The 576,716-nt window shown below is 39.7% G+C and overlaps 1 protein-coding gene across 8 annotated transcripts; it reads left to right on the forward strand.

Annotated features, from left to right (window-relative positions):
- Nucleotides 1–25,650: 25,650 nt before the first annotated feature.
- Nucleotides 25,651–460,254, forward strand: PAS1 (FKBP-type peptidyl-prolyl cis-trans isomerase family protein). 8 transcript variants are annotated; one of them, XM_089446138.1, is made up of 21 exons: nt 25,651–26,588; nt 26,676–26,788; nt 27,898–27,985; nt 72,496–72,565; nt 81,917–82,014; nt 82,740–82,862; nt 152,245–152,277; nt 217,788–217,846; nt 236,919–237,003; nt 237,354–237,515; nt 258,599–258,656; nt 269,443–269,591; nt 341,695–341,792; nt 341,920–341,989; nt 386,065–386,124; nt 387,316–387,372; nt 456,384–456,452; nt 456,748–456,825; nt 459,097–459,198; nt 459,292–459,363; nt 459,506–460,254. In XM_089446138.1, exons 2-21 carry the CDS (start codon nt 26,721–26,723, stop codon nt 459,779–459,781), a joined length of 1,875 nt encoding a protein of 624 aa, XP_089302264.1. In that variant the 5' UTR covers nt 25,651–26,588; nt 26,676–26,720; the 3' UTR covers nt 459,782–460,254. The 8 variants fall into 8 exon arrangements, with proteins under 8 accessions (XP_089302264.1, XP_089302267.1, XP_089302263.1 ...); XM_089446141.1 differs by having other exon boundaries at nt 27,901–27,985; XM_089446137.1 differs by having other exon boundaries at nt 25,651–26,533; nt 26,657–26,788.
- The last annotated feature ends 116,462 nt before the right edge of the window (nt 460,255–576,716 follow it).

Below are 576,716 nucleotides of genomic sequence, written 5' to 3' on the forward strand. Positions count from 1 at the left end.
TTGGAATAATCATCAATAAAAGTGAGAAAACAATGTTTATTTCCAACAATGACCACACAAATATGAATGCACTAGTGCTAGACATTCTCTAGCCTTGCATGATCTATTTGAGAAACTTCCCCTATATTGTTTCTCAAAAATACACCCTTCACATACTTTATCGTCCAACTTAATATAAGGAAGACCATTCACCATGTTCTGCTTTTTCAGAAACACCAAATTTTGAAAATTTAGCTATCCTATCCTTCAATGTCAAAGCTTACTATTTGCTTCCTTTGTTACATTCAAACTCTATGAATTACTTGAATCAAAGGAGAGCTTGAAAATTCTATCTTTAGTCATTTCAACTCTTGCTACAACTACATTTTGATTCAACTTATCAAAAATTAAACACTTTTTATTATCAAACACTAACTTATAGTTTTTTTCCATCATATATCTTATAGAAAGTAGGTTCTTCTTTAATGTTGGTGTTAACAAAGTGTCCTCAATTAAATTCTTCTTTCCATGCAATGCTAGTATTGCAATTGTGCCTTTCCCTTTTACTTTAGAAACACTATCATCACCAAATATGAATTTACCAAAATAATTGTCATCAATTTTGGCAAAAACTCCTCTTGAGATATCATATGAGTTGAACATCCTGAATTAATATACCATGCTTCACTTTCTTCACAATGTGCCATCAAACTTGAGATGAATAACTTCTCATTCCTAGTTTCTTCAACAATTGTATTAGCACCCTTATGCTCCATATCTCAAATTTTTGCATAACAATCTCTTTCAAGATGACCAAATTTTTGGAAATAATAACATTGTAGTTCCCCACTTCTTCCTCCATTTCTGCCTCCATCTATTCTGTGTCCTCTTCTTCAAGATCCATCTCTACCTCTTCCTCTGAATTTACTGAAATTCCTTCCTATACCTCTTGAAGGAGATGCATTCCCTTGTGAACTTTGTTGATTTATATTTTGATTATGATTCTGATATTGACCCTGCCCCTTCCTCTTCCTCTATGCTTTGCAAAAAAAACATGTTCCACTTGCTTAGATGGTTGATTTTCTTCATCAGTTAACAAGAATCCACTTAATTAATCAATTTTCATTATATTTAAGTTTTTGGATACCATAATACTGATGGTGACCATCTAAAACTTAGGCAACACTTCTTAAAATCTTCTCCATTAACCCTCTTTTTGGAACATCTGCACCCAATAATCTCATATGATTAACAAGATCTTGCATTTTTGCGATGTAATCATGAATGGATTTATTAGTGTGCATATGGTCATTTTCAAAATTCCTCCTTAATGTTTGCAGTTTATCTACAACCACGCCTTCATGTGTGTTCTTCCTTCCTTAGATGATACCACACCATTGACTCTTGGAAATATAGATTCTTCAACAACGCTCCCTATAAGTGAAAGTGCTCCATTATCTTTATTATAAGTTCCTTAAGAGATTTCTTACCATCATCACTCAATGCTTTGAATTCATTAGGAGAAGGCATAGTATATCCATTAGCTACAAGTTCCCATAAATATTTAGTGATGAATATAGGTTTCATGCATTTTCTCCAATAAAAATAGTTTGTGCCAATAAGTTTAGGCAACACAATAGTGCTTGTCACCATGAAGAGAGTAAGAGGGAGTAAAGAGAGATGGAGAGACAAAATGCACAAAAGAACACAATATGTCCCACTTCAACCCGGGACAAGAACTAATTTCCCAAAAATTGGGACTCAACCATCACACAAAATATCCTTTTTATTAAGTAGAGAGTACAAGATGGCGCAACAATCATGCAATTACAACAATGTTTTTCTTAAAATGAATGAATCATCAATGAAGACAATTAATACCTCTCATCCTCCATTTTCAACTTTGTTACCAATCCCCTTTTGTAAAAAAAAATATAAGGACTTGATAACTGTACCCTCAATTTTAAACTCAAAATGCAAACTTAATATAAAAAAGGAAATTAATCATCTTGTTAAATAATCCTTCGAGATTGTTATTGTACAATATGTAATTAGTTTCATATTATGTTTTTACAGTTAATAAGTTACTGAGACACAGTTGTCTCTTACCTAGATTGCACATGTATAAATAAGTGATTTTGTCATTAATACGATGATCTTTCATTATGCTATTTCATTGTGGAGTTTATTCGGGCTTGTATAGTCCTATCAGAGCCCCGGTTAAGTTGTTTATAAACTCCACGTCCCCTGAGTTTGTTTTTAAGGAGGCCTCGGTTTGAAGTTTATGGAGAGAATAATGTACAAGTTTCATAAAATGCATTTTGAGGAGCGCATTGCTTGCAAAGACATGAGATAAAGATTACGGGAGTGCTGAAAACAAAGTTAAAAGAAACCAAGGTAAAGTGATTACCCACCAATAACTCTTATTGTTGGCACAATCGGTAGTGAATAAATAACAATGAATATTAGCAAAGCTTCGAAGATTTTTTTTTGGAAGTGAATTATTAATTTTTTTTAGTGGAATATTTTTTTCTCCATATTTAGCATTTGAATTTAATCCACATATTACTGGAAAGTAGAGAACGCTTCAAGGTTCATGAAAGTGAAAGTAAAAAAATATTTATGAATTTTTTTGACAAGTATTTGTAAAAATTAAATGAATATCGAGACATTTTCTAGAATATGAGACCACAAGTAAGGCGAATACATTTCTTATATATTTTATATTACTTCTAGAAACAAAATCTTTGTGTGGAAGTATGTTATGAAACCAGCTCACTAAAAGATAGAAAAGATAGATGAACACCTTAGAATTCAGCCTCTTCGAGGGGGCAACCGCCTTTACATTACACAAATGAACAATTCTTAGATGATAGAAATGACAAGACCTCCTTTCTATATATAGGAGTCTAAGGGGTCATAATATAATCAGAGCCGACATAACAATAATAATGTAAGGGCACAATCATAATAATAGTGGGCTTCTATGGGGCACAATAATAACAATATGGGGACTACATGGGCACAACGTTATAATAAGGGGTTTGTACTAATAACAATAAGGGGTTACACTAGTAGTATAGGGACCTAACATGCCCCTCTCCTTCAAAAAGTGTTGTCCTCAACGCTTGAGTAGTTCTTGATGCTTCTGTATAAATTCTTGTCCTCCCATGTGGAATCTTCAACGGGTAAGTTCTTCCACTTGATGAGATACTCTGAAATTGATCTATTTCGTAGCTTTTGAATTGTTTCCATAAATGCAGTAGAAACTGCACTGGCTTTAAATGGATGTGATAATGCACAAAAGTGTGCATACTTGGTAAGTCTGTCAACTAGCACCATGATGACACTCTTTCCCTCAGACTTGGGTAAACCTGTGATAAAATCCATTGAAACCTCCTCCCAACGTTGGCTTGGAATGGATAAAGGTTGTAATAGACCCGGGGTCTTAATTGTTTCAACTTTATTTTGTTGGAAAACCAAACATTTTGCCATAAACTTTTGAATATCTCATTTAAGGCCATCCCCAAAAAATTCCTTCTTAACCTTGTGGTAAGTTTTTAAAAATCCTGAGTGCCCTCCTAAGGGAGAAGTGTGCAATTCCATAAGAATATTTTGTTTGAGTTGGGAATTCTTACAGAGGTATAAGCGGTCTTTGTACCATAGCGAATCATTTTTCCAGATAAATGTATAAGATGTACTGGAATCTTGTTGTAACTTTCGAATAAGTGCCCACACTTATTCATCATTCTTCCATTCCTCCATTGCTTCGTTTATCCAATTTGGTTATATAATAGAAATGGCACACAACAAAGCTTCCACATCCTCATCCTTTCTTGAGAGTGCATCTGCCACCACATTTTTCTTCCCTTTTTTGTAGATGATTTCAAAGTCATAACCCAACATATTTATGACCCACTTTTGTTGCTCTTCAGACGATAATCTTTGTTCTAAAAAGTATTTAAGGCTATCATGATCCGTTTTTACCTTGAAGTGTCTTCCCATTAGGTAGGGTCGCCATTTCTTAAGCGCATGTAGTATTTCCAACATTTCCTTCTCATAAATAGCTTTGTGTAAAACCTTTCCCTTGATTGGACGAATTTCAAAAGCAATAGGTCTTTCATCTTGCATTAAAACAACACCAATTCCATTTCCTGAAGCATCACATTCCACAATAAAGGTTTTTGTGAAGTCCGGTGTAGCTAAGACCGGTGCTTGGCACATTGCCTCTTTAAGATGTTCGAAGGCCTTTGTTTCTTCTGGAGTCCATGAAAATGCATCTTTCTTCAATAATGTTGTTAGAGGTGCAGCTATTCTCCCATAATTCTTAACAAACTTGAATACCCTGTCAACTCGAGAAATCCTTGCAGATGCTTTATGGATGTGGGGATTTTCCATTCCTTAATGGCTTTAATTTTGCTAGGGTCTACCTTAACTCCTTCATGAGATACAATATGACCCAGATATTCCACCTCTTGTACTCCAAAGAAACATTTAGATCTTTTTGCATATAATTGTTTCTCCTCCAATAGTTGTAGCACCCTGTCAACATGTTCAACATGACCCTTCTAAGACTTGCTATAGATTAGTATATCATCAAAAAATACTAACACAAATTTTCTAAGGAAGGGTTTGAAAATGGAATTCATCAAACCTTGAAATGTAGAAGGTGCATTGGTAAGGCCAAAAGGCATGACCAAAAATTCATAATGACCCTCATGAGTTCTAAATGTTGTTTTCGGAATGTCTTCATTCTTCATGCTGATTTGATGATATCTTGAACGAATATCCAACTTGGTGAAGTAAATTGATCCATGCAATTCATCCAGTAATTCATTAATGACAAGAATGGGAAACTTATCTTTAATAGTGAGCTTGTTGAGCTCCCTATAATCCAAACACATGCGCCATGATCCATCCTTCTTGTGCACCAATACTACTGGAGCAGAGAAAGAACTTTGACTAGGCTGAATTATACCCGCCTCTAGCATTTCTGCAACCATATGTTCAATTTCACTCTTTTGGGCATAGGGATATCTGTACGACCTTATGTTTGGAGGAACACTTCCTGGAATCAGATGAATAGCATGATCATGAGCACGAATAGGTGGGAGACCTTTGGGAGTCTTAAATACCTTGGAATGATTGTTCAAGACTTTTTGGAGATCTAGAGAAATAGATGATTTCGATGTGGAAACATCTAACGAACATAATTGTGCAATTACACCTCTTTGTTCTTTTTTTAGAAGCTTTGTCATACCGTTAGAGCTGATTATCTTTCCCGGTTTCCCTGCAATACCCCTTAATTCAACTTCCTTTACTTTCACAGAAAATTTCATGAAAAGTTCTTGAAAATTAAAAGCTATTGTACCCAAGTATTGTAGCCATTGGACTCCTAGTACAACATCAGCACCTCCTATTGGAATGGAAAGCATTGGGCTAGTCAATACATATTCTCCCATGTATAGCTTGATATTATGGCACTTTCCAGAGTAATTTATCGTTCCTCCATTTGCAACCATCACTTGACACTCTGGTGCTGGATATAGGAAGCAATTCAATTCTTTTGCTATCTTACAATGAATAAAATTGTGGGTACTTCCTGAATCAATCAACACTATTACCTTTTTCTTCTTGATTTGTCCTTCTATCTTGATGGTTTGAGGAGTGTTAATTCTAGCCAATGCATTACAAGATATGGTCAGATTCATTTATTCTTTATCTAGGCTTTGTTCTTGGAGTATATCCTCTTCTTTTGACCTTTCTTGCTCATTTTCTTCTTCCTCTTCACAATCTATGTAGAATAATTTCTTCTCAGCACACTTATGACCTTTAGTGTATTTGCTATCACAACTGTAACAAAGCCCTTTTGCTCTTTTTTCTTCCAATTGTTGTGGTGTCAACCTTATAGGTTGTGGAAGGCTAGGGGCAACAACACTTCCATCTTTATAGTTGTGAGTGGTATACTTCCTAGTTGCCATAATTTTGCTTTCCATTTTTCTTGCTAACCTAAATGCCTTCTCTAATGAATCAGGTTCCCAAAGGCGAACATCATGTTGGATATTATCCTTTAAATTCCCTATGAACACATCAATCCTATGCTCCTCTGGAATATTTTTTACCCTTATGTTCAATTTTTGGAACTCCTCAATGTGCTCCATTATTGAACCCTTTTGTTTGAGACTTATCAATTGGCTAAAAAAAGTGTTGCTTTCTGTATCCTCATAATGTGTTGTCAATTCTTCCGTAAAAATTGCCCAAGTGATAATTTGTTTACAAGAGCAAATCCATTGATACCATACAAACTGATTTGGTTCCAAATATAAAGTTGCAATACATACCTTTTGTGTGTTTTGCACATTATTGAGATCAAAAAATGGTTCCATCTATAATATCCATGTTGCGGGATCCTTGCCATCAAACATCCTCATATCAATTTTTGGAATATGGTGGATCTTCTATCCAACATTAGAGTCTATGAAATCATGATTAACATTTCTTTTGTTCTCATCATGAGTTTCCTTTACTACCCTTTCACCATTAGTAAGTATTTCTTGTAGAAAATTTGTCAAATCTGTCTTTACATCTGCCATACCTGTCTTCAAATCTGTCTTCAAATCTATCTTCAAATCATCCATCTTAGCTTCCATGTCATTCATATTAGCTTCTACATCTTTCTTTAAACCATCCATCTTAGATTCTGTTACTTTTTGTGCGAGTGACATTTGTTGCACTTGGTCTCGTAATTTTGATATATCATGTTGCATTTCTTCCTCTTCTTCATAAGTCATGCTAGAGCTTTCAGGTTGCTTACTAGGTGTTTTCATTTTCTTTCCTTGGGGCATCAGTTACCGATAATAATTCTCTACTCTGCCCTTTGAATTCCTTCAAAATAATTTTTCAAACCAAGCTTAAGCAAAAATTTAAAAAAATCTATACACCTTTTTTCACTTTGTAGGAGCTTGATATTGCTTCTGATGTATCTCTGTAATTTTGGATCATCTAGTTCTGAGATTGTGACCTGCAGTAGCCCTCTGTGTCCTCTTTCCAATGCCACCAGTCTAATCGAATTTAGATTCTCCAAGGCAGAGTTATGCACAATCTCCCAAGATGACCTGATTATAGACCTTTTCAAAAGATCGAACTTGTATGAAGTGTCACGTGTCACTATTTCGACCTTAGGATCTGAAAAATATACACAGGAAACTACAATCCATTCTCTTTCTGCAAATTCTTACGAAATTTCAATCTGATGCTTAAAACAAAAGTTATGACTATTTTCCCCAAGTCACCTGTTTGGAATGTAATTCGGGAGTCTGCAAAAATGCCAACTTCCTCAGATCATATCTCCGCAAATATAGTGCGAAAAGCTCTGAAATTCGGATCTGCAGTTTAGAATGATTTCGACCCAAATGGGTTTTTTTTAGCGTTTGAAACGTCGCAAAAAAAAGGTTATAACGCAAATTCCACGATGACCTGTTTGGAGCAACGAAACCCTAGAATTCAAAGCTCTAATACCAAATGTTATGAAACCAACTCACTAAAAGATAGATCAACGCCTTAGAATTCAGCCTCTTCAAGGGGGCAACCTCTTTTACATTACACAAATGAACAATTCTTAGATGATACAAATGATAATACCTCCTTTCTATATATAGCAGTCTAAGGGGTCATAATATAATCAGAGCTGACATAACAATAATAATGTAAGGGCACAATAATAACAATAGTGGACTTCTATGGGGCACAATAATAACAATATGGGGACTACATGGGCACAACATTATAATAAGGGGGTTGTACTAATAACAATAAGAGGTTACACTAATAGTATAGGGACCTAACAAAGTAGGCAGAGCTAGAAAAGTGAAAGTGAACAGAGAAAGAGGCAAAGCCAAAAAGGTGAAAGTGGACAGAGAAAGAAGTAGAGGCAGAGAGGTGGAAGTGAACAGAGAACGAAACAGAGAAACGTGAAAGCTAATAGGAGAAAAAGTTGGTGAGTATGAAGTGAATGTAAATTGCATCAAATTGTGATTAAAGAAAATATTTCTCATTTCTTTTATCAAATATATTTAAAAGAAAGGAAATGGTTAAAGAAAAGTGAAATGAGAAAGTAAAAGTAAAAGTGGCTAAGCATGAAATTAATTAACTTGGAGTTAAAAGTGGTGGAAATATTGTAGGACAAGTTTGTTTTTATTTTGATTTGAAATAGTTTTAAAAGTTGAAGAGAAAAGTGAACAGAGAAAGAAGTAGAGGAAGAAAGGTGAAAGTGAACTGAGAAAGAAACAAAGAAACAAAGAAAGAGAAAGACAAATGGTGAGGATTGAATCTAATTCTCTACTAGGTTATTTTTGGAGCTCGCCAATAAACCATTAAGAAAATCTTTGTTCAAATGAAAAGGAGAAAGAGATTTATGTTTTTCTTTTTAAAGAATATTGCACATAATTCATATTTGCAAAAGGATTTGTTTGGGCGCAAGTAATCATGACTTCATTGATTTCAATAGTTGGTAGAAGAAATTTTAGAGGAAGGAGGGACCGTAATAATCAAGATGATAGGAAGAAAGGAGAAAAACAAAATGTCATATGTTTTAGATGTGGAAAAGTTGGTCACATTGCAACTAATTGTAGAATTCATTGGGATAAAGTCAATCAAAGGAGCGAACAATTGAATGAAAAAAAATATCAACCACTGCTAGATAAGGGAAAATCATCAGATTCTGCACATTATATTGTTGCTTATTGCAATTTTAATATTAATGATGTTTTCAGTTGGATTTTGGATTTAGGTGCCACATGTCATATGGATTTTAGGGGAGATTTTTTTGAAACTTTAGTGACCAAGTTGATGGAGTAATATATTTTGCTGACAAATTCAAATTAAGCCTTAAGGAATTGGATCCATCCGTTTGAAGACACTAAAGCTTGCATATTATGTTCTACAGGTTGTCCTTCATATTCCACAATTTCAAAGAAATCTAATGTCTCTTATACATATTCGACAACAAGGGCATTCCATACATATCTTTGATGGCATCATTGAGATACATAGAGCATCTGATCATGTAGTCATTATGACCGGTGTTGAAGAAGGTACACTTTTAAAATTGAATGGCACATCATCTATTGTAATGAATTCTCATGATAGTTCTGCTCTTTTAACATAATGAAATGATACTCTATCTTCCAGTTTATTATGGCATGCTCGTTTTGGTCACATTAACTATGACAATATTAGAATTATGAGACAACAAGGTATAAAAGGATTGCCTACAATTCCAAGAAAGCTTACACCATGTGATGCTTGTATTTTGGGGAAACATTCTAAGCAACCTTTTCATAGTTCTTCTTCTAGAGCTTCAAGAAAATTAGGTCTCATACATTCAAATTTATGTGGTCTTATGCCTGTTGCAACTGCCAATGGTAATAAATATATGCTGACATTTATTGATGATTATTTGAGAATGTGTTGGGTGTATTTGTTGAAAGATAAGTCACAAGTATTTGAAAATTTTAAAACTTTTCATTTGATGGTAAAAAATGAAACTCAACTGAACATTGGCATTCTTAGAACTGATAACGGTGGTGAATATACTTCTAATGCTTTTGAACAGTATTTAAAGGACAATGAAATCAAACATCATACTACCTTCTTAAGATTAGCTAAAAGATACACCATATGGATGTTAAAAAACCTTTTTAAATGGTAATTTGAAGGAGGGTGTTTATATGTTTCAGCCTGAAGGTTTTTTTGTTAAAGGAAAAGAGAAAAAGGTATGTAAATTGGTTAAGGCTTTGTATGGACTGAAACAAGCATCTCGTGCATGGTATGAAAAATTAACTAAACACCTTCTCAAGTTGAATTATAAGTTATTTGATTTGAATGATGCAACTCTTTTTGTTAAGAATATTGGAAAGTCAATTGTATATTTGGTTGTGTATGTAGATGATTTGATGATTACAGGAAATAATGATGACTATATAGAGTTCGTCAAAAGAGAGTTGATGAAATTATTTGACATGATAGATTTGGGTTTATTACATTATTATTTAGGGATTGAAGTTGATCAGAAACCCAAATACATTTTCATTTCTCATAAAATGTATATTGGACAGATTTGGGATGCACGATTGTAATCCTGTCGCTACTCCTATGGTGTAGAATTTGAAGCTTACTACGATTGAAGGAAGTACATTTGACGATCCAACAAAGTAGAAACAACTTATTAGAAATTTGAATTTTCTAACTACTACTCGACTTGACATAACTTTTGTTGTAGGGATACTTTCCAGGTTCATTCATCAACCATGTGAAGGTCATTGGAATGCATCAAAGCTAGTGCTTAATTATTTGAAAGGCACTCGAACATATGGCATAAAATATTTCAAAGTTGTAGATTTCCATCTCACCGGCTATTCAGATTCTGATTTTGATGGAGATAAGAAGAATGGAGTCTCTACTTCTGTTTATTTGATGAATCTTGGATCAACAACCATCAGTTGGAGATCATGCAAGCAGTCTGTTCCCGATTATTCTACCATCGAAGCCAAATATGTTGCAGCAACTCAAGGTACAAAATAAATCATTTGGCTTCGCAAAATACTTGAAGACTTGTAGGAGAAACAAAAGGCTTCAACTCCACTATTGATTGACAACTCTTCTGCAATTCAGTTGGCCAAGAATCCCAAGTTTCGTGATCGAAGCAAGCATATTAACACCAAATATCACTTGATTTGACACTATGTGGAGGCCAATGTTATTCATCTGACACATTGTCCTACTTTAGAGCAGATCACAAACATATTTACAAAGGCACTAGGACGTGGAAAAATTGAAAAGTTCAAAATGTTACTCGGCATGTCAGATGTCCCTTCAGATTAAGGGGGGAATGTTAACTAATCCTTCAGGATTGTTATTGTACAATATGTAATTAGTTTCATATTCCATTTTTACAGTTAATAAGTTACCAAGACATAACTGTCTCGTACCTATATTGCACATGTATAAATAAGTAATTTTATCATTAATACAACACTCTTTCATTGTGTTATTTCGTTGTGGAGTTTATTCGGACTTATACACCTCTCTCGTGCTCAAAGCATGTTTTCCACTAATTCTCCCTCCTTATGCACCCCTTACATTAACAAATAAGCAAAGTCTCTTTATTCGCTCCTTATATTAACAATTAATGCAAAATATATCCATTAAAATATATATGGTAGTGATGATCTTCAAAATCATTCCACTTTGGTGTTCTCCACTAATTCACTCATTTTAAGACATATCATGTTATTTACAAAAACATAGCCTTGGGCATACCAAAAAAATATGGACTTATATAAATGAGATTTCAACAAAATTTTAAAGCTGTCATGTCCAAAGTCGACGTCGACACATCCAACAATTCACGTATCAAAGAAAGTACATCCAAAGTCAACTTAGACACATATTTACATATCTCAGGCATGCAATGATTTATCCACACTGACAAATTGCTCCGCAATAGCTCCACACAACTTCAATGTTGGTCCTCTCCATGTTGATTTCAATGCAGTTTCATTCAATGCACGTCTGCTCATTTTTCCACACCCAGGTCATCAACACAGAAGTCTCCACACTCTGCACTACATGCTCAGGTCTCCATGCATATTTCTGCAAAATTATAAGCAACAATGAACATTGACATGAAATGAAAAAAATTCTTAGCATAAAATTTTGCGGCTCCAATCAGAACACACACACTCTTTAGCAGTCCAAATGGTATTTTCTCTCACATTAGATGGCTCTGATACCAAATGAAGAATCACATCAACATAATAATAGAGCAAAACATTCAACAATAATGACACTAAGCTCTCAACAAATTTCGTTATAAACTCATACATTTATACATGTGAGGAGAGGTCTTGGGAATTTGCCATCACCTATAATCTCTCAATCACTCAATAAATATCTCATCAATCACACCATAAATTTTTCATTAGTCATTCCACTATCTCTCCATAAATATCTCACTAAAAATAACAAATTACATTAACATTGTGATGCAGGAGCACGAGGCTTGAAGACAAAATGCTTCAAATTTATTCCAAAAATACAAAAAAAGTTTACAAGCAAAGGAGTGGGATCCTTTAGCTATCAATTTACAAGTTTTCTAGATAGGATTTGAGCTAGGATTTAGGGATTGAGTGATTTTGTAATTAATTCAAGTAGTTTAGATTTAGTTGAGATTCTTGAGGAGAATATCAACAAGATTAGATATTGTTTAAGATTAGGCAGATTCGATCCAGTGATTAAGGATCTGATTGTTAGAATGAAATGGTATTTATGTCAGTTCTAAATGATTGTAAGGGGATTTTTGACTGATTTGGCTTGTTTTGGCCATATACGATTGAGTTACAGAAATTATATCTTTGTGTATTTTTGTGTATAATTGGTCAATCTCGGAGGTGTTGCATCCCTCCGAAGTATCTCTATGTATTATTGAATTTCCAGTTTGGCCTGAAAATTTAGAGTTCTGTATGATCTGGTGGGATCACGTTTAATTTCTCTTTTGTTGTGTATAAGATCTGGGTGATTAGCGACTACGGGGGTAAGAGTGTACGTATTTCTTGATTGTGGTTGAAGCTCCGCACTCACTCCTAGCTGTCAATATAATTTTCAAACTTTTAGGTCACAATCAACTGCGGGGGTTAAGCTGTTTTTAATCTGTGTGCTAGTTGAAGACCCGTAAGCCGTAGATTTGATGGCCTCTTATATCCAACGGTTATCGGGTCATAAAGTGAACAGACGTTAATATCAAAACCTGACCTGAACATTTACAGATCAAGGTTTTATATTCCTTATTGGCTCCGTAAGGGCAGGTAAATGTCGTGCAAGATCCCCGTGCGATATCGTTGTTAACCATTGGATCAAGTGCGCTTAATCAAATGGTGGAGGATCGCCGATTAGTTTTGCATCTCAATATTTCATGAGTGAATGAACCTTGGCCTGAAGAAAATGTGATTTGCGATGTGCGACGCTTAGAGGACTTGCAAAGCACATATCATTGCAGCTAAAATTAAGTAGTTCTGATAATTTAGCAGAATAGTCAAGTTTGGAGGTAGATGACTGATACTTCAAAAGAAATCCAAGAATAAATTCCACCTGAACTTGCAGAAATTGTTTCCGGATTTGAACGATTGTCTCTTACACCTGCACCCAGGCCACCATTTGTGGTATCAGAGCAACCTATTGACACTGAATAGGATCTCAAGGATCAGAAAAAGAAATCCAACATGGCTTTCAGAGTTGGAGGAAGAGGCGGTGGTCGAAGAAGAGGACAACCAATTGCAAATGTTGAAGTGTTGGAAGCTATGCAGTAGAAGCAAGCTAGATTGGAAGCAATGGAAATGGGAAGAGATGCAGATGTTGGAGATGTTAGTGAACTTGAAGCTGAAGCTGTAGAAGAAGAACCTGCAGATGTAACTCCTGAAATGAGATTTTTTAAGTCAGTATTGAGATCCACATCCAAGCCTAGACTTGAAGTTTCAATCTACACAGGAAGCTTAAGCCCTAAGGAATTGATAGACTGGATAAATGACATGGAGAAATTCTTCGATTATGAAGAAATGAAGGAAAGAAGGTGAAGTTTGTTGTCACAAAACTGAAAGGACATGCAACACTTTGGTGGGATGGAGTGCAGGCAGAAAGAAGAAGACTTGGCAAACAACCAATTAAGAATTGGAACAGGATGGTGGAAAAACTGAAAAGTAAGTTTCTGCCAAGTGATTATCAGCAAACATTATTTAGACAGATGCAGAATCTTAGACAGAGGTCTATGACAGTAAAGGAATACACAAAGGAATTCTACAAAGTGAGTATAAGAGTAGGACAAATCCAAGATACAGATGAGAAGGTTGCCAGATATGTGAATGGTCTTAGAATGGACATTCAAGATGAGATAAGTGTACTGTCTCCTAAAATAGTAGAAGAGGCTTATCAGATGGTACTGAAGGCTGAAGAAAAACTCATGAGGAAGCAGTCTGCTAGAAATAGAGGTACTTTCCGAGGAAGGGGAAGTCAAGGTGGTAGAGGAAGATCTACAACACCTAGAGATGGAGCTAGCAGCAGCTCAAGTCAGCATGCACCCACAGGAGGTGATGCAAGTGGAAAAGGGAGTTTTTCTAAAGGAAGAGGAGGCAGAGGTAGAGGAAGAGAAGTTAGATGTTACAGATGTAACAAGCTGGGACACAGAGCTTATGAGTGCCCAGAAAATATAGGAATGAATCAGAGGAATGCAATTGTTGCAAAAACTGAAGAGGAAGCAACAAAGGTAATAGACGAAGAGAATGTACCAGAGAAAGGGGAATCTTTGGCAGTCAACAAAATTTTGTTAAAACCAGTTAAGGAAATTGTTGAACCAACACAAAGGAAAACCTTATTTAGCATTGCGTGTAAGGTTCAAGGGTAGTGTTGTCAGATGATAATAGACAATGGTAGTACATATAATTTGGTCTCCACAGAAGTGGTGGAGAAGTTGAAATTCAAGACAAAGAAACATCCAACACCTTACAAGGTGTCATGGCTTCAAAAGGGATATCAGTTGGTAGTGAATGAGCAATGTGAAGTGGAGTTGCAGTTGGGTAAATACAGAGACAAAATTCTGTGCGATGTGATGCCTATGGATGTGTGTCATATATTGTTGGGTAGACCTTGGCAATATGATAGAGGAGCTATGCATGATGGAAAGAAGAACACATACAAATTTAACAAAGGTGGTGTCAAACATACATTGCTGCCAATAAAAGAAGAGGATACATCAAAGAAACCTAATCCAAAGACCCTTTTGCTGAGTGGAAAGGAGTACTTGCAACAGATGGAAGAAGATGAAGTAAGTTTTGTGTTGGTTTGCAAACCCAAGGTAATAATTACTTCCATAAAAGTTTCTGATTTACCAATTGAAATTCAAGGGATGCTGGACAATTATTGTGACATCACTGTAGATGATTTGCCTGATGAGTTACCACCCATTAGAAAAATTAGTCATCACATAGATTTGATTCCAGGAGCAAATCTACCTAATAAAGCAACTTACAGGATGACTCCCACAGAGAATGAAGAGATCAGGAAACAGGTTCAAGAACTGTTAGACAAGGGATTGGTTAGAGAGAGTTTGAGTCCTTATGCAGTGCCAACAATGTTGAGCCCAAAGAAAGATGGAGGTTGGAGAATGTGCACTGATTCGAGAGCAATCAATAAGATAACAATCAAGTACAGATTTCCTTTACCTAGAATCGAAGATTTGATGGATTGTTTGAGTGGAGCTAGATATTTTACAAAGTTAGATTTAAAAAGTGGTTATCATCAAACCAGAATTAGAGAGGGACATGAGTGGAAAACTGATTTTAAGAGCAATTAAGGATTGTATGAATGGATGGTAATGCCTTTTGGGTTATCAAATGCTCCTAGTACATTTATGAGACTTATGAATGAAGTTCTGAAGGAATTTATTGGTAAATTTGTAATAGTATATCTGGACGATATATTAGTTTACAACATATCTAAGGAGGAACATGTGGGACATCTGAATTATGTCTTATAGAGGCTACAACAAGAAAAGTTATTATTAAATTTAAAGAAATGTTCATTCATGAAGGAGAAGTTGGTGTATTTGGGCTTTGTTGTTTCTGTTGAGGCGTTAAAGATGGATCCAGAGACGATCAAGGCCATCATGGAGTGGCCTTCACCAAAAAGTGTCTTTGAGGTAAGAAGTTTTCACGGTCTTGCTAGTTTTTACAGGAAATTCATAAGGAATTTTAGCAAGATTAATGCTTCAATTATTGACATAATAAAGAAGGATAGACAACCATTTAAATGGACTGTTGAAGCAGAAAATAACTTCCAACGGTTGAAGAGAAAGATTACTGAGAAACCTATTTTGATTTTCCCTGATTTTAATAAATCTTTTCAAGTGAAGTGTGATGCCAGTGGAGAAGCCATTGGAGCTATTTTGAGTCACGAGGACAGGCCTGTAGCTTATTTTAGTGAAAATCTGAATGACACAAAGAAGAAATATTCTTCTTATGACAAGGAGTTTTATGCAGTGGTGTAGTCTTTGAAGAAGTGGAGGTATTACTTGATGTCCAAGGAGTTCATACTGTATTTAGATAACTATGCATTACAATACATTATGCAACAGCCAAAGCTTAACCAGAAGCATGCAAAATGGGTAGAATACCTGCAAAGTTTTAGTTTTGTATTAAAACATATAACTGGTCAATCAAACAAAGTAGCAGATTCCTTAAGTAGAAAAAGCATTTTAGTTCAAGAAAGTCAAATTCAAGTGTTGGGTTTTGATTTTCTTAAAGAATTATATGAAAAAGATCTAGATTTTAAAGAGGCATTTGAAGCTTGTATAAATCCTGTTTTGTTAGACAGAAGCAAGTGGCTGGATTATTTCCTGCAAGAGGGACTGTTGTTTAAAAGAAATCAACTGTGTATACCAAGTTGTTCTATGAGGGAGAATTTGATCAAGGAGAAACATAGTGGAGGATTTGGAGGGCATTTTGGTGCAGACAAGACTTATGAACAGTTGAATAGGTTTTATTTCTGGCCGAAAATGAGGATTGAAGTGGAAAAGTATGTGAGAAATTGTAAAGTCTGTCAGTATGCAAAGGAAGGAGTCAAAACACAGGTTTGTATGTTCCATTACCTATTCCGGGTAGGCCTTGGGATATGGTAAGTATGGACTTTGTTTTGGGTTTACCAAAAACTCAAAGAGGAAATGATTCAATTTATGTAGTAGTCGACAAATTTTCAAAAACAACACATTTTATTCCATGTTATAAAACCAGTGATGCTACTCACATTGCTAATCTGTTTTTTAAGGAGATTGTAAGATTACAAGGGTTACCTATGAGCATTGTTTCAGACAGAGACACCATATTTGTTGGACATTTTTGGAGGACATTGTGGAAGAAGCTTAGAACTAAACTAAGTTTCAGTTCTGCTTATCATCCTTAGACTGATGGACAGACTGAAGTTGTAAATAGAAGCTTCGGCAATCTTCTGAGAAGTCTTGCAGGTGAACATCCAAAACAGTGGGATCAAGTATTGGCATAGGCAGGATATGCATATAATGATTCTCCTAACAGGAGTATAGGGCAAAGTCCATTCCATATAATCTATGGAATGCACCCAAGAGGAGTGTCTGAATTGAGAGACTTGGGAAACGCTGAAAGGAGAAATGCTAAAGGAGAAGATTTTGCTATAGAAGTTCAAGCAATACATGAACAGGTAAAACAACAACTACTGGACAACAACATAAAATACAAGAGCAGAGCAGATTTGAAGAAAAGAGAAATTAATTTTGAGGTTGGAGATTTGGTTTTAGCACACCTGAGGAAGGAAATATTTCCAAAAAGGGAGTATAATAAGCTAAAGTTTAAGAAAATTGGACCATGCAGAGTCTTGAGGAAATTTTCTGCAAATGCATATGAAATTGAATTACCCCCTAATATTGGAATATCTCCAATTTTCAATGTTGTTGATTTGTATAAGTATGAAAGTGAAAATGTAGATGACACAACAGAGGATCAAGAAGAACAAGGGATTGATTAGGTAAAATAGTTGCCTATAGCAAAGGAATTGAAGCCAGAGAGGATTTTGGACAAGAAATTGTTGAAGAAGACAAGAGGGCAGGAGTATTTTCAATATTTGGTCAAATGGAAGGATCAACCAATTGCTGAAGCTACTTGGATGTCATATTCCATGCTACATAAGTTGGGCAGTTCTGTAGAAGAGCTCATGGACAGGAGCCCATGAAGAATTTTGTCCTCAAGAGTTTGATGTAGGAGCATGAGGCTTGAAGACAAAAGGCTTCGAATTTAATCCAAAAATACAAAAAAAATTATGAGCAAAGGAGTGGGATCCTTTAGCTGTCAATTTACAAGTTTTCTAGATAGGGTTTGAGCCAGGATTTAGGGATTGACTGATTTTGTAATTAATTCAAGTAGTTTAGATTTAGTTGAGATTCTCGAGGATAATATCAACCAAATTAGATATTGTTTAAGATTAGGCATATTTGATCCAGTGATTAAGGATCTGATTATTAGAATGAAATGGTATTTATGTTAGTTTTGAATGATTGTAAGGGGATTTTTGACTAATTTGGCTTGTTTTGGCCATATACGATTAAGTTACAGAAATTATATCTCTATGTATTTTTGTGTATAATTGGTCAATCTTGGAGGTGTTGCATCCCTCCGAAGTATCTCTATGTATTATTGAATTTCCAGTTTGGCCTGAAAATTAGAGTTCTGTATGATCTGGTGGGATCGTGTTTAATTTCTCTTTCGTCGTGTATAAGATCTGGGTGATCAACGACTGTGGGGGTAAGAGTGTACGAATTTCTTGATCGTGGTTGAAGCCCCGCACTCACTCCTAGCTGTCGATCTCATATTCAAACTTTTAGGTCACAGTCAATTGCGGGGGTTAAGCTAATTTTAATCTGTGTGCTAGTTGAAGACCCACAAGCTGTAGATTTGATGGCCTCTTATATCCAACGGATATCGGGTCATAAAGTGATCAGATGTTAATCTCAAAACCGGACCCAAACATTTATAAATCAAGGTTTTATATTCCTTATCAGCTTCGTAAGGGTAGGTAAACGTTGCACAATATCCCCATGCGATATCGCTATTAACCGTTGGATCAAGTGCACTTGATCAAACGGTGGAGGATTGCCGATTAGTTTCGCATCGAAATATTTCATGAGTGAATGGACCTGGCCTTAAGAAAATGCGATTTGCGATGTGCGATGCTTAGAGGACTTGTAAAGCACTTATCATTGCGGCTAAAATTAAGCAGTTATGATAATTTAGCATAATAGACAAGTTTGGAGGTAGATGACTGATACTTCAAAGGAAATCCAAGAAAAAAATCCACCTGAACTTGCAGAAATCGTTTCCGGATTTGAACGATTGTCTCTTACACCTGCACCCATGCCACCACATTGATAATTAACAAATGAATCATTATTCCATCATATCTTTCGTTATGGAATGAACATATGGCTAAACATATCAGGAGCCCTAAATATGCTAAAAAAAATTAATAGTAAGGTAACATAAAGCATCTTGTCGTGTTCCATACATATCATTAATTTCAGTATATGCAACATTCAGTGGTACATATTCCGATTGACATGAAATCTTTGGAGGACAATTTTCGAGCTACAAACCATTGCATTGTATTAAATATATTTGTGTTAATTTAGGGTTAAAACGGGTCATTGCAACAACATTTGTGTTTGCCTTGAAAATTCATATCATACAATAACTTAGTGTGGATAGGAGATCAATGTTTGAAAGATCATGAATGTATTCAAAGATCAAATCTTTGTACACAAATTCTTGTAGCCTGAAATATTCTCCATACTGTAAGTAAGAATAAGAGTTGACTAGATTTATCTAGTGTGGCGTGTGATATTGCATGTCCGTTGGAAAATAGCGGAGTGGCGTGTGATATTGCATGTCCGTTAGAAAATAACGGAGGCGACCGTTACTAAGGATGGATGGAAATAAATTGACATTTTACAACAACAGTGACTGTATGTGAGTATCAAGATTCCATTTTAACCCTTTATTGATATAGCTAGAAAATTAAAATCCATAAATATAGTCATATAACATTTGATCCCCCTATTAATATGGAGATATAACATCCTATAATGAACTATAGAAATATGGGCATATATATATTGGACATATCAAATGTATAGTAAAATGTCGGCTCTATTACACAATTAGTAAAAAACTCTATTATATGTCAACATTATGTAATTATAGATTTAAGAGTTCTATAATTATAGTTTGATTTAATGGATAGACTAAATGTTGGCTCTAGTACACAATTAATATATAAGTGAGTGTATAGGTGTAATGTAATGTAATGTAAGATGTAAACATTTTTTAAATGATAGGAAACATATACATATATATAAAAGAAAACAAAATTAAATGTTGGCTTCATATGTTTTAATTAACATTCAAATTAAATCATACATAAATACAAAATGTAAAATACAAAATGTAAACTATAATTCAAGACACAATCGATCATGTGGATGGAGAGAGAGAGAGAGAGAGAGAGATGGAGTTGGATGGGGAGAGAGAGGGATGGAAGAACAAAGAAATAGAGAGATAGAGGTGGAGGGAGGGAGAGAGGGAGTGACAAGGGAGAGATGGAGGGAGAGAGAGAGGGAGTGACAGGGGAGAGATGGAGAGAGAGTGAGGGAGATAGGAGAGAAGGAGCGAAGACAGAGAGAGGGAGGGGGGATAGAAGGAGAGAGGGAGGGAGATAGTTAAAAATCTAAAGAGAGAAAGAGAGAGGGAGTTGGATAGGGGGAGAGAGGGAGGGAAGAACAAAGACATACGGAGATAAAGGTGGAAAGAGAGAGGGAGAGAAGGGAGAGAGAGAGAAAGGGAGACACATAGATGGGGGGGAGAGGGGGAGAGAGAGAAAGAGATAAGGAGGGACATAGTGATAGAGTTGGAGAGAGAGAGGGGGGAAAAGTTGGAGTTGGAGGGGGAGAGAGAGGGAGGGAAGAAGAAATACATAAAGAGGGAAAGGTGGAGAGGGAGAGAGGGAGTGACAAGGGAGAGATGAGAGTGGGAGGGAAGAGAGAATGAAGGGGGGAGAATGAGAGAAGGGGAAGTGAGAGAGAGGGAAAGGAAAAGGGAGGGACACAGAGATAAATAGATACAGAGAGAGAGAGTGTGTATGTTTGGAGCGTGAGATAGAGAGACAAAGGGAGATAGAGACATGGATGGAGGGGGAAGAGAGGGAAGATGAGAGAGATGAAGGGAGGAAGAGATAGATAAATATGGAGAGAGAGAAAGTGTGTGTGTGTTTAGTGTTGTGAGATAGAGAGACAAAGAAGGAGAGATGGAGGGAGATATAGATATAGATGGCGAGGGGAGGGAGAGGAAAGAAGAGAGAGACAAAGAGAATGTGCGTTTGGGAGGTGAGATAGAGAGACAAAGGGAGATAGAGATATAGATGGAGGGGGGAGAAAGGGAAGAAAAAGGATATAGAGAGAGGGAGGGAGGGAAACATAGATAGATATGTAGAGAGAGTGTGTGTGTGTTTGTGGGATGAGATAAAGAGACAAATGAGAGATGGAGGTAAAGAAGTTGGATTTAGAAAGCCTTGAATTTTTTGATTTTTCACTCAAATAGATGCATTGATTTCAGTGTAGATTTTGATTCCTAATCTTATTTGATTGATTGAACTTGATGCATTGGTTCCAGTTTAGTTGTTTATTTCTAAACTTATTTGATTGCTTGCACTAGATGCATTGATTTCAATGTATATGTTGATTTCTAATCCTATTTGATTTCTTGCACTAGATGCATTGATTTTAGTGCAGATGTTGATTTCCAATCCTATTTGATTGCTTGCATGAGATGCATTGATTTTAATGTAGATGTTGATTTATAATCCTATTTGATTGCTTACACTAGATGCATTGATTTCAATGTAGGTATTGATTTTTGATTTGATGTAACTAGATGTATGATGTACATTAATTTCAAAATAATTATATTAATAGTGTGCATTGATTTCTGTGTAAGCACACAAAAATTATTGATGACATGTATTGATTTTTGTGTTGTAGTAATTCAGCCATAAATGAAATACTTGAATTTTCATCTTAAATAAAATGTTCACATACATGAGATGTTTGCTTTTCAAAATTGTAAACTTTTATTCCCATTTTCCATAATTCAACATTGTTAGTCACTTTGCATTCAAACGAGGTAATAGAAAACAACTGCCATTGAAACTTACTTGGGGTTTAACACTCCATTCGTCACAATGATTGACTATGGAGAAAGCTACTCTTAATATTGGAGAGCAAGAGAGACAAGGTATGCCATTTACTACAACAGTTCACTTTAAAGATATAAATGGTCTACAATTTCAACCGCCCTTTCATATGATTGATATGAAAACACAACAAAACTAACACGTGTGACAATAAGAACAACATAAGAAAATAGTTTGAGTTTTGATCACAATGAAGACTATTTATAATTGACTACATTCTTATTATTCACATTTTTTAACGTTCAACATTGTTACATTGCCACTTTGCATTCAATATTTTTAATTCATCATTTTTCATTATTCAAGTTATTAACCGTCTCTATAATTTCAACAAACTAGGGTAACTAAGCAAATTTAAAATTAAAATGACCAGATTAATCTTAGACAAATTTAGCATATTTAAAATGATTAGAATAATTAGATGTTCAACAATTTTTGTGTGACTGCACATGACTGAAACCAACTTAGATCCATGTTAACCCTAGGTCTTTCAAGCACCAAGAGAGATCAAATCTCTCGATGTGCAAACCTTACCTCAAGTTTTGCACTAAAAAAAGAGTTTTGTAACTCGAAAGATTTAATCCCTCTCAGTGCTTGATATCTTAATTTGGCAGCTCAAGGACAAATTCCTCCCTTTGGATCTTCCTCATCTAGAGAAGACCCTCTTTGCCCTTGGAAAAATTTATCTTGGTCAAGTAAAAATATAATGTTTAATGGAAAACCCACAAGTACACAAAAGTATAGGTCGACCTATAAGACAAATTGGGTCTCCAAAGTCACATACAAATACACATCAAGATCACCTCATTTGGACATCACATAAATACATCTTTTCTCTCTCTCTTCTCTTGATTGGTTCGTATAGGTCTACAATTACAAATTTGGTGCTCACACGTGCGAAGGGAAGAAGGGAAATTTTGATTTTTTTGTGGTGACTTTTGTTTGGGCGGCTTTTGACCAAGTTTGACTTGGCATTTTGACTCTCTTTGACTTGAAAAAATTCAATTTTTGGAGGCTGAATTTCTTGGTGAAGTAACTAACTTTTTTTGGGCACTTTGACTTGGGTTGACCATAGGTATGTTGACTAAAGATTGACAACATCTTTCTCTCTCCTTTGACCAAGACTTTTTGGGACTATTTTGATTGAAGTTTGACCAACAAAGGAGGTCGAATTGTTTGATCATTAACTTAGCTAATTTGGAGTTGATTTGATTGTTGAACGTTGACTGGTTAGGGCATCTTCGATTGCTGTTGATTTTGACAAAAAATTGCAGACTTTGACTTTGGTTCATATTTGACTTTTGGGCTCATCTCTCATTGGATATTGGTTAGTTGGATTGGATAGTTAAAGCTGTTGACCTTTGACTCATTATTGATGAATTGGAACATTGTATCTCTCTGCTGAACATTTGATGAGAATCTAATAGAAAAATAATTTGAAATGGTTTCCCCCCTCTGTGGGGATTTTCCCTGGTCTTTGACCAAATCTTGTGTCTCTTGTCATTTCTCTTGGTTGTCTTCTATTACATATTGGATTTACTGCTCTATCTACGATTTCTCATTGTTATTGGAAGTTTAAATTTGTTTAAAAGTGATTGCTAATTGAAGAAAGAATTGGGTTAAGTGACTGCTCTAGCATAGAATGATGGAAAAATTAACATGATAGATCTAGGGTTAAGATGGATCTAGGTTGGTTTTAATGATGACAATAAGGGGCACTGGGTTTTTTGGATATACTAAGTAGGTTGAACTAATATTTTAATAACAAAGTAAAACCTAAAATTACTTTGGATTGGCTAGGAGTTCACTTTCCTAAGATGTAAGGAAACAAGTTAACGACCCAAAAACCAGAGGCATATGAGAATAATGAATTCAATTCCCTTATGGACCGTTAGCAAATCATTTAAAGTGGCTTGTTTCCTTGGATAATGGTGATGTGTTAGCTCACTTTTGCAAACAATAATCACTTATCGTGGTTGACCATCAATTATTTTTGTTTGGAAAGATTTTGTTTGGCAAAATCTTTCCTAACTTAATGGTTAAGGAGCCCATGGAGCTTTGAATTGACAATGAATGGATGTATTCTTAAGGCACTCCTTGCCAAAAAGGTCATTGATTCAAATCCCCAATGGCTTAGCCAACAAAAAAAACTTAGTGGTTAGTGAATAACAAAATAACCGTCATTGACTTCTATATATAAGTGTGGCCTACCTCATCATCACTATTCAAGGAAAATCACATCCGTTGAAATGATTGATAGACTTTCACTCTTACGAGATGCTTCTAGATCTCGGCCATCAACTCATCCATTAGATTTAAGAAAAACACTCTCTTAATTAATCAAAATTAATTTTATTTTTCTTTAAAAAATACCGTATTTGATGACTAATACACATAACACATCCTTGCTTAATTATTATAATTAATTGAGAAAAAATATAAATATTGTTTTATAATAATAATTTCTAATGATACATTTACATATATACTGTGGTTATTTATATTAACTCTTATAGTTTGTATTTTATTTAATTTTCTTTCTATTTTATTTTTAAAAGTTGAAATAATAAATAAATTAGTTAATTTCTTCATTTTTCTTTTTTAATTTGACTTTCTATTGTATTATTCTGGTTTTTTGTGCAATTCCTTGGAGCATCTCCATACTATATATTTCCTTTTAGATCAGGTCATTTATGTCCTAATGATGGAGGTTTTCTATGAAATTCTTTGGAGCATCTTCACACTATATATTTCTTGTTAGATGAGGTCCTCCATCTATATCTTGATAATAAACCATAATAAAAAGTTCAAAATATTAACCAAAAAAATCGTATATTATTATTCTCTAAATGTTAAATTTGATTTATAATTAAAAACAATTTTAACCTAAATAATATTTAAGATAAAGTCAATATTTTTTTTTCAATAAATTATAATTTTCTAAATCGCACTAAACTATAATTTTTAATTTTATACATGAAAGTAAATATCTTTATAATGATGTAAAAACTCCCGTTTTAATAATGTTGTAAAAACTCCCTTTTCTATATATATTTTCAATATGTGGAACCAACAGCGATAAGAACAACCATCTCTAGTTGCTATCAACTAATGCTCTTTATATATATATATATATATATTTTTTTTTTTTCAACATGTGGAAAAACCTATCATAATTCAGTTGACAAACCAACAATGAGGACAACCATCTTTAGTTGCTATCAACTAATACATGTTGAGTCATCACCCTTATTCAAGGAAAACCAAGCCACCTGGAATAACGCGGTGGTGCGTAAGGGCGCAGGTTTTCACTCCTGCCAGATGCCTATGGTGCTTAAGGGGGCAGGCTTTCACTCCTCCCAGATGCCTATTCGTTACGTCCGAAGAAGATGAGCATAAACAGTTTTAGGGCATACATAAAAACTAAATAATACTTTTAAATAGCTTTTTAATATGGAGTTGTCTTTAGTGCGACTTTGAAAAATTTGAGGTGAAATCTTGATTTGTGTTATTTAAACTGGTTATTTTGACTATATATATGGATTCAACACCCTCAAAAATCCCTAGGGCACTTAGATTGTGGAGGGATTACCATCAAACTTGTGATTTTAATAAATTCGTGCCAGATTTTAGAAAAATTAGATCAGAAAAACCCACCAAAAAACTTCCAAAAAATACTCTAAAAACACTTCGTTTTAATATTATTCTATAAATTTAATAATACTTTAAAATAACTTTTTAATATTGCGTAACATATGATAACTTGTGATGATAAATTTTACAGGTTAGATCACAAATGAATTCTGCACGTCTAACATTTTTCAACTACGAGGCGATTCTGGTCTTGTGTCCAACACACAAAAGACAAATGATCATAAAACGACTTGAATTTCGTAAGCGGTTTTGCAAAGCGGGTTTTGACATGTAACTGAGACTGCCTTTAGTCAGAAAGCTGTTTTAACTGCTGTTTTCTCTTCTTCCCCCGAAATCGGCAAAACCATGCCCTACGCGTCTGATGGAGCTCTAACCTTGACGGGACTGAATTTACCTCTTAATTGGTGACAGTCAGGCGTTTAGAGGTAACCAAGAAGTATATGATTGAGGTTATTTCTAGAATCTGGGAGGGATATTTGGAGTTAAGAGATGGAAAACTAAGAGTTTTCGGGACTGAATTTACCTCTTAATTGGTGACAGTCAGGCGTTTAGAGGTAACCAAGAAGTATATGATTGAGGTTATTTCTAGAATCTGGGAGGGATATTTGGAGTTAAGAGATGGAAAACTAAGAGTTTTTGTTGCTTCTATTTTTAGCGTTTGGAAAGGAGGCTGTTTTAGACATTCGAGATATATTTAGCCATATGATTTAGCACGTTTTGATTCTATTTTTAGCAGACGATTTTATTAAGAACAGCTTGATCAAATTGGAGGTAAAAGTTGAGTTTAGTCATAGAAATTTGGAGAAATACTTAGAGATTACAGTTGGAAATCTAGGAGTTTTTGTTGCTTAGCGACGAGCGTTTGGAAAAGAAGCTGTTTTAGACATTCTAGATGCGTGTAATGGCTAAATATATCATCTGAACGCCATAATTTCAGAAAAATAAGTTTATGGTCTGGATAGCAGATTGCATTTCAGAATTAAGAGATTGGTTGTTTGGAAAGCAAATTGTCTGCAAGAAGCGCCATGTAATTTTTTTTTAGAAATTCAGAGCAAATAGGTCTTCCAGTTTGTGTTTACTTGGTAAGTAGATCAGAACAGTTGAAAATTTTATTGTGGAGGTCACCAGCTACTTGTTTTCTCTTAAATAGTGGCTCGGGTTGTGTTAAGCTGCACCGAGGGCCGTCTATCGCTGGAATTACAGGTCAAGTGAGTATGGAGAATAACTCAGCCGAGAGTGTCATGTCTAAGAGGAAGGGATCCGCCCTTAAAGAGAAGAAAAGGTCAATAACTTTTATTTATTTTGGTTCTTTTATTTTTAATGCTTCCAATAACGATTGTGTTGCAAGTGTGCCCTTCCACGATCTGAAAATATTACAATGCAATGTAGCTTGCTTACTACACTCTAAAAAAGCCACTTCAGTTGAAATCAGGTGGGACTTGCATCTAGCCCAAAAGCCAGGTCACTGGGCGAATTTGAACGCTTTACCATATAACCAAGTCTTCATTGACATTGTCTTATTTTTGTATTTAATATATGCAGACCAATAATAATTTTTTTAAACAAAGCTTCCTTTCATTATTAATATAATACAAGGCTTTTATGCAAAAAAGACTGGCTGATAATGCAGTCTCTGCAAGCACTAGAAAAATCTAGGCAAAACTCGGAAATTTGGGTTGGTATAAGTCAAAATACCCCTAGCTAGTAGTTCCTAGTCCAAAGAGTCATAAAAGCAATAAAAAAATGCAGCATGAGCATAGATAAACTGAGAAGAACTTTGCCATCACGAGGAAGAGGCTGGTCACGATCATCCAGCGCAAGGTCCCATGTTCCCGAAAAGCAACGGGGGATTGGCATCTGTCGGTTGCACGACTGATAATTTTTCTTATTTCTCATTATATCTCTATTGGAAGTACATTTAAACCAACAAAATATTCAAGGGTTCCAGTTCGTGATATGAGCCTCTGTTTGAACTTCGTGTAAATTGAAATTGCTGAGTTGCAACCACTTCAGAGAGGATGTTACAATAGATTAAGTAGAGGAAAATATTTTTGGATGTAATCAGTTAACGGTTTTGAAATAGCTTAAGAACAATATGGTTAGTTAAACTTTGGCAAAAGCTATAATTAACAGAACGTACAGTTGTGTCGTGTGATTTCACTTCAAACACTATTATAATTGATGTGCACATTGCAAGTCTAAAGGAGCCGTTAATTAGTCAGGCAATATGCTTAGCTGGAAGAATTAGGTGAAACAACTGGAGCGTTTAAGTTATACTTAAGATTCTGTTTAGGAACGCTGATAAAATATTTTATTTGCAGTGCATACTATCAATTGCATATGTTCATATTGTTGCATTTTCTGATTAAGCTCACATGCTATTATTTCCAGCAGGAAAAAGGAAATTCCCCCGGGTAGTTTGATGAAAGCTCTTATTAGGCCTGGTGGGGGGTCAACACATCCTCAAGAAGGAGACCAGGTATTTACGGAAACTGATTGTCAAATCTCCCTTGATGATAAATGGTTTATATGGTATGTGGAAAATGTCTGAGGGAAGTTATCACAGTTACAACTAGCAATTGTCCATTTTTATAGAAATATACAGGCTCCATTTAGTGAGTGCTTTTCTCTTGTATTTACACTATTTAATATGACAACTGTGTAAACAAGGTCAGGTGATGCAAAGTTGCAAAACTGTTTGGTTGATTTCTATTGTTCAATGCAGTTTTTTTCCTTGGAAATAACTCCCAGCGAATTTCTTAGACACTGCTCTTCATTCCGATGATCCTATCCAGGGTAAAGCAGGCATGTAAACTTAGTGTGCCTGACCCTATCGGAATCGAACTGGGGATCTGCATGGCACTCTGGATTGCCAGCAATGTCCTTGCAACAGTGGCACTAATTGATTAAGCTAACACTTGGGGTTTCAGTGCTTTGTAATACAACAAAATAGGAGGTTTTATAACAATATTGATATAGTAGATAAAAAGTGCAGCAATTAGAATACACAAAAGACATCTAATTGATAAACCAGTAATTATTCAAGTGACCATGAAAATATGCAACAACCATTTAGTCATAAGACATAACATATCATCACCAATATATGTAACACCTTACTTTTTACCATCCAAACAAGCATCCTACTCTGTAACCTATCAGCAAGGGTAAGATATTCTTCAGGGCTCAAGGCTGTTCAACAACAAGGCTTGAAGCCATTTCAACAATATGCTTGATATGAGCCCAACATGTCACTCACGGGAATTGAACTTGGGTGGGGAGGATAACAATCATTTCTCCCAACCATCCGAAATAAACTCAATTGACATGAAACACCTTATTTATAGTAAGAATACACCTATTACATAAATTATTCCAAAGTTCAAACAATGAAAGTTAATAATACTATTGAATGCCTGTTAAAATTGGCAACTAGGGCCAATCTCCATGTGGGTCATCTTATTTATGGTAGCTGATATTTTTCTTGGATCCCTCTCATCGAGAGGTGTAGGATTGATCTAAAGATCATCTGATTCCGACAAGTATTCATGGAGATATGAATTTATTTGTGTTATGGGACAATTTATCAAGGTCGGCCAGCAACCAAATTGCCCCCACTTGTGCTCAACGTTTTAGTATAAATAGAGGTGCCTTGAAGGTCATTTGTACACACACTTCTTGTGATCTCTTCCTCTCCACTTGTCTTGGGTTTTGGTGGGAGGAGAGATCCTAAGAAGACAATGCTGCCCTAATGGAGAAGATGCCCTAAAACGCAGTAATGAAGATGATGCCCTAAAATGCAGTCATGGAGAGGATGCCCTAGCTCAACGATGTCATGGAGAAGGCATGCCCTAGATCTGAACGCTGCCATGAGAAGGAAGAGTCTTGGACGTGCCCTAGCCGCAGTCAAGAGGGGCAGTAAAAGTGTAAGCCCTCAACGCAGCCAAGAAAAGGGTCTTCTGTCTAAGGGAGTTTCAACGCTATCCAAGGAGCCCTAGCCGCAGAAATTAGGAGGACGTTTGCAGCCCTATGGACGCTGTTAAGAGGGATATGCCATGCCCTCATCCACTATGCTAAAAGAATCAAGGACGCAGTCAAAGGAGGTCTTAACTTGTAAAAGACTTTGCTGTCATGAGGAAGCCCTACTGCTGATCTAAATCAAGGCAGCCCTAAACGCTGTCTTTAAAAGATGTTCTAGCCACAGTAGGAGGAGAGTCCTAGCAGCCATTAAGGGAGAGGTATAGCTGCTGTGAAAGGAAGGTCTGATCGCAGTCATAGGAGGCCTATTTCAGCAGTCAAAAGAACCTCAACCACAGCAAGAAAGAGACTGATCAGCGTGTACATTTGAGAGCTGTTTCAGGGGTCAAATTAAAGGGCTGAACTGCTTGCTGGTAGGAGGTTTGAGTGAGCTCTTGCTGGAAGGATATCAGCCACTCTATAGGCTGTCATAATCATGTTCTAAGGACTGTTGTATGCCACTGTAATAAGAAGTGAGCATAGACATAGTTCAGTCATTGTTTAGGGCTTGAAGGCTACTCTGAATTGTAAAGGAAATGATATTTCCTTGGAGATCAATTGCAGTCAAATCTGGGCAGATTTTAAGGACTGTTAGGAGACTGCACCTTGGACCTGTTAAAGGAGTCTAGCTGCTCTGCTAGGCTGTAAGCCATAGCAAGCAGCTAAGACTGGTGAGTGCAATGGCATGATGGATGCAGCATGATGGGTGCAGCATTGGGTGCAGCTCAGTGATGGGAGCAACACTGTGATGAGAGCAGCTCAGTGATTGAGTGCAACACAGTGACAAGTGCAGCATGATGATAAGGTGCAGCAGTATGATGTGTGCAGCATGGTAATGAGGTCCAGCATGATGATTGAGTGCAACACAGTGAGGTGCAACACAGTGAGGAGCAGCATGGTGATGGAGTCACCTTGGATCAGTGGAAGCAATATGCCTTCTACTCAGCTCAGATCAGCTACCTCATATGCTATCTTCTTAGAGAAGATCTCTGCTCTTATTTAGATAAGTCAATATGTTGACTTTTGATGTATATGTACTATCTCTCTCTCTGCTGAACTATTAAAGAACATATAAGAAGAATTGATCAAGGGTTTCCCCACATTGGGGTCCATCCTTGGCTAGTGCCACATCTTGTGTTTTCTTGTCTTGGCTTGTCTTTTGCGATTTATGTTTATGTTCTAAACTTCTATCTGCAGTTTACTTTAAAGCTGATGTGATTGCTAATTTGGAAAAGAAATTGAGCTAACTATGGAAATTGAAATAAATTGCTCTAAGCATAGAACATACCTAAATTTAACAATGCCATATCCTCTTTAAGATGTGTCATATTCTTATAGATGTTCCTATACACAGGATATGCCAAAAAATGCACAAACCAAATTCGACGTTAATAGACATTAAATGTGTATAAAAATTATATCCAAATCCACTAGTTTGGACTCTTAATACAATCCCTACAAGGAAGGGTATGGCAAAATTTGAATATGATATCCATATCACCATTGACATATCATTAAAAGGAACCCTATCACTAGCAAACCAAAAGCATTTCTAAAAAGCTGCTAGATCATGTTGATTTTACAAGTGCAATAGATACAAGCACTAGTTTCTGAAACTGATAATTACTTCCAATGATATGTATATATTCTTTAGCACTTCCAATTAATCATTAAGAAAATGTAGTGAGTGAAGGTCTTATGGCTCGTGCCTTAGCCAGTGAAGACCTCGATTTGTCTTTCTCTAGCCATGAGTGCAAGCTCATGAGATAGAATTCAGTTAGGATGAGTTTATTTCCAGTTTACTGGAATGATTATCAAAATGGCATACGTAAAGTTGGAGCTTCATGTCGAGTCTTCTTCAGTTTGACTACAGAACGAGGTGGCAATTACAAGTTTAGTTAGAATGAGTTAGTCTTCAGTGTTGATTGAAGGACGAATGAGTTAAGATTCCAAGTGTTGATTGGAGAGAGAAAGAGTATCACCCTCAGTTAACTCGCTATCATAACTCATTTCTAAAATTGAACTGGGCCTTCCTTGCATGTTCAAATTGAGTCTATAAAGAGGAGGATGGAGGCACATAATTTACACAAGTTTGTGAGATCATCTTTGATTGTGGAGAGTGCAAAATTGAGCATCAATTGTGCACAAGGATTTAGGAGATTGTGCGTAGAATTGAGAGCTTGTGTCCTAAGGAATAGGAGTGTTACCACAAAATCTAGTAGGCCCTAAAGAGGAAAAGCCTATAGGACAATGAGCTAGGCCAAGTGATAACAATGAGAAAATGACCCACTGTCACCTCAGCCAATGTCCCCTACTCTTTACAGACTATTATCGATGGGAATCCCGGTAGGATGGATAATCACCTTTGATGGATCTTCTAGGGTTTATGGTGCTAGATGATGATGTAGGACCTTTCAAGGGAAGCTCGATGTGATAATATGACACTTCTAAAGGTTCTTCTCTCCCTTAAGAGACCTAGAAAGGACGTGTGCAAGATCTAGGGTTTCATGAATTAATGTGGAAAAAGTTACTCCCGAGATCAAGAAAAGGAGGAGAAAGGGCTTCCTATGATTTACTTCACCAAGTACTAAGTTCATATAACCCTCAAAGGAGTCCCCAAGTTATGGAAATACAAGTTGGTGTTTCCCTCTTAGGGCACACCTAGGGAAAGAGATTTTATGGATGAAAACCAATTGGATGCTTGCCAAACTTTGAGGTTTTGTAGATAAGACCCTAAGCTTGATACCTATCCTCATGGAATCCACCAATTCACTCTCTAATGCAATTCGCTCTATGCCCTAGCCTAGCCATCCTAGTTTAGGGGACTGAAATTTAGAAGAAGAAATTTATGGAGAGGATTTGAGTTTGATCACCAAAGGCTTGGACCAATGCCTTGTCCTTTGGGCATATGGAGTCCTAGATGCTTTAGATTAGCCAAATTTGTCCTTAAGGAGGTCAAGAATTGATGCCCTAGGTACCAACCCTCAATAATTACCCACTCAAGAATTATGGAGTTTTATGGAGAAAAACAATATTTCACCACTAGGAACATTCATCACATGTCATACTATGAGTAACATATGCAATTGCCAACCAAATATCTTTCAAAATTTATCTTCACAAAATTAGGGCACAATATAACATTAATCTAGTTGCAACAATTTTATACATTAGAGTCTTAGACATTTTCAAAAATAAAATTTAAACAAAGGCACTTACAAGACAACAATATGATATATCCATCCACAATTCAAGAGATAGCTCCAAAAAAGATCAAAATTCAGCTCCAAATATCGAAATGCATCCAAGATCATCCAATAGCTAATCCGAGAACAAGTGCGAATTTGCCAAGAAGGCCGAAATTCCCAAGTGATGATGATCAATACAAATGAAGTTATGTTCTATTTAAAGGAGTCCTCCTAAGTCGAATTATGCCTATGAGCCCCCAAATATTATAAAATATTGGCAAGATACATCCCTTGGTCACAAGCTAACCAAGTAGCTTTACAAAATATGAATTAGCCATCCAAATGCAGCCCAGAATGATGGCGTCATGCTGATGTAGGGCTGTTGGAAGGCAATGTTAAGTCCTCTTTATGCCAAAATGTGTGAGGGCTCCATAAATCTTGAACTAGGGGATGACCCCTAACTCTCTGAGTAAGTCATCATATGGGGCCCCCATTTGTGTTTGGGGCACAACAACTGGTCTCATGGGTCTCTTGATGATAGAATAGCTCGTAATGCTCCAATAATGAGAACTTTGACGATGGTGCTTTCCCTCCCATGTCTCAAGAGGTGAGACAAACCTCCTCCGGGCCTTAGATCAGCCGCCACACCATGTGGTAAATGTTAAGCCGACTGGGGCATAGTGGTCCAAATGCATCATCTTGTGAATAATGTGGGGCAATGAGCAGACTACTGAGGGTGCTGAAGGTTCCCATGGCATGAACTAATGCTCTGCACATAATGGGAGTCCCATGGCTCTCAATGCTTCACTCGGGGGTGTCAATATGATCCTTTGGTGGACATGGGCCCTAATTAAGTTTCCCAGCCCATGATGAAAGCACTTACCAATCACCTATAATGTCCAGTTCTGCATCCTCACCATTAGGTACAATAATTCATTAACGCATCTAAGTTAACCAAGCTTGTTAATCAAGGGCACGTTGAGATTTTATATTGGGCTTCCTTTCCAAATTTGGGGCTGTAATCTTGTAATAGTGTTTCCTCCCTAGGTAGGAGTGGCTAATAAACGACCCTATTAGATGTTCCCAACCCGTAAGGGGAAAGACGGATCCCTGGTACATCGTTCAATTAATAGGTGTCATGTGAATGATGATGAATGGATGGGAAGATGAGGGTCTCAAGGCCAAATGCTACAGGTTCAAGGATAGCAATGATGAGGGATGTCCACATATTGGGTATATAGATGTAGGAGGGAGTAGTCATGGATACATGAGTTACTTCGACCTTTGTTTTTCCACCCCTCTTTATTTGCCTTTTTCCTTTTCTTGATTTTTCTTTGTATTATTACTCGGGGCTCCAGGAAATTAGAGCATGCTGTGTATGATGTAAAATAGTTATTACCCCCTTAAGGTGGGGCAACGCATCACCCACTAGGGGTTGGCACGTGCATGGGTTCCTTGATGATGTGGGGTCACTCATGGGGCCCTATGGACTAGGGTGATGGCCATGACAAGGGGCAGAGCTCATGTTTGACTTTTGCTCATGTGCTATATTAAATGTCCCGACCATCTTTTGCATTTTATAATATTCTTTTCTTTTGTTTCTTGGCTATGGCCATGATATACTTTTAATGTTCTTTTCGCTGCATCAACCTCCAGAGCAACATTTCCAGGTTTGACCGAGACGTGTGGACAAGGGGAGGGGGAATGCTAGTGCCTTGTGGACCCAGTGGTCATGTGGACCTAGAGAAGAAAGATGATAAAATAGGGCTTGTAATGTGCGGAGGGGAGTGAAAAATATGGAATGGGAAATGGGACCGTGCTACCAAAATTGAAGTTTCCTAAACAATGCCCTTTCTAAAACCATAGGTCAATAGGGGAGATCCCATGAGAATAGGATTGAGGACTAACCCCCCTCGTTTAAGGTGAGGGAACAAAACCACAATCAAAGCCCTTCTTCCAAGTCGCCCAATAATCCATGCCCAAGATGCCCAAGAAAAACAAGCATAAGCACCCAAATGCACAATAAAAAACATACCTTTTGGGTTGGATTGCCCACCTTCTAACATACGTTCTCGACAGATTGGTGAGGGGACATATGAATGATGCAAGGAGCGGAGATCAAATGGCATAATGTATTGTCTACATTGATGGCTGTCAGGGGCTGCTGGCTACCAGCTGAAGAGATAACTAGGAGAAAAATTCTCCCATGGGGTCACCCACTTTTGGTGGGTAACATCTTGCTCCAACTGGGACATGAGCTCTTTGCAGAGTGCACGATCAATGTACTCGAATGGGGAGGTCATGAGAACAACAACAATCCTCTAGGATTGCAGACCTGTATCCTGCACATCACAAACAATGTTGGAAGCATGTGTCCTGGGCGTACTTTTATCGCCCATGTTTTCATCAAATAATAAAAAACATATAGGAAATAAAATATACTCTAAGATGCAAATCTATTCTAGATGCACTTATTCTAGCATGAGAACATAATATGATGATAATAGCTATGCAAAATCAATATGCAATGCATCCTTCACTACCATTCATGTTATATTGTGCAACGACTAACTATAATCATATAACCAATGCAACCAACATATTAGTAAATCAATATCATTCCTCTTATCCTTATGATTAATCATGAAGTGGAATCGATAACAAGTATAACAATTATGAGCAGAATCACGAGGGTAGGAGGTGGGAAAATTAGATGGCCTAGAATTATGCACATGGGTCATGGGCAAAAAGGGTGTGTTGTCGCCCAGATTGTATGGGCACTGTGACACTGACAATCGCTCAGGGTGGGGGCTGTCACTCTGATCCCCGCCCACTCCGTTCTAGCTGCCTACCAACAACGGGCTATGTGGGGGGCGTCCCTATGGAATGAAGTGAAGGAAAACGAGTTGGGAACCAACTCGCTTGGGAGACACGGATGAGTGGCCTAGCTACTTGGTAGAATTTAGCAAGATTAATGATTAGATTAGATTTTAAGTATGAGACTAGTGCCTTATGGAGTCACAATTCTTGCTTATTACAAATTTAGACCAAGTAACCGGATGGACACCCGCTGCTTAATATGATAGACTAACCTATATGAGATGCAATTCCTAAGAGCTAGGTGTGATGCAAGGGTGTTGGTTAATTTTAGATTAAATGCCTAGTCTAAGTTGAACCTCTCCCTTAACTGTTTTGAGAAATAGTCTTCAGAGTAGGTTGTAAAATGGAAGCAACGGGAAACCGGTAGCGGCCTGGTTAATGATGCCTCCTCCTGTGTTCTAACCACCTAGTGCCTCCGGCGTTGCAGAGACTGTGGCTCTAACGACTGCAAGGTCACTGTGTTAACCACTAAGAATGGTTGAATCCCTCAAGCTAATTGGAAAAGGGTTGCCCTAGGAGTCTATCAACCAAACTTATGCTTGGAGTTAAGTTATTAATGCAAACTAAGTCCTAGGATGTTTGTGCAATGGCTATGAGTGAAATTATCTTGAGTTAAGATTAGTTTATGTTATTTAAGTACTTAATGTGAATTATCTTAAAGCAAGAGTACTTAACAATGATGAGATAACAATCTTAAACAAGATAAGTGCTTAAAGATACAAGTGCAAGCTTCAACAAATGCTTAACCAATTCTTGGCAAGAAATTAGATCAATTTATCCACTTATCAATTAGCCACAAAGTTATAAGATGCCAATTACCAAAGATGTTTCCAAACAAGATTATGTGTGATCTTATTACTCAATGCCAATTATTAAGAGAAACTCAACTGGATTCACAAGATACCAATATGCCCAAGAGACTTATCACCAAGATGATTTATGATTCAAGTGCTTTAGTGAGTGAGCCTATTAGATGTGAAATATGAATTCTTATGGCACATAAACTTACAAGAAAAACACAATGTTAGCCACTTCCGCAATGTAAATGCTTTAGTAACAACAAAATATAGAGCTATGAAAACACTTGTGCACTTTATGTTCCAATGATCCTTTTATGAGCAATAAGTGACTATTATGACAACAGTAAGAGAGTTATGACAACAGTAAGGAAAACACCTTAGATCCAAGAGATAACAAGCCAATAGTGACTAGATATGATCAGTGAGATGCCCAACAACTTGCCAAAGTAAAATAGTGATTTTTAGCCCACCTTAAGATGCAGTATTCAGTAAAATTCCAGATCTGATCTATTTATTACAGCAGTAGGAAAAGATGAAAACAATGAACTATCTATGCTACAACAAGCTGCCAAAACATGCCCAAAACTTGGAAAAATTTGCCAAAACTGAAAACTTAACTTTTTGAGCCCTTTTAGATATGATATTTAGAAAATTTCAGATCTGATATACTCAATTATGCAGTGAATTTCAGCAAGCAAAAAATTAGATCTAGGCTAGATGATGAATGCTCAAGTGGCCAAAATTTAGGAAAATTCAAATTTTGCAATTTTAAGTTATTTTGACTAATTTAAGTGTGTCTTAGAGACTTATATCACTGCTATAAGATAAAATTCACAACATAAGTAAAACAGTGAGAAAACTAGGGTTTAGAGAGCAAACCCTGGGCCCAAGGCCTTGAAGATCCCTTGGTCAAAATTTGCTTAAACTTTGGGATCAAGTTGCTACCTGAAAAATAGATTCTTTGAGGCCCCTAGCCTGCAAAACCACCAAGTATTCAGTCTAGAAAAATCAGAGGTAAATTTAGGGCAAATTAGGGCTAAGGAGGGCCAACGTTACGCCTGATAGGGCTAGTGTTGAGGGCTAAGGAGGGCCAACGCTATGCCTAATAGGGCTAGTGTTGAGGGATAAGGAGGCTAGGAGTTTGAGGAAGGGAAAAGGAAGGCGAAAGAGGCCAAGAAAACACTGATGCAAGATGGAGGAAGCCTTAGAGGGCTGGATGGCTAGGGATTAAGCCCTAGGCCCCACAAGGGCCACGACTTGAGGAAAGAGGGCCGCAGAAGGAGGCCAAGGCCTCTAGGCCTCATGGTCAGGCCTAGAAGGCCTTAAAACCTTGACGTTGGGCCCATAAGGGAAGGTCGTTGCCCTAAGAGGCTGACGCTAGCTCTTTGGAGGCGCTAAAGGATGATGCAGGCCAAGGAAGGGAGATGCTGGCCCTAGGAGGGCTGCGTCTGGGCCCGGGAGGCCTAGAAAATGAAATCCTTGTTTCAGAAATTTTTTTCTCTTCCAAATCTGAATTTTGATGTAGATTTCTCAATGGTTGGCCCTGCAAAATTTTTTAGAGGCTAGATCTTACCCTCAAGGGCCTAGATCTAGCTCTACTTAAGCCTCTCTTGACTTCACCTGCAAAAATGAAAATAAATGGCCTAAACCCAAAATATATACACAATCTTAAAAACCCCACAAATATTCGGGATCCAAGCAAAGTTGGTTCCTGCTCACAGTTCGTGAACTTGGAGACCAAGGATTGAAGTACCTACAAACACTGTATTTATCTCAAGATAATCTGTTAATCATATGGCGAATCAAATCACCTAAGATTAACCAAAAATTATCAATAAAATGATTTTATCTCCATCCAATGAAAAAACAGATCTTACCATTTATCAGCACGACATAGGAAAGCTTGTAGTCAGTACATACCACAAATCAATGAACATGGAACACCTTGAATTGCACCCAAAGTTTTTATTATGATAAAAAATGTAAAAATTTCTCTTTTCCCACCCCGGTTTTCAGTTTCACCTTATTTCTCCCATATAGTTAAATGCCCTTTCCCATATCCATACATTCAACAACTGAAAAAATAAATTTTTGCTGAAAACACATTCTGGAAATTTTACAGAATGCTGGAAAATGCAAAAATAAAAAATCAGCAGGTACAAACAGCCATTTAACACATTTAAACACAGTGATTTTTGGTCAAGGTGACCCTAGAAAAACCCCCTACAACTCTTGGGGAAAACCAGTTCGAAAGCTTCTTTTATTTCTGGAAAATGCTTTTTACAGTAAGAGAAATATTCAGCAAAATCAGCAAGCAAACTTTTACAACTTATCTTAGCCTTGCTGAAACTCCGCTGTACAGACTTGCTGAAACTCAGCCTTGCTGAAACTCCGCTGTACAGACTTGCTAAAACTTAGCCTTGCTGAAACTCCTCCTTGCTGAAATTCCGCTGTACAGACTTGCTGAAACTCAACCTTGCTGAAACTCCGCCCTGCTGAAACTCCGCTGTACAGACTTGCTAAAACTCAGCCTTGCTGAAACTCCGCCCTGCTGAAACTCTGCCGCTAAAACTCCGTTGTACGGACTTGCAGCCTCCTTCTCCTCATTGTTCAGAAATCTCCTTGGCTCTCTTGCTCTCCTTCTCTCAATCTGCTCATGAAAGAATTAATGACATTTTCCTCCTTTTCCTCCTTTAATCCAACCCCAAGTGACTTTTGGGTGATCCCTAAATCCAATGGCTGAAATAGATTGAGATCTAGGGCTGAGATTAAATGCTCATTTAAATATCACTTTCTATTTTTTAATTCACCCCACTTTAATAAAGACCCACTTAGTCATTATTTCCAAAGTCACTTTTCCTTTTTAATTTTACATTGACTTTAATAAAGTCACTTTAAAATTAGACTTTAGTAACTTTATCACTTAAAGTCACTTTTAAATTAGATTTGACTTTATAAAAATTATAAAGTCACTTTAGGAGAAAAATTAAATTCTTTTGGACACTTTTCCGTAGGCCAAAGATTAAAGCCTTAGGGAACCACCTGTCCTCCGGTACCAAATTTCAACACTCCCTCTTACCGAGGAAGGTGTTCCTCACCACACTCATCTTATCTCTGAAGTAGTCATGCTTGCCCCGTGGTAAGGCTTTGGTAAGAATATCTGCAACCTGCTCATCAGTGGGAATATATTCAAGCTTCACAGCGCCCTTCTGAACACAGTCTTTGATGAAATGGTATTTGATCTCAATATGCTTTGACTTGTCATGAAATACTGGATTCTCCGTGAGTTTAATGCAACTCTGATTATCACAGTAAATCACTGAAGGTCTCAACGGCTGACCAAATAAGCCAAACAACATCTTGCGAAGCTAGATGGCCTCACAACTAGCTAGACTGGCTGCCATATACTCTGCTTTCGCTGAACTCAATGCTACTGACTGCTGCTTCCGGTTGAACCATGACACTACTGCCGAACCCAACCCAAAACAGCACGTTGAAGTGATCTTCCTATCAGAAGCACAACCTGCCCAATCAGAATCAGTATAACCTGCCAATCTCACTCCATCCCCCTGCCTGTAGTCCAAACCATAATCCACTGCCCTTGCAAGTACCACAAAATGTGTTTTGCAGCCAACCAGTGAACCTTCCTAGGCTCACACATAAACTGACTCATCGTGTTGACTACAAAACAAATATCTGGTCTAGTGTTAACCAAATACATCAAGGAACCAATCAGCTGCCTGTACAATGTGGGATCCACCAACTCAGAATCCGAAGCATGAAGCTTCTTCCAGTTGGTAATCATCGGTGTCGACATGGGTTTACAATCCTCCATGTGGAATCTGCCAAGGATGTCCACAATATACTTCCCATGCCCCAGGAAGAAATGCCCCTCCTCCTGCCACACCTCCAAACCCAAAAAGTAATGCATCAAGCCGATGTCCTTCATCTCAAACTCCGCCGCAAGATCTCTCTTGCAGTGCTCTGTGAGTCTCTATGCACCTGTAATGACCAAGTCATCCACATATAGCACCAGAATGAGAGGCTCCTCACCTATCACAATATAGTAAAGGTTCGGATCTGCCTCACTCTTTGTGAAACCCATCCCCTGCAAGTATGTATCTATCCTAGAGTACCAAGCTCTGGGAGCTTGCTTCAGGCCATAAAGGGCCTTCTTCAGTCTGCACACATGGGACTCCTTCCCATGCACCTCAAAGCCCTGTGGCTGCTCAATGTACACCTCCTCCTGTATGAAGCCATTGAGAAATGCAGTCTTCACATCCATCTGGTGGATCTTCCAACCCATCTTTGCTGCTATTGATATAATGGAGCGGATTGAAGTATATCGAGCCACGGGAGCGAAGGTCTCCTCATAATCAACTCCCTCTACCTGGGAGAACCCTCTAGCCACAAACCTCGCTTTGAATTTCTCAATGCTGCCATTTGCAGCATGCTTTACCTTGTAAAGCCATCTGGAAGTAACCATGGATTTGCCCTCAGGCCTCGACACCACCTCCCAAACATCATTCTTCATGATAGAAGAATACTCCTCCTGCATGGCCTCTCTCCAGACCTGCTGGCTAGCTGCCTCCTCATAGCTAGAAGGTTCAGAGTCAAGGATGCTGGTAACCATTGCCATATAGCTACAAAACCTCTCAGGTGGTCTACTCTCTCTGACCGGCCTCTTAGGCCCAACAACAGATGTGGCATCTCTCAAGGTGTCCTGAAGCCACCTGGGCTTCCTCTTCCCTGAGCGCACTTCTCCCATAGGAGAATGAAACTCCTCCTCCTCATCATCATTAGGAGCCTGAACTCCTGACTGTCTGTCTGCTGTCCTCCTGCCTGCACCTGAACTTGTAGAAGCTGAGGTACCGTGTGGAACTGTCCATCAGTGGACTCCCTAGTGAACTGCTCTGCATGCTGCCCGGAGCACCACCCCTCTGGCTCGGTGAGCCACTGCTCACTGACGGACCTGACATCCTCATAGATGTACCTCCGGATCCTCCTGATCCCTGCCCACTGGATCCCTGCGACTGACTCAACTGCTGTTGAGGGTCTGGCTGATCCAGATACTCTAACTCCCGTGACCTCCTAAAGGCCCTGTCCTCCTCGAACTTCACATCCCGCCTGACAACAACTTTCCTCTGTGCAGGAATGTAAATCCGAAAGGCCTTTGAGGTCTCATTGTAGCCCACAAAGATACCCTTTTCTGCGGTGGGCTCTAGTTTGGTCCTCTTCTCCTTGGGTATGTAGGAGTATGTAATGCATCCAAAGATACGAAGATGACCAATATCAGGCTTCTTCCTAGAAAAAGCCTCCTCCGGAGTCGTGCCACAAGGCACAATGCAGACTCCTGTTCTGCAAATAAACAGCTGTGTTGCAGGCCTCTGCCCACAAGAACAATGGCAACCCCTGATCATGTAACATGGCTTTGGTAGCCCCTACGATGGATCTGTTCTTCCTCTCTGCAACCTCGTTCTGCTGGGGGTTGTAAGGAACAGTGAACTCCCTTCTAATGCCTGCCTCCGCACAATAGTCAACAAACTCTCTAAGGGTGTACTCTCCCCCATTGTCCGACCTCAGGGACTTGATCTTCCGACCTGTCTGTGTCTCCACAAGAGCTCTAAACTCCTGAAACCGTTTGAAGACCTCACTCTTGGTCTTCAAGAAATAAATCCAGGTCCTCCTGGAGTGATCATCAATGAATAAACATAGTACTCATATCCACTCAAGGAAACATGAGACATCCAACCGCTCACATCGGAATGAATCAAATCAAGTATCCCAGTCGCTCTGCTGTCACTGCTGGGAAAAGGGGATTTGGCAAACTTGCCCATCGCACATCCTCTGCAAGTATCAAAGTGATCAGTACTGAAATTTGGCACACCTGTAGTGATCTCCCGCAAGGTCCTCAAGGCTCCATGATACATATGCCTCATCCTGCGGTGCCAAATCTCACACAGCTCAGAACTGCTAGCTCTGCTGTCGGTACTACTGCTCAATGCCAAAAGGGGCTGGAATGCAAACTTGTACACCTTTGCATGGTGTACACCTATCACTTTAGCTGAATCAGCTGGAGTGCCCCTGGGATACATCAACACCTGTCCTCCCCTGAATAGTACCTCATATCCTCTGTCCTCCAAAGCTGAGACGGATATGAGGTTCTTCCCCATCCCTGGCACATAAAGAACATCTGTCACCTTCAAGGGAGGTTTGAATTCCCTCTGAAATGTCAGTGTCCCCACACCAACTGCTCTAACAACTCTGTCATCACCCCAACTCTGTCATCACCGAGTACTACCTCTATATCAGTGCCACTCTCTGAAAGCTCTGAGAAGTACTCACAGACTCCTGTCATGTGACGTGAAGCCTCACTGTCCACATACCAGATACCCGAAGATGCTCCGCTAATCGAGGGAAAAGCATGCTCCCTCTGAGCCTGTGTGGTAGGTGATCCTGCACTAGATGACTCATACGTAGTGAACCCAAACTCCCGGTCAAAATGAACTGCAAAGTCCTCAACCTCTGCTGAAGCTGCCACGCTTTGGTTCTTCCCCTTCTTCTTCTTCTTCTCCAGACACACAACTGCATAGTGTCCCATTTTTTGACAATTCCAACACTTCACCTTGGAATAGTCCTTCTGTGTGTTACCCTGTTTACCTTTACCTTTGCCTTTGCCCCCACCATTGCTTGTGGAAGCCTGCTTCTTCCCTTTGCCTTTCTTGCCTCCTGCCGACAGTGCTACATCCTCATCTTGCTCAACTGGCTTGGCTGCCCCAAGCTGACCTTTCCTGATCTCTGTCTGAATGCAATCATCCCAAAACCTCTCCCATGTGGGAAGGGTCTCACGTGCACAAACCCCATCAACAAATTTCATCCATGAACGGGGGAGGCCATTCACTGCAATCCGCACCAACTCAGTCGGTGGAATGTCTTCTCCAACTCCTGCCAACTCATCTCTCACATTAGTAATCTTGGTGAGATATCCAGTTGCACTATCATTACCCTTCTTAATAGTCTTCAGCTTCTCCTTCAGGACCATTTTCCGGTTCTCATTGGTACTCTGGTAGAGATTGGACAATGCTGTCCACATGTCATGGGCATTTCTCTTTCCTCTCACATGAGGAATGCAATGGTCTTTGACTCTAGAATTAGTCTCTTACCCTTGTTGTTCTTTTTATTATACTCAGCCAACTGAGTAGCATCAGTAGGCACAACAACAGGGTTCTGTGTGGTATGCACCATGATGTCCTAGACTTCTGCCTCCTCAAAGATACTCTGCATTGTCTCCTTCCAAACGCTGTAATTTGTATGCCCATCCGACTTATCCTCCACCCTCAATCCCAATGACATCCTGCTGTCCTAAAACTGAAAAATAGCACTGCTGTAGTAAAAAAAAATTGCTGTTTGTGAAAAATCAGCTTGTTGGAATTTTCTGAGTGAAAAATCAGCAGGCTGTAATTTTCCTCCTTGCTGTTCCAAACTGCACTTCAGCACTCAAGCTCTGATACCATGTAAAAATTTCTCATTTCCCACCCCGGTTTTCAGTCTCACCTTATTTCTCCCATATAGTTAAATGCCCTTTCCCATATCCATACATTCAACAACTGAAAAAATAATTTTTCGCTGAAAACACAAATTCTGGAAATTTTATAGAATGCTGGAAAATGCAAAAATAAAAAATCAGCACGTACAAACAACCATTTAACACATTTAAACATAGTGATTTTTGGTCAAGGTGACCCTGGAAAAACCCCCTACAACTCTTGGGGAAAACCAGTTCGAAAGCTTCTTTTATTTCTGGAAAATGCTTTTTACAGTAAGAGAAATATTTAGCAAAATCAGCAAGCAAACTTTTACAACTTATCTTAGCCTTGCTGAAACTCCACCTTGCTGAAACTCCGCTGTACAGACTTGCTGAAACTCCGCTGTACAGACTTGCTAAAACTCAGCCTTGCTGAAACTCCACCTTGCTGAAACTCCGCCTTGTTGAAATTCCGCTGTACAGACTTGCTGAAACTCAGCCTTGCTGAAACTCCGCCCTGCTGAAACTCCGTTGTACAGACTTGCTGAAACTCAGCCTTGCTAAAACTCCGCCCTGCTGAAACTCCGCTGCTGAAACTCTACTGTACGAACTTGCAGCCTCTTTCTCCTCACTGTCTAGAAATCTCCCTGGCTCTCTTGCTCTCATTCTCTCAATCTGCTCATGAAAGAATTAATGACCTTTTCCTCCTTTAATCCAACCCTAAGTGACTTTTGGGTGATCCCTAAATCCAATGGCTGAAATAGATTGAGATCTAGGGCTGAGATTAAATGCTCATTTAAATCTCACTTTCTACTTTTTAATTCGCCCCACTTTAATAAAGACCCACTTAGTCATTTATTTCCAAAGTCACTTTTCCTTTCTAATTTTACATTGACTTTAATAAAGTCACTTTAAAATTAGACTTTAGTAACTTTATCACTTAAAGTAATTTTTAAATTAGATTTGACTTTATAAAAATTATAAAGTCACTTTAGGAGAAAAATTAAATTCTTTTGGACACTTTTCCCTAGGCCAAAGATCAAAGCCTTAGGGAACCACCTGTCCTCCGGTACCAAATTTCAACAAAAAAATAGTTCCCAGCAGGACAATAGTTTACATGAAATGCTTCAACAACAAATTCTTAGCCAAAAATCAGATGGCTAGAGACTCAAATGACTCTCTAATTTATAGATAAATCCTTCAAGTGAAAAATAACGGCTAGTTTGTTTGATCCTTGTCAAAATAATTTCGGCTGTCAAAAAATACTTGGTCATTTTTTAATCTTTGCTGTTGAATTTTTATTTTTGAGGAATTTTCGAATTTATCATTTAATTCTATTTTTTTTAGCTTAAAATTAATTATTTTGAGCTAATTTCCTCAAAATTTTGATTTTGACTTAACCACCAAGGTCCAAGAGTCCAATTTTTCTTGAAATATCTAATATTCCCTTGGTGGAGGACCTCCAAAAATTAATTGTTTTAAAACCCACGAATTTTTCACTTGGAGAATTTAGTTTTCCTAAGACATTTTAATTTGACTCTAAATTATTTAGTTATCTGACTTAGGATTAAATTTTATTTTGCTAGAAAAAATTAATTAATTGAGACTTGAGGGGATTAATTATTTTTTCCACCCTCTAATATTTTAACCAAGTGTCTAAATATGAGGGACAATGTATTAAAATATTTTTTACATAAGATTTTTTACAATTTAACCCTCAAAGGGGGAATACTTGTTCAATTTAGACTCTCAAATTACATATCTAGTCTGCGAGACAATATGATCTAGTAGGCCAAGTGATTTGTAGTAAAATAATTTAGCCAACTAGCTTAAATTATTCTCAAACTACTTTTACATAAGACTCGACTAGAATGCTAGGACTCATCTAAGACTTTGATGAAGAATTCCACCCTAGCTTTGGGGTGAGGCTAGAGGGAAAAACTTTGCTGACCAACCGTGTTTAGAAACAAAGATGAATCAGTGAGACGAAAAATCTCCTACGATGAAACTCTCGCCAAAATAATAGGCTTACCTAGGTTGTTACATACATTCATGCTCTTACTAGCATCATTTGCGTTACATAACTTGTAGAATGGGTTTACAATGACACGCAAACTGCTGATAGATGATCCGATCTTGTTGAAAAAATTGGTACTTCTGCTTCCTTGGAACTTTGACAAAAACTGTGCAACAAGGTGAAGATGAAATAGCCCTTCACCATCGGCTCATCCTTTCCACCTTGAATATAGAAAAGTCAATGATCAAGCTTAATAATTTTTCCACAAAAGCCTTCTTCGATATGGGACCTTGTTGGCTGCCCCCAAGTTCATATTAAAAAGGTGGAGGGGAAGGAGATGGAGGATCATGACAACTAGATTGCTCGATGCAAGGGCCATATTTAAAAGGGTTCACCATCATATGCTCATCATTCTCAAGGTTCCTCCAATGGAATATGCTAGCAGAAGGGTCCAAGGGTGGCTCAACTACATCGTCCCAATAATCATGAAAATAGCAAGGTGTGATATCCTGATCATGCATTGGAAAAACCACAATTCCCCTCCTTTGAGTGGAGGAACTAACTCACCCTTCAAACTAGGGAAACGAGCCTCATGGGATGCATCCATTTCTTGGCTATCATCATCAATGGTACACTGAGGGCTATGCTGCTCAAACATGAAGAAAATGTCATTTTCAATGACATCATAGGGAGAAGAATCTTTCTCAATCCTTTCCACACTAGGGCTATTAAACTCTTCTTCAACAACGACAACATCCCTTTTGGCAGGGTTGACATCATTTTGAAACATGAAGAAGAAACCCTTCCATTCCATCAGGCATGATTTCATAATTTGGTGCATGCAAAGATGCCCCATATTGATCCACATTATTTGCCAGAAAGGGCACAATAATATCTTCTTCTTGATCACCGTATTCAATCCCCTAACTCGCTGACCAAAACTTAGCCATATATTCCTTATCAACTGACTACCTGGGGAATCATGATCTTTTACATTTGTAGCTTCCTCAGAATCATCTCACTCCTTTGGCTCATTTGGCTCTAGCATTTTTTCGGGAATTGGGGAACATCGCTGGTGGTTTTGCTGTGGACTATAATGTCTTTCTTGAACAGTATCATACAAAATGTCGATTATATAGTTCTAGTAAAAGAGTTCTAGGAAAAGAATGGTTATAGGATTCTATTCATATTCACGTCACATCTCGTAGAGTTTCCCTCCTTGCTCACAACATAAATTCAATAGGAAATCTTTGTCCTCACATTCTTCTATTAGATGCTTCCAATATTTCCTATATTCATCCATCCTTTCTTGCAACACTTGGAGGCTTTCGGGATTTAAAACCTTGTCGTCATCCTAGGAAGAAACACTTTCTTGCTCATAATACTCTTCTTGATCAGTCTCACTAATGCTATCTTGATTATGTTGTTTCTTACTTTGAGGAGGATCCTCAACGGGGTGGAACTTAGGAACCTTATGGTATAGAAACTTGTCAATAAGCCCTTCAATAGATGAAATACTTTTAGGTTCACAGGAATTCTCAAGCCGATCACGATGGGTAGGTCCAATAGAGAGGATAGACAAATAAATGAGATCATCTTGATGGATCACATTGGCGCTTGAAGTATACCTTTTGAATATAGCCACATGTTTAGTGGTTGCAAATGGATCACCATCAAACTTTGGCAGACATCCCACATGACTCAACGAAACTTTATTCGGATATCCAGGAATCCATGCAACATCCAAAGTCGGGTGTAATTTTCCCCAATCCCACATTACTTTGAGTATTGCGTATCAACCACACAAGGAGTCACCAAGGTGAATTTAAATTACTTTGAAGAATGCTTGCCAAAAGCTAAATCACTCCCAAATGTCCGAACACATTCTTTGCTCATCCACTTGCTATTCACCTTTCTCCCAAATGTCCCAACCCATTCTTTGCTCATTCATTGGGTCCCAAATATAATTCTTTAGGTTAGCGAATTGATCTTTTAGATGACTTTGTTAGAACCAACATAGATCCATCTTAACTCCGGATCTACTGAGTGTTGAGGGGGATCAAATCTCTCAAGATGCAAACCTCTTTTTGAGTGCAAAACTTAAGAAAAAGTTAGCACCTCAAAAGATTTGATTCCACTTGGCTCTTGGTAGATCCAGAGTTAAGATGGATCTATGTTGGTTTTGAGCAACACACTAATAAAATGTTCTAACTATATTTTGTTTTTCACTTCTTTTATATAATACATACAAAGTTGACATTGAAATATTTTATTTATGATTCACATTCTATACATGTTAATACATGACCCCTCATATTTGGAAGTGGAGAACATATATCCATAGGATTCTCTCTCTCTCTCTCTATACATATATATATATATAAAATTATTTTTAGTTATATGTGTGTGTGTTGCATAGCGACCCATTCCCCCTAAAAAATCCTATGTACCTTACGTTCCCACGTTCCTGGGACTTGTGGACACTTAGGAAATGTCCCCAAATTGTTGGGGACTTCATTGGGGGATTGGGGACTTCCTTGTGTGAAAATTCTAAAACCCGGAATCCTACTGTAGCAACTGATAATATTTATTCTATTTGTTCAATTAATTAAACAAACTATTTGTAGTTTCCTATGACAAATATTGAAACATATACACTGCAGCCTTCACAAAACAAACAATGCAGAAAAAAATAAATGCTGGAAAATTAGAGAAATTCTAGCACACACATGAAGATATTGACAATTATTTTTGGACAATTGTCCCCTGGAGAAACCCATTGCGGGAAAACCGATGCAACAGATGAGGGTTTCTTTATTAATCTTTCAGCAACAATATATGTACAAGAATTCAGACAACAAGACAGAGGAAAAATTCTGAGAGAAATTTAGTAATAATTTTCTCACTCTCCATAGTGACTCCCTAACCCGAGATGGACCCTCTGCCCATACACTGGTGTCTCTGCGTCACCCTCTTGCCAATGCTCTAGTGCACTGCGTCTCTCCTCACGCTGTCTCTTCCTGAATTCATCCTGCACTTCCCTCCACCACTGCTGATACCCTCTCTCTCTCCTGCAACTCACCCTCTGGCTCTATCTCCTCTGCTGAACTTCAGCCATTGAGAAAATCGATCTGCTTGGGCAATTGAGTAACTGCACTTTTGTATTCTCTATCTACCCATCGACTTCTTGTAATCTTATGTTGGAGCACCAACGGCTAAGATTAAAACATAATCGATGCCCAGATTATTTCCCTGTGAATCCGTGTGAGTTTCTAGAACATTCACACCTTAACTTATTTAATTATGATTAATTAGTCATGTTCTCTAAGTTTAGACTTAGGAAATATTTAAAAAACGACTAATAATCTAATTAAGTCATTTCTAGGTGGAATTTGCAGAAGCGATTTTTGGGTTTTGGAGGTCTCATGTATTCTAGCATCTCCACAAAATTTCATGGCTAGAACACATTCGATGCTACAAAAACTAATACTCCCTCTTAGCGAGGAAAGTGTTCTAGCGCTACAACTGCTACCAAAACACACTGTCTCTGCATCATCTCTTGTCACGCTGTTGATGTCTGGCTACCGCTGCCCACCAACTACTGTGCAACTCTGATATGCGCTGCATTTGTGCCGCTGCTGACCCTGCTGTACTGCTTCCAACTACTGCATCTGCACTGCAACTCCCTCTCATCTGCTGCTGCTGCAACTGAGAATCCATCTATTTCTGCTACTGAAACGGGTTCTCCACCATACCCATTTGTTCCCTGAACTGGATGAACTTAGCTCTCCCTAGAGATTTCGTGAGTATGTCTGCTACTTGATCTCCTGTGGGAACATACTGCAGTTGGACTGCCCCACGCTGAATGCAGTCTCTGATGAAATGACATCTGATATCAATGTGCTTTGACCTATCATGAAATACTGGATTCTCAGAGAGTTTTATGCAACTCTGATTATCACAGTAAACATTGGTCGCTCCCATCTTCTTCTTGAACAAACTCACAAGCAGCTTCCTAAGCCATATAGCTTCGCATGTAGCTGTGTTGGCTGCCATATATTCAACTTCTGCTGAGCTCAGTGCTATTGACTTTTTCTTCCTGCTGCACCAAGAGACCATCCTTGATCCAACACTGAAGCAGTACCCGGAGGTACTTTTCCTATCCACTGAACTACCTGCCCAATCTGCATCTGTGAATCCACATAATCTGACGTCATCTCCTCGAGTATATTTCAACCCATATCCGACTATTCCAATTTCCATGCACATATTTAAGAATGTGCCTAGCTGTTGCCCAATGTACCCTTTTTAGTTCTACCATGAATTGACTAAGGGTATTGACAGCGAAACAAATGTATGGCCTAGTGTTAACTAGATACATGAGTGACCTAATGAGCTGTTTGTACAAGGTGGGGTTGACTTCCTTGTCCCCTGATGCATCTATCTTCTTCCAATTGGTGATCATGGGCATTGTCATGGGTCGACAATCCTGCATTCTGAATCTCTTCAGAATATCTGTAGCATATCTCCCTTGCCCAAGGAAGATCTCCCCATTCTTTTGCCATACTTCCAATCCTAGAAAATTGTGCATCAACGCCATATCCTTCATGTTGAATTTTGCATCAAGGTTCCTTTTGCAGTCCTTTATGAGATCTAATGATCCTGTCAAAAACAGGTCATCTACATACAAAACCAGAATGAGAGGCTCATTCTCCACCATCAAATAGTAGAGATTGGGATCTGCATCACTCTTGATGAATCCCAACTGCTGCAAATAACTGTCAATCCGACCATACCACGCCCTGGGTGCTTGTTTGAGCCCGTATAGGGCTTTCTTCAACCTGCATACATGAGTGTGCTTCTCATGAGTTTCGAAGCCTTCAGGCTGCTCTATATACACCTCTTCTTTTATCACCCCATTCAAGAATGCTGTCTATCTGGTGAATCTCCCATCCCAACTGCGCTGCTAGGGATATAACGAATCTGATAGAGGTATATCTGGCAACTGGGGTGAAGGTCTCCTCATAGTCTATCCCTTCCTTCTGTGCATACCCCTTCGCCACGAATCTAGCCTTGTACTTCTCTACACTGCCATTTGTAGCGTACTTGATCTTGTAGATCCATTTGGAACCTACAACTGATCTGTCTTTTGGTCTAGGCACTACCTCCCAAACATCATTTGTCATGATAGAATTGTATTCTTCTACCATGGCATCCACCCACACCTGATGCTGTGCGGCTTCCTGAAAGCTGGAGGGTTTTATAACCCGAGCTACCAAAGCTTGATATCTATCAGGCTGCCTGCACTGTCTCTTGTCTGTCCTAGGAGCTTCAACAAACTCCTCTGCATCCCTCAAGGTCTGACGCACTTCCCTACTGGCTCTACCACTAGTGGTGGGAGGTTCAATCAGTTCCTCCTCCTGTTCTTGCTTCTTCGTTTGCTGAGAACTCCCTGGATCTCCTACCTTTGAGGAGATACTGGTACTGGTCACGTACTCGATCCCTGTGACTGTCCTCCTGCTTGTCCCACTTGCTATCCCTGTTGCTGGACTAACGGAACTTTTGCTGATTGATCACCTGCAAGCATTTCTCAAGATCTTCTGAAAGCTCTGTCTTCCATGAACTTTACATTTCGCCTCACTACAATCTTCTTGCTGCTAGGAATGTAGATCCTGTATGCCTTTGAGGTCTCGCTATACCCTACGAGGAACCCCTTCTTTGCAGTCTAATCCAATTTACGACACTTTTCATCTGGTATGTGGCAGTAAGCCACACTCTCGAATATCCTCAAATGACTTACTTTAGGCTTATTTCCTGTGAAGACCCCCTCCGGCGTTTTCTTCCCCAATGCTCTAAGAGGTGTTCTATTTTGAATGTACACCACTATGTTGCATGCCTCTGCCCATAAAAATCTAGGCAAATCCTGGTTATACAACATGGCCTTTGTAGCCCCAACTTTGGTTCTGTTCTTTCGCTCCTCTACTCCATTCTGCTGAGGATTATATGGAGCTGTCCATTCTCTTTTAATGCCTTTCTTTGCACAAAAGTCTATGAAGTCTTTATCTGTGTATTTTCCACCATTATCTGAACGTAACACCTTGATCTTTTTCCCTGTCGCGTTTGCTACGAGAGCCTTGAACTCTCTGAACCGATCAAAGACCTCATCTTTCGTCTTTAAGAAATAGATCCAGGTCTTCCAAGAATGATCATCAATAAAGGTGACGAAATATTCACCACCGGTCCACCACTAAGATCTCTAGTGGTCGTAGGGCCGCAAATGTTTGAGTTTATCAATCCCAACACACTATTTGCTCTGCTGTTACTTCTAGGAAATGATGCCGTTGCGTACTTCCTAGTGTTTTAAAAGCCGGATGGCTCAGAACCGACTTGACCAAGTTGGTCCGAGCCAGTAAAAAAATTTGCGACTTGGCCGTCGAACTGGTTCGGTCGGTCGAGTTAAGACTGACCTGGCCGAGTCATGGCATGACTCAACCGGGTCAGTCTTAACTTGGCCGACTCGGCTGAGTCCGTATCAACTCGACCGGGTCACTTTATGCGGCCAGTGAACCCCAAAAACACAATTTTTTTTAATTTTTTTTTTATGTTTTTTTCTGAGTGTGGGGGACTCCAAATGGTTTTATTAATTGTTTTTTTGGTCTTTGGGGTCCATTCCCCTCTCCTAGTATTGATATGCTATTCAAATTTCATGGTAATGTTAAATTCTTAAAGTAAAAGTGACATTCTCCTTAATCTTCATTTTCATCCTTTTACTTAAATTTTTAATATTACCATGAAATGACTTAGGGTGTTTGAGAGTGGTTCCGGCCTCATTGGATTTCATATGGAGAAAGTGGAATTTTAGATTTCATTCAAAATCCAGCAGACTTTTCAGTTTTTTAGGATTTCAGGATTGGGGGATTGCAATGTTTCTATTGAATTTTGTCATGTATTAGGGTATGGAACTCGTATTTAATCAAGAGCACCAATCCCTCTATGTACCTTGATGTTAGTGACGTTGGTTGTCGAACTCCTCTGGGATTCGCTCCCAAATCGGGAGCTTCTGAAAATGTCGCCCCTGCTCTCGTTTTCGCTCTCGCTCCCCGCTTTCGCTCGCGCTCCCAAGTAACATTGAGCCAGATGATGTTGGCAACTCTAGTAGTAGCCAGTAGTACTGGTCATAGACTTTTGTTGTAGAGGCCATTTATAGCTTCTTTGGTTATGTGTTTTTGTTTTGATCTCTATATTATCATTGTGTATGTATTGGACAGTGCACTGGGTGCCATTTTGATATAATGGATATATTCATGAGCTTGCTTTGATCATATGTTGTCTTCTATCTATATTCTAATGTTGTGTGTTTGGAAACATGAATGAAAATCTTTAAAATTGTGTTTTTATAAAAAATAAATATTTAATGTATTTTTTACAACGATTGAGTCATTGAAATCGAGCCGGCCGAGTCGATACCGAGTCGGAGTCGGAGTCGGAGTCGACCCTCGGCAGAGTCGGAGTCGGAGTCAGAGTTTTAAAACATTGGTACTTCCCAAGTACGCACCCTCTACACACATCATCATGTTCTGTACTGAGAACTGGAACTCTCGTTACAATTTCTCTGAACATCCTAAGTGCTCCATTGTGTAAATGTCCCATCCTCCTGTGCCGTAGTTCGTTCAACTCCTTCCCATTGCTATTATCACTGCCTATCAGTGCCATTGGAGAATTGAGCTGCAACCTGTATAACCTGTTGCTCTGAGCTCCAATCTGTCTCACCTTCTTCGAGCTAGAGTGTTTCACATACCCTTTCTTCCCCACGAAGTGTTCATCGTAATTGAGACATTGAAATCAAGTTCATACCCAATCCTGGCACATGCAGTACATTAGTAGCACTGGTGTTGGTTCCTGTTTCTGTTTGAAATTCTATGGTGCCTCTCCCTATCGGAGTACATTTAGTTCTGTTGCCCATAGTTGTTAATTTATGGTATGTTCTATGCTTAGAGCAGTTTACTTGAAATTCTTCTTATTGGCCATTATTAGCAATCACATTAACATAAAGTAAAATGCTGATAGAACATCAATAGATTGACAGAAAACAAGCCAAGATAAGAGACACGAGATGTGGCGGCTAGCCAGGGACAAACCCCAATGTGGGGAGACCCTTTGATCAAATCTTCTATAATCTTCAATAGTTCAGCAGAGAGAGAAATAGTACAAATACATAAATTTGTAATTTTATGACAGCAACAACAAACCCTAACCAACAAAGTCAAAGCTAGTCAAACAAGATAGAATTGACCTCCAATTTTCTTGGTCAATATCCCAGTCAACTCGGCTTCCAACAGCAAGAAGAGGCAGCCCAAAAATAGTTCGAAAAACTCAGTGAAACGCAGTCAACTGAAGTCAACCTGCTGCCAGCGATTAGGGCAGTGAACACTGGTCAAACTTGAGGTCAAAATGCCTCGGTTTGCTTGCCAAAATTTTGCGGCCTGCTTAGGAGAGACAACCACACCAAAACCGCAGCCCTAGAAAGTCCATGTTGGTCAAAGATACCATTTGCAGCTTTTGCGTCCTTCTCCTTGTCCTTCTTCGTCCTCCTTCTTCCCACGTGTGAGCTGCTCCTTGTGTGTAAACCCAATCAACAAAGGAGAGTGAAGAATGTGAGAGATGAGATGAGTGAATAATGCCTCAACCTATCTTGTATTTATATGAAATGTTGAGCATGTGTGCCACATATTTAGCTGTTGGCTGACCTTGACAATTTGTCAAGTAAATACAAATAAATTCATATCTCCATAAATACTTGTCGGAATTGGATGATCGTTAGATCAATCCTACACCTCTCGACGAGAGGAATCCAAGAAAAATATCAGCTGCCATAAATAAGATGACCCACATGGAGTTTGGCCCTAGTTGCCAATTTTAACACTCCCTCTCAACTAGGGAGAACTCCATTTGCTAATCCATTTGACCGTCAGTACTATTTCTGCCATCAAATGCACTGCCCTGCACTTCTTGGCTCTGCTCTGCTAAACTATGAAGAAGAGGAAATGATCGAGGATGTATCACACCATCCTCCACTGACCCGAAGTCAGTCCCAGAGAGTGTGCCATACCACTCTTACTGATCCCAGATCAGTGCCATAAGAGAGTGTCTCAAACCACTCATACTGATCCCAGATCAATGGAGGTCATCCTAGCATAGGGAGTACGGTAGATACAACGATGCGTCCATCGATAGTACTACTATGGTCCCTAACCCCATTTTCCTGCTCATTGGCCAAATGAGAGGTACTTCCCATGCGTCCCAGACTACATGGGTAGGATGCCTCGACAGGAGAACCACTCATCCTATCCCAAAGTCGCCTTGGAGTATCACAGGGGAAAGCTGAACCTTTCACCCTGTACACAACGTATCACTAGGGGAGGGTGAGTCGCCCTATGGTCGCTTGTCGCTCCAAGAAGTACCCCAAACCCCTTGGAACTTCCAGAGCTCAATGCATGCGTCATGCAGGACCCTCATAAGAGGGTCTCTCAACGACTCCAAGTCGTTTTTGGAAAGTCAAGAATTTGACCTTTCCCAGGGGCTTCGTTAGAATGGCGACGACCTGCTCATCTGTACCGATATGTTGGAGCCTTATTGCTCCTTGATGTACCATATCCTGAATAAAGTGGTACTTGATATTGATATGTTTGGAGTGATCATGAAATACATGATTCTCTGATAAACGAATCCCACTCTGGTTGTCACACAGGATCACAGTAGTATCCAATGTAAATCCAAACAACTCACTGAAGAGCTTCTGCAACTAGACAGCCTCACAAGAGGCCATACTCGCAACAATGTACTCTGCCTTAGTGGTGCTCAAAGCCACCGACTTCTGCTTCCTACTCATCAAGGATATTGAGGTAGATCCCAAAGAGAAACAACACCCGGAAGTGCTTTTTCGGTCCACCACACTGCCTGCCCAATCAGCATCAGTATATCCATGTAGTCTCACATCTCCAGTAGTGTATCTCAACCCATGAGTGATTGTGCCACGAAGATATCTCAACAGAGTCTTGGCACCAATCCAATGTGAGTGGTGAGGCTCAACCATATGTTGACTACAAAACATATATCCGGACGAGAGTTCACCAAGAACATCGATGCTCCGATGAGTTGACGATACTTGGTAGCATTTTGCAAAACAGGTCCGGTAGCACTACCGCTTAACTTCTTGAAGTCAAGCTCCATCGGGGTAGTCACAGGCTTGCAATCCACCATACTGAATCTCTTCGATATCTTCACCACATATTTTCCTTAAGATAGGAAAATCTCCCTTGGCTTCTGCTAGACTTCCAGTCCTAGGAAATAATGCATCAACCCTAGGTCCTTCATCTCAGACTCGGAAGCCAACTCCCTCTTGCATTTGTGAATGAGAGGGTCCGCACCTGTCAGAAAGAGGTCGTCAACGTACAACACCAATATGAGAGGTTTATCATCTTCAACCTTAAAGTAAACGTTAGGGTTAGCTTCACTCCTAGTGAATCCCAGCTTCATCAAGTAGCTATCGATCCTCTCATACCAAGCTTGGGGTGCTTGCTTTAGCCCATAGAGGGCTTTCTCAACCTGCACACGTGAGATTCTTGATCATGAATCTCAAATCCTTTGGGTTGTTCCACATAGACTTCCTCTTTGATCAAACCATGCAAGAACGTGGTCTTGACATCCATCTGATGTAGATTCCATCCTTGCGAAGTAGCAAGGGCTATGATCAAGCAGATGGTGGTGTATCGGGCAACATGTGCAAATATATTGTCATAGTCTATACCTTCCTTTTGAGAGAAGCCACGAGCGACAAAACAACCCTTATACTTTTCAGCACTTCCATCAGCTCCATGCTTTATCTTGTAAAGCCATTTCGAAATGACAACAATTTTGTCCCGGGTCTGGGGACCACATCCCATACATGTTTCTTCATGATGGACTCGTATTCCTCAGTCATAGCATCCTTCCATACTTGATGCTTCACGACTTCTGGGAAAGATGAGGGCTCATTTTGAATGATCGTGCTCATAATGGTCAAGTATCCATGATACCTGGTCGGCTTCTTACTTTCCCAGAAAGTCCCTCTAGGTGCAATGTGTCCTTCAACATCATCAAGTGTCCCCCTAAGCCATGAGGGTATCTTCCTAGAAGAGGAAGGCTCTTGCAGAGGGGGATCAATAGGGTCCATAGGTTCTTCCACTTCGGGCATCGTTTCATCTTGCTTTTCCTCCAGTTTGCTAGTGTCAGCTTCTCCAAATTTCCTTAGTATAGGAAGATTGTCAATTTTGCTAAGAGCCATATCTTCGTCAAAGGTGACATCATGACTAATCTTGACTTCCCTTTGACCAGCCACATAGATTCTATAGCCCTTAGTATTTTCGCTATAGCCCACGAAGATTCCCTTCTTTCCAGATGCACCCAATTTATTCCTTTTCTCTTTCGGCACATGAAAATAAACAGGACTTCCAAAAATTCTAAAATGAGATACATCAGGTTTCTTACCAGTGAACATATCTTCGGGAGTTTTGGAATCCAATGCTTGATGAGGGCATCGATTTTGAACATATACGGCGGTATTCGCAGCTTCGGCCAATAGAAACTTTGGAAGCCTTTGATCATGGAGCATGGAACGAACAACTTCCAAAATTGTACGGTTCTTCCTTAACGCCACACCATTCTGCTCAGGAGTGTATGGTGTTGTGGTCTCCCTCTTAATGCCAACTTCTTTGCAAAAGTCATGGGATTCATTGGATTTATATTCGGTCCCATTATCAATCCTTATGATCTTGATCTTCTTCTCAGTTTGATTCTTGATCAAGGCTTTGAAGTGATGGAACCAGGAGAACACTTCATCCTTATTTTTCAAGAAGTATATCCAAGTCTTGCGAGAATAATCATCTGTAAAAGTGAGGTAATATAAATATCCTCCCAAGGAGTTCACATGCATCATACCAGATATGTCGGAGTGAACCAATTGCAATATACCGGAGGTCTTGCTATGGCTTGAGGGGAATGACCCCCTTTTGAGTTTTCCTTCGGCACACCCCGGACATAGACCTTCTTGCTCTACTTTAAACTCGGTCATCCCTGTCACCATTTGTCTCACATCGGATAGAGCTTTATAATGAAGGTGAGCAAACCTCCGGTGCCATAGTTCGGACTGAAGAGATGTGTCACAAGACATGACACCCAACGAACTTCCTCCGACTTGATATAAAGAGTCAACTCGAAACCCAAGAGTGAAAGCATCTTTAAAATTATTTTTCCATACACGTACCTTGCCATCGATGGAGGCCACCTTGTAGCCTTTGTCTTCCATTGCTGAAATGGACCGCAGATTCTTCTTGAGATTAGGTACATATAGAACTTCTTGCAAATGAATTGTGTTACCCCGATTCAATTGAAGGGAAACATTCCCTATGCCTTTCACAGGATATTTGGAGTTGTCTCCAAGAATAATTTCCAGTTTGGTCTCCTTCTCTATCAGATTAGAGAGAGCTTCTTTGTAACCAGTAAAGTGCCTTGAGGCACCACTATCAATAAGCCAATTGCCCAACGAGTCCGGAGGAGGAGTAGTAGAGAGGGCCGATATCAGATAATATTCATCTTGCTTATTGTTAACAACATTAGATTCATGCCTGGAGCTTCTTGCCTTCTTGGAGGGTTGACTACTTCCTTGATTTCTGGCATTCCTCTTTCTTTTGCTATTGAACCCGCCCTTCCTTTGATTGTTGTTGGAATTGCCTCAAGAGTGATTTTGATCATCGTCATGAGATGTGTCCTTTCTATCAAGACACTCCCTTGCATAGTGGCCAATTTTGTTGCAAATGAAACATTTTCCTTTCCTTCTACCTTTCGGTCCAGCCTTTCCCTTAGATTTTGACCTGGAATTATTTCTCCTTTTAACATGAGAGGAGAAAGCAGTGAGATTGCCTCTAAATGCAGTGATTTCCTGCTCTTCCATCCTTGTCTCTTCTTAAATGCATCTCACCATCAATTCCTCAAATCCTGGAATTACATTATTGTTGAGAAGAGTGGTTCTAAATACATACCATTCGGATGGGGGCCTCCAAGAGTTGTGATGATCAGTTCCCTGTCAGGAATGACTTCCTCAATCAATAGGAGATCATTCTTGATCTCGATGATCCTTAGGAAGTAGGCTTGCATATTCTCATCTTTGCCCTTCTTAATTTCCTTCAACTTATTCTTAAGGAACAAAACTTGATTTGCATCACTAACTCTAAACATGATTACCAGTCTATTGTAGATTTCCTTGGAGGTGTTCAGTTCGGAAACGTAGGCCACCAGGCGCTTGTCGATAGAGTCCCGGATGATCTTCTTTGCTTTGACTTCTCCCTTGGTCCACTTGTTTCTTGCAGCAATTGATGCATTTGATGGAGGCTCAATGATTCTACCTCTCACATGGTCCAACACTTCCTGCTCTTCCAATTTCAGATCGAGAGACATCTTCCATCTGTGATAGTCAGACTTCTCACGGAGCTTATGTTCGGCGGGGAAGTGTGATGAGGTACCCATGGAGTCTAGACTTTTTCCAACAGTCTTCAGTGATTGCTCTTGCTTGGGCTTTGTCTTCACCTCACCTCTGATACCATGTTAATTTATGGTATGTTCTATGCTTAAAGCAGTTTACTTGAAATTCTTCTTATTAGCCATTGTTTAACAATCACATTAACATAAAGTAAAATGCTGATAGAACATTAATAGATCGACAGAAAACAAGCCAAGACAAGAGACACCAGATGTGGTGGCTAGCCAGGGACAAACCCCAATGTGGGGAAACCCTTTGATCAAATCTTCTATAATCTTCAATAGTTCAGCAGAGAGAGAAATAGTACAAATACATAAATATGTAATTTTATGACAGCAACCGCAAACCCTAACCAGCGAAGTCAAAGTTGGTCAAACAAGATAGAATTGACCTCCAATTTGCTTGATCAATATTCCAGTAACTCAACCTCCAATAGCAAGAAGAGGCAGCCCAAAAACAGTCCAAAAAACTTAATCAAATGCATTCAACTGAAGTCAACCTGTTGCCAGCGATTAGGGCAGCCAACACTGGTCAAACCTGAGGTCAGAATGCCTCGGTTTGCATGCCAAAATTTGCGGCATGCCTAGGAGAGATAGCCACACCAAAACCGCAACCCTAGAAAGTCCACGTTGGTCAAAGATATCATCTGCAGCTTTTGCGTTCTCTTTTTTGCGTCTTTCTGTGTCCTCCTTCCTTGTCCTTTTGCGTCCTCCTTCCTTGTCCTTTTGCATCCTCCTTCTTCCCACATGTGAGCTGCTCCTTGCGTGTAAACCCAATCAACAAAGGAGAGTAAAGAATTTGAGAGATGAGATGAGTGAATAATGTCTCAACCTATCTTGTATTTATATGGAACGTTGAGCATGTGTGCCACATATTTAGCTGCTGGCCGACCTTGACAATTTGTCAAGTAATTACAAATAAATTCATATCTCCATAAATACTTGTCGGAATTGGATGATCGTTAGATCAATTCTACACCTCTCGATGAAAGAAATCCAAGAAAAATATCAGCTGCCATAAATAGGATGACCCACATGGAGTTTGGCCCTAGTTGCCAATTTTAACAGTTTAACAAACACTTTCTTCCCTACGAAGTGTACATCGTACCCCTTATCCTGTAATTGAGACATTGAAATCAGGTTTATACCCAATCCTGGCACATGCAGTACATTAGTAGCGCTGGTGTTTGTTCCTGTCTCTGTTTGAAATTCTATGGTGTCTCTCCCTACCGGAGTACATTTAGTTCTGTTGCCCATAGTGACCTGGAAGTCCATCTGCTCCTCTTGATAGCTAGAGAAATATTCTCTAACTCCTGTCCTATGAGCTGAAGCTCCACTATCAATATACCAAACACCAGATGATGCCAAACTTGACAAGCACGCAAGCTCATCCTCCAACTTGGAAGATAATTTTGAGGCTTCTTGATTGTTGATTCTATCCATGATTTTCTGTGCAATTTCTCCTTTCCTTCCTAACACTGATTTAGCTGCTGCAAAACACTGTGTCCCAGCTGGAAATCTGCTCTGCAAAGAACTACTGCTGCTCCCTCTGCCTCTGGCAATCCTCAAAAATTGACCCTTTTGGCCAAGGGGACTACGCAACCTCTGGGGTTTCGAGCAATTGCTTACGCAATGCTACGAAGCTCCTTCTCCTCTCTGCCACTGAGCTCTCCGGTTTCTATCTGCACTTTCATACCATGTGAAATTTCGAAACCCGAAATCCTACTGCAACAACTGATAATATTTCTTCTATTTGCTAAATTAATTAAACAAACTATTTGCAGTTTCCCACGTCAAATATTGAAACATATACATTGCAGCCTTCACAAAACAAATACTGCAAAAGAAAAATAAATGCTAGAAAATTAGAGAAATTCTAGCACACACATAAAGATATTAACAAAATTATTTTTGGATAATTGTCCCAGGAAAAACCCAATGCGGGAAAACCGGTGCAGCAGATGAGGGTTTCTTTATTAATTTTTCAGCAACAATTCATGTACAAGAATTCAGACAGCTTGATAGAGGAAAAATACTGAGAGAAATTTAGTAATAAATTTCTCACTCTCCATAGCGACTCCTTGACCCCGAGATGGATCCTTTGCGCATAAGTTGGTGTCTCTGCATCACCCTCTATGCAGTGATTGCGTAGTGCTCTAGTGGATTGCGTCTCTCCTCACATTGTCTCTTCCTGAATTCGTCTTGCACTTCCCTCCACCACTGTTGATACCTTCTCTCTCTCTCTCTCCTGTAACTCACCCTCTGGCTCTATCTCCTCTGCTGAACTTCAGCCACTGAGAAAATCAATCTGCCTGGGCAACTGAGTAACTGCACTTATGTATTCTCCATCTACCCATCGACTTCTTCTTATAATCTTTTGTTGGAGCACCAACGACCAAGATTAAAACATAATCGATGGCCCAAATTATTTCCTTGTCAATGCGTGTGAGTTTCTAGAACATTCACACCTTAATTAATTATGTTTAATTAGTCATATTCCCTAAGTTTAGACTTAGGAAATATTTAAAAAACGATTAATAATCTAATTAAGTCATTTCTAGGTGGAATTTCCAGAAACGATTTCTGGGTTTTGGAGATCTCATGTATTCTAGCCTCTCCACAAAATTTCATGGCTAGAACACATCCGTTGCTACAAAAACTAACACCTTGCCGTCCCCAAAATGTGCTGGGCAGTTTTCAAGGATGTTTTGGACAAATTTCAGAGACATATTGGAAAGATTTCAGGGATTTTCTGGGCAGATTTCAAGGATAATCTAGGCATATATCTTCAGTTTTGACAATCATGGACATTGATGATTGGACAATATGATCACTTTTCCCATTCATTATTTTTGTATTGCATTGAATATAAATCTGTTGTACAAGTTGCAGCTCAAAACATGGGTTTTGTATGATGATGGGTTTCAATTGGGTTTCTAGTAATTTAAATATTGTATTTTCAACAACAAAATTACAATAAGAAAAGCCTCTATGTCAAGAATGTTTATTTCTGAGTAGCTTGGGAGGTATGTCAAGAATGTTTATTTCTGAGTAGCTTGGGAGGTACTTTAAGCCCTAGGGTTTGAGGATTGGAGGACAAAGTGCCACAAGAGTCACTTATGGGCTTGGAACCCAAGGTAGGGGTTTTGCACCAATCGGGATTTGGGTCAAAACCATGATGAATTTGAGCATGAGAAAATTTGAGGCGATAGAGCTTGGCATGCCGATTCCAACACTCCAAAGATCACTCAAATCAGAGCTCTAGAAATGAAGTTATGAATTTTTAAAGTAATTAAATTTTTGGACAAGATAAGTCTTGTAGGCTTGAGGAATTCGTCCAATAGACATGACCCTTCATCAATTCGTGGAGCCCTTCTATTGGTGTATAAATAGAAGGTGATGGAGGAGTCATTTCCTCATCCATTTGTGCAACACAACACAAAACAAGAGCTCGTTAAGGAGAAGAAGATCTCTGTTTTAGCCGCAGCAAGGAAGGACAAAACAACATGGACATTAAGGGCTGGTTCAGGGTCATTTTGCGAAGTCCAAGTTGCTATTAGGAGGGTCGAGATACCTTCCTAGAGGGTCGAGGCAGAGGTGGTTATTTTCAGGCTGTTTGAGGGCTCGTTGAGGGTGGAACAATCCTCTAGAAGGGCTACCGTAGGCCTATTCTAAGGGTTGTAGGGTGCCGCTGTGATAAGAGGAGGGCAGAGCCATTGTTAAGGGCTAGAAGGCTGCCCAGAATTACAACGAAGGGGACAACCTTCCATTGGAGGACAACCACACCCATTTGAGGCAAATCTAGGTTGTTTGTAGGGTTGTTAGGGACTTTGTTTTTGTGCCTTAATCAGACCCAAATTGCAACATGTGAGCAGACCTCATATAGTGAGTTTATGACAATGTTCTTGTAGGTGTTGGGTCAAAGATTTGACCAGATTTGGATCAGTTTGTTGAGCAGCCTGTGGTAGCCAAGTTGGAGGCTTGATTGGGTGATTGAGAGCCTCCATAGGTGTAGATCCTGCAGTGATAGGATGGGAGCTATTGGTCTGGTGGAGGGAAACGTGTTGGCTACCCAAAGTAGCCCTAGACAAGCTATCTTGAAGTGACAAAGAAGAGATGAAGGTTGGGTGAAGATTGGTGATGAAAGTGCAACACTTTGATGGACAAAAGTTATAGTTAGCTTGGCAGATTGGAGCTTGGGAATTGGCCAACCTAGAGAGCAAATTCATGAGCCTGTGTACATGCAACATAAGTGACTTGCAGTAGTGTTAGGTGGCAGCCCTCCTGGAGTCTCGATGTGTTGTCCTTTGAAGGATTAAGGGGCAGCTAGTGACCAGTATGAAAGCAAAGGACCGACAGGACAAGATACAACATAGAGTCTGTGCAACATGTTTGTCATTGTATCTTGTATACCATATATTGTTGTATTATTCAGATTGGTTTGATATAACGAAGATTGGGTTGTACATTATTGTACAATTTTTTTAAAAATTGTGTATACTTGTGTACATATGATTTACTGCTTTATATTTTCTGCTGTGCAAAGTAGTTCTTGTTGAGATTCTTGGTTTGGTAGCGTCAGAGATTTTAAGATTCTAACCTAGACCCAAGATCGTGGAAATTCAACATGGTATCAGAGGGTGTCTGAGCTACTTTGAAAGACAGTGAATCATCAGAGTGCACAACAAAGTACAACTTAAGAGGGAGTTAGTCACATTGTAGGATATAATGTTGAAGTTGCAGGCTGGTATCCGGTATGAGGACAGGTTGGAGGGGCTGTCCAACTATAGTCCATGGAAGGAAAGGATCAATTTGGTCTTGCAGGTCAATAGGATCTTGGAGTTCGTCGAGAAAGCCATCAAGAAGCCAACTGACCCAAAGGAGTTGGAAGTGTATGAGGATTTGGATACGAGGGTGAGATTGATCATCCTAGATGGTGTGAAGGATGCCCTAATACCTCATTTGTTCGGGAAGAACACCGCACATGAGATGTGGATGGCTCTTCAGAATTTGTTCCAGAATAAGAACAGGAACTAGGTATTGGTGTTGGAGGATACACTGAAGTCCACCAAGATGATAAAGGGTGAAGGCGTGACTTCGTATCTGACGAGATTATCTCAGGTCAAAGATGAGCTTGCTGCCATTGGTGTGACTATTTCAGATGGAGATATGGTGAGGATTGCCTTGAAAGGGTTCACCGAGGAATGGAAGCCCTTCATCAAAGGAATCATTGCTAGAGAGAAGTTGCCAAACTCGAATAGACTGTGGGACGACTTCATTTAGGAAGAGTTGCGAGACGAGGATCTTCATCCAAAGAAGAAGACTTTCGATGATGACGTGGCATTTGTAGCGTGAATGAAGGGTAAGCAAAAGAAGGACTTGAGTAAGCTCAAGTGTTTCAATTGTGGCGAGATGGATCATTTTTCGTCAAGATGTCCGATGAAGAAGAAGGGGGATGACGAGAAGAAGAAAGGAAAGCAGGTCGCCAGTGTTGCCACTTTTGCTGAGATAGATGATCTCACCAGGAGATTGGCAGAGGAGGACTTTGCTATGATCTCTCATTTCTCGCAGGGTACTGTCGATGAGGATGGATGGTATGTGGACAGTGGTGCAACAAAACATATGACAGGGTCATAAGAGGCTTTTGAGACTCTAGTTGAATGGGACTCAAAGTTGCACATGGTGTTGGGTGACGAGTTAGAAGAAGATCCGAGGATCAGATGTTGTGCCATTCAAGATGGAGACAGGACGAGTGATGCGAGTCCAGGATGTACTGTTTGTACCAGGACTCAGATATAGCATGATTTCTGTCTCAATGATCGAGAAGAAGGGGTTTGAGGTCTTGTTCCAGGATGGGAAGGCAAGACTCAGGCCTAGAGGCTCTAGCTCCGCTGGTATCGTACTTGGAGTTAGAGAGCATGGTCTATATAGGCTGACGGGCAAGCCTATGGATCATGAGAAGTAGGTGGAGCAGGTGCAGGTTCCAGAGAAGTAGGTGCAGGTGCAGGCTTCAAAGGAGCAGGTACAGGTTCCTGAGAAGAAGGTTCACCTTCTCGAGAAGGTCCAGATTCCAGAGACTCAGAGGGAGTCGAGTTCGAGAGGGAGCTTGTAGATTCAGAGGGAGACTTTGCAGTCCAAGAAGAGCGTGTGGTTAGTGGGGAGAAAGGGTGCTCCTATAGCTGCCAAGAAGGAATCATGGAGAGAGTGGAAGACGTTACAGGAAAAGAAGAAGAAGCAGGGTGCTTCCAGCAGTGATAGTGACACTTCCGAGAGAGGCGTAGTTCACAGAACAGGGATTGCTGCAATTGTGAGCGCCAAGAGTTGGGTGAGTGTTGCGAGTAGTGATGATGATGATGAGTTACTTCCTAGTCTTGGAAGTACCTCCCTCGCTAAGAGGGAGTGTTGATTTTTGAGTAGTTTGGGAGGTACTCCAAGCCCTAGGGTTCGGGGATTGGAGGACAAAGCACCACTTATGGGTTTGAAACCCAAGGTAGGGGTTTTGGACCCATCGAGATTTGGGTCAAAACCATGATGAATTTGAGCATGATAAAATTGAGGTGATAGAGCTTGGCGTGCCAATTCCAATGCTCCAAAGATCACTTGAATCAGAGCTTTAGAAATGAAGTTATGAATTTTTGAAGTTGTCATTAATATTTGGACAAGACAAGTCTGTAGGCTTGAGGAATTCGTCCAATAGACATGGCCCTTCATCAATTCGTGGAGCCCTTCTATTGGTGTATAAATAGAAGGTGATGGAGGAGTCATTTCCTCATCCATTTGTGCAACACAAAACAAGACAAGAGCTCATTAAGGAGAAGAAGATCTCTGTTTTAGCCGCAACAAGGAAGGACAGAACAATGTGGAGATTAAAGGCTGGTTCAGGGTCATTTTGTGAAGGCCGAGTTGCTGTTAGAAGGGCGAAGATACCTTCCTAGAGGGCCGAGGTAGAGGAGGTTATTTTCAGGCTGTTTGAGGGCTCGTTGAGGGTGGAATAGTCCTCTAGAAGGGCTGCCACAGACCTGTTCTAAGGGTTGTAGGGTGCCGCTGTGGTAAGAGGAGGGAAAAACCATTGTTAAGGGCTAGAAGGTTGCCCATAATTACAACGAAGGGGACAACCTTCCATTGGAGGACAACCATGCCCATTTAAGGCAAATCTGGGCAGTTTTTAGGGCTGTTAGGGACTGTGTTTTTGTGCCCTAATCAAGCCCATATTGCAGCATGTGAGCATACATCATACAATGAGTTTATGACAACGTTCTTGTAGGTGTTGGGTCAAAGATTTGACCAGATTTGGATCAGTTTGTTGAGCGGCCTGTGGGAGTCAAGTTGGAGGCCTGATTGGGTGATCGAGAGCCTCCATAGGTGCAGATCCTACAGTGATAGGATTGGGAGCCATTGGTCTGGTGGAGGGCAGCGTGTTGGCTACCCAAAGTAGCCCCAGACAAGCTATCTTGAAGTGACGAAGAAGAGTTGAAGGCTGGGTGAAGATTGGTGCCAAAAGTGCAACACTTTGATGGACAAAAGTGACTGCTAGCCTGGCAGATTGGAGCTTGGGAATTGGCCAACCTAGAGAGCAGATTGATGAGCCCGTGTACATGCAGCAAAAGTGACTTGCAACAGTGTTAGGTGGCAACCCTCCTGGAGTCTCGATGTGTTGTCCTTTGAAGGACTAAGGGGCAGCTAGTGAGAAGTACGAAAGCGAAGGACCGACAGGACAAGATACGACATAGAGTTTGCGCAACATGTTTGTCATTGTATCTTGTATACCATAGACTGTTGTATTATTCAGATTGGTTTAATATAACGAAGATTGGGTTGTACATTATTGTACAATTTTGTTAAAAATTGTGTATACTTGTGTACATGTGATTTACTGCTTTATATTTTCCGCTGTGCAAAGTAGTTCTTGTTGAGATTCTTGGTTTGGTAGCGTCAGAGATTTTAAGATTCTAACCTAGACTGAAGATTGTGGAAATTGAACAAAGAAAACAGGAAATGCAACATTTCAAAGGGTTGATCCTTGTGGTTATTGCTCTTGCTTTTTCTCATTTTTCAAGTCATCTCAACTTTTACATATTGTACATGGGTTTCCAGGAGTCATTCAAGTCCAATGCTTCCACCATTCCAACCTCAAGCATTGTGAAAAACAATCAGATAGTAGTGACTTGGATTGGGTACAAAATGTTTGAATAAATTCCTATTCAATCACCTTCTTAATGAAATATGAATCTAATTTCTTTATAGAATCAAAGTATTTTATAGTGGTTTTCAATACAGTTGTAAAAGTTTGCAAAACCTCTTGAGAAGGGAATTCCTTTTACATTTAGGTTTAGCATAATCATCATTAACAAGAAATATGAAGACAAATTTCTATAGAGACAGTTCTCTGTCTCATATACCATTCATGGAATTTGCAAATTGAAAATAGTTACACTTAAGTGTCCTAAAGCTAAACTACATTTTACGCATGTCTAGCAGCCAATAATGGAGAGGCACTCACAACCTTTTTAAGTTGCTTGAGATTTTTCTAATTTGGCGAGTGTAAGGGCTATGCATAATACTAATATAGATTGTTATGCTTGTAAGCTTAAGACAATACACATGCTAATAGTGAATTTTGAATTTCGTCCCCTAAAAAATTTAGGGGTGCGCTCTAGCCATCCTAGGGACGCGCCCCCCCTGTCCCTGTCGTTCCCTTGTCCTGAAAACTAACGCAACATATATATATATATATATTTGTTATTAATATTTTTTAAAATGTTACATCTCAACTCCCTATTAAACATTCAAGGAATTACAATTCTCCCTCATCTCTTGAATTAGAAAGAACCTATTAATGGAATAAGAACTCTCTCTCTCTCTCTCTTTATATATATATATATATATATTAAAAGAAAGAAAATTGTTATTAATATTTTTTTTAGATGTTATATATCAACTCCATATCAAGAATATAATAAATTACACACATCCTTTACAATAGAAAGTGAAAATATAAGAATTTTTTTAATTAAAATTACTTTGTTTTTCTTTAGATAAAGTTGATGTAAAATTATGTTTGAATGCAATTTTTCATAGCTATTCATATTGTAGATAGAATTTTGGAGTTGAACTGTGTTAGTATGTGAAGCCTCTGACGGTTCAGGCACACACTTTGCCTATTCAAAAAGCTTCTTTTGTTCTTGAGGATGGGCAAAGTGTTGAAAAATCTAGGGCATTAGCATTAGGTGATTTCTCTTAGATTAGTAATTGCTTGTGAATGCTTTTTACTTCTTTAGATTAGGATTTTCTTCACGTTAGATTATTAGTGTTCTTCTTCATCAAACAGTAACCAATGCATGAACATAAATACACAAGAGACACATCATGTAGGCTATGAGCCAAGGCCAAAACCTCTCACTCTTTGAGAGGAAAACCCACACAAATTCTTCTTATAGAGATTCCAATTGACGAATACCAAGACCAAAACCCTTGACCTATTAGCCACTCCAAGACAAAGACATGAGTCCTCTTCTGCTTTTGTCTTCTAGATTCTTCTTCCATTGCTGAGGCTTCATCACTAGAGACCTTCACTGAGATAGCAATCCAAAATTCATCACTGTAATATCACTGTACTGTAAGCATGTCCGAATTGCATCATTATTGAGACTGTGTTTAGCACTGGATCCTTCTTCTTGTGGAAGCACCAAGGTTCCTTTATCTAGAAATTACACCGAACCATAGTCTTCTTAGATCACCAAACTATAGAATCTTTTCAACATCGAAACACTGTCACTACAATATAGAGGTATCCGAAATTGTCTTCTAGTCCATTTGAATAGATAGATCCGAACTATTTTCTGCCCTTGTTCTCTGAAATCACAGAGGGATCCGAATTGTCTTTTGACTGTGATTTCATCCAATATAATGTACCCATCCAAAACCTTTCGGATTCTGTTCTGTCTTCTCCAGTCAGTCATGCGAAGTCTGTTCTCTGTTTCTACCATCGAAGGACTCAAATCTGCGAAGTATATTCACTGTGATTTGCCATCGAACTTGTCATTGTGATTACCCACCGAAAACTACAGAGGTATCCGAATTCTGTACTGTGCTTATGCGAAGATCCTAGCTGGGTATATATAGTAGTTCGTCCATGTACTCAAGGCATGAACCAATGAACCGATGTGTCACTTCAGGTGAGCCAACATAAATTTATTTTTCTTCACATTGCAGGCTGACATCAAGAGGACTATGCTTGTCTTTTGGAGAGCTTCCTAGACGCTAGATTGACTCATATATATTTTACATATGCTTAAGAAGCGCTGTTCATACATGACATTAATTCATTGACCTTAATAACAAATCCTAAGGCTCTCAATGGGAGCCACCTAAAATAAAAATCACTTGCTCGTGAAACCCATGAAGCAAGGCTTACAAAAATAATTTTATTACATCATTCACAAAAGTCATAATTACATGTCATTATGAAGATTGAACCTAGTTACACTTTTCAACACAAAGTCTCTGCCAGAAACGTCGAATGTTTCACCTACCTACACAATTCAACTCCATAAGTTTATCTATAATAAAATTATGTTATTTAATATAGACATTGAAATATTTACTGAATGGGAAGTGCCTGCCCAAAACACCGAGGGTTTCACCTACTTACACAATTCAGTTCCAGAAGTCTATCTCCATTAAGATTATGTAATTTTTTTTTTTTGTGAATTTAAATTGTATTGCCTTAAAATGTCGTCATATAACAACCAAAAATATCACTGTTCATGCTATGTTTGGTCATAGTTTGCTTCAAGGGAAACCAGAGTTGTTGACCATGGGCAAGAGTTCATATAATTCAAAATGATAACAACTATCACTATGAAGTTCATGACAACTAACATAGACTGAACTATAGAAAGTAAAAGACAATCGTCAAGTGGCTAAACATAGCATCAAGATTCAGATGGAGTAACTGGGTTCGGATCTTGAGTGTTGGTTCCAACTGGTGCAGGACGTTTCATATCACATTGGATATGGCTTTCTAGGTATGCAAGCCGAGCATCCAAACTAGCAAGATAGGAGCATTCATAACGTTGCACACGTTTGATTTCATTAAGGGAAGAGATTATATCATTACGGTCTTCATGTTCTTCTTTAGGACCTTGCCCAAGAGTATCTTCATTTGCTAGTGTAGGGTAATGTAGTTCAAGTATTGGCTCTATCTTGCCCCGGTGTGTCTAGGATCAGGAACCCAATTGGCTACCTCAACTTGAATTTTTGAGTTAGAGTAGGCTTGTCAGTCACTAGTGGTCAAGGCTTCGAGTTGATGGATTTCCTCTTGACTTTCTAGAGGAGTGGCAAAGTGGAAAATGGTTGCGGTATCTTGAACTTGGGTTTGGGCTCACGGTGGGCCCTGAGGATCTCTGTCCCTAGACACCCGGCGTTAATGCATTCGATATAGGCACATGTTGCACTGGATTACCAAGGGTTAGGATAAGTTTCTGCCCCAAAACACCCAGAAACTAGAGGGATTGAAGATGAGAAAACCAAATGAAAGTAAAACCCAGGGAGGCACAAATTACTAGGAAGGTTTGTGCGACTTCTAATAAACAATAGCATCTGAGAGGGGGCAAATAAAATACCCCAATCAAGGTCCAACAACCATCGAGAGGCAACAACATCAACGCCACGACACACCCTCGCTGTGCTCAGAGCACATGCATGAACTTGCGTCATCGTGAGAGCTGGTTGAACGCTGTTGTCTCTCGCTCTTGCAATGTTTATCACCATGTTTGCCGTCAGTTTCCTAGGTCATGCCTCCATCGTGTTCCTCTGTCTTTTTCCCTGGTTGGTGCTCAACATCTAGTGCATGAGCTGGAGAGCAATGAACCCAGAAGCTAAGCCTCCCAAAATTCTGGTACATGCCAATTCATGGCCATGGAAAAACGCTGTCTCCCTCACCAGAGGAAACCCACAATCTGTGGCACAACCCTGAGTCTTCACAGCGGAATATGAGCTCCTCACTGCTTATTGCCCAAGGGAATTGTCCTACATGCGGTGGAGGTATATCGTAGGCATAGCAAAAAAACCGAAGAGCAAGGTCTCTCATCCTAGAGTGCTTGGACAAAGAGTAGTCTGCCATGAGATTGAAATGTGGTAATAGTTGTTTGCATGTGTGTTGCATGGTGTGGGTTGGCCATGCCACCCCCCTTCTTAAATGCGATGGGAGGCAGCGGGGTAGTGGGCTCCCCCCCTCTTACATTATATCGAATTCCAACACCTTGATCAGGGAAAAATTATGTTATTTATTATGCACATTGAGATATTTTATTTATGAATAATAATAAATTCTCTAGCTAAAGTTGATACAAAATTATGTTATTCAATATTTATGGCTAATAGTACCTTTTTTTTTAATTGATATATTTTTGTTTTATGTTTACTTGTTAACTGATCATAAAATAAATTACACATTATGTAATATCAACAATATTATTTTTACATGCCATCTGTCAACTCCATATTACATATCGCCTTAATACTAAAATGTGATTTTTTTTTTTTTTTATACTTTCAATTGCTTTATCTCTATATAAAGTTGATGTAAAATTAAGGTGGGAATTGAAGTATTTTATTTATGGCTAAGATTGATTTTTTTTGTTTTTAATATATATATATATATTTTTAAATTTTTTAGTGCAAATATTATTTTATTATTTTTAAATGTAACATTACGTGACAACATCTCACTCATACTGGGTTGTAGAGCACCTCTCGGCACAATAAATGACTTGGTTCATGGCTTGATAATCATTTGATAGAAGTGGATCTATCTTACTGATTCTATATCATCTTTTTCATTTGTGTGACATGCTCACTGCATCATCTTATTATGTCTTATTAAATAGAGGTATTGTATACAAGGGTTTTTTGGTGCTAGCTTTGGCAAATAACAAATAGTTCTATTTTGGTTTGATTGTTTTTGCCATGTGTTTACTTTCACTGTAGATTATATTCCACTATACAACTCGAACTGAAAATGGGGTTATTGTTGAGTCCACGAGGCCAGAGTATGGAGGTAAATACTTTTATGCATTTCTATTTCAGGTTTGTCCAATGTTATTTTTTTATTGAAATATTACAGTAAAAAAGTGTTTACATGGTTCATAACGTTACATTTTTCAGAATTGCAGTTAGAATATGTATTTAGAAGGTCAGTTTGCAATCATAGTACCATACATGATAGAGAAGCTACATTAGCTCTCATACTTGACTGGGGATTTGGATCATATTGGTAATCACTACATGATCTGCATCAATTGCAATGGCTTAAACAAATCTTGAATTAACTTTTTTTCTAAACAAGGAGACTAAATTGAAACTATTTCAGTTGTGGTCATGTTGAAGCTCTTAAAGATTGTTTTGAAGTTGTTTTCACTTCAGTGGGAAACTTAGGTTCTACACATTACTAATACTTTTAAGTTATTTTGAGTACCTTCCTGTTTTGCTGGAAATTAATTATAGAAACACAGCATTTCAAAGTTTCAGACTAAATTACCTCATAATACAAAAAAAGTGTCTTAAGTGCAACTTAACTAGCCTTGATACAGTTCGTTGTATCAATTTATTACATTTCTCTTCCTATATCACTAATGCCAAAATAAGATTTGTAATCTGTTTACCGGACAAGGATCTACCAAAATCAACCTGCCTCTCCTAAGCAACGACTTCATGCGAGGTTTCCAAAATTATGGGGTTCTATTTAAACTAGTGTTCCACCAAGTATGAGGGACTGGGAAAATGAGTTTCAGGAACAGTAGGAGAATATAGCCAAATTTCACTGATGGCCCCTTAAAACACAAAAGAATAGTCAAGACTCAATACATTTTCATGATCTTAGAATAAGAATATTTGAAAACTATTATTTTTTCATCTCAGAATAATAATACTTAAATTTGATTTAAAAAGACAAAGGCCATACTTAGTTTGGTAAAGGGCATTGCTCACTTGACCTAAGATAGTTCCTATTAGTACCTATAACGGGCCTTACGAACTTACTAAGCTTTGTGCCACCCCATAGAGAATGCCCATGGCTAAGATATAGCATCTATATGTCATGTGCATGCAAAATAATATTGAGATACAAACTCATGCAAAACATTATTTAATGAACATAAAAGAATTTTGGGCTCCTGTAACAGGGAAATTGACCAACAGAAAGTACAGAGAATTACAGCCAAAAGAACCTGAGAAATTCAGTCCTCCAGAAAATTGATTTATCTATTGTAGGCCTCTACTTACACACTCATCCCTCTAGAATATCCCCACACTTCGGGTGTGGCAGATTTCCCTCTTGGTCCTCACATGTGCTGCGGCACAACTCCCTTGTGCAGTCCTCTTGACTTCCTCCTCGCACGTGCAGCTGAAACACTAGCTGGCAGTCACAAGTGCAGTTGGTTACTGCCCTAAGTCATCTCGTACAACCTCTTGAAGCTACTCGGCCTTTCTCTTGTGCACCGCCCTTACAAACCAATCGTGACATATTTTCCTGCTGTACAACTTTTCTCTTTCCTTAGTCTTCAACAAACCTCAATATTACTTATGCAAATCTCTTGCTCAATGTCTCGTTGTGTCTTCATCCTTTCTCTTAGGTTTCGTTTATAATTTCTCATTGAGCCAAATCCCTAATTTCCAAAGTGATAGAGGGCTAGGCTTAAATTTTCACCAACTTAGGTCAATGGTTTAGGTTAGATCTAAGTCTCTTAAATATTTAAATTATTTATCCTTAGAAACTTTAGTCTAATAGCCAACATTAATCAATAAATTAATTAATGTGTTTTTCCTAAGTTAAAACTTATGAAAGAAATCATAATACTTGCTCCTCTTGAACAAGCACCTAAAGAGGACTCTCTCCTACATGCTAGACACTTAGCCTATGCAGAAGACCTTCCTATGCTACAAACATCAATGCTGCTTTAACCCTATAGGTGGTGTTAAAATTTGGGTACCAGAGGACAAGTGGTTCCCTAAGGCTTTGATCTTTGGCCTAGGGAAAAGTGTCCAAATTTATTTGTACTCTTCTTCTAAAGTGACTTTATAAGTGGTAAAGTCAATTTAATTTAAAAGTGACTTTATAAGTGGTAAAGTTACATTATAATTTAAAAGTGAATTTATAAGTGGTAAAGTTACATTCTAATTTAAAGGCGACTTTATTAAAGTCAATGAAGAATTAGAAAGTGAAAAATTGACTATGGAAATAAAATACTAAGTGGGTCTTTATTTAAGTGGGTGAGTTAAAAAATAGAAAGTGAGAATTAAATGCACATTTATTCTTATCCCTAGATCTAAATGAATCTTAGCCATTAGATCTTAGGGTAACCTAAAAGGTCATTTAGAGAGTAAAAGGAGAAGAGGAGAGAAAGATCAATTCATTCTTTCATGAGCATTTGAGAGAAAGAGAAGAGAGAGCAAGGAGAAAATTTCTGAGTAGTGAGGAAGTGAAGGAGAGTAGCAAGAAGACATTTCAGCAAATCCGATTAGCAACATTTGTTGGCATGCATCCCAAGACAAAACCGTACAACAGGAGAGGCACAGAAATCGAGGAAGAGGGACAACAATAAGGGCACGAATTTTGAGGCAGGTTTTGGGCACGATTTTCAAGCCAACCGTATTGTCGAAATCCGTACAGTGCGTACATTTGCTTTTGGGCATGATTTTCGAGGTAGACTGTACAACATTTAATGTTGTTTTATTGCTAGAAAAATTTATGTTTTGGCTGTTTGCTGATTGGCATGATTTTCGAGGTGGAGTTCAAGCATGGAAATCGAGATAAGTTGTAATTTGTGGTTGTTGGAATTTTTACTGTGTATTTCAGTTTCTTTGTAAAAACATTTTCAGAAATAAAGAGGAGCTCTCAAACTGGTTTTCCCCAAGAGTTGTAGGGGGTTTTTCTAGGGTCACATTGACAAAAAATCACTGCGCTATTTTTTGTGTGTCGCTGTTATAATTTTGCTGTGTTTTATTTCTACAATTTCAGCAGTTGTGAAATCTCTAAATTTGTGTTTTCAGAAAATATTGTCATTTCCAGATTTTAGAATTTTTATCATACTTGGTTTTAAAATAAATGCATGGAGTGATAAGGAAAACTGATAACCGGAGTGGGGGTTAAAATTTCTTCATGGTATCGGAGCTTGGTTGGCTGAAAAGTGTAGTTTGGGACAATAAAGTGAAAATTACAGCAAGCTGATTTTTACATAGAAAACATAAACTTTTACCACAGATTTGAAAATTTCAGTCTTGTAGGACAGTGAAACATGTCTTTGGGTTTGAGAGTTGAAGACAGGTTGGATGGGCAGAACAACTACAGTGCATGGAAGGAGAGAACCCAGAGCATCTTTGAGGAAGCAGAAGTCTGGGGCATTATGGTAAATACGACACAGAACGAGTAGCAGTATCTGTTGACCCTGTACAGTTGGTAGAGTTTAACAAAAATAATGCTAAGGCAAAAAGATTGATTCTGGAAGGAATCAAAGATCATATCATTCCTCATGTGAGAGGAAAGACTTATGCACATGAGATGTGGACAGCCTTGACCAGTGTTTACCAGAGCTCAAATGAAAACAGAAAAATAGTCCTAAAGGAGAAACTGAAGGCCATTAAAATGGCTAAGACTGACAGTGCTACAACATACCTCACAAAGATCACTTCTGTGAGAGATGAGTTGACAGCCATAGGTGAGATCATTGCACCCACTGAGTTGGTGAAGATTGCTTTGAATGGTCTTCCCAAGACTTGGGAGAATTTTGTGGATGACATTATTGCACGAGAAAACCTTCCCGATTGGGAGATGTTGTGGGATGATTACATTCATAATGAGATCAGAAAAAACCATCTTGGGGCAGCCAAACGGGTGGAGGAGGATGACAATGTGGCATTGTTAGCAAGAGGCAAGAAGGGTAGAGCAAAGAAGCAAGTTTCCAACAGTGGAGGCAAAGGCAAGCGACAAAACAAGGAGAAGGACTATTCCAAAGTCAAATGTTGGAATTGTCAAAAGTTGGGACACTATGCTGTTGTGTGTTCGGAGAAGAAGAACAAGAAAGGGAGAGACAAACCCATGGCAGCTTCTGCAGAGATAGAGAGCTTCTCAAAGAGCTTTGATTGGGAGTTTGGGTTCATAGCTTGTGAAGCCACTAGTGCAGGATCACCTGCCATACAGGTTCAGAGGGAGTGTGCATTCCTCGCTACTAGCAGAGCATCTTCTAGCATTTGGTATGTTGACAGTGGCGCTTCCCGCCACATGACAGGAGTCAGAGAGTACTTCTCAAAGCTTTCAGAGGATGATACTGATATGGAGGTAGTACTTGGTGATGACAGCATGGTTAGAGTAGTCGGTGTGGGGACATTGACATTTGATAGGGGACCCAAACCTCCCTTGAAAGTGTCAGATGTTCTATATGTGCCTGGAATGAAGAAGAACTTGATATCTGTCTCAGCACTTGAGGACAGAGGGTATGATGTGTTGTTCAGGAGAGGGCAGGTGCTTATATATCCTAGGGGAACTCCAGCTTCTTCAGCTAGAGTGATTGGTGTGCGCCATGCCAAGGTGTACAAGTTCTCATTCTAGCCCTGGTGGCATTGAGTAGCAGCACCCGAGACAGGACCGACAACAGATCTAGCAGTTCAGAGTTGTGTGAGATTTGGCACCGCAGGATGGGGCACATGTATCATGGGGCCTTGAGTACATTGCAAGAGATCAGCATTGGTGTGCCAGATTTCAGTTCTGATCACCTTGATGTATGCAAAGGATGTGCTATGGGGAAGTTTGCCAGATCCCCTTTTCCCAGCAGTGACAGCAGAGCGACCGCGATCCTTGACTTGATTCATACCGATGTGAGTGGTCAGATTTCTCATGTATCCTTGAGTGGCTATGAGTACTATGTTTTATTCATTGATGACTACTCCAGGAAGACCTGGATTTATTTCTTGAGGACCAAGAGTGAGGTCTTCAAGCGGTTTCAAGAGTTCAAAGCTCTTGTGGAGACCCAGACATGTAGGAATATCAAGGTCCTTAGGTTGGACAATGGAGGGGAGTATACCCTTGGTGAGTTTGTTGATTTTTGTGTTGAGGCAAGTACTAGGAGGGAGTTCATAGTTCCTTACAACCCCCAGCAGAATGGGGTTGCGGAGAGGAGGAACAGATCCATTGTAGGGGCTGCCAAAGCCATGCTTCATGATCAGGGGTTACCTTTATTTTTGTGGGCAGAGGCCTGCAATACTGCTGCGTACTTGCAGAACAGGAGTCCACATCGTGCCCTGGGGAATGTGACTCCGGAGGAGGCTTTTTCTGGGAAGAAGCTTGATGTTGGGCACTTTCGTATCTTTGGGTGCCTTACATATTCCTATGTCCCCAAGGAGAACAAGACCAAACTAGAGCCCATTGCAGACAAGGGCATCTTTGTGGGTTATAGCGAGACCTCGAGAGCTTATCAGATTTATATTCCTGTGCAAAGGAAAGTGGTTGTCAGGCGGGATGTGAAGTTCGACGAAGAGAGAGCTTTCAGGAGGTCATGGGAGTTAAAGAATCCAGAGTCACCAGACCCTCAGGAGTAGTCGAGTCAGTGACAGGGATTTAGTGGTCAAGGATCAAGAGGTACATTGATTACAGTGTTAGGTCCATCAGTGAGCAGTGGCTCTCAGAGTTAGGTGGGTGGTTATTTAGGTAGCATGCAGGGCAGTACACAAAGCAGTTCATAGGGTAGTCCACTAATGGACAGTTTGCACGGTACTTCAACATCTACAGGCACAGATTCAGGCATGAGGTCAGTTGGCAAGCCTTCAGGAGTTCAGGCTTCTGACGATGATGAGGATTCTTTGAACTTTCACTCTTGTGGGAGAAGTATGCTTAAGGAAGAAGAAGCCCATGTGGCTTCAAGATACCTTGCGCGAGGCCACATCAGTTGCTGGGCCAAAGAGACAAGTTAGAGAGAGTAAACCACCTGAGCGGTTCTGTAGTTACATGGCATTGGTAACAAGCATTGTTGACTTCGAGCCTTCTAGTTATGAGGAAGCAGCGAGCCAACAGGTCTGGAGAGAGGTCATGATGGAGGAGTATTCTTCTATTATGAAGAACGATGTTTGGGAGGTAGTGTCAAGGCCTGAAGGTAAATCAGTTGTTACTTCTAGATGGCTCTACAAGATAAAGCATGCTGCAGATGGCAACATCGAGAAGTTCAAGGCTCGATTTGTGGCGAGAGGGTTCTCATAGGTAGAGGGAGTTGACTATGAGGAGACCTTCGCTCCTGTAGCTCAGTATACATCTATCCACTCCATCATATTGATTGCAACATAGATGGGTTGGAAGATCCACCATATGGATGTGAAGACCACATTTCTCAATGGCTTCATTCAGGAGGAGGTTTATATTGAGCAACCACAGGGCTTTGAGGTGCATGGGAAGGAGTCTCATGTATGCAGATTGAAAAAGGCACTCTATGGCCTGAAGCAAGCTCCTAGAGCTTGGTACTCTAGGATTGATACATGCAGCAGTTGGGCCTCACAAAGAGTGAGGCTGATTCGAACCTATATTTCATTGTGGTGGGTGAGGAGCCTCTCATTCTAGTGTTGTATGTTGATGACTTGATCATCACTGGTGCATAGAGACTCATTGAGGGTTGCAAGAGAGATCTTGCTTCAGAGTTTGAGATGAAGGATATCGGCTTGATGCATTATTTTCTGGGAGTGGAGGTGTGGCAAGAGGAGGGGCATTTCTTCCTGGGACAAGGGAAGTACATTGCGGATATTCTTAGCAGATTTCACATAGAGGACTGCAAACCCATGTCTACACCTATGATCACTAATTGGAAGAAGCTTCATGCTTCTGATTTCGAGTTGGTGGATCCTACTCTATACAGACAACTGATTGGTAAATTGATGTATTTGGTCAACACTCGACCATATATATGTTTTGCAGTTAACACTATGAGTCAGTTCATGTGTGAGCCTAGGAGAGTGCACTGGGTGGCTGCAAAACACATTCTTCTTTACTTGCAAGGGACTATGGATTTTGGTATGGATTATAGATAGGGTGATGGAGTGAGACTGGCAGGGTACACGGATTCAGATTGGGCAGGTTGTGGTTCAGATAGGAAGAGTACTTCCGGGTGCTATTTTGGGTTGGGTTCGACAGTTGTGTCGTGGATCACCCGGAAACAACAGTTAGTTGCATTGAGCTCAGCTGAGGCAGAGTATATGGCTGCTAGTTTGGCTAGTTGTGAGGCCATATGGCTTCACAAGATGTTGTTTGGTCTATTTGGTTAGGCATTGAGACCTTCAGTAATTTACTGTGATAATCAAAGTTGCATAAAACTCACAGAGAATCCAGTTTTCCATGACAGGTCAAAGCATATTGAGATCAAGTATCACTTCATTAGAGACTATGTCTAAAAGGGAGCTGTCAAGCTTGAGTATATTTCCACAAATGAGCAGGTATCAGACATTTTCAACAAAGCCTTACCATGGGGCAAGCATGTCTACTTCAGAGACAAGATCTGAGTGGTGAGAAACACTTTCCTTGGTAAGAGGGAGTGTTAAAATTTGGGTACCAGAGGACAAGTGGTTCCTTAAGGCTTTGATCTTTGGCCTAGGGAAAAGTGTCCAAATTTATTTGTACTTTTCTCCTAAAGTGACTTTATAAGTGGTAAAGTCAATTTAATTTAAAAATGACTTTATAAGTGCTAAAGTTACATTCTAATTTAAAGGTGACTTTATTAAAGTTGATGAAGAATTAGAAAGTTAAAAAGTGACTATGGAAATAAAAGGCTAAGTGGGTGAGTTAAAAAATAGAAAGTGAGAATCACATGCACATTTATTCTCATCCCTAGATCTAAATGAATCTCAGCCATTAGATCTTAGGGTAACCCAAAAGGTCATTTAGAGAGTAAAAGGAGAAGAGGAGAGAAAGATCAATTCATTCTTTCATGAGCATTTGAGAGAAAGAGAAGAGAGGAAGTGAAGGAGAACAACAAGAAGACATTTCAGCAAATTTGGGCAGCAACATTTATTGGCACGCATCCCAAGGCAAAATCGTACAGCGGGAGAAAGGCACAAAAATCGATGAAGAGGGACAACAGCAAGGGCACAAATTTTGAGGCAGGTTTTGGGCACGATTTTCGAGGCAACTGTACTGCTGAAATCTGTACAACAGGTTCTGGGCACAATTTTCAAGGCAGGCCGTACAACATTTAATGTTGGAAATTTTTTTGTTTTGGCTGTTTGTTGATTGGCATGATTTTTGAGGTTGAGTTCAAGCACGAAAATTGAGATAAGTTGTATTTTGTGGTTGCTAGAATTTTTACTATGTATTTCAGTTTCTCTGTAAAAGCATTTTTGGAAGTAAAGAAGAGCTCTCAAACTGGTTTTCCCTAAGAGTTGTAGGGGGTTTTTCTAGGGTCACATTGACAAAAAATCATTGTGTTATTTTCTGTGCGTGGCTGTCATAATTTTGCTGTGTTTTATTTCTGCAATTTCAGCTGTTGTGAAATCTCTAAATTTGTGTTTTCAGAAAATATTGTCATTTCCAGATTTTAGAATTTTTATCATGCTTGGATTTAAAACTAAATTCATGGAGTGATAAGGAAAACTGATAACCAGAGTGGGGTTTAAAATTTCTTCAGGTGGATACCCTCAAGCTCGGTGATGGCCCGTGGCACTGCCTTACCTCCCCTGTCTATGTTGTTTCCCACAGTGGTTTTGCTTTGGCTGCAAACCTGTTTGTTGTCTGATGTGTGGTTTCTAATGGTGGCCCGTGCTTGTGGCTGTGTCGTGGCTCCAGAGGGACGGCTTTTCCGCGTGGTTTGGTTCCCTTGCGGCAGACCTGTCCATAGCTCTCCATGCCTTGATACTCTGTCATAACATCTTGTCTCCCCTGTCTAGCTTGGTCGCTGCTACAAACATCAACAGTTTGTGATCATGATTCCACAGATCCTTCCAAAAGAAGAGACCTTTCCTTGCCAATCTTTCACCAACAAGCCTAGACGAAAGGCCAACCTTACCACTGGGGGATTGGAACATACAAATTGGTCATGTATTTCTTAATAATTTATTTGCTGTCCTCAGCAGATAGTTGACATCAGTTATAGACTCTACCCTTCTAACGTTCCTTTTCTTGCAACTTTTTGTTGGATTGGAACATCCAAATTGGTCGTGTCATTCTTAATAATTTATTTGCTGTCCTCAGCAGATACTTGACACCAGTTATAGATCCTAACCTTGTAACATTTCTTTTCTTGCAACTTTTGTTTCAAATCGAATTCTTGATATCTAGTTGCTTTTTGATTTCTTTAATTCTTATTTAAGTAGTTATTGTCTGTTTAGCTTTAACATCTCACGTTCTAGTAGATTGACCTGAAAGTTTCTTTCTGAGACATGACAGGTCATGGCTCTCCAATGAGGATGGTTCTAGGGAAGAGCAAAATGATCCTTGGATGGGAAGAAGGCATCCCTTCAATGCTGAAAGGCGAGGTTTCTATGGTGAGTTCTAATATGCATCTGGTTGTACCAGCATTCATCTGTTAAAATCAAAATACTTTTCTCATATGTTGATGGCCTCTATGTGTTAAACTGTGTAGTACAATGGAAGCTCACAATTAAACATATATTTTATATAACTTAATACTTTCCAGTACTTTGGTGTTTAGTTTAGCTTTTCTATTTATAAGTATGTTGTCATTTTTATCAAAGTTCTAAAACAGAGATGTAAAATTTAAAATCAATGCTTTTCTGTTTCTGCTCAGACAATGAATTTCAATTCATGTTACATGGTGCTTGCATGAGTAACTTCACCTATAATTTTTGTTGTAACATGTAAACCTTTCCTTTCTAGTGTCATTCATTGTATGAAAGTATCTGTATGGAGTCTTTTGTTTATACGCCAACTGGAAACTTGTTTAGGCTCTAGGGCGTGCTCAAAGAAAAGGGTGCTGTGCTTTATTGGTCCAAAGCCAAGTTGTCTTTAGCATTCTTATTGAATTCAGCATGATATACTCAATGATCAAGATGAGATAGTATAGGGAATATTACATCATTTTTGTTAGTTTTAGCTTGTTAGGAATATGTATTTAAAGTTTAAACCTTGGAAAGTTCAGTATTTTCTTACTGGTTTGATTTATTCAACATGAAGTAAATGTTGAATATGCAAGATTGTCATATAAATAGTTATAAAAAACACTTATACTGATGGTTTGATATGTTGGCAGTTGAGGATTAAACCTGAGCTACATTATGGGGACGAGAACTGTCCAGTGGAAGTTGCTGAGGACTTTCCAAAGAGTGAAGAGCTTCTTTTTGAGATTGAATTACTAGACTTCTTTAAGGTCAAGGTAAGATTCATAAATTATATTAGCAGAATTCTGTGCACATTGGGTAGATGTGGATGGATGGAGCCCTGGCCCTTGTTATCAGCATTCTTCCATACAGCATTAGATTTAATTTCATTTTCATTGCCCACTGGCTTTTCTCTGGTAAGTTTGTAACCTGAAGCTAGGCAATATTTCTAAAAGCCCAAACTCCTACTTCATATAAAACAGGCACATTAATGTTACATACTTCCATTACAGATTGAAAGCGGCCAATGATATGTAAATTCTAGCTTTCAATGTAAAATTTATCCCATGTTTCACCAAGGTCTGGGGATGCGAAACAAGTTTCAAAACGGCTAGAGAGACCCCCCATATTTCAGGAATTTTATTAATTAATTCACAAATTAGTAATTTTGGGAAACTATCTCCTCAGCTGGTCAGAATTTTTAATCTCCATTTTTACAAGTTTTTGTTTGAATACTTCTAAGGTGGCAGATCTTACTGACATGTTAGTATGATTCCCTCTCTCTGAATTAAATATTCTTGTTGAAAATGTTTATTATGTAGTGTCCTTTTATCTTCTCATGGATTCCAACAAGCTTTGCTTTTTCTATATTTCCATTAACTTTCAACGTGATTATCTTGATGATTTGAGACGGAGGACTTATCAAATGGCAACTATTTTTTTCCAACTATCAGGCCAATCTCAAAAAAAAATGTTTGTTTTATTTCTATGCTTTTTTTGTTGCCATTAGGCCCCATAGGGGACATTTTTGTTAATTTTTGGGGTTACTCTGAATGTGCTTATACCAATGTCGCTAACATTGTGATTTTTTTTCTCAAGCGATTTAATCGCCGATTTTTTGTTTTCAAAAAATTGCCAAAAAATTGCGATTTTTACGAAAAAATCGTGATCCGACCCGTAAAAATCATGGTGGCACCGAACGACTTAGAAAAGCGATTTTTGGGTTTTTTAGTCATTTTTTCACACAGTGTGCAAGAGTGAGAGCCAAGGAGGAGGAGAACTCATCTACAAGCGCAAGAGAGGAGAAAAGTGAAGGAATTTAGCATCCCAATAAAAATAATTCAAGTTTGGACCAAGTTTCTTCAGCAAAGTATGGGTTTCAGGTATGGGCATCAATATTTTTCTATTTTTTTTGTTTTTTTTCTTGTTTTTCCTTGAGTTTCTACCACCCATTTATTTTCCATGATTTTTGTTTGGATTTGAATGTGTGTGTGTGCTTTTTTTTTTTTTTTTTGTTAATTTCATTTTTGTTGCATATAGTGGAGAGGGTTTATTTTGGTAAAAAATGCAAACACTTGATTGTTAGATTTATTTGTTTAATTTCTTCTTGTGCCCTAGTTTTTTTCCATCATTTTTGCTTGGGTTTGAATGTGTATTTTTTGCTATTATTGTTGCATTGAGTTGAGAGTTTTTTTTGGTAAAAAATTCAATATGTTGTGTGTAATTTTAATTTAATTTTTTTAACTTGCAATTCTTCTTGTGCTCTAGGTTCAACTTCAAACTTCATTTTATATTAAAACTCAAGAGTTCAACAAAGTTACAAATATGCCAAGGAAATTGGACCCTCTGTGGGAATTTGGTGAACTTAATGGAGAGTTTGACAGATCAAATTTTACTTGCAAGTTATGTGGGCATCATATGACAGGGGGGTATACAAATTGAAGTATCACTTTGCACAAGTTCCTGGACATGAGGTAGGGCCTTGCACAAACACAAATCTGGAAATCATCCAAAGAGCCCCTAGGTCATTGGAAGAAATAAAGCAAACCAAATTGTCCAAGTTAGCTATGAAGAGTCAACTAGCAGAGAGTAGAGTGTCAAAATTGAGAGGTGAACATGAGAGTGGTATCGGTTCTACTTTACCATGAGCATCTACATCCAACCCTGTAGCTACCTCTGTTGAAGAAAAGTGTAACTAGGTTCGGTATTTGTAAATGTAATTTTGATCTTTGTACTTGTCAAGAAAAGAAATATTATTTTTGTAAATTATTTAAATGAGTTTCTTGCTTATTCCATAGGTCTAGGAAAGTCAAAGAATCAAAATCATGTTAAAGAACTCTTCTTGAGCATGAATATGGGTCAACCTAGTGTTAAGTACCCCTCCAAGACAAGCACCATCCTCTAAAGAAGAAGACTGCCAACAACACGATGAAGAAGACAGTCATGTCGGCCTCAAAGCATATATATATGACAAGTCAGCTCAAAAATAGAGACACATGGGTTCACCCTAACATGTCTGCTTATTATGGAGACGTGACAACTATATAAACCCGGCTAAGGTCATCACTAAAGCTTAGAATCTCGTACATCCTGAAATTGCGGATGAGGAGCAGAGATGTCTCCGCATATAAGGTCTCGGATGAGGTGTAGGAGAGTGAACACAAACCTCTGCAACTTCGGGTGAGGACAGAGCCTCGACATACTTAGGTCACAATTGTAGTGATATCTTCAGACTCCTCTCTAAGATTGCGGACAAAGGAACAGTGGTACAGGAAGCTCAAATGAAGGCAACAAACCAATACTTCGGATGGATCATTATGATCTTAGATAAGCATTATAATGACACAACTTCTCAGCACAACTGTGATCTCGGTGCAAGGAGGACGCTGTCATAAGTCTTGGTACAACAGTGTTGCAACAACAATAATCTCAATGATTACCTTTATAGTGCAACAGGAACAAGACCTAGTTGACATGGTGAACAAAGCAAGATGCAACTGTAAGGATCTCTGTGATATTATGATTATGATCTCTTTGAAGCAGTAACAATGATAATAACGATCTCAACATCAAGAAGAGTATTAGTGTCTTGGTCTTGGAGTGGCCTAGTAGTTCAAGGGTCATGGTCCTGGTATTCGTCAATTGGAATCTCTATAAGAAGAATTATGTGCAGGTTTTCCTCTCCAAGAGGGAGAGGTTCTGGCCCTAGCAGAATGCCAACATCTTGTGTTCTTGTCTCTTTGTTTTTGGTAGCTATTTGATGAACTAATGAAGAGACACTCTAATAATATCGAAGAGAAGATTGTGTTAATAAGAATAAGTTGAAACACCTCACAAATAGTTATCATGCGAAGAAGAATCGCTCTAACTCTAACTGCCCTAGATTCTTCAATATGGTATCAGAGCTAAGGTGCTAAAGTCAAAGGAAGGGCAACAAAAGAGACATACAAGGACCAGTCTTCAAGAAGGGCATCAAAGCAAGTTGAAGGAATCAAAAGATCAATCTACAACAACAGTCTACAATAGCAAAGGATTTTTTTGTGTATGCAATCTAGAAGACAGTCTACAACAACAAGAGTTTTTATGCTCACAAGTCATCATCAAAAGGCCACCAAGACCCTCATAAAAATTGTCGACAAAGCAAGACCTCACCTTGGAACAGGTTGACACTATGGAAGCAGTCCTGATCTACACTACAAAAGAAAGCACTGTCATCTCCAAGGTTATTAAATCAAGCAAGGATCATCTCCTTGCCCTAGAAGAAGACCATCCGAGGAAGCAACAAATCATCCTTATGAAAAGGGAGCAACCTTGTCTATTAAAAGGCTTTCTCACTTGAAAGAAGATCATCCAAGAAGAAGCCCTCACACATCTTCTTCATTAACATGATCTAGGTGAAGATTTCATCTTCACATGACAAGTAAGTACCTTTTCATTCTATAATTAAGTTTGGTTAAATGATTTCATGATTGCAAGGACATCTATAGGTTGGATGGGTCATCAAGATTCCTTGCATGAAGGAGGATAGTCATAGTCCCGTTTGGTGAAATTCCACCCGGATTGTATTTTATTAAAATAATTAATATTTTTAATGGGGTTCCTAAGTCTAAACTTTGGGAAATTAAAATATTAATGTGTATTAATCAAAATATGGGTGAGATTGATCTAGAAAGAGGATCAAGTCATGTTTTAATCTTAATCGTTGATTATAGACTTAATCTCGGTCGTTGAAGACTCAACAGGAAAAGTATAAAATGGAGGCTTGGGGTTCATTTGGAAACACACATAGAGAACGAATTGATCAAGAGTTCGCTTTCTGGGCTAGGAAGCTAAGAAATTCGAACTAAGTGATCATTCAACGCCAGAGGGGCAGTGAGAATCCGGGAGGACTTTCCGAAGAATACTGACAGAGAGGCGGAGAGAGCTTGCAGAGAGGTAGCGCAGTAGCCGGGAGAGTTGACACTGGGCCAGTCTGGGCCCATGCAGTCCTAACGCAGAGCATAAAAGTTGCCTGTCACGTAGAATCCAGAACTGTCGGAATTGCCAGGAATTGCTGGAACTACGCCGGGAGAGCTAACATAGAGCCAACACAGAATTAGCCGGGTTAGCCAGCCTTTTGTCGGATCAGCTAGAGTTCTGTCGGGTGAAATGAGGTAAAACTTACTCATATTTTCCACCAGTATTTTTTCTCTATAAAGGATTGCTAGATGAGCATCCTAGATTTGTATTCAGATATTTCTCCTGCATAATAATAAACCCTCAGAACTGCTGCATCAGTTTTCCCGCATGGGAACTACTGTGTCCAAAAATAAGTGTGTCCTATGTATCTTGTTCTTTGCTATGTTTTCTGTTTCATGAGATCAAACATTTAATTAGTGTAGGTTGTAGAAGTAATTTGCTTCAGTATTCTGAAGAATAACTTGATGAATGTAATTTAAAAATCAAGTAGGTGAAGTAGATTTAGATTTGCTTCAGTAGGGGTTCCTTTGAATGTAGGAATTTTCACATGGTATCAAAGCATTGATTTTGAAACAGTAAGAGCAGATCTAGTGCTGAGCAGTGAGGCCCGAAGGTGCATTTGGTAGCAATTCGAATCCCCTTGAAGGGATTGCGCAGTGCTTGCCGAGAAGCAGATCCGAGTAAATCTCTCTCTGTGTGAGACAACAGAGGTACGATTTCCAGTTCGAGAGTTTGTAGAGGCAGAGGGAGTGACGCAGAGCCTCAGGGCAGTGCTTGAAGGACGCAGTTTCTGCTAAGGCAGAAATCCGTCGGAAAAGAGCGAAGACACATAGAAGGGGAATTTTCTCCTCAGAGGACTTCCAGCCAAGCAGTCTGAATCTTTATTTGTTGAACAACAATGGAGGGGCAGATCTACAAGCTCACGCAGTTTCTGCTAAGTCAGAAATCCGTTGGAAAAGAGCGAAGACACATAGAAGGGGAATTTTCTCCTCAGAGGACTTCTAGCCAAGCAGTCTGAATCTTCATTTGTTGAACAACAATGGAGAGGGGCAGATCTACAAGCTCTAGCAGGGAGTGCGTAAGCCGGTCTAGTGCTGTGCAGAGGAGAGAGGAGGTAATTCGACATTTGGCAGAGATGGCAGCCGCATCTCCAAGAGAGAGGTGGGGAGATTTAGGGCTGTAGTTCGAAGGATCTACAGATGGGCAATATCCTTGAGGAGTCCACCTCTTGGATCAATTCCTTGCCACGGGAGCCCAAGATTCAGCAGTAGTAAGATGGACTTAGTGTCAGATTATGCAATGGAATGTTTGGAGGACAGATGTAGTGGCTTGGGACGGGAGACAGATCAGCGCAGAGCAAGGTTGGCAGTAGTGCAGATGGCACAGTGCAGGAGTCAGCAACAACGCAAAAGATTCAGAGGGTCTGAACTAACAGCAGTCAGATTCTAACATTCATTGTATTATGTTGAACACAGTTAAGTTCAACTAATTTTGGATGTTTTTCAGTTGCTTCTCTCAGCAAATGAGTTGCAGTATGGATGCAGTGTTAGCAACATTGTAGATGCAATGTTTGAGAGGTTGTAGTACAGATGCAACAGTGGCAGTGTCATGGGCAACAATATAGTAGCAGCAGCAGCACAATGTTGGTGGCAGCAGTAGTGCAGAAAGGAGGTGCTCCAGAAACGAAGCAGGGTGCAGATGGACATTGTTGCTAGAGCACTTTCCTTGCTAAGAGGGAGTCTTAGTTTTTGGTAGCATCAGAAGTGCTCTAGCCTTGAAAATTGGTGGAGAGGCTAAAGTACATGAGTTCTAAAAGAACCCAGAAACTGTTTGGTGAAATTCCACCTGGATTATATTTTATTAAAATAATTAATATTTTTAATGGGGTTCCTAAGTCTAAACTTAGGGAAATTAAAATATTAATGTGTATTAATCAAAATATGGGTGAGAATGATCTAGAAGGCGAATCAAGTCATGTTTTAATCTTAACCGTTGATTAGAGACTTAATCTTGACAGTTGAAGACTCAACAGGAAAAGTATAAAATTGAGGCTTGGGTTTCATTTGGAAACACACACGGAGAGAACGAATTGATCAAGAGTTCGATTTTTGGGGTTAGGAAGCTGAGAAATTTGAACTAAGTGATCATTCAGCAGCAGAGGGGCAGTGAGAATCCGGGAGAAGGACTTTCTGGAGAATACTGACAGAGAGGCGGAGAGAGCTTGCAGAGAGGCAGCGCAGTAGCCGGGAGAGCTAATGCTGGGCCAGTCTGGGCCCACGCAGCCCTGACGCAGAGCCAGAAGGGCCAGCGTAGAGCAAAAAAGTTGCCTGTCACGCATAATCTAGAACTGTTGGAACAACCAGAACTGCCAGAATAGTCGGGAGAGCAGACACAGAGGGCAGAGAAGGTGACGCAGGGATGACGTAGAGCCAGCGCAGAAATAACCGGGGTTAGCCAGTCTTGTGTCGGATCAGCCAGAATTCTTCTGGGTGAAGTGAGGTAAAACTCACTTAGATTTTCCGCCAATATTTTTTCTCTATAAAGGATTGCTAGATGAGCATCCTAGATTTGTATTCAAATATTTCTCTTGCATAATAATAAACCCTCAGAACTGCTGCATTGGTTTTCCCGCATTGGTTTTTTCTGGGGACTATTGTGTCCAAAAATAAGTGTCTTATGTATCTTGTTCTTTGCTCTGTTTTCTGTTTCATGAGATCAAACATTTAACTAGTGTAGGTTGTAGACGTAATTTGCTTCAGTATTTAGAAGAATAACTTGATGAATGTAATTTAAAAATCAAGTAGGTGAAGTAGATTTAGATTTGTTGCAGTAGGGGTTCCTTCGAGTGTAGGCATTTTCACAAGCTCATGACATCACCACGGGAATCATGAAGGACAAAATCAATGGCAGACAAGCATGTAGGATATAACTCTTGAGCATCTCAGTGGACATTGCAGGAAAGGAGGAAGTCATCTAGGACAAGTCTCATCATACATCAAGTCAAAAAGGAAACATTTGCCAGATGGGGATATATAAAGATCCTCAAGATTCTCTGATAGAATCCTCATTGAAGGGTTCACTAATCTAGAGGAGAAATACGTGTTTCATCAAGAGCTCCAGCTTATGGAATTCATAGATGATGTTATGGTGACATAAGAAAAGAAGCAGATCAAGGGGTTGAAGACACTTCAATCAAGGAAGCTGCTGAAGGAAGCCTAGATGACCTAAAGATGAAATAAGGTATGTATGCTTGTGTTTAAATTTATAATGTCATGTCGTATGGTTGCAGGTAACATGGATCATTACTTCTAGCTTAAGAAGCATGATCAAAAGAAACAGGATCTCCTCCTCTGAAAGGATGCAGGAAGGCATAAAAGTCACACTAGATGAAATCAACATAATATGTGAAGTATGAGGACGTTGACTACAAAGAAGAAACTCTGATTGAAAGCTCCTGGGAATGGAATGTGTGAGGAAGGAAGAGATCGTGATATATGCAACCATGATGAAGGCAATCAACATCCAAAAGACTAAGAAGATTTGACTAGGAAATCTCCCGGAAAGATATGAAGACTCTGATGAAAGACTGAAAAAGATGAAGACCCTTGACAATGGATATCTTTGGGAGATGTGTCAACATGAATGCAAGATGCTGATACCTACATAAAGATGTCATGATGAAGAGCCACCTAGTAAGGTACGATTTGATTTAATGATATATTTGATTTCTTGAATAATATCTGGATAAGTTCATGCAGGGCTACTTACAAGTACAACTAGCATTCATGTGATGAATGGAAGAAGCATGATGAGAAATAAGTAGTCATATGACGAAGGTTCTAGATATGAAGAAGGTCACTTTCCATGAAGAAAGGAATGACATGACGAACTAAGGAGGAAAGTGATCGATGACTGTTGCCCTACAAGAAAGAAGCTCAACTAACTTTCATGACATCAAGGAGAGAAGTTGATCAAGCAGCTGAAGGACCCACGAAGAAGAAGTTGTTGATGTATAGAAGAGTCCCTAGATAAGAGGGAGCTCTAACAGGTCCCTAATCAAGAGGGAGCTTGGATTAGATCACCCCTGATTAAAAAGGAGTGACGATTGTGTTTTCTATCTCATGTGTCATGCACTAGACTGGGACTAACAACGATAAGTCTAGGTGAAGGCCATGAATGGAAATGTAGACACCTGATAGGCACAACATTCTTGTCTTCACTTTGGAAGAAAGAATGGAGGATTGGGTAATTAGCTGGCATCCGATGCTCTTTGACGATGTGTAGGGCATCCAAGACAAGAGTAGGCAAGAGGACCGATATTCTCTGCGGGCTGGGAATCCAAGATAAGAATAGTGCTAGAAGGTCATACTCAGTGAACACCCGGGTGGGTATGTACCTTGAGAGACAATGATGAAGGTGTCTATAGCCATTGGTCTTGCCAACATTGTGCTCTGATCTGATGAGAGATAGAGTTGTCAGCGAGGCCTTGCTGTGGAAACAATGTTGGTTACTATGATGCTATACAGATGGGTTACCAATCCGATTCTTCTTATGAGAAATTCTTCAAATTGAGAATGACCAAGTACCATTGTAAATACCTCCCTTGTTAAGAGGGAGTGTTGAAGAAAATTGTAACTAGGTTCGGTATTTTTAAATGTAATTTTGATCTTTATACTTGTCAAGAAAAATAAATATTACTTTTGTAAATTATTTGAATGAGTTTCTTGCTCATTCCATAGGTCTAGGAAAGTCAAAGAATCAAAGTCATGTTAAAGAGCTTTTCTTGAGCATGAATATGGGTCAACCTAATGTCAAGTAGACCTCCAAGATAAGCACCATCCTCCAAAGAAGAATACTACCAGCAACACGATGAAGAAGACAGTCATGTCGGCCTCAAAGCATATATATATGACAAGTTGGCTAAAAAATAGAGACACATTGGTTCACCCTAACATGTCAGCTTATTATGGAGACGTGACAACTATATAAACCCAACTAAGGTCACCACTGAAGCTCAGAATCTCGGACATCCTGAAACTGTAGATGAGGAGCAGAGATATCTCCGCATACATCTTTGAAGTCTCGGTCAAGCACAGTGGTATAGGGTCTTGGATGAGGTGCAGGAGAGTGAACACAAACCTCTGCAACTTCGGGTGAGGAGAGCCTCGACATACTTCTGAAACCTCGGTCACAATTGTAGTGATATCTTTAGACTCCTCTCTGAGATTGCAAACAAAGGAACAATGGTACATGAAGCTCAAATGAAGGCAACAGACTAGTACTTCGGATGGATCACTGTGATCTTATATAAGTATTACAGTGACACAACTTCTCAACACAACTGTGATCTCAGTGCAAGGAGGATGCTGTCATAAGTCTCGGTACAACAATGTTGCAACAACATTAATCTTAGTGATTACCTTTACAGTGCAGCAAGAACAAGACCTAGTTGACACTGTGAACAAAGCAAGATGCAACTATAAGGATCTTTGTGATATTATGATCGTGATCTTGGTGAAGCAGTAACAATGATGATAACGATCTCAACATCAAGAGGAGGATTGGTGTCTTGGTCTTGGAGTGGCCTAGTAGGTCAAGGGTCATGGTCTTGGTATTCATCAATTAGAATCTCTATAAGAAGAATTGTGTGCGGGTTTTCCTCTCCAAAGGGAGAAGTTTTGGCCCTGTCAGAATGCCAACATCTTATGTTCTTGTCTCTTTGTTTTTGGTAGCTATTTGATGAACTAATGAAGACACACTCTAATAATATTAAAGAGAAGATTGTGCTAATAAGAATAAGTTGAAACACCTCACAAATAGCTATCATGCTAAGAAGAATCACTCTAACTCTAACTGCCCTAGATTCTTCAACAACCTCATCTTTTTTTGTTCCTATGACTACACATGGTTCACAACCATCTATCTTTTTAGTTATTAAAAAAAGGGAGAAAGAAGAAGCTGACAAGTTGTTGGCCAAGTTTCTTCTTTGGAGTGATATTCCTTTCAGCGTGCAAGGAACTATTCATTTTTCCAGCCCGGTTGATGCTATTGCTATTGTTGGCCCATGGTACAAAGTCCCTTCTTATGATGACTCTAGAGGGCGCATTCTTCAAAATGAAAAGGTTGACTGCACTAAGAGATTGGAGGAGTTTAGGGCATCACGGACACACATAGGATGCACTATGATGTCAGATGGTTGGAGCGATCAAAAGGGTAGAAGCCTTATTAACTTATTGGTTAATTGTCCGAGGGGACAATGTTTATGAAATCTGTTGATGCATCTGCACATATCAAAGATGCACGGTTATTATGTGATTTGTTGGATGTGTTCATTCAGGAGGTGGGTCCACAACATGTTGTCCAAGTCATAACGGACAATTATGTTGCTGCTGGCAAGATGCTTATGGAGAGGCATCCTACCTTGTTTTTGACACCTTGTGCTGCACACTGCATTGATTTGATGTTGGAGGACATGGGAAAAATTCCTTTTGTCAAGGATATTTTTGAGTCATCAAAAAGAATTACAAAATTTATATATAATCATGCATCTGTGCTTCATTCGATGAAAACATTCACCAACAATAAGAAGTTGGTGCACCCTGCCATTACACTCATATCTCTTCAATCCCTCTTGAATTCTATGTGGGATGTGAAGAGAATGGTTCTTTTAGAGGAGTGGCGCGCTTTGGCATTTAGCCGCAAACCAAAGGGAGAGGCCATATGCAGGTTAGTTTCATACCAGGAAAGCTTCTGGGTGGGAGTGCAGGAGGTGTGTAGCATTACTGAACCTTTGGTAAAGGTTCTTCGATTAGTTGATGGAGATAAGCCCGCAATGGGCTACTTGTATGAGGCCATGGATATGGCCAAAGAATCCATTCAGACCTACTATGATGATAAGGGGGATGAGGGGTTTGAGAAACAACAACTCCTATGGGAAGTGATTGATAAGTGATGGAACAATACACTCGATTGTCCCATTCATGCTGTAGGGATCTACCCGAACCCCACATTTGCTTACTCCTGTGGTTTCTTATTTGATGCTAAGGTCATGGATGGATTCTTCAATTGTGTTCAGAGGATGGTACCATTTCCAACAGAACGTGCAAAAATCTCCAAAGAAATGGAGATATATAGGATGGCAGGTGGCACATTTAGCTTTGACATGGGTGCTGTGGATAGGAAGACTAAAATGCGAGGTAAACTTTAGTTTGTTTTAAATTTCATTGTCTGTTCAAGTTCATACTTTGCTTCAACTTTTAAATTTCATTTTTTTCTTATGTTTATCTTATTTGTTTTAGATGCATGGTGGAGAAGCATGCATGGTGGAGAAGCTATGGTGGCAAAGTACCCAATCTCCGAAGGCTTGCCATTCGAGTGCTCAACCAAACATGTAGCTCCTTGGGATGCGAGCACAACTGGAGTGTATTTGAAAAATACACACCAAGAAGCTCATTCACCAACAATAAGGAGTTGGTTCGCCTTGCCATTACACGATTTTTTACCAGTTTCATATCTCTTCAATCCCTCTTGAATTCTATGTGGGATGTGAAGAGAATGGTTCTTTCAGAGGAGTGGCGTGCTTTGGCATTTAGCTACAAACCAGAGGGAGAGGCCATATGCAGATTAGTTTCATACCAGGAAAGCTTCTGGGCGGGAGTGCAGGAGGTGTGTAGCATTACTGAACCTTTGGTAAAGGTTCTTTGATTAGTTGATGGAGACAAGCCCACAATGGGCTACTTGTATGAGGCCATGGATATGGCCAAAGAATCCATTCAGACCTACTATGGTGGTAAGGGGGATGAGGGGTTTGAGAAACAACAACTCTTATGGGAAGTGATTGATGAGTGATGGAACAATACACTCCATCGTCCCATTCATGCTGCAGGGATCTACCTGAACCCCGCATTTGCTTACTCCTGTGGTTTCTTATTTGATGCTGAGGTCATGGATGGATTCTTCACTTGTGTTTAGAGGATGTTACCATCTCCAGCAGAACGTGCGAAAATCTCCAAAGAAATGGAGATATATAGGATGGCAGGTGGGACATTTAGCTTTGACATAGCTGTTGTGGATAGGAAGACTAAAATGCCAGGTAAACTTTAGTTTGTTTCAAATTTCATTGTCTCTTCCAGTTCATACTTTGCTTCAACTTTTAAATTTCATTTTTTTCTTATGTTTATCTTATTTGTTGTAGATGCATGGTGGAGAAGCTATGGTGTTCTTGTGTTTTGTTGATCTTCTTGTTTTGGTAGCTGTTTGATGATAAGAACATCGTAATAATAAGAGAAGAAGCTAATAAGTAAGAAAATAAAAAATACATCACAAGCAGTTATCAAGTTGAAGAGAAATCATCTTAGTTGAAGCCCTTTAGATTTCTCAACATGGTATTAGAGCTAAGGTTGTCTAAGGGCATGCTGAAAATCACTACCTCGTTGAAGAAATCGTTGAAGCAAATAGCAAGCCTCCTCAACCAAGGCATCGAAGCAGTTTGTTATCTCCTATTATCTATGAAGAATCATATGACCAAGACTTCCACTACACAAGACAAAGGATTGTTCTCAGTACTTACTAGTACATTTGAAGATGAAAATATATGGGTGATTGACAATGGAGCATCCAGACATATGACAGGTGAGCATAAACAACTAAAGACCTTATCAAGAGGGAAATCTTCATACTATGTTGAACTTGGTGATGAGAAAAGCTATCCTATAAGAGGAATTGGATCAACAACAAACTGTTTGTACTAGGTTTGCAAAAGAATATTCTTTCTATTTAATGTTTAGAAGATAAGGGAGATAGAGTCACTTTCATAGATGGAAAAGTTGTAGTATGGGACAAAAACTCTATCATCAACAATGCAAAAGTCATTGGGATTCATGAAGGAAGACTTTACAAGTTGCTGACACCTCTCTCTCAAGCATTGGTTCACATTGAAGTAAGTCCATGTGAACTTTGGCATCGAAGGTTTGGACACCTTCACTACAAAATCCTACCAACTCTAAACTCAATGGTGAATGGCATTCCTGAACTCAAGGAAGATCATGAGGAGTATGCAAGGGATGTGCATTAGGGAAAAATGTCAATAGACCATTTGGAAGTAGTGCTTTAAGGTCAAAAGAAACCTTGGATCTCATTCATTCTGATGTCTGTGGTCCTATGTCTACGAAATCTCTTGGAGGTCATCTATACTATGTAACATTCATTGATGACCACTCAAGGGAAACTTGGATCTATTTGCTAAAGTCCAAGGATGAAATATTCAACAAATTTCAAGAATTCAAAGTTGAAGTAGAGAACCTTACAAAAAGAAGGATAAAGGTGCTAAGATATGACAATGGAAGAGAATACACATCGAAGGAGCTTAGTTTTCTGTAAGGAGGCTGGGATTAAGAGGGAACTGATAGTCCCATATAATACCGAGCAGAATGGAGTTGCTGAATGAAAGAATTTATCAATTGAGGAAAGTGTAATAGCCATGTTACGTAATCAAGACTTGCGGAGTTGTCTACTTTCAAAATCGAAGTCCTCACAAATCTCTAGACAACATGACTCCTGAAGAAGCATTCATTGGGAAGAATCCAAGTGTAGTAGACCATTTGGAAGCAATGCTTTAAGGTCAAAAGAAATCTTGGATCTCATTCATTCTGATGTCTGTGGTCCTATGTCTACGAAGTCTCTTGGAGGTCATCTATAATATGTAACATTCATTGATGACCACTCAAGGAAAACTTGGATCTATTTGCTAAAGTCCAAGGATGAAGTATTCAACAAATTTCAAGAATTCAAAGCTGAAGTAGAGAACCTTACAAAAAGAAGGATAAAGGTACTAAGATCTGACAATGGAGGAGAATACACATCGAAGGAACTCATAAATTTTTGTAAGGAGGCTGGGACTAAGAGGGAACTGATAGTCCCATATAATCCCGAGCAAAATGGAGTCGCTGAATGAAAGATTCTATCAATTGAGGAAAGTGTAAGAGCCATGTTACATGATCAAGACTAGCAAAAGTGTCTACATTCAAAATTGAAGTCCTCATAGATCTCTAGACAACATGACTCCTGAAGAAGCATTCATTGGGAAGAATCCAAGTGTAGTAGACCATCTCTGAATATTTGGTTGTCTTGTCTATATTCACATTCCGAAAGATAAAAGGAAGAAGTTGGGTCCTACAAGCATGAAGGGAATATTTGTTAGCTATAGTAACACTTCAAAGGCATATAGGATCTACATAAAGGAAGGACACCGAATAGAAGTAAGCCGAGATGTGATCTTTGATGAAAGTATTTCATTCAAGAAATCAAAAGAACTCCTGATTGACTCTGATGATGAAGAACTTCCAATATTCGAAGAAGAATGCAGTAGGGAGGAAGAGGATTCAAATCATGAAGAAGAAGGTCCCAGTGAACCTGTGCAACAAGTCATCATTCCCGAAAGTAGAAAGAGACCTAATTGGTTAAAGTCTACTCTTCTAGATGCAGACGGACATGGAGCAGCCGAGGGCAAATTTAGGGAAAGCAAGAAGCCTAAAAGATATTTAGGATACACAACTTATATGACAAAGTTTATTGAAGCTGAACCATCCACCTTTGAAGATGCTGTCAAACATCAAGAGGGGAAAGATGCTATGAATGAAGAATATCAATCGATAATGAAGAATGGAGTCTGGTAAATCGTTCCTAGGCCTGAAGACAAATTTGTGGTAACTTCTATGTGGTTGTACAAGATTAAACATGCAGTGGATGGAAATATTGATAAATATAAGGCAAGATTTGTGGCTAGGGGTTTTTCCCAACAAGAAGGCATCGATTATGAAGAGACATTTGCACCTACAACTAGGTATACAACGATATGATTGTTGGTCTCTTTGGTAGCATCAATGGGATGGAACATCCATCAAATGGATGTCAAGACAACATTCCTGAATGGTACTATTGATGAAGAAGTCTATATAGAACAACCCTTGGGATTTGAAGTGAAAGATAGAGAAACTCATGTCTGTAGGTTGAAGAAGGCAATTTATGGCCTTAAGCAAGCACCAAGGGCTTGGTATGCTAGAATGGACTCATATTTGCAAAGATTGGGCTTCTCAAAGAGTTTTGCTGATCTAAACCTCTATATCAAGGTTGTGAAGAATGAGACGGTAATCATTCTTCTATGTGTGGATGATTTTCTCATGACAGGTGTGGAAGGTCTTATTCCAGAGTGCAAGAAGCAACTAGCAACAAAATTTGATATGAAGGATCTAGGGCCGATGCACTATTATTTGGGGTTGGAAGTATGGCAAGGACTTGATGAGATATATCTAGGTCAAAGGAAATATGTGATTGAGATGCTAAAAAGGTTTGACATGATGGATTGTAAACGTATGACAACCCCTATGCTCACAAGTTTGAAGACGCTGAGAAATTCTGATTCAAGCCCTGTGGATCCAACATGGTATAGATAGTTGGTTGGCTCTCTGATGTACTTGGTGAATACTAGCCCAAACATTTGTTTTGCAATAAATATTCTCAATCAGTTCTAGGTAGAGCCCAAGCATGATCATTGGATAACAACCAAGCATATACTGAGATATCTGTGAGGAACAATCCACTATTGCCTAAAGTATGATAAGAGGAATGATGTCCACTTGATTGGATATACAAATTCTGACTAGGGAGGTAGTGAGATGGATGGGAGAAGCACTACCAGAGGATGTTTTAGTTTGGGATCCTCTATGATATCCTGGATGCGTAGAAAGAAGGAATCAATTGCTTTGAGTAGTGCTGAGGCTGAGTACATTGCATCCTGTGAAGTAAGCAGAGAAGCTGTCTGGTTGAGGAAGCTATTTTCCGACTTGTTTGAAGGACCGATGGACCCTACGATGATACATTGTGATAATACCAACTGTATAAGGTTGTCTTAAGACCCAATGTTCCATGGAAAGACAAAGCACATCAATAACAAGTATCATTACATATGAAAGCTGGTGCAAGTTGGAGTGTTGTAGCTATAGTATATCTCCACCGATGAGTAAGTAGCTGACATTTTGACAAAAGCTCTTCCTAATAAGAAGTTTGTGTATTTGAGAGACAAGCTTGGATTGGTTGATATATCGTCCCTAATTGAAAGGGAGAGATAGACACATTATCCTTGTCTTCACTCTGTGAAGAAAGAATGGAGGATTGGGTAAGCATCTAGCTTCCGATACTCTTTAAGGATGAGGTAGGGCATCCAAGATGTAAGAGTAGTCAAAGTGGAAATTCCTTGAGGATGTGTTATTCTGAGATAGGAAATGCCCTAAAAGGACATACCTTGTGAACACCTGGGTGGGGTATGTGCCTTGAGAGACAATGATGATGGTGTCTGTCAGTCATTGGTCTCGCCAACATTGTGATTTGATCTTGTGGAGAGATAGAGTAGTTAATCAAGGCCTTGCTATGTGACAATGTTGGTTGGTATGATGCAAAGAGATATGTTGAACTGATAGCTTATGAGATGGCTTACCAATGTAACTCTTCTTATGAGATCTCTTCAGTTTGAGAATGTTCAAGTACCATTTATGAATACCTCCCTAGTTAAGAGGGAGTGTTGAAATGTGTAACTAGGTTTGGTCTTCATAAATATGAAAAGTACTATTGATTCTTGTATATTGTAAAATGAAAGAAAAATTATTATTGTTATTTTGTAGCATGGGTTTCATGCTCAAGGTCATTTTGTTTAGAGGTCAAACACCCATTGAGTACTTCTAAGGTTTGTCCTAGGATCAAGAAGTCAATAGAGTCATTGTCATATGAAGAAGACTCCATTGGGCACATTGTAACATGTAAAATAATTATTTTTGTATTTAAAAGAGTCAAAATACCCTCCAAGACCAAGTTGGCCTAGCAGCTAAGAAGTCGGCCTCATTAGGGCATGTCGTCCTCCTTGGAAGCCTATATATAGGAGGGAACTCGACCTCCTATGGACACTCACTCATCTTCTCATCATCTAAGCGAAGGAGAAGTAGAAGAAGGCTAGCAAAGAAGGAAGAAGGATGAAGGACAAGGGTTTTGGCTATTTTTCCCTCTCTCTTACATGTGCGAAGAAGGAAGGCTAGGGTTTCGTTGCTGCAAGATCGAATTTAAGGAAAGTGTAGAAAGAAGGTTGAAGGAAGGTCGATTAGGTCACCAACAAGCTTTAGAAGAAGGAGAAACTCAAGCAAAGGTCAAAAGAAGCCTTGAAGGCCCTGAAACTGTTCACGTGTATGGACGCAGTAACTTCTGCAGGGGCCGAAAATTTCAAACCTATAGTGGAGGCCAAAATTTTGTTGTTGGGGGTCAAAGTTGTACATCTGGAAGAGATTTGACTGGGTTTGACTTGGACAGAGGAAGCATATCATCATGTTGGTCAGACTTGGTCTTGGAAGGGTATTGATCTTGGTTTAGAGGTCTTGGAATTTGTCATTTGAAGAATCTATAAGAAAAGAAGAGATTTCGTGGTTTTCCTCTCAAGTGGAGAGGTTTTGGCCCTGGCTTGCAGCCTTTATCCTATGTTCTTGTGTTTTGTTGATCTTCTTGTTTTGGTAGCTATTTGATGATAAGAATAATAAGAGAAGAAGCTAATAAGTAAGAAAATAAAAAATACATCACTAATATTATCAAGTTGAAGAGAAATCATTTTAATTGAAGCCCTTTAGATTTCTCAATAGAATCGACATGCTTGTTTGAAGCATATGAGTTATTAAATAAATACCTAAAAATTATCCATCTCAGTTTATAGTTTAGTAATAAATAATTTTGATTAGGATACTTGGTTTGGTAGATAATTTCCATGTGCAAATTTCACTACTGAAATTTTATTGCAGCGACTCGAATTAATTCTTCTAACTGTTAATTAATTTAGCAGTTTATTGCTACGACAACAACGAATTAATCACATTGCAATATTCACAATTAAAAATACTACGGAAGATAAACTGGGAACTAAGAAAATACTAGCACACACACAAAATTATAACATTGTTATTTTGGACTAAAGTCCCCAGAAAAACCCAACTTAGGAAAACCGGTTGCAACAACTGAGGGTTTTTATTATTAAGCAGTAGTGAGAAATTTGATGATAAGAATAATAAGAGAAGAAGCTAATAAGTAAGAAAATAAAAAATACATCACTAATATTATCAAGTTGAAGAGAAATCATTTTAATTGAAGCCCTTTAGATTTCTCAATAGAATCGACATGCTTGTTTGAAGCATATGAGTTATTAAATAAATACCTAAAAATTATCCATCTCAGTTTATAGTTTAGTAATAAATAATTTTGATTAGGATACTTGGTTTGGTAGATAATTTCCATGTGCAAATTTCACTACTGAAATTTTATTGCAGCGACTCGAATTAATTCTTCTAACTGTTAATTAATTTAGCAGTTTATTGCTACGACAACAACGAATTAATCACATTGCAATATTCACAATTAAAAATACTACGGAAGATAAACTGGGAACTAAGAAAATACTAGCACACACACAAAATTATAACATTGTTATTTTGGACTAAAGTCCCCAGAAAAACCCAACTTAGGAAAATCGGTTGCAACAACTGAGGGTTTTTATTATTAAGCAGTAGTGAGAAATTTTGAGTACAATCTATGGATGCCCCTTAGTTGCAGGAACTATCCCCCCCCAAGGATCAGGAGGCGGAATCGTGTCTCGTACGGATCCTCCACCAATCCTTTGGTTTGACGATTCCTGGAAAATCGGATCCGCGGATCTGTGGAGGTTCGGGCGTGTATCTGCTGCGGATCGCATGCAAATCCGAGAGAAGGTGGATGATTCACACGGTTCTGCGGGGTTTTTTTTGTTTTTTGTTTTTGGAAATTTCAAATTGTTATGTGAGGAACTATGCTTTCTGAATACTCCCAAGGTGCCCCTTGATGCTCCCTAGACGCTTCCTAGATGCTCCCTAATGGTAATGTTAAATTCTTAAAGTAAAAGTGACATTCTCCTTTATCTTTCATTTTCATCCTTTTACTTTAAGACTTTAACATTACCATGAAATGACTCAGGATGTTTGAGAGTGGTTCCAATCTCATCAGACTTCATGTGGAGAAAATAGAATTTCATATCCCATTCAAAATTCAGCAAACTTAACAGTTTTCAGGATCAATGGGATTGTGGCATTTCATTGGATTATATCATGTATGAGGGCATGTGATTGGCATTTAATCTAAAGCACCGAGCCCTATATGTACCCCAGTGTTGGTGTTGTTGATTGTTGAACTCCTTTGTCATGGCCTTAGCAAAAAATGTACCCTTCACTCAAGTCAAAATCAGTGATCAATCATGTTAAGCTTTCTCTACAATATTATAAGGCTTGGATTAGGCCGTTTGATCAAAATTGGGCAATGTTGACTAATATCCCTAGAGAATTGAAGTAGAGGCAAATGCTAGACGAGAGAAGAGGAATCTAGATTCTAGATGGTTGATGCTGAAATAATTAATCATTGATGTACAATGGATGTCATATCTATCTTGATTTATGTAGAAATATGCATGTTTTCATGTCTTCTACAACTAATTTGGTATTTTGGATGTTTTTTTGAATATAAATGCAAATATATCTATCTATCTATCTATCTATCTATCTATCTATCTATCTATATATATATATATATATATATATATATATATAGTAGACACTTCCAAGACGCTTTGCTTCCTAGATTTTTGGGAAATGAATCTTCCGTGGATCCGCTTCCAAAAAACATCCCCTCTTCGTGCAACATTGGGATGCCCAACTAGCAATCCAATCAACAAAATAAATTGGCCAAAATACCTGTGAGGCAAATACCTTAACACCATGCCTGATCTAGCTCTGACAACTGGAAAAACTAGCTAGTCGTACAACCTCTACGTGAGCCTCTGCGTAGTGCTTGCACAAGGTCAGGCCCGAAACTGCTAGAAAAATAATGTCCTGGCTAACTTTGCCTCTATAAGGAATTCGCTTGCCCTCTTGGAGAATTTTAGGACCAATTGCAACTGAAACACCCTTCCCTTTAGCAAAATCGATCTCCCTTTGAAGCTATCTGCGCTAGCTTTGCGTAGCCTCTCTGGGAAATACAACCCTCCTGCTACTGACTCTCCACAATTGGAAGACTTCCTCCGGACTCACTGTCGCTGTCCCTCTATTTCTGCTTCCCTTCTCTGGCTCGAACTCTTCTGGCAGAATGCTGTTGCTCTCTGGAAAATCGAACTTCCCAAGGAAATCGATCTCAAGTGTGTTGCTCTATCTACCCATCGACTTCTTATAATCTATAGTTGGGACTCCAATGACCAAGTTTAAAACTTAATCAATGGTTGAGATTATTTCCTAGTCGATCTGTGTAGGTTTCTAGAGAAATCTCACCTTCCTCAATTAGTTGCTATTAATTAATCATAATCCCTAAGATAGACTTGGGAAAATTTTAATTACTGATTAATTAACTTAATTAAGGCATTTTTTGTGTGCATTTACTGGAGCAGGCCGAGTTTGATTTTGCAAGGGAAACAATGGATTTCCAGTCGATCTACCATTTGGAGTGGTGGAGAAAATTTTCTGGAGCTTTACCAATGTTTGACAAGCAGATCATTGTACTCTCTAATTTGCTGAAGATAATAAAATATAAACCTTCATCTACTGCATTGGTTTTCCCTTTGGGTTTTTTCTAGGGACGTTAGTCCAAAAACATTGGTGTCATTTTATGTGTGTGCATCTATTTCTCAGTTCCTGATTTATTTCCGCAATGTTTATTTTAATTGTGAAGATTGCAGTAGTGAGCTATTCGTTATTTGCCATTAATTAAATAATAGAAGACAAATAAATTGCATCAGTTAGAAGAATAGTTTCCAGTTTATTGCAATCGTGGAAATTTCACATGGTATCAAAGCGAGTTGATCATATATGAGACTCAAAGGTTAAGGGAAGCAAATCGTGTATTTTCAGAGGGAGATCTAAAGCACACTTCTAGATCTACGCATGCCAGCCTGGGGTGCAAATAGTAGAAGAGCAGAAAATCAATTTCTAGATTCGGGAGGAGGAAAATTTCTATTTTCCTTGAAACTGTAGCAACGGGTAGTGGTATTGCCGGAAAGTGATTCCGGTAAACAGATTAGATAGTTCGTAGAGTAGATTTGAGCACTAGGATTTGCAACAAGTTTTTGCAATTGCAGATTTGTGCAGGGAAGGGAGAGAAAAACACACCGAGGGATTTTCCAGTTAATTCTCAAAGGGTGTCCAGTTTTTCCATCCAGGGAAAGGAGATCGAAATTCCAGCAGCAGAAGGCCATATAGACTAGCTAGTCCATCCAGTGCGAGTTTTAGGGTGAGCAGTGCGAGTTGCTCAGAAGGAAATTGCAGGAAGTGCGAGTTCCGGGAAGGACATCAGAGGCTAGTATAGGAACAAATCTGCAAGTATAGGATCAGATCTACACAATCCAGTCCTAGGAGGAGTGCGAGTAGCAGAGGAGGCCAAATCTATTTGTCGGAGGGAGAAGGGGATTTCTAGTTTATTAACCTCCAACATATTTGAGTTTCGCAGAGGTGGCCACAACAGGGCTCAAGGATTAGGACAGATTTGACGGAGCCTCTAACTTTGGTGTATGGAAGGCTAAGATGACATTCTTATTGGATGAGTACTGACTGAAAGGGTACATAGGGAACACCATTGCCGTACTGACAGATCCACAAAAACAGACAACCTACAAGAAGGAGATGGCCAAAACCAAGAGGATGATCTTAGATGGGGTTCTGGATCACATTGCCTCGCATGTTGCAACATTGAGTACTACAAAGGAAATGTGGGATGCCGTCGGAAAGTTATACGAAAATCCATTGGAGAATAGGAAGATAATTCTCAAGGAGAAGCTAAGGACCACAAAGATGTACAAGGGAGAAAGCATTTCATCCTATATGACTAGAATTTAGACGGTCAGAGATGAACTTGCAGTAGTGGGAGAGAAACCACAAGACAGTTAGCTAGTGCGGACAACTCTCAATGGTTTCACCAACGAGGGGTACATTCGTCCAAGTCATTTATGGGCGAGATACGCTACCTCGATGGGATCGTCTGTGGAGTGATTTCACTTAGGAGGAGCTGAGGCTCAGTGTTGCAAAAGGTACTATCAGCAACAACAAGGGATTGAAGGAGGAGGAGGATGAGGAGAACATATCCCTTGCAAGTAAGGGAAGGGCGAAGAAGGGTACCAGTTGAGGACAAGGTTCAATAGGAGGAGAAAAGAAGAAGAAAGACCTGCCGAAGGTCAAGTGCTTTGGGTGTGGTGAATTTGGTCACTACGTCTCGCAATGTCCTCAAGGGAAGAAGGACAAGAAGGCAGAGCAGACAATGACTTTGGTAGAGATTGATGAGTTGACTGCCAAATTGGATGAGTTTGCACTGATAGCAGCAATACCTCTAGGTGGAGGATGGACTTGATGCCTTAGCATGTCAAGATGGGCATGGTCCAATGTAGATGCAACAAGGAGAGTAGTGAAAATTTGGAGACCCACTACAGCAACTGACTAAGTATCTTTTATTTTTTAAATCACTGAACAAATTATTTACTGCATCCTACAACAAATACCGAAACTAATACACTACAACCTTCACCAATTAAATTAAATGCAGAAACAAGAAACTGAGCAAGAAAGAAATACACAACACATGACACCGTTATTTTTGGACAAATGTCCCCGGAAAAACCCAATGCGGGAAAACCGGTGCAGCAGCTGAGGGTTTGTATTATTAAGCAGTAATTTTTAGAATACAATCTTTGGATGCCTTGTTGGTTATCCAATACAGAGAATTTGACTGGCAGAAGATTAGTGAGAAATACCTCACACTATCACTGGCGATCCGACACTGATCTTGGCCCTGGATGGCTGGCCCCACGCTGGCTCTGCGCAACCACTGTGTCAGCCTACACAGTTATGCGTCAACCTCTCTGGGAATTTGCGTCACCTCTTCCCGGATCTCCTGCTGTCTGGAGCTTTGTTCCTCTGCATCAGCCTCTCTTGGGATCTGTGTCACCTCTTCCCGTATCTCCTGATGTTTGGAGCTTTGTTCCTTTGGCTCTCCGGTCTCACACCCCGACTTCTGGCTTTGGAACTTGACTTCCCAGCTGAATTTCAGACTCCCTCTGAAGCTCAGCGTTGCCTCTTCTAGATCTCTCTCTACCTGCTCTGCGATGTATTCTTGGATTAGGAAATCTCCCTCCGGTACTATCCTTGCTCCTCACTGCAAGAAATCTCCTCGATCGATTCTCTAGCAATTGCTGTGCTGCCCTCTCTGAGAAATTTGATCTCTTGATCTCTCTCCGATGTATCTTCCAAATGCCCATCGAAGTCCTTCTTATAATCCTCCAGTTGAGTAATCAACGACCCAGATTAGATTCTAATCAATGGCTCAGATCATTTGGACTCAATATCTGTCTTCTTCTAGAAGTTTCACCCTTAGTTTGATTAATACCCTTTAATTATTTTAATTTCTTAAGTTTATACTTAGGCATCCATTAAAAATAATTTATTATTTTAATAAAACTGTCTCCAGGTGGAATTTCCCAAAATGATTTCTGGGTATTCTGGAATACATGTGTCCTAGCCTCCCTGCAAATTTTGAGGCTTAGAGCACATCTGATGCTACCAGAAATCAACACTCCCTCTTAGTGAGGAATGTGCTCTAGTAATGCAACTTGCTGAAGCATTACCCTTCTCTGTAACATCTCCCTCTGCGCTGCTGATGTCTGACATCGCTGCCCACCAACTACTGCACAAATGCTGCATCTGTACTGCTGCTGACCCTGCCACTGTCAACACTGCATTTGTACTGCAACCCTCATAAGTTCTACATCTGTGCTGCTGCTGGCACTATGACTGCCAACACTGCATCTGCATTGCAACCTTCTCCAACTGTTACTTCCACTACTTCAGCAATGGAAAAGCATCCAAAATTACTGAATAGGTGTTCAACATGATGCATCTGTTGCTGGAGTTTTGACTGCTGCTAGTCTTTGCGCTGACTCTCTGAAGCCTCTGTGTTGCTGTTGACTCTGCACTGTGCTAACTCCACTACTGCCAACTCTACTCTGCGCTGCTCAGTCTCTGGCATTCCTAGCCACTGCAACTGTCACTCCGACACTTCTCTGCATCCATTGATTTTGGTCCATCCTGCTACTTCTGATATGGGCTCCCGTAGCAAGGTATTGATCTAAGAGGTGGACTCCTCAAGGATCCTACCCATCTGCAGTTCTTTTGAACTACAGTACTAGATCACCCCACCTCTCCCCTGGAGGTATCTGGGCAATCATGGCAAACTCCTCCTCCTTGATCTTTGTGGATGCAACCTTCAGATCCTGCTTCTCGTCTTTGTCCTTCTTCTTCAGAGGACACTGTGTAGCGTAGTGACCAAATTCACCACACTGGAAACACTTGATCTTCGAGGCGTCCTTCTTCCGCCTCCTTTGCTCCTGCTACCCCTTAGGTGCAAGCGCTGCATTCTCTTTCTCCTCCTTGGGCTTCTTCCCACTGCTGTTGCTGCTATCAAGTTTTTACTTGACTAAGTCTCTCCTCATCTCTTCCTGTTGAAGAGAGGCCCACATCCCTTCCCAATCTGCAATCTCTCTTTGCCTAGGATGCTCTGGACAAATACTTGCCATTCTTTTGAAACAGAATTCAGGGCCAGCCTCACCATCTCGGTAGGCTAAGGTGTTGACCCCACAGCTATCAACGAGTCTCGGATTTCCTAAAACCTTGTCAGAAATGGATCAATGCGTTCCCCCTTCTGCATCTGCGTGGATCTCTCTTATGCTCCAAGTACATCTTCCGTTGTTGGGAAGATCCTTTGCATAGCGTAGCCAATGCTTCCCACATCTGCCGGGTAGTATCCTTGCCAGCAATGTGACACATTACGTGATCTCTCACTCCGTCTAGGATCAATCGCTTGGCCTTTGCCATCTCACCCTTGTACTTCTTGAGCGGATCTAGATCCGCGGGTACAACTACCACATTGTCGACATAGGTTTTGAGATTGTGCTCATCCAGAAGACATGAGATCCTTGCCTTCTAGATCACATAGTTGGATGCACCATCCAACTGATCCTAATCTCTTAACCCACTAGCTGCCATCTCTGCCAGCGAAATGTCGAATTGCCTCCTCTCTCTTCTGCGCAACACTAGGATAGTCTATGAACTCCCTGCTAGAGTTAGTAGATCTGCTCCTCTTTGCTGTTGCTCAGCAATATTGAAATCGAATTCCTTGACTAGGAATTCTCTGAGGAAGAAATTCCCTCAACAATGTCTCCTTCTTTTTGACGCTTTTCTGCCCCAGCAATTGCTGCAGAAAACTGCGTCTCACCAGAAAACTGCTCTGCATTGCTCCCTTTGACCTTGGCAAACTTCGATCTGGAAATCTCTCTCTCTCGACTCACTCAGAGAGAAATTTCCCCACGAAAATTTTGCCCTCCTGGCCTAGGCTACGCAATCCCTCTGGGGATTTGTTTTGTTGCCTATGCAACAATTCGACTTCCCTCCTTCTCTTCAGCCTGGGCTCTTTCGGCTTTGCTCTCTTGCTTCCCCTGTGCTCTGATGCATTGTGAAAATTTGGAGACCCAAATTTCTACTGCAACAACTGATTAAGCATCTTCTATTTGTTAAATTATTGAACAAATTATTCACTACATCCTACAACAAATACCAAAACTAATACATTGCAGATTTCACCAATTAAATTAAATGCGGAAACAAGAAACTGAGCAAGAAAGAAATACAGGACACATAACACCGTTATTTTTGGACAAATGTCCCCGAAAAAACCCGACGCGGGAAAACCGGTGCAACAACTGAGGTTTTGTATTATTAAGCAATAGTTTTCTGAATACAATCTTTGGATGCCTTGCTGGTTATCCAATACAGAGAATCTGGCTGGCAGAAGATTAGTGAGAAATACCTCACACTAACACTGGCGATCAAACACTGATCTAGGTCTTGGATGGTTGGCCCCATGTTGGGTCTGCGCAGCTACTGCGTCAGCCTACACAGTTCTGTGTCAACTTCTCTGGGGATCTGCGTCACCTCTTCTTGGATCTTCTGCTGTCTAGAGTTTCGTTCCTCTGCGTCAACCTCTCTAGGGATCTGTGTCACCTCTTCCCGGATCTCCTGCTATTTGGAGCTTCGTTCCTTTGGCTCTCCGGTCTCACACCCTGGCTTCTGGCTCTGGAACTCGACTTCGTAGCTGAATTTCAGACTCCCTTTGAAGATTAGCGCTACTGCTGCGTGAGCTTAAGCTGCCCAAAGTGGCCTTTGCGCTACCTCTTTTGGATCTCTCTTTGCATCCTCTCCGATGTATTCCCGGATCAGGAAATCTCCCTTCAGAACTATCCTTGCCTCTCACTGCAAAAAATCTCCTTGATCGATTCTCTAGCAACTGTTGCGCTGCCCTGTCTGAGAAATTCAATCTCTTGATCTCTCTCCGATGTATCTTCCAAATGCCCATCGAAGTCCTTATAATCCTCCAGTTGAGTAATCAACGACCCAGATTAGATTCTAATCAATGGCTCAGATCATTTGGACTCAATCTCCGTCTTCTTCAAAAAGTTTCACCCTTAGTTTGATTAATACACTTTAATTATTTTAATTTCCCAAGTTTATATTTAGGCATCCATTAAAAATAATTAATTATTTTAATAAAACTGTCTCTGGGTGGAATTTCTCAAAATGATTTCTTGGTATTATGGAATACATGTGTCCTAGCCTCCCTGCAAATTTTGAGGCTTAGAGCACATCCAAGGTTACCAGAAATCAACACAGATCCGTTCCAGTTGTTTTAGTAGGACCATCACCTTTGCTACAGGGGCCCATAGTATCAAGGTATCAGTGTCAGTAGAGCTAGTTGCAGTCAGTTCTCGAGAGACAACGTAGAGCTAGTTGCAGTGGCACAAGCAGTGTGAATTGCTCAGTTGCAATGTGTAGATGCAATTTTAACCAAAGTGATTTCCCACTGGGAGATCGAGACTCAGAGGGAGCTTGACTTCGAAGGGAGCAACCCTATGGAAGTTTAGTACTTCAAGTAACGAGGAGATGAATACACAGTTGTAGTGATAGTAGTAGTGCAGATGCAATAACAACAACAGTGCAGATGCAACAACAACAACAGTGCAAATGCAGCAACAACAATAGTGCAGAGGTTTCAATAGTGTAAGATTAGGGCTTTGTTCAGCTACAAGTCAGTGGCAAATGAATCAGAGTATGCATAGTAGCATGGTAGACAGTGAGAGTTAGATGTATAACAAATGTCGGACACCAACAACATGGTCAGTCCAGATACAGGATGTAGAGGAGTTTAATGGAGAGAACACCTTCCTTGCTAAGAGGGAGTGTTAGTTATTGGATGAAGTTTTGGGAAGCATCAAACGGAGGTTCTAGTCTCCGAAGTGTCTAAGAATCTAAGGAACACAAGATCTCCAATACCCAGAAAAGGTTCCGCAAGATAAGGTTCAAAACACTTTAATTAAATTAATTAATTAGACAATTAAAATTTCCTAAGTCTAACTTAGGTAATTTGGTTAATTAAAGGGTATTAATTGAGGAAATCGACTTTTTCTCTAGAGACTTCTCAAAAGTGATTTGACGGAGTCTAATATGATCTGAACCATCGATCACGATTAGATCTTGGCCATTGGTGCTCTAGCGAGAGAATTATAAGAGCAAGTCGATGGGCTTGGAGAAGACACATCAAGTGAGAGCGAGCATCAAGGGATTAAGGCATTGCGAACTTCATAGTGCACAATATTTAGCAAGGGAAAAGTTCGAGCCAACAGAGCATCTGTGAGGGGGTTTCAACAAAAATTGGAGAGAGATTTCTAGGGGAGATTTCCACAGATTTCCAGAGTTAGAAGGAAGGCCGATTTCTTCTGTAGGAAGGCTATACCAGTGGGTGCGAGTTCTCCAGTGTGCAGATCTAGGTAGTAGATTGTTTTTCTAGTTTTACGGAGGACAAAGCGAGTTGTCTAGTGTAAGTGCAGGATCACCAAAGGAGTGCATGATCAACAAAATCTTGGTTTTCAGCTAGTGTGTATTTCCTACAACAACGTTTTTTGTGTGCATTTACTGGAGGAGGTCGAGTTTGATTTTGCATGGGAAACAATGGATTTCCACATTGATCTGCCATTTGGAGTGGTGGAGAAAAATTTCTGGAGCTTTCCCAATGTTTGACAAGCAAATCATTGTACTCTCTAATTTGCTGAAGATAATAAAATATAAACCCTCATTCGCTGCATTGGTTTTCCCTTTGGGGTTTGTTCGGGACGTTAGTCCAAAAACACTAGTGTCATTTTATGTGTGTGCATCTATTGCTCAGTTCTTGATATATTTCCGCAACATTTAGTTTATTTATGAAGATTGTAGTAGCGAGCTATTTGTTATTTGCCGTTAATTAAATAACAAAAGACGAATAAACTACATGAGTTAGAAGAATAGTTTCCAGTTTATTGCAATTGTGGAAATTTCACACTCATCCAAACCAAAAACAAAACTATCAAATTCTTCCTTCACCTCCCTATGTAGATGAGTTGGAAATATTCTCATAAGGGCTCTTTTCACTCCATTTGCCACTTCCTTACCCTATTGTGGTGCCTTCCTCTTCCCATTGGTGTGAGTAATAAGGTCTTCATCATAAAATCATGGGTTTCAGACATGTGCTACTGTGTGCAATGGGTTGTTGAATTGGTTCTACCTCTCAACAATGTTTTTCTTTATTGTATTGGCAAAATGAGCATCAACAAATAAAAGGTGAGGAGATTACTATGCAATGATTTCCATAGTTTTCTCAACAATGGTATCCATATCATCATAAACCTTTCCCAAGAAAGGATTGTTTGTGTTAGCACTTCGAAGAAGCTCAGATGTAGGGGATGTGAACTTGAGCAAGAAATCTATTTTGCTCCACCACTCCTCATCAAGGCATAATCTGCGCACCATAGCTCCATCCCTGAATCCGCTCGTCTCCATTTAGGTCAAAGTTGACTCACTACCATAAAAATTAATGGTTGCTTTACCTCAACGAAGCGGCTCAACATGATGAAGGTCGAGGCTTATTGCTTGAGATTGGTGGTGGTTGGTGATGAATTTGATTATCTCCCTTGCTTGTACTGTGAGTTCCTTAATCAATGGAGCTTTAGTGTCAATCTCTTCTAAGATCAAATTTAAATTATGGACAATGTAAGGAGTCCAAAACATGCGATCATATTTGCCATCAAATATCAACCTTGCAACTTTGCAAACCGGTGCATTATCCATGATAACTTGTACCACTTTAGTAGGCCTTATTTGATCAATAGCTTTGATTAAACTATTGGAAATGAATTGAGCATTCTTTACATCCCCTGAACAATCTTCAACCTTAAAAAATGTTGCTCCTTTTGATGAAGTCACAATGATATTAATCAGTGGCCTACGCTTAGTATCCATCCATCTATCTGAGACAATGGGAACCCTAGAGCTAGTCCATGAAGTGTTGGTTGATGTAGCTCAGACAAGTGTTCTAGCCTCAGGTGATGTCAGTGAGGCTAGGAACACAAGAATGGAAAATATCTCGAAGCCCAAGTTATCCTAGCGTTTTTCTGCAAATAGGGAGGTTGAGTTATTGAGGCTGTGAGGGTTCCATGAGAGGCCAAGATGCCTTGTGGAGGCCGAGATTTCTAGGAGGAGATTATATAGATTGCTAGGAGGGCTATACGAGTTGCTAGCATAACTGAGAGGCTAATTCTGTCCAGGCCATGAGCATCAGAGAGCCAAAGGAGCTGCACGTGTGAGGCCGTATTTTCCATGAGAGGACGTGTTAGGTTGCAGAGGGAAACTGTGAGCCTTCTAGTGGTCAGATGAACTTGTGGAGGTGAAGAAGTATTTTTCCAGAGCTTTGTTGGGGTTTGGCAAACAGTATTCTAATTTTTATTATTCATCAATTACAAAATTTGCTGAAAATTAATAAAACTCTTAGATATGAAACCCCGACAAATAATATTGTAATATTTATCAATTGCAGAATTTGCTGAAGCTTAATAAAACTCTCAGATCTAAAGAATTGGTTTTCCCTTTGGGGTTTTTCTAGGAACGTTTTGTCTAAAAATATTGTGTCCATTTTGTGATTGGTTTCTTCTCAGAGTTTCCGCAATTTATTTTTGTGAATATTGCAATTGTGTTTTTATTAAGTATTTGCAGTTTAATAATTTTGTTCAGAATTAAATACATTGGATAATACCCGTTGATTGCAATAAGTGTTATTTTATCGATTTTTCACATGGTATCAGAGTAGGTCTAAAGCACAGAGGTTTACTAGAGTAAATTAGCGCAAATTTTGGAAGAGGAAGGCGAGGGTTTAATACCCAGGTCGATTTCCAAAATTACTTTGTGGAAATTTTACCAATGTTATTTACTGCAAGAGGGAGGCCATATTAACTACTGCGAATTGCCAGTTTACTAGTGCGTGTTGCTCGATACAACTTCGTTTTCCAGTTGCCAGATCGATTTTTTGGAGGTAGTGTGGGTGGGTTTCTCTAGTTGCTAGAGGTAGAGAAATTCGTTAGAGTGATTTCCTAGAGGCAGTGTGAGTTTGTGGGAGGGCCAATGCGCAGTTCCAGTGGGTTGTGCGAGTTCAGAGAGGAAGTGCGAGTTGCCCAGTAGCAACTGAGATCACTTGCAGAGGAAGATCGTGAGGTTTTCCAGATATTTTTATTAGCTGGTAGAAGATATATTATTTTTATTTTCTCTTGAGGGCTTTAGTAATGGCTTCAACAGGATTAGGAGGGATCAAGATAAGTTGGATGGCGCGTCTAACTTTGGTGCCTTCTTATTTTAGAAGAGCATGGTGTTGAGTGTGGTTTTTTACCTATTTTCTGCACATTCTTTCGCCAATTTTGACCCATCTGTCCTCCAGGCCTATGTCTTTACTTGACCAATTCCCATGTTTTCTCACCTTTATAACCTATTCTACTGTTATGTTACTTTGCCATATTTTACTGAGTAATGCGATGATTTATTCCTTTTTGTGGTTAACTGGGAGAGTATTGAAGAAGTATTTTGGGAAGCTCTTCTTCTTTTCAGGTGATGGCTCGCGAGAACAGAGCTATGAAGTGGATAGGCAACACGGATTAACTACAGTGAATGATAGAACAGTTCGCTGTTACACATTGGATGCTGTTACATATTGGAAGTTGTTACATATTGGATGCCGTTACATTACATGCCGATACAAGAATCCGCTGTTACGCCAAAAGTGTTGTCGCTAGCGATGCCATGATATCCCGAACCGTTATTCACTTGATGCTGTCGCGCCGAAGCTGGTAAATGTGGGTACTATTCCACATAACAACTGTCGGCAGTAGGGATTGTTTATTTTGGAAGCAACAAACCCAAGCAGTTGCAATCCTATCTATTGTGTATTTATATTTAGAAATAGGTTGTAACTACTTTTATTTTTGATCAACATGAGAATCTCAGATTCTCATGACTGACCTGTTTTCTAATTTCGGGATGTAATAACTATAAAGGAACTCGATTTTTCATGTACAAGGATACAACATATAGAAAAGGATTGTTACTCTGCTTCTGTAATTCTGAGTTTATTTTTAATATTAATCAGCACAGTGATGTTGTTACTGCTTTTTAGCTGATTCGTTAATTACTTTTGTGTTACTCCTGCGCCTTGCTGAGGAGGAAGGGCCCTCCTCTTTGGCAGGGATTGCAGTGATAGAGGTAGTGTACATTCTAGTTTAGCTAATTGATTTATGGTTTCTCGTTGTTGCTGTACAAATCGCGGATTACATTCGCTGCTGTTTCTATTTATATTGTGCTATTAGACTAAGTTAATCAACATAATGGTAGTAACCAGTGGGAGTAGATATTAGTTTCTGTGTGGCGTGCCTTTACTTTAATAGTTGCGAAGTGTGATTAATTTTGTAGAGTGTTTTTATGTCTACATGAATGATTTGATTTAGCAATTTAGTTCAACGACACCTTTTACTGTTTTCTGCATTTTCTTATTCTTGGTTGTGGTGTATTGGCATGGACAGTGCATACTCCATTGAAACAACAAGACCTACCCTGTGTTAACAATTAAATGTTGCAGTCTCAGTCAATTAGGATTGATTAAAACAACACTACATTTTGGCGCTGTTGTCGGGGATGGCAGTTGACGAGTCACGATACTGTTAGCCAAGTTGTTTGTTTGATGTACAGTGTTTCTAGTCCACACTTGCTTGGTGGTAAGACGAGAGGTAAGAACCTGCGCATCGCTCTAACATACCTAGGCGGGCTCACCATTGTGATCACTAGGGCACTTTGGACATTTTGGTGTTTTGTTTAGTGTGTCTACAGCTCTTCATCGATGGGCGGTAAAACGAGAGGTAAGAACCTATGCATCGCTCTAACATACCTGGGCGGGCTCACCACTGTCGCAGGCTGAGGCACTTAGGGTGTGAGTTAATACACATAGGGTCCATGTGTGCAACTGTAGAAATTATAGAGATACCAAAACTACCCCCACTCTAATTAGTCATAGGAAAAACGGGTCGTAAAAAGGAAAGGAAGAGTGTAGATTTGGGAAGGAAAACATTCATCCAGGAACTAATCTCTAAGGCAGAAAAAGAACAGTCTAGCGCTCAGAGGGATGCGAGGAAAATAGGGCCGCAGAAAGTTGTTACTCCCATGGCAAAAGCAGAAACCTTCGATTCCTCTATCTCGGGACCATATCATTCTAAAGCTAGCACCCATACCCCCAAGACCAAGAATCCGATTCAAGGGCAGGAGGGGGAAGCTAGTAGCCAGAATTTGAGGACCGAGGGGCAAGGGGAAACTGAGGGGGAACATCGAACACCTGGGACGGAAGAACACTTGTTGGTTTATCAATACCCAGATACAGGTAGTGCGGTAAAACAACCAGCCCCAAGAACATCTGAGCCACTAATCACATCTACGAGACCATCACAAGAACAGTTTGAAGGACGTTTGCTACAACAAGGGTTAGAAGGACTAGTCATGGGGGACAACAATGACAACAATGCTAAAACAAATGCTACTATCACCACCTTTGAGTTCCCAATCGAGGATATCAGAGGTGAAGCTCCTATGAAAAATATTCCTCTATCATCCTTACCATCCTTCCAAGGGATGATTGTGGAAGATCCAGACACCTTTTTATTTGAGTTCGATGTCTTATGCAGAAGTTATGATTATACCTCAGAGGTACAGAAATTAAAATTATTTCATGCTACTTTAAAAGGGGTAGCCTTGAGATGGTTCATGGGATTGGGTTCTGCTTCTATTCGAACATGGAATGGCATGAAGGAGACGTTCTTATCAAGGTACCAAGACTATTACAGAACCAGGGACTTAAGGGATGAAATCTTTAGAATTACACAGAAGGAGGATGAAAGCCTGGAAGATTATGTGGAGAGGTTCCACTATAATTTGCAGTGGTCTAAACATAGTGATCTAGACTAGGGGATCTTGAAGACTATATTTATTAGAGGAATGAGGGATGACTGCCTTGATATCCTGAAGCTATTAGGGAAGGGAGATATATCACAAGAGCCATTCGCTGAAGTTGTAAAGCTCTGCCTAAGATGCTCTAGAGGATCGTCTAAGGGGAGGAGCACAGTTCGAGATGCCTTCGCCCGGATACAAAAATTTGCAAGAGGGGGAGTAACCAAAGCAGAAATCGGGAATTTGTTTGAAAATTTCAAGACCAATATCCTCAGTACTCTCTCTGCCCAGATAACGACAACGCAAATCAAGAAGACACAAGCAGAAGCTGACACACCTCTGGCTGTGTTCTGTCCGAATTGCCGGAAGAAACATCCTTTGAGGGAATGCGAATTGAACAACATCAACTTGTGCAATATTTGCGAGCTGGAACATTCGACAGGGCAATGTCTGGAGCTTCCTAGATTAAAGGCAGTACTCAGAGAGTCAAACGAGGAACTGTAGTCCTCTTATTTCATCGCACTAAGGAGGCCATGGCAACCATGAACTCCAGGTATGAGAACAATGCATATAATACTCAGCAATATCCATGGCAATATCCTACTCCTCCTCCAACGCAGTTTCCTTCACCTTGGAACCAGTGGTCTCCATCTCCTTCTGTTCAATATCCTCAATCTCAACCATATCCTTGGAACCAGAATTGGAGAGGAAATGCCCAGAATTCAGCTCTGCCTGGACTACCCATGCAAAAACAACTGCAGTTACCTCCTTTCCAAACTCCTGCTCCTCCACCACCTATGTGACTCCAACTGCTTGTGCAACCTAACCCAAACCCAAACAATAAAGTAGCTCAGGGCATAGAGGCTCTGACTACCTTCTAGACCTACCTTATTACCCTCGTGGGACTTAATGAAATACAATTGCGATCGGGCAAGGTAATTAAACCAAGTCACTCCCCTATCATTACAAAGGAGGAATGTGAACCATCCAGAAGAGATGTTGGAGGCTCTGAGGCGGCTACTACGCCTACAACAACCGATATAGAGGAAGTTGTTACATCTGTAACAGCTGACCTGCGAAGAACTGTTACTGCTGTAACAGCCAACTCGGGGAAGGCTGATACACCTGTAACAACTGATTCGACTGTCGTAACGCAGGACCCTCCATATCCTCAGAGATTGGCCGAACCTAGGATGACCTCACAGCCCGAATCTGATTTTCTTAGGGAGTTGCAAAATTTGCATGTACGAATTCCTCTACTACAAGCCCTTAAAGAAGTACCTATTTATGCTAAGATAGTGAGAGATTTGTGCATCAAGAAATCTGGGAGGAAGCCTAAAGACCTTGCCACCATACATGTGATGGGGAAATATTCCGAATTAATGTTTGCTCAACGTCTTCTAACTAAGTATAATGATCCAGGAAATCCTACAGTATCTGTCTACATTAACAATCAACCCATAGCCAACACTACATTAGGGGCTGCCATTAATGTAATGACAAAGGACCTCTTTGTCGCTCTCGGGCTACAGGGACTTAGACATACTCCTACTGTACTTGAATTAGCAGACAGGTCTCGTGTTAAACCCGAGGGGATGTTGGAGGATATAGTGATTACAATAGCTTCCTAGAGGTATCTGACTGATTTTCTTATCTTGCAGCCCAAATCTAATTTGGGGGGACATCCTTTGATCCTAGGGAGACCTTGGCTGGCCACTGCGGATGCATTTATAGGCTGCAGATCGGGGTCTATGGTGATCTCAAACGGCTAGGCAACAAAGAACCTTAGCCTTTACCCCCAAAACCAAATATGGATATATATAACCCTTGGTGGGATGAGTTTGAGCCTGAGTCAGATCTTTCCCTGCCACTCCTCACTCTTGGGAAAGCCCAGTATTTCAAGGATGAGACAGAAGATGATGTCATCAATGGTTTTATTAGTAACTCACTTTCTGTCGCTTCTGCTAAGAATGCGAATGAGGAAGAAGAGGTGGAAGATATAGATTTTGAACAAATGAGAACCACTCCGAATATTGATAGCAATCCAATTGAGATAGAATCTGGAAAGTTTTTGAATATTAACCCCAACTTGACTGCTGAGCAAAACCAACTGCTGTTACAGTTGTTACAGAAATACAAAAAGGCATTTGCATGGGACTATACGGATATGAAAGGGATCCACCCTAACCTATGCACTCACCATATTTATTTGAAGGATCACTGCAAACCAGTCAGACAACCACAGCGCCACATGAACCTTGCACTAAGGAGGTGGTGAAGGAAGAATTACAAAAACTACTGAGTGCTAATTTTATTTACCCAATATCTGACAATCAGTTGGTGTCGCCGCTTGTCATCGTTCCTAAAAAGAATGGCAAGTGGAGAGTTTGTGTAGATTATAGAGAACTCAATCAAGCTACTCAAAAGGACCATTTTCCCTTACCATTTATAGATCAGGTCCTTGATACCCTCTACGGAAAGAAGTTCTTTTCATTTTTGGACGGATTTAGTGGCTATAATTAGATACAGATTGCCTCGGAAGATCAGGATAAAACTACCTTTACTTGTCCTTTCGGAACCTACGCATACATAGTACTTCCTTTTGGACTCTATAATGAGCCAACAACCTTCAAAGGGCAATACTGTGGATTTTTTCTGACTTGTTGAATGACTGCTTCGAAATCTTCATGGACGATTTTACACCTTATGGAGATGCTTTTGAAACAACATTAGTCAATTTGGAAAAAGTGCTGGAACGGTGTGTACAGACTAATGTTGCCTTGAGCATTGAAAAATGTCACATGATGATGACTGAAGGGATCGTGCTTGGACACTACATTTCTGTTGAAGGAATCAAGGTAGACCCTGCAAAAATAGAGGTAATCTTGAAAATTCCAACCCCAAAACGCAAAAAGAGGTACATAGTTTTTTGGGGCATGCAAGGTATTACAGGAGATTTATAGAAATTTTTTTAAAAATTGCATCGCCATTATTTTCCTTGCTCATGAAGGATGTTGATTTTTTGTGGACAAGGAAGTGTGAGCAGGCCTTTTTAAAGCTGAAATGCTGTGTATCAGCAGCTCCGGTCTTGCGAGGACCTAATTGGGAATTGTTGTTTCACATAGCTACAGATGCATCTGATATTGTTGTAGGTGTTGTTTTGGGCCAACTGGAGGATAAGAAACCTTATGCTATTTACTACATAAGCAAAAATCTAACCCCGACTAAGCTCAACTACACAGTGACCGAGAAGGAGTTCTTAGCAGTCGTGCATGCCATCAATAAATTCCGACATTATATCACCGGGTATCAAGTATTTGTGCACACTGACCATTCTACCATTTGTTTTTTAATGAATAAGCCAATTACCAATGGTAGGATTACATGCTGGTTATTGCTGTTACAAGAATTTGATATCACTATTGTTGATAAACTTGGAAAAGATAATGTAGTAGCTGAGTTTCTTTCTAGGTTAACTATTGATGACAATTGCATTCCCACTAAGGATTCTTTCCCAGATGAATATCTTTTTGCTATTTCTACTTACTCACCTTCGTATGCAGATATAGCCAATTATTTTGCTGCAGGGGAGTTTCCACAGTACTTGTCCTCCAAGGACAAAAGAAAGATCATACAACAAAGTACTACATATACGTGGATAGATGGCAACCTCTATCACACTGGACTAAATTTCCAGATCAAACGTTGTGTTAGAGAAGATGAGGTCTTTGACATCCTTAAAGCCTGTCACGAAGAACCTTGTGGAGGGCACTTCACAGACAAACAGACAGGATACAAAGTCCTTTCAACAGGGTATTATTGGCCAACAATATTTCAGGATGCCAAGAAGTTTGTGAAGGGATGTGATAGTTGTTAAAGGATGGGCCAACCCCTACAATCAAATGAGATGCCGTTACAACCCCAAATCGTCTTAGAACCTTTTGAGAAGTGGGCTCTAGATTTTGTGGGACCAATTAATCCCCCATCCAGACAGAAATCTTACATCTTGGTCTGCACTGACTATGTCACAAAATGGGTTGAGGCAAAGGCACTAACCAGAGCCACGGAGCAGGCTGTCTCAGACTTTTTGTTTGAAGACATCTTTGTCCGGTTTGGCATACCCAGGGAGATAGTCACAGACGGAGGGCCCTAGTTCACATCTCATAAGATCCAGGAGTTGGTTGAAAAATATAAAATCCATCATAGAATCACAACACCTTATCATCCACAAGCAAATGGCCAAGTGGAAAGCACTAACAAAGTCATTGAGGGGATCCTTACTAAGACTGTGGCCAGTCACCGAAGAAATTGGGCTGATAAACTTCCAGAAGTGTTGTGGGCATACAGGACTACATGGAGGAATACCACTGGATTCTCACCATATGAACTTGTGTATGGTAAAAACCCTTTATTCCCCATTGAATTTGAAATCAAGACACTAAGAACAACATTGCAGGTCAATTTGGATTTGGCTACAGCACAAAAGCAAAGATTGAACCAGCTCAATGAATTGGAGGAGAAACGGTTAGCTGCTATCCAGCAAACAGAGATTATCTAGCAGTAGAGAGCTAAGTGGCATGACAGATTCATCAAGAAGAAGAAGTTCCAGAAAGGAGATTGGGCTCTCTTATATGACTCAAGATTTAAAGACTTCAAGGGTAAGATTTGCACCAGATGGCTAGGTCCCTATGAGGTAGATGCAGTCTTTGACAATGGGACTGTAAATTTGGTGACCATTGACAGTGCGAGGACACCATTGCTTGCAAATGGGCACCGTCTTCGGTTATATCACAAACTTGCTTCAAGGGATTCATTTGTCAACATTGTCACAAATTTGGATATACAGATTACAGGAACAGGGGAAAGACCCTTGTGTTGGAAAAAAATAATTTTTCCAATAAGTGTAACAACTGGATATCAACTATGGTTGGCAGTTGTTACACCTTCAAAAAAATAAAAATAAATAATTAATAATCTGGCTGTGAAAACCTTTCCCAGGCGCAGACAAACAATTTTTTTGTAGCAGTTGAAAACCACCTCGTGGCGGCTATTACACACTCTGTAACAACATCTCTTATTTCAAAGCATACCTTACGATAAGTGCTGTTACATGATCATTTTTTCTTTATTTTCTGGTATAAATAAAAAAATATATATATTAGTCGTCTTGGTTGTTACACACGTAACAGCCGACAACTGTTACACACGTAACAGCCGATGACTGTTAAAAAAAAAATGAGATATTTTATTTGAAATAAATAACATGCATCACCGGGGTCCTCATCATCAGAATTAAATTCGCGCATCTCGTTGCCAAAGCTTGGTTCGCGCGACGCGTCACCCATGACTTCTCCCCACGTCACCCAGGTACGTCATCAAAAGGTAATATTGAATTCGCTTTATTTGGTAATTATGGCAACTTAACATGATTTTTGACGGCCGAGGGCGGCTATCACATTTAAGCCCGGGGGTGGAGAACGAATCATATTGCGACATGACTATCGCATGATTTGTGATTATTCAAATTTTTTTTCAATTAAGGCATGATGACTTGGTAGTTATTGTTACTTAATGCTGATTATGCCAAAAAGGGGAAGTGTACCTTCGACGAGACCTCCCATGACTCACCATTAATAAGGCAAATTGACCGTGCAGTACGAATCATAAGTGCAAAATCCCAATTCGAAATCCTCACCTGCGCCACCCTACCACCCTACCATTTACCCCTACTGGAAGCGCTGAATCCCCATTCAGAGTGCTCGGAGAATTGGAAGATAACAGTGCAGGCTGAAACAACTAAGTTGTGTGTCGATGACCCCAGAGCGTCTAGAGGAAGGGGGAAGGAGGTGATACAACACTGAATTTGCATAAGCAAGGGGTGGACTAGCCATACAGCATGAGGCAGGGTCCACAAAAGCCTTGGAGGATTGCCTTGAAGCATGCCAGATTTTCAAGGACACAGGCTGGTTCGAATTCTTTTGGAGGTTGGAGGGATCAGATGACTGTGTTGCCATGGAATTTACAAAGAATTTGGAGAGAAACCAAACATAAGTCAGAGGGTTGAAGCTAGAGGTCGTAGAAGATGTGGTTGCTAAAGTGACAGGATTACCAGTGGAAGGAAAGAGGTGGTTCAACAGGAAGGTCAATGACCCCTCCCTGAAAGGGGATTTCCTCCAAGAAGAAGAGTTGTTGGTAAAGAAAGGAAGGGGAATTGATAGACTGTCACTTCCCCAGCCATGGGCTGATGTTGCCCTCTACCTCATCAAGTACATTACTTGCGAGGGAAGGGCAACAATTGTGTTTAATTATCACTTTCCAATGTTGAACCACCTCTGACATCAGTAGCTCATCAATCTTCTTTACTTCTTGCTGGGAAACATTTGGCACATGCTCCGCGATTGTGAAAACAGCTGCGCATCCAGAAACGTGTGTCACCAACCATGGCCTTATCAAACTCATTGTGCTGGATGCCTTGAGCCGCCAAGGCAGGAATTGGGAAGAATTTATGAGGAAGAAGCCTAGGACCACCCGCAGGAGGCAAACCGAGACGTCTGAGGAAGCTCCAGCGGTGACAAAGGAGCAACCCCAACCCTCGACAGTAAGGGTTAGTAAGAGGCCAGTTGACAAACCAATTGGTGACAGGCGGTCGAAGCAGAGGATAAGGGTTAGCGGGCACCCAGAGTCCCCATCCATGTCAAGGAAGAACAAAGAAGCAACAGAGCAGAAGGACAAGGAGCAAGCTCAGCTAGAGAAACCTTCTTCACCTGGTAAGAGCGAAACCCAATCCTTGCTGTCAAGAATTGAAATTTTAGAAAAAGAAAATAGAGAACTAAGGGAACAACTAGCAGAGGGAAAGGCAGAGCCAAGAGCCCCAGGGCTAGATACTTTGGTTGAGGCCGTGGACAGGGCTAGAAAGGGAGATGTTTCGGGCACTGTGTGCGCAACCTGTGTTGAGAAGCTAGTGGCAACAAGATTTAAGGTCTGTGTAGTAGACACCACCTTGAGGGAGACCCAAACTGAAATCTGGGAAGCTGATACACAAGAAACTATTGAGGACGTTGCTGTTACACAAGAACCAGCAACTGAGATGGCACAATCCACAGAAAGTGATCGGGTAATGGATACACAGGAGCCCTTGGCTGACACTGCTGTTTCACTAGAACCAACAGTGGAGGAGGAAGTCAGCCAAGGGAAGGAAGGAGAAGCTAACATCCATGAGCCGACAGTCAACACTATTGTTACATAAGAACCAACAATGGAGATAGAAGCCTACCCGGGGAAAAACGATATACAAGAGTCTGTGGATAACACTGTTGTTACACAAGAACCAACAGTGGAAATGGAAGCTGACCAGGAAGATAAGGAAACTGTGACAAAATCCATTGACGAAGCTGCTGTTACACAAGAACCAGCAGCTGAGGTGGAACAGTTTCACCCTTAGGAGACTATTACACCTTCAATTGATAGTGCATGTGGGAGAACACTGGGTCTTGATGAAGGATGGTGTTCTGAGAAGTTGTTATTGTTACCAGAGCTGCAAAAATGGAAGTAGCAGGCGTTCTCTCTACAAGAGAAGGTGATCTCGCTCCAAGTTCACAAGAAGATGATGGATTCCCTTAGAGAGAAATGGCTAGAAGAAGAATGGAAAAGAGAATGGGAAGCACAAAGGCACAAGGAAACTATAAAGAAGAAGGATGAACAGTTGTATCAACTGAATCGACAGGTCTTGGACCTGATGAATGATAAGATTAAGCTCCGTGACCTTGTTGTAAACCTACTAGCATGCAGGCGGCCGTCCCCGTCATATCCAGTGTTCCTTTGGGAATGCTATTATTTATTTCAATTAAAAGCTGTTTTTGAGAATAGGTCTTACTTGGGTTCTTCAACCCATACTTCTCTGGAGATTTTTCGCTCCTGCGACTTTGATGAGCAAAGCTTGTTGTGCGAGTTGTTTTTACATAATATCACGTGTGAATATGTCAGCATGAATATGGTTGCGAGTGTCTTCTCCTACATGGGAGATTTGCAGTTGCGGGCCTTGTTAGCTCTGCTATACAACGAGGATTTTCTATGGTCAGAGACAGGCCTGGTCTGCTTGGTTGTGCTCAAATAGGATGCCAGTGTTAGCCTTGTGGGAAAACGGCCCAAAAAATGGATTCAAAACACTCTTGAACTCTTCAAGAGTTGATTAAGATCTTCCCAAGGTCGAAACAATCATATGCCAAAAGCCCTCAGGAGAGCGGAAATACACTATCGGGAGGGAAAAACACTCCAAAACCATGAAAAAAGACCAAAATCGCAGGCTTAAACAATGGTTGCACAACAGCCGTTCGATCTGGCCGATCAATGGTCCAGATCTAATCGGCGGATCACATCGGCAGATCTGATCGGCACAGGCAGGCAGTGGCAATCGGCGGAGGCAAATCGGCGGTATCGGCACGGACAGAAGGGGCATTGCGATTGCGATCAGCGATGCAATGTGGACCGTCGATCGCGCGCGCGGATCGACGGCCCACATCGCATCGCTATATCGCTGTCGGCAAAAACCAAAGGAGGACTTACGAAGGGGCACAGGACACTGCCGATCAGCGATCGCCGATGATCGGATCGGCGGGTCGCATCGGCGGAGGCTATCGGCGCAAACAAAATACAAAGGAACCTTGGGGCAGTGCGATAGCGATGAAACCCGGACCCGATGGGTTTCCGGAATGAAATTGTTTAAATATTTGAAGTCTGGAGGGAGGCCTTTCTTATGTATTTCCCGTGTTTTTCAAGTATTTCAAGGAACAAAGGGAACAAAGGGACCAGGCCGAGTGCGACATGCGACAGCGACCCAAGGGCAGACCCGATAGATAGTTAAACCATACTTGAGGACTTTTGAAGTCCGAAAGAAGCAGAATGGGCGGGATTTCTCAGTATTACAGCGTTTTCTGTATACAACAGAAAACAATCATTATTAAGCATTTTTCAAGAGGTCACATCACCTAAAAAAGGCCGAGAGACAGAGACAGAAGGTTGGAAGTGGAAAGGCGACAACACAACACGATGCAGCCCGCAACAGAAGTGATCAAGGAGCATAGATAGCGCAACATAGCCATTTCATATTCCCGAAAGGACGAAGGTGGCCAGTGTTCACCACTCCGCGTAGTTACTCTTCAACCACCACATTCAACAAACAGGATGGCCGAGAAGGGAAAGGACAAGACTCGGGTAGATCAGCACATCCAACAATTAAGGGATTTCATCCTTTACGACACTCCACCTGCTCGAGGAGTACAACAGAGCACCAGAGAATGTCAAATTAATTCATTGAAGCAAGCAGATTGTAGCAGAGACGCCATCAGATAGTTAAGGTGGTTGGTGGTCAATTATGACCCCTCCACACATAGAATAGCAAAACATTTTGTAATGAAACTCTATATATACCCAGAAAACAGATGTAATCAGGGTTGATGGTTGTTGTTTTGATGTAAGGTTCAACTTCTGGAGACTGTAACTACTTTGATACTTGCAGCGTCTGGTCTTCATTTTCAGCTAATACAAGCTTCTTTTGTGGTTAATTGCTCACTTTCCATTTCTACTTTGTTCTAGGTTGTGCCTGTTATGCATTTGTTCATGTGCTCTTGATATTTAGCACTAGAGAGCTGTCATCCTGTCTGTGCATTAGGAAATAGATTTGCAGACCTTTTTACTGGTTGCAGCGGGCCATCACATGGTCTTGTGCATTTGCTGGTGTGGTCAGTATTCTCCATGTACACCTAATCTTCAAACTGTGAGTAATTGGTGGTCTAAAGCCTTGTAGTCTGGGGGTGTTCACCCATGTCTGGAGTTAAGCATAGTAGAAGTGGTTATCTGGCTTGAACAAGCATCATTCCTTCCATTCATCCATTTCCAACATTTTGTTGAGTTTGTAATGTTCCCGAGCATCTCTGAGATACAACCTAGAAGAGTTTCTTGGGGTGATAACAGGCCTTCCTTTCATTTATGACGAATCAAATTGAGTGGCATTTGGCCATGAAATCAGCAAAATCTAATGAGGAGAGAACAACATTGTGGGTCAGGGCTGAACCAGGGATGGTTTATGAACTCAAGCATGAGTTTAAGCTATTCCTGAGCATTCTAGAAATCAGAGAACAGTGAGCGACCTATAGGAAAAGGATCGTGAGAATCTGCCTCAACCTGTACGTAAATATGAAAAGCCGAGGACTAGTGGGATGTCTCAAGCGCACTGAGGCCTGTAGCATTGAGTTACAAGAAGGGGATCCTTTTGAGTACATGAACTTTTTGGCTATTGTTACACGGGTGCCCGAGTATGCTCGGATTGTGCAGACATTGGGGGCGTTCTGGATTGGCCTCAGATTCAAATTTCCTTTGATTTGGTTGCTAGTAGAGGAGTATCAGCCGGACTACCACCTATGTGACTACAAAGAGGAATCTTGGCCACGACAGTTGATGGCCATTCAAGGGTTCAGAGCTCTGGGCGAAGACACTACTGGTGCCTACAATTTCACAGACTTGCATCGGGGGTACAGTAGGAGGAGATGAGATTCTGCATGGGGACATGCAGTTGCTTTAGTCGAGGGGAGATGTTGGGTGTGGTTTTTTACCTATTTTCTGCACATTCTTTCCCCAATTTTGACCCTTCTGTCCTCCAGGCCTATGACTTTACTTGACCAATTCCCCTATTTTCTCACCTTTATAACCTATTCTACTGTTATGTTACTTTGCCATATTTTACTGAGTAATGCGATGATTTATTCCTTTTTTGTGGCTAACTGGGAGAGTATTGAAGAAGTATTTTGGGAAGCTCTTCTTCTTTTCAGGTGATGACTCGCGAGAACAAAGCTATGAAGCAGACATGCAGCACATATTAACTGCAAAGAATGGTAGAACAGTTCGCTGTTACACATTGGATGCTGTTACAGGATGTTGTTACACATTGGATGCTATTACAGGATGTTGTTACACATTGGATGCTGTTACAGGATGCTGATACAAGAATCCATTGTTACGCCAAAAGTGTTGTCGCCACCGATGCCATGACATCCTGAACCATTATTCACTCGATGCTATTGCGCCGATGTGGGTACTATTCCACATAACAATTATCAACAATAGGGATTGTTTATTTTGGAAGCAACAGACCCAAGCGGTTGCAATCTTAACTACTGTGTATTTGTATTTAGAAATAGGTTGTAACTACTTTTATTTTTGATTAGCATGAAAATCATGAGATTCTCATCACTGATCTTTTTTCTAATTTTGGGATGTAATAACTATAAAGGAACTCGATTTTTCATGTACAAGGATACGACATATAGAAAAGTACTGTTACTCTGCTTCTGTAATTCTGAGTTTATTTTTAATATTAATCAGCACAATGATGCTGTTACTGCTCTTCAGCTAATTCGTTAATTACTTTTGTGTTACTCCTGCGCCCTGCTGAGGAGGAAGGGCCCTCCTCTTTGGTAGGGATTGCAGTGATAGAGGTAGTGTACATTCTAGTTTAGCTAATTGATTTATGGTTTCTCGCTGTTGCTGTACAAATCGTGGATTACATTCGTTGCTGTTTCTATTTATATTATGCTATTACATTGAGTTAATCAACAAAATGGTAGTAACCAGCTGGAGTAGATATTAGTTCCTGTGTGACGTGCCATTACTTTAATAGTTGCGAAGTGTGATTAATTTTGTAGAGTGTTTTTATGTCTACATGAATGGTTTGATTCAAAATTTAGTTTAGCGACACCTTTTATTGTTTTCTGCATTTTCTTATTCTTGGCTGTGGTGTATTGGCACAGACAGTGCAAACTCCATTGAAACATGAAGACTTACCCTGGGTTGACAATTAAATGTTGCAGTGTCGGTATATTAGGATTGATTAAAACAACACTACACATGGGTTGAAGGAGTTTGCTATGACATATATTGCTGTACCAACAGATCCTATCATGTTGCATGAGTACCAAAAAGATGATGCCAAGGCCAAGTGTATTATTCTAGATGGGGTCAAGGACCACATAGTTCCACATTTAGCGAAAGAAGATACAACTAAGAAGATGTGGGATGCCATCAACAAAATTTTCCAGGATAAAAATATGAATTGGAAAATGATCCTAACAGAGAAGCTCAGAAGCACCAGATAAATAAGGGAGAGAACGTTGTTCGTTATCTCACTCACATATGGTTAGAGATGAGCTAGTAGCCATTGGAGAGAAGGTCGAGGACAAAGAGCTTGTGAGAATAACCTTGAATGGGTTTCAGAAGCAGTGGGATGTTTTCGTGCAAGTGGTTAGTGGAAGATCTGATTTTCCTACTTGGGAACACTTCTGGAACGACTTCACATAGGAGGAGCTTCGACTGAGCCTTGTGAAAGGAAATAGTGGTACTAGCAGTAGTTTCGAGCAGAAGGGAGATGACAACAAGAATGTTGCTCTTCTGAGAAAGGGCAAAGCGAAGAAGGGATCCAGTAAAGGTTCCAACTACAAGGAGGAAAAGAACGAGGATAAGTCGAAGATCAAGTGCTATGGCTGTCATGAGTTTGGCCATTATCGCAATAATTTCCCGCACAAGGTGACACAAAGGGTGAGAAGAAAACAACAATAGTCGCAGATGAGATTTCTAGATGGATAGAGGATGAGTTTGCACTAATCGTTTGCAGCAACAATCCAAGAGAGTTGTGGCATACTGGAATGGGCCATGTACCACTCAAAGTGACAAGTGTTCTAGAAGAGAGCACAAAGCATGATGGCATACAAAATAGAACACCTTCCTCGCTAAGAGGGAGTGTTGGTTGATTTAGCTCAGATAGGTGTTCTAGTGTAGGAACACAAGAATGAAAAATATCTCCAAGCCCAAGTTATTCTTTTGAATGTAAATGTCTTAATTAAATTAATTTATCAACTTTTAGTTATTTTCCTAGTGTCAGTGAGGCAAGGAACACAAGAATGAAAAATATCTCCAAGAATAAGTTATTCTTTTGATTGTAAATGTCTTAATTAAATTAATTTATCAACTTTTAATTATATTCCTAAGTTTTACCTTTAGGGAAATAGATGAATTAATTAGCAATACTTGAGACATGGTCGATTTTCCTCGAGAGACTTCTAGTAAAGTTTCTAAGTGATCTTAGCCATCGATTAGATTATTTCAAATCTAGATCTTGGCTGTTGATTTCTCAACGAGAGATTATAAAGGAAATTGATGAGCTGCTTTGGAGATTATAATGATCATTGTGTGAGGATTGACACCAGTGAGGGTTTCAACAACAGTTGCAACCATGAACATTTTCCAAGGTTTCTTTCATCAATATTCTTCCATTTTACGAGATCTAGAGGAGGGATTCTCCTAGCGTTTTTCTGCAGATAAGGATGCGAAGTTATTGAGGTTGTGAGGGTTCCAGAAGAGGCCAAGATTCATTGTGGAGGCAAGATTGGCAGGAGGAGGTCGTATAGATTTGTAGGAGGGCCCTATGAGTTGCCATCATAGCTGAGAGGCTAATTCTGTCCAAGCTGTGAGCATTTGAGAGCCAGAGGAGCAGCGTGTGTGAGGCCATTAGGTCATATTTGCCAAGAGAGGCCGTGTCAAGTTGCAAAGGGAGGCCGTGAGCCTTCTAGTGGCCAGATTGGCTTTTGGAGGTGGAGAAATATTTTGTCAAAGCTTTGTTGGGGTTTGACAAGCAATATTGTAATATCCATCAATTGGAAAATTTGCTAAAGATTAATAAAATGCTTAGATTTGAAGAACCGGTTTTCCCTTCGGGGTTTTTCCAAGGATGTTTTGTCTGAAAATATTGTGTCCATTTTGTGATTGGTTTCTTTTCGGAGTTTCCGCAATTTATTTTTGTGAATATTGCAATCGTGTTTTTATTCTGTATTTGCAGTTTAATAATTTTGCTTAGAATTAAATATATTTTGTAAGTACCGGCTGATTGCAATAAGCGGTATTTTATCGATTTTTCACATGAAGAAGGAATAGGTGCTTAAATATCCTCAACAAACTACTACTCCTTTTTGAGCAATTCAGTTTGGACCTTTTCATAGTTAGGCCCCTTGAACCCTTGAGTAGATGTGTTAATTGCCCACACCATGTCTTGCCAATAAGGAGACCAAACCATGCTAAAAGGAATACCACGAGCATTGATGGTCCTTGGCACTCTTGATTCAACTTGCTCTCTCCTTTTAGCATTAATATTCATTTTAGCTAGGGCACTCTCTTGAATTGGTGGATTTCTAGCAATTTTTGATGCCTCTTGTTTATGTTGTTATTGAGCTGCTCTCCTCTTCCTTGCTTTGAGCACAATCCTTGGCTCAATGTTTGGAGGCTGACGTGTAGCATTGGAAAGTTGTCCATGTCTTATTTTAAGCCCATTAGCCTTGTTTTTACAAAATCTAGCAGGCACGGTGCAAAGCCTCACTTGGTGAGGGGCTAGACTTTATGACAACAATGAGGAAAGGGTTCCATTGTCACCTCAACAACCTTTCTCCTACTCTTTAGTGGGACTTAAACCACAAGGGAGGCTTCCTTAAATCACTTGTAAGGGTATTCTAATACTAGGGCTCGAGGTGATAGTTTTTGAGGGTCTAAAGATGGATATAGCACTTTGCAGGGCCAAATATGACCTAGGCTTTCAATACTAAGGTTCAAGTACTCTAAAGTCAGACCAATAGATGGGATGCTATAAGTTAGGGTTTGGATGATATTCAATAATAGGGTATACAATGTCATATGGCAACTTATGAAAAGCCCTCAAAATGATCTTAAACAAAATGGAGCAAGGACTTCAAATAGAGACTATGGTTTAACTATGGTAAACTTTAAATTTTAGGGCTGTTAGATATGCATAAATAGTAAGAAGAAAGGGTGATGTCAACCCTTCTAGGGTATGTAAGGCTATTCACTATTCACTATGCTAGATTTTGGTTGTATATGATTTATAGAGACTAATCATCAATTATAAAGCACCCTTATGCAATAAAGCAATAATTTCTATACATAAATCAAACCCAAACCCTAGTGGCTTCCCTAGCTGTCTAGCAAAGAGAAAAAGAATAAGGTTTTTATCTAGTTTTAGGGTGATCAACACACTTTTGGACTAGTGCCTTATCCTACAAGGCATAGTTGCGGGTGAGCGCCCCCCTCCCCTCGAACCCGCTCCCGAATCGCGCTTGGGCGGAAGCGGCTCCGGAGCGCGCTCCCGAAAAAAAATTTGCGCTCCCTGCCATTTTCGGGAGCGTTGCAGGGAGCGATCGCTTCGTCGCTCCCGGAGCGATTTTTAACGCCCGGGAGCGATTGGGGAGTGATCGCTCCCGATCGCTCCCGGGCATTAAAAAATCGCTCCAGGAGCGTTTCGACGGGCGCCGGGAGCGATCCGGCGGAAAAATTTTCCGCGGACGCCAAAAAAAAATCGAATATTAATTTTTTTGTTTGTTTTAAAAGCCCAATGGCCTAAAAAAATTTCATTATCACTTCATTGAGCAAGAGCTTGGAGCAAGAGCAAGAGCAAAGGAGCGAGGAGCAAGTGCTGAGGAACGAGGAGCAAGTGCCGAGGAGCGAGGAGCAAGCCTGCAGAAGTAAGTAACTTAGTAATTTAGTTAGGTAGTAATTTAGTTAATTTAATTTAGTTTATTGAGTTTAAAAATCATGAATTAAAATAAAATTAATTAATCCCAATAAATTGAATTAATTTGCAGATTCAAGAATCAAAACCCTACAAACATCAAACACCATGGACCTGGCTATATTTCTTGGCATTTTCCTCTTCCTGGTCCCTTTTATGGTTATTATGGTGTTGGAGAGTAGGAAACGGAGGGGCCAAACTGAAGAGGGGGATGAAGAAGCTGGAGAAAGTCAAATTGGTGAAAACCCCGGTGAGGAGGAGCTGGAGGAGGGTGAACATGACCCTCAAAAAACTAAACAAGACCAAACTCCATTGTGGAAATATGTTAACAGGGCTGAAACAGGGAGAGGGGGTGGAACCACTAAATTTCATTGCCCCCATTGCAACACTGATTACACAGGTTCATACACCCGTGCTAGAAGACACCTCTGCGGGAAAAGGCCATGGGATGGAGACAAACAAATAGGAATCAAAACTTGTACAGCGGTGTCAGCAGCGGATAGAGCCAAATACATAAGGGAAGAGGAGGAAGCCCAATAAAGATCAAAAAAATCAAGGGGTTTCTTTGAACCAAGCTCACAATCACAAAGAACTCCTTCAGCATCCTTCCAAGGCAGTGGATATGGAGGCACAGGGTCATCATCTTTAAGGCGTAGAACCATATCAGATTTCCTTGATGAGGGTTGTAGGAATGATGTGGATTCAAAGGTTTACAGGTTTCTCTATGCATGTGGGATACCATTCAATGTTTTTCGCTCACCTTATTGGCACGAAATGGTTTCTGCCATAAATGATGCCCCTAAAGGATACAAGAGCCCTGGGTATGACAAGGCAAGAACCATTGGCTTTGATCATGAAAAAGCAAAAATATCACATTCTTTGAATAGAATGACAAGTTCTTGGACTGACCATGGGGTGTCCATTGTATCTGATGGGTGGACAAATGTAAAAGGCAAGCCATTGATAAGTGTTCTTGCTGTGTTTGTTAGTGGTCCCATCTTTCTAGCTGCACATGATTACTCAGACAAGTTCAAGACCGCCATCAACATTGCAGAAGCATTACTTGAAACAATTGAGCGTATTGGCCCATACAATGTCATCCAAGTCATCACTGATAATGCTCCTAATTGTAAGGCAACGGGAGCAATTATTGAGGATAAATACCCCAACATATTTTGGTTTGGATGTTTGGTTCACACATTGAACCTTCTGTTGCATGATATTGTCAAGAACAAAAATGAACAATACGAATGGATGGTGATTTGTACAAGAAAGGCAAACAAATGATTAAATTTATTACAAATCATAGCAATACCCATGGCCTTTTTCGCAGTCACTCGAGATTGGAGTTGTTGAAGATTGCGAAGACCAGATTTGATAGCTATTACCTCACCTTCAGGCGCCTTTTGAAGGTAAGAGAGGCATTAGCTAGCAAGGTATCAAGTCCACATTGGCAGGTATTAAAGGAAAGGGTTACAAATGTAGCTGACATGGGAGGTTTTGAAATGGTGGAGGAGGCCGCTCTTGATGGGCAATTTTGGACAAGTGTGAGGCAGGTATTGGATTTCACCAAGCCAATTTATCACATGATTCGGTTTGCAGATACAGACAAACCAGTGATTGGCGAGGTGTACTAGCAAATGGATACCATGTTGGGGGAAATAAAAGATATTGTTCATAATAGAGATCCCAACTTGTACAAACTGATTCACAATTGTGTGTGTGAACGGTGGAATAGGCTTAATCTTCCACTACATTGCTTGGTGTATATCCTTACGCCAAAATACTACTCTACATCTTGGTTGGGCCAACCTGCAGCAGGGGGTGGGGTTAGGACCAAACCCCATTTAGATCCAGAGGTAACTAAAGGATATTTGGAAGCATTAGAAAAGTTGGTACCTGACAGGGAGGAATGTGCCGCTGTGCTCTTTGAAATAGGCAGATACTTCAGTGGCACTTGTTTGTATGGTAACTTCCATGCAATGGACGACAGAGATAGATTTGATACTCTCACATGGTGGGAAACATATGGCGGGCATGGACTTTTGCCAAAATTGGCAAAAAAAGTTCTTTCACAGGTTGTAAATACTTCTTCTGCAGAGAGGTGTTGGAGCACCTACAGCTACATACATAATGTGAAAAGAAACAGACTCAATGAAAACCGAGCAGAAAGCTTGGTTTATGTGCACTACAACTTGAGGTTGTTGAGTCATTACTGTGATCGGGCTTATGAGGATCCCACATATAAAATTTGGGACGATCACCCAGAGGATGACAATTTGAAGGATGGCATTGTACATATTGAAGAATTGGAAGACGAACTTGTAAGGGATGAAGATGAAGTAGCTGCAGCAGCCATGCCACCTCCACCTCCACCTCCACCATCCAGTAGCAGTGCTCGGGGTCCGAGTCTTGTTCCTTTGCTGTCGCCACCTCCATCTACACCCTCACGTGGAGGTTCTAGTTCTGGTTGTCGGTCTGTGCGGGAGACTCCTAGAAGACCACCACGACCTGCTTATACTCCTGGAGACTCTCATGGCAAGGGCCACATGTAGATTTACAGTTTACTTGTCTTTTTTAGTTTCTATTAGACTTTAGTTTTCATAACTATTGAGTTTTGAGTCCTTGACTCTTGACTCTTGACTCTTTCATATCATAATGATATTTTTTGTAAACAATATATCACTGTGACAATGAAAATTTGAAGTTTGAAGTTGGGCCTTGGCAATTATAACTCATTGGTAATGATTGTGAATTATGAATATGATGCTTCGTGAAAGACTAAAGTTGTTTCATTTCATTTCATTATTCATGTTTCATTTTATAAATTTATAACATTTCATATCATGTTAACAGTTAGAAGTTAGGACTTAGAAATATCTTAGATATTACTTCTTGTAATGCTTAAACTTAGTTACTTAGATTACAAGTACAACTTTGGTGATCAATGATGATAAATGTTATTGAATTTTCAATTTTGAAAGCTTGAAGTTGAAACTTTAAGATTGAATTTGATGAATCATGATTCATGAGACTCAATATGTTGCAGTTGTAATATATATTTTACTAACTTGTGGACATGGTTGATGACGATTATAATTTCTAGATGATTGATGTGATATGGTTCAATGATCAATCTATGTTTTTTTATGTCTAATTCATCATTCTACATGTTTTTGTTGACATATCTGTATCAAAAATTAAAAAATATAAAATATATATATATTTTTAAAAAATCGCTCCCGGATTCACTCCCAAACCGAGAGCTTTTGAAAATGGTCGCTCCCGCTCCCAAGCAACATGGCTACAAGGGTTAATTATGGCACAAAATTCCAAGGAAAGATAATGGAGGAGTAAGGGGGGATGCTCTAGGGCCTATTGTTCTTGTGAGGGGAGAAATTAAGTATAAGGCCTGCACATTTGGAGTTTTGTTGTAAGGCCCTGAAAAGGATAATTTCGCATGCAATTATGAAGCAAAATTTTAGCAATGATAAGCATTTAGTCATGGAACAACTGAAACCCTACTTTAAACGTTAAATCATGTAAAATATCAATAATAAACAATAAACGTACAAAAGTCCTTCACAAGAGCATTTCTTTCAATCCCAAAACAATGTCTCCAAGCAAAAATCACTTTCACTAGCAAGTCACATCCATAAACCTCACATTTTTCCCAGTGTAGCAAAAAGGAAACGAGTCACACTCTCTTAGAGAGAGGCCAAATTACATGCATGATGATAAAAGGAGAAAATTGAGGGAGGGCTCTATCACATATGTAATTTGGCCTAGACTCGAGGATGAGGATGAGAAGGTGCCAATCTCCATGACCAGTGACCACCAACCCGAAGAATGGAGATGGAATAATGGGAAGGATGGAAAGTGGTAAGTATGCAATACTGTGGACATGCTACCTCAATTAGAGCCTACCCAGTAGTGTCCTTCCTATAATCCAAGGGACTTAGAGGAGGTCACATAGGACTAGAGTCAAAGACTAACCTCCTAGGCGAAGTGAGGGAACAAGAATACAATCAAGATTAGTCAATCATCCGGATCACCCATTGATTCATATTTAAGTAAAACACATGATAACAAAATTGTCAAAGTACCTGCTGGTGGAATACCCATCTTCCTTCAAGAAGGAATGCTGGATGTGAGAAAGAAATTTGTCTGAACCCATATGTGGATGATCTATGACATCATGTTGTATGTTGATCAATAGGGTTGTTGGTTCGCTGTTTGTCCAAGGAGGGGAAAAAATTCTCCTATGGATTAGCCGCATTTTGGTGGGTAACAAGCCTCTTCCTACTAAATTTCGTACTTCCTCTTTTCTTGTGGGTCAATTGTCTTTGGACAAGCATCAACACTGTTTCTCTTGACATGCAAAAAATGTGCCTTTACTCTTTGATAAGAGCCCTTATAAGATTTTTGACAAAGATTGTGCATCCATTCCCATGAACCACTACCAACAATTCTTGAAACCTTTGTTACATGCCTCGCTAGCCTTCTAGGTCAAAGAGAAGCAATCTTGAAACTTTTATACTTCCATGTGCAAAAGGTGATGGCTTATCAAGATAAATTCGTTCATAGAATTACCACTATGAGATTTCATTCACATTACATCGCCCATACACTGAGAGATGCTATAAAGAGAGCAAATTCCACAATTTAAGCCGTAAATGCATGCAATAGTTAGCCCTAAAAACAACGAAAATCCCAATCCAATGTGTATGACAAAATAAAACAAGAATAGCATTAAAAGCATGTATTTACATGTAATAGAACATATTCAACCGTCCACAATTTGACAAGAAAGAAGCTCCAAGATAAGATAGACCAAATCCACACGTCAAAATTCATCCATAAATCTCCAATTCATCCTCTAAGAAAAAGTGCGAAATTCGCAAGAGAGAGAAGAGATCCAATCCAAAGTGACGATGATAAAATGAACTCATATCAATTTTATTTATACACTAATGAGGAGTTCGAATTAGTCTCCTTGGCCTACACAAGCCGCAAAAATAACATAATGTACTAATATTCTAACGTTTGGTGACAAGCCCACCAAAATAGCTCACAAATGAAAGAATATGCCTCTTAATAGGTCAAACGATGAATAATACATGTCGTAGGGCCATTTAAGAGGCTTGATGGGGTCCATGGGTGCCATAATGAAGAGTAGGACCCTCAAAGGTGATGGACAAGGGGTTGGCCACTTGTTTTCCAAACAATATACCTGTGGTGCTCCCAACGGGTGTGGGGGCACAATAACAACCTCATGGGTTTCCAAATGAGTCGAATATGCCTATTAATCATCTGCAAGGGCTTTGATGATGGTGTAGGGGATGCCACATCATCCTACAAGTCTTGGTCAACTGCCAAGTGCATGGTACATCCGTGGGGCTGGCTGGGCAAAGGTGAACCAAGTGCATCTTCCTCGTCCAATGGGAGTTTCTTGAGCATCTCTGACCATTCTTAGGGATCCATGGAGTGCTGTCTATTGCTGTGGAGGCCCATGGATCTCAACACACACCCTACATGTGCCAATATAGCCCTTTGGAGGATGAGGACCCCGTACAGGGAGACCAAACCCAAGATGGAGACCATTTGCAATCCTGCATAAGATCTAATGCGCCCCCTAGCCTTCCAGTACAACAAGCCATTAGAGAAATCTAGTAAATGAGCTTACCAACCATGGACCACAGGTGGGGACTTCATAATGGCTTGCCCTGCCATAATGGGCTTCGGGATGTGCCAATGTCTCCTAACTCCAAATGGGGTTAATCAAGTATCCTATTAGGTGGTTTCTACTTCTAAAGGGGATAATATGTTCAAGGTACATTCTTCAAAAGGTTGTGGCATGTGACAGATAGGTGAATGAAGTAGGGATGAGAAGCTGCAGCCGTGGGCCACATGCTGGGGTACAAGAGTAGCTAATAAAATGGGAGCCCACACTTGGGTTTATAATGTATAGGAGGGAGCAATCGTAGTACATGAGGTGCTCCGACCTTGATTTTTCCACCCTTCTTTATATGCCTTTTCCCTTTTTATGATTTTCTTTGATTAACTGCTCGAGGTTCAAGGGGTAAGAGCATGATGCATAAGATATAGCAGTGAATACCCCCTTTTAAGGTAGGGTGCTTCATTACCCACCAGGGTCTGGGACAATCATGGGTTCCTATATGATGAACAAGGCTCATAGAACCTGTAGGAACCAGGGTGATGGCCATGATGATTGGGTAGAGCTCATGTATTGGTTTTTGCCCATGTGCGACATGTATTGGTCCCAACCATCTGTCGCTGTTTGTGGTACATTTTCTTGTTGAATAAGGCCAAATATGCTTTTGTCTTTTTTTTTAGCTACATCAACCTTCGGGCATCATTCTAGGCCTGACCCAAGGTGTGGGCAAGGGGAAGGGGCGAGCTAACCCTATGTGGACCCATGTGGGAGAAATGATGAATTGTGTGATAATGCGTGGAAAGGGGGTAATATAAGCGGATAAGGGAGCAGGACCATGCAACCAAAATCGAGGTTTCCCGTGAAATACCATTCCTAAGGCCAAATGGTCAGTAAAAGAGATTCGATGGTACTAGAATCCAAGGTTAATATCCAAAAGGGGTATAGGGTACAAGACACAAACCTAAACCATTCTTTCCGCCGAATCCCCCCATTAATCCATGCCCAAAAGTGTCCATGATAAGGAAACTACAATACATCAATTACCAAATAACAAGGCATACCTTTAGGTTCAGGAGGCCCACCTTCAAACATACGAACATGGCTGATGGGCGAGGGACCACATGGTTGGCTCAGGTGGCGGAGAAATGGCACAATGAGCTAGCTAGTGGCTGCCGGTTAAGGACCATCTTGGAGATTTTTTTTTCTCCTAAGGACATCACCCACAAAATGGTGGGTAACATCTGGCTCCAATTGGAACGTGATCTCTCGAAGATGTGGGTGAAGCTACTCGAATGGGAAGTCACGAAAACTCCAACAGTCTCTTGGTTACTGTAGACTTGTCACCTGCACATATAATAGATGGAAAAACACGGGCCAACATGCTTTTGCGGTGTCTCATGATCGCACATGCTATATGTTAGGCCATAAAATCGACAAAAAATAAAACATGAAGATATGCATCTATCTACCATGAGAAATATCATAGGATCTTAAGTCTAATGCCAAAATCATTATGCAATGCATCCTACTCTAACATGCATATGACGAAGCTATTATTAAGTGTAATCATAAAGCCAGTGCGACCAACATATCATCAAGTCAATATAAATATGCCTGCCTATATGATTACTCTTGCAACAAAATCCCAAAGTGAATGCAAATTCAAACACATGGAGGATGCTGCGGGTGGGAGGTGGGAAAATATGATGCCCACACATGGATGATTATGTGAGAAAAGGTAAGAAAATGATGTAATCTAGTCCATGAGATCTTCTCTTGCAACCAAAATATAGAGATGTCAACAACCAAGGTCATAAACTTTTGATGGATGGCAACCTCTGGCATATTACTTCCACCATTGTCCTTATGATTTATGTCATGGTTTATGGTCTTCATCGGGTTATGATTAGTAGGAAAGGGAGGCCGACCAGATGGAGAAACACAAGTAGGTTGCACATTATGATTACACTGGAGAGGGGAGACTATGCAGTGATTGAAACCCCGAGGGTGCATCCAAGAAGGAAAGGTATGATCAATGAAGGGCTTTTCCTTGATGCTATACACAGGGGGGGGGGGGGGAAGGGCTCACTGTTACTTGAGATCATATAACCACGGGTGAGGGAATCACTTGATGTAGACTCAAGATGATGACCAATAGGAAAAGGGGAGAGAGAAGTATTGTATTCAACGAGTTTTGCTTTCCCAAAATCATGATCTAAAGGCTTAAGTGATTTGAACATAGAATCATACTCAGGAGGAGTGGGAGTCTTATCAATCTCCTTAGTATCAAATATTGGGTCTCTTCTAAAAGGAAAATTGATCACTTCCAACTACCCCTCTTTATGCAAAAGAAAGTGAAGATTCTCCTTCCCAAGGGTATCAATGGGTATGTAATCATAAATAGTGCATGACGGGAAGGGAAAACCAATCTCATCCTCATCCTCCTTGTCGGTGTCGTAAATGGGAGCACAATCAAACTGAGGACCAACAATTTCCCATTTCTTCTTTTCAATTTTGAAATTATCTTCAATGTCATCATCCAAGGGGCTAATGGGATCATCTTTCTCAAGGTTTTCAAAAGAGGATTCATCAAGAGTAATATCCTTGAGAAAGGTAAGGTTGGTCTCAATTTTGCTTTCCATAAACTCATCCCTCCCAGCACGTGTCCTCGAAATTATCATCTTCATCATGTGGACCCAAGGAGGACTCGTCTTCTTGCTCATTACCTAGATTCTTAATGTGTTGATGATCCTCGATGAAGGCTTCCTCTTGGATGCTTAATGCAGGGTGTACTTGATAGTGTCTAAGAAAGCCAGCAACGAACTCTTCAATAGATGAGATGCTTCTATGTTCATGATCATGTAGCCATGAGTTATGACCATTGAGAGATCCCATGAACAATAACATAAGGACATCTTGGTGAACAACCTTCTCTCTTGAAGCATGTGCATTAAACCTTTCTACTTTGTCAATTGCAGAGAGTGGATCACCATCAATCCCAGGCATCCCAGGTACCATCCTTCCCGCAACATTATTAGGATGCCCCCAGGGATTCTAGCAATCTCTGAAGCGAGAAATTTATCAAAGAAAGACAACCTATTAGAGGTATACATGAAAAATATGTAGGAGTCACCGGGGTGAAATTAAAGATGCCTAGAAAAATGCTTGCTTCACCCTACACGCGTCGACCTTAAAGTTCAATGAAGAATTAGGGCTTCGTTCTTCCAATGGAGTCGCCAATAATGATATGTCAATATGTTGTATGGGGAACAAAACACACGTTTCGTGTCCTCGGCAATGACGCCAAAATGTTATCTCTCAAACTAGCAGGGGACCTAAAGGGGATCCCTATAGAGAATGCTAGACCAAGGGCAACAAATGGAGACTTAGCCCACTGTCACCTCAGCTAAGGCTCCCTACTCTTTATGGACTTTCACCGATGGGAGGAGACCCAATATATTATGGAGTCACCAATGAAGGATAAATCAATAAGTGGATATGGAGTGACCCAAATAATCCCTTTCCAGAAGAGGTTGAAGAATAGAGCTTGCTTGCTTTCTAAGCAAGGTACAATGTCTTCTAGGAGAAGGATGGGAGGATTTGAGGGTTAGGTTTAGGGAATATGACTTGTGAAAGAGTTTCCCAATCCCTAAAATCCTTGTTGAAATTGGTACCCCGAATGGTTCTTGAAGAATTATCTTTCAAAGGAATGGGACCACATAGGACCAAGCGGACCCAACCTAGGTTAGGAGGAAAGAGTTTATCAACCAATGATGTTCTCAACTTAGACAAGGAGGGGGAAAAGATCAAAGAAATAATTTTCACTTGAAGGTGTTGAACTGGTCTTATAAGGCACTAGCCTTGGGGATACTAGGGCAAAGTTTGATCTCGAAACTAGGGCTTGGCTTTCCTCACAACTCCCCCATCGGAATGGCTTCAAAATTGGAGGGGGCCTTGAGAGACACCAACACAAGAGAGGCTAGGAGATAAAAATTTGGAGGGCTACGTTGTTGGGAAAATGATGCCCTAGGTGACCCAACTTGGCTAGACCTAGAAAAGGGTGAAAAGAGTTGATTTTAGGTGACCACGTCTTAGTAGATCAGTGTCTTAGTCTTGGGACTAAGTTGCATGAAACGGGGAAACGGGTGCGAGTTTCCAAAACAGGCATGGGTACGAAACGTGACCCCCCCAAATTTTGGAAACGGGGAAATGCGATATATATATATATATATATATTAGAATTTAGGACATTTAAGGAATGTTATGTGCAATCATAAAGCATACATGATACATTATAATTTATTACATTTAAAGTTTAAACATTATGATTATATTTACATTACATTTACTCATGATCGATTACATAATGAAAATAGCAATATCGGAATATCCAAAATCAACCTTTATTATATATCCAAATCTCAAAATCAACCTTTATTATATATATGAGGCTACAAGTACAATAAAGACTATGAGGCTGCAAGAACTATAAAGACAAAAGACCACTGCTTTCTTCCTCTTTTCTCCTTTGCTAAAATCGTCCGTCTCCAAGAGAAACGACTTGCTTAATTGTGTGATGAGGGAATGAGGCGAGAGTTTTTTTATAACTTGAGAGAGGCATCTAGAAGCATCCATAAGATATTTTATTTGCCCAATAAAAAATTAGAACTAAAAAAAGAAAAAAAGAAAAATCGTAATATGAAGTGGAAACTCTGTCGTACGACCTGGAAACTCGTTTCCGACCGTACGGGCCACGTTTCTCCAGTTTGGAAACTTGTTTCCAGGCCGTATGGTACGTGTTTCTGCGTTTCCGTTTCGTTTCCTGTCTGAAACGGACCTGGGGGCAACGTTTCTTGCAACATAGTCTTGGGAGAATGGAGTCTATGATAAATATGAATGAGGACCTTTGGTTCTTAGTCAAGGAGGCCTCAAGACCACTTCGCTAGCCTTCTAGGTCAAAGAAAAGCAATCTTGTAACTTTTATACTTAGATGTGCAAAAGGGGATGACTTATCAAGATAAATTCGTTGATAGAATCACCCCTAGGAGATTTAATTCACATTACATGGCCCATACATTGAGAGTTGCTATATAGAGAGCAAATTCCACAATTTAAGAAGTAAATGCATGCAACAATTAGCCCTAAAAATAGCGAAAAACCCTATCCAATGTATATGAAAAAGTAAAACAAGAATAGCATTAAAAACATGTATTTACATGTAATAGAACATATTCAACCATCCACAATTTGACAAGAGAGAAGCTCCAAGATAAGATAGACCAAATCCAAACATCAAAATTCATCCATAAATCTCTAATTCATCCTCTAAGAAAAAGTGCGAAATTCTCAAGAGAGAGAAGAGATCCAATCCAAAGTGATGATGATAAAATGAACTCATCTCACTTGTATTTATACACTAATGAGGAGCTCGAATTAGTCTCTTTGGCCTACATAAGCCCCAAAAATAAAATAATGTGCTAATATTTTAACTTTTGGTGACAAGCCCACCAAACTAGCTCACAAATGAAAAATATGCCTCTTAAGAGGTCAAAAGATGAACAATATATGTCGTAGGGCCCTCTAAGAGATCTGATGAGGTCCATGGGTGCCATAATGAAGAGTAGGACCCTCAAAAGTGACGGACAAGGGGTTGGTCCCTTGTTCTCCAAACAATAAACCTGTGGTGCTCCCAATGGGTGTGGGGGCACGATAACAACCTCATGGGTCTCCAAATGAGTCGAATATGCCTGTAGATTGTCTGCAAGGTCTCTGATGATGGTGTAGGGGATGCCACATCATCCTACAAATCTTGGTGAACTTTCAAGTGCATGTTACATCTGTGGGACCGACTGGGCAAAGGTGAACTAAGTGCATCTTCCTCGCCCAATGGGAGTATTTCGAGCATCTCTGACCATCTTCGGGGATCTATGGAGTGCTGTCTACTGTTGTGGAAGCCCATGGCTCTCAACACACACCCTACATGTGCCAATGTAGCCCTCTAGAGGATTAGGACCTCGTATAGGGAGACCAAACCCAAGATGGAGACCATCGACAATCCCACATAAGATCAAATGCGTCCCCTAGCCTTCCAGTACAACAAGTCATTAGAGAAATCGACTAAATGAGCTTATAAACCATGGACCACAGGTGGGGACTTCATAATGGCCCGCCCTTCCATAATGGGCTTCGGGATGTGCTAATGTCTCCCAACTCCAAATGGGGTTAACCAAGTATCTCATTAGGTGGTTTCTATTTCTAAAGGGGATAGTATGTTCAAGGTACATTCTTCAAACTGTGGTGGCATGTGACAGATAGGGGAATGAAGTAGGGGATAAGAAAGTGCAGCGTTGGGCCACATGCTGGGGTACAAGGGTAGCTAATAAAAGGGGAGCCCACACTTGGGTTTATAATGTATAGGAGAGAGCAATCGTGGTACATGAGGTGCCCTGACCTTGATTTTTCCTCTCTTCTTTATATACCTTTTGCCTTTTTATGATTTTCTTTGATTAACTGCTCGGGTCTCAAGGGGTAAGAGCATGATGCATAAGATATAGCAGTGAACAACCCCTTTTAAGGTAGGGCGTTTCATTGCCCACCAGGGGTTGGGACAATCATGGGTTCCTATATGATGAACGAGGCTCATAGAACATGTAGGAACCAGGATGATGGCCATGATGATGGGGTAGAGCTCATGTATTGGCTTTTGCCCACATGCTAAATGTGTTTGTCCCGACCATCTTTTGCATTGTGGTACATTTTCCTGTTGAATGTGGCCAAATATGCTTTTGTCTTTCTTTTTAGCTGCATTAACCTCTGGTCATCATTCCAGGTTTGACCCAAGGTGTGGGCAAGGGGAAGGGATGAGCTAACCCTATGTGGACCCAGTGGGAGAAATGTGGACCCAAGTGGGAGAAATGTGGACCCAAGTGGGAGAAATGATGATTGGGGTAATAATGTGTGGAAATGGAGTAATATAAGCAGATAAGGGAGCGGGACCACGCAACCAAAATCGAGGTTTCCCCTGAAACACTATCCCTAAAGCCAAATGGTCAGTAAAAGAGATCCCATGGTACTAAAATCCAAGGTTAATATCCAAAAGGGGTCTAGGGGACAAAAGCACAAACCTAACCCATTCTTTCCGCTGAATCCCCCCATTAATCCATGCCAGAAGTGTGTGCTGGCTGCTGGCTGAGGACCATCTTGGAGAAAAAAAATTCTCCTAGGGATATCACCCACAAAATGGTGGGTAATAGTCCAAACGTTCTATGGGTTTGACCTTTTCTGGTGACTCAAAATTGAGAAGTCAAATTGGCATTTTTGTCTAACGTTTGGCATCATTTTGGATTTATGGAATTGTAGATATTAATCATTAAGATTGCAAAATCAGGTTGTTGTGGGGATATGTGTGCGTGCTAAATCATTTTATTTATCAAAAACAATGATTTCAACAATCCAAGATTACTATTTCGGCAAAGATTTTATGGCCGGATTCTGGGGATTGCAAATCGGAAAAGGTCAAATTGTAGACTGTATAGCCTTTTTCCAAAAAAATATAACTATTTCCATAAACATATTTTAAAAATAAAATAACATGTAACCATGCAAATTTGATCAAATGGTCAAATAATTTAGTGTGTTTCCTTCCCAAGGGATACTTTCATTTCAAGTTTTGTCACACTGCATTGTGATTTAAGGTCACGAGGCTTGTTAAGTCTGCTTAATTCTGAATGGGATGTGAAAATTTTACTTTCTATGAAGTTCAATGACATTGGAGCCACTCTCAATTTTCCGGAAACTGTTTATGGTAGTATTAAAACTTTATGTGAAGGGGTCAAAAGGGAAAGATAAAGGAAAAATGTCAATGCTTAAAGATTTTTATATTATCATTTGTTCTTCTGAGCTTACTTGCTTGGGTGGGTTCCTGAAGTTATTTGCTAACCTGAAATGTGGACAAAGGTTGCTAAAACATGCTTGAAATGCCCAGTGACGTTTCCCAATTGTAATATGACCCATGGAACATTTTTCCGCATTTCTAGCCCATAGGGTAAACGATTATCAATGGCCCAAACTGGGGTTTTAAGCATTTCCTACAAGTTAGGTGTAAACCCTGTTTCTTTAGAAGGATCTCATAAAGAGTGGTTGCTTTTATTTTGATAACGACTGTTATTATGTGTTTCTGCACTCTTTTTATTTGATTCCATCTGTTTCTAGTTGTGCTTCGCCCCCGTATCTCACCTATGTATAGTAGCACTAGTTTTTATGAATGTTTGGAAGGGGGAGTGTAGCAAGCCCCAATCCCATATCGGTGATGTCTTGCATCTGTTTTGAGGTAGAAGGTTGCCTTCTACCCACCTTGTAGGCCCTTCCTTGTGCGTGCCTCCCAAAATAACGTTGCAATTAAACTCTAGCCCTAGGTATTTATAGATCTGGATGATATCTATGTTTTTAAAGATGAATTTTGTCTTATTTGGTTTCTTTATAAATGAAGTTACACCACCTTAATATTGCCTGTGTTCACCTCCATGCCCACCTCTACGCAAAATGTCTAACACTGATAGATGTTTTTATAAGATGCGTAATGTCTTGGTTGTGAGAATTACCTTGTCTTTATTTTGAAAAAGGCTGTTATGATATGTTTCTGCACTCTTTTTAGTTGATTCCATCTGTTTCTAGCTATGCTTGGCTCCCGTATCTCATCTATGTATATTTGCACTAGTTTTTATGAATATTTGGATGAGGGACTGTAGCAAGCCCCAATCCCAAGTCTATGTTATCTTGCATCTAGTTTGAGGTGAGAAGTTTGCCTTCCACCCACCTTGTAGGCCCTTCTTTGTGCATGCGTCCCAAAATAGCATTGCAATTGAACTCTAACCCTAGGTATTTATAGTTCTGGATGATATCTAGGTGCTTATTTTTAAAGATGAATAATGTCTTGTTTGGCTTCTTTATAAATGAAAGTTACACCAACTTAATGTTGCTTGTGTTCACCTCCATGCCCACCTCCACGCAAAATGTTTACACTAATTAGATGTTTTTATAAGATGCATAATGTCTTGGTTGTCAGAATTACCTTATCTTTGTATGTTTATCCCTCCTGTCTTATAAAAACAATGTTATTAGAACTGGACCGATCATCACATTGGTTGATCTGAGAAACCGAAAACAAATGATAGAACAAAACTGGATCACAAAACCCATTGATTATAAAATACATAAATATTCAAATTTTGTAAAAAAATATATACTCATGTTCATCCATCTGAATCCAAACCATTATACACAAACTCACAAAGTTTCTCATGTATATAGCAAGGTTGCATATAACCAATATAGCAACAAGTGCAATCCATATTTGAACCAAAGTACATTGACAAAGTGGCTGTAAATAGATTTTAGAGCCAAAAATAGGCATCGCACTAATTAATAACTGTTAAATTTGGCAACTAGGGCCAAACTTCAAATTGGACAGCTCATATGAGGCAGCTCATATTTTTATTGGATTCCTCTCTTCGAGAGGTGTAGGATTGATATAAAGATCATCCCATTCTGACATGTACAAATGGAGTTATGAATTTATTTTGATTATGGACAAATTGTCAAGGTCGGCCAGCGAACTCAGGTAGGCTCAGAAGCCCAACGTGACGTCTATTCATCCTCAATGTTTACATATAAATACATGGTGCCTCCTCCTCACTAAGGTTGAATTGGATATTCCTCTGATCACTTTTCTCAAGGCACTTTATCCTACTTACTCCAATTATCTTGAGTCATTGCAAGCAAATGGAAATCTCAAAGATATTACCTTTGACTCTCTTGTGAAAAAATTTGCTGAAAGAGAGAAAGCTTTTGGAAAGAAGACAACCCCTGAATCTTCTAAAGAGGCTGTGTACTTTGCTCATAAAGAAAAGAATATTGCCCAAGATTCTTCTAGAGGAAGAGGTGGTCGAAGAGGAAGAGGAAGATATTTCAGAGGCAGGGGGGGTAGACACTCTCAAGGAGAAAAGTCAGATTTGCACTGCATACGCTGCAAAAGAAATGGATCACATGATGCCTCTACATGCAAGTTACCTTGGGACAAAATTGAGTAGCAAAGAAACCAACCCAAAGGTAAAACTAATGACACAGACAAAGGTAAAGCACCTGAATCCGCTCATTATGTTGTGGCACAATGTAATATTGGAGTAAATGAAGACTTATTTAATGCTTCACTTGCTTCTTCGAAAAATGATTGGTTGCTTGATTCAGGAGTAACTTGCCACATGAATCATAGAAAAGATTTTTTTGAAGAATTTACTGGCAATGTTGATGGAGCAGTGTAATTTGCAGACCAATCAAAACTCAAGCCATCAGGGCTTGGCACAATCAGGCTTAAATTGCTTGGTCTTCCAGACTTTCTTCTGCATCATGTTCTATATCTCCCACAGCTGAGGAGAAACTTGCTGTCCTTGGTCCACATCCGCCAGCAAGGTCACTCCATTCATATGTTTGATGGCAAGCTTGAGGTGAGAAAAGCATCTGACCACTCACTTGTCATGACAGGGATAGAAGAAGAAAGGCTTCTCAAGCTGCAGGGTACCTCTGCTCGTGGACAACATTTCTCATACAATTTTCATTATGAAGAAGGTACACTTCCATCAAGTTTATTGTTGCATGTTAGATTTGGACATTTGAACTATGACAACCTCTGCTTGTTGAAGAAAAATGGTGTTACTGGGTTGTCTACAATTCCTAGGAAACTTAAGCAATGTGATGCTTGCATTCTAGGAAAGCATAGCAAACAGTCTTTTCATGATTCACATTCAAGAGCACATAGAAAACTTGAACTCATTCATTCAGATTTATGTGGTCCAATGCCTGTTCCTTCTGCAAATGGAAATAAATATATGATGACATTTATTGATGACTACACTAAAATGTGTTGGGTTTATTTATTGAAGAACAAATCTGATGCTTTTCAAACATTTAAGAACTTTCATACATGGATTGAAAATGATGCACACTCTCATATTGGCTTTGTTCGCACTGATAATGGAAAAGAATACACTTCAAATGAATTTGAAAACTATCTTCGCCAACATGGGATCCAACATCAAACAACTGTGCCTTATAATCCCCAACAGAATGGTGTAGCTAAAAGAATGAATAGGACAATCTTAAATATGGTATGCCCCATGCTGTTCTTCAAAAATGTAAAAATGATGTTTTGGGCTAATGCAGTTCTATGTGCTGTATATATAAAGAATAGATGTCCATCTAATGCTATCAGAAACAAGACTCCCTATGAAATGTGGTATGGGCACATTCCTTCAGTAAAGCATCTCAGGGTCTTTGGTTCCACCTGTTATGCCTTGATACCAAAGGTACATAGAAACAAACTTGGTGCAAGAAGTCGTAAGTGTATCTTCTTGGGGTATTCAAACACCTCCAAAGCATATCGTTTTTATGATGAAGTCAATGAAAAGTTTGTTGTATCTAGAGATGTAATCTTTCTTGAATCATCCAAAACTGACAATGTTGTTGAGCGACAACTTGATCGCTTGGATAGATTCGCAAATGCAAAATCATTTCAAGAATTTGATAATCAGATTCCACATCTTGAAGGGGGGATTCTTATACTAGACCAACCTGTGGAATCTTCTTTTGAAGCACTCTCTCACCCGCATGAAACTCCAACAACAGATGATACTTTAAGTGATGTGATTGATAGAATTGGGAGACTCAATCTTGATTTAGTCTCAACTTAATCAACGGAGCAGCTTGGACCATCTGAGAAAGGTCCCCCAAAGTGGCTGACAAAGACACTTGAAAGTGTTCATCCTGATGAGGTTGGAAAGACAGGAACTAGAAATTCAAACTAGCAAAATGGAGGTGATGTAGATGACTCTGATTCACCTATTGATATGGATGTTTCTTATGATTGTGAATTGAATTTGTCTACAGATTTTGAACCAACTTCCTTCAAAGAAGCTGCTTCTCATGATGAATGGAAAGAAGCGATGCAAAAGGAGTATGATGCCCTGATAAAGAATGGTACTTGGAAGCTGGTTGATCCTCCATTAGGGACCAAACCAATTCGCTGCAAGTGGGTCTACAAGAACAAGTATAAAGCTGATGGCTCACTTGACAAGCACAAAGCCAGGCTTGTGGCAAAAGGTTTTACACAGAAGGAAGGGGTCAATTATGAGGAGACTTTTGCCTCCACAACAAAATGGGCTACCATCTGGACACTCTTTGCCCTAGCAGCTCAGAACGGTTGGAAAGTCCATCAAATGGATGTAAAAACCGCTTTCTTGAATCGAGATCTAAAAGAGAATGTTTTTATGTCCCAGCCTGAAGGATTTGGTGTGAAAGGACATGAACATAAAATATGCAAACTTGTGAAATCCTTGTATGGCCTCAAGCAAGCACCGCGAGCCTGGTATGAAAAACTAACTGAGCATCTTTTGAAACTCAATTTCAAACATTATGATTTCGATAATGCAACTTTGTTTGTCAAGAAGGTTGGCAAAACAGTGGTATATCTTGTGGCATATGTAGATGATTGTTTGATGACAGGGAACAATGAAAGCTACATTGCATCCATAAAGAAGGAATTGAGGAAAGGTTTTGAAATGACTGATTTGGGCTATGTTCATTACTATCTTGGTATTGAAGTAACTCAACATCCGAAGTCCATATTCCTTTATCAAAAGAAGTACGTTGGAGATCTGTTGAACAAGTTTGGCATGACAAAATGCAATCCTTTTACTACTCCAATGGAACAAAATTTAAAGTTCACATCCATTGAAGGAAAAGAATTTGTGGATGCAACAAAGTATAGACAACTTGTAGGAAGTCTCAACTACCTAACTACTACTAGACTAGACATTTCGTTTGCTGTTGGAATCCTCTCCAGGTTTATGCAAAAGCCCTGTGAGGGACATTGGTTTGTTGCAAAAAGAGTTCTAAGGTACTTGAAGGGAACTCAAGACTTTGGAATCAAGTATACATAGGTGGGCGACTTCAGCTTGATTGGATACTCTGATTCAGACTTCAATGGAGACAAAGAAACTAGGGTATCTACTTCAGGGTATGCTATGAGTCTTGGATCAGGAGCTGTCTCCTGGAGATTACGCAAACAATCAGTTCCAACGGATTCCACAACAGAGGTAGAATATGTGGCAGCATTTGAGGGAACAAAAGAAATTGTGTGGCTCAGGAAAATTCTTGAAGATTTGCAGGTAAAACAAGTACAATCGACTCCACTCATAATTGACAATACCTCGGCAATAACGTTGGCCAAGAACCCAAAGTTCCATGATCGAATCAAGCACATCAATATTAAATATCATCTGATTCGACATCATGTTGAGGCAAAAAAAATCCATCTCTGCCATTGTTCCACTAATGAACAAATTGCAGACATCTTCACCAAAGCGCTTGGAAGAGAAAAGCTTGAAAGATTCAGAATGATGCTTGGGCTGACCAACATCCCTTCAGATTAATGGAGGGAATGTTGACACCTAATCATAGGGATTGGGTGAACAACTGTAATTAATGTAAATAAATAATAAAAAAGATGATGAGTCACCGGGAGATGAAATGAACAGTCTCTCCCCAATGTATATAATAATGACCAACCTGAATGAATATCATGTTTTGTTTTGAGGAGTTACCTCCTGGTCTAACAGTTTTATTATAAATTCTCTATGTTTACCCCAACTTCTTTTTTATTTTATCCAATTTTCTGTCTATGTAGAGCCCAGGGCCCAGTGAATAAATCAAGTCAGCTGAGTGGTCTCTATCCATTGTCTGGGTTGGAGGAGGAGCCAGACTCATTAAGCACTATAAAGTCATGATGAGAAAGATTCATATGTGCAACCTGTAATTGGATTAAAATTGCACTGTGACTGCCTTTTTCTTTTTTACGTACATGGAATCTTGTCCAAGAATTATCACACCTCTTTAAGATCAACTGAAATGAACATTTACCCTGAAAGACCAAGTTTCTGTAGTAGCAGTGCATTATAGCTTAAGTGCACAAATAATTCCCGTATAGAAGTATGCCAAGTACAAATTTATTTACAAAAATATGTCTCTTTCTATTTGGGACTAACGTTGCTCTAATATTAAGAGTAAAATGTACATTGCATTAGGAGAGACAAATGTGTGTGATGTTGGGAAAGCAGCACAGTTTGACGTGATTCTTTGCTCATTTATTTTGAAATGTTGCATTTGGTTTGTATACATTCCGTATGTGCATCCCTATTTTCTTTTGACATACCTTGGAGTCACACCTGTGCTTTTGTGTTAGTAACACTGGATTTTGATTGGCTAGTGATTTCATTCTAGTTTTATAAACTCTAACCTCACAAGTTTGGGGCTGAATCTGAATACTTAGTAAAAGATATCATGAAGTTCATACACTAACGCCCATGTTTATGCTCCTGCAGGTTATAACTGATGATTTGGGTGTTACTAAGAGGGTATGTTTTACTGCCTTTGACCTATTTGTTTTTTGGAAAGACGTATTTACTGATAAAACATTTTTTCATGCCCACTGTCATTCCTTATATAATGAATATGTATTATGTACTTCTTCTTGTAAACATTTATTTCTAGTTTCTTGGTTACCTCTCAAGGATGTTTTTACAAACTATGTTACAGTGTTGTAGGATAAAAATTTCATGAGCTTTATATTAGTTGTTCGTTGACTTTTATATAGATGAGTAAAAAATATTTTATCCGTCCAGTTTGGTGACTCGTGAGTCATAACAATGTTAGATAGAAAACATAGAGTCTAGATTGAAACAAAACTTCTTCATTTTATGAGAAAGGGAAACTATAGAGCTGGTAAAAAGCCTTGGAAAATCTAGGAAAGTTGCATGGTGAGATCAATAGAGAAAGAAACCCAAGCACAAAAGAGAGTGCAACACTCGATGATGCCCTTAGTGAAATCACTTTATTAGGAATAATTTGAATCTCCTAGATGTTCAAAGACAAAAGATGTACAAGTACCCAACTCAAAGGTAGGGTGCTGTACCCTGTGGGGTGTTGGGGCTAAATGCATATGCTATTGTTACATGGGGATGCATTCCCAAGGGCAGGGGAGGCTCTCTTGGGATGTGGGGACTCCGTTGTGGACGTTACTATGCATTCCCTTCTGAGGTAGTCACGAAAACCTAGAAGAGAATGCCCCCTTCAAGTAGGGGAATGTTCCCTTCTCATGTTAGACACTCTCACACCCCCCTTAATGAAATGTTGCCATTAAAAAATTAAAAGGAAAAAAGATAAAATTAAATGACTGCAAAAAGTTGAAATTTAACCGAAGCTACTCTACTCTATCTTTACTTGTTCATTCTTCTTGATGTTGCTGTCTATTTATCCTTTGTCTACAATTGTCTTTTGCTCTTGGTTGTTTCTTGTTTTCCCATAATTCTTCCTTTGTCTTTGTCATGGATGTGTGAGAGGGGTCCATTTTTCCATGACCCATGTGAAACCTAGGTCCTAAACCTATTACCGCGCGCGCCGTAGATAACTTCAATTTTCAACCTGTGGGTTGTGTTGCCCCTCGTTCAACAGGGGTACTCGAAAACATTTTGGCCACACCATATAAGCCCAGAGGAAGTGCCTTATAGCCCTGTAAAGCCATGTGGGTGTGTGTTGTTTGTGAAAGTGACTCTTAGATCCTTGTTGGTGTGGACGACCATGGCTATTCTTGGTATTGTTTGTTTCATGATATGTCTGCCTCTATGGCATTGCTGACTTCCCCCTGGTGAGTGGTAACTCCCTGCCTTGATGGATATTCTTATATCTCGAGATGATGTGTGGGTATCACGGAGTAAGAATTGCTAGAAATCATGGTTTAAGGGAGCACTTGTGTCAATAAAGTCTTGTAAGGGTGATCACCATTTTCCTGACATTATCCCTTCTAATGCTGGTGCACCCCCTACGTCACATGTGCCATGTGTCTTATGTAGTTTGCATCCTCCTTTGGCCTTGGATTTGCATCTTGATAGTCTCACAATTCCCAATGCATTTGTGTCTCTCGAGGCATCATGCTACAAGTTTTGAGGCACAAAAGGTGTCCATTTGATTCTCTATGCCTAGATGAACCACTTGTCTTTCAAAGTAATCACAACGCCCTCAAAAAAATCTAGTTATAGTAGTGGACCCAATTTTGGAGCAAAAGGGCTTTCCATGTGGCATTGCAAGCAACATAATTTGAAGCTTAGTGGTAAAGTGGACAAAGAAGATGTGGCAAGCAGGTGACTTCTACAAGCCAAATCAGCTCAAAGCTCTAGCCAAGGTGGCTTCTCCAAGAACTTGTATCACACATGTGGCATGACGTCATTCTCTTTGGGGCCATTTTGATGTAGTAAAGGAAGAATATGAGGCTAATATTAGAAAGTTGGAGCTTAGTGTGCAAATTTGGAGCCCCCAAGAGCTAATTATCAAGCATCATGTGTGATTCGCTCCAAGAAAGGGCCAATATCCTCCCAATCAAGCTGGCCGTTAGCATTTGAAGCAAGATCAGCAAGCCAAATTCATCAAACAAGGCAACAAGGGTCCTTCCAAGTTGGACACTGGAACAATTAGGGAGCAAGCCAACCCCCAATGGCTAAATGAACCAAAGTAAGGTTAATTCAAGGTCAAAGGACAAACATTATCAAGCAAGGCAACCATTAGGTTGAATCAAGTTGAGTGAAGGAGGCTAAGTCCTCATGAAGCAAGGGCCCATTGCAAACAAAGTCAAAGAAGCATGTTGGTAAAGCAAGGTCCCCAAGGGCATTTCAAGCATCTAAATGTCAAATTTGAAGTCTATTCTCAAGCATTTTGACCCTAATGAGCTAGCCTTTTGCAATTAAGGACTGTGGGTCCTCAATTTTGAAGCTAAGAAGGTCAAGCAAGCAAGTTGTTGCACGTTGAATTCTTCCCCAAGTTGAGCAAAGGGACTCCAAGAAAGGAAGGTTAAAATTCAAAGCAAAATTAATCCAAATGTGTAATGTGCCTTCCTAAATTAGTTTTTCCCAAAGTTGATTTTTCCACAATTTTAACATTTTTGGAAACCATGGAACCCATGAAATTTTGGGAGAAAGACTTAGGAGAAAAGGGAGGCCGAAATGCTTGGTTAGTGGAGTGTGGGGGCCACACACATAAGGAAAAACACACTTGCCTAAGGAGAAATTCGAATAGCCAAGGAAGGGAGGTCGAAAAGCTAGATGGAGGGGCCCATGTGGGAAAAGGAAGCTCACTAATTATAAATAGGAGAAACTCAACCTCATATGGGGTCTTTTTTCATTTGAACTCACTCTTGTTGCTTGAGCTGCTTAACTGGGTCACTTATTGTTTAGCACCAAGTTTTCCAAGCGAAGAACTCATCCTTTCTTCGGGGGACTTCGAGTGCCACCCTAGGGAGGTCAAATCGTACCACATTGGAGAAGAGCTGGAGGGGATTCAGAGCTTATCACTCAACCATTTACTCAGCTAGTGTGTGTTCCAGGAGGACAAAGGAAGGGAATAAGCTGGTGCCTTTTCAGGGGTCTTCTGGGCAACAATTGCCAGGGGAATTTTGGCATTGAAGCTTTAGTGGGATATCAATCCTTTGGAGGAGTATTGGAGCAGGAGGTTGCTGCTTGAAGGCAACACGAATTACAACATCTAGGGCCAACGCAAAAGCCTCTCACTGAGCACACGTGGGAGCTTGTGGGTCAAGTTGTGGAGCTGGAGTTTGCCGGGGGAAATAAGGAGAACCTTTGGGGAGTGTAACTCAGCCTTTTGGAGTGATTTGGAGGGCTTTCTCTGAGTTGCATGCAGGCCGTATTTCCTAGCAAGTGCAAGAAGATGTGGTATTTGGGGGCCGAATTTCTAGGGTCAAAATTAGACCAAACCCTTTCTGGGTTTTGATGGGTTATTTGTGAGGAGCTTGGAATTAATGTTGTAGAATTTTCTGAGCATCAGAGGTGGGGTTTTCAACAACTTCTTTCCAACAGGAAGTGTAGTTTTGTGGTGCAGCGCAGGGCATCATTGGAGCAACTAATTCTGTCATCTAGGCTTGTTATTTTATCACCCGGGTTTTGTCACGCTTGCCATTGAGGCAAGCCCAAGTGCACTCCTTCCACACTTTTTTACTATTTCCCCAATTGCTTAATTAAATGGCTCCACTGGTTATTATTTCTGGAGTTTACATGGGTGTTTACTGAGTGTTTGAAATTTATGGTGTTGTATTTATTGTTTGCTTTGCATATCATTGTTTTTCCTAATTAGAAACATTACAGTGGTACCAGAGCTCAGATCTTGGCTCAGCGGTGGGGGGAATTTCCTACAAACGAGGAGGATAGGCAGAACGTGACTTACCAGAGACAAAGGTACAGGAGTAGGGAAAGGGAGTTGGAGATTGCACCTGATACTGAGGCACGTGGGAAGGAAATACTTGTAGTAGAGATGGGAGAGCTAAAGAGTAAGGAAGAAGCAACATTCAGTAGCCTCTTGAAGGCCCTCAATAACTTGGCTAAGGGGCAAAAGGAGATGTTGGAGGAGATCAAACAATAGAATAGGGACAAGGGCCTTCATCGTGAGTTCTTAGTTGGAGAGACTTTAGGGGCCTCACGACAGTTTGACCACTCTTCACTTATCACTCACTCACCATCTTTCAGTGGGCCATCCATAACCACCCTGCCTACTTTTCTTCCATCAACACCTAGTGAGCAGGGAGGACCGGATGACCAGATGCCCATGGGAGATTTCTTCAAGGAGTGGCAATCCATGGGGGAAGATTTCAAAGCAACCCTATCATTCAGAGACTATTGCCAGCTCAAATAGAATGAGAAGGGCAGGTACAGTGGGGGACTGAGTACACAGAACTCAGAGTTGCAACGTATCATTGGGAAGATGTACTTCCCCACATATGATGGCTTTGCCAAGGGTACAACTCGAGCTTGGGTGGAGAAGTTGGATACTTATTTCCAGCTTAATCGGATGACAGAGGTGGAAGCCATCAAAATGGCTACCTTACACTTGGAGGGGGAAGCACATGAGTGGTGGTTTCATGGCTTGTCCACATTGGGGCATGCCAGCGTGACCTCTTATGAGGATTTCACACGGAGAGTGGTGGAGCGTTTTGATAAGAGGGACTCGAAGGCTCACTTCAGGGAGTTGACCCAACTTAGACAGACTGGCCACCCTAAGCATTACATATCATATTTTTTGAGGGTTTCAGTTATTGTACCAGACCTATTTGATGCTAGGAGGGTGTACACATTTATAGAGGGGTTACTTGAGCCATTGCGTGGAATGGTGAAGTCACGCATTCCCTCTACCTTGCAGGAGGTAGTGACTTGTGCTAGATATTTGCAGAGGGCAATCCCCAAGACTAGAGCACCCATTCCATCACAGACTCCCCACCCACAGAAAGGAGGTGACACTAGACCCCTACCACAGCGAGCAACCCAAGGGTGTGGGCAGTTAGATGAGGAGACCAAGAGAGACCTCCGGAGGAGGAAACTATGTTTTAGTTGTCGGGAGCCATGGGCACCAGGCCACCGGTGCACAACAGGCAAGGCTGACTACATCAATGTCTTCTTGCATAGTGACCATGAGGATGATGTGGAGTTGCAGTGTGGCAGGGAAGATAGCGAGGGTCAGGTAGAGAGGGGACCACCAGCACCACCAGCACCACCACCTAGGGGAGCATCTTTCGCACCATCTGGGGGAGTCCTCGCTTCTTTGTTTGGAATTCCCAAATTCTTGACTTTGAGGATCCAAGGCACAATGCAGGGACAACATGTCTCGGTGTTGGTAGACAGTGGGGCCGCCCACAATTTCATTGATGCCTAGATGGTTCAGAGGCGGGGTATCACTACAGAGGAGTTCGAGGGATTCTCAGTTCTGGTGCCAGGAGACAGGACTATGCAGTGCACTCGATATGTTCCCACTTTGACAGTGACCATGGGGAACTACTCGGTGACAAATCATTTCTTTGTTGTGGATGTGTCGGACACCAACATGGTGATGGGTGTCCAGTGGCTCTACTCCCTTGGTCGAGTCACCATTGATTGGAGGAAACTGGAGATGGAGTTCATAGCGTCAGATGGCAAGTTGGTAGTTCTTCGGGGCATGCATTCGCACCCTCCACAAATATTTTAGCGCATAGGTTGGAGGCTGACTTGAGGCATAGAAACATAGGATGGGCATTGGAGCTGAGGATTTTGGAGGTTGGGGGACAGCCCAAGCCACCTCACCCAGACATACAGGCCATCTTAGACAGATACCCAATAGTGTTTGGGGACATACCACCAGGGCAGCCACTTGACAGGGGATTTGAGCACACCATCGAGCTGAGCCTGGGGTGTAGGCAGTTATCACCACTCCTTATAGGCATCCCAAGGCCTACAAGGACAAGATTAGGCATGCCATCAAGGAGTTGCTGGCGTTGGGGCACATTAGGTCGAGTTCTAGCCCCTTCGCTTCATTAGTTGTTCTGGTGAAGAAGAAGGATGGGACTTTGCACATGTGCATTGATTACAGGGCGCTCAACAAGAAGACCTTGAAGAACCGATACCCCATCCTGCGCATTGATGAGCTGATGGATGAGCTTAAAGGGGCCAAGTACTTCTCTAAGATAGATTTGCGCTCGGGGTACCATCAGATCAGGGTGAGGGATTAGGACATCCCCAAGACGGATTTCAAGTGCCACTATGGGCATTTTGAGTTCTTGGTCATGCCCTTTGGGTTGACCAATGCACCTGCCACCTTTCAGTCATGCATGAATCATGTATTCTGTGGGCAGTTGCGGAAGTTTGTGTTGGTGTTCTTCGATGATATCTTGATTTACAACGAGATGTGGGAGGAGCATTTGCAGCACTTGGAGATGGTGTTGTGTATCTTAGAGGAGCAACAATTTTATGCCAAGTTGTCCAAGTGTGAGTTTGGGCTGACAAAGATGCTCTACTTGGGACATATCATTGGCGCAGATGGAGTGAGGGTGCATGAGGAGAAGATCAGGGCCATCCGGGATTGGCCTGAGCCCCAGAATGTGACCGAGTTGAGGGGATTCATAGGCATATGCACCTACTATAGGAAGTTCGTAAAGGGCTTCTCACAGTTAGCGGCTCCCCTCATAGATCTGACGAAGAAGGGGGCTTTTACATGGATGGACAGGGTACAGTCGACATTCGATCGCCTCAAGGAGGTGATGAGTAGTTGCCCAGTTTTGGCACTCTCAGACTTCACATAGCCATTCACATTGGAGTGCGATGCATCAGGAGAGGGGGTTGGCGCAATATTGTCTCAAGATGGACACCCCATTGCTTTTGAGAGTCGAAAACTCGTTCCATATGAGAGGTCCTATTCTATTTATGACAAGGAGATGTTGGCCATCGTGCATGCATTGGCCAAGTTCCGACAGTACCTAGTGGGCAACAAATTTTGGGTGAAGATTGACGGCAATAGTCTTCGCCATTTTATGGGGCAGCAGGGCCTCAGTGACAGGCAACAGAGGTGGGTCAGCAAAGTGCAGGTCTACGACTTCGATATTGAGTATGTCAAGGGAAAGCACAATATAGTAGCAAATGCATTATCCAGGAGGCTTGCGACACTTTCACTCATGAGCATTTGCCATGATTGGAAGGTGCAATTGTTGGTGGAGTACTCCAAGGACCGGTGAGCATGTTGGATTTTGGAGGGTAGTCACGCTGATGAGCAATATAGGTTGATGGTTGAGGTCATTTACTACAAGGGGCACATATTCTTGGTGCCAGGTTCACAGTTGAAGGAGAGGATTCTCCATGCAGCTCATGACTCACCACTATCTGGACACCAGGGGTTCCAAAAGACATACATGGTAGTTAGGGAGCGTTTCACTTGGAAAGGCCTCAAGGGGGATGTATTGAGGTATGTGCAGGAGTGTGAGGCTTGCCAGAGGAACAAGGGGGCATTGACCCATCCAGCTGGGTTGCTACAACCACTTCCCATTCCTGAGGGGAAATGGGGGAGTATCTCCATGGACTTTATCACAGGGCTCGATGGGTTGTTGCAGCCACATCCCATTCTTGAGGGGAAATGGGAGAGTATCTCCATGGACTTTATCACAGGGCTCCCTATGGTGTAGGGTAGAGATTGTATTTATGTGGTGGTGGATTGGTTGACCAAATATGCCCACTTCTTCCCTATCTCGACACAGTATTTAGCATCACAGGTGGCCGAGTTGTTCTTTAGGGAGGTCTTTCGCTTGCATGGGCTTCCTAAGACCATAGTCAGTGACAGAGATAGTCTTTTCATGGGGGCATTTTGGTAATAGCTTTTCTGGTTAGTGGGTACTGAGCTCACCCCCAACACTAGTTACCATCCACGGACCAACGGTCAAACAGAGAGGGTCAACAAATGGTTGGAGGGCTACCTACGGAACTATGATCGAGCAACAAAGAGCATGGATTTGGTGGTTACATCTGGGCGAGTACTGCTACAACACCACCCATCACATGTCCATTGGTGTGTCCCCTTTCCATGCCTTGTATGGTTATGATGATTTGTCTTTTGCTGACATTGTTTTTGGAGACAGTTGGGCCCCAAAGGCCAAAGATTGGATCCAAGAGAGCCAAGATATCTTCAAGGCTCTCAAGGATAAGTTATTGACAACCCAGAATTAACAAAAGATGTATGTAGATAGGCACATGATTGGGAGGCAGTTTGAGGAGGGGGACTTGGTTTTTCTGCAACTACAACCATACCGACGGTCTACATTAAAGCAGAAATGGGCTGAGAAGCTACAACCACATTTCTATGGGCCGTATAGGGTGACTAGGAAAGTTGGGGAGGTGGCCTATGAGTTGGAGCTCCCACCAGGGAGCAAGATTCATAACATCTTTCATGTCTCATGCCTCAAGAAGGTGTTGTGGCAACAGTTGGCATCAGCTACGAAGTTGCCTCCACTTGATGACGAGGAACATCTGGTTTTGGAACCAGAAGCCATTTTGGAGACCAGGGATAGGAAGCTGAGGAGCAGAACTATCAGGGAGTATTTAGTACACTATAGGAGCTTGTCGGATGAGGATGCCACCTGGGAAGGTGAGCACATACTTGAGCATCTAGCTCTGAAGTTGCTTGGGGAAAAGCAACATTTGGGAGGGGAGGATTGTAATGTCCCTTCCTAAATTAATTTGTACCAAAGTGTATTTTTCCACAATTTTGACATTTTTGGAAACCAAGGAACCCACGAAATTTTGGGAGAAATACTTAGGAGAAAAGGGAGGTCGAAATACTTAGTTAATGGAGCATGGGGGCCACACACATAAGGAAAAACACACTTGCCTAAGGAGAAATTCGAATAGCCAAGGAAGGGAAGTCAAAATGTTAGATGGAGGGGCCCACATGGGAAACTGAAGTTCACTAATTATAAATAGGAGAAGCTTAGCCTCATTTGGGGTATTTTGTCAATTGAACTCACTCTTGTTGCTTGAGCTACTTAGCTGGGTAACTTGTTGTTTAGCACCAAGTTTTCCAAGTGGAGAACTCACCCTTTATTCGAGGGACTTCGAGTGCCACCCTAGGGAGGTCAAATTGTACCACATTAGAGAAGAGATTGAGGGGATCCAGAGTTCATCACTCAGCCATTTACTTAGCTAGTGCGTGTTCAAGGAGGACATAAGATGGGAATACATTGGTGCCTTTTCAAGGGTCTTCCGAGCAACAATTGCCGAGAGAATTTTGGCATTGAAGCTTCAGTAGGATATCAACCTTTTGGAGGAGTTTTGGAGCAAGAGGTTGCTGCTTGAAGGCAACATGAATTACAACATCCAGGGCTAGCGCAGAAGCCTCTCACTAGGCACAGGTGGGAGCTTGTGGGTCGAGTTGTGGAGCTGGAGTTCGCCGGGGGAAATAAGGAGAAACTTTGGGGAGTGTAGCTCAGCCTTTTGGAGTGATTTGGAGGGATTTCTCTGGGAGTTGCAGGCAGGCCATATTTCCTAGCAGTTGGAGGAGGACGTGGTATTTGGGGGCCGAATTTCGGGGGTCAAAACTAGACCAAACCCTTTCTGGGTTTTGGTGGGTTATTTGTGAGGAGCTTGGGATTAATTTTGCAGAATTTTTTGAGCACCGAATGTGGGGTTTTTAGCAGCTTCTTTCCAGTAGACAGTGTAGTTTTCTAGGGCAGCGCAAGGCATCATTGGAGCAACTGATTCTGTGATTTAGGCTTGTTATTTTATCACCTTGGTTTTGTCACGCTTACCATTGAGGCAAGCCCAGGTGCACTCCTTCCACACTATTGTACTATTGCCCCAATTGCTTAATAAAATGGCTCAACTGGTTATTATTTTTGGAGTTTACATGGGTGTTTACTGAGTGTTTGAATTTTCTAGCGTTGTATTTATTGTTTGCTTTGCATACTGTTTTTCCTAATTAGGAACATTACAAAATGCAAGCAAGAAAGGTTCAACCAAGGAAGTCATCCAGTAACCCTAACAACAAGCCTTGCCCCAGGTTGTTTGAAGGTCAAACCATGGTCAAATGAAGTTGTTATACCACCAAGAGAGACCTGATTTTTCAAGCAAGCCAACCATGAAGGTGCAAGTGGAACATTTGGTCAATAGGGGTCAAAACAACCCTCTTAGGCAAATTTTGGAGCACTACAAAGTTACTACAAGGCTAATCTAATTGATCCAAGAAGTCTTGGAAGAGGAGGTCTAGGGTTCATCTCACACATTCTCTTAATTCATTCAAGGTATTTTTGTTCTCTTTTGGGACATGATTCACTTTCACCTCTTGAGGTAGATAACCTTATCTTCAATAATTGTTGATTGCTTGGTTGGAGGAGTATCTTCTTGGAAGGCCCTCGTAGTAGAATTTTGGTTCTATTACTTCTTATTTTGGATTCTAGGGTTGTATCCTTGGTGTTCCACCTAATATTCCAAAACCTCAAGCATTGAGATACCAAATCAACAGAGGACATAATTCCATGTCTTTAACTCCCGTGGAAGAAAGATCATATCCTTATTCCAACAATTTGCAATCATTTTATTTACAAAATTATATATCAAAATCTCTTATCTTTTTTGTAAATTTGTAGTTAGTCTTAAATACAAAAACCCAAAATTATATCTCATAAGAAACTCAAAATTATATCTTATAAAAAATTATATATTTAAAAAACTCAAAATTATATCTTATAAAAATTTCCAAAAAAATATTTCACTAGTGAATATCTTCACTTAGTTATGGTTTACATTGCATCTATTTATTTATTCATTGGTAAAATTACCACAAGGTTTGGATTTTTTTGGAAGCCCTAGGCCGTAAGGCTATATGGCCCCTATTAATTTGCCTTATATTGCTGTACTAATTACATTTCCAAGTGTTTTGAAGCTAATTTTAGGTACTAGAAATAATCTATAGCAATTGGAAATGTTTGGAGACAAACCCTTTCCTTGGGATATGTGAAAACCGAGATCAAATATTTTGTATCCATTCAAATTGTTCTAAAGAAGTTTTTCATTTTTTAATCATTATTCTTAGATCATATATTGACTGTCAAATTTTTTTGCAGGTATGATCATTATTTTTGGCTAAGTCAATTTTTAGTCCTCACTGTATCAGGCTTATTTTTGGGTAGTTGTATTGCAAATTTAATATTTTTAAAACTGATTATCCAAAATTAGTGTTCTTTTGCTCATTGGAAAGCTCTTTGATAATACTAACATTTCCAACAAAGTCCTATTGTCGCTCAAATTGTACAGGCACGGTGCGACAATGACTCAGGTTTGGGGCTGTCACTCTGATCCTCGACCTCTCTGTTCTAGCTGACTCCCAACAATAGGCTATGGAGGGTAGTCCCTATGAAATGTAAGGATGAAAGACTTGCTGGAAACCAACAGGTCTGAGAGACACCATAGAATGGCCTAGCTACTTGGTTAATTTTAGCAAGACTTAAAGATTAACTTAGGGACTAGTGCCTTATGGAGTCAACTTCTTGCTTATTACCAATTAGATGCCAAGTAACCGGATGAGCAATCACTGCTTGGATGCTTGACTACCCTAGATGAAGTGTAAATCCTACAAGCTAGGTGAAATGCAAAATGGTGGTTGATTTTAAGTTAGATGCCTATTATAAATGTAATCTCTCTCTTAACTATTTTGGAACTAGTCTCTAGAGTAGGTTGTGGGATATAAACCAACGGGAACTAAGTAGAGACTTTATTAACGATACCTCCCCCTTGTGTTCTAACCACCCGATGCCTTTGATGCTACGGAGGTTGTGGCTCTGAAGACTGCAAGGTCACCATGTTAACCACTAAGGAGGTGCTAAGTCCCTCAAGCTAAATTGAGAAAGGTGGTCCTATTTTCTATCAATCAAGCTTATGCTTGGAGTTAGGTTATTAAGATGCAAGACTATTCATAAAATGAAATGCAAGGTGAATGAGTGATTCTTAAGGTGAGATTACTTAAATGTTTCTTTAAGTACTTAGTTATGATTTTCTTCAAGTTGAGATATCAAGTACTTAACAATGCTTAGGAAAGGTAATCTCAACCATAAGACAAGTGCTTAGATCCATGATACAATTTATTCGATAATCACAAGATGTATGTTCTAAAAGAAAGATTCCAATATGCCAAAAATTCACCATAACCATAAACCAATGATGTCAAAAGAGAACAAGATCGCTTATCCACTTAGAACAATTATCCAATGAGACAATAAGAGAACTTTAAACAATGAAACAAATGTCCTCCGCAATGACCTATTAGAGTGTGAGCAATGGTATCCAAGCAAGGCAAATTTATGACAACAGTAAGATTACTTAGTTCTATAGCTCCTTTAGAAGTCAAATGAAATGCATGTGTGTTAAATATGAACAATAGAAACTCAAGTGTCAAATTACTTTGCCAACACAATAATTTAGATGTATTAAACATCTTATGATGCACTTTGCCACTGTTATATCGGACTTACTATGCAAAGATGAAAATCACCAAAACAATTAGATCTATGTGAAATGATGAATGCCCACTTAATGCAATACATTCCTTATTATCTTAGGCAACTCAGGGAAGATTATTATGACACTAAAATGGAAATTTTTACCACTATTAAGAGGAGATAGGATGGCTGTAGCAAAACAGAGACGAGTAAAGGGTTTAGAGATAGCAAACCAATGGCCCTAGGCCTAGAAGAAGCTTGCCCACTTTGCCCAATTTTTTTTCAATGACTGGAACACTTGCAAATGCCAAAAATTATGCCAAATACCTTTGCAAAACCCACCAATACTCAGTCCAGAATTTGACAAATCACCCACAGAGGCACAGAGGGGAAAAGAGGGCAAGGGAAAGGCTAGATAGAAGGGGCAACAAGCCTCTTAGGCTTGTGGCTAGGGCTAAAGGCCTAAATAGGCTTGTGGCTAAGGCCTAGAGGCTATAGAGGCCTCACGACAAGCCTTGGAAAGGCTGCCACTAGGTAAGAGAAAATTGTTAGATCATACAATGAATCGAATCACCTAAGATAAACCCAAAACTTACCAATAGAATGTTCCTATCATCTACAAATGAAATAACAGTTCATAGAATATTGAAGCATAATATAGGAAAGCACATACCCAACACGTACCACAGATCAATGAAACAAAGACACCATGAACGGAACCCTAAAGTATTTTATTATGAATTTCAAACGTTCCCAGCAGAATAGTGGCTTTACACTAGCATTACAAAATTACATTTAGACCAGAGTCACTGTCATTGTGTTTTGAGAAGCAAATGGCTTCTAATTTATAGGTAAATCCTCCAAATGGAAACTAATGACTAGTTGGAACTTGGATTGATCCCTGTCAAAATAATCTCGATTGTCGATAAGTCTTTGATCATTTTTTAATCTCTGCAGCCGAAAATACTTATTTTTGAGGAATTTTCGAATTTCTCATTAAAACCATTTTTTATTAATCCAAAAATAATTATTTTGGATTAATTTCCTCAAAAATTTGACTTTGACTTAACCACCAAGGTCCAAGGGCCTAATTTTTCTTAAAAATCCATTTTTGCCTTGGTGGAGAGTCTCCAAAAGTTGACTTCTTCATTACCCACGAATTTTTTGGTCATTTTCCACTTGGAAAAATTAATTTATCTAATTTAATTTTTTGGCACTAAATTAATTAATTTTTTGGCTTAGTATTTAATTTATTTTTGCCAGAAAATTTAATTAATTGACACAAGAGGGGATTAATTATTTTTCCACCCTCAAATACTTTAGCCATGGTGTTTGATTGTGAGGGACCATGCACTAAAATATTTTTACATCAGATATTACAATAATTCGACCCCCAATGGGGGAATACTTGTTCACTATAGACCTTCATAATTTTTTACCCAATTCTACGAATCAATATGATATAGTAGACCAAGTGATCTTTAATAAAATAATTTAGCTAAATAGTTTAAATTATTCCCAAATCACTTTGACAAGGACTCGACTAATAACACTAGCACTCACCTAAGACCTTGTCGATAAATTCCACCCTAGCTTTGGAGTTGAGGTTGGAAGGAAAAACTCTGGCGATCATCCGTGTTCAGAAACACAAATAATCAGTGAGACGAAATACCCCCTAGGATGAAATTTGTCGCCAAAATCATATGCTTACTTAGGTTGTTACATAATTTAATGGTCATACTAGCATCATTTACATTACAAATTTTCAAAATTGGTTTACAATGACATAATAAGCTGTGGCTAATGATCCCGATCTTTGAAAAAATTGACACAACTGCTTCCTTGGAACTGTGACAAAATGGGTGCAACAAGTCCCTTGAGTTTCAGGTTTACTAAAGGCTATTTTTAGACCCCTGAAGAGGCCCTATGCTGGCTAGCCTGCTGCACTCTTCAAAATTTTTAAAGCTACAGGTTTGAACAAGTATTTTGTCTTCATATAGCCATATAGAACAAGTATAACAACCCTATTTTGTCTTCTATCGTGGCAAGAAGCTATCATAATCAATTGTGGTGCTTCAAGCTCATTCTCTTAGCATATTGAGTACATTTGCATTGCTGGTCTGCAATATTAATTTGCTGTTACATCATAAATTGGATCAGAATTTGGTCATTTAACTACCTCCTACCTATTCCATATATTTTATTTAGGTGTTGGTCTATTTCTTCTTTGGTTGAATTATGTTTAGGGATACCACTTGTGGCATTTAGTGGGAGTTGGCCTAAAGCGAGAGGAATACACTGTAGTAGTCTTGGTCAAACTTTGCCAACACTGCTAATTTGAGTGGTAACAGGGTGTTTGTTAGACTAAGGTTTCAACTCATTGCTGTATTAGCTTGAGGCTTGAGCCTTCAACTCATCGCTGTTGGATCATTCAACAAGTGAGGGCATTGGGTAGTGGTGAGTGAAGACATTGGTGCTGGACAATGTTAAATTGGAGACATTCTTGGACACTGGGGATAGAGACATTGTTGGAGAGTTGACTCTTTAAGCCCTCAGACATTTAAAATTTTGAATCTTGATATATGGGATTGAGAATTCATAGTTTTAATTTTAGTACTGTATTTCACATTCACTTGATGTATGTTAAAAACTTGTATGAGTTATCAACTTACCTTAACACTTAGGCCTATAACACTATATCTTTTGATTTCATTTTTCAAATTCATGAGATAAAATGATGATAGTTTATAGATGATTTATGATTTATTAATTATTATTTTACATTGCTATGTATAAGATCATAAAATTTCGATGTTTTATCATTTATGTTTTGGGTTTCATATATTCTAATTTAATTTTTTTAGTATTTCGGGCAGGGTCCTGTAGGTTGAAGACCTCCATGTCCCCTATGAAGTTCCCTAAAATTTGTGGGGTGCTTTTACATATGCCCTAGATGTTGAAATTTGGTAGCATCGGGAGGTACTCTCACATGTCCTTGGTGTTGAGTATGTGAGAGGAAAACACTCATAGAAGTGATTGTATGAGTGTATGAGCTTAGTGATGGGGTTTTGTACACATAGACCCATGGTATTGCACCCTTTGAAATGATATAATTTGTAAGCCAATGGAGAGGCTTGAGAATTTTTTTGCAGAAGAGAATAATGGATGTTTCTTCTTAATTGGGGTTCTGATTTGTTGAAGAAACCATAGACCTATAAAGGAGCAGCAGGGTACTCTTGAAGAATATGAGTAATTAATTTATGGGGCAAATCTGATAGGACAAATCTTAAAGGAGGCCATTAGGCTATTCTAAAGTCAAGGAAGGAAAGGTAATAAGGAGGAAAGGAGCAGGTGCCCTAGGAAGGGCTTGAATTGTGGGAATATACCATCCACAAATGAAGGAAGGTTCAAGGGTTAGTTTTGAGGCCTGTGCAAGGAAACCACAACTAGGCCGAGGGCCAACAAGTGGCCAACTGGGTGATATACATAGATCGTTGCAAACAAGGAAGGTCGCAGGGCTTGCGTGCAAAGGTTTAGGGCCTAAAGAAAGGGTCAGGTCTACACAGTAGCAAGGATGGGGCTATAGCCTTACTGTGGCAGGTCACAAAGAAAAGGGGGCACGTAGGTGCATTTACAAGGAAGCAGTGAGGTGCTCGACCTTGTGGAAGGGCTGGCCTGCTAGTTTAGCATAAGCCAATGCTTATGTAAGGACTTTTGGTTAGCTCACATGCTTGATATAGGAATACAGTCCTGGCTGAGGGTTGGAAGGAGGGATGGAAGTGCCCTAAGGCTACAACAACATAGAGTCGGACAACTGGTAAATTTTGTAGGGAAGGATTGCCACAACAATGGTGTTTTGGGCAGTTGAGGGCTTAAAGGATTTAGCCTCAGCCCAGGGATTTTGGACAATTTTTTGTCTCTTGTATTCTAGGGAGTTGCAAAGGACCACTTTCCTTGGTATGGGGGCCCTAGGATTCGTATAGAAGGAAACATAAGAAATTGGTTTTTGCAATTAAAATGTGTGTTCTGTGTATGATCTAATTGCTGGAATATTTTCTGCTATGCAAGTTGTTTTCTAAAGTTAGGCATTTCAGTGTTTATGTTTTTAGTTGTGTTACTATCAAAATATAGACCAAACCTGAGGTGCATGAAATTCTAACACTAGATCATTTCCTTACTCTCCCAACCCAGAGACTTGGTGGAACATTGATATATACTAAAAAATACAAGGTCAATTGAGGCCAAACATGTGGATTACACTATTTTCAACATCCCACCTTTAAGCTGAATAGAGGCCACAAAGAGGAGATTGCATAATATCCCTCTTTAATGGCAATTCTCTAAGATTTCACATCCATAAGCTTTTGCAAGTTTGTGAAGGTGGCCTTTGGTAGAGGTTCTGTGAAGTTGGTGTATTGAAGGTATAAAGATTGGCACAAGTTGGCCTTGAGAATGGAGCTGCTAGATGTAGTACAACTGGATTTCAATATGCTTAGTTTTCCAATGATCCATAAGATTTCAAACAATTGGAATGGTGGTTTGATTTTCACAAAATAGAGTGGTGGAATATTTTTGATCAAGATCTAACTGTTCAAGAAAAGAGGTGTTGGCCTTGAAGGAGAGTTTGAATCCTAGGGCAAACTGTAAGAAACCCTAGAAAAAGGGATGATCCAAAAGCCCTAGTTTTGCAATCATAAAGAAATCCCAACCAATGTTGTTAACAAAAAAACTTTGGATAAGCTATTCAGTTTAGTGAGGGAGGTTCACACCCCCTCAAAACTTTGTCTAGATTCATAAGGGAGAGAGAGAGAGTGAGGATCAAATGGAACCTATAATGATAACACAAACACATAAGAAGAACCAAGATTGGGTTGATAATGAGAAAGATTTCTTATAAATTGTTACAAGCTAGTTGATTCATCTACTTTATGAATGTGGGATATACCAAAAAGCACACTAAAGTGAAATAAAGCATAAAAACATAAAATAACCTAAAGCAAGGTGTTAATGACTACATCTAATATCTAATTGACCATTATAATTTGATGTTTAGTTTAACACCTTGCTTTAATGGTGAATATACCAACTAAACCAAGCTAATCTTTAAATTTTATGTAATATTTAAGACCCAGAGACTTGGTGAAAATGTTTGCAGTTTGGTTCTCTGTGGGACAAGATTGCCTATTGGTGAAATCTCATGATGCACTTGAATCAATGTACCAAGCAAATATCCCAAGTTGATTTTCTTGCTTCTTGGTCATGAATGCAGAGAAGGTTGACTCCTCTATATGCTCTACAACATAAGCTTTTTATCAAGGCCCTTCTTGGTTGTCTTTTTGATCAGCCAACCTTTTTCTATAGTGCTTATTCATATGGCCTCCCTTTCCACGATAGTGACAAGTGATGGTCTGCAATCTCTTGGTTGCATCTTCACCCCTTCCTTGACCTTTTGTTTTTTCTTATTTCCCTTGCCGTTGACATTGGCTACAAAGGCCTGTTCAAAACCCTTTGCCACTCTTCTGCTACTGAACTGTTTCTTCCATTTGTCTTGTTGTAAAAGTGTATTTCATAGCTCATCAAACTTCAGGTCAACATTCATGGTGGTGATGTTTAGGGCCTCGAGAAGGTGCTCATAAGCACATGGTAAGATTTTATTGTCATTATCACCTTGTCCTCTTCCATATTTCGACCAAGGAAGAACAACTGTTTTTTGATACCCTTGATCTTGAGTAAATTTTCCTATAATGATGCACTCTTATCCATTGTGATGGAAAAACAGCATATTTTTCAGGGAGAAGGATCTGCCCTTGTCTAAAGTCTTTTGCAATTCCTTCAAATGCTTCCAAATCTCTGCTTAAGTCTTTTTTGTTTGGACCTTAGGAAGCATTTCATCTGTCATATACAACTTAAGTAGCATTACTGCTTCTCTATTTCATTCATCAAACTTGTCTTGGTCTTTACCTGCAACTTGTGGTTGGGTATTGTTACCGAGGACAATGGAAAGCAAGCACCTATAATAAAAAATGGGCAACATAAATTATTTCCACGTATTTTAGTTCTCGCTAGAGAACCTCCACGTTCCTTCCATCATGATGTTGGGTAAAGAGACCATACATATAGTCATAAATGCAGAAAAATAAACTAAAACAGAGAAAAATGCTAAGAAATACATGTTCTTCCATTTCTCAATCTGTAATTCTGCAGTAAGATGTTAAATTTTGTAATGTTCCTTCCTAGAATAATTTCCCTGAATTTAATTTCACAATTTTGGCAATTTTGACTATTATGGGACCCATGAAAATTTTGGACTAAGACTTATGAGATGGAGGCTGAAATCATTTTGTTAGTGGGATGTGGGGGCCACACCCACATGAATTACGCACTTCCTTGGAGGAAAAGTCAAGTTGCTAAGGTAGGAGGTCGAAATGCTTGATGGAGGGGCCCACATGGGAAGGCGCATATAAAATTATAAATAGAAGGGGCCTAACAACTATGGGGGTCTTTTGTCAATCTGATACTTCTCTTGTTGCTCGAGCTGCTTAGCTAGGTCACAGTGCTGTTCAACGTAGAGCTTTCCAAGGGGAGAGCTCACCCTTCTTTCGGTGGACTACGAGTGCCACCCTAGGAAGGTAAGATGATGCCACATTGGAGGGAGATTTGTGGAGCTCAGGGTGCATCGTACAACCATTTCAGTTAGCCAATTTCATGCTCCAGGATCAGCTATTTTTTGGAGGCAATTGCTCAGAGAATTTCAGCATAGTTGCTCCAGGGGAAAACCAAGCTTGGTGAGGAGTTTTGGGGCCAGAGATTCTTCCCTTGAGGCAGGACGAATTCCTCTTACCCAGGGCTTGCGCAGGAGCCAATTTCTAGGCACACGTGGGGAATTGAGGGAAGGAGTTTGGGAGCTGGTTAATGCCGGGAAATTAAGGAAACCATCCGGGGAGTGAAGCTCAACATTTTTGGAGTGATTAGAGGGCAGCTACAATGAAATTTCCAAACAGGCCGTATTTTCCAACCAGTTGAAGAGGATGTGGTAATTGGGGCCAATTTTCAGAGGTCAGAATTGGGCCAAACCCTTTCTGGGTTTTGGTGGGTTTGTTGAGGGGAGCCCGAACTTAATTTTGCAGAATTTTTTGGGCACTGTAGGTGGGACTTTCAACAGTTTCTTTCCAACAGACAATGCAGTTCTCTAGGGTAGTGCAAGGCATATTTGGGGCAACTCATTTTCTCATCTGGGCGTTGTATTTTTTGACCTGGGGCTTTTCAAGCTTGGCATTAGGGCAAGCCTAGGTGCATTCCCTCCATACCATTGTACGATTGCTCCAGTTATATAATAAAATGGCTCAGCTGGATGGTGTTTTTGAAGATTTCATGGGTGTTTACTAATATTTCTGAATTTTGTGTATGCATGTCCGTTTTTGCTTTGCTTATCTCTATTTTTCCTAATTAGGAATACTATAGTGGTATCAAAGCTCCGTCCTTGGCTCAGCCGTGGGGATCTTTCCTATGAACGAGGAGGATAAGCAAAACATTACTTATCGAAGGCAGAGGTACCAGAGTAGGGAAAGAGAGTTGGAGATTACACTTGATACTGAGACACCCAGGAAGGCAGTACTAGTGGCAAATATGGGGGAGTCAAGGAGTATGGAGGAAGCAACATTTGATAGCCTCTTAAAGGACCTAGATGATTTAGCCAAAGGGTAGAAGGAGATGTTGGAGGAACTCAAGCAACAGAATAGGGACAAGAGCATCCATGATGAGTTCCTATTTGGGGAGACTTCAGGGGCATCACAACAGTATGACCATCCTTCAACAACCACTCACCCACCAGCTTTCAGTGGGAAAACCAGGACCACACTGTCTACATATTTACCTTCAGCATTGAGTGAGTAGGGTGGGACAAATGATCAGATGCCCATGGGAGATTATTTCCGGGAATGGCAGTCCATGGGGGAGCATTTCAAAGCAGATTTGTCCTACTGCCAGATCAAGCAAAACGAGAGAGGTAGGAGTAGTGGGGGGCCTAGCATGCAAAGTTCAGAGTTGTAGTGTACCATTGGGAGGATGTATTTTCCCACGTATGATGGATCTACCAAGTGCACAACTCGGGCTTGGCTGGAGAATTTGGATACCTATTTCCAGCTTAACCAGATGACAGAGGTGGAAGCCATCAAAATGGCTACCTTGCACTTGGAGGGAGAGGCACACGACTGGTGGTTTCATGGCTTGACCACGCTAGGGCATGCCAATGTGACCTCTTATGAGGACTTTACACGGAGAGTGGTGGAGTGTTTTGATAGGAGGGACCCGGAGGCCCATTTCAGAGAGCTGACCCAGCTCAGGCAGACTGGCCATCCAGAGCAGTATATATCAGAGTTTTTGAGGGTCTCAGTCATGGTGCCATATTTATACGATGCTAGGAGGGTGTACACATTTGTAGAGGGCTTGCTTGAGCCATTGCATGCGTTGGTGAGATCTCGCATGCCCACTACTTTGCAGGAGGCTGTGACTTGTCCCATGGATTTGCATGGGCAATCCCCAAGACTCGAGCACCCATACAATCACGGGCTCCCTACCCACAAAAGGGACATGACACGAGGCCCCCACCACAGCGAGCAGTCCAGGGGCGTGGACAATTAGATGAGGATACCAAGAAAGACCTCTGGAGGAGGAAACTATGCTTCACTTGTCAAGAGCCTTGGGCACCAGGCCATAGATGCACAGTGGGCAAGGCCCATTACATCGAGGTGTTGTTTGATAGTGACTAGGAGGATGACGTGGAGTTGGAGATAGGCGGGGGTGATAGCGAGACACACGCAGAGAGGGGACCACCACAACCTGGGGGAGCACCTTTCGCACCATCTGGAGGAGTCCTAGCTTCTTTGGATGGGGTTCCCAAATTTTTGGCATTAAGGATCAGAGGCACAATGCAAGGACAACATGTGTCGGTTTTGGTAGACAGTGGGGCCACCCACAATTTCATTGATGCACAGATGGTTCAGAAGCGGGGTATCACTACAGAGGAGTTTGAGGGGTTTTCAGTCCTTGAGCCGGGGATAGGACCATGTAGTGTACCCGATATGTCCCCGCTTTGATAGTGACCATGGGGAACTACTTGGTGACGACTCATTTCTTCGTGGTGGATGTATCGGACACCAATGTGGTGATGGGTGTCCAGTGGCTCTACTCCCTTGGTTGGGTCAGTACGGATTGGAGGAAGTTGGAGATGGAGTTCACAGGGCTGAACGGAAAGTTAGTTGTTCTTCGGGGCATGCATTCATATCCTCCACTGACAGTTTCAGCGCACACGATGGAGGCTAACTTGAGGCATGGGGACATAGCATGGGCTGTGGAGTTGAGGATTTTGGAGGCTGGGATTCAGCCCAAGCCACCACACCTTGACATACAAGCCACCTTGGACCGGTGTCTGGTAGTGTTTGGGGACATACCACTAGGTTAGCCACTTGACGGACGATTTGAACACACAATTGAGCTAGAGCCGGGGGTACAGGCGGTTATTACCACCCCATATAGACATTGTAAGGCCTACAGGGATGAGATTGAGCGAGCCATTCAGGAGTTGCTGGCACTTGGGCACATTAGGGCTAGCTCTAGCCCCTTCGTTTCACCAGTTGTTCTGGTGAAGAAGGATGGGATGTTATGGATGTGCATAGATTACCGGGCACTCAACAAGAAGACCTTCAAGAACCACTAGCCCATACCACTTATTGATGCGCTGATGGATGAGCTTAGAGGAGTCAAGTACTTCTCTAAGATAGACTTGCGTTCAGGGTACCACCAAATCAGAGTGACAGATCATGACATCCCCAAGATGACCTTTAGATGCCACTATGGGCATTTTGAGTTCTTGGTTATGCCCTTTGGGCTGACCAACACACCTGCCACCTTCCAATCTTGCATGAACCATGTGTTCCGTGGGAAGTTGTGAAAATCTGTATTGATTTTCTTCGATGACATTTTGATTTACAGCAAGACTTGGGAGGAGCATCTACAACACTTGGAGGTGGTGTTAGACATTTAGAGGAGCAACAATTTTACACCAAATTGTCCAAGTGCGAATTTGGGTTGACAAAGATGCTCTATTTGGGACATAGTATTAGGGTGGATGGCATGAGGGTGCATGAGGAGAAGATTAGGGCCATTCAAGATTGGCCAGCACCTCGGGATGTGACTAAATTGAGGGGATTCGTGGGCATATGCACCTATTACAGGAAGTTCGTGAAGGGCTTCCCACAGTTGGCAACTCCCCTTACATATCTAACCAAGAAGGGGGCTTTCAGATGGACAGATAGAGCACTGTCAACATTTGAGCACCTCAAGGAGGTGATGAGCACTTGTTATTAGCACTCCCGGATCTCACTCAGCCCTTCACCTTGGAGTGCAATGCATTAGGTGAAGGAGTTGGCGTAGTATTGTCACAGGATGACCACCCCATCGCTTTTGAGAGCTGGAAGCTCCTTCCACATGAGAGGTCGTATTCTATTTACGACAAGGAGATGCCGGCCATTATGCATGCATTGGCCAAATTGCGGCAGTACTTAGTGGGCGACGGATTTAGAGTGAAAACTAACTACAATAGTCTTCGCCATTTTATGGGGTAGTAAGGCCTCAATGACAGGTAGCAGAGGTGGGTTAGCAAGGTCTAGGCCTATGATTTTGATATTGAGTATGTCAAGGGAAAACACAATGTAGTAGCAGATGCATTATCCAGCAGGCCTGCGACACTTTCACTCATGAGCATCTGTCATGATTGGAAGGCACAATTGTTGGTATAGTACTCCAAAGATCGACGAACATGCAAGATTTTGGAGGGTACACATGCTGATGAGCGTTATAGGGTGATCGCTGATGTCATCTACGACAAGGGACGCATATTTTTGGTGCCGGGTTCAAAGTTGAGGGAGAGGATTCTCCACGCAGCCAATGACTCCCCGTTGTCAGGACACCATGGGTTCCTGAAAACATACAAGACGGTCAAAGAGCGTTTCACATGGAAGGGCCTCAAGGGAGATGTGTTGAGGTATGGGCAGGAGTGTGAGGCTTGTCAGAGGAACAAGGTAGAGTTTACCCATTCGACTGGGTTGTTGCAACCACTTCCCATTCCTGAGGGAAAATGGGAAAGTATCTCTATGGATTTTATCACGGGCCTCCCTATGGTGCAGGGCAGAGACTGTATATATCTAGTGGTGGATCGATTGACCAAATATGCACATTTCTTTGCTATTCCAGTCCGATATTCTGCTTCACATGCAACGGAGCTGTTTTTAAGAGAGGTCTTCTGCTTGCATGGTCTTCTTAAGACCATAGTCAGTGACAGGGACAACTGCTTCATGGGAGCATTCTGGCACGATCTTTTCAGGTTAGTGGGCACTGAGCTCACCCACAGGACCAGTTACCATCCACAGACGGCTGACCAAATCGAGAGGATCAACAAATGGTTGGAGGGCTACTTACAGAACTATGTGACAAGGCAATAGAGAGCATGGATGCGGTGGTTGCATTTGGGCGAGTATTGCTACAACACCACCCACCAGATGTCCATTGTTATGTCACCTTTCTGTGCCTTGTATGGTTATGACGCTTTGCCTTTTGCTGACATTGTTTTTGGAGACAACCAGGTCCCAAAGGCCAAAGATTGGATCCAAGAGAGCCAAGATATCGACAAGGCTCTCAAGGACAATCCACTGACAACCCAAAATCGGCAGAAAGTGTATGTAGATAGACACAGGATCGAGAGGCAGTTTGAGGAGGGGAACTTAGTCTTCTTGTGGCTACAGCCATATAGATAGTCCACACTAAAACAAAAGGGGGCCGAGAAGCTACAACCCCATTTTTATGGGCCATACCGAGTGATAAGGAGAGTTGGAGAGGTTGCCTATGAGTTGGAGCTTCCACCAGGGAGCAAGATCCACAATGTTTTTCATGTCTCATGCTTCAAAAAGGTGTTGGGATAGTAGGTGACAACAACCATAGAGTTACCTCCACTAGATGATGAGGGACATCTTGTGTTAGAGCCGGAGGCCATTTTGGAGACTAGAGAAGGGAAGTTAAGGAGTAGAACCATCAAGGAATACTTGGTACGCTAGAGAAATTTACCAGATGAGGATGCCACTTGGGAGGGTGAGCACATACATTAACATCCAGCACTGCAGTTGCTTGGGGACAAGCAACATTTGGGAGGGGAGGACTGTAATATTCCTTCCTAGAATAATATCCTTGAATTTAATTTCACAATTTTGACAATTTTGACTATTACGTGAACCATGAAAATTTTGGACTAAGACTTAGGAGATGGAGGCCGAAATCATTTTGTTAGTGGGAAGTGGGGGTCACACCCACATGAATTACGCAATTCCTTGGAGGAAAAGTCGAGTTGTTAAGGTAGGAGGTCAAAATGCTTGATGGAGGAGTCCACATGGGAAGGCAAATAAAAAATTATAAATAGAAGGGGCCTAGCAGCTATGGGGGCCTTTTGTCAATCTAATATTTCTCTTGTTGCTTAAGCTGCTTAGCTGGGTCACAATGTTGTTCAACGCAGAACCTTCCAAAGGGAGAGCTCACCCTTCTTTCGGTGGACTACGAGTGCCACCCTAGGAAGGTAAGATTGTGCCACATTGGAAGGAGATTTTTGAAGCTTAGGGTGCATCGTACAACCATTTCACTCAGCCAATTTTGTGCTCCAGGAGGACGCAATAGAGGATCACGTGCCACTTATTTCAACTATTTTCTTGGAGGCATTTACCGGGAGAAACTTAGCATAGTTGCTCCAGGGGAAAACCAAGCTTGCTGAGGTGTTTTGGGGCCAAATATTGTTTCCTTGAGACAGGATGAATTCCTCTCACCCAAGGCCTGCGCAGGAGCCAATTTCTGGGCACACGTGGGGAAGTGAGGGAAGGAGTTTGGGAGATGGTTAATGTCGGGAAATTGAGGAAACCATCCAGGGAGTGACGCTCAACATTTTTGGAGTGATTGGAGGGCAGCTACAGTGAAATTTCCAGATAGGCCTTATTTTCCAGCCAGTTGAAGAGGATGTGGTAATTGGGGCCAATTTTCGGAGGTCATAACTAGGCCAAACCCTTTCTGGGTTTTGGTGGGTTTGTTGAGGGGAGCCCGAAATTAATTTTGCAGAATTTTCTGAGCGTCGAAGGTGGGAATTTTAGCAGTTTCTTTCCAACAGACAATGCAGTTCTCCAGGGCATATTTGGGGCAGCTCATTCTCTCATATGTGTGTTGTATTTTCTTACTTAGGGCTTGTCAAGCTTGCCATTGGGACAAGCCTAGGTGCATTCCTTCCATTCCATTGTATCATTGCTCCAATTATATAATAAAATGGCTCAGCTGAATGGTGTTTGAAGATTTCATGGTTGTCTACTTATATTTCTGAATTTTGTGTATGCATGTCCGTTTTTGCTTTGCTTATCATTGTTTTTCCTAATTAGGAATATTACAAATATCCAATACTAGTCAATATTTATTTATACGTCAACAACTTTTATTCGCAAAAAATTATTAAATAAAATCTTGAATTGTTGTGAAAATAAAATCACGGGTATTTAACTTTTGAAATAAAATGTTTGCAGTGGAAAAAATAAAATCTGAGAGATCAATGACATCAAAATAGTAAGTATACACCCATAACAATTTTCCTTCATTAAAATGCTTGGGAAAATCTGGGCCTACTAGTCCCATAGAGAAAAATACATAGAAAAATGTACAGTTGGAACCTCTAACTCAAACCCATTAGAGAACTTGGCCCAAGGAGTTCAACTTACCAAAAAATCAACCTCTTGAAGAATTCAACCCTAGAGAAGCTCGACCTCAACCACTAGCAAATCGATCCTCTCCTTTCCTCCTCGTATGACGCATTTGCACTCAAGAAAAATAGCCCACTAGATAAATCAACCTCTCCACAAATCGGTCTTCTCGGCACTTTAGCTACTTGGATTGTTGATTTCTTGAACTCGAGCTCCTTGAAACACTCCCAAAATTTCCCTGCACTCTTCTTCCCTTTTCTTCAGTCTAGTTGAGCCTCTCGATCTAGATAAAATTACTTCCTCTTCTTGTGTGTCTTCACCTCTCCCTTAGGTTTATTTTATAACTTCATTAAGCCAAATCCCTAACCCTAATCTCATAAGTGATTGACAACTGAGATTAGATCTTGCCTTACTTGGGATCAATGATTGAGATCAAATCTAAGTCACTTAAATAATTAAATTATTTATCCTTAGTACTTTGGCTTGATAGTCCATAATAATTAATTGACTTTAATTATTGTACTTTTCCTAAGTTAGACTTTGGAAAGAATTCATAAATCAGTTACTCCACCAAGCAAGCACCCAAAGTGGCAATCAACCATCTTCTACATGCTAAGACAACAAGGTCATGTAGAATATCTTCCGAAGTTACCAAAAAATTCAACATAAGAACTCTTGGATACCTACTATAGATTGTTGTAATAGCCACTTACCACTGAAAACATGCAAATTCATGTTAAGTTTGCTCTCAAACAACACCAAGTTAGTCAATCTCTACTTGGATTTGTTGAAAATGCAATAGATTGGCGACTAATTCTTCCGTATTTGGAAATATGGGTATTAATAAAAGCAAGAATAGACCGAACTTGTTCAAAAATCCTCTGAATGTTATCTACTTGTAATTACCAAAAAACAATAGATTAACAACCAATTCTTTTAGATCTACAAATCTGCGCATTAATAGAGGAAAGAACAAACACAATTTGCTTCAAACCCCTTTGAATTGATGACGAATTTGAATGAATTGAAACTCTTTTGGCCCTTTGTTATGTCACATTAACGAGCCCTCGATCTGTCTTTGCTTGCAACAATCCCTAGGTTTTCAATACATTATATACCAAAAAGAACACTAAAGTGAAATAAAACATAAAAGCATAAAATAGCCTAAAGTTCAAGCGACTTTATTAATGCCTACATCTAATATTAATTCACCATTGTAATTTGATATTAACTTTAACAAAACCAAGTAGAAACACCCTACTTTTGCATAAAGAGAATTAATCAACACTAAAGAAAAATAACCCTAGACAGGGAAAATAAACCCCAATATGGTTCCCTTATGTAAATCACTTGATAAAAATGAAAAAAATTCACATAATGAATTACTAATGAGAGTTCTATATCTATATATATACACACACACACACAATTAATGAAGTAGGGTGGTTTGTTGGAGAGAGATTATGAGCCTACAAGTACAAGGTTGGCCTTAGCCAAACCCAAATAGATGATAATGCTTACAATATAAGGTCAATCATGATGAAAGTGAAGCTTACGTCCTTTTAGGTACATAATATATCTTGATACTCTAGCTCTATTGTTCCAAACTTGTAACTTTAGGTGGAATACATTTTCAATAGTTATAATTTTGAATTTGTATATAAACCCTACTATGGAAGATGTTTTTTGAAGCTTCCATTGTTGTTGAAATCACGTGGTATAGATCCACAACTATTTTTGTTGGATTATTTGTCCTACTCATTACAAATGTGATTTGTGATACTTCCAACAATAATGAGATGGATGGGTTCCTGTCTTTGTGGCCAAAATTTAGGTCTATTGGATGCTTAGTAAAAAATTCCAAGGAAACTTGCTTTTATGATTAAAGTGATAATGATCTAACTTAGAGTAGATGTGATGGGCATTGGAGAAGGGATAATTATTTGTTGGTTAGGGAACCTTTTAGCCTTTAACATTTCCAATTTTGAAAGTATTATTCATGACTGTGAAAATTTCACTACTGAAATCCTATTGCAATAACTGTTATTATTTCTTCTAACTGTTAATTAAATTAGCAGTTTATTGCTACGACAACAATGGAAAAACACATTGCAATCTTTAGAAATAAATTTTGCCGAAAATAATAGCATTGGAAATTGAGAAATATGCACACGCAGACATAAAAATATGACAATTATTTTTGGACAAAAGTCCCCCGAAAATTCCAACTTGGGAAAATCGGTGCAGCAGCTGAGGGTTTTATATTAAGCAGCAGTGAAATTTTGAGTACAATCTATGGATGCCCAACTGGCAATCCAATCAACAAAATAAAATGGCTGAAATATCTATGAGGAAAATACCTCGACACCATGCCTGATCCTTGTCTGACAACTGAACAAAACTGGCCAGTCGTACAACCTCTACGTGAGCCTCTGCGCAATGCTTGCGTAAACCCCAACTCGCTAAGCCCGAAATTGCAAGAAAAATGACGCCCTCGTTGACTCTACCTCTACGAGAAATTCACTTGGCCTCCTGGAGAATTTCCGGACCAACAACAACTGAATTTCTCTCTCCTTTAGCAAAATTGATCTCCCTCTGAAGCCTTCTATGTTGCCTTTGCGCAACTCCACTAGGAAATACGACCTATCTTCTCCTGACTCTCCAGATGTGGAAAAATTTTCGTCTGGACTAATTGTCCTTGCCCCTTTCTATCTCTTCTTCCTTCTCTAGCTCGAGCTCTTCCGATAACTGCTGCTGCTCTGTGGAAATCGAACTGCCCAAGGAAATCAAATTGTGTGTGTATGTTCTCCATCTACCCATCATCTTCTTCTTATAATCTTATGTTGGATCTCCAACGACCAAGTTAAAACTTAATCAAGGGCCAAGATCATATCTAGGTCGATTCGTGTGAGTTTCTAGATGATTCACACCTTATCTCAATTAACACTGATTAATTAACCAATTTCCTAAATTTAGACTTAGGAAACATTTAAAAAGAGGTTAATGATCTAATTGAGACACTTCTAGTTGGAATTTCCAGAAATGATTTCTGGGTTATGCAGAAATCTTGTGTTTTAGCCTCTCCACAAAGTTTCGAGACTAGAACACCTCTGATGCTACAAAAAATAACACTTCCTCTTAGAGAGGAAGGTGTTCTAGTGCTGAACTGCTCCAACTCCCTATCTCTCTATCACCTTCTGTACACGCTACTATTGTTTGACCACTGTGATTGCTTGCCACTTCCCACCAACCACTGCACAACTATGATGCTACATCTGCATCTGCATTGCAACTCCCTCTCAACTGTTGTTGTTGCTACTGAAACTGAGAAGCATTTGAAATACTGAATCAACTGTATCTTTGTGCTACATTTGTCTCCCAAGCATCTGACTGCTACTATCCTATGCACTGTCCACTAAGAAATATGCACTACTGTTGACTCTGCTACTGAGCCTCTTGCTCTGTTGTCAACACTTCTCTACGCTCCTCAACATCTGACTTCTACTAGTCTGCAACTGTCACCTCGGAATCTGACTGCATCACTGACATTGATCCATCCTACTACTGGATACATTGGCCCCTGTAGCAAGGTAATGATCCATGAGGAGGACACCTCAATGGACCCTGCTCAATCTCTGTAACTCTGTGACTATAACTCCATATCGCCCCACCTCACTCCTAGAGGAATAACTGCACATATAGCGAAATCTTCCTCCAACCTGGAGGATAATTTATCTATCTTTGCTGACGCTGCCGCCTGGTCCTTCTTCTCCTTCTTTCTGAGAGGACACTTTGTACTGTAGTGGCCGAGCTCGCCACACTTGAAGCACTTTACCTTAGATAGATCCTTCTTTTTCTTCTTCTCCCCCTGTCCTTGATTGGGATCCTTTGATGCTAGGGCCACATTTTCCTCTTCCTTCTCACCCTTCACGCCGTTGCTGCTGCTTTCGTTGATGGTGCTCTTTCACAGAGCTTGCCTCAACTCCACTTGTTGTAGATCGTCCCACATCCTATCCCATCTAGGCAAATTGTCTTGGCCCAAGATACTTTGGACAAAGACCTACCACTCCTCTGAGACACTATTTAGTGCCAATCGTACCATCTCTGTTTGCTGAGGTGGCTCCCCAACGACTGCAAGCTGATCTTAGGCCTCTTGAATTTTGGTGAGGAAGGGATCTATGCCTTCACCCTTCTGCATACTGACGCTTCTCAACTTCTCCTGGAGAAACATCTTTCGCTGCTAAGAAGAACTCTGATATAGCTGGGAGAGAGCATCCCACATTTCCTTGGCAGTGTTCTTGCCATATATATGTGAGACTCTATGGTCCCAAACTCCATCCAGGATCATCCGCTTCACCTTCGCCTTTTCTTTCCTGTACTTCTTCAGCTGATCTGCATCCTGGGGTACTACCACCACATTGTCCACATAGGCTTTCAGGCCATGTTCATCCAACAGGAAGGTCATCCTTGCCTTTCAGATGACGAAGTTGGAGGCTCCCTCCAACCTTCCTGATCTCTAATCCCAGCCGTGGCCATCTCTAAATCTGGTCGAAAATCTCCCTCTTAACCTTTGCTTGGCTGTTGGATTTGCTACACGTGCTCCCTTCTAGAGTGAGAAATTCTTCTCATAGCTCCCGCCAATTTGCAACTGGAAAATCTGATTTCTAAAACTTGAAACCCCTTGAGAGGAATTCTCTCTATGTACCTTTCTCTTCCATCCGATGCTGGTTTTGCTACTGCAAAACCCTTTTGTGCCCAAGCAAGGAATTTGCTTAGTGAAAATACTAATTTGCTTCACCGGAACTGCTTTCTGGCTTTGCTATTCCCAGTTGAACTGCTCCTAGGCTCTGCGGATTTTTCTTGCCACTTGCACTGGAAAAATCGAACCTTTTGCCCAACCAACCTCTGCGCAAATCCTAGAAAATCATCCTGCTACTCTCTCTGAATAGCAAATTTCTGCCTCCGCTTTTGAGCTTCCCTGTCCGGTTAATCACTTTGATACCATGTGAAAATTTGACTACTGAAATCCTATTGCAACAACTGATATTATTTCTTCTAACTGTTAATTAAATTAGCAGTTTATTGCTACAACAACAACGAAATAAACACACTGCAATCTTCACAAATAAATTCCGCGGAAAATAATAGCGTTGGAAACTAAGAAATATGCACACACATAAAAATATGACAATTATTTTTGGACAAAAGTCCTCGGAAAAACCCCTCTTGGGAAAACTGGTGCAATAACTGAGTGTTTTATATTATTAAGCAACAATTAAATTATGAGTACAATCTATGGATGCCCAACTGGCAATCCAATCAGCAAAATAAATTGGCTGAAATATTTGTGAGGCAAATACCTCAACACCACTCTTGATCCTGCTCTGACAATTGACAAAACTGGCCAGTCGTACAACCTTTGCCTGAGCCTCTGCGCAATGCTTGCATAGACCCCAACTTGCTAAACCCAAAACTGCAAGAAAAATGATGTTCTGGCTGACTCTGCCTTTGGGAGAAGTTTGCTTGGCCTTCTGGAGAATTTTCGGACCAACAACAACTGAATTTCTCTCTCCTTCAGCAAAATCGATCTCCCTCTGAAGCCTTTTGTGCTGCCTTTGCACAAATCCACTGGGAAATACAGTCCTTCTGCTGCTGACTCTCCAGTCTTTGAAAACCTTTCCTCCGGACTCATTGTCCCTGCCCCTCTGTCTCTACTTCCTTCTTTGGCTTGAGCTCGTTCGGCAACTGCTGCTGCTCTTTGGAAATCAAACTGCCCAAGGAAATCAATCTTTGTGTGTGTATTCTCCATCTACCCATCGACTTCTTCTTATAATCTTCTGTTGGACCTCCAACGGCCAAGATTAAAACTTAATCAAGGGCCAAGATCATATTTGGGTCGATCCGTGTGAGTTTCTAGATGATTCACACCTTATCTCAATTAATACTGATTAATTAACCAATTTTCCTAAATTTAGACTTAGGAAGCATTTAAAAATAGGTTAATAATCTAATTGAGACACTTCTAGGTGGAATTTCTAGAAACGGTTTCTGGGTTATGGAGAACTCTTGTGTTTTAGCCATTCCATAAAGTTTCGAGACTAGAACACCTACGATACTACAAAAACTAACAATGAGGAGATTAATGAATATTATATTGTATATTATTGAATATTATATTATATTATGTTTATCATTCCAAATGTATTAGCCTGGCAATTGTTTCTAGCCCATACTCCCCGATTAACCATAGTTCTATAAATATTTTATAATCTAAACTCATTTAATGATATATATTGTAGAATGTGAAGCATTCATAGTTTTGACATCTCTCATGTCACTGCCTTTTTCCATTTGCTTTCAGTTCTTTTGCCCATCTGCTCACATTAATTGTTAATAGAACTTGTGATCAAGCCTTCAACATCTTGGAGATTTTCGTTTTATTTTTGCGGTTTTTTCTTCTATGCTCCACCTTGGATTTCTTTTCTAATGTCTACCTCGCTTTTTTGTTTAGTCATGTTTTGTTTTGTGATGGGCATGAGAATCCCATCTAGAACCTACTATTCGGATCAACGTTATTAGAATTGGTCCAATCATTGAACCGATTGATTCCAAAACTAGGAAGGAACTAGATTGGAACTTGGAAAAAATAAGACGAAAGTTGGTCAACCAAAAAATACATAAAATATTCAAATTTTGAGAAAAAACATATATATTTATGTGCATCCATATGAATCCAAACCATTTATACACAAATATGCAAAAGTTCTCATTTATATAGCAAGAGTGAATATAACCAAAATAACATATAGTGCAATATATCTTTGGAGTTTGAACCAAAATGCTTCCAGAAACAGGCTCTAAATGGCCTTACGGTCCAAAAATAAGCATAGCACTAGAATACTGCAACAACTAGTACTAATGGCTATCATCAAAATCATCAAAATCATTGTCCTCCTCATTTTCAGCCTTAGAATGAGTAGACTCTTCAGTGGGATTCCAGGTTGATTCCCTTGGCCTTGAAGGTAGTGATATCCCTCCTTGTGGAGGTTGGTCCAAGTCCACCCAAGAAATGTCTTCATTGTCAAATGCCGGTGCTTGTAGCTTGACACTCCACATCCCACTTGATGATGGATCGAAGTCACCCAAAAGTATGTTGCTTTATATAGGGGTCTTGTTTAGCAATTGGTTACGCCTCTACCTAACGTTGTGTCAAACATAAACCATGTCATTCAATTGTTTTTGCTCCAAATAGTCCACTTCTTGGTGTGCATATGCTAAAAAATGCTCCAATTTGGTTCACACCCTAAAGCATTGATGTCTAGCTCAATATTCAAATTGCAAATTTTTGCAAATCAGGGCATTGTCTACTAAATTGTTGCCGCCAATAATCTGCAATAAGAGTTGAAGGAAAAGAAGTATTAGAAAATCTTCTAGCAACTTCATACATTGTTGTAGGCCGACTTGAAGAGGATAAGTGACAATTTATTGGAGGATACTTTACATAGACAATATTGACCTTTTACAAAGTGTAACATGACTTCATTACATGACAATGACTATCATTTTATGAATAGATGACAAATAAATCCTAAAGACTCTTAATGGTAGTCTTGACTTAAAAAATAAAATCTCTTGCTCACAAAACCCATGTAGCAAGTCAATACAATAATTTTATTTTTCTTCCTTACATCTCATTACATAAAATCATAATTACATGTCATTATGAAGACCGAACCTAGTTACACTTTTCAACATGAAGGAGAGGAGAATAATCAAAAGATAAATCGAATTGTTTTTTGGGCTACTTTACCTCACACGTGTGAAGAAAATTAGGGCATACATCTAGTGCAGGTAGACCGAATTACAAAGCCATCTAGGAGTATCGTTTTGGTGCCTAGAAGACTTATTTGGGAAGCCAAATTATTAAGTAAGCACTCTCCAAGTGAAGGAAAGAAGATATCAAGATTACCCCAGATTTGCCACACGTGCAAAAAGTACTGGAGGTCAAAAAGTTGCGGGTAAGAGAAAGGCCGAAGTTGCAGTGAAGTTGCAAGTCCGAAGTCTTGAAAAGTTGCAGGTGCTAGGCTTGTTTGACTTGGTTGATTTTGAAAGAAGGAAGTTCTTCAAGGAGGAAGTTGACTTGGTCTTGGTCAAGGGTCAAAGGTCTTGGAATTCATCATTTGAAGTTCTATAAGAAAAGGAGTTCTTGTGGGTTTTCCTCTCAAGAGGAGAGGTTTTGGTCCTGGACGATATCCTATATCTTGTGTCCTCTCATCTCATTGTTCTATATGGTTTGGTAGCTGTTTGATGATAGAACATAATAATAATAAGTAAAAGGATAAGCTAATTAATTTAAATAAAAATACATCACATACAGTTATCAAAGTAAGAGAAATTACCTAATCTGTTGCCCCTATATTTCTCAACATGGAATCAGAGCTAAGGTGACTAGACAAGGAAAGGCTGCGTAAAGAAGGACCATCAAGAAAGGTCAAGGCATTAAAGAGGACATTGAACCATCAAGAAGGGATTCATAAGGAATGAACAATCTAAGGAATTAAGAAGGCCTCAAAATCCTACCTCATTGAAGAAGGGTTCTACACTTAAAGCATTCTTGGAAAGATCACACATCATCATAACAAGGAAAAGAAACACCTCAAGGACCCTGCCTCCACTCAAAGAAGGGCTACACATTTGAAGCATCTTGAAGTCTCCATTTCAAGGAAGCAAGAAGAAGCGTTACCATCAACATCAAAGACATCAAGGTGATCTCCATCTCATTGAAGCAAGGATCACATCTCAAGCGTATTTGAAGAAAGACATATCTAGAAGAAGAAGCATTGTCATCTTCAAGGAAGCTATCATCATCATCAAAATCAAGAAGGCATCAAGTTGAAGATATCACCATCAAAGGAGCATCTTCACTTGACAAGTAAGTATCCTTATATCTATGACTGAATCTACTATCAAAATGACTTCATTTTGCAAGGAGAGCAATAAGTTGGTTGGGTCATCAAATTTCCTTGCATGGAAGAAGAGGACAGATTTGATCCTCATAGAAAATGAAGTCATTGGACATGTTAAGGGTTTAATTGTTGAACTGCCAAAGGAAGAAGCTCAAGCTCTAGCAAAGTATATGAAGGGGAAATAACGACTCAAAGAATCCTTATAGAATCAATCAAAGATTCTCTCATCCCTTATGTAGCAAAATTGGAGAAGTCAAAAGACATCTATGACAAGCTAGTAGAATTATTCTCCATAAGCACTGCAGGAGAAGTGATATCTTTGAGAACTAAGCTATATAAGATGAAGGTATCAAAGGAAGAAGGGATAGCCTCATATCTTATGAGGGTGTCACAAATACGAGACCAACTGCAAGAGTTGGGGGAAATAATGTTTGACAAAGAGATGACCACTGTGGTGCTCAATGCACTACCCTAATGAATTATGGAAAGAAGGAAGCCACCCCATTCAGTGAACTTTGGTTATTGTGTAAGATTGAAGAAATTAGGTTGAAGGCAAAAAGCGATGTAGGACCAAGGAGAAAGTTCAAGCATTTGCTGCCATGGCTAGGAGAAAAGGAAAATTTGGGAGGTTTGGTCCTCAGAAAAAGAAGAAGATCACTATGTCAAAGATCCAATGCTATGGCTGTCAGGGATATGGGCATTTCCAGAGAGGTTGTCCGAAACTCAAGAATAACAACAAGAAAAGGAAAGAAAGAATTGAAGCCCATAACAACGAAGAAGTAGAAGAACATGATGAGAAGAAATTAAAGAAGGAAGTGGATCTTCACTATTAAGGTCTCTCCGGTACATAGCAAGGAAAAGTAGGAGGTGAAAAGACCTCTACCTGTTGAAATTTCTAAGTTTATCTGTTAGAAATTTAATCTGTATTCTTCTGGTTTATTTCTTCTACTTGTTAAATTCGAACAAGTTATTTAAAACATTTAAATACTAAAATAAACACAATACAGTCACAACATCTACAGAACAACAGCTGAAAGAAAACAAACACACAAGTGACACCGTTATTTTTGGACAAATGTCCCTGGAAATACCCAATGCGGGAAAATCGATGCAACTTTTCTGAGGGTTTATTACTATGCAGTATTACCTTGAGTACAATTGAGTGCCAAATTGGCTCACTCGACAGAGAAAAATAACCGGTAGCAATACCTATCTATTCGGAAATAGGTATTTAGAAAACCTGTCCCACGAAACCCTCTCTAGCAACTCTGAAGCTTTGCGCTAGCCCTTCTGGCTTGTGCGTCAGCCCCAAACTCCTTTGCGTCAGCCCTTTGAGGCACTGCACAACCTCTGAGACCCTCTGCGTCACTCCAATTGCCCTCTGTGTGGATGATGCAGTCCCTCTGACCTCTGCGCTGTCTTTGCTAGGCTCTGCATGGCCTGCTCTGGCTGCTGCTTCTCGCTCTCTACCTTTGCACTGGTCTCTCAGCACTGTCTCTGCCTCCTTGTCTAGTACTCACTGCCCCTCGATGCTGATCACTGATTCGACTTTGCTTAGCAACCCCACTCTAGCAAATTGAATGACTGATCACTCTGGTGTGTTCTCCAATTGACCCTCAAGCCTCCTCTTATACTTTTCTTGTTGGTCCTTCAACAACCAAGATTAAATCTCTAATCAACGGCTAAGATTAGATTTGGCTTGATCCATGACTTTTGGAACCTTCTAACCCAGTTATATATTAATACCCATTAATATTTTATTTTTCCTAAGTTTAGACTTAGGAACTTCATTAAAAATATTAATTATTTTAGTATCTCCCAAACTGGGTACAATCTGTCCAAACCATTTCTGAGTCTTGGAGATCTCATGTGCTTTAGCCTCTCCATCAATTTTCATAGCTAGAGTACATTTGATGCTACCCCAAATCAACACTCCCTCTTAGCGAGGACTGTGCTCTAGTAATACTCCTTACTGAGCATCACTCTGATTATCCGGCATCAGTACCTATGCTAATGCTAGGCTTCCCCGCCCAACATCCTCTGCACTGCTGCCCATGGCCCTGCCACTGCCACTACTGCATTCGTACGACAACTCCCTCTGCATTCGTGCTGCTGCTAATCCTTTCTCCCAACACTGCATCTGCATTACAACCCCCTCTCATCATGCTGCATCGTGCTACTGCTAACCGCTACTGTACTGCAACTCAGTTACTGAGAAGTAACTGATGCACCCAACTTCTGACATTCCTGTCAGGCTAGAAACACTCCCGATGCTGAAGCTCCCTTTGCCACTAACAAGTGCCTCCTTTACTGACCCCTGCACTACTGCAACAACTCCTTGCATCTTGCACTGTTGCAAACCTCTCTGTGCCATCCTGCACCGTTGCAACACTCTTCTTGCCTCTCACATTGTTGCAGCTTATTAGCCTCGCGCTGCTCGGGGACTCCTGCACTGTAGCACTTTCTACCGCTTCATCTGCATCTGTCTCTACCCACATCCGCCAGTCTTGCTACTCTCTCTTCGGGGCTCCCGTAGCAAGGTATAATTCAAGAGGTTGGGTACCTCAAGAATCTTGCCCCTCATCGCCTGTAGTCTTCCTAACTATAGCTTGATGTCTCTCCACCTCTTCTCTAGAGGTACATGAGCACTCATGGCACAATCGTCATCCTCCTCGACCTCCTTCTTTGCCTTCGTTGGCGCTGCCTTAGAGTCAGAAGCCTCTCCATTACTCTTCTTCCTTGGACACAGGTTCGCATAATGACCCAGTTCCCCACAGTGGAAGCACTTGACCTTGGAGAAGTCCTTCTTCTTCCTCTTCTCCTGTTTTCTCGTAGATGCTAGAGATGCATCCTCTTCCTCTTCCTCCTTGATCCCACTCCCTTGCCGCTACTTCTCGTCTTGCTCAACCGCCTGATCTCCTCTTGCTGAAGAGCCACCCACAATTCTTCCCAATCTGGAGGATCTACCCTGCCCAGTATGCTCTGGACAAATGTCTCCCACTCCTCGAAAACTGCATTAAGTGCGGTCCTCACCAACATCTCCTCATCCGGCGTGGTCCCTATGGAAGTCAGCTGGTCCCGGATCTCCTTCAACCGACCGAGGAAGTGATCTGTTTGCTCCCCTTCTGCATTTGGTATGACCGCAACTGATTCTCAAGTAACATCTTCCTCTGCACGAAAGTATGCTGGTACAATTTCTTTAGGGCTTCCCACATTTCATTTGCCGTGTCCTTCTCGGCAATATGTTGGACCACATGATCCTTGACCCCATCAAGGATGATGCATTTTTCCCTGGCCATTGCCTCCTCATACTTCTCATTTTCAGCCAGGTCAATTGGGATCGCCATTGTACTCAAGGCGAAGGCCTTGATGCGATGTCTGTCTAGAATGGATAGGATCTTAGCCTTCCAAACCACAAAGTTGGACACTCCATCCAGCCTGTCCTAATCCCTCAGCCCATTCATGGCCATCTCTCTGCTCTTCTCTGTCGACTCCTCCGAGTCTCTCTACTTGTTAAAATTGGCAACCAGGGCAAAACTTCATGTGGGTCATCTTATTCATGGCTAATAATATTTTTATTAGATTCCTCTCGTCGAGAGGTGTAAGATTGATATAAAGATCATCCAATTCCGATAAGTATTCATGGAGATATGAATTTATTTTGATTATGGAATTATTATCAAGCCGACCTACAACTCATGTAGGCTCAGAAGCCTAACAGTCGCATCTATTCACCCACCAACGTTGTGTATAAATATAAGAGGAATTTTCCTCATTTAGACTCACTCATCTCATCACATCTCTCTCTCTCTACTACGCAGATATGAGTCTCTTCTCTACTGCGCTGAAATGGGTCTCTCTCTCTCACACATGTGAAGTCGGAAACTGCTGAAACTGAAGCTGCAACTGCAGAAGTAAAGATAGGCTTGCGTGGCCTGGAAGATCTCCTATTTGGAACTGCGTTGTAGGTTCATCTGAACCTCCTTTGAAAGCTGCAACTTTTGGTGGTGGAATGAAGTCAATCCGACGAACGGTTTGCAAGATATCGACTGCCCTAGTTTGAAGCCAGAAATTGCTGAAACTGAAGCTGCAACTGCAGAAATAAAGATTGACTTGCGTGGCCTAGAAGATCTCCTCTTTGGAACTGTGCTGTAGGTTCATCTGAACCTCCTTTGAAAGCTGCAACTTTTGGTGGTGGAATGAAGTCAATCCGACGAACGGTTTGCAAGATATCAACTGCCCTAGTTTGAAGCCGGAAACTGATGAAACTGAAGCTGCAACTGCAGAAGTAAAGATTGACTTGCGTAGCCTAGAAGATCTCCTCATCTGAACTACGCTGTAGGTTCATCTGAACCTCCTCTGGAAGCCGAAACTTTTGGTGGTGGAATGAAGTCAATCCGACTGTCGATTTGTGAGATATGGTCTGCCCTAGTTTGATAATGAAGCCGCTAATGCTGATGCTACTGATCTAGGGTTTGCTATTGCTGATATGAATCAGATTTATTGTACTATTTCTCTCTGTTGAATTATTGAAGATAAAAGAAGATTTGATCAAAGGGTTTCCCCACACATTGTGGGGTTTGTCCCTGGCTAGCCGCCACATCTTGTGTCTCTTGTCTTGGCTTGTTTTCTGTCGATCGTTTAATGTTCTATCTGCACTTTACTTTATGTACATGTGATTGCTAATCAGTGGAATATAATAAGAAAAAGAAGTAAACTGTTATAAGCATAGAACATACCATAACTTAACATGGTATCAGAGCTGAGGTGAAGACAAAGCCCGAGCAAGAGCATGAGCAATCATTGAAGAGAAGATTGGCAAGGCTATCCTAAAAGAACTATGGGGTCCTCAACACTCTTTCCTGCCGAAGACAAGCTCCGTGAGAAAGCTGACTATCACGGATGAAAGATGTCTATCGATCTAACCCTTGAAGATCAAGGAGTGCTGGACCATGTAAGAGGCAATATTGTTGAGCCTTCATCAAATGCATCTGCTGCTGCCTGGAACAAATGGAAAAATGGAGAAGTCAAGACAAAGAAGATCATCTGGGACTCTATCGACGAGCGCTTGGTGGCCTACATCTCTGATCTAGACACCTCCAAGGAAATCTACGACAGATTGGTGAGTTTATTTAAAGTTAATGATGCAAATCAAGTTTTGTTTCTTAGAAATAAGCTGAGGGAAATCAAGAAGGGTAAAGATGAAAGTATGCAAGCATACTTCTTAAGAATCACCAAGATCAAGAACGACCTCCTATCTATTGGGGAAACTATTACTGACAGAGAAATGGCACTCACAACTCTTGAAGGATTACCATCTGAATGGTATGTGTTCAGGACTACTCTTCTGAACTATAATGTAATTCCTGGTTTCGAGGAATTAATGGCTAGATACATTCAAGAAGAAACAAGGGAAGAAGTGTAAGAAATGCCCATGCCTAAAGGTCCTCCTGCTGCCTTTTCTTTTCATGCAAAGAAAAGAAATAATTCCGGGACTAAATCAAAAGGAAAGGCTGGACCTAAGGCTAGAAGAAAATGACGATGTTACATTTGCGATAAAGCAAGTCACTATGTAAGGGAGTGCCCTGATAGAAAGGACTCACTCTAGGACGATGATCAAAATCCCTCCGATGGCAATCAAAGGAATGACAAATTCAACAGCAAAGGTAAGAGGAGAGCTGGGAATCAAGGAAGAGGACAAGCATTCAAGAAGGCCAGAAATTCCAGGATGTATTAAATGCACCTGACCTCAAAAAGAACCTAGTGTCCATCTCGGGAACGGAAGACAAAGGCTACAAGGTAACCTTCAGCGATGGCAAGGTATGTATATGGAAAAATAATGTTAAAGATGCCTTTACTCTTGGGTTTAGTGTTGATTCATTATATCAGGTCGATGGAAGTCTGCTAGGTGTCATGTCTTATGACACGTCTCTTCAGTCCGAACTTTGGAATTAGAGGTTTTTCCTCCCTTCATTATAAAGCTATACTCGGTGTAAGACAAATGGTGATAGGGATGCCCGAATTCTGAATAGAGAATGAAGGTGTATGTCCAGGATGTGCTGAAGGAAAGCTCAAAAGGGGACCATTCCCCTCAAGCCAAAGCAAGACCTCTGATATATTACAATTGGTTCACTTAGGCATACCCGAGGTTGGCATTAAGAGGGAGACTACTACACCACATACTCCTGAGCAGAATGGTGTGGTGGGAAGGAAGAACCGCACGATGATGGAAGCTGTCTGGGCCATGCTACATGATCAAAGACTTCTGATGTTTCTATGGGCTGAAACTACAATCACCGTCGTATATGTACAAAATTGATGCCCTCATCAAGCATTGGGTTCCAAGACTCCTTAAGAAAAGTTCACCGCAAGGTGAACAATCTTTCGACTTTGAGGAGCTCTCAAGAAGCCAACACCAGGGAACCGAAAGAAAAGGATGATGAATCAGTGCCTGATGTAGAAGAACCCATGGATCTGATAGATTCTCATCCACATGAGCCTTCCTCTTCTAGGAAGAGGCCTTCATGGCTTAGGGGGATACTTGATGATGCTAAAGGACATGCTGCACCCTGAGGAACCTTCCGTCAAAGTAAGAAACTTAATAGGTATCAAGGATACCTGACCATCATGAGCACGATCATACAAAATGAGCCTTCGTCATTCTCAGATGCCGTCAAGCATCAAGTATGGAAGGATGCTATGGCCATAGAATATGAGTCTATTATGGAGAATGATGTCTGGGAAGTAGTTCCCGGACCCTGGACAAGACAATTGTTACTTCAAAATGGCTTTACAAGATAAAGCATGCAGCAGATGGAAGCACGGAAAAGTATAAGGCTCGTTTTGTTGCTCGAGGTTTCTCCCAAAAGGAAGGTATAGACTATGATGAGATATTTGCACCTGTTGCCAGATATACGACCATCCGCTCGATCATAGCCCTTGCCGCTTCACAAGGATGGAACCTACATCAGATGGATGTCAAGACTGCGTTCTTGCATGGCTTGATCAAAGAAGAGGTCTACATGGAGCAACCCGAAGGATTTGAGATTTATGATCGAAAATCTCATGTATACAGGTTGAAGAAAGCTCTCTATGGGCTGAAGCAAGCACCCCGAGCATGGTATGAGAGGATTGATAGCTACTTGATGAAGCTGGGATTCACTAGGAGTGAAGCCGATCCTAACCTTTACTTTAAGGTTGAAGATGACAAGCCTCTCATACTGGTATTGTATGTGGATGACCTCTTTCTAACAGGTGCGGACCCTTTCATTCACAAATGTAAGAGGGAGCTGGCCTCTGAATTTGAAATGAAAGACCTAGGACTGATGCACTACTTCCTAGGACTTGAAGTATGGCAGAAGCCAAGGGAAATTTTCCTATCTCAAGGGAAATATGTGGTAAAGATATTGGAAAGATTTAGTATGATGGATTGCAAGCCTGTGACTACCTCGAGGATCTTAACTTTTAGAAGTTATATGGTAGTGATGTCGGACCAGATTTGGGAAATGCCTCTGAGTTTCATAAACTCATTCGCATTGATGTTCTTGGTGAACCTCCGTCCGAACATATTTTTTGCAGTTAGCATTGTGAGCTCATATTTGGTTGAGCCTCACTGGATTGATGCCAGGAATCTTCTGAGATGTCTTCAGGACACAATCTCTCATGGATTAAGATACACTGCCGGAGATGTGAGACTACTTGGATATACTGATGTTGATTGGGCAGGCAATGTGGTGGACCATAAGAGCACTTCCGGGTGCTGTTTCACCTTGGGATCTGCTTCAATATCCTGGATGAGCAGGAAGCAGAAGTCGGTGGCTTTGAGCACCACCGAAGCAGGATATATTGTTGCTAGCATAACCTCGTGTGAGGTAGTCTGGTTGCGAAAGCTCTTCAGTGAGCTGTTTGAATTTACATTGGATACCACTGTGATTCTCTATAACAACCAGAGGTGGGATTCGATTATTGAGGAATCCCCTATTCGTCGATTGCTCCAGCAGATAGACATCATCTTGGATATGGTAAGTTGATGAGCAAGGAGGCTCCATCGCATTAAGATGATGTACAGGTTGATACACCTTGTCAAAGCCCCGAGGAAAGATCTAATCTGTGATTTTCCCAAACGACTTGGAGTCGGTAAGAAACCCTTGTACAAGGGTCCTGCATGTTGCATACATTGAGCTCTGGGAGCTCTGAGGGCTTGCGGTTATTACTGGAGCAACATACGACCACAGGGTGACTCACCCTCCCCTGGTGGTGCACACTGGAACAAGATGATTCGCTCTCTTGTGGGACAAGATTATTCGCTCTCTTGTGGAACAGGATGATTCGCTCTCCTGTGTAGCAGGATGATTAGTTCTCCTGTGAGGCCTGGATTGATGTGTTCTCCATGGCGATTGTAGCAGGATTGATGTGTTCTCCTGTGAGGCCTGGATTGATGTGTTCTCCATGGTGGCCTGGATTGATGTGTTCTCCATGGCAATTGTAGCAGGATTGATGTGTTCTCCTGTGAGGCCTGGATTGATGTGTTCTCCATGGCAATTGTAGCAGGATTGATGTGTTCTCCTGTGAGGACAAGATTGATTAGTTCTCCTGTCGAGGCATCCTACCCATGCAGTCTGGGACTCATGGGAAGTACCTCTCATCTGATCAATGAGCAGGGAAATGAAGTTAGGGACCATAGTAGTACCGATGGACGCATCGTTGTAACTACCATACTCCCTACGCTAGGATGACCTCCATTGATCTGGGATCAATGATACTGGTCTGGGACCAGTGGTAGGAGTTGTACCATACTATGACGCTGACTTCGGGTCGGTTGAGACTGGTCTGGGACCAGTGGTACATACTCTGAGACTGACTTTGAGTCAGTGGAGGATGATATTGGTCTGGGACCATTGGAGTTGTACTCACTATGACGCTGACTTTGGGTTGGTTGAGATTGGTCTGGGACCAGTGGTACATACTCTGAGACCGACTTTGAGTCGGTATGATACATCCTCGATCATTTCTTCTTCTTCATAATTCAGACAAAAGAAGAGTAGAACAGAACAATGCAAGAGCAGAGCAAAACAGAACAAAACAGTACATATCAGTGCAGGGCAGAACAAGACAAAGCAGAACAAGCAGAATAGAGCAGAGCAGGGCAAGGGTCAAGCTGTACAGGGCAGTGCATTTGATGGATGAATAGTAACGACCGATAGACAGATTGCAGATGAAGTTCTCCATGGTTGAGAGGGAGTGTTAAAATTGGCAAACAGGGCAAAACTTCATGTGGGTCATCTTATTCATGGCTAATAATATTTTTATTAGATTCCTCTCGTCGAGAGGTGTAAGATTGATATAAAGATCATCCAATTCCGATAAGTATTCATGGAGATATGAATTTATTTTGATTATGGAATTATTATCAAGCCGACCTACAACTCATGTAGGCTCAGAAGCCTAACAGTCGCATCTATTCACCCACCAACGTTGTGTATAAATATAAGAGGAATTTTCCTCATTTAGACTCACTCATCTCATCACATCTCTCTCTCTCTACTACGCAAATATGAGTCTCTTCTCTATTGCGCTGAAATGGGTCTCTCTCTCTCACACATGTGAAGCCGGAAACTGCTGAAACTGAAGCTGCAACTGCAGAAGTAAAGATTGGCTTGCGTGGCCTAGAAGATCTCCTCTTTGGAACTGCGTTGTAGGTTCATCTGAACCTCCTTTGAAAGCCGCAACTTTTGGTGGTGGAATGAAGTCAATCCGACGAACGATTTGCAAGATATCGACTGCCCTAGTTTGAAGCCAGAAACTGCTGAAACTGCAGAAGTAAAGATTGACTTGCGTGGCCTAGAAGATCTCCTCTTTGGAACTGTGCTGTAGGTTCATCTGAACTTCGTTTGAAAGCCACAACTTTTGGTGGTGGAATGAAGTCAATCTGACGAACGGTTTGCAAGATATCGACTGCCCTAGTTTGAAGCCAGAAACTGCTGAAACTGAAGCTGCAACTGCAGAAGTAAAGATTGACTTGCGTAGCCTAGAAGATCTCCTCATCTGAACTGCGCTGTAGGTTCATCTGAACCTCCTCTGGAAGCCGAAACTTTTGGTGGTGGAATGAAGTCAATCCGACTGTCGATTTGTGAGATATGGTCTGCCCTAGTTTGGTAATGAAGCCGCTAATGCTGATGCTACTGATCTAGGGTTTGCTATTGCTGATATGAATCAGATTTATTGTACTATTTCTCTCTGCTGAATTATTGACGATAAAAGAAGATTTGATCAAAGGGTTTCCCCACACATTGTGGGGTTTGTCCCTGGCTAGCCGCCACATCTTGTGTCTCTTGTCTTGGCTTGTTTTCTGTCGATCGTTTAATGTTCTATCTGCACTTTACTTTATGTACATGTGATTGCTAATCAGTGGAATATAATAAGAAAAAGAAGTAAACTGTTATAAGCATAGAACATACCATAACTTAAAACTACTTCCTGCCTGAAAGTTCTCTGTTCGACTTCTGCTGAGTCTACTTCCTGTTTGGAAGTTCTCTGTTCGACTCCTGCTGAGTCTCTCCACTTCCCGTCTGGAAGTTCTCTACTAGACTCCCTCTGATTCCCGATTTCCCTCCTGGAAATCCTTCTGCCAATCGTCAAGTTGCCCCTCTCCAATCATCTGTGCAACTGCAACACTGATCTAGATTCCTTGGCTAGAAATCCGCCTTGGTAGAAACTCCCTCTACCGTGGTTTTGCCCTGTTAGGTAATGTTCTGACCACAGTACCCCACCAGCTTCGCTCCCGTAAACTGCCCATAGCTTCATATGCCCTAACAACTGAAGGACTGAGCCTCTAGGCTCTGCGCAATCCCGGCACTGGCAAAACAACTCCCTTAGCCAATTGCGTCAACCCTCTTGGTCTCTGCGTGGCTTTGCATGCGCCTATTTCTGCCCTCCTCAGCCTCTGCGCTGGCCTCTCTCTGGCCCGGACTGTTGACGCAGTCCCTTTGCGTCAACCCTTCTTCTGTTGCTTTCTGCAAGGATCAGCTTCCGTCACTCGGGACAACTGATTCTGCTGCAAATGCTCTGCTTAGTTGATGTGTTCAGCTCTCTTGTGATCTGCAACCACCCTCTGATGCCATGTTGAAATTTCTAAGTCTATCTGTTAGAAATTTAATATGTATTCTTCTGGTTTATTTCTTCTACTTGTTAAATTCGAATAAGTTATTTAAAACATTTAAATACCGAAATAAACACAATACAGTCACAACATCTACAAATCAACAACTGAAAGAAAACAAACACACAAGTGACACTGCTATTTTTGGACAAATTTCCATGGAAAAACCCAATGCGGGAAAACTAGTGCAGCTATTCTGGGGTTTATTATTATGCAGTATTTCCTTGAGTACAGTTGGGTGCCAAACTGGCTCACCCAACAGAGAAAAATAACCGACAGCAATACCTCTCTATTCGGAAACAGGTATTCAAAAAACTTGTCCCACGAAACCTTCTCCAACAACTCTGAAGCTCTACGTTGGCCCTTCTGGCTTGTGTGCCAGCCCCAAACCCCTCTGCGTCAGCCCTCTGATGCACTGCACAGCCTTTGGATCCTCTGCGTCACTCCATCTGCCCTCTGCATGCATGACATAGTCCCTCTGGCCTCTGCATTGTCTTTGCTGGGCTTTGCGTGGCCTGCTCTGGCTGCTGCTTCTCGCTCTCTACCTCTGCGCTGGTCTCTCTGCACTGTCTCCGCCTCTCTGTCCAGTACTCACTGCGCCTCGCTGTTGATCACTAATTCGGCTTTTCTTAGCAACCCCGCTCTAGCAAATCGAATGACTGATCACTCTGGTGTGTTCTCCGACTGACCCTCAAGCCTCCTCTTATACTCTTCCCGTTGGTCCTTCAACGACCGAGATTAAATCTCTAATCAACGGCTAAGATTAGATTTGGATTGATCCATGACTTTTGGAACCTTCTAAACCATTTTTATATTATTACCCATTAATATTTTATTTTTTCCTAAGTTCAGACTTAGGAACTCCATTAAAAATATTAATTATTTTAATATCTCCCAAACTGGGTATAATCTGTCCAAACCATTTCTGGGTCTTGGAGATCTCATGTGCTTTAGCCTCTCCATCAATTTTCATGGCTAGAGCACATTCGATGCTACCCCAAATCAACACTACCATGGTTAAAGGATTATTGTCAGATAGGAAGCATTATATGTATGATAGGATGCATCATATCAGGAGATAACATCATATTAGAAGCATATGATTGAAACAAGAGCTCATGAAATCATTAAAGAAGCTTGAAAGGATAGCTGAAGTAGAAGTCTACATGAATGTAGCAGTCATCATAGAAAGGAAGTAGCTCTCGGTATCCTCATTGAAAGCATAAGTAGTAAATATGAAGAAAATCATTTAGCATGATAGGCGAGAAAGAATTCGTCATACTTCATCATTATTAGAAAGGAGCATTTGCAGGATGAGGATAATCAAGATCCCCCAATGGAATCTTCATTAAAAGGTTCATCTCTACTTGGAAGAAGCAAGTGTCTTGCTGATCGTTTCAGCTGGTGTGGATCCGTTGTTTAGAAGGATGATGGTGTGGTGACAAAGGAGTGCAACATGTCAAAATGGTTGAAGAAGTTTCAAGCAAGGAAAGGAAGTCACCGAAGAAAGCCTAGATGACCAAAAGAAGAAAAGAGGTATGTATATGTTTAATAAATTAAGTCATGTCATCATATAGTTGCAGATAGCATGGGTGAATGTTCTATCTCATGAGCATGATCGAAGAAGAAGGATCTCTTCCTTTGGAAAGATGCAGGAAGGCATATACCTCGAACTAGTTCACATATTGACAAGATGAAATCAACATAATATGTCCTCATATGGAATATGAGGTGGTTGACAAAGATGAAGGAAGTATGTATAAAATTTCTCAGGAACAATATGTGAGGAAATGAAGAGTTCACGAGAAATGCAACTATGGTCACATATGATAAGTGATCTACATCCCATGACTAGAAAAATTGGCTATGACATCTCCATAGAGAAGGTATGAAGACTCTGATGAAGTCTGTAAAAGAAGGAGACCCTTGACATTGAATGCCTTGGATATGTGTTTACGAATATGTAGGATGTTGATGTTGCAAGAAGCAGGTGTCATGATGAAAGGCCATCATAAATGGTAACTTTGATTTGATGTTCATTTTAATTTTTGAACAACCTCTGGTTGGGTTGATACAGGGCTACCGAAAGAGAATTGTAGATGTCACCTACAACCAGTACTCATGAGAATGGATGGAAGACCCTAAAAGTAACATGACTTGGAAAAGGTAGGTGTATGAAGAAAAGTCAGATGTGGACTAGAAGATCACTTTCCAATGAAAAGAAGGATGACATGACTGTTGGTTCAATCCTATGGTTCGTTGAAAGAAAGTGATGGATGGTTGACACCCTACAAAGAAGATCTAAAAGGATGATGGCTCCATGATGAAAAGGTTGATGACATTGAAAGGAGGGGCCCTACTAGCAGCTGATAGTATCATGATCTCCACTAAAGAGCAACTACCTGTTGTTGATAGCAAGTCCCTAGTTAAGAGGGAGCTTGGACAAGTCCCTAGGTGTTGATTTGGGGTAGCATCAAATGTGATCTAGCCACGAAAATTGGTGGAAGGGCTAAGGCACATGAGATCTCCAATACCCAGAAAGGGTTTGGGAAGATTCTAAACAGTTTGGGAGATATTAAAATAGTTAATATTTTTAATGGAGTCCCTAAGTCTAAACTTGGGAAAAATAAAATATTAATGTGAATTAATATAAAACTGTGTAGAATGGTCTAAAAGTCATGGATCGAGCCAGATCTAATCTTAGTCATTGATTAGGGATTTAATCTCGGCCGTTGATTCGTCAACGAGAAAAGTATACGAGGAGGCTTGAGGGTCACTTGGAGAACACACCAAGTTGATCAAGATTTTGATTTCCTGGGGTAGGGTTTGCTGAGGAAGTCGAAAGAGTGATCAAAGTTGCAGCTGAGGGGCAGTGAATATAGAAGCAGAGAGGCAGAGAGTGTGCCGGGAGAATCAGCGCAGAAGCCGGGAGAGAGGGACGCAGAGCTAACTAGAGGCCACGCAGAGTTAGTTAGGGCCTACGCAGAGGCAACCAGGAGCTGCGTAGTGCCTCAGAGAGCTAGCGTGGGTGATGCAGAGGCTCTAGAGGCTGACGCAGTGCCTCCAGAGGTTGACGCAGGGGTTATTGGGTTGACACTGGGCTAGGAAGGGCTGACGCAGTCCCTAGAGGTAGACACTGGGGTTTTCGTGGGGCAGATTGGAGCTGGGAGCTGTCGGAGTGTTTATCCGGGGTTTTAGCCGGAATATCTGCTTTCGAGTAGAGAGGTACTACTGCCGAGATTATTCTCTGTTGGGTGAGCCAGTTTTGGCACCCAGATTGTATTCATTGCATAATAATAAAACACTCAGATAGCTGCACCGATTTTCCTGCATTGGGTTTTTTTGGGGACATTGGTCCAAAAACAATGGTGTCACTTGTGTGCTTGTTTTGTTTCCTTCAGTTGATGATCTGTAATGTGTTGAGCATGTACTTGTATTTATTTTTCAGTATTTACATGGTAAATAACTTGTTAATTAATCAGAACAAGTAGGCAGAAATAAATCAGAAAAGTACATGAAGGGTTTCTAACGGGTTAGACTTAGAAATTCCAACACTAGGTAAGAGGGACCTTGGCTATATTCCTTTTATGGGAATGAGTATATCTTCCCTAGTTGAGACGGAGAGATAGACACATCATTCTTGTCTTCATATTGTCAAGGAAGAATGGAGGATTGGGTAAGCATCTAAGATTAATTTTGATACTCTTTGAGGATGTGGTAGGGCATCCAAGATGTAAGAGTAGTCAAAGAGGAAATTCCTTGAGGATGTGTTATTCCAAGATAGGAATTGTCCTAAAAGGACATACCCTGTGAACAACCGAGTGGGGTATGTGCCTTGAGAGACAATGATGACGGTGTCTAGCAGTCATTGGTCTCGCTAGCATTGTGCTTTGATCTTGTGGAGAGATAGAGCTGTTAGTCAAGGCCTTGCTATGTGGCAATGTTGGGTAGTATGATGAAGATGCTTTGGCATAAGCTAAGGAAGTAGCTTATGAGATGGTTTACTAATCCGACTCTTCTTATGCGAATTCTTTAGTTTGAGAATGTTCAAGTACCTTGTATGGATTATGAATATCTCCCTAGTTAAGAGGGAGTGTTGAAATATGTAACTAGGTTCGATCTTAATAATGACATATGTAAACATGATTTTATGTATTTGATATAAAAGAGAAATAAATTTATTATTATTGTTCTTGATGCATGGCTTTCATGCTCAAGGTTGTAGGTGAAGCACCCATTGAGTGCTTCTAGGGCTTGTCATTGAGTCAACAAGTCTTTTGAGTCATTTTCATGTATGGAGACCCATTTGGCCTTATTGTATCAAGTCAAAGAAATTTTTGTATGGTAAAAAATGTCAAGAAGACCCTCCAAGACCTTGTCATACAACAATCAACAAGTCGGCCTCTTTGAGAAAACATGTCGGCCTTATTACACACCACCTGTGGGTAGTATCTATAGGAGAAATTTTCTCCTAGATGGTCCTCAACTGACAGCCAACAACCCCTTGCATGTTGATTTTTGTGTAGCTTGGGAGGTACTCCAAGCCCCAGTGTTCGGGGTTTGGAGGGCAAAGCGCCACAAGTAGGCTTGTGGGCTTGGAACCGAAGCATGGGGTTTTGCACTTATCGGGATTTGGGCCAAAACCATGAAGAATTCGAGCATGAGAAAATTTGAGATGATAGAGCTTGGCTTGTCGATTCCAATGCTTTGAAAATCACCCAAATCAGAGCTCCAAAACTTGAGATATGAATTTTTGAAGTTGACAATTAATTATGGACAGTCAAGTCATGTAGGCTTGGTCCAAGAGACATGTCTCTTCAAGGAATTCATTGGAGCCCTCCATTAGTGTATATATAGGAGGTGTTGTGGAGTCATTTGAGATATCCAAGTGCACATTTCATAGAGAAACATAACAGAAGCTTAGCCGCAACCTTGAAGGGAGAAACAGGTCCGAGTTAGGGCATCGTTTGGACTGTTTGCTGGGCCAAAAGTTCAGGGAAGGGTGTCGTTGCTTCAGGGAGTAATTCTAGGTGGATAAGCGTGGGTTTTGGTGGTTGTTATGTCTTGTGAGGGCAGCCGCAGGTTTGTTCTGTGGTGAGGGTAATTTGTAGCCCTAAATTACAGTGGTAAGAAGGCTGCATAATATACCAGAGGGTTGGAAATACTAATAGGCCCATATGCCAACGTAGAACAATAGGGTCACAAGATGAGCATGCCACGATTGTAAGGGATAGTTAGGAGGTGAGATGATGGGTCAACTGTGAGCTGATAGTTTCCCTAACCAGTCAACGTCACCTACAACAGAGAAGCTTCAGATCTCAAGGTATGTTATGTTGTTTCAGTGTTGAATTTGTGTAAGGGATGGAGTCCTAGTATGGACATATTTGCTTGTCATCTTTGAGAACTGTTAGTAAGGAAGGTAGTAAGGTGACAAGGTGCCCTAGACATGCTGTCATAAAGGACCTTGTACAACAGAAGGAGGGCACACTTGGCAGTCCTAGATTAGGACAGTTGGAGGACATCTTAAGGGAAATTACATCAGCAGTTTGGTATGTGTCATGTCAAGAGGAGCAACAGAATGATGCAGGGTAGTTTGGTCATCCTCTTGAGTTGATGATTTGCAAATAGATTGGTGCCTAGATTTGTGCAATAGCTCCTCTATTGTAGAGCAAAGGGCAGATGTGGAGAAGTCTGTTGGTAGCCATGTGTAGGGGTCTCCTAGGCATGAGGATGCCCTAGCTAGGTGCAGATGCTACAATGCAGACTTGGTCACTTGTGGACTGTTGGAGGGCAGCGTGAGAGTGGACCAAGTGTGAACGTGATTGGGCACTTATGGTTTGCCGAAGGATGGCATGATAATGTCCAAGTTGGAGCCCGGTGAACAACACCTTGATGGACAAAGGTAGTTGTGAGAGAGGCAGTTGTTGAACTCAAGGGCCTGATCAACCAGGAGTAGTTTGTGGAGCCCTATACTTGTGTGTGGAGAAGGACTTCTACAACAAATGATGGGTAGTCCTCCTAGCACGTGTTCATTGTGGGAGATGGACATCTTGCAGTGATAGGTGGCAACCCTCCGTGGCCTATGTTGGTCTTCATCGGTGCAGTGCAGGAAGACCATAGTGGGCGGAAATCCTTGAGTAACTAAGGAACAACAGTGGGCAGATCGAGAGTTGTTCACAAATGGAGCTGTGAACAACTCGATAGGAGTCTCGATGTGTTATGCCCTTGATGGACTAAGGCACAACTAGTGATCAGATTGATCGTTGAGGTTCAGTGGCCAGATGGACTTGGAGCATTAATAGAGGTAGGAGCTGCAGATCAGGAGCCGAAGGACCGGGCAGGTACAGGGTATCACCAAGAGGAGCTGAGAGAGCATGCGACAGCTAGATGGTCAGAGTATCTTGTTGAGGGTAGATTGGTTGTCGATGGACTGACACCAAGCCCTAGTTTTGTATCTTGTACTAGTGGATGTATGAGGGCCATTATCCCTGGTACAGTAGCCCTAGACTGTTGTATTAATATAACGAAGTTGGATTAAAAATTGTAAAAAGTTGTCTATATTTTGTGCATGTGTGATTTATCGTTGTTTATATTTTGTTGTGCAAAGTAGTATCGTTGAGATTCTTGGTTTGGTAGTGTCAGAGATTTTAAGATTCTAACCTAGATCCAAAATCATGGAAAATCAACATTGAAGCCACTAGATAGCTTGATGTGCCACTATGTCTGCCACCTGAGCCAACCATGTGGTCCCTTGCCCAACTGTTATGATCGTATGTTTGAAGGTGCCCTTCCGACCCCAAAGGTATGGATTTTCATTTGTTTAGTTAAGTAATTTTGTTTTCTTATCATGGACACTTTTGTGCATGGATTGGTGGGGGGATTCGGTGGAAAGAGTGGGCTAGGTCTGTACTCTTGTCTCCACTGCCCGATTTGGATGTTAGCCTTGTATCCTAGTCTTGCAGGATCTCCTTTACTGGCTATTATCTTTAGGGATGGCACTACATGGGAAATCCTCGATTTTGGTTGCATGGTCCCGCTTCTTGACACCATATACGTCACTCCCCTCCGCTCATTTTAACCCCATCTATCACTTTTCCTATCCGGGTCCACATTTGCCCACTGGGTCCATAAAGGGTTAGCCTCTGTTGAAAAGTGTAACTAGGTTCGGTCTTCATAATGACATGTAATTGTGATTTTATGTAAAGAGATGTAAAGAAGAAAAATAAAATATTGTAATGCTTGCTTCATGGGTTTCATGAGCAAGAGATTTTATATTTGAGTCAAGGCTCCCATTGAGAACCTTTAGGAATTTTGTCATTTAGTCATAAAAGAATAAAAGAGTCATTTTCATGTAATGAGGTCATGTTACACACTGTAAAGAGTCACACTCGTCTATGTAAAGTATTCCTCCAAAGCCTTGTCACTATCCCTCTCTAAGTCGACCTACAACGAATGAAGAATCTAGAAGATGAAGTCGGCTTCCCTCCAAGAGATCATGTCAGCATAAGGGTCATGAAAAACCTTGTATATATACCCATACTCAGCCTCATTTGAAAGGTATGAATTCGGTCAAGCAAGTCGAGCAAGAAGTGCGAGATTACCTCCAGAAGAAGTCTCCATATCAACGAAGAAAGAAGAACGAAGATATTCCAATTTCAGTTTTGGGTTAGTTTGTCCTCCCACGTGCGAAGAAAGCAGAGATGAAGGTACCCAAAAGAAGTTGAAGTAGCTGGTGTCTATTGTATGCGTATAAGGCCTCTCTAGAAGGGGCCAAAGAAGAATATATTAGGTTTTTTGTGGTAGGGCTATTAGCATACAAGAGAAGATTGAGGATCAAGGTAGCTGAGAAGAAGAAGAAGTCGAGGACCAAAAGATCAAGGAGGCCGAGATCTAGAAGGGAAGGAAGCCGAGATCTAGAAGGTGAAGAGCAATTCGAGACTCTACAAGGAAGTCGAGAAAGGGAAAGTAAAACATCGAGGAGGCTAGTGACAAGGGTCTTGGGAGGTCACTAAAGTCAAGGGTCTTTGTCATGGTTTTGGTGTCCGTCAATTGAAGATCTATAAGAAGAATTTTCTGATTGGGTTTTCCTCTTAAAGAGTGAGAGGTTTTGGCCCTGGCTGACAACCCTACATACTGTGTTTCTTGTCTTCTATTGTTTATTTGGTACTTGTCTTGATGAAAAGAACACATCGATAATATAACAAGGAGAAGATCATAATACACAAAGTAAAAACATATCACAAGCAATTATCAAGAAGAGAAATCTACTAATCATCGCCCTAGAGTTTTCAACAACCTCTCCCTCCCCTTGTCCACACTTTGGGTTGGGCCTGGAATGATGCCCCCGAGGTTGAGGCAACTAAAAAGAAAAGAAAAATCATAATTTGGCCACCACAAATTTAGCATGTGGGCAAAAGCCAAACATGAGCTCTACCCCTTATCTATGGCCATCACCCTGGTTTTTATGGGCCCTAGATGAGCTCGCTCCACATTAAGGAACCCATGATTGTCCCAACCCCTGGTGGACAATGAACTGCCCCACCTTAAAGGGTGTATCTACTGCTGTATCCTACACATCATGCTCTCATCCCTTGGAGCCCCGGGTAGTTATGAAGAAAAATCAATCAAAGGAAAAATGCATATGAAGAAGAGTGGAAAAACAAAGGTTGGGGTAACTCATGTACCACAATTGCTCCCTCCTGCACTCATATTCCCAAGTGTGGGCTTCCCCTATTATAACTACCTTTGTACTATGGAATGTGGCTTGAAGCCATCCCTTGATCTCCACTCCATTCCATCATTTTATCACATGCCACCTACCACTGGATGGATGTACATGGGCATGCCACCCCCTTTAAAGACTGAAACCACCTAATAGTGTTCTTGGTTAACCCCCTTATTGAGCTTGGAGACACATGTACATGCCAAAGCCCACTATGGAAGGGCATGCCACCATGAAGTGTCCATTTGATTCCATAATTTGTAAGCTCTTTTACTTGATTACTCTAATGATCTGTTGTATTTGAAGGAAAGGGGATGCATTTGATCTTATGCAAGATTGTAGGTGGGTCTCCATTTGGGGTTTGTTCTCCCTATACGGGTCCAAGCCCTCTAGAAGGTCACATTAGCAATTGTAGGGTGAGCGTTGAGAGCCATGGGCCTCCACCATAGTAGAGAGCACTTCATGGATCCCCGACACCAATCATTGACTACTCATGTTCCACCTTTTTGGATGAGGATGATGCACCTAGATCACCATGCCTAGCTGGCTTCACAGTTGTACCATACACTTGGCAGATGTTCCAGGGCCCAGTCGAGGATGTGTATCACCATGGGAGAAAAAGGGAGAGCTTATGTCATCATTCTAGCCCTTACATATGGTTTACATGCATTGCCGACTTAGTTGGAGATCCATGAGGATGTCATTGTACCCCCATACCCACTTTTGGACACCACATGTGACTTGCATCGATATCAAGGGGCCAACCCTGTTGAGAAATCTAAGGCAGCTAGATTAGGTGATTTCTCCTACATTGATAACTACTGTGATGTATTTTTACTTGATTAACTTCTTCTTTCCTTTATTATTATTAGTGTTCTTTATCATCAAACAACTACCAAATCATAAAGAACAATGAGACAATAGGACACAAGATGTAGGCGATCAGCCAGGGCCAAAACCTCTCCAACTGAGAGGAAAACCCATCATAATTCTTCTCTTCTTATAGAACTTCAATTGACGAATTCCAAGACCTATAACCCTTGACCAAGACCCTCCAAGACCAAGTCAACTTTTTCCTTCTTGAATGGCTTCTAGCAACAAACTTCGACCTTCCAACAACTTCTCCAACAACTTCGACCCCAACAACAATTTCTGCAACTTCGACCTTGATGCAGCTTCAACAGCTTCGACCTAGCAACTTCACAACTTCGACCTAGAAGCAGCTTCATAGCTTTGACCTAGAGGCAACTTCATAGCTTCGTCCTTGCAACTTCACAACTTCGGCCTTGCAGCTTCACAACAACTTTGATCTTGCAGCTTCACAGCTTTGATGCAACTTTCGAATTTCGTCTTGCCCAGTAACTATAGAAACCCTAAAAAAAGAGAGAGAGAGGCCCAAAACTTCGAACTTGTTCTTATTCTCCTTCTTTGTCCTTTTCCAGCCTCTATGTTGTGGAGATCGAACTTGCTTGAGTGAGTGTCCAAATGAGGTCAAATTCCTTCTTATTTATAGGCTTGTGAGGGGTACAAATTGCTATCTTGAGGCCGACTTGATCTTTGTGCCATGACAAGGTCTTGGAGGGTCCTTTGACTCTATTTTGACCAATGTTGCACAAAGCGCGATCGGGATTTAATCGGCGCCGGGAAAAAAGCGGAAAAAATCGTTAAAAGCGGGAAAAAAGCGGAAAAAAGCGGGGAAAAAGCGTTTGGCACAAAAATATTCATTTTTTTTAATATCTAAACCATCTACAACATAAAATAAATACATTGACACATAAATATGATAAAAAAACTAATATATAAGATGTTTAATATCATTTCTAGCGCTAAAATCACACATAACATTGAATCATGTCCTGAATAGTAAGTCCTGAGTCCCAACTCAGCCTCAAAATATCAACAAAAAATATGATAATGTATCTCATCATGTCATAATGTCATATACAATAAAATGAAAGTCTAATCCTATTGATTTCCTCCAGCTCCTCTCCCTCACCTCTTCTCCTCCTCCTCCGCGCGCAAACAACAAAATGACATAAAAAAAATCGATTTTCGCCTATTAAAAGCCCGCTGCCCCGTGCCTCTGCGATTTTTTCTGTAAAAATCGCGATTTTTTGGAAAAAATCACTATAAAAAAAAGTCCGCGATTTTTTGGTATAAAAATCGCGATTTGATCGGGCAGAGGAAAAAATCGCGATTTTCCGATAAAATCGCGATTTTATCGCGATTTTAACAACACTGATTTTGACTCAATAATTTTTTCTTCACAATATGTAACATGCCCAAATGGGTCTTTAATACATGACAATGACTCAATTGACTTTATGACAAACCTAGAAGCACTCAATGGGTGCTTTACCTAAAAATAAATTTCCCTTGAGCATGAAACCCATGCCTCAATAACACAAATAATAAATTTATTTTTCTCTTTTCATTAAATACATAAAATCACGATTACATATGTCATTATGAGGACCAAAGCTAGTTACATATTTCAACAAACCCCTTGATCATTGTGTTTGGAGCCCATTCTCTCAACTTGAAACACTTTGGACTCTACTAGGCCTTCTCAATGGCCGAATGACTGATCATGTTTACTATTTTGCCCTCTTGAGAGGCTTATTTTTGTATTATGGTATCATCGCTTTGGATTCTAGGGTTTCGCTGCTTCGAACAGGTCATCGTGGAATTTTTGCTATAACATTTTCGCTACGAAGTTTCAGAAGCTAAAAAAAACCCATTTGAGAAGAAATTGGTCTGAACCTCGGGTTCGAATTTTAGATCTTATCTTGCTATATTTTCGAAGATATGATCTGAGGAAGTTAGGGTTTTTGCAAGTTCCAGAATTTCATCGCAAACAGGTCATCATGGAATTTTCGCTATAATTTTTTTTCTACGAAGGGTCAGACTCTGAAATTAAAACCCATTTGAGCCGAAAACTTGGTGAAGCTCAGGTCCGAATTTAAGATCTTTTGTCACTATATTTTTGGAGATATTATCCGAGGAAGTTAGGATTTTTGTAGAATCCTGATTACATTATTTTATCTTGGTGGGCTTGTCACCAAGGGATGTTATTATTGTACATTATTTTATTATTAAGGGGCATTATTAGGCTAATAGGCTATTTGTATCCCCTTGTGCATTGTATAAATAGATGAGAGGCTCATTCATTTCTCTCATCACATTTTTGGATTGGACTATCTCTTCTTGAGAATTTTGGCTAGCCTCTTTGATGGGTGAATTGGAAGTCTAATGCATTTCGATGTTTGGAAAAACTTATCTTTTGTCTTGGAGCTTTGATATTTTTGCACATTGATGATTGGAGGATTTTCCTTTCCTTTTAAGTGTCATTTTCATGCTTTACTTTATATGTATTGTCACTTGTGTAATGTATGAATGTTTTCACTCATGAAACTGGTGTAGATGCCTTTAAGAAACACGAATTTGTCAAAACTTGTCTTTGATAGGGCTTTTCATATGTTTCACGTTCAAGTATGACGAATAAATGTCCTAGAGGTATATGACTTCCATTATTGTTGAAAAATGTAACTAGGTTCGGTCTTCATAATGACATGTGGAAATCTGATTTTCATTTTATGTAATTGATGTGAAGAAGAAAAATAAAATTATTATTAATGCTTGTCTCATGGGTTTCATGAGCAAGGAGTTTTATTTTTATTGATGGCTCCCATTGTGAGCCTTTAGGATTTTTCATCTAGTCATACAAGTCAATTTGAGTCTATGTCATGTATGAAGGACCCTTCTTGGGCATATTATATTTGTATATGAGTCAATGAAAATGTCAAGTAGCCCTCCAAGACCAAGCACAAGCATTAACCTCAAGTTGAATTCAAAGTGGAATTAATTATCTCCTCTAATAGACATGTTGGCTCACACTCTTCAAGTCAACTTATTTAAGGAGGAAACAACTATAAATAGGGTTTTGCGGCATCACTTCTGAGACAAAATTTCGGTGGAACAATGATCTGAAATAGAAGTGCGAAAAGGGTAAAAGGAGAAGCCTCCCAACCTACGAAGTAAAGAAGAAAGAAGAGCGAGGTTCTTAGGGTATTTCTTTGGATTGTTTTAAGGGCAAAAAACCTCTATATGTGCTAGAAGTTTGTTGCAATAGTGAAGGACGAAGAGAAGTCTGTTGCAGCAGTGAAGGATGAGGAGAAGTCCTTTACAGCAGTGAAGGTCAAGGAGAAGTCTGTTGCAACAGTGGAAGCCGAGGAGAAGTGCAGTGCTCCTAGGGAGCCGAAATGGAAGAAGGATGAAGGTCTAAAGCAGAAGAAAGCCAAGGTTGAAGAAGTCGAGAAGGAGGAAGGAACAGAAGGTTGACTATCGTTGACTAAGGATCTTTTGTCTTGGTTTTGGAGTGGCAGATAGGTCAAGGGTCTTGGTCTTGGTATTCGCCAATTGAAATCTCTATAAGAAGAAGAATTTGTTTGGGTTTTCCTCTCAAGTGGGAGAGGTTTTGGCCCTGTTTGATAACCTATATTCTGTGTCTCTTGACTCTTTATGGTTTATGCATTAATAGTTGTTTGATGAAGAAGAACACTAATAACCTAAGTAATAGAAGATCCAAATCTAAAGAAGTAAAAAGCACTCACAAGCAGTTACTAATAGAAGAGAAATCACTTAATTGTTATACCCTAGATTTCTCAACAATTATTACCTTGAGAAGTCATCAATTGCAACACCAACGAAGTATAAACTTTCCTAGTAATCTAGTTGTTGCTTTTAGGCCATGGGAAGTTGCTATGAGGCTTCTTGATTGGGTATAACTTATCTCTAAACATTTGGTTACATTGACTCCATTCTCCCAATAGGCTAGGTATTGGTCTGGTCCAAGGTGATCACCAAACAAATATCTTTTACACCTCCCTCTCCCAATTCTAGGCCTAACCCTAAAAGGTCTCCTAGGGCATCAAGAGAAATCTTTTGTAGCCATCCAAAACCCTTGAAAATTGGTCCACAACTGCATTGGGGTCTTCTCATGGGGTCCTTCAATTTTGAGCTCAATCCGACGATGGATTCCCGAGATATCGCAAGCCCTAGCCAAAGGATCATTCATTTCCCTAGGTTGAGTTGGGTTAGTATCCTCATTTGGATCATTGCATGCAAATTTCAAAAGAAAATTAGCCCTTTGATCCTATTTTTTTCCCTAACCAAGTCAAGCCCCTCTTTTGTTGATCAACTCCTCACCATTAACCTAGTTTGGGTCCATTTGGTTTCTTTGTGGTCCTACAATTTTGTGACTCAAATTCCACAAGGATTACATTGAAACCATTTCCCTCTAGGATTCTTATATCTAGGATACATCTTGTCAAGTATTACTCACCAAACCTAGGTCTATGTGTCCTCATAGCCCTTCTAAGAGAGCTATCTATCTTGCTTCCATAGCAAGCAAGCCCTTTATTTGAGCCTCTTTTGTGAATAAGCTTTAGGAATCACTCCACATCTTATCATTGATCTATCCAGTCTTGTGATTCCTCTCATACCGGATCTCCTCCCAACAGTGAAAGTTCGTAAAGAGCAGGGAGCTTTAGCTGAGGTGATAGTGGGCTATTGCAACATTGTTGCCACTTGACCTAGTAGTTGCTCTATAGGATCCCCTCCTTGGACCCCTACTAGTTTGAGCGGTAACAAACCTATTGAAGGGTTGTTCGACCTCTTGAAGAAGCCTATATATAAGGCAAGACTCGACCTCCTTTGAAAGAGATGTAGAAGCACAAGAAGTCTGATCTTTAGCAATAGAAGACAAGACATAGCCAACGAAGGAGTGGAGAATAAACAAAAGATAAATTAGACTGTTTTCTGGGCTACTTTACCTAACGTGTGAAGAAAATTAGGGCATACATTTGCTGTAGGTAGACCGAATTACAAAGTCATTTAGAAGTATCGTTTTGGTGCCAAGAAGACTTGTTTGGGAAGTCGAATTATTAAGGAAGTAAGCACTCTTCAAGCGAAGGAAAGAAGAGATCAAGATTAACCCAGATCTGCCACACGTGCGAAAAGTACAAGAGGTCGAAAAGTTGCAGCTAAGAAAAAGGCCAAAGTTGCAGTGAAGTTGCAAGTCCGAAGTCTTGAAAAGTTGTAGGTACTAGGTTTGTTTGACTTGGTTGATTTTGAAAGAAGGAAGTTCTTCAAGGAGGAAGTTGACTTGGTCTTCAAGGGGTCTTGGCCAAGGGTCCTAGGTCTTGGAATTCGTCATTTGAATTTCTATAAGAAGAGAAGAGTTCTTGTGGGTTTTCCTCTCAAGAGGAAAGGTTTTGGCCCTAGCTGATAGCCTATATCTTGTGTCCTCTCGTCTGATTTTTCTTTATGGTTTGGTGGTTGTTTGATGATAAGAACATAATAATGATAAGTAAAAGGAGAAGCTAATTAAGTTAAGTAAAAATACATCACAAGCAATTATCAAAGTAAGAGAAATCACCTAATTTGCAGCCCCTAGATTTCTTGACAAGAAGGTCTCATGAGGAAGCTAGATTAGGGTTTTTGCAGTTGCTACAGGGCCGAAGTTGTAGGTTGAAGGAGTAGTATTGAAGCTGGGAAGTTGAAATTGCAGTTTTTGAAGCTGGTTGGTGCTAGATCAAGTAAGGACTTGTTGGAAGGGTTGACTTGGTACTTGGAGGAGGACTTGGTCTAGGTTTGGGTCTTTGTTGTCTCATTGGAAGTAGATTCTATAAGAAGAGAAGAGTTTTCCGGGTTTTCCCCTTGGAGGGGTTTTGCGCTGGTTGAGAACCTAATTTTTCTGTCCTGCGTTGCTACTATTTTTGTTCTTGATATTTGTTTGATGAAAAGATCTAAATAAAGAACATAAGAAGACTAACAAAGTTCACAAGCAAATATTAAGGTTAAGGAATTTTTTTTAATAAGCCATCGACTTGAATTTTCCAACACTTCACCCACTCAATTAGGTCCAAACAATGGGTTGCACATGGAGTCCACCAAATGGTGCGTTTTTTTTCCTCCAATACCCTTCCTGCTATAACATAGTTGGAGGCATTGCCTGTGATCACTTATACAACATTCTCTACCCCTACTTACAAAACCACTTCTTGCAAAAGTCAAAATAATAACTATGCATCCTTCATTTGATCAAATGCATCCAAAAATTTGAGAAACATGGTAGCTTTTGGGCAAGCAATTAAGAAATTTAAAATGGTACAGGATCTGCCATTATCCATCCAACATACATTATTGTGCACCTTGTTTTGGTTCATGTTTGCTTGGACTCTATGAGGCACTCATCTATTCTTTGGATATCATTTTTTTAAAAGTTCCCCCTTAACATCTTGAAAATAGGGTCTTTGAAGCCCATGCCACATTAAGCTATAGCATCAATCATAGGTTGATAATATGCAAAATTAATGGCATTGAAATGTATGTTTGCATCATACCACCATCTAGCAATGCATTCATATGTAACCGCCTTCTCTATCATCTTCCATTTAGCATCAATGTTGGGTTGAGCAATATGGGTGGTGTGGGGTATAAAGAAAGAGTCAATCCCTTTACGTGCCCTCTTCAAACTGGATGAACTAGGGCCAAAAACATGCTCATCTTCAATTCCAACAAGAAAACTAAAGGATTCTTCAAAACTAGGCATATGCCCTTAAAGTTCAATGTCATTGAAAAGAACATCATTCATTTTGCTTTTGCTAATGTTTTTTTTTTAATTTTTTGTTCTCACGCATCTCTTCTAAGTAGGATTCAATAAGAAAGAGCATCTGCTCATTTAACTTATCAAAGACATTTTAACAAGGTTCTACTTGGCCTTGCCAATGTGCTAAGTGTTGTTTAATCCTATGGATCCCCCACCTTTAATTTTGTTCCCACACTAGTTTCATACTTCTGCTCCATATTCATCCAAATGGCAAAGAACCCATGCTAGATCATTCTTGTTTTCGGGGGCCATGGCAATTTTTATAGCTAGAAATAAAATATGCATACAAAACCCTAGGATTCCTTAATTTATAGGAAAAAACAGGAATGTTTTAAAGAAAAATAGAATAAATATAGATGCTTTGACATACCTTGAGAATCCTTCCAAATGTTGAGAATAATAGTAGCTCTAAGTAGTAGAAAAAAAGAGCTATCTAACAGCCCTCAAGAATCTGAAAATGGTTCCTTCAATCACCTCCAAAAACTGCTCAAAAATAGCCTAAGATCTTTGGGGAAAAAACCCATGAAGCAGCGCAAAATTTCCCTAAGAAACTCAGTGCAAAAGCCCTTTAACCAACTCTCCGAATCTGCTCAAAACAACCCTACAAATATCTCTCTAAACCCACTCAAAAAACTCAGCTTAAGAATTTCAAGAAGCTGAAATGAACAGTGTGAATGAAATAGAGGAGGGGAGTGGGGTGTGTTTAAAGTTTAAATAGCTTATAGGGGGCCTAGGGTTGCTTTGGAGGTGGGCCATCCCCAGTGCAATCGTCCTCATCGATCATGTAGGTTAGGGAGCAGTGGGATGAATTTTGTAGGAGCTTGGCTAGAGTGGTGAAATAGCTGAAATATAGCTTGAAATACGTTTCATGGCTTGGATGGTTTAGTGGAAGAACTTGGTCCATGCAATGCTAGAGCTAAAGCTTTTGATAACAAAACATATGAAACTACATAAGGATACTTCCTCCTTTATGGCATTGATGATCTCAAGGGAGAAACTTGAAAGGTTGCTCACTGTGATTGAACATGGAAAACAGAGATTTTGAAGAAGGCATGGAAAAATGATTATGGTGGTAGAAAAGAAAGTTGTTGTAGGTGGGAATTCTCCAAGTAATAGGTGAGAATTGTCTCCTCGAAAAGTTCTTGTGCACCTTCTTTTCCGAGGAAAGCAATAGCAAACAATCAGATTGTATACCATAAATCTCTCCAGCAATCCCTTGCACCATCCAAGTGTCACTTAAGAGGGCACCTCTCCAAGTGAGGGTGATTGTGAACATATAGAAAGATTCTACTTTTAACCATGGCGAACGATTGCACACCTCCACAAGACATGTGCCACTAATTCTTCTTTTTGACATGGAACACAAAACGAATGAGAGATTTTTTCTTTTACTCAGTCTTATTTTAATTGCCAAATGCTGATGGGACACCAACTAACCCAAATCTTTATATTTAAATGATCTCCTTGCTTTCTAGAGAATTTGAATTCCTTTTTGTCACTTCTCTTCAGAGTCATAAATCCACACTTACTATTTAAGCATGGAGGAACAGGAATCTCAATTCTCGAGCTATTATAAAAGTTCTTGGTGTCATAATTGAAGGAAGCTTCCCATTGCCCAGCTTCCAGTCCCTCTAATAAGGTCCTGGATCTTGAATTTGGAGTTTGAACCAACAACTTTTTGAAGATCATTCTGCATTAAAACAGAAATATTGGTTTGTCAGCTACACTGTGTCTTTGAGCATTGAATATCTCCACGTGTGCTGTATTTGTTGTTCACTATTTAAAAATCTCTTCTCTGAAAGAAGCCTTTTCTAGCAATCCTCTTCCCAGGATAGCTAAGTATTAAGCCAAGTTAATCCCGGGGATGGGGGGTAAGTCTAGACGGGCCTTGATGCCTAATCCCATGCACCTATTGTGCGCGTGAATTCCGAATGAAGATAGTTTGTGACCAATTTCCAGGTAGCCTAAATTCTGTAAAGAACTACTCATCCTGAAATTCGGAGTCTTGGCATTGGGACACATCTAAGTAAATTGTACATTGTTATTTTATATCTTCAACTTTATTAATTGATATGGTCCAAATTGACTTTACCCTCAAAAAATGGAGAAATGATTCTCATCTTTGTGAACTATGGTAACTATCAAAAGAGTGGCGTCTGTGATTCAGGGAAAATTCTAATGATGAAAATTTATTTTAAAGTTTAGAAACCTTGGCAAATCTTACCAGTCCCTAATATGCAAAATGTAAAATGTTTTACAATATTTTTATAGAAGTACTGAAATTTCTAATGATTTTATATTGTTTTTATAAAATATACATATTGAAAATTTTTAAGGTAAAATATTTTACACTATAAAATTTGGGTGAATTATTTTTAGAAAAAATGGAATTAGATTTTTATTTTTTTATTAAAGCATGAAAAATTAGCCCACCTGCAAATATTACCCCTAAAATTTTCCCTACCATGATTATTTGATTTTGTAATGGTTTGTTTGTGTAAATGGCTTTGTTTATAAAGGTAAACTGTCTACATCAAAAATATAACGAAAAACATGCTTTAGATGTTTGTAAGAAATGAATACTTAAATAACTTTATCTGTGAAACTTGTTGCAATTTGAAAGATGTACTTTGTGGCAGAAGTGTATTTAGATTTTTTGTTTTTAGATACTACTATTCAATAAGAGAAAAGGAACTGCTTTCTTATTAACCCATCCAAGTGTAGTTTGGTTTTACTCTTTTCTTTGAATTAAAGTTTCCCAGTTGAATTATGAGTACCATTGGTGCAATTATTAGGTTTTGACTGAAGGTGAAGGTTGGGAGACAGCTAGGGAGCCATATGAAGTCAAAGCTTGGTTAGTTTTAACTTCTCAGTTTTTTCTTCCTGCTTCAAATGTATTGCTACTTTTGTTTATGTATAGTTATAGTTGTTTTCTTTTCCTTGCCTCCTTTGTTCAAGGTTCATGGTGGTTTTTTGGATTTCTCTTTGCGATGGAGTACATATATTGGCTTGTTTCAGTTATTATTTTGGTCAAATAGTAAATGTATAGATCCCTTTTATTTTGTGCTTTCCTAAAGCATATCCTGTCATCTTTGCAGCAGTTACCAGTTTGGATCAATGCTACATTTATCATGTCAGCTAATATGTTGTCAAGGCCCTAGAATCTAACTTATCTGCAATTCGAGGAAAAATATCAGCAAACTTAAAATAATAAAAAATATTCATGGAAAATATTGGAATAGAGTGGAAAAATATTGGAAAATGTTGGCAAATATGGGCAGAATATCATTTTTGAATATGTCAATATATTAGGGCGATATTATTGGCTTAATTTTTTTTCGATATATTGCAATATTGCTGATATTATTGCAATAAATGCAACTATGATTTGGTTGGATCATTTTAGAGTCAATTGCATCATTAAATGAAGATTAAATATAAAGTTGTCATATTAGCTGAACTGAAACTTCTGATTCATTCTCTTGATTCTTCATGGGGCACACACACTCTCTTGTTTTTGCCTGGTCTGATTCTTTTGTAGTAGATTACTCTTTCCTTATTGTTGAGAAATCTAGGGGAAGCAAATTAGGTGATTTCTCTTACTTTGATAACTGCTTGTGGTGTATTTTACTTATTTAGCTTCTTCTTTCACTTGATTATATTGAGTGTTCTTTTCATCAAACAACTACCAAACCATAAAGAACAATAAAAAAAGAGGACACAAGATATAGGTGATCAGCCAGGGCCAAAACCTCTCCACTTGAGAGAAAAACCCAGAAGAATTCTTCTCTTCTTTCTAGAACTTCAATTGACGAATTCCAAGACATGAGACCCTTAACCAAGACACCTCCAAGACTGTGTCAAAACTACTCCTCGATGTGCTTCTCTTCTTTCAAGTCAACGCTACTCAAACTTATTTCACAGCCTCAAATTTTGGCTCTTCTTCAGAATTTCTGCTTGTTGTAGCAGCTCTGCAATTTCACCCTTTTCTGCAGTAACCCTAGTTTACACGTGAGGCTAGAAAATGGACTAATTTGCTTCCTTTCTTCTTCGCTTGACTTGACCTCTCTTCATTGTTATTTTGTATTGCAAAGGAGATCTTTCTTGGCATAAAACTTGACCCTTGATGGTGGCTGCAATACAATACATGCTGCTGCAGAAGGATGCCCTAACACTTCGCACATGTGGAGAATATAGGCCAGAAAAAAACCAAAATATGGTTCGCTCTTCCTTCCTTTATCTCTCCTTGTCTTCACTAGGTATTAGGCTTCCTTTTTTTTTTGCTTGATCGAACTTCTTGATGAATGAAAATGAATGTCTCCTTCAATGAGGCCACGTCCTCCTTTATATAGGCTTCCTAGGATCCCTTAAGAGGCCAACATGTCCTTATAGAAAGGCCGACTTGCCCCTTTGTGAAGGCTGACTTGATCTTTGCACCATGATGAAGTCTTGGAGGGTCTTTTGACTCTACTTGACTCAAATAATTTTTTCTTTCCAATATGTAACATGCCCAAATGGGTGTTAAATACACGACAATGACTCAATTGACCTAGAAGCACTCTATGGGTGCTTGACCTAAAAATAAATTTCCCTTGAGCATGAAACCCATGCCTCAAGAACAACAATAATACATTCATTTTTCTCTTTACGTAAAATCATGATTACATATGTCATTATGAAGACCGAACCTAGTTACACATTTCAACACTCCCTCTTAACTAGGGAGGTATTCATAATCCATACAAGGTACTTGGACATTCTCAATTTGAAGAATTCTCATAAGAAGAGTTGGATTGGTAAGCCATCTCATAAGCTACTTCCTTAGCTTATGTTAAAGCATCTTATTAACCAACATTGTCACGTAGAACATTGTCACGTAGCAAGGCCTTGACTTACAACTCTATCTCTCCACAAGATCAGAGCACAATGCTGGCGATACCAATGATTAATAAACATTGTCATCATTGTCTCTTAAGGCACATACCCCATCAAGGTGTCTGAGAATTCTAAAACTAAAATCCTATTGCAACAACTAGAAATTATTCTTCTAATTGTTAATTAATTGAACAATTTATCTGCTACAACAAATATCAAATAAATCACATTGCAATCTTCACAAATAAATATGGCAGAAGAAAATAGCACTGGAAACTAGCACTGGAAACTGAGAAAATTTTAGCACACACACAATAAAAATGACATTGTTATTTTTGGACACTTATCCCCAGAAAAACCCAACTTGGGAAAACCGGTGCAACAGTTGAGGGTTTTTATTATTAAGCAACAGTGAGAAATTCCAAGTACAATAATCTGGATGCCGAAACTTGGCTATCCTACAGAAAAATACTGGCAAAAATCTAGTGAGGAATTTTTCTCACTCACAGGCAAATCTGGCTATGAAGACTAACCTCTGAAACCCTCTACGAATTGCCCTGCATCACCCTATGTGTGGGCTCTGCGCAAGCTCTAATCTGTACGACCTGAATCTCAATCTAATCTGCTTCTTCTGTTTGCCATTGACTCTGCAAACGCTTCTCCCGACCTCTATAAAATTCTTCTGTCGCCAAAACTCTAAAACGACTCCCCGAATTTGCAAATCAAACTGCGTTTAGAGGCTACTGCGCAGTCCCTGCATTAGCCTCACTGTGGCTCTGCTGCCCCTTTGCAATTGCACTCACTAGATCTGGAATACTTCCTCTAGCCTCACTGTCCCTGCCCCTCACTATCTTTGATTTCTCATTGAAGCTCAAACTCTCCAGCAATTGACTGCTATTACTCTAGAAAATCGAATTCTCCAAGTGACTTTGGTGCATTCACCATCACCACATCGATCCCTTCTTATATCTTCCTGTAGGGACTCCAACAACTAAGATTAAATCTTAATCGATGGCTCAGATCATTTCTGGATCGATCCATGTGATTTGCTAGAGAATTCTCACCTTGAATTAATTAATCCTGATTAATTAACCATATTCCCTAATTTTAGATTTAGGAAATATTTAAAAATCGTCTAATAATCTAATTAAGTCATCTGTAGGTGGAATTTCCAAAAACGATTTTTGGGTTTTGGAGATCTCATGTATTTTAGCCTCTCCACCAAATTTCGTGGCTAGAACACATTCAATGCTACAAAAACTAACAATCCCTCTTATCGAGGATTGTGAAAATTCCAAATTGGAATCTTATTGCAGCAACTGGAAATTATTCTCCTAATTGTTAATTTAATTGAACAATTTATTCACTGTTTGCTACAACAAATACTGAATAAATCACACTACAATCTACACAAGTAAAACTGTGGAAGAATAAACGCTAGAAGAAATGCTAGCGCACACATAAAATAACACAATTATTTTTGGACAAAAGTCCTCGAAAAAACTGAACTTGGGAAAACCGGTGCAGTATCTGAGGGTTTTATTATTAAACAACAATGAAATAATATGAGTGCAACTGGATGCCGAAACTGGCAATCCTACAGAGAAATACTAGCAAAAATTTGGAGAGGAATTTTCCTCACCCCACAGGCAATCTCCTGGCACAACTTGCCTTCAGAATTTTGACCCTTTGAGCCTTTGCGCTGCTTTGCGTAGCTGGCTAGACGTCTAGCCTAAGAATGGATTCCGATGAAGTCGTTTTGCCTTCTACTGACCAGAAAGATGCTTCTCCGACACTCTAGGACTCCTTCTCGGTCTCTGGAACTGAAAACGTCAAGCTCTCCTAGCAAATCGACTTTGCCTCTAGAGGTAACTGCACTGCCTCGACGTCAACCTCTATGTGGCTCTCTTTCCTCTCTACAAATGCGCTCATAGGATCTGGAAACCTTCCTCCGGCTTCACTGTCTCTGCCCCTCTCACTACTTCGATCTCAATAGCTCTCTCCAATAACTAACTGTTGCTACTCTGGAAATCGATCTGCTTATGAAATCAAACCTCTCAAGTGTCTTCTCCATCACCACATCAACCCCCTCTTATAATCCTCTGTTGGAGCACCAACGACCAAGATTAAAACATAATCGATGGCTAGGATCATCTAGGAGTCGTTCCGTGTGAGTTTCTAGATCATTCACGCCTTGACTTAATTATTTGTGATTAGTTAACCATATTCCCTATGTGTAGACTTAGGAAATATTTAAAATTGGTTAATAATCTAATTAAGTCATTTCTAGGCGGAATTTCCATAAACGATTTCTGGGTTTTGGAGATCTCATGTATTCTATCCTCTCCACAAAAGTTCAAGGCTAGAACACATTTGATGCTACAAAAATTAACAAGGATTGTGTTCTCTCTAGTGTTGCACATTCTGCCACAACACCCTGTCTCTGTATCATCTCTTGTTACGCTGCTGATATCTGGCCATATTGCCCACCAACCATTGTGCAACTCTGATGCTGCATCTGTGCTGCTGTTGACACTGCTATATTGCTGCCAACTCTACATTTGCACTGCAACAACCTCTCATTTGTTGTTGTTGCAACTGCAATTACTGCAAAGGAGAAGCATTCAAAATACTTAATCATCTGTGTTCAGTATGATGCATCTGTCTCCCGAGTCTTTGACTACTACTTACTACTGCACTGTCTACTGAAGACTCTACATTGCTGCTGACTCTGCACTGCTGTTAACTCTGCACTGCACCCTCTAGCATCTGATTTCTACTCGTATGCAACAATTACTCTGGAATTTGACTGCATCAACTGCCACTAATCCATCCTGCTACTGAATACTGTGGTCCCTTGTAGCTAGGTAATGATCCATGAGGTGGACTCCTCAAGGACCCTACCCAATCTCTATAGCTCTCTAGGGCTACAACTCCAAGTCACCCCACCTCAATCCTGAAGGTATGGCTGCCGTCATCACGAAGTATTCCTCGAACCTGGAGGGTAGTCTATCTATCTCAGCATGTGTTGCTGCCTGATCCCGCTTCTCCTGCTTGTCCTTCTTTTTGAAAGGACAATGGGTATTATAGTGGCCAAACTCGCCACACTTGAAGCACTTTGCCTTAGATAGGTCCTTCTTCTTCTTCTTCAACTCCCCCTGCCCCTGACTGGGACCCTTTGATGCGAGGGCCACATTCTCCTCCTCCTTCACACCCTTCGATCCGATGCTACTGCTGCCATTGATGGAGCTCGCCTCAACTCCTCCTGCTGTAAGTCAACCCACATTCCGCCCCATCATGGTAGCATATCTTTGCCCAATATACTTTGGACGAAGACTTTCCAATCCTCCGAAACACTGTTTAGTGCCAACCATACTAGCTTTGAAGGTTGAGGTGCTGCGCCAACAACTGCAAGCTGGTCTCGAACCTCCCGAATCCTGGTGAGGAAGGGATCTATGCCTTCCCCCTTCTGCATCCTGATGCATCTCAACTTTTCTTTCAGGAACATCTTCCGCTGCTCGAAAGTACCTTGGTATAGCGTGGAGAGAGCATCCCACATCTCTTTGGCCGTTCCCTTGGCCACTATATGTGAGACTACATGATCTGGAACTCCATCTAGGATCAACCTCTTCGACCTCGCCATTTCCTTCCTGTATTCCTTGAGTTGGTTTGCATCCTGGGGAACTTGCACCACATTATCTTTGTAGGCTTTCAGGCCATATTCATCTAGAAGGAAGTACATCCTAGCCTTCCAGACAATGTAGTTGGAAGCTCCATTCAACCTATCCTGGTCTCTAAGCCCTGCTGTGGCCATCTCTGAATCTGTCAAAAACTCCCTCTTTCCCTCTGCTTGGTTGCTGCTCTATTATACTTGCTTCCTTCTAAAGTGAGGAAATCTGCACTCAGCGACTTCCAACCTGCCTGGAAAATCGAACTTCTGAGACTTGAAGTTCCTTGAGAGAAATTTTCCCTTTGCTGTGTGTGCTTTTCTCTTCCACTCGACGTTGGTTCTTCTACTGCAAAACCCTCTATGTCCAACCAAAAAATCTTCTCAGTGAAAAACTGAGCTACTGCTGCTTCCTTTGCTTGCTGGAATCACTCAATTTGGAAGGTCAAATTTTTCTGCCACTCTGCGTCGAAAAATCGAACTTCCCCAAGCAACTCGGCCTGCCTGGCAATGGACTACACTTTCTCTAGGAATTTCAGCCTGTTGCTCCTAGTGAACAACGAAATTCCCTCTTTCGCTTTTGAGCTTCCCGACTGATTGCTCACGTCTGATACCATGTGAGAATTCCAAAGCTAAAATCCTATTGCAGCAACTGGAAATTATTCTTCAAATTGTTAATTAATTTAACAATTTATTAGCTATGACAAATACCAAATAAATTACACTGCAACCTTCAAAAATAAATACCGTGGAAGAAAATAGCGCTGGAAACTAAGAAAATTCTATCCCACATACACAATAAAAATGACACTGTTATTTTTAGACAATTGTCCCCTGAAAAACCCAGCTTGGGAAAATCGGTGCAACAACTGAGTGTTTTTATTATTAAGCAGCAGTGAGAAATTCTGAGTACAATAATCTAGATGCCGAAACCTAGCTATCTTGCAGAGAAAATATTGGCAAAAATCTAGTGACAAATTTTCCTCACTCCATAGGCAAATTCAGCTCTAAAGACCGACCTCTGAAACCCTCTATGAATTGCCCGAATCCACAAATTGAATTACCTTTAGAGGCTACTACGCAGTCCTTGTGGCAACCTCATTGTGGCTTTTCTGCCTCTCTGCAAATGCACTCATTGGATCTAGAATACTTCCTAAGCCCCTGGCAGAATGGGGTAGCATAAAGGAAGAACAGGGCGATTGTGGGGGCAACGAGAACTATGTTACATGACCAGGGGCTCCCATTTATCTTATGGGTTGAGGCTTGTAACACTGTAGTGTCTCTACAAAATAGGAGTACTCACAGAGTGTTGGGGAGGATGACTCTTAAGGAGTTTTTCTTTGGGAAGAAGCCTAGTGTGGAGCAATTGAGGATTTTTGGGTGCGTCACATATTCTCACATTCCAGTGGAGAAGAGGACAAAGCTGGAACCCACCACAAAGAAGGGCATTTTTGTGGGTTATGGTGAGATAGTCAAGGCCTATCGTATTTATCTTCCTGCCTCGAGGAAGGTAGTCTTGAGGCGAGATGTGATTTTCGAGGAGGATAGGGCCTTGAGGCTATCTGGAGAGGATGATCGACTAGAGCAGGAAATTCATGTGTAGAGGAGCTTACCACAGGTTGCACCACGGGGTTCAGGATGTACAAGTACTAGGTCATTTGGGATAGGTGGATCATCAACTTCTAGGGTGGCAGGGCCACAGGTTTATGGATCACCAAGATCTGGATCACAGAGTACAAGATCACCACAGATCACTGGGGAGTCTTCATCAGGGCCACAAGATCCAAATGATGAGGAGGAGATTCCCACTCTAGTTCAGGATGCTTCTTCAGGGAAGAAGAAACAAAGATGGTTGGTTGAGATTCTGAAGGAAGCACAAGGGAAAGTGGGGAAACCCAAGTGGTCGGTGAGAGAGAGTAGATTACCACAAAGATTTTCTGGCTATGTGGCAGATGTTATAGAGACAAAGCCATCTACTTATGAGGAGGCTGCTAGTCAATCGATTTGGAGAGATGCCATGGTAGAGGAGTATGCCTTTATCATGAGGAATGATGTGTGGGAGGTAATGCCTAGACCCGAGGGGAAGTCAGTGGTGACGTCCAAGTGGCTCTACAAGATCAAGCATGTTGCAGATGGCAACATTGGGAAGTTCAAAGCTCGGTTTATGGCTAGAGGGTTCTCATAGATAGAGGGAGTTGACTATGAGGAGACCTTTGCACCCATTGCTCGGTATACTTCCATCAGATCATTGATATCTATAGCAACATAGACGGGGTGACTGATTCACCAAATGGATGTGAAGACCGCCTTCCTCAATGGTGTTATACAAGAGGAGGTTTACATAGAGTAGTGACAGGGCTTTGAGATACATAATCGAGAGACTCATGTGTGCAGGCTCAAGAGAGCCTTATATGGATTGAAGCAGGTGCCCAGAGCTTGGTATGAGTGCATTGATGCATACTTGTAGCAGATCGAATTCCAGACAAGCGAGGTAGATCCAAACCTCCATTACATTGTGATTGGTGAGGATCCACTTATTCAGGTACTCTATGTAGATGACTTGTTCATTACAGGAGAGGAAAGGATGATAGCCTAGTGCAAGAGGGACCTTGCTTCAAAGTTTGAGATGACTGATGTGGGGTTGATGCATTATTTTTTGCGTTTAGAGGTGTGGCAGGAGGAGGGGCATATCTTCATTGGATAGAGCAGTTATGCAATAAATATTTTAGGAGGTTCTGAATGAAATCAAACTCTCTGAGAATCCAATGTTTCATGATCGGTCCAAGCACATTGAGATTAGGTACCACTTCATCAGTGACTGGGTTCAGAGAGGAGCTGTTAAGCATGACTACATTTCCATTGATGAGCAGATGACAGACATTCTCGCCAAATCCTTGCCAAGGGGCAAGCATGTATACTTCAGAGACATGATGGGAGTGGTGAGAAACAACTTCCTTGGTAAGAGGGAGTGTTGAAAAATTAAAGAGGGTACCAAGGAAGTGTTTCCTATGGTCTTTTGGTCTCTAGGCATAGGAAGACACTTTAATAACTTTTGTGGTGGACTTGAGGTGTTATAATTAAGTCATGAGGGGAAAATGTACTTTTAATGTACTATGTACCTTGTACTTTATTATTAAAGTGACTTGTGTTATAAAATCACTTTATGAGGAAAAGTACATGTGACACTTTATAAAATTAAAGTGACTTTATATTTTAAAGTTCACTTTATGAGAGAAAAAGTGACCAAGGAGAAAAGACATTATAAAGTACTAGGAAGCCACTTAAAGATGGGGCCAATGTATGAGGGGTCCAAATCTTGGGAATTAATCTTAGCCCTCCAATCTAAGATCTCAAGATTAAATCATAGCCATCCATTCCTAGGGATTCCCCCCAAGCAAACAAAAGGAGAAAATAGACTGTCATTTGCCTCCTTCGAACTTGTTTTGCGGAGAGAAGAGAGCAGCCATGAGAGCAAAGGAGAAGTGGGAGTTTTGCTTGAAAAAATCGTGGAGCTAGCTACAGGTGAGATTGAAGGCACATATTTTGAGTAGGTGGAGACTTCTAAGAAACTGAAAATTATCAGAGATAACTGGCACAAATTCTGAGGTTATTTCTAGTCGTTTGCAGGCATAAATTCGTGGAGGGAAGGGCAGATACTTCTGCACAAATCCCAAGGCTGTTTTCAGCAGTTAAAAGGAGGCTCAAATCATAATATTTCAGGGAGGGAAATCTATGAAAATTTCATGAGTATTGCAGACAGTCAGAGGCATGAATTTCAAAGTGCTGTAGCTGAGAGGAAGGGCTTGAATTTCAAGAAACAGGCCCAAGATTTCAGACACGAAATTCAAGGCTGATTTGACCAGTTCTGGCTCGAATTTCTAGGAGGTTTTGACTGAAATTTCAGGCTACAAGTTGACTGTAAAGGGCACAGAAATCAGTGCATCAGGTGTATGAGATTCATCAGTAAAAGGGGAGATAAGTACCTTGTGAATTTACTGTGTATGCTTGTTTTCATAAGCAAAATAAAACTTCTCTTGTGCTGGGTTTTCCTCTCTGCGTTTTGCCCTAGTCCTTTGACCAAAATTCCCAGTTTCCTTGTGAATTAAATGCTTGCATAATTTCCATTAGTTTCCTAAATTTCTTATCAGCTGAAAAGAAAAGAGAAAAAGTAGAAGCACTCTTATATGTTTCAAATGAATGCTTGATTTCTTTATATCAGCATGCCAAAAACATGTTAGGTGGGTGAAAATCACAAGAAAAATTTGTAAAACTGGGTTAAGGGTGCACTGTGCAGGTCATCTAATTTCTTCACCGGATTCAATGAATTAGATATGAAAAAAATACATAAAATAATTAGTTTGTAATGAACAATTTATTTTTAAGATTTCAAACCATGATTCCAAACCACTGGAGACAAAATATGCAAAGTTTGTTCTTCTAGAAACCATGTAAGGGTGAATACATCGAAATGGTACAGAGTGCAATACATATCAACAACAAATACATAATCAATGAGGCTCTAAGTGGTCTTTAGGGTCCAAGAAAGATGCTACAAGTTATTGGGCCACTAGCCTACAACAAATCACTGATCAACATGATCACTTATCAAACTCGTCATTGATTCACCACTACTAGAATTGGGATCATCAACAAGAGCTACATAAACATCATCTAACCCAAAGTCTTTAGACTTGGATTGCCCAACCTTATAATATGGTAAAAATTGAAAATTTTTAACCTGCCTAACCAATGATTTTGGTTTGAGTGAAGGGTTCATCTCCTCAACCTTATAATATGGTAGAAAAAGCTTAGCATGCCTAACCAATTATTTTGCTTTGGGTGAAGGATACATTTTTTTAAGGGCATGGTAGAGGAGTTCAACAATCAATACCACCAACATCAATGAAGTTCAACAATCAATACCATCAACATCAAAGTACATAAAGGGCTTCATGCTTGATAAAGTGCCAATCCCATACCCTCACACATGACATAATCAAATGGAAACATTGCAATCCCCTAAATCCTAAGATCTTGAAAACAATTAAGTTTGCTGGATTTTGAGTGAGATCTAAAATTCTAGTTTTTCCATATAAAATCCATTGAGGTCAGAACCACTCTCAAACATCCTGAGTCAATTCATAGTAATGTTAAAAATTTAAGTCAAAGGACGACTTTTACTTTAAGAATTTAACATTACCATTGATTGCCAATATTGCTAGGATCGATGTAGTTTTTTTTGTTTAGGTTTTGGGTTTAGGAGGGGGAGGTTTGGTTTTATGGCCAAGGGGGACTGTTTTGGAAGGAAAACAACCCCAGGTTTCCTCCAAAACAACCTGAAAAATCATCATCAGTGGTCTTGAACTCCCTCACAAATGTGAGATCCAACTGGGTCGGTTAGGGTTGGAATTGGCCGGTTAGGGCCAGCTAGGTACCAAACCGGCTGGTTTGGTACTTAACTGGTACAAACCGGTCCTCCTACTGGGTTTTTCTACTGGTTTGTTATTTGGGCTTTTCTGATAGGCTGGTTTGACTGGTTTCTAATTCAGACTTGCTGGTTTGGTACCTAACTGATACCTAAAGGTCCTTGGATCAGGTTTTTTGGGTAGGTTAGCAGCACAGATGGTCTGATCAGCTTGTTTGGATGGTTTTGAGTTCAACCCGGCTGGTTTTTAAAGCTATGCTTTAGATGTTTAGATGTTTTTAATTTGCTGATATTTTCTGATATTTTGGCCTATGTTGCCAATATTTTCTTTTCCCAATCCTCGGCGATATTTTCACCAACACTGTTTGCAACATTGTTCAAGAGAACTAGCAGCAAGTTTCCATCAATTGGATGAAAATCACAAGATGCAACATTGTACAATATAAGTTGTAACAGTGCCCAAATGAAATCTCATGGAGAAATGTGTCTCCAGAAGCACCTGCATCAATCCAACCGTACTCCTACACCTTGTTCTTCCCTTGTATGATGAAAAGTACTTTGGTAGCATAGAACAAGGTGCATGGCTGCCAAGTCTTTCCCATCAAACCATAACTTCCACTGACCTCTGAAGATCTTCTGCTGTGCTGGTGAGATAAGAAACCTCATGAAAATGTGGAATATGACTTTCATTTTCAGTCGGTAACAAAGTGCAATACTGGGAAGCTAGACTGATGAATCAGGGAGCATGTACATTTTTAATTATATTACTACTAAAAGTATGTAGAAAACAGGCATTAAAGAAACTGGTTTTCTTCATTTGAAATCCATGAGAAAATTCTTGGAGGACAGTGTTGTAGGACACTTACTTTTCATCAGAAATAACAGCTGAGGGTGTGCATCTGCGAAATTTTTATTGACTTTTTGTTTGCTGTTAGTCCTGCAAACAATGAGGGACTTATTGTCTGTTTGTAATACTCTAAATTCTGTCATTTCTTTTATGGTATCTATCTGGTTTTCTATAATTTACATAGTTTGCATACAGCTGTTATGAATTCAAAGTGTTAGATATGCCTTTTAGCATGTCATTATGATGCATATAGATTTGTTGTTTGTAACAGATATTATTTTAAAAGGTCTTGACTTACGATTTCCTTGACTTTAATGTTCCAAACTAAGGAAAATAGTGCTATGCGAAGCAAATAATAAAAACAACACCATAAAATTGAAACATTTAGCGCATACCCATAAAAAGTCCAGGAATATCCAAAAGCTGAGCCATTTTATTATAATCTGGGAGAAAAGTACAATAATGTGGAAATGGTTCCCCTGGGCTTGCCGCAATGGCAACCGTGATCAAACCTAGGTGGTAATATGTCAAGTTCAGATGGCACAATAACTGCTGCAATGATGCCCTATGCTGCCCTTTGAAGCTGTGTTGTCTGCTGCAAGGATGTTGCTGGAAACCCCACCTCTGGTGCTCAGAAAATTACGGAAAATTAACCTCGACCTCTCCACCAAATACCTAGAATAACCCACGAAAGAATTGGCCAAACGTTGACCTCGGAATTTTGGCCCAAATTTCCCTTAGCTTCTCTAGCTGCTGGTTGAGTTGGGACCCCTGTTTGACCCCTCAGATCTACCCATAAAATTCTATAAAATTAAGAGTGTTATCCTTGTCCAAAACCCAGAAAACCCAGAAAGGGTTTCCCGTGGTTGCAAACTTCAAAACTTGACCCTACACAGCTTGGCCCTCCTCCAATTTCGAATTTTATTGCTGTGACCGATCCTGTCAATCTCTGCTCTCCCAACTCCAGTAATCCTCCTCAAATGGCCCTCCAAGTGATCTCCTACTTCTCCCGGCCAACTCCAGCTCTGCAATTCCTTCCTCTGACTCCCACGTGAGCCCAGTGATGGCTCTCTACGCATGCCCAGGTGACTATAAATCGAATTGCTCCAACGCAGCAACCTCCTGCTCCAAAAATCTCCTAGAAGGTTGATCCTCCACTGTAGCTTCAATGCCCAAACTCCCTTGGTCGTTGCTGCCCGGATGAACCCATAAGCAACACTTGCGTGTTCCCCTTTTGCGTCCTCCAGAAACACGCACTGGATGAGACAAATGCTGAATGATATGACTGTGAAACTCCACTGGCTCTCCTCCAAGGTAGTACGAATTGCCTTCCTAGGGTGGCACTCGAAGTCCACCGAAGCAAGGGTTGAGATCTCCGCTCGGAGACACTTGTGTGCTAAACACCACAATAACCCGGCTAAGCAGCTCGAGCAGCTAAGGTTGAGTTCAATATGTCAAAAGATAAGATCCTGAAATGAGGAGAGTTGCCTTCCTTATATAGGTTTTGTGGAGTTTCCCTCCATTTTCTCTCCATCGTGGGTCCCTCACTTAACCATCGATTTCCCTTCCATGCAAATCGAACTAGGGAATGCATATTTTGCTAGAGTCGGTGGCCCCCATGTACAAATTAACCACATCGAAATAACTTCTACTAAGTATAGCCTCCTAATAAAATCGAATGGGCCCCATCACCTCCAAAATCGACCCCAAAATGTAGAAATTAATCCTGCTCCAAAATAATTTAGGAAGGGACATTACAATCTTCCGCTCCCAAATGTTGCTTGTCCCCAAGCAACTTCAGTGCTGGATGTTCAAGTATATGCTCGCCCTCCCAAGTAGCATCCTCATTTAGCAAGCTCCTCCAATGCACCAAAAATCGCTTGTCCTCAAGCAATGGTTGAGTAAGCATCCTCTCTAACTACTGCTCCCCACTGTCACTACAAAATGTGCCAAGGTCCCATATGTGCCACTGGATCGTGCCTGACCTCTTCATTGTCTTGATATGAAAGAATCCTTCAATACCAGGATCCGAGGCCATCCTGTCCAACATGAAGCTCCCCTCGCTTCACTCACTATCTTGCCCGGTTCAAGTACGAAAAGTCCCCTGCTCCATCAGTGACTCACTAAAGCCCGACGAAAGATCTGTATGATCTCCCCCTATAGTAGCCGACGCATCCCTAAAGGTTATTGAGCTGTGAAGAGCTGTGATGCCCCAATTCCCTGCTGGTCCCAAAGTGTTGCCACCATGCTAACGTTGCGCTACTCTGACCATGTCATACTCCCCATCGTGCGCAGACAATATCCTCCTCTTCTGGAACTCGATGGTGGAATACTGAAAGAGGCGAGACACATCCTACCTAGGCATCTCCATGGTGCCAAGGCCTACCCATCCAAATCTAACTCTGAACCTTTGTAGCAACAGAGAATGTTTGCCTCCCCATATGATGAAACCCTCTGTGAACCCCCATGTGTTATCCCCAAAGCGAACTATATCACTCTCTTCCACGACTCTGCCCACCATGAGTGATCTATCGATCAACTTAATCCTTGCATCCCATAGCTAGACATGCTGCGGCATAGCCTTGCCAATTGATGGAATCCCTCTGGCCCTCATCTCTAGTCCGTGCATGCCACCCATATATAGGCTCCATACATCATGAACTAATCTGAGGCATGCTTAATTGTCCTGTGCTTGTCACTGTGTAGTACTGATGACCACTGGAAACCACGTGTGCCAAGTAGCCACCCCCTAAATGTAACCAATAGATGGGTATCCGATACGTGCAATCAGCTCAGTGTATGCAGATATATCCTGCTCTTGTCAACCATCACCATTGGTTCAGCTACCCGCCCTCTGGAGAATGTGCTGACACAATGTCAGGGATCCGGATACATACTGGACAACTGTCTCAGCCGTACACGGTATCTTCTGCTCATGCATGGTCCAGACATGCCCTGTGGAAAGAGTGACACATGTCCCCCCTGTGACCAACTCCCTAGGCATAGTACTAGTGATGAACAATATGCCATCCCTGTCGGTGATCACCTCATCCCTCGACCTGTGGCCGTCAACTCACGCATCGACCTGATGCCCCCGCTGAGAAGCCTCTCCTCTATCGCACCAAGTGTCATCCAAATATCTCGGGTGAGCTCCCCGTCCCATGCTACTCGTGCCTTATGTGTCAAAGGACAACAACCAGATCGCCTGTTCCTGTAAGTGATGTTGAAGAGGGTCAGGTGTGTGAGTTCCCACAGATACCATCAAGTATCGCTCATTTGTGTCCCCATCTATCTTGAGTGAACTACACCCAGAGGTATGCTCGGTGTCTCCATCCATGGGTATCCCTAGAGGCAACACTCCAAGACCTCGTTGTGCAGCACCATATGCCCCTGTGTACAAACGATCATTCCTATACACCTTGACATGCCATTGTACACCGCGACCTACCCCTGTACACTGCTGGATACCCTTGGCTATAGCTATGTCATTCTGTACTGTCCTACTCCTCGCATGTGTCACTGCACCTGTCACTCCCTGCACGTACTCAATGCGATGTGAGGCACTCCCACTCCACAACGTAGTCCAACATACTACAACACACCACCATGCATCTCCATGCCCACCTGTACATCACTGCTCAACGCTAGATGCTCCCACACATCCGTGAATGTGATGGCCTAGAGCTATGTCTCTATGTGTCAGGCCACACCTAATCAATATCATCACCTCCATCATCGCATCATCATACCCTCCAGTGAATGGATCTTCACTCCACATCCTCCTTGAGGGATCCCAAGCAGTGATGCTACCTTGCGCTGCTTCTCTACGTCCCTTGTGCCCCACACAAAAGTGAAGAGTCCCCAACTCCATGTAAGGCGCCATTTGGTGGCCTGCCAATGACACCCCCTCTTAGAAACTCCTGCCAGAGTATGCTGATCACCCAGTGGTCCTGTGTACAAATGCCATACCAAGAAAACCAAGAGTTTGTCCATAAACTGGTCGGCCACTGGTGCTGATCGAGACTCCCCTAGCGAATGTGCACACTCAACTGCTAGGCCAACTGTACCATCCCGGTTGTAGTCAACCAGAATACCTGGGAAATGATAGGTAGTCCAACCCGAACCCAATGCCCGTCGACACTGCCAGTATCCCCAGTGTCTAGAAGCTCCTACTGAGCTACACCCAGGTCCACCACCTTCTCCATAGCCCACTCCACCGAGTAACAACTTAGAATCTCTTGCCACCCAACCCCAATGGACAAACTCCTGCACATAGAACAACCCCAGCATGCGGGTGTTGCACCTTGTGCGACTCAGGTCATCTCATCTCACTATCCTAGTCAATACATACAATCTGACTAGGTAGCTCTGTCTCTCTCTATCCAATGGGCCAAGTTAACCTAACATTGCTGCTAGCTCCGTCTATGTATGCGCAAAGAGGACTGCTCTCACCCTCCAATGTGCACTCTAGCTACACCAGTAGGGAATTCAACTGCTCCCCAACGTGAGTCACTTTGGCTGTGGACTCGACACAAATCGCTCTCACGCCCTCCGACTCCTCGCTCTGCTACAGAATAGCCTCACGCACTAATGTGACCTTCCTTTTTAATGCTAGAAGGTCGGCTTGAAACCGGTGGAATTGCCGTGGGCATCTATCACCTGTAAACTCGGTCACAACTCTAGATACCTCAACATCTGCTGGCATCTCATCCATGGGTGGCTCTTCCTCAACATATATGTGTGTAAGCTCTATCTTCTCCACCAAGCTGTCAATTGGGGCTATCAAAGAGGTCTATAATAAAGGTGACTCATGTGCCACTCTGGGTATATCGATGTGCTCCTCACCATCCTGTGGGTTCTCAGCGTCATGCTAAACCTCCTCCTCCGGCTCCTGATATCTGAAGCCAGGTCTCCACCAACAAAAGTGCCCCCTGGTCTCACCCTCTAATTGTCTCTGTCCTGCCTGCTCCCTTTCAGGAGATCTGGTGCCCTGATCTGGTCGACTTTCCTCACATGACGTAGATGGTTGCACCCCCACGGGCTACACACCTCTCATGTCTCTGTTATAACGGTGAGGATGGGTTTGGTCTGTCACCCTTCTCAACTTATATTGTCCTAATGAATTCTACCCCAGAATTTCTGCATACTGGGTTTCCCTTGAGCCATGGGTTTGTCTTCGGTTTCCCCTGTCACTGTGCACTAATATGCAAAGCTTCCTTGATCTTTTGGCTAGTTTCCCATAGCTGGGCCAGGATCATGCTCTGATACCACTGTAATGTTCCAAACTAAGGAAAATAGTGCTAAGCAAAGAAAATAATAAAAACAACACCATAAAATTGAAACATTCAACACCCATAAAAAGTCCACGAATATCCAACAACTTAGCCATTTCATTATAATCTAGGAGAAAAATACAATAATGTGAAAGTGGTGCACCTGGGCTTGCCTCAATGGCAACCGTGATCAAACCCAAGTGGTAATATGTCAAGTTCAGATGGCACAATAACTGCTGCAATGATGCCCTGCACTGCCCCTGTGAAGCTGTGTTGTCTACTATAAGGATGTTGTTGGAAACCCCACCTCCAGTCCTCAGAAAATTACAAATAGTTAACCCTGGGCTCTCCACCAAATACCCAGAATAACCCACGAAGGAATTGGCGAAATGTTGACCTTGGAATTCCCAAATTCCCCTTAGCTCCTCTAGATGTTGGCTGAGTTGGGACCCCTATTTGACCCCTTATATATGCCCAGAAAATTCTATAAAATTAGGAGTGTGATCCTTGCCCAAAACCCAGAAAAACCCAAAAATGGTTTCTTGTGGTTCCAACCTTCAAAAATTGACCCTTCACAACTCGACCCTCCTCCAATTTCGAATTTTGTTGCTGTGACTGATCCTGTCAATCTCCGCTCTCTCAACTCTAGCAATCCTCCTCAAATGGCCCTCCATGTGATCTCCTACTTCTCTCGGCCAGCTCCAGCTCTACAATTCCTTCCTCCGACTCCCACGTGAACCTAATGATGGCTCTTTATGCAAGCCCAGGTGACTATAAATCGAATTTCTCCAATGCAACAACCTCCTGCTCCAAAAATCTCTCGGAAGGTTGATCCTCCACTGTAGCTTCAATGCCCAAACTCCCCCGGTAGTTGCTGCCTGGATGAACCCACAAGCAACATCTGCGTGTTCCCCTTCTGTGTCCTCTAGAAACACGCACTGGCTGAGAGAAATGCTGAATGATATGACTGTGAAACTCCACCGGGTTCTCCTCCAAGGTAGTATGAATTGCCTTCCTAGGGTGGCACTCAAAGTCCACCGAAACAAGGGTTGAGATCTCTGCTCGGAGACACTCGTGTGCTAAACAACACAGTAACTTGGCTAAGTAGCTTGAGCAACTAAGGTTGAGTTCAATATGTCAAAAGATGAGATCCTAAAATGATGAGAATTGCCTTCCTTATATAGATTTTGTGGAGCATTTTCCCTCCATTTTCCCTTCATCGTGGGTTCCTCACTTAACCATCGATTTCCCTTCCATGCAATTCGAACTAGGGAATGCGTATTCTCCTAGTGTGGGCGGCCCCCACCTACAAATTAACCATATCAAAATAACTTCTACTAAGTCTAGCCTCCTAATAAAATCGAATGGGCCCTATCACCTCCAAAATCGACCCCAAAATGTAGAAATTAATCCTGTTCCAAAATAATGTAGGAAGGGACATTACATATCTATCTGGTTTTCTATAATTTACATACTTTGCATAAAGCTGTTATGTATTCAAAGCGTTAGATATGCCTTTCAGCCTGTCATTATGATGCATATAGATTTGTTGTTTGTAACAGATATTATTTTATAAGGACTTGACTTAGGATTTCCTTTACAATACATCAACTGCAAATGCTTATAGCTGTCATAATCTGTACTTTTGGCTTTGAAGTTAGAGCAATAGTCCTATATAAATGCTTTTAGTTGGACATTGATAAGATTAGATGATTGCTGATTGCCTTTGCGAATTTTTATCAGCTTTCATCAATAGGTTTTCTGAGATAATTAAATCATGTGTGGTTTAGCTTATACATTGATTCTTATATGGAATTCTGGTTGTCATGCTATTAATAGGATAACAGCAAGAACTCATGATGAGAGAACACTTTTTTCATTCAATGAAGGAGAGCCTTTCCACTTTACCATTGGGAAGAAAGAGGTTTGCGAGTATCCTGTTTTGATTTCCTTGAAAAGCTATTGTTTGCAGTGCTTGAATTATCAGGGATAAGATCTAGCATCTATATGTATGGCTTGATAAATAGTGTAAAATTTTGGTAAAATCGCATTGGAACATCTAATATTACTCAATTAGAAAACCATGTAGTTTTCATTTATCAGTGTACTTCATATTTCACTGCTCTGTCTTTCATGTTTCAGAATTTATTTTCAAAAATAGGTACATTGTTATGATGTAGCTGGTATATATCCTGTGTTTTCATCATACTTTGGAAAAAATTTCATTATTCTTCTTTTCAAGAGACAATATATCTTAAGATAATGTTGGCACAGGTGCCTGCAGGATTAGAAAAGGCTATTGGAACTATGACTAGACGGGAGAAGGCTATTATATATGTTAATGGTTCTTACATAACGGACGGTTCTGCCATGCCATCATTTCAAAATATAAATGAAGAGGTTCAATTTGAAGTAGAAATTGTTCAAATTATTCAGGTATGTTTTCCCTTACAGTATTGAGTAAACGATAAACTGCTTGTTGTTTTATATAGAACACTATCGAATTTAATTCCAAAGTATTACCCACATGTAAAGTTCATTCTTCAGTTCTTGAAGACTTTATTTACTTTGATGGTCATCAATTTGCATGTAATTCATTCTGGGAATTCAAACTTTATTTTTTTATTTTTCTATCAAGCTTATTAGATATTAAATTTTATAGTTGTAAAATATCAGTGCCCTGCTTTATTCGATGTTTGCTTTTAGAAACCGACTTCTATGGAATCTTCTATATATCCTCTTCCATGATTCTCTACTATAGGTTGGTAAAACCAAATTTACTGCATCTTAGGGAGTAACAAAACCACCACTTTCTGTGATGTTAAGTCACCTAACATGTCCTTACCCTCCGTCCCCCCAACATGTATTTCATGTGCCAGACATGACATGTTTGTGACACATGTTCGCCACGAATTTGATTCGTGTCCTATTCACAGGACACGAGATTGACTTGTATCAGACGTAAGCCCTACTCGTGTCCCGAAATTCAGACATGATTCTAATGAAAAAGCAGCTTGCAGCTTCATAAAATCTATTTTTTGCCTCATTCTCATGCATTTCAATCATAGGTTTGGAGCTCTCAGAGGTTTTGGAGTGCAATTAAGGGTGATTAAGCAATGTTAGAAGGGATTCCAAGTGTTGGGAAGTGGATTTGTCCAACCTCTACTAATGCTATGTAATTAATGGTAATGTTAAATTCTTAAAGTAAAAAGATGAATTTTTGACATTATCATTAATTGTTTCAGGATGTTTGAGAGTGGTTCCAACTTCATTGGATTTCATATGGAGAAAGTAGAATTTTAGATCCCACTCAAAATCCAACAATCTTAAAATTTTTTAGGATTTTAGGATTTTAGGGATTGCAATGTTGCCATTCGATTCTATCATGTATGAGGGTATGTAACTAGCATTTAATCAAGAGCACCAAGCCCTCTTTATACCTTGATGTTGGTGGTAGTGATTGTTGAACTCTATTTTGCACTTCCTAGTTCGTAGGCCATCACTTTAGATACCCCCTCAGGTTGTTTTCATGGATGGTTTGCAGAGGCATCTCGATTCCTTCAGTGGATGACCATCTCCCCAGAGCACCTTCCTGTTGAAGGAAGTTGGCATTGATGTCAAAATCTGTCCAAATGAAAGAGAAAGTTACATATTCAAATATCATATTTTGAAATATTGTTTTTGGATTTTTGAGGTCCCATTTAGATGCCCTATCTTTGAATGCATTTTTACTCCATTTACCTAGCTCAAATGGAAGCATAACATATATGGTTGAAAATCTTATTCTGATACCTTTCCAACAGTATGTGGCACTCCCTCTAACCCCTCATGGTTGAGGTGAAATGGTCTTTCGAATATTCACTATATATTTTTCTAGTTGCACAAGCCAATCCTACTAGTGGACAAGTCGACTTAGTCTAGATCACGAATGCACGATAAATAGGTGCAAGAAGGAGCATTTCAAGTTATTTGCTCAAGCAAGTTTGGATTTGTTCAAACAAGCGAAGTAAAGGAGTTTTGAGGTTCATACCTCATGAACCAGAAGTGAAGAGGAGCTGATTTGCAGAGACTTTCTCGGAAGGATTTTTTGCACATTTTTGAAGGGTTTTGGCTTATTTTTGAAGGGTTTTTTGTTAAAATCTGAAAGTTCTATGCAAAAATTTGAAAATCCTTTGTAGAAACTTGAAATCTCTATGCAAAAAACTAAATGTACTTTGCAAAAAACTAAATGTACTTTGCAAAAAACTGAATGAAACTGAATGTACTTTGCAGAAAGTTGAATGCATTTTGGAAAAAACTGAATGTACTTTGGAAAAAACTGAATGTTCTATGGTTGTTACAATTACTTAGAATATAGATTTCTTCTTCAAAACTGTTCAGATCGACAATTGTAGATAGAACATTAAGGATCATATGAAGACAACCAAGCACAAATATGAGACACTGAGACTTTGGTCCAATGACCATGGAAAAACCCCTCAAGGGGGAAAACCCAAATGATTCTTCTTCTGTTAGATTTCTTCAATTGTTCAACAGAGTACAAAAAGAGTGAGAATGAAAATGAGTAAAGTCACTAATGTCTGATCAACTTGCAGCTGAAATGCACTTGCTCTTTGCTTGAAGATCTCCTCCTTCTCTTGATTAGATCATGTCCTTCACACTTGTTCTAACTTTTCCCTCGCTCTTCCTCTTCACTAGCTCTCATACTTCTCTTACACACTCAACACTTATTCTCCTTCTTCACAATGAACATACTACTCTCAACTCTCACTTGCTCTTGCTTAAATAGGTGAGAAAGGAGAGGAGTTACAAAATGAATTCATGCCTTGAGCTAATAATAGAAGAATTGAATTCCATGAGAGAGGAGGTACTTGAGGAGAAGTGTAACTCATCCCAAGAATAGAGAGAGAGGTACACTTGTCTTGAGGAGTTACAATTCAAATTAGGAAGAGAGAGAGTTAGACATGAGGGAATATTTCGTGAGAGTTACAAATCAAATTGAACGAGAGACTTACAAGTGCATTTAATGAAGAGGAATTACACTTTTGCCATACATTGAATTAATGATGGAGAGCTACATTTTCTTAAGTGTGGAGTTACTATTTTATTCCAAGAGAGATTAAATTTTCCAAGTAAAAGATTCTCTATTTTATTTACCTATTTCATGAGAGAATTTGTTTTTATTAATCCATTAACGGTGGCTGACTTTAGACTATAATAATAATAATAATAATAATACTAGTAAGGATAAAAATATTAATTCTTGACTTGTATAATCATGATTGATTTGATTTTAAAGTGTACTCCATATGTTGAGATCATCCTTGATCATTTAGACATGACTTTCTATTTTTGGAAAGTGACTTCCAAATTGAGATGTGACTTAATATTTTTGGAAAGTCATATTAGATTGTTAGAAATGAAATTTTATTATAGGTGGTTCAAACAAAACTGAAAGATATGATTTCTTCTAGGAGAAATTCATCCCTGAGTTGCCAAATTTTAACACTCCCTCTCAGCTAGGGAGGAATTTCTTTCTGCATCAAAGATCTTTGCTTCCTTTGATCTCTTTCATTCATCTTAGTTCAACTTTGCTCTGTAACATCTATAACAATGAAGTTGCAATCTAAAGAAGAATCATCCACTTGACACAAATTTGGAAAGGAAAGGATCATCACATGTCACATAGACAAGGATTACACTCAACCAATTTTCATCTCAAAATAAAATTAAGTGATAGAATGCAGGGATCACATAGACAAGACTCAAACAAGTCACATAGACAAGAATCAAACACAACCAAGTGTCAAGTGGTGGAACACTTGCATCCTAGACAAGTCACAAAGACAAGTCTCACTACACCTATTGGCCAGATAGGTGGCTCTTCCCACGTCCTAGATTGTGGGTCGGATGCATACTGAGGCCTACTCTTGTTGTACATGTTAGTTTTTGGTAGCATTGGATGTGCTTTAGCCATGAAAATTGGTGTAGAGGCTAAGGCACATGAGTTCTAAAGAACCCAGGAACTGTTTGGTGAAATTCCACCTGGAATGTATTTTATTAAAACTAGGGCACGAAAGAGAGAGTGTTAATTTTAGGTAACAATGGTATGTTCTATGTTTAAGAGCAATTTACTTCAATTTCTTTATTAGCCCAATATCAATATTGAGTTTAGCAATCACATCAACATGATAGTAAAATGCAGATAGAACATAAACATAAATAGTAGAAGACAAGCAAAGACAAGAGGACATAAGATGTGGCACTAGCCATGGACAAACCCCAATGTGGGGAAACCCTTGATCAATTATTCTTATATTCTTCGATAGTTCAGTAGAAAGAGATAGCACAAATTACAAATCTGATAATTTATGACAGCAGTAGAAAAGCCCTAACTAGAAAAGTCAACGCTGCTCAAATAGGGCAGAATCCTTCCTCTAAACAACTCGGTCAAACCCAGTCAACTTCGGCCTCCAACAACAAGCTCAATCAGCCCAAAAAACTCCGAACAGTCCAGTCAAAGACTGGTCAAAGAAAGTCAAACTGCAGCCAGATCTAGGGCAGCCAACGTTGGTCAAATGAGAGGTCAGATCACCTCGATTTCAATGCCCAGATCTGCGGGCTGCCAAGGAGAAGATACCTCTCCCAATCCGCAGTCAAAAGAAGGTCAATGCTAGTCAACATAGCCCAAAATACAACCTCTGAAATTTGGTCAATGCTGGTCAATGCAGTCAAATAGTCAAACAGATCCTCCTTCCTTCACACGTGTGAGAGACAATTGCCCAGATTAGTGTACCCAATCAAGTGAGGAGAGAGAGACAACGCTAAGGATGAGCTGGGGGTTTGAATGCCTATTTTGCTCGCTAGCCGAGCTTGACAATTTGTCCATAATATAAATAAATTCATATCTTCATTTTTACATGTTGGAATCGAATGATCTTTAGATCAATCCTACACCTCTTGGAGAGAGGAATCCAAGAAAAATATCAGCTGTCATAAATAAGATGACTCATGTGGAATTTGGCCCTAGTTACCAATTTTAACACACTCTCAACTAGGGAGAACTCCATCTGCTAGTCGGTAGTGGTACTATCTCTACCATCTCTGCACTGCTGAACTATGAAGAAGAAGAAGTGATCGAGAATGTATCATACCATTCTCTACTCGCCGGAAGTCAGTCCCATATAAAAGAGAGTGTCTCATACCACTCTTACTGACCCGAAGTCAGTTCCAATCAAAAGAGAGTGTGTCATACCACTCTTACTACTCGGAGTCGGTTCTAATTGATCCCAGATCAATATTGGTCATCCTAGCACAGGGATTACTATAGTACACGATGCATCCATCGATAGTACTATGGTCCCTATCCTCATTTCCCCACTCATTGGCTAGATGAGAGGTAATTCCCATGAGTCCTAGACTGCATGGGTAGGATATCTCATCAGGAGAAGGATGAACCACTCATCCCGCCTACATGTCGCCACAGGGTATCACAGGGGAAGGCTGAACCACTCACCCTGTACACAGCAAACCACTAGGGGAAGGCTGAACCACTCATCTGAGGGTTGCTTATTGCTCCAAGAAGTACCCCAAGCCCCCTGGAGCTCCTAGAGGCCAATGTCCATATCATACAAGACCCTCAGGAGAGGGTCTCTCCACGACTCCAAGTCGTTCTCGGAAAGCTAAGAACTTGACCTTCCCTAGGGGCTTTGTCAGAATATCGGTGACCTACTCATCAGTCCCAATGTGATGGAGCCTTATTGCTCCTCGTTGTACCATATCCCGGATAAAGTGGTACTTGATATCTATATGTGTGGAGCGATCGTGAAACACAAGATTCTTTGATAATCGGATCCCACTCTGGTTGTCGCAGAGGATCACAGTGGTATCCAGTGCATGTCCAAATAGCTCACTGAAGAGCTTCCTCAACCAGAGAACTTCAGAGGAGGCCATACTAGCAACTATTTATTCAACCTCAATGGTGCTCAAGGCAACTAATTTCTTCTTCCTACTCATCCAGGATATCGAAGCAGAACCCAAAGAAAAACAACTCCCAGAAGTGCTCTTGCGATCCACCACATTGCCAATCCAATCAACATCATAATAACCATGTAGCCTCACATCTCTGGCAGTGTATCTCAGTCCATGAGTGATTTTTCCCTGAAGATATCTTAGAAGATTCTTGGCACCAATCCAATGTATATGATGAGGCTCAACCATATATTGGCTCAACGTGTTAACTGCAAAAGATATGTCCGGACGAGAGTTCACCAAGAACATCAGTGCTCCTATGGGTTGACGATACTCAGAAGCATTTCCCAATTCAGGTCCGGAAGCACTACCACATAACTTTTTGAAATTAAGTTCCATTGGGGTACTGACAGGTTTGCAGTTCACCATCCCAAATCTTTCCAATATCTTCACAACATATTTTCCTTGAGATAGGAAAATTTCTCTTGGCTTTTGCTAGATCTCCAACCCTAGTAAGTAGTGCATCAGTCCTAGGTCCTTCATCTCAAGTTTAGAAGCCAACTCCCTCTTACATTTGTGAAAGGGGGTTTGCACCTGTCAGAAATAGGTCGTCCACATAAAGTACCAGAATGAGAGGTTTATCATTTTCAACCTTAAAGTAAAGGTTCGGATCGACTTCACTTCTAGTGAATCTCAACAATATGGTGACCTGCTCATCAGTCCCAATGTGATGGAGCCTTATTGCTCCTCGTTGTACCATATCCTGGATAAAGTGGTACCTGATATCTATATGTGTGAAGCGATCGTGAAACACAGGATTCTTTGATAATCGGAGCCCACTCTGGTTGTCGCAGAGGATCACAGTGGTATCCAGCGCATGTCCAAACAGCTCACTGAAGAGCTTCCTCAACTAGACAACTTTAGAGGAGGCCATACTAGCAACTATGTATTCAGCCTTAATGGTGCTCAAGGCAACCGATTTCTTCTTCCTGCTCATCCAGGATACCGAAGCAGAACCCAAAGAAAAACAACTCTCAGAAGTGCTCTTGCAATCCACCACGTTGCCAATCCAATCAACATCATAATAACCATGTAGCCTCACATCTCTGGCAGTGTATCTCATTCCATGAGTGATTTTGCCCTGAAGATATCTCAGAAGATTCTTGGCACCAATCCAATGTATATGATGAGGCTCAACCATATATTGGCTCAACGTGTTAACTGCAAAAGATATGTCCAGACGAGAGTTCACTAAGAACATCAGTGCTCCTATGAGTTGACGATACTCAAAAGCATTTCCCAATTCAGGTCCGGAAGCACTACCACATAACTTCTTGAAGTTAAGTTCCATTGGGGTACTGACAGGTTTGCAGTTCACCATCCCAAATCTTTCCAATATCTTCACAACATAGTTTCCTTGAGATAGGAAAATTTCTCTTGGCTTTTGCTAGATCTCCAACCCTAGTAAGTAGTGCATCAGTCCTAGGTCCTTCATCTCAAGTTTAGAAGCCAACTCCCTCTTACATTTGTGAATGAGGGGCTTTGCACCTGTCAGAAAGAGGTCGTCCACATAAAGTACCAGAATGAGGGGCTTATCATTTTCAACCTTAAAGTAAAGGTTCGGATCGACTTTACTTCTAGTGAATCTCAACTTCATCAGATTTTTATCGATCCTCTCATACCAAACCCGGGGTGCTTGCTTCAAGCCATAGAGAGCTTTCTTCAACCTGCATACATGAGATTCTCGGTCATGAACCTCAAACCCCTCGGTTGTTCCACATAGACTTCCTCTTTGATCGAACCATGCAAGAAAGCGGTCTTGACATCCATCTGATTTATGTTCCATCCTTGTGAGGCAGCAAGGGCTATGATCGAGCAAATGGTGGTGTATCAGGCAACAGGTGCAAATATCTCATCGTGCTCAACATTTTAGTATAAAAGAAGGTGGCTTGATAGTCATTTAGACACACTTCACTCTTGATTTCTCTCCACTTGTTTTGGGTTTTAGTGGCAAGATAAATCTAAGATGATGAAGCCCTAGATGCAGGAGGAAAGGAGATGTTTTGGCCGCAGTCAAGAAGGGGTATATACGCTGTCCTAAATAGAGGTATGATGCCCTAACCGCAGTCCAGTCTAGGAGTTGAAGCTGCTGTCTAAGTTGTGCACTAATCCGCAATCAAGGAAGGGCTAACGCTGCCCTAAACGCAGTCTTAAAGGAAGGGTTATAGCCCAGCTTTGGAGGAGCCATAGCTGATGTAAAACGTGCCCTAGCCACAATCTATACATAGCTGAATATAAACAAGATAGAGACCTAAATGCAGTCACCTTAACGTTGTTCTAGGCCGCATTTTGTGGAGGGTTTCATGTGCCCTAAACTGCTGTGAGAAGGGATCTGAATGGTTCCTTATATGCAGTCTCATGACTGCCCTAGCCATAGGAAAAGAGAAGGTTACAGGTGCCCTTGACGCAGTCCATTAGGAGGATTGTTTAGAAGGACTGTTTAGGAGGTCTGCTATATCAAGGAGGACTGTTATGATGCAGCATGGAGGGCAGCATCTCATTGGAGGACAACCACAGTCATTAGGAGCAATTCTGGGCTAGTTTTGATGGGCTGTTAGGGACTGTGGTTAGTACCCTAACCAGTCCCAGAATTGCAACATTGCAGCAAGTTCAAGAGTTGACATTTCTATAGGCTAAATGTTGTTGCGTTAATGATGATTGGACACTATCTGGGATACGTTTGCTACAAGGGTTGCTATGTGCTAGGTTGCAGGCCATAGCACCATAGCAAGGGTTGCTAAGGGCAATCAAGGGTCTGCAACACAAGTGTCAAAGTGCAGCACTGTGATAATGAATTCTGCAACAAGATGCAGCATGATGGGCACAATAAGGTACTGCGTGATGATGCAACACAAGGAGGTGCAACAATGATGATATGGTGCAACAGTATGATGTGTGCAACATGATGACATGGTACATCAGTATGATGTGTGCAGCATGATAATATGGTACAATAGTATGATGTGTGCAGCAATATGATGTGTGTAGCATGGTAATGAGGTCCAACATGATGATTGGGTGTAGCACAGTGAGGTGCAGCATGGTGATGAGTCACCTTGTTTCAGTGGAAGCAGTATGCCTTCACCTCAACTTAGATCAGCTCCCTCATATGCTATCTTCTTAGAGAAGATCTCTGCTCTTATTTAGATAAGTCAAAAGGTTGACTTCTAATGTATATGTACCATCTCTCTCTGCTGAACTATTGAAGTACATATAAGAAGAATTGATCAAGGGTTTCCCCACATTGGGGTTTGTCCCTGGCTAGTGCCACATATTGTGTCCTCTTGTCTTGGCTTGTCTTCTGCGATTTATGTTTATGTTCTATTTGCATTTTACTATCATGCTAAATGTGATTGCTAATTTGGAATTGATATTGAGCTAATATGGAAAATTGAAGTAAATTTGCTATCAAGATAGAACATACCTATAATTAACAAGGTAGTCACAGGCTTGCAGTTCACCATCCCAAATCTTTCCAATATCTTCACAACATATTTGAGATAGGAAAATTTCTCTTGGCTTTTGCCAGATCTCCAACCCTAGGAAGTAGTGCATTAGTCCTAGGTCCTTCATCTCAAATTCAGAAGCCAACTCCCTCTTACATGTGTGAATGAGAGGGTCTGCACCTGTCAGAAAGAGGTCGTCCACATAAAGTACTATAATGAGAGGTTTATCATTTTCAACCTTAAAGTAAAGGTTCGGATCGACTTCACTTCTAGTGAATCTCAGCTTCATTAGATAGTTATCGATCCTCTCATACCAAGCTTGAGGTGCTTGCTTCAAGCCATAGAGAACTTTCTTCAACCTGCATACATGAGATTTCTGGTCATGAACCTCAAACTCGTCGGGTTGTTCCACATAGACTTTCTCTTTGATCGAACCATGCAAGAAAGTGGTTTTGACATCCATCTGATGTATGTTCCATCCTTGTGAGGCAACAAGGGCTATGATTGAGCGAATGGTGGTATATCGAGCAACAGGTGAAAATATCTCATCGTAATCTACACCTTCCTTTTGAGAGAGGCCTTAAGCAACAAAGCGAGCCTTGAACTTTTCTGCACTTCCATCGGCTCCATGCTTGATTTTGTAGAGCCACTTAGAGGTGACAACCGATTTGTCCTGGGATCTAGGGACCACATCCTAGACATCATTCTTCATAATAGATTCGTATTCTTCATTCATAGCATCCTTCCATACTTGTTGCTTCCCGAATTTTTCAAATGATGAAGGCTCATTTTGTGACGGTCAAGTATCCTTGATACCTGTTCGACTTTTTGCTCTCACGAAAAGTCCCCCTTGGTGCAATATGTCTCTCGATATCTTTGAGAGTCTCCCTAAGCCATGAGGGTCTCCTCTTGGAGGAGGAGGGTTCTTGGGGAGGAGGATCAATAGGATCCATAGGTTCATCAACATCAAGCGTTGTTTCATCCTCTTTTTCAACATGTTTTCTGGTGTCAGCTTCTTTGCCCTTCCTTGGGATAGGAAGGTTGTTGATCTTGCTAAGGGCCATATCTTCGTCAAAGGTGACATCATGACTTATCTCAACTTCCCTTTGACTAGCCACATAAATTCTATATCCCTTAGCAATTTCACTAGGGCCAAACTCCATGTGGGTCTCCCTATTTATGGCAGCTGATATTTTTCTTGGATTCCTCTCATTGAGAGGTGTAGGATTGATCTAAAGATCATTCGATTTCGACATGTATTCATGGAGATATGAATTTTTTTGTGTTACTTGACAATTTGTCAAGGTCGGCCAACAACCAAATTACCCCGACCTATCCTCAACGTTTTATTATAAATAGAAGAGGTCTTCAAGTCATTTACACACACTCATCTCTTGTGATCTCTCTCTTCATTTGTTTGGGTTTTGGTGAAAGAGAGATCTAGAGGGAGTGTCCTAATCACAGTCATGGAGGAGTCTTATACACTACCCTAATGAAGATCAAGCTTTGGTCATGAAGGAGACTTATACGTTGTTCAAGTAAGGTCACCTAGCCACAGTCCTAGGAGGAGACATCTAGCCGCAGAGAAAGGAGTAATCTAGCCACATAGAAAGGAGGGTCAAGCCATGCCCTAATCCGCTATCAAAGTAGGACTAATGTTGCCATAGTCGCAGTCCTAAAGGAGGTGATCTTAGCCACAGTTGAAGAGGCCCTAACCAACATCATGTGAAGGTCTAAATCCGTAGTCTATTGAGCCTTTATACACAGCTAGTTGAATGGATCTAACTCCGCAGCAGTTAGACCCTTATACGCAACTCAAAGAGACCTTGTTGCAACCACCTAAGCCGCTGTCATAATGCCACATTGTTGTAGGTGACAGCGTGGCCATTTCAGGATTGTTTGGGTATGTTCAAGTTGTTCTTGAACTCGATATGCTGGGCAGAAGAATCCGCAAAAGGGAGGAGCTAGGGACTGCTGCTTAAGGGCTGTGTGGATCATTGTTTGGAGGGACTAAAATTGTGTTCCACTGCTGGGCTAGGCCGCAGGCTATAGCCAGTAGTTGAACCTCTCTAAGTGTTGCGTTCAGAAAGATAGCAGCCTTATAAGGCAGCGTGTGGTTGGATGGATTGTATGAAAGCTAGCCGCAATCAATAGGTGGATTGTGGGGTATGTTTAGGGTGTTGTAGCACGCTGAGTTTGTGCCCTAACTAGTGACCAGGTCTGCCATGAAATGCATCAATTGAAAGGTGCTAGATTAGCAGCCTTGTCATGATTAGTGAAGCAGCGAAGGAAGGAGAATCTCATTGAAGGAAAGCCTCAGTATTTTGGGTAATTGGTTGAGTTGTTCTAGGCCTATCATCTGCAACATATCTTCAGTCCTTGTTATCAGATCTGCAACCTCATTGTGTCATCTTCATGGTGAAGATCTCTGATGTCTGATCTCCTATTTTGGCAAGTCAAGTATTGACTTCAAATGTATTTGTACTATCTCTCTCTCTGCTGAACTATTGAAGAATATAAGAGGAATTGATTAAGGGTTTCCCCACATTGGGGTTTGTCCCTAGCTGGTGCCACATCTTATGTCCTTTTGTCTTGGCTTGTCTTCTGCTGTTTATGTTTATGTTCTATCTGCACTTTACTATCATGCTAATGTGATTGCTCATATGGATATTGATGTTGAGCTAATAAGAAAATTGAAGTAAATTGCTCTAAGCATAGAACATCGCAAAATTTAACACTTTCATAGGTGTCAAGGGTCCTTCCTCCTTTATCAGAGTTGTCTTGCCTTGTTTCGGGAGATATCTTCAAAGTATCTTGTCAGATAGTGATTCTTGGTGATCATGGTGTTCTTCACATGCTTGAGTCCTTTCTTCATTTGCTTCTTCTTAGATAGACAGGTCAACCATCTTATGCTTCTTGTGAGAGCATTTCTTTATTGCTTTCTTCCTGGACCAGTCAATGTTTCTTCTTGCTTCGTAGTCAACAATCTTATACTCCTTATGTGAGAATATTCTTTTGTTGACCTTTATTGCATTGTAGTACATGCCTTCAAGCATGTCCTTGGTGAAAGAGATTCTTTCATAGTTGATCATGTTATAGAACTATTCCCATGTCTCAATAATATACAAATGATAACATGACTAAACTTTGATGCATACATATCTCATCTTGATTCTCCTTTGATCATCTTAGCTTCATTTGGTTGTCCTTGGTGTGGCCCTTCTTGCTTTATCTTAGCTTGCCTGCATATCATCCTTTTCTTAAATCCCATGAATGGGATTCCTTGGTGAAAGAGATTCTTTCATAGTTCCTTGGTGAAAGAGATTCTTTCATAGTTGATCATGTTATAGAACTATTCCCATGTCTCAATAATATACAAATGATAACATGACTAAACTTTGATGCATACATATCTCATCTTGATTCTCCTTTGATCATCTTAGCTTCATTTGGTTGTCCTTGGTGTGGCCCTTCTTGCTTCATCTTAGCTTGCCTACATATCATCCTTTTCTTAAATCCCATGAATGGGATTCCTGATGAGACATCTGCTTTGGTTCATGAACCTTCTTTTGAAGATTCCATTATAGGATCTTAAAGACCCTTGCCTTGCAAATGTTTCTTTTCTTTTGATGATGGAGGTCTTCTAAGATTCTTAATCATGATCAATCTTCTTTTATCATGGATGAGGTCCTATACTAGGTATGCTCCATCTATATGAATATCTTGAGCTATATCTACCTTGCTCCTATATAAGATATTTCTATCCATTCATTTTTATTCTCATTATAAATGCTACATCTTCATGAGTATTTAGAACTCTATGTACTTCATGCTTCTAGATTCTAGAAGATGTTTCTAGTCATGCAATTTTATTTTATTCCTACATGCTCCTATCCTACTCAAAACTTTGAAAGAAGACTTGAAATAAAGAGTTTGACCTAGTCATAGTAGAGATCCGGAGGATTTTCTTTCTTTTCTTCTTCTTTCACCTCTTGAGTCATGTGAGCTTCTTCCCTCCTTCTTTTGTTGTTGTTGTACTTTTTAAGCTTAGGGCAATTCCTTTTGTAATGTCCATATTCTTCGCATCCAAAACATTGGATTTTGGACATGTCTTTGTTGTTTGTTCTTCGTGGGCCAATTTTGCGAAATTTTCCCTTTCTCTTGGCCATGGTAGCAAATGCTTGCTCCTTTGATCCCACATCTTCTTTTGTTCTAAGTATGGTTTCCACTGTCCTGCATAGAGACCACATTTCACTGAGTGTGGTTGCTTCCTTCTTGGCACATATGCTAGATGTGAAGTTGCCCCAATCCTCAGGTAGAGCATTGAGTACTACAGTGGTCATTTCTCTGTCAGACATGACTTCCCCAAGCTCTTGAAGTTGATCTCTCATCTCAGAGATCTTTATGAAGTAGGGAGCTATTCCTTCCTTTGTTATATTCATCTTGTACAATTCATTCCTTAGAGATATTACTTCTCTGATTGTGGATACCAAGAATAGTTCTACTAGCTTATCATAAATTTATTTTGATGTTTCAAATTTGGAGACATAAGGAATGAGAGAGTCTTTGATTGATTCTATTAGAATTGTTTGAGCTCTTGTCTCATCCTTATTGTACTTAGCTAAGGCTTGAGTTTGTTCCTTAGTAGGGATAGTGATATTCCCTTTGACATGTTCTAGGAGTTCATTCTCCTTGAGAAGTAAATCTGTCCTCTTCTTCCATACAAGAAAGTTATTGGTACCTACCAATTTGTTGCTTTCCTTGCAAAAAGACTGGTGTATATTCAGAAGGGGACATATACTTACTTGATAGATTTTGAGATGTAGTAGATTTGCTTTCTCCTTGAAGACTTGATGGCTTGCCTTCAGAGTTGTTTGATGACTTGTAGCTTGATGTAGGTCCTGCTTTGATTTGCTCTTCTTGTAGGTGCCTTTGTGTAGGGATTTTCTTCTTGCTATGGTAGGCCTTCTTTTCCTTGAGTAGATTTGGCTTGATGCTTCAACCTTGTAGATGCCTTTCCTTGATGACTGTTCTTGAGTTGCCCTTTCCTTGATGTGTCACCTTAGCTCTGAAACCATGTTGAAGAATCTAGGGCAATGAGGTGTAATGAGATTCTTCTTGACTTGATAACAATTTATGAAGCACTTTTAGAATTATCTTAGCTTGATCTTCTTCTTATTATTAGTGTGTGTGTTTCATCAAACTGCTACCAAAAATATAAAGACAAGAACACAGATGTTGGCTCTCTGCCAGGGCCAAAACCTCTCTTCTCTGAGAGGAAAACCCTTGTGTAAGTTTTCTCTTATTGAAACTTCTTTCTTGATCAATGCCAAACCATAGACCCTTGACTAGGATGACCTCCAAGCACAAGTCATGTCCTCTCCTCTTTTCTGCACTTTGTTCCCCCAGCACATAGGCTTCCTCGTTTCGGCACCTTGCTCCCCAGCACTTCGTCCTCCTTTTGTGTTTCTTGTCTAGATATAATAAGGATAAGGATAAGGATAATTTTATTAATGTCCAAAAAATGACCATAATAGGTCAACAGGATTGTCGGTTACAATGATTACATCATACCAAGCCGGTGGACCAAACGACCCCCTTTAACATTTCTTTTTAAAGAGCAGAAATTACATCTATAATCTAAGTAAATGTAAATGTAGAAGCTAGAAGCTCTTGGCTTCGAAACAAAGCACTGCGATGAAGCAGAGAAGGAGAAGGACGAGTCTCTTGTCCAGTTCCTACTCCTAACATCCGAGGTCGAGAGAAGAAAACTAAGAGAAGCTTGTCAAAGTTTGCTGTCCTGTGGGCATACTGGGCTGTCGTTGTTGTCGCCTGGAGGTTCTAGGGCACCTCCCAGGGGTGGATCCAATCCTGGAGCGCTGGTGCAGTTTGGTGGGTCGGCCCCCCTGGGACCGCACTGTTCTGGTCTCAGTGTCTGTGGGTCAGTCAATGGTTATTTTGGTGCCCAACGCTAATGGTAGCGCCTTAAAGAAGTCTGTGATCTTCTGTGTGGTGTCTGATCTGGTGGGGGGCTGAAGAAAACGAGTTCGAAATCTAAAGGCCTCCCAGAGATAAAGTGCAAGGCATCTTGGATCAAAATATCTGAGGAAGCTGGTCAAAGTCTCAAAAGACCTGAAGAGACAATGGAAACGACCTCGAATCTCGTAGTAAGCAGGGCATCCGAAGATGAAGTGTGTCTTTGTCTCTATCTCCTGTAAGTGGCAGAGTTGGCAAATCCTATCTGCCCTATCGATGTGGTGATCTGTCTCCACCTGGAGTCTGTGAGACCCAACTTTGAGCTGCCCGAGGGGGATTCTATGGGCATGCATCCAATGCAGGAATGTGTACTGGGGTCTGATGATGAGCCTGTCCCTGATCTCCAGGCAATGCTTTACGTAGAAGGCCATTTTTGGACGCAACCCATTGGGAGGATTGGTCCATGTAGTTTGAATGTATCGTCTGTAAATATCCTCCTTAATGATTTTATTCAGCTCTTGCTGATTGGGAAGGAGGTGGCCTGGAGCATTCAGAGAGTACTGAAAAGGAGGGAGATGGTCAATCTGGATTCCTGAAGCCTCTAGAAGCTCTGTCACACCGGTGTACCAACATTTGGATTGGCCTTTCCTTGAGTGAGCCTTCTAGATGAGGTGTTCCTCTTCGATCCCTTGCTTAAGTAGACTTCTTCTTTGACCAAACGAGATCCTTCTTGAGATATGGGTGTATGACTGTATTGTTGTTCTGCTGCCTTAGTTTTCTCACGTGCGGAGGGTACCCTTAGTGAATTAGGGTCCTTCCTCCTTCGCTAGAGAGAGAGAGACTTCTTTGCTTGACTTGGGAGGCCTTGTAAGGCTAGTAACTATCCCAAACACCAATGAATCTTGCATTGAAATCTTACTGTTTCTATATCCACAATCTGTCCTCCTTATCCTCGCACGTGTGACTGTTTCTAGCCCTAGAAACAGTCCCTAAACTTTGCTGAGTTTCCTCCTTCCTTCGCTGCACTTTTGGAGACCCTTTAAACTTCCTTTACCTTTTTCTCGGCTTATCGCTTTGCTGATTTCAGAGCTTGCGTTATCTCTTTTATGAGGGAGTGGACAACCTCTATATATAGAGGACTGTCCCTCCTCTAGGTAGACATTCTTGTGTAGGACGTTACTGCATGGAGAGGACTTGGACTTGTCTTGGAGGTATTCCTTTGACCTTTATACTATTTTATACATAGTGTAACATGCCCTTAAGATCTTCAATATTTTCTTTTGACTATTTGACTCACCTATAGCACTTTAACTTGTGCTAGACCTATTTCAATGAGCAAGAAACTCATTGACATATATTATAAAAATTTTATTTCTTTTCTTGAATAAATACAAATATCAAAAATACATTTATGAAGACCGAACCTAGTTACATTTTCTTCAACACCTTGGACTACCTTCTTTTTAGCTTCCTCCACTCCTTTGGTGAAATGGACTTCTTTTCTATCTTTCTTGTTATTTCCCTTCTTGAGCTTAGGACAATCTTTCCTGTAATGCTTATAGAATTGAATCTTAGTTATGTTCTTCTTTCCTTTTTGAGGACCAAATTTTCCAAAATTCTCCTTCCCTCCGGCAAATGTGTGAACACCTTTTCCCTCAGCCTGTTTTCTTCTATCTTGCATAGAAACCACAAGTTGTTGAATGGAATAGCTTTCTTATCCTCATAGGCATTTGTTACCTTGTTCATCAGTTAGTTCATTTAGAACAATGAAGATTATCTCCTTATCCGATATCATCTCTCCTAGATCTTGCAGTTGAGATCTTATGAAGATATCCCTTCATCCTTTGATACCTTCAATTTGTGTAGATCAGATCTAAGTGATATGACCTTTCTTATCGCATCTTTAGAGAATAGTTCTACCAGCTTATCATATATCTCTTTTGATGTCTCCAATCCTGCTATATAGGGAATGAGGGGACCTTTGACTGATTTCATAAGAATCCCTTGAGCCCTTTGATCCCTTTCCATGTATTCAGATAATGGTTTTCCTTCAGATGGTTTGGAGACTTTTCTAATGGCTTCATTCTCTTCGAGGACTATTTCTATCCTCCTTTTCCATGCAAGGAAGTTCTGATGACCCAACCAGCTTATAGATCTCCTTGCAAAACAAAGTCATTTTATTAGATTTAGATTATAGAATAAAAGATACTTACTTGTCAAGTGAAGATAAAATCTTCAACTTGATCCCTTTGTTGATGATGATTGATGAAGATGTCTTGATGCTCCTCAGATGATCTTCTTTAAGGATAAGGAGGTCCTTGCTTCAATGAGGGGGAGATTGCCTTGGAACCTTTTGAAGATGATGGCAATGCCTTTAGCCTTCTTTGGATAACTAGCCTTCAAGATACTTCGACTTCTTCGGTGGTAAATGTTGCAGATCCCAGAAATGCTTCTAGGGCTTCGACTTTCTCCAAGATTATGCAACCTTTGTCCTAGAAATGCTTCTCTTGGATGTCTATACTTTGGGCTACCTTGCATTGTAGATCTCTTAAACTCGATGAGCATCTTTGTGGTCTTTTGATGATGACTAGAGGATCCAAAAGTTTTGTTGGTGTAGACTTCTTCTTCGATCTAGGGTTTGATACTTCGATGTAGATCTCGACTTCACTTTGATATCCTTCGACTTGCTTTGATGCCTTTCTTGAAACTCAATCCTTGAGTGTCTCTTTGATTAGATGCACTTTTCTTGACTTTGTCACCTTAGCTCTGATACCATGTTGAGAAATCTAGGGCATCATGAATTAGGTGATTTCTCTTCCATTAGTAACTACTTGTGAGTGCTTTTACAACTTTAGATTAGGATCTTCTTTACTTAAGTTATTAGTGTTCTTCTTCATCAAACAACTACCAAGGCATGAACATAAATAGACAAGATACATAGAATGTAGGTTATGAGCTAGGGCCAAAACCTCTCATTCTTTGAGAGTAAAACCTGCACAAATTCTTCTTATAGAGATTCCAATTGACGAATACCAAGACCCTTGACCTATTTTCCACTCCAAGACCAAGACACTAGTTCTCTTGAGTGTCAACCTTGTGCTCTTTTCTTCGTCTTGACTTCTCTTCGATTTCGACCTTCTTAGCACCGAGATATCATCATCACCGAGACTTTGTCACTGACCGAGATCTCTTTACTGGCTGTGATCCTTTCTCTGTGGTAGTATAAAGACTTTCTCACTTTGTAATACTGAACTACAATGGCACCGAATTTGTGAGGCATCAAACCCTTCTCACTGTGGCATCATCAAACTGTAATGATACCGAATTGTGAGACCTTCAAACTCTTCTTGCTGTGGTAGCTCTGAACTGTGGTAACACCGAATTTGTCACTGTAATTGTTTTCCGAATCTCAGAGATAAACCTGAACTCCTTGACTGTGAGATAACACCAAACTTATCTCAGCAATCCTGTAGCCTTATCCGAGCTACTTCAGCGAACTTGCCTCTGCAATCCTGTACCTTATCTGAGCTTCTTCACCGAATTGATATCCGAACTTGTCACTTAACTGCCTACCCGAAATATCAGAGAGATATCTGAACTTGTCTTCTATGGAAATGCGATGACCCTTCACACATATATATAGTGGTTTGTCTAAATAAATAAGCCAACATGTGTATATGAATAGGTGTGTCTCCATAAGGTGAAGCTGAGATGTGTATATGAATAGGTGTGTCTCCATAAGGTGAAGCTGACATGTGTTCTTCACTTCATCTAGAGGCTGACTTGAAGAGGAGAACTTGTGCTTGTCTTTGGAGGGCTACTAGACCATTCTATTGTCTCATATACATTTGATACATGACATTAACTCTTTTGACAATTCCTAAAGGCTCACAATGGGAGCCATCTAAAAATAAAATCCCTTGCTCATGAAACCCATGAAGCAAGTTTTACAATAATAATTTTATTTTCCTTCTTTACATCATTTACAAAAATCACAATTACATGTCATTATGAAGACCCAACCTAGTTACAATTTTCAACACAAAATACCATGGGTCACTGGAATACCATGGTCAATACCATGGGTTGTTAAAATACCATTGTCTTCTTTTATTTCTCTTTTTTTTTTCTAAAATAAAGTGACTATAAGTTTTGTTTTCAGAAGGTACTTAATAATCCCTTTTTTATTTCTTTAACTTAATTACTCACTATCAACTTCAGGATCACATTAAATAATTAAATTAATTGACTCCTTCCATTCTTGAAAAGGGATATTACACTCTCTTATAATTGAGAGATTGGAGTTGATGTTGTAGGTCATCTATCTCAATATGTAGGAAAAAATTTGTATGAGAAAATAATCCCCAAACCGTGTACTGGAACCAAGCTTAACAGAAAGTGGGATTGCAATGATGATCTGCAAACATGGTACAAATGAATGCAAACTATTTAGGATGTGAGGGTTTTGTTCAAAATGAGGCTTCTTCCCTTGTATATTGTGTACATCACACTCCCATCTACAGGAAGGCTTATAAAACATGATTAATAGACGGGAATCACAGCTATGAAGAAAACTAGAAGTTGTTGGTGATGTTTCTTGGAGATGCCTGTTTGGCATTTGCTAAGGAGGTCTGGATTACACCAGTTGCAATCTTCTTCTTGTTTCTTCAATCGTGTCAGGTGACTTAGCTGTGATGGTTTTCATAAAGAAGAAAGGACTATGATTGGACATAGTATCCTCTCTCTCAGAATGGAGGGATTGGAGTTGATGTTGTAGGTCATCTAACTCAGTATACGGGACAGAATTTGTATGAGAAAATAATCCCCAAACCTTCTACTGGAACCAAGCTTAATAGAAAGTGGGATTGCAATGATGATCTGCATGCATGGTACAAATGAATGCAAACTATTTAAAATGTGAGGGTTTTGCACAAAATGAGGCTTCTTCCCTTGTATATCATGTACATCACACTCCCAACTACAGGAAGGCTTATAAAACATGACTAATAGATGGGAATTGCAGCTATGAATAAAAGTAGAAATTGTTGGTGATGTTTCTCGGAGATGTCTGTTTGCTAAGGAGGTCTGGATTACATTAATTGCAATCTTCTTCTTGTTTCTTTTATCTATTACAAAACATGCCACCCTATGAAGTGACATCCTAGTGCGGATTGTCTTTTGTAATCCCTCTGATTGAGAGTAAGTTTTTCTCCAAATGAGGAATATAGAAAACATTCATGTGTAAAAATATTTCACCTGTCATAATAATTGTACATTCCTTTTCCTTTAACGAAGAATTCCTCCTCATCTTCACAAACAACAGTATCAAACTTGGTTCCATATTCTACAAAATCAATAAAATAGTCATTGTGGTTAGTCATGTGTCTAGATGTTCCAGCATCAATATACCAATCATGAAACTTACCACCATTTGCTCCCTTGTTTGCAACTACAAAGGCATGGAGTTATTCTTTTCTGTACTTGGCAACATTGACTTGCTTCTTTCTGAATTGCTGCACCTTCCCTGATTGAGGCCCTTGGCTGTGTTGTCCTTTCCACAACCGTTCTATAAACACTTTAATCTATGGCCAAATTTTTCATAGCAAAATCACTTCATTCCAGATAGTAACATGTCTTTTTCCATGAGTAGTGGTACTTGATTGTGTTAAAGGTTGTCCTTGTTAACTACCAATCATGGAATCTTTGAATGGAGCTAGCATGTGATAGGCTTGTGATCATATAATATGCTTTGTAAGTTGGACAGATTGCTACTTATTGCAATTGTGACATGATTTTCATTAACTTTCCTTTTGATGTCTACGCTTTTGTGCAAAGGATAAGATTTATGTCACTTCTAAGTTTATATGTATTGTGGGTTTTCATGGGGCCATAGTTTAGTTCACTCTTACCAAACCCTCTATGTGTTTCCATCTCAAGGTCCATCTTTGGGTTAAAATGTTGTTATCTACATGGTAGAGCTGTTGAATTTATTCATACACTTTAGACTTCAAATTCAATAGAAATGTTCTTAGTAACAATGTGGTTAAATGTCTTCTATTGTGGCAGGTGCGCGATATGGTTGGTGATGGGCGCTTAATAAAGCGCCGTATCAGGGATGGAAAAGGTTAGGCTCTCTTATATTTTGTTGTGGTAGATTTCTTTCTTTTTTTTTGGTAGGTAAGCACCCACGGGGGATTTGAACCAGTGATCTATCGCAAGGAGTGCCTTAACAGTGCACCCATTCACCGTCAATCCAAAGCCCCATGGGCTATTGTGGTAGATTTCTTTCACTTAGATGCATTTATTCTTTTATTTGTTATTCAGGTAGCTTGAGTTGCTTTTTGCATCCCCCTTGTCAGTGATATATGATATTAACCTATTCCCATTCATATTTTTTGGTCAGAAGTGGTCACTAATAAATTTCTTTCTTCTTTCCTTCTTTTTGCAAAAAATATCGAAAAACTGTTGGATGGTCCAACGCTTTATTTGTCCATTCCATCAGGCTATGAGTATGAAGCTACAGATGATTCCATCCATCAGGTTACAGTAACCAGATGGATAAATAGCATAAATAAAAATCAGGCTACAGGGCTTGTTAATGAAGGCAGATTGACTTGTCAATCTTGAAATAAGTCTGTAGGATTTCGGTTTCCATCAGAAACATCCTGGCAAATTCTCTTATGGGGTTCATGTGTGCCAAGTGTGGGAAATTTGGTTCTAGGGATGTTCGTTTCATCTGAAATTCAATTTGTGCATCCTTAATATTAGAATTCAATAACACAGAAGTTGACCTGTGTTATGATGAGGGTAAAGACATTGGCCAGCTTACACAGCATTACATGAGTAGGTTTATAATCCTTTATTCTAGTCTTAGAAAGCTCTTAGGGCACATGCATACTTGCCAATCCAAACAGGCAACTCTGTGGATGCACTGGGCTTTCATAGATAGAAGTGTCCTCCAATTGCAAGCTTGCTTGTTAAAATAAGGTAGAAATCAATGGTGTAGACATAGAAGCCACAAGGTGAACTTTAACCAAAATAAGAGCAAACGTTATTCCTCATAGCCATTTTCAAGCATGCCAAGCAATTTTTGAAGATTTATCTATGCTATCTATCCTCATTGTGTTTTCTAAATTTCTATTCCTTTCTCTTGTGAATCATTCCAATGAGTGGAGTTATCAGACTTCCCATTTTTCAGAGACCAACATCACTCACAATTCCAATATAGTATCACATACTGCTCTTGGATGCAAACACTAATTTCGACATCAAAATAGCAAAAATGAATATTATCTTTAGATTTAATTACCAATATTAGATGTAAGATATGTTGAGACATCTAGGGCAGCGAGATTAGGTGATTTCTCTTACTTTGATAACTGCTTGTGATGTATTTTTACTTAACTTGATTATCTCTTTCTTTCATTTGATTATAGTTAGTGTTCTTATCATCAAACAACTACCAAACAATAAATAACGATGAGACAAGAGGACACAAGATATGTGCGATCAGCCAGGGCCAAAACCTCTCCACTTGAGAGGAAAACCCACAAGAACTCTTCTCTTCTTATAGAATCTTCAAATGACGAATTCCAAGACCTAAGACCCTTGACCAAGATCCCTCCAAGACCAAGTCAAAACTATTCTTTGATGTGATTCTCTTCTTCAAGTCAATTCTTGTCAAACTTGCTTCACAACCTCAAATTTCGACCCTTCTTCAAAATTTCGGCTTGCTGTGGCAGGTCTGTAAATTCGGCTATTTTCTGCAGTAATCCTAGTTCACACGTGTGACTAGAAAATGGAAAAACTTGGCTCCTTTCTTTTTCACTTGACTTGACTTCTCTTCCTTGTTATTTCGGTTTGCAAAGGAGACCTTTCTTATTCAAGTGTTAGTAGAATATTAACTTAACTAATTTTCTTCAACAACGCACAATACAAGTGTATGTTGGAAAGTCCATAGGTTGGCAGTTAAAATGATTTTCCCTTATTATGACATTAACTTGTGATGTTTTCATTATTAGGGTTAGATTTACTAATTATCCTTTCTTATGATCAAGATTAATGCCAAACAACAAAAGAAGAGAACATAAGATATAGGCACGCTACAATGGAAAACCCCCCCTCGAGGGGAAAACCCAATCACAAATTCTTCCTTCAATAGATTCAAAGATGAGACCACCAAGACCTTTACATTCGATACTACCTCCATCAAGTCACCCTTCTTCCTTTCACTGTGTTACCATCGAATACATCATCACTACAATATCTTTGAGGTCATAGCAAAGATAGACTTTAATTCTGTGGTGGCACCAAGCCCACCATACTGTAGTTACACCAAGGCACCGAACTATGGTAGACTGAACAATCCACATTCCCTTAACTGTGACAACAACGAGGGTATGTCTCACTGAGACCCGAACTTCTCACTGTAATCAACACCGAAACTGTCTCTGAGATTTCACCAAAACTCCCTCTGAGATATACCGAAACTCCCTCTGAGATATACCGAAACTTCTTCTCTGTGATCACCGAAATTTTTCTATGATTACGAGCTCTGAATTTATGAAATACGAAGATCCTAGGCGGGTATATATAGTGGTTTTTCCGTCCTAAAATGAGCCGACATGTATTATGAAGAGATTTGTCCTTTAATTGAGCCGACATGAGTTCCTTTGATAATAATTCTTTTGAGGCTGACTTGAAGACTTTGATGAAGACTTTCTTGAGGACTTTGAAGAGGCCGAGTAGATTACTTTGCTGAAGGGGATGACTTGATGGAGGAGTCAAACAATAAATGACTTTGACAAATAACCTAAAGCCTACAATGGAAGCTTGAACTAATACAAATGACCCAAGCATGAAACCCATGCTTTAATAAGTCAATTTCAATAATAATAATATTCCTTTTGACAAATATATTACATTTAGACTTTAAGTACAATTATGAAGACCGAACCTAGTTACATTTTCCAACACTCCCTCTTAACTAGGGAGGTATTCATATTTACATATAACCAAAGAGGTACATGGAAGATCTCAAACCACATCATCTATGAAGAAGTTTAGACATCGCAATGCCATGGACTAGATTCCTGACCAGGGAAATCTATCCATTGGTCTTTCAACAATTTAGGCACCGCAATGCCATGGACTAGATTCCTGACCAGGGCAATCTATCTGAGTGGGACTAAGATGGACTCAAGCTTTCAGCCTCTCTAGGTACCATAAGGCTTACTTGCTAACCATCAACCCAAAAATCTAGGTGCGTGTCAGAGCTCAATGACCAATGCCACCTTTCCAACTTCGGGACCTAGACATCAACACAAAGTGCCGGCCAGATGTCCTCCTAGGCAATGCTTCACTCACAAAGCCTCAACACCCCTTGATCCAGCAGATCAAGGACCATAAATCTCTCTCGATCAAACTGATCGGTAACCAACATGCTATCAAAAACCTTCGAGAGATTTACCTGTACAAACACAACCACAATCAATAAAATACTTTCACATGTACATAATCAAATACAAACCTTTGGGGTCATTCTAGATGTTGCTTCTCAACTCAGTAGGATTATCACCTGAATCTTTGGCAGAAGATTCCTCAATCATAAACTTTCCTTTCGTACTTCTCATGCAGCAACATATCCTCTGAAATTCATTAATCAAAACCAAGCTATGCCCTCCCTCTCAACCAGGAAACATCTCTTCATCCGGGCTCTCTCTTAATCTAAGGGAGATCTCTTCTTTTCAAGCTTCCTCAAGGAGATTAAATTCTTATTTTCGTCATCAAAGAATCTTTCATGGCTTCTAAGCATTTCATCAGAGTTATCATTATCCTCATCATGCTTATCACATCAACGAGCATCTTCACCATATTGAAGATTGTGTACCTGCACAACTTAGATAGCAAGTACAACCAAATCTATAGAAGCATGAAGTTAGCCATATCAGAATCACCGAAGCTTTCAACTTTATACATATCAGATACCCAAACTTAATTACAATCAAGAGACAGATATTCTTCAACATTGTAAAGACCGAAAACACAATTTCCTGATTTATATCCTGAACCTGTAAACAAATTTCTTGAGATCTTAAAAAAATAAATTAAAAGCACTATTGAGGTACCTACCTGTGTCGCTGCGGTTGAAGATGCCTCCGGCTACGCTGCTACAGTTTCCAGAAGACCAATTCCACCCAGCCGAACTGAGCAGGACCTGGCTGCTCAATCCAGTAAGCTTCTTAACAGAAGCCCACTGTCCCCCGTGCCCAGAACCTCAGAACTATCAAGCTCTTCCTATGGCTGAATACCTCCTCCTTCAGAATTCTTCCCTCTCGTTTTTGTAACCCCTTCCCAAATCCATGTCCCATGGTTTTATTCTCGTGTTTGGCGGTGGCCGCCCTCCCATATGCAGCCACCGCTCAACCTGCTGATGACACACCTCGTCTTACATATCCCTCCCTTGTCTCATTTAATGTCGTGAATGAATATATTTTATGTTTTGAAACCTTATGATATTTTATTAAATATTCTTGTAATATCTTATACATCGTATGTACCACATTAGGATTTAATATATATTAAACATTATAAACATTATTTTTAACATATCACCTTGTTTTAGTATATATTTGTTTTAATATAACATTATAAACTTTATACTTGGATCCCCTTTTTTTTAATTAATTACTTATATATATTTTAACATTTAAAATATTAATTTATTAATATTTAACATTTATTTTATTAATTTATTAATATCATTTTATCAATAATTTGGAATATATAGTATATATAGATGGGTCGTTACAAACATCTTGCTAAGGACTTTGTCATAAACCCTAGACTACATCATAATCAACTTTCATTGCATCTAGGGTTTCATTTTCGTCCAAAGGTATAACATACCTTACTACAACATATATGAAACCCTAGAAACAATTCAGACAAATATAAAGCATCCAACAAATTTTCAAAATTCATAGGTTAGACTTCTCACTAGGGTTTCATACAAATTCTAGATTTCATACAAAGAAATCAATCAAACCAATCACGACTTAGTCATTAACATGACCAACTACCACTAGAGTTAGTTGCAAATCCTAGATTTCCGATCAACCTTCAATACCAACCAAAACTAACATTTCAACAATCTTACACAAATATCAAATTGTCATATTGTCATAAGAGATTTTTACTTCTACTAAGGTTCAACTTCAACACCCTAAAATTTTCATTTTCACAATTTCAATAGATCTCAGATTGTTATATCACACATACTAGAGAATTTCACTACTACTAGGGTTTAGTTGCAAATCCCTAGATTTCCAAATATCATCATCTTAGAATTTCAGACAAGGACTTCCATTTATGACCATCAATAACTAGGTCAACACACATATCTAGGAATTCATAATCATTCATAAGCATATCATATGTCCGACAACATTAATATATCTGACCTAGACCAAGCTAGGGTTTCGACCAAAAGGACATATCTATATATACCTAGGGTTTCATCATCATGCAAAGACATTTCATATCATGTGTTAGTCAAACCCAACTTCACTAATATTAGTAGAAGTTAGACATATACCAAACTTGATTAGACTAGGGTTTGATCAGACAAATACACCCATACCAAGGAAATCATTTCTAAGACATTATAAGGGTCTTTCTTACACATTCCACCAAACCCTAATGAGTTAGGGTTTCAATGTAGAAACATGGCAAACCCAACATTACCAAAACTTCAAATGTTCGAGATTTTAGAACTTATCATTCAACCCTAAAAAGTTAGGTTTTCCTGATCATACGAAAATCTCAAGCATGACATCTTCAATAAAACTTCAAACAACATTTCACAATATCCCTAAGCAGTTTAGGGTTTCAGACATTCTCATTAGCATACCCTTAGGTTAGGGTTCTACAAAATCAGTTAAGAATATGAGTGGGGTGGGTAGATTTATCAAGAGATGAATCACCCAAAACAAGAATCATTATGATTCAATATAACTAGACATAACAATGTTAGTAATAGACTGTCAAATGAATAATCCTTTCAATATAAAGAAATCAATGTATTTAAAGCATACCTTTGTTTCTTGGCAATCCATGTCTTGGGTAGCTCTCTTCAAACTCTTTGAGGATAGAGCATATGTTTTCCTTCAAGCTAGTTCCTTGTGCTAGTATTATCATCTCAGATCCTTGATATATCTCTAAAGGAAGTAGTATATTCTACTTCATTGTTTCAATCTTACATATATCAATAACCATAACAACACCTTAGCTCTTATAGTGCTTTGATTATATATTACTTGAGCCCGAATTCTCCTTATGACCATGATAAGTACCATTGTAGTGATACTTCTTATGATAGGCATCACTGTAGTTTTACCAAAACTTATTCTCTGTGATAGGCATCACTGTAACAATGCTGAAATGTATTCATACTACCGAAATTGTGATAGAACCGACTCCTATTCACTGCATTAGCATTATTGAAATATCATTGGGTTGAGGTTATTGTGGTCATGTGATTTACTAAATAGAGGTTACTATAATAACATTGACCAAAGGTAACACCGAGACTGTGTTAACATGGTGATTGAGTTATCACCGAGACCCTTCTTCTTCTACTTGTGGTAGTATCAAGATCTTTCTACTATGCCTAATCCGAGCTCCTGAAGCATCCTCTCTGAGATTACACTGAAACTCTCACTGAGGTCTCACCGAAATTGTCTTGAGCAACTATTCACATTATAATAGCACTGAAATCTGTATAGTGATATATGAACCGCATTTCTTGTAATGATACCAAGACTTACTCCTATCATATCCAAGCTTGATCCCCTTTGTTAGAGCACCGAAATTGACTCATTGAGACTGCTTCAAAGATGGATGAGTTACTATACTGAGATCTTGTCACTGTAGTATCACTTAAGCCATTACTGAAATACATAGTGAAGTTATATCTTTATTGTGTCTTCATTGAAATGTCAATATTGATCCTTCAAGACTGTGTCTTCACCGAAAATGCTACGAATCCATTTTGAAAAGATCCAAACTTGTTATATCACGAAAACTGTCTCTCTTGTTACTTATATATAGCTTACAGTGAAGTCACTCCTTTGAGTATTATCACAAATGATCCAACTTCTTTCTCCTTCATTCTTCAATATGCCCACTATAATCTTATTAGCCCAGAACTACCCTTCTTCAAACTGCCTTGACCATGACCATAGCTCTGATACCATGTTGGAAAATCCATAGGTTGGCAGTTAAAACGATTTTCCCTTATTATGACATTAACTTGTGATGTTTTCATTATTAGTGTTAGATTTCTTAATTATCCTTTCTTATCATCAAGATTAATGCCAAACAACAAAAGAAGAGAACACAAGATATAGGCATGCTGCCAGGGCAAAACCCCTATCGAGGGGAAAACCCAGTCACAAATTCTTCCTTCAGTAGATTCAAAGATGAGACGACCAAGACCCTTACATTCAAGACTACCTCCATCAAGTCATCCTTCTTCCTTTCATTGTGCTACCATCAAATAAATCATCACTGCGATATCTCTGAGGTCATAACAAAGATAGAGTTTAATACTATGGTGGCACGAAGCCCACCATACTGTAGTTACACTAAGGCACTGAACTGTGGTAGATTGAACAATCCACATTCCCTTAACTGTGACAACAACGAGAATATGTCTCACTTAGACCCGTACTTCTCACTGTAATCAACATCGAAACTGTCTATGAGATTTCACCGAAACTCCCTTTGAGATATACCGAAACTTCCTTTCTGTGATTATGAGCTCTGAATTTATGAAATGCAAAGATCCTAGGTGGGTATATATAGTGGTTTGCCCATCCTAAAATGAGCCATCATGTATTATGAAGAGATGTGTCCTTTAATTGAGCTGACATGAGTTCTTTTGATAATAATTCTTTTGAGGCCGACTTGAAGACTTTGATGAAGACTTTCTTGAGGACTTTGAAGAGGTCGAGTAGATTACTTTGCTGAAGGGGATGACTTGATGGAGGAGTCAAACAATAAATGAATTTGACTAATAATCTAAAGCCTACAATGGAGGCTTGAACCAATACAAATGACCCAAGCATGAAACCCATGCTTTAATAAGTCAATTTCAATAATAATAAAATTCCTTTTGACAAATATATTACATTTTGACTTAAAGTACAATTATGAAGACTGAACCTAGTTACATTTTCCAACAGTATAAACATGCAACATCATCAACACATACAAAATAATATACATATGAAGGGAAACAGTGAGCTTAACACCTGTAAATCATCGTCATATAAGAACACTACAATTTACAATGTACAAGTCTTGACACTTGGCCAAATACAACAACTCGGCTTGCAGCTGTGCACAAGATGTCTTACAAGCTCAACTGGTGCGATGTCTCATCCACATGTCGTTGCAAGGCTCCCCAGAGTGCAAGTCTCAAGTCCCCTTGATGGATTCCACGACCAAAAGGGCACATCTCTACAAAATCATTGCTCCCGCAAAACACCAAGTTTGTGTGTAGTGGAAACTCCAAATTTGGCCCAGTAACCAAAATTCTTATCTGCTCGACCAAACACCAAAATTCTGCTCAAGTCTACCACCAAAATCACCAAATTTTGATTTTTCTGACCGTAATCACCAAATTTATAGTGAGCGAAGTTCGAACACAAATTTCATTCTAGATCCGAACACCAAATTTCAGGTGAGAGAACACCAAATTCCAGGCTAGAAAACAACCAATTTCAAGCGAGTGAACAAGAAATTTTAGGTGAGAAAACACCAAATTTCGTTCTAGACCCAAAAACCAAAATTTGGGTGTGCAAACACCAAATTTCAAGCGAGAAATCACTAAATTTCGGGCAAGAAAACACCAAAATTTGGGTTGTGCGATTTGCACCCTCTATAGACCCACTCGACTTGCTCACCTCCATTCCACTTTGCTCCCAAACGAACCGAACCGAGCTTTCACATCACTGTGTTTCATTTCCTCCGTGTTCTTCCCTTGGTCGAGTTCTCTCACACTCGTCACGTGTTATATATACATGTCATTGGTGTGGCAAATGAAGAGATACACCCGTTTGTTTACCCAAGCTGACTCCTCAAGTGCCTTTGTGTAATCAGCCTTCTTGTCATGTCCAACAGACCGATCATGTGCCCAATTGTTCAGTTCAATGTTCCACCAAGTTTCCGGGACGAGGAGGCAAGGGAGCGGTGATACACAGGAGCGGCCTATGCAAAAGCTCCCCAACAATTTTTAGGAAACGTGGGGGGACTTCGGGGTCTTAAAAACTAATAAATATAAAATATAAATCGATAAATCATATAACTGAAACAAATTTAAAATGAAAAGCATGATCATTGATATCATTATCATATAAATTATAATCATACATCATACATGTAAGTTTGTAACTGTATAGTGTAACTACTTGTCTACTAACTTACTAACAATGCACAATGAAAATAAATTATAAATTATAAATGTTTAAACTTTAAACCATATTGATGTTCCACTTCCAACTATGAACATTGAATACTGAATATTGAAATAAAAAAATAAGTTTGATACATCGAGAGTCAAAAATTTTAATTTTATAGAGTCAAAATAACATAAGAACATATCAAAAGATAAATGAGCATAATTGCTCAAGGTAATCCATTCAACGAAGGAGTAGACAAAAGGCTCCTTGGCAATGGCGGCAACGTTCTGTTCAACGAAGGAGTAGATAGAAGGCTGCTTGGCGATGGCGGCAGTGTTTAGTTCAACGAAGGAGCAAACAAAAAATGAAATGTGAAATGAACATAACGTAAACCCTTCCCAGTCGGTCAACAAATATTAAAAATTACGATTTTTTTTGTTTCATAAAAAAAAATTGCGAATTTTTTCTACAGAAATGACCCCTCAAGACCCCTTAAGACCCCTTTTGCCTAGGAAACAACCCCTTTCAAGTTTCCTCGCGTACCCTATATTTTGGGAGTGTGGGGAAACGACCCCCTCTCGTCCCCAAGTCCCTGGAGCGCGAAGGAGCTAGGAAACTAGACCCCAAGGTGGGGGGACGAGACCCCATGGAACACTGGTTCAGTTATGTGCACCCAATCTTTTCCACGAACTCCACATACACATGCTTTGTTGTATGGTCCCTTGTCAACATGGCTCGACTCGCCTAGCCGAGCCCACCTTAGTGTGCGCCTAGTGCCCACTCATGCACGAGCCCACCTTAGTGTGCGCCTAGTGCCCACTCATGCACGAGCCCACAATCGGAAACCCCATAATGTGATAGTTATGCGATATAAACGTCACTTTTGTGTGATGGCAATGTTGCACACCGTGCACGCCCAACTCTCGGGGCCTAGCAACTGGGCTTTTGTAGATAGCAGTGTCCTCCAATTGCAAGCGTGCTTGTTAAAACAAAGGTAGAAATCAATGGTGCAGACATATAAGCGCCAAGGTGAGCTTTGACCGAAATAGGAGCAAACATTCCTCCTCATAGCCATTTTCAAGCATGCCAAGCAATTTTTGAAGCTTTATCTATGCTATCTATCCCCTTTGTGTTTTCTGTTCCTTTCTCTTGTGAATCATGCCAATGAGTGGAGTTTTCAGACTTCTTGTTTTTCAGAGACCAACATTGCTTCCAATTCCAATATAATATCGCATACTCTTCTTGGATGCAAACACTAATTTCGACATCAAATTAGCAAAAGTGAATATTATCTTAGATGCAATTATTTCTTGGCCTGTATAAATCATGCATGCATTATAAAACCAAACATTTCTTCCCTGGAAACATAATCTTTGCCAAGTTAATCGTCAATAAATAAAATGAAATGATTAATATGTGTCATTTGTCTCTTATGAATTGATGCAGGTGAATTTCCAATGGATTGTCCTCTTCAAGACAGTTTATTATGCATACATTACAAGGGCATGCTTCCTGATGAAGGTGGCAAGGTATTCTATGACACTCGAGTTGATGGGAATGGTCAGCCATTGGAGTTTAAATCAGGAGAAGGCATGGTAAGATTTTTGCTCTGTGATACTATTTACATGATTATAGTTGTCCAACAATTAAGAAAGGAAATTGCCACTCCAAGATAGCTCCAACATCCAAAAAGTACATATGGCTCGAATGCTAAAACCTTTGCTGTTGTTGGGGCATCTCTATTGTATAAAAATTGCTACGGATGGGCCTATTTTAATTTTTTTTGGTTGTTGTATTATTGCTATGTACAAGTTTTTTGTTGCCCTCCTGCTCTTGCCATGGCGGAAACGGAAGCATAAAAGAGAATTGTTTTATATCAGTTGTAAAGCAGAAGCATAAAAGAGACAATTGTTTATATCAGTTGTATTCCAATTATGGTTAGTCAGTCAAGAAGGCCATGCAATTTATTAATTCATGCATTATTTATGCATTGTGGGGTCCCATATGCCCCAGCAAAGACTATTTTCTTGTGGTTAGTTCCATATGACCATACGCCAAAACTCTAGCAATAAGCCTATACCAGCAGCTCCCATATGTCTCCTCACCCTATGACATAACCATGGGCACATGATGATTATTGTTAGCACTTCAAAGCTCCATAATCTCATAGCAGAACAGAGAATATGTTTCATGCACAAAATGCATTCCTTCTCCCTTTAAGCTAGTTGTAATTTGGGATTACCTCTCTTGTGGAAGATCCATATTATGAATACAACATTTAGGTTAGTTCCTATTTAATCACATTGGTAATAAATACAAGTATACAGGAGTGGTAGGCATGGGGAGTGTTACCCCTTTTCCCAACAGGGGTACCTTTAGTAATTTTCACTTGCTTTTTGAGGGATGGATATAAACAGGGCTTATGTGTTGAGTGCAAAAGTCAATTGCTTAAGTTGTGGGACCATACTCAAAGTCGGTTTTCTCTTCTCATGAGTAATACGCATTTCAGTCAAGTCCAGCATATGGAATAAAACAGCGACAAGCAGAGATTCAAAGGGTTATCTTGATCCATGAAGCATATAACCATAAAGGCTTCATTCCCTACAAACAGTTTAGAGGCCTGGAGTATATGTTGGATGCCCAGCATACATTTCTATTGAAGCAGAGAACTTAAGATGCGCAGAAATTATATATAAATATTTTATTAAAAGAGATGAAATTACAGATGATGCTATTACAATTGCGGGTGCCTGGCTTATATACCGCCAGGGACACCCTTTGGGAAAGGGCATGATCTTATGATCGTGCCCTTTCGTCTAATTAAAATTAAAATTAAATAATAAACCTAAGTTAACTAATTTTTTACATAACATTGCCTTCCTCTCGAAAGAATGCTTTGTCCTCAAAGCATAAGTAACGACGGATGTTGTTGAAGAATGATTCATTCTCCCAGAAAGCGTCTTCTTCGGGTAAGTCCTTCCACTTGATCAGATATTCTAAGATGATCAAGGTCGCACATTTTAAAAGGTCTTGGATTAATCTCTCAAGTTCCGTTTTTTGGTGATGTGGATATCGGTATGGCTTGATGTTGACAGGGTCTGATCTTGCCTTGACTTCTATTGTATGCTCAATTTCCCTATTAGGCGGCATCTTCATAGGTAGGTCTTGAAATACTTTTTCATGCCTCCGAATCAGATCTTGTATCTTTGGTGACTCTTCTCTGGTCATATTTGCAGATAACATTTCTAATTGGTGACATTGTATTGCATAAGCAGGTGCTCTTCTTCGACTCAGCTTCATCATCTGAGATGATGATACAACTTGATTTTCTGGTGCTTGGAATCCGTGTAGCTTGTAATTCTGACCTCCCCATTTGAATTTTATAAATTGTACTTGATGGTTGGCGGCATAAGTACCTAACGTTCGTAACCATTGGATACCTAAGACTACATCTACTCCTCCTAATGGTACTGTGAAGAATGGAGACTCTAGATTAAAGTCTTGAATCTGCAAATTGACCTTATGGCATTTCCCTACCTTTTCAATCTTCTTACCATTAGCTACCATCACTTTCATGTTTGGTAAGGGAAATGAAAAGATATTGAGTCTCTTTGCCACGGTTGCATCTAAAAAATTGTGTGTGCTTCCAGAGTCGACGAGAACCACTACGTTGTTCTTCTTTATGTGTCCTTTTAACTTTAAAGTCTGAGGTTGTGATATACCTGTCATAGCTGATAATGACACTTGTGGAATACTTCCATCATCTAATTCTGGCGAGAATTCTGGGGCGTCTTCTGTGTCTTCTATGTCATAATCTTCACTGTTTGAATCATTGGTTGCTTCACAATTATATAGGTTCTTTGGTTCTTTTCCTTTAGCACATCTATGTTTGGGGTCCCACTTCTCACCACAGTGTTTACATTTACCCTCTTTTATCCTTTGCATTTCCACATTAGATTTTTCATCTTCACGACGATGTGGTGGAACATATCTTGTATTATTTGAGTCCACATACTGGGGTATCCTTCGTCTTGCATAAGCTTTTTCCGCTGTTGACCAAAATATTGGTTCGGATTTCTTTTCGGCTTTTTTTGCTTTTCGTCTTGCTACTTCTATAGATGTAATGTCATGCATCTCAAGTTCTGCTTGTAAATGGGTTTTGAGTCCTGAGATGTATGACTGAATTAGACGAGATTCTGATAGCCCAGGTACTCGTGTTACTAAGGTCTCCCATTCTTGAGTGTATTCATCCACACTTCCTTTTTGTCGTAATTTGATGAGTTTTGAAAAGAATTCTTCTTCCTTTACACCTTGGAATCTTTTGAAGAATGCATCTTTAAATTTTCTCCAGCTAATGACGTGTGTTGTCTTTTTCCACCACATATACCAGTTATATGCTTCTCCTTCCATTTTCATGGATGCATGCCTGAGCTTTTCGTCATCGTCATTGATGTCATATATCTCAAAGTATTCTTCTGCTTTATTTATCCATGAAACATTGTTTTTTTCGTTTCCATCGAATTTAGGCATCTCGACTTTTGCCCGTCGCTGGTATGTTGCTACTGGTTGAGCGAAAAAAGGGTGTTGATTGGTAAAGTTATCCCAGAGTTGCTTGTTTGTAAAGGTTGTGTTACTCGCTTCTTGGTGGGGTGTCGCTGATTTTTTTGGGGATTCAACTTTGTCATGAGAGTCTGTGGACTTAGTTGAATCTGACGAGATGTGTTCTTGATTCTCTTCACCTTCTTTTAGTAGTTGTTCGGGTGTACAATTCGACCTTTTACACAGACTTTTCAGCATTGTTAAGACCTCTCTGATCCCTGCTTCTGTCTGGACATGGTAATTTTCCATCTTTATTTCTATTCGATTCGTCGTATCTTGAAGATTTTTGATTTTGTCTGCTTGCTCCCCAAGCTTGCTCTCGACTTCATTTAATCTTTTACTGACCTCGTCGTGGTTGTTATTTATCTTATGCTCTGCATCAACCAATTTTTTCTGGAAATCTGCCATTGTCATTGTCGACATTGAGCAGGTTTGCGGGGGCGTGTATTTATTTGCCAGCGAAAATATTTTCCCTCTTTTTTTTTTTAGCTAAAATAAATTTTATACATATAAATTTTAATTAATTAAAATAAATTTAATTAATTAAATTAACATATATATATATAACTTTTAATTAATTAAATTATATATATATATATATATATATATATAACTTTTTAATTAATTAAATTAACTTTTTATATATATAAAAAACTTATAACTAAATTAAATTATGTATTATATATATAACATAAAATATATATATATATATATATATATATATATATATATATGTTATATATAATATATATAAATTAACGTTATATAAATGTTTATATATAAAATGTATATATATATATATATATATATATATATATATATATATAAATTAACGTTATAATAATTGTTTCACGTTATAATTATTTTTTTATATATATATCATTAACTTCTGAACAGTCACGTCAATTAACGAACCCTTTGACTATTCAAAAATTATATTGAATATCACCGCAGGCTGGCTACGGTCGATGGTGGGTATATGGGACGGACGCAGCGGGGACGGGGGACGCGGACAGCAATCTTTAACGGCTGGTGGAAGTCTGTGGGCAGCGGACGGACGGCAGGCTGTGGGCACAGTTGGATGGCAGAGAACACGGCACAGGTAGACGGTAAGTGTTGGGCGTTAGACAGCAACAACGGAACTGGGATCAGAATGAACCTGGACTGTGTACTTCTAGACCAAGAACGAACTGCTCCGATACCAGATGAAGCAGAGAACTTAAGATGCGCAGAAATTATATATAAATATTTTATTAAAAGAGATGAAATTACAGATGATGCTATTACAATTGCGGGTGCCTGGCTTATATACCGCCAAGGACACCCTTTTGGGAAAGGGCATGATCTTATGATCGTGCCCTTTCGTCTAATTAAAGTTAAAATTAAATAATAAACCTAAGTTAACTAATTTTTTACATAACATCTATCCACATGAGGTGAGCAGTTCTGAGGATTGGTTGTTAAATGATGAAACATGATTTAAATGAGAAGTCTGATTCTGTTCTGTATCAGTGTTGACTTGAGGCTGAAGTTAGATCCTATCCAGATCAATTTTGAAACCTTATGATTGGAAAATTCATGGATCAGAACAGATCTTGATTAAGGATAAAATTAGCATATACAGTTGACATAGGCAGTGTCCATCACACGCTCATTGGTAAATATTGTTGAACAAGTGCGAAAGAAGACTTGAGAAGAGGGATGCTGCTCTGTTTAAAGTTGTCACTAATCTCAAAATTCTGCTGTGGGCAATTTCAGTGCTGAGTTCATACATGAGGTTAGTTTCATTAGTCATTATGTGCCCAGCAGTAAGGGTTCTCTGTGGTCCATTTTCTGCTGTGTATGGTCACTTTCTTGAACCTGTTCTTCACTGTTTTCCTCACTATTTGCAGCAGACTTAGGTGCTGTTGAGGGTATTTCCAGCAGAAACAATTATCAACAGAATGTATATGCAGAAGATGGGTGCCTTTTCCCCAAGACTTATGGTGGCTCTTATCAGGAGCAGCATTGCTACCGGTAGTCACCTGTTGCCATATTATACAGGTCTATGGTTTGACAGAATATTGTGTGGGCAATTTTCCCTTCCAAATATGATGTCAACGACTGAACTGTTGGCCTACCTGTTCTAAATAACAATGCCTGCCTTGAGTTGCTCCCAGAAACAGGATATGATGCACTTTTGGAAGTACCGTGTGGAGAGCTTTGTTTGACATTGGTGAGTGGCAGGGAAATGGAGCACTAAAAATCTTAAGACTGTTTCTGGCCAAGTGTTCTGCTATTTATTTGATTTTGAAATTGCCTCAAAAATTTCCCTGGTTGCTGTTGAAAGGTGGGCTACAGGGATGACAGGAGACAAGATTGGTCTCAATAAGGAGGAAAAGAAGGGCATGATTGTCTGCAGCACCATTGTGAGATTTTTTGACCACCAGAACCTCTCGGTGCTTAATGAGATTAGGACCCCTTTCAATCAAAAGGCAAAGGAGATGGAGGCTGATGGCAATGTTGAGCAGCCTATTTGGCTCTTCCAGCAAGTTGTTTCACTGAGTTAAAGGAATATCTGTAGCGGCGAGAGGCAACGCTGGTTCCAAGGAAGCTGGAGTTGGAATCTGCTAGTCAGATGCAAAAGTGCAGATGGCTTTGGAGTGATTGGAATTTGTGAACATCATGGCCATGTAACCCTGTAGAGTTTTCCTTGAGCTTTTAATGTGGAAGTGGGTTAACACCATGACATTGTGTTAATTTATGGTATGTTCTATGCTTAGAGCAGTTTATTTCTTTTTATTATTATTATCTACAGATTAGCAATCACATGTATAGTAAGTAAAGTATAGATAGAACATTTAACGATTGACAGAAAACAAGTCAAGACAAGAGACACAAGATGTGGCAGCTAGCTAGGGACAAACCCCAATATGGGGAACCCTTTGATCAAATCTTCCTTTATCTTCAATAATTCAGTAGAGAGAAATAGTACATAAATCTGATTTACATCAGCAGCAGCAAACCCTAGATCAGCCCTCAATTAGGACAGACAATATCTTGCAAACTGACCATCGGATCGGCTTGATTCCTTCACCAAAAAATGCAGCCTTCTGAAAAGAGTCAGTTTTACCTACAACGCAGTTCTGAGATAGAGTCTGATGGTCAACGCTGGTCAAACTTCCGATCTGAAGTTGCAGCTATAAATTCTGTGTCCTTCCTTCCACACGTGTGAGAGAAGAGTCCCTTTCTATGCAGTAGGAGAAGAGCCTCTTTTCTGTGCAGGAGAGAGAGAGAGATATGATGAGAGTGTGTCCAAAATGAGGAAAAGACCTCCTGTATTTATATACAAATGTTGATGATGAAATAGATGTGACTGTTGGGCTTCTAAGCCTACATGAGTTGCTGGCTGGCTTGATAATTATTCCATAATCAAAATAAATTCATATCTCCATAAATACTTATCGGAATCGGATGATGTTTAGATCAATCCTACACCTCTCGACGAGAGGAATGTAATAAAAATATTATTAGCCATGAATAAGATGACACACATGGAGTTTGGCCCTAGTTGCCAATTTTAACACTCCCTCTCAACTAGGGAGAACTCCATTTGCAATTCGTCTGTCGGTCGCTACTATTCATCAATCAAATGCACTGCCCTGTATAGCTTGACCCCTACTCTGCTCTGCTCTGTTTTGTTCTGCCCTGTTTTGATCTGCTCTGCTTTGCTCAATTTTGCTCTACTCTGCTTTGTCCGAATTATGAAGAAGAAGAAATGATCGAGGATGTATCATACCATCCTCCACTAACTCAAAGTCAGTCTCAGAGTGTGTACCACTGGTCCCAGACTAGTCCTCAACCGACCCGAAGTTAGTGTCATAGTGGGTACAACTCCTACCACTGGCCCCAGACCAGTATCATTGATCCCAGATCAATGAAGGTCATCCTAGCATAGGGAGTACGATAGACACAACGATGCGTCCATCAGTTCTACTATGGTCCCTATCCTCATTTCCCTGCTCATTGATCAGATGAGAGGTACTTCCCATGAGTCCTAGACTGCATGGGTAGGATGCCTTGACAGGAGAACTAATCAATCCTGTCCACAGGAGAGCGAATCATCCTGTCCCACAAGAGAGCGAATCATCTTGTCCACAGGAGAGCGAATCATCCTGTCCCCAGGAGAGCGAATCATCCTGTCCCACAAGAGAGCGAATCATCTTGTCCATAGGAGAGCGAATCATCCTGTCCAGTGGATGCCATGGAGAACTAATCATCCTAGCCCACAGGAGAGCGAATCATCCTGTTCCACAATCGCCATGGAGAACACATCATCTAGGCCTCACAGGAGAACTAATCATCTTGCTACACAATTGTCATGGAGAACACATTATCCAGACCTCATAGGAGAACTAGTCATCCTGCTACATAATCGTCATGGAGAACACATCATCCAGACCTCACAAGAGAACTAATCATCCTGCTACATAATCGTCATGGAGAACACATCATCCAGACCTCACAGGAGAACTAATCATCCTGCTACATAATTGTCATGGAGAACACATCATCTAGACCTCACAAGAGAACTAATCATCCTGCTACATAGTGGCCACGGGTTGTCACAGGGAAAGTTTGATCCTTTTACCCTGTACAAGGTGCACCACCAGGGGATGGTGAGCCACCCTGTGGTCATATGTCGCTCCAAGAAGTACCCCGCGCCCCCCCGGAGCTCCCAGAGCTCAATACATCATACAGGACCCTCATCATAGGGTTTCTGAACGAAACCAAGTCGTTCTCGGACAATCAAAAGTTTGATCTTTCCTAGGAGCTTTGTCAGAATGTCGGCGACCTGTTCATTTGTACCGATATGTTGGAGCCTTATAGCTCCCCGCTGCACCATATCTTGAATATAGTGGTAGCTGATATCGATATGCTTGGAGCTATCATGAAATACGGGATTCTCTGATAAATGAATCCCACTTTGGTTATCACGCAGGATCACAGTGGTATCCAATGTAAATCCAAACAACTCACTGAAGAGCTTCCGTAACCAGATTGCCTCACAGGTGGCCATGCTAGTAGCAATATATTCTGCCTCGATGGTGCTCAAAGCCACTGACTTCTGCATCCTGCTCATCCAGGATATCGAAGCAGATCCCAAGGAGAAAAGCGCCTGGAAGTGCTCTTACGGTCGACCACATTGCCTACCTAATCAACATTAGTGTATCCAAGTAGTCTCACATCTCCGGCAGTGTATCCTAACCCATATATAATTGTGCCACGAAGATATCCTAACAGATTCTTGCACCAATCCAATGTATGTGGTGAGGTTCAACCATATGTTGACTCAATCTGTTGATTGCAAAGTAAATGTCTGGACGGGAGTTCACTAAGAACATTAATGCTCTGACGAGTTGACGATACTCGGTGGCATTTTGTAAAATAGGTCCAACAACACTACCGCTTAACTTCCTGAAGTCAAGTTCCATCGGGGTAGTTACGGGCTTGCAGTCCACCATACCGAATCTTTCCAATATCTTCACCACATATTTTCCTTGAGATAGGAAAATTTCCCCTGGCTTCTGCCAAACTTCAAGTCGTAGGAAATAGTGCATCAGTCCTAGGTCCTTCATTTCAAATTCAGAAGCCAACTCCCTCTTACATTTGTGAATGAGAGGGTCTGCACCTATTACAAAGAGGTTTGTCATCTTCAACCTTAAAGTAAAGGTTAGGATCAACTTCACTCCTAGTGAATCCTGGCTTCATCAAGTAGCTATTGATCCTTTCATACCATGCTCGGGGTGCTTGATTTAGCCCATAGAGAGCCTTCTTCAAACTGCATACATGAGATTTTCGATCATAAATCTCAAATCCTTCAGGTTGCTCCACGTAGAACTCTTCTTTGATCGAACCATGCAAGAACGCGATCTTGACATCCATCTGATGTAGGTTCCATACTTGTGAAGCTGTAAGGGATATGATCGAGCGGATGGTGGTATATCTGGCAATAGGTGCAAATATCTCGTCATAGTCTATACCTTCCTTCTAGGAGAAGCCACGAGCGACAAAACGAGCCTTATACTTTTTCGTACTTCCATCTGCTGCATGCTTTATCTTGTAAAGCCATTTAGAAGTGACAACTGTCTTGTCCTGGGGTCTGGGAACTACTTCCCGGACATCATTCTTCATAATAGACTCATATTCTTCGGTCATAGCATTCTTCCATACTTGATGCTTGATGGCATCTGAGAATGATGAAGGCTCATTTTGTATGATTGTAGAGCCATATCTTCATCAAAGGTGACATCGTGACTAATAACGACTTCCCTTTGACCGACTACATAGATTCTATAGCCCTTAGTATTTTCACCATAGCCCACGAAGATTCCTTTCTTTCCAGATGCACCCAATTTATTCCTTTTCTCTTTTGGCACATGAAAATATACAGGGCTTCCAAAAATTCTAAAATGAGATACGTCAGGTTTCTTATCGGTGAATATTTCTTCAGGAGTCTTGGAACCCAATGCTTGATGAGGGCATCGGTTTTGTACATATACGGTGGTGTTTGCAGCTTCGGCCCATAGAAACTTCGGAAGTCTTTGATCATGGAGCATGGCATGGACAGCTTCCATAATCGTACGATTCTTCCTTTCTGCCATACCATTATGTTTAAGAGTATATGGTGTAGTAGTCTCCCTCTTAATGCTAGCCTCTTTACAAAAGTCATGAAACTCGTTTGATTCATATTCAGTCCCATTATCAGTCCTTAAGATCTTGATCTTCTTTTTGCTTTGATTCTTGATCAAGGCTTGAGATGTGTCACAAGACATGACACCTAGCGGACTTCCTCCAACCTGATATAATGAATCAACTCGAAACCCAAGAGTGAAGGCATCTTTAATATTGTTTTTCCATGCACGTACCTTGCCATTGATGAAAGCCACCTTGTAGCCTTTGTCTTCCATTACCGAAATGGACACTAGGTTCTTTTTGAGGTCAGGTACATATAATAGATCCTGTAAGTGGATCGTATTACCCTGATTCAATTTAAGAGAGACATTGCCTACACCTTTCACAGGATATTTCATATTATCTCCAAGTACAATTTCTAGGTTGGTTTCTTTCTCTATCAAATTATGGAGAATTTCTTTGTAACCAGTGAAGTGCCTTGAGGCACCACTATCAATAAGCCAATTTCCCAGCAAGTCCGGAGGAGCAGAGGTAGATAAGGCAGCTGGTAGATAATATTCATCCCGTTTATTGTCAACAGTGTTAGATTCAGACGTGGAATTTCTAGCCTTCTTGAATGGTTGTCCTCTTCCTTGATTTCCAACACTCCTTTTACCTCTGCTATTAGATTTGGCATTCCTTTGATTGCCATGAGAGGGATTTTGCACGTCGTCCTGGTGAGAGTTCCCTCTATCAGGGCATTCCCTTGCATAGTGACCTGCTTTATCGCAAATGTAACATCGTCCTTTTCTTCCACCCTTAGGTCTAGCCTTTCCTTTTGATTTAGTCCCAGAATTATTTCTCTTCTTAGCATGAGAAGAAAAGGCAGCAGGAGGACCTTTAGGCATGGACATTTCTTGCTCTTCTGTCCTTGTTTCTTCTTGAATGCATCTTGCCATTAATTCCTCGAAACCAGGAATTACGTTATTGTTAAGAAGAGTAGTCCTAAACATGTACCATTCGGATGGTAATCCTCCAAGGGTAGAGAGTGCCATTTCCCTATCAGTAATAATTTCTCCAATAGATAGGAGATCGCTCTTGATCTCGGTGATTCTTAAGAAATATGCTTACATGCTCTCATCTTTGTCCTTCTTAATTTCCTTAAGCTTATTTCTAAGAAACAAAACTTGATTTGCATCATTAACTTTAAATAAACTCAGCAGTCTATCGTAGATTTATTTGGAGGTGTTCAGCTCAGAAACATAGGCCACCAAGCACTTGTCGATAGAGTCTCGAATGATCTTCTTTGTTTTGACTTCACCGGTTTTCCATTTGTTCCTGGCAGCAGTAGGTGCATTTGATGGAGGCTCAACAATATTGCCTCTCACATGGTCCAACACTCCTTGATCTTCTAAAGTTAGATCGAGAGACATCTTCCATCCCTGATAGTCGGACTTCTCACGGAGCTTGTCTTCGGCAAGGAAGAGTGTTGAGGACCCCATAGTTCTTTTAGGATAGCCTTGCCAATCTTCTCTTTGGTGATTGCTCTTGCTCTTGCTCGGGCTTTGTCTTCACCTCAGCTCTGATACCATGTTAATTTATTGTATGTTCTATGCTTAGAGCAATTTACTTCTTTTTATTATTATTATCCACAGATTAGCAATCACATGTACAGTAAGTAAAGTGCAGATAGAACATTAAATGATCGACAAGAAGCAAGCCAAGATAAGAGACACAAGATGTGGTGGCTAGCCGGGGACAAACCCCAATATGGGGAAACCCTTTGATCAAATCTTCCTTTATCTTCAATAATTCAGCAGAAAGAAATAGTACATAAATCTGATTTACATCAGCAGCAGGAAACCTTATGTCAACCCTCAACCAGAGCAGACAATATCTTGCAAACCGACTGTCGGATCATCTTGATTCCTTCCCCAAAAAATGCAGCCTTCTGAGAAGAGTCAATTCCACCTACGATGCAGTTCTGAGAGAGATTCTGATGGTCAATGCTGGTCAAACTTCCGATCTGCAGTTGCAGCCCTAAATTTTGCGTCCGTCCTTCCACACGTGTGAGAGAAGAGTCCCTTTCTGCGCAGTAGGAGAAGAGCCTCTTTTCTGCACAGGAGAGAGAGAGAGATGTGATGAGAGTGTGTCCAAAATGAGGAAAAGGCCTCCTGTATTTATATACAAATGTTGATGATGAATGGATGTGACTGTTGGGCTTCTGAGCCTACATGAGTTGCTGGTCGGCTTGATAATTATTCCATAATAAAAATAAATTCGTATCTCTATAAATACTTATCGGAATCAGATGATCTTTCGATCAATCCTACTCCTCTCGATGAGAGGAATCTAATAAAAATATTATCAACCATGAATAAGATGACCCACATGGAGTTTGGCCCTAGTTGCCAATTTTAACACATTGCCATTCCAATGTGTGGTCACATTAAATTATTTTGATAATGGTAAGTGGGCACCCATTGCCTTATTATTTCGAAGAGTTAGATCTGGTCAAAGAAACCTTGGGCAATTTGGGTCTAGACCGAAGACAATGAACCTACGGGGCCATGAATTGATTCAGGAGGATCAACTTCATTTTATGGAGTATTTATTTGTTTGTTATTGTCAAAGGTAATTCCTCACTTGCATTTCTTTTAATTTGCAACTGAATTTATACAAGGACGTGACCCTTTGTTTCATTGTCTGAGGTGTTAGAAAATGTAAAGTGACAGCTATGATACATTATTTTCCTTAACTTTGATACTTGCTTGTAAATCTTATTTATCTTCTTTAGTATTTAGTCTTTAGTTAGATCTTTTCATCAAACAATGTCAAGAACAATAATAGCAACAATAGAGGACACAAATATAGGCTCTCAGCCAGGGCAAAACCCCTCCAAGGGGAAAACTCGAAAACTCATCTCTTCTTAGAAATTGCTTCAAATGAGATACAATAACCCAAACCCTACATCAAGTCCTTCTTCTAGTACGAAGTCTAGATTTTGCACCAAACTGCTACACACTGCAACTTCGGCTTGCCAACTTCGTCTTGCAACTTTGACCCTGCAATTTTGGTCTTGCAGCTTCTCTTGGAAACCCTTACCCTTCCTCCTCTTGAGACCTTCTTAGAGCAAGACAGCTCTCCCAAGGTCAACGAGGATAATATAGGGTTTTCTCCTTCCCAGCTACAAGATTTTGCACCTCGTCCTACTGCAATTTTGTCCCGCAACTTCGACTTTTTCTTGCACCCCAGAAACCCTATAGTTTCGCATGTTTGAGAGGGATAGAGCCCAAAACAAGATATTTTTGTCCTTCCTTTGCTTCTTTGCTCTTCGCTCTTCTTTTTTGCTTCTCCCAACTTCAGATCGAACTCTTTCTTGTAGATCGAACTTGTGTGAGTGGGTGTGTCCAAATGAGGTCGAACTGCTTCTTTATATAGACTTCTCAAGGGGTCGAATTTCCTCCTTTAGGCCGACTTGATGTTCTTAGGGCTGACTTGTACTTTGGAGCTTCTAGGACTTTCTAAACTAAAAAATAATTCTTTTTACAAATATATTTTTGCCCAGAAGTGTCTTATAAACATGATGTTGACTCCTTAAACTCAAGACAATAAATCCTAAGACCAAACAAACCCTAGAAGCACGAATAACATGCTTTTACCTAGGAGACCATCCATAAAGAGCATGAAACCCATGCTTCAGTAATAATAGCTTATGTTTTAATAATAATAATTTTTTCTTTTCTTTTCTAGTTTGTTACATATGATACATATTGAAATGAGTACAACAATTATGAAGACCGAAACTAGTTACATTTCTCAACACGAAGGTCCCTTCATATTCTCCTAATTTATTTATTTATTTACAATTTGAGGACAAAAATCCCAAAGAATTATGTCTAACATTCCCCCCTAACTTGAAGGGGTGTTTGTGAGCTCAAGCATCATTCTAAATTTTTCTAACTTTTCTCTTCCTAGTGCTTTGGTGACGATGTCTGCAATTTGCTCATTTGTGGAACAATGTCTTAATTGAATAGTCTTAGCCTCTACATGATATCAAATCAAATGATACTTTGTGTTAATATGTTTGGTTCGATCATGGAAGTTGGGATTCTTTATCAACTTGATTGCAGATGTTGTCAACTAGAAGACAAGTGGAATTCACTTGTTTCTCTTGCAAATATTCAAGTATTTTCGTGAAGCACACTATTTTCTTTGTTGCTTCTGCAGATGCCACATATTTTTCCTCTATTGTGGAATCTGCTGGAATTGATTGTTTGTGTGACCTCCAAGAGGCAATTGCTGATCTAAGACTCATGAGTGTTATGAATATAATTTATATAAATATAAATAAATATACTAATAATTAATTAACTAATAGTTAGTTAGTTAGTTATTAATGAAGAGGCATGTCTTAAAGACATGACCATTCATGAAAAGGCACCTGCCTAGGGTATATAAGCAGACCTTCATTCTCATTTGTAATCTTCTCATATCTTACACCAATTCAATATACAATATTCAATATATAGTTACATGTCTTACAATGGACATTTACGTCTTTGAAGTATCTTAAAGATTTCCGTTGCATATACGAATCTTGTTCATTACATTGGTATCAAAGCCACGTTGGCAGATCCTGGCCTTTGGCCATCAACTTGTCGTCACAACGAAAGTGTTTCACTACACAAGTTGGAGTTTCTCCATTTTTAGTCAAGCCCTTGGCTGCTTAAAAAAAAGAGAATAAAAAGAATTGGAAAAAAGATTATAAAGGAAGAGTTAAAAAAAAAAGAAAAAGAAAATTATTTAATTAAAAAAAAACCTTTGGCCATTGACATTTCAATGATTCTAGTAAAGAACTAAGTCACAGGACACGTCCTCCAAGGTCCTGTGTCCCGTATTTTACGTGTCGGACACGAAAACGGCCCTAAAATGTGTCGAAAACGTTTTTCATCGTGTCCTGTAAAATGTAAAACGTATTCGCCAGTTTTCGTCGTGTCCTGCATCTCGAAAACGCGTATTCCGTTGATAGAAAACGTTGCCTGCATAAGTTGCAATTTTTTTGAAAGAAACAAATAATTTTTGAGGGGGCAGCTTGATGATCAAGTCTAGGCCCTAGTATTGATATGCTATTCATGGTAATGTTAAATTCTTAAAGTAAAAGTGACATTCTCCTTAATCTTCATTTTTATCCTTTTACTTAAATTTTTAACATTACCATGAAATGACTCAGGATGTTTGAGAGTGGTTCCGGCCTCATTGGATTTCATATGGAGAAAGTAGAATTTTAGATTTCATTCAAAATGCAGCAGACTTATCAGTTTTTCAGGATTTCAAGATTGGCAGATTGTAATGTTTCCAGGTGACACCACCTACTCGGGCTACCCTTGCCACCAGTAGAGGACGTGGTCTACCTCCTATAGCTCCTACTTCTAGTTCTTCAGCTTCTAGAGCATAGCAAACTCCATTGCCAACTCCACTAGCACCAGCATCTACATCTAGAGGGAAAGGGAAAGCTGTGGCATTTTCTCGCAAGAGGGGCAAAGGAAATCAATAGGATTAGACTTTAGTTATTTTCTTATGTGCTTGTAAGTTGTACATGAACAATGAACATTGAATATTCAAGAATCAAGACCAAGCATATCACATTCTAATTTTTAAATAGTAAATTTTGATTCTATTTATTTTTTTAAAGTGAACTATGAACTTTGAGAAGTAATTATATTTTAATTTGATTAGATAAGCTGCAACCTGCAATTTAATATGGATAAAAAACTTTATTTCGGTATATATATATATATATATATATATATATATTTATTTATTAAATATATGTAAAACGTGTCCCCCGTGTCCTGTTTCCAGGTCGCTGCGTTTCGTATTGAATACTCGTATTTACGTGTCCTCCGTGTCTCATGTCCTCGTGTCATGTGACTTAGGTAAAGAATAATAGTCCGTTGTAAATTTTAGAGAACATTCATTTATATAAAAACGTTCTACATTATTGATAAAAAGTGCATGATAAAGTCAAAAGGGAATCTTTCCAAATATTTTTAGAACTACATAAGAGAAGGAAGAGTAGATAAGATTATCTTGATTCTTCATTAAGTGGTTTGCAATCTCGTGGTTTTAGCAACCCATGGTATTTTCAAGGTAAAAGAAGAACAAAAGGAATGCAAAATCTCTTTATGTGAATGGTAAGTTTTACTTTTTACGTGGAGAAAATTAACCGAGTCAAAGGAACATAAGTGGACATATATTTTATATTATACCCCAAAGAGGTGAATAACCACATTTCACTAAGTTTGTAACTTTTCAAATAGTTTTTTTTTTTTTTTTTTATAAATATATATAGAATTTTTTTTTTTTTATTAAACAAAATAAATCAAAAGAAAGTTAAAAAAACAAAAGAAAAAGAAAGTAAAAAAAAGAGAGTTTTTGAAAAAATTAACAACAATTGTTGAAAAATATAAAACATAAAAAAATAAAAATTATTAAAAAAATTACCAAGGAAGGTTATCAAGTCAAGAAAAATTTAGCCTAATTCAAAAATAATGAAGGAAGTAGTCAAGATGAATCCCACACAACAACCACTATTTTGGACTAAATGGCCATTTTGTTTAAAGTTTAAACGAAATTGGATATACTTATATTAAAAAAAATGCAATTTAGAATGTCCAAGATGTGGCAGATTATTTAGTACCAAAGAGAATAACGATAATGAGCAGATACAAACAAAACAATTAAAGGAAGAAATCACAAAAGTTCAACAAATGAACGAAGCATTAGAGAAGAAACATAAAAATCTCGAAGATCGGTTTCATGAAAAATCAATAGAAAGAAATGAGGAGATTTTGTGCCTCAGAGACCATAATCAAAAATTACTTGAATAGGTCAAAAAGTCCAAGATTAAGAAGAAAAAATTAAATCAAGAGAACGAAAGTTCTAAGGAGAAATCCAATGATAATCTATTGAAGGAAGAAGAAAATTCGTGTTTAAAAACTCTGAATCAAAGGTTATTAGAACAGATCAAAAATAAAGAAAAGGATAGTAAGGAAAAAATCAACAATTCAGAAAATGATGAACTTTCACGTCTAAGGAATCATAACCAAGCCATACTTACGCAAATTAAGAAGCTTAAAAGTGACAAGAAGTCACTAAATGACAAGTTAGAACAACTTTAAGGAGAAATATTGAAGCTTCCAGTCGTTTCGGTCCAAGTTGAAGATAAAGGAATAAATATCGATCCAGTTAATATCACAACTCAAGAGGATGAGAAACCAAAGGAAGTTAAAACATATTCAGAAGTTGTAGTTCAAACGATGGACATTCCAAATGATAATGCCAATTCAACAACAACACCTGAAGGAAATCAAGGCACTGCCACTAACATGATAAGGGAAAATTCAACTAAAAGAACTCCTTATCGACATCTGAATCACAAGAGCAGACTTTCTAATTAATCTACGTACCAGTGTCACTCAGAACAAAAGCAACAGATTTATGTTCCCAAGAATACTAAAGTTTGCAGAATCCAGTCCAATGATAACAATTTAGTGCAAATTTCCAATGATCGGAAGATTTCATAGGGGATTAATCTAGGATGGTCAGATCCATTTTCGATTCGACAATTTTATTTATCGCTCCAAGGATCATATCGTCTTGTAACAACGAAGATGGCAGTTCCATGACGAGCAGAAAAAGAGATCCAACCTTTCATTAGTAAGCTTTGAGGACAAAGCTTTTTGAAGAGGGGCAATGTTATGAATATAATTCATATAAAAATAATAAATATAAATAAATATAATAATAATTAATTAATTAATTAATAGTTAGTTAGTTAGTAATGAAGAAGCATGTTTTAGAGACATAACCCATGAAAGGGCACCTGCCTAGGATATATAAGCAGACCCTCATTCTCATTTGTAATCATCTCATATCTTACATCAATTCAATATATAATATTCAAATACAATTACACGTCTTACAATGGACATTTACGTCTTTGAAGTATTTTAAAGATTTCTGCTGCGTATACAAACCTTGTTTGTTACAATGAGATAGCTTGAAGTTGACCCTCGATTTTCTTTGCCACTGTCAAAGTGTGAGTCTGAATCAATGAATTGTTGATGTGAGTAACATCAGAAGGTCTTCGAGAATTTCTTGGTGTCTTAGCATATGGAAGACATTATTTGCGTCTTCTAGTGATTTATGCCTTCTTTCCAAAGTTTAACTTAGAAAAAGTACAATAATTAAAGTCAATTAATTATTGTGGACTATTGGATTATTTTCTAAGGATAAATAATTTAATTATTTAAGTGACTTAGAAAGAATCTCAACCATTGATCTTCAAAATGCTTCTAGAAGGAACCATTAAGATGTTTGTAGAAGGAAGATTCAAGATGTTTCTAGAAGGGATATTGAGGTTAGAAATTTGGACTCAATGAAGATTATAAATGGAGGCTAGCGATAGAGATGAAGACACAATGAAGAGCACAACTGTGTGAGCGAGTCATCACGAGAGAGAGTGATTCTCTTTGCAGTGCGAGCTGCTCAGTGACCAGCGTGTAGAGAAGGAATAAGTGTGAGTGTGTTAGAGCAAATCCAGGGGGGTTGAGTTGGAGGAGATTACAAGGTCGAGTTGTTGGAAAGAGATCATGTTTGTTTGGAGGAGGTCGAGTTGTTGAGTGCGGGGTTTTTCTAGTGCACATTAGTAGAAGAGCGTAGATCGATTTGCTGGAGGGTGCAGATCTGATTGTTGGAGGTCGATTTCTTCAGAGCAATTTCATCTGAAGGCAGATTTCCTTGAGGTTGATTTACCTGGGCTGAATTCATTCTGAGGGAGTTGAGTTGCAGGTTCCAGATTGTATTTTTCCTTGTATCTTTGTGGGTTGAAAAACCTAGATTTTCTAGATAATGAAATGACAAAGAATTGTTTGTGGGTTAATTATTTTTGCAATGTGTGATTGATCTCTTTGGTTTATTTCCACTACATATTTTTATTCTATAAGTCAAAGATATTAGTGATTTTATTTTCGATGTTTTAGTTATTATTTGGGTAAATAAATAATAAATTGGGGATAAATTAAATTGTTGTGAGAAAATAAATCTTGCTTGCATTAGAAATTTAACATGGTATTAAAGCAATCTAGAAGACTCTAAATGAGAGATCTGAGATCACGAGGGTTTGCAGCAGAGAGTTTTCCTCTTTGCAGCAACAAAATTATTTTTAAATATTTTGCAGCTAGGTTTTATGGTCGTGGTTGGTTTGTAAAGATGGTATCATTAAATAGTTTCAAGTATGAAGATAGGTCAAAGGGGGTATCAAATTTCAGCCCTTGGAAGGAGCAAATTACGTGGATTTTGAAGATGAATGTGATATTCCCACTTAGTATTATTGCTAAGTGAAATATCAATTTTGGTCAATTTTGTCTTATTTCATGTTTGCACTTAGGAAATGTGGGTTTAGAGGCCCCACAGTGAATTTTGATTAAAGCAAGCCCCCAAACATTAGAGATGGAAGGGAAATATCGAGCCACTAGTGGAGCGTGGGGGCTACCCATGGAGAATTGCAGCCCACATGGGAAGTATGCATGCATTGGAGGAAATTCAGTGGGAGGAAATCGAGCTGGGCCCACATGAGCATGTTGGAGGCATTTTGACAAAAGGGAGGAAAGACACTCATTTTGGCATTCATTCATCTTTGTGAAAACTTGTCTTTGACATAGCATGCTTGAGTTGAAGCCAAGTCTGCAAGAGCTGTTTAGCACACAAGTGTTTCCTAGCGGAAATCTCAACTCTTGCTTCGGTGGACTTCAAGTGTCAGCCCAAGGAGGGAGTTCCATCTATTCCAGTTCATTCCAGGAGTGGGGAGTGTGAGTTTTTGGAGAGGTTCAGCAACAACAGCTAGGGACTGCACAGTTCTTGGAGGAGGTACGCTTGGGGGTTAAAGAGTTAAGGGAGTTTGGGGTTGAGATTTGAGGAGCAGCCCACAGGAATATTTGCTTGGAGATTGCAGCCAATTTGAGGGCTTTTTGCAGCAGAATTTATAGGTGGGTTAAATTACCTAGTGGTAGAGCCATAGAGGGAAAAGAGGGCCAGAATTCGAAGGTCAACCATCATCCAAATCCTTCATGGGTTATTCTAGGTATTTGGTGGAGAGTTTGGGGTTAATTTCCGGAAATTTTCTGAGCACCGGAGAAGGCCCTAAACCCAGTTCTTCATAGCCAACAACGTATTTTCTGAGCAATTTAGCACAGAGCTAGGAGAGAGCAGCAACACACTTGAGGGGGATTTCTCATTATTCACTTAGGTATTGTTAACTTGCCTTGAGCAAGCCCAGGTGCACACTTTGCAGCACCACATTGTACCCTCTTGATTTGATCATAAAATGGCTCAGCAACGCAGTTTTTGGTGCAAATTCATGCACTGATTTATGTGTCTGATTTTCATGGTTTTTATGTCTATGTATGCTTTGTTATTTATTGTAAAAATTCCCTAGGAATATTACAGTGGTATCAGAGCTCATAGACTTGGCTCAACGTGTAGGAGCAGTGCAGTCTATGACGCCAAAGGATAGGCAAAACGTGACTTACCGGAGATAGAGGTATATGAGTAGAGAAAGGCAGTTGCAAATTACTCCAGATTTCGTGATAACTAAACCAGAGGTTGTAGAGACAAGCATGGCAGAGAATGAGGGAGATAAAAGAAGTAAGGAGGAGTTTGCTCACCATTTGCTAAAGGCAGTACAAGACCTATCCAAAAGTATTGAGGAATTAAGGCAACGGAATTGTGGCCACAACAAGGGTAAGGGAATTCAAGGGAAATTCCAGCTGGGTGAAGGCTCTGGCACCTCACAACACCATGCATCCCTTAACCCCAACATGCCTCTTATTCCCAACACACCACCTAGATCCACCATTCCCACGTTCTTGACATCTGAAGCTGGTGGGTAGGAGGGCAAGAGGAGTTGCCTATGGGGGACTACTTCTTGGAGTATTAGTCCTATGGACCCGAGTTCAGAGAAGCTATCACTTTCAAGGATTTTTCCCAGCTGAAGGGCAATAATAGGCCCAAGGGATAGAGTGTGGGAAACTAAACGCAAGGGAAAAATTTGTACTTTGGGGAGGTTGTTCCTCCCAACTTTTTATGGCTCTTCTAAGAGCTCAGCCAAAGCGTGGGTGGAGAAGCTGGATGTCTACTTCCAGCTAAACCAGATGACGGAGGGGGAGGCAATAACAATTGCTACACTACATTTGGAGGGTGAAGTCCATGATTGGTGGTTCCATGGGCTAACTGCAATGGGACATTACGGGGTGACAACCTACAATGATTTTACCAGGAGGGTGTTGGAGCGTTTTGAGAGGAAAGATCTAGAGGAGCACTTTGGGGAGCTGACAAGGCTCAAGCAGACCGAGAGCGCTGAGGCCTACATTTTGGAGTTTCTGAGGCTGTTAGTGATGATGCTGTATCTATCGAAGTCCAGGAGGGTTTTCATGTTTATAGAGGGGCTAGCAGAGCCACTGAGGGGACTGGTGAAGTCCAACAGACCCACTACCTTGTAGGACGTAGTGGGGAGGGCCCGAGATTTGCAGGATGCTCTGTTGATGGTTAGAGCACCATTACCACTTAGGAAAGTCTTCCAACAGAAGGGAAGAAACACTAGAGCTCCACCATCGAGAGCCAACCAAGGGCGTGGACAATTGGATGAGGAGACTCGGAGAGTCCCCCGAAGGAGGAAGTTGTGTTTTACCTGTCAGGAACCATGGGCTCCAAGACATAGATGCACAGTGGGCAAGGCCCACTACATGTTGAAATTTGGTACCGGAGGACAGGTGGTTCCCTTAGGCTTTGATCTTTGGCCTAGGGAAAAGTGTCCAAAAGAATTTAATTTTTCTCCTAAAGTGACTTTATAATTTTATAAAGTTAAATCTAATTTAAAAATGACTTTAAGTGATAAAGTTATTAAATCTAATTTTAAAGTGACTTTTATAAAGTCAATGAAAAATTAGAAAGGAAAAGTGACTTTGGAAATAAATGACTAAGTGGGTCTTTATTAAAGTGGGGTGAATTAAAAAATAGAAAGTGAGATTTAAATGAGCATTTAATCTCAACCATTGATCTAAATCTATTTCAGCCATTGGATTTAGAGATCACCCAAAAGTCACTTGGATCACCCAAAAGTCACTTGGAGTTATATTAAAGGAGGAAAAGGAGGAAAAGGTCATTCATTCTTTCATGAGCAGATTGGGAGAAGGAGAGCAAGAGAGCAAGAGAGATTTCTGAGCAGATTGGGAGAAGGAGAGCAAGAGAGCAAGAGAGATTTCTGAGCAGGAAGGAGAAGGAGACAGCAGCTTGGCACACATTCCAAGGCAGCAGTTGAGCAGATTTGTACAGCTAATTCAGCACATAGTGAAAGGCATATTTTTGCACAAAAATCGAGGAGCAGTTTGCTGATTTTTCTGCACACAAAACGGAGGTCGTACAGCATTTATTGCTGTCCTGTTTGCTGTAATTTCCAAATTGCTGTGAGGCACGGGAAAGGAGATAAGTTGTAAATTTACTTGCTGATTTTTGCTGAATAATTCTCACTGTAAAAAGACAAATTTCAGAAATAAAGAAGAGCTCTCAAACTGGTTTTCCCCAAGAGTTGTAGGGGGTTTTTCCAGGGTCAAGTTGACCAAAAATATCAGTGTTTTAATGTGTTTTAATGGCTGTTTTTTAATTGCTGATTTTTAATTCTGCAATTTCCAGCATTCTGAAAAATTTCCAGAATTTGTGTTTTCAGCAATATTTATTTTTTCAGTCTGTTAAATGTATGGTTATGGGAATGGGCATTTAACTACATGGGAGAAATAAGGAGAAACTGAAAACCGGGGTGGGAAAACAGAAATTTTTACATGGTATCGGAGCTTGAGTGCTGAAGGGCAGTTTGGGACAGCAAAAGGAAAAATTGCAGTTGCTGATTTTTCACTCAGAAAATTCCAGCAAGCTGATTTTTTCATAAACAGCAGTTTTATCTTTACTACAACAGTGCTATTTTTCAGTTTTAGGACAGCAGGATGTCATTGGGATTGAGGGTGGAGGATAGGTTGGATGGGCATACAAATTACAGCGTTTGGAAGGAGAGAATGCAGAGTATCTTTGAGGAGGCAGAAGTCTGGGATATCATGGTGCATACCGCACAGAACCCTGTTGTTGTGCCCACTGATGTTACTCAGTTGGCTGAGTATAAAAAGAAGAACAATAAGGGTAAGAGGCTGATTCTAGACGGAATCAAAGACCATTGCATTCCTCATGTGAGAGGAAAGAGCAATGCCCATGAGATGTGGACAGCATTGTCCAATCTCTACCAGAGTACCAATGAGAACCGGAAGATGGTCCTGAAGGAGAAGCTAAAGAACATTAAGATGGGTAATGATAGTGCAGCTGGATATCTCACAAAGATTACTAATGTGAGAGATGAGTTGGCAGCGATTGGAGAGGCCATTCCACCCACTGAGTTGGTGCGGATTGCAGTGAATGGCCTCCCCCGTTCATGGTTGAACTTTGCTGATGGGGTTTGTGCACGTGAGACCCTTCCCACATGGGAGAGGTTTTGGGATGATTGTATTCAGACAGAGATCAGGAAAGGGCAACTTGGGGCAGCCAAGTCAGTTGAGCAGGATGAGGACGTAGCACTGGTGGCAGGAGGCAAGAAAGGCAAAGGGAAGAAGCAGGCTTCCACAAGCGGTGGTGGAGGCAAAGGCAAAGGTAAAGGTAAACAGGGGAACACACAGAAGGACTATTCCAAGGTGAAGTGTTGGAATTGTCAAAAGATGGGACACTATGCAGTTGTGTGTCCGGAGAAGAAGAAGAAGAAGGGGAAGAACCAGGACGTGGCAGCTTCAGGAGAGATTGAGGACTTTGCTGGTCGTTTTGACCGAGAGTTTGCGTTCACTACATGTGAGTCCTCTAGTACAGGATCACCTGCCACACAAGTTCAGAGGGAGCATGCTTTTCCCTCGATTAGCGGAGCATCTACAGGTATCTGGTATGTGGACAGTGGGGCTTCACGTCACATGACAGGAGTCCGTGAGTACTTCTCAGAGCTTTCAGAGAGTGGTATTGATATTGAGGTAGTACTCGGTGATGACAGAGTTGTTAGAGCAGTCGGGGTGGGGACAGTGACATTTCAGAGGGAGTCCAAACCTCCCTTGAAAGTGTCAGAGGTTCTTTATGTGCCAGGGATGAGGAAGAACCTCATATTCGTCTCAGCTTTGGAGGACAGAGGATATGAGGTACTGTTCAGGGGAGGACAAGTGTTGATGTATCCCAGGGGCGCTCCAGCTGATTCAGCTAGAGTGATAGGTGTACGCCATGCAAAGGTGTACAAGTTTGCATTTCAGCCCCTTTTGGCATTGAGCAGTAGTACCGACAGCAGAGCTAGCAATTCTGAGCTGTGTGAGATTTGGCACCGCAGGATGGGACATATGTATCATGGAGCCTTGAGGACATTGCGGGAGATCACTACAGGTGTGCCAGATTTCAGTACTGATCACTTTGATACTTGCAGAGGTTGTGCGATGGGCAAGTTTGCCAAATCCCCTTTTCCCAGCAGTGACAGCAGAGCGACGGGGATACTTGATTTGATTCATTCCGATGTGAGCGGTCGGATGTCTCATGTTTCCTTGAGTGGATATGAGTACTATGTTTTATTCATTGATGATCACTCCAGGAGGACCTGGATTTATTTTTTGAAGACCAAGAGTGAGGTCTTCAAGCGGTTTCAGGAGTTCAGAGCTCTTGTGGAGACTCAGACAGGTCGAAAGATCAAGTCCTTGAGGTCGGACAATGGAGGAGAGTACACCCTTGGAGAGTTTGTTGACTATTGTGCGGAGGCAGGCATTAGGAGGGAGTTCACTGTTCCTTACAACCCCCAGCAGAACGGGGTTGCGGAGAGGAAGAACAGATCCATCATAGAGGCTGCCAAAGCCATGATACATGATCAGGGGTTGCCATTGTTCTTGTGGGCAGAGGCCTGCAACACAGCTGTTTACTTGCAGAACAGGAGTCCGCATCGTGCTTTGGGGCACATGACTCCGGAGGAGGCTTTCTCTGGGAAGAAGCCTGATATTGGTCATCTTCACATCTTTGGATGCATTACATACTCCTATATACCCAAAGAGAAGAGGACCAAACTAGAGCCCACCGCAGAGAAGGGTATCTTTGTGGGCTACAGTGAGACCTCAAAGGCCTTTCGGATTTACATTCCTGCACAAAGGAGAGTTGTTGTCAGACGGGATGTGAAGTTCGAGGAGGACAGGGCCTTTAGGAGGTCACGGGAGTTAGAGTATCTGGATCAGCCAGACCCTCAGCAGCAGTTGAGTCAGTCGCAAGGATCCAGTGGGCAGGGATCAGGAGGATCCGGAGGTACATCTATGAGGATGTCAGGTCCATCAGTGAGCAGTGGCTCATCGAGCCAGAGGGGTGGTGCTCCGGGCAGCATGCAGAGCAGTTCACAGAGCAGTTCACTAGGGAGTCCACTGATGGACAGTTCACACGGTACCTCAGCTTCTACAGGTTCAGGTGCAGGCAGGAGGACAGCAGACAGACAGTCAGGAGTTCAGGCTACTGATGATGATGAGGAGGAGGAGTTTCATTCTCCGGTGGAAGAAGTGCGCTCAGGGAAGAGGAAGCCCAAGTGGCTTCAGGACACCTTGAGAGATGCCACATCTGTTGCTGAGCCGAAGAGGCCGGTCAGAGAGAGTAGACCACCTGAGAGGTTTTGTAGTTATATGGCGATGGTTACCAGCATCCTTGACTCTGAGCCTTCTAGCTATGAGGAGGCAGCTAGCCAGCAGGTCTGGAGAGAGGCCATGCAGGAGGAGTATTCTTCTATCATGAAGAATGATGTTTGGGAGGTGGTGCCGAGGCCTGAGGGCAAATCCGTGGTTACTTCCAGATGGCTTTACAAGGTAAAGCATGCTGCAGATGGCAGCATTGAGAAATTCAAAGCGAGGTTTGTGGCTAGAGGGTTCTCCCAGGTAGAGGGAGTTGATTATGAGGAGACCTTCGCTCCCGTGGCTCGATATACTTCGATCCGCTCCATTATATCGATAGCAGCAGAGATGGGTTGGAAGATCCACCAGATGGATGTGAAGACCGCATTTCTCAATGGCTTCATACAGGAGGAGGTGTACATTGAGCAGCCACAGGGCTTTGAGGTGCATGGGAAGGAGTCCCATGTGTGCAGATTGAAGAAGGCCCTTTATGGCCTGAAGCAAGCTCCCAGAGCTTGGTACTCCAGGATAGATGCATACTTGCAGGGGATGGGTTTCACAAAGAGTGAGGCAGATCCGAACCTTTACTTTATTGTGATTGGTGAGGAGCCTCTCATTCTGGTGCTGTATGTGGATGACTTGATCATTACAGGTGCAGAGAGACTCATAGAGCACTGCAAGAGAGATCTTGCGGCGGAGTTTGAGATGAAGGACATCGGCTTGATGCATTACTTTTTGGGTTTGGAGGTGTGGCAGGAGGAGGGGCATTTCTTCCTGGGGCAGGGGAAGTATATTGTGGACATCCTTAGCAGATTCCACATGGAGGATTGTAGACCCATGTCGACACCGATGATCACCAACTGGAAGAAGCTTCATGCTTCGGATTCCGAGTTGGTGGATCCCACATTGTACAGGCAGCTGATTGGTTCCTTGATGTATTTGGTCAACACTAGACCAGATATCTGTTTTGCAGTCAACACGATGAGTCAGTTTATGTGTGAGCCTAGGAAGGTTCACTGGGTGGCTGCAAAACACATTTTGCGGTACTTGCAGGGGACAGTGGATTATGGTCTGGACTACAGGCAGGGAGATGGAGTGAGATTGGCAGGATACACTGATTCTGATTGGGCAGGTTGTGCTTCTGATAGGAAGAGCACTTCAGGGTGTTGTTTTGGGTTGGGTTCAGCAGTAGTGTCATGGTTCAGCCGGAAGCAGCAGTCAGTAGCACTGAGTTCAGCGGAAGCAGAGTATATGGCAGCCAGTCTAGCTAGTTGTGAGGCTATCTGGCTTCGCAAGATGTTGTTTGGCTTATTTGGTCAGCCGTTGAGACCTTCAGTGATTTACTGTGATAATCAGAGTTGCATTAAACTCACGGAGAATCCAGTATTTCATGACAGGTCAAAGCATATCGGGATCAGATATCATTTCATCAGAGACTATGTTCAGAAGGGAGCTGTGAAGCTTGAGTATATTTCCACTGATGAGCAGGTTGCAGATATCCTTACCAAAGCCTTACCACGGGGCAAGCATGTCTACTTCAGAGACAAGATGGGTGTGGTGAGGAACACCTTCCTCGGTAAGAGGGAGTGTTGAAATTTGGTACCGGAGGACAGGTGGTTCCCTTAGGCTTTGATCTTTGGCCTAGGGAAAAGTGTCCAAAAGAATTTAATTTTTCTCCTAAAGTGACTTTATAATTTTATAAAGTTAAATCTAATTTAAAAATGACTTTAAGTGATAAAGTTATTAAGTCTAATTTTAAAGTGACTTTTATAAAGTCAATGAAAAATTAGAAAGGAAAAGTGACTTTGGAAATAAATGACTAAGTGGGTCTTTATTAAAGTGGGGTGAATTAAAAAATAGAAAGTGAGATTTAAATGAGCATTTAATCTCAACCATTGATCTAAATCTATTTCAGCCATTGGATTTAGAGATCACCCAAAAGTCACTTGGATCACCCAAAAGTCACTTGGAGTTATATTAAAGGAGGAAAAGGAGGAAAAGGTCATTCATTCTTTCATGAGCAGATTGGGAGAAGGAGAGCAAGAGAGCAAGAGAGATTTCTGAGCAGGAAGGAGAAGGAGACAGCAGCTTGGCACACATTCCAAGGCAGCAGTTGAGCAGATTTGTACAGCTAATTCAGCACATAGTGAAAGGCAGATTTTTGCACAAAAATCGAGGAGCAGTTTGCTGATTTTTCTGCACACAAAACGGAGGTCGTACAGCATTTATTGCTGTCCTGTTTGCTGTAATTTCCAAATTGCTGTGAGGCACGGGAAAGGAGATAAGTTGTAAATTTACTTGCTGATTTTTGCTGAATAATTCTCACTGTAAAAAGACAAATTTCAGAAATAAAGAAGAGCTCTCAAACTGGTTTTCCCCAAGAGTTGTAGGGGGTTTTTCCAGGGTCAAGTTGACCAAAAATATCAGTGTTTTAATGTGTTTTAATGGCTGTTTTTTAATTGCTGATTTTTAATTCTGCAATTTCCAGCATTCTGAAAAATTTCCAGAATTTGTGTTTTCAGCAATATTTATTTTTTCAGTCTGTTAAATGTATGGTTATGGGAATGGGCATTTAACTACATGGGAGAAATAAGGAGAAACTGAAAACCGGGGTGGGAAAACAGAAATTTTTACACTACATTGAGGATTTCTCTGACAGTAATTTGGAGGATGATGCAGATTTGGAGGTGGGTGGAGATGACAATGCAGTGTAGGCAGAGAGGGGGCTACCACCCCCACCCCCACCAGGGGGAGCTCCTTTTGCTCCATCAAGAGGGGTCCTTGCATCCCTACGTGGGGTACCCTAGTTTTTCACTATGAGGATCAGGGGCACCGTGCAGGGGCAATGTGTCTCAGTTTTAGTGGACAGTGGAGCTACCCACAATTTCATTGATGCACAAATGGTCCAGAGCAGGGGTATCACAACCGAGGAGTGTAGGTGTTCTAGCTAGGGTACTAGACTAGACTATATTTATTATCGACCAGGATGCGTAAGCTTAGAGGCATGCGTCTAAAGTATATAGACATAAAGGATTGTTGGCTAAGTGGTTATGATGTAGGTCACAGGGCTTCTTTACGGAAGACTGGGGTATGTCACCTATCATCCAAACACTCAGGTCACTCTGCTAATATGCCTGATTACAATACTATCATTAAATGTATTTACCAAATTACACGCTGAAACTAAACACTGTGTATCACTGCAACAATGATCTCAATCTCCTTACAAAGACATTACACATAAAACCCTTGTTCAGTAAACACCCAACATTCACTAATATTTATACAATATCAAAATATACAGAGATCATAAATGGATTTTGAAATGAAAACAAAGTTCATGACAGTGCTTTTAAAAGACAACACAGGGATCGAATCCCTTACAGGACGCACTTCAAGATCTCAGTGATGACTGTTTAGGCATTACCACAAACGCAAACCATATACATTCGATGGAAATCAAGAGCTATTGAAATCGAAACCCAATTAATTGTAACTGCTGTGCAAACCATATAATACCTATTGAAATCGAAATCCAATCAATCGTAACTACTGTGCAAACCATATGATAACCTAAGTGCAAATAAAATGAAAAGAACAGTATACCGGTTGAACGCAGGGCCCGTCCGCGTTCCAGAGGTACACTGGACTATATTCGACCGGCTATCAAATCAATGCACGAGACACAAGTCGTAACTGTAACTGGATTCTTAGTATTAAGTTCAAAAACTCTGTTTCAGAATGATACAACGATTAACCATTACATCCATTACTCGGACTGTATTTACATATGTCTAGCACAACCATGTCATTTCGATAATGAATGTACATTCGGAATTTGGCTGTTGCCGCTTTTACTACATCGAGCTTTTCAAAATGTTTCTATCCTAACTGATTTCAAAAAGAACAAAAACTAAATCAAATTAGAATGAGCTGCTGTTTCTGCCTTTGTCGCCAGTGTGCCATGCTTTGACCTGAGTTGACCACGCATGTAGGAGGGTCGATTCGGCTGTAGGATAGGTGTTTGTCCATGCTTGGACATTCTACTTTTCATCCATGCCTTTCGTTCTAGCCCAGCTGTTGTGCCACATGTCAAACAATGAGCTAATTACAGGATGTTGGAACTTCCTGTAACCATTTCACCAAAAACTTCTAATTCTTCAACATAAAATTCCTAAATCAATTTCAATGCATTTTAATAACTATAAGACTATTAACTAACCAATTTCCAAGGATTCTAAGGGATATATGATGAAAAGGAATGGGTAAATGATATGTTTTAGGAGGAAAAAGGGGTCTTGGGATGATACCAACAAGGAGTTCAATGGTTTCTTGGTTCTATTGCTAGGGGACAAAATCATGCAATGCACACGCTATGTTCTAGCCTTGACAGTGACCATGGGGAACTATTCAGTGATAGATCACTTCTTCGTGGTGGATGTGTCGAACACCAATGTGGTGATGGGTGTCCAGTGGCTCTACTCGCTTGGCAGAGTCACTACTGATTGGAGGAAGTTGGAGATGGAGTTCATAGGGCCAGATGACAAACCAATTTTGCTACGGGGTATGCACTCTTACCCTCCATAGACTATTTCAACCCATAGGATGGAGGCTGATCTGAGACACGGGGACATTGAGTGGGCTGTGGAGTTGAGGATTTCAGAGGCTGGGGGTCAGCCCAAGCCACCACACCTAGATATACAGGCCATTTTGGATAGGTACCCAGTGGTGTTTGGAGACATGCTGTCGGGTCAACCACCTGACTGGGGATTTGAGCATACCATTGAGCTAAAACCGAGGGTACAGGCCGTGAGTACTACCCATTACAAACATCCCAAGGCATACCGGGATGAGATAGAGAGAGCTATTCATGAGTTGTTGGCACTTGGGCACATCAGGCCTAGCTCCAACCCTTTTTCTTCATCAGTTGTTCTGTTGAAGAAAAAGGATTGGTCCCTACGCATGTGTATTGGCTATAGGGCCCTTAACAAAAAGACCATGAAGAACCGTTACCCCATCCCACGCATAGATGGAGATGATGGAGGAGCTGAGGGGGGAAAGTTCATCACCAAGATTGATTTGCGTTCAGGGTACTGCAAGATCAGGATAAGGGACTAGCATGTCCCCAAGACCACTTTCAGGTGCCACCATGGGCACTTCAAGTTCCTGGTTATGCCTTTCGGTCTAACCAACACACCAGCCACTTTCTAGTCCTACATGAACCACATGTTTCGTGGACAACTATAGAAGTTCATGTTGGTATTCTTTGATGATATCTTGATTTACAGCTGGACATGGGAGGAGCACCTGCAACACTTAGAGATAGTGTCGCGTATTTTTGAGGAGCAACAGTTTTATGCGAAACTGTCTAAGTGTGAGTTTAGTTTGATAGAGATGCTCTAACTAGGGCACATCATTGGGGAGGACGGTGTGAGAGCCCAGGAGGAGAAGATTAGGGCCATCCAGGATTGGCCAGAGCCCCGAAATGTGACAGAGTTGAGGAAATTTGTGGGCATCTGCACTTAATACAAGAAGTTCATAAAGGGCTTCTCTTAGTTGGCAACTCCCCTCATTGATTTTACGAGGAAGGGGCCCTTTGAGTGGACAACTACAACGCAGGAGGATTTTGATCGCCTCAAACAGGTCATGAGCAGTTGTCTTGTATTGGCACTTCTATATTTCACCCAACCCTTTGTGCTGGAGTGTGATGCATCTGGAGAGGGTGTAGATGCACTTTTGATGTAGGGAGGTCACCCCATAGCCTTCGAGAGTCGGAAACTACTGCCCGACGAGAGGCTGTACTCCATCTATGACAAGGAGATGTTATCCATCATGCATGCGCTAGCCAAGTTCAGACAATACTTGGTGGGGAACAGGTTTAGGGTCAAGACACACCACAACAACCTCAAATTTCTCTTGGAGCAGAAGTAGTTGCAAAGGAGGAAGCAGAAGTGGGTGAGCAAGCTCCAAGCGTACGACTTTGACATTGAGTATGTCAAAGGGAAGCCTAACATGGTGGCAGATGCGTTGTCTTGGAGACCGACTACCCTTTGACTTATGAGCATTGCCCCGGATTGGAGGGCGCGTTACTAGTGGAGTACTCCAAGGGCCGATTTGCATGTGAGGTCCTTGATGGGGCGGTGGCAAATGACCGGTATAGGGTGATGAATGAGGTAATTTACTTTAGAGATTGGATTTACTTGGTGCCCAACTCCCAATTGAGAGAGAAAATTTTACAGGCTCCCCATGACTCACCACTAGCAGGGCACCGGGGGTTCACAAAGATGTATAGGGCCATCAAAGAGCATTATGCATGGAGGGGCCTTAAGGATGATGGTTTGAGGCATGTCAGGGAGTGTGACACATGCCAAAGGAACAAGGGTGAGCAGTCTCACCATGTAGGGTTGCTACAACCTCTACTTATCCCTTAAGGGAAATGGTAGAGTGTGTTGATGTAATTCATTACTGGTTGCCCACAGTACAAGGTAAGGATTGCATTTACGTGGTGGTGGATTGGTTGACGAAGTTTGCACATTTCTTTGCCATCTTAGCTCGATACTCGGCCTCACAGGTGGCCGAATTGTTTTTGTTTTAGCTACATGGTCTTCAGAAGACCATTGTCAGTGACTGGGACTGCAGGTTCATGGAGGGTATTTTGGCAGGAGCTATTTCGACTGGTGGGCACTAAGCTCACTCTGACCACTAGTTATCATCCCCAAACAGACGAGCAATCAAAGATAGTTAACAAATGGCTAGACGGTTACTTGCATAATTATGTGACGGGCCATCAACGAACATGGATATGGTGGTTACACTTGGGCGAGTACTGCTACAACACCACGTACCACATGTCCATAGGTATGTCTCCATTCCGAGCTCTATATGGTTATAGTGCATTGTCTTTTGCTGACGTGATGTTTGTAGATAGTAGCGCCTCTAGGGCCAAGGATTGGAAACAGGAGAGCAAAAACATTTTGCGGGCTCTCAAAAACAACATGCGAACAACATAGAACCAACAGAAACTTTATGCAGATAAGGGCGGAGTTGAGAGACGGTTTGCGGTAGGGGATCTGGATTTCTTGAGGCTTCAGTAGTACAAGTAGTCATCACTCAAGCAGAAGGGGGTTGAGAAGCTCAAACCTCGTTTTTATGGGCCATACCGAGTCACTCGCAGAGTTGGGGAAGTAGTGTATGAGCTGGAGCTACCTCCACGAGTGCACAACATTTTTCATGTGTCTTGGCAGGGAGAACCGTGATATTCCCACTTAGCATTATTGCTAAGCAAAATATCAATTTTGGTCAGTTTTGTCTTATTTCATGTTTGCACTTAGGAAATGTGCGTTTAGAGGTCCCACATTGATTTTTGATTAAAGCAAGCCCACAAACATTAGAGATAGAAGGGAAATATCGAGCCACTAGTGGAGCGTGGGGGCCACCCATGGAGAATTGCGTTCCACATGGGAAGTCCACATACATTGGACGAAATTTGGTGGGAGGAAATCAAGTTGGGCCCACATGAGCACGTTGGAGGAATTTTGGGAAAAGGAAGGAAAGGCACTCATTTTGGCATTCATTCATCTTTGTGAAAACTTGTCTTTTGTTAGAAAATTAGAAAGGTGGAAAGATTTTCTTATTTGTGATAATTACTTGTGATGTTTCTTATTATTATGATTATTTATATCTTGTTTCTTTTAGTTCATCAAGCAGTTACCAAAGCAACAACACATCAAACAATAGACACCGGATGTAGGCACTATGCCAGGGGAAAACACCCTCGAGGGGAAAAACCAGTCAAAAAATTCTTCCTTTCAATAGTATTCTTTGAGACTCTTCACCCTAGACCAAGACCAGACCTTCCCTCCACACCAAATTAGCTTGCCAGAATTTCGACCCCTTTCCAACAACTTTGACTAAGCAACAACTTCCGGCAACAGTGAAATTTTGAAGACTTTGATCTCCTAATCTATGACACGAAACAGAGAGAGAGACACCAAAATTTTGATTTTTCCTTTCTCCTTAGACTTCCCCAAACTCGCACTCACTTCAGCTTCTTGGGAACAGACTTCGCACTTTTCCCAGCTATAAGAGATATCGAACTTCTTGTGAGAGAGTGATGCTCCAAATGACTTCGACTAGCTTGTATTTATAGGCTTCTTGTGGGTCGAATAAGTGTCCTTAGGCCGACTTGATCTTCTTCTAGGCCAACTTGATGTGGAGGATACATAAATCATATTTGACTCAATACTTAACCTTTTTACATGATTCAAAAGCCCAAGAAGGGTCTCTTTAAAAGTACAATGACTCTATTGACTCAGAATAAATCCTAGAATTCCTCAATGGGGACTTTGACCTAAAACAAGGTGACCCAAGCATGAAACCCATGCTTTAATAAGTCACAATAATAATAATGATAATTCTTTTCTTTAGTCTTTTGACAAGTACATTACATGATGAATCAAATATATTAAATGAAGACTGAACCTAGTTGCATTTTCCAACACTCCCTCTTAACTAGGGAGGTATTCATCATATACAAGTACAATGGAAGATCTCAAACTATATGAACCATGAAGAACTTTAGGCACCACAATGCCGTGGACTAGATTCTTGACCAGCGCAATCTATCCATTGGTCTCTCAATAATTAAGGCACCTCAATGCCACAAACTAGATTCTTGATCGGGGCAACTATCCATGTGGGACTAAGATGGACTCAAGATTTTAGCCTCTCCAGGTACCATCAAGCTTACTAGCTAACCATCGACCTAGAAATCCAGGTGTGTGTCAGAGCTCAATGACCAACGCCACCTTTCCAACTTCGGGACCTAGACATCAACACAAAGTGTCGGCCAAATGTCTTCCCAAGAAATGCTTCACTCACAAAGCCTCAACTCTCTTAGATCCAGTAGATCAAGGATATCCAATCTCTCCCAATCAAATTGTTTGGTAACTAGCATGCTATCAAAACCTTTGAGAGATTCACCTGTACAAACACAACCCCAATCAATAATATACTTTCATATGTACATAATCAAATACAAACCTCCATGGTCGTTCTAGATGTTGCTCCTCAACTCAGTAGGACTATCAACTGAATCTTTGACAGTAGATTCCTCAATCATACACTTTCCTACTTCTTATGCAACAACATATCCTCCAAAATTTATTCTTCAATCAAAACCAAGCTATACCCTCCCTCTCAACCAGGGAGCATCTTATTATCCAGACTCCCTCTTAATCTTAGGGAGATCTCTTCTATTTATGCTTCCTCAGGGAGATCAACTTCTTCTTTTCGTCATCGGAGAATCTTTCATGGTTTCCAACCATTTCATCGGAATTATCATTATCCTCGTTAGGCTTATCACATCAATGAGCATCTCCACCATATTGAAGATTGTGTACCTGCACAACTTAGATAAAAAGTACAACCAAGTCTATAAAAGGATGAAGTTAGCCATGGAAGCATTTCAACTCTATACATATCAGATACCCAGACTTTTAAACAAGAGACATAAACTCTTTAACATCTTGCTAGGGACTTTGTCATAAACCTTAGACTAGTTTATAACAACTTTCATTCCATCTAGGGTTTCAATGTTTCTTCCAATGGTATGACATACCTTCAACATATAGCAAACCCTAGAAACAATTCAAACAAATATAGATCTACAAAGCATCTAACAAATTTTCAAAATTCATACGTTACAGACTTCTCACTAGGGTTTCATGCAAATCCTAGATTTCATACAAAAGAATCAATCAAAACCAATCACAACTTAGTCATTAACAAACCAACTTCCACTAGGGTTAGTTCCGAGCCCTAGATTTTCAGCCAAACATCAATCCCAACGAAAACTTGGATACAAATCTCAAATTATGATATTGTCATCATACATAAGAGATTTTAACTTCTACTAAAGTTTAATTCCTAAACCCTAGAATTCCATTTCCACAATCTCAACAATCTTTATATAAATAGATGTCAGATTCTTATATCACACATACTAGAGAATTTACTTCCTACTAGGGTTTAGCTGCAAAACCCTAGATTTCCAAATATCATTATCCTAGAATCTCAGACAAGGATTTATATTAAATCCTAAGACTTATGACCATCAATAACTAGGTCAACACATATATCTAGGAATTCATAATTATTCATAAGCATATCATATGTCCGACAACATTAATATATTTGACCTAGACCAAGCTAGGGTTTCAACCAAAAGGACATATCTATATATGCCTAGATTTCATCATCATGCAAAGACATTTCATATCATGTGTTAGTCAAACCCAACTTCACAAAAATATCAAATAAGAGTTAGACATACAAACTTGATTAGACTAGGGTTTGATCAGACAAACACACCCATACCAAGGAAATCATTTCTAAGACATTATAAGGGTCTTGCTTACACATTCCACCAAACCCTAATGAGTTAGGGTTTCAATGTAGAAACATAGCAAACCCAACATTACCAAAACTTCAAAGGTTCAGGATTTTAGACCTTATCATTCAACCCTAACAAGTTAGGTTTTCCTGATCATACCAAAATCCCAAACATGACATCATCAATAAAAACTTCAAACAACATTTCACAATATCCCTAAGCAGTTTAGGGTTTCAAACATTCACATTAGCATACCCTTCGGTTAGGGTTTTCCAGAACCTGTCTAGGGTTTTACAAAATCAGTTAGGAATATGAGTGAGGTGTGTAGATTTATCAAGAGATGAATCACCCAAAACATGAATCAATATGATTCAATATAGCTAGACATAACAATGTTAGTAATAGACTGTCAAATGAATATATATTTAATATAAAGAGATAAATGTATTATAGTTTAAGGCATACCTTTGTTTCTTCACAAAACTTTCCTTGCGTGGCTTCCTTCCATACTCCTTGAGGATATAGTAGATGTCTTCCTAATCAAGACAATAGGTGGAGAATGGTGATTAGTATTAATATAATCAAATCTTAAACAAGTACATGAAACCAAAAACTGAAAGGAGATGAGATACTTATCTTTGGGAGTTGTTGAGAGCTCCCTCCAAAGCTTGAGGGATACCTATGTCTTTTCCAAAATATGTTAAAAACGTATAAATTCTAAAACATCAGAAATACAAAACTAGAATATCTAAGACTAAAGGCAAAGGATTTAATAGTGTAAGTCCCTTATATCAGATTCTTCGGGTTTTGCTTTCTTTATGTCTCCTTCTTCAACAATTTTAGCATAATCTCTATCTCTCTTCTTATTCTTTGGATTGTGAGGACAATCACTCTTTTAGTGACCCTTCTTATGGCATTGATAACAGTCTATTTTGGGCTTGTCAAGTTTCTTCCTTGGTCCTTTCGACTTCCTTCCTTTGTGTTGAGCAATGTAGGCTTTTGATACTCCTTCAGGATTGGCGACTAATGAGATACTTAATTCTTCTTGACTGCAGGCAATCCATAGTTCTTCAAAAGTGGGAGCCTCCTTCTAACTGTTAAGACCTGTAGAAAATGCACCCCAAGAGGATGGTAATCCTAATAGGGCAGTGATCATGAGTTCTTTATCTGGAACAATTTCATCAACAGCCAAAAGATCATCTCTGATTCTTGCTGTCTTCACAAGGAAGGAGGCCACAGTGTCTTCTTTAGTCATCTTTGTGGTCCTTAGTTCATTCTTCAAGCTTGCCACTTGACCACTGTTCTTAATAGTGAATAGCTTTGACAAGGCTTCATACATTTCCTGAGCATTATCGATGTTAGCTATGAATGAGACAAGGTTGTCCTTTATTCCTTCTACCATTAGAGTCATAGCCACCGATTCTAGTTCCTTGAATTTCACTTTGTCAACGTCACTGGAATCCTTTGTAGGCTTCTTTACTTTTCCTTTGACCAAGTCTAGTACCTTGTTCTTTTCAAGGATGAGGTCAGTCCTCTTCTCCCAGGACCTGTAGTTTGAGGTCCCTTCAAGTTTATTCTCTCCCTTGATTTTGTTAGACATCTTCCTTGAATATAGTAGACTCCTTCCCTGAGATAATTCTTTTGAATGGTTCCTTGATCAAGTGCTTGAGATTGCCTTTTTCTTCCTTCTTCACCAAAGCTTTGAAACCATTTTAGAAAATCAGAAAGGCAAAAATATTTTCTTACTCTTGATAATTACTTATGATGTTTCTTATTATTACAATTCTTTATATCTTCTTTTTTTAGTTCATCAAGCAATTAGCAAAGCAACAACACATCAAACAATAGAGACCACATGTAGGCACTATGCCAGGGAAAAACCCCCTCGAGGCGAAAACCAAGTCAAGAAATTCTTCCATTCAGTAGTATTCTTTGTGACTCTTTACCTAGACCAAGATCCGACCTTCCCTCCACACCAAGTCAGCCTCCCGGAATTTCGACCCCTTTCCAACAACATTGACTAGGCAACAACTTCAGGCAACTGGCAGCTTCTGGCAACAGTGAAACTTTGAAGACTTCGATCTCCTAATCTAGGACACAAAACAGAGAGAGAGAGACACCAAAATTTCTATTTTTCCTTTCTCCTTAGACTTCCCCAAACTCGCACTCACTTTTGCTTCCTCGCAACAGACTTCACACTTTTCCCAACTACAAGAGATATCGAACTTCTTGTGAGAGAGTGATGCTCCAAATGACTTCGACTAGCTTGTAGTTATAGGCTTCTTGTGGGTCAAATAAGTGTCCTTAGGCTGACTTGATGTGGAGGATACATAAATCATATTTGACTCAATACTTAACTTTTTTACATGATTGAAAATCCCAAGAAGGGTCTCTTTGAAAGTACAATGACTCTTTTGACTTAGAATAAATCCTATAAGTCCTCAATGGGGACTTTGACCTAAAACAAGGTGACCCAAGCATGAAACCCATGCTTTAATAAGTCACAATAATAATAATAAAAGATCTTTTCTTTATTCTTTTGACAAGTACATTACATCATGACTCAAATACATTAAATGAAGGTCGAACCTAGTTACATTTTCCAACATCTTCGACATAGCACACTTGAGCTGAAGCCAAGTCTGCAAGTATTATTTAGCACATGAGTGTTTCCGAGCGGAAATCTCAACCCTTGTTTCGATGGACTTTGAGTGCTAGCTTAAGGAGGGAGTTCCATCTATTCTAGTTCATTCTAGCAGTGGGGAGTGCGAGTTTTTGGAGAGGTTCAGCAGTAGCAACTAGGGACTACGCAGTTCTTGGAGGAGGTACGCTTGGGGGTTGAGTAGTCAAGGGAGTCTGGGGATGAGATTTAAGGAGGAGCCCGAGGGAGTATTTGCTTGGAGATCGCAGCCAATTTGAGGGATTTCTGTAGCAGAATTTACAAGTGGGTTGAATTACCCAGTAGCAGAGCCATAAAGGGAAAAGAGGGCCGAAATTCCATGGTCAACCATCAACCAAATCCTTTGTGGGTTATTCTGGGTATTAGGTGGAGAGTCCAGGGTTAATTTCCTAGAATTTTCTGAGCACCAGTGAAGGCCCTAGTATCAGTTATTCACAAGCAATAGCGTCTTTTTTGGGCAGTTTAGCGCAGAGCCAGGAGAGAGTAGCAACCCACTTGAGGGTATTTCTCATTATTCACTTGGGCATTGCTAGCTTGCCTTGAGCAAGCCCAGGTGCACACTTTCCAACACCACATTGTACCCTCTTCATTTTATAATAAAATGGCTTAGCAATGCAGTTTTTAGTGCAAATTCATGGACTAATTTGTGTTTGATTTTCATGGTTTTTATGTCTATTTATGCTTTGTTACTTATTGTAAAAATTCCCTAGGAATATTACAATGAATGATTTCTGGGACTAAGTAAGTAGAGATGTGCAGGTTCCTTCAGATCTAGTACAAGCAACAAAACATAGAAGTAAGGATATGAAAGGGAGTTGCATAATTCTGGATGGTGTGAGGGATCATATAATTCCACACATATTACGGAAGGATACCAGTAGACAAATCTGGGTAGCTCTGACCAGTGTTTATCAAGGTACAAACGAGAACAGAAAAATGGTGCTATCGGAAAATTTGAACAACATTAAAATGGGATGATCTGAGATTGTGACTTGCTATCTCATGAGGGTCTAGCAGGTTCGTGATGAGCTTGCAGTTGTTTGGGAAATTGTGCATGATTCAGATATTGTCAAAGTTGCTCTGAAGGGGTGTGTGTACTTTGAAGTAGTGGTCCACTTTTGTGGATGGGATTCTTACTCGTTAACAACTTCCTCATTATGGAACGATTTCACCCAGAAGGAGATTTAGGAAAATTCATTGACCAAAGGACAGTGAAAAGGCGGTGAGGAGACGAATGAAGTTGCTCTTGCTGCACAAGTCAAAAAGGGAAAAGCGAGGACCAAGAAGAACTAGGGTGGAGGAGAATTTTCATAGAGAAAGAAGGAAAAGAACATGAATAAAAGTTAAATGCTTTGCTTATCGTAAGTTCGAGCATTTTTCTAGTCAGTGTCCTAACAAAAGGATGGTAAAGGGTAAGACTGCTACGATAGCTACTATGCAGATGGAGGAGATGGCGAAGAAGTTTGGTAAAAAATTCACTGGTTAGTGGACAATGGAGCATCTCGTCATATGACAGGATCATGGGACTTCTTCACTAGCATGACCAGGGGGCCCAAAGATATAAATGTGGAGCTTGGTGACAAGGCCAAGTATGCAATCAAGGGAACTAGGAGTATCGAGTTCCAAATGGACTCAGGTGGCATCATGGAGGTGAGCAAAGTGCTATATGTACTGGTTTTGGAGAAGAGTATCCTTTTAGTTTTGGCCATGGAAGACAGAGGATTGGAGGTCAACTTTATGGGAGGTGAAGTGGCTATTGGGCTGAAGGGGACTGGTTTCAACAAGAAGCGGGTGATCAGTAGGAGGGAGAGAGATATCTATTTATTAAGAGGACAACTTGTGAAGGCTCTCATTCATGAGAGTGACATCGAGAGCAAGATTTGGCATAACAGGATGGGATACCTACACTACAAAGCTCTTCCAATGGTGCAGACGATGGTTACTGGTTTTCCAGAGATTCGGGTGGAGTGGGATGGAGTGTTGGAATTTCTAAGTTTGACACATTAGAAATCCTTCGTGCACTTTACTGATTTATTCCTACCTACTTGTTCTGTTAATTAACAAGTTATTTACCATGGAAATACTGGAAATAAATACAAGCACATGTTCAACACATTACAGATCATCAACTAAAGGAAATAGAAACAAGCACATAAGTGACACCGTTGTTTTTGGACTTGTTGACCACTACGTGTCAACTTCCCATAGCAGTACACCCCCTTTTCTTGGCAAAAGGGATAGCGCTTGATTGACGTGTCCGTGCCATTCGACAGACATCGTTGACCTGATCATGTTATGTTGTAAACCCAGTCTGCATGTGTAAATTGTAAATAATCTTAGCAGAGTTGAGTCATGTATGTAAATTGCCTAGGTGGACCTAATTTTCTAGTGATAATCTACGTTCCGGAAGGTTTTTTGTCTCACCGATCCATGATCGACAGAGTTTTCCTTCAACTTAGCCTCAAAGCCGGAATGAATTTTGTCATTAGAATCTTAGGGGAATCCTAGTGCGTTGATCTGCGAGATTATTTGTGTCGCAGAACTGGGTGGTCTATGAGGGTCTATGTCAAATGGGTTGTCCCCCTCGAGATGTAAAATTGTAAAAGTCATGATGTAAAGTGTCTTGAGGGTTAGAAAATGTTTTAATCCCCTCATAAGTCCTAAGTCCTAAGTGATTTTCCAATGGCTAAGTTCGATGATCCATTTAAAAGAGAAATTTAAAAAATTTAAAAATAAATAAAAATAATAATATTAAAAAATTAAAAAAATTAAAAAAATAAATTAAAAAATTAAAAAAATAATAATAAAATTAAAAAATTAAAAAAATAATAATTAAAAAATAAAAAAATAAAAAAAATAAAAACTTAAAAATAATAAAATAATAATAGGTCAAATTTTTGAGTAAATAAATGCAGAATTTTAATTTTTTAATGCATTAAAATTTCGACGGATGAGATTAAAAGATATCTTGATCCTCATCGACGGTCAAGATCGTTTTGACATGGATCACTCGAACTAGCCGTTGGGAATTTTTACTTTAAATAGGGTGCTAGGGGTCATTTGACACGAGATTTGACTTGAGAGTCTGGTGCTAAAGAAAGCTCTCTTGTAGTCATTTTTTGTGCAATAAAGAAAGACTTTGGGGTTGAAAATCTTGTTGGTGTTACTTTTCTGAAAGTGCTGTAAGATGATTTATGTTTCTTTATAATTTTATTTTCAGCCATTGATTTTAGCTTGATGAAGGTTGGTCTAGGCACAGGTATTTTGTTTGATCTCTGGGGTTTGAATGATAGTGTAGATCCTGAAATATAGTGGCAGGTATCTCCGTTTGATCTGGATTTCACTATCGTTTTTTCCCTCTATGTTAATGGTTGATTTTAAGCTGTGCAGGAAATCCTTTTTTCAGATTACCGGGCGTTAGGGGAAGTTCTCGGCTGAACCAGCCAACTCCCGGATTGTGTTTTTTGAAAGAGCCCAGCAAGTTCTTGATCCCGGGCTTATCATTTGAAATTTTTTATGAATGCATGCAGGGTTTTCTGAAGTGTCTCACATTAAAATTAAATTCTGATAATACTACTGTGATTATTGACAAATCTGGCTGCTAAAGAGCCTTAGATCTGTAAATACTGTAAATTTTTAGCTGATTTAGGGTTTCAGTTTTGTTTCTGGCACATTTTACTTCTCGGTGTTCTGTGTTGCCATTTCAGGTTGCAGGTATAGATCTTAAAAGTTTTTCAGGGTTTCCAGCAGGGATAATCTTCAGCGGATTTTCTAATTTTCTGAGGGAATTTGATGGTTTATCAAAATTGTTTTACTGCTCAAGATTTATTTTTATTTGCAGGAAGAAATTTTCGATTTTTTTTTTAAAAGAGCAGGTTACTGCTTCACTCCCACGCTGCCATTTTCCTGCGGCATCCATCTTTTTTCCTCTAAAAGCAGCAACAATCACACTCCCTTCCTCAAACCCCGCTGCCACATTAACGCTCCAGCTCCAACACCTGCATCGAACAATCTCACTGCTCCAGAACCTGCAAAAGCAAACATATGTAGCCCCTTTTTTATTTATGCAACCTGCAACCTGTCCGCAAGTAGTGTTCCACGCAGCTCTGCCTACCTGCGATCCCTCAGTCTCGCTCTTGATCTGCACATCCAAACATTGCTGCAAACCTGCGATTTTCATCCCCAGATCTGCTGGCCATTCACCCTCACGCAGATCTCTCTATCCCCTCGACTTTGTCCACCCCTGCGTGTTTTCACAAGCATCCATCTGCTTTCCAGCAGCCGTCACATTGTCAACGTTGTTGCAGCTTTATTGCAGCTCCATGCTGCCTCTCCGCCTGATCCACGCTTTCCTCACGCACTGCTTAGCAACGCTGCGTTCATTCTCGTTTCCTTCTTCGCTATCGATCCTTCTTGCAGCTGTCTTCGAAGTCCTGGCCCTCATCGCATCTCAAACCTGCAAAAAACAATTTAAAACACATTTCGATTTTTTTTTTTTTTTGGTTAAGTTCTGTTTTACATGCGTTGATGTATATAATTCCATAGGATGTAAGTTAGCGTATATTTTTTATTTTTGATATAGTTAGGTTTGGGTTTTAGATTTTTTTTTTTTCATTTTAAGTTTTGTTTTATTTTAATTTTGAATTTAGAGCTCTATGAAAAAAAAATCGATTTTCCCTTTTAAGAATAGTTTTAGTTTCAGGTTTAGTCTTAGTTTTAGTTTTATTTCAGTTCTGTTTTATTTAAATTTTGAGTTTAGAACTTCAAAAAATTAAAAAAATAAAATTTTTTAGTTTCATTTTTTTTAGTTTAGATGCTTTTATTTTAATAAATTAAAAAAAAAAGAGAGTTTAGTTTAGAACTTTGGTTTAGAATAGATTCTGATTTTTAATTTTATAAGTATCAAAAAACAATCATAAAAATTAAAAAATCATAAAGGGCATTAAAAAAAGGATTCCTTTTCGGTTTTAGTATAAATTAGATTTAATTTTGGTCTTAGTCTAATTTTTATTTCTAATTTAGTTTTGGTTTTATTTTAAAATAATATAAAAATCATAAAAAAAATAAAAAAAATAAAATAAAATAAAAAATATAAAAATCATAAATGGTGTTACAAAATTTAAAAAATAAAAAAAGTTTAAGCTTAGATTTTGTTTTATTAGTTTAGCCCATAGTTTAGTTTAGGTCTGAGTTTTTAGAATTTAGGTTTAGTTTTCATTTTTGTTATAGTTTAGTTTAGTTTTACTTTACTTTTAGAATAAATAAATAAAAAAAATCAAATAAAAAATTCATAAAAGCTTAAAAAGCTCCTTTTTATTTTTATTAGATTTTAGTTTAGATTAGATTTTAATTTAAGAAATCATAAAAAATATTTAAAAAATTAAATATTTTTTTTTAAAAGGCTTAACAAAAAATTGAAAATTCATTTTTGGTGACTTTTGCAGTATTTATGTTCCATTTCTCTATAGCTAAATGCACTTAAATGTTTATTTAAAGTTAGCTATGTGAAAGTGGTAACTGGTCAGCATTTAAATTTTATGATCATTTAAAGCATTTAATTTTTCTTAAAGTTTAATTGTTGGATCATCGTTAAAGCATTGTGAATTTACTGGATATCTTGCATTGCTTGGGTTTGATGATAAATGATTGTTTTACAAAGTTCATATCTTCTGCAACATCTAATAAATAATCATTTAATCATTAACTCCATAAGGCACTGGTCTATTAACTTAATAAAATCAAATAAGTGCTTGTTTTCTCTCGTGTCTCCCAACCTAACTGGTCCACAGTTGGTCATACATTGTCCCATAGGGTCTACCCCCCTTAGCCGGGGATCAGGGTGACAGCCCCCGGTTTGAGCGTTGTCGTGACAATCTGTGCGACAACAGGACTAATGTCCCCAGAAAAACCCAATGCGGGAAAACCGGTGCAGCTATCTGAGGGTTTGATTTATTAAGAAGTTTCAGAATACAATTTGGGTGCCAAATTTGGTTCACCCAACAGAGAAAAATCTCGGTAGTAGTACCTCTCTACTCGGAAGCAGATATTCTGGCTGAAACCCGAGATAAACACTCTGGCAGCTTTAATCTGCCCCACAAAACCCCAACGTTAGCCTATAGGGATTGCGTCAACCTCTCTCTAGCCCAACGTTAGCCTAGCGTCACTCTGGCTTGGCCTACGTCAGCCTTTGGAGGCACTGCGTCAGCCCTCTGGCCCTCTGCATCACCCACGCTGGCCCTCTGAGGCACTGTGCAGCTCCTCATTGGCTCTATGTGAGCCCTGGTTGGCTTTGGGTGAACCCTTGGCTGCTTCTGCGTCCCTCTCTCTGGCTACTACGCTGATCCTCTCAGTGCTATCTATGTCTCTCTGCTTCTGTATTCAATGCCCTTCAGCTGCAACTCTGATCACTCTCTCAACTTTCTCAGTAAACCCAACCCCAGAAAGTCGAAATCTTGATCTCTTGGTGTGTTCTCCAAGTGACACTCAAGTCTCCTCTTATACTTTTCTCGTTGACAAATCAACGACCGAGATTAAGTCCCTAATCAATGACTAAGATTAGATCTGGCTTGATCCATGACTTTTGGACCATTCTAACATAGTTTTATATTAATTCACATTAATATTTTACTTTCCCTAAGTTTAGACTTAGGGAGTCCATTAAAAATATTAATTATTTTAATATCTCCCAAACTGTTTAAAATCTGCCCAAACCCTTTCTGGGTATTGGAGATCTCATGTGCCTTAGCCTCTCCACCAATTTTCATGGCTAGAGCACATTTGATGCTACCCCAAATCAACACTCCCTCTTAGCGAGAACTGTGCTCTAGAAATACTCCACACTGAGTATCACCCTGATCATCTGGCATCAATCCTGTGTCGATGCTAGGCCTACTGCCCATCATCTACACTTCTGCATCTTGTACTGCTACCCATGGCCTTGCCACTTCCACTGCTGCATCCATACTGCAACTCCCTCTGCATCTATGCTGCTGCCCATGGCTTTGCCAGTGCCACTGCTGCATCTGCACTACAACCCCTCTCATCATGCTACATCGTGCTGTCCATAGCACCACCACTGCTAACCACTGCATTACAACTCAGTTACTGAGAAGTACGTAACTGTTCTCCCAACTTTGACATCTCCGTCAGACTAGAAACACTCCTGATGCTGAAGCTCCCTCTGTCACTGACAAGTGCTCCCTCTCTGACCTCTGTGCTGCTACAACAACTCTGTGCATCTTGCACTATTGCACACCTCTCTGTGCCATTCCACACCAGTGCAACCCTCCTGTGCCTCTCGCACTGTTGCAACCTGCTAGCCTCACGATGTCCTAGGAAACCTGCACTATAGCTCCCTCTGTGCTCCATCCGCATCTGTCTCTACTAACATCGCCAGTATCGCTACTCCACTTTGGGGCTCCCGTAGCAAGGTCTAATCCAAAAGGCTGGGTACCTCGAGGATTCTGCCCCTCATCTCTTGTAGTCTACCAGACTACAACTCGATGTCTCCCCACTTCTTCTGAAGTGGCACATGAGCACTCATGGTATAATCATCGTTTGTCTCCACTTCCTTCTCTGCCCTTGTTGGCACTGCCTTGGTCTTAGAGGCCTCTTCCTTACTCTTCTTCCTTGGACATTGGGTCACATAATGACCCAGCTCCCCATAGTGGAAGCCTAAGTTGCAGGAAACGCTGGCAGGGGAGGAGTTTCCATATGAAAATGGAAACGAAATGCGGAAACACGTATGGTACGGCCCAGAAACGTGTTTCTGGCTATACTGGCACGTTTCTCGAGGTGGAAACGTGGCCAGTATGGCCGGAAACACGTTTCTGGGCCGTATGACGCCGTTTCCACGTGCAACTTGGCTTCTTTTTAATTTTTTTTTATTAATTTGTCTTCTAATTTTTAATTAGGTTTTTCTAATGCCTTCTAGTTGCTTCTAGATGCCTGTCTAAAGTTATAAAAGTGAACTTTTTCCCTAGTGTTGATATGCAGTTCATCAGGAAGTTTGAGGCATATGCAGTTCATGGTAATGTTAAATTCTTAAAGTAAAAGTGATATTCTCCTTTACTTTTCATTTTCATCCTTTTACTTAAATTTTTAACATTACCATGAAATGACTCAGGATGTTTGAGAGTGGTTTTGCCCTCATTGGATTTCATATGGAGAAAGTAGAATTTTAGATCTCATTCAAAATCCATTAGACTTATCTGTTTTTCAGGATTTCAGGATTGGGGGCATTGCAATGTTTCCATTGGATTTTATCATGTACTAGGGTATGGAACTTGTATTTAATCAAGAGAACCAAGCCCTTTATGTAGGGGAGACTCCCAATAATCAAGAGCATGTAGGGTACTAGTGTATGAAACTTGTATTTAATCAAGAGCACTAAGGTCGTTCGAATATGTAGGAGGAGACTCCCAATCAAGCACGAGACAAGAAATTAGAAATTTCTCGTGGCTGATTTTGGATATTTCTATTTTCATTATGTGATCATTCATGAGTAAATGTGATGTAAATTTAGAGACTTATAGTTTATGCATTGACAATTGACAATTTTATCATAATGTAATAAATTAGAATGTATCATATATGCTTTATGATTGCACATATTTCTTAGATGTCCTAATATATATATATATATATATATATATTCGCGTTACCCCGTTTCCAAAATTTGGGGGGGGGGTCACGTTTCGTACCCGTGCCCATTTCGGAAACTCGTACTCGTTTCCCCGTTTCGTGCAACGTTGGTGGAAGCATTTGACCTTGGAGAGGTCCTTCTTCTTTCGTTTCTCCTGCTTTCCCTCAGATGCTAGGGCAACATCTTCCTCCTTTTTGATTGGCTGCTTCTCGCCTTGCTCAGCCTTTTGACCTCTTCCCGGCAAAGAGCATCCCACATTTCCTCCCAATCTGGAAGGGTCGCCCTGCCCAATATACTCTGGACAAACACCTCCCAATCTTCTGAGACTGCGTTCAGGGCTGTTCTCACCATCAATTCTGGATCTGGCGTTGCCCTTATGGAAGTCAACTGATCCCGGATCTCCTTCAATCGACCGAGGAATGAGTCGATCTATTCTCCCTTCTTCATCTAGTATGATTGCCGCTGATTTTCTAGTAGCATCTTCCTCTGCACGGAAGTATGCCGATACAACTTGGTCAGGGCCTCCCACATATCCTATGCCGTGTTCTTCTCGAAAATATGTGGTACTATATGATCCTTGACCCTATCAAGAATGATACTCTTAGCCCTCGCTATTGCATCCTCGTACCTGTCGTTATCAGCCGGATCAACTGGGATAGCTATCGTCCTCAAGACGAAGTGCTTGACATGATTCCTGTCTAGTATGGATAAGATTCTGGCCTTCTAGACTACAAAGTTTGAGGCTCTGTCCAGTCTGTCCCGATCTCTTACTCCATGTAGTGCCATTTCACTGCTGCTCTACTTCCCTCCTGGAAGTTCTCGGTATGACTCCTCTGAGCCTTGATTTCTCTGCTGGAAACCCTTCTGCTAGTGTCGAGATGCCCCTCTCTAATCGTCTGTGCAACTGCAGCACTGATCTGGATTCCTTGGCTAGAAATCCACCTCGAAAGCAACTCCCTCTACCTTGGCCTTGCCCTGTTAGGTACTGTTCTGACTATAGTACCCCACCAACGCCACTCTGCAAATTACCCGCAACCTCCTAAACCCTAACAGACTGAAGGTTAGAGCTCCTAGGCTCTGCACAATCCCGACACCGGCAAATCAACCTTCTTAGCCAACTACGTTAACCATCTTGGCCTCTGCGTGGCTCTGCATGAGCCTACCTTTGCCTCCCTCAGCCTCTATGCTGCCTCTTCTTGGCTCAATCTTGATGATGCAGGCAATGCGTCACCCCTTCCTTGTTGCTACTCTGCTAGGAACAACTTCTGTCACTCGGGAAAACTGTTTCCTGCTGTTGTTGCTGCTCTGTTCAGCTAATTTCCTCAATTCTCCTGTGATTTGCAGCCACGCTCTGATACCATGTTGGAATTTCTATGTGTGACATGTTAGAAACCCTTCATGCACTTTACTGATTTATTCCTACCTACTTGTTTTGTTGATTAACAAGTTATTTATCATGTAAATACTGGAAATAAATACAAGTACATGCTCAACACATTACAGATTATCAACTGAAGGAAATAGAAACAAGCACACAAGTGACGCCGTTGTTTTTGGACTAATGTCCCTAGAAAAACCCAATGCAGGAAAACCAGTGCAACTATCTGAGGGTTTGATTTATTAAGCAGTTTCAGAATACAATCTAGGTGCCAAATCCGACTCACCCAACAGAGAAAAATCTTGACAGTAGTACCTCTCTACTGGGAAGCAGATATTCCGGCTGAAACCCCGGATAAACACTCCGACAGCTCCACAACTCCAATTTGCCCCACGAATCCCCAACGTCAACCTGTCTCTGGCCCAGTGTTAGCCCAACGTCACTCTGGCTTGGCCTGCGTCAGCCCTCTGGCCCTCTGCGTCACCCACATTGGCCCTCTGAGGCACTGCGCAGCTCCTGGCTGCCTCTGTGTGAGCCCTGACTAGCTCCGCGTGAACCCTTGGTTGCTTCTGTGTCCCTCTCTCTGGCTACTACGCTGATCCTCTCGGTGCTATCTCTACCTCTCTGCTTCTGTATTCACTGCCCCTCAGCTGCAACTCTTATCACTCTCTCAACTTTCTCAGCAAACCCAGCGCCAGAAAGTCGAAATCTTGATCTCTTGGTGTGTTCTCCAAGTGACCCTCAAGCCTCCTCTTATACTTTTCTCGTTGACAAATCAACGACTGAGATTAAGTCCCTAATCAACTGCTAAGATTAGATCTGACTTGATCCATGACTTTTGGACCATTCTAAAACAGTTTTATATTAATTCACATTAATATTTTATTTTCCCTAAGTTTAGACTTAGGGACTTTATTAAAAATATTAATTATTTTAATATCTCCCAAACTATTTAGAATCTGCCCAAACCCTTTCTGGGTATTGGAGATCTCATTTGCCTTAGCCTCTCCACCAATTTTCGTGGCTAGAGCACATCCGATGCTACCCCAAATCAACATGGAGTGTGTAAAGGGTGTGTGCTTAGCAAGCAGGCCAAGAATGCGTATCCTCATAGTGAAACCAGGTCTAAGGGTGTGCTAGACTTTGTTAGTTTTTGGATATGGTAGCAGTGGACAAGTGTTCTAGTCCCGGATAATGTCTAAGAGGCTGAGCAACACGAGATCTCCAAAACCTAGAAAAGGTTTCACAAGAAAAATCTTGGAGAAGCCTTAATTAAATTAATTAGCTAGTAATTAAAAAATTCCCGAGTCTAACTTAGGAAAATTGGTTAATCAAAGGGAATTAATTAGGGAAGTTCGATTTTGCTCTAGAGATTTCCATGGATGAAGTTAAATTGATCTCAGCCATCAGTTGAGAGATGATTGTGGCCGTTGAGACTCCAACGAGAGATTACAAGAGCAGGTCGAAGGGTTTGGAGAAGGCATAAAGTATCATTTGAGCAGTTCTACTATCCAGTTGCAGGTATTCAACAAGGGCACAATTAAATATAGGGAAAGCATCAAAGCAAGGGTTTCAATAGAGATTGTAGAATAGGAGTCTGAAGGAATTTCCTCAGTGTTTTCTAGTCTTCAGGAGACAGGAAGAGGAGGTTGAATTCATCTGTAGAGAGGGTCGTTATAGTTAGTGCGAGTAGCCAAAATGGCTAGTGCGAGTTGCCGAAGAAGCTATGTTTTAGTTGCCAGTTGTTGGATCAATGTCCTGGATGGAGAGTGAGGAAGACTTGCGAGGAGGTGATTCTGGGGTTGTACGAATTTTTTCTTAGACAGATCTACGCATTCCAAGAGGAAGTGTGTATTCCATGAGGAGGTGTGAGTGGCTAGGAGAGGCCAGATCAATAGCAGAGAGAGACAGGGTGTCTTCTAGTATATTTTTCCAGTAGAGATTGCTGGAGCTTTGCCAGATTAGCAAGCAGATCATTGTACTCTTGAATTTTCCAAAGATAATAATAAAACTCTCATCTACTACACTGGTTTTCCCTTCGGGATTTTCAAGGGACATTTGTCCAAAAATAACTGTCAATTTTATTGTGTGTGCATCTATTTCTTATTTCCAATTTTTATGTTCCGTAGTGTTTTTATTGTGAAGAATGCAATAGTGAATTTATCGTTATTTGCCAAATAATAATTCAGAAGACAAATAATTGCTAACAATTAGAAGATAAATATCTAGTTTATTGCATTCAAGGAATTTTCACATGGTAACAAAGAATAAAATATTGGATCAGAGGCTCTAAAAGCGAAGGAAGCGAAATTTGTGCAGTTCAGAGGGAGATCTGAAGCACAAAATTCTAGATCTGTGCAGGCCTAACCAGGCAGTGCGAATTGTAGAGAGGTAGAAATTCGATTTCCAGTCTGAGATAGAGGAAATGTTTGGTTTGTCTCAGAGCAGTAGTAGCAGGCAATGCGGTTGGCAGAAAGGGTTTTTGGTGAGCAGATCAGAGATTCATAGAGCAAATATAGTGCAGAGATTTGTTGCATAAGGGTTTTGCAGTAACATATTGTTGCAGGGCAAGGAAGAGAAAAACACACAAGGGTTTCATTTCTCCAATCTTCTTAGTGTTAGAGAAAGGTTGATTTATCTGTAGAGAAATGGCCAAAGCAAGCAAATTGAGTAGCTAGTTTACCTAGTTTGCAAATCTGAAGTAGTAACTTCATTTCTAGTTGTTGGATCTATTTTCCGGTGGAAGTGCGAATAAATTCAGAGGACAAAAGGTGGCAGTGTATTCGCCGAAACAAATTTTGGAAGTATTTCTTAATTGCTGGTGCAAATTGCAAGATCTAGTGCAAGGTGTAGGATCTAGTGCAAGCTGCAGGGAAAGTAGTGTGAGTTTGTAGAAGAAGGTCGAGTTAGTTTTTGCAGAGGAAGATTAACGTTTCCAGAGTGATTTGCCAATTGGGGAAGTGAGGTAAAATTCTCCAGTTTTTTATTTTTGCAGATTGCTAGTTTTTATAGCATCAAAGTTGTTCTAGTCTTGAAACCTTATGGAGAGTCTAAATCCAAAATATCGTTTATGAAAATTCCACCTAGAAGTGTCTCAATTACATTATTAGCCTATTTTTTAATATTTCTTATGTCTAAACTTAGGAAAAGGGGTTAATTAATCAACATTAATTGAGAAAGGTGTGAATCATCTAGGAACTCACACAAATCAACTAGGAAATAATCTTAGCCCTTGATTAAGTTTTAATCTTAGCCGTTGGAGTCCCAACAGAAGATTATAAGAAGAAGTCCATGGGTAGATGGAGAATACACACTTGAGACCGATTTCCTTGGGCAATTCAATTTTCTAGAGAGCAATAGCAGTTGCCGGAAGAGTTCAAGCCAGAGAAGGGAAGCAGAGATAGAGAGGGGCAGAGACAGTGAGTCCGAGAAAGTCTTCTAGATTCGAAGAGTCAGCAGCAGAAGGGTCATATATTCTAAGGAAGCTACACAGAGGCAACACAGGTTTCTTCAAAAGGAGATTGATTTTGCTGAAGGGAAGAGAAATTTAGTTGCTGTTGGTCCGGAAATTCTCCAGAAGGCCAAGCGAATTTCTCCCAGAGGTTGAGTCAGCCAGGACGTCATTTTTCCAGGAGTTCTGAGCTTAGCGAGTTGTGGTTTGCACAGAGGCTCATGCAGGGGCTGTACAACTGGCTAGTTTGGTCAGTTATGTTGTTTTTCCACTATACTAGTCTCTATGATAGAATCTTAAATCACTAGCGCTACCAAACCAAGTATCACAACACAAGTCTACTTCGCACAATGGAATATAAACGACTGTAAATCTACTAGTGCACAAAATATACACAACTTTTTACAATTTTTGTACAATAACCCAACTTCGTTATATTAATCAACTTGAATAATACAACCATCTATGGCTCCCGTACCAGGGATAATGACCCTCATACATCCACTGATACAAGACTATACAACATCTAGGGCTTGGTGTCTGTCATGATGACCACCAATCTACCCAATACAAGATACTCTGACCATCTAGCTGATGTAGAGCTCCTCAAAACTGCCTTGGGTGTACCCTGTACACATCTGCCTAGTCCTTTGGCTCCCCATCTGCAGCATCTTCCTCTATCAATGCTCCAAGTCCATCTGGCCACTGAATCTCGGCTCAACAATTTGCTCTCTCATTGATCGTTCATCCATCAACGCATCAACACATTGAGACTCCTGCTGGGTTGTTCACAATGCCGTTTGTGAACAACTCACAACTACCCACTACTGCTCCTCAACTACTTAGGGACTTCTTCCCACTATAGTCTTCCTGCACTGCTCCAATGAAGACTAACATAGGGTAGGAGGGCTACCATCTATCACCATCAAATGTCGCTTCTCCAATGATGAACACGGGCTAAAACAAACTGCTCCTTTGGCTAATTAGACCCTTGAGCTCTAACTCTGCCTCATATAGGCCCACACTTCGTCTGCTCTCACGCTTCCCTCTAATAGACCACAAGTGCCCAATCCTTGTTGTAGCATTTGCACTCTGGTTAGGGCATCCAAATACTAGGATCACCCTTCCTCTTGGATGCTAATAGGCTCCTCAAACTGTTCTCTTCTAGGAGACTACATCACCTAACATCCATCCCTCACCAAGAGACCATCTGCAACTTCCTATTGCTGCCCTCTTGCCTAGGGCTCTGTGCATGTACTGGTCTAGTTAGGGCACACCAACAACCGTACACCAATACCCTAATCTTCTCCAAACACATTGCTTACTTCAGCTGTAGATTCCTAGGTATCCAAGGTGATGTTATGGGACTTGGGTACCTCCACAAAGCTCCCTACAACACTCAGTTCAGACTTGAAGCAATCTGCCCACTCCAGCATTGCAAACAAGCCTAATATACAAGGAGAATACCTCTGTTCTGGTTACGACCTCCTCTAGGTAATTGCCTCCTTTAGGCCCACCTAATCAACCCTCCCATACGTTGCTGCAATAACCATTGACTTATGACCTTATACAGAGATATACCATACACTTGAAAAATAACATAGACTTGCCCCAAACTTACTTCTTGACCTGCAGCCTGATCTGGCATGAAAGACGCTACCCTAAATAGTCTTGAATCAACCCTCCAAGCCTCCTCGCCGACTGCTTCAAGCTTCAGATAATGCGGCTTCTCTCCCACAAGGAACTGCACCCAACAAAGACAAACTTCTCCACAAACTCGTGCTAGATGCCTCCTTGCCCTTGCCTCAGATACACTGCCCTATTTTAGAGATATGCTTGATGAAAGATGCACTTTGGATGTTTTAAAATGACCTCACTCACCTCATATTTATATCCTAACATGACGGCTTCAACAAAACATCTAAGAGGGCTTGTCTAGCTGACATAAGGTTTCCAACCACTAGGTCGACCTTAACCAAGCCCACACTCTAACTTCAAAAATTAATTTCTCCTCATAGACAACTCAGATTTCGATGATTTTTGATGCATCCGGTTTGTCTCGACGTCCTCTATCATTCTCATCCATCACATGTTAAATTATCTCCATGGTTTTGGCCCCAACATCGATGGGTACAAAATCCCAATCCTGGGTTTCAAGCCCACAAGCCACACTTTTGTGGCAACTCCTCCACAATTGTCAAGCCTAGGGTTTGGAGTACCTCCCGGGCTACAAACCTCAACGTTGACGAAGCAAGATCAGGCATGGCGTTGAGGTATTTGCCTCACAAATATTTTGACCAGTTTATTTTGCTGCTTGGATATCCAGTTGGGCTTCCATAGATTGTACTCAAAATTTCTCATTGCTGCTTAATAATATTTATTTTTAACCCTCAGCTGCTTCACCGGTTTTCCCAAGTTAGGTTTTTTTTCAGGGACATTTGTCTAAAAACAACTTTGTCAATTTTTAGGTGTGCGCTAGCATATTTTCTTAGTTTCTAGCGCTATTATTTTCTGCAATATTTTTTTGTGAAGATTGCAATGTGTTTATTTCGTTGTTACCATTGCAATAAATTGCTAATTTAATTAACAATTAAAAGAAATAATCCCAGTTGCTGCAATATAATTTCAGTATTGAAATTTTCAGATGGTATTAGAGCAAGATTGATCAGACGGGGAAGCTAAGAAGTGTGAAAATTCCAAACAGAAACCCTATTGAAGCAATTAGAAATTATTCTCCTAATTGTTATTTTAGTTTAACAATTTATTTACTATTAGCTACAACAAATACTGCATAAATCACACTGCAACCTACACAAATAAAATTGCGGAAGAATAAACGCACGAAGAAATGCTTGCACATGCCACACAGAAAATTACATAGGTATTTTTGGACAAAAGTTTTGAAAAAACCCAAATTGGGAAAATCGGTGCAGTAGCTGAGGATTTTATTATTAAGCAATAGTGAAATAATTTGAGTACAACTGGATGCTAAAACTGGAAATCCTACAGAGAAATACTGGCAAAAATCTAGAGAGGAATTTTCCTCACCCCACAGGCAATCTCCCAGCACAGCTTGCCTTAAGAATTTCGGCCCTCTGAGCCTCTGCGTAGCTAGCTGGACGTCTAGCTTCGGGCTGGTCCCTGATGAAGTCGTTCTGCCTTTTGCTAACTAGAAAGACGCTTCTCCGACACTTTAGGACTCCTTCCCAGCCATTGGAACTGAAAACGTCAATCTCTCCGAGAAAATCAATTTTGCCTCTAGAGGCTACTATGCTGCCCCAACGTCAAACTCTTTGTGGCTCTCTTGCCTCTCTGCAAATGCACTCACCAGATCTGGAAACCATCCTCCGGCTTCATTGCCTCTACCCCTCGTCCCTCTCTCACTGCTTCGATCTCACTAGCTCTCTCTCTGACAACTGACTTTTGCTACTCTGGAAATCGATCTGCTCATGAAATCGAATTGCTCAAGTGTCTTCTTCAAGTTCCCATCGACTTCTTATAATCCTTTGTTGGGACTCAAACGACCAAGATTAAATCTTAATCAATGGCTAGGATCATCTTGAAGTCGATCTGTGTGAGTTTCTAGATCATTCACACCTTGACTTAATTAATTATGATTAATATACCATTTTCCCTAAATTTAGCATTAGGAAATATTTAAAAACTGGTTAATAATTTAATTGTCATTTGTAGGTGGAATTTCCAGAAACGATTTCTAGGTTTTGGAGATCTCATGTATTTTAGCCTCTCCACCAAATTTCATGGTTAGAACACATTTGATGCTACAAAAACTAACAAGAAGTAGAGGCATAAATTCGTTATTCAAAAGGAGCAACAGGTCGAGTTTCTAGAGGTTGCGTAGAGTCTAAGCTAGGGAGTGCGAGTTTCTTGAGCAAGTTCGATTTTTCAGTGTAGGTGGGGAGAAAAATCTGATTTGCCAGAAAAGGTGATTCCAGCAGGCAAAGGGTGCAGTGGTAGCTTAGATTTTCGCTAAGAATATTTCTTGTTTGGGCGCAGAAGGATTTTGTAGAAATTTGCAGTAGTAGAATCAACATAGGGTGGAAGAGAAAGGCACACACAGAAGGAAATTTCTCTCAGAGGGTTTCTAGCCTAGAAATCCGATTTTCCCAGTTGCAGTTTGCAGTTGCTGTAGGCAGTTTTTCTCACTCCAAAAAGGAGTGCGAGTAGTAATTTTAGTTGCCAAGCAAAGAAAGAGGGATATTTTCAAACATATTCAGAGATGGCCACAATTGGGCTCAGAGATCGGGATAGGTTGGAGGGAGCCTGCAACTACGTCATTTGGAAGGCTAGGATTCCCTTCCTACTAGATGAATATGGCCTAAAGACCTATGTAGAGAATGTGGTGGCAATACTCCAGGATGCAGATCGGCTGAAGGAGTACATGAAAGAGATGGCAAAGGCGAAGCAGATGATATTGGATGGAGTCCAAGACCATATAGTCTCACATGTGGTAGACAATGGAACGACCAAGGAAATGTGGGATGCTCTCACTCTGCTATATCAGAGTACTTCCGAGTAGAGGAAGATGTTCCTACAAGAGAAGTTAAGGAGCATCAGGATGCAAAAGGGTGAAGACATAGATTCCTTCCTCACCAGAATTCACGAAGTCCTTGATCAACTTGCAACCTTTGGGAAGGCACCTCAACCGACAAATCTTGTACGGTTGGCACTGAACAGTGTTGGACATTGGATGAACCAATGCTCCCCATGTGTTTCGTATATGGACTAACCGCCTCTCGTGGATCCTTATCTCTGTCGATGCGATCATTGATTAACATCTCTGGGTTTTGGTCTAATGACAATCATGATTCCCAACAAGTGGTATCAAAGCATAGGTCACGAGTTAGATACACACCTGACTCACATTGGGGGGGAGATTGTTGGACATTGGATAAACCAACACTCCCCATGTGTTTCATGACATGGACTAACTGCCTCTCGTGGAGCCTTATCTCTAGCGATGCGATCGTTGATTAACACCTGCGGGTTTTGGTCTGACGGCAATCGTGATTCCCATCAAACAATGTCTTGGAGGAGTGGCAAGTCTTTGTTTGAAGTATCTTGGACTCAAACACATTGCCGACATGGGACAGGATGTGGTCAGACCTACAACAGGAGGAGTTGAGGCGAGCTCTATTAAAGAGCACCATCAATGGAAGCAACAACAAGGGTTTGAAAGGAGAGAAGGAGGAAGAGAATGTGGCCCTAGCATCAAAGGGTCCCAGTTAGGGATAGGGGAAGAAGAAGAAGAAAAAGGACCTATCTAAAGTTAAGTGCTTCAGGTGTGGCGAGTTTGGCCATTACAATACCAGTGTCCTCTCAGGAAGGAGGACAAGCAAGAGAAGTAGGACAAGGCGGCATTGTTCGTATAGAGAGACAAATTGTCCTCCAGGTTGGAGGAAGACTTCACCATGTTTGCAGTTATACCTCCAGGAGTGAGGTGGGGCAATATGGAGCTATAGTCCCAGAGCACCGCAGAGGTTCGGCAAGGTCCATTGAGGTGTCCTCCTCATGGATCATTACCTTGCTACGGGGGCCCACAATATTCAATAGTAGGATGGATTAGTATCTGATGATGTAGTCATATTCCAGAGTGGCGGTTGCAGACTAGTTGCAGTCAGGTGCTGAGGAGCGCAAATGCAGTGGTGACAACAAAGCAGATGGGTCAATGCAGACTTAGCAACAACACAATTTCTTCAATGAACAATGCAAATGCTAGTAGCATTCAGATACTCAAGAGACAGATGCAACACAGAGACACAAATGATTCAATATTTTGGATGCTTCTCAGTTGTAGTTGTTGCAGCTGCAACAACAATAGATGAGAGGGAGTTGCAGTGTAGATGCAAAGTTGGCAACAATGTAACAATGTCAATAGGAGCACAGATGCAACATCAGAGTTGCTTAGTGGTTGGTGGGCAGTGGCAGTTAGTCACAATGGCTAGACATCTACAACGTGACAGAGGGTGATATATAGACATGTTGTTGTAGCAGTAGTGCAGTACTAGAACACCTTCCTCGCTAAGAGGGAGCGCTAGTTTTTGTAGCATTGAAGGTGTTCTAGTCTCGAAACATTGTGGATAGGCTAAAACATAGGAGCTCTCCATAACCCAAAAATCATTTATGGAAATTCCACCTAGAAGTGTCTCAATTAGATTATTAGCCTATTTTTTAATATTTCCAAAGTCTAAACTTAGGAAAAGAGGTTAATTAATCAACACTAATTGAGAGAGGTATAAATGATCTATAAACTCACATGAATCGACTAGGAAATAATCTTAGGCCTTGATTAAGTTTTAATCTTGGTAGTTGGAGTCCCAACAGAAGATTATAAAAACAAGTCGATGGGTAGATGGACAATACATTCTTGAGATCGATTTCCTTGGTCAGTTCGATTTTCTAGAGAGCAGCAATAGTTGCTGGAAGAGTTTGAGCCATAGAAGGGAAGCGAAGTTAGAGAGGGGCAGAGACAGTGAGTTCGTAGGAAGTCTTCCAGATCCAGAGAGTAAGCAACAGAGGCTGTGCAGAGGTAGCGCAGATAGCTTCAGAGGGAGATCGATTTTGTTGAAGGGAAGAGAAATTCAGTTGTTGTTGGTCTGGAAATTCTCCAGGAGGCCAAGCGAATTTCTCCCAGAGGCATAGTCAGCTAGGATGTCATTTTTCCAGCAGTTCTGGGCTTAACAAGTTGGGGTTTGTGCAAGCACTGCGCATAGGCTGTATGATTGGCTAGTTTGGTTAGTTGACGGAGCAGGATCAGGCATGGTGTTGAGGTATTTGCCTCACAGATATTTTGGCTAGTTTATTTTGCTGCTTGGATTACCATTTGGGCATCTATAGATTGTACTCAGAATTTCTCACTATTACTTAATAATATAAACCCTCAGCTGCTGCACTAGTTTTACCAAGTTTGGCTTTTTCGGGGACATTTGTCAAAAAACAAATGTCAATTGTTATCTGCATGCTAGCATATTTTCTCAATTTCTAGCGCTATTATTTTTCACATTTTTTTGTGAAGATTGCATTGTGTTTATTTAGTTGTTGCCTTAGCAATAAACTACTAATTTAATTAATAGTTAGAAGAAATAATTCCAGTTGCTGCAATAGAATTTCAGTAGTGAACTTTTAACACAGTTTTCAGAGATGGCCACAACAAGACTCAGATTAGGACAGGTTGGATGGAGCCTCGAACTTTGGCATCTGGAAGGCCAAGATGTTACTCCTATTGAATGAGCATGGTTTGAAGGAGTTTGTGACTACATTTGTAGTTGTACCAACAAATCCTATCTTGTTACATGGTTACAGGGAGGACATGACCAAGGCCAAGAGGGTGGTCCAAGACAGAGTTCAAGATCATATTGTGCGTACAACTCTAAACGGGTTTACCAAGGAATGAAAAAATTTTGTTCAGGTGATTACTAGATGAGACAAGCTACCAGATTGGGAACGTTTGTGAAGCGATTTCACTCAATAGGAGTTGAGGGTCAGTCTCATCAAGGGTACTACCAGCAGCAGTGGCAAGGGACCGAAGGTAGAGAAGGAAGAAGAAAACATCGCTCTTGTAGGGAAGGGAAAAGCGAAGAAGGGTCCTAACCAGTGATAGGGCTCTAAAGGAGAGAAGAAGAAGGACCTGTCGAAGGTCAAGTGGTTTAGATGTGGTAAACTTGGTCACTACGTCAGGCAGTGTCCAAAGAGGAAGAAGGACAAGAAGGGGAAGAAGATAACAACTTCGACAGAGATTGATGACTTGTCCGCCAAGTTGGAGGATGAGTTCGCTACGTTTGCAACATTATCCTTAGATGAAGGAGGAGTATGACACTACTATATGCCAGACATGTTGAAAAGTGTAACTAGATTTGGTTTTTATAATGACATGTAATTATGATTTTATGTAATGATATGTAAAGAAGAAAAATAAAATTATTGTATTGCTTGCTTCATGGGTTTCATGAGCAAGAGATTTTATTTTTGAGTCAAGACTCCCATTGAGAGTCTTTAGGAATTATTTGTCATCTAGTCATAAAATGAAAGAGTCATTGTCATATAATGAAGTCATGTTACACATTGTAAAAGGTCAAACTTGTCTATGTAAAGTATCCTCCAAGACCTTGTCACTTATCCTCTTCAAGTCGACCTACAACGATGGAAGAACTTGCTAGAAGAAGTTGGCCTACCTACTTGAGATCATGTCGGCCTAAGGGACATGAGATGAGGTGTATAAGTAGCCACATTTGACCTCACTTAGAGGCAAGCAACTCGACAAGCATTCGATCAAGAAGAAGTGTGAAGTAGAGTCCAACAGTAGAAGTGCGAAGAAGGTATAGCGAAGGGAGATTCTTCTAGGGAAAGAGAAGAAAGGTTTCTTCTAGAGATAGTGAAGGTAGAATTCTTCTGGGGTTAGCGAAGGAAGGATCTTTCTAGGCTACTTGTTTTGGGTGCAAAAGAAGGAGTTGATGGCAGAGATAAGTGGCTCTACAAAATCAAGCATGGAGTTGATGGAAGTGCAGACCCTCTCATTCACAAATGTAAGAGGGAATTGGCTTCTGATTTTGAGATGAAGGACCTACGACCGATGCACTATTTCCTAGGGTTGGAGGTCTGGCAAAAGCCAGGTGAAATATTCCTCTCTCAAGGAAAATATGTTGTGAAGATATTGAAAAGATTTGTGATGGTGGACTGCAAGCTTGTGACTACTACGATGGAACTTAACTTTAAGAAGTTATGTGGTAGTTTTGCGGGACCTAAATTAGGAAATGCTTCTAAGTATTGTCAACTCATAGGAGCACTGATGTTCTTGGTGAACTCCAGTCCGGACATATGTTTTGCAGTTAACACATTGAGCCAATATATGGTTGAGCCTCATCATATACATTGGATTGGTGTCAAGAATCTTCTGAGATATCTTCAGGGCACAATCACTTATGGACTAAGATACATTGCCGGAGATGTGAGGCTGCATGGTTATTCTGACGCTGATTGGATTGGCAGTGTGGTGGATCACAGGAGCACTTTTGGATGTTGTTTTTCTTTGGGTTCTGCTTCGATATCCTGGATGAGTAGGAAGCAAAAATTGGTTGCCTTGAGCACCGCCGAGGCCAAATACATAGTTGCTAGTATGGCCTCTTGTGAAGTTGTCTAGTTGAGGAAGCTCTTCAGTGAGCTGTTTGGACATGTGTTGGATACCATTGTGATCCTCTGCGACAACCAGAGTGGGATCCGATTATCAGAGAATCCAGTGTTTCATGATTGCGCCAAGCATATAGATATCAAGTACCACTTTATTTGGGATATGGTACAGCGAGGAGCAATAAGGCTCCATCACATTGGGACTGATGAGCAGGTTGCCGATATTCTGACGAAACCCCTAGAGAAGGTCAAGTTCTTGGCCTTCTGAGAATGAATTGGAGTCATGGAGAGACCCTTTTATGAGGGACTTGTATGAGATGGACATCGAGCTCTGGGAGCTCCGGGGGGCGTGGGGTACTTTTTGGAGCGATGAGCAACCATAGGGTGAGTGGTTCATCCTTCCCCTAGTGGTTTGTTGTGTAAGGGTGAGTGGTTCAACCTTCCCCTGCGATACCCATTGGCGACATGTAGGCAAGATGAGTGGTTCATCCTTCTCTTGTTGAGACATCCTACCCATGCAGTTTGGGATTCATGGGAAGTACCTCTCATCTGGCCAATGAGTAGGGAAATGAGGATAGGGACCATAGTACTACTGATAGACGCATTGTGTACTACCGTACTCCCTGTGCTAGGATGACCGATATTGATCTGGGATCAATTGGAATTGACTTCGGGTCAGTAAGAGTGGTATGAGACACTCTCTTTTGATTGGAATTGACTTCGGGTCAGTTAGAGTGGTATGACACACTCTCCTTTGATTGGGACTGACTTCGGGTTAGTAGAGAATGGTATGATACATTCTCGATCACTTCTTCTTCTTCATTGTTTAGCAGAGCAGAGTCGAGCAGTGCGGAGCAGTGCATTGATGGCAGAGATAGTATAGATTGGCAGATGGATTACCAGATGGAGTTCTCCCTAGTTGAGAGGGAGTGTTAAAATTGGAAACTAGGGCTAAACTTCACATGGGTCATCTTATTTATGACAACTGATATTTTTCTTGGATTCCTCTCTCCGAGAGGTGTAGGATTGATCTAAAGATCATCGGATTCTAACATGTACAAATGAAGTTATGAATTTATTTTGATTATGGTCAAATTGCAAGGTCGGCCAACAAACTTATGTAGGCTCAGAAGCCCAACAATCACGTCTATTCATTCTCAATGTTGCATATAAATAGAAGGTGACTTAGCCTCATTTGGACCCACTCATCTTCACACTCCTCTCTCTCTCTCCACACGTCCGCAATTTCAGGAGAGCGAAATTTTAGGAGGCAGAAATCTTAGGAGGCTGAAATTTCAGGATGCTGAAATTTCAAGAGATCGAATTTCTGGATAGTTTAACCAAGTGTTGACCAATGTTGAGTGCAACTAGGGCTGACCGCAGGTGGGCTGTTTGACCAGACTTTGACCGTGCTGAATTTGATTGTTTTGAGGGCTGTTTTATCTCGCTGTTTGGAGATTGAAGTTGACCGATTCGCTGAGGGTCAAATTTTCCCTGTTGACCAGCGTTGACTTTCCTGGTTAGGGCTCTTTTGCTGTTGTTATAAATTATCAGAGTTGTAAATTGTACTATCTCTCTCTGTTGAACTATTGAAGACTAAAAGAAGATTTGATCAAGGGTTTCCCCACATTGGGGTTTGTCCCTGGCTAGTGCCACATCTTGTGTCCTCTTGTCTTGGCTTGTCTTCTACTGTTTATGTTTATGTTCTATCTGCATTTTACTATTATGTTGATGTGATTGCTAATCTGAATATTGATATTGGGCTAATAAATAAATTGAAGTAAAATTGCTCTAAAGCATAGAACATACCATTGTTGCCTAAAATTAACATCGAAGGAAGTTATTGCTACATTGAAGTGACCTTGTTTGGACATAGAATCTCGCAGAAGGAAGCCGAAGAGAAACATCAAAGGTCTCTCTCTTAAGGATGTTCATTTTGGGTAGCATTGGATGTGCTCTAGCTCCAAAATTTTGTGGAGGGGCTAGACGACACGAGATCTCTAGAACCCATAAATCGTTTGGATAAATTCCACCCGGATGAGGAGTTATTGAAATAATTAATATTTTAATGGGTTCCTAAGCCTAAACTTAGCAAAATAAAAATATTAATGTGAATTAATAAAAATATGGGTGAGAATGTTCTAAGTGACAAGGATCAAGCTAGTTCTAATCTTAGCCGTTGATTCATCAATAAGAAAAATATAAGAGGAGGCTTGAGGGTCAGTTAGAACTACACCAAGAGATCAAAGAGTTCGATTTTTTTGGGGCGTGGTTTGCTGAGAAAGTTGAGCTAAGTTATCTGAGTTGCGGTGAGGGGTAGTTCGGTAGAGGGACTTCAGTCCAAGGCCAATGAATACATAACAAAGAGGCAAACCAACACCAAGAGAGATAGCACAACTTTAGAGAGGGTGACACAGAGGCTAGAGAGGCTGACGCAGGTGACACAAAAGCTAGAGGGGCTGACGCAAGCCCTTAGAGGCAGCACTGGGATTTTTCTGTGGGGCAGAGAGAGAGCAGTCCGACATATCGACTTTTTGAGTGATGGAGGCTCACTGAGAGGGTAACATAGCTCCTAGAGGAGGTGACGCAGTTCCAGCGCAGAGCTTGGAGCAACCATCGATGCCCACCATTAGGGAGAACATTTGTCATATGTGGGGTTTGATCATCCAGTTGCTGGATTTGCTGAAATATATCTCCAAATGGAGGTAATTCTGCCAAGGTTATTCTCTGTTGGGTGAGCCACATTTGGCACCCTAGTTGTATTGAAGAATTAGCTTAATAATACAAACCCTCTATATGCTGCACTAGTTTTCCTGAATTGGGTTTTTCAGGGGACGATTGTCCAAAAACAACGATGTCCCTTGTGCGATTGTCTCATTTTATTTCAGTTCATGATCTATATGTATGTGTAGGCTACAATAGTGTTTTCATCATTGTTTAAGTAATTAAATAACTTGTTGAATGTAAAGAACAAGTAGGAGATGATAAACCAATGATTGCAGTAGGATTTTTAATGTATAGATTCAGAAATGATCACATGGTATCAGAGCATTGCAGATCATAGGAGACTAAAAACACCAATAAAGAAATCCAAAGAATTTGTAGCAGAAAAGCAGATGTCCTGAGTGACAGCGTTGTTCCAGAGCCAGAGACGTAGAGGGAGGAGTGACGTAGTGCGGAAAAGGTGAAGCAGAGGTTCACGCAGTGCTTGCGTTAGCACTCTGATTCAGGTGAAGGTGACACAGTAGCTGGGATGAGCCCATGCAGTCACTGCATCAATGATCTAGGCTAGCGCAGAAGCACGGGGGGCAGATCAGTCTCACGCAGTGCCACATCATCTTTCTGAGCCATGAAGGATTGATGTAGTGGCCAGGAGGAGCTGATCCAAGTCACACAGTGATTGCGTGGAGCCAAAGGGGCTCAAATTCTTCAGTTGCCAGGGCTAAGGGAGCAGAGAAGATTTTGATTTGAAGAGCTGTTTGGACCTTGTATTTGTTGGTGCAGAATAGCGTCTGTGGAGACAGAGCCAAGGTAGAGGGAATCACTTTCTTGACAGATTTCTAGCCAATAAATCTAGATCCGGGTTGCAGCAGCATAGGAGGATTGGAGAGGAGCGATTCGACAGTTGGTCGGAGGATTTCTGAGGGGGAAATCAGGACTCAGATGGAGTCTAGAGAGGAGCTTGTTCCTTAGAGGGTTTCTTGCACCCAAGGAATCTAGATCCAAGTTGTTATGAAACCAGCTCAAGAAAAGATAGAAAAGATAGATCAACGCCTTAGAATTCAGCCTCTTCGAGGGGGCAACCTCCTTTAAATTACATAAATGAACAATTCTTGGATGATACAAATGAAAAGACCTCCTTTCTATATATAGGAGTCTAAGGGATCATAACATAATCAGAGCCGACATAACAATAATAATGTAAGGGCACAATAATAACAATAGTGGGCTTCTATGGGGCACAATAGTAACAATATGGGCACTACATGGGTACATCAATATAATAAGTGGGTTGTACTAATGACAATAAGGGGTTACACTAGTAGTATAGGGGCCTAACATGCCCTTCTCCTTCAAAAAGTGTTGTCCTCAACACTTGAGTAGTTCTTGATGCTTCTGTATAAAATTCTTGTCCTCCCATGTGGAATCTTTAGTGGGTAAGTTCTTCCACTTGATGAGATACTCTGAAATTGATTGATTTCGTCGCTGTCGGGTTCTTGTTTCTGTGACTGCTCCAGGTTCCAATATGATTTTTCCTTCCTCTTCAATTTCTGGCAATATTGTTTGAATTGGGATCTTTTGCAACTTTTGAATAAGTGGCCATACTTCTTCGTCCTTCTTCCATTCATCCCTTGCTTCTTCTATCCAATCTGGTTGGATAATAGAAATAGCACAAAACAATTCTTCCACATCCTCATCCTTGAAGAGTCTTCCCATTCGGTAAGGTCACCATATTTTAAGTGCATGTAGTATTGCCAACATTTCCTTCTCATAAATAGCTTGCTTGAGATGTAGCAGTAAAAATACCAAATCATCTACATCAAAACATTTTTCACTACAATGTTGATCTACTTGTTGTTTTGTTTGATTTTGCACTGAAGTGGTGTTATCCTTTAGAGGTTGGAGAACTTGTTGTTGATGCTCGATGTGATCTTTCTCTGCTTGAACCTTTTTCTTCTTGATATGTCCTTCTATCTCTAGAGTTTGAGGAGTGGTAATTTCTTCCAATCCTTTACAAGATATGGTCGGATTCATTTCTTGATGCTTGATGTGATCTTTCACTTCTTGAACATTTTTCTTCTTGATATGTCCTTCTATCTTGATAGTTTGAGGAGTGGTAATTCCTGCCAATGCTTTACAATATATCGTCTGATTCATTTCTTCTTTCTCTGGGGTGGGGTCCTAGCGTATATCTTCTTCTTTTGATGTTTCTTGATCCTTTTCTTCCTCCTCTTCATATTCTATGTAAAATAATTTCTTCTCTGCACACTTATGACCTTTAGTGCATTTGCTATCACAATTGTAACAAAGCCCTTTTTCTCTTTTTTCTTCCAATTGTTGTGGTGTAACCCTTGTAGGTTGTGGAAGGCTAGGAGAAACAACACTTCCATCTTTATAGTTGTGAGGGGTATGCTTCCTGGATTCCATAATTTTGCTTTCCAATATGTCACAAATCCCTTTTACTCTTTCCAATTGTTGTGGTGTTGCTCTTTGTATCCTCATAATGTGCTATCATTTCCTCCATGAAAATTTACCACGTAACAAGTTGTTTACGAGAACAAAGCCCTTCGTACCATAAAAATTGATCTGGTTCTAAATATGAAGATGCAATACATACCTTTTGTAACAGTTGTACACCATGTAGATCAAAATATTGCTCCATCTGAAGTATCCAATTTACCGGATCCTTGCCATCAAACTTCCTCATCTTGCTTTTTCTTGATTTTAGTAGCTTGACCTTGAAACGACTATAACTCTGTACTTTCGGATCTTTAAGTTCTGAAATTGTGACCTATAGTAGCCCTCTGTGTCCTCTTTCCAATGCCACTAGTCTGATCCAAATTGGATTTCTAAGAAAGAGTTATGCACAATCTCCCAAGATGACCTGATTATAGACCTTTCCAGAAGAGCAAAATTGTATGAAGTCCCACGTGTCACTATTTCGACATTTGGATCTGAGAAATGCATACAAGAAACTACAGTCCATCCTCTTTCTGTACCTTCTTATGAAATTTCAATCCGATCCCCAGAGAGAAAGTTATGACGATTTTCCCCAGGTCACTTGTTTGGAATGTAATTCAGGAGTCTGAAAAAGACCAACTTCCTTAGATCATATCTCCGCAAATATAACGCGAAAAGCTCTGAAATTCAGACCCGAGGTTCAGCGCGATTTCTTCTCAAATGGGTTTTTTTTGCAACTTCTGAAACGTCGCAGAAACAAAGTTATAGCGAAAATGCCACGATGACCTGTTTGGAGCAGCGAAACCCTAGAATCCAAAGCTCTGATACCAAATGTTATGAAACCAGCTCAAGAAAAGATAGAAAAGATAGATCAACGCCTTAGAATTCAGCCTCTTCGAGGGGGCAACCTCCTTTACATTACATAAATGAACAATTCTTGGATGATACAAATGAAAAGACCTCCTTTCTATATATAGGAGTCTAAGGGGTCATAACATAATCAGAGCCGACATAACAATAATAATGTAAGGGCACAATAATAACAATAGTGGGTTTCTATGGGGCACAATAGTAACAATATGGGCACTACATGGGTACATCAATATAATAAGTGGGTTGTACTGATGACAATAAGGGGTTACACTAGTAGTATAGGGGCCTAACACAAGTCCTGCTAGATTAATGGCAAGAGAGGGAGAAGAGAACCAGTCCTATTTTTTGAGCAGAGATGGCTATGAATGGGTTGAGGTATCAGGACAGATTGAATGGAGCATCCAATTTTGTCATCTGGAAGGCCAAGATCCTGGCAATCCTAGATAAACATCGCATCAAGGACTATGCCTTGAAAGTGGTTGTTGTTCTAGTTGACGCTGATGCGGCAAAGAAGTATGAGGAGGCCCAGGCAAAAGCAAAGTGCATGCTCCTAGACGGTGTCAAAGATCATGTAGTACTAGACATTGCTGAGAAGGAAACAACAAGGGAGATGTGGGAGACCCTGACCACCTTGTACCAAGGCTCTTCCGTGCAACAAAAGATGCTATTAAAAAATTAGTTGAGACACTACCAGATGTAAAAAGGAGAGGAGATAAATCCCTTCCTTTTCAGGTTGTAAGGGATTCACGACCAATTGACTTCTGTGGGGTCTACACCAAATCTTGAATTCATGGTAAGGACTGCCCTAAATGTAGTCACCGAGGACTGGGAGACATTTGTCCAAAGTATTTTGGGCAGAGCGACTCTCCCTAGTTGGGAGGATATGTGGGCAACTCTTCACCAAGAAGAGCTCAGGAGGTTGACCAAGGTAGGAAGTAGCGGCAAGGGAACCCGAGTCAAGAAGAAGGAAGAGGAGCATGCAGTTCTCGCATCAGCGGGACAACAGGGGCAACAAAAGAGGAAGAAGAAGGACATCACCAAGGTCAGATGCTTCAACTGTGGGGAACTGGGACATTATGCCACTCAGTGTCCCCGGAAGAAGGGCAAGGGGGAAGCTTCTGAATCAAAGGTTGCTCCAGCGAAAGCGGACAAGGAAGGCGAGGATGATGATTGTGCCATGAGTGCTCATGTGCCTCTGGAGAAGAGGTGGGGCGACATGGAGTTGTAGTTGAGAGGACTACATGAGGGGCAGGATCCTTGAGGTGCCCAAACTCTTGGATCACATACAGCAACGGGAGCGCTTATCGATAGTAGCAAAATGACGGGTGTCGGTTGGAGTGAGGTGTGATGTTGCAACAGTGGCAGAGCTAGAGTGCCAAAGTCTGAGGCAGCATAGTGTATGTTGTAGCATGCGAGAGGCATAGAGCAGTTTGCAGCAGCGTAGCGGCAACAGACGGTCAACACATATTAGCAGCAGAGGGAGCTTCACCATCACGAGGCATCCATATTGACCAGGATGTCAGTTTTTGGGTGAAGTTCAAGTTACTTACTTCTCAATAACTGAGTTGCAATGCAGTGGTTAGTAGTGGCTGTGCTATGGGCAGCATGATGCAGCATTTTGAGAGGGAGATATGATAGTGGAAAAGTCATGGGGAGTGGTACAGAAAGCAGCGGTGCGGTGGATGAAGGGTAGCAGGCCAAGCATCAACAGCACAGAGGACCGATGTAGTAGATCAATGTAATGCATATATGGGCAAGTATTGCTAGAGCACATTCCTCGCTAAGAGGGAGTGTTGATTTTGGGTAGCATCGAATGTACTCTAGCTCTGGAATTTTGTGGAGGGGCTAGAACACATGAGATCTCCAGAACCCAGAAATCGTTTCAAGAAATTCCACCTCGATGAGGAGTTATTAAAATAATTAATATTTTTAATGGGTTCCTAAACCTAAACTTTGGAAAATAAAAATAATGATGTGTATTAATAAAAGTATGGGTGAGAAGGTTCTAAGTGACGAGGATCAAGCCAGTTCTAATCTTAGCTATTGATTAGGGACTTAACTTGACCGTTGATTCATCCACAGGAAAAGTATAAGTGGAGGCTTGAGGGTCAGTTGGAGATACACCAAGAGATCAAAGAGTTCGATTTTTCTGGGGCGTGGTTTGCTGAGAAAGTCGAGCTAAGTGATTTGAGTTGCATTGAGAGGCATTTCGGTAGAGGGACTTCAGTCCAAGGTCGAAGAATACATAGCAGAGAGGTAGAGCAACACAAAGAGAGACAACGCAGCTACAAAGAGGGGGACGCAGAGGCAAAAGAGGCTAACGTAGGTGATGTAGAAGCTAGAGGGGTTGACGCAGGCCCTTAGAGGTAGCGTTGGGGTTTTTCTGTGGGGCAAATAGAGAGCAGTTCAGCATATCACCCTCATTGGAGTAGCCATCGCTGCCTAGCATTGGGGACAACATTTGTCATCTGTGGGGTTTGATCATCCAGTTGCTGGATTTGCTAAAATATCTGTCCCCAGATAGAGGTACTTCTGCCAAGGTTATTCTTTGTTGGGTGAGCCACATTTGGCACTCTAGTTGTATTGAAGAATCTGCTTAACAATACAAACCCTCTATATGCTGCACTGGTTTTCCTGAATTGGGTTTTTCCGGGGAGGATTATCCAAAAATCACGGTGTCCCTTGTGTGATTGTCTTAGTTTATTTTAGTTCATGATCTGTATGTATGTGTAGGCTACAATAGTGTTTTCATCGCTGTTTAAGTAATTAAATAACTTGATGAATGTAAAGAACAAGTAGGAGATGATAAACCAGTGATTGCAGTAGGATTTCTGATGTATAGATTCAGAAATTCTCACAAAGGAGACCAGTTAAGAGGCATATTCTAGGGTTTCTGATCTAAAGACCGAGATTCCCCAAAGAAAGACGAGAAGAGCAGTGAGAAGTCTAGAGACTGAGATTCTCTAAGGGAAGCCGAGAAGAAGCAATGTGAAGGATAGAGACTGAGTTTCTCTAGACGCCGAGGAGAGTTGTTTAAGGTCAAGAAGGAAGTCGAGAAAGGGAAGATGCAGAACATCAAGGTTAGTGACAAGGTTCTTGGGAGGATACTAGAGTCAAGGGTCTTTGTCATGGTCTTGGTATTCGTCAATTGAAGATATTTAAGAAGAATTTTGATAGGGTTTTCCTCTCAAGAGGTGAGAGGTTTTGGCCCTGGCTGACTAGCCTACATGCTGTGTCACTTGTCTTCTACTGTGCATATTGGTAATTGTCTTGATTAAAAGAACACAATAATAACATAATGAAGAGAAGAATATAAGCTAAGTAAAAAGTATATCACAAACAATTATCAAATAGAGAAATCTCTCACTGCTTATGCCCCAGATTTCTCAACAAGACAGATAGGGTTCGAGGGAGGAGCAACAAGGAGGTCTAGATCTAGCTAGGGAGGGCTTGATCAATAGATCAGATCCAGTTGTTGGTTTCTTAGATGGATCATTACCTTTGCTACGGGAGCCCATAGTAGTAGAGTAGTAGGGGGATCAAGTGTTAGAAAGGTGCAGTCATATACTTGAGAGACTGTGCAGAGTCAGTGTGGCATAGTCAGAAACTCAAGGGAGAGTTGCACAGCTAGTTGCAGCGACACAGTAGATTAGTGAAAGTTTGAGCCTCAAAGGGAGTCTAGCTTCAGAGGGAGCAACCCTATGGAAGCTTGGATCTTCAGGTTTTGAGAGATCAGTACACACAGGTGCAGTGATGGCAGTAGTGCAGAGGCAGGTTGGAGGCAATGCGAATGGCCCAGTTGCAATGAGAAAGGTGCAATTTTAGCCAGATAGACTCCAGCACAGAGGCATTAGCAATGTGAGATTAGAGTATGCGTAATAGCATGGTAGACAGTGACTGCCAAAGTGTTTTCTTCATAGTGATTCCAGTGACAGGAAGTCAGATCAGCTCGAAGATGTGAAGGAAGGAGGTACCACAGATGCCAGACACCAACAACATGGATCATTTTGGCTACAACATGTTCCCACATACCAATAGGTGGCTAATATACTTACGAGGGCCCTGGGGAGAGCAACGTTTGTCTACTTTATGGAGCAGATGGGTATAGTGGAGAACGCCTTCCTTGCTAAGAGGGAGTGTTAGTTTTTAGATATGGTAGTAGTGGATAGGTGTTCTAGTCTCATATGATGTCTAAAAGGCTAAGGAACATGAGATCTCCAAAAATCAGGAAATGTTTCGCAAGAAAAGACTTGGAGACACCTTAATTAAATTAATTAGCCAATAATTAAAAGTTCTTATGTCTAACTTAGGGAAATTGGTTAATTAAAGGGAATTAATTAAGGAAGTTTGATTTTTCTCTAGAGACTTCCATGGATGAAGTCAAATTGAGCTTAGCCATCAGTTGAGAGATGATCGTGGCCGTTGAGACTCGAATGAGAGATCATAAGAGCAGGTCGAAGGGTTTGGAGAAGGCATAGAGTATCATTTGAGCAGTTCAACTACCCAGTTGCAAGTATTCAGCAAGGGCACAGTTGAAGCTAGAGAAAGCATCGGAGCAAAGGTTTCCACAGAGATTTGAGAGCAGGAGAAGACTTTTCTGGGTAGGAAAATAACATTCTTTAGTAGACATTTTCCAATTTTGACATCATCTCTGATATAAACTTCACATTCAACTATTAGAACATTTGGGATAGACTGAATTAACATTTCATAACATCTTATTTTAATTTTTTAAAACTGTAGAAAATGCTCCAGTTGCATAAAATATAGACACATAATTAATGATAATATCGCAGATATATTCCTTTAGAAACCTTGCTAAAATCTATCCTTTGTTCAATCGTTATTTGATAAAACTGAGTTGTTTGTGGAAGGTAATGTAAAATAGTGCAACGGCAGAAATAAAGGTAGGATTGACACAATTTCTTTTTTGACTACAGGTTCCAGAGGGACTAGAAATGTGCATACGACTAATGCTTCCAAATGAGATTGCTCTTATTTCGAGCACATCAGATTATGCCTATGACAAATTTAAACGGTGATGTCAAAATGTGTTTTTCTTTGTGTTGTCATTAGTTTTGGGCTTTTCATACTGTTAATACTGTGATACTATGAGGCAAGGTCGAATTCTATATAATGTTTAAAAAATTACTTTATGAATACAGACCTGAGAATGTTCCAGAAGGTGCAAACATTCAATGGGAAGTTGAGTTGCTTGAGTTTAAAATGCCAAAGGTGATTTTGAAAACTTTCTTTTATTTTTTAGCAAAATGGGAATTTGATGCATGGATTCTATACTTTGCCATTGTAAAATTCAATGTGAGCAATATTTCCTTAGATCACTGTTAAAAGTACGCTGATATTCTTTGATATTTACATGACATATGCTTTATACAACCCTGCCTTCAATTTCTGTGTTCGTTTTATCTAATAGGTTTATGGGCTCTCTTCTTTTTTTAACAAGCCTTATGTTTCCTTTAAGAATTTTCTTCTACTTGTAAAATTCACCATGTTGAATTTATGCCTTAATTTTGCTTGACATAAACATTATTTATTTTTTATATAAGAAAAACAACATTCGTGTGTGTGCTCTCTCTCTCTCTCTCTCTCTCTATATATATATATATATATATATATATATATCAAATTTTCTTTTAGTGAAAGTACATTGTACATACATGGGTTAGAGTCCACATCAGCTATAATCCCTATTAAAACCATACATACATCTTTGGCTGTCCAGATCAAAAGTGGAACTGTTACTACAAACCAAAAACATGTTACTAGCACTACTATCAATGAGAGCTAAAATTGAAAACTGAATACCATACTTCAGATATCTTCAAAACAAGGGGCTGCATTGAGTTGGCTGAATTGGATGGGGCTTCTGGGCAGACTCTAAGCCTGCAGAATGTAGAATTTCCAATCCAACAAGGACTGGAAGTGGGTACTGCAGACCTTCATGGATGATACACTCCATGCAGTAGAGCATTTTTGCCTTGAAAGTCTCCATATTCTGCTTTTCTTCCTTTAATGTCCTGAACCCAGAAACAACCGAGTACAGGTTTTCAAATAACACAATGACCTCAAATTTGATCTCTGGGCACATTTGCAGCTCATTGCATCTCTTATCTTTCTCAAAATATGTCCAGAGCATGGTGTATCTTCTTGCTTTTTATTTTTTGTCTTTGGTCTCTCCTATTTTGAAGAGCTACTTGATTTGTGATACCGATGTCTTGTTGTGCCATAAAGTTTGCATATAATTCTTTTGTGTTGAAACTTGAATGTGCTCTTTAATTGAACATTTTTTATGCTTGAATGGGAACTAGAGTGGGATATTCTTTCTTTGTCTCTGGGTTTTGTCAAGTTTTAGTGGCTGAAAGTAAATATTTGAAAATTGAAATCAATAACCTTAGAACTTGGAGAGGAAATGTAAAAAACTCCTGTACTCACTCACAACAAGCTCTCTATACCTATGCAAACTAGAATTCTTGTTGCTTCTGACAGACTCTTCTCTTGTTGTTTCCCTTGCCTCTTTGACCAACAAATTGAACTTTTAGGGATTTTGAGAGGAAGTAGAAATACTAAAAACTCTAGCAAGGCCCTCCCATGCAATAAAAAGGTGCAACAAAATGGCTTTTTTTTTGGGACTGTTTTTAGGTGGGAAATTGGAGCTACCATAATGGATACCTAAGCATTTTCTAGGTGGCCTACTGTTGTACCAACATGTCTTATGAAAAAGGGATGTCCCTGAAATGCACCCTTTGGAAACAGGACTTTGTTTCAAGGATGGTCTTAGTCAGATTAGCAAAGCCACCCAGTAATCTTCTTATTAGCTTGTTTCTTGATACTAACTCTCACCTAAGGGGGCATTGACATGGGAAAAGTGCCCTTCAACAGATAAGTCTAAATTGGACCTCACAAGGTGCTTTGGTGTAGAGAACACTGTGACCAACTTGTAGAGGTATGTGTATTGGCCCAAGATGCAAGAACAAATAGCTAGGTTCATAAGAGGATGCATGCTTTGCTATACCAACAAGTCTAGTAACATAAAACAAGGTCTATATCATCCTTTAATTGTACCCACCTGTCCCTGGGAAAGCATTTCCATGGACCTTGTGGGATGTTTACCAACGACCAGGAAGGGACATGACTACCTATCCATGGTAGTTGACAGGTTCAGTAAGATGGGTATTCTGATGCCTTGTAAAAAGACCACTTATAGGCAAGAAGCAAAAAAAATGTTCTTTGGACAGGTCTAGGTGCACTTTGGATACCGAGGATCATCATTTCAATTAGGGACACAATATTTCTTAGTGCATTTTGGACTACCTTATGGGAGAAGATGCACACGAAGTTAAATAGGTCTACAACATTCCATCTACAGATAGATGGGCAGACATAAGTTGTCAACAAGACTTTGGTGTAGCTTTTGAGGGGTTACAATCAGATGCGTTTGAAGACCTGGGATGAAAATATAGCATACATACAACACTCTTATAATAGAGCAGTCTACTCTTCCACTGTTAAGTCCCTATTTGAAACTTGTTTTGGATATTTGCCAACTTTACCTTTGGATATTGCACATGGGTAGCAAGTAGGAGTGAGGGAGGATCTTACAGGGGATGCCTTGAGGGCTGAAAATTTATTGAGAAGATTAAGGAGATCCATATACAGGTACAGGAGACATTACTGAAGTTGCTAGTGTGAGAATTCCTAGATCTAATAATCTCAGGAATCCTACTACAACCAACTGAATCTACTTCACCTAGATTATAATTACATTACAAGCTTATTTCAGATTTCTTCTTGAAACATTGAAGTAAATTACTGAAGTAGCCTAAACCAAATTAAATATGATTCTGAAACAAAGAAACTGAGCAAGGAAAATAGAAACACATAGGACACTGTTATTTTTGGACAATAGTCCTTGGAAAAACCTAATGCGGGAAAACCGGTGCAACAACTCTGAGGGTTTTATTATTATGTAGGAGAAAATCTGAGTACAATTCTAGGATGCTCAACTGGTAATCCGATACAGAGAGAATAGTGAACAAAAGACTGGTGAAATGATCTCTCCCTCTGACTAGAGAATCAGTGACTAATCTGGCTGAACTGGAGGCTCTGCGTCACCCTCTACGTGGCCTCTATGCAGAACTGCATCACCCTCTAGGTGGTCTTTGCGCAGAACTACATCACTCCTGACAGTTTTTGCGTCACCCCTCCTGGGTATTACGCTGCCCCTCTTCTGGATCCTCTGCTGGATGAGAAAATCGAACTTTTGCCTTCTGGATTCACACCTCGACTTTCGGCAACTGAAACTCGACTTCCCTCAGCGGGTAACTCAACTTCCCCTCAAGGATTGCGCTGCCTTTGCGTCAACATTGCATGGGCCAGCGTCAGCCTCCCTCTAGGTGTCTTTCTGTTCTTCCTTTGCTTCGTACTCTCCAGAAATTATTTCTTCTGGATTCTCACTGCCCCTCTGCTGCAAGAAATCTCCTCAATCAATTTTCTTCTTGAGAACTTCTCACTTAAAAAAAATCAATTTCCTTGATCTCTCAGTGTGTGTTTTCCAAATGACCCTCAAGCCCCTTCTTATATCTTCCTCTTGGACAACCAACGGCCTAGATTAACTCCTAATCAAAGGCTCAAATCGTTTTGACTTGATCTTCATCTTTTTCTAGAAGATTCCCCCACAATTAGATTAATACCCATTAATATTTTAATTTTCCTAAGTTTAGACTTAGGAATCCCATTAAAAATATTAATTATTTTAATAAAATCATTTCTGGGTGGAATTTCCCAAAACGGTTCCTAGGTTCTTTGGAATGCATGTGCCCAAGCCTCCCTGCAAAATTTGAGACCTAGAGGACATCCGATGCTACCCCAAGTCAACACTCCCACTTAGCGAGGAATGTGCTCTAGCAATATACTGTTGCTGCATACTGCTCTGACTCTAAATCATTGTCCTCTGCGCTACTGATGTCTGACATGCTGTCCACCAACTACTGCGCTATTGCTGCTACTGTACTGCTACCTTTGACACTACCACTGTCAATGCTACATCTGTACTATAGCTCCCTCTCAAATGTTGCATTTGCTATGTTGCTAGCACTGCCACTGCTAACACTGCATCCGTACAACAACTTAGTTGTTTAGAGAAGCAACTGAAAACACCCAAAACTGGACAAGTATCCAGTGGATACACCTTAGTGCTGAAAGCCTGACTGCTGCTAGTCCCACGCTGTCTTCTGAAGCCACTGCACTACTGAAGCTCTGCTCTGTGCCTCTACGCATTGTTGCCTCTCTACTCTGCGCTGCTCAAGTTCTAGCGTTGCTAACTACTGCATTTGTCATTCCTACACTCCATGGCACCAACTGAAAACTCCTTCATCCTGCTACTACTGATCATGGGCTCCCATAGCAAAGTGATGACCCAAGAGGTGGGCTCCTCAAGGATCCTGCCCATCTGTAGCTCTATTGAGCTACAGTTTTAAATCAGCTCACCTCCCTCCTAGAGGTATCTTGGTTGTCATGGCAAACTCCTCCTCCTATTCGATCTTTGTGGCTGAAACCTTAGGATCATGCTTCTCATCCTTGTCCTTTTTCTTCAACGACACTAGGATGCATAGTGGCCCATCTCGCCACATCTGAAACGCTTCACCTTGGAGACGTCCTTCTTTCGTCTTTGTTGCCCTTGTTGTCCCTTCAATGCAAGGGTTGCATTCTCCTCCTCCTCCTCCTTGGGCTTTGACCCACTGCTGCTGCTTTCATCAAATTTGACCTTGACTGGGTCTCTGCTCAGCTCCTCTTGTTTTAGAGCTTCCCACATCTCATCCCAATTAGGCAATGCTTCTCTACCCAGGATACTTTGGACAAAGACTTGCGACCCATCTAAGACAAAATTTAGGGCCAATCTTACTAACTCTAAATCCTGAGGTGTATGCCCCGCAACCAACAACTCATAACGGGTCTCCTTCAGCTTCATGAGGAAGGGATCCACATGCTCTCCCTTCTACATCTGAGTAGATCTCAGCTTCTGCTCTAAGTACATCTTTTGCTGCTCGGAAGATCCCTGATACAATGTGGCCAAAGCATCCCACATCTCCTTAGCAGTTGCTCTGCTAGCAACGTGGCACACCACGTGATCCTTGACTCCATCCAGGATAATCCTCTTGGCCTTTGCCACCTTAGCCTTGTACTTCTTTAGCGGATTTGCATCCGCAGGTTTAGCTACCGCATTATTAACATACGTCTTAAGGGCATGCTCATCTAGAAGGAAAGACATTCTAGCCTATCAGATGACGTAGTTGGAAGCTCTGTCCAACCTGTCCTGGTCCTTCAAGGCACTGGTTGCCATATCCTCCGAAAAATGTCGAACAAGTCCCTCTTTCTCTGTACTACGTAGCTCCTAGGCTGGCTTACGCACTCCCTGATGGCGCTGGTAAGTCTGTTGCTCCTCTGCTTCCCAGCAAATGAGAAATACTAATTTCCTCGGCAAGAAACCACTGAGGAAGTACTCTGTCACTATGCGATCTGCTTCCTTCTTCCAACGAATTTTCTACCCAACACTCAACTTGCAGAAAACTGCATCCCTCTAGCTCTACGCTGAGGCTCTGCGTGGTTCCTTCTGCCTTGGCAAATTCTCGATGTGGCAGTCTTACCTCTCTGTCGACTCACTCAGAAAGAGACAACCTCGAAAATATAGCCCTCCTCGCTAGAACTGCGCAATCCCTCAGGGGATTCGAACTATTGCTTGCTGCAGCATGTTGGCCCTTGCTTCAGTGCTAGATTTGCTCTTCCTGTTTCACATCAACAACGCCGATAGCATGTGAGAATTCCTAGATCTAACAATCTCAGGATTCCTATTGCAACCAACTGAATCTACTTCACCTAGATTGTAATTACATTACAAGCTTATTTCATATTTCTTCTTGAAACATTGAAGTAAATTACTAAAGCAGCCTATACCAAATTAAATATGATTCTAAAACAAAGAAACTGAGCAAGGAAAGTAGAAACACATAGGACACCATTATTTTTGGACAATAGTCCCCGAAGAAACCCAATGCAGGAAAACTAGTGCAGCAGCTGAGGGTTTTATTATTATGCAAGAGAAAATCAGAGTACAATTCTAGGATGCTCAACTAGCAACCCGATACAGAGAGAATACTGAACAAAAGACTGGTGAAATGATCTCACCCTTTCACTGGAGAATCAATGACTGATCTAACTGAACTGGAGGCTCTGTGTCATCCTCTGTGTGGCCTCTGCGCAGAACTACGTCACTCCCGGTAGTTTCCGCGTCACCCCTCTTGTGTATTACGCTGCCCCTCTTCCGAATCCTCTGTTGGCTGAGAAAATCAAACTTCTGCCTTCTAGACTCACACCCTGGCTACCGACAACTAAAACTCGACTTCCCTCAGTAAGAAACTCGACTTCCCCTCAAGGACTGTGTTGCCTTGGCATCAACACTACATGGGCCAGCATTAGCCTCCCTCTGGACATCTTTCTGTTCTTCCTCTGCCTTGTACTCTCTAAAAATTCCTTCTTCCAGATTCTCACTGCCCCTCTACTGCAAGAAATCTCCTCAATCTATTTTCTTTCTGAGAACTTTTCACTTCAGAAAATTTGATTTCCTTGATCTCTCAATGTGTATTTTCCAAATGACCCTGAAGCCCCTTCTTATATCTTCCTATTGAACAACCAATGGCCTAGATTAAATCCTAATCAAAGGCTCAGATCGTTTTGACTTGATCTCCATCTTTTTCTTGAAGATTCACCAACAATTAGATTAACACCCATTAATATTTTAATTTTCCTAAGTTTAGACTTAGGAACCCCATTAAAAATATTAATTATTTTAATAAAATCATTTATGGGTGGAATTTCCCAAAATGGTTCCTGGGTTCTTTGGAATGCATGTGCCCAAGTCTCCCTGCAAAAATTTGAAACCTAGGGCACATCCGATGCCACCCCAAATCAACATTAGGAAAAATATAAGGCCAAACATGATCAACACAAAACAAACAATTCATTCAAGGTGGGAGACAACACATGGTTATAGTTGAACAAGGAGAGGTTACAGGGTCCTAGAAAGAAAATCAAGGCTTTGTAGTGTGGTCCCTTTGAGATACTTGAAAAGGTGGGAGATAACGCCTATAGACTCAATATACCCCCATACATGCACATTTACTCAATAGTGAATGTGGAGAATATGAAATTCTATTAGCCTCCATGCTAGATCAGGAAGAGGAACATGTCCTACCTTCTGTAGAGGATTTGGCACCAGATACTCTGGCAAAGATAGAGGATATAGTTTTGCAGAAGAGGTCCAGAACTACGAGACAAGGGTAGCATGGCCTTTGGCGGATTGGGTTGAAAGGACAACTTTTAGGAAAAGCTAAATGGTACTCCAAGAGAACGTGGAGGAAAAATTTCCTCACCTCATTCAGTAGAAGCTTTTGGCGGCCGAAAGCCTCATAGAATGGGGAGGTGTGATCTAGATTAGATCATTATATTGTTTTCCATCCATCTCGATGCTTTTAGAATGGGAAAAGTGCAAGAACCAACTCATAGGACTATTTTTATTAGCAGGACTTGTTAGTTTTTGTAGCATCGGATGGTGTTCTAGTCTTCAAACATTGTGAAGAGGTTAAAACACAGGAGTTCTCCAAAACATAAAAATCTGGAAATTCCACCTAGAGATGGGTCAATTAAATTAATTGATCGATAATTAATAATGCCTGAGTCTAACTTAGGGAAATCGATTAGTTGATGGTAAGTAATTGAGAAAGGTGAGAATTCTCTAGAAACTCACATAAATCGACTTGGAGATGATCTCAATCATCGATTAAATTTTAATCTTAACCGTTGGAGTCCCAATTGTTTCACGAAGCCTCTATGCAGAGCGAAGTTTGTATACTTCAGGGACAAGCTTAGAGTGGTTGAAAATGCCTCCCTCAGTGAGAGGGAGTGTTGATGTTGTAGCATCGAGGACAAACATTCTCCCTAGGTCAAGTGTGTTGACCAGGTTGCCATGAAATGTGGTTAGGGAGAATGGTTAGGAGATTATTCAGGCCCAAAATTACTCCCCAGTAGGATTGAGTGCATGCCTTTAGCATCAGGCTCATAATTACCCCCCAAAAGGGTGTTCATTTGTGTAGCTTGGGAGGTACTCCCACACCCTAGGGTACTAGGTTTGGGAGAAGTTTGACCCACATGGGCCTTGTGGGCAAGTGTACTGAAGCAGTGGATTTTGTACCCAAAGTTATGGGCATGAAACCAAGTGGAGATTTTGTTGGTTTCTATCATTGAGAGCATGTGGGGCACCCTTAAGGGGCTAAGGGGCACCAAAGGATTCAATTATGTGGTGTTGGTTGAATGAAAATAATTTTTTGTCTTATGTTTTTATGGAGTTTAAACCAATGTTGTGAAAAGTGCGAGCGGGATTAAATCGGCGCGGGGGACGAATCGGAAAAAATTGGAAAAATCGGGAAAAAAGCGGAAAAAACCGGGAAAAAATCGTTTGGTACAAAAATATTCATTTTTTTTCAATTTTTTTAATATCTAAACCATCTACAACATAAAATAAATACATTGACACATAAATATGATAAAAAAACTAATATATAAGATGTTTAATATCATTTCTAGCGCTAAAATCAAACATAACATTGAATCATGTCCTGAATAGTAAGTCCTGACTCTTGAGTCCCAACTCAGCCTCAAAATATCAACAAAAAATATGATAATGTATCTCATCATGTCATAATGTCATATACAATAAAATGAGGTCTAATCCTATTGATTTCCTCTGCCCCTCTTGCGAGAAAATGCCACAGCTTTCCCTTTCCCTCTAGATGTAGATGTTGGTGCCTGTGCTGGTGGAGATGGCAGTGGAGTCTAATGTGCTCTAGAAGCTGAAGAACTAGAAGTAGGAGCTATAGGAGGTAGACCATGTCCTCTACTGGTGGCAGGGGTAGCCTAAGCAGGTGGTGTCACCTGGAAACATTACAATCTCCCAATCCTGAAATCCTGAAAAACTGATAAGTCTGCTGGATTTTAAATGAAATCTAAAATTCTACTTTCTCCATATGAAATCCAATGAGGCTGGAACCACTCTCAAACATCCTGAGTCATTTCATGGTAATGTTAAAAATTTAAGTAAAAGAATGAAAATGAAGATTAAGGAGAATGTCACTTTTACTTTAAGAATTTAACATTACCATGAATAGCATATCCATACTAGGGCCTAGACTTGATCATTAAGCTGCCCCACTCAAAAATTATTTGTTTCTTTCAAAAAAAAATTGCATGAAAAAACCCAAATGACCAAATGAAAAACCAATTTTTTTTTATAAAACCGTGCTATCCCGGCAACCCCGCGCTTTTTTTCGGAAAAAAAATCGCGCTTTTTTTGAAAAAAACGCGCTTTTTTTTTCGGAAAAAAATCGGCAAAAAAATAGCCGATTTTTTCATGTAAAAAGCGCGATTAAATCGGCGCAGGGAAAAAAGCGCGATTTAATCGCGCTTTTCACAACACTGGTTTAAACAAATTGTTTAGGTCAGCTTGACACATGTGGTGTGACCATTGGTGGCAATTGAAACCCATCAAGAACTCTATAAATAGAAGGCAAGATGGAGTTCATTCTAACCATCACAAGTGCTCTCATCAAGGAGAAGATTGATCTGATCTGGCCACAAACCTATAGGAGATAATCTAAAGTGAAGAAAGGATGAGTTTGGGATATTTTCTTGCGTTTTGGATAGGTCGAGTTAGGGCATCTGCTGGACGCGTGATTGGCCAGAACTTTGGGCACAAGTTTGTGACATATTCTTTGTGATAAGGCACACTGTAATATGAGGTTCTGAAGGAGGGTCAAGCCCCTGTTTGGATGTTGGACAATGATCATATGACCTGAGGAAGAGTTGTAACAACAGGTCGAGATTTCTTGAGTAAGAGCGTAGGAGATCAGGGTCTTGTGGAGAGATTTGTCACTGGTTTTGGAGGTTTTTTCAGGCCGAAGTTAGGGCTGACCTATGGCTGGTATAGGCGACCTAAAGAGGGTCAAAAGCCTAAGATATTTATGTGCTTAAGTCGTGGATTTCAAGAATGGTGTGGACGTCTTGAAAAGGTAAGTTGATTGATCTTCTTGTGGATGATTACAAGGTGATGTATGTCTGGTTTTGGAGAGTGTTTTATCAGCGCTAGTTCAATGATCTTTAGTATTGCAAGAGGAGCAAAAGAGGAGCAAAAGAGGGCTATGTGCAGTGTGGGTTGGTAACAAGCCCTAGTTCTGTCTTCCTTAGTGGTGTTAAGGAGCAGTAAGTGGGTTGTGTTTAGTGCCCTAAGGATTGAACTTTGGAGGAACAAAAGAGAAATCAAGTGAGTTGGTTATTGTGCCCTAGTTCAGTGATTTGCGGTGGGAAATATCAGTGATAAGAGGGAAGCTCGTCAAGCCCTAAGTCTGGTCATTGTTGGTGCACCAGAGAGATAAGAAGTGGGCAGAAGTTGAAGACCTCATCAACAATGTTCTTTGAAGTGGAAAAGTAGTGCTAGAAGGCAACCTATGTTCAGTCATCTTGGAGCAGCCAAGAGTGATTGATAGAGGTGTATTGACGATTGAAGATACAAGCATTTATGAGGTTGCAAAAGAGTTATGAGCAATAAAAGAGGAGGCGATGTACCTGCCAAATGTGTTTAATGTACATGGACTGTAGTGCACACCTTCAACAAGTAAGTCATGTTGAAAAATGTAACTAGGTTTGGTCTTCATAAAATGTATTTGTCAAAAGAAGTTTTATTATTGTTACAGTGACTTATTAAAGCATGGGTTTCATGCTTGGGTCATCATTTTATTAGTCAAAGTCCCCATTGTGGACTCCTAGGATTAATAAAGAGTAATTAGAGTCATTGTATATTTTATGAGACCCTTCTTGGGCTTTCGAACAATGTAAAAAGAATTTTTTAGAGTCAAAAACAAATTATGTAACCTCCACAACAAGTTGGCCTCATGTAGATCAAGTCGGCCTCAAGGAAGGCAATTCGACCTCATTGGAAGACTATATAATATATATGTTGATTTGGGGTAGCATCGGATGTGCTCTAGCCATGAAGATTGGTGGAGATGCTAAGGAACATAAAATCTACAAGACCCATAAATGGTTTGGGAAAATTCCACCTTGTTGGAGAGATACTAAAATAATTAATATTTTTAATGGGGTTCCTAAGTCTAAACTTAGGAAAATTAAAATATTAATGGGTATTAATATAAAACTGGGTGAGAATGTTCTAAATGACATGGATCAAGCCAAATCTAATCTTAGCAGTTGATTAGGGACTTAATCTTGGTTGTTGAAAACTCAACAAAAAAAGTATAAGAGGAGGCTTGAGGGTCAGTTGGAGCTACACCAAGATTGATCAGTGAGTTCAATTTTTTGGAGCATGGTTTGCTGAGAAAATTCGAACAAGTGATCTCTTGCAGCGAGGGGCAGCGAGTACATAGCAGAGAGGCAAAGATAGTACCAGAAGGTCAGCGCAGTCACTGAAGAGGCTACGCAGAGGTAGCAGGAGCCACGCAAAGGCAACTAGAGACTGCGCAGAGGTTGAGGGACCTGCATGGGTGACGTAGAAGGACAGAGAGCTGACGTAGAGAGGCAGAAGGCTGACACAAAAGGTTCTAGCCCTACGCTAAGGCTAGCAGGACTGATGCAGAGCCTTGGAGAAGCAACAGAAGGATTTTCGTGGGGAAGACTTGTTGAATATCTGTCTCCGAGAAGAGGTATTACTGGCGTGTAACAATCTCTGTTGGGTGAGCCAGTTTGGCACCCTAGTTGTACTCAAGAAATCTGCATAATAATGAAACCCTCAGAACTGTTGCACTGGTTTTACCGCATTGGGTTTTTCAGGGAATGATTGTCCAAAAATAACGGTGTCCCTTGTGTGTTTGTTTCAGTATTTCAATTGATGATTTGTATATGAGTTAAGGCTGCATTTGTGTTTATTTTCAGTATTTATATTTATAAATAACTTGTTAATGTAATAAACAAGTAGGAGAATTTAAACCAGAGGATGCAGTAGGGATTTCTAATGTGTCAGACTTAGAAATTTCAACATGGTATCAAAGCGTTGTAGATCACAGGAGGACTGAAGGCACCAACAATATCAGAAATTTGCAGCAATAGCAGCTATCTCGAGAGACAGAGCTACTCCTAAGCAAAAGGCAGTAGAGGAGTGACGCAGAGGGCCTACGTCATCATTTCGATCCAGAGAGAGGGCCAGCGCAGAGGAAGAGAGAGGCAGAAGAGGCTCACGAAGAGCCAATTCATCCTAATTAGCCCGGTAGGTTTGACACAGATGGCCAGAGGAGTGATTCAACCTTTGTCGGGATTGCGCAGAGCTGGAAGGCTCAGTTTCTTCAATTGCCGGAGCCTAAGGAGCTGTGGGCGGATTGTGGAGCTAGTGGGGTGTTGTTTCTGTTGGAGCAGAACAATACCTAACGAGACAGAACCAAGGTAGAGGGAGTCGTTGCCTTGACGGATTTCTAGCCAAAAAATCCATATTCGAGTTGCAGTTGCAAAGAGGATTGGAGAGGAGCGGTTCGACATTTGGCGGGAAGATTTCTAGCAGGGAAATCAGGACTTAGAGGGAGATTTCCAAGAGAGAAGTCGAATCACAGAGGGAGTCCTAAAGAGGAGCAAAGATGGCAATGAACGGACTGAGGGATCAGGACAAGTTGGATGGGGCCTTCAACTTTGTCATCTGGAAGGCCAAGATCTTGTCAGTCCTGGGTAGACATCACATCAAGGCCTTCGCCTTGAGAACTGTGGCTATCCCAGTAGACCTAGCTGATAATGAGAAGTATGAGGATGCAATGGCAAAGGCAAAGTGCATAATCCTTGATGGGGTCAAGGATCATGTCGTACCACATATTGCCGAAAAGAACACGGCAAAGGAAATGTGGGATACTTTGACGACATTGTATCAGGGCACTTCCGTGTAGTGAAAGATGCTATTAGAGAATCAACAACGGTCATATCAGATGCAGAAGGGGGAGCAAATAGATCTATACCTCCTCAAATTGCAAGAGATTCAGGACTAACTTACTTCCATAGGGGCCATGTCGGATTAGGAGTTCATGGTGAGGACCGCCCTGAATGCAACCTCCGAGGAGTGGGAGACATTTGTCCAAGGCATTTTGGGCAGAGCTACTCTTCCAGGATGGGAAGAGATGTGGGCAGCTCTTCGCTAAGAAGAGATCAGATGGTTGACCAAGGCAGGGAGTAGCAACAAAGGAGGTCGAATCAAGAAAGAGGAGGAGGAGGATGCAGCTCTGGCATCTGCGGGACAGCAGGGGAAGAGGAAGAAGAAGGACATCTCCAAGGTAAAGTGCTTCCATTGTGGGGAGATGGGTCATTATGCAACCCAGTGTCCGAGGAAGAAGAATAAGGGAGAGGCTTCTGACTCCAAGGTAGCTCTGGCTAAGGCGAAGAAAGAAGTCGAGACCGATGATGACTGTGACATTAGTGCTCATGCACCTCTAGAGAAGAGGTGGGGAGACATCGAGTTATAGTCAGGAGGACTACAGAAGATGAGGGGCAGGATCCTTGAGGTGCCCAAACTCTTGGATCATATCTGGCTACAGGAGCCCCGAATGACAGTAGCAGGATGACGGATGTCGAGAATAAGCAAAATGTGATGGAGCGACAAGGCAGTGCTAGAGTGCAGAGGTCTGTAGCAGCTCAATGGGGTTTGCAGCAATGCGAGAGGCACAATGGTGTTTGCAACAGTGTGAGAGGCACAAAGGTGGTTACAGCAGTGCAAGAGGCACAAAGGTGTTTGCAGCAGCGTAGAGGCAGCAAAGGGAGCATAGGATAGCAGCAGAGGTAGCTTTAACATCAGGGGACTTCTAGATTGACAAGGATGTCAGTAGTTGGGTAGATCAGTTACTTAGTTCTCGGTAATTGAGTTGTAGTGCAGCAGTTAGCAGTAGTAGTGCTATGGGCAACATGATGCAACAAGTTGAGAGGGAGCTGCAATACATATGTAGCAGTGGCAGTGGTAGACATGGGCAACATTACAGGAAGTAGTAGTGCAGTGCATGTTGTGCAGCAGGCCAAGCATCAGCACAGGTACCGGTGCTGGAGGATCAGTGTGATGTTCAGTGGTGGAACATTACTAGAGCACATTCCTCGCTAACAGGGAGTGTTGATTTGGGGTAGCATCAGATGTGCTCTAGCCATGAAAATTGATGGAGAGGCTAAGGCACATAAGATCTCCAAGACCCAGTAATGGTTTGGGAAAATTCCACCCGGTTTGAGAGATATTAAAATAATTAATATTTTTAATGGGGTTCCTAAGTCTAAACTTAAGAAAATTAAAATGTTAATGGGTATTAATATAAAACTGGGTGAAAATGTTCTAAATGACATGGATCAAGCCAAATCTAATCTTAACCATTGATTAGAGACTTAATCTCAGTCGTTGAAGACTCAACAGGAAAGGTATAAGAGGAGGCTTGGGGGTCAGTTGGAGATACACCAAGATTGATCAGTCAGTTCGATTTTGCTATGAAATCAGCTCACAAAAAGATAGAAAAGATAGATCAACGCCTTAGAAACCAGCCTCTTCGAGGGGGCAACCTCTTTTACATTACACAAATGAACAATTCTTCGATGATACAAATGATAAGACCTCCTTTCTATATATAGGAGTCTAAGGCGTCATAATATAATCAGAGTCGACATAACAATAATAATGTAAAGGCACAATAATAACAATATGGGGACTACATGGGCACAACAATATAATAAGGGGGTTGTACTAATAACAATAAGGGGTTATACTAGTAGTATAGGGACCTAACATGCCCCTCTCCATCAATAAGTGTTGTCCTCAACGCTTGAGTAGTTCTTGATGCTTCTGTATAAAATTCTCATCCTTCCATGTGGAATCTTCAGCGGGTAAGTTCTTCCACTTGATGAGATACTCTGAAATTGATCGATTTCGTAGCTATCGACTTCTCGGTTCTGTGAATGCTTCAGGTTCCAATATGATTTTTCCTTCCTTGTCAAGTTCTGGCAATATTGTTGGAACTGGGATCTTCGACAACTTTTGAATGAGTTCCCACCCTGCTTCGCCATTCTTCCATTCATCCCTTGCTTTGTTTATTAAATTTGGTTGGATAATTATACCAACCTCTACCATTTCTGCAACCATATGTTCAATTTCACTCCTTTGGCATATGGATATCTATAAGGCCTGATGTTTGGAGGAACACTTCCTAGAATCAAATGAATAGCATGATCATGATCACAAATACGTGGGAGACCTTTGGGAGTATCAAATACCTTGGAATGATTGTCCAAGACTTTTTTGAGATCTGGAGAATTAGATGATTTCGATGTGGGAACCATTAGCGAACATAATTGTGCAACTACACCTCGTTGTTCTTTCTTTAGAAGCTTTTTCATTCCGTTAGAGCTGAATATCTTTCCTGGTTTCTCTGTGATACCCCTTAGTTCAACTTCCTTTCCTTTTGAAGAAAATTTCATGAACGGAAAGCATTGGGCTATTCAATACATATTCTCCCATGGATAGCTTGATATTATGGCACTTTCCAAAGCAATTTATGGTTCCTCCACTTACAACCGTCACTTGACGCTCTGGTGCTTGATATAGAAAGCAATTCAATTCCTTGGCTATTTTACAATGAACAAAATTATGGGTACTATACGAATCAATCAACACTATTACCTTTTTCTTCTTGATATGTCCTTCTATCTTTATAGTTTGAGGAGTGGTAATTCCAACCAATGCATTACAAGATATGGTCAGATCCATTTCTTCTTTCTCTGGGGTTGGTTCCTGGTGAGTATCCTTTGTTCTGATGTTTCTTGATACTTTTCTTCCTGATATTTCACTGCTTGAACCTTCTTCTTGGTATGTCCTTCTATCTTGAGAGTTTGAGGAGTGGTAATTCCTGCCATTGCAATACAAGATATGGTCGGATTCATTTGCTCCTTCTCTATGGTTGGTTCCCGGTGTATATCCTCTTCTTTTGATGTTTCTTGATCCTTTTCTTCATTAGGAGGCCTTTCTTGTAGCAGCTTTGTCCCACCTTCCTTCAAACCTTCCATGTCTTTCTTCAAATCTTCCATGGCTTTCTTCTAATATGCTTTCATATCATTGATATCAGCGTCCATGGCATAGATAAAACTATTTATCTTTTGCTTCTCTATAATATCATTTACCCTTATTTTCAATTTTTGAAAGTCCTCAATGTGCTCTGCCATTGAACTCTTTTGTTTGAGATTTATCAATTGGCTAAAGAAGGTGTTGCTCTTGGTATCCTCATAATGTGCTATCATTTCCTCTGTGAAAATTGACCACGTGACAAGTGGTTTACGAAAACAAAGCCCTTTATACCATAAAAATTGATTCGGTTCTAAATAATTAGATGCAATACGTACCTTTTGTAACAGTGGTACACCATGTAGATCAAAATATTTCTCTATCTGTAGTATCCAATTTACCGGATCCTTGCCATCAAACTTCCTCATCTCGCTTTTTCTTGATTTTAAGAGCTCGATCTTGAAACAACTGTAACTCTGTAATTTCGGATCTTTAAGTTCTGAAATTTCAACCTGTAATAGCCCTCTGAGTCCTCTTTCTAACTCTGCAAGTCTGATCACAATTGGATTTCCGAAGAAAGATTTATTCCCAATCTCCCGCGATGACCTAATTATAGACTAGTTCAATAGAGTAAATTTGTACGACGTGCCACATGTTACTGTTTCAATCTTAGGTTCTGAAAATTATACCCAAACAAAATACATTCCGTCCTCTTTTTGTAACTTCTTACGAAATTTCAATCTGATGCTCAGAGCGAAAGTTATGACAATTTTCCCAAGGTCACCTATTTAGGATGTAATTCGGGAGTCTTAAAAAACCCTAACTTCGTCAAATCATATATCCGAAAATATAGCGAGCCAAGATCTGAAATTCGGACCCGAAGTTCAGACCAATTTCTTCTCAAATGGTTTTTTTTTTTAACTTCTAAGACTTCGTAGCGAAAATGTTATAGTGAAAATTCCACGATAACTTGTTTTAGATGAAATTCTGGAGCTTGCAAAAACCCTAACTTCCTCGGATCATATCTCTGAAAATATAGCGAGACAAGATCTGAAACTCGGACCCGAGGTTTAGCGCGATTTTGTCTCAAATGGGTTTTTTTTTCGCTTTTGAAACATCATAGAAAAAACGTTATAGCGAAAATGCCACGATGATCTGTTTGGAGCAACGGAACCTAGAATCCAAAGCTTTGATACCAAATGTTATGAAACCAGCGCACAAAAAGATAGAAAAGATAAATAAACACCTTAGAAACCAGCTTCTCCGAGGGGGCAACCTCCTTTACATTATGCAAATGAACAATTCTTCGATGATACAAATGACACGACCTCCTTTCTATATATAGGAGTCTAAGGAGTCATAATATAATCAGAGCCGGCATAACAATAACAATGTAAGGGCACAATAATAACAATATGGGGACTACATGGACACAACAATATAATAAGGGGGTTGTACTAATAATAATAAGGGGTTACACTGTTAAATTGGCAACTAGGGCCAAACTCCATGTAGGTCATCTTATTGATGGCAACTGATATTTTTATTGGATCCCTCTCATCAAGAGGTGTAGGATTGATCTAAAGATCATCCCATTTCGATAAGTATTCATGGAGCTATGAATTTATTTATGTTATAAGACAAATTGTCAAGTCAGCCAGCAACTTATGTAGGCTCAGAAGCCCAATAGTCATGTCTATTCAACCTCTACGTTTTAGTATAAATAGAAGAGGACTTCAAGTCATTTCTACACACACTTGGATCTCTTCCTCTCTCTACTTGTCTTTGGGTTTTAGTAGGAGGAGAGATCCTAAGGAAAAACCGAAAACGCCGGAACTGCCAGAAAATCTATAACTGCTGAAAAAGCCAGAAAAGCCGGAAACGTCTGAAAAGCCGGAAATACCGGAAAAGCCAGAAAAGCCGAAAAAGTCGGAAAAGCTGGAAATGCTAGAATTGCTGGAAAAGTCGGAACTGCTGGAAAAGCCGAAAACGTTGGAAAAGCCAGAAATACCGGAAAAGCCGAAAATGCCGGAACTGCCGGAAAAGCCGGAAAATCCAGAACTACCGGGAACTGCCGAAACAGCCGGAGCTTCTGTCTCCGAAGGAAGGCAGCATGATAGATGAGATCATGGGTAGGATGATGTATGAGATCATGGACAGCATGCTATATGGGTAGCATAGTGATTATGAGCAACATGATGATGCATGATCCAGCATGATGGTGCTACATGGTAAGGTGTAGCAAATGGACGAGATTCAGCATTATGATAGGTGAAGAAGTCACCTTAGAGAATCAGTTGAAGCAATATGTCTTCAACTGATCTCTGTAGATATCAAAATTCAAAGCGTTGACTTCTATTGTAAATGTACTATCTCTCTTATTTTCTCTGCGGAATTTTGAAGAACATAAAAGAAGAATTGATCAAGGGTTTCCCCACATTGTGGGGTTTGTCCTTGGCTAGCGCCACATCTTGTGTCCTCTTGTCTTGGCTTGTCTTCTGCGATTTATATTTATGTTCTATTTGCATTTTATTTTATGCTGATGTGATTGCTAATGTGGAAAAGAAATTGAAATAAATTGCTCTAGCATAGAACATACCTAAAATTAACATGGTATCAGAGCCAAGGTGAAGACAATGCCCAGGCAAGAGTGAAAGAGCAATCACCAAAGACAGTTGGGACAAGGACAAAAGGATCAATCGGTTCCTCATCCCTCTTCAAATTCACCGAGAGTGAGTGGAAGCAGAGAATATTATCAGAATGGCGCAGCAGAAGTTTTTGATGGCCTTCGTAAAGAACACTTCATTGCGAAGTATGGATTTAAGGGTGGAAGAAAAGGCAGATGCCTTGGTTGCAATAAGTTCGACCATCATATGAAGGAGTGTCCGAAGTGACAGAGACACATCTCTTGATGAAGATAACAATCATTCCAGGGACATCTTCAATGATCAAAGGAATGACTAGTAATGCAGGTCATCAAGGAAATGGTCGACTCTTCAAAGAAAGCAAGGAACCCCAGAATCTCTTTTATGTACCGAATCGCAAGAAGAATCTAGTGTCCATCTCGGAAATGGAAGTCAAAGGTTTCAGGGTGGCACTCATCAATGGAAAGGTACGTGTTTGGAAATATAATTTTCAAAGATGTTTTTGAGTTCAGGGTTGTATCAAATTACAGGCAGTCCATTGGGGACCATGTCCATTGTCACGTAGCATCGAAGGTCTGTGAGTCAGATGGTGACAGGGATGCCTGAATTCAAAAGGAGCATGAAAGTACATGTCTGAGATGTACCGAAGGAAAATATTTCAAGGGGACCATTCCCCTCATGTAGTAGGTCCACTGGTGTGGAACAACCCGAGGGGTTTGAGATTGATAATCAAGAATCTCACATATGTAGGTGGAAGAAAGCCCTCTATGGCTTGAAGCAAAACACCCCGGGCATAGTATGAGAGGATCAATAGCTGTCTGATAAAACTGAGATTCACTAGGAGTGAAACGGATCCAAATCATCCGAAGGTTGTGGATGATAGACCTCTCACACCAGCACCTTATGAGGACGACCTACTTATAACAGCTGCAGACCCTCTCATTTGCAGAAGTAAGAGGGAGTTGGATTCTAGATGTGGAATGGTGAACTGCAAACCTGTGACTACCTCGAGGATCTTGACTTTCAGAAGTTATATGGTAGTGATGTTGGACCAGATTTGGGAAATGCCTCTAAATCTCATAAACTCATTCGCGTTGATGTTCTTGGTGAACTTCCGTCTGGACATATGTTTTGTAGTTAACATGGTGAGCTCATATTTGGTTGAACCTCACTGGTTTGGTGCTAAGAATCTTTTGAGATGTCTTCGGGGCACAATCTCTCATGGATTGAGATACACTGCCAGAAATATGAAACTGCATGATTATTCGAATGCTGATTGGGCAGGTAGTGTGGAGGATCACTAGAGCACTTCTTAGTGTTGTTTCTCTTTGGATTCTGCTTCGATATCATGGATGAGCAGGAAGCAGAAGTCGGTTATTATAAGCACCACTGAGATCGAATACATATCTACGAGTATGATCTCATATGAAGTTGCCTGGTTGGGGAAGCTCTTCAAGTGAGCTATTTGTACCACTGTGATTCTCTGTGACAACCAGAGGTGGGATTCGATTATTGAGGAATCCCGTATTCGACGATTGCTCTAGCAGATAGACATCAGATACTACCTTATCTGGGATGTGGTAACTCTATGAGCAAGGAAGCCCCATCCCTATGAGATGATGTACAGGTCGCTACACTTTGTCTAAGCCTCAGGGGAAAGATCAAATCAGTGATTTTCCCAAACGACTTGGAGTCGTCAAGAGACCCTTGTACAAGGGTACTGCGTGTTGCATACATTGAGCTCTGGGAGCTCTGGGGGCTTGTGGTTCTTACTGGAGCAACATACGACCACAGGGTGACTCACCCTCCCCTAGTGGTGTGGACTGGGACAAGATGGTTCGCTCTCTTGTGGGACAGGATGATTCGCTCTCTTGTGGACAGGACGATTTGCTCTCCTGTGAACAAGATAATTCGCTCTCTTGTGGGACAAGATGGTTCGCTCCCTTGTGGGACAAGATGATTTGCTCTCCCTGTAGCAGGATGATTAGTTCTCCTGTGAGGTCTGAATGATGTGTTCTCCATGACGATTGTGTAGCAGGATGATTAATTCTCCTGTGAGGTCTGGATGATGTGCTCTCCATGACGACTATGTAGCAGGATGATTAGTTCTCCTGTGAGGTCTGGATGATGTGTTCTCCATGACGATTGTGTAGTAGGATGATTAGTTCTCCTGTGAGGTCTGGATGATGTGTTCTCGATGACAACTATGTAGCAGGATGATTAGTTCTTCTGTGAGGTCTGGATGATGTGTTCTCCATGACGATTATGTAGCAGGATGATTAGCTCTCCTATGAGGCCTGGATGATGTGTTCTCCATGGCGATTGTGTAGCAGAATGATTAGTTCTCTTGTGAGGACAAGATTGATTAAGTTCTCTTGTCGAGGCATCCTACCCATTCAGTCTAGGACTCATGGGAAGTACCTCTCATCTGATCAATGAGTAGGGAAACGAGGATAGGGACCATAGTAGTACTGATGGACACATCACTGTATCTACCGTACTCCCTATACTAGGATGTCCTTCATTGATCTGGGATCAATGATACTAGTCTGGGACCAGTTGTAGGAGTTGTACCTATTATGACACTGACTTCGGGTCGGTTGAGACTGGTCTGGGACCAGTGGTACATACTCTGACACTGACTTCAGGTCAGTGGAGGATTGGTCTGGGACCAGTGGTAGGAGTTGTACCTACTATGACGTTGATTTCGGGTCGGTTGAAACTGGTCTAGGACCAGTGGTACATACTCTGAGATTGATTTTGGGTTAGTGGAGGACTGGTTTGGGACCAGTGGTAGGAGTTGTACCTACTATGACGCTGACTTCGGGTCAGTTGAGACTGTTCTGGGACAAGTGGTACATACTCTGAGACTAACTTCGGGTCAGTGGAGGACTGGTCTGGGAACAGTAGGAGTGGTACCCACTATGACGCTGACTTTGGGTCGGATGAGACTAGTCTGGGACCAATGGTACGCACTTTGAGACTGACTTCGGGTCAGTGGAGAATGGTGTGAGACATTCTCGATCAATTCTTCTTCTTCATAGTTCAGTAGAGCTAAGTTGAGCAGAGCTGAGCAGAGCAGAGCCAACAGAGCTGAGCAGAGCCAACAGAGCTGAGCAGAGTAGAGCAGAGCAAAGCAAGCAGAGTTGAGCAGAGTAGGGTAGAGCAGTGTAGGGCACTAATGGCAGAGATAGTACAATCGGACATATGGATGAGCCGATGGAGTTCTCCCTAGTTGAGAGGGAGTGTTAAATTGGCAACTAGGGCCAAACTCCATGTAGGTCATCTTATTGATGGCAACTGATATTTTTATTGGATCCCTCTTATCGAGAGGTGTAGGATTGATCTAAAGATCATCCGATTCCGATAAGTATTCATGGAGTTATGAATTTATTTATGTTTTAAGACAAATTGTCAAGTCGGCCAGCAACTTATGTAGGCTCAGAAGTCCAACAGTCATGTCTATTCAACCTCTACGTTTTAGTATAAATAGAAGAGGACTTTAAGTCATTTCTACACACACTTGGATCACTTCCTCTCTCTACTTGTCTTTGGGTTTTAGTAGGAGGAGAGATCTTAAGGAAAAGTCGGAAAAGTCGGAATTGCCGAAACTGTCGGAAAAGCCGGAACTGCTGGAAAAGCTGGAACTGCCGGAAAAGCCAAAAACCCCGGAAAAGTCGGAAATACCAGAAAAGTTGGAAAAGCCAGAAATGCCGAAACTGTCGGAACTACCAGAAAAGTCGGAAATGTTGGAAAAGCTCGAAACGCCGGAAAAGCCGAAAAAGTCAGAAAAGCCAAGCCAAAAAAGCCAGAAATGTCGGAACTATTGGAAAAGTCGGAACTGCCGGAAAAGCCGAAACTGCCAGGAACTACTGAAATAGTCGGAGCATCTGTCTCCAAAGGAAGGCGACGTGATGAATGAGATCATGGGTAGCATGATGCATGGGCAGCATAGCGATAATGAGCAACATGATGATGCATGATGGTGCTACACGGTAAGGTGCAGCAAATGGACGAGATTCAGCACTATGGTAGGTGAGGAAGTCACCTTAGAGAATCAGTTGAAGATATGTCTTCAACTGATCTCTGTAGATATCAAAAGTCAAAGTGTTGACTTCTATTGTAAATGTACTATCTCTCTCACTTTCTCTGCTGAATTTTGAAGAACATAAAAGAAGAATTAATCAAGGGTTTCCCCACGTTGTGGGGTTTGTCCTTGGCTAGTGCCACATCTTGTGTCCTCTTGTCTTGGCTTGTCTTCTGCGATTTATATTTATGTTCTATTTGCAGTTTACTTTATGTTGATGTGATTGCTAATGTGGAAAAGAAATTGAAATAAATTGCTCTAGCATAGAACATACCTAAAATTAACATACACTAGTAGTATAGGGACCTAACAGATTTTCTAGAGCGAGGCTTGCTGAGAAAATTCGAACAAGTGATCTATTGCAGCGAGGGGTAGTGAGTACATAACAGAGAGGCAGAGATAGTGCCAGAGGGTCAGCGCAATGACTGAAGAGGCTACGTAGAGGCAACAAGAGCCACAGAGAGGTAGCTAGAGGCTGCACAAAGGCTTAAGGGCCTGCGTGGGTGATGCAGAAGGCCAGAGAGATGATGCAGAGAGGCAAAAGGTTGACACAGAGGGTTCTAGAGCTACGCTGAGGCTAGCAGGGCTGACACAGAGCCTTGAAGAAGCAGCAAAAGAATTTCGTGGGGAAGACTTGCTGAATATTTGTCTCCGAGAAGAGGTATTACTAGCTATGTTGCCAGGAAACGTGGGTGCGGGGACGGGGACAGGGACGGGGACGGGGACGGGGACGGCATTTTTTGAAACAGGGTGCGTGGGTTCGTCGGGTAATATAATAATATTAAATTTTAATAATTATATTTTATAAATTATAAATTTATAATTAATAATATATATGAAATTTGAATTTGTATATTTTTTCAACTTTAAACAAGAAAACTTTAATGATAATCACTTAAACATGTTTAGTCTCTCCCATATAAAAACACAATTTTTTCATAGGAGATTCTTCTCAACCTGATAGTGGTCTAGACTTTTCTTGATGTCTAATCATCCACCTGCCCCATGCATGGTGTGCTCTGTGGTAAAGCAATCCCAAAAAGTTAAAATAGTGGCAGCCTTACCCTTCCACAAAACACGCTTATTCATTTAGGCATATTTTACTAGTTTTAATCTTAACATGATGTTATCAGAATGTTGTGAGAAATTGGCAGATTTTGATATTTAATTTAGCCATTTTCCAAAATAGCCCTTCGCCATTTAACAGCGTCAGCTGATTACAGCTTATGGTTGGTCTCAATCCTACTTTCTATTTGACCGAAAATGTCTGAACCTGTATGTGTGCATTTACAGTTTATAATTTGATGGTTATTAACTTATTTGGCTCGGGAATGAATGTTTCATAAATTCATTCCAAATTGATTTACAAGAATCTGCAGGCTCAAATTACAGAGTAAGAGGTCTCTTTTCCAGTTCTGGTTTTGATGCCATATAATATTAAAGGCATTGAAGATCCACAAATACAGGAGATTCATAATTTACATTGAGACTCTAACAAACCTTGGGCATAAGTTTTGAAATTGTTTTTATAAATTTATAGCATAAGACTAATGGAGAGATTGATCATAAGAGTCTCCTGCGGTAGGAAGGGACTCATGAATGTGCAAACACCTACCCTTTTTTTTCCAACTATGGTCATCACCCTATTAAATATTTCCACAAAGCTACAGCCAATATGATATGATATTTTGCTTGTGGGATTGTACACCCATAATGTTCCTTTTATAATATTGAGATATCATAATCATATATGATTTTAGAATACTGTGTCGCTCATAAGTTTTGAAAAACTTATCACTGTTGATAAATTTTTACAATGATTCATTACCCTTTAGGAGCACGTCATGCCCACAGAGCAATGCTAAGGCATGTGAACAAAGACAGTCTTTGGAAACTGTAATCTTTGGAAATGATGGCAGAAAATTTCCTTGAGAAACATTCAGAAGACCTTACAACCATCTCTGAAGGACAATCAAGACCAATGACCATCAATGACTCCAAAAATGATATCATTCTATATTCTATGGCATATCATTCATTTATGGCATATCTTTTTTTTAATTTCAATAAAACAAATTACTTGAAAATTAAATTTTTAATATAGTTTTTTTATGAAGAACCCAAAAAACCCGAAGAACCCAAAGGACCCAACCCGAAGAACCCAAAGAACTCAAGAACCCAAGCACACAAAGAACCCGAAGAACCCGAAGAACCCAAGAACCCAAGCACCCGAAGAACTCGAGAACCCAAGAACCCGTTAAAGGAAAAGAACCCAATTTTTTTTTTTGAAGAACCCGGTTCTTCTGGGTTCGTCTGGGAAGAACCTGTACCCGAATCCGGTACTTGGGTGCGGGAACCCGAGACGGGTTCGAGAACCCCACCCCCAGGTGCAGGTACCCGTGCAACACAGATTACTAGTGTGTAACAATCTCTGTTGGGTGAGCCAATTCGACACCCTAGTTGTACTCAAGAAATTTGCATAATAATAAAAACCTTAGAATTGATGCATCGGTTTTGCCGCATTGGGTTTTTCCGGGGACAATTGTCCAAAAATAACGGTGTCCCTTGTGTGTTTGTTTCAGTATCTCAGTTGATGATCTGTATATGAGTTAAGGTTGCATCTGTGTTTATTATCAGTATTTATATTTATAAATAACTTGTTAATCTAATAAACATGTAGGAGAATTTATAGTGTTCCATGGGGACGCGTCCCCCAGGGTCGGGTGCGTGCACCCTTCGCACCCCATGCACCCGGGACAGGGGGACGTTTCCCCACGTTCCCCTTTTGGGGAGGCGCAAGGAGACGCAAGGGGGGGACGTTTACCCAATGTGGGGGAAGCCTAGGCGTCCCCCCTCAAAATGGGCTATGCGCCCCCCTTAAAGTTGCTTGTAAACAATGATTTATGACAGGGAAACCTAGTATTTGACCATATTTCCCTACTAATGCTATGCAATTCATGGTAATGTTAAATTTTTAAAGTAAAAGTGACATTCTCCTTTATCTTTCATTTTCATCTTTTTACTTAAATTTTTAACATTACCATGAAATGATTCAAGATGTTTGAGAGTGGTTCTGACCTCATTGGATTTTATATGGAGAAAGTAGAATTTTAGATCTCACTCAAAATCCAACAGACTTAACAGTTTTTTAGGAATTTAGGATTCGATGGATTGCAATGTTTCCATGCATTTTGTCATGTACAAAGGTATGGAATTAGTATTTAATCAAGAGCACCAAGCCCTTTGTGGACTTTAGAGTGACTTTTAGACTCATCACTCCATTGTCTTTTATTTTTAGTTATATCAATTTACTATTTCAATCGTTAGATTTCAGTGTCTATTATAGTCTATTTTGCTTAGTACTAATTAGATTCTAGAATGATAAATGATGAATTTTAATTTTAAATCAATTTAGAATCTAGAATGATGAATGATGAAGGATGAATTTAATTTTTAAATCAATGTAGATTCTAGAATGGTGAATAATGAATAATGAATATGGATCAGAGTATTTCATTATTTAATTCAGTTATGTATGTATCATTCTATTTATGCTTTCATTATTGAATATGAATTTGAAATATATATATATATATATATAATCATATGACACATGACACGAGACACGGAGGACACGTAAATACGAGTATTCAATACGAAACACAGCGACCTGGAAACAGGACACGAGGGACACATTATATATATATATATATATATATATATATATATATATACCGAAATATAGTTTTTTATCCATATTAAATTGCAGGTTGCAGCTTATCTAATCAAATTAAAATATAATTACTTCAAAGTTCATAGTTCATTTTAAAAAAATAAAAATAATTGATGACAATGGGCATTGGGCAGCAATGAAATGTTGTAAGTGTATTCCCAACAAACTCTTAATTAAAATTGATTTGCAAGCCCCTTTGGCTTGTTGGAGGGACTGGCATTGGAACCTGTTCATGGCCTTTGAAAAAAAACATGCTGCTGGATATTTTTATCTGTGTTCAAAGCCGAGATTTAATAATAAATATCATACTTAATAAGATTTGGCACATTAGGCCTAACCAAAAGACTGGCTTGTTTCAAGTCCCTTCATTATGAAAGCCTTTTATTGAGCCAAAGAAGTCAAAATTTGCCTTGTCTGATATGATGCGATGCCTTGCTTTTAGGTTGAAGTGTTGTTTTTTTATCTATGTGGAAATGAAGAAATGAATGTTTATTTAAAAATTAAGAGTGTTGAGCATGACAGAAAGTCCACTTGGTTTGAGGGTTTCATTGTGCAGTGTGCACTGATTTGTTCTAAATTTCTAAATTCTAATTCGTATATGCAGATTTCAACAGAGTTTCAAAAAGCTCGGGTTGAAATTTTGAAAAAGAACACTTGTGCGGTGTGCCATTTGAATCTTGATTGGTTACTGGAGAGGAGCTCCCTATACAATGAGCACCGCAACATGTTCAGGAAGAAACAGAGAATATTAATAACAGTTTTGAGTTTACTGTTTAATGAATATGTTTCATTATTTGACTCTGATTTTCTTTGATTATTTTTTCTGCATGAGCAAGAACATGAGTTATATTTGTTGAATAAAATATTGCACGCAGCACAAGACATTTGATTGACGGTTAATAGGTTATTGGTTTCTAAGACGAGCTGTATGCTTTTTGGGCCATGGTGCGGCGGTGCCATTAAGCATATGGTTTACGGGCCATGGTTTACCTGAATGGGAAACCTCACAGTGCACACATGCTACAACCTACTAAGTGCTGAGTTATTCCAAATGTCACACATGCTGTGAGCCTGCGACCGGACAACACCAAAAGGTTTTCCTGAACGCTGAACGCTGCACACTCGACTCCACACTCGGTCCACACTCAACTCCACACGGCTCCACCCAACAGCTCCACACGACGAATATACAACGATGGAGAGCGACGGCGAAGGAAAACGACAAAGGAAAATACGAAATGAACCCCGAAAAACTAATTGCGTGGGCTTTAAACTACACACTTCGTGGGGTACGTATTCAACCGGAGGTAAAACGTTAGGGTAGCGTTTTCGATCAATCGAATACTTGTTTTCCAAATGAAGGACACGACGAAAACGCACGAATACGTTTTACGCTTTACAGGACACGATGAAAAACGTTTTCGACGCGTTTTAGGGCCATTTTCATGTCTGGCATGTTAAATACGGGACACGGGACCTTGGAGGACGTGTCATGTGACTTTTATATAGATATATATATATATTAAAAAGAAAAAGAATTATATACCTTGACATCCCCCTGTCCCCCCTAAATTTCAATAAAATTTGAGTGTACTCCCACACATCCCCCTTGTGCGTCTCCCCACACCCACATCTCCCCGTCCCAGAGTCTTGGTGGAACATTGAGAATTTGAACTAGAGGATGCGGTAGGGATTTCTAATGTGTTAGACTTAGAAATTTCAACAATATATACAAGGCAGTTCGACTTCATTTGAGCATCTCACTCTCTCAAGCATAGTTTGATATTTGAAGCTGGAAGTTGGGAAAAAGTGCGAAGTTGAAGGATGGGGCTAAAAGGAGTGCGAGTTTGGTCAAGGAGGAAGGGAAGAAGAAAATTGAAGTTTTGGTCTCTCTCTCTCTCTCTCTCTCTCTCTCTCTCTCTCTTTCTCTCTCTCTCGTGTGGGCTGGTTTAGGAGATCGAAGTCTCCTAATCAAGGTTGAAGCTGCTGCTGATGCTGGAAGCTGCCAAGTCGAAGTTGCTAAGGTCGAATTGTTGCTGCTAGGTCGAAGGTTGGATCGAATAAGGAGAGGTTGGCTAGGTGTGGAGGAGATCTTTGTTTAAGTTGAAGAGTCTCAAGGAAAACTATTGAAGGGAGAGATTTTCACTGGGTTTTCCCCTATATAGGGGTTTTGCCCTGGCAGAGTGCCTACATCTTGTGTCTTGTGCTTTTGTGATCTTCATGCACACATAATTTGGTAATTGCTTGATGAAATATAATATAACAAATAAGTAAAAGAAGCCAACATATTTCACAAGTAATTATCAAGAAAGAGAAATCTAACATTAATCCTACTACCATTGATTTCTCAACATGGAATTAGAGCTAAGGTCGAAGAAGATTGAAGATCACTCCGTTGGCTTAAATTAAATAATTACTCCCTCTGTGATAAGAATGGGATTCACTTCTACAAGAATATGGATCAAGAAGATTGTCTACTACTTATTCAACGAGATCAAAAGTCAAGGGTTCTTAGTTGCACTTACAGGATCACTTAATGATGATAATGCATGGATCATTGACAATGGAGCATCAAGGCATATGACAGGGGAAAGTAAACGACTACAAACTCTATCGAAGGAACAATCTTCCCATGCAGTGGAATTGGGAGACAACAAAATCTATGTTGTTAGAGGCTTGGGATCAACATCTTTGAAGTCGGAGAATGGAGCAAAACTACATCTCAACAACATACTATATGTTCCAGGTTTGAAAAAGAATTTGCTTTCAATTTCTTTCTTAGAAGATAAAGGGGATACAATTGCTTTTGTTGATGGAAAGGTCTTGGTTTGGGGAAAGGATTCAAATATTGATAAAGCTAGGGTTATTGGAGTTTGTGAAGGAATTTTCTATAGAGTTATTACACCACCTCCTCAAGCCCTAGTTCATATGGAAATATATCCTATTGAACTATGGCATAGAAGATATGGTCATCTTCACTACAAGGTCATTCCTAACCTTAAATCTCTAGTTTATGGCATCCCTGATATCAAAGAAGATCGTGAGGGAGTTTGCAAGGGATGATCTTTGGGAAAACATACAAGAAAACCATTTTCAAATAGTGAAACGAGGTCTATAGAAATATTAGACCTCATACATTCTGATGTATGTGGGCCCATGTCTGACAAATTACTTGGATGTCATCTTTACTATGTAACATTTATTGGTGATCACTCTAGAAAGACATGGCTCTATCTTCTCAAGAAAAAGAATGAAGTATTTGAGAAATTCAAGGAGTTTAGATGTGAAGTGGAAACCCTAACCGAAAGAAAGATTAAAACTTTGAGATCCAACAATGGTGGGGAATACACTTCTAAAAGAATTGATTGCATATTGTAAAGAAGCAGGAATTAAGAGGGAGCTTATTGTTCCCTGCTATCCCAAACAAAATGGAGTGGTCGAAAGAAAGAATAGGACAATTGAAGAAGGTGTACGGACAATGCTAGTTGATCAAGACTTGCCTAAGTTTCTATGAGGAGAAGCAACAATGACAAACTTATATATTCAAAATAGAAGTCCTCAGAATTCTCAATAATATGACACTTGAGGAAGCATTCACAGGAAAGAAGCCAAGTGTGGACCATCTATGAATATTTAGGAGTTCTGCATATATCCATGTTCCAAAGGACAAACAAAAGACGTTGGATTCTACAAGCATCAAAGGGATCTTCTTTGACTATAGTCTGTCCTCAAAAGCATATAGAATCTACATCAAGGAAGGGAGACACATTGAAGTAAGCAGGGACGTTATATTTGATGAGAATCAAGCCTACAAAAGATCGAAGGATATTCCTATTGATTCTGATGACAAAGATCTACCCATATTTGAAGAAGAAGAATTACAACCCGACAACCCTTCTACAATTCAAGAGGAAGAAGGACCAAGTGAGCCTATTCAACCTGTGGTCATACCAAGCACAAGGAAGAGGCCAAATTGGTTAAAATCCACTCTTGAAGATGCGAAAGGGCATGGAACTGCGAAAGGAACCTTTAGGGAAAACAAAAGACCGAAGTGATATTCTGGATATGTTGCATATATGACAAGACTAATTGAAGTAGAGCTATCTGTATTTGAAGAAGCTGCTCATCAAGAAGTATGGAAGAAAGCTATACAAGAAGAATAGCAATCCATTATGAAGAATGGGGTTTTGGAAATCGTTCCTAGACCTAGTGACAAATTGGTTGTCACCTCAAAATGTATCTGCAAGGATCAAACACGCTGTTGATGGAAGCATAAATAAATATAAGGCCAGATTTGTTGCAAGGGGTTTCTCTCAAAAGGAAGGCATAGATTATGCAAAAACTTTTGCACCCACTGCAAGGTATACTACCATTAGATCCTTGGTTTCGTTGGCTGCTACAATGGGATGGAACATCCATCAAATGGATGTGAAGATAACATTTCTGAAGGAGACCATCGATGAGGAAGTATAAATTGAGCAACCTGAAGGGTTTGAAGTAAATGGCAGGGATACTCATGTCTGTAGACTCAAGAAGGCCCTGTATGGTTTGAAGCAAGCTCGACATAAAGACAACATTTCTAAATAGGATCATCGATGAGGAAGTATAAATTCAGCAACTTGAAGGGTTTGAAGTAAATGGCAGGGATACTCATGTTTGTAGACTCAAGAAGGCCCTATATGGTTTGAAGCAAGCTCCTAGGGCATGGTATGCAAGAATGGATGCGTACATTCTAAGAATTGGGTTCGTGAAGAGTTACATAGATCCAAATCTCTACATCAAGGTTGTGAATAATGAGCCAATCATTATTCTATTGTATGTGGATGATCTATTCATCACAAGTGTGGAGAGAAGAATACAAGAATGCAAGAAGATGCAAACAATTGAATTTGAGATTAAGGATTTGTGAAAATTCAATGATCCTGAATCCTACTGCAGCAACTGATTAAATTTCTCCTACTTGTTAATATCTTAATTAAGTTATTTATAGTGTTACATAGTAAACATCGAAATAAAATCTACTGCAACCTTCACAACATAAAATATTGCGGAAACAAGTACTAAGCAAGAAGGAATTAGCACACACACAATTGACACCGTTGTTTTTGGACAATGTCCTCGAAAAAACGCAATGTGAGAAAACTGGTGCAATAGATGAGGGTTTTAATTATTATGCAGTAGTTTGGGAATACAATCTTTGGATGCCTTACTGGCTATCCGATACAGAGAATCTGATTGACAGAGAAATTAGTGAGAAATACCTCACACTATCACTGGCGATTCGACAATGATCCAACCACTGAATGGATAGCCCCAAGCAGCCTCTGCGTTGCTTTGCGTCAAAACTGGTAGGGGCTAAGTCACTCCCTCTGGCTAAAAATCTGCTGGCTAGATGCTCGATCCTCTAGCCCTCCGGCCTCACACCCCGGTTCCTGGCACTGGATTTGATCTGCTCTCAGCAAATTTGTGAATCTCCTGAAGGGCTTTGTGCTGCCTCAACGTGACTTTACGCTACCCAGTGTGGCTCTACGCTACCTCTTCTGGATCTCTCATCGCCTCCTCTGCAATGTATCCCCGTATCAGGAAACTCTCCAACCGGAAAACTATCCCTGCCCCTCATTGCAAGAAATCTCCTCGATGACTTCTCCTACAACTACTGCGCTGCTCTCTTGAGAAATCAATCTCTTGATCTCACTCGATGTGTTTTTCCAAATGCCCATCAAGCCTCTTCTTATAATCTTCTCGTTGATCAATCAACGACCCATATTAGATTCTAATCAATGGCTCAGATCATCTTGACTTGATCCTCATCTTTCTCTAAAAGATTCACACCCAGTTTAATTAATACACTTTAATTATTTTAATTTCCTAAGTTTAGACTTAGGCATCCATTAAAAATAATTAATAATTTTAATTAAACCTCCTCTGGGTGGAATTTCCCAAAACGATTTCTGGGTATTGTGGAATGTATGTGTCCTAGCCTCTCTGCAAAATGTTGAGGGTAGAGCACATCTGATGCAACCAAAAATCAACACTCCCCCTTAGCGAGGAATGTGCTCTAGTGTTGCAACCAACTGAATCATCACTCTAACTCTGTAACACCTCCTGCTGTGCTGCTGATGTCTGGCTCTACTACCCACCAACTACTGCGCAACTCTGATATGAGTTGTATCTGTGCTGCTGCCAACCCTGCTGAACTACTACCAACACTGCATCTACACTACAACCCTCTCTCCATCTGCTGCTGCTGCAACTGCAACATCTGCAACGGAAAAACATTCAAAATACTGAACTAACTGTGTTCAGTATGATGCATCTGTCGTCCGAATTCTGGCTCTGCTCTATGCCAACTGCACTGCTGCCAACTTTGCTCTACGCTGCTCAGTATCTAACCGCTACTAGCTACTGCATCTGTCACTCTGACACGTGACTGCACCACCTGACACTGATCCATCCTTCTACTGCTAACTATGAGCTCCCATAGTAAGGTCTTGATCCAAGAGGCGGTCTCCTCAAGGATCCTTCCCATCCTGTAGCTCTCTAAGGCTACAACTCTAGATCACCCAACCTCCGACTTGGAGGTATCTCGACAATCATGGAAAATTCTTCCTCCAACTTAGAGGAAATCCTATCAATATCAGCGAATGTAGCTTGTTGATCCTGCTTCTCCTCCTTGTCCCTCTTTCTGAGAGGACACTGACTGTTGTAGTGGCCCATCTCACCACACCTAAAGCACTTGATCTTTGAAACACCCTTTTTCTTCCTACACTGCTCCTGCTGCCCCTTTGATGCAAGGGCCACGTCCTCCTCTTCCCTCATGGCCTTCATCCCATTGCTGCTACTGCCACTGATTGTGGCCTTCACCAAATCACACATCATCTCCTCCTGTTGCAGATCAAGCCATACACGTTCCCAATCTGCCAGGTGTTCTCTGCTCAAGATGCTCTGGACAAACACTTTCCAATCTTCAGAAACACTATTCAGGGCTAATCGAACAAACTCTGTAGGTTGGGGCCCTAACCCTACTGAAGCCAGCTGATCCCGGACTTCTTGAAGCCTCTTAAGGAAGGGGTCTATGTTGATTTGGGGTAGCATCAAATGTGCTCTAGGCCTCAAATTTTGTAGGGAGGCTTGGGCACATGTATTCCAAAGAACCCAGAAAGCGTTTTGCGAAATTCCACTTAAAAACGATTTTATTAAAATAATAAATATTTTTAATGGAGTTCCTAAGTCTAAACTTAGGAAAATTAAAATATTAATGGGTATTAATCTAATTGTGGGTATAACTTCTAGAAGAAGACGGAAATCAAGCCAAAACGATCTGAGCCTTTGATTATGAGTTAATCTAGGTTGTTGGTTGTCCAACAGAAATATATAAGAAGGGGCTTGAGGGTCATTTGGAAAACACACCGAGAGATCAAGAGATCGATTTTCTGACGTGAGATGTTCTTAGGAGGAAATTCAATTGAGGACATTTCTTGCAGTTGAGGGGCAGGGATAGCATCCAGAGAGAGGGATTTTCTCAACCGGAGAATCATTAGTAGAGAGAGGCAGAGAGTAATCTAGCAGTGGCAACGCTGAGCCAGAGGTGTTGATGTAGAGCCATGCAAAGGCAGTGCAGAAGCCAAGAGGGAGTTTGAAATTTGCAAAGGGAATTTGAGTTTCAGAAGCCGGGAGCCAAGGTGTGAGACCAGGAGGCAGAAATCGAATCTCCTGGGCAACAAATTGACCAGCGAAAGGATTAACTCTATTCCCAGAGAGCTTGACACTGGGCTGGCGCAGAGGCAACTAGAAAAGCCGGGGGCAATCATTCTGGGGTTGGATCAGCCATGATTTCCAGTGATAGTGCGAGGTAATCTCACAATTCTTTCTGCCAGTATTTCTCTCTCTGTAACTGAATAACCTGAGAGGTATTCAGAGATGTATTCAGAATTTGCTACTGCTTAATAATAATAAACCCTCAAAATTGTTGCACCGGTTTTCCCGCATTGGGTTTTTCCAGGGACATTTGTCCAAAAATAACGGTGTCATTTATGTTTTTTTTCTTTCTTGCTCAGTCTCTTGTTTTCGCATATAATTTAATTAAGTGAAGGTTGCAGTGTATGTATTATGATATTTTCCATAGGAAACTGCAAGTAATTTGTTTAAAGGAATTTAACAAATAGGAGTAATATCATCAGCTGCTGCAGTAGGGATTCCTGTTGTGGTATTTTCACATGGTATCAGAGCTACAGGTGAAGCAAGAAGAGCAGAACCGGTAGATCCAGTGCTGCGCGGTAGAGGGAGTTTGAAAAAGCTGTAGGACGCAGCAATTCGAAACCCCTAGTGGGTTAACGCAATTCCAAGTCGGGAGGGCAGATTTTTGAGGTAGTTTCTCTCCGAGTGAGTCGACGGAGAGAAGGATGAAGCCTCAATGTGAGAGAGCTGGTGGGATGCAGATTTTCCGCAAGCAGATTGCTAGGCTGAAAAACGCTAGAAGAAGGAAGAGAAGCACCTTGAGGGAACTTTTCGTCAGCAAACTTCCCTTCGAGATGTTCGTTTTCTCATTGGCTGAGTAGCAGCAGTGAGAAGTAGAGGGGATTTTTTGACATTTTTGGCAAATGTGGCAACTAGTGGCTTGAGGGATCAAGACAAGTTGGACGAAGCATCCAACTACGTCATTTGGAAGGCTAGAATGTCTTTCCTTCTAGATGAGCATGCCCTAAAGACGTACGTCGACAACGTGGTGGTTGAACCTGCAGATGCAGATCTGTTGAAGACGTATAGAGCTGAGATAGTGAAAGCCAAGAGGATGATCCTGGATGGAGTCAAGCATCATGTGGCGTGTCATGTTTCTAGTAGAGGAACTGCTAAGGATATGTGGGATGCCTTGGCCACATTATATTAGGGATCTTCCGAGAAGCGAAAGATGTACTTAGAGCAGAAGCTGAGATCTACTCAGAGGCAGAAGTGAGAGAGTGTGGATCCATTCCTCACGAAGCTGAAGGAAACTTGTGATGAGTTGTCTACTGCGGGGCATACACCTCAGGATCCAAAGTTAGTTAGACTCGCCCTCAATTCTGTCTCAGATGAGTGGCAAGTCTTTGTCCAGAGTATCCTGGGCAGAGCAACATTGCTGAATTGGGATGAGATGTGGGCAACTCTAAAACAAGAGGCGCTGAGGAGAGACTTAGTCAAGGTCAAACTTGACGGCAACAACAGTGGGTCAAAGCCCAAGGAGGAGGAGGATAATGCAGCCATTGCATTGAAGGAACAACAGGAGCAGTAGAGACATAAGAACGACATCTCAAAGATCAAGTGTTTCAGGTGTGGTGAGATGGGTCACTATGCTACTCAGTGCTCTCTCAAGAAGGACAAGGATGAGAAACACAATTCGAAGGTTGCGCTCGTGAATATCGAAGAGGAGTTCTCCATGATAGTTGAGATACCTCCAGGAGGGAGGGGAGTTGATTTGGAGCTGTAGTTTGAAAGAGCTGTAGATGGGCAGGATCCTTGAGGAGTCCACCTCTCGAATCAATACCTTGCTATGGGAGCCCAGTTTTGCAGTAGCAGGATGGACTAGTGTCGGATGGTGCCGAAGAGTGTCGAGGAGACAGTTGCAGTGGCTAGGAGCGTTAGAGTCTGAGCAGGGCAAAGCACAGTTGGCAGCGATGCAGATGGCACAGAGCAGAGGTCAATAGTAGCGCGGTATATTCAAAGAGTCAGTGCAGAGACTAGCAACAGTAAGGATCCAACATTCACATGGTATCATATTGAACACAGTTAGTTCAGTAATTTTGGATGTTTTTCCGTTGCTATCAGCAACAGTTTGCAATGCAGTGGCAGTGCTAGCAGCAGCACAGATGCAACACTTGAGAGGGAGTTGTAGTATGGATGCAGTGTTGACAGTGGCAGTGTCAGCAGTAGTACAGTTGCAACAACAACGTAGCAGTTGGTGGACAACATGTCAGACTTCAGCAATGCAAAGGGCGATGCTTCAGAGTCAGAGCAATATGCAGTAGCATATATTGTTAGAGCAAATTCCTCACTGAGAGGGAGTGTTGATTTGGTGTAGCATCGGATGTGCTTTAGGCCTCAAATTTTGCAGGGAGGTTTGGGCACATGTATTCCAAAGAACCCAGAAAGCGTTTTGGGAAATTCCACCCTGAAGCGATTTTATTAAAATAATTAATAATTTTAATGGAGTTCCTAAGTCTAAACTTAGGAAAATTAAAATATTAATGGGTATTAATCTAATTGTTGGTGTAACTTCTAGAAGAAGACAGAGATCAAGCCAAAACGATATGAGCCTTTGATTAGGAGTTAATCTAGGTCGTTGGTTGTCCAACAAAAGATATAAGAAGGGGCTTGAGGGTCATTTGGAAAACACACCGAGAGATCAAGAGATTGATTTTCTTACGTGAGATGTTTTTAAGAGGAAATTCGATTGAGGAGATTTCTTGCAGTTGAGGGGCAGGGATAGCATCTGGAGAGAGATATTTTCTCAGCCGAAGAATCATCAGCAAAGAGAGGCAGAGTAATCCAGCTGTGGTAGTGTTGAGCCAGAGGGGCTGACGCAGAGCCATGCAGAGGCAGTGCAGAAGCCAAGAGGGAGTCTGAAATTTGCAGAGGGAATTCAAGTTTCAGAAGCCGAGAGCGGGAGGTAGAAATCGAATCTCCTGGATAGAAAATCGACCAGCTAGAGGATTGACGTTGTCCCCAGAGAGTTTGATGCTGGGCTGACATAGATACTGCGTAGAGGCAGCCAAAAAAGCCGTGGAAAATCATTCTGGGGTTAGATCAACCAGGATTTCCAATGATAGTGTGAGGTAATCTCTCAATTATTTCTGTCAGTATTACTCTCTCTGTAACTGAATAACCTGAGAGGTATTTAGAGAAGTATTCAGAATTTTCTACTGCTTAATAATAATAAACCCTCAAAACTGTTGCACCAATTTTCCCGCATTAGGTTTTTCCAGGGACATTTATCCAAAAATAACGATGTCATTTGTTTTTTATTTTCTTTCTTGCTCAGTCTCTTGTTTCCGCATATAATTTAATTAAGTGAAGGCTGCAGTGTATGTATTACGATATTTTTCATAGGAAACTGCAAGTAATTTGTTTAAATGAATTTAACAAATATGAGTAATATCATCAGCTGCTGCAGTAGGGATTCCTGTTGTGGAATTTTCACAGTCTATCACTCCCCTTTCTGCATCCTCGTGCAGCTCAACTTCTCTTCTAAGTACATCTTTTATTGCTTGGAAGATCCTTCGTATAGCATAGCTAAGGCTTCCGACATCTGTTGGGCAGTATCCTTGTCAGCTATATGGGATACTACATGATCTCGAACCCCATCGAGAATGATCCTCTTAGTCTTCGCCATCTCAGCTTTGTACTTCTTGAGTGGATCTGCATCGGCGGACACAACTACCACACTATTGAGATACATCTTGAGATCATGCTCATCTAGAAGGCAAGATATCCTAGCCTTCTAGATCACATAGTTGGAGGCTTTTTCCAACCAATCTTGATCTCTCAATCTAGTTGTTGTCGTCTCTCCAAGAAAGGTTGAACTGCTCCCTCTTCTCCTCTATGCAGCTGTTGCCCAGCTATTCACACTCCCTTCTGTAGTGCGAAATTCTGCACACGGCCACTGTTGCTCTGCTTGGAAAAATCCGAACTTCTTGGTTAGAAGTTCTCTGAGGAAGAAATTCCCACAGTATATGCCTCCTTTTTCTAATGCTTTTCTGCCCCAACAACTATTGTAGAAAATTGCATCCCACTTGAAGACTGCTTTGTGCTGCTCCCTCTACCACTGATAAATCTCGATCTAGAAAATCTCTCTCTGTTGACTCACTCATAGAGAGATTTTTCCTTGAGAACCTTGCCCTCCTGGCACTGGACTGCACAATCCTTTTGGGGATTCGATTTGCTACCTACGCAAATCTTCGATTTCCCTCTTCAGCTCAGCGCTGGGCTCTTTCGGCTCTTCTTTCCTACTTCCCCTGTTTTCCAATACCATGTGAAAATTCGGTGATCCCGAACCTACTACAACAACTGATTAAATTTATCCTACTTGTTAATTTCTGAATTAAGTTATTTATAGTGTTACACAGTAAACATCAAAATAAAATCTACTGCAACCTTTACAACATAAAATACTGTGGAAACAATTACTGAGCAAGAAGGAAATAGCACACACAATTGAAACCGTTGTTTTTGGACAATGCCCCCGGAAAAACCCAATGTGGGAAAATCGGTGCAGTAGCTGAGGGTTTTAATTATTATGCAGTAGTTTATGAATACAATCTTTGGATGCCTTATTGGCTATCTGATACAGAGAATTTGACTGACAGAGAATTAGTGAGAAATACCTCACACAATCACTAGCGATTCGACATTGATCCAGCCACTGCATGGCTAGCCCCAAGCAACCTCTGCGTAGTCACTACACTGCTCTGTGTCACAACAGATAGGGACTGCGTCACTCCCTCTGGCTGATTGATTTGCTGGCTGGATGCTCGATCCTCTGGCCCTCCGGCCTCACACCCCGATTCCTGGCACTGGATCTGATCTGCTCCTCAACAAATTTGTGAATCTCCTCAAGGGCTATGTGTTGCCTCAACATGGCTTTACGTTGCCTCTTCTGGATCTCTCTCTGCCTCCTCTGCAATGTATCCCCAGATCAAGAAACTCTCCAACCGGAAAACTATCCCTGCCCCTCACTGCAAGAAATCTCCTCGATGACTTCTCCTGCAACTGTTGCGCTGCTCTCTTGAGAAATCGATCTCTTGATCTCACTCGATGTGTTTTTCCAAATGCCCATCAAGCCTCTTCTTATAATCTTCTCATTGATCAATCAAGGGCCCAGATTAGATTCTAATCAATGGCTCAGATCATCTTGACTTGATCCTCGTCATTCTCTAGAAGATTCACACCCACTTTAATTATTTTAATTTCCTAAGTTTAGACTTAGGCATCTATTAAAAATAATTAATAATTTTAATTAAACCTCCTCTGGGTGGAATTTCCCAAAATGATTTCTTGATATTGTGGAATGCATGTGTCCTAGCCTCCTTGCAAAATATTGAGGCTAGAGCACGTCCGATGCTACCAGAAATCAACGGGATCTAGGACTAATGCACTATTACCTAGGTCTGGAAGTATGGCAAAATCCTAGGGAGATATATTTGAGGCAAGGAAAGTAAACCATCAAGTTGTTGCAGAAATTTAGGATGATGGATTCCAAACCCATGATTACTCCTATGATCACCAATCTCAAGAAGTTGAGGAGCTCCAACTCAAGTCTTGTTGATCCTACCTCTTATCATCAGTTGGTAGGTTCTTTGATGTATCTAGTAAATACTAAGTCAGATATATGTTTTGCTGTGAATATCCTCTGTCAGTTTTAGTTGGAGCCTTGTCATGATCACTAGATAGCTGCGAAGCATATATTGAGATATCTTTGTGGTACGATACATCATTACATAAAGTACAATAGCAAGAAAGTCAAGTTGATTGGCTTAACAAATTCTGATTGGGTTGGCAGTGAGACCGATGGAAGAAGCACTACCGGAGGATGCTTTAGTTTGGGATCTGCCATGATCTCATGGATGAATAGAAAGCAAGACCCTATTGTTTTGAGTAGTGCTAAAGCAGAGTATGTGGCTTCATGTGAAGTAGGAAAGGAGGCTGTATGGTTGAGTAAGCTTCTGACAGATTTGTTCGAGAAGCCTCTGGATCCTACTGTGATTAATTGTGATAATCAAAGTTGTATCAAGATGTCTGGAGATCCTGTGTTTCATGCCAGGACAAAGCATATCAACAATAAGTTCCACTATATTAGGAACTTGGTGTAGGATGGGACCGTGAAGCTACAATATGTCTTGACGGACGATCAGGTAGCTGATATACTAACAAAATCTCTTCCTAATAAGAAGTTTGAATATCTTAGAAGCATGCTTGGTTTAGTTGATATTGCTGATTTTGTTGATGATGATAAAAGTTTCAAAGAGATTTGTTGAGGCCTTGTGTGTAAGACACATTGCCTGGGAGGACATTTGGTCAGCACTATGTGTTGATGTCTAGTTACCAAAGTAGGGAGGGTGGTGCTGGTCATGGAGCTCTGACCTCGGATACACACCTAGATGCTTGGATTGATGGTTAGCAAGTAAGCTTGATGGTACCTAGAAAGGCTAAAAGCTTTAGTCCATCTTAGTCCCACTTGGATAGATTGCGCTAGTCAGGAATCTAGTCTGTGGCATTGCGGTGCCTAAACTGTTGAGAGACCTTGGATAGATTTCCCTGGTCAGGAATCTAGTCCATGGCATTGCAGTTCCTAAACTCTTCATAGTTCATATAGTTAAGAGGGAGTGTTGAAAAATGTAACTAGGTTTGGTCTTCATAAAATGTATTTGTGAAAAGAAATTTTATTACTGTTACAATGACTTATTAAAGCATGGGTTTCATGCTTGGGTCATCATTTTATTATTCAAAGTCCCCATTGTGGACTCCTAGGATTAATAAAGAGTCATTAGAGTCATTAGAGTCATTGTATATTTTATGAGACCCTTCTTGGGCTTTCAAACGATGTAAAAAGAATTATTTTTTATTCAAAAATGAATTATGTAACCTCCACACCAAGTCGGCCTCATGTAGATCAAGTTGGCCTCAAGGAATGCTATATGTACAAGGCAGCTCAACTTCTCAAGCATAGTTCAATATCTGAAGCTGGAAGCTGGGAAAAAGTGCGAAGTTGAAGGAAAGGGCTAAAAGAAGTGTGAGTTTGATCAAGGAGGAAGGGAAGAAGAAAATCGAAGTTTTGGTGTCTCTCTCTCTCTCGTGTGGGTTGGTTTGGGAGATCGAAGTCTCCTAGTCAAGGTCGAAGCTGTTGCTGATGCCGGAAGTTGACTAGTCGAAGTGCTACTGCTGCTAGGTTGAAGGTTGGATTGGAGGAGAAGCTGGCTTGGTGTGGAGGAGGTCTTTGTCTAAGTTGAAGAGTCTCAAGGAAAACTATTGAAGGAAGAGATTTTGACTTGGTTTTCCCCTAGATAGGGGTTTTGCCCTAGCAGAGTGCCTACATCTTGTGACTAGTGTTTTTGTGATCTTCATGCACACATAATTTGGTAATTGCTTGATGAAAGATAATATAACAAATAAGTAAAAGAAGCCAACATAATTCACAAGTAATTATCAAAAAAGACAAATCTAACACTAATCCTACTACAATTGATTTCTCAACAAGTCAAGTGTGCTTTGTTCAGGGAAAGATTGTTGATCATAGTTGTTGATACCAAGTCGCAATTTTCCTTGTATCAGGGCCGATTGCAAGGGCCATGATCCATGGTATAGGAGCCCTATGTTTGTTGTATTAAGATTTGTATTATAACAAGTTTTGGGATGAAAATTTGTCTTTTGTACTAGTTGATTCACTGCTATATTTTATTCCGTTGTGCAAAGAACGTTCGTGATCGTGATCTTAGACTGAACCTTGATTCTTGAGTGCCATGGAAAAATCAACAAAGGGTTGAGTGGGAGCCTTTAGTAGCTAGCCCAGATTACTCTCCAGATGGGATGTGTGTGCCTAGGGTTTCATCATGGGTTAGAAGTGCTGACTAGGATTATGGTGAACCAGGACTAGTTTGTATACCCGGAAATGCTTATCATGATGTTGATGCTGATGTTGGACGCTGAGTTGTTTTAAACTTTTCCTTAGAGACATTTTTCAACAAGAGAATATCTGAAGAAGTCATTATGAATACCTCCCTAACTAAGAGGGAGCGTTAAATTTTGTAGCTATGGTTGGTCTTCATAATTAAATTTTTAGCCCTCCAGATATATATGAAATGATAAATATAAATGTTGATTTCAAGTCGGCTTCAAAAGAGGGAAATTCGAATTTTCAAAATTAAAATTTTTGGTACCAAAAAGATCAATTCGGCCTGCCCTCTTGTCACACGTGTTCAAACTTATCGATTCACTATATAAAGGCATTTCGACTTCCTCATCCAACCCCCAATTCAGATCACACAAACACAAGATATCTTCTATCTATCTAAGCAAAGGAGAAAGGAAGGAATAGTCCGAACTTTGACCATATTATCCAAGTATTGACTGAGCTCCTGTTTTGACTCTGTTTGACCTCGCACATGTGGAAGGAGGCCAAAGTTTTCTGGGCTGTTCATTGGGCAGCAGACCAAATTCTCTGTGTTCAAGTAAGAAGGCCGAAATTCGGCTTAATGGATCAGAGTTGACTGAATCCTTTTTGGCAGCAGTTTGGCTTGGCTTGAAGACAGTTTGACCGGGGCTTTGTTGCTGGTCAGTTTGATTTTATTTTGACTGGAAACATCAGATGTATATCTTGTTGAATTGAATAATTTCATCTAAGAAAAAAATTGCTGGGTTTTTCCCTAGAAGAGGGATCTCCCAGGATAAAATTTCTGTTGTCTTTGTGCATCATTGCCTTATTGTGATTTTTACTGTCCTACTGCATTTTATGGTTGAATTTCTGAAGTATAATTGCTTAATGATAAACTGGAAGTGCTGAAGAGCCTCCCCCCCTTGGTTATTTTGTTGTTGTTGAAATATTTGAGAGAGCATTTGTTGAAAATTTAAACATTAATACATTCGTGGGGTTTCATTAAAGACTTTATTGTCATGTGTGGCTAATATTTTGGTTCTTCAAGCGTGGAAATGGTGTGGATTGTTTACATGCAGGCTAGTTACTTTATCCATTGGAATGGTACATCTAATATTTTGGAAGGATTCTAGTTTGGTATTGCCCTATTTTCTCCTTTTCTATTTTAGTTTTGGTTTAATAATTTACAGGATATATTTTAGGAATGTTTTGCAAACTTGTTATTTCCAATTCTAAAGTAAAATCAAGTGGCTAGTTGAAAGGAGCATCCTTTAGGAGCCCTCCTTTGTTAAATTTGTGTGTTATTTTCCAGCAGCATTAGGGTGGATTTTGCAAGCTTTATGCCTCATTTCCAGCCATAATTATAAAAGAAAACATCCTCTTGGTGTTCTTTACTCCATAAGCCCTAGGGTTTATTTGGCACTGTTCTCTTCCTTCAACCACCATATAAAAATGTATTTTTTTTGTTAATTGAAATCTGATATAAATTCCTGAATATCTTACATTACATTTCATTACAAATCTAGTCATTCTGCATAGATTAAAATTCATTTTCTAGACTTGTTTTATTTGTCTGATTGGTGAAATTTTGTACCAGCATGCATCCTGTTTGTCTATGTATGGAGGTTCTGTATGTATGCATGAATGCTTCCTCAAATACACAAGATTTACTTTCGTGCAAATGTAGAATCTGTTTATTCATATTGATATTATTTTCATTTGTCATAGATTCAGCATTTATGTATTATGGTTGAAGATTGTGCATAGATTTCTGGATTAATTGGTTGTCGACTCATTGAGTTATTGTTCACAAGCCATCCCTGTGTGAGGATGGGACAGTGAACTGTTGCTATAAAATGTATTGCTCATGTTCATTTACTCTACTTAAATGTATTGAATCTGAATATCTAGTGTGCAGTAGTCAGTGTCTGTAAATATTTTCTATTGTCGGCACCCAGGAATGCCCACAGCCCACCCATCCTGATTCTTTTGTAATTGCACTAAAGACTTACGCTCAACATTTTTCATACTCCAGAGCAACTTTTCCTGATTTAATTGTCTGATTGGTGAAATTTTGCATTCTTTTGCAGGATTGGACTGGCTTGAATTTCAATGAGATAATGGATGAAGCTGAGAAAATAAAGAGCACTGTAAGAACGTTATGAACATTGATACTGGACCCATATGCACTTATCTTTGTTATTTTGATGTGTCACTAATATATTTAGGTCCTATTTTATTATTTATAAGTTGGGGTTTTAGCATGATTCTGGATTGTTGTCTGATATAAGTAGGTATGGCCGTCTCATCATTGTACAATACTATATTTAGTTATTTTCCTTTTCTAAAGGATGTTTCTTATATTAACAATGAAAATTAAATGTACAAGCTGGGTCACATTCATCTAGAGGAAAGATAAAAATTCCTTTGAATAGATTGAACCTGAAGATCACAATCCTTAGCACCTTTACTAATGAGAGTACCCTTAATCGTAAACTGGGCCTTGAGTTTATCATACAACTCATAGAAGGATTTCAAATGAAATTGCAAGATGTTGAAAACTGTATTACATTTCATCCCCCAGATGGAATACAAACAAGCTAATCTAGTACAATGCCAAACACCTTAGAAATAAGGTGGGGCACCAAAATCACAATAACCTAATAGATCATCCTTCCAACAATATACCTGCATAGGATATACTTCCAGGAGGTCCAAATCAGATCCCAGCAAGCTCTAGCACAGCTGCAGTTCCAAAATAATTGTTAGACTTTCTAAATTGCCCCACAATGCAGGCAGAGTGCATCTATAAACCAAACTTAGCAAGTTTTTCCCCTTGAAGGTAATCCCTGATGATCCACCAACCAAGCAAAGACCCTGCCCCAGTAAGAGACGATGTGATCCTAAACTGAGTTCACACAAGCAATCCATTTCCTTTCCTCATAGTTAGCCCCCCATTTTCTGTTGAGAGTCTCCTTAAATGGATGTCTCACATGAAGTATCTGATACAGCTGATATTCCATGCTATGCTTGGCACTGAAAAGAGCCAATGGAAATGGGATTTATTTAATATTCACCTTTGATCCATAACTTTCACTCAATAACATAAGATAATTATTATTTATCTTCCTATTTTTAAAATTTTTTCTATGCATTAAAAGATATAGTGCCGTGCCTCTTAAAAGCAATCCTTTTGAAGTTACTAAAAAGAACGGACCCAAATTATTTGTAATTCACCTTTGCAATGGGACCAGTTATCAAATGACAAATAATAACATATGATGCACAGAAATTGTTTCTATTGTATATATGGAGAATAATGTCCAATCACCTCTTGGCAGGGAAATCGGCTTTTTAAAGAAGGAAAATATGAACTTGCAAAGGCTAAATATGAAAAGGTAAGCATTCTTGTAGGCGAAGCACATTTTATATTTGGCAATATTTAGTAATCCTTCTCTATTTCACTTATGTTCTTTTTTTGAAGTTCTCCAGCATAGAAGTGTTTCATTTGCAGGTTTTCAACTAGTTATTGTGGATTATCTTTTAATTAGAAAGGTTGATTATTTTCTATCATTTCACAATTTCCTCCTTTTATAAATTTTACTTCTTTCCAAGTTGAACCAGCCAATATAAGAACGCATGCTTCATGGCTTTATCAAAGCTTTCACTTTGTGCACATTAAATAATGCAAGACAAAATGTGTTTGATATAACTTGTGGACTTTTGATTTTATTACATAGTCAAAATCCATGCTCTTACGATGGTTGATTCTACTTCCTTCCAAAATGAACTGGGCACTATAAGAATGCATGCTTCATGGTTTTATTGAAGCTTTCATTTTTGTACACAATAAGTACTGCAAGGAAACATTTTGTGTTTATAGATTTTGTGGACTTTTGCTTTTGTTACAAGGACAAATATCATTACATCTTCAAATTGAAGTCATGGATGATAATTTGGATCATAGATGTAGAAAAGATCTAATAGAGAACAGAAAGCCATGAGAAGCTGTTACAAACCTGTAACACATTCTTTCATGTTTGATTCTTGATGTATTCTCTTCTTTAGCTAACTTGCAGGAAAATCTAAAATGGTACAGGTTTCCAAAAGATGTATGGCATGGAAATTGAAGCCCGAAAATTTTAGAAAAAGGGACATGGAATTTAAAAAATACAAAATATAATAATTCAAAATTTGTGATATATTTTTTAAATAGCAAGTTATCAGGGAAATTTAAATTTTAAATGACAGATATAAATGACAATTACTAACGAAGCTCATGCATGTATTAACTCCCATACAATATTTATTTATTTATTTTGAGAAAAACAGTGTTCCACGGGGCTGCCCCCCCACCTGGGAATCGCGATTCCTCGCCCCCTTGCACTCCAGGGATGTGGGGTCGTATGGGGGTCATTTACCAATGCTCCCAAAAAAAGGATACACACAAACTCCAAAGGGGGTCGTTTCCTCCCAAAAAAGGAAATGTTTCCTTCGTTTCCCAAAAAATCAATGTCAAATAATTTTAATAAAGTCAAATTCCAATTTTTTTTATAAAATATTATAAACTTGGTGGAACATTGGCACACCTTCCATCTTTTGTAGTACCTTAATGAGTAATGGATGGAAATATTGAATCTCTCCTTTGCACACCACAAAAGTGTTAGAATGAGTAACAAACGCCTTCTCATACAGCTGCTTTCCTGACTGAACATGCTTGTGATCATCCTTCCCTTTACAGTTGTCATTTCTTTTACAAGAATATTCAGAATTTTTATCAGAGATTTCAAAGTAAGGAGAATGTGGTGGTGTAGCACTGTAGACATATGCATTAATACTTGATTCCACATTTGGAACTTTTTTGGATACAGGAATATATGGAATTCTGAAAACAGATGAACTAAGTTCACTCCTAGGATCTTGAACTGGTGTATTCTCTGGAGCAATGTTGTGAAAATCGTTATCGGGAGTAAATTGGCGAGGGGAAAAAGTCGTAAAATACAAAAATATCATTTTTTTTTTCAATTTTTTAAATATCTAAAGCATCTACAACATAAAATAAATACATTGACACATAAATATGATAAAAGAACTAATATATAAGATGTGTGATATCATTTCTAGTGCTACATCACACATAACAGTGAATCATGTTCTGAATAGTAAGTCCTGACTCCTGAGTCCCAACTCAACCTCAAAATATCGACAAAAAATATAATAATGTATATCATATCATGAGTCATAATGTCATATACAATGAAATGAACCAAATAACTAATACTACTGATTTCCTCTGCCCCTCTTGCAAGAAAATGCAATAGCTTTCCCTTTCCCTCTAGATGTAGATGTCGGTGGAGTTGGCAGTGGACTCTGCTATGCTCTAGAGGCTGAAGAACTAGGAGCTATAGGAGGTAGACCACGCCCTCTACTGGTGGCAAGGGTAGCTTGGCTAGGTGGTGTCACCTCCAACTCCTGTTGCTCCTCCTCCTCCTCCTCCCCTTCTACGCCTTCAACTACCTCATGCTCTAACCAATCATTGGCAGACTCCATGAGAGGCCTCTCGGCCTCAACCCTCCATGCAACAGTGGTGTCAATCCCATCCAATGAGATGGCCTCCATATCAGATATCCTCTCAAGTTGCTTCATCCACAATCGAAGATTGTAGTAGACGTAGACCATGTCATTAAGTCGCTAGGTCTCCAACTTGTACAAAGATCATGAAATAATAATTAAAAAAAAAAAATATTTAATGAATTCAAAAAATTAATTGGAAATTTGGAATATTTTAAGTTTTAAGTTTAACCTGTTGTGCTTCTTGTTGTGTATTTTTTCAAATACACTCCAGTTGTGCTCACATCTTAAGGAGCTACATGTTTGGCTGAGGATTCGAATGGCAAGCTTTCGCAGATGGGGTACTCTGGCACCATAGCTAGTCCACCATGCATCTACAACAAAAATACAAATAAGATAAACATAAAAAAAAAATGAAATTTGAAAGTTGAAAAAAGGTATGAAGTTATGAACTTGAAAAGATAATGAAATTTGAAAATACCAGGCATTGTAGTGTTCCTATTAGTTACAACCATCTCAAAGAAAAATGTGCCACTTGCCATCCTGTATATCTCCATTTCTTTGGAGATTTCTGCACGTTCTGCTAGAGATCACACCATCCTCTGAACACAGGTTAAGAATCCATCAATGATCTCAACATCAAATAAGAACCCACATGGGTAAGAAAATGCAGGGTTCAAGTAGATCCCTACAACATGAATGGAATGATAAAGTGTGTTGTTCCATCGTTCATCATTCACTTCCCATAGGAGGAGTTGTTTCTGAAACCCCTTATCTCCCTTATCATCATAGTAAGCCCGAATGGATTCTTTGGCTCTGTCCACGGCCTCATACAAATAGCCCATTGCGAGCTTCTCACCATCAACTAATCGAAAAACCTTTACCAAAGGTTCAAGAACGGTGCACACCTCCTGCACTCCTGCTCAGAAGTATTCCTGGTATGAAACTAATCTGCATATGGCCTATCCCTCTGGTTTGCGGCTCATTGTCAAAGCACGCCACTCCTCTGAAAGAAACATTCTCTTCACATCCCACTTAAAATTCAAGAGGGATTGAAGAGATAAGAAACTAGTGGCAAATCGTGTAATGGCGGGGCACACCAACTCCTTATTGTTGGTGAATTTTCTCATTTAGCTAAGCACAGATGCATGATTATCTATAAATTTTGTAATGCTTTTTGATGAGTCAACAATATCTTTGACAAAGGAAATTTTTCCTATGTCCTCTAACATCAAATCAATACAATGTGCACCACAAGGTGTACAAAATAAAGTAGGATGCCTTTCCATAAGCATCTTGCTAGCAGCAACATAATTTGCAGCATTGTCCGTTATGACTTGGACAACATCACCCACCTCCAAAATAAACGCATCCAACAAATTACATAATAATTTTGCATCTTTGATATATGAAGATGCATCAACAAATTTCATAAACATTGTCCCCTTGGGACAACTAACCAAGAAGTTTATAACAGTTCTCCCCTTTTGGTTGGTCCAACCATCTGACATCACAGTGCATCCTGTTTGTGCCCATGATGCCCTAAACTCCTCCAATTTTTTGGTGCAGTCAACCTTTTCCTCTTGAAGAATGAGACCTCTAAAGTCATCATAAGAGGGGATTTTGTACCCTGGGGCAACAATTGCAATAGCATCAACAACAGGCTGGAAAAATGGATTATTCCTTGCAACACTGAAAGGAATATCACCCCAAAGGAGAAACTAGCCCAACAACTTGTCAGCTTGTTCTTTCTCATTTTTTTTTAAGCATTGAAGTGATAGATGGTTGTGAATCAGGCGTGGTTCTAGGAACAAAAAATGATGAGACAACTACAAGGTTGGTTGTAGACATTGATGCTGAAGTAGAACCAGTGCCACTTCCATATTCACCTCCTAACACCTTCCCTGCTAGTTGCTTCTTCAGTTCTGCTTTAAGCACTCTCTCTTGCTCTAATTCTTCCAATGATCTCATGGCTCTTCGGATGATTTCTGCATTTGTATTGTTGCAAGGCCATACATCATGTCCAGGGATTTGTGCAAGGTGATACTTCAATCTTGTAATGACCCACTTATAGTAAATTAAAATTTATGAAATTAAATAAAATTAATTAAATTATAACTTATAAATTAAATAAATTAAAATTAAATCATTAAAATAAATAAATAAACTTTATTTCAAATTAAGATATTCAAATAAAATAAAATCAGATTTTGTTTATAAAAATCAACACGTATCATAATTTGGACACGGAGATGGAGGAAGTTGGTAAATGGAGACTTATAAGAAGGAAGGGACGGTTGGAGGCAGGGGGAGGAAAAACAGGAGGAAAATTTGTACACAGAGTTTATCATCAATGACAATTGAGCCTTGCTTGTAATGACAATTGAGCCTTGCTTGTTCTGAAGTTTCTGGGCACGGGGGAACAATTTGCATCTATTGAGAAGCATACTAGACTGAGTATCTAGGTTGTACTCAGTTTGGCTAGGTGGTTTCGGTCTTTTGGTAACGGGAGCAATCTGGAGAAGTTCTGAAGCATCTTCATTCGCAACAGACCAGGTAAGTACTTCTCATCGAATCAATCAATTAAATATACGAAGTTTTGTATAAATTTAGAACGAGTTCATAAGGTTTCATACCTTGTTCAGGATAGATGGCTTTTTAAAACTCCTTTACAATCTTTACAGTTTCAATCAATCTTTATAGTTTCAGTAATGTCTCTTTAAATTAGTTCGGCTCTTACATTGGAGGTGTTGTCCACCGTTTATCCTCCAAACCTTGGAGTCATGGGAGGACTGTGAGAGTCACGCTCCCCTAGACGTGTGATGATGACTGCCGGATGCCTACTAGGGATCAGGTCGGTATAGCCAATGCTGTCATCCTTGGAGTTTATGAATGGTTAGGTCAGTATAACTGACGCCATGGCATATTCCAGTAGAGGACGGATAGGATGGAAGCATAAGAGATTAGGAAGAATAAGATGATTATAGAATAGCTGAAAACCAACTGAGGCAGAACATGGATATTATAGTTGTAAAATATTAAAAATATTAAAGAAAACAAATTCAATTTTGTAATATAAAGACCTATATACTCATAATAATCATTAATATATTTTAGAAACCCTAGCTTCGGGACGAAGTTTTTGGAAGGAGGGATGTATGTAATGACCCACTTATAGTAAATTAAAATTTATGAAATTAAATGAGATTAATTAGATTATAAATTATATATTAGATAAATTAAGATTAAATCATTAAAATAAATAAATAAACTTTATTTCAAATTAATATATTCAAATAAAATAAAATAAAATTTTGTTTATAAAAATCAACACGTATCATAATTTGGACACGGAGATGGAGGAAGTCGATAAATGGAGACTTATAAGAAGGAAGGGATGGTTGGAGGCAGGGGGGAGGAAAAACAGGAGGAAAATTTGTACACAGAGTTTATCATCAATGACAATTGAGCCTTGCTTGTTCTGAAGTTTATGGGCACGGGGGAACAATTCGCATCTATTGAGAAGCATACTGGATTGAGTATCTACGTTGTACTCGGTTTGGCTTGGTGGTTTTGGTCTTTTGGTAATGGGAGCGATCTGGAGAAGTTCTGAAGCATCTTCATTCGCAACAAACCAGGTAAGTACTTCTCATCGAATCAATCAATTAGATATACGAAGTTTTGTATAAATTTAGAACAGGTTCATAAGGTTTCATACTCTGTTCAGGATAGATGGCTCTTTAAAACTCCTTTACAATCTTTACAGTTTCAGTGAATCTTTATAGTTTCAGTAATGGCTCTTTAAATTAGTTCGACTCTTACAAATCTATAAACCCCTCCTGACATATGTTTCCCACACAACTTGCAAGACAAGTTCAATCTATCAAACCCTCTATCAAATTCACCATATTCCCACAGAGGGTCCAATTTCCTTGACATGTTTGTAACTTGGTTGAAATCTTGAGTTTTAATGTAAAGTGAAGTTTGAACTTTGAAGTTTAACCTATAGCACAATAAGAATTGCAAGTTACAAAAATAAAAATAAAAATTACGTGCATGACACAACAAATTGAATTTTTGACAAACAAACGAAAAAACCTCAACTCAATCCAAAATGAACTTTCTCCACTCTATGCAACAAAAATGAAAAAAACACCATCAAATCTACTAAAAAATCTTTGATAAACAATGGGTTATAGAAACCCAAGCAAAAACAAGAAAAAACCAAAACAAAATGGCCAAATTTGGTGCTCATACCTGGAAACCACGGTTTGTCGGAGAAATTTGATCCAAAGATGAAGTTCTCTTGCTTAGGATGCTAAAATCTCCAATCTTCCTCCTCCTCTACCCTAGTAGACAAATTCCAGGGTTCCTCTCCTCCTCGGCTCTCAATCCACGCCGCTGTCTGTTCAAAATGACCAAAAAAATAGTGTTTTCCCTTATAAAACGCGTTGTCCACCACCCCCACGATAACTTCCCATCGAATCACGATAACTTTGAAATTATCGCGCTTTTTTGAAGTTAGCGCGTAATTTCACCGATTTTTTGGAAAAAAAACCGCGTAGTTATCGGGCGAGTTTATCGGGAATTTGAAAAACTCGCGATTTTTTCATGTTGTTGCGATTTTCGCAACACTGCTCTGGAGCAAACATCAACATAGCTTCAACTTTTGGAAGCGAGTCGACTTCTCCACTTGAAGGACCCGAAGACTGATTGCCTGCTTGTGATGATTTGGAATCTTTCTGTGCCTCTTTGTTGCCAGCAACATCTTCCTTGACTGATACTGGTTCCTCACTAAAATCGCCCAAAGATGAAAAATCCACAACAGGAAAAAGCATTTGATCTGATCCATCAAGCCCTCTAGCATCTGGACTACTCAGCCCATCTCCACATTCACCACGAGGAAATAAAAATGCCCAAGACTCAGCAGAACTTGGAGGCTTTATAAGAAACATAGCTAATTGTCAATCTTACAAGACTCAACAGAAATAGGATGCTCCTAGCAATTAGTTTAGCTTTGAAATCAGAGTATATAATCTCAAAAAATAGTTTAATAAAATAATTTCAGTATGAACTAGTTCATACAATGAAATCATATACTTGGAGTAAGTTTTATCCTTGTTACCACTAAAGCAAAATTGAATGGAAAGATACAAACTCTTGCTTTGACATTGATAATTATCTAAACTTTCAAGACAAACATGGCTTATTTCCTTTTATTATCTCTGACAATACCACAATAGTATTTTTATTTTACCATTTTTGTCGGGTCCCTTGTGTTAAAGACCCCGATGTCCCCCACGTTTCCTAAAAGTTGGTTGGGAGCTTTTGCATAGGCTGCTCCTGTGTATCCCCGCTCCCCCATCCCCACGTCCTGGAAACTTGGTGGAACATTGAGAAAAAATGCTACTTATATTCATATGAGAGAAAAACTGCTAGATAATATGATAGTATGCAAATTCCAAAAGCAAGCCACTTAGGATTTTTTGAACATTTTAGTTCTTCCTTCTCAATGAAAAAGGTTTAATACTAAGTTGCACGAAACGCCGAAACGTTTCAGAGTTTCCGAAATGGGTACGTTTAGAAACGTCACCTCCCAAAAATGGAAACGTCGGTCGAAACGTCATATATATATATATAAGTGAATAACACATTATCTTGCAAGAAAAAAAGGAATAAGACCCATAGATGACAATTTAAAAGGAAAAACAAGTATATATTAACCTTAATAGATGATTATATGATGGTTGAGTTTCGGCCAAGATTCAGAGTTTCGGGTACAGGTACGGCCCGAAACTTTCGTGCAACTTTAATATATGAATTTTATGAATTTATGCAGATGAATATGCATTCATTTGGATTTTTTGTCAATATATGTCTTTTTCATGTTGAAACAACTGTTATTTGCTGTAAAACACATGGGATTAGGCCTGAAACACGTTGGCAGCATCCTAAACATTTCAGCCAAAGTTTCCACATCGTGAATGCCCTAGAAAAGTTTCCAACACATTTTGGATGTGTTTCAGTAACCAAAATGTTTCCAAGTAGTCCTGCAGCTTATTTCGTTAGTATATGACCAAGGGATTTCATGGATGTATGAACCTAGCATATTTTCATGATTAGAAGTTGCGAATTCTGATAAATGTTCACTCCTCATGCCTGAATGTAGATTATCAAATTAGTAGAGTGATGATTGATCAAACACTTGTATATACTATTACTTTTTGTAAGAGACATGATGCATCATGATTTCAGTCTCCAGATTTACAAGTTATCTGATGATTTCATTTCTGATGTTGTCATTCATTAATGGTTTCAATTCTCTAGATTCTAAATATGTTTTTATAAATTTCAAAAGTATTATTATATTTTTTGTATTTTATCCTTGCCATATATGGATCTTGGCTTTTCAAAATTCTGGCAGATTCATATTTATATTTTGGTAACATAGGATTAAGATTTCCAATGTTGCTGAAATTGACATCGGAATAAATTGGAAAGGGTCCAGAAAACGAGAAAATTAGGAAAATCGAGGAAATATTGATAAAAATCAGCAAACATGAGCAAAATTTAAAAAAAATTACAAAAGGGAAAAAAGTGAATTATGGTGATTTTTTGGATTGACTCATGATTTTATCTTGATTTTTATGATTTTTTCCCAATTTTTTGGATTTAAAAATTGACGATTTTTTCTGCTGACAAAATCAGCCCTTGAAAAAATTACGATGTGGCAATGTTATCTCAATTTTTTCATGATGTTTGCAACACTGATAATTTCTATAATCTGAAGCAATACTTAAAAATGTTAGGGTGACATTTCTCCTTATCAAAATTGACATAACCCATGCAACGTGGTGAAGGGATTTGAACAAGTTATATAAGATTGATGCTGCACATTGAACATAAATTCTAGATTGTTTGAGGATGATTTGGGGTGTACTGATTTTGGATTATTGTCTCTTGAATGGCAATTCGTTTAGTGGGAAATATTAACAGTTTACGGATATAAACTCTTCCGTTGATCGCATGACTCAACATTATGACATCATAACTAAGAAAGGGAACTATTGTTGAATGGCTGACCTTCTTGGTCATGCTTGGGGCTGGATCTCCTTATCAAAATTGACATAACCCATGCAACGTGGTGAAGGGATTTGAACAAGTTATATAAGATTGATGCTGCACATTGAACATAAATTCTAGATTGTTTGAGGATGATTTGGGGTGTACTGATTTTGGATTATTGTCTCTTGAATGGCAATTCGTTTAGTGGGAAATATTAACAGTTTACGGATATAAACTCTTCCGTTGATCGCATGACTCAACATTATGACATCATAACTAAGAAAGGGAACTATTGTTGAATGGCTGACCTTCTTGGTCATGCTTGGGGCTGGATGAGGCCCAAGATTTCATTAGTAATAGCGTGATCAGTGTTGAAAACATCGGCATCGGCAAAATATCAACGAGGGTCTTGAAAACATCTTTTCGGCAACCTTGGTAAAAAAATCATAAAACATTAAAAATTTTAAAATATATTCATTTTATTAGATTTTGAAACATATAAAGCTCCAACAACATGAAATAAACACATTGGCACATAAATATGAAAAAAACACTTATATATATGATGCAGTGGATGTCAAATAAAAATGATACATCAAAGGAAATAACAAATCCTGCTGATCCCTGATAATTGTCCAATCCAAGACTCAAATGTGAAGAACCAATACAAAATAACATCACATATATAAATGTATCTCATCATTGTGAGCTATATGTGGCAAAACAAACAAAACTAGTAGATAGCTATCTGAGATCATTGCCCTCTCCCCCTTTTACGGGAAAAGATAATGGATTGTTTGTCAGGTCTGCGCCTAGAAGTAGAAGACCTTGGCCTTGCACCTAATGTCAAATGATGATTGATGAGTATGGAACCGTGCTCTCCTATTTCTATAGTCGATTACAGTTGATGGTGTTGATGCTCCCACATTCTCCTCCTCCTCCTGCTCCTCCCCCGAGTCCTCCTCCTCCTCTTTTTTCTCTTCCCTCGAATCCTCCTCCTCTTGTTTCCCCTGTACTAATGGTTCCTCCTGTTGAGAAATCCATTAGGGCAGCATTAGGGCAACTTTTAATTTGATTTCTCTTTACTTGACAATTATTTGTGATATTATATTCTTCTTTTTTATTATGTTTATGTTCTTATCATCAAATAAATGTCAATCACAATCATAATGAAGATCACAATCACAAAGAGATGAACACAAGATATAGGCTCCAAGCCAGGGTGAAAACTCCTCCAAGGGGAAAACCTAGAAAGAACTTCTCTTCTTATAGAATCAATTCAAATGAGACTTCTAAGACTTCACTAAGAACCAAGCCAACCACAAATACTTCTTCAAGACAAGAACAAAACCTTCCAAGAGCAGCGAAGCAAACCAAGGCTTTTGTAGCCTCGACTATCCACAAAGGAGTTGTAACACCTTCTACAATTATCGGATTTGTGGAGAACCATAGCATTCTTCGTACATGTGAACTGTAGCAGACATATTTCAGAGTTTTGAATTCTTCTAGGGCTTGTCACTCCATTTTCTAGACTTCTTCTAGCCTTCTAAGACCTTCGTTCTTTTCTTGATACTAATGCCTGAATGGATCTTTTACAATGTGAAAAGGACTCTTTAACTCATGTAAACCCTAGGAGCATTAAGTTAATGCTTGACCTAATGACAAATAACTTGAGCATGAAACCCATGCTTTACAAAAATAATTTTCTTTTGTTCTTTACATCATTTTCTTTCTTCTTTTGATAGATACATAAAAATTACATGATACGAGTCAAATGACAATTATGAAGATCGAAACTAGTTACATTCTTCAACACTCCCTCTTAACTAGGGGGGTATTCATAATTGTCCAACTGGTACAAGGACAATACTCACTTTGAAAAGTTCTGATAAGAAGAGTTGGATTGGTAAGCCATCTTTAAGCATCAACATAGTAAGGCCTTGATTGTAAAACTCTTTTATATTTTTGAAATTTAACTAGAAGAACTCAAAATTTGACAATTCACATTTAATGCCCTAATTTTAGAATTTAATCAAAGAAATTAAAATTTGACCGTTCATTTGCAAGTACTTACCTGAAACTTTTTTTTTTTTTTTGCTAAAGCAAGAGTCGTACCTTCTATTCATTATAATCAAAGAAACAAATTACATATAGTACAACTACCCAAAGAGACCTGAGGGACATAGAATCCACTATCTACTCAGGGCTTGGGTACCAATCCAAAAGCTTGACAATCGAACCAGGGGCACACAAACTTAACTGCGAGACCTTCAAAAAACAGACCAATTCCTAAACTGCCCGATTGTTTGAAGAGATCTGTCAGAAGAGCCGCATATTGGAACCAAAAAAGGTATATTCTTTGATTCCAAAAACGGACCCGATGAAAATATAGAAACCATACTAAACAGATTTCGGGTCCGAATGGTGGAATAAACATCGCGCATGTGATCCGCCTGAAATCCACCGATTCCGACCTCAAGGCTCAACATGCACGGAAGATAACAGTGGATTCTAGCCTGAAATCCAAAAAACCCAAAATTCCAACCCGCCCCTAGAAGCCCGCGAGATCTTTCGCCAATCAGACTCCGGAAGAGTACTTTAGATCTGAGCCGTCCAATTAGGCTCCTAAACCAACGACCCAGGATGATATCGCACAACAAAGATGACCAAAGTTTAATAGGCCGCCCCTCCAAGTTGCACGAACAATCGTGACCATTGTTCCACACAGAGAGAACCAATGACAGAGAATCATATCGCACCGAACAAGTTAACCAGACGTTAGTGGGCGATGGAGGGCGGTTTTCCAAACCCTCACTCTGCCACGTGTAGGATGTTGGATGGGATTGCTGCAAAATCACTAAAACCATTTCCCACTTTAGAGCGGTGTGATCATCCAAATACCGCCAAGGAAGCAGTTTTTCTCTCCGAGGTCCAAAAGTGCGAAGATTCTGACTGCTGGTAAACCAAGGATTCCTTCCATGCCTACTCAAATTTCTTGCCTGAACCTGGATCCCAGAATAGAAAAGAGGCTCACCATTAATTAAGGAACTATGGTAGCCACTGCACTCCCCCCGATGAACAGTGATGACCATCTCGCTGAGTCTAGGGAAATTAGCGACCATTTGTGGTTGACCCCCCTCCAAAGACCAGTATGCTAGAAACTGATGACACATACAAAGGCCAAAAGGTTATGAACTTGCCTCCATGGCTTTGTGTCTATACACTCTCCTATCCTCTTCCTCTTGCTTACAGCAAAGAGTTCTCAGTCTACTTTGTCACAACTCTTGCCACTCCATCGAAACCTTGACCTCTGTACGACTGACCCCCTGATTAGCAAGAAGATCCGCCAACTTGTTGGCTTTTCTTCGAACATGATGGAAACTAACAGTGCGCTGGTTTTGTAGGTGATCCTAAATTCTCTGGAAATCCCTGATTAATTTCCAGTGTTTGGAGACTTTCTCCGGTGGTGATCCACTATTTATTCTTTTTACTGAGTTAATTATTAGTTCAGAGTCCACTTCCACCATCACATTGCAGCAATTGTCCTGACTTATAAAATCCAGACATTGCTCCAAAGCCATTAGTTCAGCCATGTTATTGGTAGCTATTCCTAGATGACAATGAAAGATGAAGATAATACTTCCCTTGGCGTCCCTAAGGACTCCTCCATACCCAGCAGTTCTCGGGTTTCCTTTTGACGCTCCATCAATGTTGTATTTCAGATATCCTTCTGGGGGAGCATGCCAAAAGTCCTTCTCTGTGTCCCTTGTTGTAACCTTCCTATTAAGACCTTGAGGAGTGAGTCCCTGCAGCTCCAGCTTCCTAAGAATTTTCCCATCCATATCTGAGGGAGGATTTTTAGGGTGGTTGCGAACAGTGGTTTCCACTGTCTCCATAAGTTGTTTCAGGATTGTCTCATATAGGTGATGTGGGGTATTTTTTTCCTCCCTGAATATTCTTTTGTTTCTCTCCTTCCAAACATTCCATATAATGAAGCTTGGTGTAAGGGCCCAGGCTGAGTTGAGAATTTCATAGTCCGAAAAATTTCCTCTCCAACTATTGAGTGTATTAATGATACTCCCTCTGTCCTTGTCGGATTGCTGAAAGATTTTGGCAAATGTGTCCCATAGCTAGGAGGTGAAAATGCAGTTGTTGAGTAGATGCTCCATTGTTTCTTCTTGCTCCCCACAGAGTAGGCATCTAGAAGGCCCCAGAACACCCCTCTTCTTGATGTTGTCCCAAGTCAAGATTTTCCTGTGGTATACCAACCACATGAAGAGTTTGATTTTCATCCACCCTTGGTGCCTCCAAAGTTTCTGCCAGATTTTGTTCGGAACCTGGGGATCCAGCTCAAGGAGAATGCCTTTTGCTTCTTTAAGATTAAAGGTGCCCTCTTTATTATTGCCCCATCTTAGTTGGTCTTGCCCCCTTGAAACTAAGATCATCCTTTGTTCCACCATTTTCATTAGCTCCTCTGCTTTTGTTTTCAAGGGGTTGTTATTTCTGCACTCAATGTTTCTCCATATTCTCCATTTCTCCATCTGCTGAGTGTTATCCCAAAAGTCCTTCACTTTAATTAATTCTTGGGAATCCGTCTCATATTTAAGGTCAACGAAGTATTCTTTTAACAATATTGGTTCTTGTTGCCACTTATCTTCCCAAAAAAGAGCAAGATCCCCTTCTCTGATTTCCCAGAAACTATTTTCTTGAACTAATATTTTGTTTTCCTAGGCTTTGTTCTAGATGTAAGAGCCCTTAATATTACCTGACATTCTTATGAGATCACTAGTTTTCCAAAAACTTGCATATTTTTCTTTCCAGATATTTGCCCATTGAGTCTCTGGATTTTGAACCCAGCGCCACCATAGTTTTGACCCTAAAACCTTGCTGAGAATTTCCTGATCGTCTAAGCCAAGTCCTCCATGGTTTTTGGGTCTGCAAATTTTTTCCCAAGACACTAAGGCCCATTTCTTCCTCATCTCCTCCTTACCCCAAAGGAAGTTTCTTTGTATATTTCTGAATTGCTGAAGAATTCCTTTTGGAGCTGGGAGGGCAGATAACATAAAAATAGGGATGGCTTGCAGAACAACTTTTGTAAGAACCAACCTACTTGCAAGATTTAAAGATCTGAAGGTCCATTTACTAACTTTATCCTGCAACTTATTGATCAAGGGTTCCCAAATGCTTTTGAGCATTGGTTTCGCAGTTAGAGGAACTCCCAAATATTTTGAGGGTAGGGAATCCCTTTGAAAGCCAAGAATTCTGGAAATATTTCTTTGAATCGCAATATTGGTATTGAAGAAAAAGATTTTTGATTTGGAGAGATTAACTTCCATACCTGTGGCCATGGCAAAGACGTTCAGGATCTGTTTGTATGTTATAGCTTCTTTGACTGTGGGGACTCCCTGAAGCATTATGTCATCTACAAATTGTTGATGAGTGAGAGCCTGATCATTCTCAGTTAGTTGAAGTCCATTAATCTTCCCAGTTGCTTTAGCATGCTTGATGGACCTACCAAGTCCTTCCATCATGAGAATGAAAAGAAATGGAGAGAGTGGGTCTCCCTTTCTGAGGCCTCTGGAAGGACAAAAAATCTCAGAGGGAGAACCATTCACCAAAATAGAGAAGCTGGAGGAAGTAACTAAGGCCATCACCCACCTGACCCAATTATGATCAAAACCAAAAGCAATAAGTACCCTCTTCATATAGGTCCAGTTTACCTTATCATAAGCTTTGGCTATATCTAATTGCATGATCATTCTTGCTTGCCTTTTGCTACTTAACGAGTGAACCACCTCGTGGGCTTGAATGATGTTGTCTAAAATTTGTCTACCTTCCACATAACCTGATTGTTCCCTTGAAACTAAGGAAGGAAGTAGAGGTTTGAGTCAGTACTTACATGAAACTTTCATTTGAAGGTGTTTCTGTCTGTTGTTGCTCCTGGTCCTGTTACCAAACCGACCATTTTTTCTCACAGCCTATCTAGGATCAACCTATTCTGTTCCCAGATCCAGAAGACTTCAAAATGGAGGCCTTCTGGCCCCCATGCCCAAAGCTTCACGAACAATCAAGGCTTAATCTTCCTCTCTGTTTGTGGCTCCATTGGAAATTCCTCCTTTGTTTGTGTAATACTCCAAAAACTCCCCATTTTTGTGTTATTCCTTCTCCTTATATCCCCCACATCACCATCTTAGCCTCCAGCGAGGCCTTCTGTTTTCCTTTCCTTCTAGCACGTGGAAACCTAGAATGGTCATCTAGTTTCTCCAAGGTTCTGAAGAAGCGGTCAGATTTTATATGGGTAATGAGTGACGTACATAGGTTTATATATTTTTAGTTAACAAATCATTCAAGAGTTTTCAACTGTTACTAAAAAAAAATTAATACAATTTAATTAAACTTATTATTTTTATTAAAGTTTTAATTTAATTATCATTTTTATAAATTTAATTTAATTCATAATACTTTATTTTACTTTATTATTGAACAATGTATTAATTATATATTATAATGGTGGTATACATATTAAGTACCCCACTCAACATATTCATCATACTCTAGTGAGTTAGGTATTTACTTCACAAATTAATTCATTACCCTATACTTACACATTTTTCAATATCAGTCGGTATGTATACTAGTGCAGTACATGCGATGCATGCATATGTAGCTATCATATTGATGCACAATAAGAGATGGGTCATTACATTGACTAACAACTCTATCTCTCCATAAGATTAGAGCACAATGTTGAGAGGCTTTACATGGGACACCACACTACCTCTCAAGGCACATACCCCATCTAAATGTTCACATGGTATGCCCTTCTAGGACTATTCTTATCTTGGATTCCCAATTCTCAAATAATATCGGTCCTCTTTGACCACTCTTGTCTTGGATAACCTGTCCAATCCTCAAAGAGTGTCAGTCCATGAGACTACTTCCCTATCTTGGATTCCAAATCCTCAAGGAGTCCTTGTCTCAGATGCTTACCCAATCCTCTGGACGCCATTCTCTCTCCATGGCCTTCACTAGATGTATGACTGTTAGTCCTGGCCTAGTGCATGACACATGAAGTAGAGAATTATGTCCAACATTACTCTCTCTTAAACAGGGAGGACACACTCATTCCCTCATACACAAAGGGAATATATTCAAGCTCCCTCTCAACCATTGTTTTACAAAACGGCCGAATCGACTCCGACTCGGCCGAGTCGAACCGAGTTGATGGCCTGGGCAATGAAACGGTGAGCTACCCGGTTCGGTTGACCGAGTCACATATGACTCGGTCGAGTCATCCAATGACTCGGCCGAGTCATATGTGACTCGGTCAACCCGGCCGGGTCCGTTATGACTCGGCCGAGTCAATGTAGGGACGGCTGGGCAGCGTAACAATTAAAAAAATTTCACTTTTTTTGTAATTTTTTACAAAGTTAAATGCAGTTTATGGATTCTAAAGGGTAATAGTAATATGTTAAATGCTTTTGGGGTCCATTTCCCCCTCCCAAACCCTATTTAAGACAGCCAAATGCTCTCATTCACTCACAGCAGTCTTATGCATTTGAGTGAGAGTCTTCTTTGAGAATTAGTGAGCAGTTCTTGAGCTTGTTTTGGAGCAGCAGTGAGGAGTCTTGGAGGAGCATTGTAGCTGGAGTGAGGAGCTTCTTGGGCAGCCATTTGGAGCAGCATTGAGGAGTTGATTCTTGGAGCAAGCTTGAGGAGGCAGTTTGTGCCTGGAGGTATTTTTTTCCACCTCTATAAATCTGTTTTTGCTTAGTAAATTTTAGGTGCATATCAAGAAAGCTTAGAGAGTGTTTTTTGTCAAATAAATGAACATTGAATCAATTTTTTTTTTTTTTTTTTTTCATTTTCAGATTGTTTTCCTAGTCAAAAAATGGCACCTAGAGCAAAAGATCCTGCTTGGGCATATGTTGAAATGGTTGATAGTCAGATGCATTGCAAATTTTTCCATAGGAAAATTAAGGAAGGTCCTGGGGGCATTAATAGGCTGAAACAACACTTGGCAGGGATTAGAGGCCAAATTACCGCATGTACCTCTGATGAAATTAGGGAGATTAGAAAGAATTTGTTGGCCAGCTTTGAGAAATTTAAAGCAGATAAGGCTAGGCAAAAAGAGATACAGGCTGAAATTGGGAGGAAGAGGGAGATACAAAAAATGATGGCTACCAACCCCCACTATGATTTTGAGGGTTCTTCCTCTATCCCTCAAACTGAGGCATCCAACCCTTTCCGTTATGTTCCTCCCTCTTTTGGTTCTATTCAAGATAAGGGAAAGGGTAGAATGAATTTGACAAAGGGTGATGTGACTATCAAAAGTTATTTCACTCCCTCCTCTCCATTAGATGCACATGGTCCTGAAGTTAGTAAAGGTCAAATTCAGCCCACTTTAGATGACCATTGGAAGAAAGAAGTGAGGGAGACTGCTTGTGACTACATAGCTAGATGGTGGTATGATGCTGATATCGCCTTTAATGCTGCTCGTTCACCATATAATGAGCCTATGTTTGATGCCATACATGCTGCTGGAAAAGGCTTCAAAGGCCCTACTATGCAAGAGCTAAGGGGGTTTCGTTTGCAGAAAGAAATTCAATCCATTAATGAGTATTTGCAAGAGTTCAGGGACTCATGGGCAAGAACAGGGTGTACCATCATGTCAGATGGATGGACTGATCAAAGAAACCGTACCATCATAAACTTTCTTGTCTTCTGCCCACAGGGAACCATGTTTTTAAAATCAGTTGATGCATCTGATAAGGTAAAAGATGGCCACTTGTTGTTTCAGCTATTGGATGAGGTTATTGAGGAGGTGGGGGTGGCTAATGTTGTTCAAATCATCACAGACAATGCCTCTAACTATGTTCTTGCTGGTAAACTGTTAGAGGAAAAACACAAGACCATCTTTTGGACCCCATGCGCTGCACATTGCATAGACCTCATGCTTGAGGATATTGGAAAATTAGATTGGGTCAGAAACACTGTAGATAATGCCAAAAGCATAACAAAATTTATCTACAATCATACACTGGTTTTGAGTCTCATGAGGAAACACACTGGAGGCAAGGATATTATTAGGCCTGCCATCACTAGATTTGCTACACATTTTTTGACATTGCAATCTATGCTTTCCCAACATAGAAACTTGCAAAAGATGTTTTTCAGTGATGAATGGAATCAAAGCAATTGGTCTAACAAACCAGAAGGCAAAGAATTGAAAAGGAAAGTCCATGAAGAAACTTTTTGGAGAAAGGCAGCAGAGATTGTGAAGCTTGCTGAGCCACTAGTTAAGGTGTTGCGGTTGGTGGATGGGGAAAGGTTGGCTATGGGCTTCATTTATGAGGCTATGGATCAAGCAAAGGAGCAAATAAAGACAGCATACAAGGATAGAGTGGCAAAGTATGGGCCCATTTGGGCAATCATTGATGAAAGATGGAACACTCAACTCCATCGCCCTATACATGCAGCTGGGTATTTTTTGAACCCACGGTATCATTATAAAGCTAAGGAGTCAGGAGCTTTGAGGGGGGGGTTAGAGATGGACTGGTTGATTGCATTGAACGCATGATCCCATCGGAGTCTGATCAGCTGGAGATACATCAACAGGTCACATCCTTCAGCAATGCAACAGGTACCTTTGGGAAGAACCTAGCAAAGATTGCAAGAGAAGCAGATGAGCCAGGTAAACAAAAATTTCAATTTTCAATTTCTTAATGGTTTTACAGTTTTACTTTTTTTATTAAAGTTTGTTAAATCATTTATAATTTGAAAGTTAGATATAATTTGTAATTTTGTTGAGCTTCAGCCTTCATCTAACTCATAATTCATTACACTCCTATGTTTTTTGCAGCACAATGGTGGGAGGCCTTTGGTGGCCAGTGCCCTCAATTGCAAAGGTTTGCAATTCGTATTTTGAGTCAAACTTGCAGTGCATCTGGGTGTGAGCGCAATTGGTCTGTCTTTGAGAGGATTCACACAAAGAAGAGAAACCGTTTGGATCAAAAACGGTTGAATGATCTAGTTTTTGTCCAATACAACCTTCGGCTCAGACGAAACCAATTGCTGAACAAAAGACCTGATTCAGATCCCATTATGTTGGAAGACATTGATCCAACATCAGATTGGGTAGTGGAGAGTCGTCCACCAGAGTTTGATCCTGATGAGGATCTTGATGAACTTGAAGTTGAACATCCACTTCAGCCTGTTCAGTTGAATGCAGATCCCAATCCACCAGCCTCAGTCTCACAGCCAGCAAGGAGTAGGACTCCAGTTGTAGGTGCTTCCTCTGCTCAGCCACGACAGAAGCGCAGCCGCATATCTACTCTATCTCAGCTTGCATCTGCTGCACAGCCTGCTAGTGGTACTGGCACCACTTCTACAGTTGCAGTTGGAGACGATGATGATGAGGAGGAGCCATGGGGCCCCTTGTCTGACTCTGATGATGATGATCCAGAGATTGGTCGAGATGATCTTGGCTCCTCTGGCAGTAGCTACTAGCCAGTAGTACTAGTATTGGAGTCTGGTCACCATCACAGTTTACTTTTGTTGTAGAGGCCATTTCTAGCCTCCTTGGTTATTTGTATTTTGTTTTGAGTCTTTGATCATGTATGATAGTTGACTATGTATTGCCATTGGGTACCATTTTGATATAATGGATTGGTTGATGATCCTACTTTGATCATATGTTGTCTTCCATCTATATTATAATGTTGTGTGTTTGGAAACATGAATGAAAATCTTTAAAATTATGTTTAAAATATTTAAAATTATGTTTTTTTATAAAAAAAAAAATATTTAATGTATTTTTTACAACGACCGAGTCATTGAAATCGAGTCGGCCGAGTCATTACCGTTTCGGAGTCGGAGTCGGAGTCGATCCTTGGCCGAGTCGGAGTCGGAGTCGGAGTCTTAAAACATTGCTCTCAACTAGGGAGATGTGTCCAACATCAACTACTTGTTCTTTTGTGGAGATCATGATAGTAGCTACAAGGGCTCCTCCTATCCCATCATCATGTCAAATGTGAACTTCGACCTTTCTAAACATCATGGAGTCATCTTCTTTTATAACTTATTATAGGGATAGGGTGCATACCATCACTTTCCATATCATCAACCATCATCAACTATACCATCTCATACTAGTTAGAGTAGAGCTTAGTCATAGCTCCCACAGAACATCGGGGAACATGAACATTGAGCTATCTCATGTCCTGCTATCTTTCCTGCCATAATGGTGTATACATTTTGTCTTACATTCCTTTGGGCCATATGCCAAAGCCATCCACTCAATTCATACATTGAGTTGTAACCAAACAGTTCCAGTACATCAATTCCTGCAACATATCCTTTCAGGTAGCAAAGTCGTATGAAACCATCAATGCCAAATCAATATCAGAGTTACCAAATCATGATAGCTTCTTTATAAGATGCCATGTCTTGCTCTTATCAGATATCAGCATCCTTTATCATGGTCCTCCATGCTATTCAATTATCAACAACCTTTCATATTGCATCTATCAGAGTTTCTATGAATCCCTCTAAAGTCAACAATTTTCCATATTTCAAGAGATCATATGAGATGTTGATCTTCATGCCCAATCATCATGTTTTCAACTGAAAGAGTAGAAATTTGATCCAAAACATGCTTATGCAACCAAGCATAATCTTGCAACCTACTCTTCCTACAACAATTTGAAAACATGAATCAACTAAAGAAGAATTCAAAACATGCATACCTCTTTCTTCAACCAGTCATCTAGTCCTCTTCCTTGGATCAAACTGCTTCTCATCTTGAGAATGAGACTTTCTTCATGTTGCAATTGTACCTACAAACTTCTAGGAAGCTTGCTCCCAAAATTTGAGAGTATAGAATTCTCCTACAATGTCATCATGATTCTTCTTTTGTAAATTGAGGAATCTTTCATGATGACCTTTTTCTTGTCATGACATAATGTTAAATTGTTGTTGCATGCCTCAGTCTTATTGCTAGATGACTTTTCCTAATTCAACTAATTTTTGTACACTGAATTCTTCCAAATCCACATGCTGCTATCTACAATGCCAAAATTAATACTTCTACTAATGCATCTACATGATCTACTCAAACAAGTTGCAACCTCATCATGATGGAGCAATTCAACAAAAGAGATCCTTGGTATCTTCATCCTTAGGCCTTCTTTTCAAGTTCTTTTCCTTCTTCAACCACATGAGCCCCATCCCTTTCCTTTCTCTTATTGCTCATTCTTCCTTGAGGATTCTTAGGAAAGTCTCTCTTGAAGTGTCCAAACTCATTACATCTAAAGCATTTTACTTTGGACATATTTATCTTCTTTGACGAGGTTCGAACTTTCTAAACTCCCTTTTCTTTGACTTCTTTACTTTAGTAGCAAAGGCATGAGACTTACCCTTGGGATCGGTGTCGTCCTTTGCCTTCAATCTAGTCTCTTCCAAGATGCATTGAGACCACAATTCGTCGAAGTTAGGAGTGTCCTTCCATGAGTAGATACTAGTCACAAAGGTGTTTTATTCGAGAGGTAGAGTATTGAGTACATAGGTTGTCAGCTCTGCATTTGAAACAAGATACGAGGAGATGTCTTCATTAGAGGATAGCCTTGTTTTGTACAATCGACTCCTCAAAGATATCTTTTGTTCTAATGTGCTTACTACACATAGCTTAGCCACAACCTATCATAGATGTCTTTTGCTTTATCCAATTCTACCACAAATGGAATCAAGTGATCCTTGATTGATTCAATAAGGATTTTTTGAGTTCTATCTCATCTTTGAAGTATTTGTTCCAATCCTTTGTATTTCTTTTGTCTGGTTCTGCAAACTTCCCTAGGACATAGTCCATGACATCATTCTCTATGAGGATGAGGTCAATTCTCTTTTTCCACGCTTGGAAGTTAGATGTCCCATCGAGCTTATTGTTTTCTTTAAATAATGAAGAGATAGTATTAGATGCTTGAGACATGGAGAGCAATACAAAACTTACTTGATTTTGACAATGTCTTCAAGATTCCCTTCAAAGGTGGACTTGCTTCAAAAATGGTCCCAAGATAACTGCTTTCAAGAATGCCTTCTAATGTCTTTCAGAATGATACTCCCAAGATGCCAATCTTAGATGCCTTTCCCAAGGTATTTAGTTACAAATCCTCTTGACTCCTGGATAGAGTATGCAGTTCTTAAAACTCAATTTTTGTTACTACTCTTTGTTTCAAGTGATACTTGGATAAAGACCTTTCCTTATTTCGCTGCCTTTAATAGTAGACCTGGTACCAATTTATGTATTTAGGACTTGTGCTATCACTCTGCAACCTCGACCCTCTGGTTAGGGCTTCTTAGTATCATTGTAATAACTTTACAAAACAAGCCTAGGATGCTTCTTCCAACTTCGGTCTTTGTTTTGTTCGCCTTCTAGTTCACTGTAGGTCCTTCAATCTTAAGATTACAAGACTTGTTTTTCTTGATTAGTGAGTCAAAATCTACGGCCTAGGTTAGGCCTCTTCTCGGGATGCCTGAAGTGATTTTCAGCCTCTTTCTATACATCTGAAACACTCGGTCTTTTGCACAGTACTATACAGGACTTCAGCCCAAATTTCAGAGGTCTGGCCTTTTGGAAGGATGTTAAGAAAATGACCTTCTTGTCCTCAATTTTACTTATAGATGGCTCGGTCTTCAAGACTAATGTAAATAGTCCCTTTTTGCTAGACTTGAAACCCTTTTGCTTCCAAACAACAATGATCTTCCAATTGCCTATGCCTTTGAACCTTGCTTTGATGCCATGTTGAGAAATTCATTAGGGCAACTTTTAATTTGATTTCTCTTTACTTGACAATTATTTGTGATATCATATTCTTCTTCTTGATTATGCTTATGTTCTTATCATCAAATAAATGCTAATCACAATCACAAAGAGGAGAACACAAGATATAGGCTCCAAGCTAGGGAAAAAACCGTCCAAGCTGAAAACCCAGAAAGAACTTCTCTTCTTATAGAATCAATTCAAATGAGGCTTCCAAGACCCAAAACAGAAGACCAAGACTTCACCAAGAACCAAGCCAACCACCAATATTTCTTCTTCAAGGCAAGAACAAAATCTTCCAAGAGCAGCGAAACTAACCAAGGCTCTTCTAGCCTCTTGACTATCCACAAAGGAGTTGTAACACTTTCTGCAATTATCTGATGTGGAGAACCCTAGCATGCTTCATACGTGTGAACTGTAGCAGAGATATTTCATAGATCCAAATTCTTCTAGGGCTTGTAACTTTGTTTTCTAGACTTCTTGTAGCCTTCTAAGACCTTCGCTCTTCCTTTCCAAGCACAGATCGAACTCAAGAAGTGTGTGCTTGATGTGTTTCAAATGAGGTCGAAGTCCTTCCTATATATGGCCTCTCCAAGAGGCTCGAATAGGCCTCTCTAGGCCGACTTCAAGTAGGCTGGCCGACTTGGTTTTGGGAGCCTTCTAGACACTTCTAAATGCAAAATAATTTTCCTTTTTTTGATACTAATGCCCGAATGGGTCTTTTACAATGTGACAAGGACTCTTTAACTCATGTAAACCAAGGTTGCACGAAACGGGGAAACGCGATATATATATATATATATATATCTATATATATCTTAGGACATTTAAGAAATATGTGCAATCATGAAGCATATATGATACATTCTAATTTATTACATTATGATAAAACTGTCAATTGTCAATGCATAAACTATAAGTATCTAAATTTGCATCACATTTACTCATGAATAATCACATAATGAAAATAGAAATATCCAAAATCAGCCACGAGAAATTTCTAATTTCTTGTCTCGTGCTTGATTGGGAGTCTCCTTGTAAAGTTTTGTAGATGTTCTATGCTAAGAGCAATTTCACTTTTCTCACAACAATCATACAAGTAGATAAGCAAAATGCAGATAGAACATATAAGCAGATCTTACAGAAGACAAATCAGAAACAAGAAAAATGTATGTGTTCGTTTCGGCGGTCAACAGGATGCTTCAACCAGCAAAGTCTCCTTTGGTCAGCCAGCCCAGCATGTGTCACAACAACCCTCCAGGTAGCTCGTACTTAAGGATGAGAGAGGAAGATGTGAGTTGAGTTGTATTCAAATTCTCTCCAACTTTTCCTGTATATATATATCCATCAATGAGGGTGTGTGACACATCTGTTGGGCATGTGAGCCTACATTACAAAACTGGCTGACCTTGCACATATAATTTATTAAGAATAATAAATTCAAAATATAAGTTCTGCTCATCGGATTAAGACTATTTTTATATGGATTTTACACCTCTCAGAAAGAGGAATCCAACAAAAATATTAGCCTCTTAATCTGAGCATCAGAACATGGAGTTTGGACCTAGTTGTCCAATTTTAACACTCCCTCTCAACTAGGGAGAACTCCATCTATTAGTGCAATTAACATCGTGAGTCATCCCGCTGAAACTTGCTTTGCTGGCTTCTTTATTTCAGAACAGAAGTGGGTCAGTCACAAAGACATCATTCCCCGACTGACATAATCAGTCCAGAGGTCCCAGACCTCACAAATCTTGATCCCAGATCAAGTGGTTGGACCATGCCATCCTAGATAGAGAGTACGGCAATCTCTGATGCGTCCATCAGTCTTTGCTAATAGTCTCTAGCTTTTCCACACCTCATTGGCCAAATGAGAGGTACTTCCCATGAGCCCTGAACTCAATGGGTAGGATGCATTCGGGGCACAGATTAAATGAGTGGCGAACCAGCTCAATAATCACAAGGGTGGGGCAGAAGCATTATGAGTGCTTATAGCTCCGAGAAGCTATCCCCCAAAGCCCCCCAGAGCTCCCAGAGCTCATCGTCCAACAGGACCCACATCATAGGGTCTTTCCACGACACCAAGACTCTCACGGAAGGTTAGGAACTTGACCTTCCCCAGGGGCTTAGTGAGAATATCCGCGACCTGCTCATCAGTTCCTATATGATCGAGCCTTACGGCGCCTCGCTGTACCATATCCCGGATAAAGTGGTACCTGATATCAATATGCTTGGATCGGTCGTGGAACACAGGATTCTCAGTCATACGAATCCCACTCTGATTATCACAGAGTATTACAGTGGTATCTAGCACATGTTGGAACAGCTCACTAAAGAGCTTCCTCAACCAAACTGCTTCACAACAGGCCATACTAGCAGCAATGTATTCGGCCTCCGCGGTGCTCAAAGCCACCAACTTCTGCTTCCTGCTCACCCATGAGATCGAAGCAGAACCAAGATTGAAACAGCATCCAGATGTGCTCTTACGATCCACCACACTGCCAGCCCAATCGGCATCAGTATATCCCCGGAGTATCACACTCCCGGCAGTGTATCTCAGCCCATGGTTTATCGTGCCCCGAAGATATCTCAAAAGATTCTTGGCACCAACCCAGTGAAAATGATGAGGCTCAACCATCTGTTGACTCAAAGTATTCACTGCAAAACATATGTCCGGACGGGTGTTCACTAAGAACATCAAAACTCCTATGAGTTGACGATACTCAGTAGGATTGGCCAAGATAGGCCCTGCAGCGCTGCCACTCAACTTCTTAAAGTTGAGTTCCATTGGTGTCGACACGGACTTACAGTCCACCATCCCAAATCTTTCCAGAAGCTTCACAATATACTTTCCTTGAGAAAGGAAAATCTCTCCAGGTCTCTGCCAGACCTCCAGGCCTAGGAAATAGTGCATCAGTCCTAGGTCTTTCATCTCGAACTCAGCAGCAAGCTCCCTCTTACATTGATGAATGAGAGGGTCATCACCTGTCAGGAAGAGGTCGTCCACATACAGCACTAGAATGAGAGGCTTTCCTTCCTCAACCTTAAAGTAAAGGTTTGGATCAGCATTGCTTCGAGTGAAGCCCAGCTTCATCAAGTAACTATCCATCCTCTCATACCAAGCTCTGGGTGCTTGCTTTAACCCATAGAGGGCTTTCTTCAACCTGCAGACATAAGTGTCTCGATCTTGAACTTCAAAACCCAGAGGTTGTTCTACATACACCTCTTCCTTTATTGCACCATGCAGAAAAGCGGTCTTGACATCCATCTGATGAAGACTCCATCCTTGCGTAGCAACAAGGGCTATGATGGATCGGATGGTGGTATATCCGTATCGAGCCACAGGTGCAAATATATCGTCATAGTCAATTCCTTCCTTTTGAGAGAAGCCACGGGCAACAAATCTTGTCTTAAACTTTTCAGCACTCCCATCAAATCCATGTTTAATCTTGTAGAGCCATTTAGCGGTGACAACAGATTTGTCCTTCGGTCTCGGGACCACATCCCAGACATCATTCTTCATAATAGCCTCATATTCTTCATGCATAGCATCCTTCCAGACTTGATGCTTGATGGCTTCCTCAAAAGATCCAGGTTCAGATTGTATAATAGTACTCATGGCAGCTAGATACCCTTGGTATCTACACGGTTTCTTGCTTTCTCGGAATGTTCCCCTTGGGGCAGCATGACCCTCAGCATCTTCGAGGGTGTCCCTGAGCCATGATGGCCTCTTTCCTAGAGAAAGGGAAGGATCAATAGGGTCCATTGGCCCTTCAACATCAGGCATAGTCTCATCCTGGGGTTCTTCCAGATTTCCAGGTCTTTCTTCATGGTTTTCTTCAGATCTAGGAAGATCTACTACTTTCTTCAGGGAAGCATCTTCGTCAAAAGTGACATCATGGCTTATCTCTACTTCCCTTTGACCAGGTACATAGACTCTATATGCCTTAGAAGTCTCACTGTAGCCCACAAACATTCCTTTCTTCCCAGTAGCATCCAGCTTATTTCTCTTTTCTTTCGGCACATGAAAATAGACAGGACATCCAAAAATTCTAAAATGTGAGACATCAGGTTTCTTACCAGAGAAAACCTCTTCGGGAGTTTTGGAGTTCAAAGCGGAATGAGGGCATCGGTTTTGAATGTACACAGCAGTATTTGCAGCTTCTCCCCACAGAAACTTTGGAAGACCCTGGTCACATAGCATGGCACGGGCAGCTTCCACAATAGTCCTATTCTTGCGTTCAGCAACACCATTCTGCTCAGGAGTATATGCAGTGGTAGTCTCCCTCTTAATGCCAGCTTCTCTGCAAAAGTCTTTGAACTCATTTGACTCATATTCAGTGCCATTGTCAGTCCTCAAAATCTTGATCTTCTTTCCGGTCATATTTTCCACCAAGGCTTTGAAGGTACGGAACCACATGAAAGCCTCATCCTTCTTCTTCAAGAAGTATATCCAGGTTTTGCGAGAGAAGTCATCAGTAAATGTCATATAGTAAGAACATCCCCCCAGGGAACATACCGGAAAGATCAGAATGGACCAGTTGCAATATCTCAGATGTCTTTGTGACACTTGAGGGGAAAGGTCCCCTTGTATGTTTTCCTTCAGCACAGCCCTTACATACACCTTTATGATTATTTCCAAAATCAGGCATCCCTGTCACCACCTTCCTTGCTTCGGGAAGAGCCTTGTAATGAAGGTGTCCAAATCTTCGGTGCCATAGTTTGGTTTGACGGATAGTATCACAAGTCATAGCTCCCAACGGACTCCCTCCAACCTGGTAGAGTGTACCAACTCTAAAACCAATTGAGATAGCTTCCTTGAAGCTCTTCTTCCAGATTGAGATCACAGATCTGAATATTGTGCATCATGGAAACTTATTTCATCAACACGATTCTGCAGAGATAGTTTGCCAAGATTTCTATCACTGTTGTTCATTGTGTTGGGGCTGCTACATGTATGCCACTGTATAATTGAAAACCTTTTCCTCACTGTGACTGCGAATGCACTATTGTGAGAGCACCGAGATATGTTTATCTACTTATATTCTGAGGCTACTGTCTCCCGAGTTGATGACTGTTCTTATAGCGAGGTGCAGTCAAACCCTTGGCCTCAGCTTCATGTGGAGATGACTACGGCTCCATATATAACTGCGGTTAACTACGTTTCCATATATAACTGTGGCTCACTGCGGCTTTATATATGACTGTGGCTCTTCATAGCTCCATTGCTTTTGATTGTGTATGCATTCTTCATTGACTGTGAGGGATCTCGGCGGTGGTTTCATTACTGCGGCTGACTGTATCACTGCAGCTACCATGTTATGCGTGCGGCTCTACCTGCGGTTCTTCCGTGCTTGTTATCACTGCGGCTACATGCTATACCTTACAACATATTAGTGAAGCTAGAGACAAAGTCGTGACTATATTGGAGACGAAACCACGTATTTTAGTGTCAGGACTACTGCGTCAAGGGATCACATATGACTGAGCTGAGATCTGTTATGTTGAGACTATAATATGCCGAGGAAACCATATTCGAACAGAGATCCATACCAATACATTACGCATAGGAATCATACTGGAATACAAGATTAGTCTCACATCTAATTACAGAGAATTGGACGGAGATTCAATATAATACATCACATAGAATTAGTGTCAATATCATTGCAGAGAATTAGGGCATGACTGAGCGTTTTGTACCAATGCGAGAGAATTATATATAGGCCAGTAGTTGCTACGTGAGAAATCTTGAGGCAAAGCGAGGAGAATATAGACCATGTGAGCTCTTGTCCTGTAATGAATGCGAGCTAGAATTCTAAACCATCAAAGAGAAGAACTCGAACCCATCTGAAATCTCAGAACCATCCATTTCCTGCGTATACATAACTCCAGCGTATGACTGCCAGAACCTCCTCTGCGTTATATATGTGTGTCCAGCGTATACATAACTCCTTGTACAGCGTATACATAACTCCAGCTTTTGATTGCACAGCGTATGACTTCATGACTGCGTTCTCCGTTAGGGCATCATACTAGGCCGGCGTAATCTAGTGTTAATCTCCTTCGCTGTTTGCTCCAAAACGTCTCAGCGTATACATATAACCCTACGTATACATATAACTGTCCACGTGTTGCTGTTTGCTCCAACATACCAGCATATATATATATATGTCAACCTGCGTATATATATATAACTGTCCACGCGTTGCTATCAAAACCCGACTGCTATGCGTATGTGAACTCTTGCACTGTTCTGTAGTTTTCTGTCTACGTGACAGTCACCAATCAGTCTACGTCTGCCGCAGATCTCTGTCCATGTGACAGATCACCAACGAACCCGCGCAATACACTCACTCCGCCGATTGCCAGGAACCGACAGCCTTATGGTGTGCGTAAAACCCCTGTGTGTTAATTCATGAACATCGATTGTTCACATAATCACGCGGTCATACCCCCACAGCTACTGCCGAACTCTGTTCATCAACCGAGACAAGCTTCTGTGCGTATAACCTCTGCGTTGTTACCTGCGTTGTGTTATACCCAGCCTGCTATCTACGTGCTCTGTTCACCGCTCACTGTCCCACCGAATCCCAAGCGAGAATTCTATACGACCACCGTATGAATAAGACGCATTAGAACTGCGCCATTTCTCTTCTGAGATCGAAGACCGAATGATCGATGATTGCTATAGATAGAGTTTGTCTTCACCTCAGCTCTGATACCATGTAAAGTTTTGTAGATGTTCTATGCTAAGAGCAATTTCACTTTTCTCACAGCAATCATACAAGTAGATAAGCAAAATGCAGATAGAACATATAAGCAGATCTTACAGAAGACAAATCAGAAACAAGAAAAATGTATGTGTTCGTTTCGGCGGTCAACAGGATGCTTCAACCAGCAAAGTCTCCTTTGGTCAGCCAGCCCAGCATGTGTCACAACAACCCTCCAGGTAGCTCGTACTTAAGGATGAGAGAGGAAGATGTGAGTTGAGTTGTATTCAAATTCTCTCCAACTTTTCCTGTATATATATATCCATCAATGAGGGTGTGTGACACATCTGTTGGGTATGTGAGCCTACATTACAAAACTGGCTGACCTTGCACATATAATTTATTAAGAATAATAAATTCAAAATATAAGTTTTGCTCATCGGATTAAGACTATTTTTATATGGATTTTACACCTCTCAGAAAGAGGAATCCAACAAAAATATTAGCCTCTTAATCTGAGCATCAGAACATGGAGTTTGGACCTAGTTGTCCAATTTTAACACTCCTCCTACATAGTCGAACGACCTTAATGCTCTTGATTAAATACAAGTTTCATACCCTAGTACCCTACATTCTCTTGATTATTGGGAGTCTCCCTTGCATAGAGGGCTTGGTTCTCTTGATTAAATACAAGTTCCATACCCTAGTACATGATAAAATCCAATGGAAACATTGCAATCCCCCCAATCCTGAAATTCTGAAAAACAGATAAGTCTGCTGGATTTTGAGTGAGATCTAAAATTCTACTTTCTCCATATGAAATCCAATGAGGGCGAAACCACTCTCAAACATCCTGAGTCATTTCATGGTAATGTTAAAAATTTAAGTAAAAGGATGAATATGAAAAATAAAGGAGAATATCACTTTTACTTTAAGAATTTAACATTACCATGAACTGCATATCAACACTAGGGCAAAAGTTCACTTTTATAACTTTAGACAGGCATCTGGAAGCAACTAGAAGTCACTAGGCTAACATAAGAATAGATTAGAAAACAAATAAAAAATAAAATAAAAAAATAAAACACAAGTAAATGGTGAAACGTGGGTCGTACGGCCCTGAAACGCATTTCAGGCCGTACTGGCCACGTTTCAGTTTCGTGAAACGTGGTAGTACGGCCTGAAACGCGTTTCAGGGCCGTACCAAACGCGTTTCACCGTTTCGTACCCGTTTCCGTATGGAAACGCCCTTCTGCCCCATGTTTCCTGCAACATAGATGTAAACCCTAGGAGCATTCAATGAATGCTTGACCTAATGACAAATAACTTGAGCATGAAACCCATGCTTTACAAAAATAATTTTATTTTGTTCTTTACATCATTTTCTTTCTTCTTTTGATAGATACATAAGTCAAATGACAACCATGAAGACCGAAACTAGTTACATTCTTCAACACCTCCTCTAACCATGTAGGTGACTCCTCCATGATGGGAACCTTAGACTCCACCCTCCACCTAGATAATATATCAATATTGTCTAAGGAAATGGCATCCACATCTAGTGGTTTCTCTATTTGCTTCACCCATAGTCGGAAATTGTAATGGACATACACCAAGTCATTGAGGCGTGAGAACTCCAACTTGTAAAAGCATCACAAAAAAATTAATGAGCCTTGACACTGGATTACAATCAATATAATTGCTCAGTTGAAGGCTGAAGCTTAAAGTTATAACCTGTTGCACTTCTTTGAGTGTATTTTCTCAAATGCACTCTAATTGCGCTCACACCTCGAAGCACTGCAGGTGTAACTGAGGATTTTGATTGCCAATTTATGCAAATTTGGTGCCCTTGCACCGTAGCTTCACCACCAAACATCTACAACAAAATAAATAAAAGTTAAAAACTTAAAACATAATTAAACTTTCAAATAAAACATAATTGAATTAAAAAAATTAGAATTCTAAATTAGTAAATTCTAATGAGTCATGACTTGTCACTTTTGTCGCATGAAGATGGTCCTTTCAAGAATAGCATCATTAAAGCCAAATATTCCAACACCTTCCCGATACATTTGTATCTCACGATTGATTTTGCTGAAGCTAGGGATCAGGTACCATCCAATGAACACTGGTGTGGAGCCCTTCCATCACCCCGCAATCAAAATCAAAGTTGCATTTGTAGGAAAATGAGGGGTTGAGGAAAAGTGACGTTGCATTAATAGGTCGACAAAGCATCCCTGTCCACCGATTATCAATCACATCACGTAACATCATCCATCTATTAAACCTAGGGGAACCCTTGTATGCATAATAAGCACGAATGGTCTCTTTAGCCTTATCCATGGCCTCATACAAACAAGCCATTACAGGATTATCCCCATCTACCATCGAATCATTTACTATAGGTTCACTAACTGAGCACACTTCTACTCCTTGCCAAAAGGTGTTAGTGTACATGATTTTTGCAATGGCTCTCCCATCCTATCTCCCATTGTATCTACAATCACGCCACTCATCAGAAACAAACATTTGTTTCAACTCAAACTGACATTGAAGCAAAAACTAAATAGTAATGAAGTTGGTGGCAAAATGTGTGATTGCAAGACGCCGCAACTCCCTGTTTCTGGTGCATCTCCTCATGAGGCTAAGAACAAAAGCATGGTTATATATGAACTTGGGGATGCTCCTAGTCATATCAATCACCTCCTTGATGAACCAGAGTCTCCCCATATCCTCAAGCATCCAATCAATACAATGTGTTGCGCATGGAGTCCAGAACAATGAGTGGTCCCTGTCCATAAGCATCTTTCCAGCAGCCACATAATTAGCCGCATTATCTGTTATGACTTGCACTACATTTTGCACACCAATCTCCTGGAAGAACCCATCTAACAACTCACATATCAATGTTGCATCTTTATATGTGTTGATGCATCCACTGATTTAATAAACATGGTACCTTTAGGACAATGTACCAAGAAATTTAGAAGGGTCCTACCCTTCCTATCTGTCCAACCATCAGACATCACTGTGCATCTAAAGACCTCCCATGACTACTTCAACTCTGCCAATCTAGACTTGATGTCCTTTTCTGCTTGAAGGATTGGCCCCTGCAACTCCTCATATGTAGACTTTTGTACCCTGGGCCCACAATAGCAACAATATCACATATTGTCTGCCAAAATGGATTGTTTTTGGTGATGCTAAGAGGTAAGTCACTCCAGTAAAGACACCTCGGCATAACTTTGTTTGCTTCTTACTTCTTTTTTTTAACTACTGACTTTATTGAAGGTTATCCTCCGCGTCCGGTTCATGGAACAAAAAATGATGACCTCCTAGCAACATCAACAGGTGATGTTGTGGAGCCCCTCCCACTACCCTCAAGCTCAATCTCAAAAGCAGATAGCCCTGAAGATTTGCTTGCATGTTCGACCTTGTTTGCAGCTGCCTCTTCTCTCTTTCTATATTTTTCCTCAATTGCTTCATATGCAACTTTTATAATCTTTAGGCTAGAATTCTTACAAAGCCCAACATCATGTCCAGGGATTCTAGCCAGATGGTATTTCAATCAGGTAACCCCTCCTGTCATCTTGTCCCCACATAATTTGCAACTTAGATATTGTCAATTTGTCCCACTATTAGGTTCCCCATACTGCCAAAATGGGTCCAAGGGCTTTGGCATATTTGTAGTGGAAGTGTTTAATGGAAAACTTCAAAATTCAGTCCTAGGGCACCAAAAAGACAAAAAAATGGCATTAAACCCCCACTACAAAAAAATAACATCCTCATTTAAAAAAAAATCAAATTTTAACTGCATTATTTGCAATGGAAAATGGCACTAACAGGGTGCATAAGAAAGTTAAAAACAGAAATGAAGCTTGCTGTCCAAATATGGAGAAAACCTTTGCATTGGTTCATGGGCATAAAAATCATAGTAAATGACAAAAAAAAAAGAAGGAAAATGTTGGTAGGAAAAGAAGCAAACAAGCATAAGCCTAAATCTATGAAAAAAATCATTAACATAGGGGTTTTTAAGAACATTCCCTTGAATGGAAGAAATGAAGTTTGTCTGACTGATCTTGAAACTTTGATCCACAAAATTTTTTTGGTTGGCGATGATAATGGTTGTTTGCTCCTTAATCCGTCTGTTGACAGTGCTGGAAATCTGCCAACATACAGGGGGTCTCCCTGATGTGAAGTCTCAATTAAACCTCGTGCCGTTTGGAGTAGGAGCCCCATTCGAAGTATCGACCCTGTTACCCACCATTTTGTGGGTGATATGCCTAGGAGAATTTTTTTCTCCATGATGGTCCTCAGTTGGTAGCCACCAACTAGCTCATTGTGCCATTTCTTCACCACCTGAGCTAGCCATGTGATCCCTCACTCATCTGTCATGATCATATGTTTGAGGGTGGGTCTCCCAAACCTAAAGGTATGCCTTGTCATTTGGTGATTGAGTATTTTAGTTTACTTATCATAAAAACTCGTGGGCGTGGATTAATGGGGGGATTTGGCGGAAAGAGTGGACTAAGTTTGTGCTCTTGCCCCCTAGGTCTCTTTTGGACGTTACCCTTGGACCTTAGTCCCGTGGGATCTCTTTTACTGACCTTTGGGCTTTAGGGATGGTACTACATGGGAAACCCCGATTTTGGTTGCGTGGCCCCGCTCCTTGATCCACATATATCACCCCCCTTCTACTCATTATAATCCCATTTATCACTCCTCCCGCCTGGGTCCACACAGGGTTAGCCACCCCCTCCCCTTTGTCCACATCTTGGGTTAGGTCTAGAACGATGCTTGGAGGTTGATGCAAAAGAAAATAAAATAAAAAGCATAATTGGCCACATTGAATAGGAAATTGTACCACAAAATGCAAAAGATGGTTGGAACAAACACATTTAGCATATGGGCAAAAGCTAATACATGAGCTCTACCCCCTTCCATGGCCATCACCCTAGTTCCTATAAGCCCTAGATGAGCCTCCTCTATCTTTCAAGAACCCATAATTGTCCCAACCCTTGGTGAGCGATGAACTGCCCCACCTTAAAGGGGGTATCCACTGCTATATGTTACACTCTCATGCCCTTGAGCTCGAGCAGTTAACCAAAGAAAAATCATAAAATGTAAAAAGCATATGAAGAAGAGTGGAAAAATCAAGGCTAAGGTAACTCATGTACCACGATTGCTCCCTCTTACACATCATTTACTCAAGTATGGGCTTCCCTTTCATTAGCTACCCTTGTACCATGACATGTGTCCCAAGTTTTCCCCTTCATCCCCTACTTCGTTCCATCACTTTATGACATGCCACCACCATTTGAAGGATGTACCATGGACATAACACCCCCTTTACAAGCAGAAACCACCTAATAGGGTGCTTGGTTAACCCCCCTTTGAGCTTGGAGACATTTGCACAATGCCAAAGGCCACTACGAAAGGGCATGCCATTATGAAGTGCCCACCTGTTTTCCATGGTTTGTAAACTCTTTTACTTGATTTCTTTAATGACTTGGTGTACTGGAGAGCAAGGGGATGCATTGGATCTTATGAAGGATTACAGATGGTCTCGATTTTGGGTTTGGTCTCCCTATACGGGATCCTAACCCTCCAAAGAGCTACATTGGCACATGTAGGGTATGTGTAGAGAGTCATGGGCCTCCACAACAATAGACAACCTTCCATGAATTCCCAAAGTCATGTAAATATTTCTTGTGGTTCACCTATTGGACAAGAAAGATGCACCTGATTCACCATGCCCAACCAACTCCACAGTTGCACCATACACTTGGCAGATGGTCTGAGATATATATAATGATGTGGCATCACTTATATCATCATCCTAGCCCTTGTAGATGGTCTACAAGTATCTTCAATTTGTTTGGAGAACCATGAGGACATTTGTGTGCCCCCGCATCCATTTGGGAGCACCATAGGTTTATTACTTGGAGAACAAAGGGGCCAACCCCTTGTCCACTATTTTTGGGAGTCCTATTTCACATTATGGCACCTATGGACTTCATTAGGCCTCCTCTAAGGCCCAACAACACATGTTATTCATCGTTCAACCCTCTTAAAGGCTTACTCCTTTGTTATTGATCTAGTTTGGTGGACTTATCACCAAAAATACTTGTTATTTTGCACATTATTTTATTCTAGAGGCTAAATTAGGCCAAAATAAGCTAAATTGAATTCATTAGACATTGTATAAATAGATGATGAGTTGATTCATTCTCTCATCATCATTTGGATTGATCATATTCTTTTGTGAGATTTTCACTATTCTCTTTGGAGGACGAAATTGGATAAATGAATGAATTTTGATGTCTGGATATCTTCATTTTGGTCTTGGAGCTTCTATATTGGCATATGATGATGATTGGATATACTTGTTCTCACATGTAAGTGCTCTTTTAATGCTATTTTGTCATTCTTTTCTATGTCACATAAATGATGTTGGGATTTTCACTATACTAGGCCAAAAATTTGTTTCTTTTGTTGAATGAAAGAGTATAAATTTGTCTTTTATTAGCGTTGCATCATGTTATGGGCCATGTTTGAATAAGTGAATGTTCCTAGAGATATTTCTTTGAAATTTTATCTTGACAAGTCATCACATATTGCACATTGAAGTATAAAGACCTTGAAGCAGTTTCTCATGTCCTAATTGCCATGTGAAATTGTTCTAGAGGCCTCCTTGACTAAATGAAACCATCCTAATCATTGGAATCTTCTTGACTCTATTTTGTTGAAAAATGTAACTAAGTTCAGTCTTCATAATTGTATTTGAGTCATAATGAAATGTATTTTTGAAAAAAAATGAAAAGAAATTTAGTATTATTATTATGACTTATTAAATGTTAAAATTGGAAACTAGGGCCAAACACCACATGGGTCATCTTATTTATGACAGCTGATAGTTTTCTTGGATTCCTCTCTCTGAGAGTGTAGGATTGATCTAAAGAGCATCCAATTCTGAAATGTACAAACGAAGTTGTGAATTTATTTGGATTATGGACAAATTGTCAAGGTCAGCCAACAAACTTATGTAGTTTCAGAAGCCCAAGAGTCACGTCTATTCATCCTCAATGTTTGCTATAAATACATGATGCTTTAGCCTCATTTGGACACACTTATCCTCACACATCTCTCTCTCTCCTCATCTGATTGGGTATGCATTTTCTGGGTAGCTTTCTCTATCACACGTGTGAAGGAGGACGAAATTCTGTTTTGGGCATTGACTAGTGTTGACCAAATTTAAGGAAATGTTTTGACCTACATTGACCTGTTTGACTGTGTTTTTGGGTGAGATACTTCTATTTGGGCAGGCCGCATTTCTGGGCACAGAAATTGAGGTCAAACATTGACTTTGACCAGCGTTGACTGCAACTAGGGCTGATCGCAGGGTTAGCTGTTTGACCAGGTTTAATTGGGCTGTTTTGGGTTGTTTTTAGGGCTGATTCATCTTGCTGTTTGGAGGTTGAAGTTCACAAAAGTTGACCATTTTGTCGAGGGTCAAATCTGCCCTATTGATCAGCGTTGACTTTTCTGGTTAGGGCACTTTTACTGTTGTTACAAAATATCAGATTTGTAAATTGTACTCTCTTTGCTAAACTATTGAAGACTAAAAGAAGATTTGATCAAGGGTTTCCTCACATTGGGGTTTGTCCCTGGCTGGTGCCACATCTTGTGTCCTCTTGTCTTAGCTTGTCATTTATTGTTTATGTTTATGTTCTATCTACATTTTACTATCATGTTGATGTGATTGCTAATCTGGATATTGATATTGGGCTAATAAAGAAATTGAAGTAAAATTGCTCTAAAGCATAGAACATATCATTGTTGCCTAAAATTAACATGGTATCAGAGCTGAGGTGAAGACAAAGCCCAAGCAAGAGTGAAAGACAAATCACTAAAGACAATTGGACAAGGACAAAAAGTTCAATAGGTTCCTCATCCTACTTCCCGGCTGAAGACAAGCTCCATGATAAATCTGACTACCATGGATGGAAGATGTCTCTTGATTTGACCTTGGAAGAAAAGGAAGTCATGGACTATGTGTAGGGTAAAATCCCTGAACCTCCTTCAAATGCACCGGCTGCTGCAAAGACCAAGTACAATAGGGTTGAAGTCAAAGCAAAGAAGATTATCAGTGATTCCATTAACAAGCATCTGGTGGCCTACATCTCCGAATTGAAGACCTCCAAGGAGATCTACGATAGGTTGGTCGGCATGTTCAAGGTTAGTAATGCTAATCAAATTCTATTTCTCAAAAATAATTTGGAGGATATTAAGAAGGGCAAGGACAAGGATATTCAATCCTACTTCTTAAGGATCACTGAGATCAAGAATGATCTACTTTCGGTTGGAGAAGCCATTCCTGACAGGGAACTTACTCTCACCACCCTTGGAGCACTCCCACTTGAATTGTATGTATTTAGAACCACTGTACTCAACAATGATTGAATTCCAAGGTTTGAAGAATTGATGTCGAGATGCATTGAAGAAGAAACAAGGATGGTGGAGCAAGAAATGTCTTCTAATAGAAGCAACCCCACTGCATTCTCTGCTCATGCCAAAAGCATAAATAATGCAAGGTCTAAAGGTCATTTCCATGGAAAGCTTGGATCTAAGGGAGGAAGGAAGGGCAGGTGCTTTGTTTGCAATAATTTGGCCACTATGCAAGGGAGTGTCCAAATAGAAGGGACACATCGCATGATGATGATCACAATCATTCCAGGGGAAACTTCAACAACAACGATCAAAGGAATGGCAACTCCAATGGCAAGGGAAAAAGGAATGCAAGACATCAAGGAAATTGTCGACCCTCCAAGAAAGCAAGGAACTCTAGGTATGAAGAATCAAATGTTGTTAACAATAAGCAAAAGGAGTACTATCTTATATCGGCCCTCTCCACTGCCTCTCCACCAAACACTTTGGGGAATTGGCTAATTGATAGTGGTGCCTCAAGGCACTTCACTGGATACAAGGAAGCCCTCTCTAATTAGATAGAAAAAGAGACAAACTTGGAGATCATCCTTGGAGACGATGCCACCTATCCCGTGAAAGGAGTAGGAAATGTTACCCTTCAATTGAATCAAGGTAACACTATTCATTTACAAGAAGTACTATATGTACCTAATCTGAAGAAGAATCTGGTGTCCATTTCGGCAATGGAAGACAAAGGATTCAAGTTGGCACTCATCGATGGAAAAGTACGTGTTTGGAAAAGAAATTTTAAAGGTGCTTTTACTCTTGGGTTCAGGGTTGACACTTTGTATCAAGTTGGAGGAAGTCCATTGGGAGCCATGCCTTGCGCAACATCTCTACAATCTGAACTATGGCACCGAAATTTTACCCATCTTCATTATAAGGCCCTACCCGATGTGAATAGATGGTGACAGGTATGCCCGAGTTTAAAGTAAGAGTATAAAGGTGTATGTCCGGGATGTGCTGGAGGAAAACTTACAAGGGGACCATTCCCCTCAAGTAATAGCAAGACCACAGATATATTGCAATTAATCCACTCTGACATATCTAGTATGATGCCTGTAAACTCTTTGGGAGGATACTTATATTATCTCACCTTTACGGATGATTTTCACACGACCTGGATCTACTTCTTGAAGGATGAAGTGTTCACCTGGTTCCGACACTTCAAAACCTTCATCGAAAACCAATCCAAGAAGAAAATCAAGATATTGAGGACTGATAATGAGACCGAGTATGAATCCAATGAATTCCAAGATTATTGCAGAGAAGCTGGCATTAAGAGGGAAACTACAAAGCCATACACTCATGAGCAAAATGGTGTGGATGAAAGGAAGAATTGCACTATTGTAGAAGTTGCTCGTGCCATGCTTCATGATCAAGGGCTTCCGAAGTTCCTATGGGTTGAAGCTGCAAATACCGTCGTGTATGTTCAAAACGGATGCCCTTATAGCGCATTGGACTCCAAGACTCCCAATGTCTCTCATTTTAGAATTTTCGGAAGCCACATATATTTTCACGTGCCGAAAGAGAAAAGAAGCAAATTGGGTGCATCTAGGAAGGAAAGAGTCTTTGTGGACTATAGTGAAAATTCTAAGGGATATAGAATTTATGTGGTTGGTCAAAAGGAAGTTGAGATAAGTCATGATATCACCTTCAACGAAGATATGGCCCTGGGAAAGATCAACAACCTTCCTATCCTAATGAAGGACAAAGAAGCTGACATCGGAAATTAGGGTGCAAAAGAAGACGAAACAGTGCTTGATGTTGATGAACCCATAGTTTTAAAACTCGGCCGAATCGAATCCGAAACGGCCGAGTTGATCCGAGTCATTGAAGAATTTTATGACCCGGCAGAAAAACCAGTTCGGGAGGCCGAGTCATGACTGACTCGGCCGAGTTATTGCATGACTCGGCCGAGTTATTGCATGACTCGGCTGAGTCAATCATGACTCGGTCAACCCGGCCGTTTCCACATCTACTCGGCCAAGTCATTAAATCTAGCCAGTCCCCCCAAAAAACAACGATTTTTCTATCTTTCTTTTAACTTTTTAACATTTAGCTGATTGTTGGGGACTCCAAGGTGTTTTCTAAATTGGTTAAGTGCTATTTGGGGTCCATTCACCTCTCCTAGTATTGATATGCTACTCAAATTTCATGGTAATGTTAAATTCTTAAAGTAAAAGTGACATTCTCCTTAATCTTCATTTTCATCCTTTTACTTAAATTTTTAACATTACCATGAAATGACTCAGGATATTTGAGAGTGGTTCTGGCCTCATTGGATTTCATATGGAGAAAGTAGAATTTTAGATTTCATTCAAAATTCAGTAGACTTATCAGATTTTTAGGATTTCAGGATTGGAGGATTGCAATGTTTCCATTGAATTTTGTCCTGTATTAGGGTATGGAACTCGTATTTAACCAAGAGCACTAATCCCTCTTTGTACCTTGATGTTAGTGACATTGGTTGTCGAACTTCTCCAGGATTCGCTCCCAAACCAGGAGCTTCTGAAAATGTCGCTCCAGCTCCCGTTTTCGCTCTTGCTCCCCACTTTCACTCCCGCTCCCAAGTAACACTGAGCCAGATGATGTTGGCAACTCTAGCAGTAGCCAGTAGTACTGGTCACAGAGTTTTGTTGTAGAGGCCATTTATAGCCTCCTTGGTTATTTGTTTTTGTTTTGATCTCTATATCATCATCGTGTATGTATTGGACAATGCACTGGGTGCCATTTTGATATAATGGGTATATTCATGAGCCTACTTTGATAATATGTTGTCTTCTATCTATATTCTAATGTTGTGTGTTTGGAAACATGAATGAAAATCTTTAAAATTATGTGTTTTTATAAAAAATAAATATTTAATGTATTTTTTACAACGACCGAGTCATTGAAATCGAGCCGACCGAGTCGATATCGAGTCGGAGTCGGAGTCGGAGTCGACCCTCGGCCGAGTCAGAGTCGGAGTCGGAGTTTTAAAACATTGGATGAACCTATGGATCCTATTGATCCTCCTCCTCATGAGCCCTCCTCCTCCAAGAGAGACCCTCATGGCTTAGGGAGACTCTCGAAGATGTCGAGAGACATATTGCACCAAGGGGGACTTTCTATGAAAGCAAGAAACCGAACAGGTATCAAGGATATTTGACCATCATGAGCACTATCATTCAAAATGAGCCTTCATCATTTGAAGAAGTCGTGAAGCAACAAGTATGGAAAGATGCTATGAATGAAGAATGTGAGTCAATTATGAAGAATGATGTTCGTGATGTGGTCCCTAGACCCCAAGACAAATCGGTTGTCACCTCTAAGTGGCTCTACAAAATCAAGAATGGAGCTGATGGAAGTGCAGAAAAGTTCAAGGCTCGCTTTATTGCTCGAGGCTTCTCTCAAAAGGAAGGTGTAGATTACGATGAGATATTTGCATCTATTCCTGATACACCACCATCTGCCTGATCATAGCCCTTGCTGCCTCGCAAGGATGGAACCTACATCAGATGGATGTCAAGACTGCTTTCTTGCATGGTTCGATCAAAGAGGAAGTCTATGTGGAATAACTCGAGGGGTTTGAGGTACATGACCGAGAATCTCATGTATGCAGGTTGAAGAAAGCTCTCTATGGTTTGAAGCAAGCACCCCGGGCTTGGTATGAGAGGATCGATAACTATCTGTTGAAGCTGAGATTCACTAGAAGTGAAGCTAATCCAAACCTTTACTTTAAGGTTGAAAATGGTAAACCTCTCATTCTGGTAATTTATGTGGATGACCTCTTTCTGATAGGTGCAAACCCCTTTATTCACAAATGTAAGTGGGAGTTGGCTTTTGAATTTGAGATAAGGACCTAGGACCGATCCACTACTTCCTAGGGTTGGAGGTCTAGCAAAGTGAAGTTTTCCTATCTCAAGGAAAAGATGTTGTGAAGATATTGCAAAGATTTGGGATGGTAGACTGCAAGCCTATGACTACCCTGATGGAACTTAACTTTAAGAAGTTATGTGGTAGTGCTGTCGAACCTGAATTGGGAAATGCTTCTGAGTATCATCAACTCATAAGAGCACTGATGTTCTTGGTGAACTCCCGCCCGGACATATGTTTTGCAGTTAACACATTTAGCCAATATATGGTTGAGCCTCATCATATACATTGGATTGGTGCCAAGAATCTTTTGAGATATCTGCGGGGCACAACCACTCATGGACTGAGATACACTATCTGAGATGTGAGGCTACATGGTTATTTTGATGCTGATTGGGCTGGCAACATGGTGGATCACAAGAGCACTTCCGGATGTTGTTTTTCTTTGGATTCTGCTTCGATATCCTGGATGAGCAAGAAGAAGAAATCGGTTGCCTTAAGCACCGATGAGTCTGAATACATAGTTGCTAGTATGGCCTCCTATGAAGCTGTCTGGTTGAGGAATCTCTTCAGTGAGTTTAGACATGTGTTGGATACCACCGTGATCCTCTGTGACAACCAGAGTGGGATCCGATTATCAGAGAATCTCGTGTTTCATGATGGCTCCAAGCATATAGATATTAGGTACCACTTTATCTGGGACAGGGTACAACGAGGAGTAATAAGGCTCTATCACATTGGGATTGATGAGCAGGTGGTCGATATTATGACAAAGCCCCTAGGGAAGGTCAATTCTTGGCCTTCCGAGAATGACTTGGAGTCGTGGAGAGACCCTCTTATGAGGGTCCTATATGAGATGGGCATTGAGCCCTGGGAGCTCCAAGAGGCTTGGGGTGCTTCTTGGAGCAATGAGCAACCATAGGGTGAGTGGTTCAGCCTTCCCCTAGTGGTTTGTTGTGTACAGGGTGAGTGGTTCAACCTTTCCCTGCGATACCCCTTGGCGACATGTAGGCGGGATGAGTGGTTCATCCTTCTCCTGATGAGACATCCTACCTATTCAATTTGGGACTCATGGGAAGTACCTCTCATCTAGCCAATGAGTAGGGAAATAAGGATAGGGACCATAGTACTACCGATGGACACGTCGTGTACTACTGTACTCCCTATGCTAGGATGACTGATATTGATCTGGGATCAATTTGAACGGACTTCAGGTTAGTAAGAGTGGTATGAGACACTCTCTTTGATTGGCACTGACTTCAGGTTAGTAAGAGTGGTATGAGACACTCTCTTTTATTTGGGACTGACTTCGGGTCAGTAGACAATGGTATGATACACTCTCGATCACTTCTTCTTCTTCATAGTTCAGCTGAGCATAGTAGAGCGGTGCATGGCAGTGCATTGATGGCAGAGAGTTCTCCCTAGTTGAGAGGGAGTGTTAAAATTGGCAACTAGGGCCAAACTCCACATGGGTAATCTTATTTATGATAGTGGATATTTTTCTTGGATTCCTCTCTCTGAGAGATGTAGAATTGATCTAAAGATCATCCAATTCTGACATGTACAAATGAAGTTATGAATTTATTTTGATTATGGACAAATTGTCAAGATCGGCCAGCGAACTTATGTAGGCTCAGAAGCCCAACAGTGACATCTATTCATCTTCAACATTTGCTATAAATACATGATGCCTTAGCCTCATTTGGACACACTCATCCTCACACATCTCTCTCTCTCCTCATCTAATTGGGTGTGCATTTTCTGGGTAGCTTTCTCTCTCACACGTGCAAAGGAAAGGAGGATAAACTCTGTTTTGGGCGTTGACAAAATTTCAGGAAGTGTTTTAACCAACGTTGATTTGCAGCGTTGACATGTTTGATTGCATTTTTGGGTGAGATACTTCTATTTGGGCAGGCCGCATTTTTGGGCATAGAAATCGAGGTCAAACTTTGACTTTGACAAGCGTTGACTGCAGCTAGGGCTGACCGCAAGGTTGGCTGTTTGACTAGGTTTGACTAGACTGTTTTGGGTTGTTTTGAGGGTTGATTCATCTTGCAGTTTGGAGGCCGAAGTTGACTGAAGTTGACCATTTTGTTGAGGGTCAAATCTGCCCTATTGACCAGCGTTGTCTTTTCTGGTTAGGGCTCCTTTACTGCTATTACAAAAAACCAGATTTGTAAATTGCACTCTCTCTTCGTTTAACTATTGAAGACTAAAAGAAGATTTGATCAAGGGTTCCCCACATTAGGGTTTGTCCCTGGCTGGTGCCACATCTTGTGTCCTCTTGTCTTGGCTTGTCTTCCACCATTTATGTTTATGTTCTATCTGCATTTTACTATCATGTTGATGTGATTGCTAATTTGGATATTGATATTGAGGTAATAAAGAAATTGAAGTAAAATTGCTCTAAAGCATAGAACATACCATTGTTGCTTAAAATTAACATTAAAGCATGGGTTTCATGCTTGGGTCATCATGTTTTAGGTCAAAGTCCCCATTGAGGACTTCTAGGATTTAGTCTATGTCAATAGAGTCATTGTACATTTAAAGAGACCCTTCTTGGGCTTTTGAATCATGTAAAAGGAATTATTTTTTAGTCAAAAATGAATTATGTCACCTCCACACCAAGTCGGCCTCAAGAAAGGTAATTCAACTTCACCAGAAGCCTATATATTGAAGTAGTTTGATTCTTTTGGAGGGAAATCACTCACACAAGTTTGATATCCTAGAAGAAGTCATGAAAAAGTACGAAGTTGTAGTGGAAGAAGGAGAATTGAAGGATCAAAGGTTTTGGGTTATCTCTCTCTCTCAAACATGTATTTTTTCTCGGCTATGGCATCAAGGTTGAAGTTCTATTACAGCATCAAGAAGTTTTGTTACAACATCAAGGTCGAAGTATGACATCAAGGTCAAAGTGCTGCTACAAGGTAAAAGTGTTGCTTCAAGGTCGAAGAACTAAGTGCTTCAAGGTCAAAGTTGTTGCATTAAGATAGGAGTTGCTAGGTCGAAGATACCACTGCATCGAAATGTTGTTGCTGCTATTGCTGCATCTAGGTTGAAGACAGTATTGGAAAGTGATCATCTCCTGAAAAAGGAAAGGGCTGACTTTGTGTGGAGGAATTATGTGTCTATGTCAAGAGTCTTGGATTATCTCAGGAAAACTATTGAAGGAAGAATTGTTGACTGGGTTTTCCCCAAAATTGGGGTTTTTCCTTGGCTGTCTGCCTACATCTGGTGCCCTTGATCTTCATGCTATTGTTTTGGTAATTGCTTGATGAACTAAGATAAAAGAAGAACATAAGAAAGTTAATAAGAACAAAAGTAATTATCCAGTATAAGAAAATCTTTCTACCTTTCCGATTTTCTAACATGGTATCGAAGCTAAGGTGAAGAAGAAAGAAAAAAGTAGGTTGAAGATCTATTGAAAGAAGACTAAGGAATCTCAAGAAGTTGAGCAAGGGATCATATAAGGAGACCTTACAAGGAAAGGAGTTTACTACCTTCAAGGACAATGTCTAACTCCATAAAGGGAGAGAACAAATTAGAAGGAGCATCAAATTACAGGTCATGAAAAAAAAAGAGGATAGATCTAATCCTTGAAAAGAATAAAGTTTTGGATCTAGTGTACAGATGAATCAAGTGAAGCAAAGAAAGAAAAGTTTAGAGAAACAAATATTTTGGCCATGAACCTAATAATGGATGGAATGCATGTAGACAAGAAGGAATCAAAATATATTTAGTAATCAACAAGGAGAGTGAAGAAGAGAAAATCTCGAATAACTGTTCCGCTCATCACGAGAAGAAAGGAACCTTCAAGATGTCCAAATGGCTAATGCTACAGTTGTCACAAGATAGGTCACTATAAAAGGAATTGTCCTGAGAATCTAGGGAATAAAAGAAGGAACAGGGATCAAGCAAACTTTGCCAAAGTTTCACCAAAGAAGAACCAAATGGAAATATCCGAAATCAAAGACCTATTTGTTAGAGAATCTATCCCTTACGTTTGGACTAAGAAGGAGCCCTCACAACCATCCAAAGATAAGTATCCTATTACCATTTTCATTTTTAGTTTTCCTTACTTATCTAGTTTTGTGTGCATTAAATACTAATCATATTTCTATTCATATTTTCCTTGTTTAGGAAAACTTGCTGAAGATTCAAGGAAGAAGGCCTCACAAGACAGAGCATTGGAATTACAAGGTTTGTTAAGAAACAAGAGGTATGCTTTGAACTACAAGTTTTTGCTCTCTTCATATTCATTCTTAATAAACTATTACTAACATCATTGTTTCGAACTCTCTTGAATCTTAAAGATTCTTGATTGGGTGATTCATCATTAGATAAATCTACCCTCCTCACATCTTTGATTATATGTGTGGAACCCTAGAAAGGTCCTTTGTGAAAACCTTAACTTAAGGGTATGTTGATGATTATGTTTGAAACCCTAAAGTACTTAGGGTTATTGTTAAAGTCTAAAGAAAATGTTTGATGCTTTGATGGTGTCATGTTTGGGGTTTTGGTATAGGTATGGAAACCCTAACTTGTTAGGTGATGTCTGAAATATCAAACCTTTGAAGTGTTGATAAATTAGGGTTTTTTATTGTTAAAATTGGCAACTAGGGCCAAACTTCATGTGGGTCATCTTATTCATGGCTGATAATATTTTTATTAGATTCCTCTCGTCCAGAGGTGTAGGATTGATATAAAGATCATTCGATTCCCATAAGTATTCATGGAGATATGAATTTATTTTGATTATGGAATTATTATCAAGCCGACCTACAACTCATGTAGGCTCAGAAGCCCAACAGTCGCATCTATTCAAACACCAACGTTGTGTATAAATACAGGACTTTTCCTCATTTGGACTCACTCATCTCATCACATCTCTCTCTCTCTACTGCGCAGAAAAGAGTCTCTTCTCTATTGTGCAAAAAAGGGTCTCCCCCTCACACATGTGAAGCTGGAAGCTGCTGAAACTGAAGCTGCAACTGCAGCAGTAAAGACTGACCTGCGTGGACTAGAAAATATCCTCATCTGAATTGTGCTGTAGGTTCATCTGAACCTCCTCTAAAATTCGCAACTTTTGGTGGTGGAATCAAGTCAATCCGACAGACGGTTTGCAAGATATCGATTGCCCTAGTTTGAAGGAAGCTGCTGAAACTGAAGCTACAACTGCAGAAGTAAAGATTGACCTGCGTGGACTAGAATATCTCCTCATCTGAACTACAGTGTATGTTCATCTGAACCTCCTCTGAAAGCTGCAACTTTTGGTGGTGGAATCAAGTCAATCCGATGGACGGTTTGCAAGATATCGACTACCCTAGTTTGAAGGAAGCTACTGAAACTGAAGCTGCAACTGCAGAAGTGAAGTTTGACCTGCGTGGACTAGAAGATATCCTCATCTAAACTGCGTTGTAGGTTCACCTGAATCTCCTCTGGGAGTCGCAACTTTTGGTGGTGGAATGAAGCCAATCCGACGGTTGGTTTGTGAGATATCGTCTGCCCTAGTTTGATGATGAAGTCGCTAATGCTGATGCTGCTGATCTAGGGTTTGCTAACGCTGATATGAATCAGATTTATTGTACTATTTCTCTCTGCTGAATTATTGAAGATAAAAGAAGATTTGATCAAAGGGTTTCCCCACACATTGTGGGGTTTGTCGCTGGCTAGCCGCCACATCTTCTGTCTCTTGTCTTGGCTTGTTTTCTGTCGATCTTTTAATGTTCTATCTGCACTTTACTTTGTGTACATGTGATTGCTAATCTATGGAATATAATAAGAAAAAGAAGTAAACTATTATAAGCATAGAACATACCATAACTTAACATGGTATCAGAGCTGAGGTGATGACAAAGCCCGAGCAAGAGCAAGAGCAATCACCGAAGAGAAGATTGGCAAGGCTATCCTAAAAGAACGATGGTGTCCTCAACACTCTTTCCTGCCGAAGACAAGCTCTGTGAGAAAGCTGACTATCACAGATGAAAGATGTCTATCGATCTAACCCTAGAAGATCAAGGAGTGTTGGACCATGTGAGAGGCAATATTGTTGAGCCTCCATCAAATGCATCTGCTGTTGCTTGGAACAAATGGAAAAACGGAAAAGTCAAAACAAAGAAGATCATCCGGAACTTTATCGACAAGCGCTTGGTGGCCTACATCTATGAACTAGACACCTCCAAGGAAATCTACGATAGACTAGTGAGTTTATTTAAAGTTAATGATGCAAATCAAGTTTTGTTTCTTAGAAATAAGCTAAGGGAAATCAAGAAGGGTAAAGATGAGAGTATGCAAGCATACTTCTTAAGAATCACCGAGATCAAGAACGATCTCCTATCTATTGGGGAGACTATTACTGACAGAGAAATGGCACTCACAACTCTTGGAGGATTACCATCCAAATGGTACGTGTTCAGGACTACTCTTCTGAACAATAATGTAATTCCTAGTTTCGAGGAATTAATGGCTAAATGCATTCTAGAAGAAACAAGGGTAGAACAGCGAGAAATGCCCTTGCCTAAAGGTCCTCCTACTGCCTTTTCTTCTCATGCTAAGAAAAGAAATAATTCCGTGACTAAATCAAAAGGAAAGGCTGGACCTAAGGGTGGAAGAAAAGGACAATGTTACATTTGCAATAAAGCAGGTCACTATGCAAGGGAGTGCCCTGATAGAAAGGACTCACACTGGGACGATGATCAAAATCCCTCTAATGGCGATCAAAGGAATGACAAATTCAATAGCAAAGGTAAGAGGAGAGTTGGGAATCAAGGAAGAGGACAAGCATTCAAGAAGGCTAGAAATTCCAGGATGTATTAATGCACCTGACCTCTGAAAGACCCTTGTGTCCATCTCAGCAATGGAAGATAAAGGCTACAAGGTAACCTTCAACGATGGCAAGGTACGTGTATCAAAAAATAATGTTAAAGATGCCTTTACTCTCGGGTTTCATGTTATCAGGTCGATGAAAGTCAGGTAAGTGTCATGTCTTATGACACATCTCTTGAGTCCGAACTTTGGCATTGGAGGTTTTCCTACCTTCATTACAAAGATCTACTCGATGTAAGACATATGCTAACAAGGATGCTCGAATTCCGAGTAAAAAAAGGAAGGTGTATGTTCGGGATGTGCCGAAGGAAAACTCAAAAGGGGACCATTCCCCTCAAGCCTAAGCAAGACCTCCGATATATTACAGTTGGTTCACTCAGGCATACCTGAGGTTGGCATTAAGAGGGAGACTACTACACCACATACTGTAGAACAGAATGGTGTGGCACCGTACGATTGTGGAAGCTATCTCTATGACGATGTAACAATGCCTGATGTGGAAGAACCAATGGATCCTATTTATCCACCTGAGCCTTCCTCTTCTAGGAAGAGGCCTTCATGGCTTAGGGGGATACTTGATGATGCTGAAAGACATGCTGCACCCCGAGGAACCTTCCGTGAAAGTAAGAAACCCAACAGGTATCAGGGATACCTGACCAGTATGAGCACAATCATACAAAATGAGCCTTCATCATTCTCAGATGCCGTCAAGCATCAAGTATGGAAGGATGTTATGACCATTATGGAGAATGATGTCTGGGAAGTAGTTCCCAGACCCCAGGACAAGACAATTGTTACTTCAAAATGGCTTTACAAGATAAAGCTACAGCAGATGGAAGTACGGAATAGTATAAGGCTCGTTTTGTTGCTCGTGGTTTCTCACAGAAGGAAGGTATAAACTATGATGTGATATTTGCACCTGTTGCCAGATATATGACCATCCGCTTAATCATAGCCCTTGTGGCTTCACAAGGATGGAACCTACATCAGATGGATGTCAAGACCGAATTCTTGCACAGTTCAATCAAAGAAGAGGTCTAGGTGGAGCAACCCGAAGGATTTGAGATTTATGATCGAAAATCTCATGTATGCAGGTTGAACAAGGCTCTCTATCGGATGAAACAAGCACCCCGAGCATGGTATGAGAGGATTGATAGCTACTTGATGAAGCTGGGATTCACTAGGAGTGAAGCCGATCCTAATCTTTACTTTAAGGTTGAAGATAACAAGCCTCTCATACTAGTGTTGTATGTGGATGACCTCTTTCTAACAAGTGCAGGCCCTCTCATTCACAAATGTAAGAGGGAGTTGGCTTCTGAATTTGAAATGAAGGACCTAAGATCGATGCACTATTTCCTAGGACTTGAAGTGTGGCAGAAGCCAAGGGAAATTTTGCTATCTCAAGGAAAATATGTGGTCAAGATTCTGAAAATATTTGGTATGATGAACTGCAAGCCTGTGACTACCTCAAGGATCTTAACTTTCAGAAGTTATATGGTAGTGATGTCGGACCAGATTTGGGAAATGCCTATGAGTTTCAAAAACTCATTCGCATTGATGTTCTTGGTGAACCTCCATCCGAACATATGTTTTGCAGCTAGCATTGTGCGCTCATATTTGGTTGAGCCTCACTAGATTGGTGCCAAGAATCTTCTGAGATATCTTCAGTACACAATCTCTCATGGATTGAGATACATTGTCGGAAATATGAAACTGCATGATTATTCGAATGCTGATTAGGCAGGTAGTGTGGAGGATCACTGGAGCACTTTTTAGTGTTGTTTCTCTTTGGATTCTGCTTCGATATAATGGATGAGCAGGAAGCAGAATTCGATTGCCATAAGCACCGTCGAGACCAGATACATATCTATGAGTATGATCTCGTATGAAGCTGCCTGGTTGGGGAAGCTCTTCAGTGAGCTGTTTGAACACATACCATTGCGATTCTCTGTAACAACCAGAGGTGGGATTCGATTATTGAGGAATCCCATATTCGTCGATTGCTTTAGTAGATAGACATCATTTGGGATATGGTAAGTCGATGAGCAAGGAGGCTCCATCGCATTAAGATGATGTACAGGTCAATACACCTTGTCAAAGCCCCGAGGAAAGATCTAATATGTGATTTTCCCAAACGACTTGGAGTCGTCAAGAAACCATTGTACAAGTGTCCTGCATGTTGCATACATTGAGATCTGGGAGCTCTAAGGGCTTGCGGTTCTTACTGCAGCAACATACGACCACAGGGTGACTCACCCTCCCCTGGTGGTGCGCACTAGAACAAGATGATTCGCTCTCTTGTGGGACAAGATGATTCGCTCTCTTGTAGAACAGGATGATTTGCTCTCCTATGTAACAGGATGATTAGTTCTCCTGTGAGGCCTGGATTGATGTGTTCTCCATGGCGATTGTAGCAGGATTGATGTGTTCTCCTGTGAGGCCTAGATTGATGTGTTCTCCATGGTGATTGTAGCAGGATTGATGTGTCCTCCTGTGAGGCCTGGATTGATGTGTTCTCCATGGCGATTGTAGCAGGATTGATGTGTTCTCCTGTGAGGCCTGGATTGATGTGTTCTCCATGGCAATTGTAGCAGGATTGATGAGTTCTCCTGTGAGGCCTGGATTGATGTGTTCTCCATGGCGATTGTAGCAGGATAGATGTGTTCTCTTGTGAGGACAGGATTGATTAGTTCTCCTGTCAAGGCATCCTACCCATGCAGTCTGGGACTGATGGGAAGTACCTCTCATCTGATCAATGAGCAGGGAAATGAAGTTAAGGACCATAGTAGTACCGATGGACACATCATTGTATCTACCATACTCCCTATGCTAGGATGACCTCCATTGATCTGGGATCAATGATACTGGTCTAGGACTAGTGGTAGGAGTTGTACCATACTATGACACTGACTTCGGGTCAGTTGAGACTGCTCTGGGACTAGTGGTACATACTCTGAGATTGACTTCGTGTCAGTGCAGTACTGGTCTGGGACCAGTGAGAGTGGTACATACTATGACGCTGACTTCGGGTCGGTTGAGACTGGTCTGGGACTAGTGTTACACTCTTTGAGACTGCGATACTAGTCTGGGACTAGTGGTAGGAGTGGTACTTACTATGAAGCTGACTTCGGGTCGGTTGAGACTGGTCTGGGACCAGTGATACGCACTCTGAGACTGAATTTGAGTCAGTGGAGAATGATACTGGTCGGGACTAGTGGAGTTGTACTCACTATGACGCTGACTTCGAGTTGGTTGAGACTGGTCTAGGACCAGTGGTACATACTCTGAGGCTGACTTTGAGTCAGTATGATACATCCTCGATCATTTCTTCTTCATAATTCGAACAAAAGCAGAGCAAAACAGAACAAAGCAAAGCAGCACATAACAAAGCAGAGCCGTACAGATCAGTACAGGGCAGAACAAGACAAAGCAGAACAGGCAGAATAGAGCAAAGCAAGGCAAGGGTCAGGTTGTACAGGGCAGTGCATTTGATGGATGAATAGTAATGACTGATAGACAGATTGCAAATGAAGTTCTCCCTAGTTGAGAGGGAGTGTTAAAATTAGCAACTAGGGCCAAACTTCATGTGGGTCATCTTATTCATGGCTGATAATATTTTTATTAGATTCCTCTCGTCGAGAGGTGTAGAATTGATATAAAGATCATCCGATTCCGATAAGTATTCATGGAGATATGAATTTATTATGATTATGGAATTATTATCAAGCCGACCTACAACTCATGTAGGCTCAGAAGCCCAACAGTCGCATCTATTCAAACACCAACGTTGTGTATAAATATAGGAGGACTCTTCCTCCTTTGGACTCACTCATCTCATCACATCTCTCTCTCTCTCTACTGCGCAGAAAAGAGTCTCTTCTCTACTGCGCAAAAAAGGGTCTCTCCCTCACACATGTGAAGCCGGAAACTGCTGAAACTGAAGCTGCAACTGCAGAAGTAAAGATTGACCTGCGTGGACTAGAAAATATCCTCATCTAAACTGTGCTATAGGTTCATCTGAACCTCCTCTAAAAGTCGCAGCTTTTGGTGGTGGAATCAAGTCAATCCGACGGACGGTTGCAAGATATCGACTACCCTAGTTTCAAAGAAGCTGCTGAAACTGAAGCTACAACTGCAGAAGTAAAGATTGACCTGCGTGGACTAGAATATCTCCTCATCTGAACTGCGTTGTAGGTTCATCTGAACCTCCTCTGAAAGCCGCAACTTTTGGTGGTGGAATCAAGTCAATCCGACGAACGGTTTGCAAGATATCGACTACCCTAGTTTGAAGGGAGTTGCTGAAACTGAAGTTGCAATTGCAGAAGTGAAGTTTGACCTGCGTGGACTAGAAGATATCCTCATCTGAACTGCATTGTAATTTCATCTGACCTCCTCTGGAAGCCGCAACTTTTGGTGGTGGAATCAAGCCGATCCGACGGTTGGTTTGTGAGATATCTATCGTCTGCCCTAGTTTGATGATGAAGCCGCTAATGCTGATGCTATTGATCTAGGGTTTGCTATTGCTGATATGAACTAGATTTATTGTACTATTTCTCTCTGCTGAATTATTGAAGATAAACGAAGATTTGATCAAAGGGTTTCCCCACACATTGTGGGGTTTGTCCCTGGCTAGCCGCCACATCTTCTGTCTCTTGTCTTGGCTTGTTTTCTGTCAATCGTTTAATGTTCTATTTGCACTTTACTTTATGTACATGTGATTGCTAATCTGTGGAATATGATAAGGAAAAGAAGTAAACTATTATAAGCATAGAACATACCATAACTTAACAATTATGTTTAGTATTGAAACCCTAGATCAGTAGGGTTTGGTAGGGTGTATAAGCAATAACCTATGTTGCACTGCCTTTGGGGACGAGGGGAAGAGTTTCTGGTATGACTAGAGCGCACCCCCAAATTTTCCAAGGGACAGCATGTTGGGGACGGCAATAATATATATACATATATAAAATAAATATTATTATTATTATTATTTTAAATTCACCATGTGCATAAAGATAAATAATAAATAATAAATACATCATTGCAATAAAATTATAATTATTGAACTAGCTAAGAAATCTGAAATTCATGTTAATAATTACAAAACCAAATACATAATCTCAAATCTCAAATTCAAGTTGAAGTTTTTAGTTCAAGGATGCTGAGTCAAGAGCAGTGTTGAGTAAGTGAACTGTTCTCCTAGTGTGACACATGATAGTTAGTTGGAGGGTATCCATCTATATGACGGTCCAAATGGCCTAGCGCTAAAACACTAACTCTTGCTAGTTTGACCTTTCAATGACCTAATTTGTCTTGCCATAAATGTCAAATCAAAAACCTGGGTTGAATTACTAAAGCTAGTTGTCTTGCTTGTTATTTTTGGTCAAATCCAAAAGCAGATTCAATTTTACTATTCTTGGTTGACATTCTTGCATGTAAACTAATTCACCTTACTATCCCAGTTGGCAAGCATGCTAATTTTGTCAAAATCATACCTTGGCTCAAATTCCTAATATTGCCAATCTCAACACCTAAATTGACCTCTATGTTGTTAGATTTGTCAAATAAAAGCCAAGTTTGACTAGTCAACCACACTAGATATTTTCCTAATCCTGTGAAAGCAAAAATGGCCTTTCTTACAATCACTGCTACTAATATGGCCAAGTTAAACAAATTCAACTTCCTTGGCATAGTTAGCAAAGTTGCAAAGTGTGTTAGAGCCTTAAACATAGTGTGGTTTCTTTACATCAGTCTGAGATGTAAATTAGTCTTGAATCCTGGTTTATTATTCTTGGACAAAGTAAGTGTAAAGAACAGTTTTGGAAACATCGGTCTTAAGAGGAAATGCGCTGAAATGAGTCATTGTTGGCAGCCTTTACTTCACACAGGAGGTTACATTAAAAAATAAACATCCATACAACCTTCATTGTTTGAGGGAAAGCTATCCAAACAACAAAGTAAACCCAGTCAAAATCGGGTCAGACATACCACTTTTTCCTTGGGGACGGTGAAATAGTACTCGAAAAGTCCCCAAAATTTGTCTGGGACGGATTGGGAACGACTTGGAAGTCCCCAAGTCCCCAATGAAGTCCCCAAAAAATTGGGGACATTCCCAACCCCTGTAAAAGTCCCCAGAACGTCGGGTACGAGAGATTTTTTGGTGGGGACGGGTCTTCGTGCAACATAGGCAATAACCTTATAATGTCCTAGAAATGAAATCCTTGGTATATGTGTGTTTGTCCGATCAAACCCTAGTCTGATCAAGGTTGTGAGATGTCTAAACTTTAAGATATTGATGTTTGTGTCAATAGGTTTGACTAACACATGTTATGATATGCTTGTGCATGATGATGGAATCCTAGATGTATGGGTTGGCCTAATTGTTGATGTGTTGAAAAATGTGTAACTAGGTTCGGTCTTCATAAGTATGAAATGTACTCTTGTAAATAATAAAATGAAAAGAAATTATTATTATTATTGGAGCATGGGTTTCATGCTCAAGTTCTTTTATTTTATAGGTCAAGCACCCATTGAGTGCTTCTAGGGTTTGTCCTAGGTTTAAGGGTCATTGTCATATATTGAAGACCGTATGGACACATTGTATCTTGTAAAGAAAAAATTATTGTCTTTAAAGTGTCGAAATATCTCCAAGATCAAGTAGGCCTAAGGAGTTGTCAAGTCAGCCTAATGAAGAGCCACACCCATCCTTAAAAGAGCCTATATATAGAGAGGAACTCGTCCTCCATTAGACACATTCACTCATCTCATTCTCTATGCGAAGAAGAGGAAGAAAGAAGTCGAAGTGCTTGGGCTAGATCTATCTCCCTTGTGAAAGTCGAAGCTAGGGTTTTTGCACTAGGTCTATCACTAGTTCGATCTTGAAGGAAAGAAAGAAGGAAAGGCAAGCAAAGATCACTTAGGGCTTCTCATTAGCCTTAAGTCTCAAGGGAAGGCTAGCGAAGAGGAAGAGAAGGCTATTTGAGGGAGATCGAAGTCTCTAGGAGAAGTAGCAGCAGTTGCCGTGAGCCATAATTTTGGATCTATAGTGGGAGGTCGAAGTCACTACAACAGGAGGTCGAGTTGATCTTGATCTTGGAGGGTATTTGTCTGAGTCACTAGATCACGGTATTCGTCAATTGAAGAATCTATAAGAAGGTATTTGTCTGAGTCACTAGGTCACGATATTCGTCAATTGAAGAATCTATAAGAAGAGGGGATTTACGGGTTTTCCCCTCAAGAGGAGGGGTTTTGGCCCTGGCTTGCAATCTATATACTGTGTCACTGTTCTTATTGGTTTGGTAGTTGTTTGATGTATCACACACTGTAATAATAAGGAACAAAGCTAGTAAGTAAAAAGGTAACACAAACAATGATCAAGTTAAGAGAATTAACATACTACCCTATTGAATTCTCAACATGATGATCATGAGTCCTAGGGTTTGGAACTAAGCCCTAGTCAAAGTTTGATATTCTAGGATGATATTGTTTGTGAGTCCTAGGGTTTTGTAGCTAAACCTTAGTAGAAGTTAAATTCTCTAGTATATGATTTGACAAATCTGGGATTTATGAAAGGTTGATAAAAACCTAAAATTGTATCGTGATCAGTTTGATTGTTGAGAATTAGTAAATGAAAATGTAGAGTTACATCAAACCATAGTTTTAAAAACCAGAACCGGTCATGTGACCAATCCACCAAATAAATCAGGTTTCAAACTGGGGCTGGTCAGATCTCAATGAACCCGTTTTTAAAAAAATACATTAAGTATTAATTTTTAATGAAAAAAAACTATTTTTAAGACTTAAAACCATGATTCCAAGCCAATAGAAACAAAATATGCAAAGTTTGCTCATTTATATACCATGTAAAGGTGAATATATCGAAATAGCACCGAGTGCAATACATATCATCGACAAAATACATAAGTAATGAGGCTCTAAATGGATTATAAAGCCCAAAAACAATGCTACAAGCTATGAGGCCATTGGCCTTCTAAAAGACTACAAGTCTAGACTCTACACAAGATCAATGATCAAATTCATAACCACTACTTGACACACAATCATCATCAAGAGCTACATAGACATCATTTGGTTCAGACTTTGAGGATGCCTTAGCCTCATCTGCAACCTTAGTAGCACTGCCACCAATAACAATAGAAGTGGACTTAATGGAAGCACGAGTTGGTCGAGCTGCACGACTAGTGCCTTCCATTGTCTTTCCTTGACGCAACTACTAATCCTGGTTCTGATGGCACCACCAAATCTGCTTCATCCCCAACTAATGCCATGTCAATATCAAAATCAACATCAAACACAAGATCTTCAGTCTCCTCCACCCATTCTGATGTTGGATCAATATTGTCCAACACAATGGGATCTAGATCAGGTGTTTTGTTCATCATTTGGTTCCGCCTTAGTCGAAGGTTGTATTGCATGAAGAAGATCATTTAACCGTTTTTGTTCCAAACAATTTCTCTTCTTTGTGTGTATGTGCTCAAAAACAAACCAATTGCGCTCACAACTTGAAGCACTGCAAGTTTGGCTGAGGACTCTAATTGCAAACTTTTGCAATTGAGGACATTGGTCGCCAAATGACTCCCACCAATGTGTGCAAAGAAAATGACATTAATTAGTAACTTCATTCATTTCATTACTTATTTACAAATTACAAGTATTTATAGATAATTTGAATTGTAAATTTGTAAACAATTAACTTGAAAAGAAAAAAATATTGGAAATTGGAATTGCTTATCCAGTTGATCCACATCTCTTGCCATCTTTGCCAAGTTTTTGCCAAAGGTACCAGCTGCCATGCTGAAAAGAGTAAGTTTTCTATGTATTTCCAACTGGTCTACATGGATAGGGACCATGCGCTCCAAGCAATCAATCAATCTAGCTCTGACCTCCCCATCCTACAGATCTCCTAGCTGAGCTTTATAATGATACTTTGGGTTCAAAAAATACCCAGCTGCATGTATAGGACGATGGAGTTGATTGTTCCATCTGTTATCAATGATCTCCCATATACAGCCATATTTAGCTAACCTATCCTTATAAGTTGCTCGTATCTGCTCCTTTGCCTGATCCATAGCCTCATGAATGTAGCCCATGGCCAATTTTTCCCCATCCATGATCCTTAGCACCTTAACGAGGGGCTCGGTAATTTTCACAAGCTCTGCAGACCTTTTCCAAAAATAATTGTCAAACACTTTTTTTTTGGTGTCTTTGCCATCTTATCTACAAGCCCACCGAAATTTAGTCCAATCATCAGAAGAAAACATTTTCTGCAGGTTTTTCTGTTGAGCATTGAGACATTGCAACGTGAGGAAGTGAGTTGCAAAACTCGTAATTGCAGGCCTAACAATTTCTTTTCCCCCAGTGTTTTTCCTCATTAGGCTCAATACCCATGAGTGGTTGTAAATGCATATTGTAATGCACTTGGCATGCACTACAATGTTTTTTACCCACTCCACTTTGCCTATGTCCTCAAGCATGAGGTCTATGCAATGTGCAACACATGGAGTCCAAAATATGGTCCTATATTTGGACTCAAGCATATTTCCAGCAAGAACATAATTTGAGGCATTATCTGTGATGACCTGCACAACATATTGTTCCCCTACTTCTTGAATAATATCATCCAAAAGCTCAAATAGTAGGGTTGCATCCTTCACCTTATCAAATGCATCAACTAATCTCAAAAACATGGTTCCTTGAGGGCAAGAAACAAGGAAATTAATGATAATACAATTCTTTCCATCGGTCCATCCATCTGACATGAATGGAACAACCTATTTTGAGCCATGAATCTCTGTACTCAGCCAAATACTCATCAATGGAAGAAATCTCTTTTTGCAAAAGAGCTCCCCTCAAGTCATACATAGTAGGGCCTTTGAAGCCCTTTCCTGCAGCTATGACAGAGTCCCACATTGCTAGGTGATAAGGTGAGCGAGCAACATTAAATAGGATATTTGCATCATACCACCATTTAGCAATGTATTGATAAGAAGATTCTTTGCATTGTTTTTTCCAATGTTGATCTAAAGTGGGTTGACGACTTCACTGGGAGGAAGTGGGATTAGAAGAGACAATGGTGGTAGAGGATGAGAAATAACTCTAAATGTTTCTTCGCTTTGTTCCTTTTGATTGTTGGCCAAGAGAAGGAGGAACATAGTGAAAGGGGTCATTAGTGGAAGGGATAGAAGAGGAATCTTGAATCTCATAATCATCATACCAACTCTCTTTCATGTCTTCTAATAATTCCCTCTTCGTTGCAATTTCATCTTGGATGGCCTTCTCCCTAGCCTTATTCTCCTCAAACTTTTCAAACTTAGAAAGGTTTTCTACCCTAACAAGACCTAACACTTCATTTGGTGCTTCACATGGCTTTACTTGGCCTCTTAGCCCAGCGAAGTGTTTTTTCGATCTGAGAATACCCCCACTTCCAATAGATTTATTGCAAAATTTGCATAATTTTTCCATCAATCAAATCACAATGAGCCCATGCACTCTCCTTGGCTTTTCGAGCCACATTGGCTTGAAACAATTAAAATTTGCAAATAAATATGCCATTTAAAAAAAATTGCAAACCAAAGCTAAATTTAGGAAAACAAATGCACATGTAGACTACAAAATTTGATCGCATGGAAGTTAGAACACACAAAAAAATTTAGTACATGGACAGCAGTGAAATGAGGATTTTTTCAAGTGAAATTCCTTACCTGGAAATGCAAACTAGCTTCCTTAGCCTCCTCTTAAAGATGCCAACTCCACTGACAGCTCCAAACTATCTCCAAAATAGCTCCAACTCCAACTCCAAGCTTTCAAGATGACTACTCCAGCAAAAACTCAGCACTCTCCAAGCTCCCAATCAAACTTACAAAAACTCCAAATGAGATGTGTGAGACAAATGAGAGGGGTAACCTCCTTTTAAAGGCTTGGAGAGTGTGTTTTTGGAGGGAAACAACCCTCATTTTCCCTCCAAAACACCTTGGAACCTTCCTAAACCACGTTGTGTGGGGCCGTCGCGGCCTTGGCAGTGAATCAACCGATTTAGGATGGAACCAGTCGGTTCCATCCTACGCTGGCCGATTAGGACTGGTTTTTGTGAATTTTGGGCAAAGAGGAGGCATAAACCCAGTTTTTGTACCGGTCGGCCAATGAACTCGTCAGCTTGACTAGTTTCCGGTTCAAGCCGGCTGATGTTTAAAGCATTGCATCAAGCCCTAATAGAAGCTAGTCATGTTGTTGATTGCGTTGTGATTGGTTTTGATTGTTGAATCTCATGTATGAAATATAGGGTTTCTATGAAATCCTAGTAGGAAGTCTAACATATGAATTCTAAAAGTTGTTAGATACATTGTTATACTAGTCTCTAGGGTTTGTTATATGTTATAAAAGAGTTTGCCATATCTCTAAAAGAAATATTAAAGCCCTAGATATAATGAGTTTGATATCTTGAGTTGTTGATGTGATATAGGTTTTGTAACGAAACTTGGGCAAGAAATTGAAGTATAGAAGTAAAGTCTCTTGCTGATTATATTTATAAAGTCTAATGCTTCCGTTATTGTATGATTTTGATGAGGTTGACTTCATGCTTCTATAGATTTGGTTGTACTTGCTATCTAAGTTGTGTAGGTACATAATCTTCAAGATGGTGAAGATGTTCGTAAGTAAAGTTGATATGATAAGCATGATGAAAAAAGTTATATGGATGATGATGGTCATGATAACTCTTCCTGGGTATATTCCTTGTATAGGAATAATAAGATTCTCCCTAGTTAGGAGGGAGTGATGGATATGGTTCTCTACTTCATGTGTAATGCACTAGACCAGGACTAACAATTGTAAGTCTTAGTGAAGGCCATGAGTGAGAGAAGGACACATCACTCTTGTCTTCATGGAAACAAGTCCCTAGTTAAGAGGGAGGGCATATTATAGTAATAATGGACACCTTGAAAGAAGAAAATTGGAGAATGCATTTTGAGGAGTTGTTGAGATAAGAAAAGCGGGATCTGTTTGTAGAATATGTTGTTGAATGTGAAGTAGGAAAGGAAGATGTCTGACTAAGGCATCTTCTGTCAAGATTCATTTGGAAGTCCTACTATGATAAATTGATAAGCAACATCAGTTGTTTGGTAGAGCCCCGGAGGTTTGTGTTTACTTATGTACATTTGAAAGATTGTTAATGATTGGGGTTGTGTTGTACAGGGAAATCTCTCGGAAGTTTTGATAGCATGTTTTACATGCTTGTTGTTATCGATCAGTTTGATTGGGAGAGATTTGTTATTACTAGTCTATTTGATCAGAATGGATTCGCTAGTGATTGTAAAAATCAGACTTGTTGAGGCTTTGTGAGTGAAGCATTGCCTCGGAGGCCATCAGTCGACACTATGTTTTGATGCCTAGATCCCAAAGTAGTGAGGGTGGCATTGGTCATAGAGCTCTGACCTCGAATACATAGCTAGATCCCTGGGTTGGTGGTTCGCAAGTAAGCCTGATGGTACCTAGAGAGGCTAAAAGCTTTAGTCCATCTTAGTCCCACTCGGATAGATTGCCCTACTCACGAATCTAGTTCATGGCATTGCGGTGCCTAAATTGTTGAGAGACCTTGGATAGATTTCCCTGGTCAGGAATCTAGTCCATGGCATTGTCGTGCCTAAACTCTTCATAGTTCACATAGTCGCAGATCTCCCTTGTACTTGTATATGATGAATACCTCCCTAGTTAAGAGGGAGTGTTGAAAAATGTAATTAGGTTCGGTCTTCATAATTGTATTTGAGTCATAATAAAATGTACTTATGAAAAAGAATGAAAATAAATTTTTTTATTATTATTATGACTTATTAAAGCATGGGTTTCATGCTTGGGTCATCATGTTTTAGGTCAAAGTCCCCATTGAGGACTTCTAGGATTTATTCTAATTCAATAGAGTCATTGTGCATTTAAAGAGACCCTTCTTGGGTTTTTGAATCATGTAAAAAGAATTATTTTTGAGTCAAAAATGAATTATGTCACCTCCACACCAAGTCGGCCTCAAGAAAGGTAATTCAACCTCACCAAAAGCCTATATATTGAAGCAGTTCGATTCATTTGGAGGACAATCACTCACACAAGTTCGATCTCCTAGAAGAAGCTGTGAAAAAGTGCGAAGTTGCAGTGGAAGAAGGAGAATTGAAGGATCAAAGGTTTTGGGTTTATCTCTCTCTCTCAAACGTGTGTTTTTTCTGGGATATGGCATCAAGGTTGAAGTTCTGTCACGACATCAAGAAGTTATGTTACGACATCAAGGTAGAAGTGTTGCTTCAAGGTCGAAGTTGTTGCATTAAGATCGAAGTTGCTAGGTCGAAGATACTACTGCATCGAAATGTTGTTGCTACTGCTACTACATCTAGGTCGAAGACAGTACTGGAAAGTGATCATCTACTGAAAAAGGAAAGGGCTAACTTGGTGTGGAGGAAGTCTGTGTCTATGTCAAGAGTCTTGGATTATCTCAAGAAAACTATTGAAGGAAGAATTGTTGACTGGGTTTTCCCCAAGATTGGGGTTTTTCATTGGTTGTTCGCCTACATCTGGTGTCCTTGATCTTCATGCTATTGTTTTGGTAATTGCTTGATGAACTAAGATAAAAGAAGAACATAAGAAAGTTAATAAGAACACAAGAATCTCACAAGTAATTATCAAGTATAAGAAAATCTTTCTGCCTTTCCGATTTTCTAACACATTTCTCGCAAAGGAATAGGCACTGGTCTTCCATAGGTGATCACCATAAATCATACTCTTTATCACCTCTCCCTCTTTCTTCTAGGCCTAACCTCCATAGGGGACCTAGGGCATCACATTTCTCACAAACTGCCCATCAAAAAAATTTGATCTCCTAGCCTCTACTGCATTGTTGTGTCTCCTAAGGGCCCTCCAATTTTGAAGCCATTCCAACAGTGGGATCTTGAGATATTTCAAGCCCTAGCTCCGAGATCGAATCTTTCCCTTTGATTCCCTTGGCTAGTGTCCTCATTGAGATCATTGTGTTGAGATTGTTGAAATTTCTTCCTTTGATCTCCTTCTCCTCCTCAATTAGGTCAAGCATACCCTTGATTGATCAATTCCACCCCCTTGACCTAGTTGTGGGTCCACTTGGTCCTATGTGGTCCCATAACTTTTGGAAGGTAATTCTACAAAGACCATTCAAAAACCAAGTCTTCATAAGGGTTTAGGACTAGGCCTCTCCTTAAGAAGTCTCATTCCCAAAACCTAGCCCCTAAGACCCTCTTGGCCCTCTTAGAGAGCCTTTCATCTTGCCTCTTGGGCAAGCAAGCCATATATTGAGCCTTTCTCGTGAATAAGCATTTTTAGGAATCACTCTTTTCCCTTTATTGACCCATTGATTCCCTTCATACCGTGTCTCCTCCCATCAATGAAAGTCCGTAAAGACTAGGGAGCTTTAGCTGAGGTAACAGTGGGCTATTGCTCCATTGTTGCCCTTGACTTAGCAGTTGCCACTCTAGGATCCCCTTCTAGGACCCCTACTAGTTTGAGCGGTAACAAGACCAACCACCATAACTTAAGGTTTGCCTTGGCTATAATGAGTAACATAAGAGATTAACACATAACCTTTGAAATCAACAAGTAAGTTGACACTGTGAAACACCAATTGCAATGTGTAAAAGGAGGCCTTCACGAGAGGGGAGACAAAAGTGAGTCTCTAGAAGGAAAGTAATAGTACTATCCTAAGAGAGGCACACGAGAGCAAGGAAAGATTTGTTGATTAACCTGCAAATTAGTTCACAAGATAACAACGATTCATGAAAGCAAATACAACACACATTCAACAAGATAAGCACCAAAGCCACCGAAATAGTTCAATTTCTTTAGTACATAAGAATGCCAACATATACTACAAACATCCAAAGAATAGTCTTAAAACATTCACGATACATGCATGAAAGTGTGTTGGCTCAATGAGCTTCAATTATTAGGTGAAAGATCCAAGTACACAGTTACAATGGTGAGCCACTAGCTCCCCTAGTGGAACATTAAATCACTTCTTGCTTCTCCAAGAATAGTTCTTCTCTCCTATGCCAAGTTGGAGAAGCCACGGCTAGCTCGCCAAAGCCTAAGCCTCCAAAATCCCTTTGCTTGAGTTATGAGGTTGCTTTTATAAAAAGAGGAATGACTTTTCATCTCCCTTTGACTTTTGAATTACCCTCATGACTCTTGGACTTCTAAACAACTCTTGAACTTCTAAATGACTTTTAGACTTCTCTAAAAGACTCTTTTGTCCATATATGACTATGTAACTTTTCATATTCCACATGACACTTGGACTTCCACACATTATATTTTGTCCTTTTCCTTTTGATAATTACATCATTACATTCCACATGATGTGGCATGACACATGGACACACTTGACATTGAGATGACACTTGCGTAAGTCACAACTTGACAATGATGACATGGTCTTCATGATGAGATGGCAATGACAAGTTGTTCTCCTTCTTGCTTTGTCTTCAATCTTCATGAGAGTTATGTTCAGTACTTCATCTTCACCTTCCAAGGGGTCTTGAATTAGTATTGGAATCCTCTGAGTCATCATGATATGTCTTCATTCTGTCTTGGTCCAGCATCTACTTCATTTCTTTGTGATGGTTCTTTGTACTTCTTCTTTGCAAGTGCTTCCTTCTTCTCCTTGACACCTTCCTTGAGCATCACCTTGTCATGTTGAAAAGATGTAGTTGCCAATGAAAATCACTCATGACAAGGAGAAATCAGTCTTGAAATCATCTATTCTATCCCTACCTAGCTCATGGAAGAAGATGCTTATGATAGGCCTGTGTGAGGGGTGAAAGAGGGAGGCTTGATGAGGAGGGCACAGTTGAGCACAACAATGGCTTAGGAGAGCACCATTGTTCACCATTACTGCACCATGCACTATGAAGAAAGGGCTCTCCTTGGTCCAACACAGTCGGGAAGCACAAGGAACAAGGTTGATGAGCTTGTTGATTAACACTATGCCATGCACTAGAAAGGAAAGAGAGGAAGGCTATGACAACACAGTTTGACTATACAAGGACTAAGAGGAGGCCTTACTAAGCCTTGTTATTGCGCCATGCGCTAAGAAAGAGTGGCTTGAGCAAGTGTTCAATGCAGAGGGGAAGCACAAGGAACAAGGTTGAAGGCTTGTTGCTTGAGACTGCGTTGTAAGAAAGAGGAGGCCTTGAGGAAAGCGCAATTTTTCATAGCAAAGGCTCATTATCTGCTAAGACTGTGTCATGCACTGAGGGAGGGTAGACAGGGCAAGGCTTGAGCGCAAAGAGGGACAACAGTGATCAGTGGAAGCAAGATTGAGCCTTGTTACTATGCCATGTACTAGGAGGAAGGGGAGGCTTGAAGGATAGCGCAGTTTTCCTCAACAAGGGATGATTGTTCATCTTGAATGTGCTTTGCCTCTTGTGCTAGTGCAGTTTAGTCCAACAATGGTTTCTTGTTCATCTGGGATGCGATTTTCACTAAGGGAGGCAACGAAGGGCTAGGTCACTTAGCCTAGGAGTGCTTCACTGCATAGTGGAGGGAGGAAGGCTTTTGCCTTGTGCAAATTGCTTTTGCAAGGGAAGAGAAGAGTCCTTACTGTCAACTAGAAGTACTTGATGCGCCATGCAAGGCAGAGGTGATCAAAACTTAGTGCAATGAGTCAATACAAGCAAGAAGGGTAAAGTGACCATACTTGGAAGGTTCTCAATGTGCAATCATTGGAGATGGCCTTGAGAGGGACTTAGTGCACAAGTCTTGTTCTCAATGTGCAGTCATTGGAGATGGCCTTCAGAGGGACTTATTTCACAAGTCTTGGAGGGAAAGATTGCATCAATGAGGCTCATGAATAGGTTGTGCTCATCACCTGGTAAGAGGGCTAATGCCTTCACAACTTGCACTGGGCAGGAGGACCAAGAAGAGCTCCAAAATGGCTAAGTGTGGGATCAATAGAGTAAGAGAGGGAAATGCATCCGAACATGACTCAAACATGGATCAAACACATGAATGCCATCAATACAAGCCAAGAGAATACACAGGACTCATGAACAACAGTCACACCTTGAAACGACAACAAAGCGACACTTATTTCTAAGTGCGATAGTGGAAACAACACATTACGACACAAAACACAAGTTGCGACAGAAGTGTCGACTGTGATCAAAAGGTGTGCTAAGTTGTAGAAATGTGTCTAGTGCATATTCTTATGATATGTAGAACTCTGTAATGCAGAAGGATGCGCTAAAACTAACTCTAGTGATGTGCAAAGGTGCGACACATGCAAGAGTGAAAACAATAAAAGCCGACACCTGCACTAGTAAGAAAACGTGAAAACGACACTTGCAAATGCGAACGACATTGAAAGAGACACATGCCAGAGCGAAGATAACATGAAAACGACACTTGTTAAAGTGAAAGCAAGCAAAAGCGACAAACGTGAACATGAAAGCAACACTTGTGAAAGCAAAAGTGTGTAGAAGTGACAATTGGGAAAACTCACCGAAATAGAAGTACGAATGCAACCCAAGTGAGGGAGACTATCAATGGAAAATGTGTACTGATTGTCGACATAGATTGAACATTGCATAGGCACTGTCTTGATGGGTTGTGCTATGCTTGTTCAAGCTTGCATAAATAAGCGCGCTTATAAATTCATCAAGGACTGAGCTGTTGATTTGAGGTAGCATCGGATGTGCTCTAGCCATGAAAATTGGTGGAGAGGCTAAAGCACATGAGATCTCCAAGACCCAGAAATGGTTTGGGCAGATTCTAACCGGTTTGGGAGATATTAAAATAATTAATATTTTTAATGGAGTTCCTAAGTCTAAACTTATGAAAAATAAAATATTAATGGGTATTAATATAAAACTGGGATAGAAGGTTCCAAAAGTCATGGATCAAGCCAAATCTAATCTTAGCTGTTGATTAGAGATTTAATCTCGGCTGTTGATGGACCAACGAGAAAAGTATAAGAAGAGACTTGAAGGTCAATTGAACAATACACCAGAGTGATCAGTCATTCATTTTGCTAGAGCAGGGTTGCTAAGCAAAGTTGAATCAGTGATCAGCAGCGAGGGGCCTGAGTACGAGGCAGAAAGGCAGAGACAATAATGGGAGACCAGCACAAAAGTAGAGAGAGTGAGAGCAACAGTTAGTCCATGCTACGTAGAGCCCAACAAAGGCAGCGCAAAACCCAGAGAGACTGCGTCATCCACGCAGAGGACAGAGGAAGTGACGCAGAGGCTGCACAGTGCCTCAGAGAGTTGACATAGAGGGCCCTGGGGCTGACGCAGGTCAACAGGAGGCTAACACAGAGGCCAGAAGGACCAGCGATGAGCTTCAGTTGTGTCGGAGAGGGTTTCGTGGAACAGGTTTTCTGAATACCTATTTCCGAACATAGAGGTATTGTTGCTATATATTTTTCTCTGTCAGGTGAGCCGATTAGGCACCCAGTTGTACTAAAAAAGACTACATAATAATATAACCCTCATAATAGCTACACCGGTTTTCCTGCATTGGGTTTTTCCAGGGACATTTGTCCAAAAATAACGGTGTCACTTGTGTGCTTGTTTTTCTTTCAGTTGATGATTTGTAGATGTTGAGACTGTACTTGTGTTTATTTTCAGTGCTATATGGTTAAATAACTTGTTAAGTAATTAAACTAGTAGGTGCAATAAACCGGATAGTACAAGAATAATTTCTAACGGGTTAGACTTAGAAATTTCAACATGAGCATGTGTGAGTAAGTGGCTTTGACAATTAAAAACCAGAAGAAGACTTAAACACTTAGCACAACATCAATCGACAGTGAAGTGACCATAGACAACAAATCGTTAGATCCTCAGTAGGCTCCAAAATTCAATTGTAGGCAAATATTCAAGGGTGTTGATCACAACGTCAACACCCTCCTTTAAAAATCACCACAAAGCTTTTCCGCTTCCTTCTCCAAGACCAACAAAGAAAAATGAAAAAAAAAACTCAAAAAATCCTTTTGAAAGTTGTGGACCCGCACACCCAGCAATATTTTCTATCGTTGCGCAATGTTTTCCCGAAATTTCGGCGATATTTTCAAATGGGGAAAAATTGCGATATTTTCTGCATGATTTTTTGAGAGCTAGAAAACATCACCGCAAAATTTCACCGATATTTTCCATACTGAGTGTGATATGGTACTAGAGAGTAGTGATATGATCTACAATGATACCACTCTTTTAATATTTAGGCTTCTAAATCTAATTTATGAATGGTAATCTGAATATTTTGTCTCATGGTTTTTTTGCATATATACATTTGTCGTTTCTCCACTGTATCTTATCCAGCATTTCTGAAAATTTGTCACATCTATCCCCCTGCATTCTCCATATCTGTTTTAATGCTACTTAGTTTTAAATGGGTCAGACTAAGTATGTGTAACTTAGTAGGTGATTAATAGAAGTTAATTACCATGGAAAAGAAAAGGATATCCTTGTAGGGTGCACATGGTGCAAGCCCTACACTCCTATACCTTATAAAGGACATCCTCCTACACTCCTATACCTTATAAAGGACATCCTCGGTGTTATTCAATTCTGAAACAACTCCAAGTGCATTCTCTCATAGCATCTTCTACCTCCTGTGTGACCTTATTGGGACTATAAATTTCCACTGGACTTTAACATGCATGATTGCTCATTTCCATAGCATCATGTAGATTCATTGAGCTTGTTGATCTGTCATTGATTTTTAGTTTGAGCCTTTGAATAGCTTTATATTTGTGGTACCTTGCGTATGTGTTTGTTTGGATGACACAAATTTAATTTAAAGAAGCTCCATGATTGCCATGAGTAGCATATACAGGAGGTATGCATTTATTCTATCGAGAATGCATCTACTTCTGGATGACAGCTTGATCAGAAATTCTGCCGGAATTCCTTTTAACCTCCATTTTCTTAAGATTGCTATGATAGTTTCTTTAATGTTATAGTGGAAGGTTTAAAATATAAAATTTGAAATAACTGCACACAGTTGTTCAGGGTTGTGAAAGTTCTTTTGTGTCTGCACTGTGCAGCTGCTGAAGGAGTTCAATCATGTCAATCCACAGGATGATGAAGAAGGGAAGATATTTGTGCAGACAAGGGTAATGCGGCATGCCATTTGTTTTAACAATGTTGTTCTTCTCAACTAGATGTACAATGTCAATCCATAAGGCATGTGCCATATTCAACATGTTTTACATCATTGTGGGTGTTCCCAAATATTAATGCCAAAAAGATTACTACTTTGCTCGCTCTTTAAGTGATTATGTCTGCTGAAATTTCTGGATAATGACCCCACTCAAATGAGTCCAGGGACCACTGACTTTGTTCTGTTTGATTGTTTTATTTTATATGTATGATTTGCATCAAAAATTGAGATAGATGTTCCTTGTGCAGAGCTCCTTGCATTTGAATGTGGCAGCATGTTATCAGAAAACTGGGGAATATAAGAGATCTCTTGAGTCATGTAATAAGGTATGGTATACAGAATTTCTTTTCTGTTTGTTTATTTGGCAGCATTAAATTGTTGCATGAGTCTGTATTTGAAAGGCCTGCCATGTACTTTTACATGCAATTCTCACGGCAAAGTATAAAGAGGTAACTTGAAATTTCACATTCTAAACAAACAAAAAGATATAAAGCTATGTTCCAGGAAACTACTCTCGAATGCTTCGAACATCAAAAGGACACAGTCCATACTCAGAAATTCCAATCTCATAAACTTTTTAAAGCCATCTACCATGTTTTCTGGAACCATTTCGTGTAAAAATTTTAGCCAGGAAATGAGGCATTCTGATGAAAACATCTTATTTACAGCCAATATAGGCCTATGAGGTCAATTTTGTGAGTTTGGAAAAGCTTTGAAGGAAATGGATGAACATAAAGCCATCTTGCATGTAAACAGATACTTTCGCACAATTCTCACGGCAAAGTATAAAGAAGTAACCTGAAATTTCACCTTGAAAACAAACAAACAAAAATATAAATCTGGTTCCAGGAAACTACACTAGAATGTTTCCAACATCAAAAGGACACGATCTATACTAGAAATTCCAATCTCAAAAACTTCAGAAAGCCATTTACCATGTTTTCTGGAACCATTTTATGTAAAATTCTTAGTCAGTAAATGTGTCGTTCTGATGAAAACAACTTAATTATAACCAATATATGTCTGTGAGGTCAATTTTGTGAGTTCTGGAAAATTTTTGAAAGGAAATTTATGAATATGAAGCCATCTTGCATGGAAATGGATACATATCCAGATATAGATTGCTAGATGTTTTGAAAAGTTGGGATCTGGATTGTTGTGTGTATGTGTGTGTCATTTCCCCTAGTCTAGAAAATATGTGAACCAGAAACAAAGAAAATCAGAGGTCCAAATACATTTTTCTACAAATTGCTCTTACAAACTCAAAAGCAGACTTCTCAGATTTGTGTGTTTTAGAATGGGGGGAGGTGCTATTTTATATTAAAAATTCAAGAGTTTTTGGGTCCAACACTTCACTTTATTTGACTGTTTATTGTATCTTTCTGTTGTATTTCTCTTCCCATTGCCTTTTTTTGAAGGGGATCCACCGCCTTGGAATTCACTCGAGGCCATAAACTATTACCAAGTGCACCCATCAGCATTATAAATTGGAAATGGATCCCAAGCTGACCATTTGGAATTTCAAATCAGAAATGGATCCCAAGGTGATCCAGGACAGATCCTATCTGCAGAAATGCAGGTCCTGGATCCTATATAAGCGGATCCAGTAACATAGATATAAAATAAGCCCTAATTCTATGACAGGTATCCTATCTTATGTATGTGATTGTCTTCATATGTCTAGTTTAATCTTGTATATATAAGTGTTATATATTTTATACTCGTCAACATGTGTGATTTTATTTTCATTTCTACGTTGATGTCTCTTACATCTTATACATGGTTGCATATAACTTTTATGGTTTTGATGTGCCAGAGTGTCTTTTAACATTTGACAAGTTTGACACCTTGCTGTACCAATCTTTCTTCATTGTTCATTACTGTCCATCATATGCTATCTTTATCCCCTTTAAAGTTGCATTATTTTTCAAGTGTTTTTATTCTGTATTTGCGACTCGTGAGGTCTTCCACTTCAATTACAATCTCTGCATTGAACAGTTACAATCTTGGAGTTGCTTCTCTTCTATGACAAATCTTGATTGTACTCTCCAATGATGTTTGGTTGCAAGATCCAATACTTTGTTTCAACAAGGTTAGCAACTAATTAGCAATACTATGTGAAGATTATAGTTAGAATGAGGCACAATTATTTTCAGAGGCATGGCTAGCTAAAAACTTACAAGATAATTATGTAATTTGTCTAGGTAAAGTAGATTTGAAGAATGAATAGAGGATCACAGCTGCAAGAAATGAACACAACTTTCCACAAAACATCAATCGCCTAGGCATAAGAAAATACTGCCACTTCACAAGCCAACACCAGACATTTAACAAGCAAAAATAACTGCCAGTTTTTCTTCAAATCCAATTTGTATCGTTCAGAATATGAGCATTTGGCACATTATTCTTGATGCACCTATAATATTCATAGTAGTCCTGGTCTATTATTACAATTCAGATTTGTCAACAAATATTTAATATACCTTTTAGGCTTTTAGCGTTTTTCATTTTTAAGGGAACAAGTTTCCTCTATGTTATTCTCATTTTCTTATGAAAAGACACATTGTCAGCAGTAGTTCTCAATGATGATATTGTAGGTATTGGGAGAAAATCCTCGTCACGCAAAGGCCTTGTATCGACGTGGCATTGCTTATATGTCATGTGGAGATTTTGATGAAGCACGCAAAGACTTCAAAATGGTAGCAAGTGTTTCAAGATACAAATTGTAACATTTTTCTCATCATTGAATGAACGGAGTTGCTTTACTGATTCTATTCTTATTTCCTTCTCAGATTATAGATGTAGACAAATCATTGGAGCCTGATGTAACTGCTGCCCTGGCAAAACTCAGACGCAAGGAACAGGTGCTGGAATTGTCTTTATATTGCATGTCTTTATATTAGGCTTTTGTACAACAAACCAATGTTTTATTTATATTATTTATATCAAAACACTTCACTCAGTATTCTAGGTTAGAAAAATTTATGTTTTAAGATTTGATTACAGGAAGCTGAAGAAAAAACACGAAAACAATTCAAGGGCCTTTTTGATAAGAAGCCTGGACAAATAGCCGAGGAAGGGAGCAAAAAGATGGTAGATAATGAGCACGACCCGGATCATATTCAAGGGTCAAAAGGTTCTGCTCAAAATTCAGAAGATTCTGATGGAGAGGAATTTGAAAAATCACCTCAGGCTGCAAAATTAGGGGCATTTTCAAGGATCTGGACTCAAGGGAAAAAAGTAATGAAGGGCTTGGGATTACAAAGATGTACGATTCTCTGAAGTTTTCTAATATAGAGGCATTTATCATAGAGGTAAACAAACATGTTTTCCTGTAGAGATCAAAATTAAGACAAGACAGGGCATATATCAACCGAGCCATGCTGCTCTATTCATGTGTATAATATTTATACCTATTTAAAGTTGGGGATAAATATACTTCTAAGCCCCGATTTTGTAGGGAAGTTAATAATGGTGGATACACCAGGCTATTTATCGAAACAAGATTGTTTCAGCCTGCTGATAATTTAAAGTGACACATAATATATAACAAATCATTGCACAATTCGCCGCTCTATTCACGTGTATAATATTTATACCTATTTAAAGCTGGGGATAAATATACTTCTAAGCCCCGGTTTTGTAGGGAAGTTAATAATGTTGGATACACCAGGCCATTTATCGAAACAGGATAGTTTCAGCCTGCTGATAATTTGAAGTGACAATTGCACAAATCATTGCACAACTTTTTTTAATCTTGCATTTACCGAAACATCAAGGACAATTAGCAGCATTTAGTTCGATTAGCCATGTCTTTGTTTACCTTGCCTATTGTTGACAACACCTATCTGCAAACATGAATGTTACCAAAACTAGAATAGAGGAAGCAGTATGGCCTGAGAGAAAGACAAAGAACGTGCAGCGGGCACAATTATGATATGAGAAACCTTCGCAGGAGAAGCCTTCGTCATTCCATTGTTGTTCCATTTCTCACTTTGACACGACATTAAACTTTAATAATCAATTTTATATGCCAACACTTTCCATTGCCCTTTGCCATTTTGCATCCGGGTTCCTGTTTTTGATAATTGCACAAGAGCCACAAGAGCATCATACCACAGATTATCATTCAAATCACATTGTCAAAGGAAAAGATAGGTAATAATGTTGGAGACCAAAGGAATAACATGTACAAGCTAAGATTTAGGAAAAAATATTAGAATGGTTTATGGATATATTTAAGCCTAAGGTGTGGTCTATATTGGAATTGGGGGGAGGAATTTCAAATTTAAATTTTTAATTATGAATGGCTAAGAGTTGATAAGCTGGGAATATTCTTCATTCAATACATGATCCAACGGATCCAACGGATAGTATAGAAAGCATGTGAATAGCTTTTTAGTTTCTTTGGTTTGTTTCTATATTTAATTTATTAAAAAATAATTAATTAAATGTGGCAGTGTTTATTAAAAAATTATTTATCAAACGGTTGCTTTGGCACTTCAGCTTGCAGCGGTGACTGACTTCACGACCATTAATTTATAACATTTAGTTTATTAATGGCACTTCAGCTTGCAGCGGTGACTGACTTCACGACCATTAATTTATAACATTTAAGTTTATTAAATTTCTTCTTATGATTAATGAATTGTCAAATTCAATATGAGAAGTGAGAAGTTTTTAGAAAGTGCGGTTTACTTACTTTCAAGTTTGCATCTCTGTGTCTTTAAAATTAAGATCTGTGTATATCTTTGTGAAAGTTTGCATTTCTATGTCTTTAAAATTAAGATCTGTGTATATCTTTGTGAAATTTCGATTAGAAAATAGGTAAAATGATCTAATGGAAGTTATTCGAGTTTTGTTACAAAAGGCATGTCAGCAGTCCTGGACCTAAGTTTTATGTGGACAGGAAAATATGTGCGACCAACGAGCAGTTGCTATGCCTGATTTAAATTTTAAACAGATTAGAGGGTTGATGGTGATAATAATTTTGTTATTAACTTTTTTTCAATAAGTGAAGAAGAAGAAATTATTTTAACATCCACGAGGCTAAAGATAGCTTATGGGACAGATTGCTTCTTCGTCTGGCTCTTGTATTCGGCCCTTTTCCTATGAAGGCTCACAATAAACGCTCCCAGCTTCTCGACAAACCCCTCGCTAAATAGATTATCCCAAGAGCTAGCTGCCATAATATTTGCATAACTTCCTCTGCTGTCTTTGAAGGCCTCGCATTCTAAAATGAAAAATACATACTCTTTCCTCCCACTCTGAAAAGCTACTTCCTGTTGATGATCCCCGCATTGGCGTTGTTGTGAACGAGAAGTTGTTTGTCATGGGTGGATTATATTCATCAAACACGAGTTTGTTGAAGAGGGTATACATTTATGACATTGTGTCTTCCAGATGGATTTGTGCCTTTTCCTATGAAGGCTCACAATAAATGCTCCCAGCTTCTCAACAAACCCCTCGCTGAATAGATTATCCCAAGAGCTAGCTGCCATAATATTTGTGTAACTTCCCCTATTGTCTTTGAAGGCCTTGCATTCTAAAATGAAATGTTTTTCTATTTCCACTTTTCCGGAAGAGAAAAAAGTACACTATTTCCTCCCACACTTCTTTTAGCCTTTTCCAGCGCCCCAGTGTATATGACCCTGAGAAGAGCACCTCTGAAAAGCTACCTCCCGTTGATGATCCCCACATTGGCATTGTTGTGAATGAGAAGTTGTTTGTCATGGGTGGATTATATTCATCAAACATGAGTTTGTTGAAGAGGGTATACACTTATGACATTGTGTCTTCCAGATGGATTTCTGGCGCTGACATGCCTACACTTCAATCTCTTTCTGCTTGTTGTGCCTCTTCCTACATAGGAATTGTCTAAGTCGTTGATGGGCTCAATGAGGGTTGTCATCACAAACTAATTTTCATTTTACTCACTCTTAATATAATTCAAATTTAAACTATAATTTTTAATTTAAATATAAACTATAATTTCTAATTTATGTTTTATTATTACTTTAATATTTATAATATTAATATTATTAATGACATTAAGGTTTTTAATATAAATAATATTAAATTATGTTTGCATTCATTTATAAAAGTTGTTTGGCATATAAATGACGGAAAAAAGTGTTTTCAACGAATATCAACCACATTTACTAATGTGGTTGTGCTAGTATATCTTAAATTGAAAAAAATAATCATCATGCTACTTCTTTATTTAGGAAACAATTTCACTGTAATTATTGATTATCACTGTATTATGGTGATCTATATATCTATCTTCCATGGATAGATGATTAAATATATTTCAATGTTATTTTCATACAACATTTTTATTTATTGAATGTTGTCTTTACATGTAATATTTTTATTTATTAACATGGATAATAATTCTTACTGTTCATTAAGTTTAATTAATTTTTTTTATGGAAATCTCAAAAAGGTTAGAATTCATAACTTGAAATAAGTGTGGAATCATTTTCATTTATATGATACAAAATAGATATATGATTTTGAGGCTTGGAATCTTCTAATGGATTCCCAAAGACTAATCATATTTGTTATTTTTTTATTCTCTCTGAAGTTAATAATACAATTTACCATAATCCTTAAGGATTAGGTTTATAACATTCCTCCTTTAATCCAAAAAGTTATATGTGAATCCAAGTAATGAGTTGAAATCTGGAAGTGGACAATTGTCAATCACTGAACGTTTTCTTTGAATCTAGTTGTTTTGGGATGACCACAAACAAAATGACTAGCAGAAGGTTATGTCTTCTACCAAATTTTGGTTTAAGGGTGTCCATTGTAACACGCCACCCCACATTTACCCGCTTTTAGAAGCCCTTTGAGTAAATGTGGAGTGACTTGTCACTATGACATGACCCGACCTCCTAGTTCCAGTTAAGGAAGTGGGGCCTACAACTGAGACTTTCTAACCTTCCTCGGGGACCACATATCATTCGAACGCTGAACAACCACCCCAGGTGACCAATCCTTGAGCTGGAACCAATTTTCTCTGACCTGGAGCTATAACCACACCCTTGACACTGCCTGCATGTGGTTGTGAGCCTCCAAACACACTCACAAGCCTTGCTCCATGCGGTTGTGACCCTAGATCTCTAGTTCAGTGCCTGTGGTCCCGAGATCTAAACCACTTTTCTAGGCTAACATCTAGACCACTGCCCAAAACATCCGGCAACCTTCTAGAATCATATTTCTCATAACAATAATGCTAATCATTCAAACTTGAAGTCAAAACTTGACCTAGACTAACTAGAACATACTAGACATTTTGTCAAACACATGCTAAACATGTAAACTACAGGTCATGAATGCATATTTGAGTGTAATTCCCTGTACCTTAGCTAAAAATCACCGAGAAGGTTTAATGCCCTCTCAAGTAGTTGCAACAACACTTATTAGCCCATGCATTCATCAACCATTCATTAACTTATTAAAGCATAATAAGAGCCATAGCTAGAGCACATCTTAAATCAAGCTTATAACCAACATAACCATAATATTAACCATGATAAAACAACTATCAAAGAAACATAACATCAGGTACAAATGCTCATAGAGTACAATAGAAAAATAGCTCTTATTAATATATGCAAAATCTCACTAAGTCAGGGACTTTCACATACCCCTCTGCCATAGATTGAGTTGAATCAAATCTCTCTTTCAACCAATCCCCCTCATGCCATATTCTAAGCATGAATGTGGGATCTCATGGGTTAAACCAAGACACAATCAACCAAGGGAATCTAGAGGTTAAACTGTGAAAATTTGGAGACCCAAATTTCTACTGCAGCAACTGATTAAGTTTCTTTTATTTATTAAATAAATGAAAAAATTATTTACTGTGTTCTACAGTAAATATCGAAAACAATACACTACAACCTTCACGAAATAAATTATATGCGGGAACAAGAACTGAGAAAGAAGAAATACACAACACACAATGGATACTGTTGTTTTTGGACAAATGTCCCTAGAAAAAACCAATGTGGGAAAATCGATGCAGCAGTGGAGGGTTTGTATCATTAAGTATAGTTTTCTTAATACAATTTTCGAATGCTCAAACTAGCCATCCTATACAGAGATCTAACTGGGCAGAAAGGTAGTGAGATGATCTCACCCTGTCACTGGAAGATATGGCATTGATCTGCGCTAGAGATGAGCCTTTGCCTTGCCTCTGCGAAGTACTGTCACACCCATGCAGTCACTATGTCACTGCTGCTGGGACTGCACTATACCTCCTCTCGATCCTCTACTCGCTGGAAACTTCGGCCCTTTGGCCCCCAGTCTCACACCCCGGCTCTGCCACTAGATCCCGACTGTTCCCCAACAGAATTTCGGACTCCCTCTAAAGCTCTGCGCTGCCACAACGTAGCTCTACGTCAACCTCTTTGGACGTCTTTCTGCCTCTCTGCCTTCTACTCCCCAGATCAGAAAAAATTCCTCCGGAAACTATCCCTGCCCCTCACTGCAAGAAATCACCTCGATCACTTCTCTGGCAACTACTGCGCTGCTTTCTCAAGAAATCGATCTCTTGATCTCTCGATGTGTTTTCCAAATGCCCATCAAGCCTCTTCTTATAATCCTCTCGTTGATCAATCAACGACTCAGATTATATTCTAATCAATGGCTCATATCATTTTAGCTTGATCCTCGTCTTCTTCTAGAAGTTTCACCCCCAGTTTAATTAATACCCTTTAATTATTTTAATTTCCTAAGTTTAGACTTAGGCACCCATTAAAAATAAATAATTATTTTAATAAAACTGTCTCTCAGTGGAATTTCCCAAAACGATTTATGGGTATTCTGGAATAGATGTGTCATAGCATCCCTGCAAATTTTGAGGCTTAGAGCACATCCTATGCTACCAGAAATCAACACTCCCTCTTATTGAGGATGTACTCTAGTAGCAACCTACTGAAGCATCACCCTAACTCTGTAACATCTCCCTTTGCGCCGCTGATGTCTAACATCTCTGCCCACCAACTACTGCACAAATGTTACATTTGTGCTATTGCTTGCCTTGCCATTGCAAACGTTGCATCTGCACTGCAACCCTCTCCAATTGTTATTGTTGCTGCAACAACAACGAAAAAGCATCCAAAATACTGAATAGATGTTCAACATTATGCATATGTTGCTTGAGGTTTGACTGTTGCTAGTCTCTGCACTGACCCTCTAAAGCCTCTACATTGTTGCTGACTCTGCATTGTGCCAACTGCACTGCTGCCAACTCTGCTCTGCGCTACTCAATCTCTGGTGCTCCTAGTCACTGTAACTGTCACTCCGGCACTCCTTTGCACCAACTGACACTCGTCCATCCTGTTATTTCTAATATGGGTTCTCATAGCAAGGCATTGATCTAAGAGGTGGACTTCTCAAGGATCTTGTCCATCTGTAGTTCTTTCGAGCTATAGTATTAGATCACCCCAACCTCTCCCCTTGAGGTATCTGGGAAACCATGGCAAACTCCTCCTCTTCGATCTTTGCGGTTGCAGCCTACAGATCATGTTTCTCATCCTTTCCTTCTTCTTGAGAGGACATTGTGTAGTGTAGTGACCAAATTCACCACACTAGAAACATTGGATCTTTAAGACATCCTTCTTCCGCCTTCACTACTCCTGCAGCCGCTTTGATGCTAGGGTTTCATTCTCTTCCTCCTCCTTGGGCTTCATGCCACCACTGTTGTTGCTATCAAGTTTTCACTTGACTAAGTCTCGCCTCATCTCTTCCTACTAAAGAGTGGCCCACATCCCTTCCCAATCCGGAAATTTCTCTCTGCGCAAGATACTCTGGAAAACCACTTGTCATTCTTTTGAGACTGAATTCAGGGCCAACCTCACCATCTCTGTAAGATGAGGTGATGACCCTATAGCTGCCAACTGATCTCAGACTTCCTAAAGCTTTGGTAGGAACGAATCAATGCGTTCCCTTTTTTCATCCTTGTAGATCTCATTTTTTCCTCCAAGTACATCTTTTGTTGCTCAGAAAATCCCTGATACAACGTAGCCAAGGCATCCCACATCTACTTGGTAGTCCCTTTTCCAGCAATATGACATATAACATGATCCCTCACTCCATCGAGAATCAACCACTTGGCCATAGCAATTTCAGCCTTGTACTTCTTCAATGGACCCCGCATCTGTAGGTTCATCTACCACACTATTGACATAGGCTTTGAGATTATGCTCATCTAGAAAGTAGGAGATCCTAGCCTTCCAACTCACATAGTTGAATGTTATGTCCAACCGATCTTGATCTCTCAGCCCATTAGCTGCTATCTCTACCAACAAAATGTCGAACTGCCTCCTCTCTCCTTTGTGCTACTACTTGTTTGGTCAATTTAGTGAAGTCTAAATTGCAACTTTTAAATGTCAACCCGGGGCTCGTAAGCTGATGAAGTGAGGTGTACTATCTGTACTTAGATAACCGTTTTCTTAGTCTTTTGTTGTTTTTAGTTTTTTAAGTTTGTTTTCGAATGTATCTTTCCTACTGTGATGTGATGGAAATGTAATAAGTGAAATGTGGATGATTGTGGTGATCTCTAAATGATTTCTCTAAACTTAAAAAGTATTCTACAAGAAAGCTTGAACAACAACTGCGATAAAATCAACTTTTAAAGGAAAATAAAGACATCAAATAAAAGACTAATGACATCGGCCCAGTATCTCTGCTGCTGAATGAAAATGAAAATGAAATCTATATTAAATCCAACTAAAAGTAAGAACAACTATCTCACAGTATTTCAACTCTTCAACTAATCTTCTCTATGAAAAGATATCATGAAATGTTAAGCAATGTGAAATCTAAGTGAAACTTCATAAAAGAGACTAGTCACAATACTTTAACTTTCTCTTAACCTTTTGCCTTTCAACTGAGTTTATCATGTAAGAAACAGTTATGGATAAGTCAAGTAATGTGAGTTCTAAAGCAAACTAAATCAAGCTATGCTAAATGATATTTTGGCTCCCAATAAAGTTATTTGATTATGGAAAAGGAACCATCAATAGATGAACAACTTGATGTCTAAGAGCAGAAAGTAAATATGCAAGTTAAAGAAATGACAGTAAGAGAAATCAAAACTGCAAAACAATGAAGGTCAGCAACATAGACAAGATGATCACGCATGCCACTAGTTATGAAAAGAAAAGAAAGAAAATTGTCCCGGGCTTGCCTAAGAAACCTGCATAACACATTGATCAGTCATGAACATAAAAGTGCAAAAATGTAAATCAACAGAAATCAAAGTTTATGTACAGCTAATATACATGTTGAAAAGAAATAAAAACGCAGCAATTAAAAGACATATGTACAGCTAATATACATGAAACAAGAAAAAGAAATGCAGGAAATTAAAGGTTACTGTACAGGGCTTCAGCAAACAGGGGCCCTCTGCCTACTTCAGCCGGTTCAAGGAGCAGTTATACGCTTAAATGTAGAACAGTCTTCTCATGTATTGACAGCAAATGTAAAGTATAGTGGGGAGTTCAAAATTACATACAAAATGATTACAAAAACGATTAACTCTACAGCGTTCAAGGTCGCTTTATTTATAAGGAGAAAGCAAACTACTTTAACGAGATCTATGCTATTCCACCAGCTGTTTAAAAACACGTGAATCCTCTGCGTCCCCGGATCTAGGTAACTGTCATCGTGTTCATTCAATCTGGGGAATATGGCTGTTGGATTCGTGCTTCTAGATTGTCTCCGTGGCTGAGGATGATGCCACCTAGTTTCACATGCCCAAAAACAGAGCAACGCAGAGTCGTGCCACCGCTGAACACTTCTATTGACCGGTATTTGCCTCCTCGTTGACCGCGGGCTTTTATGGCTGTTCTGGGTGATCTGGAGGGACACGTACCATGTCCTTGACCCCTGGAACTTGCCCATGTGGCTCATCTTCTCGGAGGACACCTGTAACATATCGTTTAATAAAACAGCTGCGGAATCCTGTGTTGGCTGCAGAAACCTGGATCAGCTGCGGAAACCTGTGTTGGTTGCGGAAACGCAGCACACTGAACCAAAATTCTAAACCAAACAACAGTCACTTAGCATAGTTAGAAAATCATGTAAAAAGTCTTAAAATACAATGATTTAATCAACTTGGTGGATGAAATGAGTGGGAAAAGGAGGAAATGAATGGGAAAAGAAGGCTGAGAGGATGTGTAAGGAGGTACAGGTTCAAGGCTCTACATACCTCCACTGTGAAGGTGTTGCATGTCCTCATGCAACCAAAACTTAGTTCTTTTCCTCAATCCATGTGCTCTGATGCTTCTGCAAGAACATCCAGTCTTCTTCTCTTTCTCCTTGATGCCAAAATGGTCCTTGGTTTCTTGACTAGGCACCTGAACTTTAAATTAATCAATGCCCTGCTCAGCTTCTTACACTTTTTCTTCAACTTTCTATTCTTCTTCTGCCACAGTCCTAAGTGAAGCATGGTATTGTCATGGACAATCTTGTCCACCTTAATTTGCTCTTTTAATGCTTCATTTTCTTGTTTAATGTGCCTGTTTAAGACTTCTAGCTCAAACACTTCCTGTTTTAAAGATTGCACTTGTGCATCAAGTGGCAAGGTAGTGCTTGGTCCTACAGCTGATCGTTCCAAGGACTCTAAGTAGTTATATGCTTCTTGCTGGGTGGAATCTACCTCAGGTGTTTTTCTCGGCTTGAACTCAAATTTTGATAAAGGAGGACTGTTTTCTCTTTCCAGCTGAAAAGGACTTTCCTCACGTGGAGGACTTGCCTCAATGTCTTGTTGAGCTGGACCTTTTTCAGGTGTTCCTTCACCTAAATCAATAAAGTGTGATTGTTTTTCTTGGGTCACTTTCTTTCCTTTGAGCCTACTGCTCCTCCTCACATGTGGACTAGTGCTCTCTTTCTAGGCACTCTGTTTTTCTTTTTGTTTCTTTGCTGAGGCAGTAGTTTGAAGATGTGCTAACCTTTCTGCCAAAGTTTGAGATTCTTCTTCTAAAGATGGTTCAGGGGATGGATATGTCTCTTGAATAGTTACTTTACCTTTGTCCTTTTTCTGCTTCTTATTTATAGTTCCCTCTTCTTCTTCCTCATGAACAGTTTCCTGAGTGTCTACTGTAGGAAGGTCCTGGGCTGTAACATTTCTTTCTCTCCTCCTACTTCTTCTTGGGATTTTTGGGGAACTGCTGGCAGAGGCTTCAGTCACTTCTTGGAGGTGATTTCTGATCAAAAACTTTTCCCAAGTATCGTTATTATTTTTCAATTGATCCTCAATGATAATTCTGATGAGCCCGTGATGGTAAAGGTGGGATTCAATATGGCCTACATGTTTCTGAACAGCAGAGCTCATTTTCTTCAGACTTGCTAACAAAAAGTAAGGTAAATTAAGGGCATGGCCTTCCATAAAATTCATCATAATCCTTGCATGATACATGTACATGGTGCCAAAACGACCCTCGCATGTAATAAACTTCTGAACAAGTAATAATAGCGCAGACCATTCCTCTTTAATTACATGCACAGGAATTCCTTTAGTAAATATAGAAGTATCCATACCTGTGTTTTGAGCATGACTTTCCATCCTTGATCATCCAGACCTCTGTTTTTAAACCATCTGTCTCCCTGTTGTGGTAAACTAGTTGCTGCTGCTATTGTGGCCTCTGTGATTGTAAATTTCAAATCCCCTACCTCCACTATGTGTCCATTAAAGGACTGAGCAAAAGCTTTAGTGACTTCCTTATTATAACCTCTGAACTTTTGAATAAATTTCAGCCATTTTGCCTTCTTCAATGACTCCTTCGTCTGCGGATACCCCTCCAGGTATTTTGGGCCCTCAGGTTCAGCTCTGAGTAACTTTCCCATTCTCGGCTTTCAACCCCGGCTGAAAATTTTACTGTGTGTGGACGTTCAAGGGAAAAACGAACTGATTACGGGATTCTTAAGGTAAGTGGAGTGGCCGTAGTCAAAATGCAAAGCGTATGCAGTGACTGTAATCAGGGTTTAGAGCAAAGCTATGGAGGTTGCAGCGGAAATGGAGAGCAGAGAATGGTATGAGCACGAGGTAAACAACAGTGACGGGTTTAGCATCAAATGCATGCAGGAGTGGAGTGATAAATGGGCAGTATAACGGCTGAGTCCTTTCGAATCGGTTGGCTTACGCCACGTCTCAACGTTGGCTGCGGAAATTATGGTGGAGGAGAGCCGTAGTACATTAGGTCACTTCTTCTACGTATGGCCAATAAATGAAAGAGCAGCCCCATTTCGAGTTTGAATTAATAGTGATTATGGAACCGTTAGAAAGGAATGAGGTGGATGGATTATCATCGTGGAAGAGGAATGATATGGATCTTGCCGTATCAAATCATTGTATTTAGTGGAATTTCCATGATCTAATAACTATGCATACAATGACATTAAATTGTTATTTGGTAGAGATTCTGATCATACCTTTGGAAGTTTGCCATTTGTTGATTAAGGCTTCTGACCCATTATTGCTTTTTGATCTTGCAGATACCTCATATCTTTGCTGCCTTTGGTGATGATGATGCTAACCTTTGACTGTGATTCTCTTTTGAAAACAAAGTGCTGCTGGCTGTAGAGACAGAGTGATGTTGGCTGCGGAAATCGTTTTGAGCTGCGGAAACTGGTGCTAGCTGCGGAAACAATTCCCAGTTGCGGAAACTGAGACAACACCCCTTTAACTGCACAAATATAGTTAGAAAAAGAACTAACTGAATGAAATAGTCCTGAGAAGGACTTTTATTGATGGAATGGAATGAAATGGAAATGAAGTGGAGTGAAGTGGAATGGAGATGAAGATGAGATGGAGGTGAAGATGGAAATGATAAGTGAGGTGGAGTGAAGATGGAAAGGAAGAGAGATTTTTTTTTTGGAAAATATAGAGTGTCAGGTGTCCCTGATTTTCACTCTACATTTTCTGTATAAGACTGTCAATCTATGATTGGTTTTCAGGCTTATACAAAAGATTTTTTATTTTTTATTTATTTATTTATTTTATTTTTTTTTAACTGAAAGAAACAAAGATTAGGCTGATGGAGGAGAAGGATTCCTCTCCACCAGCTTCATTGTAGAATTTTCTTGAAATATTTTGACAAAGTCCTCTTTTGAGAGTGGCTTATGATAAATTTTCAATCGGTGGCCATTCACAATGAGAGAAGTTTGAAACTCATCAATAGTCTTGACTCGAACTGCTCCATTGCTAAAGACTTCATCAATCTCATATGGTCCAAGCCAATGAGTCTGAAATTTCCCTTTGAAGTCTTTAAACTTGGAATCAAACAGTAACGCCCAATATCCCTTTTGAAACTTTCTCTCTTTGATATATCTATCATGCCACTTAGTTCTTTGGTGCTGAACTAGATCAGTCTTTAAAATTGCATCTTGTCTTATTTCATCTAGCTCATTCAGCTGCTCCATTCTGTGCTTTTGGGCTTCTGATAGATTCATCCCCAACTGAACTGCCATCTTGAAGGTCTTGACTTGAAACTCAATGGGGAGCAAGACTTCTTTCCCATAAACAAGTTCATAGGGAGAATGTCCTGTTGTGTTCCTCCATGTAGTTCTATAGGCCCATAAGGCTTCAGGAAGCCTTTCTGCCCAATCTCTTCTGTGGAGATGAACAGTCTTGGTGATGATGCTCTCAAGAACTTTGTTTGTGGATTCCACTTGACCATTTGCTTGCGGATGGTATGGAGTAGATTTTCTGTGCTTGATTTTGTATTCTTCCATCAGCTTCTCCATCAAGTTAGATGTAAATTGACTTCCCTGATCTGTCACAATTTCTCTTGGGACACCAAAACGAGTAAAAATATCCTCAAAAAGAAATTGAACAACTGAATTTTCAGTGGCAGAAGGCAATGCCTTGGCTTCTACCCATTTAGTAACATAATCAGTACAAACCAATATATACTTCTTTTGTCTAGATGGTGGATTAATAGGTCCAATGAAATCTAAAGCCCATTTTTCAAAGGGTTCGATGAGTACCTGTGGCTGTAATGGCATTTCATTTGAAAGAGTTGGTCTCCCAACTCTTTGGCAGCTGTCACACCTTCTAACATATTGTTTTGCATCTTTGAAGAGAGAAGGCCAATAATATCCTAAAGAAAGGATTTTATAGGCAGTCCTCTTGTCAGCAAAGTGTCCACCGCACGGTTCATCATGACATGCCTTAAGGATGTCAGGCATTTCATCTTCCCGAACACATCTTCTGATCACACAATCTAGCCCTGTTTTGAACGATTCATTAGAAATCCATGAATACTTTGAACTCTCCTGAATGATTTTCCTTTTCTCATTAGGAAATAAGTGTGGAGGTAGCTTCCCTGTAACCAAGTAGTTAGCAATATCTGCATACCAAGGAGTTTTAGTAGTTACTGCAAACAAATATTCATCTAGAAACTTATCCTCTACAGGATAATCTTCATTAGTATTTTGGATTCTAGACAAGAAATCAGCTACTGTATTTTGTTTTCCTGGTCTATCTAACACAGTAATATTGAATTCTTGTAAAAGTAAAAGCCATCTTGTAACTCTGCCATTAGTAACAGGTTTGTTCATGAGATATCTAATTGCAGAATGATCAGTATGGACAAAAGTTTCATAGCCTGTTATATAATATCTAAACTTGTTGATTGCATGCACAACGACTAAGAACTCTTTTTCAGTCACAGTATAATTTAACTCAGTGGGAGTCAAATTTTTACTAGTGTAGTAAATGGCATAAGGAACTAAATCCTTTTGACCCAACACAGCTCCCAGAGCTGTATCTGAAGCATCTGTAGAAATATGGAAAGGAAGTTTCCAATTTGGTCCTCTCAAAATGGGTGCTTTAGATATTCTTGTTTTTAAAGTTTCAAATGCAGATTGACAGTCAGGATCCCAATTGAATTCACAGTCTTTTGTAAGTAATTTGAAGAGCGGAGATGCTATCTTGGTGAAGTTTTCAATAAATCTTCTATAATATCCAGTAAATCCAAGAAAACTTCTAACATCTTTTTGACAATTTGGAATAGGTAACTTGGAAATAACTTCAACTTTTGATCTATCAACTTTAATTCCATCTCCTGAAATATGATGTCCTAAAACAATCCCTTCAGTAAACATCATAAAACATTTTTCATGACTTAATGAAAGATTTGTTTCTTTACATCTTATAAGGACTTTTTCCAAATTTTCTAATGCCTCTTCAAATGAATTACCATAAACTGTAAAATCATCCATATAGACCTCTACACAATCATGAATTAGATCAGAAAAGATTCCTAGTACTGCCCTTTGAAATGTTGCGGGTGCATTACATAATCCAAAAGGAAGTACTCGGTAAGCAAAAGTTCCCCATGGACAGGTAAATGTGGTTTTGTCCTGATCTTCAGGTGCTACCTGAATCTGATTGTAACCATTAAAACCATCCAAGAATGAGAAATACTTTTTGCCTGCTAAAGTATCTAATACTTTATCAATAAAGGGTAAAGGAAAGTGATCCTTCAGAGTTGCCTTGTTCAATTCCCTGTAATCAATGCAAACCCTCCATTTACCATTCTTTTTAGGTACTATAACCAAAGGAGAAACCCACCGGCTATCTGAAATGGGGTAAATGAAGTTTACATTAAGTAACTTTTGGAGCTCTTCTTTCACTATCTCCCTAAGGTTTGGATTCATCCTTCTTTGAGGTTGTCTGATTGGTCTACTGTTTTCCTCAATGTAGATGTGATGAATGCAAGTCTTAGGGTCAATACCTTTCATATCAGTATACTCCCATGCAAATGCAGTAGAATGTTTTTGCAAGATTTTGGTTAGCTCCCCCTGTTGTGATTTTTCCAAGTTTCTGTTGATATTCAATGTTTTTCCTGAAAAAATCTCAATGGCAGAACTACCAAACTCTTCCATAGAGAAAAGAGACATTTGTCTAGATGATAGACACTCAATGTCAGAATCCAACTGAAATTGTGTGTGGTCATATTCTGAAGATGGTTCAAAATTTTCTAATGTGTTCAGAATTTGACTATCTTCACTAATCTCAGAAATGGTAAAGACAGGTTGTATAGTATCTTCATCATCAACCCACTCATTATCTCCTATTTCCGTAATTGCTTTTGCTGGAGGATACAGATTGAACTTCTTTGTCGAATTACCATCAGAAATATACATATCCCCAGACCTACAACTTATGAAAGCATCAGCTGTGGCTAGCCAAGGTCTTCCTAAAATAAGAGGATGTCCTCCTAGATTACTCTTGGGAGTTAAAATCATGAAATCCAGTGGGTATTCCCAAGAGTCTAGGGAGACTGGAATGTCTTCTAATACACCATCTGGTTTAATAATTGATCGATCTACAAGTTGCAATAAAGTAGGTGTAAAAAGAAGATTAGGAAGTTTTAGTTGTTCCATAGTCTGTCTACTCATAATGTTGATAGCAGCCCCTAAATCAATCAAAGTATTTGATATTTCTACCCCATTGATATGTGTTTTGACAATTGGACTACCGGGATCTACATATTTCTGCATAGTAATTTTTCCCATCATGATATCTGCAATTTTCCCTACCAGGTGGATCCTTCTGGTATCTCTTGGTTTCCTTCCTGGTCTTTTAAGACTCAACTCCTTTATTGTTTTTGCTAGAATAGGAATCTCTTTAATGGCTTGTAACAAGGGAATCTTGATACAGACATTCTTCAATTCATCTAGAAAATTATAGTCAGGCAACCAAATTTGTTTTTTCACTCCTTTGTCAATTTGTAATCTTTTAGGAAAAGGAGGTGTGGATAAAGATGCAGGTTGCTCAACTATGGGAGTTGTGGGGGTTAATTCTTTTTCTTTTTCTTTTTGAGTGTTTGGGTTTTGAAGAGATGCTTCAGAACCCTTATTGGCTTCAAGAGACTCTTCCTCAAAAATGCTTTGCTTTTGAGCATTTATAGAAGGTTTATCTAGGACTCTACCTGATCTGAGTTGTACTTCATTGAGAGGAACAATCATATAGGTAGGAAATTGTTGACCTTCCATCATGTAATCATTTTGAGGGTTTTTATTATTGGGGTTTGGCAATGGCTGAGAAGGAAGTTAATTTGACTTCTGTTGAAATGGAAGCAAGAGTTGAGAATTTGGGTTCTGTTGAGAAGGTTGTTGTTGTTGTGGAAATGGCAATGATAGTTGTGGATTTTGATTTGGAAGTTGTGGAGCTTGTTGGTTTTGAAAAGATGGAGGATATTGGTAGAATTGAGCAAATCTCCCATAAGGATTTTGCATACCTTGTACCCATGATTGAAAAGGATTTTGAGGTTGGGACCAAGGTTGTTGCCAAGGATTCCAATTTGGTGGGGGTTGAAAATTCATAGAGTTGCTAAACCCTTGATTTTGTTGCCCCTGCCAAGGTCTCCTTGCAACAAAACAGAGAGATTCGATTGTATTTGGATCTTCTTGAAAGACAGCTTTGAGCCCAGGAATTGAAGGACAATCCTTGGTCTCATGATTCTCTGAACAAATTACACATGTTTCTACAACTTTTGCATCCAAGAGACATTCCCTTAGAGCATGTTTCTTCCTACACTTTGGGCAAAAGATGGCCAAAGCCTCAGCTTCTGCTTTCTGCTTATTGTGAATCTTAAGGGTGTCTAGTTGCTCACTAAGACTCCCTAAGATATCAGTTTTGAATTCATCAAGCATGTTGCCAATCTCAACCCTACTTACCGATCCAGTTGCAGATTTATTTGCTCTGATGAGAGAAGGATCTCTAGGCCCTTTTTGAGTTTTGGATTTCCCCCTTGAGAGATGGACACATAATTCTGCTATATCAGAAAGTGGAAGTTGAGATACATCTCCTTTTCCCATCATGTTCAGAATATCTATCCATTCATCTCTAATGGCTTTTAATAGAAGGGCTTTCAAGGTCTCCTCATCCAAGTTACTCATTTTTGCTCTTTTCAGATTATATTGAAATCTTTCAAGTAACTCCTCCAAGTTTTCATCTTCTTTTTGCATCATTTTGAATACCTCATCCTTGTGATTGGTGGGCATACAATAGTCTAGGTACCTATCCAAAAATGCTTGTTTCATATCATTCCAAGACCTAATGGATTGAGTGAGTAATCCCATGAACCATTTCAAGGCTGCTCCTTTCAATGTTGAAGGAAACAATTTGAGTTTTTGAGAGTCTTCCAAATAATCATAAGTTCGACATACTACCTCAAACTCAAATAGAAATGTTTCAGGGTCCTCATTCCTAAACCCATGGAAGTTTGGGAGGACAGATGGTGAGATGTTTTTCATTGTGGCTCGGGAGTCCTCATCAACTATAGGAAACCCGAATGAGTTATCCCCATCCCTATTTCCCCCAATGTTACCTCTACCTCCTCCATTGTTTCCTCCTCCTCCTCTACCTCTACCTCTACCAAATCCAGTTGCTCCTTCCTCTGTCATGGTAGTTTCCCTGGAGACTTCAGAGTCTTCTGGTTCTTCTACTAAGGGTGTATGAGAAGGAATTTCTCCTTCTTCTTCAGATGATTCTACTTCTTCTATTACAATTTGTCTCTCTGTAGAAGGAAGGAAAGGATCTCTTTCTAGTTCAGATTCGATGGAAGGTGTGGGAGAGTCGGCTCCTACCTCTTGAATTCCAGGAATCCTAGGGCTAGGAGTGTAAGTTGGAGATGATGGAGGTGTCTCTTGTCTATTCCTTGAAGTAGATGGAGTTGTAAAAATCGAACTTTTGGCTCTAGCTAAAAACCTTCCCCTAGAATCTCTTGCTCTATGCATGTCATTTTTTATTTTTTCTTCAAGTCAGGCTAATAATTCTCTTTCTGATCTTCCAGGTCACTCTAGGTGCAAGAAGAGAGCATACTCAAGAGACTATTAAACCAATAACTTTCTCTTTTCTGATCCTCCAGATCACATTAAGTGCAAGAGGAGAGCATACTTTGAGATGTTATCAATTTTCCTTCCTTGAAATTTTCTTGTTTTTTTTTTTTAAGAATTGGGCTACCTAATTTCACTTCCCCGGCAACGACACCAAAATGTTTGGTCAATTTAGTGAAGTCTAAATTGCAACTTTTAAATGTCAACCCGAGGCTTGTAAGCTGATGAAGTGAGGTGTACTATCTGTACTTAGATAACCGTTTTCTTAGTCTTTTGTCGTTTTTAGTTTTTTAAGTTTGTTTTCGAATGTATCTTTCCTACTGTGATGTGATGGAAATGTAATAAGTGAAATGTGGATGATTGTGGTGATCTCTAAATGATTTCTCTAAACTTAAAAAGTATTCTACAAGAAAGCTTGAACAACAACTGCGATAAAATCAACTTTTAAAGGAAAATAAAGACATCAAATAAAAGACTAATGACATCGGCCCAGTATCTCTGCTGCTGAATGAAAATGAAAATGAAATCTATATTAAATCCAACTAAAAGTAAGAACAACTATCTCACACTATTTCAACTCTTCAACTAATCTTCTCTATGAAAAGATATCATGAAATGTTAAGCAATGTGAAATCTAAGTGAAACTTCATAAAAGAGACTAGTCACAATACTTTAACTTTCTCTTAACCTTTTGCCTTTCAGCTGAGTTTATCATGTAAGAAACAGTTATGGATAAGTCAAGTAATGTGAGTTCTAAAGCAAACTAAATCAAGCTATGCTAAATGATATTTTGGCTCCCAATAAAGTTATTTGATTATGGAAAAGGAACCATCAATAGATGAACAACTTGATGTCTAAGAGCATAAAGTAAATATGCAAGTTAAAGAAATGACAGTAAGGAAAATCAAAACTGCAAAACAATGAAGGTCAGCAACATAGACAAGATGATCACGCATGCCACTAGTTATGAAAAGAAAAGAAAGAAAACTGTCCCGGGCTTGCCTAAGAAACCTGCATAACACACTGATCAGTCATGAACATAAAAGTGCAGAAATGTAAATCAACAGAAATCAAAGTTTATGTACAGCTAATATACATGTTGAAAAGAAATAAAAACGCAGCAATTAAAAGACATCTGTACAGCTAATATACATGAAAAAAGAAAAAGAAATGCAGGAAATTAAAGGTTACTGTACAGGGCTTCAGCAAACAGGGGCCCTTTGCCTACTTCAGCCGGTTCAAGGAGCAGTTATACGCTTAAATGTAGAATAGTCTTCTCATGTATTGACAGCAAATGTAAAGTACAGTGGGGAGTTCAAAATTACATACAAAATGATTACAAAAACGATTAACTCTACAGTGTTCAAGGACGCTTTATTTATAAGGAGAAAGCAAACTACTTTAACGAGATCTATGCTATTCCACCAGCTGTTTAAAAACACGTGAATCCTCTGCGTCCCCGGATCTAGGTAACTGTCATCGTGTTCATTCAATCTGGGGAATATGGCTGTTGGATTCGTGCTTCTAGATTGTCTCCGTGGCTAAGGATGATGCCACCTAGCTTCACGTGCCCAAAAACAGAGCAACGCAGAGTCGTGCCACCGCTGAAGACTTCTGTTGACCGGTATTTGCCTCCTCATTGACCGCAGGCTTTTATGGCTGTTTTGGGTGATCTGGAGGGACACGTACCATGTCCTTGACCCCTGGAACTTTCCCATGTGGCTCATCTTCTCGGAGGACACCTGTAACATATCGTTTAATAAAACAGCTGCGGAATCCTGTGTTGGCTGCAGAAACCTGGATCAGCTGCGGAAACCTGTGTTGGCTGCGGAAACGCAGCACACTGAACCAAAATTCTAAACCAAACAACAGTCACTTAGCATAGTTAGAAAATCATGTAAAAAGTCCTAAAATACAATGATTTAATCAACTTGGTGGATGAAATGAGTGGGAAAAGGAGGAAATGAATGGGAAAAGAAGGCTGAGAGGGTGTGTAAGGAGGTACAGGTTCAAGGCTCTACACTACTACGCTGGCCTATGCTCTCCCTGCTGGAGATAGTAGATTTTCTCCTCTCTATTGTTGCTCAGTAATTGAGAAATCGAATTCCCTAGCTAGGAATTCTCTGAGGAAGAAATTCCCTCAAAAAGTGTCTCCTCCCTTCTCTTGACATTTTTCTACCCCAACAACTACTGCAGAAAACTATGTATCACTTAAATATTTGTCTGTGCTAAAGCTTCTGCTGTGCTGCTCCCTCTATCGTTGACAAATCTCGATCTGGAAATCTTATCTCTGTCAACTCACTCAAAGAGAGGTTTTCCTTGAGAATCTTACCCTCCTGGCCTGGACTGTGTAATCCCTTTGGGGATTCAACCTGCTGCCTACGCAACACTTCGATCTCCCTCCTTCTCTTCAACGTTGGGCTCTTCCAACCTACTCTCTTGCTTCACTTGCCCTCTGATACCATGTGAAAATTTGGAGACCCAGATTTCTACTGCAACAACTGATTAAGTTTCTTCTAATTGTTAAATAACTAAACAGATTATTTATTGTTTTCTACAGTAAATATCGAAACCAATACACCACGGCTTTCACTAATTAAATTATACGCGGAAACAAGAACTAAGCAAGAAGAAATACACAACACACAATGGACACCATTGTTTTTTGACAAATGTCCTTGGAAAAACCCAATGTCGGAAAACTAGTGAAGTAGCTGAGAGTTTGTATTATTAAGCAGTGGTTTTCTGAATACAATTCTTCGGATTCTCAAATTGGCAATCCTATACAAAGATCTAACTGGGAAAAAAGGTAATGAGATGATCTCACCCTGTCACTAGAAGATCCGACACTTATCTGCGCTAGATATGAGCCTCTGCGCAGTACTGTGTCACACCCATGTCGTCACACCTACTAGAACTGCATTGCACCTCCTCTCGATCCTTTGCTAGCTGGCAACTTCGGCCCGTTGGCCTCTCGGTCTCACACCCTGGCTTTGGCACTAAATCTCGACTGTTCCTCAATAGAATTTCAGACTCCCTCTGAAGCTCTGTGTTGCCACAGTGTAGCCCTGTGTGGCCCTGCGTTAGCCTCTTTGGACGTCTTTCTTCCCTCTCTGCCTTGTACTCTTCAGATCAGGAAAACTTCCTCTGGAAACTATCCCTACCCCTCACTGCAAGAAATCACCTCAATCACTTCTCCAGTAATTGTTGCGTTGATCTCTCACTCGATGTGTTTTCCAAATGCCCATCAAGCCTCTTCTTATAATCCTCTCATTGATAAATTAATGACCCTGATTAAATTTGAATCAATGGCTCAGATCATTTTGGCTAGATCCTCATCTTATTCTACAAGTTTCACCCCCAGTTTAATTAATACCCTTTAATTATTTTAATTTTCTAAGTTTAGACTTAGGCACCCATTAAAAATAATTAATTATTTTTTATCACTGTCTCTAGGTAGAATTTCCCAAAATGATTTATGTTTGGAATACATGTGTCCTAGCCTCCCTACAAATTTTGAGGCGTAGAGCACATCTAATGCTACCAGAAATCAACATAAAGCACCTCCACGATCAAACTACCACAATCTCGCCAAAAAAGGTCAAGATATCACAAAATAAAAACAAGCTTGGATGCCTCAGAGTTTCTTCACAATATTTTGAGGAATTTGTCTATCTCCACCCACCTGTCCAGGGCTTCTTGGAGCAAACCATCTCCATCCCCAGCCTTTGGGAATTTTCTTGAGACCGCCTCACCTGGTTCCAAAAACATCCTGCAATCCAAAGTACAACCAAGAATGAACCCCATCACACCATGGCTATCTAGGAAATAAAAAGACAAGGTTGAAACCATTGTCAAACCCAGGAAAACCCATGTCAATGGCAAGAAATGAACCAAATAAGAAAATGCATATACCATGCATTCACACCTCGGCTACAAAATCACACATGCAACCTATCACCTACAAAATCTTCCTGCTGAAGTTAATGATCCAACCTTCTCTTTTATTTTCTTGATTGTCCTTTGCTTTCATTTTTCCTTCCTTTGCTCTCTTGCTTTCTTTCTCCTCTTGGTTCTCTCTCTCTCTCACTTGACCCAAGCTAGAATTGACAAAAGTTGTGAACTGGTTCTCTAAAGCCTTTTTATTATTGATGTCTCATTTTTCTTCATTTTTCTTCATTTTCCTTAATTTTGCTTCTAATTTCCTTAGCATGCAAATATGTGTCCCTTCACCTTCCTTTTCTCCTATTTTCTTTTAGTTATGATAAATAAATGCCAATTAATGTATCTTTGTCTTTGCCAATTCTTTTGTCAATTTCCATAGCCATCAATAAACCAACAGTGATGCCCACTATAGTGTTTTTCTCGACATTCAACTTGGAATACGTGTCCCATGACCTTGGTCTTATTTTGTCTTTATTAACCTTTATTCCATGAACTTTTAACCCGAGGTTATTACAAACCTCTCCCCCTTATGGGAACACCATCGTCAATGTTCTATGACACCTATGACCAGAAAATTGTTGAAACAAAATGTACTGCCTATGGAGATTTATAACATAGCTCGATACAATATTTACAATGACAATAGTTGCAAACCATGACCAACACGAAAAATATTACAATTATACCGCTTATTGGAGCTTTATAACACAACTCATTGCGGTATGTATGACAACATCCATATATACATATACATATACAAAAACGCATTTGCTTGACCCAACAAATAATGAAGGATACAAAGCACACATATGATCAACCATCTACCATGTAGTTTTATCGGGTCCAAAGTACTTCCGTTGCACTTTAACATGCTCTATTGCTCAATTCTGTAGCATGAGTTGTTTCTGTTGCAATATGCATTGAGGTTCTGGTTGGAATTCTCCCTCTGGTTCCACCTGCAATACAGACTACTCAATCACATGATCAATATCCTACACATATCTCTTAAGTAATGAAACATGGAAAAAATCGTGGACTTTCACTGTCAGAAGCAGTGCAAGTCTGTAGGCCACTGGTCCAATCCTCCCAAGGATCTCAAAAGGCCCGCAATACCGAAGTTTCAACTTGGCACACGATTCAATCCTCAAGGAGATCCTCTTGGGATGAGGCACAAGTACACATGCTCCCCAACCTAAAACTCCTTAAATGCCTTGTGTTGGTCTACATAACTCTTTTGCATGTCTTGTGATGCCTTCATTTCTTGTCTCATCTTTGCCAACATGTCTGGTCCAATCAACACCATGTTCACTGGATCACTCTAATTGATTGGAGTATTAGAACTCCACTCATAAAGAACCTCGAATGGACTCATCTTCAAGGACTCTTGATACCCATTGTTATAACGAAATTCCATCAGTGAAATATACTCCTCCTACTTCCTTTGTTGATGCATGACATACATCCTCAACATATCCTCAAGTATCCTAATAACCCTCTTTGTCTATCCATATGTCTGTGAATGATAAGTTGTAATGAAAGTTAACTTTGTCCCCAAACCTGCAAAATACTTCTTCCAAAACATGGAAGTTGAACCAAATTGGATCATTATAACTTTTTTTATCCATCATGGTGCATTTAGAGTGGAAAAAGTGGAGTTATCGGCTCATGGGACCATTTTTATTGGTGGGACCTAGTTTGGCAAAACGGGGTCTGAATCCTTTCGGGAGCGTTTTGAGACATCAAACGAAATTTTTTGGGGGTAATACTTTACTGCCTAAATGTAGCACCTTCTCATGCTATTCTACACATGGAAATCTTTCCAACGACGCAGGAATCGTGTCAATCGGAGTCCGTATGCAAACGTTATGCCACTCAGAAGTTGACCTTCCTGTTTTCACACCTATAGTTTGGGAGGATGTCGCGTCAACCCTCGTTATTCATGGAAAAGGGGATAGCCATGTGTTTGTTATGTAAAAGACTCTACAAGAGTCCATTTTGTAACTCTAGTTAAGAGTTGATGTAGTCAAAATTAACCACTAGTAGGCTATCGGGCTGTGTTATAACCGAGCCACTAGTGGGAAGAGGCATTCCATTCTTTCGAGAGCATTTTGTTCCATAGTTGAGCAAAGATAGCCAGGAGAGATAGGAGGTAGGGCACACAAAAAGGATATGTGCATTGTAGCAACCCACGGGCCACAGACATTACTTCTTTATATCTTCAGCCATATTTCCAAACAAAGAAAGAGAGTGAAGCAGCCTCACCTTCTAGCTGGGTTTTCTCTCGAAAGGGTTTCCTAGAGAGCATATCTTGTGTATTGTGTGTGTATGAGATTATTTTATCGTTCTCTACTTTTCTGCTTGATTTACTTTTACATGCATGCACTAATTACAATTAATTTTACAGATATAGAAATTAAATGAAACTGTGATAGTTTAGAATATTAGATTTCTAATATAATATTATCAGACCTATTGTGATGAACTACCCAGTGGAATATCCACGACAATTTACGGATCATTTGGTATCAGAGAAGATTTCTTTGGGTATTTTGTGGAGATTGCGAGGATGAACCTCGTGATCCTGCAGAGGTGAGGTTTCCGTGGCTCGAAGAACAAGTCGCAGATATAAACCGCAGTGTAAACCTTCTAATGGCAGCCCTAAGCAATAAGCTAGGGATATTTGGAGAAAAAGGGGGTTCGAATGCAGAGGACAAATCTGAAGTGGGGTCGGGAGATCAGGGAGACATAGATAACCAGCCAAAGAAAGAACCCGGAAAAAAACAACCCAATTCAAGTGCCATGAACCAATCCTTATTTAAAGTGGAAGCAAAAGTCGATATCAAGCCATACCACGGTGAGATTGACGCTTTGAAGCTGGACCACTAGTTGCAGCAATTGGTAGTTTATTTCAATGGCCATCAGATCGAGGAACGGCAGAAGATCTCATTCACGTGACTGAAATTGGAGGGTCATGCACTGACTTGGTGGGTGAGCCACACAGAAACCCTAAGGTTGGAGGGAGAACCTCCTATGACTAAGTGGGAGGATTTCAAAACCCTCATTAAGTCACAATTTTATCCCATTGGGTATGTGGAAGACTAGTGGATCCGGTGGCATTACTTTAGGGAAAAACCTGGCCAAAACATGCTGGAGTACACAAGAGAATTTAGAAAAGATGGCTATAATGTTGGGTATCTCTACAAAGAACCCAGATGTACTCCTCAAGTATTTGGGGGGTCTGTACCGCCATCTTTGTGAGCAAGTGATGTTGTTCAAGTCCAAAATGGTGGACGAGGCTTCTGTGCATGCATAGTACCTGGAGAAAATTGGCTTGAAAAGAGCGCAATCAAGTGGGTCAAAGAAAAATGAGCAACAAGACGCTTCTAAGGGAAGAAGCAAGAAGGGGAAAAAGATAAAAATATGGCAACCACAACACACCAGTGGAAAGATCCTAGAAACCACTGTAACATTGATGACCATACAAAGGAGAAGTGTTGGAAGTTGCATCTAGAGCTAGACCCAAAGAACAAGAAGAAAGATAATAAGAAGAAGAATCTCATGGCCACTGATTCGAGCAACCAAGTTGAAAGCAGCTCAGACATGGATGAGAAGATTGTCTATACATCAATGCAAAAGGAGGTGAATCTGAGTAGCCTTCAGCAACAGGAAGAGAAAGAAATGACCAAACTCTTCCATGTAAAGATACAAGTCAAGAAGATGAAGATTGATGCTTAGTTTGACTCAGGGTCGTAGGCAAATTTCATTGCAACAGATCTGGTCAAGAAGTTGGGGCTGGAATTTCATGATCATCCAAACCCATATCCACTGGGATGGGTACATAAGGATGTAGAGTTGAAGGTAACAAAACAGTGTAAAGTTAGATTTGCTATCAGTGCTGATTTTATTGATGAAGTAGATCTAGATGTTGTTCTCCTTGATATATGTGGAGTCATGTTTGGGATTCCATACATGTACATGCATGATGCGATATTCATGAGGAGAGCTAACCAGTACTGGCTCATCAAGGATGGAAAATCGTTCATCATCAATGTGCACAAAGGCAAGTTGAAAATTTCACTGGTAAGTGCCAACCAAGCTAAGAAATTGATCAGTTCTAGCAAGAAGTATGTTTTATTGTTTTTAAGAGAAAATTGATCTGTAGAGGAGTTAATGAGAGGCAAGACATCCCTAGAGGGGTGTACTAAGAAACAAAAACAACAATTGGAGGATTTGTTACAGGCATACAAGGACGTGTTCCGTAAAGGGTTACCCCCTAAGAGAGAAGTGGAGTAGGAGATCGAGTTATTTCTAGACTCCCCATTGCCAAATATTTGGTTGTACAAGCAGTCTGTTATAGAAGCAAGTGAGGTGAAGAAATAGTTGCAGCGACTGCCGGAACAGGGTGTCATTCAACCGAGTACATGACCATGTGGGTCACCCATCATCATTGTGCCAAAGAAGGATGGTACTTGGCATATGTGTATAGATTAAAAGGTTTTGAATAAAATCACGCTCAAGAACAGAGAACCCCTGCCTAGGATAGATGATCTGCTAGATCAATTACAACAAGAAAAGTATTTCACCAAGCTAGACTTGAAGTCTGGATATCACCAAGTTTGAGTCAAAGAAGAAGATATCTGGAAGACTGCCTTCAAAACCAGGCAAGGTTTGTATGAGTGCTTAGTTATGCAATTTGGCCTATGTAGTGCATCAACTACATTTATGAGATTAATGAATGATGTACTACACCCTTTTATAGATTCATTTGTTATTGTCTATTTGGATGATATACTAGTATATAGTGCTACCTAGGAGGATCATATTTCACAATTGACGCAGGTGCTAGAAACATTGAAGAAGCACCAGCTGCTAGCAAATCTCAAGAAGTGCGAGTTTGCACAACAGCCCTTGGTGTATTTGGGATATGTGATTTGTGGAGGATAATTGAAGATAGATCCTTCCAAGATGGAGGCCATCATGAAATGGTCAGGGCCTACTAATGTTATTAAGGTTAGGAGTTTCATTGGGGCAACACAATACCTTAGGAAATTCATAGCCTCGTTTTCAGTGGTAGCAGCACCGCTCCACGCCATAACAGCAAGTGGCAAGAGTTTAGAGTGGAAAAAAGGGCAGCAAAGGGCTTTCGATGAGTTAAAGAGGACGACCAGTGAAGCAAAAATTCTGGCATTGCCAAACTTGCAACGACCCTTTGAAGTGGAGACAAATGCGAGTGGGTATGCTATGGGAGTTGTCTTGATGCAAGGAGGAAGGCTCGTTTGCTACCATTCTAAAGTATTTCATGGGGCAATTCTTAACCACCCTACCTACGATAAGGAGCTCTATGCCATGGTGCAAGCTATGAAGAAATGGAAGCACTATTTGATGGGAAAGGAGACAATAATCCACACGGAACACTAGGTGTTACAGTACCTGCAGGCCCAAATAAGCTACAATAGACTAGGCATTACAAGTGGATGGGATTTTTACAACAGTTTCTTTTGGTGATCAAGTATAATAAGTGCAGTACAAACAAGTTGGACGATATGATTTCAAGGCCACCCACATCAAATATTACAACTTTGGGGACTCTTATGCACATGGAGCCATTCACCCATGATGCATACAAAGAGGCATGTTCAGAAGATGAGGAATTCAAGAAGGTGTATCAGCAGTTGTAGAGTCAAAGTCATGTGCACGATGGCGACAAAACCGTTGACTACCATCTCCAAGATGGGTTACTCTACAGGTTTGATAAGCTATGTGTTCCTAAAGATGAGCGTTTACAGCTGATTAGAGAGGCTCACACCTCCAATGTTGTAGGGAACTTTGGTGTAGGGAAGATTGTGACTAACTTGCAGAGGTATGTGTATTGGCCCAAGATGCAAGAACAAGTAGTTAGGTTCATAAGAGGATGCATGCTTTGTTGTACCAACAAGCCTAGCAACAGGAAACAGGGTCTGCATAATCCCTTACCTGTACCTAGTTATCCTTGGGAAAGAATTTCCATGGACTTTGTGGGAGGTTTACTGACAACTAGGAAGGGACATGACTACCTTTTCGTGGTAGTTGATAGGTTCAGAAAGATGTGTGTTTTGATGCCCTGTGAAAAGACCACCAGCAAACAAGAAGCAACAAACTTGTTCTTTGGATAGGTATGGGCATACTTTGGGATACCAAGGAGCATCATTTCATACAGGGATACAAGATTTCTCAGTGCATTATGGACTACATTATGAGAGAATATGGACACGAAGTTGAAGAGATCTACAACATTCCATCCACAGATAGATGGGCATACAGAAGTAGTCAATAGGACTTTGATGTGGCTTCTCAGGGGTTACAACCAAAAGCATCCGAAGACCTAGCATGAAAATTTGGTATATATACAAAATTATTAAAACATAGAAGTCCACACTTCTACAGGAAATTCCCCATTTGAAACTTGTTTTGGATATTTTCCACCTTCACCTTTGGATATTGCATATGGGCAGTAAGGAGGAGTGAAGGAAGACATTACTGGGGATGCTTTGAGGGTTGAAAAATTTATAGAGAAGATCAGATAGATCCATCTACAGGTACAAGAAACACTGTAGAAGTCGTAGGTGAAGTATAAGGCCAGGCATGATCAACACAGAATAGAAAAATCATTCAAAGTGGGAGATAGAGTATGGATACTATTGAACAAGGAGAGGTTACAGGGGCCTGGTAAGAAAATCAAGGCTCTAAGGTATGGTCCCTTTGAGATACTGAAAAAGGTGGGTGATAATGCCTATTGACTCAGTTTACCACCATATATGCGCATTTACTCAGTTGTGAATGTGGATAATTTGAAACTCTATGAGCCTTCCATGCTAGATCAGGAAGAGGAACAGGTCCTACCTTCTGTGGAGGATTTGGCACCAGACGCTCAGGCAGAGTTGACAGAAGATACAGTTTTGCAAAGTAGGTCAAAAACTACAATACAAGGGCAACAAGACCTTTGGTAGATTGGGTTGAAGGGACAACTTCCAGGAAAAGTTAAATGGTACACCAAAGAGAAGGTGGAGGAAAAATTTCCTCACCTCATTCAGTAAAAGATTTTGGGGACCAAAAGCCTCCCAAAATGGGGAGGTGTGATCCAAATTGGATCATTGTATTGTTTGTCATCCATTCTGATGCATTTAGAGTGGAAAAAGTGGAGGAATCAGCTCGCGGGACCATTTTTACTAGCAGGACCTAGTTTGGAAAACTGGGTTTGAAACCTTCCGGAAGCATTTTGACGAATCAAAAGACTTTTTTTTGCGGTATGAATTTATTGTTTAAGAAAAAAACCTTTTAATGCTATTCTACACCGAAATATTTCCAACGATGCAAGAATCGCATCAATCGGAGTCTGCATACAAAAGTTATGCCACTCAAAAGTTGACCTTCCTGTTTTCACACCTATACTTCGGGAGGATGTCGTGTCAGCCCCCATTATTCATGGAAAATGGGCTAGCCACGTGTTTGTAATGTAAAAGACTCTAGAAGAGTCTATTTTGTAACTCTAGTTAAGAGTTGATGTAGTCAAAATTAACCACTAGTATACTATCGGGTTGTGTTATAACCGACCATTAGGGGGAAGAGGCATTCCATTCTTTCGAGAGCATTTGGCTCCATAGTTGAGCAAAGATAGTCAAGAGAGATAGAAAGTATAGGACACAGAGAGGATTTGTGCACTATAGCAGCCCATGGGCCACAAACATTACTTCTTTGTATCTATAGCCGTATTTCCAAACAAAGAAAGAGAGCGAAGCGACCTCACCTTCCAGCTGGGTTTTTTCCCGAAAGGGTTTCCCATAGAGCATATCTTGTGTATTTTCATTAGGGAAATTTTGAAGTCTAAAATGGGCCTCCTAAAAAAAATGTACAACCAAAATAAACTTCATAAGAATCAATAGGATTCAAGATGATGTTGTCAACCATGGGGGATGATTCACCATTTTGGAGTAAAACAGTAAAAAGATTAAAAAATAATAAAATAATAAAACTACTTTTTCAACTCGTATTTTCAACTTATCTCCCTAAGATTTTACTCAAATTTCAAGCGGGAGTACTCGTTGGATGAAAAATTTAATTCCTCATCCGAGGAATACCCATGGTTCATATTTTCGATTGACCCTACTACACAAAAAAAAAAAAATACATGAAAAAATGTGATTGCAATCACATTTTTCATGCATTTCTCATTTTTTGTGTAGTAGTGTCCATCGAAAGTATGCAACATGGGTACTCCTTGGATGAGGAATCAAATTTTGCATCCAACGAGTGTTGTCGCTCGAAATTTGAGTAAACCCATTGGGAGATAAGTTGAAAATACAAGTTGAAAAAATATTTTTTTCTTTTTTTCCATATGAAATTTGATGATGTAGTATAATCTTATTTTGTTATTTGCACTATTATTTTATAATTTCCTTAGGAGGCCCATTTTAGACCTCAAAATTCCCCTAATGTTTTGTCATTCTCTACTTTTCTGTTTGATTTACTTTTACATGCATGCACTAATTACAGTTAATTTTACAAATCGAGAAACTAAATGAAACTGTAATAGTGTAGAATCTCATATTTTTAATATAGTATTATCATATCCATTGCGACGAACTGTCCAGTAGAATATCCACGTAGTTTACGGATCATAAGTGAACTTGATATCTCTATCTAATATGATCTTCTTGGGAACACCATGCAACCTCATTATCTCCTTGATGAAAATATGAGCTACCTCACTGGCTGAATTAGTAGAATTAACTGCAATGAAGTGAGATACCTTACTTAACCTGTCAACCACAACCATGATGGAATCATGCTTCTTTGATTTCCTCGATAAACCTGTAATGAAGTCCATGGAAATGACCTCCCATTTCCACACTGGAATCAGAATTGACTGCAATAAACCACATGGATCCTTACACTCTACTTTTACCTCTTGACAATCAAAACATCTTGCAACAAACTCAGCAACCTCCTCCTTCAAGTTCAGCCAATGATAGAACTTATTAACAGTTGTCAAAGTCTTTTGATACCCTACGTAAAACCTAAATACGGCTTGACATGAAACTCCCTCAAGATAAGCTTCTTGAGCTAACTGCTACCTGACACATAAATTTTGTTCTTGAATTTGACCAAGCCACTGTGGAGAGATGTTACTCTTCATCCCTATTACCTTCACCCTGCTATTGTAACCTGTGCCTCAACTGCCGATACCTATCATCATGTTTTCCTACTTGTAAGATCCACTCCTGTAAATTTGTCTCATAAGAATGCACTGCTGCAATGTTATTCACTTACACTCTCTTACGGAGAGCATCTGCAACCATGCTCTCATTTCCCTTGATATACTTGATCTTGAAATCAAACTCACTGAGAGTAGCCAACCATCTAGCTTTCCTAACATTTAGATTAGGTTGGTCAAACAAGTACCTCAGTCCACTATGATCACTCATCAGAATAAACCTCCTACTAAGAAGATAATGTTTCCACATCTTCAAGGCATGAATGATAGCTGCCAACTCAAGATCACGAGTCATATAGTTCTACTTGTGATCATTCAACTTCCTTGACTCATAACATACCACCTGTCCTTCTTGCATATGTACTCCACTAAGTCCTCTATTGTAATAATTTGTACATACCATGAACTATTTGTACGGATCTGAAATCTTCAAGACTGGAGCATTTGTAACAAATGCTTCAACTGTTCAAATCTAGCTACACACTCTTCAGTCCATTCAAACTTCTCCCATTTTCGTTGTAACGACATAATATGATAGACAATCTATGATAAGTTCCTGATCAGCCACCTGTAATAACCTGCTAGTCGCATGAATGATCTATCCTCATCCACATTCCTAGGAGATGCCCACTTCATAATAGCTCTGATATTTTCTAGATCTACTGCTATACCTTCCTTGGAAACAACGTGTCCCAAGTAATGAACATTTGTCTGAAAGAAATTACACTTACTAAGCTTGACATACAACTGATGCTCTCTCAACGGTCTCAATATTGTTGTCAAGTGTTATGCATGTTATTCCTCATTCTTAGAATATATCAATATGTCATCAATGAATACTATCACAAACTTGTCCAGATAAGGAAACAACACACTATTCATCAAACACATGAAAGTAGATGGAGCTTTATTAAGACCAAACAAAACCACTACAAACTCATAGTTTCCATACATGGTACGGAATTTTGTCTTGTAGATGTCCTCTTCTTTGATGCGTATATGATAATATCCAGATCTCAAGTCAATATTTGAGAACTTTGTTGCTCCCTTCAACTGACTAAACAAGTCACCAATCCACAAAAAAGGATACATGTTCTTGATCGTCACTTTGTTCCACTGTCTGTAATCAATACACAACCTGAGAGTAGCATCCTTCTTCTTCATAAACAATATTGGTCCACCCCAAGGTGATACACTTAGCCTTATGTATCATTTATCAAGCAATTCCTTAAGTTGCAACTTCAATTCCACTAACTCTGAAGTACTCATCCTATAAGTTTCCATTAATGTTGGTGTTGCTCTTGGTACCAACTCAATACAAATTCCACTTCCCTATAAGGCGGAAACTCTAAAATCTCCGCTGGAAATACATCGTGAAAATGTTGCAAAACTATATGCCTCTTCAAGACTTCAGCATGCTCAACATCCTTCCATTTGTCACTGGGAACATGCACTGCAAGAAATACACACCCTTTCCTACAACTACGCGTTGTCTGCATAGATGTAACCATTCTCACCGATGTAGGCTTCTTCTTACCTTGCAAGGCTCTCTTCTCTCCATCATCATCCAAGCACTAAATAGTTGTCTCATAGAAAATTACCTTAGTCCTGTGAAGGTATAACTAACCCATTCCCAAAAGCATATCATAGGAACTTAATGGAAGCACATTCAGATGTGTTGATATAGGCATACCATTCAGCTCAAATGCAAAAGCTATCACCCAATAATTAACTCTTCTCTTGGTCCTTGTAGCCAATTGCACCAACCAAGACTTTGCATGCACTTCTTTACTGAAGCCACACTTATCCACCAGGTCAAGATTAACATATCTATAATTAGGTCCAGGATCAATCAAAATGGAAACAACTCGATCACAAAGCTTTCCTTCTATCTCAATAATGGATGTCTGGTGATTCGCCTGCTTGTTATCAAATGCTGCATAAATCTAAGGAATACTCTGACCAACATCTCCAACTATCTGCACCTCCTGAGCACTGTAGATCTGAGGTATGCCACCCTAGTATAACATAAAATCCTTCTTGCGATGATCCTTGCCATAAATCCAACACTGTAATAGTTCCTTGCCACTACCTTTAGTTTGCTGCTATCTAGGTTAAAATCTATGCCCCTTATCAATTGCGTTAAGCTTCTTGTAAGGAGCCACATTTTCTTTCTCACATAATTCCTAAGGTCTTTCCCACTTCAGAGGCCATTTTCCTTTGGTCTTGTCATTTCCTTTACAGTCACGCTTAGGATCATTCTTGCGCTTCGATTGCTCATAATAGTGCTTTAACTTCCCCATGCCTTCCTCCAACGATGAAGGCTCATCATATTCAATCTGATCCTTGAATGCTAATGGAAGTCCACTGATGAACCTTTGAACCTTCATCTTCTCATCCTTGAGGTAAGGCACATACCTCAACAACTCCAGAAACTTCATCGTGTACTCCTCATCTATAATAGATCCCATATTAAGCTCATAGAACTCCTTAGCCTAACCGCCATAGTATCTATCTGAAAAGTACTTCTTCCTGAAGAGTCTTTTGAACTCCTGACAACTCAACATATTTGTTTTGATGCCTTTGACATGCTTTCATATTCCCTTGAGACTGAAAATAACTATCTTGGCTTTTATATTCTTTATATAATCATGAAAATTGAAGAACTTCTTCATCCCAAGCAACCATGCTTTTGCATCCTCCAGTTTCTTCAACTCTCCATTAAATGTAGGAGGCTTGGATTTCTTGAACTCATTGGAATTATCCGCTCTCACTCCTCATGTAAGGATGATAGTGATGATGACCATGATGTCTATCTGAACCATAACTAGAATAAAACACATAACCACTACCTCTCATGCTAAGTGTATCTAACCATTTGCCACCTCTAACCATGTCTCCCCTATCTGACCTGTGTCGTCCATGAGACATGCTACCATATGCCCCATTAGTCCTTTCCTCCTAACCATAACTGATCCTTGGTTGTCCCTATCTCTGCAAATCTGATAAGCTCTGAATGATCACTACATTGATCTCAGCATGCTTTTCCTATTCCCTAGCAAGTCTTTCTTGTGACTGAATGATCTTGTCATTACCTTCTTTGTAACTTCTAATATTCACCTTTAAACTTCTCAAGATATTTGTTAGGTTAGGAGAATACTCTTCCCCATGCTTCTCAGTTGATCTATAAGGAGAGTCACGTGAACTACAATCCACCATTTTGCTTCTCATCTTTGATTTTATTCTTCCTATAAACATACCATGTCAAATAAACCAAATATAAACATAATCAAACATACCTTAGTGAAGTTCAGGGGAGGCTAACTCGTTTTCACAATCATTCCAGATTAGCACGATAAAAATGTTAGGAAACCAGCTCACAAAAAGATAAAAAGATAGATCAACGCCTTAGAATTCAGCCTCTTCAAGGGGACAACCTCCCTTACATTACACAAATGAACAATTATTGGATGATACAAATGACAAAACCTCCTTTCTATATATAGGAGTCTAAGGGGTCACAATATAACCAAGCCGGCCTAACAATAATAATATAAAGGCACAAAAATAACAATAGTGGGATTTATGGGGCGCAATAATAACAATATGGGACAATAGGGGCACAACAATAACAATAAGGGATCCAATGACAATAGTAATGGGGGAATCACTAGTATTATAGGTATCTAACATGCCCCTTTCCTTCAAAAAATTGTTGTCCTCAACGCTTCAGTAGTTCTAGGTGCTTCTGTATAAAATTCTCATCCTCCCATGTGGAATCTTCAACAGGTAAGTTCTTCCACTTGATGAGATACTCTGAAATTGATCGATTTCGTAGTTGTCAAGTTCTTGTTTCTTTGACTGCTTCAGGTTCCAATATGAATTTTCCTTCCTCATCAAGTTCTGGCAATATTGTTTGAACTGGAATCTTGTCACCTATAACCTTCTTTAAGCGTGAAACATGGAAAACTAGGTGCATTCGGGAAGCTGCAGGAAGTTCCAATTTGTATGTCATAGTACCTATCTTTTGCAACACCTTGTACGGACCATAATACTTTGGTGATAATTTATTATCCTTCTTAGCTTGCTTGAGGGACATTTGTTTATATGGTTGTAGCCGTAGGAATGCCCAATCACCTACATCAAAACTTATTTTGCTGTGATGTTGATATGCCTGCTGTTTCATTCTATTTTGTGCCAAGGTAAGGTTATCCTTTAAGAGTTGGAGAACTTGTTGTTGATGCTCGATGTGATCTTCCACTGCTTGAACCTTAGAATTTTATCTTAAATATGATGTGATGGATGGTGGATGATATCCATAAAGTGCCATAAATGGGGTCATTTTTGTTGTAGTATGGAAGGAAGTGTTATACCACCATTCAGTCAGAGGCAACAATTTGACCCATTGTGTTTGTTTATCAGATACAAAGCAACGAAGATATCCTTCCAAACATTTGTTTACTATCTCAGTTTGCCCATCAAATTGAGGATGATAAGATGAGCTATGAGCTAACTGAATCCCAAGACAAGAAAATAATTCTGTCCAAAAATTTCCAGTGAAAATGGGATCTTTGTCGCTTATAATAATCTTTGGGTTTCCATGTAGCATTTGAATTGTTTCCATAAATGAAATAGAAATTGTACTTGCTTTAAATGGATGAGATAATGCACAAAAGTGTGCATACTTGGTAAGTCTATCAACTATCACCATGATAACACTTTTTCCTTCGGACTTGGGTAAACCTATGATAAAATCCATTGAAACCTCCTCCCAAAGTTGGCTTGGAATGGATAAGGGTTGTAATAGTCCTGGGGTCTTAATTGTTTCAACTTTATTTTGTTGGCAAACCAAACATTCTGCCACAATCTTTTGAATATCCAATTTAAGGCCATCCCAAAAAAATCCTTCTTAGCCCTGTGGTAGGTTTTTAGAAATCCTGAGTGCCCTCCTAAGGGAGAGGTGTGCAATTCCCTAAGAATATTTTGTTTGAGTTGGGAATTCTTACATAGGTATAATTGATCCTTGTACCATAATGAATCATTTTTCTAGCTAAATGTGTCAGATGTACTAGAATCTTATTGTATCTTTTGAATGAGTGCCCACACTTCCTCATCATTCTTTCATTCATCCCTTGCTTCGTTTATCCAATCTGGTTGGATAATAGAAATGGCACAAATAAATGCTTCCACATCCTCATCTTTTCTTGAGAGTTCATCTGCCACAACATTTTGCTTTCCTTTTTTGTAGATGATTTCAAAGTCATAGCCCAACATCTTTGTAACCCATTTTTGCTACTTTTCTGAAGATAATCTTTGTTCCAAAAAGTATTTAATACTATCATGATTTGTTTTTACCTTGAAGTGTCTTCCCATTAGGTAGGGTTGCCATTTCTTAAGTGCATGTAGTATTGCTAGCATTTCCTTCTCATAAATAGCTTTGTGTAAATACTTTCCTTTGATTGGACGACTTTCGAAAGCAATGGGTCTTTGTTCTTGCATTAAAACAACACCATTTCCATTTCCCGAGGCATCACATTCCACAATAAAGGTTTTTGTGAAGTCCGGTGTAGCTAAGATTGGTGCTTGGCACATTACCTCTTTAAGATGTTCAAAGGCCTTCGTTGCTTCTGGAGTGCATGAGAATGCACCTTTCTTCAATAATGTTGTTAGAGGTGCTGCTATTCTCCCATAATTCTTTACAAACTTGGGATAATACCATGCCAACCCGAGAAATCCTCATAGATGTTTTATGGATGTGGGGATTTTCCATTTCTTAATGGTTTTACTTTTTCTATGGTCTACCTCAACACCTTCATGAGATACAATATGACCTAGATATTCCACCTCTTGTACTCCAAAGAAACATTTGGACATTTTTGCATATAATTGTTTCTCCTCCACTAGTTTGAGCACCATGTCAACATGTTGGACATAATCCTTCCAAGACTTGCTGTAGATTAGTATATCATCAAAAAATACTAACACAAATTTTCTAAGGGTTTGAAAAGGGAATTCATAAAACCTTGAAATGTAGAAGGTGCATTAGTAAGGCCAAAAGGCATGACCAAAAATTCATAATGACCCTCATGAGTTCTAAATGTTGTTTTTGGAATGTCTTCAGTCTTCATTCTGATTTGATGATATCCTGAACGAAGATCCAACTTGGTGAAGTAAATTGATCCATGCAATTCATCCAACAATTCATCAATGACATGAATGGGAAATTTATCTTTAATAGTGAGCTTGTTGATATCCCTATAATCTGGACACATGCGCCATGATCCATCCTTCTTGTGAACCAATACTACTGGAGCAGAGAAATAACTTTGACTAGGTTGAATTATACCAGCCTCTAGCATTTCTGCAACCATACATTCAATTTCATGCTTTTGGACATAGGGATATCTGTAAGGCCTGATGTTTGGAGAAACACTTCCTGGAATCAAATTGATAGCATGATCATGATAAAAAATAGGTGGGAGTCCTTTGGGAGTCTCAAATACCATGGAATGATTGTCCAAGACTTTTTGGAGATCTGGAGAAATGGATGATTTCGATGTGGGAACCTCTAGTGAACATAATTGTGCAATTATGCCTCGTTGTTCTTTCTTTAGAAGCTTTGTCATTCCATTAGAGCTGATTATCTTTCCCGGTTTCCCTGCGATACCCCTTCAATTTCATTTCCTTCTGAAGATAATTTCATGAAAAGTTCTTGAAAATTAAAAGCTATTGTACCTGAGGATTGTAGCCATTGGACTCCTAGTAAAACATCAGCACCACCCATTGGAATGAAAAGCATTGGGCTATTCAATACATATTCTCTCATGGATAGCTTGATATTATGGCACTTTCCTGAGCAATTTATGGTTCCTCCACTTGCAACCATCACTTGACACTCTGGTGTTGGATATAGGAAGCAATTCAATTCTTTGGCTATCTTATAATGAATAAAATTATGGGTACTTCCTAAATCAATCAACACTATTACCTTTTTCTTCTTGATATGCTCTTCTATCTTGATAGTTTGAGGAGTGGTAATTCTAGCCAATACATTACAAGATATGGTCGGATTCATTTCTTCTTTTTCTAGGGTTTTTTCCTGGTGTATATCCTCTTCTTTTGACGTTTCTTGTTCCTTTTCTTCCTCCTCTTCACAATCTATGTAAAATAATTTCTTCTCGAGACACTTATGGCCTTTAGTGTATTTGATATCACAATTGTAACAAAGCCCTTTTACTCTTTTTTCTTCCAATTGTTGTGGTGTCAACCTTGTAGGTTGTGGATGGCTAGGGGCAGAAACACTTCCATCTTTATGATTGTGAGTGTTAGGCTTCCTTGCTACCATAATTTTGCTTTCCATTTTTCTTTCCAACCTGAATGCCTTCTCCAATGAATCTAGTTCCCAAAGGCGAACATCATGTTGGATGTTATCTTTTAAAGTCCCTATGAAAATATCAATCCTATGCTCCTCTGGAATATCTTCTACCCTTATATTCAATTTTTGGAAGTCCTCAATGTGCTCTATCATTGAACCCTTTTTTTTGAGATTCATCAATTGGCTAAAAAAAGTGTTTCTTTTTGTATCCTCATAATGTGCTATCATTTCATCCGACAAATAGCCCAAGTGACAATTTGTTTACGAGAGCAAAGCCATCGATACCATACAAACTGATTTGGTTCCAAATATAAAGTTTCAATGCGTACCTTATGTGTGTTTTGCACATTATGGAGACTGGAAAATTGCTCCATCTATAGTATCCATGTTCTAGGACCCTTGCCATCAAACTTCCTCATATCGATATTTGGAACATGGTGGTTCTTCGATCCAATGTTAGAGTCTATGAAGTCATGATTAACATTTATTTTGTTCTCATCATGAGTTTCCTTTACTACCCTTTCGCCATTAGTAAGCATTTCTTGTAGAAACTTTGTCAAATCTGTCTTCAAATCTTCCATGCCTGTCTTCAAATCTATCTTCAAATCGTCCATCTTAGTTTCCACGCCATCCATATTAGCTTCCATTCCATCCATATTAGCTTCCATGCCATTCATCTTAGCTTCTACGTCTTTCTTTAAACCATCCATCTTATTTTCTGTTACCTTTTGTGCGAGTGAAATTTGTTTCACTTGGTTTCATAATATTGATATATTATGTTGCATTTCTTCCTCTTCTTCATGAGTCATGCTAGAGATTTCAGGTTGCCTACTAGGTGTTTCCATTTTCTTTCTTCAAGGCATCAATTACTGATAATAATGCTTCACTATGCCCTTTGAATTCCTTCAAACTAATTTTTCAAACCAAGCTTACGCAAAAATTTAAAAAATACACACCTTTTTTCACTTGTAGGTGCTCTATATTGAATCTAATGTACCTTTGTAATTTTGGATCTCCCAGTTCTAAAATCATGACCTGCACTAGCCCTCTGCATCCTCTTTCAAATGCCACCAGTCTTATCCAAATTGGATTCTCCAAGGAAGAGTTATGCCAAATCTCCCACGGTGACCTGATTATAAACTAGTTCAGTAGAGCAAACTTGTACAACGTGCCATGTGTCACTGTTTCGACCTTTGGATCTAAACAATATACACAAGAAACTATAGTTCGTCCTCTTTCTGTAGCTTCTTATGAAGTTTCAATCTGATGTACAACGAGATAATTATGACGATTTTCCCACGGTGACCTGTTTGGAATGTAATTCGGAGGTTTGCAAAAACCCTAACTTCCTCAGACTATATCTTCGAAAATATAGCAAGACAGGATCTGAAATTCGGAGCCGAGGTTTAGATCGATTTCTTCTCAAATGGGTTTTTGTTTTAGCTTCTGAAACTTTTTAGCAAACGAGTTATAGCGAAAATCCCATGATGACCTGTTTTAGCTTAAATTCTAGAGCTTGCAAAAACCCTAACTTCCTCAGATCATATCTCCGAACATATAGCGAGACAAGATCTGAAATTCAGACCTGAAGTTTAGCACGATTTCATCTCAAATGGGTTTTTTTTCACTTTTGAAACTTCGCAGAAAAAAATTTATAGCGAAAATTCTACGATGACCTATTTGGAGCAGCGAAACCCTAGAATCCAAAGCTCTGATACCAAATGTTAGGAAACCAGCTCACAAAAAGATAAAAAGATAGATCAACGCCTTAGAATTTAGCCTCTTTGAGGGGGAAACCTCCTTTGCATTACACAAATGAACAATTATTGGATGATACAAATGACAAAACCTCCTTTCTATATATAGGAGTCTAAGGGGTCACAATATAACCAAGCCGACCTAACAATAATAATATAAAGGCACAAAAGTAACAATAGTGGGATTCTATGGGGCACAATAATAAAAATATGGGGACAATAGGGGCACAACAATAACAATAAGGGATACAATGACAATAGTAATGGGGGAATCACTAGTATTATAGGGACCTAACAATAAATGCATATACACATAATGACACCAGCATATCAACATCATACATGATAATATAAAATGTAACACTGACTATATACATGACAACCATAGCCACTACCACGCATGCACATGACTGACATGCATGTATAACAATCAAATCTCACCCATCTAGTCCAAGTGTCGAACCTAGTAGCTCAGATACCAATATGTAACGCGCCACCCCACATTTACCTGCTTTTACAAGCCCTCTGGGTAAATGTGAAGCAACTTGCCACTTGGACATGACCGAACCTCCTAGTTATAATGAAGGAAGTGGGACCAGTCACTGAGACTTACTGACCTTCCCTAGGAACCACAGATCACTCAAAGGCTGAATAACCACCCCAAGTGACCAATGCCTGAGCTGGAACCCATTTTCTCTGACCAAGACCTATAACCAAACCCTTGACATTGCTTGCATGTGGTTGTGGGCCTCCAACTGCATTCACAAGCCTTTCTCCATGCGGTTATGACCCAAGATCTCCAATTCAGTGTCTACGGTCCCAAGATTTGAGCCACTTTTCTAGGCTAGCCTCCAGAACACTACCCAAAACTTCTTGTAACCTTCCATAATCATATTTCTCATAACAACAATGCTAATCATTCAACTTGAAGTTAGAACTTGACCTAGACTGACTAGAACATACTACACATTTCGTCAAACACATGGTAAACATGTAAGCTACAGGTCATGAATGCATATATGAGGGTAATTCTCTGTACCTTAGCTAAAAATCACTGAGAGGGTCTAATTCCCTTTCAAGTAACTGCGACAACACTTGTTAGCCCATGCATTCACATTAGAGAAATTTTGAGGTCTAAAATGGGTCTCAAAACAAAAATGTATAATCAAAATCAACTTTACAATAACCAATAGGATTCAAGATGATGATGTCAACCATGGGGGGTGATTCAACATTTTTGGAGTAAAAAAGTAAAATGATTAAAAAATTAAAAAAATTTACTTTTCAACTTATCTCCCTATGGTTTTACTCAAACTTTGAGCAGGAGCACTCATTGGATTCATAATTTAATTCCTCATCCAAGCAATACCCATGTTTCATACTTTTGATGGACCCTACTAAACGAAAAAATGAGAAATACATGAAATTTTTTTATTGTAATCATGTTTTTGCATGTATTTTTCATTTTTTGTGTAGCATGGTCCATGGACAGTATGCAGCATGGGTACTCCTTGGATGATGAATTAAATCATGCATCCAACAAGTGCCCCTGTTTGAAATTTGAATAAAACTATAGGGAGATAAGTTGAAAATACGAGTTGAAAAAATAGTTTTTTCTTTTTTCCCTCTAAAATTTGATGATGTAATATAAACTTATTTTATTATTTCCACTATTATTTTATAATATTCCTTAGGAGGTCCATTTTATACCTCAAAATTTCTCTAGTATCAACCAATCATTAACTTATCAAAGCATAATAAGGTTCACACCTTGATCACATCTTAAATCAAGCTTATAACCAAAATATTAACCATGACAGAACAACCATCAAAGTAACATAACATTAGGTACAAATGCTCATAGAGTACAATAGAAAAATAGATTTTATTAACATATGCAAAAGCCAACCAACTCAGGGACTTCCACATACCACCCGACCATAGATTGAACTTAACCAAATCTTTCTTTCAATTAATCACTCTCATGCCATATTCCAAGCATGAATGTGGTATCTCATGGAATAAACCAGGACATAATCAACCAAGGGAATCCAAAGGTTAAACCATCTCCACCCTCAAACTATGTGATCTAGCCAAAACTGATCAAGAGATCACAAAACCAAAACAAGCTTGGATGCCTCAAAATTTCTTCACCATACCTTGAGGAATTTGTGTGTTTCCACCGACCTGTCAAGGGCTTCCCAGAGAAAACCATCTCCACCCCCAACCCTTGGGAATTTCCCTGAGACCACCTCACCCGATTCCAAAAACTTCCACCAATCCAAAGCTCAACCAAGAATGAACCCCATCACACCATGTATATCCAAGAAATAGAAAGACAAGGTTGAAACCACTGTCAAACCCGACAAAACCAATGCCAATGACAACAAATGAATCAAATAAACAAATGCATGTACCACACATTCACACCGCAGCTAGGAAATCACACATGCAACATGTTACCTACAAAATCTTCCTATTGAATTTGTTGATCCAAACTTTTCCTTCCTTTCCTTGCTTGTCCTTTGCTCGATTGCTTACTTTATCCTCTTGGTGCTCTCTCTCTTTCTCACTTGACCCAATCTAGAACTGACAAAAGCTATGAATTGGTTCTATAAATCCTTTTTATTATTGATGTCTCATTTTTCTTCATTTTCCTTAATTTTCCTTCTAATTTCCTTAACATGAAAATATGTGTCCATTCACCTTCCTTTTATCCTATTTTCCTTTATTTCTCATAAATAAATGTCAATTAATGTCTCTTTGTCTTTGCTAATGCTTTTCCAATTTCCATAGCCATTAATAAACTGAAAGTGATGCCCACTATAGTGTTTTTCCCAACATTCAACTTTGAATACGTGTCCCATGACCTTGGTCTTATTTTGCCTTTATTAGCCTTTATTACATGAACTTTTAACATGGGTTTGTTGCATCCACAAACTATAGAACTCAACTCTAAGGCTAATAGTTCCTAGAACATTTTCTAATTTGGCTAGAATTTGATGTATTCTACTTATTGGAAGTGCTCGCAAATGGGGATTTGAAGATGACCACAAACTCTGGAACTTGGCTCCAAGGCTCAGCTATTCTCAGAAGATTTCCTGATTTAGCTAGAAGCGTTGAATTTGTAACTATGGTCGCTCTTCATAATGTACATTTGGTCACATGATGTAATTGTATTTATCATTGTAACAACACATTTATAAATGCTTGAGTCAAATAGAAATTTATTTTGAGTCAAAGTCCCATTGCAACTTTTTAGAAATGAAAATTTAAATTTTTGAAATGAAAATTTTGGCTCCAAAAGTGACAAGTCGACTTCTCTCCAAGTCAAGTCGTCCCTAGCCAAGAAACACGTCCATTAACCCAAGACAAACTACTATATAAAGGCAACTCAACCTCCTCCATTTGAGCATTTGCATTCTCTCACACAAGGCATTTTTTGGGAAAGCAAGCGAAGGACGAAGTAGGACAAAGAAGAAGACTAAAATTTTTCTCTCTCTCTCTCTCTAGCAACTCGCATGTGTGGATTGATCTGTCTCCATGGTTTGCACTTTTCTACGACAGTTTTTGCAAGGGGGTTGAAATTTTTGAGTTACTGGGGAAACTGTTGCAGGGCCAAAATTTTGGGTCAACTGGCTATTGTAGGAGGGCTAAAATATTGGGTCGGACAAGCATAGTGAAGTGTAGGATCAGATTGGATGACTTGAATTGGAGGATAAGACCAGGTTTGACCATAGGTCTTGGTGTGTCTCTCATTGAACAAGAATAAATTCTCTATTGAAAAATGTTGTTGGATTTTTCCCCTTTATGGGTTTTCCTAGGGTAAATCTTGTCTTCTTTTGTGTGTTGTGATCTTTACTGTTCCACTGTTCTTTATGGTTAAATTTCTAAAGTATAATTGTTGAATAATATATTGGAATAAGTTAAAATAAGATTCATATCAGAAGTAATTATCATAGTTTTAGAAATATTGTGCTAACCCTAATTGCACTAAGAAAATAAACATGGTATTAGAGCATTGGTGAAGGAAGAAGGGAACATTGAGATCACCTTAACAATACCTTATACATATTTTTATTCAATTCCTTCTTGTAGTTTGGTTTCTATGAATACCTCTATGAAATCTAGAAAGCAATAAACTTTAGAGCTTGGAAGGTTAGAATAGACATTCTTCTTGCCAAGAACAAGGTTTTGGATATTATTACAAGAAAAGGTTACTGAACCAACTGATAAAGTAGGGACAACAAAATTCAAGGAAGATGACATCAATGTTATCAGTATTATAGTGGACTCCACTAGGGATCATATGGTTCCCTACATTGTAAAACTTGATACTTCAAAGAAGATGTACGATGTCCTAATGAATCTCTACACAATCAAGAATGTTGGTCAATCAATGAGCTTGAAGAATGAACTTCATAATACAAGAATGACTAATGACGATATTGTGGCTTCTTACTTCGTAAGGATTTCCCAAATATGAGATTATATTTAAGAATTGGAAAAACCATCCCTGATCAAGAACTAGTGATTACAACACCTAATGGTCTTCCTAGATCATGGGATGCTTTTGCAACAGGTATAAGCAATTGGAAGGAAGTTCCTACATTTGAACAACTATCGACATCTTGTGCTCAAGAAGAACCAAGATTGATGACTAAAGACCATCAAGATGAAAAAGTTCAAGTCCCTACAGCTCGCTTCAATAACAAGGGAAAGAGGAATTTGGGACCTCAACATAAGAAGTCAGGCAAAGGATATTCTTCCTCTAAGAAGAAGAAATATTTATCAATGGTCCAATGTTATGGTTGTTAGGAATATGGAAATTTCAAGAGAGATTGTCCTAAAATAGTTAATAATAAAAAGAGAAAAGGGAAACAACATGCTTTTGCAGCATATGTTAAAGATGAAAAACCAAACATTAGAGAAATTTTTAGGTCTAAAATGGGTCTCCTAAGGAATATTATAAAATAATAGTGGAAATAATAAAATAAGATTAGGTTACATCATCAAATTTTAGAGGAAAAAATGAAAAAACTACTTCTTCAACTCATATTTTCAACTTATCTTCCTACTATTCTATTCAAATTCCGAGCAGGATCAATGATTGGATGTGGAATTTAATTCCTCATCCAAGGAGTACCCATGTTTCATACTTTCGATGGACCTTGCTACATGAAAAAATCACGTTTTTCATGTATTTCTCATTTTTCGTGTAGCAAGGTCCATCGAAAGTATGCAACATGGGTACTCCTTGGATGAAGAATTAAATTATGCATCCAACGATTGCCACAGATCGAAATTTGTTTAAAACTGTAAGGAGATATGTTGAAAATACGAGTTGAAAAAATAGTTTTTTTTTTTTTTTAATCTTTTTACTTTTTTACTCTAAAAATGGTGAATCATCCCCCATGGTTGACATCATCATTTTGAATCCAATTGGTTCTTATAAAATTGTTTTTGGTTGTACAATTTTGTTTTGAGGCTCATTTTTTACCTCAAAGTTTCTATAATGGAAACCCAAAGGCGATAAGGATTTCTTTTACTATTTTTCTTTGACAAGTTCTCTTGCAAATGATGATGATATGTGGTAGGTAGATAATGGAGCATCAAGGCACATGACTAGGGAGCATGGGAATCTTTCAAGCATGATAGAAAAAAAATTGTCTCAAAGGGTTGAACTGGGAGGCAAAAAATTCGATACAGTCAAAGGATTTGGAAAGACATCCATAGAGATGGAATTTGGTAACAAAGTACATCTCAACAATGTTCTTTATGTACAAGGTTTGAAAAATATTCTTGTCTTTGTTTCTTGTTTAGGATATAAAGGAGATAGAGTTGTTTTTGTCGATAGAAAAGTATTTGTTTGGTCCAAGGGCCCTAGTATAGATGATGCTAGGGTTATTGGGATTCGTGATGGAAGATTGTATAGACTTGTGAGTCAACCAAATCAAGCACTAGCACATGATGAAATAAATCCAAGTGATCTATGGCATAGAAGGAATATACATCTTCATTTTAGAGCTTTATCTGAGCTGAGTCAAATAATGTCAAGGGTTCCCAAACTATAGATAAATAATGATGGTGTTTGTAAAGGTTGTTCTCTTGGGAAGAATATCAAGAAACCATTTCCAAATAATGATAACAGGTCTAAGGAATCTTTGGACTTGATTCATTTCAATGTATGTGGTCTGATGCCTATGAAATCACTTGACGGTTCGTTGTACTATGTGACATTCATTGATGATTTCTCCCGTAAGACATGGATATATCTCTTAAATACCAAGGATAAAGTATTTGACAAGTTACATGAATTTAAAGCTGGATTCGAAAACTTGACAGGTAGGAACATAAAGAAAATGAGATATGACAATGGAGTAGAATACATCTCAAAGGATCTTGTTTCTTTCTGCAAGTAGGATGGGATTAAGAGGGAGTTAATTGTCCTCTATAATCCACAACAAAATGGTGTAACAGAATGAAAGAACAGGTCCATTGAAGAATCTGTCAAGACCATGATGCATGATTTGGACTTGTCGTTGTTCTTATGGGCAAGAAGCATCTCGAACAGTTGTGCATTCAAAATAGAAGTCCTCATAGAGTTCTGGAAGATATGACTCCTGAAGAAGCCTTCTCTAAAAGGAAGCCAGAGGTCAGGCACATGAGAATATTTGGTTGTCCCATATACATTCATGTTGTGAAAGATAAAAGGAATAAGCTTGAGCCTTCAGGAAGGAAAGGCATATTTCTTGGTTACAACAAATCATCAAAGGCCTACAAAATATACATTCCAGAATAATAATGGGTTGAGGTCAGTCGAGATGTCACCTTCAATCAATGAGTGGCATATTGTAAGTCTAAGGAAGTTTCCATAGATACCTTGGATGAATTAAAGCACGAGGACTCAAGGGAAGAGCATTCAAGTTCTACACAATGTATTGTTGACTTTTGGGTAGCATCAGATGTGCTCTAGCTCCGAAATTTTATGGAGGGGCTAGAACACATGAGATCTCCAAAACCCAAAATCGTTTGGTGAAATTCCACCTGGATTGCATTTTATTAAAATAATTAATATTTTTAATGGGGTTCCTAAGTCTAAACTTAGGAAAAGTAAAAATTAATGGGTATTAATGAAAATATGGGTGAGAATCTTCTAAGAGACAAGGATCAAGTCTAGTTTAATCTTAGTCATTGATTATAGATTAGATCACGACCTTTGATATCTCAATAGGAAAAGTATAAATAAAGACTTGAGAGTCATTTGAAGACACACGGGGCAAATACTTAGTAACCCGAGGGAAATCAATTCTCAAGAAGTAAGAGTTCGATTTCAGAGGGAGAGTTGTAGGGTGAAGGAAGAGGAGGGTATCAGCATCAATCGGAGACTGAGGAGGAGGGGACGCAGTGCATCAAAATGACAACTCAAAGAGGCATCATAACAAGGGACACAGTCCTCACACAGAGATGACGCAGAGGTGATGCAGTGGACACTTGAGGGTCTCTTGGGTGTTAGAATTTCTCCAAAGGGTGGAGGAAAATTATCTCAGGTGTTTTCACAAAGGTTTCTATTTATTTTTGGTAGAATCGGATGTGCTCTAGCCATAAAAATTGGTGGAGAGGCTAAGGCACATGAGATATCCAAGACCCAGAAATCATTTGGGGAAATACCACCCGAATGGAGAGGTATTAAAATAATTAATATTTTTAATGAGACCCTAAGTCTAAACTTAGTAAAATTAAAATATTAATGTATATTAATATAATATGGGTGAGAAAGTTCTAAAAAGCTAGGATCAAGCCAAATCTAATATTATCCGTTGATTATGGACTTAATCTCGCCCATTGAATTTTCAACAGGAAAAGTATAAGAGGAGGCTTGAGGGTCAGTTGGAGACACACCAAGTTGATCAGTTAGTTCGATTTTCTGGGGTGAGGTTTGTTGAGAGAATCGAACCAATTATATGTTGCAGTGAGGGGTAGTTCGGCAGGAGGCTGAGAATACATAGTAGAGAGGTAGAGATAGTACCAAAGAGATAGCGTAGAACCAAGGAGAGTTGGCACAGAGGCAACCAGAGTTGACGCAAAGGCAGCTAGGACAGACGCAGAGGCTGAGAAAGCCATCACAAAGGACGCAAAGGTCCAAGAGGCTGACATAGAGGCTTGCAGAGCTGATGATGGGCAGAAGAGGCTGCCCTGGGTGATTTTCGTGGGGCAGACTGAGTGCTAGTGAGCTGTCATAAAGCTATAGGAGGGTGACATAGTTCTAGATGGAAGCTTGGAGCAGCTTTTGATGTCTAGCTGAGGAACAGTCAAAGTCACTGTGGGACTAATCATCTGATTGCTGATCAACTGGAATATCTGTCTCCGGAGATAAGTACTATTGTCGAGGACAATCTCTAAAGGGTGAGCCATTTCTGGCACCCTAGTTGTATTCAGAAAAATTGCATAATAATAAAACCTCATATCTGTTGCACCGGTTTTCCTGCATTGGGTTTTTTCAGGGAAAATTTTCCAAAAATAATGGTGTCCTTATGTTGTCTCAGTTATTTCAGTTGTTGATTTGTATATGTGTGAAGGTTGCATTTGTGTTTATTTCGGTATTTATATTTATAAATAACTTGTTAATGGAAAGAACAAGTAGGAGATAATAAACCAGATAATGCAATAGGGATTTTTGATGTGTTAAATTCAGAAATTTCCACAGTTTCTCTATGTTCTGAAAATCATTCCTTGTAAAGAGATTTTTGCTGAAGAATAATAAATAAACCCTCATCTGCTACACCATTTTTCCCTCATTGGGTTTTTCCGGGGACTATTGTCCAAAACCAACTATGTTGATGTGATTGATTCTTGTGCTTGTATTTCATTGTCCTTTTCTCTATGCTATTATGTGACAATTGCAGTAGAATTTATTTTGATGTTTACTGAAGGGTTTTGTAAATAATTTATCATAGAAAATAAGTGGGAGAAATCAATTAGTTACTGCAGTAGAATTTCATGTTAGAAATTTTCACATGGTATCAGAGCAGAGATCGGGCAACAGGGTTAGAGAATTTGCAATGAGTCGTGAACATGATGCTGGAGCAGCAACTCAAAAGGACTCACGCAGTTCTCCTGGGAAAGAAGGGATAGACTACGAAGAAACCTTCACCCCAATAGCCAGGTATACTTCTATTAGATCCGTGATATCCGTTGCAGCATAGACGGGGTGGGAGATTCACCAGATGGATGTCAAGATTTCATTCTTGAACAGGGTGATAGAAGAAGAAGTATACATTGAACAATGAAAGGGTTTTAAGACAGATGAGAAGAAATCTCATGTATGTAGGTTGAAGAAAGCCTTGTATGGGCTTAAATAAGTGCTTAGAGCATGGTACGGTCAAATTGATGGTTACTTTCAGAATACGAGATTCGTCAAGAGTGATGCAGATCCCAACCTCTACTATCTGACTGTAGAGAATGAGCCTCTAATTCTGGTGTTATATGTGGATGACATTTTTCTAGCAAGTTCATCTAGGCTCATCAAAGATTGTAACGAAAACCTAGCTACAGAATTTGACATGAAGGATTTGGGACAGATGCATTATTTTCTAGGGTTGGAAGTTTGGCAGCATAAGTGTGAAATTTTCCTTGGACAAGGGAGATACGCTATAGAAATTTTAAAAAGGTTCAAAATGAAGGATTGTAGACCCATGGCTACTCCAATTAGTACCAACTGGAAGAAGATTGATGTGTCTGAAGATAAAGAAGTAGATCCCACCTTGTACAGGCAGCTCATAGGGTCCCTGATGTATCTGGTCAATACCAGGTTAGACATTTGTTACGTTGTAGGGTGAAGGAAGAGGAGGGTATCAACATCAGTTGGAGACTAAGGAGGAGGGGACATAGTGCATCAAAGGGACAACGTAGAGGGACAACTCAAAGAGGCAGTGTAGCAAGGGATGCATTCCTCATGCAAAGATGATGCAGAGGTGACGCAGTGGAGGCTGGAGGGTCTCTTGGGTGTTAGAATTTCTCCAAAGGGTGGAGGAAAATTATCTCAAGTGTTTTCACAAAGTTTTATCTATGTTCTGCAAATCATTCCTTGTAAATAGATTGTTGCTGAAGAATAATAAATAAACCCTCATCTGCTGCACCAGTTTTCCCACAATGGCTTTTTTCGTGGACTATTGTCCAAAAAAAATTATGTTGATGTGATTGATTCTTGTGCTTGTATTTCACTGTCCTTTTCTCTATGCTATTATGTGACAACTACAGTAGAATTTATTTTGATGTTTACTAAAGGGTTTTGTAAATAACTTATTGTGGAAAATAAATAGGAGAAATAAATCAGTTATTGCAGTAGAATTTCATGTTATAATTTTTCACATGTACCGCTAGGCCAGAAGGGCCTTGAGATCTAACAAAACTAGTCATAATTCCATAGATTAAGAAAATACCAACATGGCTAAGATTTACATTGAAAGCGGCAGGAGGACATGCAACCCCTGATCACACATCTAGAGAATTGAAGAAACCTAAGAGGTTGTCCAGTTTTGCAGCTCTTATGACAAAAGTAATTGATGAAGAACCTTCCACATATGAAGAAGCAAATAACCAGTAGGTGTGGAAGGAAGCAATGAATGAGGAGTACTCATCGATCATGAAGAATGACATTTGGGAGACTATGCCAAATCCTGAAGAGAAGTTAGTGGTGACTTCCAAATGGATATACAAGATAAAGCATGTTGTACATGGTAGTATTGATAAATACAAGGCACGATTCATGGCTAGAGGGTTATCTCATAAAGAGGGAGAAGATTATGATTATACCTTTGCTCCAGTTGTCTGGTACACCTCTATTAGATCCATCATTTCCATTATTGCCTCATTGGAATGGAAATTGCACCAGATGGATGTGAGGAGTGCTTTCCTCAACGATGTGATTGAGGAAGAGGTGTACATAGAGAAATCTCAAGGATTTGAGGTATATGGAAAATAATCCCATGTTTGCAGGTTGAAGAAGGCCTTGTAAGGACTCAAGTAACCTCTAAGAGATTGTTATGCTTGTATTGGAAACTATCTAACGAGATTTGAATTTTCCAAGAATGAGGTTGATCCAAACCTTTACTTTAAGATTGTGAAGAATGCACCTATGATCTTATTATTATATTTTGATGAATTATTTATGATAGGTGTTGATCCTCTTATCATTTAGTTCAAGAAGCAGTTGGCTTCTGAGTTCAACATGAAGTATCTTGGGTTGATGCACTATTACTTGGGATTAGAAGTATGGTAGAAACTTGGCGAAGTATTCCTTGGTCAAGGAAAGTATGTGTTAGATATCCTTCAAAGATTTTGTATGATGGATTGCAAATCCATGGAGACTCCCATAGTGACTAACTTAAAGAAGTTAAGAGGCTCCGAGTTAGGATTGGTAGAACCATATATGTACTGATGACTGATTTGTTCGTTGATGTATTTAGTTAACACTAGGCTGGACATATGCTTTGTTGTGAACACATTGAGCCAGCTCCAGGTTGAATCGAGACATGAGAATTAGATTGAAGCAAAGCACATTTTGAGATATTTGTGTGGTACAATGAATTTTGGTTTGAGATTTGTTTCAAACAAAGATGTGCAACTCTAGGGATATATAGATGTTGATCGGGTAGGAAGCGCTGAAGATAGGAAGAGTACCTCGAGAGTATATGCTTCAACTTGGAATCTGTTATGATATCATGGATGAGTAGGAAGCAGAGGTCGATTCCACTTAGCACTATTGAAGGAGATTAGATCACAACAATGAGGCTTGTACCAAAGTAGTATGGATTTGTAATTTGTTTGTAGGAATGTCTGGCCAAGTGTTGGAACCGACGGTGATACATTGTGATAATAAAAGCTATGTGAAGCTTTCATATAATCTCATATGAAACCAGCTCACAAAAAGATAGAAAAGAGAGATCCACGCCTTAGAATTCAGCCTCTTCGAGGGGTCAACCTCCTTTACATTACATAAATGAACAATTCTTGGATGATACAAATGACAAAACCTCCTTTCTATATATAGGAGTCTAAGGAGTCACAATATAATCCAACCGACCTAACAATAATAATATAAAGCCACAAAAATAACAATAGAGGGATTCTATGGGGCACAGAAATAACAATATGGGGGTAATAGGGGCACAACAATATAAATAAGGGGTATAACTACAATAGTAATGGGGTAATCACTAGTATTATAGGGACCCAACATGCCCCTCTCCTTCAAAAAAGTGTTGTCCTCAACGCTTGAGTAGTTCTGGATACTTCTGCATAAAATTCTCATCCTCCCATGTGGAATCTTCAGCGGATAAGTTCTTCCACTTGATAAGATACTCTGAAATTGATCGATTTCGTAGTTGTCGAGTTCTTGTTTCTGTGACTGCTTCCGGTTCCAATATAATTTTTCCTTCCTCGTCAAGTTCTGGCAATATTGTTTGAACTGGGAGCTTGTCGCCTATAACCTTCTTTAAACATGAAACATGGAAACCTGGGTGCAATCGAGAAGCTGCAGGAAGCTCCAATTTGTATGCCATAGTACCAATCTTTTGCAACACCTTGTACGGACCATAATACTTTGGTGATAATTTATTATCCTTCTTAGCTTGCTTTAGGGACATTTGCTTATATGGTTGCAGCCGTAGGAATACCCAATCACCTACATCAAAACTTTTGTCACTGCGATGTTGATATGCCTGTTGTTTGATTCTATTTTGTGCCAACACGAGGTTATCCTTTAAGAGTTGGAGGACTTGTTGTTGATGTTCGATGTGATGTTCCACTGCCTGAACCTTAAAATTTTCTCTTAAATATGATGTGATGGATGGTGGTTGATACCCATAAAGTGCCATAAATGGGGTCATTTTTGTTGCTGTATGGAAGGAAGTGTTATACCACCATTCAGCCAGAGGCAACCATTTGACCCATTGTGTCTGTTTATCAGATACAAAGCAACGAAGATATCCTTCCAAACATTTGTTTACTATCTCAGTTTGCCCATCAGATTGAGGATGATAAGATGAGCTATGAGCTAACTGAGTACCAAGACAAGAAAATAATTATGTCAAAAATTTCCGTGAAAATGGGATCTCTGTCACTTACAATAATCTTTGGGTTTCCATGTAGCTTTTGAACTGTTTCCATAAATGCAGTAGAAACTGTACTGGCTTTAAATGGATGTGATAATGCACAAAAGTGTGCATACTTGGTAAGTCTGTCAACTACCACCATGATGACACTCTTTCCCTCAGACTTGGGTAAACCTGTGATAAAATCCATTGAAACCTCCTCCCAACGTTGGCTTGGAATGGATAAAGGTTGTAATAGACCTGGTGTCTTAATTGTTTCAACTTTATTTTGTTGGCAAACCAAACATTCCGCCACAAACTTTTGAATATCTGATTTAAGGCCATCCCAAAAAAATTCCTTCTTAACCCTGTGGTAAGTTTTTAAAAATCCTGAGTGCCCTCCTAAGGGAGAAGTGTGCAATTCCATAAGAATATTTTGTTTTAGCTGGGAATTCTTACAGAGGTATAAGCGATCTTTGTACCATAACGAATCATTTTGCCAGCTAAATGTATCAGAAGTACTGGAATCTTGTTGTAGCTTTCGAATAAGTGCCCACACTTCTTTGTCATTCTTCCATTCCTCCCTTGCTTCGTTTATCCAATCTGGTTGGATAATAGAAATGGCACACAACAATGCTTCCACATCCTCATCCTTTCTTGAGAGTGCATCTGCCACCACATTTTGCTTCCCTTTTTTGTAGATGATTTCAAAGTCATAACCCAACATCTTTGTGACCCACTTTTGTTGCTCTTCAGAGGATAATCTTTGTTCTAAAAAGTATTTAAGGCTATCATGATCCGTTTTTACCTTGAAGTGTCTTCCCATTAGGTAGGGTCGCCATTTCTTAAGTGCATGGAGTATTGCCAACATTTCCTTCTCATAAATAGCTTTGCTTAAAAACTTTCCCTTGATTGGACGACTTTCAAAAGCAATGGGTCTTTCATCTTGCATTAGAACAGCACCAATTCCATTTCCTGAAGCATCACATTCCACAATAAAGGTTTTTGTGAAGTCCGGTGTAGCTAAGACCGGTGCTTGGCACATTGCCTCTTTAAGATGTTCAAAGGCCTTTGTTGCTTCCGGAGTCCATGAAAATGAATCTTTCTTCAATAATGTTGTTAGAGGTGCTGCTATTCTCCCATAATTCTTAACAAACTTGCGATAATACCCTGTCAACCCAAGAAATCCTCGCAGATGCTTTATGGATGTGGGGATTTTCCATTCCTTAATGGCTTTAATTTTGCTAGGGTCTACCTTAACTCCTTCATGAGATACAATATGACCCAAATATTCCACCTCCTGGACTCCAAAGAAACATTTGGATCTTTTTGCATATAATTGTTTCTCCTCCAATAGTTGTAGCACCCTGTCAACATGTTCAACATGATCCTTCCAAGACTTGCTGTAGATTAGTATATCATCAAAAAATACTAACACAAATTTTCTAAGGAATGGTTTGAAAATTGAATTCATCAAACCTTGAAATGTTGAAGGTGCATTGGTAAGGCCAAAAGGCATGACCAAAAATTCATAATGACCCTCATGAGTTCTAAATGTCGTTTTCGGAATGTCTTCAATCTTCATTCTGATTTGATGATATCCCGAACGAAGATCCAACTTGGTGAAGTAAATTGATCCATGCAATTCATCCAGTAATTCATCAATGACAGGAATGGGGAACTTATCTTTAATAGTGAGCTTGTTGAGCTCCCTATAATCTGGACACATGCGCCATGATCCATCCTTCTTGTGCACCAATACTACTGGAGCTAAGAAAGAACTTTGACTCGGTTGAATTATACCAGCCTCTAGCATTTCTGCAACCATACGTTCAATTTCACTTTTTTGGACATAGGGATATCTGTACGGCCTGATGTTTGGAGGAACACTTCCTGGAATCAGATGAATAGCATGATCATGATCACGCATAGGTGGGAGACCTTTGGGAGTCTCAAATACCTTGGAATGATTGTCCAGTACTTTTTGGAGATCTGGAGAAATAGATGATTCCAATGTGGAAACATCTAGCGAACATAATTGTGCAATTACACCTCTTTGCTCCTTTTTTAGAAGCTTTGTCATGCCATTAGAGCTGATTATCTTTCCTGGTTTCCCTGCAATACCCCTTAATTCAACTTCCTTTCCTTCCACAGAAAATTTCATGAAAAGTTCTTGAAAATTAAAAGCTATTGTACCCAAGGATTGTAGCCATTGGACTCCTAGTACAACATCAGCACCTCCCATTGGAATGGAAAGCATTGGGCTAGTCAATACATATTCTCCCATGGATAGCTTGATATTATGGCACTTTCCAGAGCAATTTATTGTTCCTCCATTTGCAATCATCACTTGACACTCTGGTGCTGGATATAGGAAGCAATTCAATTCTTTTGCTACCCTACAATGAATAAAATTGTGGGTGCTTCCTGAATCAATCAACACTATTACCTTTTTCTTCTTGATTTGTCCTTCTATCTTGATGGTTTGAGGAGTGGTAATTCCCGCCAATGCATTACAAGATATGGTCGGATTTATTTGTTCTTCATCTAGGCTTTGTTCCTGGAGTATATCCTCTTCTTTTGACCTTTCTTGCTCCTTTTCTTCTTCCTCTTCACAATCTATGTAGAATAATTTCTTCTCAGCACACTTATGACCTTTTGTGTATTTGCTATCACAATTGTAACAAAGCCCTTTTGCTCTTTTTTCTTCCAATTGTTGTGGTGTCAACCTTGTAGGTTGTGGAAGACTTTGGGCAACAACACTTCCGTCTTTATAGTTGTGAATGGTATGCTTCCTAGTTGCCATAATTTTGCTTTCCATTTTTCTTGCTAACCTGAATGCCTTCTCTAATGAATCAGGTTCCCAAAGGCGAACATCATGTTGGATATTATCCTTTAAAGACCCTATGAACACATCAATCCTATGCTCCTCTGGAATATCTTTTACCCTTATGTTCAATTTTTGGAACTCCTCAATGTGCTCCATTACTGAACCCTTTTGTTTGAGACTTATCAATTGGCTAAAAAAAGTGTTGCTTTTTGTATCTTCATAATGTGCTATCAATTCTTCCGTAAAAATTTCCCAAGTGATAATTTTTTTATGAGAGAAAAGCCATTGATACCATACAAACTGATTTGGTTCCAAATATTCAGTTGCCATACGTATCTTTTGTGTGTTTTGCACATTATTGAGATCGAAGAACTGCTCCATCTGTAATATCCATGTGGCGGGATCCTTGCCATCAAACTTCCTCATATCGATTTTTGGAATATGGTGGGTCTTTGATCCAACATTAGCGTCTATGGAATCATGATTAACATTACTTTTTTTCACATCATGAGTTTCCTTTACAACCTTTTCACCATTAGTAAGTATTTCTTGTAGAAAATTTGTCAAATCTGTCTTCACATCTGCCATGTCTGTCTTCAAATCTGTCTTCAAATATGCCATGTCTCTCTTCAAATCTATCTTCGAATCATCCATCTTAGCTTCCATGCCCTTTATCGTAGATTCCACGCCACTTATCTTAGCTTCTGTTAGCTTTTGTGAGCGTGACATTTGTTGCACTTGTTCTTGTAATTTTGATATATCATGTAGCATTTCTTCCTCTTCTTCATGAGTCATGCTAGAGATTTCAGGTTCCTTACTAGGTGTTTGCATTTTCTTTCCTCGGGGCATCAGTTACCGATAATAATGCTTTACTATGCCTTTTGAATTCCGTTAAACCAAGCTTACACAAAAATTTAAAAAAAAACTACACACCTTTTTTCACTTTATAGAAGCCTGATATTGAATCTAATGTATCTCTGTAATTTCGGATCATCCAGTTCTGAAATTGCTACCTGTAGTAGCCTTCTGCATCCTCTTTCCAATGCCACAAGTCTGAGCCAAATTGGATTCTCCAAGGAAGAGTTATGTGAAATCTCCCACAGTGACTTGCTTTTAGACTGGTTCAGTAGAGAGAACTTGTACGACGTGCCACGAGTCATTGTTTCAACCTTTGAATCTGAAACAAACACACAAGAAGCTACAGTCCGTCCTCTTTCCGTACCTTTTTACGAAATTTCAATCCGATCCTCAGAGAGAGAGTTATGACGATTTTCCCCAGGTCACCTGTTTTGAATGTAATTCAGGAGTCTGCAAAAAGGCCAACTTCCTCAGATCATATCTCCGAAAATATCGTGCGAAAAACTCTGAAATTCGGACCCAAGGTTCAGCGCCAATTCTTCTCAAATGGGTTTTTTTTTGACTTCTGAAACGACACATAAAAACAGTTATAGCGAAAATTCCACGATGACCTGTTTGGAGCAGCGAAACCCTAGAATCCAAAGCTCTGATACCAAATGTTATGAAACCAGCTCACAAAAAGATAGAAAAGAGAGATCCACGCCTTAGAATTCAGCCTCTTCGAGGGGGCAACCTCCTTTACATTACATAAATGAACAATTCTTGGATGATACAAATGACAAAACCTCCTTTCTATATATAGGAGTCTAAGGAGTCACAATATAATCCAGCCGACCTAACAATAATAATATAAAGCCACAAAAATAACAATAGAGGGATTCTATGGGGCACAGAAATAACAATATGGGGGTAATAGGGGCACAACAATATAAATAAGGGGTATAACTACAATAGTAATGGGGTAATCACTAGTATTATAGGGACCCAACAGATGGATTGCAAATCCATGGAGACTCCCATAGTGACTAACTTAAAGAAGTTAAGAGGCTCCGAGTTCGGATTGGTAGAACCATATATGTACCGATGACTGATTTGTTCGTTGATGTATTTAGTTAACACTAGGCTGGACATATGATTTGTTGTGAACACATTGAGCCAGCTCCAGGTTGAATCGAGACATGAGAATTAGATTGAAGCAAAGCACATTTTGAGATATTTGTGTGGTACAATGAATTTTGGTTTGAGATTTGTTTCAAACAAAGATGTGCAACTCTAGGGATATACAGATGTTGATCGGGTAGGAAGCGCTGAAGATAGGAAGAGTACCTCAAGAGTATATGCTTCAACTTGGAATCTGTTATGATATCATGGATGAGTAGGAAGCAGAGGTCGATTCCACTTAGCACTATTGAAGGAGATTAGATCACAACAATGAGGCTTGTACCAAAGTAGTATGGATTTGTAATTTGTTTGTAGGAATGTCTGGCCAAGTGTTGGAACCGACGGTGATACATTGTGATAATAAAAGCTATGTGAAGCTTTCATATAATCTCATGTTCCATGACAAGGTTGAATCATATTGAGATCAAGTACCACTACATCTGTGATGTGGTGCAGAGGAGATAAATAAGGCTTGATTGCATCTCCACTGATGTTTTGACAAAGACATTACCAAGAGACAAGTTTATGTACTTTATAGACAAGTTGGGGCTCGTGGAGATACCCCTCTCGTTGAGAGGGAGTGTTGATATGTCTACAACATGGATGGACATTCTCCAAAAAGGGAGAATGGGTCCAAGAGACACAGAAGGCTCAACATGTTGTGTTGAATGAGTATCTCTTGGAGGACCCTGATTACATACCAGACATGGTGGAGTGAGGTCCTTCAACATTTGGAGCTTGATCATACGCTGTAAAGGGTGGAGTGAGGTCCTAGGCCCTAATCACACTCTAGGTAGGGTGGAGTGAGGTCCTTTCAACATCTAGATTTTATCACCAACAAGGTTGGGGTTGAGTGAAGTCTTGGCCTAGAGTGTTCACCAAGAAAGGGGAGTGAGTGCTTGCTAGTTGAGGGTCTCAACATTTTGGCCTAGGTAGAGGCCATGGGATTCGAGGACCAATCACTCTGGAGGAGTGAGTCCTGATATGTTAATGAAATTACCATGGGTTTGGTACGACCACATATATGGCACTAGTAGATGTTGATGATAGATGATGATGTTGGTAATAATGGATAACCTTTTCCTTTAGAGAAGTATTTTTTTAATTTGAGAACATCTATGACAATGATTATGAATACCTTGCTAGTTAAGAGGGAGTGTTGAATTTGTAACTATGGTCGATATTAAAAATGTATATTTGGTCACTTGATGTAATTATATTTATCATTGTAAAACATATTTATAAATTCTTGAGTCAAAGGAAAATTGATTTTGAGTTAAAGTCTCATTGTGACTTTTTAAAGATGATAATTTGAATTTTTGAAATGAAAATTTTGGCTCCAAAAGTGACAAGTCGACTTTCCTCCAAGGTAAGTCGGCCCTGTCCAAGAGACATGTCCATTCACCCAAGATAAGATGCTATATAAAGGAAACTCAACCTCCTTCATTTGGGCATTCACATTCTCTCACACAAGACAATTTTTGGGCAAGAAAATGAAGGACAATAAGGACAAAGAAGAAGGCCGAAATTTCTCTCCTCTCTCTCTAGCAACTCACACATGTGGATTGATCTCTCTTTGTGGTTTGCATTTTTCTAGGGCAACTACTACAAGGGGGGGGATTTCTGGGTTACTAGGGATGTTGTTTCAGGGCCGAAATTCTAGGGCAAGTGGCCATCACAGGAGGGTTGAAATTTTAGGTTAGACAGGCAAAGCGAAGTACAAGATCAAATTGGGTGAGTTGACTTGGAGGATATGACTAGGTTTAACCATAGCTCTAGGTGTCTCTCTCATTGAACAAGAAGAATGTCTCTATCGAAAAAGGTTGCGAGGTTTTTCCCCTTTGTGTGTTTTCATAGGGTAAATATTGTCTTCTTTTATGTGTTGTGATCTATAATGTTCCACTGTTATTTATGGTTGAATTTTTGAAGTGTAATTGTTGATTATATATTGGAATAAATTAAAATAAGATCTACATCAAAATTAATTATCAAAATTTCAGAAATATTGTGCTTACCCTAGTTTCACTAAGAAAATCAACAAGAAGTTGATGCTTGTCTTCTACTAATTAGAAGTGCTCTCAAATGGTAGTTTGAAGATGACCACAAACTATTTTTTAGCAGAAGTTGTAATTCTTCTAGTAAATGGTGGTTTAAGGAAGACCAGAAACTGAAGCACACTCATGGCTCTGGCTTTGGCTCTGACTATAACTTTGACTCTGTTTTGAGGCTTTAGTTTAGCCTCACTTTTCTTTCTCAATTGATAGGACTTCGAAACTTTAAGCCTGAATGTTAGTCATTGGTCTGTTTGAATGATGAGTATGTTTTTCAACATTATAATATTGACAAGGATGAAGATCAAAACATTGATCTTACATGTGGCCAACTCAATGAGGGTGTTATCTTCTATCGAAAATGTACCCGTTTATGATGCAATTCAACTAGTAAAGTTACAAAAATATGATTTGCAGGTTACCATTATTCTTGATTCTAAATGTGAATCAATCTTCAAGAGTGAATATAGGAACAATGGCATGTTCCTTTATAGTCAAAAAACAAAATTAAGTTGTGTTATTCCAGTAGATGTGATCGTGGTGGAGATGAAGGACCATTTATTTCTATTTGGGTCATACACCTTTGTTGATTCGTAGGAATGAAGACTACCCTCACATTCCATTGCAAAACATAGACACCAAAGAAATGTTGGCTCCTTGGGATGAAGCAAATTAAACTTTTTTGTTCAAGAAAGAATGGATGGTGGATAATAGAGTCCCATGTAGAAAGCGATACACTTTGTTTATATAGTTTCTCACTCCACTTGACAATTATATCCTCATTCTTGGGTTATGATTTTATTGATGTTGGTTAATGTGGGGATGTCAAAGGTGAGAGTATAGCACAATATGTTGATATTTCTCTCTCTCGTTATGTAAGAGTATAACATAATATGTTGAGCAAGGGAACCATGCTAGTTGCGGTGGAAACATCAATCATTTGCATTAGACGTTATAATCAACCATCACTACAAGATATTTCACTCTCTCCCTCATTAAATCACGTTAAAATCTTAGATCACGTTCTTGAGATGCATAGAAATGAAGGGTCCAATTGCATTAGTGGCCTATACGACAAAGTGTTAGTTGTGATGGCATGCTTAATAAGATCCATTGTCATATAGTTTGGCACATGCTAATTCACCAAGGAATTTTTCATCTCAAAAAACCACACTACTTCAATTCTTGTCCCTTGCAATTCCTCCAATGGTAAGGGTGTCGGGAAACATGGCCTTCTCCACTGTCATGGTGCCAAAGGAATTAATCACTCAATGGATGAGGTCCAAGGCCATTTTTTCATTTCTCTCAACACCTTTGGATGTCGTTAGGATGAGACTTATGATGCTAATTTGAAGACCAAAATTGTAGCTTTTACCTACAAAGGGTTTTCGTCTACAGTTCACCAAATATGGAAAATTTCAAGAGATGGAGCTTCATTAGACCAAAATTTAGATGGAAGTGGAAGATAGATAGCAAGTCAAGCACACATATGGATAGAAAAACATGCAAAGAAAGGAAACATGTGCTCACTGAAGGAGTGCAAATGAAACATGTACAAAAATGGCTAAGAGAGTGTCAAACTAGAGAAGAATAGGTGAATTAACATCCAAAATGGTAGAATGGACATGCATGAGAAGGAAAGGGTGTATTTATTGTTTTAATACCGTTGTTAGAATGTAGAAATTGAGATAAGCATGGAATCCATTTCATTCATATGATACACAAATAAATACACGATCCCTTGGATTTATCTTCTAAGAGGTCTCTTGGACTCCCAAGGGCTATTCATATTCAATGGCGACATTTTGTATTCTCTTTGATCCAAACTTAAACATGAACACAACCAATTACAGATATAACCACAAATACAGAGATGCACCAGAAATAACGCTTCATTTCATTGATATCAAATAACTGAAATATGCTTACAAAAAAATGGAAATAAACTAGCTCGGGTGATGGTAGCTTATCTTTAAGAAGAGATATGGCGGCTACATGCCTCTGAACTTTGTTACAATGAGGGTCAAAGGCCTATTTATTATTGAGAAACAACTAAAAACCATAAACATTCAAAAACCCAACTCTAGGAGATGAAGTGCCAAAATTATGGGCCTTGTTTGGGTAAATTGGTAAATCAACTTCTCGGGTCGTAACTTTGGCATACAATCTTCGTTTGACATGCAAAATACCTCATTAGAAAGATCTATTCGAGGGCTATAAATTTCAACTACAAACATGAGTCAAAGACTCAAGTTTTTGCGTTTTCCAAAATAACTTCGTTTAGGGCCTCAAAACTACAATTAAGGAAACTGAAAAACTGAAAGAAACAATGGTGGGGGTCTAAGTGGAATATGTGGGTGGCCATCAATATCCACCTAGATCAGTCCTCCCCGCCTAGGAGGTAATAGTCCCCATTGTGTTGAGTGCCTCCATGAGATGGGGAAACTTCTGCTAAACTTCAGGGAAAATTTTAAGAACCCCCCCTAAATTTATAAATATAATAAATGGGCGAATCTCCATGGTATATAGGAAAAATGGAAGGCGATTTTATCAATAATATAATATGTATATATAATTTTTTGGCGAATCTCTCACCAGGCATGGCGAATATTTTACTCAATTATAAAATCTTGTAAGATCTTGGCGAGTCTTTCACTAAATAATAAAACTTTGTAAACTCCTAGTGAATCTTAGCATAGGCTACATGCTGGTTTAATTCCCCCATTTAAATAGGCTACATTCCAGGTGAATACCATGGGTCAATACCATGTGCCATTTTGGTGAATACCATGGGTCAATACCATGTGCCATTTTTGTTTTTATTAATTCTAATATTAGGGTTAATAATGGTTTTTTGCATAGTATTAATAACAATCTAGTCCATGGTATTTGTCCCATAGTATTTTGGCCATAGGTTTCACCTAAATATAACCCATTTTTTGAGTGTTCGTAAATATAAGGTGACTTATGGAGTAAATATAAAAAACAAAAATTATTTGTTTACCATACCTCTCGTTTATTTATATTTTTATTAATTTACCATACCTCTTTTACAAATATGGTATTTGGCCCATAGGATTCACTTAAATAAAACCTCTTTCTTGAGCCTTCATAAATATAACGAGGGTTATGGACTAAATATAAAAAGAGGTTTTATTTATTTACGATACGTCTAGTTTATTTATATTTTTATTTATTTACCATACCTTTTGAGTAAGTATAAAAAGATGTTTTATTTATTTACCATACCTCCACTTTACTTATATTTTTATTTGTTTACACCCTTACATGTATATAAGGTGACTTATGGAGTAAATATAAAAAACGTTTTATTTATTTACCATACCTCCACTTTACTTATATTTTTATTTGTTTACACCCTTACATGTATATAAGGTGACTTATGGAGTAAATATAAAAAATGTTTTATTTATTTACCATACCTCGCATTTATTTATATTTTTATTAATTTACCATACCTCTTTTATAAAAATGGTATTTGGCCCATAGGATTCACTTAAATAAAACCTGTTCTTGAAAATGGGCGAATGGATTCACTTAAATAAAACCTATTCTTGAAAATGGGCGAATGGAAGGTTCTAAGTCCTAATTTGAAGGGCTAAATTTACCTTTTTTACCCTCTCCCTTAAAATAAGGTGGGCTATTTGAGGTGATTTGTAAAAATGTACTATGATACAAAATATTCGCCCACTAAAAATTTAAAACCCCTTAATTTCGCCAAAGGGCGAACATTCGCCCCTAAAATTATCCTTGCTAAACTTGGTCCTTGGTGAGCCACTTGCCTTGGTGGAGGAGTTGGTCAGCTTTTACAACCTGATAAAGTTGGATCATCTGCTAGTGAGTGTTCTTGATCTGTGTGTCCATGATCTGATCAGTTGTGGCCTATTCCATGCAGTTTGGGTTTAACTCTGTAGGTGTGAGTTGTTCTGCAATGCCTAATGTGTCCTGTAATGGTGGAAAGTATGGTCGAAGGCGGTCCACATTGAACATTGGGTGCAGGCCAAGGAATAGTGGAATGCTGAGCTCGAAAGAATTGTCCCCTACAACCTTAATGATGGTGTAAGGCCCATATTAGAGTGGGTGAAGCTTGCAGTGGCGCCTAGCGAGGCACTCCTTCTACAAATGTAGCCAAACTTTGTTGCCCACTTGGAACTTGTGTGGCACTTGATGTTGATCATGAAGATGCTTGTACTTAGCATTGGATTTATCCAGTATATCATGGACCTACTAGTAGATGTGTTGGATGCACTCAAGGAAGTTGTTAGCCCTGTAAGTTTCAGACTGGACATGGTCTGAAGCTGCCTGAGTAGCTGCAAATGGTATGGCCACATCAATGGGACATAGTGGTTGGAATCCCAACTCCACCTGAAAGGGATTGTAGCCAGTTGAGCTATGGAGATCTCTATTGTATTTGTGTTGGACATAGGGGAATATTTTGTCCCATGTGTGTGGAGGCTTCGAGTTGTACATGTGCAGAATGTGTACGATCATTCTGTTGACGTCCTCTATTGGGCTATCAGTTTGGGGGTGGAAAGTTATGAACTTAGTGATCTTGGTATCCAACATCAACTAGAGACTTGACCAAAGTGTACTTAGGAACCTACTATCCTGATGTGAGATAATGGACTATGGGATCCCAAATTGTACCCGTACTCCTTCAAAGAAGAGTGTAGTAGTGGCTTATGTTGTCATACTCTTCTTGCAAGCTGCCAGAATGGCCATCTTAGAGAATCTGTCGATGACCATGAAAACACATTCATTGCCATGCTTAGTATAAGGGAGTCCTGACATGTAACCCATGGAGATGAATTCCCAAGGTCGACTAGGAGTAGGTAGAGGAGTATATAGACCTTTCTTCTTGATGGTCAGTTTGGAAATGATGCAAGTAGTGCAGGTTCTGATGTGCCTCCCAACATCTCTTCAAAGGTTCGACTAATAAAAATACTTCTGCAACACTACCATTGTTTTCTCTAGTTCGAAGTGTCCAATGACCTAAATGTAGTGCACTTCCCAAATCATCTTGGCATGCTTGCTTGAAGGAACACAAAAGGTGTCCCAGGTGACATAACAATTTATCCTGGAGGTGAAATTTTGGAAATTTTTTCCTTCCGGGAGCATTTGGTATGTGTTGCCAAATTCTGGATCACTTTTGTACAGTTGCATCCATCTCGAAGTCTTGTGCTGATAAGAGTCGAGCACAGTGTTCAGTGCCATGACCATTGATCGGCTGAGGCAGTCTGTAACATTATTGGTGTTGTCCTTCTTGTACTTAATTTTCAAAAGGAATTGTTGCAGGTATGTGGACCATTTCTGATGGCGATCGTTCTGCAACTTCCCTTGTGTTTGTATGAATTGCAGGGATTCGTGGTCTGTGTGGATGATTGTTTCCTTCCCCATAATGTAATGCTTCCATTGTCGATAGACTTGCACAATGGAATACATATGTTTTTCATAGGTGGGATACTTTCTGACTGTGTCTGAAAGTATCTGATTGTGATATGCCACTGGATGCCCCTACTAAGTAAGAACTGCACTAATAACATAGTCGGAGGCATCTGTCTTAATCTCAAATGGTTGTTGTGAGTCTGGTAATGTGAGCACTGGTGCAGAGCAGAGAATATGTTTCAACTCAGAAAACGCCTTCTGTTCGGATTCAAACCAAAATAATTTTGCTTTCGCTGTGCCCTTGGTGACTTAACTCAAAGGCCAAGTGATATGAGAGAACCCCAACACGAACCTGCGATAGAAATTGGCAAGGCCCAAAAAGCTGCGGAGCTCCATTAGAGTGGATAGGGCTAGCCAATTTCAAATTACTTGTATCTTGGCTAGGTCCACATGCACACCTTGCTCATCTATTATGTACCCCAGATATTGAATATGGGTCATGCCAAAAGTTCATTTCTCCAAATTGGCACACAACTTTTGTTGTCGCGGAGTTTGGAGGACTCGTCAAATATGGTGGAGGTGCTCTTCCCAACTCTGGTTGAAGATCAAGTGTCCAAATACACCACAATGAATGAGTTGGTGAAGGGATGCAAGATGTCGTTCATTAGCCTCATGAAGCTTGTGAGGGCATTCGTCAACCCAAAAGATATGACCAACCATTCGAAAAGGTCCTCCTTGGATTTAAAGGCAAGCTTCCACACATCGAAGGTTTGATTACTACATGGTGATACCCAAACTTCAAGTCAATCTTGCTAAATATTTGGCCCCCTTGCGCTGGTCCAGAAGGTCATCAATCCATGGGATTGGATACGTATTCCGAACAGTGATCTTATTAAGTGCCCACTATTTAATACAGAGTCTCCAGGTCCATCCTTTTTCTATACCAACACGATTGGTCTCCCACGGGGTGATGAACTTGGCCTGATGTGCCCTTTCTATAACAAAAGTCTTAAATTTGCCTCTTGATTTCATCTTTCTCTAGAGCAGAGCATCGATAGATCATTCCATTAGGAAGTGACGCACTTGGGGTCAGATCAATGGAGTGCTTGACGTAACAGTGTAGAGGTACCCCTATGGGTGAGGTGAAGATGTCCTTGTACTCCTCCATGACCTTATCCATCTGTTGCTACCATGCGGAGGAGTCCTGTCTGGAGGTCGTGGCCACAATCTTCTTCTTGCCCTGAGGATGAATCATATGGAAAGAAAAATTTCCGGTCTGGGAAATGATCTTACTACATTGCTTCGTAGTGATCAAAGAGATGGTGGTAGGCGGTGCTACCTCTGATATCATGTACAACTTACTTCCCAAAGTAATAATAACAATGTGAGGCCTAGACTCATACACAACATGTCACTTCCACAAGTATGGTTATCCTAATAATACATCAAATAGGAGCAACATAACACAATACCTCATTTGCGAAGGGCTTGATGTTGTAGGGAAGGCGTCACTACTAGCTAACGCGAAGATATCACCCTTGGTGAAGCCACCCAATGGTGTACGACTGTGGGTGTGTTCTGGTTGGTATGCCCAACCGCTTCACAACCTCTACTGAAATGAGGTTCTTTTGGCTCCCATTGTTGACAATGAACTATAGTTGAGAACACTTCACCCACATCTAAGAGTGGAAGAGACGCTCCCCCTCCTCTGGATCTTCAAGCTCATTCTTCTAGATCTTGGTGGTGGCAACAGTGGCACTAGACTCCACGTCAATAATATTCTTCCCTTTTCATTCCCCTTGTCGGGTACTAACTCAAAGTCTAAACATTCATCTGATTTTAAAGCCTTCAACTCAGCCACCAGTGACTTCTTAGCCCGACACTAACTTGTGTTGTGAGTGAGGCTCTTATGGAACTCACACCATTTCCCGGTGTCCTTCTTTGTCTTCGTGGTGTTGTTATTTTCTTGTGGCTTCGATGGGTTGTCCTGGGTTGCCCTACCTTGGCTTTATCCTTTGTTCTACGGCTTGGGGGGCGCCTTTCCCTTGCTTCAGATTCACAGATTCAAAGTCTCTCTTCTTCTATTTAAATTTGTACTTGATCTTGACAAAGTATCGATAGGCAACATCGTGCGAGGAGATGTCTAGGAATTCCATCTCATCCTAGATGTACTTGTGTAGACAACCGCAGAACTTGAATACCAAATTCCACTCAGAATCCTTGATACCCAACTTCGTGCTAAGGGTATGAAAAATATTTGTGAACTCCAGCACATCTTGGTCCCTTCCCTGCCGCAACGTGGTCCACTTTATGTATTTATCTTCATAGCACTTGATAGGGTAATACTGCTCCTTTTTGGTATCTCAGAAAGAATTTCAAGTGGGTGTGACTGAGAATAGTGAGGTTTCACTCTCATCCCTCTTCTCGTAGTAGGTTTCCTACTAGTCTTGACATGGGGGGTGACTTTGAGGAGTGCAAAGGTAATCTTTCTTGGTTGGAAAAGTCATGAACTAAGAAATATCCTTCTAGAATATTTAACCATTTATCTACAGCATCCGCATCTATATGACCTTCAGATATGGGGATGTCAAATTTAAATTTTACCTTAAAGGGAGTGGCTTCTGGTAGAAGATGTGTTGCATGTGGGTAGTCGTCGGAGGATCTGGGAAAAGTTGTCCATCATTGCATTCCTCTGTCGCTCGAGGACTTCTTCAAGCAATATTTTGGAAGGATCTCTTGCTCCCTCGTCTTTCTTTTCTTCTACCATGAGAGGTCATCGGGGTTTGTGAGGATGGTTTTGCAAGGGTTTAACCAGTTCAAGCCCTAACTCCTTATACCCTGACCTCGTTGGGGAATGCAAAGAAAAATAGAGAAAGAACAAACTGCTCTGATACCACTGATCCGAACTTAAACAAGAACGCAAAAAATTACATATATAACCACAAATATAGATATGCAACAAAAATAACACTTCATTCCATTAATATCAAAGAACTGAAATATGCTTACAAATAGAATGGACATAAACTAGCTCGGGCGATGGTAGCTTATCTTTGAGAAGAGATGTGGTGGATACATGCCTTTGAACTATTTTACAATGAGGCTCAAAGGTCTATTTATTATTGAGAAACAATGAAAAACCCTAAACATCCAAAAACCTAACCCTATGAGATGAAGCACCAAAACTGTGGGCCCTGTTTGGGTAAATTGGTACATCAACTTCCTAGGGTCGTAACTTTGGCATACAATCTTTGTTTGAAGCACACAATACCTCGTTAGAAATATTTATCTGAGGACTACAACTTTCGACTGAAAACATGAATTAAACACTAATATTTTCTCGTTTTAAAAAAAAAAATGTGTTTTAGGGTCTCAAAACGGCTTCAGAAGTTCAGAACCCAAAAAATTGCCAAAATTAGTAAATTGTGCTACAATTAAGGAAACTGAAAAACTGAAAGAAATGATGGTGGAGGTCCAAGTGGAATAGGCGGGTGGCCACAAATATCCACCCAGATCATGCTTTCAAGTGAATAATACAGTTTACCATAAGCCTTCAGGATTAGGTTTCCAACAAGAAAACCAATCAGAAATTAATTGGTTTGCTTTGGCATTCGATTTCTATGTTCAAAATGGTTGGTGGGAAATGTTCCTAAATCTCCATATTTTTTATGACTCGCAGTGTTAATATATTTTTAAATTGAGATCTAATGTAAGTATACATAGGACACTATAAGAAAAAATATTTTCATCCTCCACCTTCTTATTATCACAAATAATGACTAGTTCTATCGCCCTACACATTTTGATTTCTTTAATTGTAAAAGAAAATTCATCTATATGCACACTTATAGAGAACTTGTAGCATCCACCATAAACTTTATAAATTTGGTCATCATAACACTTCAACTTCTCGTGTGAACCATGTTTTTGCACTTCATCTTCCTTGACTCATTTTGATGGAAATTTTCATAAGTGTCCATTTAGAACACGGGTGGGACTCTTTGTAAATCAATTCCAAACACAAAAACTCTAGGGGTCAGAATTGGTGATGAGACTTTCTTTTTTATTCCTTGTATCTTCCTACACTATGGGCATATGGGTGACACCTCCTTAGAATCATTTCTTTCTAAACGTCTTTTTTATATGACAATAAGATTCACATTATTACTATTAATAATAATAATAATAAAAAACAAAAAAACAACAACCTTATAAAAATTTGGAATCAATACCTTGATTCCAATAACCAACTAGGTACCAACTTTAAAGTAAATTTAAATCAAGCTTGACAAAAAGAATAATAGTAAAAAAAGCTATTAACAATGTGAGTTGACATTGATATGAATGAAACAACCAATTAAAAATTTGGAAAACTGACGAGTAATAAATTATAATATGTAACTAATTTCTTACAATAAAAATACTTTTATTTTAAGAGTAATGTATCTACGATGTAGTGTGTGCTTATATTAAATGTTTTATATTATAATTATATAATGGAAAAATATTTTATTAATATTTTGAAAAAAAAAATTGTTATTCACATTTTATTTCTAAGGGTGTATTTTGTTGGATCAATGATTATTAGGTTCAAGCTAAAGTTTATAAGTTATAGTTGGTTGAATGATTATAAAATTAAAGTTAAAATTATATCTAGCTTAATTTTACAAGTTAAAATGATACATTGACACCTATTTTAACAATCACAATGCTTATTTTTTATATGTTTTTAACAATCACAATGCTTATTTTTGTATATGTGATGAATAATTTTAATTAAATAACAGCTTACTGAGTTTTATTAAAATTTATAATATTAATATATACGATGAATATATTTATTTTAAATTACTCAAATTATAAATTTTATTTGATAATAGCTCAAGTATGTATAAAGGAATTTTAACCTTTAACATTTAATTTTAGATTTCATGGCGATGTTTTGTTTTTTTAATCTTTAACATTTAATTCCAGATTTTATTTGTTTTTTTTTTCTAAGTTAGGAAAACACTTTAATTATTTGGATGTTATTGAAAGAAATAAAACATTGGTTTTTTTTGTGATAACCATTAGGGAAACTAGACTAATCATACAAAAAGAGAGCTTTACTTGTCATAAATTGTTTATATAATGTCACAAAACTAATTAAGATAATGTAATTTGAAAATGTTTGATAAGCTATAAATAGACTAACAACCTTTCTTCTGTGATAGCAGTCAAGTTTCTCTAATTAAACAAAACAAAACATAATAGAAATACCTATACTTGATGTATACATCAATTTGGATGGTCTCAGTGGAGTCAGTGAACTCCAAATTTACTAGTTGTTAAGCAAGTGCATTGACCTTTTCATCCAACATTTTCAAACACAATAGAACTTCATCTACATTCAACAAAATTTGTTGTTCAACCTCATAATGCTCAACCTGTACTTTCCATGGTGTTCTTCAATTCCTATTATATATCTATCATTTGCATGTATTTAGTTTGCATTGTCCTTGTGTTTCCAATGTTTGGAATCCAACCTTCAAATTCGTTCTTTACCTTTGCATTAAACACAAATCTTCTTTCAATACAAGTGTCCTTTTCCACATCCTGAATTACTCTTCTAACCTTGGCAAAGGGGTGAACTGGAAATACATTACAGTAGAATGTTTTGCCCCCTATTGGGCGCTAGAGGTTGAGGGGAGCCTAAAGCTTCTTCTCCCTCGTTTGTTATTAGATCCCAAAGTTTGATACATGATGTTGCAAGTGACCTAGGACGGAAAATAAAGAGAGAGATCATATGGGAATTCCCAAGGATGACACACTCCTTTGAAAAAAGAGTAGCATAGGGATACGAAGAGAGGGACGTCTAAAGCCCCCAAGAAGAGGCTGGCCAAATAGAAGAAAGAAGGAAACGATAAAATGTAATGACCCCCCAAAATGTCAAACCACTAGAAGCAATGATAATAGTGGTTGATTGCATTGCAAGGAAGATCCATTCTACTAAAGAGACCCACATGTAAGAAAACCACTCAGAAAATTCACTAGAATTCAAATTTCTCTTATAGAACTTTTGTCAAACACTTTGTCAACACTCAGGTTGCAATTCCAATAAAATTACACTTGGAAAATTGCATTCACTCAGCAAATTCAACTATAATTTTTATGAACAGCAACATAGATGACAAATTCTAAACTTTTAAATCAGTAAATAACTCAACAAAATATGAAATTGCATTAAAAAAAAAATTGGACAAAATTCCCTAGAAAAACCCTCGAGGGAAAACCAGCTTGGGAGAGGGAGGATTTTATTATTAAGCATCATCAATCAAATTTTACACAACAAAATTTAACCCAAGAATGAAATTACAAACTTATCTCAAATTATGAGCCGCAAAATAATCTCCAAATCAGTTGTATAGTCTGCCTTGAAGTCTGTTCCCATTGTTGTCCAAATCATACAACCTGTATGGTGCCAAAACTTCTTTAAAATGCATGAAAATATATGTTGTATGGTACACCACTCCCTTTGAAAATTGTGCCACTTCTCTTCCTTGATTTTTGTGCTCTTTAGCTATTGTACAAATTGCTTATTCTCAGTTGTATGGTTTGCAATTAATTCTCACACTACCTTAGGATTCACGCCAACAATCTTGTCTTGGAATTCATACCACTTGACTGTTATACCCAACAACTCGTCCTCCTTCCTTCAAATTGACCTTTCACCCTTCTCATGAGTCTCTCACTCAAAAATTAGAATGGAGCTTGTCCTTTGGATTTGTGGCACTATAAAGCCAAGATAGGGTGTCCTTTGGCCTTCCCCCTAGCCTCCAAGATGAAGGGTTGAGATTTAAGCTAAGACTCTCTTGATCCAATGGTTGTGTTTTAATCTCTCACTAACATTAATAAAGTGCAATTTTCTCACTCACTTTATATCTCAAAAAGTTAAATTAAACCCTAAGTCACTTTAGGAAAAATTCCCACATTTTAGCTCCAAGCCTATGTGGAAAACACTTTTTCTAGCTAACTTCTAAAACTCACTCCTAGATAGGAAAATATTCTTCACCACTCCAGGCATTTTCTCCTTGAAAAATACAAATTTTCCCTTCATAAGAGACTTCATGAGAATTTTCACGACTTGCTCATTAGTGGAAATGTATCTCAGCTTCATTTCTCCTCTCTGGATATGAACTATGATGAAATGATATATGATGTCAATATGTTTGGATTGATCATGAAATACTAGATCATCCAAGAGTTTGATGCAACTCTAGTTATCACAGTATATCATAATGGGCTCCAACTGTTATCTAAACAAACTCACCAACAATTTGCGAAGCCATATGGCCTCACAACTCACCTAACTAGCTACCATGTATTCGGCCTCTACAGAACTTAGTGCCACTAATTATTATTTCCAGCTGAGCTTTGACACGACTGTTGAGCCCAAATTGAAGCAACATCTAAAATTTATCTTCTAGTACATTTTACAACCTACCCAATCTAAATATGTGTAGCCAACTAGGTGGACTCCATCCCCTCACACATACTACAGTGTAGAGTCCATTGTCCATTGCAAGTAGCTCAACACATGTTTTGTTGCAATCCAATACACTCTCCTAGGCTCCACCTGATATTGATAGAGAGTGTTAACAAAAAAGCACAAGTCTAGCTTGGTGTTGATCATATACATCAATGAACCAATAAGCCAATGATATAAAGTGGGGTCCACCAAATCTCCCTCCAAAGTGCTAAGAGTTTGGAAGTTGGTGATCATTGGTATGGACATAGGATTGCAACCTTTCATCTTGAATCTCCTTAGAATATCAACTGCATAATTTCCCTACCCAAAAAAGATATTCCCATCCTCTTGCCCCACTTCCATCCCAAGAAAATAGTGCATTGGTCCAAGGTACTTCATGTCGTACTCTGAAGCAAGAGACTAATTGCAAGCAACTATTAATCTCTTATATCCTGTCATGAACAAGTCATCTATGTACAATACAAGAATGAGGGGCTCTCTTCCAATGAAAATGCAATACATGTTTGGATCTTCCTCACTCTTTTGAAAACCAATTTGCTCCAAGTACCTATCCATGAATATCAGGCTAATGAAGCTTGCTTTAGTCCATACAGTGCCTTTTTCAACCAGCACACATGAGACTCTTTACCATGGATCTCAAAACCCTATGGCTGCTCAATGTACACCTCCTCCTATAAAAATTCATTCAAAAATGTGGTCCTCACATCCATCTGGTGGATATTCCACCCTATCTTTGTTGCAATGGAGACCACTTCTCTAATCGAAGTGTATCAAGAAACAAGTGAGAAAGTCTCATCATGATCAACTCCCTCCACCTGTGAAAAGCCTCTCGCCACAAATCTTGCTTTTTACTTCTCTAAGCTTCCATTCGCAGCATACTTGATCTTATACAGCCACTTGGAAGTCACAACTAACTAGCCCTCCAGTCTCAATTTCACCTCCCAAACATCATTCCTCATGATGGAAGCATACTCTTCCACCATGGAATCTCTCTAGACCTGTTTATCTATTGCCTCCTCATATGAATAAGGATCTACCTCTCATATGTTACTCACCATAGCCAAATAATTGCAAAACCTCTCTATGGTTTACTCTCCCTGCCTACACTCCTTGGACTCCCCACTGACTCCTTAGATTCTTTCAAGAGATCTTTCAACCTCTTGAATTTCTTCCTCACTGGAGTGGCATAATCTGACTAGTGCTTCTCATCTACTAAATGTGTAGATGAAGGTTGTATACTCGAATACTGTCCACCAATTTTCTAAGACGTTGAACTAGGTGTCCTAGTACCCTCTGAATTGACAATCTGGGATCCAACAACAACTAAAACCGATGTAACACCAGTGTCAGATGAACTCGCGCATCTTGAATTTTGCAGCCTTGTGATCTACGGAACCTTTCCTTGAGGTCCATGTTTTTCTCCCTCCAAAGATCTTCAAAAGGATCTATCCTCCTCAAATCTCACGTCCCTCCTAAAATCCCTATATGTGGTACACTTCCAAAGTCTTGTTATACCCAACAAGGATACCCTTTTCTGTAGTGGATTCTATGTTCTTCTTCTTCTCTGAAGGGACCCGTGACCATGTTAGGAACCCAAAGAACCAAAAGTGCCCAACTTTAGGCTTCTTCCCAGAGCAAGCCTCATTAGGAGTTTTCCTCTCGAATTGACAATGAGGACTCCTATTTTGAAAATATACTGCGATGTTACAAACTTTGGCCCAAAGAAAGAATGGTAAACTATGATCATGCAACATAGCTCTAAATTCTCTCACTATGGCCCTGTTCTTCCTCTCAGTAACCCCATTCTGTTATGGGTTGTAAGGAACTTCCAACTCTCTCTTAATGCCTTCCTTCTCATAGAACTCCTTGAAGGCGATGGAGGTATACTCGGCCCCATTATTAAACCTCAACACTCGAATCTTCCTCCCTGTCTGGTTCTCCACAAGAGATTTGAACTCTTAGAGCCACATGAAGATCTCACCCTTTGTCTTCATGAAGTAGATCCAAGTTTTCCTAGAGAATTCAGTTATTAATATAACATAATACTTATAAGCACTAAGAGAGACTGAAGACAATAGGCCACATACATCAAAATGAACCAAATCAAGTATACCTGTTGTCATGCTATCACTACTTGGAGAAGCAGTCTTGGTGTACTTCCCGAGAGCACACCCTCTGCACACATCCTCATGCTCTACACTAAACTTAGGAAATCCTATGAAAATATCCCACAAAATCTTGAGAGTTTCATGATGTAAATGATCCATCCTATTATGCCATAGGTCACATATATCTCTTCTACTATTGTTGTTCTAAATCAAGGCATAGCTAGGATAAAACACGAGCCTATACAACTTCCTCTGTCTGATCCCAATTACTTTGGACAAAGTGATGTTGGACCTCTTAGAGTAGATGATTACCTATCCACATTTGAACAACACCTCAAATCCCCTATCCTATATGGAAAAAAATGAAATCAGATTCTTCTTCAACCCAAGGACATACAAAACATCCCTCATTGTCACAGGCCACAAAAACTCCCTCTCAAAAGAAACAGTCCCATGCCCAACTACCTTGACCATGGTGTCATCTCCAGGTACCACCTCACGAATAACTGCATCCTCTATGACATCAGTAAAGCAATCTCTAAAACCAAACATATGGCATGTGGCTCCACTATCAATATACCAAGCATCTGAGGAATATGCACTAGAAGATAGACAAGCAACCAATGAGAACTCCTTTTCAAATTGTGTGGAAAAATCATCCATATTTGTTGAAGTTGCAACTTGTTTCTTCTTCTTATTTTAGAAAGTCATTGCATAATGTCCCATACATTGCATCGTGTATTTTTGTTAGTTTGGTAAGCTATGAAGAAACTGTCATTTTTTGTCATCTTGGTGCTCCTTAGTTTCTCCCTATGCACCAATTTCCTATTCTAATTCGAACTTTGATATAATTTGTAAAGTTCTTCCCAAATTTCAAATGCATGGGTCTTACCTGTGATATGAAGAATCAAATGGTCTTTGACAACACCCAACCATAATATTATTTCAAAGGCTGATCCATATATTATTCATTCACCTATGACTTTGTTCTTCGTGGACCGCGTGCCATAAACATTGATCAACACACCCAACTGTGTTCTCCATAGGTGACCCCTGTGGGACATGTGCCATAAGCCCTGATCAACACGCCATAAGGCCAAAACTAAGCCATTAAACCTTGATCAAGATGCCATCAGGCCAAACCTGAACCATAAAACCCTGAACACAGGAAGCTAGCTCTTGAGGGACAGAAGATTCGCATTCGGCGAGCACAGGGAGGTCACCAAGAGAGCATCAAGATGATATATGGAGGTAAATTTGAACTCTTCTATTATGTTTTTTCTGAGCCTATTTTATGTTAATTTCAACATAGTTATCATCTCTGAGTTCTAGGGTTTCCTCTTCCATAAAGCCTCTTGAATGGATTCATGGTGTCTATAGTCTATGTCGCCACATTTGATGCATTTTTTTCTTGAGAATAAAAATTGGTCAAAACTCAAGGTTTTTCAAATAAATTTGGCCCCAATTCAATGAATTTCAAGTCAAACCCTAACTTGATCTCAAACTCTAACCCTAAGAGAGTATAAAAATAAAACCCTAGCCACCCACTCCTTGTGGTTTCATTTGCCAAGGCTCGAGCTTGTTACCACCCAATGCTTAATTTGTTCCTCCTCGATGCCCGCAAACTCCAAAGTCCTGACATTATTTAATCCCTTCGCTCAATGTCGATTTTATTCCTCCAAACAATGAAGGGTCATCTCCAAGCATTTTTCTTGGGTTCACAAAAATATTGGGTTAATTCATGATTCAACAACCTCTGTTTTTTTCCAAAATTATGTCACTGTGATAAACCCACATCAATGGAAAACCTCAACCTATATATGGAAAACCTCAACTTATATATAGAAAACCTCAACAGATATCGTCTCTCCAATTGATAAACTCGACCAAACACAATAGGAGGTGAATCAGTTCATAAAACGCTACTAGCTGTGGATATGAACTATGCTCCTTTAGGAAAGAACTTGACCAACAAAGAGAAACACTCCTAGATCTTTGATATGACACTCGTATCCCTAAATGAAAGAAGAAATCAACCCTTCTATTAGTGGTAGACTCGTCCAACAAGTACAATGAATATTCAACCCCTTCTTTAGCTCAAAATCTCACCCTCTTTAATGGGTATGCACAACCTGTCCAAGGATATTCCTTTTCTACATTTCCCAAAATTCTCTCATGTTGGTACCTTATATTTCTTTCCCAAATCTATAGTCTTAACTCTAATACCATTTGATGCATTGTCTACGACCTGGGATCAAGTCACATAGTGAAAACAACATAACATGCAATGAAATTGTAAATTTATCAATAACGAACAAACATTCTACATAGTGTTCTAACAATTCAAAAATCACATGAAAATATATAACAAATACTTATAACAACAATCTTTTTAATTTATTGAGTCAATGACCATTGATCTCAACCCTTATTACATCCATATGGCCAATGTAGAGAACTATAGAATCCACAAAATCCAACATTATGCAAACCCAAATCAAAGGAGAGCCCAAGTTTGTTTGCTCATTCATAAACTTCATATTTATTCTTGTGCTTATTGGATTTTTGCCTTTCAACTATCATAATTGTTCATATTCAAAATACATTGCTTCATATTCCCAAGGTTCACAAAAACTCAATAAAAACATTGAATTTGCATTAATTTATTAAAGATTTTAAATTTAATGTTGAAAACATAATACAATTCTACGTTAGAAGGATTAATAAAATGTGCACCAAAATTTGTACATGTTCTCTTTTGAAAAAATAATACTTAATTTTCATGCTCCGGGAAAAACCCATCTTAAAATTTTTAGATTCACTTCCATTTACTCATCTCTAATTTACCAAGTCAACAACTTACACAATTTTGCTTGAAATTGGCCAAAATTACCCAGGTTCACTAAAATGCGTGCATAAGGTTCATTTTTTGGCCAAATTAAGTGATTCAAGTTGAGCCCAAAAAATTGTGTAAAACTCCAAAATTCTACCCTCTTTTTCCATGTTGTGCAAACTGGCTATAGGGATTTTTCATAATTCACACTTCTTCCTCATGCATGATTCAAGGAAACAACTAACATGGGTTGATAATTTTCCACACTAAATATAAAATCCATGTCTTATAGTTTCTCGATTCATCTTCAAATGGACACATCTTGCTTACAAAATTTCCTTCTGACATTGTTTTGACATTTATGGGAATGCACTTCATCATAACAAAAATGCTTGTTGAAGCATTGCAATAATTAGAGAAAATTCATGCATAGAGTTTTAAAAATGAATGCCTAGGAAAAGTAAACATGTTGATATCTTGAAATTCAAACTCATGTACTAACGCTCTTGCATGTATCTATGAATTAAACAAACACAAGATAACTTATTGTACAAGGTTTCTCATGCATCACCATCAATATTCCTATTGTTGCACATAAACAGGTTTTTCACTAGCTCATTCTTGGACTAGATTCACAGAAATTTTCATCAAAATTATGTATAATATTGTTTTTCTCTAAATAATAATTGTTTTGGTAAGCGATATAATTTATATGAGAATATTTAATATGTACATACTATATATATATATATATATATATATATATATATATATATATATATATATATATATATATATTTTTTTTTCACAATAATAGTTTACTTATATTGTTGTAAATTATTATAAACATAAATAAAGCAAATAGAAATTAAGGACCATTGAGGGATTCCACAACAAGTTCTTCCTAGTTATCTGTTTTTTTTCATTTTTCCCACAAAAGGGTCAATAGATTTTTTAATTGATGTAGCCTTAGTTAAGGCATCAAATTCTTCAATTAAGATGGGATGAAGTGGGTGTCATGAGATCCAAGAGATTGCTTAGAGTATCTAAATGTTTAAATTTCTTACCTCATAGAATGATGAGGCTCATTCAGGACTCACTTTCCTAGTCTTGGATAGTAGTGAGGTGCTTTCCTACCTCCAAAGTATGCTTGTCCCTTGTCAAATTATTGATCAAGTTTGTTGCTCATTTACCTTCTCCCACTCTAGTGTCAAATTATTGTCCATTTCATTGATTTGATTTCCATTTCACACTAGTGGAGGCCATGACTAAAACCTATTGTTTCCATGAGAAAACAACAACATAGAAATCATTGACCCTTATGCCCCTAGGATGCTTTTTAGGTATTCCCATTGGAGCTCAAAATTCATCAAATGAGATGTTGGGTGCGGAAAGTAATAAAATTTCCACAAATTCTTCCCTATTACCCTATAGATTCAATCTATAAACCATGCACATGGAGGAATGGTCTTCCATATGTATTTATTTCTATTTAACCCAAACACCTTCATTGATTTCTAAGTTGGATGGGACAATAGTAAATCTATTGTTGGATAATGAATTTCACATGAATTAGGATCAATCAACTATGAAATTATCATTAACATTTCAATGCAAATGTGGGACAGGGGTGATGGTGAAAGGGAGGTCTTTAATCATCCTTGTCAATCACATGCGTTATAGGCCATTTTGTCACATCTGGTCAATATGCCTTCAAACAGGATCATTCACATCCTTTGAAGACTTTGTCATCCTCCCTATACAAATCCCTAAGTTTGCCTCTCTCATATCCTTGAGTTTCTGCCTAAAAATGTTTTATTTCAGTCATTTTTAAGACCAACACACCTTGGCCCTTCATTGGACAACGTTGACTACTTTGGGTCTGCATTGATCACCAGTAGGTTGCTCAGTCTTGGGGGTGCGTTGATTCTAGAAATTCGGGAAAAATAAAAATATTTCCGAAGCTTCCTCTTCCATAAGCTTCCAGAGGTTGTTTCAACCATTTACCTTGGATAAACATTCGAATCCTATCTAATTCCACCTTGGAGAAATAACAATATTATCCCTTGAGCTTATCTTCCCGTCACTTTTGGATCTCAAGCCTAGATTGGTAAATGGATAAGAATTCATGAACTACCTCTCCTTCCTATATATTTACCTCATTCCACAAGCACCTGGTTGGTTGTGGTTGGAATTTGGAGATTGACTCTACCCTTACATTGCTGCTATGAGAGACATTATTCAATGCATTAGGGTGACTAGAGATGCACTTTGTGGAAAGGAAATGACAAGTCAACTTGGAGGAGATCTTTTACAAGATCAACAAATATTTTTGGTTGTAACTCACTCCATTTCTATTAATGCAAAGAGTTCCTTGTTTTCCTATATATGATGTTATGATTTCATATATTTCAATACCATGTTGATCTATTAAATAAAGTGATTAGATGATGCTACATAGATCATGTAGATCATTGGCTCGTGTTGTCTAATTGTGCAGGTTCTAATTATAGCAATTAGAGTTGGGTTTGGAGCATACAATCTAGGGAAGGAGCGAAGCATACGATGAATTCCGAGTAGGCTTCATCCCATTATGTATTTACTTTAAGAAAAACATCAGCTTCTTTGTCTTTTTGTTGTTCTAGGTTAGTCCACTAGGCCTAGGGAAGATACTTCTATCCGTAGTCGTAGATTTCGTATAACAACATGCATGAGGAAAAACATGTGGAGGGGGATCCACCCCCATTCAATTCCCAATGTTATACCTTTTGAGGGTTATCAAACATTAGAGGTAGGAACCACGATTCAGGGGTTAGGTGGGTGAGTGGCCTTATATCCCTTGCATCTATTAAAGAAAAATCACCTTCACTTAAAGTAAACCCTTGTTTTCCATCATGTTAACCTCTAAGATGAGATCTAGCAGGAGTTGAAAGTAGGAGGTGGTGTGGAATTTCCAAACAAAAGAGAGGACCCCTTGGATGAGTCTTATAAGTCTAGGATCTTTAAGGGATTTTATGCCCCTATGGATCCTATAATAATGTATGAATTCCTTATGATCATTGCATCTTAGATTCCATATATTGTGAGTATCATGACTCCATTGAGACCAGTAAGGGCCTTCACTTCATCATTGGTGAAATGACAACACTCCAAGCAAGTTCAATTACTTGATTTCTTTAGAGATCAAGAATTTGCCCTCCACATCTACCATTCCAACATTTATGAAAATAACATTATAAAGTGTTAAGGTTATTATTTCTATCCTCCCAACATTCATATTGATAAAATTATTGTTGGAAATACTGAGAAGGGGTGAATCAGTATTCATTTTCAATTGTTATTTTTGTTAGTTAAATCATTTATATTTAGAACATAAAATGAACAACACGAATAAATGATGTTATTAATACCATATTTACAATAAATCAAGTACAATGTATATAGGGCTCCAACCAGTTTCCAAGCACTAACTTGGACTTTTTGTGAGGCTCCAACCTCTAGGGCACCAACCTTGTCTTGTCAAGCCACTAGCCTTGGATTTAGGAGCACCAATTCCAAGGACACTAATCATTCCAATTCTAAGGCACCAACCCCAAGGGCTCCAACCCTCTGCTATATATAGTCTAGATATGTTGGTAGTTATTCTCTGCTCCCAACATCTTCTTCACTAAATTCTGTCTATCTACACCTTCACTGCTACATCAATGACAACTTGTCTTCATATGAAGGATTCTTCACAACTCTTCATATTGCCCTAACAGAGTCTACAAAGTTACCTCATGATGATTTCAAATAGGCATCATGATCTCCAATAATGTTTCCAAGATTTATTGAAGATATCAGCGCTAAGCCTCAATGTATACACAAAAGTAATTCTCTATTTTCAAGCCTCTATTCTTTATTGTTGTGGTAACTATTTCAAGCATGATTGCTTCTCACTATTCTTGCTATTGTGATCTCTTACTTCCCAGAACCAGACTCACAAATGCTTCAATGCTGGTGCTGGCTACTGCTCCGAGCCTTTCAAAGATTAACCCAATCAACAAAATTTCTTCGTCCTTCGGCTTCCTCCTGTCCTGCTGGACCTTCGGCTTCCTTCTGTCTTGTTGGACCTTCGACTTCCTTATGTCCTGCTGGACCTTTGGCTTCCTTCTGTCCTGCTAGACCTACACCTTACTTATGTCCTGCTGGACCTTCGGATTCCTTCTGTTTTGTTGGACCTTCAGCTTCCTTCTATCTTGCTGGACCTACAGCTTACTTCTATCCTTCTGCTTACTTCCCTCTCACTCGATCTTCAGCTTCTTTTGTATCTTGATCGTCTGCCAGACCTTTGGCTTCTTGACCTTTCAACTTTTTCTTTCGTTGGCTTGACCTTCCAGCTTCCTCTGTTCCTTCAAGTTCACGAGTTGTGAACTGTTATCTCTTCTCTGTGATAAATGCCCGAGAAAAGTTACCCATATGGAGGTCCCACATGCCACGTCATCACCTTTAATCGCAATCGCAACTTTTGGAGGTCTTCTCATAACATAGTCGATCCCCTATGGCTGACGGAGCATTTGCGATATGATCTTAAGCAGTTGTTAATAAACCCATCAGGTCCACAGCCTTATTGCAATCGGCGATTTGCGGGACTTTGACCGGCACATGGATTAAAAATGGTCTTAACCCCTGCATTTGACCATGATCTAAGGGTTGACTATGAAATCGACGGCTAGGATTGAGTGCGAGACTTCAGCCACGATCAAGGAAGTCCATACTTTCCTAACCCTGCTCTTTCGATAGTTGTTGCTCCTGTGACTTCTCTTCACTCTTTCTCTCTTTCGATAGTTTTCTTCTTTACTCCTCTATTATCGTTGTTTCTCTTTGTTCTTTTGATAACACTTATTCTTGGGCATATGCGATAACCTGCTTCTCTTGCTCCGATGACTTGTTTCTTTGATGGCTTTCGATAAACTCTTCATCTTACTCTTTGGCTTCTTTCTCCTATTGCTTTACTGGATCTACTGCGTCATTTGTTGTTCAATTGACCTCCTGCGTCATTTGTTGTTCAATTGACCTCTTGCATCATTTGTTGTTCAATTGACCTCCTGTTGTTCAATCCACTTGGGTCCTCCATCTCATCATATCATCATATATCAAACTTTCATCACTATGAGCATTATGATCAATGGGCATCAATGGGCAATCATGTATCAAAGAATTTTCCATCACAAACACTGCTATATTGACATCAATGACAACCTAGATTAACAATCTCCCCCTTTGTCATTGATGGCAATATTCTTCTTCTCTCCCCCTTTGACATCAATGGCAAAGGAGTGCACAAGGACTCCCCATATCGAACTACTTTTGTTCTTTATGAATAGTATATTTTTATGGGTATGTTACTCCCCCTGTCATGGTGCTCTTCTTTTTACTCAAGATAGAAGGATTGATGTCTCATCATCAACTAGCACATTATCCCCTCTTCATGTCTCTGAACTTCTTCATAATGCTTTCAACAATGCTTAAAGATGCTCCATTTTAATGCTTCCAAATAGGCTCTAAATAGCCATACACCAAATGTTCAAGTCCAAGTTTTTATGCTTCTGCAATCCGAATTTTATTTTCTTCACATTCAGAATTAAGGAGTCTTTATAGTCTAAATCAGGAGAAGATGCCACTGAAATTGTCATTCTCGCCATCTTTCTTCAAATCAGGATTCCTTTGTATATATGTGCTTCTCCTTAAGTTACTCAGCTATATTCGACTGCATAACATTCTCCTTTCTATATTTCTTTTGATGAACCATCTTTTCCTTGTGTTCTTGTAAAAGTCTCTGCAAGTTATCTCCACTAGAAAATTTTGATACCCAATCTGTGACTGTCTTTTAAATTCTTTTACTAGTTGACAACTTTTTTGCAATGCTTCAATTATGCTAGATTCTTCAAACTACTCTTGCTTCAAGCTCCATTCCCAGATGTGTTTGTTTGTTTGAAGGTTGCCTCTATTATTGTCCTTGATTTACATGTTCTCACATTATATCCCTGAGTCGAGACATTCAACTTCTGTAATACCAACAACATATTTATTTGCCCTATTTCTCTAGAATTGGATGGCCTTCTCTGCTGCTCCAATTTCTACTTAGTGATCAAGTGGGAAACATCTTCAACAATAGTCCAAAGAATGGTTACAAGATCATGTTCTTCAATGTAGTTCTCCTGAGAAATGATCTTTATCAAAGGATGATTGTTAATATAGATCAACAAGGATTTCATAAGAACCCTTTCATGAATAGCTTCTGTAATAATGATCAAGAATCACAAGCTCCCCTTAATTGTATGCATGGTCTCTTTTTGGCAGAATCTGATCATCAAACACTCGGAATATCAAGAATATCTTCATCAAGTCAACAACATGTGTTGTTGATTGGAGGGTTCAAGAGATTTTCAGATTGTATTTGCTTTCTTCTCCATACTTGTGTAGCTTTCTTTTCTGGCATGGCTCTAGCTTGAGAAGGTGCCCAAATCAAGTTACAATTACGTGCCATATGACCAATGTTATGACACTTGAAGCATTCTATGTTGTTCATGAATAAGAATTCATTACTTCTTCTTGCGAAATTGCTTCTCAGAGATTGACGAGGATCATTATAAGCCCTACAATCTTTTGCCATGTGTCCAAAGTTTGTACAAGAATAACAATAACCAAGAAATAAACTTTGGTACCTGGGAGATGGAGATTTCCTTGATGTACTTCTGAAACCTTTCTGCCTTGAGATCCTTTGATGATAATTATTTCTTCTCACATCCTTAACAACATTTGCATTTCTTCTTGGAACAAAAATTCCTTCATTATCGCCTTAACTCTTATCTTTACCTTTTTTGAAACTGGGAGCATCAACATTTCTTTCTGACTTCCTCATATCCTTGTTGTTTGAAGCATTATCATTCTTTCTTGAGGATTCACCTGCATACCCGAGACTTGATTTATCAAATGGACATCTTTGATGGCTGAGCATGTCATCCAAGGCTTGAGAGCTCTTCAAGGTTTTTTCCATCCCTTCAACCTTTTGCTGAGGGAGACAATCTCTTCTTCCAATTTTTCACAATCAATATTCTTCTTAGCAAGTTGTTTCTCAATCTCTTCCTTAATACGTATTTCTTCATTTGATTCTAATTTAAGGGAGATGATATCTAAATTCATTTTGAAGATTTCTTCATTTTCCTTTGCTAGTCTGCTCTCCATTTCTTCCTTGATCCTTGTAGCTTTACATGTTTCGGCCTTGAGAAGGTTGATGTTAGATTTTAATTTGAAGATTTCTCCATCCTTTGCTTTTAATTGACATATCATGGTGTTTCTCTCCTTTTCTGCTTCATCAACCTGTCCTTCTATGATTGCCAATGCTTCCATTGTCTTCTCAGCTCCTTGTGCTAAATTTCTTGCTTCTTGTAGTTGAGATTTGAGAGAGGATACCTCTACCTTGTACTAACCAGTCTCTTCTTCAAGTTTGTTCAAGCTCTTGTGCCTTTGTTCAAGTTGACTTGACAAGGTATCTTCCCGTTTCTTTGCTTTATCCAATTGATTTGTCAAGGATATGACTTCTTCATGATGCTTTCTTTTGCTTTGATGAAATTCCTTCTTAAGCTTGGCAAGCTCTTCATCCCTTTCTTATACTTGAAGCTTGACAAGGTCAACTTTCTTCCTTGTTTGGTCCTGGTCACCAGCTAGTGCTTTCTTATTAAGTTCCTCATTTTCCTTTTTCGAATTGATAATCTCTTCCATGGTAGCCATAATTTTAGTGAGGAGATCTTCTACAATTTTTTTTTTCATTCTCTTCATTTTCTAGGTCTTCTTTAGCCTTGATGTCATCAATCTTATATTCATCTTCCTTGACGGGCTCTGGATTTCTTCTTGTTTTCCATCATTTTCTTGACTAGAGATCATTGTCAATGCTCCTTTTGAGTGAAGATCATGAAGTTTGTCCCATATACCCTTCGCTGACGAACATTTTCCTAAATTTTTCTTTATAGAATCTAGCAGCCCATTCAAGATTGCCTTCATCGCTTTTGCATTGTACTCCTTGGATTCTCCATTCATCATGTTATTAGTAATTATTGATTCCCATACTTCAATGCCTTGAGTCTTTAAGAAATTACTCATTCTTGCTTCCCATATATCAAAGTTTTCATTGAACCATGGAGCCTTCATAAATTGATTGACGTCTATTTCAGTGGTAGAGGGAGACACATCTTTAGGAGGATTGGAGACTTTCTTCCTTGGCTTCGCCATTTGTGTTCTAATGATCAACCTTCAAGTTGTTAGGCTTTTGAGTGAAGGTATTGGCTCTGATACCAATTGTTGGAAATATTGAGAGGGGGGTGAATCAATATTCCTTTTCAATTGTTATTTTTGTCAGTTAAATCATTTATATTTAGAACACAAAATGAACAACAAGAATAAATGATTTTATTAATATAATCTTTACAATAAATCAAGTGCAATTTATATAGGGCTCCAACTAGTTTCCAAGCACCAACTTTGACTTTTTGTGAGGCTCCAACCTCCAGGGCACCAACCCTGTGTTGTCAAGGCACCAACCTTGGATTTAGGAGCACTAACTCCAACGACACCAATCCTTTCAATTTTGAGGCACCAACCCCAAGGGCTCCAACCCTCTGCTATATATTGTCTATATATGTTTGGTAGTTATTCTCTACTCCCAACATCTTCTTCATTGAATTCTATTTATCTACACCTTCACTGCTACGTTAATGATAGCCTATATTCATATGAAGGAGTCTTCACAACTCTTCATATTGCCCTAACAGAGTCTGCAAAGTTACCTCATGATGATTTCAAATAGGCATCATGATCCCCAATAATGTTTCCAAGATTTGTTGAAGATATCTGCACTAAGCCTCAATGTATACACAAAAGAAATTCTTTTTTTTCAAGCCTCTGTTCTTTACTGTTGTGGTAACTATTTCAAGCGTGACTACTTCTCATTGTTCTTGCTATCTCTTACTTCCCAGAACCAAACTCACAAACGCTTCAATGCTGGTGCTTGCTACTGCTCCCTTCACACGATGTCAAATCAAACTTTATTTTTCCCCTTCACAAAATTGTTCTTTAGGTTGTGTTATGTACTTGATTAATTCATCACAGGTCCGAGCCTTTCAAAGATTAACCCAATCAATAGAATTGCTTCGTCCTTTAGCTTCCTCCTGTCCTGCTGGACCTTTGGCTTCCTTCTGTCCCGTTGGACCTTCGGCTTCCTTTTGTCCTGTTGGACCTTCGGCTTCCTTCTATCCTGCTGGACCTACAACTTACTTCTGTCCTGCTGGACCTTCAGCTTCCTTCTGTCCTATTGGACCTTCGGCTTCCTTCTGTCCTGCTAGACCTATGGCTTACTTCCCTCTCACTCGATCTTCGGCTTCTTTTGTATCTTGATCGTCTGCCAGACCTTTGGCTTCTCGACCTTTTGACTTCTTCTTTCATTCGCTTGACGTTTCGGCTTCCTCTGTTCCTTCAAGTTCATGAGTTGTGAACTATTACCTCTTCTCTGTGATAGATGCCCGAGATACGTTACCCATATGGAGGTCCCACATGCCACATCATCACCTTTAATCACAATCGCAACTTCCAAAGGTCTTCTCATAACATAGTCGATCCCCTACAGCTGACGGAGTGGATGCGATATGATCTTAAGCAATTGTTAATAAATCCATTGGGTCCACAGCCTTATCGCAATCGACGGTTTGCGGGACTTCAACTGGCACATGGATTAAAAACGGCCTTAACCCCCGTAGTTGACCGTGATCTAAGGGTTGACTATGAGATCGACAACTAGGATTGAGTGCGGGACTTCAGCCATGATCAAGGAAGTCTGTACTTTCCTACCCCCGCTCTTCCAATAGTTGTTGCTCCTGTGACTTCTCTTCACTCTTCCGCTCTTTTGATAGTTTTCTTCTTTACTCCTTTGTTATCATTGTTGCTCTTTTTTCTTTCGATAACAATTACCCTTGGGCATATGCGATAACCTGCTTCTCTTTCTATGATGACTTGTTTCTTTGATGGCTTTCGATAAACTCTTCATCTTACTCTTTGGCTTCTTTCTCATGTTGCTGGATCTACTACGTCATTTGTTGTTAAATTGACCTCCTACGTCATTTGATGTTCAATTGACCTCCTGCGTCATTTTCTGTTCAATTGACCTCCTGTTGTTCAATCCACTTGGGTCCTCCATCTCATCATATCATCATATATCAAACTTTCATCACTATGAGCATTATGATCAATTGTCATCAATGGGTAATCATGTATCAAAGAATTTGCCATCACAAACACTGCTATATTGACATCAATGACAACCTAGATTAACAATTATAAAATATTAAGGTAGTTATTTTTGCAACAAAAATCATATGAAGTGTTGAATTTATTAATTAAAAAAAAAAAACATTTAAACTTGTTATTACTTACATTAAATACTAAAATCATGAAATTTGGGAGCAATTAAATAGGGTGCTTGGATGACAAGCTCAGAATACAAAATTCATTTTAAAAGAGCTAATACTTGGATTTAAGATGGTCAAGTAGAGTCAAAGTCTAGTCATATTAATGCTTGAAAGACATTACTACAACTACAGGAAGTGGGCATTAAAGTTGAAAAGGATGATGCTAATGTTAATTTCGCAGCTCAGTGACAAATTCAAATCATGGTACTAAATCCCTCTCTTCGAGAGGATCAATTTAGAATTTTGAAGCACTTGATTTGGATAGGGGAAAGTGTATTCTTGAAGTGAAGCCCACATGTGCACAAAAAGACAGGTTGGCCTTAAAAGGAAATTGGACACCCTTGGAAGCCTATAAATACAAGTCAAGTGGCCCTCATTTGGACATCAACAACAAGCATCTTCTTATTCTCTCTTCTTTGGATTGGTTCACATGGGTTTGAAGTGGGTTCATGGAAAGTTGGTTTGTACAGGTCAAAAATTGCAGGGTCCAAAGTTTACACGTGTCGATTAGGTTTTTGGTTTGAAGAAGCAGGGTTGACACAAGAATTTTGGATTGTAGCCACACGCATACAAGCCTATCTGTGCAGTCAGAACGCTTCAGCCACACACATGAACTGTAGCTTCGTGCAGTCTAGACTTAGGGTTTCATTCATTAGGGGAGTTTTGAGGTCTAAAATGGGCCTCCTAAGGAAATTATAAAATAATAGTGGAAATAATAAAATAAGATTTGATTACATCATCAAATTTTAGAGGGAAAAACTAAAATTCTATTTTTTTCAACTCATATTTTCAACTTATCTCCCTATTGGTTTACTCAAATTTCGAGTAGAAACACTCGTTGGATGAATAATTTGATTCCTCATTCAAGTAGCACCCATGTCTCATACTTTCGATGGACCCTGCTACATGAAAAATGAGAAATACATGAAAAATGTGATTGCAATCACATTTTTTCATGTATTTTTCATTTTTCGTGTAGCAGGGTCCATCAAAAGTATGCAACATGGGTACTCCTTGGATGAGGAATTAAATTTTGCATCCAATGAGTACTCCCGCTCGAAATTTGAGTAAAACCTTAGGGAGATAAGTTTAAAATACGAGTTGAAAAAGCAGTTTTATTATCTTATTATTTTTACTTTTTTATTCCAAAAATGGTGAATCAACCCCTATGGTTGACATCATCATCTTGAATCCTATTGGTTCTTATAAAGTTTATTTTGGTTGTACATTTTTCTTAGGAGGCCCATTTTAGACCTCAAAAATCCCCTAATGTTTACAGGGGACCACAATTGACCATAGTTTACCGTAGACTGGGAAAGTGTTGATAGTGTTGGAAAAGCGTCAACTAAGGAGGTATCCCCAATGTGAGGTCCCAATTAGACCACAATCTGTTTGGAATAGGAGCCCCATCCGGGATATTGGCCCAGCTACCATATATTCTTATAGGTTTTCCATGGCTACAAAGTTTAGCACAAGAGAGTTATGCACGAGTAATCTCGAATTAGCAAGTGCATATACATGGTGAATGTTCGGTTGTATGTGTGTTAAGATTCTTCTACTGCGGAGAGAAAGGAAAGTGAGCCTCTAGGAGAGATGTAATAGTACCACCCTAGTAGAGACACAAACATAAAACATGTATCTAACATCCAGTGGAATAGTCCACAAAGATGTGACGGTCATTGCAACCATTATAAACAAGAAAGATTTGTCTAATTGTTAAGTTTAGGTATGTTCTATGCTAGAGCAATTTATTTAAATTTTCACAGTTAGAAATTACAATAAACTGCAGATAGAACATAAATATAAAATCGCAGAAGACAAGCCAAGGCAAGAGGACACAAGATATGGCGCGAGCCAGGGACAAACCCCACAATGTGTGGGGAAACCCTTGATCAATTCTTCTTTTATCTTCAAAGTTCAGCAGAGAGAGATGGTACAAATACATTTGAAGTCAACACCTTGACTTGCCAAAATAAGAGATCAGACATCAGAGATATTTTATCATGAAGATGACAGGATAGTTCTGATGACAAGGGCTGCAGATCTGAACTCAGGTGAAGGCACACTTGTCAGTCCTCATACTTCAACTGATTCACCATGTTGCATCCAACCATGCTGCGTCCATCACTATGCTGCATTCAACACCATGCTGCATTCAACATCATGCTTTCAAGCTATTAAATAACTAAGCCCTTCAAGGGCTTCAGTCCACCTAGGAGAGTCTCTCCTAATCCATGCTGCCATCCGAGCTTAAAGCAAACTGTAATACTGTCTTGGAACAGCCTTAGCTGCTTGCTATGGCTTGCAGCCTAGCAAAGCAGCTAGCTATAGCTGTAGACTCCTTCAACAGGCCTAAACAAGATCCTAAATAGCAGCATTGCCCTGTCTTCTAATCTAGTGACTGCTGATCCCAAACGTACCTTATCCATGCCTTAGAACAGCAGTATTTAACACGTTGTTATAGCGATTTCCATGCTGCTCCTTTACGCTGATATATGTCTCCTTTATGTTGCGGCTAGGCTTCATTTGCAACATATAGAAGCTCCCTTAGATAGTTGTAATTGTGACAGCGGATTAGGGCACCTTCAAGTCTGAGATTAGGGCCTCTTCTAGGCCTCCTTACTGCGGCTTAGGACAGCGTATGAGTAGCATATAGAAGGCCTGTCCTAACTGCGTATATACATCCTTCTTGACTGCAGCTAGGTGATTTCTTCATGACTCTTTCAGGACAGTGTTTAGGGAACTTTAGATTAGGTCTCCCTTGCCAGCGTTTAGACCTCCTTTATGCAGCGTATAGGATTCTTCATAAGCCTGCGGCTAGGGCGCATTATGACAACGGATAGGGCCTCCTCATTACAGCATATAGGGCTTATGTTTCACTGCTGATCAGCCCTCCTTTTGCTGCGGATAAGGCTTCTTCATAACTCCGGATTAGGGCATCACTAAACAGCAGATTAGAGTTCCCTTTTAGACTGCGGATTTATGCCTCCTTTGACTGTGGCCAACCCTCTTCCTTGATTACTGCTAGGGCTCTTCTTAGCTGCGGCTAAGTCTCCTATTTTACCTGCGGCTAGGGCTTTCTTCATGACTGCGTCTATGCCTTCTTGGTCAGCAGATAAGGGCCTCCATTAAGTGTGGATTAAAGCTCTTCTTTCAACGGATAAGAGCCTTCCTTAAGAGCGGATTAAGGCTCTTTACATATTGTTGGTTCAGGCCTTTCCAACTGCGGCTTAAATAACCTTTTTGACTGCGGCTACATTTCATTTAGGGTTTCCTTTGACAGCGTTCAAGCCTCCCTTTACTACATTATGGAATCCTCCTTGACTGGGTAGATTAGGGCTGCTGATTGACCTGCGGCTAGGGCACTTGAGCTCCAATCACACTGCGATTATGCCTTCTTTGACTGCAGCTAGGGTAAGGCTAGATCAGCCTTTAGAACAATGTATTCTCCTCTAGATCTCTCTGTCCACAAAACCCAAACACGTGGAGAGAGATCACAAGAGATGTGTGTAAAATGTCTTCAAGTTCTCTTCTATTTATACTAAAAACTTAGAGGTTGAATAGACATGACGTTTGGGCTTCTAGAGCCTACATAAGTGCTGGTCGGCTTGATAATAATTACATAAACAAAATAAATTCATATCTCCATAAATACTTATCGGAATCGGATGATCTTTGGAGCAATCCTACACCTCTCGACGAGAGGGATCCAATAAAAATATCAGCTGCCATAAATAAGCTGACCCACATGGAGTTTGGCCCTAGTTGCCAATTTAACAGGTTGACATCATCATCTTGAATCCTATTGGTTCTTATAAAGTTTATTTTGGTTGTACATTTTTCTTAGGAGGCGCATTTTAGACCTCAAAAATCCCCTAATGTTTACAGGGGACCACAATTGACCATAGTTTACCATAGATTGGGAAAGTGTTGATAGTGTTGGAAATGCATCAACTAAGGAGGTATCCCCAATGTGAGGTCCCAATTAGACCACAATCTGTTTGGAATAGGAGCCCCATCCGGGATATTGGCCCAGCTACCATATATTCTTATAGGTTTTCCATGGCTACAAAGTTTAGCACAAGAGAGTTATGCACGGGTAATCTAAAATTAGCAAGTGTGTATACATGGTGAATGTTCGGTTGTATGTGTGTTAAGATTCTTCTACTGCGGAGAGAAAGGAAAGTGAGCCTCTAGGAGAGATGTAATAGTACCACCCTAGTAGAGACACAAACATAAAACATGTATCTAACATCCAGTGGAATAGTCCACAAAGATGTGACGGTCATTGCAACCATTATAAACAAGAAAGATTTGTCTAACATCCAACGGAATAGTCCACAAGGATGTGATAGTTATAGCAACCATTACAACACATTCTCAATTAGATAAGCACTAAAATAACCAAAATAGTTTAACTACTTTAATACAGGTGAAAGCAAACATGAATCATAAATATTCACAAAACAGTCTTACAAATATTCACAATCCATGTATCAAAATGTGTCGGTCATTAGGCTTCAAGTATTAAGTAAAAGTCACAAGGCACGTGTATACAACAAACACCACTAGCCCCAATATTGGAGTGTTGAAGCACTCCTTGCTCCCTAAAATAACTAGCTTGTCTCTCTAATGCCTTGCGGGAGGAGCCAAGGTGAAAAATCCCTTGCTCATACAATGAGGGTGTATATATAACCAATGAGGTGATGCTTCACCTCCCTTGTGACTCTTTGACTACCATCATAATTGTTTGACTTCCTATGAATTTTCAACTTTACATGACTCTTCATATTTTGTACATGTCCCTGGATTTCAACTTTACAATACATTTTCGAATAAGAAATTACATAATCCACAAGAATGATGTGGCATATGATGACTCATGACATGACATGGCATGACACTGCTGACAAGGACTTCTTGATGACATGGCAATGTCAAGCCATTCTTGTTGCTCCTTTGACTTCAATAACAAATGTGCAACACTTCATCTTCATTTGAGATATGCTTTGTTCTTCATATCCACCCTCCAAAGGGTTGTGAATCAGATGGAGTCTTCATGCGGTCCTAATCTTTGATCTTTTGTTGTAATCTAGTGTTCCTTTGTCTTCTCGCTTGATGATCATCTTATCTCTTCAACTCCATATGTGTCTTCTAGCATGTCCTCCTTCTCCATCTCCTTCTTCATCATCTTGCCATAGCATGATAAAGTTCCTACATCTACAATCCACTCATGAAAAAATGACATCAGTCTGATAAACCCCTAGTCTAAGATGTTGCATGATGATCCATTCACTGAGCTAGAACCGAGTGGCAGGATGAGGGAGAGCCTTAGTAACTATGCAATTGCGCAGCTTATGAAGTCAAGGGTCAGGTTTGAGCCTTGAGACTGCGCAATGCACAATTTAGGCTTGGACTGAGAAAAAATATTGCGCAGTTGGGAAGCTCATGGAGCCAGGTTGAGGGCCTAAACATTGTTTCTTCCCATTGCACATTTCTAGGAAACAAAGGAGCCAAATTGATTGTGCAATTTCATAGTTCAAGATCTCAAGGTGTTGATCAGTGGTTGTTATTGATGTCAACCCAAGCAGCACCAGGGGTTACCCCGATCTTGCATGGGAATTTTGACTTTACAACTTACTCTATTCTGAGTCAAGGATCTTCTAGATGGATTCTACTCATCGAGATATTTATGTTGATATATGGTATGCCTCCCAATTCTTCACGGTTTGAGAGTTGTTTGCATCTGAAGTTAATAACCCCAGTTAGTGGGCTAAAACCCTATGGGGTTGTGGCATGGCACTCGTAATTGGTTGTGGTAATTGAAGAGTCAATAATTAATAATATTTTTTTTCTCCTAAATTACCTCCAATGTTTACCTGTTGAGGACCCTCTCAACTCAAGACATTCATATAAATAATGACCCTCATATCCTCCTCTTGTAGGGATTTTGTGGCTTCAAATAGGTTATCGTGGGATTTTCTCTATCACGTTTTTTCTGCGAAGCTTCAAAATATGAAATTAAAACCCATTTGATACGAAATATTGATGAACCTCATGACGGAATTTCAGATCTTGGTTTGCTATATTTTCAGAGGTATGATCTGAGGAAGTTATGGTTTTTGCAAGCTCCCGAATTCCATGTCAAATAGGGCATGCTGGGAAAACCGTCATAACTTTCTCTCTGAGCATTGAATTCAAATTTCATAAATAGTAAAAGAAAGAGGATGGATTATAGTTTGTTGAATAGCATTTTAAGGGCCGAAGTTCATAACAGTGACACGTGGCACTTCGTACAAGTTCACTCCACTGAACCAAGCTATAATCAGGTCATTGTGGGAGATTGGGCATAGCTCTTTCTTGAAGAATCTGATCTTGATTAGACCTATGGGGTTGAAAAGAGGACTCATAGGGCTACCACAGGACAAAATTTCAAACCCTGGATATCCGAAATTACATAGATACAACAGATTTAAATATCAAGCTCCTAGAAGAAAAAAAAGACATGCATTCAAGGATCACTGTAGTAAGGACCACACATCAACAACCAAGGGTAAGTATCCTACAACAAGCTATCTATGATTAGTGTTTGCATTTGAATTTTGAGTATCATCTCTAACATATGTTTTTGCAGGACAACATAAGTATATATAGTGTCTCGATTATATCTCTATGTCTCTATATGTCACAGTTAGTTTTGGTACCACATTTCGAATGTCCTATTCTTGATACTACACATTTGATGCTACACCTAGTCTGCTAAATGTATATGATGTTGTAATTTCATGTTACTTGTTTTGTCATATTTGATAGAATGGTCTCTGTTGTTGTACTTAGAACTTGGTCCATCACAAGTTTAGGGTCTATCATCAGTTTTTTATTGTACATATCGTTAGGTCAGTTTTGGATATAGTCTTGCATAGATTCTAGGCCTATACCAAGAGTGGGAGTCTTTGTCTACTGATGCAAACAAATCAAAAACAAAAGTGACAAGCACACTTCAGGTACGCATTGTAATTTTAATTTGTATTTATTCGTTATTATGCACTTACATGTGTTTTACAGGCAGAGGTAAGTTGAAGGGTATTTTGTTTTCTTTTGGGATTGGTTTCGTCGGGAAAATTTTTCATGCAGGTAGAAGAAAATTCAAGTACAACTTCAAGCAAGAATTAAAGAGTAGAAGTATCAAATCACAGGAAGCATTGCAACAAGACATCCTTTGAAGACATGACATCCATCTGTATATTGTGAAGAAGTGTCAAGGCCAAGAGTCATCATTGTAAAGTTGTAAAAGAGTCATTTGTAAAAGTGTCATCATTGGAAGAGTCATTATTGTAAAAGAGTCAATCTGCCTAGAGTCGAAAAGACATTATTGGGAGGTATGGGAGCCTCTGTTGGGATGATTTCATGCTTGGGTTGCAGGTCATAGTGCGATTGGGTGTTCGGTCAAAATCACTGTAAATCATATTGTATCGTGGATTGTTGTCCCTGATATGGGAATCCACACTCTTGTCTCATTTAAGTCATTATAGGGTGGTAGGGAGGTGCTAGGCTGGTGCATGAAGTCACCTACAGGTTGGAGCCTGTGAACGCTTCACAGTGGTAGGTTGGTCTAGGATGTTGGGGCATCCATTCAGTTTACTACTGAAGAAACCAAGTCATTGGGGCGTCTTTCCATTGGGAGCTGGAGAAGAATACTTTTCTAGAATTCTAGGAAGTTGTTGCTTTCATTTCAGTTGGGGCTGAAGATTAAAGAATTTATTAGAAAACCGTTCGGTGGTTTTTGACCCGGAGGGGGTTTTCCACCTAAAATTCTTGTGTCTACTATTTTATTTTATTTATTATTATTACTACATAACCATTAATATTAATTGAAGATTAACTAATGCTCTAAAAATATTTAAAAGTGCTAATTGCTAAGGAATATTGATTCATCCCCCCTCTCAATATTTCCAACAATTGGTATCAGAGCTTGGTTCCTTTAGTAATAGCTTAACTGCTAGAAGTCAGTTTTCATAGCATAGAGATGGGAAAGTCAAAGAAGCGGGTTACAAGGAATTCAAAGGAAGGTACAGGTACAACAAAATTTGAAGAAAGTATTGTGTACCAACCCCTAATTTTGATGCAGATAATTACTAGATATGGGAATCCAGGATGGAAGTACATTTGCAAGCACATGGAGTATGGGAATCAATTGTTTCTAGAGACACATCTACTGACAAAGCTAAAAGGTACAATTCAAAGGCCATGAATGTAATTTTGATTGTTTTGCCAAATTCTGTGAAAATAAAAGTTGGTCAATGTTCAATAGCTAAAGCTCTTTGGGAAAAGCTTCATAATCTCTATTCAACAAAGCAATAAGGTAAATATGTTATTGAAAATTCGGATCCTTCTGATTATGATGAAGAAATGGGAGAAATGAGTAAAATAGAGTTTCAAAATCAAGTGATCAAGGTGATAAAGGAACTCAAAAGTCAAAAGGAAAAGACAAGACTTTTGGAAGCAGAACTGAAGACAACAAAAGAACTTATCAAAGAAAATGAAGAGTTTGAGAAGATGATTAGTAGTCTTAGAACTCAATTGAAATCAAGAATATAGCGACACAAGGCCTCAAGAGAGAAGTCCAATAGAAGCAACAGGAACTCGACACAACATTTGCAGAGATTAGCAGAATCACACAATAGATGCAGGAAGCAGAAATTGACTGGAAGGAGATCATGGAGTATACTAAGAATAGAGTTCCTTTGTTCAATGGAAATAACTATGCACTTTGGAGTGGAAGAATGCAGGTTCATTTGCTGGCGCAAGGATACAAAGTATGGGAAATCGTTGACAAAGGCTTCACACCGACCCAGGATGAAAAAGGTAAGAAAAATATGGTATATGATGCAAAGGCTAAATATATTATTATGAGTGGGCTTATCGAATTTGTTTATCTTAAGGTATTGAGTTGTAAAACTGCTAAAGAGGTATGGGGCAAGCTTGAAAATATATATGCAGGTGACTCAAAGGTGAAAGAAGGAAAGCTTCAAATTTTCAGGGCAAAATTTGAGCAACTCAAAATGAGTGAAGATAAAGATATTGTTGCATACTTTCAGCGTGTTGATGAAACAACAAATACATTGGAAGGTTTGGGAGAACCTGTTGAAATGAAAATTGTTGTCCGAAAGATCCTTAGAACCTTGCCAACAAGATTTAACCCGAAGGTATCTGTCTTGGAAGATATATCAAATCTGACTAATCTCAGCATAAATGAATTGCATGGAATTCTTATGGCATATGAAATGAGGATTGAAGAAGACGATGGCACATCTCACTTAGAAACAAGATTTTCCGCATCCAAGAAGAATAGTAAGGACAAACAAACTCCAAAAGCAAAAACTTGCAATTGTAAGGATGAGGAAAAGGAAGAAGATGAAGAAGAATTCTCAAATAAAGAGTTTGCCTATTTCACATGGAAAATGAGAACAGGTGTGGGAAAATTCAAAGGTAAACTTCCATTAATATGTTTTGATTGTGGTGAGGTTGGGCATTTTGTATCCAAATGTCCTCACAAAAATAACGTTGTTACGAAAGGAAAGAAAATTCCTAGGAAGTTCAACAAGCAAGGCAAGAAGAAATGTTTTAAGAAAATTTTCTTCTCCAAAGAAGATAGCTCCTCATCCAAAGATGACAATGATAACGAAGAAGAATTCTAGAAGAGTATTGTTTATGGCCAAGCATAATACGCAAGAGGCACTTGACGAAGAAGGAGACGAAGAAGAAGAAATGACTGAAGTTGAATTTCAAAACGAAGTGATCAGGGTTATCAAAGAGCTCAAGGCTGAGAAGAAGCACATCAACACTCTTGAAGATGAGTTAAAGACAGAAAGGGAACAGGTCCTAAATCTTAAAAGCAAGGTTGAAGAATACAAATGAATTAAAGAATCGCTTGGGAAAGAACTAAAGGAAAGCAACAAGGAAAGAGAAGCATTGGAATCTGAAATCATTTCTTTATGAAAGGAAGTAAAAAATGGAAAAACTATTCAAAACTACGCCAACATCTCAAAGACTTTGGATGAACTCATCAACAACCAATGATCATGCAGTGACAAGACTAGTCTTGGTTACAAAGAAAAATTTGAAAAGGAGTCAAGTCCTTCTATGACAACTAAAGAAGATGGATATGCAAAATATACCAAGCAGGTAGATCTCCTAGCTAGATTGAGAGATTAGGACTCACAGGAAGAACCTTGGAAGACAATTCCTCGAAGAAGATTTCCTCTGAGGTACCAACCTATCTTTTATGGTCATTTTTATTCATGTGGAAGGTTTGGACATAGAGTTGCAGAATGTCGCATGTATGTTTGGAATGAATATAATTCCAAGAGATTCTTCAGAAATGGATATTCCAGAACTCAACATAATATCAAAAATTTTGATCATTTGAGAGACGATGTCGAATGTTACAAATGTAACAATTTTGGACATATGGCTAGGGATTGTGAAGTTCCAGACATGTACAGCTATTATTGGAAAAGCCCTAGAAGCAAATTTGTAGGATCACGAGATAGACACCAAACAAAATATTCTATGGACAACATTGAATGCTTCAAGTTTCATAACTATGGGCACATGGGTCGAGATTGTAGGAATAAGAAGGTTTGGAAAAGGAAACAGGTATAGGAAGAAAAAATAGATAACAAGGTTTGAGTAGTTATTCTTTCTGGATTTGCAAAAGCAAAATGTCATGAGGAATTAGCATTTGCTTTAGATAATGACTCAAGTCAAGATGGCCCATTAGGTGACTCATTATTGTGAACAATATGGCTTGTTGACACCTTAATGTTTATAGAGGAGGATTTTATGCAGTAGTATATGGCACAAGTCTACAATTGACAGGAAGGTAGTTTGAACAAGATGGTATGTTGGGTCCCTATAATACTAGTGATTACCCCATTACTATTGTAGTTATACCCCTTATTTATATTGTTGTGCACCTATTACCCCCATATTGTTATTCTGTGCCCCTTAGAATCCCTCTATTGTTATTTTTGTGGCTTTATATTATTATTGTTAGGTCGGCTGGATTATATTGTGACTCCTTAGACTCCTATATATAGAAAGGAGGTTTTGTCATTTGTATCATCCAAGAATTGTTCATTTATGTAATGTAAAGGAGGTTGCCCCCTCGAAGAGGCTGAATTCTAAGGCGTGGATTTATCTTTTCTATCTTTTCTTGAGCTGGTTTCATAACATTTGGTATCAGAGCTTTGGATTCTAGGGTTTCGCTGCTCCAAACAGGTCATCGTGGCATTTTCGCTATAAATTTTTTTCTGTGACGTTTCAGAAGTCACAAAAAAAACCCATTTGAGAAGAATTGGCGCTGAACCTTGGGTCCGAATTTCAGAGCTTTTTGCGTGATATTTTCGGAGATATGATCTGAGGAAGTTGGCCTTTTTGCAGACTCCTGAATTACATTCAAAACAGGTGACCTGGGGAAAATCGTCATAACTCTCTCTCTGAGGATTGGATTGAAATTTAGTCAAAAGGTACAGAAAGAGGACGGACTTTAGTTTCTTGTATGTGTGTTTTAGATTCAAAGGTTGAAACAGTGACTCGTGGCACGTCGTACAAGTTTTCTCTACTGAACCAGTCTAAAAGCAAGTCACTGTGAGAGATTTCACATAACTCTTCCTTAGAGAATCCAATTTGGCTCAGACTTGTGGCATTGGAAAGAGGACGCAGAAGGCTACTGCAGGTAGCAATTTCAGAATTGGATGATTCGAAATTACAGAGATACATCAGATTCAATATCAGGCTTCTATAAAGTGAAAAAAGGTGTGTAGTTTTTTTATTTTATTTTTGTGTAAGCTTGGTTTAACGGAATTCAAAGGGCATAGTAAAGCATTATTATCGGTAACTGATGCCCCGAGGAAAGAAAATGCAAACACCTAGTAAGGAACCTGAAAGCTCTAGCATGATTCATGAAGAAGAAGAAGAAATGCTACATGATATATCAAAATTACAAGAACAAGTGCAACAAATGTCACGCTCACAAAAGCTAACAGAAGCTAAGATAAGTGGCGTGGAATCTAAGATAAAGGGCATGGAAGCTAAGATGGATGATTCAAAGACAGATTTGAAGAGAGACATGGCAGATTTGAAGACAGATATGGAAGAATTGAAGAAGTTGCTACAAGAAAGTGTCACTAATGGTGAAAAGGTAGTAAAGGAAACTCATGATGAGAACAAAAGAAATGTTAATCATGATACCATAGACGCTAATGTTGGATCGAAGACTCACCATGTTCCAAAAATCGATATGAGGAAGTTTGATGGCAAGGATCCCGCCACATGGATATTACAGATGGAGCAATTCTTTGATCTCAATAATGTGCAAAACACACAAAAGGTACGTATGGCAACTTTATATTTGGAACCAAATCAGTTTGTATGGTATCAATGGCTTTGTTCTCGTAAAAAATTTATCACTTGGGAAATTTTTACGGAAGAATTGATAGCACATTATGAGGATACAAAAAGCAACACTTTTTTTAGCCAATTGATAAGTCTCAAACAAAAGGGTTCAATAATGGAGCACATTGAGGAGTTCCAAAAATTGAACATAAGGGTAAAAGATATTCCAGAGGAGCATAGGATTGATGTGTTCATAGGGTCTTTAAAGGATAATATCCAACATGATGTGCGCCTTTGGGAACCTGATTCATTAGAGAAGGCATTCAGGTTAGCAAGAAAAATGGAAAGCAAAATTATGGCAACTAGGAAGCATACCATTCACAACTATAAAGACGGAAGTGTTGTTGCCCATAGTCTTCCACAACCTACAAGGTTGACACCACAACAATTGGAAGAAAAAAGAGCAAAAGGGCTTTGTTACAATTGTGATAGCAAATACACAAAAGGTCATAAGTGTGCTGAGAAGAAATTATTCTACATAGATTGTGAAGAGGAAGAAGAAAAGGAGCAAGAAAGGTCAAAAGAAGAGGATATATTCCAGGAACAAAGCCTAGATGAAGAACAAATAAATCCGACCATATCTTGTAATGCATTGGTGGGAATTACCACTCCTCAAACCATCAAGATAGAAGGACAAATCAAGAAGAAAAAGGTAATAGTGTTGATTGATTCAGGAAGCACCCACAATTTTATTCATTGTAGGGTAGCAAAAGAATTGAATTGCTTCCTATATCCAGCACCAGAGTGTCAAGTGATGATTGCAAATGGAGGAACAATAAATTGTTCTGGAAAGTGCCATAATATCAAGCTATCCATGGGAGAATATGTATTGACTAGCCCAATGCTTTCCATTCCAATGGGAGGTGCTGATGTTGTACTAGGAGTCCAATGGCTACAATCCTTGGGTACAATAGCTTTTAATTTTCAAGAACTTTTCATGAAATTTTCTGTGGAAGGAAAGGAAGTTGAATTAAGGGGTATTGCAGGGAAACCAGGAAAGATAATCAGCTCTAATGGCATGAAAAGCTTCTAAAAAAGGAGCAAAGAGGTGTAATTGCACAATTATGTTCGCTAGATGTTTCCACATTGGAATCATCTATTTCTCCAGATCTCCAAAAAGTCCTGGACAATCATTCCAAGGTATTTGAGACTCCCAAAGGTCTCCCACCTATTCGTGATCATGATCATGCTATTCATCTGATTCCAGGAAGTGTTCCTCCAAACATCAGGCCGTACAGATATCCATATGTCCAAAAAAGTGAAATTGAACGTATGGTTGCAGAAATGCTAGAGGCTGGTATAATTCAACCGAGTCAAAGTTCTTTCTCAGCTCCAGTAGTATTGGTGCACAAGAAGGATGGATCATGGCGCATGTGTCCAGATTATAGGGAGCTCAACAAGCTCACTATTAAAGATAAGTTCCCAATTCCTGTCATTGATGAATTACTGGATGAATTGCATGGATCAATTTACTTCACCAAGTTGGATCTTCGTTCGGGATATCATCAAATCAGAATGAAGATTGAAGACATTCCGAAAATGGCATTTAGAACTCATGAGGGTCATTATGAATTTTTGGTCATGCCTTTTGGCCTTACCAATGCACCTTCAACATTTCAAGGTTTGATGAATTCAATTTTCAAACCATTCCTTAGAAAATTTGTGTTAGTATTTTTTGATGATATACTAATCTACAGCAAGTCTTGGAAGGATCATGTTGAACATGTTGACAAGGTGCTACAACTATTGGAGGAGAAACAATTATATGCAAAAAGATCCAAATGTTTCTTTGGAGTCCAGGAGGTGGAATATTTGGGTCATATTGTATCTCATGAAGGAGTTAAGGTAGACCCTAGCAAAATTAAAGCCATTAAGGAATGGAAAATCCCACATCCATAAAGCATCTGCGAGGATTTCTTGGGTTGACAGGGTATTATCGCAAGTTTGTTAAGAATTATGGGAGAATAGCAGCACCTCTAACAACATTATTGAAGAAAGATTCATTTTCATGGACTCCGGAAGCAACAAAGGCCTTTAAACATCTTAAAGAGGCAATGTGCCAAGCACCGGTCTTAGCTACACCGAACTTCACAAAAACCTTTATTGTGGAATGTGATGCTTCAGGAAATGGAATTGGTGCTGTTTTAATGCAAGATGAAAGACCCATTGCTTTTGAAAGTCGTCCAATCAAGGGAAAGTTTTTAAGCAAAGCTATTTATGAGAAGGAAATGTTGGCAATACTCCATGCACTTAAGAAATGGCGACCCTACCTAATGGGAAGACACTTCAAGGTAAAAACGGATCATGATAGCCTTAAATACTTTTTAGAACAAAGATTATCCTCTGAAGAGCAACAAAAGTGGGTCACAAAGATGTTGGGTTATGACTTTGAAATCATCTACAAAAAAGGGAAGCAAAATGTGGTGGCAGATGCACTCTCAAGAAAGGATGAGGATATGGAAGCATTGTTGTGTGCCATTTCTATTATCCAACCAGATTGGATAAACGAAGCAAAGGAGGAATGGAAGAATGACGAAGAAGTGTGGGCACTTATTCGAAAGCTACAACAAGATTCCAGTACTTCTGATACATTTAGCTGGCAAAATGATTCGTTATGGTACAAAGATCGCTTATACCTCTGTAAGAATTCCCAGCTAAAACAAAAGATTCTTATGGAATTGCACACTTCTCCCTTAGGAGGGCACTCAGGATTTTTAAAAACTTACCACAGGGTTAAGAAGGAATTTTTTTGGGATGGCCTTAAATCAGATATTCAAAGGTTTGTGGCGGAATGTTTGGTTTGCCAACAAAATAAAGTTGAAACAATTAAGACACCGGGTCTATTACAACCTTTATCCATTCCAAGCCAACGTTGGGAGGAGGTTTCAATGGATTTTATCACAGGTTTACCCAAGTCTGAGGGAAAGAGTGTCATCATGGTGGTAGTTGACAGACTTACCAAGTATGCACACTTTTGTGCATTATCACATCCATTTAAAGCCAGTACAGTTTCTACTGCATTTATGGAAACAGTTCAAAAGCTACATGGAAACCCAAAGATTATTGTAAGTGACAGAGATCCCATTTTCACTGGAAATTTTTGGACAGAATTATTTTCTTGTCTTGGTACTCAGTTAGCTCATAGCTCATCTTATCATCCTCAATCTGATGGGCAAACTGAGATAGTAAACAAATGTTTGGAAGGATATCTTCGTTGCTTTGTATCTGATAAATAGACACAATGGGTCAAATGGTTGCCTTTGGCTGAATGGTGGTATAACACTTCCTTCCATACAACAACAAAAATGACCCCATTTATGGCACTTTATGGGTACCAACCACCATCAATCACATCATATTTAAGAGAAAATTCTAAGGTTCAGGCAGTGGAACATCACATCGAACATCAACAACAAGTCCTCCAACTCTTAAAAGATAACCTCGTGTTGGCACAAAATAGAATGAAACAACAGGCAGATCAACATCGCAGTGAAAGAAGTTTTGATGTAGGTGATTGGGTATTCCTACGGCTACAACCATATAAGCAAATGTCCCTAAAGCAAGCTAAGAAGGATAATAAATTATCACCAAAGTATTATGGTCCGTACAAGGTGTTGGAAAAGATTGGTACTATGGCATACAAATTGGAGCTTCCTGCAGCTTCTCGATTGCACCCAGTTTTCCATGTTTCATGTTTGAAGAAGGTTATAGGTGACAAGCTCCCAGTTCAAACAATATTGCCAGAACTTGACGAGGAAGGAAAAATTATATTGGAACCGGAAGCAGTCACAGAAACAAGAACTCGACAGCTACGAAATCGATCAATTTCAGAGTATCTTATCAAGTGGAAGAACTTATCCGCTGAAGATTCCACATGGGAGGATGAGAATTTTATGCAGAAGTATCCGGAACTGCTCAAGCATTGAGGACAACACTGTTTTGAAGGAGAGGGGCATGTTGGGTTCCTATAATACTAGTGATTACCCCATTACTATTGTAGTTATACCCCTTATTTATATTGTTGTGCACCTATTACCCCCATATTGTTATTTTTGTGCCCCTTAGAATCCCTCTATTGTTATTTTTGTGGCTTTATATTATTATTGTTAGGTCGGCTGGATTATATTGTGACTCCTTAGACTCCTATATATAGAAAGGAGGTTTTGTCATTTGTATCATCCAAGAATTGTTCATTTATGTAATGTAAAGGAGGTTGCCCCCTCGAAGAGGCTGAATTCTAAGGCGTAGATTTATCTTTTCTATCTTTTCTTGAGCTGGTTTCATAACATGGTAGTTTCATTACAGGTTCAGGGGGAGAAAAACAGTTGAAGAATTACAAGTTACCATGAACGAGGAAAGATTAGTCTGCAAAGGATATGCACAGGTTGAAGGAATCAATTTTGAAATAACATTTGCTGACGTTGCCATAATGGAAGCTATCAAGATGTTTCTCGCTTATGCTTGCTCGAGAAAAATCAAGGTCTACTGAATGGATGTTAAGTTATCTTTTCTAAATGGTGAATTGGAGGAAGAAGTTTACATTGAACAACCCGAAGGTTTTCTGCTCTTTGACAAAGAAGACTACGTCTGCAAATTAAAGAAGGATCTATATGGTCTCAAGCAAGCTCCTACGGCTTGGTATACTCGTCTTTATAGGTATCTACATCAACAAGGATTCAAGAAAGGAAGCACTAACAACGATCTCTATGTGAAAGTTGATCAAGATAGCCTAACGATTATCGAGGTATATGTGGATGATATAATATTTGGAAGCAATGATGATAGATTAAGTAAATACTTTGCCACAAAAATGCAAAGTGACTTGAAATTTCTATGCTTGGCGTGAAATACCTTTTGGGGCTTCATATTTCTCAACAAGATAAAGGAATATTCATATATCAAAACAAGTACATCAAGTAAATGCTCAAAAATTCCAGATGGAAGATTGCAAGCCAGTCCTTACCTCCATGATAACAGGTTGCAAGTTAAGCTTAGAAGATTCGTCAAAGGATGTGGACCAAAGGTTGTATATATCCATGATTGGTAGTCTCCTATATGTGATAGCCTCCTGACCTGATGTGATGTAGGCAGTTGGACAAGTAGAAAGATTCCAAGCAACACCAAAAGAATCTCATATTATTGTCGTCAAAAGAATTCTTCGATATCTTAAGGGCATAATGGAATATGGTCTATGGTATCCCAAAGGAAATGATTTGGTTATCCAAGCTTATACAGATGCACATTGGGTAGGAAGTGTTGATGATCATAAGAGTACCAGTGGAGAAAGATTCTATCTAGGTGGTTGTCTTGTTTCCTAGTTAAGTAAAAAGAAGTCTTCAATATTGTTATCCACAGCACAAGCATAATATATCGCAGAAACAACTTGTTATACTCAAGTTATTTGGATGAAGCAAACTTTGTAAGATCTTCAAGTCAAGTTCAATGAGCCTATTCCCATCTTTTGCGATAACACCAATGCCATCAGTATCTCCAAGAATCTTGTGATGCATTCCAAAACGAAGCATATTTCGATTAAGTATCATTTCGATAAGAGCAGGTCGCTAAAAAGAATATCAAGCTTAAATATGTTGGCACAAAGGAACAAATTTCTTACATATTTACCAAACCATTACCTCATGAAGCATTTGAATATCTTCACCAAAAGCTTGGGATTCTCCCAAGTTTTCATTAGAGTCTTTCTCTTATCTACTCGAGTAGAAAGGGGAGTGGAAGTGTGTACAGGTCTGCAGGATGGCTGTTTGTCAGGGGGAGTTACCATTTTCCATTGATAACAAAGGGGGGAAGAAGGCAATAGGAAGAGGTGTCATGGTCGCAGGGGGAGTACTTGTGTTGCCATCAGTGACAAAGGGGGAGATTGTTGATCAGTGGTTGTCATTGATGTCAACCCAAGCAGCACCAAGGGTTACCCCGATCTTGCATGGGAATTTTGACTTGACAACTGACTCTATTCTAAGTCAATCATCTTCTATATGGATTCTAATCGTCGAGAAGTTTCTGTTGATATATGGTACGCCTCCCAGTTCTTCACGGTTTGAGAGTTATATGCATTTGAAGTTAGTAACCCTAGTTAGTGGGCTAAAACCATATGGGATTGTGGCATGGCACTCATAATTGGTTGTGGTAATTGAATAGTCAATAATTAATAATTTTTTTTGCTCCTAAAATCCCTCCAACATTCACTTGTTGAGGACCCTCTCAACTCAAGACATTCATATAAATAATGACCCTCATATCCTCCTCTTGTAGGGATTTTTTGGCTTCAAATAGGTCATTGTGGAATTGTCACTATAACATTGTCTCTGCGAAGCTTCAGAATCTGAAATTAAAACACATGTGAGCCGAAATATCGATAAACTTCGTGACCAAATATCAGATCTTGGTTCGCTATATTTTCGGAGATATGATCTCAAGAATTGAGGGTTTTTGCAGGCTTTCAAATTCTATGTCAAACAAGCGACATTGGGAAAATCGTCATAACTTTCTCTATGAGCATTGGATTAAAATTTCGTAAATATTAATAGAAAGCGAACGGACTTTAGTTTGTTTAGTATCATTTTCAGGGCCGAAGGTCGCAACAATGACACATGGCACTTCGTATAATTTCGCTCTACTGAACCAAGCTATAATCAGGTTATTGTGGGCGATTGGGCATAACTCTTTCTTGAAGAATCTAATCTTGATCAGATCTATGGGTTTTAAAAGAAGACTCAGAGGGATACCACAGGACGAAATTTCAGACCCTGGAGATCCGAAATTACGTAGATACAACATATTCAATATCGAACTCCTAGAAGGAAAGAAAAGACATGCATTCAAGGATCACTGCAGTAAGGACCACACATCAAAAATCAACAGTAAGTCTCCTACAACAAGGTATGTATGATTAGTGTTTACATTTGAATTTTGAGTATCATCTCTGACATATGTTTTTGCAAGACAATGTAAGTATATACAGTGTCTCGGTTATATCTCTATGTCACAGTTAGTTTTGATACCACATTTTGGATGTCCTATTCTTTATACTACACATTTGATGCTACACCAAGTCTGCTAAATGTATATGATGTTTTAAGCTCATGTTACTTGTCTTGTCATATTTGATAGAATGGTCTTTGTTGTTGTACTTAGAACTTGGTCCATCACAAGTCTAGGGTTTATCATCAGTTTTTTATTGTATATATCTTTAGGTTAGTTTTGGATATGGTCTTGCATAGATTCCAGACCTATATCAAGAGTGGGAGTCTTCATCTACTACTAGAAACAAGTAAAAAACAAAAGTGGCAAGCACACTTTAGGTATGCATTGTAATTTTAGTTTGTATTTGTTCATTATTATGCACTTACATGTGTTTTGCAGGAAGAGGTAAGTTGAAGGGTATTTTGATTTGTTTTGGGATTGGTTTCGTCGGGAAAATTTTGCATGCAAGTAGAAGAAGATTCAAGTACAACTTCAAGCAAGAATTCAAGAGCAGAAGTATCAAATCAAAGGAAGCATTGCAGTAGGACATCCTTTGAAGACATGACAACCATCCATATATTGTGAAGAAGTGTCAAGACCAAGAGTCATCATTGTAAAGTTCTAAAAGAGTCATTTTTAAAAGTGTCATCATTGGAAGAGTCATTATTGTAAAAGAGTTAATCTAACTAGAGTCGAAAAGGCATTATTGGGAGTTATAGGAGCCTCTATTGAGATGATGTCATGGTTGGGTTGCAGGTCATAGTGTGATTGAGTGTTCGGTCAAAATCATTGTAAATCATATTGTATTGTGGATTGTTGTCCCTGATATGGGAATCCACACTCTTGTCTCATTTAAGTCATTATAGGGTGGTAGGAAGGTGCTAGGCTGGTTTATGAAGTCGCCTACAGGTTGGAGCCTATGAACACTTCAAGGTGGTAGGTTGGTCTAGGATGTTGGGGCATCCATTCAGTTGACTACTGAAGAAACCAAGGTGTTGGGGGGCCGTCCTTCCAGTGGGAGTTAGAAAAGAATGCTTTTCTAGAATTCTAGGAAGTTTTTTCTTTCATTTCAGTTGGGGCTAAAGATTAAAGAATTTATTAGAAAAACGTTCGGTGGTTTTTTATCCAGAGGGAGTTTTCCACCTAAAATTCTTGTGTCTATTGTGTTCTTTTATTTATCGTTATTACTGCATAAACATTAATAATAATTGAATATTAACTAATGCTCTGAAAATATTTAAAAGTGATAATTGCTAAGGAACATTGATTCATCCCCTCTCTTAGTATTTCCAACATAAGGCTGAGGCTTGAGCCTTAAGGATACACAATGCGTAATTCAAGCTGGACTGTTTAGGTAGATTGTGTAGTTTTTTAGGCTTAGTGAGTCGGGCTGCATGGTTTTGCACTGTTTATGTCAACTGCACAGTTTTGGGAGGTAGAACAAATCTGGAGATTACGTAGTTGCTTGAGCTTGAGCTGAGAGACTGCACAGTGCGCAGTTGGGGCCCGGTTGGAGGGCTGAATTACGTAATTTTGGAGGCCAGGGCTTGGGCTTAAGCACTGAAACTGCATAATGCACAGTCCCAGAAGGAAGGAATTGCGTATTTTGCAGTGTCAAGAGATAGGTTTACAACTTGAGGGCTAGGAATTCTCAATGCGCAGTTCAGGGTGGCTGGATGAGGCTAAGTTGCTAGGATTTTTCTGAAATTTAGCTAAGCGTGGGATCAGTAAAACTGATGTGAATAGTCATAGGAATTGACTGTGTTCACACACTTAGATTGCTTGATGACATAACATATATCATCTAGAACGCATTAAGAACATACTTCCCTCAGTGTGACAACCTTTACAACAACTTACAACAAGTGTGACACTAAAGATACACTTTGTGATGATCATGATGGCACTTGTGTGACAATGCTTAAAAGTTTGGAAGTGAGTGTGACAGAGGTTTACATGGTAAGATCGAATCATTTACACAAGGAGAACCTCTTGAAACCATCAAAACAAGCTTGTGTACATTGTGTGACACTTAACATGCTAGAAGACGATAAGTGCTAAAGTGTGAACGATACTTGTGACATGCGAACGACAATTAAAGTAACACATGCCAGAGAGAAGATAACATGAAAATGACACTAATTAGAGTGAAATAAAGAAAAAGAGACAACCGAAACATGAAAATAACACTCACGAAACAAATGTGAGTGAAAGCGTCAGTTTGCAAAACTCACCGAAATAGAAGTACAAACACAGCTAGAAGTGAGAATCTATCGATGTCAGTGTGCACAGACTGTTGACATGGATTGGACATCATACACACACAGTCTTGATGGACCGTGTTATTATAATTCAAACTTGCATAAAATAATGCGCTCATGAACTTGTTACAGATTGAGCATGTGTGAGAAAGTACCCTCGACACTTCCAATCCAAGAAGGGGCTCAAAAGCATCAACAAACCAAGAAGTGACTACAGAACGACGGATCGCAAGATCTGCAGTAGGCTCCAAAATTCGAGTGAAGGAAAAATTTTGGATGGTGTTTGTCACAGCGACAACATAAAGTTAACTCTGATTAGTATTGTTTCTAGGATATATTTCTGGATATTGTTTAGTGTACTCTTTGCTGAACATTTTATGACAATCTGATAGAAGAAGAATTTCAAGGGCTTATATCCTAAACTAGTCTTGCCACTACATGATCTTTGGCTGCTGATAATTTTATCCAAAACTTTGGTACTATTTGTGAAGTTCTGTTGGATGTTTTTCTTTTGTGCTTCCTTCCGTAGAGAGACAATTTCCACTTCCAAAACCTCCATTGACTTGATGCTTTCTTCCAACTCCTTCTTGAGCGATTCTTCAATTTTCTTAGCCTCTTCTAACTGAACTTTGAGATTAATGATAATATTTTCTAACTCTTCCTTCTTTTTGTCAATACTTTTAGCATGTTTCTTTAGTTCACTCGATTCAGCTTCCAATGTCTCGAAATTTCTTCTTTCTACTTTTACATTCTTTAAGGTGTTGATAAGTTCTCTTTCAAGATCTACCTTGCCTTCTTCTTATTCTTCATTTTCTTGTTCTTCAGGGAATTCCTTCCTCTTATCTTTTATCATGAGTAACACCCTTCCTATTCCATTTTCATTATCTCTATCACTCTCTTCTTCAGATGAAGAACTATATTCCTTTGAGTGGAAAATGTTCTTGAAGCCCTTCTTTTTACCTTGCTTCTTGTATCTTATTTGATTCTTCTTTGCTTTCCTAGGAGCTTCCTCTTCATCGTCATTATCTGAATTATTTGCAGAAGGACACCTTGAAGCAAAATTACCAATTTTAGCAAAATTGAAACATTTTAAGGGGAGCCTACCTTTGTACTTTCCTATTCCTCTTTTTAGCTTCCTCGACAAGTTGGTTATCTCTTCATCTGAAATTTCACTACCACTGTAACTAAAGCTTGGCTTAGGTTATTTCTTGTTTTTCCATACCTTGTTGGATGTTGTAAAAGTTGCTTCTCTTTTAGACAAATTCTCCTGCTCTATTCTCATTTCATAGGCTTTAAGTATTCCATGCAGCTCATCCAAGCTGAGATTTCGAAGTCTGATCTTTCTTTTAACGCTGAGACTTTAACATAAAATCTCATTGGAAGTGATATCAATATTTTTCGGACAATTAAGTTTTTTTCCATTAGTTCTCCCAATCCTTGTATGGAATTTACTACTTCATCAACTCAAAGAAAACAAGCTGCAATATTTTCATCTTCATTCATTTTCAACTGCACAAATTTTCTTTTGAAGGTCTGAAGCTTGGCCTCCTTGACCTATTTGTCCCTTTCATATATATTTTGGAGCTTGTCCCAAACATATTTTACAGATGTGAAATGCATTACTTTAACATACATTGATTATGTTAGGCCATTTAAAATAACATTCGTAGCTTTAGCATTACTGTCATAAAGCTTCTTACTTGCATCATCTATTGGAGCAGTCGAAGGTTCTTTGCATCTAGTCATTACAGATTTATGGACATCATATCCTTGTGCTTGCACATATGCTTTCATCCTTCCACTCCAAAGCACATAGTTTTGTCCATTAAATATTGGAACTTTGATCTTTGTGCACTCCATGATCTCCCTTCTAGTGGTTAAACTGTTTGTGAAGGAACCTACTCTGATACTAATTGTTGGAAATATTGAGTGGGAGTTGAATCAATATTTCATTTACAAGTAGTTAATTATTAAATTTTTAGAGCATGAACAATAGAACAGTAATCAACAACACATCATGAGAGTCGTACACAATTTTTTTAGGTGCCAACCCTTCCGAGAGAAAAACCACCAAATGCTCTTCTAATATTTTGTGAGTAAAAAAATGCTTCAGCTCCAACTGAAAGGGAAGCCCCAACTACCCAGTACTCTAGAAAAGCACTCAAGTTTATCAAGTAGCTCCAACTCCTGAAAGGTGTTGAAATTCTAATTTTCTATATTGTTACAATCACTTAAATCCAGAACATATTTATGTTGCAAAACAAGTTAGTAATTGTAGATAGAACATAAACCATATAAACCATATGCACAATGAAATACAACCAAGAATTCTACGAGACAAATAATTTAGGTCAATGGCTAGGGAAAAACCCACAATGAGAAAACCCAACCAAATTCTTCTTCTATTAGAAATTAATTGTTCAACAAAGATATAAAGTACAATAAGATAATGAAGAAGTTCATCCAAATCTAAAGAAGATCTCTCATAGTAGTAGTTGATGCAAACACTGAATGCTTTGGCTCTCCAAGATTTGCTCTTGCTCTTCAAGACTCTCTCTCCCTCTCTCTCTCTCCATCTTCCTCTAGACTCTCCAACTCTCTCTTTCTAAAGTTTGAATTCTCCTTTCACAAGCACAAGTAAGTGTATCAAATGAGGATGAAATGCACAAATATATAGGAAGATAAAGGAGGTCAAATTCACGAGGGAGTAACTCCTATGCCTTGAGGAGGAGTTACATATGCCAAAATAGGAGTGTAACTTATGCTATAAAGGAGAGGAGTGTAACTTATGCATTTAGGAGAGAAGGTGTAACTTATGCATTAAAGAGTAGTAAGAGGAATCTTTTTATGATGAGTCATTACAGTGTGTAAGAGTGTAAGTGGTGTGTAAGAGCATTAAAGAGAGAGAGAGAGAGAGTAACATATGCATTATTTGAGGGGATTCACATATGACATGATTGAGAGACTTGAATTTCTTTTTAATAATAATATCATAAAGAGGATAATAGTAATAATAATAATAATAATATTGATTATTAGGTTAAAAATTAAACAATTGAAATTGACTAAGGACAAGTTAATTGATTTTCCATCATATATATGATTACAAATTGATGGAAGGTGATTTACTATTTTTGGAAATTCATGGTTGCAAAGATAGGCATGACTTTATATTTTTAGAAAGTCACTTTAGAAAGGTCAAAAATGAAATTTTATTCAAGAAAATTCATCCCATAACTACCAATTTTCAACACTCTCTCTCAACTAGAGAGGAATTTCTTTATGATACAAGGATCTATGCTATCTCTACTTTGGAACATTGATGTTACAACCTAATGAAGAAGAATCATGATAGGAGACATACATCCATCACCTTATACACACTTAGGGGGATCCACTTGTAAAAACATGACAAGGAACTCCCACATCCAAGGCTCATCACTACTTGGGGGGATCCACTTGTCAACACATGACAAGGATCTTGCAGATCCAAGGCCCATCACAACTTGGGGGGGGGTCCACTTGTCAACACATGACAAGGATCTCGCTCATCCAAGGCTCATCCCAACTTGGGGGATCCACTTGTAAACACCCGAGAAAGAACTCACACATCCAAGCCTTATCACTGCTTGGGGGGATCCACTTGTCAACACATGAAAGGATCTCACACATCCAAGGCTCATCATTGCTTGGGGGGGTCCACTTTTCAACATATGACAAGGATCTCACTCATCCAAGGCTCATCACAACTTGGGGGGATCCACTTGTCAACACATGACAAGGATCTTGCACATCCAAGGCTTATCATCCATGACCACCCTCTCTAGGAAGGGTCATATCTGTTAGTCCAAACCGCTATCTAAAAACCAAGAACTTTCCTTTTGGAAAAGGTTTACTAAGAATGTTGACAATCTAGTCATCAATCCCTATATGATGAAGTCTTACTGCTCCTCTTTGCACCATATCCTGGATATAGTGTTATTTGATCTCAATGTGTTTGGACTTGTCATGGAACACAATATTTTTAGCAAGTTGAATCCCACTCTTATTGTCACTGTAAATTATTGTAGGATCCAATGCTTGTTCAAACAACTCTCCAAAGAGCTTCCTTATGTTGATCAGTGGTTGTCATTGATGCCAACCCAAGTAGCACCAGGGGCTACCCCGATCTTGCATGGGCATTTTGACTTGACAACTTACTCTATTATGAGTCAAGTATCTTCTAGATGGATTCTATTCATCTAGATGTTTCCGTTGATATATGGCACGCTAAGTAATTCTTCAAGGTTTGGGAGATATTTATGTTTGAAGTTATCAACCTCAGTTAGTGGGATAAAACCCTATGGGGTTGTGGCATGGCACTCATAATTGGTTGTGTTCATTGAATAGTCAATAATTAATAATATTTTTTTGCTCCTAAAATCACTCCAACGTTCACTTGTTGAGGACCCTCTCAACTCAAGACAGTCATATAAATAATGACTCTCATATCCTCCTATAGTAGTGATTTTGTGGATTCAAACAGGTCATCGTGGTATTTTCACTATAAATTTTTTTATGTGAAGCTTTCAGAAGCTAAAATTAAAACCCATTTGAGCCAAAATCTTTATGAACCTCTTGACAAAATATTAGATCTCGGTTTGCTATATTTTTGAAGATATGATAAGAGGAAGTTAGGGTTTTTGCAAGCTCCCGAATTCCATTTCAAACAGGTGACGTTGTAAAAATCTTCATAACTTTCTCTCTGAGAATTGGATTCAAATTTCATAAATAGTCACAGAAAGAGGAAAGACTGTAGTTTTCTGAGTAGCGGTTTCAGGACCGAAGGTTGTAATAGTGACACGTGTCACTTCATACAAGGTCGCTCAACTGAACCAGTATATAATCAGGTCATCGTGGTAGATTGGGCATAACTCTTTCTTGAAGAATCCAATCTTGATCAGACCTATGGGTTTGGAAAGAGGACTCAAAGTGCTACCACATGACAAAATTTCAGACCCTGGAGATTCCAATTTACATAGATACAACAGATTCAATATCGAGCTCCTAGAAGGCAATAAAAATCATGCATTCAAGGATCATTGCAGTAAGGACCACACATCAACAGTCAAGGGTAAGTCTTCTACAACAAGGTATGTATGATTAGTGTTTACATTTGAAATATGAGTATCATCTTTGACATATGTTTTTGCAGGAGAAAGTAAGTATATACAGGGTCTCGGTTATATCTCTATGTCTCTATATGTCACAATTAGTTTTGATATCACATTTCGAATTTCCTATTCTTGATACTACACATTTGATGCTACATATTCTTGATGCTACACCAAGTCTGCTAAATCTATATGATTTTGTAATTTCATGTTACTTGTCTTGTCATAGTTGATAGAATGGTCTTTGTTGTTGTACTTATAACTTGTTCCATCACAAGTCTAGGGTATGTCATCAATTTTTATTGTATAAATCTTTGGGTCAGTTTTGGATATAGTCTTGTATAGAGTCCAGGCCTATATCAAGAGGGGATTCTTTGTCTACTGCTGCAACAAGTCAACAACAAAAGTGACAAACACACTTCAAGTATGCATTATAATTTTAATTTGTATTTATTCATTATTATGCACTTATATATGTTTTGCAGGCAGAGGTAAGTTGAAGGGTACTTTGTTTTGTTTTGGGATTGGTTTCGTCGAGCAAATTTTGTATGCAGGTAGAAGAAGATTCAAGTACAACTTCAAGCAAGAATTCAAGAGCAGAAGGATGAAATCAAAGGAAGCATTGTAGCGGCACATCCTCTGAAGACATGACAACCATCCGTATATTGTGAAGAAGTGTCAAGGACAAGAGTCATCATTGTAAAGTTCTAAAAAGGTCATTTGTAAAAGCATCATTATTGAAAGAGTCATTATTGTAAAAGAGTCAATCTACCTAGAGTCGAGAAGACATTATTGGGAGGTATAGGAGTCTCTGTTGGGATGATGTCATGGTTGGTTTGCAGGTCATAGTGTGATTGGGTATTTTGTCAAAGTCATTGTAAATCATATTGTATCATGGATCGTTGTCCCTGGTATGGGAATCCACACTCTTGTCTCATTTCAGTCATTATAGGGTGGCAGGGAGGTGTTAGGCCGGTGCATGAAGTCGCCTACAGTTTGGAGCCTGTGAACACTTCAGGGTGGTAGGTTGGTCTAGGATGTTGGGGCATCCATTCAGTTGACTACTGAAGAAACCATGACATTGGGGCATCCTTCCAGTGAGAGCTGGAGAAGAATGTTTTTTTAGAATTCTAGGAAGTTGTTGCTTTTATTTCAATTGGAGCTGAAGATTAAATAATTTATTAGAAAAGTGTTCAGTGGTTTTTGACCTGGAGGGGGTTTTCCACCTAAAATTCTTGTGTTTACTGTGTTCTTTTATTTATTTTTATTATTGCACAAACATTAATAATAATTGAATATTAAACAATGCTCTGAAAATATTTAAAGTGATAATTGCTAAGAAATACTTATTCACCCCCTGTTGGGTCTTGAAAATGTCATTCATTTCCATTACACTTCCACTATTATGTCTATTATATCACCTCCATTTCACCTCCATTTCACTACTATGTCACTACATTCATCCCACTTTCATTATCATTGGGGCACATTTATGTTTTTTCCAAACTTTATTAATTCTTAGCCTTTTTAAGTGAATTTGTGGTTAAAAATTAAAAAATAAGGTGCATATGCTTATACCTAGCAAGTGGGTTGAGATTGTTGACATGTGTAGATTAAAAGGAGACTTCTAGAAGACCTTTATGTGGCACTCTAAAGCCAAAGTCGAATTTGAGTGGAAAGAATCATGGGATCATGAGAATATTTGTCACATCTCCTAATTGTATTGAAACTCTAAGAAGACATGTGTCTTATCAGTTCCTATTTTGATTAGTACTCTAGAGGTAGAGGGAGAGATTCATGGACTCT

This window comes from Pinus tabuliformis, chromosome 9 (assembly GCF_031772625.1).
Source record: "Pinus tabuliformis cultivar Carrire ecotype Pingquan chromosome 9, CPIR1, whole genome shotgun sequence".
In the NCBI taxonomy this organism is placed as follows: domain Eukaryota; kingdom Viridiplantae; phylum Streptophyta; class Pinopsida; order Pinales; family Pinaceae; genus Pinus; species Pinus tabuliformis.

Excerpts from the sequence above, each read along its gene's own strand:
- PAS1 (XM_089446138.1), top strand. The coding sequence starts at position 26,721 with ATGGAGAATAACTCAGCCGAGAGTGTCATGTCTAAGAGGAAGGGATCC. Across the intron at positions 82,863-152,244 it reads TAGACTTCTTTAAGGTCAAG|GTTATAACTGATGATTTGGG; the intron begins GTAAGATTCATA and ends ATGCTCCTGCAG. Across the intron at positions 152,278-217,787 it reads ATTTGGGTGTTACTAAGAGG|GTTTTGACTGAAGGTGAAGG; the intron begins GTATGTTTTACT and ends TGCAATTATTAG.